Genomic DNA, 575,796 nt, shown 5'->3' with positions numbered 1-575,796 from the left:
CCATACTGTCTTGAGGACTGTGGCTTTGTAGTAGAGCCTGAAGTCAGGTAGGTTGATTCCTCCAGTTCCATTCTTCTTTCTTAAGATAGCTTTAGCTATTCGAGGTTTTTTGTATTTCCATACAAATTGTGAAATTATTTGTTCTAGCTCTGTGAAGAATACTGTTCGTAGCTTGATAGGGATTGCATTGAATGTATAAATTGCTTTGGGTAGTATACTCATTTTCACTATATTGATTCTTCCCATCCATGAACATGGTATATTTCTCCATCTATTAGTGTCCTCTTTGATTTCTTTCACCAGTGTTTTATAGTTTTCTATATATAGGTCTTTAGTTTCTTTAGGTAGATATATTCCTAAGTATTTTATTCTTTTCGTTGCAATGGTGAATGGAATTGTTTCCTTAATTTCTCTTTCTGTTTTCTCATTATTAGTGTATAGGAATGCAAGGGATTTCTGTGTGTTGATTTTATATCCTGCAACTTTACTATAGTCATTGATTAGTTCTAGTAATTTTCTGGTGGAGTCTTTAGGGTTTTCTATGTAGAGGATCATGTCATCTGCAAACAGTGAGAGTTTGACTTCTTCTTTTCCAATTTGGATTCCTTTTATTTCTTTTTCTGCTCTGATTGCTGTGGCCAAAACTTCCAAAACTATGTTGAATAGTAATGGTGAAAGTGGGCACCCTTGTCTTGTTCCTGACTTTAGAGGAAATGCTTTCAATATTTCACCATTGAGGATAATGTTTGCTGTGGGTTTGTCATATATAGCTTTTATTATGTTGAGGTATGTTCCTTATATTCCTGCTTTCTGGAGAGTTCTTATCATAAATGGATGTTGAATTTTGTCAGAGGCTTTCTCTGCATCTATCGAGATAATCATATGGTTTTTATTTTTCAATTTGTTAATGTGGTGTATTACATTGATTGATTTGTGGATATTGAAGAATCCTTGCATCCCTGGGATAAAATCCACTTGGTCATGGTGTATGATCTTTTTAATGTGTTGTTGGATTCTGATTGCTAAAATTTTGTTAAGGATTTTTGCATCTATGTTCATCAGTGATATTGGCCTGTAGTTTTCTTTTTTTGTGGCATCTTTGTCAGGTTTGGGATTAGGGTGATGGTGGCCTCATAGAATGAGTTTGGAAGTTTACCTTCCTCTGCAATTTTCTGGAAGAGTTTGAGCAGGATAGGTGTTAGCTCTTCTCTAAATTTTTGGTAGAATTCAGCTGTGAAGCCGTCTGGACCTGCGCTTTTGTTTGCTGGAAGATTTTTGATTACAGTTTCAATTTCCGTGCTTGTGATGGGTCTGTTAAGATTTTCTATTTATTCCTGGTCCAGTTTTGGAAAGTTGTACTTTTCTAAGAATTTGTCCATTTCTTCCACATTGTCCATTTTATTGGCATATAATTGTTGATAGTAGTCTCTTATGATCCTTTGTATTTCTGTGTTGTCTGTTGTGATCTCTCCATTTTCATTTCTAATTTTATTGATTTGATTTTTCTCCCTTTGTTTCTTGATGAGTCTGGCTAATGGTTTGTCATTTTTATCTATCCTTTCAAAGAACCAGCTTTTCGCTTTGTTGATTTTTGCTATGGTCTCTTTTGTTTCTTTTGCATTTATTTCTGCCCTAATTTTTAAGATTTCTTTCCTTCTACTAACCCTGGTGTTCTTCATTTCTTCCTTTTCTAGTTGCTTTAGGTGTAGAGTTAGGTTATTTACTGATTAGATTCAGGGGCTGGGTTCTGTGAACAATTTGTCCTCTTATTTTTAAAAATATCCTTCTGTGTTGCAGGACCCTAAATTTAACTGTTTAGTTTCCAAAAGGCATTTATCACTTCCTTTTTAACTGGCTTCTCTCCAAGAGCTGACTTTCCAAAACTGTCTCTTTGAGTCCTATGCAAACTTGTAAGTCCATTTTCTGTATTAATTCTTGTCTATCAGGATGTTTTTCAGTATTTGGGCAGAAATTAATTTTCCTGGAAGTGATTTTAGATCAGCCTTAAAGAAACTATAATTAGTTTCTCTCTTATCATGTGCAATTTTTCCCAGACCACCATGGCTCTCCACCAAGGCTTGCACACAGCGTGAATGGTTTCGTATTAATTTTTCTACTTACAGATAATCTCAAATTTGAATATTCTCTGTGTTCTAGTTATATTAAGACCTAGGTTACATGTAGCTTTTTGTTCTTCTTTACTGTTTTTTTGAAGGATGCATGGGGAAATTCAGATTTGTGTATTTGTCATTACTTCATTTACCCAATCAATACTTTATTTTTTAATATAAATTTATTTATTTTAATTAGAGGCTAATTACTTTACAACATTGTATTGGTTTTGCCATACATCAACATGAATCCACCCCGGGTGTACACTTGTTCCCCATCCTGAACCCCCTCCCACCTCCCTCCCCGTACCATCCCTCTGGGTCATCCCAGTGCACCAGCCCCAAGCATCCTGTATCATGCATCAACCCTGATCTGGCGATTCATTTCACATATGAGATTATCAATCAATCCTTTAATATTTTTATAAACATTTTGTTTGTTTATTTCTGGATGAAGGACTGTAGGGTTCTTAGTGGTTTGGGTTATGTTTACTCAAGTAATATAACTTGAGGATGATATTGCAAATAGCTAATCTTCATTGACTCAATGGTCAATATACTATATGGTGAATTCTTATTAAAGATACTGCACTTCTTCTACCATGATATTCAAACAACTAATAAATGATGTGATCTAATCAGTGCTGACAACAGTGGAAGAAAAAAACCTGTTAACTAAAATACAAAATAAAGCAAAACTTCTATACCCAAAAGGAGCTATATTTTTTTGTTTACAGTTCCCTTTCCACCAGGAAATTTTTCCTTTAAATATTCAAGCTTAATAAATCAATAGTTTGTTATACTGTCTATATGAGAGACTATTTGATTCACAGTCTATGCTACTTTTGACTTTTCTTGAGCTTTGCTTACCAGAGTAGAGCCCATGTCAAAAACCTAATGACCATGATATTAAAAACAAAATATTAAATGAAATTGCTAGAAACCAACACAATACTGTAAAGCAATTATCCTTTAGTTAAAACTAAATTTAAAAAAATGAAATTGCTGTTGTTGTTTAGTCACTAACTCATGTTCGACTCTTTCGAGCCCATGGCTGTAGCTCAATTGTCCTCAGGATTTCCCAGGTAACACTCCAGAGGGGTTGCCATTTCCTTCTCTAGGAGATCTTCCCAATCCAGGGATCAAAGCCACCCCTCCTACATCTACTGCATGGGAAGATGGATTCTTTACCACTGAGCCCATCTGAAATTACTATCTTTTAAAATACAAACACCTACATACATTTATCTGTATTTAACAGAAATTAAATTGAAACACTTATTTTAGTAAATATATTTATTCTTTTATTATTTTTAATTAAAATCTAGTTGATATATAGCATAGTGATTTAGTATTTTTACAGATTACATCCCATTAAAAGTTATTATAAGATAATGGCTAAGGGCTTCTCTGGTGTCCCAGTGCTTAAAAAAGAAAAAAAAAATCTGCCTGCCAATGCAGGAGACATGGATTTGATCCCTTCCCTTGTCTGGGAAGATCCCACATGCCACAGAGCAACTGAGCCCTTGTACCACAACTATGGATCCTCTGCTCAAGCCCACATGCCACAACTACTGAAGCCCATGTGCCCTAGAGCTTGTACTATGCAACAAGAGAAGCCACACAATAAGATGCCCGTGCACCACAACTAGAGAGAAGCCCCCGTTTGCCACAACTAGAGGAAAGTCCGCACAGCAACGAAGATCCAGCACAGCCAAAAATATATAAAATTATTAAAAAAATACAGATAATGGTGTAATTCCCTGTGCTAAATACAAAATATCCTTGTTGCTTATCTATTTTATACACTGTAGTTTATATCTCTTAATCCCACTGCCCCTCCGCTTCCCTCTCCCATAAGATAATCATTAATTTGCTTTCAGTATCAGTGAATCTGCTTCTGTTTTGCATGTACATTCATTTGTATTATTTTTAAATTTCAAATATAAGTAATATCACAGCATTTGTTTTTCTCTCTCTCACTTATTTCATTAAGCATAATATTTTCAAGGTCAATCCACGTTGCAAATGGCAGAATTTCATTGTTTTTTAAGACTGAGTAATAGCCCACTGTGGGCTTTCCAGGTAGCGCTAGTGGTAAAGAACCTGCCTGCCAATGCAGGAGACATGAGATGTGGGTTCAATCCCTGGGTCGAGAAGATCCTCTGGAGGAGGGTATGGCAATCCAACCCAACCAATCCCACTCCAGTGTTCTTGCCGGGAGAATTCCATGGACAGAGGAGCCTGGTGGGCTACAGCCCATGAGGTCACAAATTGTTGGACATGGTTGAGGTGACAGCATAGCAAAGCACAGCAACAGTCCATTGTATACACATACTATACCTTCTTTCTCCATTCATTTATTAATGGGCATTTGGGTTGCTTCTACATTTTGGCTATTGTAAACAGTGCTACTACAAACATTGGGGTATCTTTTCAAATTAGTGTTCTTGTTTCTTCCAGATATACACCAGGAGTGGAATTGCCTAAAGTAGTTCTGTTTTTAGTTTCTTGAGGAACATCTATCCTGTTTTTCATAGTGGCTGCACCAATTTACATTCCCATTAACAGTGTAGGAGAGTTCCCTTTTCTCCACATCCTCTCCAACATTTGTTATTTGTAAAGATATTTCTTTAAATTGCTGTGACTTCGTATTTTTATACTTGAAACTACAATAGCATTCCTTAGGTATCACTATACTGATTCTTTTTTCTTATTTTTTTAAAGTACTGCCTTTCTTTCATCTAGGAGTTAGAAATGATTACTGAGAATTTGGGACTTCTCTTTTTCCATCAGCTACATAGTATGTGATCATAACTAAATACTTTTGCCACTCTCAGCTTTTGCTTTTGCAATAAGATATGTCATTAAAGAGACACTGATGTATAGAACAGTCTTATGGACTCTGTGGGAGAGGGAGAGGGTGGGAAGATTTGGGAGAATGGCATTGAAACATGTAAAATATCATGTATGAAACGAGATGCCAGTCCAGGTTTGATGCATGATACTGGATGCTTGGGGCTAGTGCACTGGGACAACCCAGAGGGATGGTATGGGGAGGGAGGAGGGAGGAGGGTTCAGGATGGGGAACACATGTATACCTGTGGTGGATTCATATTGATACTTGGCAAAACTAATACAATTATGTAAAGTTTAAAAATAAAATAAAATTTTAAAAAAAGTAAAAAAAATGTCATTAATTTGATAACTATTATGAGAGGTTTTGAAAGGTTTAATTAGTGTTTGTAAAATACTCTGATATATTAAAAAGAAAAGACACAAAGCAAATTACCAGTAATTATAATTTTGCCTAGTACATGTTACTATGCTAACAATCACTGCAAGAGCATTCATGCTATCTTATGAAGCTAAGAGTATCTCCAAAAATCTACTATTCTCAATATAAAAATATTTCACTAAAAGATATTCCTCTATCATATATAAAAATATTTATCCTTTTCTATCAAACACTATATATTATATAAAGTATTACAGTCTTTTTTTTCTAAATATAAAATATTTTAATCTAAGCTATTGCTGCATCACATAATAAAAATGTTTAGTCCTTCCTATCATATATCTATATAATGATGAGTCTACTTTTAATACTACCTTGAATCAAAGCTTTCTTTTTTAATGTTCCTGGGAATTAAAATCTGTCTATTCATTTTATAGCTGTATCTGAAGGCACTAATGATACATTTAAAAATTTCCAGTGGCAATAAACATTTCTGACATAATTAAATAGTATCCTGAACTAAAGACTTCTCAGCAACAATATTTACTCTGTCTGTCTAAAATGTATTTAAGGCATATGTACTACTACCAGATAATTTCCACTTTAAGCACCTTACAAAAAACAAAACCCCAGTATCTCCTCATTGGCCCATTTATTTAACATTTACTAAGTGCCTACATCTTGCAAGGACTGTCTTCTGGTCAGAAGACAGAATTTTCAAATTCTATTCTTCATGGAGCTTGTAATAAATTTCAGTGGATACATATCCTTTAGTATTTTGCTACCACATTTTGATTAATCAATCATCCCAAACGCTACTTATCACTTCTTTTTATTTGAATCTCACCTCTACTGCTAGGTCCAGTTGCAATGTCACATCCACAAAGCCTACAACTGATTTGACTCATCTTGTATTACAACACTTTCTATCAACTCATAATTGCTAGAACCTTAGCTGCTTATCTCAACCACAGAAGCCAACAGTCCAGGCACTTTTACTCATGGCATTACAGTGCAAACTCATTACTGGTAGAAAAAGGCCAAACAGATAATAATCTTTAGAAACTGTTCAAAATTTAAAGCTGTGAATGGGACTTCACCAGCGGTCCAGTGGTTAAGATTTCACCTTCCAATGCAGGGGATTCAGGTTCAATCTCTGGTCTGGAGCTATGATCCCACATTGTTGTTGCATGTATGCTCAGTTATATAAGACTCTTTGCAACCCCATGGACTGTAGCCCCCCAGACTCCTCTGTCCATGGGACTTCCCAGGCAAGAATACTGGAGTGGGGTGCCATATCCTCCTACAGGGGCTCTTCAAGACCCAGGGATCAAACCTGCAGCTTATATGTCTCCTGCATTGGCAAGTGGATCCTTTACCATTCCACATAACTTGTAGCTGAAAAAAAATATGAAACAGAGTCAATATTGTAACAAATTCAATAAAGACTTTCAAAAATGGTCCATATAAAAAAATCTTTAAAAAATGTGAAGTAATGAAAAAGTATCCACCTTCAAATTGTCTCGAGTCTGAAATATTTGAGCTATGAATACTATCTCTTATTAGTAGTAAAAATCACTTAATCAAGTTATCCTAATAAAATTTTCAAAGTATTTAAAATAGAAACTATTTCAAGATACTTTAAAAATATCAATGAATAGCATACTACATACATGTTAGATTATAACACCACAAAGGATATGGACATAAAGTTCTCAAATTCTTTATCTTGCCACCTGTCTTAAACTAAGGAATCTATCTTAAATTTATTAAACTCACCTTAAAATTATTTTAAATAAATCAAAAATATAAGTAATGCTAGATAGCCAGCTGTTCACCTTTTAGATAAATGATCTTTTAAAAAGCTTTGAGAAAGGTGGATGAAACTGGAGCCTATTATACAGAGTGAAGTAAGCCAGAAAGAAAAACACCAATACAGTATACTAACACATATATATGAAATTTAGAAAGATGGTAACAATAACCCTGTATGCGAGACAGCAAAAGAGACACAGATGTATAGAACAGTCTTTTGGACTCTGTGGAAGAGGGAGAGGGTGGGATGATTTGGGAGAATGGCACTGAAACATGTATAATATAAGAAATGAATCGCCAGTCCAGGTTTGATGCAGGATACAGGATGCTTTGGGGCTGGTGCACTGGGATGACCCAGAGGGATGGTATGGGGAGGGAGGTGGGAGGGGGGTTCAGGATGGGGAGCACGTGTACACCTGTGGTGGATTCATGTTGATGTATGGCAAAACCAATACAATATTGTAAAGTAATTGACCTCCAATTAAAACAAAAAAAATTAATTAAAAAAAAAAGCTTTGAGAATTTGGCATTAATACTATATTTCTACATCATATTTTAAACATCTGTAATAATTTTGAATGATATATAAAAAGTTTTATTCATATAATACGAAGAGTCTGCATTTTCTTATTTTTTTTACACTGCAACGTTTTTATTTTATTTTTTAATTTTATTTTTAAACTTTACAAGATAAAAAAAGAATAGTGCATCTGAAAAAATTATAATAAAGACCTTTTTTTTGGCCGCTCAGCACAGCTTGTAGGATCTTAGTTCTCCAATAAGGGATCTTGTGCCAGCTTCTGCAATGAAAATGCCAAGTCCTAACCACTAGACTGGGCTTCCCTGGTGGCTCAGTGGTAAAGGATCTGCCTGCAATGCAGGAGACACCAGTTTCATCCCTGGGTAGGAAAGATCCCCTGGAGAGGGAAATGGCAACCCACTCCAGTATTCTTGCAGGGAAAATCCACAGAGAAGCCTGGTGGTCTATAGTCCTTAGGGTTGCAAAGAATCCCATGGACAGAAGTGCCTGGTGGGCTACAGTTCAAAGAGTCAGACACAACTGAGCACATTGCACAATCACTGGACCACCAGGAAATTTTCAATAATGGTTATTTGAAAGAAATTGAGAGAATGAATGCATACCTTCAACTGAATCAGTTAAAAATCTTTTTCAAAACAGGTATCTATAAACGTTTTAAATGTCCTTTTGCTCCTTTCAAATTATACGAAGATACCATAATTCAATGAATTGCTATTCATGCATGTATAATCTAAAATAATTTGTTTTTGTTTTATTTCACTTGCTATTGACAATTTATTTGCAGATGGCAATTTCTACCCCAAAGACTGTTAATTGAATAATAAAGTCTGGCAATTCAAAGATACTACTTTTTTCCCTGATATCGGACAAGCAATTTATAAAATAACTATAAAAGAATAACTGTGACTAACTGTAATTTCCATTTAACAGAATCTTTTCATACTATTTATTACTACTATTTATTATTTATTCTATACTATTTTATTTAATTAGCTTGGGCTTCTAGGACAAATGGACTGGATGGCTTAAACAACAGACATCTCTTACAATTCTGGAGGCTAGGGAGTCCAGGATCAAGTTACCTGCACATTTGGTGACTGGTGAGGCTCCACTTTCTGGTTTGCAGACAGTTCCTTTCTCACACTATGCTCACATGACTCTCTTCCTCTCCTTACAGAGGCACTAATTCCATTATGAGGATCCCACTGTTGTTTCTGTTCAATCCCTAAGTCATGACTGACTCTGCAACCCCATGAACTACACAGCATGCCAGGCTTCCCTGTCCTTCTCTATCTTTGAGTTTGCTCAAATTCACATCCATTGAGTCAGTGATGCCATCCAACCATCTCATCCTCTGTAGCCCCCTTTTACTCTTGACCTCAGTTTTTCCCACCACCAGGGTTTTTTCAAATGAATTGGTTCTTCGCATCAGGTGGCCACATACTGAAACTTAAGCTTCAGCATCAGTCCTTCCAGTGAGTATTTAGGGTTGATTTCCTTTGGGATAGACTGGTTTGATTTCCTTGCAGTCCAAGGGACTCTCGAGTCTTCCCTAGCATCACAATTAGAAAGCATCAATTTTTTGGTGCTCAGCCTGGTTCAAAACTTTATGGTTCAAAACTCACATCTGTACATGACTACTGGTAAAACCACAGCTTTGACAGCATGGACCTTTGTCAGCAAAGTGATGTCTCTGTTTTTTAACAAGGTGTCTAGGTTTGTCATAGCTTTTCTGCCAAGGAACAAACATCTTTCCTGGTTGCAGTCACCATCCACAGAGATTTTAGAGCCCAAGAAAATAAAATGTCACTGTTTCCACTTTTTCCCCTTCTATTTGCCATGAAGTGATGGAACCAGATGCCATGATTGTAGTTCTTTGAATGTTGAGTTTTAAGCCAGGTTTTTCCACTCTCCTCTTTCACTCTCATTAAGAGGCTTTTTAGTTCTGCTTCAGTTCCTCTTCACTTTCTGACAGTAGAATGACATCATCTGCATATCTGAGGTTATTGATATTTCTCCCAGCAATCTTGATTCCAGTGTGTGCTTCATCCAGCTTGGCATTTTGCATGATGTACTCTGCATATAAGTTAAATAAGCAGGGTGACAATATATAGCCTTGATGTACTCCTTTCCCAATCCGAAACCAATCCGTTGTTCAATGTCCGGTTTTAACTGTTCATTCTTGTCCTGCATACAGATTTCCTAGGAGACAGGTAAGCTGGTCTGGTATTCCCATCTCTTGAAGAATTTTTCACAGTTTGCTGTGATCCACATAGGCACAGGCTTTAGCATAGTCAATGAAGCAGATGTTTTTTGGGAATTCTCTAGTTTTCTTTATGATCCAATGGATGTTGCCAATTTGATCTCTGGTTCGTCTGCCTCTTCTAAATCCAGCTGGTACATCTGGAAGTTCTCAGTTCACATACTGCTATAGCCTAGAGCATTACCTTGCTAGTATGTGAAATGAGCACAAATGTACGGAAGTTTGAACATTCTTTAGCATTGACCTTCTTTAGTACTGAAATGAAAACTGAACTTTTCCAGTCCTGTGGCCATTCCTGAGTTTTCCAAATTTGTTTATAGGTTGAGTGCAGCACTTTCACAGCATCATCTTTTAGGATTTGAAATAGCTCACCTAGAATTTCACCACCTCCTCTAGCTTTGTTCTTAGTAATGCTTCCTAAGGCCCACTTGACTTTATACTCCAGGATGCCTGGCTCTAGGAGAATGACCACACCATCATGGTTATCTAGGTCATTAAGAACATTTTTGTATAGTTTTCTGTGTATCCTTGTTACCTCTTATTAATCTCTTCTGCTTCTGTTAGGTCTTGGCTGTTTCTTTCCTTTATTGTGCCCATCTTTGCATGAAATGTTCCCTTGGTATTTCCAATTTTCCTAAAGAGATCGCCACACTTTCCCATTCTGTTTTCCTCTATTTCTTTGCATTGTTCACTCAATGTCTCTCCTTGCTATTCTCTGGAACTCTGTATTCAGTCAGGTATGTCTTTCCCTTAACTCCTCTACCTTTCACTTCTCTTCTTTTCTCAGCTATTTATAAGGCCTCCTCAGACAATGACTTTGCCTTCTTACATTTCTTTTTCATGGGTATGGTTTTGGTCACCACTTCCTGTCAGTCAGTCAGTCAGTTCAGTTGCTCAGTCATGTCTGACTCTTTGCGACCCCATGAATTGCAGCACGTCAGGCCTCCCTGTCCATCACCAACTCCTGGAGTTCACCCAGACTCACGTCCATCGAGTCAGTGATGCCATCCAGCCATCTCATCCTCTGTTGTCCCCTTCTCCTCCTGCCCCCAATCCCTCCCAGCATCAGAGTCTTTTCCAATGAGTCAACTCTTCGCATGAGGTGGCCAAAGTACTGGAGTTTCAGCTTTAGCATCAGTCCTTCCAAAGAACACCCAGGGCTGATCTCCTTCAGAATGGACTGGTTGGATCTCCTTGCAGTCCAAGGGACTCTCAAGAGTCTTCTCCAACACCACAGTTCAAAAGCATCAATTCTTCGGCGCTCAGCCCTCTTCACAGTCCAACTCTCACATCCATACATGACCACAGGAAAAACCATAGTCTTGACTAGACGCACCTTTGTTGGCAAAGTAAGGTCTCTGCTTTTGAATATGCTATCTAGGTTGGTCATAACTTTCCTTCCAAGGAGTAAGCGTCTTTTAATTTCATGGCTGCAGTCACCATCTGCAGTGATTTTGGAGCCCAAAAAATAAAGTCTGACACTGTTTCCACTGTTTCCCCATCTATTTCCCATGAAGTGGTTGGACCGGATGCCATGATCTTTGTTTTCTGAATGTTGAGCTTTAAGCCAAAATTTTCACTCTCCAATCTCCATATATTTTGGAACTTCCCAACTGTCTTTCTGTGATTGATTCCTAGTTTATTCCACTATGGTCGAGACGAAAGCACTCTATGATTTCTAGTCTTTAAAAAATTCTAAGGTGTGTTTTATGTCCCAGAAAGTGGTAGATATTCCATTTAAGCTTGAGATAAATGTAAATTCTATTGTTTTGAATGAAACAATCCATCAATGTCAATTATATCCAGTTGAGTGAAAGTGTTGTTGAGTTCAAATAGTCTTTACTGATTTTCAGCTGGCTGGATTGTTCATTTCTGAGTGAGGTGTGTGGAAATCTTTGACTGTAACAGGGAATTAACCTATTTTTCCCTCAGTACTATCAGCATTTGCCTCATCTGATGTTAATAGATGCATATACATTAAAAATTGTTATATCTTCTTGAAGAACTGAGCCCTTTATTATTATGTAATCCTCTTCTTTAACTTTCCTTACTTTGAAGTCTGCTTTGTCTGAAGTTAAAATAGCTGACTCCTGCTTTATGGTATATTTTTCTCTATCCATTTACTTTTTAAAATAATTTTATATATTTGCTTTTTTGGCTGTGCTGGGTCTTTGTTGCTGCATGGGCTTTTCTGTAGTTGTGGTAAGCTGGGACTACTCTCTAATTGCAGGTCTCAGGCTTCTCATTGCTGTGACTTCTCGTTGTGGAGCACAGGCTCTGGGGCACAAAAGCTTCAGTAGCTGTGGAACATGGACTCAGTACTTGCAGTCCCAAGACTCTAGAGCATACCCTCAATAGTTGTGGTGCACAGCCTTAACTGCTCCTTGGCATGCAGGATTTTCCCGGATTAGGGACCAAACACAAACCCAAACCCAAACCCAACAGGGACCAACTGGCAGAAGGATTCTTTACCACTGAGCCACCAGAGAAACCCTCTATCCATTTACTTTTAATCTACATTTCATAAGTATCTTCCAGGAGACAACTTATATCTGGGTCTTATTTGTTGATCCACCATAATGATCTCTGTGTCTTACAATTGGTGCATTTCAACCACTGACATTTAACATGGCTACTGATATAGTTGGATTAATATCTACCATATTACTGTTTTATATTTGTTGCCCTTGTTCTTTGTTCCTATTTTTATCTCCCAAGCCCATTTGAATGCAGAGTTCCAAAGAATAGCAACGATAGATAAGAAAGCCTTCTTCAGTGATCAATGGAAAGAATTAGAGGAAAACAATAGATTAGGAAAGACTAGAGATCTCTTCAAGAAAATCAGAGATACCAAGGGAACATTTCATCCAAAGATGAGCACAATAAAGGACAGAAATGGTATGGACCTAACAGAAGCAGAAGATATTAACAAGAGGTGGCAAGAATACACAGAAGAACTATACAAAAAAGATATTCATGACCCAGATAAACACGATGGTGTGATCACTTACCTAGAGCCAGACATCCTGGAATGTGAAGTCAAGTGGGTCTTAGGAAGCATCACTACAAACAAAGCTAGTGGAGGTGATGGAATTCCAGTTGAGCTATTTAGAATCCTAAAAGATGATGCTGTGAAAGTGCTGCACTCAATATACCAGCAAATTTGGAAAACTCAGCAGTGGCCACAGGACTGGAAAAGGTCAGTTTTCATTCCAATCCCAAAGAAAGGCAATGCCAAAGAATGCTCAAACTACCGCACAATTGTACTCATCTCACACGCTAGTAAAGTAATGCTCAAAATTCTCCAAGCCAGGCTTCAGCAATACGTGAAATGTGAATTTCCAGATGTTCAAGCTGGTTTTGGAAAAGGCAGAGGAACCAGAGATCAAATTTCCAACATCTGCTGGATCATCAAAAAAGCAAGAGAATTCCAGAAAAACATCTATTTCTGCTTTACTGACTATGCCAAAGCCTTTGACTGCGTGGATCACAATAAACTGTGGAAAATTCTGAAAGAGATAGGAATACCAGACCACGTGACCTGCCTCTTGAGAAACCCGTACGCAGGTCAGGAAGCAACACTTAGAACTGGACATAGAACAAAAGACTGGTTCCAAATAGGAAAAGGAGTATGTCAAGGCTGTATATTGTCACCCTGCTTATTTAACTTATATGCAGAGTACATCATGAGAAACGCTAGGCTGGAAGAAGCACAAGTTGGAATCAAGATTGCCAGGAGAAATATCAATAACCTCAGATATGCAGATGACAGCACCCTTATGGCAGAAAGTGAAGAAGAACTAAAGAGCCTCTTAATGAAAGTGAAAGAGGAGAGTGAAAAAGTTGGCTTAAAGCTCAACATTCAGAAAACTAAGATCATGGCATCTGGTCCCATCACTTCATGGCAAATAGATGGGGAAACAGTGGAAACAGTGAGAGACTTTATTTTGGGGGGCTCCAAAATCACTGTGGATGGTGATTGCAGCCATGAAATTAAAAGATGCTTACTCCTTGGAAGGAAAGTTATGGCCAACCTAGATAGCATATTCAAAAGCAGAGACATTACTTTGCCAACAAAGGTCCGTCTAGTCAAGGGTATGGTTTTTCCAGTAGTCACGTATGGATGTGAGAGTTGGACTATAAAGAAAGCTGAGTGCCGAAGAACTGGTGCTTTTGAACTGTGGTGTTGGAGAAGACTCTTGAGAGTCCATTGGACTGCAAGGAGATCCAACCAGTGTATCCTAAAGGAGATCAGTCCTGGGTTTTCATTGGAAGGACTGATGTTGAAGCTGAAACTCCAATATTTTGGCCACCTTATGCGAAGAGCTGACTCATTTGAAAAGACCTGATGTTGGAAAAGATTGAGGGCAGGAGGAGAAGGGGATGACAGAGGATGAGATGGTTGGATGGCATCACCGATTCAGTGGTCAAGTTTGGGTAAACACTGAGGGTCGGTGATGGACAGGGAGGCCTGGCATGCTGGCATGCTGTGGTTCATGGGATAACAAAGAGTTGGACACGACTGAGTGACTGAACTGAACTCCTTTTCTGCCTTGTGTTTTTGAAGTATAGCTGATTTACAATATTTCATTAGTTTCAGATGTACAGCAAAGTGATGATTTGGAGATACACACACATATACACTCGTTTTTAAATTTTAAAATTTATTTTTGCTGTATTGGGCTTTGTTGGTTCATGAGCTTTTCTCTACTTGCCATGAGTGTGAGTTACTGTTTATTGAAGTGCTAGGGTTTCTCATTGTGGTTGCTTTGCTTACCGCGGAGCACCAGCTCTAGGGCATGTGGGCTTCAGTAGTTGCAGCACATCGGCTCCACAGTTACGGCTCTCAGTGCTCTGCAGCATGTGGAATCTTCCAGGATCAGGTATCAAACCCGTGTCTCCTGCACTGGTGGGAAGATTCTTTTTACTGAGCCTCCAGAGAAGCCCCTACACTCTTTTTGAAAAATTCTTTTTCATTATAGCTTATTACAAGATATTGCATATCATTTCCTGTGCTACACAGTAAAACTTTTATTATCTACTTTACATAGTGTGCATATATATGCTTTGGTAGTGAGCATCTGTTAATTCCATACTCCCAATTATTCCTCCCCTCTTCCCCTTTGGTAACCATAAATTTGTCTTCCATTTGTGAGTCTGTTTCTGTTTAGTAAATAGATCAATTTCTACTATTTTTTAGAAGCTATATATGTGATAGCATACAATATTTGTCTATATCTGACTTATTTCACTTAGCTTAATAATCTCTACATCCATCCATGTAGCTATAAATGTCAGTTTCACTCTTTTTTAAATGACTAATATTTCACTACATGTATATGTGTGTGTATATGTATCACATATTCTTTATCTGTTCATCCGTTGATAGACACTTAGGTTGCTTCCACATCTTGGCTATTGTAAATAGTGCTGCTATGAACACTGGGGTGCATGTATCTTTTCCAATTAGAGTTTTTATTTCTTTCTGGATATATGCCCAGGAATGGAACTGCTGGATCATATGGTAACTTCATTTTCAGTTTTTTAAGGAGCTTCCCATAGTGACTGCACCAATTTACATTCCCACCAACATAAAAGGGTTCCCTTTTCGTCACACTCTCTTCAGCATTTATTTGTAGACTTTTTGAAGATGGCCTTTCTCACTGGAATGAGGTGATACCTCATTATAGTTTTAATCTGCATTTCTCTAATAATTAGCAATGCTGAGCATATTTTCATGTGTCTGCTAGCCACCTGTATATCATTTGGAGAAATGTCTATTTAGGTCTTCTGCCCATTTTTTGGTTCTTTTTTTTATTATTGCATTTATTTATTTTTTGTTGCACTGGGTCTTCGTTGCTTTGCATGGGCTTTCTCTAGTGGTGGCAAGTGGGTGCTACTCTTTGTTGTAGGGCATGTACTTATTGCAGTGGCTGCTCTTGTTGTGGATCACCAACTCTAGACATTCAGATTTCAGTAGTTGTAGCACACGGGCTCAGTAGTTGCAACACATGGGCTTTAGGGGACACAGACTCCAGTAGTTACAGCTCCAGGGCCTGGCAGTTGCAGCTCGGAGGCTCTAGAGCACAGGCTCAGTAGCTGTGGTGCACAGGCTTAGTTGTTATGTGGCATGTGGAATCTTCCTGGACCAGGGATCAAACCCATGTCCCCTGCATTGGCAGGCAGATTCTTATCCACTGTGCCACTGAGGAAGTTCCTTCTGCCCATTTTTAAATTTTTTTCCATCAATGAGTTGTATAAACTGTTAATATATTTTGGAAATTAAGCCCTTGTGGGTTACATTGTTTGCAAACAGTTTCTCCCATTAACTGTCTTTTTGTTTATGATTTTGTTTGATGTGTAAAAATTTCTATGTTTGATTGGGTCCTATTTGTTTTTCTTTTATTTCTATTGCTTTGGGAGACTGAGCTAAGGAAATACTGCTACAGTGTATGTAAGAGGCTATCTGCCTATGCTCTCTTCTAGGAGTTTATGGTGTCATGTCTTATACTTAAGTCTTTAAATCATTTTGAGTTTATTTTAGTGTATGCTGTGAGGGGGTGATCTAACTTCATTGATCCACATGTGGCTGTCCAGTTTTCCCAACACCACTTGCTAAAGAGATTGTTTTTTCACCATTGTACATTCTTGCCTCCTTTGTTCACAAGTAATTGACCACAGTATGTGTGGATTCACCTCAGGGCTTTTTTTTCTGTTCCACTGATTAATCTGTCTGTTTTTGTCTCAATACCACACTGTTTTGATTACCGTAGCTTTGTAGTATTGTCTGAAGTCTGGAAGGATTATGCCACCCGCTTTGTTCCACTTCCTCATGATTGCTTTGGCAATTACTGGTCTTTTCTGATTCCATATAAATTTTAGGATTATTTGTTCTAGCTCTATGAAAAATGTTATGGGTAATTTGATAGGGATTACATTAAATCTGTAGATTGCTTTGGGTAGTCCAGCCATTTTAACTGTATTAATTCTTCCAATCCAAGAGCATAGATTTTTTCCATTTCCTTGAATTCTCTGTAATTTCCAATTTTTATAGTTCTAAACATGTATCTTTTACCTCCTTGATTACTACATTTACAACTCTTTTCTTTTTTCATGCAATTTTAAAGAGAATTTTAACTTACTCTTTCTGGTATTTCATTGCTAGTGTAAAGAAATGCAACAGGTTTCTATATATTACTCTTTTATCCTGCTCTCTTGATGAACTCAGTTAACAGTTCTCATAGTTTTTATGTGGAGTTTTTAGGGTTTTCTAGATAGAGTATCAGGCATCTGTATCAAATGACAAGTTTTACCCCTTCCCTTCCAACTTGGATGCCTTTTATTTCTTTTTCTTCTCTGACTTACATGGCTAGGACTTCCAATACAATGTTGAATAGTAATGGTGAGAATGGGCATCCTTGTCTTATTCCATAATTTACCAGGAAGACTTTCAGCTTTTCACCATTTGGTATTTTGTAGGCTGTGGGCTTGTCCCAAATGGCTTTTATTATGTTGAGGTATGTTCTCTCTATACTGACTTTAGGAAGAGTTTTTATCAGGAATAAATGTTAATTTTTGTTGTTGCTGAATTTTATCAAATTTAAAAAAATTTTTTTTAATTAAAAAAATTTTTATCAAATTTTTTTCTCCATTTGTAGAGATGATCATGTGATTTTTGTCTTTTTCTGTTAATGGGGTATATCAAATTAATTGATTTGCATATGTTGAACATCCTGGTGACCCTGGAATGAAACCCACTTGATCACAGAGCATGATCCTTTTTATATGTTGTTGGATTCAGTTTGCTAAAATTTTGTTGAGGATTTTTACATCTATATTCATCAAAAATATTGTCCTGTAATTTTCTTTTTTGGTAGTGTCTTTGTCAGGCTTTGGTATCAGGGTGATGGTGGCTTGACACAATGATTTTGGGAGAGCTCCCTCCTCTTCAACCTTTTGGAAGAGTTTGAGAAGAAAAGATATAAGTTTTATTTGGTGGAATTGCCCAGTGAGGCCATCCAGTCTTGGACTGTTGGTGGAATGAGTTTTTAAATCACAAATTCTACTTTATTTCTAGTGATTGGTCTGTTCAAATTATCAATTTCATCTTGATTCAGTTTTGATGGGATGTATGTTTCTAGAAATGTGTTCATGTCTTCTAGGTTGTCCAATTTGTTGGCATATAACCATTCACAGCATTCTCTTATCTGTCTCTTATGGTCGTGTGTGTGTGTGTGTGTGTGTGTGTGTGTGTGTGCGCGTGCTTCTAATTTTAATTTCAAGTTCTAGTTTAATTTAATTCTAATTTCAAGTTCTTTCCAAAAACAAGGCCCCAGGAAATCCCAGGTTCAATATGCTCCTAGGCTTGGTCCACTGCTGTCTTGTATTCACAGGTAGGTGTTTATTCACCAACAGTAAAGCCCAGGATAGATGTGATAAAACAGGACTTCCTTCTTCATTGCATGAGCCCTTCGGTGGTTTCAGAGGTGGACAGTGGTTATCAGAGAAAACACACAGGAACTTTTCCTTGGAACTGAGGTGGGATGAAAAGTGTCTGTTGTGAACATCACTGTTTTCCCTGACCCTTTGCCACAAGTTTCTGAAGATATATTCTAGCAGAAAACAATCTTCCTTGAAGATACTGAGTGAAAATTTCATAAAACAAAAACACACACTTCCAGTGCACTCTGTCTTCAGGTACACTGGGTTTAGTTCAGCTGCCAGATGAGCTGATTGATGGGTTCACCTCAATAGCTAGGTGAGCCTACTTCCTTGATGAAACCCACTCTATTCTTTGTAGTGTGATCAGCCACTAAGAGTTGGAAAGGGTGTAGGAACCCTGCGATCACCTGGAAATTCTTCCCTGGGAAGGCAATTTCATGACTGAGGTCTTCTAAACAAATAACATCAAACTTCCCCAGGTGCTTCTCAATCACTATGTTGTCTGTCAGAGGGATGACCTTGTTCTTGACCTTGGCTTGTCCACGTTTCAAGATGAGTTCCTGAACAGACTTCAGATTTGGAAATCCCCAAGTTACATAAGGTTCCACAATACAAAGCGTCTTTATGGTTTGAGGGGTCACTTTCATAAAGACATCACCAAAAATCTTATTCAAGCAAAGTCTTGCAATTGTCCTCGGCACCAGAGAACTCACCCCATTAATCCTTTCAATATGCACAACAAAGGCCAAGGAATGTTTGTCTGGCACTTCCAAGCCACAGGGTTTCACTTTTAGCCATCTGAGTTGCACCTTGTCCCATAGTTGCTGCCAGGAATCATGCATGAACCACTCTAGTCACTTAAACTTGATCTCTTTTTGTTTCCTCTGCTCCTTCCTTTGCAAAAGTGCCTGTTTTGCCTGGGTGGCTTTGAGGGCCTGATAAGCCTTCTTCTTCAGGAGAGTCTCTGGAACCAAAGGGATCTTTCTTCCTGGCTCTTCCTCCACCATTTTTCCAATGCTGCAGCTACTACTCATGTCTCTCTTGTGGTTTTAAATGAGCATTTTATAGGATTCCACTTTGTCTCCTTTCCTAGTCCATAAGCTATAGTTCATATTTTGATTTTTTATTGGTTTTATTAGAGTTTTGAAACTCTAATAAAGTTAGAGTTTACTTTCAAATAACACTATTCCACTTCCTATGTAGGATACCTCATAATAACAAAATAATTCTAATTTCTCCCTCCTATCCTTTGTTTCACTGCTGTTATTCATTTCACTTATCCCTGGGTTGGGAAGATCCCCAGGAGAAGGAAATGGCAACCCACTCCAGTGTTCTTGCCTGGAAAATCCCATGGACTTCTCTTCCAGAGAAGCCTGGAAGGCTAAAGTCCATGGGGTTACAAGAGTCAGACATAACTTAAGAGACTAAAACAAAACAAACATATATGAGAATGCTGTGCTGTGCTGAGTTGTGTTTGACATTTTGTGACCCCACGAACTGAAGCTAGCCAGGCTCCTCTGTCCATGGAATTTTCTAGGCAAGAATACTGGAGTGGGTTGTCATTTCCTATGCCAACATATGAGAATACTTAAGCATATATGTAGGCTTCCCAGGTGGCACTAGTGATAAAGAATCCACCTGCCAATGTAGAAGATGCAAGAGACGCAAGTTGAATCCCTGGGTCAGGAAGATCCCCTGGAGTAGGAAATGGCAACCCACTCCAATACTCTAGCCTGGAAAATTCCATGGACAGAGGAGCCTGATGGCCTACAGTCCATAGGGCCACAAAGAGTTGGACATGATGGAGCAACTTAGTATACACACACACAAGCATACACATACATAGATAAGACATATACATAACTGAATATATTATTGGTATTATTTTTAACACAGTGCTGTGAGCTCAATTAAGAATAAAGTAAATAAAAGTTATTTTATCTTCACTTTTTCCTTCTTTGATATTCTTCCTTTCTTTATGTAGATCTGAGTTTCTGAACTGTATTACTTTCCTTGTCTCTAATGAATTTCTCTCTATTTTCGGCAAGGCTGGTCTACAGGCCACAAACTCTCTTAATTTTTGTCAATTTGCCCTTCAGTTTTGAAGGTAATTTCACATAAGACAGAATTCTACATTGGTGGTGTTTTTTTCTCCCAAAAGTTTTGATATTTCAGTCCACACCACAGTCTTCGTGTTTATGTGGCTTCTGAGGAGGTGTTGGATGTAATTATTTTGTTCCTTTATAGGTAAGATTTTTTTTAACTCTGTCTTATTTCAGGTTTTTTTTTTTTTTTTTAGTCTTTGACTGTTTAAAATTGAAAGTGATATACCAAGGTATAGTTTTGGGGGATATTTATCCTGCTTGGTGTTCTCTGAGTTCCCTAGACCTGTGGTTTGGGGTCTAACATTAATTTGGGGGAAATTCTCAGTCATTTTTCTTTCAAATAGTTCTTCTTTTCTTTCTTCTCCTTCTGATAGTCCCATTACATCCACGTTAAACCTTTTCTAGTTGTCCCACAGTCTTTGTGTAAGCAGATAGGGTGGGGGTCCCTGGAGAAAGAGAATGAGGCATGGCTTTCTTCACATAAGGGAAGACATTTTTTACATTAACTATTTTGTGATCTAATCCTGGCCACAATGCTTGCCTTTGAACAGGTCTCAGTAATTAATCACCTTAAAAGAGGAGGAACAAACAACTGTTATCAGGCAAGAGAAGTAACAATAGCAAACTCCCAATTTTGTTTCAGTGGTAAAAATTAGCCTAAAGTGTTCAACCATCAGATCAACAGGAACCTAAGGGATGAAGACATTGATCTTCTCTTTTTTCTTTTAATAATATAATTTATATTTTATCCCCCAGAATTTATTATTTTTATTAATAACTTTTCTTAAAATATTTTAGAAATATTGAGATAATATGACAGCATTCTATTGGAAAAAACTGCCTTAAAATGTCTTTATTTCTTGCTAATTTTTTGGTTATTCCTACAAAATTTATATGAAATTGATGCTTTCTAGGAGTAAAAGAACATTTTCAAAAATCTTTCTCATCTAGGGGACTCTACATTCTCTCTTTTTTTTAAATTTTATTTTACATTGGAGTATAGTCTATTTCCAATGTTGTGTTACACTCTGTCAACTTAACTAGTTTTCCCTGAGGTCACTGTTTGTTAAGAATGGACTGCTCTGGTATATTTCAAACTGGTTCCTTTCTCTCTCTCCATCCCAGAAGCCTGATGGGATTTTTCTTTGATTTTTATTGTGGAAATAAACATTTATTTCAGTTTAATTAAACACAATCTAGAAAATCTAGGGTATTACATGATACAATCTGGGAATAGGCAATATTTAAGTTTAGCTAGCAAGCCCAAAATTATAAAGAAATCACAGACATATTTTACCATATGAACATATCTATGAACACGTGGCAAAATAAAATAAATGGCAAGACGCTTGCTCCTTCAAAGAAAAGCTATGACAAACCAAGACAGCATATTAAAAAGCAAAGACATAACTTTGTCAACAAAGGTTCGTATAATCAAAGCTATGGTTTTTCCAGTAGTCATATACAGATGTGAGAGTTGGACCATAAATATGGCTGAGTGCCAAAGAATTGATGCTTTCAAACTGTGGTGCTTGGACTAAGTTTGGTCCAAACCCTAGTACGGAAGGAGATCAAACTAGTCAATCCTAAAGGACATCAACCCCAAATATTCACTGGAAGGACTGCTGCTGAAGCTGAAGATCCAATACTTTGGTCACCTAATGCAAACAGCTGACTCACTGGAAAAAATCCTCATGATGGGAAAGATTGAAGACAAAAGGAGAAGGGAGTTGGCAGAGTATGAGATGGTTAGATAGCATCACTGACTCAATTGGCATGAGTTTGAGCAAATTCTGGGAGATAGTGGAAGAGTCCACGGGGTTGCAAAGAAAAGGACACGACTTAGCAACTGAATAACAGACAGAAGACAGTTAAAGAAACACGGTGAAGGCAGGACAGAGTAGTAATATCTGTGACACTGAAAAGAAATGATAGGACTTCCCTGGTGGTCTAGTGGTTAAGAATCCACCTGCCAATGCATGGGTCACAGGTTTGATCTCTGGTCCAGGAAAATTCCACGTGCTGCGCAGCAACTAAGTTCATGTGTATAACTGCTGAGCCCTCACTCTAGAGCCCGCAGTCTGCAACTACGGAGCCCTTGTGCCACGACGACTGAAGTCTGCACACCTAAAGCCTGTGATCCGCAACAAGAGAAGCCAGTGCAATGAGAAGCCCATGAATCGCAACAAGAGTAGCTCTCATTTGCTCACTGCAACTAGAGAAAGCCCATGTGCAACAAAGACACAGCAGAGCTAGAAATAAATACATAAATAAAAAGAAAGGATAATTGATATAAATAAGGATTTAGAGAAAAAGATACCTCTGATTGCAAAATTAGATGCATATGCACATGAAATTTGATGCTGTTTTATCAAATAAATGGAAAAAATATCTATGAGTATTTTTCTGTCTGCATGCGTGTTAACTATTCTTTTAATATTGTATTGTATGAATTAAAAAATGAAGAATACTAAATATGCAAGAATGTTTATGAAATAGTAAATAGAGGTAAGAGAGCTAAATAAAACAGGTAAATAAAAAAGAGAGCTAAGTAGAAAGGGAAGAAAAGGGTAAGGGGGAAAAAAAAACAGCCTATACTAAAATAGCTAGCATGTATGACACATTGTTACAAAATCACAAACAAATATAGACAAGAAAAAAATTAAGATTATAAAGGACATTGCAACCAACTTGCTGCTGCTGCTGCTGCTGCTAAGTCGCTTCAGTCGTGTCTGACTCTGTGCGACCCCATAGACAGCAGCCCATCAGGCTCCCCGTCCCTGGGATTCTTCAGGCAAGAACACTGGAGTGGGTTGCCATTGCCTTCTCCAGTGCATGAAAGTGAAAAGTGAAAGTGCAGTCGCTCAGTCGTGTCCGACTCTTAGCGACCCCATGGACTGCAGCCTACCAGGCTCCTCTGTCCATGGGATTTTCCAGGCAAGAGTACTGGAATGGGATGCCATTGCCTTCTCTGTGCAACCAACTTAACCAGAGGGCATATCCAAGGAATTCATATCAGTATTTATTAATAGATGCCCTTCTGCTCGAAGTCTCACAAAATGCAGTCCAACGTGGACATGAGGCAGAGTATATATAGTCTTGGTTATTATCAATCTGAAGTTGTTATGTATGTGTTCAGCTTGACTGTACTAAAGGGACAGGGGTCAGTTCAATCTGGTTTTATGATTTATTCCAGGGGTGATCAAACTCTCTACAGAAAACCAACTAGTAAATATTTCAGGCTTTCTGGGCCATATCATCTCTATCATAACTACTTATCTCTGCCACTGTATGTAAAAACAGTCATGGACTGCGATGGTTAATTTTATGTGCTAACTTGGGGAGGCCAGAATATCAAGTCATTTAATCAAATTCTAATTTAGGCACTGTAGTGAAGATATTTTGTAATTGTGGATAGAGAGATATGTATCATATACTACTGGTTCTGTTTCTATGGAGAACTCTGACTTATACACAGACAATACATAAACTAATGGGCCTGGCTGTGTTCCCATAAAACTATTTACAGTAACAAGCAGTGAATCCAACCTTAAGAACTATCAATAATAAAAGACAGTTGCTTTTATTAAAAGCTCTATGTTTTGACACTGTGAAAGGTGTTTCATACATGGATCCAAGTGTCCGATCAACTGAGAATTGTTTCTGACCAGGCCAGATATTCTGGAGCAGCAATGTGAGCAGGAATAATTTTCCTAGAACCAGTTAGACCACAAGCTTAAGCTTAAGAAAGAGTTTCTCAGAGAAGGTTTCAAGATGGTATTCTGTTTTTTGGTTTTTATATTGTTTTCTCTGCTGGTTTTGGAGATCAAAAGTTATTGCTGCTGCTAATCCAACAGAAGTCAACCAAGAGCATGTCTTGGATGCTCATTTATTAAATGGAGCACCTTTCAATTGTTCCTGAAAAGGGGAAATTTTTAATTCACTAAATCAAAGGTTTTTACTTTTGGAATAAAAAGAATTTTTTACAGCAAAGATTTAAAGCTAAGGACCTTTTAAGTAACATGTTCCTTAGAAGGAAGAATCTTCAAACTATAGACTGTTATTCAATAATAATAAGTACTGTATACTTAAGAGTTAGCTATAACTTTAAATAGTAGATCTTTAATTTGGTTGATGCCACAAGGTTCCCTTCTCCAGAATTAATAAAATTCCCATTTAAGAAGAAATTGGCATCCTTTGTTTTCAACTTAGGGACACTCCCCCTCCCACCCCACGTAAGAGGATCCTAGGTATTACCTGTTGTACCTCAAATGTTTAAGAAATGACTACATTTAAAAATAAATTGACTTATAAAAAGTAAATATAACCACATCTTTTCAAGATCACATCTTTTATGCAAAGTAGAGAATATCTATAAAATTGCCCTTACCATAGAGAAGCTTCTTGGAAGGTTAGGTTATGAGTGATAAGATATAGGGAAAACAGAAACTTTAAAATTCAGTATCTGAAAGAGAATTCTAACCTATCAAGTAGTTGAAGAAATATTCAAGCATAAGAGCAGAGAGCTGTTATGACCATGACCAAATGATAGACAAATTTATAAAGTAAAAGGGGATAAATTAATAGTAAAGAAGACCTTAATTTACAGAAGAAGCCAAGTTCAAAAATGGAAATTAATGGGTTGGTTTGGCAAGTGGTGAACAAAGATATTTATACACAAAAAGGTATGTCAGAGTTGATCATAAAGATAAAAAGTTCAGCAAAAAAAGGTCAAAAGGGGGAAATTTGTGCAAAAAAAGATAATCATGGGGTCTAAATTGGTCAGAAAAGTTCTATGTTCAAATAATTTCCCTGTCAAAACACTGGTCCTCATTTTAAGTTCAGAAAATATAGTCACTCTATTTGTATCTACAATCTCTATCAAATTCTCTTTAATGTAGAAAATTTCAATAATTATTTTCTGATAATGAGAATTATCTGGTAACTCAAATCAGAGAAAGTACATTAAAAAACAGTATCAACTAACAATTCTTACACAACAAAAAAAATACTTACTAGTAGTCTTTATTTACTAACATCAACAAGACACTAATTTGGAAGGTCTGCTTAGCCTAAGAAATTGGTGCCACACTCACCTCTTCTGATATTATCAGGGCTGAGTAGGGATGAAGTCACAGTCTGCCAAAATCTGAACCATTCTTGAGACAGGTTTGGGGTTTCTGTAGAGAAGTTACCTCTACCAGGTCTGACTCAGGAAAATGGTAGTCAATCCTTCTAGTGCAGAATGTACCTCAGAAGATGTTTAAGGGACTTATGTAATAAGCCCCAGAAAGATATTAGTAGTGATTTAGACATGGAATGTAATAGCTAACAATTATGGTATGCTATGTTCTAGGAACTGAGGCATTATCTCATTTAATCCTTTTAAAAAAGCAGTGGGTATTCATTTTACAGACAGTAAAGAATCTGCCTGCAATGCAGGAGACCTGGGTTCCATCCCTGGGTGGGGAAGATCCCCTGGAGAAGGAAATGGCAATCCACTCTAGTATTCTTGTCTAGGAAATCCCATGGACAGAGGAGCCTGGCAAGCTACAGTCCATGGGATAGTAAAGAGTAGGACAGGGCTTAGTGACTAAAAACAAAAACAGGATACCTAAGCTTGGCAAGGTTAAAGAAATGCTCAAGGACTTCTTTGGCAGTCCAGTGGTTAAAGACTCTGCTTCCAACAGAAGAGGCGCGGGTTTGATCCTTGGTTGGGAAACTAAGATCCCACATGCCCAGCAGACAAAAAAACAAAAACACAGAATCGCTCAGGATCACAAAGGTAGTGAGAGGCAGGGTTGGGATTTGAACTTATGCAGTACGGTGCTTCAGGATATGTATACCCATAACCATAATGCTACAGGTACAAAACAGGTTGGGGGAAGAAAAAGTTTTCTACACAAGGCAAATCATCAATTTTCTCAAACTTAGTCTCTGTTCACTTTATCCCACACCAGATAGTTAATCTTCAAATCACATTTTAAAAAGTTAGACTGGCATTTATGTACCAACTTTAAACAATTATGATCTTTAGTATTTTACAATTTACGTTAGTGAAGCATGGACAGTCTGTTAAGTCTCCAACAGAGTGAAACAGAGATGATACTGATTAGTGCACACCCTCCAGATAAAATGACAAAGAAATACACATAAACTTTACACTTCATTTATTGAAATCATTTGTATCCAATGAATTCCTTAAGCAAAGCAATAAAATAAGTCAGTTTACAAGTGTCATCAGTATGCCTCCCAAGTTTCAATAACTTATTTTTACCGGTGAGTAACTTACATGTTTGATACCTTATTCAAAAGCCACATATCACCTAAATCCACAGAAATGGTGGTTTTTTTCCTCTAATCTACTCCCTTAGTATTCTCTTAACATCTTGGTTTACCACATTTACATTTTTTTAAAAGTTTCGTCTCATTCTCATCAGACCATTTATCACACAATTTTCCTCCCTCTTTCTAAGTGGATGCATTTTTACCGCAAAATCTGTAGCTACACTACCAAAGATTAGTGCCACAATTTTAAAAGACATGACTGGAGAAATACACTACTACCAACACTGAACTACCACAAGGAACGAATGGTCTGGGACGAATCGGCTCCGACCCTTAAAGAAGAGGGCTCGCTGCCATCACAGAGGGTGAACAGGGAATGGGAGGAGGGGAGGTCGGAAAGGCAGTGTTTGATTCAAGTCAATAAACATTCACTGCGCCACTCACCCAGCGCAAAAGGAAAAAAAAAAAAAAGATGGGCGGTATTTCAAGCAGTGGGCCCTGCAGGTTTGCCAAAGGGGCCAATATCCTGTGGCGCGGACTCGGGCGCTGGGCAGCAGCAGGGCTTCTGAGCCCTTCACCAGCCAGGCGAGGGCGGCCAACCAGGGCCGGGCCTCTAGTGCCCCGCTCCCAATGCCCGCAAACTCGCCGGCCCAGTCGCCAGCCCGCCGGCCGATCAGCCGCAGCCGCTTACCGGTGGCGCCTCGCTGCCTCCCCGGGGGCAGCCCTTCAACGGTTGCCGCAGTCAGAGCACCACCCCGCGGTGGGGTACGTCGAGCCCGCCCGCAGCTCTCTGATCCGCGTAGCTCCACCAATCTCGCGAGAACTCGGCGGAGTCCGCGAAGTCGCGGAGAGGAGAAGGGAGGGGCATTTAACGGTGGAGGCTGGTTCTGCGCCGGATCCGGGAGCTGGGCGGACGCCATTGTGCTTCGTGGTCTGCTGTTCTGCTTCAGGTAGAGGCCTAGAACTCCGAGGAGGAAGGCGGCGGTGTGATCGCTGGGAGCGGGACAAACCCTGTTCAGTGCCAGGTCAGGGGCAGGGGTAATAAACTGCGGACCTCGGGTTTCTGGCTCTCGGGGAGGTGGTTCCAATCGAGGCCGCGGGTGGGGGAGGGGAGGAAACGAAGTGCTGGGCTGGGGACACCGAGGCCCCTTCCTTCCTTTCAATAGCCAGGTGCAGGCGCTTGATCCGGGACCGCGGGTGATAAGGCGAGCCGGGCGCAGGCCTTCTTTGCCGGTGGCCTTTCGTCCCGTGGTGGGGTTTGTGACGGGTGGCGGGGGCAGGCCGTGCGTCTTCCTTGTGGACGTGTGGCGGCCTAGGGGAAGGGGTTTGAGCCCTGATTTTGGCCTTTGGCAGCCTTCTCTTCGATCGGGGTACGGACGGTCCTCCGGAACCTCACGGGCAGGGAGTGTCACGAGTGAGGTATTTAATGATCGAAGTGTTAAAGGCGGGGAGATTTAGGGCTTTGCCAGACCAACTTCGAATTGAAGGAACCTTGCCAGCCCTTTATGTAAGGGTAAAGATTTGCTCGTTGATCATCCCTGGTCTTGAGTATCGTGATACTTTGGGATTTCTTTAGTATTGTAGTATACTGTGTGTTCTTCAGATAGAAATAGGTGGTGGTATGTTTAACAGCGTACCTGTTGGCATAAGAAGTAAAAGGCACAAGTAGTTGAATACAGTACTCCCTCATTTTAATGAAACTGCGTAGTAAAGATGAATGTGTACGCACACCAAAAATACTGTAACTCTGTTTTCCTACGAGCAGATGTAAATATGTAAGGAACATCTCTGTCTTGGTAATACTGATAAATTGATCACAACTGGTGTCGTTTGGCGCTATTAAGAGCAAAGTGCGAAGTGAAATTGCATTCCTAAGATTATTATTTTTTTTTATTTTGTAGGATGTTTTAGGTATTTTTCATTATTAAAGTAATTTTAAAATCTCCCTTTTTCTTGCGTTAATCTGTTTCTGTCTGGAACTAAGAGATGAAGTTAAATATGAATTTTAAATTTGAAAATCAAACGCTATACCGTTGTTTAAAAGGCACATACTGTAACTAGTTTTGTTTTTTTTTTCCGTGAAATAAAATTGTATTTCAGAAATGGGGTCAGTATTTCATTCACAGCTCTACAGCATTTGTGAAACAGCAGTGACACAGGAGGCATTAGGGATCGACATATGGGTTTGAGTCTTGATTTCGCCGGAATTATTTAACCTTCCTAGAGTTGAAGTGAGGATTAAATTAGATTTAGCAGTGTGTGTAGCAGTCAACACGCTGGGGGACATACTTGCAGAGTGAACTTTTGATAAATGTAAACAATTGGAATTCATACCAAAGTCCAGTTCATATTCATGCATTTTTCAAATTTTACTGTCCCTGCAATATGTTCCTCATAGGGTACTGAATGCTTCTCACGCTCATAATAATTATATTTATAAAAGTTCTTACTTTAGATAAGAACTTTTTACAACTTTTTCTATGCCCTAAATCATACCACAGATGTAATGTCAGCATGGTTGGTAAGTATAGTTCTGCGTCTTTTTTTTCGAAGCTGCATGGTGGGTCAGAGGTCTGGAATAAGGATGGTTAAAGATTCCTTTCTTAAGTATAGGTAATTTCTGTTTCTACCACATTGGCAAGAGAGCTTAATATTCCCAGATAAAGCACAAAGATTCCCTGTATAGGTACACACATATGTTCTATGTGAAGATGTAAGATAATCAGCTTGAATATAAAAAGACATCCATAGCTCCAATTTTTAACCAGCTACATATCCATTTCACACAACTCTTCATCTGATATATGTTCAAGAATTGCCCACTTAATTTCAGGAAAATAATTTTAAGTAGTGCAAAACTATCAAAAAATGTAAAACAATTTTTGATAGTTTGTTGTATTTTAGTTACTAGATTCTAGATTAGGGCTTTACATTACAAGAAGCTTGACACCGCGTCTGCCTTGCACAACTCACAGTTTAATCATCAGACTAATGTATGAAGAAATGAAGTCGCTCCGTCATGTCCAACTCTTTGCGACTCCATGGACTCTGCCAGGAGTCTGCCAGGCTCCTCTGTCTATGGGATTTTCCAGGCAAGAATACTAGAGTAGGTTGCCATTTCCTTCTCCAGGGGATCTTCCCGACCCAGGGATCAAACTCTGGTCTGGTCTCCCGCATTGCAGGCAGATTCTTTATTGTCTGAGCCATTACAAATAATTATACATTTAGACTAATGTGTAAACAGTTACTATTATCTTAATGTAAGTATTGATACATTCTCCTATTGTAGGAGCACTGAGGACAGGTGTTTAATTCGGGGGAAATTTTTATAGGAAGTATTACTTGAACTGAGATGTGAAGGATGGTTAAAAGTTTGATAAGGAACCTGTAAGTCATGGTATCATGGTTTGTTTAGGAATGTACAGTTTGTTCCCCATAGCTGAAACAGTTGAGTGGAAGGTTAGAGTATGATGGGAAAAGACCTGTACTGTTTTAGAAGGTCAGTGCTCTATGCTTTTGGGATTAAAGAGCTCTTGTGTCCCTAAGCCAAATAAGGAATGACTTTAAATTATGTTTCTTGATACATCCTTCTGTTACTACAAATAATTGTGTTAGTAATAAAGAACAGTGGGAAATGGATAAGTGAAATGTATAACCTTGTAGCAAACCTCATTTTTAACCAACAAATTAAATTTAACTAGTGAACCTTTTAGCTGTTTAGTAACTGAGTCAAAAACTGATCACATTAGTATAATTACAATTTAAAATGAGTAAAGATTTTGAGTTCTTACTAAGATCTACTTGAATTCGATGAATCAGGATTATAGGGAAATAGTTTATTTTCTCATAGTTGTAATTTTACAAAAATTCTATTTTTAATACATTTGATAATCATAAGATGAAGCCGAAGAGGGAGGGCAGGGTAAAGTTATAATTTGAGAGTTGGCTGGGTTACTTTTCATGGTCTTAATTTTTAACTTTTCTTTGGTCTGAACTCCTGATGTCAAAGCTGGTTTTTCTTGTTCTCAAAAGTATTTCTCTGGCTCTACTGGTTAGACTAGATAAGTCAAACGCCTGGTTTTGAAATTACCTACTGGTATACACCCTGGGATTTCTTTGGAAGGAATGATGCTAAAGCTGAAACTCCAGTACTTGGCCACCTCATGCGAAGAGTTGACTCATTGGAAAAGACTGATGCTGGGAGGGATTGTGGGCAGGAGGAGAAGGGGACGACAGAGGATGAGATGGCTGGATGGCATCACTGACTTGATGGACGTGAGTCTGGGTGAACTCCGGGAGTTGGTGATGAACAGGGAGGCCTGGCGTGCTGCAATTCATGGGGTCACAAAGAGTCCGACACGACTGAGTGACTAAACTGAACTGAACTGATACACCCTTTAGTCAACAGCTTTAAGAAGAGAAATCTTGAACCTTCAAAACTAGTTTTCATCTCTGTTATGATCATCTCACTTTAGTGTTACGTTTGCTGGTTTCAGAATACTTCTAAAATAGTTTCCAGTTACTCAATGAAGGTTGAAACTTGACAAAGATTAAATACACTTCAAAGGAGGACAGATTATTTCAAAGTATTCTAACGTAGACCTAACATTTTCTCATGAAGATGTTGAAGTTTTTCCAGTTATTTTTTTAGACTTCGGTGTATCTGTGTGTGTGAAATACCTGTCAGCTGAAAATCAAGAGGGATTTTTTTAAAGACCCCAAAACTTCTGTGATTTCATAGTGTTTTCCTTGTGACTACCCCTAGATTTTATGTCTCCATGTTCACTAATATCAATAGAATGCTAGGATTTCCCATTAAGAAAAAAATTTTACTCGGAAGCAGATGTTTTAAACAAAGACTATACCGTGTAGAGGTTTTTAACTGTGTTTATATTTCTGGGAGACTGTTGGCTGTTGAAATACATTGGTATTTTCTGTAATAACTCTGATCTTCATGCCAGGAATTCATTGCAGAGTACTGTTGTGCTTTTGGTAATTCAATGACTGTAACTCCCCTGGATTTTAAGAAAAAGTCTAAGTTAGACCCTGAAACGATTAGATTTTTCATGAGACTAGGTGCGTGATGATAATTGTAGAAAAAGGAATAAGTAAGCTTTGCTCTATTGTTACATAACACACCACCTCAGAACCCTCTGGATTAAAACTAGTGTTTACAGTCTTATTACAGTTCTTTGTGCCTGTTGGGTAGTTCTGTTGGTTTTGCCTGGATTCACTCATGCAAGATTTTTAAGGCTAGCAGGTCCAAGATGGCAGGCGTCCCTCACACTTCAGGCACTTGGTGTTGGTTAACGTTTAGGCTTTGCTCACTGTGGTCTTTTATGGCATGAGGATTCCAAAACAGCATTTGAGGGGAGTGAAAAGGGGAGCTATAAGACTTCTTATAACCTTGGAAATCATACAGTGTCACATTACTTTCTGGTGGCTCAGACGGTGGAGAATCTGCCTGCAGTACTGGAGACATGGGCCCCATCCCTGGGTGTGGAAGATCCCCTGGAGAAGAGAATGGCTACCCACTCCAGTATTCTTGCCTGGAGAATTCCGTGGACAGAGTAGCCTTCAGGGCTATTGTCCATGGGGTTGCAAAGAATCAGTCACGGATGAATGACTAATACTTTCTTAGTCACAATAAATTTCACAAGGTAGCCCACATTCAAGGGGTGGGGAAATAGATTCCATCCTCTCCCCAGGCAGATCAGCACCATTAGTGCGAAGGGCCATGGGTATTTTGTAACCATACTTTTTAATTTACCACAAGTGGCTTAGAATATTTTATTGAGAACAGACATTCTTAAAGATATCATGACTGGGATTTGTTTTAAAATAGAGGATGGTGAAATAGTCAAATGTTGATAATTGTTGAAGACCATTGTTTGGCATGTGGAGGTTTATTATTGTCTTGATTTTTGTGCATGTTTGAAATTTTCTCATAGTGAAAATAAAATTTTTAAGGCATACTCAGATAATCTAAACTCCATTTTGCAAAGTGATTCTGACCTTATTTCCCATTTATTATTTACCAGAATTTGCTACTTCTTTTGTGGTGTATAGATACTAAGAGGTATAAACCAGCAGTGCTGCAATTTAGAAAGGAAATATTTTTAGGAGTTCTTCATAGATTTTATTGTAATGTAAGATAAAAAATATCTTTTCATCTGCCAGTAACTGTTTCCCTTAATTATCAAAGTTAGAGTAAAAACATTTTGAAAAAGTTAAAGGAAAACCCACCCAGACATAAAGTAAAATGTTAATAATATCTATTTTTCCCCCAATTTTGTATGCATTTGCTTAATATAAGTAAGGTACATAAGTTATCTTTACAATGATTATCCTCCAGTACCAAAATCTGAATGACTTTAAAAAATCTTTCTACTATGTGTTAAAGACAAATTTCAAATAATGGAAAAGCTAAAGTAATGCCTGTTCAGTCACTCAGTCATGTCTGAGTCTTTGCGACCCCATGGACCACAGCCAGCCAGGCTCCTCTCTCCATGGGATTTTCCTGGCAAGAATACTGGAGTGGGTTGCCATTTCCTCCTCGAGGGGATCTTCCTGAGCCAGGAATCAAACCTGCATCTCCTGCATTCATGCAGATTCTTTACCACTGAGCCCCTGGGGAGGCCCGAAGTAATGCCTACTAAAGCTGTTTATATGAAAATTTTTTACCACCTGATGGTATTGCTTAATACTAGCTATTATTTACTAACTATATACGGTGTGCCAGTAAAGCTCATGATACATCTGTAAAATTAGTACTATTGTTATTCCCATTTTGTAGGTGAAAAAAATAAAGCATTAGTGATATTAAGCCCGGAGTCACACCAAGTAAGGGACAGACTTCAAAGCTCATGGTCTCAAATGTTGTACTTACAAGTAGAAATTGGTGCATATGCTGAAAATTGGGCAGCACTTAGTTTATCTTGCTTTTATCCTGTTTACTGTTTTGAAAAAATTGCCTTTATTAATATATACATTTAAAGTAAAGGGAATGTCTTAGGTATAGGCTATTAGTATGAATGGGGTTGGGGCCTTTTTGATAGTCTCGTCATTTGGTTTATGATTACTATGTGACTCATGACATGTTGAACAAGACTATTTTAAGAAGGGAACACAGTGATCTATAGAGTAATGGGAAAGGGTACATGTTATTTGAGAGATTCCTTTACAAGCAGAATCACCTATTAAATCAATTCAGCCACTTTCTCTTCAAATTTTTTGTGCTCTAGTTCTTTCCTTCTGTAAGTACAGTAGACTTTCTTACTCTTTGCTCAGTTTCTCTTAAACCCTCTCCTGTATTTGCCATCATCTGTTTTTCCATCCTTCATTCTGGATAGTTTTCCTCTAGCCTGTTTCCCAGTTCTCTGGTTTTCTTAGTTTTGCCTAGGCTACTGATAAATGCATCAATTTCCCAGTTTGCTAACGTTAGAGCCATTTCTTCATCTGGTTCTGTTGATTGATATCTCTTGATGATGAACTTTTTTTCCATGTTTTTTTTTTTTAATTTTATTTTACTTTTTAACTTTACAATATTGTATTGGTTTTGCCATATATCAACATGAATCTGCCACAGGTATACACGTGTTCCCCATCCTGAACCTTCCTCCATCCTCCCTCCTTTTCCTTGTTTTTTTAAACTTACTTTTAATTGGAGGATAATTGTTTTACAGTGTTGTATTGGTTCCTTGTAGTTTTGTGTCTTAAAATTTTTGATTGATGGTGAAATGTTACAAATTAAAGAACAGTGGAGACTGAGGTCATAATTTTTATGCCTGGATATGGACATATCTTGTCAGACTGTTAATGTGGTAGATTGAGTTGGTCTGTAGTGGAGCTGGGTTTGAACGTTCAGAGTATTCTTTGACTGCTTCTGCATGGTGCTCAGTGTGAAGCTGGAATGCTGGAGGGTTTATTTCAGTATTCTTTCACTAACCTCAACTTCTATAGGCCCTGCATATCTGCACTACAGAGAGGCCTACAACTCGAAGGCTGTTGTAACTCCCTAAACAGTAAACTGCTATACCTTCTTAGATACTTGGAGGAAAGTCAATAGGAAAGGAGGTGTTCTTAGTTTTTTGCATTCTTCTTGAGTTTAGGCAGGCTCTAAGTGCCTGAATCTTAGAGGTGGGGAGGTCCCAAGATTTATCTCCTTTTCCCAGACCCCTGTCACCTCCTCTCCACCAGGGTGAACTGGAAAGAAAGAAAGAAAGAAAGTGAAGTCGCTCAGTCATGTCTGACTCTTTGCCACCCCATGGACTGTAGCCTACCATGCTCCTCAGTTCGTCCGTGGAATTTTCCAGGCAAGAGTACTGGAGTGGGTTGCCATTTCCTTCTCCAGGGGGATCTTCCTAACCCAGGGATGGAACCCCGGTCTCCCGCATTATTTTAAGATGGTAGTTCTCTGGTGACTCAGCAGTAAAGAATCCGCCTTGCTAATGCGGAGATGCAGGTTCCATCCCTGGGTTGGGAAAATCCCGTACAGAAGGAAATGACATCCCACTCAGATATTCTTGCCTGGGAAATCCCATGGATGGAGGAGCCTGGCAGGCTGCAATCCATGGGATGGCAAAAGAGTTGGACATTGTGACTTAACGACAGCAATTTGAAAATTAAGTGGAAAAGGTGGGGTAGAATTCTGGTTACTGGGGTAAAGAATTTAGACTTAATTTTTAAGGTAGTAGAGAACAGTTGAAAATCTGATTGGGGAGTGTTGTCATTACTAGTAAGATTAAAGAGAAATGAGAAAATGTGTGGATTAATGACAGATTCCCTTTAAACAAGGCCTATTGTGCTATTATTAGAGACAAACGTTGGTATACTTAGAGTAGGTCTCATTCATGTAAAGTCTTGCTGAAAAACATTGTAAAAATTTAGTTTAAATTTGTATTTTAGTATAAGTTGTGTGATAAGTTTTCAGTTGCATTTAGCATGTGACTGAGATCTTGTTAACTTGCAGGTAACTTTGGGCACACAATTTTGCATGTTGGACAATGACAGAATTCTTTGAGGCTTTTTACCTAGTCTAAAGTTTATTTCCATAGACTAGAGTTGAATTGTACTGTTTATAGGTAGGAGAAAGTGTTTTTTGGGTCTAAAATTCCTTTATAGAAATCAGCCACTAAAAACATGAACTTGTTTTTAAAGAGCTCTACAGAGGTTTCCTATGAAACCCAGCTGAATGAAATTACCTATTTAAAATACTGTCAATTTTTTTTTTAGTAGTAGTTAAGTCACAGGTTTATGAGATGACAGACTACATAAATTTTGGAGTTGGTATAAATATTTGTTATCCACTACTGTTCCTTGTGCCAGTTACTCTTAAAATGCCTGAAAGTAAGGGAACACTTAAAAGTCACATTAAGACTAGTTGGGTAAACTAGCAGTTAAATACCAACTTAAGAGAATCTTACAAGTTGAAAAGTTCAATACAGTAAAAATCTCAAATATTGATCATAAGATTTTTGTGACTTTGTGGTTTATTACTTTCTTTCTGCATTTGAAATTGAAGCAAGTTCTGAAGAATGAAAAATAGGACCTCTTGGAGCAGTCAGTGCCTCATCTTACTCAGAGATAGATGTGTTGATAAGGAACATGAGCACCCAAGTCCAGTTGATCCAGATGCCTAGGATATGAGTGCGACTCAGAGTAAAAATCGAAGTGTATTAATGACCGAAGCTTCATAGCAGTGAGTGCTAAATACAGATTGAGTGGCAAGACATGGCAGACAGGCACATATCGCTTCTGCTCAAGCTCGTGCTCCACTATGCTATCTGACTTGACTTATACAAGTTCACATTCTAAAGTATTAATGATTTTCAGATGTCAACAGTGGAGCTTTTAATGAAACACAGGGCCTCATGTGTTTGCGTAAGTGGTCATATATTTGTAAAATCAGCCCTGCTGATGTTTTTATCTTATCACCAGAAAGAAAAAGACCTCAACTATCCAACTCTAGAATCAAACTGAAAGAAATATATATTTAAAGAAACCGCATAGTGACAAGGGCTTTGGAGGTGGCACTGGTGGTAAAGAACCTGCTTGCAGATGCAGGAGATGTAAGAGATACAGGTTCTATCCCTGAGTCAGAAAGATTCCCTGGAGGAGGGCATGGCAACCCACTCGAGTATTCTTTCCTGGAGAATCCCATGGACAGAGGAGCCTTGTGGGCTACAGACCGTAGGGTTGCAAAGAGACACAACTTAGCATGCACGGGTAATGACAGAAGGAAAGTAAGAGGCCATTATATTTGGTTAAAAGCCTTGAGCTTCAGGATACTTTTTTCCAGCTTGATTGGCTTATACTCTTTCTGTTAGAGCATTTATAGCTATTTTAAGTTACATCGTTATTTATGTAGTTTGTTCTCTCCTAGACCACAGCTTCTTTATAGTCATTATCTCACTAGGTTCAGTGTTGTCCCCTCTCTCCATCCCTTTGTTTAGTATTAATTAATGTGCTTAGGACGTGTAAGCATGTGAAAAACTACTTGAATGAATGAATGAACGAACTTGAGAAGATCCCTCGTAGTACCTTGTAAGTGGTCTGATAGAAGTTTTTCAAGGACTGCACATTTTATTTTTTACTATTTTTTGTGCTTTTGACCTACAACTTACACAACCAAATTATATAAGTTTTCTGGTAACACCTACATTGTCAAAATTCAATCAATTTATGTAGACGAGGTTCCAAAAATAGTTTGTGCAGTATAAATTACAGGTCTCGGAGGACTCTGCCTCTTTGCCTTCTCCCAAGAGCTTTGTTTTTAGAGATTTCCTACTAGGTTAGTTTCATTCTGCAAGTAAGTATGCAGGTAAGAATTAAGTATAGACACAGTCAAAGTAAACCACGATAAGTATGATTAAGAAGCATTGTTGTTAAAGAACCAACTGTAGGCCTGTATCTTTTTAAAAACATATTTCCTGTTTAAAATCCTCAACAAATACAGTCCCTTGTTTAATATTTTTATAGTCTTCTTGATAAAATAACAAATCTGCTACTTGTTAAATCTTTCATGGGCTTTTGTGTGTCACTATTTAACTATTAGTATTCTTTCTACTATTGTATGCCTTCTTTAAATGTCCGATGCATAATTCACTTTTTAAATACAAATATTTATATGGATATATAAAGAGTTTATAAAAAGCTGAAGGTAGGAAAGATTTACGTTAGGTGACTGTATGCTTTATCATTCAAACCAGGCCACTTTTGAGAGACAACACAAGTACTATTAATAATTGCCCAGGGATAATGAGCACAAATTAGGACTTTTCTTGCCATAAACTGAAACTGGTCTCAGCAAACCAGGAAATACGGTCATCCTGCTTAAAAGAAAAACAGCAATCCTTTGCCTCACCCTTTACCTCTTTCCCAGTCCACTTTCCGTAGGCAGCTATCCTTAACTTTTAGCTGTTATAGGAATTACCTTCATATTTCTAAATGATGTGTTCATGATTTTTCAGTGCATTTTATATATATATACATGTGTGTGTATACATACACACACAAGAGTGCTCAGTCATGTCCCACTCTGCGATCCCATGGTCTGTAGCCCACCAGGCTTCTCTGTTCATGGGATTTTCCTGGTTAGAATACTGGAGTGTTGTCATTTCCTCTGCAGGGAATCTTCCCGATCCAGGGATCAAACCAGCATCTCCTGTGTCTGCTGCATTGCAGGCAGATTCTTTACCACTGAGACATCAAAGAACCCTGTCTCCTAGGTTCTGTGTCTGGTTCTTTAATTCTTTACATGCTGGTTTTCCTAGGACCTGCTTTTCATTTAACTAACTTCCTGTAGTTTTGTCATTTGATTGTTTTTAAAAATCTTTCATGTCTGAATATTATTTTCTCCACCTCATATTTAGTTTCTAGATTGGGGTTCAGTGCAAATTTTTTTTTTCTCAGTACTACAGGCATTGCTTTATTGTCCTCAGAGTTTTTAAAGTTGTAATTAAGAAGCCATTCTGATTTCTTTTGTATTTGACCCGTTTTTCCATTCTTGTAAATTATTGTATCTTTATTTCTGGTGTTCTGAAATTTCAAGGTGATAAATGGTGCTTAGTGTTGGTCTTCATTCTTTGATCCTGCCAGCTACACTTGACCGCTTTCAATGTGGAGATATATGTCCTTCAGTTGTAGAAAAATTTTTTCAATTTTTTGGTAATCTATTCCATTTTCTTTTTTCTCTCTCTATAACCATACTTACAGTCAAATGATCAGTAACTCCCCTGGACAATTCTGTTTTTTGAGTTACATTTTCCACTTCTGGGAGGTGTCCTGAGTTTACTCCCAACTCTTCTGTTGGATTTATTTCAGTGTATCACATATCTTTTTTTTAAGTGTATAGTTTTTTTTTTTAAGCATATAGCATTTTGAATTTCCATAAGCTGTTCGTTATACTGGTTGCTTTCTGAAGCCTCCATTACTTTATAATGAATGTCTTTTGCTCCTTTTGAGAATAGTAACTTATTAGCTTCTTTCCCCAGATTTCCTCTGAGTTCCTTTTTTGTTGTTGTTTACTTTGGTCTTTCTGTTTGGATACACAGTGATCCTTGGTGTTTGTCTATTAGAGGGAAGCACTAAAAAAGGTGATTAGAAATTCATGGTTACTAGTGGATTTCACTTTGGGTAGGATGGTAAAATGACAAGCTAGCTTTGTAATTGAAAGCATTCCAAATAGCAGTATCCAGAAGTGTCTAGTATTTTTGTTTGGTTTTCTGACAGCACTGTAGAAACAGCATCAGAAAAGAGAGGTTTTGGGTCTCAACTTTGAGTATGTAGATTTTCTTTTATTCCTTATACTTAACCTTTGCAGAGTTGGTTGTATATTGAGGGAGGGGTTGGTGGTTTACAAGGAAGTTCCTTATTCTCCAAAGAATAAATACCCTATTTTTTGAAAGAATGGAGCTGTGGGAAGAACTGGAGGTTTTACTACTTCAAGTACAGATTTTAATTCAGCAACTCCATGCATTATCCCTTTATTGTGGTATCTTGTATCTCCAAATCATGATTCTTTCTAGGATGCTACAGCTTACTGCTCTGCTTCCAGTTCCTACCTTTCTGTAAAAATGCTTAGGAAATATTATCCTCTCCTGAATTATTCTACCTCTCCTCCAACTTTTTTTGATTTTCCAAATTACATTGAAATCTCTTGCCTTTTATGATCCTTTTCCCTATTCTTTTCATAGTTAAAGCCTTTGGATTCATCAACTGTCACTTTACAGGGGTTTTGGGAAAAGGGACCAAATAGGTAAATAAAAAGATAACCTTCTCATGTTTAACTGGGACTTCAAAACTGATCTTTTCTGATAAGCTATCTTTGATTTAATCATGTTCCAAAGTATAGCTTTTCTCTGGTTCCTCAACTAGATATTCTTAGATGAATAATTCTAATCGATACTGGGCTTGTGTTTTTATCTTTTTCATGTTTGTGGTATATCTCCTACTGTAGTATAGCCCTTTCGTTTTGTTGATGTCTTAGCTCTCTTTATCCTCTTTCCCATCATTGGTTGATACCGTGTTTTTGACAGATAGTTTTTAGTAGTAGCTTTTAAGGTAGAGCCATATGATTGATCTAAAACTTAGTTGATAAGTTAATGAATTGAATTAGGTATTTTGAACTTAAATGCTTAAATCTGAATGTTTTAAAACAGCAGATGTTACTATTTAGGCTGCGTGTCAGGGAAGTCAAGCACATTGATTTCAGTCCACTGCCAGAAAAATAAGAAAATGATTTTTGACCTTGAAAGTGGTAACTGGGACAAGTTGAAGACATTATTGTGATTTCTTTTTACTGTTACTTTCTTCTGCCCTTCTCATTTTACTCTCATGGCTGGTGTCATCTCAGTTGTTCACAGACTGTGCGTTGTAAATGTTTTTCCAAGAAAAACTTTGCAAGTTTTTTTTGTTTTGTTTTTACTTCATAAAATGGTTTTCATAGTTGCACTTACTTGTAATAGCCTAAAACTGGAAACAATCCAGTGTTCACCCAGAGAAGAAAAGACAAATAAATTGGGTGTATTGATACAGTGGAATGCTACATAAACCACAGAATGAATTAACCTCACAAATATAGTGTTAAGCAAATGAAGCCAGACAGAAAAAGAGTAAATGTTGTAAGAATCCATTTATATCAGTTCAGTTCAGTTGGTCAGTCGTGTCCGACTCTTTGCAACGCTATGGACTGCAGCACGCCAGGCTTCCCTGTCCGTCACCAGCTCTCAGAGCTTGCTCAAACTTATGTCCATTGAGTCGGTGATGCCATCCAACCATTTCATCCTTTGTTGTCCCTTTCTCTTCCTGCTCTCAATCTTTCCCAGCATCAGGGTCTTTTTAAGGAGTCCATTCTTCCCATCAGGTGGCCAAAGTATTGGAATTTCAGCTTTAGCATCAGTCTTTCCAATGAATATTCAGGACTGATTTCCTTTAGGATTGACTGGTTTATCTCTTTGCGGTCCAAGGAACCCTCAAGAGTCCTCTCCAACACAACAGTTCAAAAGCATCAAGTTTTTGGCACTCAGCTTTCTTTATAGTCCAACTCTCACATCCATACATGACTACTGAAAAAACCGTAGCTTTGACTAAATGGACCTTGGTTTGCAGAATAATGTCTCTGCTTTTTAATATACTGTCTAGGTTGGTTATACTTTTCTTCCAAGGAGCAAGTGTCTTTTAATTTCATGGCTGCAGTCACCATCTGCAGTGATTTTGGAGCCCCCAAAAATAAAGTCTCACTGTTTCAATTGTTTCCACATCAATTTGCCATGAAGTGATGTGGCCAGATGCCATGATCTTAGTTTTCTGAATGTTGAGTTTAAAGCCAACTTTTTCACTCTCCTCTTTCACTTTTCATCAAGAGGCTCTTTAGTTCTTCTTCCACTTTCTGCCATAAGGGTGGTGTCATCTGCGTATCTGAGATTACTGGTATTTCTCCTTGCAATCTTGATTCCAGCTTGCGCTTCTTCCAGCCTAGCGTTTCTCATGATGTACTCTGCATATAAGTTAAATAAGTAGGGTGACAGTTCGTCAAGACAATAAGCCTTGCCTTGACGTACTCCTTTCCTGATTTGGAACCAGTCTGTTTTTCCATGTCCAGTTCTAACTGTTGCTTCTTGACCTACATACATATTTCTCAGGAGGCAGGTCAGGTGATCTGGTATTCCCATCTCTTTAAGAATTTTTCACAGTTTGTTGTGATCCACACAGTCAAACGCTTTGGCATAGTCAACAAAGCAGAAATAGATGTTTTTCTGGAGCTCTCTTGCTTTTTCGATGATCCAGCAAATGTTGGCAAATAAAATGTAACTAATGGTGACCCTTGGCATGTGTTGAGGAATGTTTAGCCTGGAAAACTTAGAAATTTTTCTCACTTTTGAGAAGGGGAGGCAGGAAAACAAATTATAGCATGTAGTATGATGTGTTAATAAAAGTATGTGCAAAGTAGAAGCACGCTTGATCTTGTTTTAAGGCTCTGCTCAGTAATTGAATGGGGACTATATAGACTTTGCAAGCATGTACAAAGTCCTGTGAGAGCATACTGTGTTAAGGAGTGTAAAAATACTACAGTATAGCTAATGCTTACAGTATGAGTATTGAATGCTAATCTCACATGCTAGTAAAGTAATCCTCGAAATTCTCCAAGCCAGGCTTCAGCAATACTTGAACCGTGAACTTCCAGATGTTCAAGCTGGTTTTAGAAAAGGCAGGGGAACCAGAGATCAATTTGCCAACATCTGCTGGATCATCAAAAAAGCAGGAGAGTTCCAGAAAAACATCTACTTTATTGACTATGTCAAAGCCTTTGACTGTGTAGATCACAATAAACTGTGGAAAATTCCGAAAGACATGGGAATACCAGACCACCTGACCTGCCTCTTGAGAAACCTGTATGCAGGTCAGGAAGCAAGAATTAGAACTGGACGTGGAACAACGGACTGGTTCCAAATAGGAAAAGGAGTATGTCAAGGCTGTATATTGTCACCCTGCTTATTTATCTTACATGCAGAGTACATCATGAGAAACGCTGGGCTGGAGGAAGCACAAGCTGGAATCAAGATTGCAAGAAGAAATATCAATAACCTCAGATATGCAGATGACACCACCCTCATGGTAGAAAGTGAAGAAGAACTAAAGAACCTCTTGATGAAAGTGAAAGAGGAGAGTGAAAAAGTTGGCTTAAAGCTCAACATTCAGAAAACTAAGATCATGGCATGCGGTCCCATCACTTCATGGCAAATAGATGGGGAAATAGTGGCTGACTTTATTTTTTTGAGCTCCAAAATCACTGCAGATGGTGATTGCAGCCATGAAATTAAAAGACACTCCTTGGAAGGAAAGTTATGACCAGCCTAGATAGCATATTAAAAAGCAGAGACATTACTTTGTCAACAAAGGTTCATCTAGTCAAGGCTATGGTGTTTCCAGTGGTCATGTATGGATGTGAGAGTTGGACTGTGAAGAAAGCTGATCGCCGAAGAATTGATGCTTTTGAACTGTGGTATTGGAGAAGACTCTTGAGAGTCCCTTGGACTGCAAGGAGATCCAACCAGTCCATCCTAAAGGAGATCAGTCCTGGGTGTTCATTGGAAGGACTGATGTTGAAGCTGAAACTCCAATACTTTGGCCACCTGATGCAAAGAGCTGACTCATTTGGGAAGACTCTGATGCTGGGAAAGATCGAGGGCAGGAGGAAAAGGGGACAACAGAGAATGAGATTGTTGTATGGCATCACTGACTCAATGGACCTGAGTTTGGGTGGACTCCGGGAGTTGGTGACGGACAGGGAGGCCTGGCGTGCTGCCATTCATGGGGTCGCAGAGAGTCGAGCACGACTGAGCAACTGAACTGAACTGAACTGAACAGAAATAGCAAGAGTCAGAGGCTCATTCCTGTGGTATTTTATGTAGAGATAAAATTGAGTAAGGAAAGAGTTGAAGATTTGGAAAGAATAAATGGAGGTTTTGCATCACCAGTTTTATCATGTTTGTTTCATTTTATGTACAGTGGGAACCTTTGATCAACTTCAGACCTCTCTGCCTTGTAGAAGGAGAGGATGATAGTCTCACAGTTTACCATACCAGATTTAGTTAATTTGCATGGTTAATTCTTGATTTTGAACTGATCTTTTAGAGAGGATTAAGAATCAAAGGTTTGAGTGTTTTCCCAAAGCAAGTAATCAAAATCTGCATTTCACAGGAAACCTTAAGAATGGAGTCTAAACCTTCAAGGATTCCAAGAAGAATTTCTGTTCAACCTGCTAGCTCTTTAAGTGCTAGGTTGATGTCTGGAAGCAGAGGAAGTGGTTTAAATGATACCTATCACTCAAGGGACTCTTCCTTTCGACTGGATTCAGAATATCAGGTAACATCTTAATTTGAAATATGTGTACATACAGTCTCATTTTCAAAGTCCTTGGAGCCATATTATTTTCTGGATTTCAGAAAAGTAGTAGAGTGTGTTTTTAACACCTCAGCTGGATCTGAGGCATCCTGTAATCAAAACATTAATATATTTCTGCACACTGATGGACTGTATCACATTAAGTAGCAAAAACTTGATGTTTTTCAAACTTTATGGACTTCGGAATTTTTTATAAAGAATTGTGATCATATGTAAATGTTCATCCTTTCCAAAGACTTGCAAACCTATTAACTTAAAAACATTTAAGTATCAATTTAAATTAATAGGCTTTTCTTTGATGAAGATACATCACTAACATTCTTTTATATGAATTACGGGGTTTTTACGGTTAGAAATGAGTTGACTGATTCATAATTTACATAAAGTGACGTAAGTTCCTTTTATGTAGCTAATTTTCATTAAGACTAATAGCGTTTTTTTTAAAAAGTAGCTTATTAGTGTTGTAACAATGGTTGTAGTCTAAAATGGTATAAATCTCGAGTCATGGATTGTAGGTTTAATTCAGTTTATCTTGCCTATCATATTTAAGTTTATTGCATTATTGACTGAAAACCTGATTGGGTCACATATGATTTGCAAAAGTCTTGGTAACAGACTCTAAAGAGAATCCTTTAGTGGAAATGTTTATTTATGTCTTAATATTTATATATCGTGCAATATACTCTATTAACAAGTCACTTAGAAGCATTTCTGCATAGTAATAAGCATTTTATACAAATCAAATAAGGTAATTTCTCTAAAATGCCCATATCTACTGCCAGCTTGCTAATGTTGTATGCACTGTTTATTTAGACTTATTTTAAATGTTGTTTTGACAATGTATTTGTTTTACTCTGTAACTAGGCAAGAGTATTCTTGCCAGAATCACATGTTTTTCATTCTGCTGGAAATGTAGGTTAAATGGTTGTGACTCTTTTTTTTAATATTTATTTATTTGGTTGTGTCAGGTCTTAGTTGTGGCATGCAGGATGTTTGTTGAATCATTTGGGATCTTGTGGCGCACAGATTCTCTAGGTATGGTAAAGGAGCTCAGTAGTTGTGGCTGGTGGGCTTAGTTGCTCCACAGCATGTGGGATCTTTGTTCCCTGACCAGGGATTGAACTCACATCCCCTGCATTGCAAGGTGGATTCTTAACCACTGGACCACTGGGGAAGTCCCTCATTGTGACTTATTAAGAGCACAGAATTTGTTTTTTTTTAATATAGTCTTGAAATTTTGTCTGCTGATCTATGTCCGGTTTTTCATGATGAGTGAGGAACACAGACTGTAAAACAAGACTAACAGTCTTGAATACATTTAGAAAATTTATTGACATCCCTTTAAAATACTATTTCCAGAGTTTTCAGCTTGTTCCTAACTAATGTCATAGATTATTCCGAAAGTCTAAACTTTGACTGTGGAAGTTAAACAAATGCAAACATTTTTTTAAAAAGTAAATGTTTTATTGACTCAATAAGATTAATCAGTTTTGTAAATTTTGGAGTTTTCCTTTATGTTTTTCAGTTATTTAAGTGGCTTTTGGTCTTTTTTCCCCCAGTGGGTTACAGGAACGTTTCCAGATTGCTTTGCTGTTTTAGTTTTTATTTAGAAACTGAAATTCCTGTGTTCTGAGTAAAGTAGTTTTCTGTTTCCTCTTATGTGAAATGATAATAAGGGTGGTTTTCTCATACAATTACTGTTTTAATTGGAAGAAGTACTAGGTGTAAAGCACTTAGAACAACAGTGCCTGGAACCTAGTAAGAGTTCAAATGTTAACTGGTTATAATGATTGTTATTGCTGCTGTTACCATTTCCTGACTTTGCCATTGGTTTAAATGGATGATAAATACCTTTAGGGGACAATATAATATCAGATTATTATCACATGATTTTTCAACAAGATATGTATTTAATGAATGAGAGACCTTTGACTATCAAAGGGAACATTTTTGGTTATTTGTTGGTATTTTCTGTCTCAAAACTGTCTGCAACATAACACTCCCCTTCTTTACTGCACTTAGTGAACCTGAAGCTTCAGAAAGGAGGGTCAGGTGATGGCATACTAGATCATTTATGTTATGGATCGAATGATGTGAAAATACCTTATTTGTACAGTGTTTGACATTTTGCAGAACATTTTTCATTTTTAATCTTAAATACACAAGGACAGATGCTTGTGTCATTTCATAAATAAAGATCTGAAATCTGGATAAATATGTGGTTTCTACCAGCCACACAATTAGTATACAGTGTGCCTGAGCTGAAGAATCTAAGACTTGTGGGTGGCATTGTGTCTTTGGGAAATGTAGATTCTAAGTTCCGAACAATTGATTTTCTAAATATCTTTTGGTTCTTGTCCATTTTTAAGCTGGGCTGTCTCTGTTATTAACCTTACTGATATTTCTGCTACTCCATGTTTAAATTTTTGTTACAATTTGAATGGTGCAAAACTATGATCATCTTATGTCTTTGGTAACAGTAAGTAGAATTTTGTATGTTTTGGGTAAGAAAATTTAATTTATATGATGGTTAAAATTGAAAATTCGGGAGTATTCTGTGAATATGTAATTACTTTTATTTTTTTCTGTAATTTAAGCAACCTCTAATCCCACTTTTTGCTTTGTGGAGAGATTGCTTTTTTAATATGAAATAATAAAAGAGGCTTTTTATGGAAGTTCTAGGTTTTTATATCGTTTTCTAATTTATATATTAACTGTTACAAAGCTTGGTACAATGGCATATTTTGCATAGTATATATTTTCAACAGTTAAAATAACCAATTGTCATTAACCTTTTTCTTTTTTTGTTTCTTTTGATTTATCTGGTACACAGTTTCCAAGGAAATACATACATACATAAGCACACACAATCAGATAAGAAAATGAAAAGTTTTAAATGCAATCAGGAAAATACAGATAAAATACTGAGAGTGGGTCAGAGTTAACTGGTAGATTTGTAAGCCCTTGCAGTATTCTAAAGTTAATCTACCCTTATGGCAGAAAGTGAAGAGGAACTAAAAAGCCTCTTGATGAAAGTGAAAGAGGAGAGTGAAAAAGTAGGAAAACGAAGATCATGGCATCTGGTCCCATCACTTCATGGGAAATAGATGGGGAAACAGTGGAAACAGTGTCAGACTTTGTTTTTTGGGGCTCCAAAATCACTGCAGATGGTGATTGCAGCCATGAAATTAAAAGACGCTTACTCCTTGGAAGGAAAGTTATGACCAACCTAGATAGCATATTCAAAAGCAGAGACATTACTTTGCCAACTAAGGTCCGTCTAGTCAAGGATATGGTTTTTCCAGTAGTCATGTATGGATGTGAGACTTGGACTCTGAAGAAAGCTGAGGGCTGAAGAATTGATGCTTTTGAACTGTGGTATTGGAGAAGACTCTTGAGAGTCCCTTGGACTGCAAGGAGATCCAACCAGTCCATCCTAAAGGAGATCAGTCCTGGGTGTTCTTTGGAAGGACTGATGCTAAAGCTGAAACTCCAGTACTTTGGCCACCTTATGCGAAGAGTTGACTCATTGGAAAAGACTCTGATGCTGGGAGGGATTGGGGGCAGGAGGAGAAGGGGACAACAGAGGATGAGATGGCTGGATGGCATCACTGACTCGATGGACGTGAGTTTGAGTGAACTCCGAGAGTTGGTGATGGACAGGGAGGCCTGGCGTGCTGCAATTCATGACGTCGCAAAGAGTTGGACATGACTGAGCGACTGAACTGAACTGAAAGTTAATCTTGGGCCCTTGTTTGGGTGTCAGGGAGATCACAAGGAAACACAATCAAATCTATAAAGTGTTTTGTTCATATGGAAAAGGAAGCAATGCTTGGCAGTTTAGTCTAAAAGGGGGAATGGTGAGTGATAGAGAAGACTGTATAAAGAAGAGGTCAGAGTTTTTAGTTGTTGCTTATGATACGGAAAATTTTCAAGGAAGGAACTGTTAGTCATCTCAGATAAGGTATTGATTCATGGAAATAAGGAACCAAGGGAGAGCATTTTATTCTGGACTTGTACTTTCATTACTGTGCATTACATTATTTCTCATGATTAAGCATTGTCTGGTAGATAACATTCATTAAATAATAGTTTTATTGAGATATAAATCAGATAGCATATGACTTGCCCATTTAAAGTGTACAACTCCGTGATTTTTAGTGTATTCACAGATATTTTCTCCCATTCTGTAAGTTGTCTTTTCATGCGCTTCATCCACTTTTTAATTTCATATGAATGTTCTTAGTCTCTTGAGATAATGATTGCAAAAAAGTTAATTGGACATAACAGATTAAAAACTTTAGTGAGTCAATAAATGCCATATTCCATGAAAAGATGGGCTCAATAAAGGACAGAAATGGTATGGACCTAACAGAAGCAGAAGGTATTAAGAAGAGGTGGCAAGAATACACAGAGGAACTGTACAAAAAAGATCTTTGTGACCCAGATGATCACAATAGGGTGATCATTCACCTAGAGCCAGACATCCTGGAATGTAAAGTCAAGTGGGCCTTAGGAAGCACCACTACAAACAAAGCTAGTGAAGGTGATCGCATTCCAGTTGAGCTATTTCGATTCCTAAAAGATGATGCTGTGAAAGTGCTGCACTCAATATGCCGGCAAATTTGGAAAACTCAGCAATGGCCACAGGACTGGAAAAGGTCAGTTTTCATTCCAATCCCAAAGAAAGGCAATGCCAGAGAATGCTCAAACTACCGCACAATTGCACTCATCTCACACGCTAGTAAGTAATGCTCAAAATTCTCCAAGCCAGGCTTCAGCAATACATGAACCGTGAACTTCCAGATGTTCAAGCTGGTTTTAGGAAAGGCAGGAGAACCAGAGATCAAATTGCCAGCATCCGCTGGATCATCAAAGAAACGAGAGTTCCAGAAAAACGTCTTTACTGACTATGTCAAAGCCTTTGACTGTGTAGATCACATAAACTGGAAAATTCTGAAAGACATGGGAATACCAGAACACCTGAGCTGCCTCTTGAGAAATTTGTATGCAGGTCAGGAAGCAAGAATTAGAACTGGACATGGAACAACAGACTGGTTCCAGATAGGTAAAGGAGTACGTCAAGGCTGTATATTGTCACCCTGCTTATTTATCTTATATGCAGAGTACATCATGAGAGATGCTGGGCTGGAGGAAGCACAAGCTGGAATCAAGATTGCCGGGAGAAATATCAATAACCTCAGATATGCAGATGACACCACCCTTATGGCAGAAAGTGAAGAGGAACTAAAAAGCCTCTTGATGGAAGTGAAAGAGGAGAGTGAAAAAGTTGGCTTAAAGCTCAGCATTCAGAAAACTAAGATCATGGCATGCGGTCCCATCACTTCATGGCAAACAGATGGTTAAACAGTGGCTGACTTTATTTTTTTGAGCTCCAAAATCACTGCAGATGGTGACCGCAGCCATGAAATTAAAAGACGCTTACTCCTTGGAAGGAAAGTTATGACCAACCGAGATAGCATATTCAAAAGCAGAGACATTACTTTGCCAACAAAGGTCCATCTAGTCAAGGCTATGATAGTTTTTCCAGTAGTCATGTATGGATGTGAGAGTTGGACTGTGAAGAAGGCTGAGTGCCAAAGAATTGATGCTTTTGTACTGTGGTGTTGGAGAAGACTCTTGAGAGTCCCTTGGACTGCAAGGAGATCCAACCAGTCCATTCCAAAGGAGATCAGTCCTGGGTGTTCATTGGAAGGACTGATGCTGAAGCTGAAACTCCAATACTTTGGCCACCTGATGCGAAGAGCTGACTCATTTGGAAAGACCCTCATGCTGGGAAAGATTGAGGGCAGGAGGAGAAGGGGACGACAGAGAATGAGATTGTTGTATGGCATCACTGACTCAATGGACCTGAGTTTTGGTGGACTCTAGGAGTTGGTGATGGACTGGGAGGCCTGGTTGCTGCGGTTCATGGGGTTGCAAAGAGTTGGACGTGACTGAACTGAACTGAAATGCCATATATCCGTTTGCTTAGTCGCTCAGCTCTGTCTTTGTGAAATCGTTGTATACCTCAGCCCACCAGGCTCCTTGGCCCATGGGGATTCTCCAGGCAAGAATGCTGCACTGGGTTGCCATGTCCTCTTCCAGGGCATCTTCCCAACCCAGGGATTGGACCCAGCTCTCCCGCATTGCAGGCAGATTCTTTACTGTCTGAGCCACCAGGAAAACCCTAGAGTACTGGACTGGGTAGCCTATCCCTTTTCCAGGGGACCTTCCTGACCCAGGAATCTAACCGGGTTCTGCATTGCATAGATTCTTTACCAGCTGAGCTACTAGGGAAGCCCATAGCAATGCCATGAAGAGTGTGAAAAGACAACTTACAAAATGGGAGAAGTTATTTGTGAAGCCTATGCCATATGACAAGGAACTTGTAACCAGACTATATAAAGAACCTTTAGGTTGTAACAAAGAAAACAACTCAGTTTAAAATGAGCAGAGCAACTAAACAGACATTTTTCAGAAGATGTATAAATGGCCAATGAACCACATGAATAGATGCTCAACATCATTACCCATTAAGAAATGCAAATGTACACTCTTAATGAGACACCACTTCATACCCACTAGAATGGCTAAAATAAAACAAGTGAGACAGTACTAAGAGTTGACAGCGTTGTAGAGAAATTTGGACCTTCAGCTATTTGTAAAGCCTCCGCAGACAACCACTTTGCCTTGCATTTCATTTCCTTTGGGATTGTTTTGGTCACTGCCTCCTGTACACTGTTAAAACCTCTGTACGTAGTTCTTCAGGCCCTCTGTCTACCAGATATAATCCCTGAATCTGTTCCTCACCTCTGCTGTATAATAAGGGATTTGACTTAGATCATATCTGAATGGGCTTGGCCTAGTGGTTTTCCATACTCTATTTAAGGAGCTAATGATCTGAGCCAGTCTGTTCTAAGTCTTGTTTTTGCTACTGTACAAGAACTTCTCCATCTTTGACCACAAAGAATATAATCAGTCTGATTTTGATATTGACCATTTGATGATGTCCATGTATAGAATTGTCTCTTGTGTTATCAGCAAAGGGTGTTTGCTGTGCCCAGTGTGTTCATGTTTTAGGAGCGTATAAAATGCCCATTTAAAAAGATTGGGGATGAGGTTAGGTGCTACTTGCTATTTTAGATTTACGGGTCAGAAATAGAAGTTCTTTCTAAATTTTAAATTAAAACTTGAAAAGTATTTTTGATCTTTGAAATTCAAAGGTCTTAAAACCATTGGCCTGCAGGATTAAGTCCCTGATAGATGATGGTGGCTCATAACATGGTTTTATTTTGAAATATTTAATGAATTTCATCTCACGTGCTATTCAGTTCATTGATTGGGTCTCTGTGGATGACTTATCCCACTCCAGTACTCTTGCCTGGAAAATCCCATGGATGGAGGAGCCTGGTAGGCTGCAGTCCATGGGGTTGCTAAGAGTTGAACATGACTGAGCGACTTCACTTTCATGCATAGGAGAAGGAAATAGCAACCCACTCCAGTGTTATTTTCTTTTTTTTTCACTCCAGTGTTCTTGCCTAGAGAATCCCAGGGACGGGGGAGCCTGGTGGGCTGCCGTCTATGGGGTCACACAGAGTCAGACACGACTGAAGCGACTTAGCAGCAGCAGTAATGTTGTTTGACTTCCTGAGAATGGGCATAAGATCCAGATGTGTTTTTGGTTCCTTGAAAATATTATTCTTACAGAAGAGTACTCACACTTAATGCCTTTCTTGGTGTTCTGTTTACCTATAAGAGGAAGAAACAAGGTTCATCAATGGGTTAATATTAAACCTGGAGAACACAATAATTACATATAAATTTTTACTCCTCAGTGTTTCCTAGCCTAGTGTATATATTCAGTTACAAAGAAGACATACCTAAATCAAATTGGCTGTCTAGCAAAATAAGTTACCATGTAAAGGAACAAGTGGTAGAAGACAATAGAACCTACATGGTAGAAAAATTTGTGCTTGGTGAAGAATGAATGATCCTCGGCAGTTTATTAGAACACTATGCTGCTGCTAAGTCGCTTCATTCGTGTCCGACTCTGCGACCTCATGGACTGCAGCCTACCAGGCTTCTCCGTCCATGGGATTCTCCAGGCAAGAACACTGGAGTGGGTTGCCATTTCCTTCTCCAATGCATGAAAGTGGAAAGTGAAAGTGAAGTCGCTCAGTTGTGTCTGACTTTTAGCGACCCCATGGACTGCAGCCTACCAGGCTCCTCTGCTCATGGGATTTTCCGGGCATCAGTACTGGAGTGGGGTTGCCATTGCCTTCTCCATTAGAACACTATAGATTAAATTTAATATTTCAACTATATTTAAAAATTTCAAGTGTTTTGTTCCTTTGTAAAATTTCATTTTAACTTACAGTCTGCATCAGCAGCTGCGTCACCATTTCAACCTACATGGTATAGTGAGTCTGAGATAACTCAGGGAGCACGCTCAAGATCACAAAACCAGCAACGGGATCATGATTCAAAAAGACCTAAACTTTCTTGTACAAACTGTACATCTACCTCAACTGGAAGAAGTGTTGGCCATGGTTTAAATGCAGTATCAGGTAATAATTAATTAAATTTATGTACATACTAGTCACTGTATATATATTTTGGACAAAAGCCCTTTTCCCAAGCTGTTCTGTTTTAAACAAGTAGATTACATGTGAGACTGAGTCAGAAATAAAAGTGGATCTTACAAAATCTTACCTTAGGTTAGTGCTGGAAGTGAAATTAACTCTTCATCTTGGATTTTTGTTCAAATTTGGTAAAAATGTCTTACACAAATGGGATATTAATGGATTTTATTTAATTAGAATAGCTGATATGTAGTAGTAGCAAAGTTTATAAAACTGACCTGTCTTCTGCTCATTATTATAGGAGATAAAGTTTTAAATTGTTACTGGGAAAGCCAGATTTACAGATAACATGTTTAAAATGTTTCCTTAGCGTATTTGTAAATAATACACATTGTGCTATATGACACTTAACTTTAAGAAAATGTAGAAATTCTTTAGTTGAAAAATAGTTGGTGGTGTTCTAGAAGTTCTGTACAAGGAATTGGAATGCTATGATTCTAGTCTTCTAATTGTGTGACATTGGACAAATCACTCAATCACTCTGGTATGAAAGATTTAGGCATAAAGTAATTAGCATAAACGATTCCTTTCTATTTTGTTAAGTAGGACTGCCATGAGAAAGACACTGGCCATCTGAAAGATATTAAGAGTAATGTGATGGGTAAGAGCAGACTGACCTTAACTTTGTAGACAGATAATCGTTATGTAGTGATACTTTTGTTCTCTTCTGCTCTGTAAAGGCATAATAATAACCCCGGGCCTTTTCCCTTAATGAAGGGAAATTATTTAAGGAGTTTAGGACTAGGAGAGGAAGACCCAGAATTTCAAGATAAACAGTAAAGGGGGGTAAGTTTTGAGACTTAATTTTTAATTTCTTATTAAATGAAATTATATCTAACAGAATTTAGATTATAATTGGAATGATACATTAATTCTTAGCATAAGGATGAACGAAGTGTGGCAGCAATAATAGTTCCGACAAAATAATGTAACTTGCAGTATAACCTCTTTCTTTTCAAGATGGCTTTGATTTTGGCTGTTCTCATCACTTTTGCTGTAATCATTTTTACATCATGTGTATATTGTATATTCAGATATTTTAGGGAGTGACTGAGACATTGGCTTTCTAGATGAGGGGTAGATTTTCGTATTAGAGAAGAGTGTGTATGAGTAGGAGATAATTTTATGAGTGATTAGTTCATTAGTGGATTTTGCTTTTCATTGCAACTATATAACTGGATTCCTATGTGCGCATGCATGCCTCATCACTTCAGTTGTGTCCGACTCTTTGCAACCCCATAGACTGTACCCCGCCAGTCTCCTCTGTCCATGGGATTCTCGAGGCAAGAATACTGGAGTGGGTTGCCATGCCCTCCTCCAGGGGTCTTCCTGACCCAGGGGTCTTCCTGACCCAGGGATCGAACCCGCGTCTCTTAAGTCTCCTGCACTGGCAGACAGTTTCTTTACCACTAGCACCACCAATAAGCCATAATTATCTCTGTGTAGTATTGAAAATTTGTCATCAGAAACCTGGAAAGCTTTCTCTGAATTAAAACTTCTTCAATTATTTTAAGATTCTACTTGGAGGCATAGTCAAGTTCCCAGGTCTTCATCAGTGGTACTTGGATCATTTGGAACTGACTTGATGAGAGAGAGGAGAACAGATTCCTCCATTAGTAATCTTGCGGATTATAGTCACCGAAGTGGTGATTTCACAACTTCATCATGTATGTATAAGCTATACTGTTATGCATAATTTATCTAATAATGTTATATTTTCTTCTTTGTATCATTAAAATCACAGTACAGAGGAATAAATAAATACTATGAAGATTTAGAATATAGGATAGCTTGATATATATTCTAGGACTTTGCTGTTTTACTGTAAAAATTGTAACCAATCTAAGTATCCAAATTCTGTTTGCTTATAATTTTTCCACTCTTCTGAATGTATATGTTTTAGATATACTTGATAATTATTATATGCTGCAATATAATTTGCCTTATGAATTAAGAAAAACATGAAATCATCATTTTAAGACATAATTTAGAATTCATTTAGTTTAGCATGAATTTGTTTTTGTTTTCATTTAGTTGAAATAAAAACCCACACTGTTTCTGTCACTGTGTGTAAGCCTAAATTAAAAAAAATAGAAGTCCAATGAGTTATCCATTATGCAGTGAATCCACCTGAAAAAAATAAGTGCAATTAAAAAAATAAAAATAAAACAATAATAGTACATAACTGAAGATAAAAGATACTAACTGAAGTTGACAGTCATAGCAGACAAAAGTGGAATTTGATTTACAAAGAAGAATATACATTTCTATTGGGAGGTTTAACTAGATTTGTTAAATGACCTTATTAGGGCAATTTGTTGCTTTATTTAAGACAAATGAAAGCGTATTTTCATTTGCTTGACTTTGGATGGAGGAGGTTTAGTAAACAGTGTCAGTAGCTTCTAGGTTTGGGGAGTATAAGTGTGTGAAATAGATTCGTCCCCATTGATTCTTCCATGAGGTACCATGTGTTAGCACAGTAACAATCTAGTTCTTAAACTAGGTATATGGACGAATATTTTTTATAAAGGAATGCTGTGGTATTTCTCATTCCACTTGAAGGTTAGAATCATCAGCAATGTACTGTTAAAATTGCAGATGCCAGAGCTCTATTCTGACTAGGAGTTCCGGGCCAGTATTTTTTTTTTTTAAACATAGTTATGGTTGATGAGTAATCAGGGATTAAAATCCCTGTTGTTAACTTGAAAGAAGAGGCCAAAGGTTGGAGAAAGTTTGAACTGTTAGCATGGTTTGCTATAAAATGACAAGAATGATAATATTTACATGAAATAACTTTGTACTTATTAGAGTAAGAAAAATTTCAAAAACACCATCTCCCTATGAGAATTTTGCTTTTACTTGTTATGAGTCATTTACTTTGAGTTTTTGACCCATTTAAAATTCCTTATCCATTTAGATGTTAGGTATTCTTCTCCCATATCAATTTTTGATCAGTAAATTCAACTGTTATACCTTCATCCGTGTTGGTTGATTGATGTTTGCCTCTTATAAAGCTATAATGCATTTCTGTTTTTAAAAATTTGTAATGACGACTTTATTCAGCAGCACTGGATTTTACCAAAAGTGTAGACAGATAGTTAAATATGTTAATTTTTTTTCTGTAATGGTAGTTAGGCTGTGTAGCTATAATATGCCAGTGTTCAGTTTGAATCTAAGGGTTAATTTTGGCATTAATTAGTGGTTAATAGACTTAAATTTAATAATGCACAGATAATTCACGTAATTGGTTATCTTTTCTTTTTTAAAAAATAGGTGTTCAAGACAGAGTTCCTTCTTCATATTCACAAGGAGCAAGACCAAAAGAGAACTCATTGAGCACTTTACAATTGAGTGCATCATCTACTAACCACCAAATGCCTTCTGAACATCAAACCATACCATGTTCTAGGGACTCTGGTAGAAATTCTTTAAGATCAAATTTTTCTCCAAGAGAATTAGAATCTCCCCAAAGCAGTATGCAGCCTGGATTTTCTTATACTTCAAATAGAGGTGAAACCTCAACTATAGGCAGTTCAGATAGGATTAACTCATCTCACAGATCATTTCAAGAATCTTCTGACAATGAAGGTAGACGCACAACAAGGAGATTGCTGTCACGTATAGCTTCTAGTATGTCATCTACTTTTTTTTCACGAAGGTCTAATCAAGACTCCTTGAATACAAGGTCATTGAGTTCTGAAAATTCTTATGTTTCTCCAAGAATCTTGACAGGTTCTCAGTCTCGTGGTAATGCAGCATCAGCCTCTGATATTCCTGATAATAGGGCATCCGAAGCTTCTCAGGGATTTCGATTTCTTCGGCGAAGATGGGGTTTGTCATCTCTTAGCCAAAATCATAACTCTGAGCCAGATTCCCAGAATTTTAGCCAAGAATCTGAAGGCAGAAATACAGGACCGTGGTTATCTTCCTCACTTAGAAATAGATGCACACCTTTGTTCTCTAGAAGGAGGCGAGAGGGACGAGATGAATCTTCAAGGATATCTACCTCTGATATACCATCTAGATCTCATCATCTTTTTAGAAGAGAATCAAATGAAGTGGTTCACCTTGAAGCACAGAGTGAGCCCCTTGGGGCTGGTGCCAACAGACCGCAGGCATCTGCAGCACCAAGCAGTGTTGGTACAGGTGACTCCCCCTCAGATTCAACTCGGAGCGGACGAAGTACAGGGATAACGGGGATCCTTCCTGGTTCCTTATTTCGATTTGCAGTGCCCCCAGCACTTGGAAATAATTTGACTGATAATGTTATGATCACTGTAGATATTATTCCTTCAGGGTGGAGTTCATCTGATGGAAAAAATGATAAAACTAAAAATGTACCTTCAAGAGACCCAGAAAGACTACAGAAAATAAAAGAGAGGTAAGTTTGAATACATGTCTTAAGCCTGTAAAGCAGTAACAGATTAAAGAAAGAACTGTTTGTTTCTAAAATGGTTTCTCATAAGAGTGATGTCTGAAATTTTCTTCCTTTAAAATTTACATCCAGTAAGATGTTAGTATCTTGCTCAGAGGTAAAATGGATGAGAATTAATTCTAGAGGTAGGTACTGGGGGTGTAAATTGCATCGGGAAATAATCTAAAGGTTGTTTTTAACCAGCTTTGGACACAGATACGTATGGAGACAAAAGGCCTTAATCTCTTACCCTTTGTCTTGGTAGGCTAGTGCTACATGGAATTGGTTAAGTTGACCCAAGTGGTCATATGTATCAAGACAATATTTCACCTTTTAATAAGATCATTTATTTACCATTTATTTATATTTCTGATTTCAAATCTTTTTGGGGATGAGGTAAAATCACAGATTTTTAAATTTTTTTAAAGTCTAAATGTATGCTGAATTACTGTGACTGACAGAAATGTCAATTTAAATTCAGAACTTAGAATTTTTTATTCATATGAAATCTTCTGTAGAGTTTAGATTGCTTAAAAATCTCTGGGAAAAGATGAAAGATCAGAGATTTTCAGTCCAACTTAATTATTTTGTCGTGTTAATATTGTTGCTTAGTTTTTCCATGTATTACTTTTATGATGAAATAGGATAGGATGCTGCTGCTGCTGCTGAGTCGCTGCAGTCGTGTCCAACTGTGCTAGGCAAGAACACTGGAGTGGGTTGCCATTTCCTTCTCCAATGCATGAAAGTGTAAAGTGAAAGTGAAGTCGCTCAGTCGTGTCCGACTCTTAGCGACCCCATGGACTGCAGCCTACCAGGCTCCTCCGCCCATGGGATTTTCCAGGCAAGAGTACTGGAGTGGGGTGCCATTGCCTTCTCCAATAGGATAGGATAGTGCACATAAAATATACTTGTAAGAAGAAAAGACTTACGTAATGCTAAGGTCGTTGGGTGTTTTTGGTTTTTGTTTTTTCTTATTCATAAAGGCCCCAGTAATGAAATTGTTGGGGAGCATAGTTGTTAGTATCACTTTAGATTCTTTTTTGTTTTTAACAAGAAACAATTCAAATCTTACTCTGGGTAATAAAGGAAGCTTCATATGCTTTCTAAGATAGTGAACATAGACGAGTATGTTTCCACTTTTCCTTAGAAAAAACAAATTGTACCAAGTAAAGATTCCCTTAAAATTTGCTTTTTCTCCTTTCGTAGAGAAGAATTTATTCTCCTGTGGTAGTGTTAGGTTTAATGTTATAGGAGCAGCCTCTATTTGTGAACAGTCTACTGAGTAATATAGTAAGTACTATATTTCTTATGCTCAAAGTGAGATTAATTTGAGTGCAATAGTGTAAGTAGGCAAAGCATTAGTTTACTGATGTCCAAAGAGTAACCAATTAAGCCAGCACTTCCCTGTCTAGTTAGCTAGTTCAAAAGCACATTTGTTGGGGTATTTTGACATGGAGTTTATATGTGCGTGTTCCTTTATTATGTTTTTCATTTATACATGAGGATTATAATATACTTTACAATTAAATGAATAAAAGTGTAAAAAAATGGACTCTCCCAGAGTAAAAACTCAGAGCCAAAGAAAGTCACATCTGAAGGTAAAACATAAAGATTAACATTCGAGGGGCTTCTCTGGTGGCTTAGTGGTAGAATCTGCCTGCCAGAGCAGTAGACACAGATTGGATCCCTGGTCCAGGAAAATCCCACATGCCACACAGCAACCAAGCCCATGCGCCACAATTACTGAGCCTGTGTTCTAGAGTCCAGGAGCCACAACTACTGGAGTCTGCACGCCCAGACCCTGTGCTGTGCAGCAAGAGAAGCCCCCTCAGGGAGAAGTCTGCACACGACAGCTAGAGTAGCTCCCATTCACGGCAACTAGAGAAAAGCCCATGCAGCAACAGAGACTCAGCCAAAAATAAATAATAACTGTTGAGAAAAAACAAAGATTAATACTTGAGGTTATATCTCTGGTTAAGTCTAGGTATGGAAGTCACCTCAAAGTACATCTGTTTCTCTTTGCACAAATCTTTTGCTAAACTCATATGAAACCCATATAATATAATCCAGGTTGTATTTCAGTTAATGTTTAGTATTCTGTATCATCAATTTATTGAGTACCTTTTTTGTGTCAGCAGTGGACTAAGGTGAGAGATTTAACCAAAAAAAATGACTTATTCTATAGTGATCATTTCTGCATTTAAAGAAGCAGTACATGTTGGCCTGTGAAATACAGGATGTGGGTTAATGGGAACTACTCCACACTTTAAAATCCTAACCTATGAGAATGATTTACTAACATTACTAGGGGTGGGGAAAATGAGGAATTTTAAAATCTATTGTTTTGATTTTATTATGATTTAATACAAAACTTTATCAGTTTAAACATAACGTGGTTCTGAGGTGAGGTGAAGTCATTCAGTCGTGTCCGACTCTTTGCAGCCCCATGAACTGTAGCCTCCTAGGCTCCTCCATCCATGGGATTTTCCAGGCAAGAGTACTGGAGTGGGTTGCCATTTTCTTCTCCATAACGTGGTTCTAACAACATGTAAATTGAAAAATCACAAGTCAATGTTTAATTCATCAAAGTTGACTTAAAGTTTTGAGGGGACAAAAGTAATGGGTATATATGTACATTATCTTTATACTCCTGGAATTGAAGTAATCTGTGATATTGCAGAAATTAAAATCTTAATGAAACTTATAAATTATGAAAGCTGTGGAACTTAAGCTGTGGTACCAAGGACAGAATTACTTTAAATTGTTTGAAGATAAGTAATAGGGTAGCCTATTTGATTTCTTTTAAAATATTACATTTTTTACTCTTGTTGAAAGTATTTTTCCTGTAGTTGCTATTTATTATTGTTATTGTTTGCCTTTTTTCTACCCAGAGAGACCATGATATATTTTGGAATTATGTATGACTAGAAGTGACCAACCAGGATGAGTTTTGATAGCTCTGTTTAGGAAATATACTGTCTTTTCCAGCCTCCTTTTAGAGGACTCTGAAGAAGAAGAAGGTGATTTATGTAGAATTTGTCAGATGGCAGCTGCATCATCCTCTAACTTGCTGATAGAGCCATGCAAGTGCACCGGAAGTTTACAGTATGTCCACCAAGAGTGTATGAAGAAATGGTTACAGGCCAAAATTAACTCTGGTAAGATTTACCCCTTTGTGTATTAAGTTTTCACAGTTTTTTCTAAGAAATGCATGCGTGTATGGATTTTAGTAACAATTCTGATTATAATTTATTCAAATGTCTACTCTTAACAAAAGTGTCGATCATTTTTTGAAGCAAAAGCATTAAAGAGCATTAGTTTTGCTTCATAAATTTAATGTATGGTAGTGTTGTATTTCATTTACTGAATAATTTATTTACTTCCATATGTGTATAGTTAACTGTGATTTGTTATTGCTGATGACCCTTATATCATGTAAGATGCTTTTGAATCAAAGAAATACTGTTACTATTTAGCAGCTATGTGTCCTTGAGAAAGATTTATTTTCTCTAATGTTAATATGCAGCAGTAGGATTGCTATAGGGAGTCGTTATTTATTAAGTGCTGTTATGGAGCCAGGCATCGTTATAGATACGGGATATAGAGAACAAGTCAGACAAGGCAACCTTCTCCCATGGTGGTGGTATTAGGTGTTAAAGGAATGCCTTGTTGAGATGCTGCTGCTGCTAAGTCACTTCAGTCGTGTCCAACCCTGTGTGACCCCATAGACGGCAGCCCACCAGGCTCCCCCGTCCCTGGGATTCTCCAGGCAAGAACACTGGAGTGGGTTGCCATTTCCTTCTCCAATCTTGTTGAGATGAGAGCATTTTAAACTTGAACAAAGAGGAGCTAGCTATTCTAGAATGAGAGGAAGAGCATTCCAACACATGGAACACCTGGCACAGAGCCTTTAAGGTGGGAATGACTTAGGTGTGTTTGAGGAACTGAATGAAGGCCCAGTGTGGCTGTAACTTGTGGGAAAGGACAGGGGTGATAAGTTGAGATACGAGAGATGAGCAAAGGCTTGCTTATTTAGGACTTTGAAAGCTAATGTCAGAAGCTTAGATTTTTATAAATGTTATACGAAGCCACTGAAGGTCAGGGGAGTGAAATGATCTTATTTCTATTTTGGCTGCTCTGTGAAGAGTGGATTTTATTGGGACAAGAGTGAAAGCAGGGAGCTATTGTGACCAACTAGGAATCTATTGTATTAGAGGTGGTGGTGGTGGTGGTAGAAATAGATGATTTGAGTATGTTTTGGAAGTAGATTCTATGGGACTTGCAAATGGATTGGATGTGGTGGAGTGAAGAAGAACAATTAGAGAAGTAACTGTTTTTGCCTTGATCTACTAAGTAAATCGTGGGACCATTTACTAAAATAAAGAAGACTGAGAAAAGTGTAAATTTGGGAAAGGAAGCCAAGAGTTCTGTTTTGGAAATAATTATATATGAACTGTTTATTAGATAATGATATGGAAATGTCATCTGGGCAGTTAGCAAGACAAGCATGATGTTTCAAGAGTTTCAGTGCTGAAAATTTCAGTTTTGGGAATCATGAGCACATAAATAGTATTTTAAGCTTTGAGATTAAATGTCACTAGCGCAAGGGCAGATACCAAAAAAATGAACCCGAAACAGAGCTCTGAAGCACCCACACATTTAGTGGGAACAGAGAAGATTTGAGGAACAGCCTCAGTCTGGTACGAAGAAAACAGAAAATGTAGTGTTGTGCAAGTCAAAAGAAGAACATGTTCTAAGAGGATGTAATCAACCCTGTCAGGTACCACAAAGAAGTCAGAACAGAAAGATAAGAACAAAGAAATGACAGCTGGAATTTGGCAGCATGGATGTCCTTGGTGACTTCATTGCTGGGCGAAGTGGATGAGGTGAGGTGTCATTGTATTACTAAATTGGGCTAAGACTAGGGAAGCAGCAACACAGACAGACCCCCTCTTACAATAAACTTTACTGTCAGGATAATTGGAGATACAGGGTAGAAACTGGAGAGTTTTCTACCACCTGGTCATGGTACATGTTTTTGTTTTTTGTTTTCAAGGTAGAAAATTTGACGACATGTTTTTATTTTAACAAGAGATACTGTGAAGAGAAAAATTTATGAAAAGAGAAGGGGAAGAGGGGATCCAGAGTACAGGTTGAATAGGTAGTTTTTAATAGGAAAAGGGTACCTGGTAGTGTAGATATGGACTATTTCTAACCAAAGTGTGTTGCTTTGGTGAGAAGGTGCTTAAATTCCCATATAATTGCCTCTGTTTTCTTAATAAGGGTCTTTAGCTGATGGAGGGGATGGGTTAAGAAATTTTCGTGTGTGAGGAAAAGAACATTCTAAAATGTTTTCAGATAGTACTAGTGTCCATAAAAATCTGTGGCTATGAATATGATTTAAAAGTGTGATTGGGATACATGTACATTTTTAAGAAGCAATTTTCAGATGCTTGGATACAGACAAGGATTTGAGTTCAGTGGGGTTGAGACCTTTGACAGGCAAAAAATGATGAAGGGAGTTAAAGTTGGATGTGGTTGTAGTGAGCTTAGAAATTAGACAAGAAAGAGGGAGTAAGGACATTAGGAAGTAGATAGTGAGAAGTCGGATCTGTGTTTTTTGAATCTCATTGACATTGAAGATAATTGCCAGAGTAGGTGAGCTAGAATAGTGAAAGATCGTAGGTATACAGAAGAGATGCTTAACACACAGATTTTAGGAGTAGTGCTGTAAAGTGCAATGACGAGGTCAAGGTTAATGACCATAAAGTGGGTGGCTGAGGTGGGGACAGGTAATATTGGAAGCAAGGATGTTGAGGAAGTCAGAATCAATTATGGTCTTTGTAGATGTGGAAATAACCAAGAAATAAGTTGTGTAAAGAAGATAGGTGCTACTTTGCCAACAAAGGTCCATCTAGTCAAGCCTGTGGTTTTTCCTGTGGTCATGTATGGATGTGAGAGTTGGACTGTGAAGAAGGCTGAGTGCCGAAGAATTGATGCTTTAGAACTGTAGTGTTGGAGAAGACTCTTGAGAGTCCCTTGGACTGCAAGGAGATCCAACCAGTCCATTCTGAAGGAGATCAGCCCTGGGATTTCTTTGGAAGGAATGATGCTAAAGCTGAAACTCCAGTACTTTGGCCACCTCATGCGAAGAGTTGACTCATTGGAAAAGACTCTGATGCTGGGAGGGATTGGGGGCAGGAGGAGAAGGGGACGACAGAGGATGAGATGGCTGGATGGCATCACTGACTCGATGGACGTGAGTCTGAGTGGACTCCGGGAGTTGGTGATGGACAGGGAGGCCTGACATGCAGCGATTCATGGTGTCACAAAGTCGGACACGACTGAGTGACTGAACTGAACTGAAAGTCATTAATGAATGAGGAAGAACTTTGAGTTTCAAAACAGCAATAGGTATCGGGGACGTCTATCCCTGTTTCTTGGTCCTGAGGTGCAAACGGTTGTTGGGAGGAAGTGATTGCAGAAGAATATTTTATCAGTCTGTGAGGCCCTGTGGTTCAGTCTTGAAGTTGAACAGGTGACTCATAAAGGAAATTGGTTGAGAAGAATTTACCTGTGTTTAGCAATGAGTACCAGGAGGACCTAGTGAAATATGACTAGTAGGGTGGGAAATTAGATCATAGTAATAAATGAACATACTTGTGTGGCAGTGATGGTCTGATGATGATAGTTGGGTGACAGAAAAATAGGTTGTGAAGTATGATGGTATTAATTTCAGTGTTAATGATCTGTTGGAATTTGATAAATGTGTTCAAACTGGATATGATGAGACTAGCGGAAAACTTTTCTTCCTGCAGCAAGATAGCAGAGGCCTCATTGGGGTATGGGGTTATCTTTTTTTCTAAACTAATCTGATCCCAAACCTGTGGGATGGGCCAGTCTTACCTGTAGCAGCCTCTTTTTGACTGTGTGGTGTAATGAAAGCCTTGTGCACTTTATTAGGCACTGCCCTGGGGTGTTAATAAGTTTAAATGAATGCTCAGCATGGTTCTTGACACTTAGCAAGGGCCCAGAAATGTTAGCTATTACCAGAATGAAAAACACCTTGACTCACCTTCTATTATATTTGCAACTGGATTGTTAGTATTGTATAGGTAGGAAAACAGGTAATACAATATATTATTTAAGAACATTGGCTTTTGAGAGTTAGACTTGCTTTAGGTTGGAATAATGACTCCCCAACACTTAACTATAGGATTTTGAGTAACTGTCTTAACTTTGGTTCTCAATTCTGGTTGCTGATCAGAATTACCCATCTATGTTTTAAAAACAGAGATTCCTTAAATCCAATTTCTAAACATTCTTGAATGTTAAGTAGGTCTGGGGCTGGGCCTCAGTTCCATCAAGAGTCAGATTGAGGAATAGTTTGTTGTTAAGATCAAGTGAGATGATGTTTATGAATAGTTTCTCACAGGATTGGGCTCACAGTAAGTAATTAAATAGGTTTTAAAGGTAATGATAAGTATTCATGGTGATGAATGTTAAGATCTCAAGAACTGAACCTTCCTGTTAAGTTTTCACAAGGCTTTCTCATATTTACTTGACGACCTCATCTGGTAGATGATTCATTCTGATAGAGATTTGTTTAAACATTTAAGCAGCTGCTATATATAGACTGTTAAAAACTCTGAGGATGTTCAAAGATGAATAGAATACGTTTAATATAAGCTTAGGCAAATGTAGGCAGGGCCTACTGAATGAGGTGGGATATGAAGGACACCTGAGGGGTGTCCTGGATTAAATGAGGGGTCCTGGATTAAAGATTTCAAGGATAACTGGTTCCTCCAACTGCATACGGCCTTTTTGAACAACTTCTCTGTTATTTGTTCCATAGAAGAGAAACATGAAGCCTTAAAATGTGAAAGACCATTATTAAATTGCATCCAGTGTCCATATTTTATAATCATCATACTTTTCCTGCTTCTGATTCAAAGAATAAATGTCTTAATAAGAGAAAACCTTCTGAAGTGTCACATTTTTTATATTCTCCATCTTGAGTGTAGTATATTTCAGTAATATATTTTTAAAGTTTAAGAAAATATTATGAATGCATTTTAATTTCAACACTTTCAAGTATGCTTGACTTCTAAAAAGCAAATCGATATTATTCACATACTTGATAAATAGAAATGTCTTTTGCAGTTTCACTCCAGCCTATCTTGAGGCGACATAGACATGTTACTACCTCAAAGTAGCATTCATTCATTTTCCTTTCAGCTGTTTTTAGAAAATGCATGTAAGTTACTACAACTGTTGTCTTAGACTTTATGCTAAATTTTTATTATTAACAAATTGTTATTAAATAACACTAATTCTAAGAGTTTATGAGCTCTTCAAGACAGGCATGACTACTTCTTTCTTAATGTCTAGAACTTCTAATATTTTTTTGGCACATAACAAGCACTCAACAAATGTTAAATTGAATTTAAATCTTTACCTTATTACGCATATGACTTATTCTAGTTTTTAGGACAGTTTTTCATTTTAAAGCCCTGTTTAACAAGGAGGAAAATGGCAATATGTTTAATTAAACAAGACTGGTACTTAATTAGAGCCAGAAGCTTAGGAGTAACCAAATGTTGAGTGCATATAGGACAGAAGGAATTGTACTTAATTATGGTAAAACAAATATATAACATGAAATTTACCCTTTTAACCATTATTTAGTGTATAATTCAGTGGCATTAAGTAGATTTAGAATGTTGAGTAAGCATCACCACTATTTATTTACAAAACTTTTATTAAGTCATCCAAAACAGAAATTCTGTATCTATTCGGCACTAATACCCTTCTCACCCTCTTCTCAAGCACCTGGTAAATTCTGATCTACTTTCTCTCTGAATTTGCTTATTCTACATATTTCATATAAATGAAATCATACAATATTTGGGGGCTTTTTGTATCTTATCTGTGTCTTATATCACTTAGCAGTTGTACCACGTATCAGGACTTCTGTTTTATGGCTGAGGGGAGCTGTTTTTATCTGAAGAAGAGTGGATCCCTTTCTTTGCCTCCTAAGTTATAGGGAAGACACATTTCTTAGACCATAGGCAGTCTTAGTATATGTTATCACATCAAAGATACTGGCCTAGGTCTATGTAACTAGTTGTTTTAGATACCATGTTTTTATGGCATCCGGTCCCATCATTTCATGGCAAATAGAGGAGGAAACAATGGAAACAGTGACTATATTTTCTTAGAAGACAGCGATGACCAGCCTAGACAGCATATTAAAAAGCAGAGACATTACTTTACCAACAAAGGTCCATCTAGTCAAAACTATGATTTTCCCAGTAGTCATGTATGGATGTGAGAGTTGGATATAAAGAAATCTGAGTGCCAAAAAATTGATGCTTTTGAACTGTGGTGTTGGAAAAGATTCTCAAGAGTCCCTTGGATTGCAAGGAGATCCAACCAGTTCATCCTAAAGGAAATCAGTCCTGAATATTCATGGGAAGGATTGATGCTGAAGGTGAAATTCCAGTACTTTGGGCACCTGATGCAAAGAACTGACTCCTTGAAAAAGACCCTGATGCTGGGAAAGATTGAAAGCAGGAAAAGAAGGGGATGACAGAGGACGAAATGGTTGGGTGGCATCACCAACTCAATGGACGTGAGTTTGAGCAAGCTCCGGGAGTTGGTGGTGGACAGGGAAGCCTGGCGTGCTGTAGTCCATAGGGTCGCGAGGAGTCAGACACAACTGAGTGACTGAACTGAACTCAACCTTTATGGCATCTTATCCAAGTACTTAAAGAGGAAGTAGGAAGTACAGATAATATTCCATTGTCAGCATCCCACATCAAAATATATGAGTATCTGGGATGGGAAAATAAACACAAGATGGAGGCTTAGGTACCACAAGAATAGGACATGCGCGTCAGGTGTTACTAATTGCTATTTTAGGAGACGTTACTGGTTTATGTTAGTAGTACAGTCTCCCTGCAGTCTCTTCCTCCCTTCCTTTTAGTTTTCTATATTCTAAGCTTAAAACCCACAAGGAAAAATGTTTTGTGGAGATATAGCAAAATTAAGCTTTATTTGTGATTTTTTTTTTTTTTTAACCAGGTTCTTCACTAGAGGCTGTAACCACCTGTGAACTCTGTAAAGAGAAGTTGCAGCTTAACCTGGAGGATTTTGATATTCATGAACTACATAGAGCTCGTGCAAATGAACAAGTTAGTATATTTTGCCTAATTTGGTAAGTGTCTATTCTGTGCTTAAAGGACAACTCTTGAAGAAAAGATTAAATCATGATCTGAAAACCTACATTAAAATAGTAACGTAATTTTCTTTTACTGCATTAAGTATAATTTTTCTTTACTTTCCTATAAGTTTTGAAAGGGCAAAAAAGCAAGTCACAGGTTTTAAATTATTAAGATAAAATGTATTATATGGTCCCTAAATAAACCTGAAAATAAAGGCTTAGGAAAGTGGTCCCCAAATAGGCATGCTAATCTTAGCTCTCCAGAGCTGTCTCAGTTGTGAATGCCTCAGTCCTGGACTGTAATTGAAATGCCTAGCCCTGGATCTACATCCTCTGTCTTTTAATGTTAGAAGCAGTTTTTTGTGTGCCTGTCTGCCCCCACCCCCCAATGTTCTTCTACTCTCCTAGTTCCCTCCACTCTCCTTATTGCTACCTGCAGCTTTATACAGAATACCTTAGGAAATCTATTATTCCAAATTCACATTGTTTATAAACCTCTTTCTTTTAGTATTGTGTCATTTTAGTCTATTTATATAATGAATAATCTCCAATCTTATTTAAAATTTTTTCAGATATTCTCATTTCTCAGATTTTTTTGATGTGTATTGATAACTATTCTCCTGAGAATTGACTTGGTCACTAATTTTTATTTTTTGAAGCTTTAAACTTTTAAAAAATTTTGATATGCTTAGGGAGAACGAAGAGCTCAGTATTTCCTCCCTTTCCCCCCTGCCAAAGGAAAATTCTGAGAGCAAAAAGATGTTCAAGGAGATTACAGGGTTGACTCAAGAGCCATACTATCCAAGTATGCTTAGCATATTCATTATAAAAAGAGAGATGATGGTGGGAGAGTGCATAAATGCTTGAAAAACACTTTTTAAATAAAGGAGTAATGGACGCCCCCTTTTTTTTGATTGAGGCAAATTTCACATAAACATAAAAATCATAAGTGGAATCAAGCAACATAATCCTGTATGGATACCCTTTACTTTTAAAATGTAGGGATAATGAATACCCTTTGAAAAATCTGATTAAGACCACACTCAATAAAATTTACAGATTCACAAAATTTGTATATGATTTAAAGGATTTTCAGATCCTTTGAAGCGGATTACTTCAATCCAGGTAAAGAATCACTCAAAATGCAACTCTGGGCAATTGATGTAGCACAGATGCTACTCATACTAGTTTATTTTATTCTTTAATGAGCCAGCTGTCCAAAGAGAATACTAGTTTCACCAATTGTCTTAAATCTCCAAGGAATCTCTCTGGATAGCTGAGCATTGGTATTTTAAAGAACAAGGGAAAGAGTAAGTAAAGGTAGAATGATGGAAATAAATTTTTTTTTTAATCTTCTCAAAATGAGAGTAGATTTCAAAGGATGATTTTCTCCTGCTGTCCTTCCTTCTCTAGGAAGGTGCTCCATCATGTCTCTGAAAGGTGGTTCTTTGCATTTCATTTCAACCAGGAATGTTTTCATTTCTCCAAGGATTGAATGGCCCACAATCTTAAATAATTTATAAGTGAGAAAATGTTAGGTGGAGTACAAAACAATGACAAGTCTTGATTAAGCTTCCTGACTTTTAACTTCTTTGTTCTGTGTAAATCTTGGATTCTGGGGGCCTAAGAACTATAATTTTAAATAACTAGTTTAATACAGTTTATCTCCTCATCCAGTGGCTTCATTTTTTTCAAGGTGATAAATATTAAAATTAAAAAAAATTCTGGACATAAATTTCCTAATTAAGTAAAAAATTAAGAAGTGATGATGTAAAGACAGTTTTTAAATCAGTTTCAAATTTTTTGAATCCTCTGTGGAATATGAGAACAGGTAGTTGCTGAAGTTGATAACTAAGAACGTATAGCTCTTAACTTCAGATGAGTTAATTACCAAAAATAGTACAATTTAGTTTACTGTATAAAAATTACAGGATAGTTTAGATTTTTAATAACACTATATTCATGACTTGTATTGTTAGCTTCAGAACAATAATTTTGAACCAAAGGACAGTTTTTACCCACTAAAAATTTCTATGTGAATCATCCAAGGAACAGTTACTCTGTTACCTTTATTTTTATATTTACTGTTGCCTTGAAGTTAATTATATTATGTAATAAGTGTTTGACCCATATGAATAGGTTTTATTTGCATATGTTGATACATAGCTATACATGAAATGGTAATTTTTAGGTAAACATTTATAGCCATTTGTGGTAATAAAATCTGTTAGGTGCTTTATAGAACTAGATCATTCATTCTGCCCTCAAATGAGTTAAAAGTCCCACTTTTATATATAAATCATTACATAACAGAAGACTGAATTAAATAAAGAGGATATTCATACACCTATTTGTATCACTTACAGCATTAGTACATTTATGATATTATGGAGGGTATTTCTTGATTTAATAGATGGTGCTGTATCTCTAAGAACTGGATATGAATACATTTCCTCTAGTTTATCAGTATATGAATGTCAGTCTCTTGTCTATTAATTTTTCGTTCTCCATATATCTTCTTTTTCTCATTTGCTTCCCTCTTGAAGGCTGAGTATGAGTTTATCAGCTCTGGTCTCTACCTAGTTGTGTTATTGCACTTGTGCGAACAAAGCTTTTCTGATATGATGGGAAATACGAATGAACCAAGCACACGTGTCCGAGTAAGTAACCTTGGAGCAGGGGGAAAGGGAGGATATGATGCAACAGTTGTTTGCAGTGGAAGGCAGATTGTTTTATATGTTCACACACTATTTCCTTTGGGAAGTTCCTATATTATAAGCTTTCTTAAAAGTAAAGGTATTGTAGTTTTAATAGAAAAAACTGTCTTTATCAAGGAGCATAATTTTTTCATAAAGCTGTTTTTAAAAAAGTAATTTTCTAGCTCTTGAAGTTAATTGGAATATGTATCAGTGAAAAACAGGGACTTGGAAGTACTAAGGAAAATGCTCTTTCTAACAAGACTCAGGGTTATAACTTAGAAACCTGATACTGAACTCCAAAAACTGAAAGAGTATGGGAAATTAACTTCATTTTATTCGTTACTATCCTGTAAAAGATTACCACTCTAGTAGTTTTTAAGCATCTGTATTTCAGACTACTTACAATTTGGACTATTTGGTGTTTACTCTGTACACTGTTGCCTTAGTTTAACAGTAAGAAAGTTGTTTGTTAGGTATTTTTAATTAAATGGTACTGTTATGGAAATTTATACTCTACTGCCTTGCCATTCTATGTAGCAGGGACTAGAGTCTACATGTCATTACCATAGCATTCTGAACACCTGATTCTTGAAATGTCTTCATAAATATATCCTTCAAACAGTTTTTTTATACAAATGTTCTCTTCGGTGATAAAAATTTAGTAGAGTTTATGGTGAGGTATGACGTTTCTTTTATATTTTGAAAATTATCAAATAACAAATTCAGTGTATATGGATAGAACTTTTTTTGTAGTCATGTAAACATTCCTACTAGCCAATTGTTAATTTTTATCATTCAGAGAACAGAGAAGGAATTCTCAAAGGCTTTCAGAATTTGAGCAAAAATCTCTTGATTTCTAAAAAGGCGGCAACTTGTCTCTTCAGAATAAATGAACCATATAAATTAATATCTGTTGAATTCATGCCTTTGTAAAAGGTATATACATTTAAAGTACAGAATCATATGTCATATTTCTAGGCAGGAAAATAATCGATTTATATTTTTTAATTGGCCACTAACAATCATTTGGTTCCAAATTGCAAAGGATTAATTTTCTCCATAGTTTTTGGAAGTGTTATATTTATACAAGAACACAGTGGTATTCATTATAAGATTATTGTTATCTGCTCCCAGTTTCTATATGATTAATACATGATTTCTACATAACTGATAATGATATATAAGGTGTTTTTAAAAGTCATATCATTAAAAGCTTGTAATTTTTGATGTGGGGGATGAAAGACCCCCCTATTTAAAGGCTTAAAATTATATTTGACTTTTAAGTAGAAATGAATCTCTTATACTGATTCTCTCTAGATCCATTTGCTACATTTAAACTACTGTATTTCTTTCTGCATTGTTTCTAGTTTATTAACCTTGCAAGAACTCTTCAGGCACATATGGAAGATCTCGAAAGTAGGTGGAATTTCCCCTCCCCAGACTTGTTGAATTTACTTTTGCAAATTAAACCCGTAGAACAAAACCCAAGTATATATACTCTACCAAATTAGAGCTTCATTTATAGGCTTAATAATACCAGAATAATTGAATTGGGAAAGATTGGTTGGGCAACTGACATTATTTTAATAGCATATTTTTAAATTGCATTAATTTTAATGTATAGAGGATATTATTTTAACCATCAGTATTTTGCTTTTATATAAAATAAAAATACATATTTAATCACCTTAATTTTAACACTTCTAATGTTAACACTTTTTTTAAAAAGACATGTTTACTAATCAAAACACATTTCTTAATTGGCTAGATTTTTTATTTTGCATATGAAATTTTGTTATTTAGCTTTGTTGGATCATAAAAGGTGTTCCCTGGGTTTATATATACAGTTCCAGGAAAATAGGAGTGAAAGAGTCCAAATTCTGAGTCCCTAACAGAAGCCATAGTTTTTTTTTTGTTGTTTTTTTTTTTTGTTTTTTTGCTCCTTGTTCAGGTCCTCATGGACCTTTAATAGGCAGCCAGCTACGCCAGCAGCTCCAATCTCTTAAGATCACGTTCCAGCTTTAGGACTTCTGCCTGGGCTCCTTTGTGAAGGCACTTAATGCCCAAATCTTTACAGGCATCTGCACAGCTTGCCCTCTTCTCAAAGTCCTACAATCTCCAGGGTGCTTCATACCAGGTGGGCACAGATATTGGTGGCTCTGGAACAGTTCTTGGGAATCCAAGATTACCCTACTTAGCTAATGTGCTTTTTTTATCCAAAGCAATCGGCACTCCCCATGATCAGATTCCAGTACACTCTTTGAAGTGTCATCCAGTTGATTATCTTCTATACTCACCTTTAAAATACTTGGACTATTATATGTAGTCTGTGTAATGTTTTACCTTTAGAGAAAATTTAGCATCCTTTGAAGTAAGGTTTCAGAAGGACCTAATCCTCCTTTTTTAATTCCTTGAATATTCTTAGGCATGGGTTTTTGTCATTGAGTTTGTACAATTTTAAGTTTTAAAAGAATTTAGAGCTGCAGTTAGGTAATACAGTTTCACAATTTTGGTTAGTACGTGTGGAAGTGGTATGTAAAGGAGTCAAAGTGGTATAATAAAGTGGGACGTCATTGAGTGTAAATCTTTTTTTCCTTCATACCTTCTTAGTCCAGGTCCATCGTGTTGGCTAATACAAAGATCTCTTTTTTGTAAGTTATAATTTATATTTTGTCAAATGTGATGAGAGTAATCTGCTGCAGTGTACATTTACTCAGATTGCTGTTAATTTTTTTACTAATGTTCTTATTTAGAATTTAGTTTTTTAAGCACGTGAATGAGAGGGAAAAGATGGAGTTCAAATATGTATATCCAAACTCAGGGTGAAAGATGATGTGGGTATTACTAGTTGACTCCTAAATACCAGAGTACTAATATATTCTGAAAACTGGTTTTGACTGAATTTTCTTCTGTAGAGTTAATCCAGTAGAAAACAGAAATTCTCTGAAAAACTATTTTATTTTTTAGTTTGACATTTCTCCATGATATATATAAAACTTAAGTGTAGGATTTTACTCCTCATGAGCTAATTAAGTATATGCTTGGTATCATTTATTTAAAATTTCTGCAAGGTAAATATATGGAGACTTAAGTTTCATCTGTACATGTTGCATGATTTTTTTCTTGTTGATTGCATTTGCTGGGTGCTCTTAAATTGTCCAGTATTAAATACAAGAAGAGTATGCATTTATCTTTTCTGCTCTTGATAATAGGGGAAATGCTGGTTAGATTTTTAGTGAGTTTCCATTTTCCTTCACATGCAGTTTACTATGTCCTAAGACATTCAAGAATGTTTTCTATTAAACTCTTGAGCTACTAATGACTCTAAAATAAATTGAGGTCAGAACTGTTGCAAGAGTGATGAGTCTTTGACAACATGGAGGCATAGAAATACTTTCAACAAAAGGTTTTTACTAAATCCAATTATTTTAATTTAGGCTGTATCTATATAAAGCTTTTTTGACTAAATAGAACTTTTTCTTGGCATTGTATAGACATAGCTCTGATGTAAATTGCAAGAATACCCATAACCTATTATTCTATTTCTATGTACATTTTTTTTTTTCATTCTCATCGGATACATCAAACATGCAGCGGTAATAAGCCAGATTCTCCTCAGGTGTGTGAGAGCACTTGCCTCAAGTTTACTCTTTGTCTAGTGTATTTATCATTAGCTATTGTGGACACAAACTGATCTCAGGAACTTTTTAGATGTTCTTGAACCACATTTTAAAACATTTTCATTTTAATAAAAACTAACATAACAAAAAGTTGTAGGGGTGGGGACATTGTGGCTAGGCGTCACCTACAAACTACCCTAATGCAGTCATCATAATTTATCATTTTGACCAAACAGTATATAATAAATTGGGATTTTTGTTCTATAAATCATTGCTGTTCTGGCTTCATACTTACACTTCCATTCTCATCCCCCTTAAAGTCATTCTTGATCATCCTGTTTTCTTTCAACAGCTTCAGAAGATGATTCTGAAGAGGATGGAGACCATAACAGAACATTTGATATTGCCTAACTGCATATAAGACAAATGGATGATCTGTGAACAAGCGTTATTAAAACTGGCAATTACGTATGAGTGAATTTTGTGGGGAAATGTCTGTTGAATATATTATCTCTATAGAATGAATATATATATATAGTTCATATATACACTTTATGCATGTATATATATGTTCATTCTCAAGTGTTACTGAATTAAAATTCTGCTGGACTTTTAATATGGCCAGTGAATCTAATGTTTATAAACTGGTAATTAAAAGTATTTTTCTTTTAATGAGTGGGGAAAGTGTTACCCTTGTTTTAAATAAGCAATGTTGACAGCCCTTTTTTGTGTTCTGATTACTGTAGTTATATTTATGAAGAAAGGTTGGTGTTTTGGTCTGTTAGTGGTAAAAGTGGGACAAAATAGGCTTTCAAAATAAATTGCCAGATGGCACCTAATTATTTTTATTTTTAAAATGCCTTAAGTTGCAGTCTCAGTTTTATAATCATTTGCTTCCAGTGTTTAAAAAAAAAATAGGGAGAAAGTTAAGAGCATTATATTAGGTTTCCAAATTTAATTTGAATTCTAAATTCACTTAGCAGTAAAATCTAATTTTCTAAAAAAGTATATAAAAATAAAGTGTACAAATGATGGATAAATTTTTGTATTGATTCGGAAAATGCAGATTATATTTGATAGACCATAGTATGTAGTATGTAGATATTCCTCTTAGGAATATTGCAGCTGTAAATTATATGAGAATTGCTAGCCAAATGCTGTTTGTTTTAAAAAAAATTATTGCAATCTCGAGTTAATGAGATACTTTTAAGGCCCACATTCAGAGTTTAAAACACTGGTTTTCAATGGGTTTTTTAGTGTTGTCACTTCTTTATAGATAAATATGATATAAATAACCTGTTTGGATCCTGGTTGTTTTTAACTGTTCCTTGATAATTCTAAACCTTTATTTGATTATTTTTCACTACCTTTAGAGAAGAGATGAACATTACCTATTCACCATGACTAGATTTACACTGTGGTCCTGAGTTGTGTATACATCCATAACACTGTATATTTTCTTCATCAGCACCCTTAGGATACACTTTAAAATGCCTTCAGGTGGTTTCAGGTTAAATAAAGTCTATGTCAGACTACTTTTTCAGAATCTAAATAGAAACTATGTAATTTCAAATGTGAATCAACAGTTTGCTCACTTTCAGTCAGACTGTTGGTCTTAATGTAAAACTTTGGCTTGAAATAAAGTGCATACTGATTTACTTTATAGTTTGAAATGTTTCCTTTTAAACTGGTACTCAAAGAAGGCTTCAGATGTTATAGCCAAAAATCTTACAGTTTCAAATTCCATTTTATATGAAAATAACTGTTGCTAAACATTTGCTCAACTTCTGCCTGTTATCTTTGTATTATCTTCCTTAAAGCAGATATGCGAAATTTAAGGATGCCAGTATCAGTATCTTTACTATAGGTCTTTGCTTTGAATTCAAAACATTTATGCTTTTAATAGAACTCAGTGTAAAAATGTAATGTCTTCTTAACCTACAAAATTTTTTATTTAAAAATTCTAAGTAAATGGTAGAATACATTCCATTGATATGCATACAGTTTATTTATAGTTCTGCTAAATTAACTGCTAAATGACAGATACACAGTGATTGCTGCTGCTAAGTTGCTACAGTCGTGTCCTACTCTGTGCGACCCCAGTGACTTGAGCTTTATAGTATTCATATAGTTTGTTAGTGCTACTTAGTACTTCAATATTATATAAGCTTCTAATTACCTGTAAATGTGAATTAGAGGAAATAAGAAAAATCTTTCATTGGTTATCATTTTTTAGATTCTGAACAAAATAGAGACCATACAATACTCAGATTCCTAAGAATTTAAGAATACAAATTTCTAATAAAATGTTAAAAGTAAATGGTAACTAAAAGAAATGATGGTGACAACAGCTACCAAAGCTAAGAATTACATTGTCATTATTAGATAGAATCAAGACGTTTGAAGAAAAGCAGTTTATACATTCTGAGTGTAAACAGGCATGCTTATGTTATTACTAATATTAAAAATAAATAGACTTGAATTATCCAGTTATCTGTTGAACAATGAATAGACACAAAGGCCTGTTACAGATGTTCAAATATATAAAGAGAATTAAGATTTAGCACTGCATTACTAGGGCCTTTTAAGGACTTGTTTGAATTCAAACATGAAAAATCAAGTCACTTAGAACAACCATTTTGGTAGAGCTGTCACTGGGTGTAAGTTACTGAAATGAACTGAAGAAATTATTAGTTATTTAGAAATGGAATGGGAGACTGGAACATCATTTTCCAGTGAAACCTTCTATCATAATGGAAATATTGCCTAGTATGGTAGCTACTAACTGCATGTGATCTGAGCGTTTGAAATATGGCTAGTGTTAATTGAGGAAGTGAACTTTAAATTGCCACATGTAGCCAGTGGCTACTAAAATATATATTGTAAAGATTTGTGATAGAAAGTTTTAAGAACAGAAAGTTGGTCTTAATTCTTAAAGGATTGGTAGAGTTTTAGTTAGAAAAGAAGGAAGAAATTCCTGTCTAATGTTCACGATTAATAGCCCTGTTAATACTCTAAATAAAATAGACATTTCAGTCAATAACACAAAATCTCAATCTTACAAAACATAATTGTGTAGTAACACCTAGTTCTTTAGTACGACGGTCACATGCATTATCATCACTTGGTAGTTATTCACGTCTTGTTAAAAAAAAAAAAAAACCACCATTAATTGTGATGAGGAATGATTCTGCTTCATGGTGGCCAGTGGATTCGGTGTCACAAGCTATGACTTTGTTGCCACTGGTTAAGCTTGAGAGAGTATCTCTACATATGAAAAGTATTCCCATAAAATGACTGATGGGATATGCATTAGGGAGAGATTTACTTTCCTTGCACTTTCAAGTTTCTTCATATAGTAAATACAATTTTGTTAAGTACATACCTTATCTTTTCTAATAATGTTGTTATAAAAGTTGCTAAAGAAAGCATTCTTGCTTCAGCTTTACTGCATTTTCATTTTTTACCACCAAATGATTCTGTCTTAAAATGTACAATAAATGTACCAGAAACTTGAACATCATCACTACAGTAGTATGTAGTTCTTCTCTGTAGTTATTGCTTACACAGTTTTCATGTCATTGAAATACTTCACTGAGGCTTGGGGAGCATGAGATACATAGGAACAGATATGGCAGGATACGGCAGCAGTAGAAAAATCCTTAAAGGGCTCTATACATTACCCATATGTCAGCCTCCTCCACACCTTCCTGGTATGGTATGGCTGTAATTTTTTTTGCTTCATAAAATCTTACTGAGATCCTGACAATTTATGATCAGTGCTAAATAGTGTTAATGCTGTGGTCCAAAACAGTATTCTAAGAAGTATTAAAATTATAGAATTATATGGCATATGGGGTGTTAAAACCTGTAAAGTTTTCTGCATCTAATACATTTAAATCCTAAAGGGAGATAGATGTATTAGAGGAATTATCAGAGTAACCAGCATAAGTGATAATCTAAATGAGAATCTTTTAAGGTTAGGTGTATTCTCTATATCTTATTGGTAAAGAAGCAAGACAAAAGAAATTGCTAAAGATACAGTGATTGCTAAAACTAGTGGTAAGTAGAACTTTTTTTCAACTAAGGTTCAACTCAGTGGGAGGAAGATAGAGGAGGTAAGACAAGTAGACTGGATTTTTATTTTTACCTGCTTTCCTTAATTCAAGTGAAAGATGCACTTGGGAGGTGGTTAAAACCATTAAATTATATCCAAGGTTGTTACTCCTTTTGTTTTTATAATGATCCTAAAGATAAATTTTGTCATGATCAGTGATTGTACATAAGAGTAATGAATGTTACTGGAATAAGGTAATATATCATAAAAACTAATTTTCATTATCAGGTTTTATATTGAAATCTTACAGAGGAATCACTGAAAGGTATTTGTCTTAGTCTGATATTTCCAAAATCTTAGTTAAATTGAATATCATATTCGTTTTCCTCTGCAACTACTAAAACACAGTCATCATTATAAGGTGATTGGTGTGCAGCTGAAAAAACTGTGGTGAAACCAGAATCCAAACTTCTTTTGTACAAGAACCAAACAACTGCTCCCAGAACTGTCAGAATTACTGTGCTAGCAATCACCAAAGCTGATATTAAAATGCGGTTATCTGAAAAAGACAAAATATGGGAAATCAGGATATACAAGTGCTAGTATTGCTTTTGGGGGAGCATAAATATAGATTCATCACTTAAATATTTACCTATTTTTGAGAATTGGTTAGGAAAACAATGTTTATTACTATCAAGATTTATATTTCTTAGCTTAAATAACTGCCATACTTCAAAATTTGAAGTAGACTTTCCAGGTCTCCACTCTACTTTTAAGACTCTGAAATAGAAATTATCCACACTAAGTTTCACTGTGTGTTTCAAATTGTGTATATCCTTTTATGTTCTCCAAACTATATATGTACATAGTTTAAAATTCGTATTTCTACAAGGTATGTAATGAAAATACCATACTACTCCTCCCCGTTACTATTACCCTTAATTACCATTCCTCAAAGCAACTACTTCTGTTACTTGCCTTCATGTTTCTAAATAACATGCTTACACTCCTCTTTAAAACTCTTAAAAAATTGTGGTAAAATATGCAAAACAAAGTTTACCGTCTTAACCATTTTTAAGTGAGCAGTTCGGTAGCATTAAGCACATTCACATTGTTGTGCTGTGTCACCACCGTACATCCATAGAACTTCATCTTGCAAACCTAAGCATTAACTCCCCTTCCCCACTCTCCCTAGCCCCTGGCAACTGCCATTCTACCTTCTGTCTCTGAAGTTGACTTCCGGTATTTAATATAATTAGAGTTATACAGTGTCCTTTTGTGACTGGCCTTATTTCACTTAGCTTAGTGTCCTCCAGGTTCATACATGTTGTAGAGTTGCCTTTTTAAGGCTGCATAGTATTCTATACCATGTTTTGCTTACCCAAATCTGTCAATGAACACTTGATCTGGTTCTACCTTCCTGGCCGCTAATTCTGCTATAAACATGGTTTTTAAAATATCTGTTCAAGTCCATGCTTTCACATCTTTTGCGGACATAATGGATTGCTGGATCAGATGATAATTTAATGGGAAGCATCGATGAGGAGATGTTATTTGTTGTTTTAAAAAATATACATAACTTGCAGATATATTTAAAAAGTCTTATTATTAAGCTAAGAGACCTTTCTACCTTATAAAAGTTCTACTTTACATTGTTATATAGTTAATATTTAAAAAGGTCTTTAATACTACAGTACTTTAATATGCTAGAATCGTAATGTAGTCTTACATATGAGGAAAATTTAACAAAAGACCATACGTACCTGATAAATATTTCTTTTCATATGGGACTGGAATACAAAAGGAAATCATCATTAATTTAAATATGCCTTATTCTAAGATTGATTTTAAGTACTCTCAATGTAAAACCTTTTACTAGCTTAGAATTAATATTCTTTATATTGTTTAGTCATGTCTATTATCTGTTTTGAACTTAGTTTTTTTTTTTTTTAATGCAGAGGACTAAAAATGCATTAGCTCAAAAAGTGGAAAAAGAATAAGGAAACTCAAGAAAAACACAATGTGATGAAGGTGAGGGAAACAAAATGACTTGGGTTGGAAAGTGTGGAAACATAATAAAAGTAAAGAATACAGCTGTGACCTTACCTCATACAGATTTGCTCACTATTTATGATGTTTTGAAGTTATAGTTTATTTAAAGCTTTGGCTTATATAAGGAAATGCTGGGCTGGATGAAGCACAAGCTGGAATCAAGATTGCTGGGGAAAGTATCAATAACCTCAGATATGCAGGTGACACCACCCATGTGGCTGAAAGTGAAGAAGAACTAAAGAGCCACTTGATGAAAGTGAAAGGAGTGAAAAATTTGGCTTAAAGCTCAACATTCAGAAAACTAAGATCATGGCATCTGGTCCCATCACTTCATGGCAAATAGATAGGGAAACAGTGGCTGACTTTATTTTGGGGGGCTCCAAAATCACTGCAGATGGTGATTGCAGCCATGAAATTAAAAGATGCTTGCTCCTTGGGAGGAAAGTTATGACCAACCTAGACAGCATATTAAAAAGCAGAGACATTAATTTGTCAACAAAGGTCCGTCTAGTCAAGGCTATGGTTTTTCCAGTGGTTACATATGGGTGCGAGAGTTGGACTATAAAGAAAGCTGAGCATAGAATTGATGGTTTTGAACTGTGGTGTTGGAGAAGACTCTTTGAGAGTCCCTTGGACTGCAAGGAGATCCAACCAATCCATCCTAAAGGAGATCAGTCCTGGGTGTTCATTGGAAGGACTGATGCTGAAGCTGAAACTCCAATACTTTGGCCACCTGATGTGAAGAGCTGACTCATTTGAAAAGACCCTGATGCTGGGAAAGATTGAGGGTGGGAGGAGAAGGGGACAACAGAGGATGAGATGGTTGGATGGCATCACCAACTCAATGGACATGGGTTTGGGTGGACTCCGGGAGTTGGTGATGGACAGGAAGGCCTGGCATGCTGTAGTCCATGGGGTCGCAAAGAGTTGGACACAACTGAGCAACTGAACTGAACTGAGCTGAGGCACAGTATATGAAAAGAACCAACATTTAAAAACTCCCAACTGAAAGTTGAATGCTATGACCATAAAAGTGTGAGTGATTTAGTCAAAAACCCTGCTGAAGCAAGTTAAAATTTTATGTGATTCCAGATTTAAAGGAAAGAAAGAATCAGAGGCAGATGTATAGTTTTGGTTTGCAGTTCGAGTAGAAGGGGGGAATATTAAGGATGCAATGTGGGGAAATGGCTGTTTCTATCTTGCTTCAAGCATCCTAAAATCATATTTTGAAATTTAAATGCCTTTAGTGAGAAAACAGTTATTTCTATTTAGAAACGTAAAAGAACAAATCATCTAATGTTTAACAATAATATGAAAATATTGTGGGACAGGATAATTCTGTTCATTAGAAAGCATTGTGATGCATAAGAAGAAAACTTACATTTTAGTCCACAATTATAAACTATGATATAATTTTTCTTTGCCTAATCAAGGATGTCCTTGTACTGAATCAAATTCTTTGTAAACTAACTAGAATTTTGGAATTATTCTTCACCACTTCCACTGTTTAATCAAATCACATCAGAGAAGCTATGATTATTCCTTTGAACAGCATAAGAAAATTTTGACTTCTTACTAGCTCTAAGAATAAGCAGAATAAAAGTATGCCTGATTCATGTGATCTGGTCCTACCTCTAATGTAATAGGATTACATATTTGCCTTCCTAGAGTTTTGGGCGCAAACCAACCTAATCATCTGAAATCTTACTTGCTGTATTTATTGAGGCACACAACTCAAAGTTATTTAAAAACCAGCCCTGCTTTCCCCACCCTTAGAATGGAAAAAGACCTTCAGTTATACTTACTAGCTGCTTTACAAAGGGTTCCTTCCACAGAAGAAACTTCACAGTTTCCTTTTTTCCAATCACCTGTCTTGGTGTGCAAAAAGGCACAGGTGTCAACTAGCTCCTCGTCATCTTCTTGGTCTGACCACTTATTAAATGTCATATTTGAGTTATCAAACCACTTGAAACTGGCATCTGTCAGTTAAGGAATATTTTAACATTATGACAGTATAAAATGTGTTAAAAGAGTAAATCTATTTTTATTTTTTGATTATGGCTTGTGGGATCTCCATTCCCTGACCAGGGGATTGAACCCAGGCCCTCAGCATTGAAAAAGCGTGGAGTCCTAACCACTGGACCACCAGGGATTTCTTGGGTCTAGATTTAAAGGTGGGAAGTTACTAAGGTATGTTTGATCTAAACTTCTGATTGTAGGACTTAAACTGGAAGAACATATCCTATACACAGGCAAGAGATACTAGTTCAAGAAGGTTCGGAAGAAGATCCCATTTTTTTATTAAACATATAATTTTCATGGAGAAATAATCAATAGGTAAAATATTGCCTTAAAAATTCTACGGACAGAGAAGTCTGGTAGGCTAGTCCCTGGGGTTGCAAAAGGTTGGACATGACTTAGCGACCAAACGACAATAACAAAAGTATATGTAGTATAATAACGTATAATCTGTATATGCTTCATGTGACTTTCATTTGCATAACCTTAGTAATTGCATTTGATTTTGAAACGTTATAGATGTACTTTTTATTTTCAATAGTGACAATAGGTACATTTCTACAATACTACCTTGATAGTTTTCTATCCCATTGTTGATACTACTACCAATATTACTCTACCATATTACAGAAATATTGAGTCTAGAATCATATTTTAATCCAGATGAAAGAATCAACTTTAGCTCTCATATGGGACACACATTGAGCTGTTCAGTGAAAAGCTGTGGTACATGAGCGCATACTGAAAAAACGGTACCTGGAAGCTGCAGGAAATACCAACTTGAACTAGAGAAATGAAGCATCTAAAAGTTACTACTAACATTAAGAAAGAACATGACTGTAAATACCACTTACCATCTGTGTCAAAAAACATGCCTAATAAGATATCAGCTGGGTCTTTCCATTGCTTTTTCAAAGTATCCAGTATAAAAGCATTTTCTTCTTCATTATGTATGCTTATCATGTCTGCTCCTGAAATTATTTTAGGGAGAGGAAGTCAGCATGTTCTCCAAATCAATGAAAATCACATGAAGCATATACAGATTTTACGTTATTATACTGCATATACTTTTGTTATTGTCGTTTGGTCGCTAAATCATGTCCAACCTTTTGCAACCCCATGGACTAGCCTACCAGACTTCTCTGTCCATAGAATTTTTGAGGCAAGAATACTGGAGTGAGTTGCCATTTCCTTTTCCAGGGGATATTCTCAAACCAAGGATTAAACCCACATCTGTCTCCTGCATTGCAGGTGGATTCTTTACCACTGAGCCATCTAACATGTCCTGCATATACTTTTACACCCTTTAAAAAAAAAAAAAATTAGCTTGGAAATGTCATGCATTCCTGAAAAGAACAGACTCATGAGAAAAGTAAAATGATAATATGATAAACTGAATCATACCTTTTATTTCATTCACCTAGGGTTAGTAATCTCATAAACAACATGGAAACGGAAAATCATAGAAAGGCTTAAGCAGGAAAACATACTTCCTGCAACTCTCAACTTTTTACTATCCCTTTCTCTAGTTTTCATGGCCCCTCCTGCCCTCAATTCACATTTATAGGGAGCAGCAGCTCTGACGATGAGAGCTGAAAAGTCCCAGGGCAACTTGCCAGAACAGTCCCAAGACCTAACGAAGTTCAAGTAACAAGCAGTTACTGACCTGCCTCACTTAACTGACCACTATGTGCCTGCTGCCTGAAGCCTACCCCTTCCTGTATTTTCCTCTGTGGTCATCCTTAGAAAACTCCTGCTTAGGGAAAGTGATAAAGGAGGTCCTTATTTCTTGTTCTCAGTGGATAGCTAATTTTTCCTGGGAGACACTCACCTGGTTCAAGAGCAGCAGTCACACTCACACACACACACACACACACACAGCCCTCATGTCTCACAAATATTTTTTTATCCTTTTAATCTACATTCTACATACACTATAAAATATGAGCACTTCACTTTTTCCCAGATATATTTAACCTTATTTCTTAACCCAAGAAAGATGCTCTTGCAAATTAAAAAACTCTTTCCACTGTTTTAATTGGATACTACTTAGGAGAAAACACTAATGGAGTTAGTTTCTCTCATGATATTGTATGACTTTTTGTAAGTGAAAATAATGACATCAAAGCTTATAGCAACCAGAATCTGGTGGGAAAGGTACATCTAACTCCTGGGGAATATACATCCTTTCAGCTATACTCAGCTAAGTGAGCAATTAGCATCAAAATGTTCCTAAGGAACATGACTTTCCAGTCTCAGTAATTTTACAAGTTTAAATTTTCTTGATTTTCCAAGGAGAAGTCATTGATCCTATACATTTTTTAAGTTACCATGGAACTTTTGGGTACTACAACTAATTCAAATACTACATAGAGAGATAAGGAAGTCTTTTCTACTATTAAATTATTCCCAAATTATCCTGACTTGAAAAAAGACTCCTGAGAACTTCAGAATGTTGTCTTGGATCAGTGGCTCTCCAACTGTGAAAGTGAAAGTAACTCAGTGGCATCCAACTCTGGGACCCCATGGACTCAGGTCAGAATACTGGAGTTCGTAGCCTTTCCCTTCTCCAAGGGATCTTCCCAACCCAGGGATCAAACCGGGGTCTCCCACATTGCAGGCAGGTTCTTTACCAACTAAACTATCAGAGAAGCACAAATATAGTGTGCACTAGAATCACCTACGCGGCTTCCCTGGTAAAGAATCTGTGTGCAAGGCAAGAGACGTGGGTTTGATCCTTGGGTCAGGAAGATCCCCTGGAGAAGGGAATGGCAACCCACTCCAGTATTCTTACTTGGAGAATTCCATGCACAGAGGAGCAGGGCGGGCTGCAATCCATGGAAAGGCAAAGAGTCGAACATGACTGAGCAACTAACACTCATTTTCAGAATCACCTACAGAGGGCTTGTTAAAAGTGTTAGGTCCTACACCAGAGTTTCTGATCTAGTTGGAGTAACATTGAGCCTGAGAATTTACATTCCAAACCAGTTCCCAGGTGACACTGATGCTGCCACTGAGAATTATAGGAAACTTACTAGGCTATTTATGATGACTCTAAAAATCCATAATTTTTTTGGTAATTAACAGATAACAAGATAAGACAGTGCTTTTAGCTCATGACGTGGTAAGAAAAATTTGTATCATGATTACTTTTACATCTTTTAAAAGAAGCTTAAAAAATAAATGTAACTATAAGAAAAAATTATAGGACTTAAAATCTCTCCCCAAACATACCATATTATGTCAAAGAAGAAAATCACAAACTAGGCAGACTAGCTCTATTATGAATAAAAAAGGGGAAAAACATTGTCTCAGACTGTTTAAAAGGCAATAGACACAAATATAGAGAACAAAGCTAGTGGTTGACAGAAGGGAGAGGGAAAGGGTCATGGGCAATATAGTGGTAGGGATTAAGAGGTACTATTATGTATAAAATAAGCTACAAGGACATATTGTACAACACTGGATATAACTAATATTTTATAGTAACTAAAATGGAATAAAAACTTGCTTAATATTGTACATCGACTGTAATTTTAAAAAAATTCATCCTCACAAAGGGAAATATACCACAATAAATGTGAATATGCAATTTCACTAGTAAAGGAGTGAAAATTAAGCAGTTTCAGAAGTGTAGATTAAACAGTGCTGACTTAGAATGGAGAAAAATAGAAACTCATAGGTGGATAGTTGGAGAAAAATTAGTTAAAAACCTTTTTGGATACAATTTTGCAAGATGTATGGAAAGCCCTACATAAAAGTACACATCTTTGACCCAGCAATCCTGAACAATTTATGCTAAGACAATCACTGGTTTTGCTCAAATAGGCACAGTCATTAATATTCATCACATTTACGACATTAGAAAATTGGAAATAATTTAATAACCAATGTTAGAGAATTAAATCAATTATGGTATATCTGAAGAATTGATACTTTGGAACTGTGGTGTTGGAGAAGACTTGAGAGACCGCTGGACAGCAAGATCAAACTAGATCAAAATTTCCAATTTTAAAGGAAATAAATCCTGAATGTTCATTAGAAGGACTGATGCTGAAGCTGAAGCTCCAATCACTTAGGCCACCTGATGTGAAGAGCTGACTCACTGGAAAAGACCCTGATGCTGGGAAAGACTGAAGGCAGGAGAAGGGAACGCCAGAGGATGAGATGGTTGGATGGGATCACTGACTCAATGGATATGAGTTTTAGCAAGCTCCAGGAGATAGTGAAGGACAGGGAAGTCTGGCGTGCTGCAGTCCGTGGGGTCACAAAGAGTCAGACACGACTGAGCAACTGAACAACAAAGGCATGTCCATATAGAGAAGTATCGTGCAGTTATTAGGAAGTATACATTCTATATTTACTGCTATGGAAAGATGTTTTTAAGGGAAATACAGATTATGGAACAGTTTGCTTAATATAATCCCTCTATATGTATACATATATACATACACACATATGGAATGTATATTATAGTAGTCAAGTATGATGTGAGAACAGGACCATAAAGAAGGCTGAGCGGACAGCAAGGAGATCAAATCAGTCTATCCTAAAAGAAATAAACCCTGAATATTCATTAGAAGGACTGATGCTGAAGCTGAAGCTCCAATATTTTAGCCACCCGATACAAAGAGTTGACTCATTGGAAAAGACCCCGATGCTGGCAAAGACTGAAGGCAGGAGGAGAAGGAGGCGACAGAGAATGGATGGTTGGGTGGCATCACCAACTCAATGGACATGAGTTTGAGCATGCTCCGGGAGATGGTGAAAGACAGGGAAGCCTGGCCTGCTGCAGTCTGTGGGGTCGCAACATGGGCTTCCCAGGTGGTGCTAGTGGTAAAGGATTTGCCTGCCGATGCAAGAGATATAAGAGATGCAGGTTTGATCCCTGGGTCAGGAAAATGACCTGGAGTAGAAAATGGCAACCCACTCCAGCCTAGAGAATCCCATGGACAGAGAAGCCTGGCAGGCTACAGTCCATAGGGTCATAAAGAGTTGGACATGACTGAAGTGAGTTAGCACATAGACATATGTATGTATCAGACATTTGCTAAAATATATCTGCCTAGGGGTTTGGAAGTCTAGAAGGATACTTAGCAAAATGTTACAGTCATTACATGTCCTTGTGTGTGTTCAGTCAGGATGGTACAATTTAGGGTAATTTTCTTTTATTTTTAAAATATTTGCATATGTTTTTCTATATAGTGACTGTGCATTTGTGTAATTAAGAAAGAACTTTTAAAAGAAAAGAAAAAAATAAGACTGACCTTTAAAATACTCAATGCTTTAGTCCAAAACTAGTACTGGAGTGGGGTGCCACTGAGATGTAATTTGGGTCTTTCATTCTTTTAATGGCTACTAATATAGCTTATGGTGACCCACTCCAGTACTCTTGCCTGGAAAATCCCATGGACGGAGGAGCCTGGTGGGCTGCAGTCCATGGGGTCACTAAGAGTTGGACACGACTGAGCGACTTCACTTTCACTTTTCACTTTCATGCATTGGAGAAGGAAATGGCAACCCCCTCCAGTGTTCTTGCCTGGAGAATCCCAGGGATGGAGGTGCCTGGTGGGCTGCCATCTACGGGGTCGCACAGAGTCAGACACGGCTGAAGTGACTTAGCAGTAGCAGTAGCAGCAACATAGCTTATACACAAATCACAAAAAGGAAAGACTGAAAATACTTATTGGTTCTATTACAAAGAAAATAGCTAAATCAAAGGTAAATGTAAAAAAGAGTAAATGTTGCAAAATAAGAAAAATTTTAGGCTCTCACAGTTATTTTCCTATATAAATGATAACAGTACCCCAAATAAGTATAATAAAAAGTAACATCAAGTAAATTAGCATAGAGCACTGGGACTATTTCTAAATATAGCTCTTAGCAGTCCAAAAAATAACAAGTCACTTATTTTCTATACCCATAAATATAGGTTTAAGATAGGACTTGGTATAGTCCTACAATATGTGAAGACTTGATAAATCCAAATGTAAATATTCTTGTATTCTTTTCCTTCTTCGTATATAGCAAACACTGAATCCATGTTTACCTACTGTTACAAACCACCTACTGTTCTAAACACTACCCTAGGCAAAAAAAGTAATGGTAATATTTTTGCTAATTTTCTGATTTATCAATAAAATGGGTATTTCCATAGTGGAAGCAACTATAGAAGATTTATCAAATAAATGATGACATTATCAAAAATGTATAAGAAATTTAAAAATTCACATAAGACAAACAGAATTTATAAATTTTTAACTGGGATAAAGACATTTTTATTTAGATATAAAATCAACTTTATAAGCAAATTTGTATCTAACAATTTAAAATCCCTAAATGGCTACTTTGCTTTGAACAAATAGTTAACAGACTTCAAAATAAGTAATCAAAAATCAGGCCTCAAAGTTGCTGGGTGTTTTCAATTTCGTTTTGCTTCATATACTAAAGAAAAACAGCAAATACAATTAACTTCGTTTAAGTGACTGCAGAGGAAGTCAGTCAACAAGTAAAAGCCACACCTCTGTAGTGAATGTGGTTGCTTAACTGCTGAACATAAATATCAAAGCTGGGCAATGAAATCTAATGATGTGGTTCATACAAACCAACAGGAGTACAGAACACGTCTTGGCTCTGAGCCTCCAATATAATCTGTTTCTTGAAATCTGTTTTTGTCTAAGTATACCCAATATGGCTTTTTACAGAGAGACAGAAAATAGTTGTGGGAGAAAACACCACTTAAAAATATTATAAGACCGGCAAAATTCCTATTATTCCATTTCCTTGGAGTGAAACCATATTGGCATGTTGGAAATGTCTTGTCTTCAAAGAGCCAATGTTCAACACCATTTAGCAAGTAAGAAAAATGATAAATATGTATTGAGCATTCCATGGCACTTCATAGGATTTAAAACTGCTATGCCTACATTTATTCCTAAGAAAAACAATAAATATGTATTGAGTAGTACTGGCATGTCTTAGGATTTAAAACTCCTATGCTTACATTTATTCCTTCTGTAATAAGTGAATATGATTTTAATTAAAGCACCCTAAAGCAATTTGATATTGTTCCAAAATGTTATATTGGTGGGTTGTCAGAATTGTGTTTTTCAGGTAAAAAGCATTTTAATTTGTTTTTTGGCCATGGGATTGGCAGAGGGATTGAACCTCTGTCTCCTGCATTGGGAGCACAGAGTCTTAGTCACTGGACTGCTGGGGAACTCCTAATAAAGGGTACTTTTAAATGCTGGTGTTATGAATGTGCTTAAGAGAAAATTTAGTGAAATAATCAAGAGATTTTTAGATCTCACACAATAATAAAAAGCACTTTTAAATAATCAAGGACTCTCATGTCACCATCACAGGTATCTCAGTTGAAAAAGATGTTAATTGACACTATAGTTTTACTCTGGGCTGACGGACAAGTATCACAATTTAGAGGCTCAACAAGGATGCACTTTGGGCCAAACAGCCAAATATATAAAGAACACTCAAGCACAGCTCTTTAAAAAATGACATTTTTATTTAAAATATTTCATAATGTGCAATTATATTTCCCAGAGAATACAGAGAAAATCATGTAGCAAATAGCTTTTTTCTCATTTTTATTTAACAGTATACCGAATCCCCCTGCCAATGAAGGAGACTCGGGTTCTATCCCTGGGTCAGGAAGATCCCCTGGAGAATGAAATGGGGTCACAACAGAGTGGGACACAACTTAGCGACTGAAAACGACAACAGATTCTTCCATACCACGTGTCACAGTACCATGTGATCTGACTTCTGCCCACACTGCATGCCTGAAACAGTACTTTCAGGGCAGAAAGAGTGATTAAGAACACTGTTCCTAAAATCACACAATCCCTGGTATGAATCTTGGCTCTGCCAATTATTTCCTATTCAACCTTGAACAAATAATTGAACTAGTTTTATTCTCTTGATAAAAGAAGGCAAAGAATAAACTTCCTGATAGGTTTGCTGCAATAATTAAAGCCAGTAAAAGTGTATTAAGTGCTTAAGAACAGTGCCTGACACAGAGTACTCACATCAAATACACACTGCTCTTGTCACTCTGCTTTGAGCAGTGTTGTCCAACAACTGACTGCCAACTCAAGCGTTTACCCCAGTTCCGCTGCCTGTCTTGCATATCATAGAATAAAAGTTGTTACAAGGACCAAAGGTAAAAAGTAAGACACAACAAACCATTTTTTAAAGAAATTAGTGAACATTCTTTACTGATCTGTGAGAAAACAAAATAGAATAAACTCCTCACCGTGATTAGTACACTGATTTCTGACATCCTCTATGCTTTCAACTTTGATGGCTTCTTGAAGAAAAATGTAACAACTGTCTTGGAACTGAACCCAGGTGGATGAAGGGCAGTCTATGTGGAAAAAGAGAAACACTGTTAAATAACTTGAAAATGAGAATTTCATGAACTCCTAGAGATATGAGATATTAAATTTTCATAGAAAAAACAATGGCTATTTCCATTAGCATTGAATATAGTTATCGACACCTTTGGGTTTATATCTACCCCCTCACTGTTTGTTTTCTATCTGTCCTACTTGATTTGTGTTCTTTTTCTTCCCTTGTTGTCTTTTTGGATTATTAAACAATTTTATATTCTATTTTTTTTTTATCTTAGTGAGTATATATTCTTTAATTTTTTTCCTACAGTGGGTACCCTGAAAATTACACCATGCAATCTTGATTTATTAGTACCGAAAATAAATTAGTACTTTTACCATTTCCTAGACAGCTCTAGGATCTTACAATAGTTTAACTTCCCTCCCTTTGTGCTACTGTTCTCTTACTATTTTGCATGGTCAGTGTTCATTTAAACACGTATGTACCTTCTCTGTTGCTTTTCATTTTTATATATTTGAATTACTTATTTGAATAATTTTCTGTCCGCCTGAATAAACCCCTTTAGTGTTTCTTTAAGGGTAGGTCTACTACAAATTCCCTCAATTTGTGATTTTCTGGAAATGTCTTTATATTTTCTTCCCATTTAGATATTTTTGAAAATAAAAAATTCTTGAAGCTTATTTTTCATTGAAGATGTAATTTTACTGTTTCGGCTTCTCTCATTCCTATTGAGAAATCAAATGTCAGTCTGATGGTTGCTCTTTGGTGGCTGCTTTCAAGATTTTCTTTGTCTTTGATTTTTAGTAGTTTGACAGTGGTATCTCTAGTATTTTTTTGAATCCTGTGAAGAAAGCTGAGCACTGAAGAATTGATGCTTTTGCACTGTGGTGTTGGAGAAGACTCTTGAGAGTCCCTTGGACTGCAAGGAGATCCAACCAGTCCATTCTGAAGGAGATCAGCCCTGGGATTTCTTTGGAGGGAATGATATTGAAGCTGAAACTCCAGTACTTTGGCCACCTCATGCAAAGAGTTGACTCATTGGAAAAGACTCTGATGCTGGGAGGGATTGGGGGCAGGAGGAGAAGGGGACGACAGAGGATGAGATGGTTGGATGGCAACACTGACTCGATGGACGTGAGTCTGAGTGAACTCTGGGAGTTGGTGATGGACAGGGAGGCCTGGCGTGCTGCGATTCATGGGGTCACAAAGAGTCGGACATGACTGAGCGACTGAACTGAAGAATGCAACACAACTATTGAATCTATGGCTTTACTTTCATTGCTCACTTTTGCAAAGTTCTTGGCCATTATCATCACTTTCAATAATGCTTTTCCACTCTCTTTCTCCCCCATTTCTGGGACTCAAAATACATAGATGTTAGATTTCACATGTTCAATATGTTCACTTTGTTCCTTTCTATTTTAACGCCTTTGGCACTCCATATCATAATCTTGTTCTTTATGGTGTACTAACCTACTCTTTGGGCTTTCCCAGTGGCTCAGTGGTAAAGAATCTGCCTGTGATGCAGAAGATACAGGAGACTTGGGTTCAATCCCAGGGTTGGGAAGATCCCTTGGAGAAGGAAATGGCAACCAACTCTAGTTTTCTTGCCTGGGAAATCCCATGGACAGAGAAGCCTGGCAGGCTACAGTCCATGGGATCGCAAGAGTCAGATACAACTTAGCAACTAAGCTGCTGCTGCTAAGTCACTTCAGTCATGTCCGACTCTGTGCGACCCCATAGGCAGCAGCCCACCAAGCTCCCCTGTCCCTGGGATTCTCCAGGCAAGAATACTGGAGTGGGTTGCCATTTCCTTCTCCAATGCATGAAAGTGAAAGTGAAGTCTCTCAGTCACGTCCGACTCTCAGGGACCCCATGGACTGCAGCCTACCAGGCTCCTCCATCCATGGGATTTTCCAGGCAAGAGTACTGGAGTGGGATGCTATTGCCTTCTCTGAGCGACTAAGCACACACATGTACAGTCTACTCTTCAATTTTTAACAAATCTGCTGTTAAACCTAACTACTAAGTTCATAATGTCAGCTATTTTTCAGTTACACAATTTCCATTTGTTTGTACTTTTATAGATTCTGAGTCTCTGGTGAAATTCTCAACCTTATAAATGTTCTTGAACTTATTACAGTTATTTTAAAGTTCATTTTTGAAAACTCTAATTTCTGGATTATCTATTGGTCTGTTTTTATTTTCCCAGCTTTGGCCTGTTTCTTGTTATGCCTGGTAGTTTTTGTTTTCTTTTTAAAATATCAAATACCAGATACTGTGCAGGAAAAATTTCACAGTATCTGGTATTTGATATTTAAAATAAAAAAAAATGAGGAGGCTCGAGATGATGTCATTCTCCCCTAAAAAGGATCCTGGCACACAGCTGGCATACTGAAGATTATTTGAATACAATCAAGGGTTGATTCCACCTGAGGGAGCTGTTAAAATCTCTGTGAGGCCCGATATCCATGGATTCCGAGTGAAGCCTGGAGATTGGCTAGCGTCCCTCCTCTTTGGTAAGTAAAAACTCAAATTTTTGTCTCATTAATACCGTGAGAATGCCAAAAACTCTGCTCTCTTTTTAGGTCCTTAAAATGTGGACAGTTCTTCTAAAGGGAAAAGTAATACACAGGATAGTGGGCTCACGTCAACAAGCTGCCTGAACAGCTCTCTGATGCCTGCAAATACTGTTATTACAGAATTTCATCTAGATTTTCCAGTTGTTTTTGGGGGGAGTGTTAGTGGAGTCCCACTTCACTAGAGTCAGAAGCAGAATCCCCTCTTTCACACTTCTGGGCAAGTTACTGATAGCTGTCACTACCATTATCCATCAAACAGTCATTGGCTGAGCAACTCCCGTGTGTCAGAGACCACAGTTAGCACCAAGGAGTGAGGATAAAAGGATTTAAGACAGTGGTCCCCAGCCTTTGGGCACCAGGGGCTGGTTTTGTGGAAAGCAATTTTTCCACAGATTGGGGCAGTCTGGGGTGGGGCGGTGAGGGGAGTATGGGGGTCAGGGGGATGGTTTCAGGATGACTCAAGAGCATTATATTTATTGTGCATCTTATTTCTATTATTATTAAATCAGCTCCACCTCTCAGATCATCAGGCATTAGATCCTGGAGGCTGGGGACCTCTGATTAAAGGGGAATGAGTCCTACACTTAAAGTCTTCAGGCTGCTAGGAGAGTCAGACACATATACATATCAAAGGTATGAGAGGTTAAATGTTATGAGACTATAGAAGAAAAAAAGTAACTTGCTCCCCTGGGGCTCAGATGGTAAAGAATCTGCCTGCAATGCAGGAGACCCGGGTTCGGTGAGATCCCCTGGAGAAGGGAATGACAACCCACTCCAGTATTCTTGCCTGGGAAACCCCATGGACAAAGGAGCTTGGCAGGCTACAGTTCATGGGGTCACAAAGAGACGGACGTGGCTGAGTAAGCACACACACAAAAAAAGAGTAAGGAAACATTTCAGAAAGGAGGTAATATTTGAGCTGCAATTCACAGGATAACTTTACCATGTGGAAAAGGAGAAAGATGAAGAAATCCCAGGTAGAGAGACCCCCATAAAAACCACAAAGAGAGGAGTCACGTATTCATTGAAAGGGTTAACTAGGCAGGTCTCTCCCACCCCACACTCCTGCCATCTCATGTTTTCTGTAATGGCAGGAGTGTGGTTTTTCTGCGGTTTTCTGTATTAAGACATGATAGAAAAAAAAAAAAAAGCAGTCATTTCCAGAATGAAACTCAAATTGAAAGTCAGGAGGGCATATACTGTGAATTGCAAACTTTGACTTTCGTATTTTTCTTCTGTTTTCTTCTGGCTCCCTTTGTTGCTGTTCCTTCAGTCTTACAGAATTTTAAAAAATGGAAATAGAAACAAACTCCATTACCACATTTAATGCCACTTGAAACACCTTACATATCACTGAAAATTCTTGGACCATGGGCTGAGAAATGCTCTTGTGTATTATTTCTAGTCAAAGCTACACATAGGATTTTGTAATGATGATAAATAAGAATATAAAAATAATTTTTGAAATATTGTTTAAATGGAATAAAGCATGTCTATTATGTATATAAAATATAATTAACACCAAGTGAAGTGAAATTTATAAATTGTTTCTTTGTACACTTGTATTGGGTCGGCCAAAAAGTTGACTCAGTTTTTTCCACACGAGCTTACTGAAAAAGCTGAACAAACTTTTTGGCCAACCCAATAGTTCTTAGGCTTTATGATTACAATGATCTCTGATTTCCAAATCATCTATAGACTAAACTGTATTCTTTTGCTCAGTGGCAGCTCACGTGTCAGTTCTCTGTGAGGTATCCCTCCTTCACCTTCCTTAAACTCTGACCCCTCTGAACTTCTACAGGACTTTACACTATACAGTGTGTGAGAGGCCTTTGCTGGTTATAAAGACTGAAGACTTGTTTTGGTTACCCCAAATGATAGAGACTTTCTGCAAGGATACATGGAATAATAAGAAATCTGAGGATAATCTCCTAGCAGTCAAATAGACCTCCTAGTGTTCTTATACCAGGTACCCTCTTGGGTTGCTACCTAGCTCAGTGTAGTCAGTCTTTGATTTAGGAAACCACCGTTATTTTGATTAGTCGTGGCTTGGATGGTGAGCATAATATGGCACAAGTCAAAGCCCTAGGCACAAGAACCACAGGTAGCCTATCTCCTTGGAAAAGGGGCTGTATTACCCTTTGAAGAAGAACACATTCACGTGTGCTGATCATCATAAAGGTGACATATAAAAAAGAGACCTGAAGGTGCTGGGGGGAAAAAAAAAAAGCCAAATGCTTATCTAGGTCACACAGGCCTCTGAGATGGCAGTATCATGATAGTGATACTTGACAAAGACCCTTGTTGAATAATTAAATAAACAATATGTGATAAGACTAAAAAAAAAAAAAACCACACAAATAAAAACAAAAAGCTACAGGCAGAAAAAGTAAAAAACAAATTGTTAACTTCATATTCTTTAAACTTCCAATAGCGTTCTCCTCAGGCTTATTTCAGCATTAACAGTAACTCCAGTTAATTCAGCGCTGAACCCCTCTTCTCATGCTACCAGAGTCTGTGCCCCAGAAACAAGACTTAAGCACTACTCAAAAAATGTATTTTTACTCTAAGAAAAGTTTTCACATAGAGGCTGATACCCCCTATGACAGAACTTACTGAGGTTCACACGTACAGAAAAGCTGAACTAATTGTGTTTTGCTCTATACTTCTTAATATTGTACAATTGTAATCTTTGACAATTATTACTCAAAAATAAAAAGAAAAGAAAGGTTAAATTTTCAATGCTTAAGTGTCTTTGCTATAATCCTGTTACAATGAAAAATCTGCCTTCCAGAATATTGACATAAGTTTTCAATTACAGAACCTGTAATATTTTCTAGAAAATATATTTCAATAAACATACTTTGCTCAAAAGAAAAAAATATCCTGCTCACAATGCTCTCTCCAGTGTGCTTCTCTGTTACTCTTGCTTTTTCACAGTTGTCCTGAAAGATAGGTTGCACCTAAAGGACTCTTTGATGCTCTTGAACTCTGGTGCTGGAGAAGACTCTTGAGAGTCCCTTGGACTGCAAGGAGATCCAACCAGTCAATCCTAAAGGCAATCAGTCCTGAATATTCCTTGGTAGGACTGATGCTGAAGCTGAAACTCCAATATTTTGGCCACCTGATGTGAAGAACTGACTCACTGGAAAAGACCCTGATGCTGGGAAAGACTGAAGGCAGGAGGAGAAGGGGACGACAGAGGATGAGATGGTTGGATGGCATCACCAACTCCATGGACATGAGTTTGAGCCAGCTCCAGGAGTGATGGACAGGGAAGGCTGGCATGCTGCAGTCCATGGTGTTGCAAAAAGTCGGACACAACTGAGCAACTAAACTGAACTGAACTGAAAGGACTCTTTATGGATTGTATAATTTTATAATTCTATTGATTTACTGTGTTTACAGAGATTTAGGAACCTGATGAAACTTTTAAAAGCTTGTATTTAACTCCAATAAGTTTCCAAATAGATCCTCTGCTTAAAATTATCATGTGCTAAAAGAATAAGATGGTATATCTACAGGAATATTTTGCATTGCCAGCGAGTTCTAATAGAACTCTCTGTTCCCTTGTAATTAATTTTTTTAAAGAACCAGGCACAGCAGAAGAAGAAGTGATCCTTGGGACACACTTGTTCTGAATGTTAACAATGGAAAGGCAAGATTGTATTTTTTTTTTTTCCTCATCAATAAGACCTTTGTCCTCCCATTAAGATATAGGTCAGTCACTTACCTTCTACAAGGGCCACTGTGGCAGAGGGAGAAACAGGCACTGGTTATTACGTTAATTGTGTATGGAGGACGATGTTGCATACCCGGCCCCTGATAACCTGGAAGGCCTGGGCTGCAAGATCTCCCTAAATCCTAAGGAAATTCAGCCACTCTGACACTCCGTCCCCTCTCAACGTCACCCAACCTAGCTTCTAAGATGTCGACCCCCATCTTCTCCCTTCAAGTCCTTTCTCAGAAAAGCTGTCATGACTTTTTTTCATAGAATGAGGGTGGCAGTGTTTCTCTGCACCTTTCTCATTGGACTTTACTGGTCCATTTCCTTATCGATGCAACCTGAAGATTTGTCCTCAAAATCTAAAATAATCTTAAATACTTGATATGTATCAGAAAAAAATTGTGGATGATAACCCTGTTGCAAAACTAATTTTCAACACCTAAGTACATTTTTAAAAGCTTATCAATGAAAGAAGTCCTGAAATAATACCTAATTATAACTTTTTCATTGGAAGAAAAATAAACACTTATTAACATTTCAAATTTTACAATCTGAAATAATTTTTGGTGAAACATCATTGTGCTATCCACAAGGGTCAGAATAAGTCACATCAATAGATTAAAGTGACTTAATGCTTTGAATTCAATTATGAGATGAGCTCAAGGGCAAAAGTAAAAATAATTTGAAAGAAATTGCAATCCCATGACCCGCTGCCATTTATCTAAATTTTTTGTCCTTTTATTATAAGTTAGAATACAGCATAGAGACACATTTCAAAACAAAACAAAAATCCACAATATAGTGAATTTTCTGCTGTTACAGAGCTTCCTTGGTGAGGGGAGCAACAAGCAAGAAGACAAACAAGATTCATTCCAAGAGAAATGAGTGCTCTGAAGAGAAAACACAGGGATGTTATAGAGAAGGTGGGGTGTTCAGAAAAGGCCTGGGGAGAGGACATGTGAACACAGATCTGAAGGACGTGGAAGGGTCCAGGCCAAGGAATGGGGAAGAGGAGGGTGGTCTGGGCAGAAGAGTCAGAAGGTGGCTGAGTCCTGCAGAGGTCAGTGTGGATAAACAGAGTGAATGGCAGGAAGGGTGGTAAGAGGTGACATCAGGGAAGGAGGCAGAGTATTGCAGGCTATGGCAATTCAAAATGAGTAACCTAGATTCTGGAGAAGGCAATGGCACCCCACTCCAGTACTCTTGCCTGGAGAATCCCATGGACGGAGGAGCCTGGTAGGCTGCAGTCCATGGGGTCGCTAAGAGTCGGACACGACTCAGAAACTTCACTTTCACTTTTCACTTTCATGCATTGGAGAAAGAAATGGCAACCCACTCCAGTATTCTTGCCTGGAGAATCCCAGGGACAGAGGAGCCTGTTGGACTGCCGTCTATGGGGTCGCACAGAGTCGGACATGACTGAAAGCGACTTAGCAGCAGCAACCTAGATTCTGATCCATGTAACCACCATCAGAATGGGATTTACTCTAACATGCTTACATTCACTTATATTCATGCTCCCCATGGGAAATCACTGACCCAAGAAATATATACGAACCCACGTCTCCTGCATTGCAGGCAGATGCTTTACCCTCTGAGCCACTAGGGAATCTCCACTGATCATTTACTACATACAAAATGTGGTGTTCCAGAAGAACTTTTTAAAAGGGATGCCATGGCACCTAACCCACATATCTAAAGAATGTTTTGTTCACTGTGATTTTTCAAGATAATAGCTAAGAAAAACATAACATCATTTATACTAATAAAATCCAAAATAACAGAGAACAATAATTTCCATTTCAATATTACATTTATGTTTTCTGCAACACCATAGGACCTTTCCTGTTAAGATCTTGCCATTCGGCAAATTCCACAATAACTTTCAAAAGTTCTTTTTACTTAGTTCTAAGCAAAATATTATTCCTGATCTTGTCTAGATAAATTGGTGAAGTATGGTAATAAAACATGGACACAGGTTTTCAGCTCTATGTTATCAGCATGCATGGGAATGTGCTCAATTACCACATGCATCAACCCACATAAAGCTGCACTCATGATGTTATCTAACTGCAATAATTACCCTTCATTTTGTATGAAGAGAACAAAGGGAAACCAAGATTCACAGTGCCTCCAATAGGTGCTAGACGTGGCGTACTCCCTGAATGCCCATGATCACCCTATGGTCATAATCTCCATTTTAACTGAAATGCAGTGAGTTGGGCAATTCAGTCAAGCCCACACAGTCTGTACCTAAAGCCAAAACTCATGCACCTTCTAATTTAATCCTTAAAACCTCCTGAGAGAAGCTGATTAATTCACAGCATTAATTTATTCAACATGTACTTCTTCGGCTCTTAAAAAGTCTATGTAACCATACTGGACTTATTAAAACAAAACAAAAAAGACAAAACTTTCCAAAGACAGTTTTGAGACAGGCTGGGACCTGAGACCCTTTGCTACTGTGCTTGCACCTGGACAAATGTCTCCTCAAGCCGCAGAATACAAAGACACTATGAGACTAAAAATAACGGCAAGCAGGGGCAGCTGGGGCAAACTTTAAGCAACAAGATACAAAAAGATCAAAACCCAACTGCCACTTCTGAGCTGCCAGGAGCAAAAGCAGGCTACTGAGCCTGATCTCTGCACACACAAGGGGGTGGGCAGCCCATCCAAGCCACTTCTCTGGCTGGGACTACGTCAGCCCCTACCCTCACCCCATTTAGGGACCAGCTCACCCCCACTTAGGGAGCAAGCAAGGGCACCTGTTACTTGTTTTTGCTCCCCTCCACTGCAGCTCGAGTCCCAGTAAAGCCCTGCCTGAATTCCTCATCTGGTCTCACCTATTTCTATTAAGAAGTACAAGGACCCAGATGGGTAAATGCTTGTCCTCCACTGCTGATCAAAACAGCTTCTCTGAAGAAGAGAGACATCAAAATCTAGAAATGGGCTTCTAAAGAAATCTGACAAGTATTTTTTTTTCTTAGTCTGACATACAAAGGCACAGAAACTCAGTTGTTCATTCACTCCAGTCGTGTCCGACTCTTCTGCGAATCCATGGACTGCAGCACACCAGGCTTCTGTGTCCTTCACTGTCTCCCAGAGTTTGCTCAAATTCATGTCCATTGAGTCTGTGATGCTATTGAACTATCTCATCCTCTGCTGCCTTCTCCTTTTGCCTTCTATCTTTCCCAGCATCAGGGTCTTTTCTAATGAGTTGACTATTCACATCAGATAGGCAAAGTACTGGAGCTCCAGCTTCAGCATCAGACCTTCCAATGAACATTCAGGGTTGATTTCCTTTAGGATTAACTGGTTTGATCTCCTTGCTGTCCAAGGGACTCTCAAGAATCTTCTCCAGCACCACAGTTTGAAAGCATCAACTCTTCCAGGCTTGGCAACCCAGAGGGTGGCTTAAATAGGCGGTTAAATGTAACTGGCAAACATAACGAGGGTGTGCATAAAGAGGGCTTGGCAGCATCTCTAGTCCAGCCTTGTTTTGGACAAACTTGATGTGCTCAGTCTGAACACAGTGACACTCTCCTTTCTGCTCCTCCATAGGCAGCAGATGGCATAACTGGCCATAAATGCTGGTCGACAAAAGGTGTCAGGATAGGAGCTCTGAGTTTGTAAGCAAGTTCGGAGCTGCTTATGCTACCGCTGCCTCCAACACTGAGATCCTGTCAGCAGGCTTCCAGCAGGAATTTATAAAGCAGCAGTGAAATTCAGGGGGAAAAAATGCCAAACTCTTGCATAATCAATTTATTCAGACCCATGCAAGTACTCACTCTGTTTTTCTTTATTTTGCTCCTTAATTCCCAGAATTGTTCAATCAATAGTGGTTTTGGATGTAAGTCTTTCCCCAGAGTTTCCCCCAACAACATATTTGACACGGTTACAAGAGAAACTTGTTTTTAAAAAACACAAAACATATTGAAGAGTCTGTTTTCCTCGGAACTTATTTTGGAAATCACGAGTCATTTTTCAGATGAAACTTGCACAACAGCAGACTAGACTTAAAGATTTTTAAATCACACGTCTTAAGTGGAATCCAAGCCTCGCCTGTTCTCTCCTCACTTCCACTCAGGGGTTATTTGGCTGAACTGTTTTCCTGTTTCAACATCTTGAACACCAACCAAATGGACAAACAAGGCCGAGAGCAAAAAAACGGGTCAGCTTCCTCCCACTCCCATCCCACCCCAGCTGCAGCCGAGCTGGGGAAAATCTCCGCAGTCTAACTTCCCCACTTCCCCTTTCAGCCCCAAACGGCCGTGAAACTACGCTCATCCTGGCGCTCTTAAGTCTTTCTGCTCTCCTGTCAATTAGCCCCGTTTGGGGACCCTTGCCCGCGACTGGGGTCCGTGCTAAGGATGTGGACACGGTGGGAGACGAAGGGCGCTCTGGGGTCCCCGGAGATCCCTTCCCTGCGGGCTATCTCCTCCCCGGGGGCGCTCTCACGGAGCCCACCGAACGCAGAGAGAGGCGAGGGGTGATGACCAGCCTCCGGAGGCGCTTGGGGTGGGCGCGCAGGCGAGCGCGACCTGCCCGTCGAGAGGCAGCCCTCGCCCGGGGAGAGGGTGGAGGGTCTGCTCCGGGCGCCCGCTTCCAGGCCGAGGAGGGGGCGCGGCCGGGGGCCAGCTTACCCGCGGCGGCGGCGGCGGCGAGGCCCAGCAGCGGCAGCAGAAGAGCGGGAGGTGCGGCTCGTGGCATGACGGCGCTGCGGGCCGGGCGCGCGCTTCTCGGAAGTGCAGAGCCGCCGTCCGACCCCTCCCACCAGCCGCCCCGGCCGGGCCGAGAGCCCGCCCGCCCTGCCTTCCGGCCGGCGCCCCGGCTCACAGTGCTTTTAAAAACTTCATCTGAACCGAAATCAATTCAGCTTTTCAAAAACGTTTCCAAAGAATTTCCGTAACGCTTCAGCCAGCTTCTTTCTCTAAATCTTAACGTCGTACGTAACTTAAGTGCAATGGTCAAAGCCAGTATATTAACACTGATCTAATAGTGTGGGCTAAGCTACAGCCCTTGTCGTATTTCATCAGTTGTCCTTCTGATCATTTTTCTGTCCTAAAATCCAATCCGAGGTCATACACTGCGCTGCGATGTCACGTGTCCTCAGTCTCTCTACTGTGGGACAGGTCCTGTGTCACTGCTTATCTGGAAACAAGTTTGAAGAGTACAGTTGCTGTGTAGAACGTCCTTTAGTTTGGGTTTGTCTGATGCTTCCTCTTGAGGGAGATTGGAAGCAGAGGATTCGGGTTATATTTCTGTGTTTTGTTGTTGTTGTTGGTTGGTTGGTTTTTGGCAAGAATACCACAGAAGTGGCATGCCCAGCCCAGGAACGCCACGTCGTTCTGTCTTATCACTGGTAATGTTAACTTTGATCACTTGGTTAAAATGGTGTTTGTTCTTTGAACCCAATAGCCAGAAACCTTTTCAAAGGTTCTCTCAGTGGGCTGTGGCCATCAGACAACTTCTGCCATCAGCTCTTGGATGAGGGGGTCTTTAAACTGTGCTTGACAGCCCTTGAAAGGAATACTTTGGATACTTTGATTCTGAACTTCTGGCCTCCAAAACTGTGACACAATAAATTTCTGTTGTTTAAGAAAAACAGCAGCAATCATGTTTGTTACTATACATATGAGCTATGCAACTATAACTTGAATAGCCGGGGGGTCTCTGGAACCAGACAAATCAAAGTAACACAGGCTGCTTGTTTAAACTCTGACATTGTCTCATGTCATTAGCAAAAGAGTGTTTTAAAATTGAGTCTAAACTCAAGAATACAAACATAAACAACTCACTGTTAAAATTTACAAATGAGTTGAACAGACACTTCAACAAATAAGATATATAAATACAGCAAAAAGTACATGAAAACACACTCAACATCATATGTCACTAGGGAACTTCAAATTAAAACCAGATACCACTGTACACCTATTAGAATGACTTTTAAAATCCAAAACACTGACAACAGCAAATGCTGAAGAAGAGAACGAAATGAATTCTCATTCATTTCCAGTGAGAATGCCAAATGGTACAGCCACTTTGGAAGACAGCTTGGTAGCTTCTCAGGAAACTAAATATACTCTTATCGTATGATTCAGGGATCATGCTCCTTGGTGTTTATCCTTGGTTGAAATGTTACATATTCACAAAAACTTACATATAGATATTTGAAGCAGCCAAGCTATCCTTTAGTAGGTCATTGGATAAATAGACTGTGGTACATCCACACAATGAAATATTATTCAACACTAGACAGAAATGAACTATCAAGCCATGGAATGAACTTAAACACATATTGCTAAGTGAAAGAAGCCTGTCTGAAAAGCCCACATACCCTATTATTTCAACTGTATATTTTGGCAAGACAAAACTGTGGTATCAGTTAAAAAAAAAATCAGTGGTTGTCAAGGGTTGAGGGAGGTGGTAAGGGAGACATGACTAGGTGGAGCACAGAGCACTTTTAGGGCAGTAAGACTGTTTTGAACAATACTGTAATGGTAGATACGTATCATTATACATTTGTCAAAACTATAGAATATACATTTGTATAGAATATACAATATATTCTATACAAAAATATAGAATATTCTATGTATATAGAATATACATAAAGAGGAATCTTAATGTAAACTCTGCACTTTAGTTAAGAATAATGTATCTGAATTGGATCAATTTTACCCAATGTACCACATTAATGCAAGATGCTAATAATAAGAAAAAGGTGGCGAGACATAAGGATGTACATGGGAACTCTGTACTTTCTGCTCAATGTTTATCCTAAGACTGCTCAAAAATTAGTCTATTAAAAAGATCAAGTCTAATCTTTTCCATGCTATTGATTGTCCAACTGGAAATGGAGTGATTGCACCATCTGACCAAAGGGGTCTGTAAGGAGTCTCAGAAAGTCAGAGGTGGTAGGGGCCATCTTCATTTACTGATAAAGAAACTGAGGCCCAAAGAAAGGATGTGACTTAGCCATGGGCACACAGTGAATGCCAAAAATTGGACCAGAGCCCAGGTCTTCTGCTGGACTCTCCCGGCCTCTCCCGGTTCAGTCTCTTTGCCAAAGTATCAAGGACTTGCTCAACTGATTTATTTCCATTATTCCTCAGACTATTTGTATACTAAACCCAAACCCAAAGCAAATCCTTTCAAATGTACACAGTGTTTAAATATTCAAACCTCCCGATTCTGGGGACTCCCATCCTGCTAACTACACAGGGGAAATGAACAGTCAACTTATCTGAATAAGTTATCTCCACCCCCTACCTCAGGCACCAAAGCACACTATATCAATGTGGATTTTTATTAAACTAATTTTCAAATAATCATTAGATTTACAGTAGAAGTAGCACCTTCATGAATCAATCTACTTTAGGCAAATAACCCATGTCAGCAGTCTTTTATTTTTCAGTCATTTGAACTAAAGGAAGACATATTTTCCCCACTGTTGACTCTGGTGCACACTTCCTCATTTTTTATGCTAATATAAGACAGGCTACTTACCCCCTCTGCATGGGAAAATATGGTTATTTCGTCAAAACCTCTCATCATGATGGCCTACTTTCCAATCGCATCTCACACTGGTTTTCCTTCTCTTTCACTGTTTACGTCCTCTTTGACCTCATTCCGGGCTCCAATCCCTTGACTTCGTTTTACACCCAGAAGTGAGACTGCTGGATCACATGGTAGTTCTATCTTTAATTTTTTGAGGATAGGGGCTCTATTTTCTCCTTCATAGTCTCCTTTCCCTCAATTTTAGTTAAGCAGCCAAGGGCAGGTAGAAGAAATCTACTCATTCTCCTGATGGTTGTCACTACTAATATATGGCTTTTAATTTCATGTGAGCCCAGTAAGCCTCTTCTGCAGTCTTTTATTTTGTCTTGCTCATTCTCCTCTCTCATTCATTCCCCACATAGAATATTTCTATTTTTTTATTATACTCTTTAAGCTGAAACCCCATTCAATATTTATTTTTCTCTGAAAAAGACTTCACCTTCTACTCACTAGGAAAATAGAGGCCATCAGGTATAGATAAACATCTTCAAATACCTGTCTGCTCTCCCCTTCTCTTCCACACAGGTCATTCTCTTCTGTCCTTAGAGAGGAAGGCAAGCTTCCTCCCATCCCATCCAAACCTAGCTCCTTTATATATGGATCTAGATCTGCCCTCTCATCTTCTTCAAGATCTTCCCCTTTCTCCCCTGCATCACTTCTCTCTGTTCATTGGTTACCAATGATGTGTTTTGTTTTCATTCCTCTCAGCTTCTAAATCTGTAAATCTCTTCCCCCACCTCCTTTGGGAAGAAGTCTTCTTCACCTTTCCTTCTTCTCACTCTAGCTATGGCCCATCTCTACATCTCAAAATTTCATGTTCTCTGTTTCCTAATTTCCTTTCACTTTTCAGCTTACTCCTGTCTGGACTCTGGTGATTTTCTGCATTTCTATTGGTTGATCATCAATGTTTTCCTAATTCCTGGACTCCAGTTTCATCTGACTCTGCCTCTTTGTTGTTTAGCCCTTGAAACAATATTGACTTGACCCTACTTTGTATTAAGAGGGTGTTGGGGAACTTCACTGGTGGTCCAGGGGCTAAACTCTGTGCTGCCAATGCAGGGGACCTGGGCTTGACCCTGGGTCAGGGAACTAGATCCCACACGCCACAACCAAGAGTTTGCATGCTGCAACTCAAGATACCACGAAGCCGAATAAAATAAACAAATTAATATTAAAATAGAGAAAAAATGAAAAAAAAAAAAAACACCATTTTTTTTTTTTAAAGAGTGGGCATTTGGCCAGGAAACCAAAACCCTAGAACTACTCAGGACTGACTTCAACCCCTTAAGATTCCTGGAGAGGGTCCTGGGCTGGGCAATGCTGAGTTCCCTTTTGTCCTGAAATACTTGCTGCTGCTGCTGCTGCTGCTGCTGCTGCTGCTAAGTCACTTCAGTCGTGTCCAACTCTGTGCGACCCCATAGACAGCAGCCCATCAGGCTCCCCCATCCCTGGGATTCTCCAGGCAAGAACACTGGAGTGGGTTGCCATTTCCTTCTCCAATGCAGGAAAGTGAAAAGTGAAAGGGAAGTTGCTCAGTCATGTCCGACTCTTAGCAACCCCATGAACTGCAGCCTACCAGGCTCCTCCATCCATGGAGTTTGCCAGGCAAGAGTACTGGAGTGGGGTGCCATTGCCTTGTCCCCTAAAGTACTTAGGACTACATAAATGGAGACCAAAATAGAAGGGGAGTCCTCCTCTGTAACTCTCAGCTTCCCTAGGTTCAGGAATGGGAAAGATGGGGTGCAGGGGAAAGGCTGATGAGGAAGACCAGTGAAGAACCTTGTGCAGATAATCCAGAAAGAAAAGAGGATAAAGTTCTGAATTAAAGACAGCTGGCAATGAAGATGACCAGTCGATGAGAAGTGTGGGGAAAAACTGAGAGAGTTGCTGGATTAGAGAGATGAGAAAGAGACGATTTAAGGATGAATTCTGAGTTTCTATCCTGGGAAACAAGGGGTATGCTGTCTTCATATTAATACAAAGAGAATATAAGAAGAAGAATTGTTTGGGAGAATGGAAAAAAAGCCTCTCAGATTCTGCTTGGGCAGAACTGATTAAGTTAGCTTGGGCAAAAGGAGAAATAGATGTGTACTAAATTTGTTGAGATATAATAGTGTGAGAACGTTTTAATTTAGAATATAAAGGAAATTAGAGTTTACTGTACAGATCATTCCCATCTCTTTCAGAATTTTCCACAGTTTATTGTGATCCACATAGTCAAAGGCTCACTGAGGAAACCAGAAGGGAAAGAGACACGTGTACCCCAATGTTCATCGCAGCACTGTTTATAATAGCCAGGACATGGAAGCAACCTAGATGTACATCAGCAGATGAATGGATAAGAAAGCTGTGGTACATATACACGATGGAGTATTACTCAGCCATTAAAAAGAATACATTTGAATCAATTCTAATGAGGTGGATGAAACTGGAGCCTATTATACAGAGTGAAGTAAGCCAGAAGGACAAACACCAATACAGTATACTATATGCTAAATTCCATATTAGAAAGATGGTAACGATAACCCTGTACACGAGACAGCAAAAGAGACACTGATGTATAGAACAGGCTTATGGACTCTGTGGGAGAGGGAGAGGGTGGCAAGATTTGGGAGAATGGCATTGAAACATGTGAAATGTCATGTATGAAACGAGATGCCAGTCCAGGTTCAATGCACGATGCTGGATGCTTGGGAATGGTGCACTGGGATGACCCAGAGGGATGGTATGGGGAGGGAGGAGGGAGGAGGGTTCAGGATGGATTTTCTTTTAAAAATTTAGAAAAAAAAAAAAAAAGAATTACATAGTCAAAGGCTTTGGCATAGTCAATAAAGCAGAAATAGATGTTTTTCTGGAACTCTCTTGCTTTTTCCATGATCCAGCAGATGTTGGCAATTTGATCTCTCTGGTTCCTCTGCCTTTTCTAAAACCAGCTTGAACATCAGGGAGTTCACGGTTCACATATTGCTGAAGCCTGGCTTGGAGAATTTTGAGCATTACTTTACTAGCGTGTGAGATGAGTGCAACTGTGTGGTCGTTTGAGCATTCTTTGGCATTGCCTTTCTTTGGGATTGGAATGAAAACTGACCTTTTCCAGTTCTGTGGCCACTGCTGAGTTTTCCAAATTTGCTGGCATATTGAATGCAGCACTTTCACATCATCATCTTTCAGGATTTGGAATAGCTCAACTTGAATTCCATCACCTCCACTGTCTTTGTTCATAGTGATGCTTTCTAAGGCCCACTTGACTTCACATTCCAGGATGTCTGGCTCTAGGTGAAAGAGATGGGAATACCAGACCACCTGACCTGCCTCTTGAAAAACCTATATGCAGGTCAGGAGGCAAGAGTTAGAACTGGACATGGAAAAACAGACTGGTTCCAAATAGGAAAAGCAGTATGTCAAGGCTGTATATGTTTATTTAACTTAATAAATAAAGTTTATTTATTTATTATTTAATAAGTTTATTTATTTATTAAGTTATTTAATAAGTCACCCTGCTTATTTAACTTATATGCAGAGTACATCATGAGAAATGCTGGGCTGGAAGAAGCACAAGCTGGAATCAAGACTGCAGGGAAAAATATCAATAACCTCAGATATGCAGATGACAACACCCTTATGACAGAAAGTGAAGAGGAACTAAAAAGCCTCTTGATGCAAGTGAAAGAGGAGAGTGAAAAAGTTGGCTTAAAGCTCAACATTCAGAAAACTAAGATCATGGCATGCGGTCCCATCACTTCATGGGAAATAGATGGGGAAACAGTGGAAACAGTGTCAGACTATTTTTTGGGGCTCCAAAATCACTGCAGATGGTGACTGCAGCCATGAAATTAAAAGACGCTTACTCCTTGGAAGGAAAGTTATGACCAACCTAGATAGCATATTCAAAAGCAGAGACATTACTTTGCCAACAAAGGTCCATCTAGTCAAGGCTATGATAGTTTTTCCAGTAGTCATGTATGGATGTGAGAGTTGGACTGTGAAGAAAGCTGAGCACCAAAGAATTGATGCTTTTGAACTGTGGTGTTGGAGAAGACTCTTGAGAGTCCCTTGGACTGCAAGGAGATCCAACCAGTCCATTCCAAAGGAGATCAGTCCTAGGTGTTCATTGGAAGGACTGATGCTAAAGCTGAAACTCCAATACTTTGGCCACCTCATACGAAGAGTTGACTCATTGGAAAAGACCCTAATGCTGGGAGGGATTGGGGGCAGGAGGAGAAGGGGACGACAAAGGATGAGATGGCTGGATGGCATCACCAACTCAATGGACATGAGTCTGAGTGAACTCCGAGAGTTGATGTTGGACAGGGAGGCCTGGCGTGCTGGGATTCATGGCGTCGCAAAGAGTCGGACACGACTGAGCACCTGAACTGAACTATACAGATCATGAGGTCTAGTTTTTTTTAAAAATGTCTTTGACAATCTAGAGGGGTGGGATGAAGTGGGGAGTGGTAGGGAGGTTCAAGACGGAGGGGACATATGTATACTTATGGCTGATTCACATTGTTGTATGGCAGAAACAAACAGAACATTGTAAAGCAATTATCCTCCAATTAAAAATAATAAAGTCTTTGAGATATAGTTGAAATTTGTCTTTTTAGGTAAAAAGTTGTTGAACTTAATAGTTAAAATTTGTCTTTTCAGGTGAGTTAGTGAGTAATCAGGTCTTTGTTTCTCCAAGAGGCTTTTAGGATTAAATGAACCAAAGAGAAAGAAACCCTGGCTTTCCCTAGCATCAACTCAGCATCGAGTCAGGACTGGGGTTTCCAACACTACAGCAAACAGCTGCAGGGCAGATCTCCCAGGTAATGAAATATCCTGCCCTGGGACTGGGGAAGGGAGAATACTGTCAGTGGGTATTTACTGGTCACTTCTAAACTTGTCCTCTATACCTGATCATCTGTTTTTTTAGGTGCCTTGTTTTGAAAGATCAATTTTGTCAGACCACATGTGAGGGTTGGATTAGTTAGGAAGATTGGAAAAGGCTGTCTTCAGTTCTTCTGAGAAAGGGAACACAATATGGGCAGCTCTGGTCACGGTAAGAAGGACTTTCATAGAGATTGTTCAGTGGGAGTTAGAAATATGAACCTGAAACTAGATATTTGAATTACTGACTTAGAAGTGGTTGATGAATGCCGTGGGGTGGGAGGCGGTGCGCAGGATCTCCTGAGGGAGGCAAACATAGTGAGAAGCAAGTGTATTATAGGTGGGACCCCTGCTGACCCAGTAAGTCAGAAGAAACGCTGAGTCAGAGGAATCCAAAAAGGAGCCTAAAATCAAACACTCAGAGATGTACAAATGATTATATTTATTCTTTTAAAAGTGCACACAAGATCTTGATGCCTTGCTTTACAATAGCTGGACACTTTTTTCTTGTCACGCTATATGCGTAACATAATAAAACCCAATCTAGAGACTTATTTTTCAAAATGGAAAACAAATACTTTTACGTAAGATCAACAATAGTTTTACTTAAAAAAAAAAAGAAAATGATTTTATTATGGCATCACAACTATATATACCTGTACTTGTTGCATCAAATTTGTTCAGTTCATTGAAGAAAGTCTTAACAACTAAAACTGCACAGATAACAGAGTAAGAGAATTTAACAAATTCAGTATAAAATAGTTCAGGATAACCATACTACAGCGTGTTAGACCACTAAAATGTCTTAGAAAGTTATTTACAACATTATCATAATATAAACACTAAATTTTAAAATAAATCTGTGGATTTTCTACAAAAATAAAGTACATATGTTAATATAAGTTAAACACTGAATAAAACATTCACAATATCCAGTAGAAGCTATTATTAAGACTACATTCTAGGTGGTAAAATTCAAAACAATAACCATAAAACCGTGTTTCCTAAACCATTCACAATTTTAAATATTTTAGTAGTAATCACAAGATTTAGAGTTTCATTGTAAAATTCATTTTTACAAATATACACAATTTTCACAGACCTCCTATCTCTTATGTAAAAAGGCAACAAAGAATAAAAATTTCTTGGTCAGAAGTTGCCATACTATATTAAATATATAAACTGTGAAATTTTCAAAAAAATCTCATCCTTAGCTGATTCCCTTTAAAAAGAAAACATATGTTTTATATAAAACAAAAAACACAGTGCGATATCTAATCAATCTAAAAATATTTCCACACCTATAAAAACATTAAGCACTAAATCTTTAAAAGCCTTTGAAAAACTATGAACAGAACAAAATTATTGCATTTAAATAATTTTAGTATGAAATATCTTTGGAACAGTATAAGAAAATCTTGCCAAGAGGCATAATTTTGCTGTTTGCATGTCTCATTGTTCAATAATTTCCCCCATATGCTACAAATGACTAATTTAAAACAATGTTGATATTATTTATAGTTTTGTTTTTATCTAGAGGTACTAATTTTGCATTTGGCTTAGATGTTCTTAAAATTAAATGTACATATGTGACCCAGTAATGCCAATTTTATCTCCTAAGACATTTTGTTAAAATGCCATTCATATCCTAGTTACCAACTACATTCTTACAGAGAAAATGCACATTAAACTCATTACCCTATGAACAATTTGGACTTCAGTTCCAACTTTGGTATCTTTTCATGCTATTAAGTAGTTATAAACATGGCATTTTGTGCATAACTGTAGATACCAGCATTATAATTAAACAAAAAGAGTACCTAAGACCTCAACATTGAAACAGTAAATACTGACATTGGGAAAATTTTAAATGGCTCATTTTTCCTAAACCATCAGTGCAAATTAGCAAACCTCTAGAAGAGTTTAGTCATGGAAAGAAGGAAGCATAATTTCATCTTCATTCCCTCCTTGTTGATACCGAACTGAAGAGAAGCCCAACCAGTGCCAACGGTTCCTTCGGAAGAAGAGCCAGATCAGTCCGCAGGTTACAGCTAAGATACTCAGCACAGCAAATGCGATACCTATTCCTCTGTAATCAGGGCCTAGACCAGAGAAAGGTTTGACAGTGGAAGACAGAACAGAACAGCAATTGTCACTGATTTTATGTACTAGGCTTTGTGTCACATATGTGAACACTGTACAAATTAGATGCAGTAAGTGCTGATTGTCTCACAGTGTCAACACAGAATTCAAACTCATCATCAAACACTTCAGTGCTTTCTGATCCAATTTAACTGTTTTCATTCAAATCCTCTTCACTCCTAGAGCAATTTTCTTCCGAAGAAATTAGAGCGGTACCATTATTCTCACATTCCCTTCCCATCATCCTTCTGAGACCCTCATTCCCAGTATATTACCTTACTTTGACAGCAAATTGCTAAAGGTTGGTAAATGTCTGTGGTTGACTTACCTAGTGCCAAATAAAGTGTTATTTGCTTTAAAGGACGTTAACCCTTTAGGATGACCTCACTGAGTCCCTCACTATTCAATTTTAAGCACTGTTCCAGGCCCCTATCTACATGCTGTCAAGATGGAGTCATTGTGTCCCATGGCTTTAATATCATCTCTGTGCTGACTTTCCTTCTCTCTCATATGTCCAACTTCACACTAGACATTCTAGCTCATCTCCACATGGATGCTCAAAATGCCAAAATGGAACTCTTGGTTTATACCATTCTAACCCTACTTCTCCCTCACCCCAAATCTTCTACTCACTCTCTATTCCACTAAGTATAGAACCTGAACACTTGACTCAGGATTCCAAAGCCCTACCTGTCTGACATCTGTCTACTTTCCACTTCTTCCTTAAGCCCACATCAAGATGTTCTGTCTTAGGCTCTCTGCTCCAACTGGTACTTCTGCCTGGTGTGACTCTTCTGCTGACCCCAAAGGCCTTGGCTGGCCTTTCAGATTTCAGCTTCCATATCTCCGCTCTAAGAAGTCTTCCCTGATCACCCCTGATCTAGAGCAGTTAAATCCCTAGTCTCAATACAGTTCATGTGTGTGCATGCGCACGTGCCTGCTCAGTTGTGTCTAACTCTGTACAACCCCAGGGACTCCAGTCCGCCAGGCTTCTCTGTCCATAGAATTCTCCAGGCAAGAATACTGCAGTGGGTTGCCATTTCCTTCTCCAGGATTCTTTACCATTGCACCATAGAGTTTATAACTATTTGATATTTTCCTCTCTTTTAAAAATGGACCTGCTTGGTTACTCCTTATCTGTTTTCAATAGATTGTAAGCTCTGTGAGAAAAGGAATCTTACCTGTCTTGCTCATGGGTGCACCCCAGCACATAAAACAGATACTCTAAATATTTACTGAATCAATGCATAAATATGTAAATACTGATTACCTAAAGTTAAAGTTAAGTTAACATTTGTGCACCAAAATGGACATTTTATGCTAATCTTTAAAAATGTTAACATGAAAATTTTAGAGCTTGTTAAGATAAGATTTTTGTGGTTAATTTATGTATCAATTATGATGAAACAGAAGTTCAAAGTACAATTTCCTATAGATACTTAGGACGTTGTAACTAAATACAGTTTTGCACTGTTGTTTATTATGAATTTTATGGGAATGGGGAGAAAGGAAATGAAATAACTGCAGAATTAGACCTTTGAGCTTTTCATCTCTGAACTATAGAATAAAATACATTTTAACATTTTTCAAGAAATGACCTCCCTGAAACTCTGGCAGCTCCCATTTTTCTTAGGAAAGAATTATACAAAGTTTGGAGAAGGCAATGGCATCCCACTCCAGTACTCTTGCCTGGAAAATCCCATGGACAGAGGAGCCTGGTGGGCTGCAGTCCATGGGGTTGCTGAGGGTAGGACACGACTGAGCGACTTCTCTTTCACTTTTCACTTTCCTGCATTGGAGAAGGAAATGGCAACCCACTCCAGTGTTCTTGCCTGGAGAATCCCAGGGATGGGGGAGCCTGGTGGACTGCTGTCTATGGGGTCGCACAGAGTCGGACACGACTGAAGCGACTTAGCAGCAGCAGCAGCATACAAAGTTTGGACAGTTCAGTACTTTCCTCTGGGAATCCTAGACATCTTGTGCATTTACTGTCTTTTGTAATTTATTTTTCTGAGGGAAAGAATCTGTATGACTTAATCAGGTTTGTTTGGATATACTCTAAGGACTAAGTACTCTGGGACAAAGTACAAAACTTTGCACACAATTGAATCGTACACTTATTGCCTGACCCCTTCTTCAGAAAGGTTCCTTAAGGACAGGTTACATACTTACCCAAGGGAACTTTGCAGACAACTCTTCCGTAGCCACGTGAACATTCAACTTTTGTCCAAGTTTCATTTGAAGCTAACAAAATGCTACATTGTCCACTGCCACTCTTAATTTTATTTGCCCATTTGACAAATGTCACTTTTGATCCATCTAACCAATTCCAAGAATGATCTAAAGGAAGAAGTTTGTTTACTGTAACTAAATTACGAAGGTAAAAAGCACATGGTTCATACAATTTATTTATTTAGAACTGTGCTGTGCCACTATTTTTAAAATGAAATTTATTGAAAGTGAAAATATTAAAATCAGCCCATCAGTTGCACGTGACATATTTCAAGTGTTCAACAGCCACATGTGGTTAGTGACCACTACATTGGATAGCACAGACATAGAAAAAATTTCATCTTTGTAGAAAGTTCTATTAGACAGCACTACACAGAGTATAGGTGCTATAAATGAAGCACATTTATTGTGTGATGGGCAGATTTCTAAAGATCTGTGTCCGTTGTCCCTTGCTTCCCACCCATGACTTCCCCGCATTAAAAATCATTCACAGTGTGCTGGTGGGAGAGGAAGAGTCATGCAGGGTCCAAGAAGTCCTCCCCACCATGATTCCACTTCTGGTTCCCAGCTGATGGAGCACCACCTTGTGGTGAGAGTATAAACACAACTTATACTTCCCTTAGATGGCCAACTTAGAATTCATTCACTTTTGGACACATACTTAATATTTTGGAATTCACATTTATTTCAATTATTTAGAATTCAAATCTGTATAAAATGTGAAGCCAACTTTCTATTATTCTATCAAATGTGTACTCTTAATTCATTCTTTATCAATTCTAAGTGCATGGAAACAATCTATTATTCCTTATTGAAAAATTCTTCCACAAATCTTTTTGAACCAAATCTCTGCAATTTTCTTAGGTAATATAATAAAAAAATCACCATTAAGACTTACTTTCACTCTATGGTTACCAAAAAAAAAGTAAAAATGTTTCAAGAGGGAAGGAAACAACCAGAAGAGAACTTTCTGAATAATAGCTAAAAGCTATCACTACCAAGTGCTAGACACTGGAATGCAGTGGACAGTGGCAATGGGCTCCTGGTGGGACACACGAGGGACACAGACACCACCAGAGGAAAAGAAAAAATCCTGTTGACCCAAGTATCTTACGCCTCTAAAACAATTCCAGTTGATTTAACCTGATTTTCTATTTCATTAGTGTTTTATCATTACTAATAACTCATTCGTTTATTCATTAGGAATGTATAAGCCTCTAAACCAGCAGACCTAGCTTATTCATCACCAAGAAGTGTTTGAGTTAGCCACCACTTGACATTCTTTAGTGAGGCTGACCTGGCATTCAGGACAAGTTAGAACTCTCTTTGTACACTCTACACACAGATATTTACCAGCAGAAAGTTGAGATAATCCCAGCCAAACTCTCATGGTAATGTTATTATTTTCCCTCATTAGTCTGCTCACAAATTTATTCTCATCTTCATCCTTTATGGTAACGACAGTTGCAGAATGGGCTGTTGAAGGAAAACAAACCCTAAGTCCATTAGCTTTATGCCAACTAGGGAAGATTGAGGGCAGGAGGAGAAGGGGACAACAGAGGACGAGCAAGTTGTATGGCATCACTGACTCAGTGGACACGAATTTGAGCAAACTCTGGGAGACAGTGAAGGACAGGGAAGCCTGGTGTGCTTCAGTCCATGGGGTTGCAAAGAGTTGGACACGACTTAGTGATAGAACAACAACAATCAAGATTAACGGTCATGAAGATATTCAAACTTGACACAGAGTGTACAGCATTAATACACAAAAGTATAGTGTTAATAGCTTCCAAAAATGTTAGAAATATTTCTAGATTGAAACTTTGCATATATACATATCTTATGTTTCCTCAAAATGTTTACACGGTAATATTTCTGGGCCTTGGAACTACTTAACCAGTGAGATCTTCCTGTATGAACAGCTAGTCATAAGAAGTGGGGTATGTGACGGTAGAAATCTGTGTTCCCCTGTAGATTTTCAACACTCTCTCCTCAACAACCAGTTCTGTATAGTAAGTTAACTTTAAATGTGCTTCTGCTAAAATGAAAATAAAAGCAAATAGATTTGAGATGTTGGAGAGCATTAGCCTTCCTTTTAATATTATTTTATACATAAGTATACATGGTCATGATCTTAGGCATCTGGTCCCATCACTTTATGGGAAATAGATGGGGAAACAGTGGAAACAGTGTCAGACTTTGTTTTTTGGGGCTCCAAAATCACTGCAGATGGTGATTGCAGCCATGAAATTAAAAGATGCTTACTCCTTGGAAGGAAAGGAGTAAGGTTGTGACCAACCTAGACAGCATATTCAAAAGCAGAGATATTACTTTGCCAACAAAGGTCCATCTAGTCAAGGCTATGGTTTTTCCAGTGGTCATGTATGGATGTGAGAGTTGAACTGTGAAGAAAGCTGAGTGCCAAAGAATTGATGCTTTTGAATTGTGGTGTTGGAGAAGACTCTTTAGAGTCCCTTGGACTGCAAGGAGATCCAACCAGTCCATTCCAAAGGAGATCAGTCCTGGGTGTTCACGGGAAGGACTGATGCTAAGGCTGAAACTCCAATATTTTGGCCACCTCAAGCAAAGAGTTGACTCATTGGAAAAGACTCTGATGCTGGGAGGGATTGGGGGCAGGAGGAGAAGGGGACGACAGAGGATGAGATGGCTGGATGGCATCACACATGAGTTTGGGTGAACTCCTGGAGTTGATGGTGGACAGGGAGGCCTGTCGTGCTGTAATTCATGGGGTCACAAAGAGTTGGACACGACTGATCGACTGAACTGAACTAAACTGATACCTGGTCATGCCATTGTATACTGTCCAAAATACAGTATGGAATTGAATGAGTGAGTATTCCTCAAGTTTGATAGGCTGCCTTAAACCCACAGAGATAATAGTACTATCACCAGCATCAGGCAAGGGATAGAAATAAAATAATACCTGGACTTGGAAACTAATCCAAAATGGAATCAAATAGTCTTCAATCCAAACAAGCTTATCCATACTTGAACTAACGCATGTCTTTTGTGGTGTGAAGTATTAAAAGAAGGGCAAAGGAAAGCATTTTCTCCTCTATAGATCACACAGTGTGCAGGCACTTTACCTTTTATAATACTAATCTCACATAAAACTTTCCATCATGTAGTTAAGCAGTAACAAGGAGATTTTTAAATCAGTAAAGTGTCTCTACAAGGTAGCAAAATAAATAAGATAAATGTCATCTGCCTAAATTGCTACCCAAGGATGCAGGTCTTTGAAATACTCTAGGTGGTCTCCCTAGAAGTTATTTCACAGTTTGACTACTGTCTAAGATTCTCATGGGAGGGAGTCAATCATGGCTGCTCTTTGATTTTAGTTAAATCTGAAGATTAAAAGTCCGGTCCCCTATAGTGTTCAGAGATGTGGGCCCTGGGTCCGTTTTGCAGAATGAACAACCCATGCTTCTTGGACTTTGTTACCCTGGTCAGGTTAAACTTACTTATTAATGACTAAGTAATGAAAAATCTACAATTTTGTATTTACTGCTTAATCAACTTTACAAAAAATCTGCTTCTTAATCCTTTCATCTGAGCATATCTAGCTATATTTAAAATGGTTTCATTTGTCAATATTTTCACATAATAGTTTATTTAGCAATTTTTTATTCTACTTCTTCCCACTTACTTTTATATACCATCTACTTATTCTTATATTGATCATTTTTTAATGGCTGTTCCAATATTCCATTGAGTTCATATATAATAAAATACTTAAACATTTCTGTACCACTGGGTAATTAGGTTATAATGCTATTATCGGAGAAGGCAATGGCACCCCACTCCAGTACTCTTGCCTGGAAAATCCCATGGACGGAGGAGCCTGGTAGGCTGCAGTCCATGAGGTCGCTAGAGTCGGACACGACTGAGCGACTTCACTTTTACTTTTCACTTTCATGCACTGGAGAAGGAAATGGCAACCCACTCCAGTGTTCTTGCCTAGAGAATCCCAGGGATGGGGAAGCCAGGTGGGCTGCCGTCTATGGGGTCGCACAGAGTCGGACACGACTGAAGCAACTTAGCAGCAGTAGCAGCAATGCTATTATAATTAGTGAGTGCTTCACTAAGATTTTCAAAAATATAATATTTATTTTAAAAGGTTTCCTTAAGAAAAATTCTAATGACTAAATTATTGAAAAAGAAAATCAACACATTTTAACTCACCAAGCTTTGAACAAAACTGTCTGGCTTCTGAGAAACTGTGCAATGCCTGGTCGGACGTGTAACAGTGGTCCCTGTACTGAACCCACTGTGACTTGTTCCCTTTTACTCCTGGACATCTTGATGAGTAAGTATAAGAGGACACCTCTTTAGCTGTAAAAAATGTTAGACATAACTGTGAAAATGCACAGAAAAATATGACTGGCTTTTAAAATTTCACTGACGCCATGGTTTCTGTAGGTAAGAGGCATTCAACTTCAATACACATCAGAGAGGGCTACAGCCCACACTCTGAGAACGCAATCTCATTAGCTTTTTGGAAAACCATTTTTTAAAAAACTGAGAATACAGAGGAAAGTACTTAACTCTCTAAGATGAATTTAGACTAAAGTAAAAATAACTGGAAAGACAGAATCGAGAAGAAAAGACAAGGCTGGGTAGGCCTGTAACAAATTTGAAATAATAATTAAAATTCTTTCTTTCTTTGGATTCCTTTTTGTATTGATCACAAAGACCTACTTTTACCTTGCCATAAAAAAAAAATCATACCCACATTGAAAACTTGGTAACTTGCTTACAAAGCACAACAGATCAGCACTGAAAAATCTGTCTCAAGCCAAAAAAAAAGTAGGTGTGGCTTCTCAGCTCTGAATAATTCCCCTGGTTTCCATGTAAACTGTTTAATTTTCAGTCGTTCTGTATAACACAAGAAGCCTGTGTAATGAAGCCTGTCCCCCTTAACACCATTGTTAATTCCAACTGGAGAGTATGAGAACTGGAAAGTAAATTGCCAACATCCCGTTGACCAGGTACAGATTGTCTGAATCAATATCTGATCTGGTATGGCCAGCAGTCGCAACCCATACCATTGTTCTCTACGCATATGGATGGTCTGCATGTCCTTCAGTGATTGAAGGCTTTCCTGCTTTTGTTCCTCATTGCAGTTTGGTAGAATTCTTTTCATTTATGATCCCTATGATTCCAGAAGAATGACTACTGCCCCTTTCTTCTCCACTGAGAGACTTCAGGATGGTTTTCCATTCCTTACTCTGCTTCTCTATCCTGTTTCTCCCCTTGGGCTCCATCTTTTTTGAAATCTAGTTATTTGATTGGCTTCTGCCTCTACACTTTTCACTAATGCCACTAGTTTGGGCTCTAAGTCTTCCTTTAGTTTGAAAATTGATTACTCCTGGGTAAGTTTCCTAGCTGCAGGTGACCAAAAGTCATCTAAAAATTAACCTGTGGAGTCTGTAAGACTTGTGACAATTCTTTGTTAAGGCTGTGGTGGAGGAAGATGCCACTAACAAGTGTTTGATTCTATTATACTGGGAAAATAGTATCCCTGACAAAAAATACACTGCTGACTACTCTATCACTGCACAGGCAATGGTGAGTGTTTCTTTAGATTCAAGACATGCCGAACACTGGCCACCAATGCATGGCTAGGATGAGTGTACTTTTATGAATGGGTTGGCTTTAAAAACAATTCTTCATCCACTGGGAACATATGGAAATGCCTTATCTTCAAAGTCTATTTGTTTCTAGTCCAAGCTGCAAATGGCCTGTCTTAGACGGCATATATTTTCTTTTCTTACTGTTCTTTAGGGAGTTTTGCTTCCAACTCTCACATTTTTTTTTTTTTCCTTGCAAGGGCCAGCCACGTGGTAAGTTTGTTACATTCCTGTCAAGAAGATTCCATTTTGTTTGAAAGGGGATAAAATATACATTATGTAAAATTTACCATTTTAACTATTTTTCACTGTACAGTTCAATGGCATGAAGTACATTCACATTATTAAGCAATCATCACCACCATCCACCTGCAAACTGTTTCATCTTGCAAAACTGAAACTCTGCTCCAATTAAATAATAACACCTCATTCTTTCTTCCCTGCAGCAATCACCATTCTACTTTCTATAGTAGAAATATTTGGAGAATGTTTAGTTACACAGAACATTTCTTTACTACAGAGATTCTTTTCTATAAAAACTTTCAGAATCATTAATATGGTAAATCACCTAAGATTTTTCTCAAATCTATATCCTGTGGAACCCTTTTTTAAAAAGGAGAATCTCACTTTTTGAAAAACACTGCTAAGTGAAATTAAAATTCACAAATTCTAGAGTAAAACTCACTGAGTAACAGAACAATTGAAAGTCTTTGAGAACAAATTCCTTGAATGGGCATATCATATTTGTTTCTCTCCACAAAGTATCAAAATTATTTTGCTAGGATTTGTGAATAAACCTTATTTAATATCTATAAAAATTATTTTCCATATTTAATCAGGTACATAAAACAAATGTCATGTTTTAGTAAATATACAGCTATTTGAAATCAAGTCTTACATTCTGTAGGTTTATAACAAATAGCACCATCCTTAACAGACTTGCAGTTTTCATGTTTCCAAATTCCTTTTGGATCCAAGACAACACAATTTCCAGCAGATTTTTTATCTTTCCATGGAATATAGTCAAAGGCACTGCCATCAGACCATTCAAAACTTGATTCACTTCCCTGTATTAAGAATAATAGTGATAATCTGAATTCATATGTATGACTTCAAAAGAACATTGAGATGAACATGCATACTTTCATAAATATAGGAATGTAGTGTTAATTATTTGCTTATAAGTACTACAGACCTGAACACATTTGTAAAACCAGGGATTTACTTTTGATGCAGTGATTTGAGACATTTGCTCTGGCATATAATTTAAATAGGACTTTAGAGATAGTGTTACTACACTCTATCTCTAGATTTCATTTTTTAAGGATGAGTTTATATAACACTAGAAATTATATGACATGGAAATGGCTTCCATTTGTCACAATTACAGGTTTACAATCCCAATCTTCATATTACTCTAAATATTGTTTTTTATGTTTTATAGCTTTGTGGTTTGTGTCCTTGGCTTGATTTTTTTCATATTACAGAAGTTATCAAGCAGCAAGAGGCTGGAAGAGAAAAATAGTTCCCAAGAAATTCATATAGGAAGATTACTTTTGATTTGTCCTTCATTCTTTAATCATAATTTGCCATCCTTTTACTTTTCCCACTTTATTTAGATTAGGCCTCCATTCTAATCTCAACAGACTGTTTTTTTGTATACTAGATATCATTATCAGTACATTTATATATGTATACTACTTAATAGGATTCAAATAGTGGCACAAAAGGCATGTTTACCAGCAGATTACTTTCAAATAGTGTCAATTTCTAGGGGGAAGTGGGGAGAAAATATACATCTATATTTTAGATGTAGTTAAGAGTTTTACTTGGCACTTTATATAATTTTTTTTAACTTTTATTTTGTATTGGGGTATAGTCAATTAACTGGAGAAGGAAATGGCAAGCCACTCCAGTGTTCTTGCCTGGAGAATCCCAGGGACGGCAGAGCCTGGTGGGCTGCCATCTATGGGTTCGCACAGGGTCTGACACGACTGAAGCGACTTAGCAGCAGCAGAATCAATTAACAATGTTGTGACAGTTTCAGGTGAACAATAAAGGGACTCAGCCATAAGTATACATGTATCCATTCTCATCCCAATACAAATTTTGTGCTAATAATCCTCTATTAAGGAACATATCATCACCCCCATTTGACAGATAAGGAAATAAGCTTGCAAAGGTATAATAACTTGCTTGTGGTCACCCAATATGTAGATAGAAGACCTGCCACTCATATTGGAAATCAGATTTTTCTGATCCTAAGCCATTCCCTTTTTACCAGCTCTCCAACTGGTCTATCCCAAATAGGTTACAGTGGTGTTGATGAGATACTAATCTACTGAGTCCTTAGGATGGCGTGGCAGTGTCTAGGGCAGCTGCGGTCCTGGCCAGTTGCCCTGGTGTACTCTACAAACAATTTTCTATCTGTTCTACATTGTGAAAAGATAGAAAGCACTATGGTATGCGAATGCAATCCCAGGACTTAATCTGATGTTATACTTTGAGTTAATATTTTATGCTCAAATTTCCGACCCTCGAATATACTTGAAAAGTTTCTGGAAAACAAAACAAGACTTACATCATGACTTGAGAGCCCAACCCATAGTGGAAATCCGTCACGCTTTACGATATCTTCCAGAAAAAGCTGGCCATTTTGGTCATGAACACTTGCCAAATGACCTCCACTTTGAGAACATGCATTTAATGCTCCATACCATGTTACCTTTTTTTGAATAACATTATAAATACCATCTTCATATGGAATAAACTGTGGCAGAGTAGTATTATATTCTTCCTTGTAGTCAACTATAATATTTAAATTAAAAGTGTTAGTGATTAAATTTAAATTATTTAAAATACATAATTTGGGTAATATTGGACATACAACCATTTCAAAAGTTAAATAAAATTGGACTATAAGAAGGTCAAATGCATACTTTCTTTTTCTTATCGCCACAGCTTATTTAATAAGCTCTTACCTATTACAGTTGTCTGGGTGATTAAAAAAAGGCACAAACAATGTCTTTCATTTAAGGAGCTCACCTATTAGTTGGGCACAGAAAACACTAGCACCTGAAGTGAGGGCAAAACAATGAACCACTAGAACACTTGTGACTGACTAGGAAAGGAAAGATTCATCTGGATTAGGAGTCAGAAAACCTTTTTAATAAACTAGGTCTCCAGACTTTGGTTAGCTGAAATTAGTTCTAAAAAGAAATATGGTAACAAGAAAGCCAACTAAAAACAATCAATCAACTACGGTAATAACAAGACCACAATTATGTGGGTATTTCAAAGGGAAACAGAAGCCATGTTAAAGAGCTCCAGCAGCCAAATCTGGAAAAAATCAAGGAAAATATTAAAATAATATAGTCTATTATAGCCCAAAGTATAAAAAAATAACCATGAGCCCAAAATGATATGAATAAATGCCTAAATAAATTTTTAGATGGAAGAGAATAGACAACTCTCCTATGTAGAACTCCAAGTTATTTATATAGATACTCCCCACTGCAGGAAGGTAGAAAATAACTCTCCATTCCCTCAGTGAGGACTGAGTATGGTAACTTCCTTACAAAGAGTACACTATGGGAGGTGGGAAGAAGAGCAACTCTGTAGTGAAGGAAGCTAACAAACATTACCTTGACCCCGGTGATCAAGGTCAAAATCCACAGTGACAAGTAATAAGTTACGTTGACAGCATATATCCTTCATAGGACGTGATGAGAATGACATTTTACCTCTTTGGCTTTTTCCCTAAACCCCAAACCCATAACTCCAGTTTAACCATGAGAAAAAGATCAGCCAACCCAAACTGAGGGACAGTCTACAAATCACATGACCAGTGCTTCTCAAAATTGTCAAGAAAAGCAAAAATCTGAAAAACTATCATAGCCAAGAAGAACCTAAGTGAACATGATGACCAAGTGTAATGTAGTATACTGGATGGACTCCTGAACACAAAAATAACATGAAGTAAAAACTAAGGAAGTCTGAACAATATATAGACTTTAGGTAATAATAATCTACCAATATTGGTTTATTTGTTGTAACAAATGTCCCATACTTAAGACAGATGTCAACAACAGGGGAAACAGGTTATGGTGTATATGGGAACTCTCTGTACTATCTTTGCAACTTTTCTATAAATCTAAAACTATTCTAAAATGAAAGTTTTATTAAAAAAAAAAAAGAAGGTAGAAGACATCATGGCAGGAAAAAAACCCATAATTAAAGGTACAAGTAAGAAAGGGTATACACTGTACATGGACAATTAAGAGATCAGCCTGGCAGGAACCAAAAACGGTGGGAAAAATGGAGACTGGGAGGAAGCCTAGAAATTTAGAAGAGACACTGGTTTCTAAAAAGTCTCAAAGGCTTACAGGAACTCAAAATAACTGATAGTAGGGAATTCCTGGAGATTGTTGATAGAAGTGGTATATCCGAAAGTTATTCTCCAGGAGTATGAAGGGAAAAGGTGGGCCCAGATGTGACTGTGATGGGCTCCTAGCAGAGGGCTTAGAGCAGAATGGCCATAATAACAGTTTTTAAGCTGTAAAAAATTTAAACCCGATATACATTAAAAAATAGACTTATTTAAGGAATTAGGCAAACTTGAGAAACATTCATTTTTAGCCTAGACTGTCAAAACTACCTACACACACTTTCTTATGCATAGAAATTTTATCCATCTTTCAAGGCCCAAACAAGTTTTTCCTCCTCTCCTCAATGCATTCTTAATTTTCATTATATCTGTTTTCACTGGTGTCTTTTGATTTCTCAACAAATGTAAGCCTGTACATACTAAATAACCTAAGACTAACCTACATAAAACAATAATAAACATTTAACGCTGTTTTCCCAACTGCATTCATTTTAATCCTTGAGATCAAGACCATGACAACAGGGAGTGTGTGTTCCTTCCTCTAAAACCTCCGTAGTGCTTCTCATGATACTGAATACAGGGGAGCTACTCAAAAAGTTCAATTGCATAATGCCCACTAGTGGAGCTAATGGCTTTGCATTCTCTTTCGCTGGAGTAGAAACTCTGCCTTAGCATACTTACCCATTTCAATTTTACAAGCCAGAATGCTGTGCTGGTGAAAGTATAGTAAGTCTCCAACAACATTAAAGGTTTGAATATCCCAGAAGCCATCAGTACTCAAGCCAGCAATAAACTTGCCATCTTTTATAGCTGGTCTTCCTGATCTCCAGTGTGTATATGACAGCGTGGTCTTATCAGACCACCTAAGAGAATTATCTAGAAAAGAAACATTTTTTTTCTATGCTTAAAGATTAAATTAAGACTTGAATTACAGTTACGAGGTTAATATCTCAAACTCAAGTAATTTTCTTTTTCCCCAACATTCTAAAGGTTGTATACTTATGTGTTTCTCTAAAATAGCTTCCAATTTTAACAGTAAACAATGCTTATTTTCAACATAGAAAGTACAAATTATAAATATGAAAACTAAAATTTACTTACAATTCTATCATCCTGAAATAATTTAACATTTTGTTGTTACTTCATCCAATATTCATTTTTTCTACATATATGTTTAATTGTGATGAAAATTAACATAACTATTTAAAAAATTAACATGTTATAAAACTAGTGGTAGAAAACTGGACTTAAACTATGCACAATTTATGTCAACTGATTTTTTCGGTTGCAGTGAGGTGAATGGGGGCTACTCTCTAATTGCTACGCATGGGCTGCTCACTGCAGTGGCTTCTCTGGCTCTAGGCGCATGGGCTCAGTAGCTCTGGCACACGGGGCTAGATGCTCCACGGCATGTGGGATCTTCCTGGACCAGGGATCAAACCCATGTCTCCTCTATTGGCAGGTAGATTCTTAATCCCTGGACCACTAGGGAAGTCCTCAGTTGTTTCTGATGATATAACTAAGAAAGCACAGCAGAGGGTACAATTGAAATCTCTTAACTATATCCTGGGTCTAGTTTCTGCTGCTCCACACAGGATCACTGTTTCCTCAGTCACTTTCAGGTAAAGCTAGAATTCTTGTGTGGAGAGTCCCATGGACACAGGAGCCTGGAGGACGACAGGCCATGGGGTCGCAAATAGTTGGACTGACGACTAACACTTTCACTTTTCTTCACTGGGAAGTTTCTACCTAGTTCCTCTCCATTTTTTCCCATCCTCAAATCTGAGTATTCAAGCATCATTAGAAAAAAGATGGGCAACTAAATACTATCATGATGAACTTATCTTCAGCTGGCAACCCAAGCCTTAGTCATTGCTTGATAGCTTAATTTTTGTTAACTCATCTGCAAGAAAATCTTCAGTAATTTTTAGAAAGAGACAGGTTAGATAGCAAAGAGCAGACTATTTTTAAAATGGCCAGATTTGAGTAATTTAGCTTCTTTGTCTACCCTACCTCTAGCTATCACTGTCCTGTGCCTCTCATTCAGCCCCCTCTTTGGGTAAATGTATGTTTTTGAGGCTTTGTGCCCAAAGAGTGATTTTTTTCTAATTTCAAAACTTTATGATTTTTAGGATACCTCTTAATGAGTATCTTTCTAAATTGGTCTTACTTCTATTACTAGAGTCTGTGTTTTTTAAAAAGTTTCATAGCAATTATATCTTGGGTTTGTAGCACTTATAATCTCAAATATTCTAGTCCATTGACAGACTATGTGTCTCCTTTTTCTAATGTATACCCCAAGCCAATGATATAAACCCAAAAATGCAACATTAGAAGTGTATTTCTATTCTCACTCAGGTCATACACCTAGAAATATAAAGTAAGTATTAGACATTTATGTGGGAGTGCAGTCATTTTTAGTTAGTCTTGTACTGCTAGGAGGGAGAGTGGAAAAAGGAAATAATTTTCCACCATTAAACTCCAAGCTTGGTGGGAAAGGTATTTTAGTGGCAGGGCAGAGACACAAAACCTGTCTTGGTATCTGTGTAAGTTATGCTAAGTTCATAATTATAATTTTGTATGTTGATATAATCACAGTGTGATAAACAAGTAGTTCATAATAAACTATGAATATAGAAAAAAAACCAGTAGATTTACAACTTACTTTCATAAGTTATACCTAATATGACCCATGAAGCCATGTAATTGTAATGTAGAAGCTGCTCAAGAACAAAGTTGTTCTCTTTTTCATCTCGAATACTCAGAATATGTGATTTTGGATCTGTTAAATAAAAAAATAGCCAATAATTTAAATAATTATTTAGAACACTTTGTTTGATAATTTAGCAATTTTTACTTCCCAGCTTAATACACTTCAAAACAAACAACAGTAGAAAATAAGTAAGAGATATAAATGAAAACCATCTTGTTACTACAATGAATAGGTTGAGAAGTTTTCAAACATTTTGATCTTAAATTTGGTCTCATAGAATAGTGGAAAACTAGAAGTTGAGTAGAGAATTTGAAACACTGATTTGCTTTTCCTCACAAGGCTTATTTTGAGTTGGTATAAATCCATATATATTCATGATACAATGTCAAAGATTGTAACAAATAAAACCTCTTGAATGGGCTAAAAGTAAAAAATCTTCCTTTTTCTTAGAGATCACTGTTTTATAGGAAGGTTTTAAAAGTTTAATATTTCCCAAAGTGTGTTCCTCAGGGGTTCCTCAGAAAAGAGTTACATTGAAAAGAGCTTTACAAACATTGGTTAACCAAAGTTAAACTACTTCATTCATGCCAGTATTTCTCAAAGTACATGCTAATGTATATTTGATAATGTTTTAACAGGAAACAAAGATGTGTGAAATTTCTCATCCTTGTTCTTTTACTAAGAATCTTTTTTTTTTTTTAATAGAACACCTTTTAAAAGTAGTGTTCCACAGAGCACACTTTGGGGAATAATGGTCTGATATCTTCCATACGAATTTTCTACAAAGTTGATGGGTCCACTGTTAAAAAGTCATAAATCCTCAGTCGATCTCATACGAAATATCTGGATAACCTTGAGAGCTAAAAGTATGAAATATGTATTTCTTTTAAGCAGAGGTGCTTCTTTACAACTTGTCTAAGCTTTCAACCACTCAGACTGACCTATTTTCTCTTTGCCCACAGCCTAAGTTGATTTAACATCCCATTCTCTAGTCTCAGTGTCATTTCTTTTCCCTTGTAAGTAGAATCCACTTTGTTTATACACGGAAAGACACACTAGTTCTCGAATGGACAGGTTAAAAATGGAGGAACTCCTATACTGTTACCATTCTCACTAAACACAAATTTTAATACTTTGTCATTGACAATGAAGAAATGAGGAGATGGATATTTTTGAGTTCTAGTTACTACTGCTAATTAGAAATATTTATAATACACTCAGGCGAGTTTGGTTAGTTTTAAGAGCGTGATGCAACATACAATGGCTATATAGCATACTTACTCAGTGTCTTGCACTTAGAATGAACCTCATCTTGTGTTGGCACTCTGTATCTATTTTCTGTTATCAAGAAATTGTAGCAAGAGTTCTGAAATGGTATCCATGGAGTGCTTAGAACAGGAGATGGACACTGAAAACTGGCAACTGGTTTGACCTCTTTCTTAGTCTCATCTAGAAAAAGAATTAATGGTAAGAATTCTAATTACATATATAAATATTAAATCATGTTCATAGTAATTAGACTTGATTTGTAGGAAATATTCAGGAAGCCAAGAAATAATAACTTGGCGATGCTTGTTCTGTTTATGCTTGAATAAAATGTGACCTCTTAACTGGCTTTCTGTAGTAAAGAAATTATTTAATACAATTTTCTTTCCCCTGATGTGGAATGAGTAGAATAATATGGATAATGAAGTGTTATTAGGTTAAATGCAGTTTCTGTGTTCCTGCATTGCCAGACTTCAAATACAAGGGGCCACTTCAGAGAAACAATACAAACATAATAATAAGTACCTAAATATAACTTTGGGAATTCACCTTCAGTTTTCTGGTTAATGACATCTTCTCTAATTTTAAAGAAATATTTATGAAATATGTGATGTTCTAAACAAGTTATTGCTCTAACCAAAGCAAATAGAAATAATTTAAAATCTGACACCTAGAAAATCTAAATTCAGCTTTTTTTTTTTCATTTTATGAAAAGGCTATACATTAAAAAAAGATGCAAATAAGGATATGCTCTACTCAAAGCCAATCAAACTGATTCAATATGTGGTAGAGACCATTCAGTACAGTATTTCTCCCAGCTCACGGCAACTCCCTTTGTGAATTAGTCTTTTTTTCTAACCACAAACCCACAAGTGTGGGCCCCTAAAAGTTGTAAAACCACTTTCCTCTGACTGGGCTAGAGACTGCATATCTGACTCAGCTGAGTCTATCAGATTCTCTCTACAGATATGAAAAGTGGGATTCAGTTCAGTCAATTCACCTCCAGTTCTGGCTAAAATCGAAAGCTGCAGAGCTGCCATGTTTCACCATGTGCAGAGAAGCAGGAAGTATATAAAGATAAGAGTGCAGATCCACAGACAGAAACAGAACAGAGAGGTGGAAGACCTCTGGCTTACGGACCCGTTTTCCTCGAAGGTGCAGCTCTATCCCCATCCCCGTTTCTGAAGATCTAAGTTTCTCTGAAGTGAGCTCATTACTGTTACTCGCAACCAAATAAATCTTAGCAGTGACTCATAAAACAAATGTGAAGTATTGAAAAGAATTGCAAAAGAATGCCCATAGATGTAAGTTTTCCATAAGAACATAAACAAAAAGGTACACAAAATGAGGCTAACAAGGACTTTAAACTCAAAGGTCAATTACTATCATCTGTTGACGGAAATAAAGATAAAATATATCTAAAATAACAAGTTAATGACAAAATATTTAACATTTAATGATTCTTGATTACAAATTTTCACAATAAATTTTGTTGTAAAAAGGACAAGTTTATAATTGCTTTATAATTTTAAAACAAGATTTCAAATCCATTTCCCCCAAATTCCACTACTCATAAGACTGATAACAATTAAAGAATTAAAATACTTGAAATTAGCATACTTCCTGAATAATAGCAAATAGCGCCTGGTTGATTATTATCGCAATCAGATGTTTTCCAGAATCCATCAGTGTCTAATACTACACAGTCTTCAAGTTGTTCGTTATTTTCAGCCCAGCGACTAAATTGAAGATGTTTCCCATCTGACCAACCAAAATTGAGTTCATCCTGGAAGGTGGAGAAATATATTTTAAGTGACAATCCTTCATCTTGTCCCTATGGTTTGATTTTGACCCTTGTGGTCGATCTAAGGGCTTCCCTGGTGGCTTAGACAGTAAAGTATCCTCCTGCAATGCAGGACTCCTGGGTTTGATCCCTGGGTAGGGAATATCCCCTGGAGAAGGGAATGGCTACCCACTCCAGTATTCTTGCCTGGAGAATTCCATAGACAGAGGAACCTAATGGGCTACAGTCCACAGGGTCACAAAGAGTTGGACACGACTGAGCGTGACTTTTAATTTTACCTTATATTTAGCACATATTTACAAAGCACTTACTACATATCAGGCATTGTTTTAAGTACTTTGCAAATATTATATAATTCTTACAACAACCATATAAGGCACCCAGGTACTATCATATATCCATTTTATAGTTGAGGAAACTGAAGTCATGTACCATCACACAGAGTGTAAAACCATAGTGAGCTGGGATTCAAATCCAGGCCATTAGACCCTGGAGTCCATGGTCTAAACCATTATACTTTGCTGCCTCACACATAATTAGAACCATTGGTTGTTGGAAATCAGAGAGTTAAAATGGAGTGAGGACCACTGTGAGTGCTGATTAACTTAGAGATAATATGTAGTAGTGGAAAGAACATGGGTTTGGAGCTAAGCGTACTAGTTTTGAATTCTGGTTCAGTCATTTGTCAGCTTTTGATTGTGATATTGCTGCTGCTGCTGCTAAGTCGCTTCAGTCGTGTCCGACTCTGTGCGACCCCAGAGACGGCAGCCCACCAGGCTCCCCCGTACCCAGGATTCTCCAGGCAAGAACGCTGGAGTGGGTTGCCAATTTCCTTCTCCAATGCATGAAAGTGAAAAGTGAAAGTGAAGTTGCTCAGTCGTGTCAGACTCTAGCGACCCCATGGACTGCAGCCTACCAGGCTCCTCTGTCCATGGGATTTTCTAGGCAAAAGTACTGGAGTGGGGTGCCATTGCCTCACCTTGCCACATTTCCATCCCCTCTTCTATTAAATGGATGTGACACTTAATCTCATGGGTTAGAATCAATGGGGTAACGTGTAAGACACATAAATCAGTGGCTAGCTGGCACACAATAAGAGCTACATGGGTGTTCAGTTCAGTTCAGTTCAGTCGCTCAGTCATGTCTGACTCTTTGCGACCCCATGAATCGCAGCACGTCAGGCCTCCCTGTCCATCACCAACTTCCAGAGTTCACTCAGACTCACGTCCATCCAGTCAGTGATGCCATCCAGCCATCTCATCCTCTGTCGTCCCCTTTTCCTCCTGCCCCCAACCCCTGTTAGCTCCTTTTTAAACTCTCAGGCCCTGTGGATCTCATACCACTGTTTTCACACTTGTCTTTGAAGAGAAACTTCCTTATTCAGTACATTCTATTGTGTGCTAGAAATCTGTGAACATCTATCTTTGCATCCTGATAAAAGCATGACCACCTGTCTTGAGAGACGCTTTCAAGGTAGCTACAGATGTGCAGGTGATGGGTTGTGAAGTATAGGCCTGCATGAGCTCTCCTGTGGTGCTGCCAGGGCACCAGGCCTTACACACTGACCCACTGAGGCATGCTTTCCTGAAGCCCATGGCAATTTAGCATTACTGGCTTAAGCGGAACATTGGGCAAAGGCCACATACAGTCCCCTTAGTGAATGAAAAATAGCAAAGGCAGTCAAACCTCAACACCACCAACTATTTCATCCAGAATTGTTCTCCACCAGCATTCCTAAAAGATGATGCTGTGAAAGTGCTACATTCAATATGCCAGCAAATTTGGAAAATTCAGCAGTGGCCACAAGACTGGAAAAGGTCAGTTTTCATTCCAATCCCAAAGAAAGGCAATGCCAAAGAATACTCAACCTAATGCGCAATTGCACTCATCTCACGTGCTACTAAAGTAATGCTCAAAATTCTCCAAGCCAGGGTTCAATAGTACATGAACTGTGAACTTCCAGATGTTCAAGCTGGATTTAGAAAAGGCAGAGGAACCAGAGATCAAATTGCCAACATTTGCTGGACCATTGAAAAAGCAAGAGAGTTTCAGAAAAACATCTACTTCTTCTTCATTGACTATGCCAAAGCCTTTGACTGTGTGGACCACAACAAACTGTGAAAAATTCTGAAAGAGATGGGCATACCAGTCCACCTGACCTGCCTGTTGAGAAATAGTATGCAGTCAAGAAGCAACGGTTAGAACTGGACATGGAACAACAGACTGGTTCCAAATAGGAAAAGGAGTTACGTCAAGGCTGTATCTTATATGCAGAGTACATCATGAGAAACGCTGGACTGGAAGAAACACAAGCTGGAATCAAGATTGCCGGGAGAAATATCAATAACCTCAGATATGCAGATGACACCACTCTTATGGCAGAAAGTGAAGAAGAACTAAAGAGCCTCTTGATGAAAGTGAAAGAGGAGAGTGAAAAAGTTGGCTTAAAACTCAACATTCAGAAAACTAAGATCCCTGGCATCTGGTCCCATCACTTCATGGCAAATAGATGGGGAAACAATGGAAACAATGACAGACTTTATTTTTTTGGGCTCCAAAATCACTGCAGATGGTGATTGCAGCCATGAAATTAAAAGATGCTTACTCCTTGGAAGAGAAGTTATGACCAACCTAGAAAACATATTAAAAAGCAGAGACTTACTTTACCAATAAAGATCCACTAGTCAAGGCTATGGTTCTTCCATAGCCTTGTCATGTATGGATGTGATAGTTAGACTATAAAGAAAGCTGAGTGCTGAATAACTGATGATTTTGAATGGTGGTGTTGGAGGAGACTCTTGAGAGTCTCTTGGACTGCAAGGAGATCCAACCAGTCCATCCTAGAGGAAATCAGTCCTGAACATTCATTGGAAGGACTGATGCTGAAGCTGAAACTCCAGTACTTTGGCCACCTGATGTGAAGAACTGACTCATTTGAAAAGACTCTGATGTGGAAAAGATTGAAGGCAGGAGGAGAAGGGGATGACAGAGGACGAGATGGTTGGATGGCATCAATGACTCAATGGACATGAGTTTGAGTAAACTCCAGGAGTTGGCAATGGACAGGGAGGCCTGGCGTGCTGCAGTCCATGGGATGGCAAAGAGTTGGACACAACTGAGCGATTAAACTGAACTGAACTGAGCATTCCAGTTGTAAAGTTGTAGCCAGTTAATTTCTAAACCAAGTGGCCTCAAATGTGGCCCTTTGTCCCTGTGATGTTGCCAGTACTGGGTATTACCCTGGATTCCTTCTCCCTTGCTACACTCCCAACTAACCCAGGTCCTTGGACCTTTGGAACTTCTGTTCCTTGTAGATAAGCCATCCCATTCCCTCCATCTCTTTTTTGAACACTAAGTCTGTTAACTAAGACTGTAAATATCTCTTCACTGAATTTTAGACCTTGATGGATCTTAATTAAAACCTGTCTTTTCTAACAGAGCAAGTTCCTTTCAGCACCCACAAGGGAAGGCTATTTGCTTTTCTTAATCTCAGATACCACAGAGCCATGAGAATGAGGTCATGGGTATTTTTATCTACTTTAGTAATTTCCTTTGAGGTTTATGCCCTTATCACTGCAACCGCCCAGAGTCCTTGCTTCTCTCTGACATTCACTGAGGTCTTGGCCCCCTGCCCATCTCTGACATTCACTAAGGAGACGCCCCATGTCTTGCTCTGTCCTCCTGGTCTTACCTCTAACTTAGGGAGTTCTGTGTTCATGTGGTTGACTCACCCTGTTCCCAAACCTTCTTGACTTCCTCTTCTAGACTTTCACTTCAATGTACTAGTGACCTGCTGTCACAGTCACACTCCGGACTTCCTATAACCCGCAACTGCTGTGCTGCAGACAGTGTAAACACGCCTCAGTCCAGACCATCATCATTTCCTGCACTGATGTCTACAAGAAACTCTAACTGGTCTTCTGTCTCAGGACTTCTCACTTCCTTCCCCAGCTTCTCCACAGCATAATTTTTGTCAAGTCAAAATCCGATGTTGTTACTACCATGCTTAGAATCTTTCAAAACCTCCCACTGTTTTTAGTATAAACTTTCATTTCTTTATATCCTGCCATGTGCCAAAGATTTAAGGCAGTTTATGAAAATATATAATAAATAGCTACATAAAATATGTTGAAGAGCAAAAGGGAAAAGAGAAAAAGAGGTGAAGATTGAAAACAGAATAAGAAAGAAGACCAAAATCATCAAGTGGGGGAAAAAAGTTACAAAACTGTATGATACCAACTGTCTTAAAAATAAATACATGTGCACAGAAAAATAACCTGAAGGATATATACTAAACATTTAAACCGGTTTATCACTAGATACTGGGGATTACAGGTGATTTCAATTTTATTTTTTAAATTTATTCTAACTTTACGATTTTTCTCCAGTGACAACACTGCTTTTCTTTTAAAAGGTTTAATGTGATTAAAACTAGGAAATGTAATAACTGATTACCAGCTTCACAAGAGACACAGTGATGCGTTTCACATAATGCCAAACATGAAAGAGAAAGGAAGTAAAAGCAATGCTATGAAGGAACTGATACTGTGAAGTCTAGGGAAGCTGTTCAAGCTGACAATCTGGCTTGAACTAAGGGTATATTTTAAAATCCAGAGTTTTGGAGAAACTATTCGTCTAGTCAAGGCTATGGTTTTTCCAGTGGTCATGTATGGATGTGAGAGTTGGATTGTGAAGAAAGCTGAGCGCCGAAGAATTGATGCTTTTGAACTGTGGTGTTGGAGAAGACTCTTGAGAGTCCCTTGGACTGCAAGGAGATCCAACCAGTCCATTCTAAAGGAGATCAGTCCTGGGTGTTCACTGGAAGGACTGATGCTGAGGCTGAAACTCCAATACTTTGGCCACCTCATGCGAAGAGTTGACTCATTGGAAAAGACCCTGACGCTGGGAGGGATTGGGGGCAGGAGGAGAAGGGGACAACAGAGGATGAGATGGCTGGATGGCATCACCGACTCGATGCACATGAGTTTGGGTGGACTCTGGGAGTTGGTGACGGACAGGGAGGCCTGGCGTGCTGTAGTTCATGGGTTGCAAAGAGTTGGACATGACTGAGTGACTGAACTGAACTGATTCTTCAAGCAGTTTCTAAGTACTGTTTTTTTTTTTTTTTTTAATTGAGCTTCTGACAAATGCTGGTGGTAATAAATTTAAAGTTTGTCAAAGATTATGTTCACTTCTGAGTTTAAGTTTTTCATCCACTCTTCAGTTCAACTTGGGGTTTGTGCAAGGATTGAATTGTCTTTCATTACTTTTTCTCCAGACAACCCTAAAACCATCTTGGTACACTGAGGGTTATCCTACAGCCTCCATGCCTCAGGTTTGCTTCACAATGCCATGGATGCTTCTCTCCTACTCTCCCGATTAACTTCTCTCTAAGAGTGGATTAGGAATACTGGTTTAGGTGACACTTATCTAACTGGGCTTTATGGGTCACTCGCTGCACAGATGCAGGAAGCAAAGTTCACATTACCATCTTTGAAAATGGCACCCCTATCAATAGACAACATATGCAGCCTTATATACCAGGCCTAGATATTAACTTTAAATTCGTTTCAGCAGGCAAAGCATCAAATCATTACAAAGAAGGCTCAGAAAAGAGGCAAAAAAGGACTGCGATGCTGACAGAAATAATAGAGCTCTATTTTAAAGACAATTCCCTATTAATTTTAGCCAAAAGATTTAGGAGCATAAATATTCCTGTTCATGCTATATGTATGTAACTCAGTGTCAGGAATTAATAGGAGACTAGCATTTGTTGTTGGGCTAAGAGATGAATGAGAAGTACCCAAGATCAGAGTTGGAGATAGGGTGAATTGCTCTTCTAATTCCTTTGTAGAGTGGCTTAATTTGACTTTGCTTATTCAGAAAGGGATAAAAAGCCCTTTAATGACGTCCATGGGCTTCCACTCATCCAACCCCCTGTGATTTTGTAACTGCCCTTCCCCTCTCCTTTTCATTGGCTGAGGAGAAATGGCAGCTCCAGATTCCAGCTCCATCTTTGATTAGAATAAATAAAAAGAAGTGCTCAGTTACATACCATTGGACATTTTTCTAAAGCTAAACAATAAAGCAGCAAATCAGTGGGAAAATGATTGCCACTAAAAATTACATACTTGACGAAATTCATTCACTGGAGTAAGATTTTATGATCTCTGGGTTTTTTTAGTCTGATAGGAGAGATGCTGTGTGCAATAAAAAAATGTCACATTCCGTCACCCAATCCTGGCAATCGGGACTGAAAACTTACGTCATGACTGGAGAGTCCAATCCACAAAGAAGAGTTGCGGACGACCGCCTGCACAGTCAGGAAGGCCTGCTGGTAAGGGTCTGTGATGCTCACCAGGCGCATGTTTTCTTTCTGACACTCTCTTAGAGCATCGGTCCAAGTCAGGGTCTTCAGGATTATTTTGTACAGGTTATTTTGATACTTCACAGTCTCTGTAGTATTCCACAAGGTCTCTCTGCTTTCAATTTCTGTGTGTAAAAGAAAAAAAAAAAAAAAACACCCCCTTGGTAAGTCATGTTTGAAATTTCTCCCTATAATAATGTACTTTAGGTATTACTTATCTATTTGTTTTAGACTTTGGGTAGGATAACTAGGTATGTTTTATAAATAATTCTGTTTTAGTTGATCTGATTTGGGAAGGGGAAAAATAAAACTGGAGTGCAGTAAGATTACCATTTCAGATTGGTGTCAGATTCTTTCTTTCTTTGAACTGCTTCAACAAGAGAAGGTGTTAAGTCTCCCTTTACAAGTTTTCATCTGGGAGAACCCACAAAAAATGTATGAAACCACCCTTAGAGGATATATTTGCTTTATTGATTTGCAATACTTCTCTGAATTAAGGCAGTTACTAAAAAGTATAAGACAAATGAGTAAAGATTAATTTAGCAAAAAGTTCTTCAGAAGCACATGAATTAGCTACTTGAGATTCTCATTATATGACAAAGGATTTCTTTTTTAAAATCATTTGTTAAAAACTTACTGTGACCAATGAAAACAATTTAATAAAAAATATTTTGAAAATATAGATGATGTCTACTTTTAAGTACATATTTTATTTTTATGTGGATTATAGGATAAGGCTTAGTGTGTGATCCATTTATAATGCTTCATATCCTTTTATTTTTTTGAGAGCTAAATTTAACCATGAATGTTTACACCAAGTTCAGTTACAAACATTTTTTTCTCCTCTTTTCCTCATGATAGAAAGCAAAATCTGAAAAATCCCAGAGTAAAAAGAACAAAGTGCAACCATAATTTACTGTCATTAGACAACTCCTATTAACAAATTCCATTAAATACTTAATTTTGATATTTAATTATGGCAATGATCTTGAAAGAAAATCACACTGTATTCAATACTTGAGCTAATTTGACTCACATGGATGTAGCCATGCTAAAATGTTAAAGAAGCTATATGATTACAAATATTAATTAATTTATAAGATTCTTTTGTGTGAAAACATACTGTACATCTCTAACAACATAAAGTACCATAGTTATCTAAATAATGATCTATACCTGAGTATTTCTGACATAGAGACAGAGTATGGTGTTCACTACAGGAAGTAAAATTCCACATCCCAGTAAAAGGTGATTTTTGGAGGTTGAGCATTACAGCACAGTGGTAAGATGCCTCTTCATCAAAAATCTAAACAAAAAGGCAAATATGTATAAGCAATCATTAAACTAACAGTCTGAGGATCCCAGTAAGATAATTTTATATTCCAAATTGGATTTTTCTTCCTATAGAAAAATCCATTAGGGAGTTGACCATGAAATCACGAAGAAAATCCTGATAAACTTTCAAAACATGGGAAAAGGGCAATTAACTTTAGAAATCACAAACCAAAATAGTAGTAATATTGATAATACATCTTCAAAACAGATAAGAAAACCTGTTAGAAGACAAAAGCAATTATAGTAATATTTAACACTCTGCTCTCATACTTAACGTTGCAAGTAAGCAAAAGTGATGACAATTAATTTAACTTATTAGATGCTTACAAACTTTTTATAATGACAAATGGTGTCCCACACAAGAGAGAACTCACCTTAAAGCTTTGATCCTATACTTGTCACTATGAAACATCCATAAATAAAAGTATCTATTTAGATTTCATTTGTTGACCACAAATAAGTAACATTAGACATGAAAATTTATTCAAAGTATATTATCCCTACACTATTCTAAATGTTTGAAACGTATTACTCTTAGAAAAATAAGAAAAGTAAGCTTATTCTGAGTTGGCAATGGACAGGGAGGCCTGGTGTGCTGCGGTTCATGGGGTTGCAAAGAGTTGGACACCACTGAGCGACTAAACTGAACTGAACTGAAGCTTATCCAAGGAGCTATAATATATTTTTTAAAAATACTACATGCATGCATACATCAGAGAAAGCAATGGCACCCCACTCCAGTACTCTTGCCTGGAAAATCCCATGGATGGAGGAGCCTGGTAGGCTGCAATCCATGAGGTCGCTAAGAGTCACAACACGACTGAGCGACTTCACTTTCAATTTTCACTTTCCTGCATTGGAGAAGGAAATGGCAACCCACTCCAGTGTTCTTGCTTGGAGAATCCCAGGGATGGGGGAGCCTGGTGGGCTGCCGTCTATGGGGTCACGCAGAGTCAGACACGACTGAAGCGACTTAGCAGCATGCATACATACTAAGTTGTTTCAGTCATGTCTGACTCTTTGCGACCTCGTGGATTGTAGCCCACCAGGTTCCTCTGTCCATGGGAACCCATGTCTTTTACATCTCCTGCATTGGTAGGTGGGTTCTTTACCACTAGCACCACCTGAAAGTCAAAGTTGCTCCGTAGCAACCCCATGGACTATACAGTCCATGGAATTCTCCAGGCCAGAATACTGGAGTAGGTAGCCTTTCCCTCCTCCAGGGCATCTTTATAAATAAAAAACTGAGGCTTAAGAGAAGTGAACTTCCTAGAGCATACTAAATGGCTGAATTGAATTCAAATCCAGACACTCTGACTCTAGAGTTTAGCCCTCAACTACTCTACCAAATCCCTTTATGATTAAAGAATGATCTTGGAACAGGATTATAATACCATGTGGTTTTGTTCCTTCAAACTTTCAGAGAAAGATAACTTCCCAGGCTGAGTCATAATCTCAAAACACAAAGGCAGAAAACTACCTAGTTCATCTTATGAAGCTGACACAATCAGAAAAAAAAATCTAACAGTATGGCATTAAAAAATTAACTCTATGAACAGAGATGAAAATATTCCCAAATAAAATTCTAACAAATCTAATTCAGTAGAGTAGTAAAATAATAATCCACTTTCAGTAATTAGGTTTTATTACTGAAATTAGGTTTTATTTAGGATTCAGTAATTAGGTTTTATTTAGGAGATAAAAATGGTTTTAACACAATATCTATCAATGGGCCACACATCCATGGGCCTAATGGGAAAAACTATATTACACAATTTTAATAGATGTTGAAAATAAATTTTAGAAAATCTACTACTTATCCTTGAATAAAAATTTAAGATAAACTAGTTACAGAATGATATATCTTGAACAAAAAGTACACATCAAATATAAAAATGAAAGACTATAGGACAAAGATAGTCCTATTAGAGTCCAGATCAAGTGTAAGATATTATTTAATACTCCTGGTATTTACCATGGTTCTGGAAGTCTTACCACATGTAGTGAAGTGTGAACTGTTATTTGCAAATTTTGATTATCTAATTAGAAAACCCAATAAAATCTAGTGAAAAACTCTGAGTAGTAAGAGTTTTTAGTAAGAGGGATACCTATGAAATAAATGTACAAAAATTCCCAAACAATAGGTTTCCTATACATCAAAGAAAATTTTTAAAAGCTGCCATTCTCAATGGCAATAAGAAAGATAATTTCTAGAAAACATCACTGAGGAATTTAAAAGGAAGACTTGAATTAGTGGAGAGACATGTTACACCATATTCTTGAGGAAAGATTAATAAAGAGATATCAGTTCTTCCTAAAATTTTGTCAAATTCTCACCAAATATTTGCTGTTTAATTGTTTAGAGTGGAAATTAAGTAAATAATTCTAGTTTGCCTTGAAGAATAGACATAACAGCTAAAAATTTTTAAAAGCAAATAATAAAGGATAACTAATCCTATTATATTTTTTTGAAATACGGGAACATGGTAGTATTTAGAGCAGTGTGAGAGCTATACAGGAGTATGTCTCATACATAGATGCACACATACACACACACACTTCACATATGATAAAGAAGGCATTCTATATTGATTTTAACAAATGGAAGTATATGCAATAAATGATGCCAGAAAATTGGCCAGGATTAAGGAACAGGATTAAGTACCCATTGACAATATATACCATACACCATTGATGGAACATGTCAGAATAAAAAGGCAAGCTATAAAACAAAATGAAGAAAATAAAGGCATATACTTAACTAACTAACATTATAACCTTAAAAGAATGGAGAAAAAAGGAAATAAATAGAGTTAAACATGCAACAAAAAAATCAAAACTTATTTCTGTAATATTTTTGTTATTTAGAAAAATCCTATGAAAATATTTGCAGTAAATACAAGAAACACAGGGTTTGCACAGTTAATGTTTGCACAGTCATAAAAACAGTAAGAACTACAACAAGACTTTGACAGATAAATTTTCAAAGAATAAAAAATTCACATTTGATGAAATTAAAATTATTACTGAATTTATATGCTTTTATTAGAAATCAGAGAAATAGAAATCTAACAAATGCTTTTACTAGAAATCAGAAAATATGATATCACTTAAACTAACAAATTAGCAATCATCTTTAAAGATAATGCTCCTTAGAGCACTTTAGTAGAGGCAATGTAGTAAAGAAGCTAAGAATACTGCCTCTACAGACTCAGATTTAAAAACCAACTCTGCATGTATACCCTGAATGACTTCTGGCAAGTTATGTGACTCTCTGTCTCTGCATTTCTAAGATAGGAGAGGAGTGCAGACTGTTTCACATTTTTTGTGCAGATCAAATGAAATGATACATGTGATGCATTAGTAGAATGTATGACACATTAGCTGCTCAATAAATGTTGGAAATTATTAATATACTGGTATAAGTTATGACCAACCTAGATAGCATATTCAAAAGCAGAGACATTACTTTGCCAACAAAGGTTCGTCTAGTCCAGGCTATGGTTTGTCCTGTGGGCATGTATGGATGTGAGAGTTGGACTGTGAAGAAAGCTGAGTGCCGAAGAATCGATGCTTTTGAACTGTGGTGTTGGAGAAGGCTCCCGAGAGTCCCTTGGACTGCAAGGAGATCCAACCAGTCCATTCTGAAGGAGATCAGCCCTGGGATTTCTTTGGAAGAAATGATGCTAAGGCTGAAACTCCAGTACTTTGGCCACCTCATGCGAAGAGTTGACTCATTGGGAAAGACTCTGATGCTGGGAGGGATTGGGGGCAAGAGGAGAAGGGGACGACAGGATGAGATGGCTGGATGGCATCACTGACTCGATGGACGTGAGCCTGGGTGAACTCTGGGAGTTGGTGATGGACAGGGAGGCCTGGCGTGCTGCGATTAATGGGGTCGCAAAGAGTCGGACACGACTGAGAGACTGATCTGATCTGATCTGATGAACAGAAGAGTAATCACAACACAATGCTGACAAAAAAACAAACTCATAAACCTTCCTGGAAAGCAATTTGTTAACCAGAGTTTTGTAACTACTTATATCTTTTGATCTGGCTACCTAAATCTATCCTAAGGAGGTAACCTGAAATATATAGCAAAGATTATACACAAAGATGTTAACTGCAGCTATTTAAGATTATGCAAAACTGAAAACAATGGAAACACCCAGCATTGTTTAGGTAAATGATGGCATATATATCAAGAAATATTGTGCAACCATCAAAATGGTTATCAAGTATATCCTTTAATGGCATAAGAAACTATTGATACTTATATAATACTAAATGAGAAAAGTAGATACAATAGTATATACTCTTATCTATGTCAAGAAGACAGTGTATAGAAAAGTCCTAGAAGAAAAAGGCTGAAATATTCATTGTGATTCCCTAGATCAGGATTCAAATATGGTTTGAGATTCATTTAGTAGGTCATGAAATCACTTCAGTGGATCCTGATTCTTAGTTGTGATAATGAAATAGAATAGGATAGAATACAGAGAATAGATTGACTATACTAGACTAAAGCAGACTAGAATAGAAAGCAATATAAGCTCTAAGGGTAAGTATTACCCGAAATTTTTGTTTCAATTCAGTATTATATTTATATCTATGTGCTAAATAGTTCTTTAAATGTGTTTCTTACTATGGGGCATAAGTTAAAAGTTTAAAAGCTACCAGCCTAAATAAGGGAGAAGGCAATGGCACCCCACTCCAGTACTCTTGCCTGGAGAATCCCAGGGATGGGGGAGTCTGGTGGGCTGCCATTCTTGGGGTCCCACAGAGTCAGACATGACTGAAGTGACTTAGCAGCAGCAGCAGCAGCCTAAATATAAGCAGGATGTAGGTTGATATTTTTCTTTATGTTGTTTACTCTTTTATAAATTCCAAATTTTCTATAATAACCGAGCATTATTTTGATATTTTCTTTGTAATAATTACATGTTTCAGTGCCCTTTGCCATCAAAGTCAATCTTGAGCAAAGTTCCATTGCATCAGTTATATCACTTAATGTCATCTAGCATGTACTTCTGGAATTCAATTTTAACCTCTTAATAATTTTTGCTTTCTGTGCAAAAGGTGGTTTGTATCCAGCAAATAAGGAAGACAGAAGCAATGGACAGTAATATCATGATACAGGATCAGATCAGATCAGTCGCTCAGTTGTGTCCGACTCTTTGTGACCCCATGAGTTGCAGCACGCCAGGCCTCCCTGTCCATCACCAACTCCCGGAGTTCACCCAGACTCACGTCCATCGAGTCAGTGATGCCATCCAGCCATCTCATCCTCTGTCGTCCCCTTCTCCTTCTGCCCCCAATCCCTCCGAGCATCAGAGTCTTTTCCAATGAGTCAACTTTTCACATGAGGTGTCCAAAGTACTGGAGTTTCAGCTTTAGCATCATTCCTTCCAAAGAAATCCCAGGGCTGATCTCCTTCAGAATGGACTGGTTGGATCTCCTTGCAGTCCAAGGGACTCTCAAGAGTCTTCTCCAACACCACAGTTCAAAAGCATCAATTCTTCAGTGCTCAGCCTTCTTCACAGTCCAACTCTCACATCCATACATGACCACAGGAAAAACCATAGCCTGGACTAGACGAACCTTTGTTGGCAAAGTAATGTCTCTGCTTTTGAATATGCTATCTAGGTTGGTCATAACTTTCCTTCCAAGGAGTAAGCGTCTTTTAATTTCATGGCTGCAGTCACCATCTGTAGTGATTTTGGAGCCCAGAAAAACAAAGTCTGACACTGTTACCACTGTTTCCCCATCTATTTCCCATGAAGTGGTGGGACCGGATGCCATGATCTTTGTTTTCTGAATGTTGAGCTTTAAGCCAACTTTTTCACTCTCCACTTTCACTTTCATCAAGAGGCTTTTTAGTTCCTCTTCACTTTCTGCCACAAGGGTGGTGTCATCTGCATATCTGAAGCTATTGATATTTCTCCCGGCAGTCTTGATTCCAGCCTGTGTTTCTTCCAGTCCAGCGTTTCTCATGATGTACTCTGCATATAAGTTAAATAAACAGGGTGACAATATATAGCCTTGACGAACTCCTTTTCCTATTTGAAACCAGTCTGTTGTTCCATGTCCAGTTCTAACTGTTGCTTCCTGACCTGCATACAAATTTCTCAAGAGGCAGATCAGGTGGTCTGGTATCCCCATCTCTTTCAGAATTTTCCACAGTTTATTGTGATCCACACAGTCAAAGGCTTTAGCATAGTCAATAAAGCAGAAATAGATGTTTCTCTGGAACTCTCTTGCTTTTCCCATGATCCAGCGGATGTTGGCAATTTGATCTCTGGTTCCTCTGCCTTTTCTTAAATCAGCTTGAACATCAGGAAGTTCATGGTTCACATATTGCTGAAGCCTAGCTTGGAGAATTTTGAGCATTACTTTACTAGTGTGTGAGATGAGTGCAATCGTGCAGTAGTTTGAGCATTCTTTGGCATTGCCTTTCTTTGGGATTGGAATGAAAACTGACCTCCTCCAGTCCTGTGGCCACTGCTGAGTTTTCCAAATTTGCTGGCATATTGAGTGCAGCAGTTTCACAGCATCATCTTTCAGGATTTGGAATAGCTCAACTGGAATTCCATCACCTCCACTAGCTTTGTTCGTAGTGATGCTTTCTAAGGCTCACTTGACTTCACATTCCAGGATGTCTGGCTCTAGGTCAGTGATTACACCATCGTAATTATCTGGGTCGTGAAGATCTTTTTTGTACAGTTCTTCTGTGTATTCTTGCCATCTCTTCTTAATATCTTCTGCTTCTGTTAGGTCCATACCATTTCTGTCCTTTATCGAGCTCATCTTTGCATGAAATGTTCCTTTGGTATCTCTGATTTTCTTGAAGAGATCCCTAGTCTTTCCCATTCTGTTGTTTTCCTCTATTTCTTTGCATTGATCGCTGAAGAAGGCTTTCTTATCTCTTCTTGCTATTCTTTGGAACTCTGCATTCAGATGTTTATATCTTTCCTTTTCGCTTCTCTTCTTTTCACAGCTATTTGTAAGGCCTCCCCAGACAGCCATTTTGCTTTTTTGCATTTCTTTTCTATGGGAATGGTCTTGATCCCTGTCTCCTGTACAATGTCACGAACCTCCGTCCATAGTTCATCAGGCACTCTATCTATCAGATCTAGTCCCTTAAATCTATTTCTCACTTCCACTGTATAATCATAAGGGATTTGATTTAGGTCATACCTGAATGGTCTAGTGGTTTAATAATGCCTTCTTCCCTTCTACAGCTTCTTTACATTTAGATCTTTGGGAAAAATGATCACCAATCACCAATTTTGTACTTTTTACCTCAGAAGACTAAATCTGACAGCTCTAAATTCCAAAATGATAAATAAAGCCTTTATATTAGCTTTTATTTGCAGCTCACTATTGATGGTTTCGGGCTTCCCTGGTGGCTCAGACGGTAAAGAATCCACCTGCAATGTGGGAGATATGGCTTTGATCCCTGAGTGGGGAAGATCTCCTGGAGGAGGGCATGGCAGCCCATGCCAGTATTCTTGCCTGGAAAATTCCATGGACAGAGGAGCCTGGTGGGTTACAGTCCATGGGGTCGCAAAGAGTCGGACACAACTGAGTGACTAAGCACACTGAAGGTTTTACATGGTTATAAAATAAGTGCTATGGAATCTGATGCTACTATGAAAAACTAGGGCCCCTACACAAAGGCTGGGGAAGCTATGCTGTTGTTCTTCTTGTGACAGCTTTCATAGACAAAATTCATAGATGGTATAATTTACCCATTTAAAGTATACACTCTGTAGTTTTCAGTATATTCACAGGGTTGTGCAACCATCACCCTCAGTCAATCTTAGAACATTTTCACCACCGTAGAAAGAAACCCCATATGCTTCAGCCATCACTGCCTATCCTTCTAGTTTCCTTAGTCTCTGGTAAACAGTAATTTATTTTCTATCTTTATAGATTTGCCTATTTGGATGTTTCATATCAATGGACTCATAAAATAGGCCATTGTTCTTAACCCAATAATTTATGAGAGACTCAGGTATTTCATAGAGCTACACACTGTACTGATTAAAAGAACAAACAAACTTACATTTGGTGGTATTCTCAGCCTCCGACCGACCAATAATGGGTGAAAGTTACTGTATGTCAGCTCTCTGTTATCCATCCATTTCTTTATCTTTTCATAAGCAGTCCAGCGCAAACCAATCCATAAAGAAGCTTCCATATCCGGAAGCAGGGATGTAATAAAATCTGTCAGAAAGATACATATTTTTTTTTAAAAAAGAATTTGACTTACTGAAATTAAAGGTATACTAAAAATGTCAATGAATACTTTGAGCTTATCTAACTATCAAGATAATCTTTGATTATCACCTCTATAAAAAGTAATTTAATAAAATTCTTTTTATATGTTAATTCCCCACATCTTGCCAACAGGAACTTGGCCCCTGGATCAGAATAAAACATGTTTACAGAACATTTCTGCTACCTTGCTCTCTCTGGCTCAACACTGAAGGCAGGGTTCCACCATAGGTGTGACAAATATCACTGGCTTCAGAAAACGTGACAGATTTGGGGTTGATCCTTAGAAAACACTACAAACAAAGAACACACACAACGTATAAAATTTCGGATAAATGAAAGTTCATATAGGAAGTAAATGCCTTATCTTTTAGAGAGCTGTTAATTTTCTGTCTGTAAGGTATGGAAATGTGCAAAGCAGTGTCATAAGAATGCAGACCTATACTCTCAATTTAAGCAGTCTTTGAACTATTTTTTAAAAAATTTCCCATTTATTGAGTACTTCCTTGTGCTAAACACTTTGCACAGCATTATCTCATTGAATTCTCACAACAAATGGGGAAATGGAAGCATAGGAACATTAAGAAACTTTACCCATAAGTGAAATAGCCATAGCATGGTCAGCATTTAAACTCTGCTCCATTTGATTTCAAATATGTATTCTTTACCATTGCTGCTGCTAAGTCGCTTCAGTCGTGTCCGACTCTGTGCGACCCTATAGACAGGAGCCCACCAGGCTCCCCAGTCCCTGGGATTCTCAGGCAAGAATACTGGAGTGGGTTGCCATTTCCTTCTCCAATTCTTTACCATTACCTTATATTAAAAAAAAAAACACACATATTAAAAGAAATCATTTCATTGTCTCTTGGCAGGATATTTTAATTCAAAGGGGGGGAAAGGGATTAAGAGAGACAAACTATCAAACTAAAATAAATAAGTCACAGGGATGTTATCTATAGCAAAGGGATTATAATCAATTTTATACTAACTTTGTATGGTACATAATCTATAGAAATATCTGATCACTATATTGAACACCTGAAATTAATATACTATTTTCAGTAAACTATACTTCAATAAAACAAACAAAAACTCTACAAATTTATATCAACTATGTAAATTAATCTAGTCCTAGCACCTTGGGGGGGAAAAGATTATTTTAATTTTAAAAAGTCAAAATATATCCCTAATATTTTAAATTTACTACAGACGCTTTCAGTTGCCAGACCCATCTCTTCCTTTTTCTGTTTGATATTATTGTCATGTTACTGTGTAGTAGTATGGCCCAAATTATGTTCCTTGAAACATTCTACAAAAACTTTTTTTTCAGCCTCCTTACAGACAAGAGTGGCCAGAGAGATATAAAGTCATTGGGGGACTTCTAGAAAAGACTCCGCAAACAAACACCCTGAACTTGAGCTTGGAAGCCTCAAGTTAAGGATGGTAGAGCAAAAAAAAAAAAAAAAAAAAAGGATGGTAGAGCAGAAAGACAAAGGGAAGTCTGGTTTTGAAGACCACAGAGCTTTCATACCAACCCCAGCCTGCTTATCTTCAAATTTCTTTTATCTGAGAGAATAAATGTTTTCGCATACTGTAGTAATTTCTCTTTTTAGTAGCCAGTCGCATTTCCTTAGATACATACACCAACATGAATTGTGCATCTCAAGGAGGCAAATATAGAATGTGGCACTTCCCAATCTATTTAATCATAAACCCTACACTGGAGGCAAGATCAATGATTAATATTTTGTTAGCATATGTGTATATTCCCCAAAAGCAGTTTGGGCAATGTTGATTTAATTTGATTGATAAATGCTGCTTGGATGTTTTCCTTAAGGAGGAAAATTTATCAGCCAGAAATTCAGTCAGTTTTCTACATGCCAAAGAGATAGTCCTGACTAGTTAACAGACTATTCATTGAAAGATCAACTTCAGCAATTTAAGTGTTAGCAGCAATGGAACAGGAACATGGTATTCTGAAAGGCCGGCTGCTGCTGCTGCTGCTAAGTCGCTAGGCGTGACTAACTTGAGAGTAACTCCATTTCTGAAAATGTAGAGAATCAGGTGAGATACTGAAATATGCAGAGTCTATCTTAGTGAAGTTACTTGGGATGTCATTCTGCCATGGGCCATATAACCTTCATGAAAGCAATCATCATCTGCACAATGTAGCAATTCCCTTTTTACCTTGTTCTGAAAAGTAATCCAATCCCCAGAGCACTGCACTTTAGCTGCAGAATCTGGACTATATTTTTCTAATGAAGATACATTGTGTTTTTCACAGACAAAGGGCAAGTTGGTACTACAGTCTGCAGGTTTTCGTAAATCTGAGAAGTGAAAAGCAAGATTACTGTGGTGATAATTTTCCATTCAGCACATTTTTAAAAACAATCCAGTAGTAAAGAAAGTCTCTTTAAATCAATATTTCCCAAATGGTTAAAGTATATTCCTTTTATTCCCTAGCTATTTTTGTCTCCTATTATTATTACTCATTTCAATAGGTTGTAGCATATCAATATTGCTTATAAAAACGCAAAAACTTGGTGTACTTCCTAGTGGCAGGAAATAGAGAGATGAAGGCTCTTGGGGAGGGGGATAGAGACCTAAACTATACTTTAGAACTGCTGCCTGCTTATCTTTGTGAATTTGTCTATACCCTCATCAGTTAGGAAAGGGTAAGTAACTGCTTTAGCAACTGAAAGTCGCTCAGTCACATCTGACTCTTTGTGATGCCATGGACTATACAGTCCATGGAATTCTCCAGGGTAGAATACTGGAACGGGTAGCCTGTCCCTTCACCAGGGGATCTTCCCAACCCTGAGATCGAACCCAGGTCTCCCTCATTGCAGGCAGATTCTTTTACCAGCTAAGCCACAAGGGAAGCCCATGAATACTGGAGTGGGTATCCTATCCCTTCTCCAGCATTTTTTCCCGATCCAGGAATCAAACTGGGGTCTCCTGCATTGCAGGCAGATTCTTTACCAACTGAGATATGAGGGAAGCTCAACTGCTTTAGGATAAAGGAAGTCAAAATATTCTCAGTGAAAAGTACCTTTACTTGCATTTGGAACTTGAGCTATTGTCATTAGCAATAAATCAGAACAAGATGAAGCTACCACATGTATAATCAAAAAGAAAACAAGATTAAGGTAGTAATTGAAGCTGAAGTTCATATATTACACAATCAACATTAAAGGATTTAGAATTAACCTTACCATTAAACCAAGTCTTGGCAGACAGGTAAAAGCATTCCTCTCCAAACATTATAGGAAAGTGATGCCATGGGTCTCGTGAACTGAAAGAAGATGAGAGATGTGACAGCTTGCAATGTAGTTACATGTTCCATCTTGGGCTTTACTGTAAGCAATTTTAATTCTAAATTTAATGTTAGGCCATTATTTTATACTACTTTTTTCTTGATGCTCATTTGCAAAAGGATTTGGTTTCTCAGTCTCGGTAGTTTAAGGACTAATGTTCAAAACTAATTATAAATAACTGCTCCATATAGTATTAAATAAAAGGGGATTTGGGACAGATTCTTTTACATGATAACTTTACAAAGGCAGCATCAAAGATGTCACATACTATATAAAACGATGTGATTTCAGCTGTTCAGTAGTTCTCACCCACCATTTCTGCTCATCACTAGATATCTGAAAAAAACAATGCAAAAACAAAACAACCAAGTGAACACCTACCCTTACATGTGCTAACTTTTCTAGGAGAGTTTTGATTCAAATACCCTGGCTTATCAAAATCACAAACCGCTAAAATTTCTGAATATTCATTACTTTGTTTACTAAATTACATAAACTGGGTCCTTTCACTGAAGGAAGTAATTTAGAAATTATTCACATGCCCTATTTTGTATACAGAAAACATGGTCACTGTGATTGTGGACACACATTAATGGAACATATAATATTCTACTGCTACCAATTATAAATTTTAAAATATACAAATTACTTTTCCTCTAAAAAACTATTTTGCAGAGTTAGTTATGCTTAGAAACAGAATTTCAAGTTAACTGCTGCTGCTGCTGCTAAGTCGCTTCAGTCATGTCCGACTCTGTGCGACCCCATAGATGACAGCCCACCAGGCTCCCCTGTCCCTGAGATTCTCCAGGCAAGAACGCTGCTACAAAGTTATAATAACTTTTGATGCTCATCTTATCAGTTGACATTTATAATTAATCTTGAATATTTTAAAACATTATACAGTTCTATTTAAAATTTTTCTAACATGCAGTGATGAACTTACAGGTTGTTAGGCAAATTTCACCTGAGAGGAACATTCAACTTTTGTACATGTTAAAAATTTTTAACAGAATAAATACAGTTTCTCAGGCGGCTTAGTGGTAAAGCATCTGCCTGCCAATGCAGGAGCCACAGGTTCTGGGCCCAGGTTCAATCCTTGGGCACAGAAGACCCCCTGGAGGAGGCAACGGCCACCCACTCCAGTCTTCTTGTCTGAAGAATCCCATGGATGGAGGAAGCCTGGTCCATGGGGTCAGGCTAATGCAGAAACAACTGAGCACACATGCCCAACAGAATAAATATAAAAATTAAAATACATGCTTTTAAATTACATTTGCTATCTTGTTTTTGATGGCTCTTAGTCCTGTAAAAGATGTTAAACTAGCCAGAGAACTGTGATTACTATCACAATACAGAACAGCTTCTTCATAGCTTAAGCGGGGATCAGCAACAAACCAATATTCACTCCCTTCTACTACAACTGGAGGTCCATGAATTCCAGCACGCTCTAAAGAAGAAGAAGAATAGCAGAGTCAGGACTGCATAAACTCAACTGCACCCTCTCAGCATGCGAGAATACTCAAAACTATTTATAAATAGTAATCCATTTAGATTACTGGCTCTCTTTGCCCAGGGCAGTTCTGCCTGGAAGGATTCAAGGATTTCTGAGCCAGTGAGTGGCTCTTGTACGCTTCTGCACTCATGAAGAAGGCTAAATCCAGCCTTAGAGTCTCATCCCACACCAGCCAATCACCTTCTCTCCTTGCAGATACTTCATTGCATTTGAAGACATAATAGAGAAGAAGCTGGCACTTGGACCTGGGCTTAAATAGTTAACTAAATACACCACTGAAAAGGTAAAAGCAACTTTGGATACATTTTAGTTTTCTTCACTCACCTGGATTGTACCAGTCTGGTATTTTTAGAGTATGACCTGTATAAGAAAACAAGTGGCTTAAGTTTAGTATTCAATAGACCACAGCATACTTGCAATTTTGCTGAGATTTGTTGATTTCTGGGCAAACCATCTCCTTTCATGTTATGATCACCTCAGTTTGAAATTTTGCGGGGCCTATGCTAAAGCTGTTTTTGTGGCAACTGAAAAGGCAGATTTGTTAAATATTAATACAGTATAACTAGCAGTTCTCTACCTTATATTGTGGAAGTCATAAAAGAAGACTAGATGGATAAAATATAGTTAATAATTAGAAAACACAAATAAGTAAATGAATATATTGTATATATTACATTACATAGGAATACGCAAGATAATCATCACTGTAGGATGAAGTTGCTCAGGAACCACATCTCCATCTAATGCAATTTGAATATATTTAGGTTCGTAGAGTTTATTGTTTCCCAAATTACCCTTTGGAAAAAATGTTCAGTGATCCAGTACTGAAACTTTTGAGGAGAGACAAAACTGGGAGGAAAATAATAAAATTCACCCAGCAAGGATATATGCTAAGTCACTTCAGTCGTGTCTGACTCTGTGCGACCCCAGAGATGGTAGCCCACCAGGCTCCCCCGTCCCTGGGATTCTCCAGGCAAGAACACAGGAGTGGGTTGCCATTTCCTTCTCCAATGCATGAAAGTGAAAAGTGAAAGTGAAGTCGCTCAGTCGTGTCTGACTCTTAGCGACCCCATGGATTGCAGCCTAACAGGCTCCTCTGTCCATGTGATTTTCCAAGCAAGAGTACTGGAGTGGGGTGCCATTGCCTTCTCCGAAAGAAACTACAATACAGGGAGTTAAATTTTTTCTATGATATGCTTTTTTGCTAAAAAATACTTTAATAATTCTAAAAGTAATTTTGGAAGGAATGGGGGAGGACAGAAGAGCTGAATTATTATTGCAGGGTCTCTGATTAGTGCTTTTTGTCCAATCCAGTGAGGTAATTAAAGATTTATAAGAATATACATATAAATGAATCACTCTGCTGTACACCTGAAACTAACACAATATTGTACATCAACTATACTTCAAGAAAAAAAAATTGAATTAAAAAACCAAAAGATTTATAATAGAAATCAAGGTGATAAAAATAACATTCAGCCAGGGATCATATCATTCAAGAAAAAGATCAAGAAAACCGCTTGTTTAAGCCAAGGTAATATAATCAAATTATATTCATAATATCCTATTCTTAGTAACAGAAATACTCAGTATAAGTATTACAAAAACAAGTCTTGGCATGTATTCAACACCATCATTTGCCAAGCGTTGTGTTAGGTGCTTCACAATCATGATTCTAAATTCTAAAAACTATTCTTAGGAAGATGGGTAAGGTATTTTGAAAGAAGAAGGAAATGAAGCTTATTGAATGAAGCAAGGATATATGGTACCATACAAAGAATTACGGTCTTTGAAGCTGGGTGAGTCAGTGTCCAAATGCCCTGACTCTTTGCTGCTGGGCTACTTGGGATCAGTTGCTTAACTCTCTGAGCCTCAACTTTCTATTTTATAAAAACGAAACTCTCCCACCTAACTCCCAAAGACAGTGTGAAGATCATGTAAGATCACGCTTACGTAAGCACCCCACACAGGGCCAGACACAGAGCAGTTCCCTCAGGATGCTAGTTGCTCCTCTCTCTTTACATTCTGGTCATAGGTCACACTGGTTTCAAGCCAAAGACATAATTTGATGAATTTTAGAAATGATAGGGTAAAATAGCTGTTCTTCATTTTGCTATGTATCAGGGCCAATGCATGAGAAGACTCTACTCCAAGGACTGCCTACATATCCAGCATCTGTGGTTTTTTCCTCTGACTCAGCCCTCTGTATACTGGATGATTTTCATTAGCAATGCTGCAGATCAGTTAAAAACAGTTTCTTGTTTGTAATCTTGTCTGTTCATTTGTATGTTGGGGGAAAGCTATGTTTAACCTTTACATTTCTTTACATTAGTGAGAAAAGCAAAATAAAAGGTGCCTTTTTACACAAGATTACAAACATGTTTGTGTGTACAAGGTATCAAGAAATACAATTCAACAAAGTTGTGTTTATAGGTCATTTTCCAAAAACTTTTTTGTGAACCTTATTTTTGATATAGTTATCTTGACTTAAAAAAATACTTAAAAAGTACATATATCAATAGTGATTATCATTTTTAAAAATTAGGCTGTTAAATTTTTTCTTTTAGAGAGGAGGGGACTAATTAGAACCAGATGGATGAGATAACAAAAAAGGCAAGTGCTAGAGAAAAGGTTGGGTGATTTGGGCTACTAAAGAGGTAAACTGCTTCAAGGAAATCAGAAAACACATTAATACAGAAGTATCTAGTTGAGCAGGTTTTGGCAGTTGTAATTACCAAGAAAATATCCACCTAGTGAATGAGACACACTGTAACTCAGAAATTTAGGAACTTTCAAAGGGAAGTTAACATAACATTTAAACCCCGGATCACACCATCACTGATTGCTTCAAATGACTGAGACATCTGAAAGCTGAGACAGGTTGAGATGGGACATTCTTTAGTTTTAAATTTTATTTCTGCATTGGAGAGAGCAGGGATGCAATTATTTAAAATATTTATTTATTTCATTACTTGATTTATGTTTTCTAAGCAAATATAAATAAAAACAAAAAATATATTAAAAAGAAAACCACGGTTTTAATAGTATTTCCTGTGGTTACTGGATTGTCATTTCTAAGGTTTTCCCAGTGTAAACTCTAGGGTCTGTTTCACCACTCAAACATGAGGCAGGGGAACAGCTACCAGGAAAATAAAGAGCATACTTAACGAGCATACTTTGGAGGAAGCAAGGACACTTTCTGTGGCATGCCACATGCCAAAGAATAATAGGAGTATCATAACTAATGCTTCAAGCCAGAGACATTGTCCAAGCTAATTATATATTAGTTACTTTGCCACTTGTTTGAAAGGTGTCCAAACTGATTTTCCTCTTTCAGGTTAGTCAATAATTAGGACTAACTCAGGTATACTTTTCCCTTTAGGAAAACCCCATCAACACATACACACATACACGCTTTCTTTTTCATTAATGATTCCCCAAGTCTGCCTTTGTGAAAGAGACTTGCCAGATACTCTACCAGATGTTGCATCTGAAGCTTTTTATTTTTTTTCTAATTTCTTTCTTTATTTGGCTGCTCCAGGCCTTTAGTTGTAGCATGTGGGATTTAGTTCCCTAACCAGGGATCGAACCCAGGACCCCTGTATTGGGAGTGCAGAGTATTAGCCACTGGATCATGACAGAAATACCTGAAGCTCTTTCAAAGGCAAGGTGGCTCTTCTTAGGAGAGAAGAACCATCTTCTAATAGGCAGTTCCATGAGATAATCTTTGGGTTCTTGGAGAACTTTTAAGAAGATATCCCTTTGGTTTCAATGAGCTGTCTACATTCAGTTCAGAAATTCATTTTGGAACTTTCTGTGCATTTACCATATGTTAATTAATCTAATATATCTAAAATCTGCTTAACAATAATTTGGCAGTTAAAAATCTTAACATTTTCCTTAATATATCCTTGACATTTTCTTACTACAAAGTGAAATAAAAGGATATCTATTTATTATCTTTTCTCTTTTTTGTTACCAAGGGCTCTACTATCAAGCTAACTGATATTCTGAATTTGAAGGAGATAAACTTAAGTCATTTTGGGCTCACTGAAAATTGTTTCAAAACTGTAAAAAAATTTAGATTTGGGCCCTGCCCAAATTTGATTTCCTGACTTTTGCTTCATTCTTCCCAAGCTTGTCTTCATTTTACAACAAAATTATTAAATGATTAAATGGTTTAAATGATTCCTTTTACTTTGTCTCTTCTTTCACTTGGAATAATCTTTCATTCCAAGGCCTAATCTCCCTAAATTAGTCTTAGATGTTCTCTCCTACGCAAATTCTTTCATGATAAAAGAGGAAAGTAGTACCTAATTTCAAAAAGGCAGCCTTTTACTAGGGGTAGGAGAAGAGGGAGTCAGAGCATAAGATGGATGGATGGCCATGGACATGAACTTGGGCAAACTTCAGGATGGAGAGGGACAGGGAGGCCTGGCATGCTTCAGCCCATGGGGTGGGAAAGAGTCGGACACGACTGTGTGACCAAACAACAATGACAACAGGAGTCAGGCAGGATGGAGCTTACTATATTAACTGTATAATCAAGGGCTTTCAAAACTATAATCATAGACTAAAATGCTCTCTTAGATACTCTGGATCAGCAGTCACAATATCCACGTGAGAAGACTGGGAAAAGGAATAACCACCACTTACCTTTTGGAATCTGGCACACCCATTCGAGTTTTGCATCACAAGCAAAAGGCCTTAGATTCATATATTCTCTGTCATCATAAAAATACCAGCTTCTTCGCCATGGCCTTTGCATGACCTAAAGGAGGAAGAGGATTGTAGAATATTTACAAGTGGGTGCGGCCCTTATACAACACTAAACTGTTAATCTTATGGTCTTTAATTCTACTTTAGCTCTAGAACCTAAGATATATGTTTATGAATGAACACATGAAAGAATGCGGTGTGTAAGCAGTAAAATTTAAACTGCATTAAGCAAGAGCCTTCAGAGGTACTGATGAAGGAAATATAACATAGGGTCATGTTTATGTCCAAAATGCAAGTTACTGTTTGTTTGTTTTCTGTTTTTGTTGATGTGAAATAACAGAATCTTACAACTTTAAATTTTGGAAGGACCAAGCTAGAGAAGAATATTTGGTTTAGTGATTTCTAAACACCAGGCTGTGATCATAGTGGATCTGTGAAAAGTGACATAAAAGTTGGGCATCAGGGGCCCAAGTTTGTTCTTTGGTGTTGGTTTGTGTTCCTGGGGTACTGCCCTCCTCTATGTGATCTAAGGGGCTTCCCTGATGGCTCATTTGGTAAAGAATCTGCCTGCAATTCAGGAGACCTGGGTTCGATCTCTGGGTAGGGAAGATCTCTTGGAGAATGGAATGGCTACCCACTCCAGTATTCTTGCCTGGAGAATTCCATGGATGGAGAAGTCCAGCGATGGCTCTCTACAAATTCCAGCCAGCAAACAACAGGGAAAGGTAAGGGGAGGACAAGATCTGGTAGGAGCATCCATCAGATTTTGGACTGTTTTGTCTCTTTTGAAAAAAAATTATTTATTTTTGTATTTGTTTATTTTGGGACTGCGCTGGGTCTTTGCTGATGCACATTTGTGGGCTTCCTCTAGTTGCAGTGAGCAGGGGTTATCCTTTGCTGCGGTGCATGGGCTTCTCATTGCGGTGGCTTCTCTTACTGCAGAGCACGGCTCTAGGCGTGGGGGCTTCCGGAGTTGCAGCACATGGGCTTCAGCAGTTGTGGCTTGAGGCTCTGGAGCATGTGGGTTTCAGTAGTTGTGGCACACAGGCCCAGGGGCCTTGCAGTACGTGGAATCTTCCCAGACCAGGAATCAAACCCACATCCCCTGCACTGGCAGGTGGATTCTCAACCACTGGACCACTAAGCAAGACTTGGACTGCTTTCTCTTAAGGGCAAGATTCTAGAGGGTACTGCGGTAGGTGAGGTAAGATTCTCCTTCCAGACACTGCCTTAGTTGGCCTTGCTCCTGATCAGTCTCTTCTATTTAGTTTTTTGGTAGGTTTTTCCAATCTCTTCACATATAGGGACTCAATTTATATCAAACATAGTTTATTGTATGAGTGTTCTAGAAACTTCACAAACTTCCATTGAATTTTCATTCTTTCATGTGTTAAACTGGGAATTCTATAAAAATGGCATGATACTATAGAGTGTTTTACTAAAAACAGTTCCTTTCAAACAGTGGTTTCCAAGGGACCTCTCAGTACTTCGTCTCAACGTTCTTGTAACATTTCTAGTCAATCATATTCTTGAATCTCTTTCTTGGGCTTACATAGCAAAGATGTTTCCTAGATGCCTCTTCCCTCTTCATCCTCTTACATTTTAAATGTTGGTAATCACCCTACATCCACGTCTTGGACTTCTGTGCTTTCTTTGGCCACAGCGCATGGCTTGCAAGAGCTCAGTTCCCTGACCAGGGATTGAACACAGACCGTGGCAGTGAAAGTCAAGAACCCTAACCACTGGGCAACAAAGGAACTCTTTTTCAATGAACATTTTTCCTTCAACTCCAGTTTCTTGATTCTAACTTACCATAGGATATTTCATACTGCAAGCTTGGATTCAAAACATCAGTTAAAGCAAAGTGTACTACTATTTTCTCCATAAACAAAGATCCCCTTCTGACTGTTTCTTTACATGTCATAGAGCAGAGCAGACGCAGACATCTGGGTTTAAATTTCAGTTCTGTAATCACGCAAGTTACTCAGAGTTCACATTTCTTCCTCATGAGCTGGATATAGTAACAGTAACTACCTCATATGTGTGTGTGTGTGTGTGTGTGTGTGTTTTAGTCGCTCTGCTGCTGCTGCTAAGTCGCTTCAGTCTTGTCCGACCCTGTGCGACCCCAGAGACGGCAGCCCACCAGGCTTCCCTGTCCCTGGGATTCTCCAGGCAAGAACACTGGAGTGGGTTGCCATTTCCTTCTCCAATGCATGAAAGTGAAAAGTGAAAGTGAAGTTGCTCAGTCGTGTCCGACTCTAGCGACCCCATGGACTGTAGCCCACCAGGCTCCTCTGCCCATGGGATTTTCCAGGCAAGAGTACTGGAGTGGGGTGCCATTGCCTTCTCCATTTAGTCGCTCAGTCATGTCCAACTCTTTGTGACTGCATGGACTATATGGAGCCCGCTAGGCTCCTCTGTCCATGAGATTCTCCAGACAAGAATACTGGAGTGAGTAGCTATTCCCTTCTCCAGGGGATATTCCCCACCCTGGGATCAAACCTAGGTCTTCCACATTGCAGTCTTTACTGTCTGAGCCACCACAGAAGCCACCTACCTCCTAAGGTTGTTTAATATGAAGTGTGATAACAGATGTGACATGACTGTGCCTGGCCCAGGAGCTAACAAACGTTAGCTGCTGCATCATCACTACCATCATCACCATCGCCAGCAGCATTACTCTCCTATAACACTTTTGTTCTTGCATAAAACTTACACTTCGTCACAGTCCCTGTACTTGCTTGTCTGTTGTCTTTATCTTCTACTAGCTTCTAAGTTCTGTGAAGGCACAACTATTTTATATTTTGTCATTAGTGACCTCCCCACCCCCACTCCCAGAGTATCACGGCCTGCTTGGACATACTATCTACAGAATGAAAAACGAATGAAATCAGACTTTCCTGGTGGCCCACTGATTAAGAATCTGCCTGCTAATGTAGGGAACATAGGTTCGATTCCTGGTCCAGGAAGATTCCACATGCTAAGGGGCAACTAAGCCCATGTGCCACAACTACTCAGTCAGTGCTCTAGAGCCTGTGAGCCACAAATACCAGAGCCTGTGTACCTAGAGCCTGTACTCTGTAACAAGAGAAACCACCGCAACGAGAAGCCTGTGTCCAGCAACAAAGATCTAGTCTGTCAAAAATAAATATAAAGAAATTTGAAAAGTTAAAAAAAAAACTAATTTGTAAAAGAAACAAGGCAAAACAAAGCAAAAAATGAATGAAGTTTGCAAGGGAAGAGGCCTAACTGGCCTGTGTCTTCTGGTCCTATCTGTCTTTTGCATCTTGAAATTTGTCTCAAGAGGAATCTTCTCACACTCTTCTTAGGTCATGTCAAAAACCTTTAATCATGCTCTTCTGCCTACCAAAAAAAAATGCACAAACTCCTTAACCTGGCATCAATCTAATTTCCCACCTTTGTTTTCAACCACAGTACCAATTAGAACTTCTGGATCTGCATTCTGTTCCCCTCAATGACTTAGCCACTCCCTTCCACTCCCACTTTCTTTTATGTCTTACACTCTCCTACCTGAACAAAAGCTACCATGGGGTAGCAAAGAGTTGGACACGACTGAGCGACTTTCACTTCACTTCTCTTTGGAAACACCACCATAGAAATTACTTTCTTCTGAATTTCCTTCTTCAACCCACTCCTTTGGAGCTAATTACTGCATAGTAGCAAGAGTCAACTTTCTTGAATATCAATTTTGTCTTCTCACATTAAGTGTAAGTTAGGTTGCTTGAGGGCTGGACTACAAGTGTACTTTTAACCTCCAACTGCACCTAATATCATGCTCCACACACAAAAGGTACTCCATGGTCTGTTGCTTGATTGCATGTACTGCCAGATTTATTTTTTTAAATATGCAGACTTTCTAGCATTGTACTGACCTTGACAGCAGCACAGTCTCTGATATCATAATCCTGCTGAAACTCATTTGCCGTGATAATAGTAGACACCTTAAAAGACAAGAGAGGCTTGAGAATTTAAGACTGATGTATAAATATTTGCAATTTAGATGTAATTTAGGCAGCTTTAATAACTCAAGTGCGTTCATATGCCAAGGGAGGAAAACTTTTTCATTTCTTTTTTTATGTCAGGATGCTAAATCATGAAGAGGACTTATAAAATGTCATGATGTCATTGTTTCCAAACAAAGGCAGCTACAGTTTCAGAAGTGGAGGTTAATTGTGTATTAAGTTCACAGTTGGATCACAAAGAATCAGAGGCTTGCAAAATACTTCTTTTTTTGCATGAGTTGAAATGCTAGTTATTTGATTAACTATTCTCAGATATGCTCCAATTAGAAAATGAAGTCAAAGAATTTTACATTTAGAAAGAAAACACAGTGATCTGACACAACAGCAATGTGGAGCAAATATTCAATATTTGAGAATAATTTATTTCTTTAAGTGTTAGCTAGAACCTCTCCTTAGGATAATGTAAACATTTGGAATAAGATTTAAGGACTTTTTAAGGTTCTCCCAAACTGTTTCTTCAATAAAGATTCTTTTTTTTTTTTACATAACTCGTACTTTTAGATAATAAAAATAAAACCTCATTATGAAAAAGGAAAAAATACAAAGAAAAAGAAAAAAATCACTTTTACTATCCCCAAATGACTGCTATATTTATATATCTATATTTTTATGCTCTGGGGCTACATATAGAGACTATACATATGGTTATTTTTTAAGTAAAAATGAAATTAGCAACATCTTTTCCCCACTTTATATATGTGAATCTATTTCCACTTCAATAAAGATACATCTACATAGTCTTCATGGTTGTATGACTATATTAATTAACAATTAACTTACTTGTTACTGAAACAAATACTCTTTCCATATTATCCCACACAAGAAAGATTAAACTTACTGGTGTATGATCACTCCATTGCCAGGATCCTTGTAAATCAGGGCTCCTTTTATTTAAACCTATCCAAAGCCAACGCTGGTCACTATGTAAAAAGGAAGTGTTACGAAAAGATGAGCACAGCATTTGGCAAAAACATTTAGCATTTACATGTCTAAAATGCTTAACACAGGTAAGTTTATTTAGAAAACCTTGTCACTGAGAGACACAGTTTCAAGCTATATAAAGAAGTCTTCTGAAATGAAATTCAACCCTAACTATGGCATAGCCATCAAAAAAGTATCATTCTTTTTGAAACTAAATTTTATGTTATTTTTTTCATACGAAAGGCAAAAATACTTCTGCTTTGAAGAACTTAAGAGTAAAGAAAAGAGTATATGATCATTTTAAAACTTGTACTGCAGAGCTTCAATATTAGATAATGTTGTCAGATGCAAAACAATAGCAGGACTTCCTGGTGGTTCAGTGGTTACCACTCAGCACTTCGAATGCAGAGTGCGTGGTTTCCATTCCCGGGCAGGAACTAAGGACCCACATGCCATGGGGCAAGGCCAAAAACAAACAAACAAACAAAAACAACAACAGTTTTTCCTTATACCATTTTTCTATAACTATCAAATATCTTTTCCTTAAAGTACAGAACAAACCACTTAGCTAACCTTTTACTAAACAAGATTTTTAAAAAATTAATTCCCAGTGCCCACTAAGTTAAAATAGGACAAGCATTTAAGTATTTTCTAAATTCCATGGGTTATACTAGAACAATACAATTAAGCAACCACTTAAGTGAATACATTTAACACTCATAGCTATTATACTTTAATGTACAAATCATTAAGCTATGTGCAATGATGATACAGAGATGTACAAGACATAATATCTACCCTCAAGTGGCATATAAACTGGTCAGGGAAACAAGATGTATATAAACAGAGAAAATACAAGGCCATTTTTGAAAAAGCATCAAATGATACAAATTTGCATATATTTTAAGTAGTGCAAAAATTTGAAAAAAGGAGAGGTCATTGTGAACTGTAGGAAGTCAGGAAACATTTTATAACATTAGTAGAACAAAAGACAGTCTTCAAAGAATAGCTATTGTCTCTTTTGAGTCATAATCTAAATGTTTACCACGTGTCAGTATTCAGATTGGCTGAGAGGAGAAACAATAGGAATTTCAAGGAAGAATGTACACAACAACATACAGAGACAGGGACATACATTGTCAGTGATCCCTTTCCCTCAATTTAATGTATCCTCTAGCCAGGGAGATACTTTCAGTATAAACAGAAAAGAAATAACCATAAAAAAATTTCTCCACCGCTAACTTTTCTTGAAAATACTCTCTAAAATGTAGTATACTTCTTAGGCCTTAATAAGTAGATCGTTTTCCATGCATTTTGGGGGAGTGACAGTGGTTACTTTCTGTATAATTTAACCTTTTGATTGTATATATCATGTACCATCAGTACATGAGTGAAAATTATAGATGCAAAATAATACATATATAAATATTAAATATAAATAGAACACATATTAGAAAAGAAGTAGAATCCAAATCCAAAATTAATCTCTATTTTCAAGCTCAGCAGAATATATGGATTGTACAGTTACAAGACTGCTGGGAAATATAGTAAGTTTGCATTTAAAAATATTTCCTAGTGAATCCAAGGCAGAAACAAACTCAATTTTAACTTCTCACTTTTTAATAAAATATTTTTCTTCATTTATTTCCTCTGTTCAACATTCCCTCATATTTTACCATTAATAAGCACATTTTTCATCTTGCCAACCTCAAGCCTTTCAACTTACTGTAATGGAATGTGAGGACAGTCCCCTTTCAGTTGTTTATTGTTAGAGTGTTTTCTTTCAAAATGAAAGATCACCAATTTGTAGAGTTAAGAAAAATCAAGTGGAGATGATTAAGTCCAGTTTGAATTTAGCAGCTAAAAAATGATTTTTCAGTTTGTGTCTTCAACTAATCAGAGATTTCTTATAGACTTACAAATGTATCATACTTCTTGAGTGTTGGATTTCTAAATCACAAGGTCTAGATAGTTGCCAAATACATTATAATAAAGGACAGCTAAAATAAAGAGGTCAAGTTGGGCCTGAAGATTTATGCAGAATTTTGTGTTTCCCTAAAGCACTGGGCTTCTCTTGTGGCTCAGATGGTAAAGATTCTGCCTGTAAAGCAGAGACTTGGGTTAGATCCCTGGGTTGGGAAGATCCCCTGGAGAAGGGAATTGCAACCCACTCTAGTATTCTTGCCTGAAGAATTCCACAGACAGAGGAGCCTGGTGGGCTACAGTCCATAGGGGTCACAAAGAGTTGGACTCGACTGAACAGCTAACACACACGCAAAGTAAGCATTACATATTTTATCTTCTTTACACAATCAACAGTACAACCCAAAGATGATCAAAGATCATTTGCCATCTGCATTTACTCTATAGCGGTGGCCCCCAACATTTTTGGCACCAGTGACCAATTTCATGGAAGACAATTTTTCCTCAGACTGGGGGGGTGGGGGTAGAGAGGTGGTTTGGGGATGATTCAAATGCATTACATTTACTGCATACTTTATTTCTATTATTATTACATCAGTTCCACCTCAGATGATCAGGCATTAGATCCAGAGGTTTGGGACCACTGCTCTATAGGTAGCTCCCACAGAAAACTCTTTAGACATCTGTCTCCAACATTTCCACCCAGTCTGCTCTTAACTCCCCATCTTCCCTTAGAAACTTCTGCTTTCAATCCCATTTCTGCCTCCTCTGCTGCATCTCAGTGAGCAGCCTCCTAGACAGCAGTTGGCCGCATGGTCCAAAATTTCTGATCTTTACTACTTTCTGAGAGTGAACTTCATTTCAACCCAGATCTTTATAGTTTTCAGCTTTCCTTTCAAGGGATTTATTAATGTGTTATAAATATAGAAAATAGTAGCTACTCGTGGGATTTTTTTTTTTTTTTTTTGTTGGTGTGTTAAGAGGTGGAAAATATTTCCTCATTTGTAACCTATTTCTGCTTTGGCCTGATTTATTAGGCAGATAAAGAGAAGAAGAAAATTGGAAATCACATTAATCTAATGTAGATTTGTTTTAAAAATTGAGGGAAGAAATGGGTAACTGAGGAATTAAATCAAACTGAAAACTTCTCTATTAATTCTTCCATTCCAAGTACTAAGGCTATGAGGTGAAGAAGACATTGCATGAAATGTTACTATGTATCTATGGTAAAATTTCTACTCTCAATCAAATGTCCTGCTGTATCTGGTTCCTAAGGAAAACAGTACCTGAGCAATAACTGCTAATAAACACAATTTGAAGGGGGCGCTTAGTCTGTAAAGCCTTAGATTTATATCCAAATCCATTCATGCCACTTCACTGGAGGTAGCATACACAGCAGCAATCGCTCTGCAAACAAAGCTTTCTTCGCTAATCCTAAAGCCATCTTTGTTTCACAATGGCTTTCCCTGGTGGGCTGGTGTTAAGAGTTGCAAAGATCTTAGAGCCGCAATGATTTGGTGCGCCCTGAAGCCTTTTCACTGAAATACAAACAGAGATGTGGAACTCAGATTGTGAGAAGTAGAGCAGTAATCTGACTTCACTCCTTGGCAGGCAAAACACAAGCTGGACAATGGACATCTTGCTGAGAAAGGTCAATCCCTGCAATAAAAAGCTAAAGGTGTTCAAAGAATAAGCTTTAGAATCACTTTCTGATATAAATGGGCTTGCTTCCTTCCTTTGCTTCAAGCCATGGCTATAATACTAAATAGGTTTTAGAATATGCTGTCTAAGTATAGCATGAACAAATGATCTCTCATTAACAGAGCATGTATTAAGCAGACATTGCTGCTGCTGCTACTGCTAAGTCGCTTCAGTCATGTCCGACTCTGTGCAACCCCATAGACGGCAGCCCACCAGGCTCCCCTGTCTCTGGGATTCTCCAGGCAAGAACACTGGAATGGGTTGCCATTTCCTTCTCCAATGCATGAAAGTGAAAAGTGAAAGTGAAGGTGCTTAGTCGTGTCGGATTCTTGGCGACCCCATGGACTGCAGCCTACGAGGCTCCTCTGTCCACGGGATTTTCCAGGCAGGAGTACTGGAGTGGGGTGCCATTGCCTTCTCCAAAGCAGACATTACAGTCTGTTTAATATGGCAGTGTATCAGAGGCTAGGATGAATATAAATACAATATGGTCTCTATGACTGAAAAGATTATGGTGATCTGCTGTTTCTTTGGGCTTTCTGTTTTCGTTTTTAAACTTTTTATTTTATACTGGGGTGTAACTGACCAGCAATGTTGTGACAGTTTCAGGTGAACCACAAAGGGACTCGGCCATATACATGTATGTGTTCATTTTCCCCCAAACTCCCTTCCCAACCAGGCTGCCACATAACACTAAGCAGCATTCCCTGTGCTACACAGTAGGTCCTTGTTAGTTATCCATTTTAAATATTATGCTGGACTTTATGCTTTGTTATTTTATTCCTTTACAATTTGCTATATGGGCCTTTTCACCCATTAAATATTCGGTGGATGAATATACTCTTTACAGTTTTAAAAATATATAACATCTGTGTTTCTAAATATAATTTCCAGGTAAAATGAGGTATTTATTATGCTTTAATTTTTCAAAACCATTTATCTCTTTACATCCCAGTTTTTATTTATAAACAGAGTTATAAACTCTGGTATTAAGCAAAGTTAATACTGGTTTTATTAAAATATTATTGTTTCTCTTTCAGAATTTACGATAATTTAAGATAAATTTTTCAGTTACATAGATTGCATTATTTAGACTGGAGCTATATTTTTATGTTATGTATTCTTCCTCCTAATTCCTTAAGAACAAAATACCAATTCATGTGTTTTTGATTTTTATTCACCTCTCAACTGGAATATGTCTTTGAAATTTTTTTCAAGTGCACTTAGTCGCTCAGTCGTGTCCGACTCTTGCAACCTCATAGACTGTAGCCCGCCAGGCTCCTCTGTCCATGGGATTCTCCAGGCAAGAATACTGGAGTGGGTTGCCATTTCCTTCTCCAGGGGATCTTCCCAACCCAAGGATCAAACCCATGTCTCCTGCATTGCAGTCAGACTCTTTACCGACTAAGCTACAAGGGAAGCCCATATTTTTTCAAGTGGGGAGCATAAATAGTATCAATTACTATCTTCACAAACGAAAAATCCACTAAATTGGGAACTAAAATCAATACAATCAAACATTTGCCACCTCAAAACTTTTTAGATCTCAATTTTTAAAATGCCTTCTTATATTTAATGTCCTAGAGAAGGCAGCTAATTGGATTTTCTTTGTGTTTTGGTACCTGTTTTACTTTTGCTGTGTGTGTTTCGGTTTTTTTTTTTTTTTGAGTCAAAATGATCAGGAAAGTATTCACTAAGATATATTCAGGTGGTGATTCTTTTCCATAATTTTGCCTGGTATACCCTGAATACTAGATTTATAAATTTCAGTCTTCTTTTCAGTTCAAAGAGTGAGGGGGGAAAACAAATCATGAAGTAAAAGGCCCTCATACTCATGACAGCCCCAGAGCTTCAGAAAAAATTTCCTCCTATAATACCAGCACTTGGCCCATATTTCTCCACATTACCCTTGAAAACATCAGGAAAACCATTCAGGAATCCTCCTCCTACATAACATCAAAATTATAGTGGCTTATTGACTCCTTCTTTGTAACATCTCAGACTACTTCCTTTATTGTCCCATCTTACTGCCCATCTTCAAAATAGTTTTCTACCAGAGGGGTTGCAATAGCTTTAGAATTAATTATTCTGCATCTACCCCATGTCTGTCTGTCTGTCTGTCTCTCTCACACACACACTTTGCTTTTGTTTGAATGCTTTTTGCTTATTGACTTAAGATTAAACTCCTTCCCTAGCAAGAAAGGACATTCCAATTTCATATACAAATTCCATTTTCTCGCGATGTTGTAGGCTCACTTTTCCTTCACCATATCTGCATACTCTGGTCTCAGTTCCTTTGCTTATGTTCTGTTTTCCCTGGCTCCTTCTCACATCTCACCCTTCAAATAGTCCCTTTTTAAAACACTAATGACACTTGTTCATCTATTTTTGGCTGTGCGGGTCTTCATCGCTACATGGGCTTTTCTCCGGCTGTGGTGAGCAGGGCTGGGGCTGCTCTCTAGCTGCAGCGTGTGGGCTTCTCGCTGTGGAGGCTTCTCTGGTTGTGCAGCACAGGCTCTGGCAGTTGTGGCACATGGGCTCAGCAGCTGCAGCTCCTGGGCTCCAGAGCACTGGCTAAATAGCTGTGGCACACAGGCTTAACTGCCCCCTGGCATGTGGGATTTTCCCAGGATCAGGGATCGAACCTGTGTCTCCTGCATTGGCAGGTGGATTCTTTACCACTGGGCCACCACAGAAGCCCTTGCCTTACTTTCTAAGAACCATCGTTCTTTGTAATATTTTCCCCAGATGTACCACCCAGAAACACTTCCTCCCTGCTCTAAATTCCCATGGCCTCTCCTTACCTATGTTCTAGATTTTTCCACCATATTTTTCCTACCCCACTGTTGGACTTCACTACACTACACAAAGGGTGGTGACTCTGTCCCTCTAGGCTCTGATCCCTCATAGCACCTTGCACGTAAGAATGCTTGATGTTGAATGACTGTTAAAACACTGTATGATCCTTTCGATAATAAAACATGTCAATTCTGAATACCTGTCATTTAGTTGCTACGTCATGTCCTACTCTTTCACAGATCCCATGGACTGTAGCCCGCCAGGCTCCTTTGTCTTTGGGGTTTCCCAAGCAAGAATACTGGAGTGGGTTACCATTTCCTTCTCCAGGAGGTTACTTAGAGGATGTCAAATTTAGGATAGAAGATCTCACTCTAAAAGATCAGAACTGCTGCCTGAACATTACCTGAACTGTTCTATTAAAAAGTGAAGAAACTCCTTGATTTCATCCATGTGACTGAAGCTAGGAAGGTGTCCTCCAAGTGCTTGGCAGAATCGCTCAGCTTCTTCCCAGTTTCTCTTTCTTACAATTCTTTCTCTAGGAAATAGCTTAACAAAATATAATGTTAATTTGTTTTCTTATATTACCATAAAGTATTTATAACTTTAAAGTCGATCACAGTTGAATGTGTGGGTCTCTGAAACGGATTCTTAGAAGTGTAGTAGACTGAGGTATAGGCACATTCACTGTGACACAGACAGGTCCTGCTCAGAGTGTCAACCAGAGGCCAGCACAGACACCAGTCACTGTCACTGGAGGGATAACCTTCCTTAGCCAGGCTGGGGAACTGTTCTGACATGACACCATGTCCTCTTGCAGTCCAAGAATCTTGAGAGACAAAATGAAGTAAGGTTATAAAGAATACACATGAATGCTCTGGGAGTAGATTTCTGCAAAGAAAGGCACTAACGGCAAATTTTGAACATAATACACTGAGGCCTGTACAAGTAGAGGACTACTTTTGATGAAGAAGAATCAAAGGGCAGACTGCACTGGTGTGTGAACGTTTACAGAAGATGGCAAAACAAAACTTGCCACTTTGGACTGTTCCTTTGGTTTGTGATGACTAATTTTATGCCAAATGAACCACAGTCATTTCAAAAGTAGAAGAGGGGCAGATGACACAATGGTAGGTTGAATTACTGGTCCTGATTTTTCAGTCCCTGTGATATAGTTATACACTCTTGCCATCATGGCTTCCTGGTGGGTGAAGGATAAGTCCCTGAGCCTTGACCTGGGGCTCAGCCATGTGACTTACTGTGATCGATGGGATAGCAGTGAAAGTAAAGTGAGCAGAAGCCTAAAATATGCTTACCTGGGTTAGGCTTGCATTTCCAGCTCTAGTAATTCAGTATGAGAAGAATAAGCCCCTGCTAGCTGCTCCACCTTTGGCCTGACACTAGATTGAAGAGCAGCAGACCCCAACTGATAGCCTGGAGGCCAGTACAGCTCACCCATAACTGAAAGCAGAGCTGACTATTAAAGCCCAAATTCAATCATTCAAACTCTATCTGTCCCAGAGATCTGTGAACATGAGACTAAGCATTGTCATAGCCACTGAATTTCGAGATAGTATGAAATTATGAAATCATTTCTTTGTGGGAACAGTTGGCTGATACGAATTCTAAAACAAATTCTTTGACTTGTAAGAAGTGACAGAACTTGACAACAATAAATTAGAGGGATAAGAGAATCATAAGCAAAGTATCACCATGGCATGTAGCTTATCCAACTTTCCAAAACAAAAGAACCCTAGGAAAGAACCATTTTGACTCTGGCCCTGCTCCTTTGGGTAGTATATGAGTGTACACAGAAATGGGTTTTCTGACACAGAGGTTTACTGATACTCTGACAAGGACTTTGGCAGGTGATGTATGTGTCTGCGGAGAAGCAGAGTTTGTGCAAGGACATGGACTAGGATAGGAGAGAGATGACTTCACTGAGGGATTGAATGAGAATATTACCTTACCTTATAACAAGAAAGACCTGAGGGGGAACTGTGCCAGCCTTCAGGACAGGGGTCTTCAGGCTTGGGGGCTGCTTTTTCGGGCTCAGAGCGTTGACTCATTTTCTTGCAAATTGAAAGTGCCCTGAAACTTCTGCAGTCTTTTACCTCCCACTTTCCAAGAGACTTTCCAGTAGCCATAACCACACACCCTCCTGGAGAAGCTGGGGTTGAATGTAAAAGTTTAACTGAAAGTTACATTTGAACATTTAAGTACAAATACTTTCTAGTGCCTATACTCCTCATTTGATTCAAGTTCGCAGACGAGAATAGGAAAGAAAATGGAGGAAATAAATGTACTTTCACAATAATAATGATGACAGTAATACAAAGACATGCTTGTACTTGCCGGGTACTATTCTAAGAGGATTAAATGAATTGATCCTCACATAGAGAGGATTCTATTGTCAGACTGAGGTACTGTGAGGATTAGTGATGTGTCCAAGGTCACATGTGAGTAAATGGTTGACCAGGAACTGAAATCCAGGCAGTGTGTGTGTAGAGCTGAACCCTACACCACCACGATGCTCTGTATAATCTAAATTGTTTGTATTCGCCTAACAACTTACAACAGTTTTTGAGAAACTAAGTAACCCTCAAAACAAAACACTCCCAGATTCAAATCCAAAGGAAGAGCTGGTTCAATAAAGGTAAAAGGAGGTGTGTGGTAACACTCATTTGTTTACTATTTATGTCAGCCAGAACTGTATTTACTCACTACAACATCAAAAGATAGTTTGTATTGTCAGATCCATCTCCAGATGAAAAATGAGTGACTTGCCCACAATCATAGTTAGTGAGTGGTGAAGTCAGAACTGGAACCCAAATTTGCTAACAAAATACCATGCCCCCTTTCCCATGACGTCACAATGCTTAATATAGGCAAAGGACAAGAAGAGCACACATTGCAAAGTAATGAGGATGACTTCCATCCCATCACACAGAGAAGCCACTCAGTCTCATGTCTCGCAACACAGGGACAGCAAGAGGAGCAAGGAACTGGAAAAAACTGGGAAAAGCAACACACCTGGGTGGGTGTGCTATCTTCCCCTAGTCTACCCTCTGCCATGGCTTACCCAGTACAGACCAAACTGGCTGAATCTGGGAGTGAAAAGATAAAGAGGACTTAAAGACAGTCTTTCTGGCTACAGACTGAGAGAATAGCCATTATAGCTTACTTCCTGAACACCCTTTCAACCACTGAGGCTTATCCAGGAAGAATTTGACATTGACTCTGAAATATAACAGTGTCAATAAAAGAAAGCATGTGTTTTGTATATTAGAACATTCTAATTTAAGATAAAATTTAACCAGGATCAGCACCTGTATCCTCCATGTTCCACAAGTAAAAAGACAACTTTGATATTATCAATACCACTCATATTTATATTGACGATCACATATTACAAATTTTGTGGGCATTCTCTATCTCAAATATTGTGTTTAACTATACATTCACATGCTCCAAGTTTTATGTTATAAAAATGGCCTTCATGATTCACTGTACAAAACATAAGAAAATATAAATAATTCAAAGGAAGAAAAGTCAAATGCTTCATAACTGCTCTCTCAAACAAAGTCAAAATCCTTTAAAAAGCATTGGTTTAGAAATCAGATCAGGATTTTATTAGTTCAATAATCAGGTCACCTTTGACAAGTAAGCTTCTGTTTCCTCAATTCTAAAAAAAAAAATAAAAAATAAAATCCAAAGGGAATTCTGAAGCTCAAATGTCCTGATTCTATGGCTCATTCTGGTCAATTCTGTAGGCTAAAGAAGGATAAACTAACTTTCGGAATAAATAATTCATGGCCTCCTTAATTATCACCCCTTGAGAAAAAAGGAAATAAGCACAATTCAACTTTGGAGAAAGAAGTTAAGAAGCAGAGAGGTGAAAATGTAAAGTGCTCATGATGAGACTTTCAGGTTTGTTTGAGAGTTATATGGAAAAGACACTAAACTCACACCGACAGTTCTAGTTCTGTGCCATTAGATGGTGGTTTCTGAGAAACAAATTTTCCAGTGTTTACTGGGTAATCCCTGAGGATTTCACAGGGGAGGCATGGTCACTGCTTCTATTTATGGTTCTATAGAAAGACTAGTCCAGATGACCATCATCTCCTTCACATTTCAAAGGTAAGTGAAGAATAAATCTGGGAGGAAAGCTGTCTCTCACATCACTGTATTCTACTGCTTTAAAGGCTAAGGCACCTACCTGGCTCAAAAAAATTCCAATTGGAAAAGGTTACAGCCCGCTTTACTCCACCAACACTTGCCCAGCTATACTCTCCATTTGCATCTGTATCTCTCAGGCCAGTCCAGAAGTATTTTTCTGGAGACATGGTATGCTTTTTAATCATATCATTTAGGTATTCTTGCTCAAATCTATAAAATGAAAGTCAGATCAGTAGGTGTTTTCACAACGACAGAATTACTATATAAATTGAAGATGAACTTTGTTTTTAAGGAAGATTATTTGGCAAAGGAGCCCAGAGTTAAAAGTTCACTAGTACGTGTTTACTGATGGTCACACCTGTTAGTTATAGTCAGATTGCAGTTGGTCCCAAAGGGGACCTCATCCTTGTAAATCTTGTAACAGGTCTCTCCATGTCTCTTCCAGCCCTAAATCAGAGGAAAAATATCATCACACTGTCTTCAGGAATTGGTGACAAGCAAGGTTCTGCTACACAGATTAACATCTTACAACTAATGGAAATTAAGGACATGGCCAGGGAATTCATACACATGATGAGGGTGGGATATAATTCCATGGATAACCTCCATAAGCTTGTGATCCCGTGTCAGACAGAAGGTATGTCTTAATTTTCTTTACCCTCAATGTCTTTCTCGGGCTTCCCAGGTGGTGCTAGTGGTAAAAAACCTGCCTGCCAATGCCAGAGACATAAGAGTGTGGGTTCGATCCCTGGGTTGGGAAGATCCCCTGGTGGAAGGCATGGCAACCCACTCCAGTATTCTTGCCTAGAGAATCCTATGGACAGATAAGCCTGGTGGGCTACAGTCCATGAGGTCGTAAAGAGTCGAACACAACTGAAGCGACTTAGCACAGCACAATGCCTCGTTCATTTTAAGAGTATAACAGTTGTTAGCTCAATTATTTTTGAACAAGAATAATATGAGTAGAAGTAAAAAAAAATCAGCATTGAGAAGAGGAATCACATATATTCTTATAGAAATTCATGAATAGGTAATTCTTTTTCCTATAACTCTTTTTTTTTCTCTTCTGTAGGAATGCTGATATACTGTGATTCACTGCCTTCTGGCTTGGTCTAATGTAAATGAACAGAAGCTAGTAATCTCTTCTGTTTTCCAAGTTTAAACTGTTTAAATTCAGTTACCATCTCTAACCAAAAAGGTGTAATATTGCTTAGAAAAATTTACACAGGCATTTTACATACCTCTTCTGGAGGACATATTTTATCAGATCTTGTGTCATTCAATTTTTCTCCCTTTTTCTTACACACATATTTAAGTTTCTCTTCACATGACTGGACCTTCCACTGACCGAGCTTTTAAAAAAACAGAAAATCATTTCTTTCACGAGAGAAATTATTTTCCATATATTTAGAATTGGACTTATTTTAAATCAAGATAATTTCTTCTTACAACTATCAGGGAGGATGAGGGGGAGGAGGGAAAGGAGGAAAGGGAGGCAGAGAGAATGAATATAACTGAGTGATTAAACCTGAGACCATACTCCTAGAAAATGCTACCTAACAAGACTGGAAGCCTGTTACTTCTGCATTACCTCAAGGTCACCATGGGGATGCAGTTCATTTTCTTATAAGCGTAACAATAAAAACTATTAAAGGACACCCATACAGAAGTTGAAGAGAGAAAAACCCAGCCCAAAAAGACTTGCCAGCGTTCTAATCTCCTTCCATAGGACACAGCCAAAGTTTGTCTGCGGATTAATACCTTTGGGCAGGTCACTTAACCTCCCTGTCTCAGTCTCCTCACGTGTAAGAAGATAGTGATCAGAATAACTGCTCTCTAAGAATTGTAGAATCAAAATTTCCTTCCAACTCCACTTTAGTCCAGATGTCAAAGTTCTCTCTTTCAAATATGTTACTTAACATTTATTTGGCTTGAGTCACTATGCTTTCTTTGAATGAAATTTTAGAAAGTCAGTTGTGATAAGGGTCAGTTTTGAACACTGGAAGCCATCTAGGTAAGCCATCAGTTCACTGTGGCTTGTGGGACCTCATTTCAACCGTTCATATTCTTTTAAAGATATTCTGTGTATCCTTTTAAATGTGACACCCTTCTAAATTCAGCTTTATACCTTTCTAAAAACATCTTTTAAGATGATGCTGTGGAAGTGTTACACTCAGTATGCCAGCAAATCTGGAAAACTCAGCAGTGGCCACAGGACTGGAAAAGGTCAGTTTTCATTCCAATCCCAAAGAAAGGCCATGCCAAAGAATACTCAACCTAATGCACAATTGCACTCATCTCACATGCTAGTAAAGTAATGCTCAAAATTCTCCAAGCCAGGCGTCAACAGTACATGAACTGTGAACTTCCAGATGTTCAAGCTGGATTTAGAAAAGGCAGAGGGACCAGAGATCAAATTGCCAACATCCACTGGATCATCAAAAAAGCAAGAGAATTCCAGAAAAACATCTACTTTTGCTTTATTGACTACACCAAAGCCTTTGACTGGGTGGATCATAACAAACTGTGGAAAATTCTTCAAGAGATGGGAATACCAGAGCACCTGATCTGTCTTCTGAGAAATCTGTATGCAGGTCAGGAAGCAACAGTTAGAACTGGACATGGAACAACAGACTGGTCCCAAATCAGGAAAGGAGTACGTCAAGGCTGTATACTGTCACGCTGCTTATTTAACTTATATGCAGAGTACATCATGTGAAATGATGGGCTGGATGAAGCACAAGCTGGAATCAAGATTGCCAGGAGACATATCAATAACCTCAGATACCCATATGACACCACCTTTATGGCAGAAAGCAAAGAAGAAATAAAATCTCTTGATGAAAGTGAAAAAGGAGAATGAAAAAGTTGGCTTAACACTCAACATTCAGAAAACTAAGATCATGGTATCTGGTCCCATCACTTCATGGCAAATAGATGGGGAAACAATGGAAATAGTGAGAAACTTTATTTTGGGGGGCTCCAAAATTGCTGCAGATGGTGACTGCAGCCATGAAATTAAAAGATGCTTGCTCCTTGGAAGAAAAACTATGAACAACCTAGACAGCATTTTAAAAGGCAGAGACTTACTTTGCCAACAAAGGTCCATCTAGTCAAAGCTATGGTTTTTCCAGTAGTCATGTATGGATGTGAGAGTTGGACTATAAAGAAAGCTGATTGCCAAAGAATTGATGCTTTTGAACTGTGGTGTTGGAGAAGACTCTTGAGAGTCCCTTGGACTGCAAGGTGATCCAACCAGTCCATCCTAAAGGAAATCCAACCAGTCCATCCTAAAGGAAATCAGTCCTGAATGTTCATTGGAAGGACTGATGCGGAAGCTGAAACTCCAATACTTTGGACACCTGATGCGAAGAACCGACTCATTGGAAAAGACCCTCATGCTGGGAGAGATTGAAGGCGGGAGTAGAAGGGGATGACAGAGGATGAGACAGTTGGATGGCATCACCGATGCAATGGACATGAGTTTGAGTAGGCTCCGGGAGTTGGTGATGGACAGGGAAGCCTGGCATGCTGCAGTCCATGTGGTCGCAAAGAGTCAGACACAACTGAACAACTGAACTGAACTGAAAATCATCTCTTCCAGTGAAACACTTCTAAACAGCCCTAGAATTTATTGCTTTCACTTGTTTCTCTAGAAGTTTGGGTGATACAATCAGCCTCCTAAACAGCAGTTCACAGGAAAGTGCTAAAAACAAAAATACAGAGACACCTGTGTCCCTTTGGCTCAAGATTGCTTATCCTGTACATGAGACAGGGTGTTCAGGGCTGGTACACTGGGATGACCCTGAGGTATGGGATGGGGAGGGATGGGGGAGGGAGGGTCAGGATGGGGAACACATGTACACAGACGGCTGATTCATGTGAATGTATGGCAAAAACCACCACAATATTGTAAAGTAATTAGCCCCCAATTAAAATAAATTAAAAAAAAGATTGCTTATCCTGGACTCTTAACTGAAACATGCTCAATAAACATTCATGAACTCTATAGGAGTAAGATGTTTATTGGGCCTAATTTTTAATAAAATCATTTTTTCACTTCTCAGTTCAGTCTCTCAGTCATGTCTGACTCTTTGCAACCCCATGAACTGCAGCAAGCCAGGCCTCCCTGTCCATCACCAACTCCTGGAGTTCACCCAAACTCATGTCCATCGAGTTGGTGATGCCATCCAGCCATCTCATCCTCTGTTGTTCCCTTCTCCTCCTGCCCTCAATCCTTCCCAGAATCAGAGTCTTTTCCAACGAGTCAACTCTTCGCATGAGGTGGCCAAAGTACTGGAGTTTCAGCTTTAGCATCAGTCCTTCCAATGAACACCCAGGACTGATCTCCTTTAGGATGGACTGGTTGGATCTCCTTGCAGTCCAAGGGACTCTCAAGAATCTTCTCCAACACCACAGTTCAAAAGCATCAATTTTCAGCGCTCAGCTTTCTTCACAGTCCAGCTCTCACATCCATACATGACCACTGGAAAAACCATAGCCTTGACTAGACAGACCTTTGTTGGCAAAGTAATGTCTCTGCTCTTGAATATGCTATATAGGTTGGTCATAACTTTTCTTCCAAGGAGTAAGTGTCTTTTAATTTCATGGCTGCAATCACCATCTGCAGTGATTTTGGAGCCCCCCAAAAATAAAGTCTGACACTGTTTCCACTGTTTCCCCATCTATTTCCCATGAAGTGATGGGACCGCATGCCATGATCTTCGTTTTCTGAATGTTGAGCTTTCAGCCAACTTTTTCACTCTCCTCTTTCACTTTCATCAAGAGGTTTTTTAGTTCCTCTTCACTCTCTGCCATAAGGGTGGTGTCATCTGCATATCTGAGGTTATTGATATTTCTCCCGGCAATCTTGATTCCAGCCTGTACTTCTTCCGGCCCAGCGTTTCTCATGATGCACTCTGCATAGAAGTTAAATAAGCAGGGTGACAATATACAGCCCTGACGTACTCCTTTTCCTATTTGGAACCAGTCTGTTGTTCCATGTCCAGTTCTAACTGTTGCTTCCTGACCTGCATATAGGTTTCTCAAGAGGCAGGTCAAGTGGTCTGGTATTCCCATCTCTTTCAGAATTTTCCATAACACTTGACCTGGACATGAGACAACGGTATTTGGTTAGATTGTGGCTACCTGCTAAATATTACTGAGAGAAAGCAGCTTCTCAGAAACCATTTGGCGCAAGAATCTCAGCTCCAAAAGAGATTCTCTTCATCTCTTTCACACCAGGGCAGATACTCTCAGACAGGAACTGGATTGCTTCTTTAGTAATTGCTTTATTTACCTTTTCTCAGCAGTTACTAGAAAGATAATCTACAGTTTATTGCCTTTTATTTTCTTTCCTAGTTTAAATACAAATATTCCAATGAAAGTCACCTGATTATAAGATTATCAGGTATAACAGTAAGGATATAAATAAATCCAAGGAGGTTTCCTACCTTTCCTGAATAGGAAACACAGTTGGGAGTCTCATTATAGGGAACACGTGGCTCATTCTCATCCCAGTAAGTTAGAGTAACTTCAGTACCATCTGACCACTGAAATAGGGCTGGTGTGTTTATATTCCTCAGGCCTGTCCACATTTCCCCTTCAGCATCTAAAAGAAAAATGTTTTGTTTGGTTACTCAGTCACATACTTCCACATGGAAACTACTGCTGATTTTTACATTTTGATAAGGGGTATTAGCAGTCTTGATGGTATTTCTTTTTCTTTAAATTCAGGAAAGTGATATTCGTAATTAGCTTGTAACAATGTTGATATGTTAGGCTGGCCTGATGAAGAGGGCTTTTCAGGTCACTTATGCAGGCAGGGTACACAGGCGGAACAGCTAGCTGTACTACGATCTGTAGGTTGAACTTAAAATAATTGTTTTCATATTATAGTCTTTGTCTCTATGAATACATAGAATTAGATAAACCTTGCTTTGTGAGAAATAATGAAATTCTACTAACAGTCATAGATATTTCAGTTAGAATAAGAATATTGTTCATCACTGAATGACTGTACTGCTTTGCCAGGTCAAACAACTGGCACCACGCTGGCACAGAATATAGGTATCTGAAAGTGAAAAGTCAAAGTGAAGTCTCTCAGTTGTGCTATTACTGTGGGTGAATCGTAGGAGCAGACCTTAATACTGGCTCTCTGGTGTTTTGTTCATTTTTTAGCTTCCAAATAATTATAAAAGTGAGGTAATCATCACTTAAGTGTCGGGAGGAATTTAAATAGCATTTAGCTTATGAGACGAGGGAAATTATTCAGTCAGTGGTTGTACCATCAGGTTGGTAGCTGCTTGCTACATGCAACTATTTAAAATTGTAAATCAATTAAAATGAAAGCAAAAATTCAATTCTCCCGTCACTCTGGCTACATTTCTAGGGTTCAAAAGCCACAAGTGGTTGGTGGTTATTGAATGACAGCACGGATTTTCTGCCAGTTCCATCACGGCAGAAAATGCTATTGGATAATACTGATCAAAATTGGATCAAACTGTAAGGTTTTCATTCTCTCTAAGAGTCTGAAAACAGGGATACTTTAAAATGTTTTAAACCTCTTTTTAAGAGGATATCTTAAAAACTTACCCCCATTATGAAGTTTTGTGACAACTACCTCCACATCTGCTAGAGAATGAATGCTGATGAGGTCACTGCTGAAGGCTTGGCATGTCGTATGCGCCTTATCCCAGGAATCACTTTCATTGACCAGCAGATAGCAAAAGCCATCATTTGGCACCCAGTCTGCAGCATCACAGTGGGTATCTGAGTATGTCCACATATCTGGAGGAAAAGAAGCTATTTATATTCCAGTAAAGATACAGCTATCTTGAATCAATAACATTGCAAATTCTTTCCTGAATCATAAGGCTTCTGGAAAACTGAAGAATGGGATTTTAGATGGTACAGTGACATGAATTTATGCAGTGCACAGCATCATAAGAGTGACTGCAGGGATTCAGACAATAATGTGACTTTCGAGTGATACAAATTTGCTATATGGCTGGCTATAGACTATTTATAGAGGGATTTCCCTGAGTCCTAGTAGACAGAAGAAAAGTGTGGGGTAAGTCAGTAATTGACAAATCTCTTCCTGGGTATGGGCTTTGTGATGCTCCCCTCCAGTCTCTGCCTTTGAGAGATTATAATGTTAAGCTTCCTTTTCAGGTATGGTCAGCTTAGCAAGGGAATGTACATTCATGCTCATGGCTGAACAAACAAGCAGAGATTTAAGGAACATAATAAGACATTTATTCACTTCACATCCACAAAATGGCATCAGTGAAGGGAAAGAGCAAAGAGCATCTCTGGACCTCTTCTTTCCTGCCCTCTACTAGTCCTACAGGCCTCATGGAATGAGGGGGATTCTTTGTTTTGACTATAATAAAATTTAGCTAAGTGATGGTCAAAAACATTAGAGAAAAAGAGCGGGGTATAAACCATAAAGAATACATCTACCCCTCTTAACAGAACTAGAAAGTAGTTCAGCTATTCAGGCTTCATGGATTTGGACCATTTGGAATGTCTGTTATAAGAAAACACATCTTCAAAATGTGGACAGTGTGTTTTTTACTAAAGGATAAAACCAGGTTCACCTTCTCACACTTGTAAAATAACTCAATTAACTTTAAGATTCTGAAATAGCACTTATTATTATATTTTACAATTATAATAAAGGAACAGAGGGAAAACACTCACAGTTGAACTTAAAATAATTGTTTTCATATTATAGTCTTTGTCTCTATGAATACATATTTTTACAAGATTACAATGATAAGTAAACATATGATTTTGTTCTGTTCTTTGTATTTTCCTGCTGGCACAGTTATGTTAATAAATGCATTTGTTCAATCATGTGGAAACATCGTGATTTACTTAATAATTGCTACTAAAGGATATTTATTTGATCTATATAAGTCACCCTGGTTTATTTTCATTGGTGCTGTCCTTTCTGCTATGCCTTTTGTTCTATGGACTAAATTTGGTTTGAATCAACTTGGAAGATGACTGTTCATTTCCCCCTATTATTTTTTAATCTTAAAAGAACAGCTTTATGCTCCTATTTGGATGATTAGAAATTTTATGCTTTATTCTCTTCCCTCAACATTCTTTAAACCACAAGACAATTTAAAACCTCTTCTCCCAGTTTTAAGTACTCAATGAGGATTTAATCAAATACCGGGTATATGGTGGGCCCCAAGCAAGACAATAAGGATATTTCTCTCCTCCATTCTTTTGAACACTTCTCAAACTTTTCTGGACCTTGGAAGTTTCAGCTGTCCTGTGTCTCTCTTACTCCCAAACTCCCTGGGAAAAAACACCTCTGCGCACATATTTTGTCCGTCTACACCTCTCCTTTCTACCTCATTTGTCAGCATCAGCCTGGTAAAGCAGAGAGGTGGGTGGGCATTGTAGGACAATTCCTATGTCCATCATTTTTCACTCCCCATAGAGGCAGGTCATATATAAAACCTCTCCTTAGAGTGTGGCTCTCAAACTTAAGAGTGTATCAGAATCACCTGGAAGGCTTTTTTCTTTTCTCAAAGCAACTTTTTTTTTTTTTTTAATCCAGAGTCTTAAAAAAAAAATTTATTTATGTATTTGGCTGTGGCAGGTCTTAGTTGCAGCACGTGGGATCTTCCTTGGGTAATGCAGGATCTTTTGTTGGAGTGCACAGACTCTCTAGCTGTGTGTAGGCTTAGCTGCTCCATGGCATGTGTGATCTCAGTTCCCCAACCAGGGATCAAAACTGTGTCTCCTGCATTGGGAAGCAGATTCTTAACCACCTGACCACCAGGGAAGGCCCTGGAAGCACAGGTTGGGGATCCCCATCCTCAGAGTATCTCATTTAGTAAATATGGGTACGTCCTAAGAATCTGCATTTCTAACAGGTACAGGTGAAGCTGATGCTCTTGGTCTGGGGAACCACTGCTCCAGAGAAAGAACAGCCACCTGTGAAGAGAACTATATTTCCTATCTAGAATATCCCTGCCTTCTTATGAGCATATAGCAAGCTAAAGCTTTATTCATGTATAGTTTATAATATCTAACCACAGGGTCAATATCAAATACCTTCCTGCATTGGCAGTATCATGTGAAGGAAAGGGGGAAACAGGTATCTGAAATGGATTTGCTTGATTTCACAAAACTAATTTTGAGACCTTTGTTGGAGGAAGTGAGAAAGGTACCTGTCAACTCCACTGTGCTATTTAACAGTTTCTCACAGACATAGGGCAGTTGAGCCTCGCAGGAAAAACTCTGCCACAGACCCGAATCAGCATCCATTCTTGCACAGCTTGATCTGCCAATGATAGGTGTCATCAGCACATCTGAAATGGCAAGATTTTCAGAGTTAAAAGAAGAAGGTTAGGGCAAGAGTGGTGGTTAGAAAAAATAATTTGTATTCTTAACTTTATTTATTGGAACTCATGAAATAGTTAAAACTTTTAACTACATTGAGATGTATAAGCTGCAATAGACAATCACATGTTTAACTATGTCTTCTTAAATATAGGACACAGGAGTAGAAATACTCTGATATGTTGTAGCTAACTAAAAAAACAAAGCCAAAAACCAAACCTCTGCCCCTAACCAATCTGCCTGTCATATCCTGTGGTCAGTAGTTCTTAATTTGCTACCCTACCCAATAAAATGCTAATTTATGATTCTGCTATGCCTTCAAGGCTTTAAGATTAAATTATCTTTAAAGATTCTATTTACTGAGATAATAGAGAATTTATTTACTAAGAAAATTCTATTAACTGAAATGCCAATGAATTGGTATTCTATTGCACATATCTCATTTTTATTATATGTATGTAGAATACTTTGGTAGTGAAGTTAGTGTTAACTTTTACATTCTACATTTTATCAGAAGCCTATGATTTTATTTTTTAAAAAAGATATCTAAACCTTTTTTGGAGAAGGCAATGGCACCCCACTCCAGTACTCTTGCCTGGAAAATCCCCATGGATGGAGGAGCCTGGTAGGCTGCAGTCCATGGGGTCGCTGAGAGTCGGACACAACTGAGCGACTTCACTTTCACTTTTCACTTTCATGCATTGGAGAAGGAAATGGCAACCCACTCCAGTGTTCTTGCCTGGAAAATCCCAGGGATGGAGCCTGGTGGGCTGTCTATGGGGTCGCACAGAGTCGGACACGATTGAAGTGACTTAGCAGCAAACCTTTTTTGGGGAGGGTGAAAAGCTTTTGACTAACTAGGGTTTTGTTTTATTCACTATAAAATTTTCTTAAGGATATTTATTTGTATATGAAAATATAACCATTATGTTGTCAGTACTTGGGTGCTGCAGTAGAAGACTTCAGCAGTTTGAGAATGAGGAATTATTTCCACTGGATGGCGTCACCAACTCAATGGACATGAGTTTGAGCATGCTCCAGGAGTAGGTGATGGACAGGGAAGCCTGGTGTGCCGCAGTCCATGGGGTCTATAAGAGTCAGACACAACTAAGCAACTGAACTGAATTATTGCCATATTAGAGTTAAGCTGCAGATGAAATGCAATATGGGTCAGTCATGGACACGTCAAGTCCTCTCAGGGACACAGAAAGGTTCCTGGGCTGTGGAGTGGGGCTCTTTCTGCTCCTACCTAAAGATGCAGGGTCACTCTAAAGATTAGGGACAAATGCTCAGTTGCCCATGGTGGGGGTCAACTTGGCTATAATGGAATCACAATAAAGAAGGGTTCAAGGAAAAAAAAATTCTTCTGAGAGTCTGAAATTTGTATAAGCTCCCAGGGAGTGGGAAGGTTGTTTGTTTTTTTTTTTTTTGAAGTTTATGCTTTGTAAATGGAAGAGCAGGCAGTTACCTGGGTCCCAGTTGAGAAAGTTCAATGGCCTGTGGTCTGACCATTCCCAGCCTCTAGCAGAGTACAGCTGATTTAGACCAATCCAGAAAATTCTCGCAATGCCTTCTTTTCCTGTAAGAATTACACAGGTTTAAAAAGTGACAAAATTATGTGTTATTAATAATCCAGACTTAAGTTTATACTACTAGCAAAACATCTGCAGGTCTTGATTATAAGGCAGGAACCCTGTAGGGGACTGTATCCAACAAAGGCAGGTGATGCTGACAGGCAACAAAACTTCTGTCTATTGAGAAACCCAAAGGCTGCTAAGTTAATCCAATTCAGCTTCTCCATTAGCTTGTTCAGTTCTTCCATGGTTGTATGGGTCCATGTGTATTGAAAAAAAATAGAATGAAGATTCTGGGAAGAAGATGGTAGGAACAGAGGACCAATTATCACTCCAGTGAGAAATAAATATGAGGTTAAGAGTGAAATATAAGGATACACTATGCTTTCCAGGAGCTTCACTGTGAAAGATAGAAGCAGGGGTTCAGGATCCAGGGGGAAAAAATTTAATGGTAGATGTTTAAACAAGTTTATAGCCTATTTGGGAAGAGTCCATAGAGTTTTGATAAAAATATAAGAGAATAAACAGTTGATGAGATTACAAACAGCTTGGAGGAAGTGGTTAACATTGAACCAGATGGAGAAATAACAGCATAGATAGAGAAAAAATTGTAAGTGTGATAGTGAGAAACTAAGGGTTGACCTCACTTTTCTCAAGGAGAGAGATAAGGATACTCTCTCTACTAAGGAAGGAGAGGTGGATGTTTGAGTAGACGGCTTGAAGAGAATGCTGAAGGGAACTCTGGATTTTTCCTTTATTTTCACCTTGTTAGCATAAACAAGGGCTGTCAGCACTGGTACAGCAAGACCTTGAGGAATTAATCTAATGTACATCTTTCTTTATTAGTAAATGGGATTGATTTTCCAGCATTCCTAAAGCAGTCCTGGAAATTATGACATATATATGGTACTCCAGATTTAACCATACCTGACATTCAGAATTCCTTTCATTCATTCATTTCTAACCAGGGATACTATATAGGGGACCAACCCTTCCCATCTATCCCAAGTTCAATGTCCTCTTTTCCATGAAACCTTTTCAGATATCCCCCAGCAGGAATTCTGAATAACCGTACTGCTTCCTTTGAATAATCCTATTGTTCACCTGCACACAAAAAGTAAACATTTACAATGGAACAAAATGATGTTTTGAAGGTGTCAGGCTCCTGTTTACTTCATCACCATGTTCTATTTGTGATCTGTATTGATGATGACTCATGCCTTATTCCTCACTAGAATCATAAGATTTTAAAATTGTGACTATGCTGATAACACCAGTGCTCAAAAGTTTGTGTGTGTCTTTCTGTGGATGTGATAAATTTGAAAGGCTCTGGTTGGGCAAATGCAAAGGGTAGAGATTTCTTCCCTGGTCTGGGATTTCTTACATGGTCTGGACAATTTGGAGCTGGACTTTTTTCCTTCATCTAGTCCAAGCAAGGAATGCTATGCTACATTTGGAGGAATGTTTGGTAGAAAGAAAAGAAAAGAAAGTGAAGTCACTCAGTCACATCTGACTCTTTGTGACCCCATGGACTGTAGGCTGTCAGGATTCTCCATCCATGGGATTTTCCAGCCAAGAATACTAGAGTGGGTTGCCATGTCCTTCTCCAGGAGATCTTCCTGGCCCAGGGATTGAACTCAGGTCTCCCATACTGCAGGCAGACTCTTTACTGTCTGAGCCACCAGGGAAGCGGGTGTGGACTAATTTGAGACTCTGTCTCTGCCTGTCTTTGCCATCAACAAAAAGATGATTGCTAGCTTAAGTCCCTATGTCTAATCAATGGGCAAGTCCACTGAACTAGGTATTCTTGACCATCCCCAATACCCCTTTTCAGATGTGACTCTATATTTCTATTCCTCTCCCCACAGTGAGAAACTGTAGGGCCTGATAATGGTCATGCATCTGAGAGGAACATCAGAAAGGCCACAGCCAGCAGGGGCCCTGACCTAGACATGTCCTAGCCTTGGGCCAACTATCAAGGGAGTTCAAAGTGAGCAGTCTCTCAGGAAAGAGACAAATTGAGGAGAATAGAAATGTGCTGTTCCTGCTCTGGGGATTGTAGGTCCTCCTTTGTAGCTCTGGGATCAATCTATGATTAGAGGTCCCTGAGAAGGACAGAGCCACAGGACATTCGACTCCCAAACAAAATCTAGTGAATATGAGCAAACTGAATCCCCCACTGGTAGGCCCCTTGTATTAGTAAAACAAAATCAAAATAAACTAATTAGGTGCAGGGCAGGCACAGAGAAGAAAGAATGCTCTTTTAGACTATGTGGGATTTATCTTCAAGAGGGACGATCCTACTTTATTTCTGTCAGCAAATTCCCTAGTCCCATCCAACCACTAGCTACCAAACCCAGAGATCATTTGGGAATAACATTCCCCACTATGTTTGTGTCTGTACAACTCTTATTTCCCCGACTAGACCAAGCACTTTGATCACAAATTTCTGACTCACTTTTGTGTGTGTGTTGTATGTTCAGTCGCTCAGTCGTGTCTGACTCTGCGACCCCATGGACCATAGCCTGCCAGGCTCCTCTGTCCATGGAATTTTCCAGGCAAGAATACTGGAGCAGGTTGCCACTCCCTTCTTCAGGGGAGCTTCCCAATCCAGGGATGAAACCCACATCTCTTGTGTCTCGTGCATTGGCAGGCAGGTTCTTTACCACTGGCACCACCTGGGAAGCCCTTTTGTGGGCCTCACTATTCCCAGTCCACTGTTTACACCTGCTAGTTTTCAGGGAAGGGAAACAATATTAACAGAAATGTCAAGAAATGCTTCAGATTTGGTTACTCTGAGTTTCAGATGTCAAAGTACAGCTTTCTTAGGTCTTAGGAAATCAGCAATCATAATTAGGCATATTGAGCACTCACAGTGAAAAAGAAGCTTGGAAAATTAGAAAGGACTGCACATCTGACATTACTGATAAGCAAAAAATTGTGGGGAGTGTGTGGCCAGGGACAGCAGACAACTGAATCCATAACTCATTATCCTCTATTACTTGTTATTAAAGAAAATTGATGCATAAAGAAATCCTGCAACATTTATTCCTTCAAATGCATCATCAGACTGTTTGGACTGGTGTTGACAGTCACACTTTGACAACTTTTTCCCTCACAGAAGCCATTAGCTTCCAAATGTCAGTATTCTGGGAGACAAATTTATTGAAACTTTTAATTCTCAATAGTATTTTTTGTAAGTTTTCAGCGGGGTCTGGAATAGAATTCCATTGTCTAACAGTAGCCAAAATTATGTTTCTTTGACAGATTTCCATTCAAGAGATCTGATTATTCAAGTTCTGAATAACACAAGAAAGTGTTAAAAGAATAAGCAAGAGATCTGAATAAAGTTTAAGCCAAAAACCATGACAGAAGACCAGCAGACTTTTTTTGTGGTTACACTGGTTTATAACTAAGTTTCATGTGTGCAACATTATATTTCAACTTCTATATTTGGTGGCGTGCTCACCACCAAATTTTAGTTTCCATCTGTTCCTATATAGTTGACTTCTTTTAGCCACTTCACCACTTTTAGCCATTTCACCCACTTCTCTTCCTGCTTCTCATCTTATAACCATTATTCTGTTCTCTATCTATGTTTTTGTTTTGCTGTTTATGTATTTGTTTATTTAAATATGTCACACGAGTAAAGCCATACAGTACTTGTCTTTATATGTCTGACTAATTTCACACAACACAACACTCTCAAGGTCTCTCCGTGATGTTTTTCATAGAAATAGAACAAAATTTTATACAAACAAGATTCATATGGAACAACAAAAGACCCCAAATAACCAAAGCAATCCTGAGGAAAAAAACAAAGCTGGAGGTAACCACTCCCTGATTTTAAATTATATCACAAAGCTAGAGTAATTAAAACAGTATAGTATTGGCAGGAAAAACAGACACACAGATCAAAAGAACATAACTGAGAGCTCAGAAATATAGCCATGCATATATGGGCAACTGATTTATAACAAAGAACATACAACGGAGAAAGGATAGTCCTTTCAATAAATGGCATTGGGAAAACTGGACACCACCATGTGCGAAAGAATGAAACTAGACCACTGTCTTGTACCGTATTAAAAAATCAGCTCAGAATGGATTCAAAATCTGAATCTATGACCTGAAACCATAAAACTCCTAGGAGAAAACATAGGCAGTATGTTCTCTGACATCAGTCTTAGAATGTTTCTGGATATATTTCCTTAGGCGAAAGAAGCGAAAGCACAAGTAAACAAACTCGCCTGTATAAATCCAGAAGGCTTCTGCACAGCAAAGGAAACTACCAACACAAGAGAACTACCAATGTGAGAAGATATTTGCATATCATTTATCCTATAAGGGGTTAATATTCAAAATATACAAAGAACTCATACATTTCAAAAACAAAAAACCAAACAACCCAATTTAAAAATGGGCATGGGATCTGAACTGACACTGTTCCAAAGAAGACACATAGACAGACGGCCAACAAACATATTAAAGATATTTGACATCACTAGTTATTAGGGAAGTGCAAATCAAGACTACAATGAGATATCACCTCATGCCTGTTATCAAATGGGCAAGAAACAAAAAATGTTGGAGAAGATGTAGAGAAAAGGAAAGCCTCATACATTGTGGGTGCGAATGTAAAAGTCCAGTAGGTTTTCAATGATGAAAACAAAGAAAGGGATGTAAGAGGAGTAAGTACTACAGTAAAGAAGTAAGGGTTCTGGAGTTATATATATGTTGAAATTCAAATTTCAATTCTGATACTTCATAGCTCTGGGATATTGGGTGTATTCTTTCTAAACAATGATTCCTAATCTGTAAGTGGGGATAAAAATAGTTGTCTTATGGCATTGTAATGATGATTAATTTATAGTTGCCCCCTGAAAAACATGAGTTTGAACCATGCTGGTCCACTTACATGCCGACTCTTTTCACTAAATACATACTACAGAGCTATACAATCTACAGGTGGTTGAATCCACGGATGTAAATGTGAAGTTTTTTACTGAGGTGATCTACTTCAACTCAACAATCTTCTCCACTCTCCTCAAATTCTCTACTGTTCAATGTTCAAAGTGTTTAATGTTCACCTTTTTTCAGATCCTTTCATTTAGGCTTCAGTTAGCAGTTTAATCTTGCTACCTCACCTTGTTTTCTGAATATTTACCTCTCTTGGTCTTTATCATGAGATGCACTTTCAATGGACTGAATAGGATTATATTCAGTATTTTTTCACTTGGGGGCTTTGGTGTTAAATCCCAGGAAAAGACAGAGAAATATAGAAGAAAGCAACATATCTAGACATGAAAATAGAAGACAGCACCTTTACCATCTCAGCAATTTGCTCCACCACAAGCAACTTAAACCTACTTTTTAAAAATTTTTTTATTGAAGGATAATAGCTTTATATAATTTTGTTATTTTCTGTCAAAGCTCAACATGAATCAGCCATAGGTATACATATATCCCCTCTCTTTAAACCTACCTTTAAGATAAGTTAACTCAGCAGCACTGTTGATGCTCAGTAAGTCAGCTCCTTGATTCTGACATGAAACGTAAGCTTCCTTCCAAGAAAGAGTTGCCTGAATATTAAATTGGTAGCAACTTCCAATCTCCTCGTTCTTTTCCCAATTATCTTCACAGCCACTTTCTGTTGATAAAAAGATATGTCAGTGATCATAAAATAAGGGCATAATGTTGTCTATTACTAAGAGTACTTACAAATACTGCCATCCAATTTGCATACTCTTAAGATATGCTAAGATTGAGGCTGTCATTGTTGTACTAGTCAATATTTTGATTCTTTGGTTAGATGAAAAAACCAAACTCACAGGACAGGAAATGACTTAGACTAGTTACAGCTTCCATGCTGCTTCTAGCTTCTACTCTCCTTTTATATAACCCCATTGGTTATAATGTCACATTTTAGCCCACGCCTACCCTCTGCCTAAGAACAGGAGTATTCACCTGTGTTCAACCCCTCGGCTCACTTGAAGATGGTATCAGACTAAAGAGGGGTTTGCCCATGTTCTGCAGTGAAACCACTGAACGTGTTTGCATGTGTGTGTGTTTAGACAATGCTTAAGTGCCTAAGATTTAACGTGCAGTGATACCTTATTTGCGAAACTCAGTCTAGTTTCTCCTTATATTTTAAAAGATGATGTAATATATGACTAATCTTACAGAACTAACATTATATATGCACTATATGTCTGTATGTACATATGTGTGCATGTGTGTGTGTGCTCAGTCATGTCTGACTCTTTGTGACCCCTATGGACTGTAGCCCACCAGGCTCCTCTACCCATGTAATTTTCCAGGCAAGAATACTGGAGTAGGTTGCCACTTCCTCCTCCAGGGGATCGTCCCAACCCGGCGATCAAATCCATGTCTCCCGTGTCTCCTGCATTGGCAGGCAGATTCCTTACCACTAGCGCCACCTGGGAAGACTATATATGTATATATAAATACACATGTACATTGTGAACATCGTTTTTCTTCAACAAATATCTCAAGAACATGCATAACTTCAGATGAAGAACCTTCAAGCTCTTTCCAGGACAGATATGTAGGTCTTGATACAATTAGTTCAAAAATATACTCAGGGCCTCCATGTGCTCCCAACAAGAAGGAAAAACCAACAGAGCTTACGTTAAGTGTATCCCTGGCTTCACGTGGGATCTTCCAAAGGGTCTCCCATAACCAGTTATACTTATGGACCCTCAAGCGGGAAGGGCCCTTAGAGATCATTTTGTATAATGTCTTCATTTCACAGATAGGAACAAGGATCTAGGGACATTAGCAGCAGAGCTATAACCAGAGTACAGCTGTCTAACTTTGGTGTTGTTGATCTTCCGAATGGCATACACTGCTTCTTCAGCCATTTCTGAATGTCCTAAACCACAACAGAGGTGGTTGTGACATTTGGTAAAAACAAAGTAGGTGGATTTGCAAGTGCATTACCTAAAGGTTCTTTTTTTATCACTAAGGCAAAACACTTGTAAATCTGGAAGATTTCAGCAGGACGGCAATGTATTATTTGCTGTAAAATACAATCTCTATGGTTTAGCAGTCCTCAGATTTAAGAAACTCACAATCTCACTTCTGTAGAAAGGGAGGCACATGAATGCACTGATAACCCCTGCTTTCCTCCAAAGTAGGCTAAAGGCACCAAGACACACGTCAGTCAAGGCAGCAAGGTGGAATGGGATGGGGAATGAACAAGGTGGAACAAGGCGGAACACACTGGGAAATGAAGGTCAGAATCCTGGGAGATCTACCAGGCTCCACACAAATGCAGTCTGACACTGACAGGCTATTTCATCAATCTAGGTCTGCTGCTCCTCACCTGAGAAATGAGGGTTTGCTCTGAATAACGTCTAAGCCTCTCCACAATCCCTAAAGTTTCTGATCCAGACTTTGTGCTAGGCTAAGTCGCTTCAGTCACATCCAACTCTTTGCAACCCTAAGAACTGTATACCACCAGGCCCCTCTGTCCAAGATTCTCCAGACAAGAATACTGGAATGGGTGCCCTCCTCTAAGGGATCTTTCTGACCCAGGGATCGAACCTGTGTCTCCTATGGCTCCTGCATTGCAGACGGATTCTTTACTGCTGCAATGGGGAGCCCATGATCCAGACTATGGTAAGACTGAGCCACTGGGGAAGCCCATGATCCAGACTATAGTAAGACTGAAATAAAATTGGTGCCTGGTTGACCGAACCCAGCTTGTCATCAATTACAGGTGGAATAAATGTTGGCTTTTTATCTTTCAATAAGTTCTAAGTGTTGAAAAGCCTTTGCCTCTACCTAGAAAAGTAATTCTTAAAGTGCGATCCCCAGACCATCATCAGCATCATCTGGGAACTCACTAAACTGCAAAGTTTTGGATACCATCCAAAATCTACCAAATTACAATTTCTGGAGGTTGGCCCCACAAATCTGTATTGTAACAAACTCTCCAAATAATTCTGTTGCAACCTGAAGTTTGAGAATGATTGGCTTGACATAATCTCTTCAAGTTGCTTAGGACTCTACATTTTGAAGCTCAGCTTCTCTTAAAGAGAGATCAGCATTACTAACTTCATCAGACTCGCTACTGAAGAAGGCAGGATAGTGTAGTTGTTTGAGGCAAGGGCTCCAGAGCTGAATCTGAATCCTAGCTCTGAAATTTATTATCTATGTAACCTTAGGCAATTGATTTAACTCTCCAGTGCCTCACTTTGCTCATCTGTAATATGGGTACATGGGCTTCCCAGATGTCTTGGTGGTAAAGAATCCACCTGCCAATGCAGGAGAGCCAAGTTCCACCCCTGGGTCAGGAATATCAACTGGAGAAGGAAAAGCAACCTACTCCAGTATTCTTTCCTGGGAAATCCCATGAACAGAGGAGCCTGGAGGGCTACAGTCTATGGGGTCACAAAAGAGTCTGACAGGACTTAGCAACTAAACAACAACAACAAAATGAGGATAAATAATAGAACCTACCTTACAAAACTGTGTATAGAGTAAATGAGTTAATAAAGGTTGAGTACTTAGAATAGCACCTGATATTTGGCAGGGCCAAGAGATAACTATTGCTGCTATAAGTAATAACCATTACTATTACTGGAGCTTTTTCCTTTCTATTTACTGTTGATGCTTTTAACTTATTGGCCATTAAAAAATAGTTCTTAATTTTGAAACTGTTCTATTAAGGCCACTAGCAATTTTCCTGACTGCTCCTGGCAATAGCCAGGAAGTAGCCTGGTCCTCTTCCTGAAGTATCTGTGGTACAGCAGACTTCCTCATCATCTGCCTTCAGTGACAGCATCCTGTCTTGGTTCTCTCCCTGGCTCACTTCTAAAAGTAAGTTCTTAGCTACACACGACTTCCCTGTCTTCCCTCAAATATACACTCCTTCTCTAGGATATCTGTTGCTGTCATTTTTGAGTAATCATGGGACTCTTCCCTTTCCCCTTTGCCACATAGGAACAGTATCCTTTTCTTTCCACCTACAAAGTTCACCAGCCCATACATACCTGGTTGTAAGCAGATGCCCCACTGCTGATCATATTCGTAATTTAAGGTGGTTGCACACCATGGCCCACTGCGATCTCCATCAAAAATGCACTCATGATGCCAGGTCCCATTAACTAAGAAGGGAAATTCACAAGGTCTCCCAAAAGAGTTCCCATCTCTAGTATAGATCTCTGTGGGTTGGGGAGAAAGTAGAGGAAAGAAGAGTTAAAAACTAGATACTCAGCCTTAGCTAACTACCTTCTAAAACCGTTTTGAAAGATGTTTTCATACTTATGAGAACCCAGTATCTAGGCGGGCTGCACCATGTGGCAATTCCAACTGTGTGGCTGTGGGCAAGCTCTCCAACCTCTATCAGTCTCCGTTTCTGCATTTGAAAATTAGGAATAATGATATCGGCTCATAGCGTTGTTCATGAGATTCAGTGAGATGATCAGGTAAAGCTTCATTTATTGTGATGTGATGAGGAGCTAAAAGATCCTGGCTTTATCATGTAAGGGTAAACTGACTCCTCTGGATGGCAGAGAAAGTCACCAAAAGGGGTGTCTGCTTGAGAGGAAACCTAAATTCTATTTTCTTTAGTAAGAGTGAGGCCAGCAAAATATTTTGGAATCACTGAGGCTGGGTGTGGGCTTTGAAACCAACTGTGGAGTTAGGAGATGCACAAATAGCTCCACTGTTACAGACTGGTGGTAGAATCAAAGCTGAGAGTTTTGAGGAAGTAGGAGAAAAGGCTGCTGAGTTTCTCAGCAGTCTCTTGGAGAGGGATAGGACGTGGTAATTCAGGTTATGAAAGAAGAACCAGAGTCAGCAGGGCAGTCACGGAACCAGCTGGTGGCCAGCAAGGTAGCAGAACTAGCCTTTCCTGTCAACAAATTTTCCCTGGTACATGGAGAGAAACTGAAGAACAATTCCAACCTCAAATATACATGGAAATGCCAGAAGAAGTGCTAAATACTTATGTTGGTAACAGTTCCTTTAGAGAGGTGTCTTATAGAACAGCTAACCCTATAACTATTTCGGTCCCCTTTTCCATAATTTGTTTAAAACCATGGTTGTTATCAGATCAAATAATGACTATTATATGTAGAGGATAATAATCAGATTTTATCATCATTTACCATGTAAGTTGGGTCCCTCAAAATGTCTCATAGATTTGCTTAAAAAGGTGTTTAAGATAGAATTTGATTCCACATTCCTTATTATTCTCAATTGCTTGTTTAACTGAAATGTGAGGCTTAACAGTTTAGAATGTATTCAGCAGTACAGGAAAATAATGTAGATGTTTTTACTTGCAAACAATCTTTTAAGGATTTTGGTTTTGTTTTCCTCTGACATATAAATGGTTTTGAACGGTATACTTTGGTTAAAGAGCAATTTGACCTTATATTTTATAAGGATTCTACTTATTATCCACCTTTTATTTTTAACCATAACAAAACTCCCAATAGCACATGACTGATTTCTCTTCCTATATCACAGCACTTAAAAGGAGAGTCCGTGAGCACAATGACTATGATTTGTAGAATCATGAGGGTTTTTTTTTTTTACTAAGACTTGTAAAAATGCTTTCACTTGCTCTTTCCCATAAGCCCACAAGATCAGTGGGGCAAGTATTACACTTATCTGTGAAATCCCCGTTTTTGCAGAGTCGTTAAGTGAAACATTCAGTCATTCAGCTGTGACAGGGATCGAAACTGGCTCTCTCCTTGAGTCCTTGACATATAAGGACAACGTGTGATATCAATGGCTGCCTTCTCAGGCTTCAAGTTAGTGTCATAGCTCAAAGCTGGGCTTCAATTAAAAAGCTCTCCTGTTCACAATACATTTTGAAGAATGATAAGCATATAACAACCACAACAGCAGCAGCTAAATTATGCTAATTATTCACTAAGACTTTTATTCTTACACATTCTTTGATGTTATTGGACCCCTTAACTCCCAAGGATCTCCCCAGAGAGACAGGCTTTCCTAAGATACCCTTTGAATGTATGAATTTCCGATGTTGGCAGCCTTAAAACCACATCTTACTCTGCAATAGGCACACATCTATGAGATGAGATGTTTACATAGAAAATTAACATTAACCTCTTTGGTAGCAAAAGAAAAAAACAGCTTCAATATTTAAAGAGCTTGGCAGACTTCTAAGTTGCTTAGAATTCAGACACTTTTACAGGTTCCCCACCCACCACTGAAAGTCTACTTCCTCTGCGTGATTCACCAAACATTCAAAACTTGAGGGGTGCTAGTGTGAGGCCAAGATATCTTAATGATATAAATGCATATGTGGATGCCAGTCAAGATCAATTAATTCATCAAATTTATACAGTGAAAATTTTTTCTGAGAGGAGCATGGCTCACACAGGATGGGGGTGAGGAGAGAGGCAACCCAGAACACAATGACAGATAAATGTTTTAATATTAGAAGTAAAAAAAATTATATAGCAGAAGCCAAGCGAAAAGTAAAGAAGCTATATCTGGGGAATGTCATCCTGGTTTTTGCCGTAACAAGCTGGGTTACCTTGAACTTCACTTTGTTGGACTCTGGTATCTTATCTTTCTTATTCTGTACAATTAGATAAGAAGGAGGGGGCGGGGTCCAATATGAGAAGTTTGAGAGAGCATATCTAGAGAAAGTCTTTAACTTAAGACATCACTCTCCAACCCAAGAACAAGAAGGGACTACAAAATTTTAAAAGAGTAAAATTGCCAGGACTTAATATCTGACTACTTTTGAATGGTGGCAGAGAAGAGCAGAGGAACTCTAGGGTGACTTGTAGATTTCTGACGTGCAACTTGGATGGTACCCGTCACCTGGAGAGGAATGGAGAAGAGGCAAGTTTGGCCCTGGTGTCAGTGCAAGTGAAAACTCAAGATATATGCTGATAAGTCAGGACTACATGCATCTTGTCTTGTTTCTTAGTTGGATATTTAGTGTTTAAAATACTGTATTTGGTAAGGTCAAATACAGCCTGTGGGCTCTTGCTGGTGAGCACTGTTCAGCTTTCTCTGGGGTGATGCCCTAGGTGGGTTTTTAACCTTTTTTGCGCCACTGATAACTTCGGCATCCGTGTGAAACGTGTGAGCCCCTTCTCAGAAAAACATAAATGTGTAAAATAAAACACATAGGATTATAAAGAAAACTAGTTATATTGAAATAAAGGCATTTGGGGGACTGAGGGAATTTATAATTACAACTATGTCCCTCAGTTAGGAGCAGAAGACAGAAGGAGCCCAGCCAAGAAAATTATTGTTTCTGATCTTTGAACAAATATAATGAAACAAGTTAAATCCAGTTCAAAAGGCAATTCGCATGGTTCCATGTTTTCTCTTGGCTGCCAAGTGAGAGAAAGGCTTTACAGCACAAAATTTAAGCTTGCCATTTTTAAAGTGGTATCCAAAAAGCAATTGCTTTTTAAGGTTAGGAGGAAGGTGGCTAGCAGAAGCAGACTTTTCAACTACTCAAGGGTTGAGGACTGAAGAAAAGGAAAACCCCATCTCTGATTCTCTGACACTTCCCATAACAGCAGAACCTGACATCTCGGAAGCTGCTGCACCCTCACTAGGAAATGGAAAGAGGTGGTTTCTCCAGGAGAAAAACCTGTTCAGGTACAAAAAAGATGGGAGGCCAAATTTAGCTTAAAAGAAGAGGAAAAAATCTCTGTAAAGCTATGTAAATTTACAAAGAAGAGTACACATGAGATAAGTAAGACAAAGATAATATAATGAAACATATACAAATGTATATAGATACTCATACATTCAACATTTGATATAATTTAGAGCAACATAATGGGGAAAGATTTGCTTGCGTGAGAGCTAATTTACATTTGGAGGTTTAAAAGATAAATCTACTTCCTTTTAAACTCAAAAATTCATTATAACCAAGTCTCTAGACTCAAAGTTCATGATCAGTGCCCCCAAAGGCAAAGCAGGCAGTTCCAGACATACGATGGTATGACATACAACTTTTTGACTTTGTGATGGTATGAAAGTGATACCTAGTCAGTGAAACTGTACTTTGAATTTTGATCTTTTCCTGGGCTAGCAATACATGGTACAGTCCTCTCTCTGATGCTGGGCAGCGGCAGCCACAGCTCCCAGTCAGCCACACAGTCACGAGGGTAAACAACTGACACACAACCATTCTGTTTTTCACTTTCAGTACCGTATTCAATAAACTACAAGAGGTATTCAACATGTGACTATAAAATAGGCCAGGCTTTGTTTTAGGTGGCTTTTCCCAACTGTAGGCTAATGTAAGCATTCTGAGCACATTTAAGGCAGGCCAGGCTAAGTTATGATATTCGTTACAAGTGTATTAAATGCATTTTCAACTTATGATATTTTCAATTTATGATGGGTTTATTGGGACAAAACAACATTGTAAGTAGAGGAAGATTTGTATTCATATACTTATTTTGGAGGCAACTGAGGAAAAAGTCTACTCTTATAATACTGAATCATAAATACAGTGTGATAGCCATGCCAAAATAAAAAATAAAGCCACATAATACTCTTAAAGTTTTTCCATTACATCCAAATCTGCAGACAAGAAAAAAATTCATTTCCTTTTTTTTTTTTCCTCTTTCTTCTTGTTTTTTAACTTAGAATGGAGTCAACCTTATTAGGTTATTTGACTTTTATCCTGTGTAGGGGACTTCCAGTTACTCTAACATTTTCTTTTCTCTGGAATTCAGGATATAATCATGGAAAGTACATATGCTCAGGCATCAGAGAGATTTCAAACCCCCAGGTGCCACAGAATGGCTGTGAGACCTCTGACAAGGCACCTAACTTCTCCTACCCTTCCCTGTGAAAGTTGGCAAACAGCACTGACCTCATAGAAGCAGCTCAACGTTACTACTCAGTGCCTGGAACTAGAGGCCAGTTCACTTGACTCACCAGTGTATGACTCTAAGTGTGATCAGAGGTACACGTTCAAGGCCACTTGCACCAAATACAGCAGCAAATAAGTCAGAGTCCCTCTCCAGTACTCACCATGGTAAGGCTGGGCACACAAGTTTTCCTCTGAGCCTCCTTTCTTCCAGATATCTGATGAATTTGTACTTGCTATGGCGTGTCCATCCCTCAGAGCCAACTGGTACTGGGCAGCCCCGTAGAGAGAGTGATGCTCACATTTCCACCACAGCATGGCATTGGAGTCGCAGCTGAACATTCTCAAGGAATCTGTGGGTTTGGTAATATCTAGGCCAAGACACTTCTGGGACTGCAAATGAAAGAGCCGATGCTGGGACACCCACTTCCACAGCATGTCCTTGGTTTCGTCGCAGTCCTTTACCACTATCCAGTCGTTCAGCGGCGTGATGCACTTGCCTGTGTTTTCATTGACGATGGTGAATGGATCATTACCTGAGACAAGACAGGCAGAAAAGACATTTCAGGATTCTGAATTATGTGGCCGATGTGCCTTGGCCCTGCTTGCTAAGGAGAGTGAGTCTGAGCACCCCCAGACTGTTAACATCCTCCCAGCTGTATAAACTGTAACGTTCTACACAAGGTTGGAGGACAGTGGTGGCCAGAGAGGCAGTTCAGTGTAGGATTAAGAGCGTGGGCTCTGGGGCCAGTTTGCTTGGCTTTATATTAATAGTTTGCTCTGCTATTATTGACCGTGTGATCAGGGCGTCATTTACCTGCTGTGCATCAGCTTTCTCCTTTGTAAAACAGTACTTCACAGGGTGGATGTAAGGATAAAAGGAGCTCATACATGTAAAACACTTAGAATAGTATACATATTTGTTATTGTCATTCAGTGAGATCTCCTCCTTATTTAATGAGATGAAGAAGCTCCTTAGAGCTTCTTTAGATAAGTGGCCTGTAGACAATGAAAAATATCCTGAGCTTTTTCAGGACACAATTCTGTCCTGCTTGCACTTCGGCTACTTCAGCAAGGTAATTATTACATGACATTAATGTGTCTGATTAAATTTGGAAAACTCAGCAGTGGCCACAGGACTGAGTCTGTAGAGCAAGATTCACATCTGTTATAGCAAATTACAATAGTACAATTTGGTCAGTGCTTTTACAAAGGAACATTTTGTGAAGCGATAGCACAGAACATGTTGATGACCTGAAGCAGTTTAGACAAATGTAAGCAATCTTTGTCAATGAACCCAAGGGTTCTGGAGAAGGAGCTGTAAAATTTTAGTTCCCAAAAGGTACTTTCATTTTGATGCCAGCGTCACATTCAGTGGTTTTACTGACACTAAACACCTTTTCTAATAATACTTCATAGGCTTGCAGAGTTAAAAATTCTTATACTAAGGACTGGAGGGGAAATTTCACTATGCAAATAACACCTATATGATTAAGTTCAATTCCAGTTTGAACTCTGGACAGAATTTTTGCTTGTTTTAAATAGCAGTAGCAGCACCAAGAGAAATAACAGGAACAGCAAGAACAAAATCGTTTAAAACCTTAAGCTATTTCCACTTTCAAGTTGCTATTTTAAAATACTGCCTAGGGTTGCAGTTAGATCTGTTTGAATAGCAGCTTCCATCCCTCATTCTTCTTTGACATCACTCTGCTGTTCCCTACCTTATGAACACAATTTGGGCAGACAGTTAGCAAAAAAAAAAAAAAAAAAGGAAAACATATTATCTCAGAAGATTATCAGACTCTTTGCCAACTCTTTGCCAACCTATTCCCTCTCACCTCTCTTGTGCTCCAAAGAATTAGGTACTGTAGCAGAAACAAAGGAGTCGGCTTCTGCAGGAGAGTGGGCAGTGCACGCCTGCTGGATCTTCCCCTCTCCTGCTCTGTAATCTCCCTGCTCTCCTTCCTGGACACTTTGCTCTGTGCTCTTTGACCCAAGATTTTCCAAGTTGCCTTTGCAGAATCTAATGGATTAGCTACAGCGCTTAGAACAGTGGCGAGAGCAGTAGAATAAGGAGTTAGGGGTCCTAGACTGAAGATCTACCTCTGTTTCTGGTTAGCTGGGACACCTTGGGGAATTCAGTTAATCTCCTCAGGGTCTTCTCATCTCCAAATGTGAGATGAAAGCAGTAGAGTATAAAAATCTAAGTTACTTCCAGTGCTAACACTCTATGCTTCCACTAATTCAGTTTTCCTAGCCTTGCAGGCTTTACAGGGCTCTGCTAAGTTCACTGCATATTGTTCCTGAACAGATGTCCACAACTTTATTACATCATGCCAGTAGCATTTTAGGTCATTTGAATTCCATCTGTATTGGGCATGTGCACTTAGGTGACAGTGCTGCCTTATAAGTACTCTGGAAGAGAACAAAAATTTACCCTTTCCCATTTGCTTCCCTGGTAACTCAAACAGTAAAGAATCCACCTGCAATGTAGGAGATTCAGGTTCAATCCCTGGGTAGGGAAGATTCCCTGGAGAAGGGAATGGCTCCCCACTCCAGTATTCGTGCCTGGAGAATTCCATGGACTACAGGAGAGGGTTCCATGAGTCAGACATGACTGAGTGACTAATGCTTTCACTTTCATTTAATATACGTTTAACTTCTAGGACACCCATGGACTTAACAAGGTTGTAGAAATTCTGAAAGACTATAGGAGAGGTGTGGAGTAGCTATGTTGAAAAGGAGTTTCCAAGCTTCTAACATCTATGATTGTAGATACTTGTCTCATTCTAAATCTAGATTTAGAATATTACATAATATTACATATTACAAGTATGTAATATCAATGCTTGACACCAATAGTGATCACTTAGCTAATACATTAATTATTGATATGATTTAAGGAAACTTGTCATTAGTCTTCATATATAATGTACAAGCATTCATACATAATATATAACCTAGGGAGAGTCTTGTAGTCTCATGATAGTTCCTCATATCTTTCTTTACCCTTACAAAGAAGCTGTTCACTCTGCTCCAGTCTTGTGACCCTATTGGGAAAGTAGGTTGGGGTAGGGGAGGTCTGAAAAATGTGAAAATAATTTTGAAAATTTGTTAAATAAGGGTCTATGAAATACATCAGAAATGTATTATACTTTGAAATGGTGATTACAGAGCAATTTATAAAACAGATTCTTTACTGATAGCCATATATTGCATCTTATTCACTTTATACTGGCCCTAAAGGGAATTTTAATATTTACCTACAAATACAACATTGAGACAAGTCTAAAAGACAGAGGTTGATGAAAAGAAGACTCATCACCTCACCATCCCTAGAGCACTTTTTTAAATGTTTCATTTTATATAAACATTCTACTGATGTTTAAGAGGAAATAGCTATGTAGCATTATCATAAATTGAAAATGAATTTTTAGACCATCACAGGAAAGCTCTTTCTTATTGTCTGATTGTTAAGTAACTCCTGTGTTACAGGACCCAAACCAAAGAGCTTTGCACATTCCAAAGAAAAACTGGGCCTCAACATTTTGTAACCCACAGACATATGGAGAGGAGATGGTTTTGGAAGGCAAGACGGATGAAGATTGCAACTTTTTTAGTTTCACGGGAACTTCCTGAGCCCACACTGTTAAGCATTTTGTGGAGCTGCTACTATATGTGCAGAGTGTACACTAGGAGAGACCCAGAAGTCTGGATTTGCCAGTTCAAAAACAGTCCTAAAGTGATGGTTGGGTCCAGAGCAATGTACTAGGAGTCAGAAAGTCATGGAGTTCAGATTGGGTGGTGTGGGCTGATGAAAACCTCAGGAGTCTCTGAAGAATTAATGTACTTCAAGCTGCTAGCCCTCCAAGGAGGCAAAAAAGCTAACTAAGCAATTGGCATCCTCCCAAGGACACAGAAGTACTTCCCCTGCATCTGAGTATTGGAGACCGCCTGCACAAACCTAGCTGCACACATGTGATGAAGCACACACCATCACCAGCATCATGAAGCTGACACAGTGCCAAACAAGCTACCCAAATGGCTGAGATTTCAAAATTCCAGCGCTTCCCTCAATAGGGCCACAAGTCTGACCAGAGCAGGTGCTCAAGGTGGGGAAGGATGCAGGAAAACAAACACCTTTGAGGACCTCCTGCAAGAAGAATGGCATTAAGTTCGAGCTCTTTGCTCTTGGTTGATGAGAGAGGCCAGGAATTGCAGAGATTGCAGAAATTAAGAAAATCTTGAGTTCTATGGGGGAGACAAAAGAGATAAAATAAAGCAAATGCACATGGAAGCCAAGTTTAGTGATTGAAAGGCCAGTGTGTTTCCATCACAGTTAGCTGCTGCCATGATAATTTTCTCCCTGGATTATCGGGGCAGGCAGAACAGAATTCTCACAGCAATAAGGGCCTTTTGGGAGTTTCCAATATGGGGGGATCAAAGAAGAATGCAGAAGGGTGAATCAAAACAAGGTCAGCGATAAAGTTCTTGACATAAGATGATGCTACTCATGATCTCAACAATCAGACAGTAACTCAGTTTAACTGCAAAGAAAGTAAATACCATAAGCAAACCGCAGTTTTTCAAAAACTCCCTTGACCATCTTTTACTTCCTCATTCTGACATGTTGACAGAAGTGGTAGGTGGGGACAGCTCACTAATTGTCTGTGAAGCAGCCAGACTAAGAAACAAAGTCCTCAGTACACCTTTGCCAAGGCAGAAAGAGATTAAAAGCAAACTCCGGGTGCTGCCAAGGGGTGGGGGTGGGGCAGGCACTACTCAGAGCATCAGCGAAGGGTGTCTGCTCCTCGTCCTGCTTCTCAAGTGAGAGAGAGGCAAGAGGTCTCTGGGCAAGCAACCTGGGCTCCACTGCGGGAACTTCGACCTCTGGGGTGGGGGTTGGGGTAAACGTTTGGAGCCGGATAAGCCAATTAGAAGAAAGAGTCGCTGCTCGAGGCATTGGGGGAGGGCATCATATCAGAGTCTTGGCCATAGTCACTGTAGAAGACAGGGCTTTTTGACGGGCACCAGGAACAGATTGAAGTCAGAGAATCGCTGTTTCATTCTGGCGCTGTGGGTGGAAAGCTCCTCTTGACACTGAGTGGCCACGGTGACCAAGGGGCGAAGGAGGGCCGAGACGGGGGGATGCGGCGTGAGGTGGGTGGGTGGGTGAGGGGGCTGTTGAGAAGCCCTAAACCCTAGCGAAGCAAGATTTTAGAGGAAAGGACGAGGAAGGCGCGGGAGACTCGTTCAGAAAAGACACTCTGGGTGCCTCCCCTACGGTGGACTCCAGGCCCTCCGCACGAGAAAAGCCCTGCGCCTCCTCGTCCCACTCCGTGCTCCTCCAGGACTCCGGAAGGTAACGGAGCGCCTTCTCCCCGCACCTCCCTTCCGCTCACTTGTCCAGCAGAGGTGACAGGACCCCGGCACGCAGCCCGAACCCGAATCAAGAACAGTCGGCCGACCGGGCGGCGTCGAGGTCCCTAGCCGGCCAGCCGGCCGGCGGACGCGCCCGCGGTTACCTGAGTGGCCAGAGGGCTCCACCAGCCCGAAGCCCGGGAGGAGCAGCATGAGCAGCTCTGCCGCACGGCGAGGGGTTGCCCAGCGCGTCCTCATCCTGAGCCGGCCCCGGCGCTTCAGTCGGGTCTTCGGGGGCACGCGGCACCCAGCCCTCCGGGTGCGCCAGGTCAGCCCCTCCACCGCCTTTGCCCCCAACCCCCAGCCTCCCGGGGCGCCCCGGGCCCGCCCCCGCCGCCCTCGGCCAATCGCATCAGCCCGTCGTGGGTCCCAGGGCGGTGCGGGCGGGGCCCGGAGGTGGCGGGCCGGATACCGGGAGGGAAGACAGCGCGTAAAGAGCGCTGCGCACCTGCGTTGGGCTGCCCGCCTAGGCTGGAGAGCAGAGCACCGCGCAGATTAGCGGGCCAGGAGGAAGCCCCGCCGCGTCTTCAGTAAAGTTGAGGAGATGCGGCACTGGCTGGGACTTGGCACCGCCCTGGTGGGTGGTCTGCCTAACGCACCTCGGTCAGGCACGGCTTCTTCCTTTCACGCAGCTGGCCTGGAAAGGCACCCGCATCCCCTCGTACCCAAAAGAGCGAAATGTGCACCCATCCTGTTGCGACTGTGGTCGAGCCAAAGAATTCAGTCGTCCTTGGCACCGTCCTGAGTATTTGATAGTCCAAACAAAGGTGAGGTGATGGCTCAATGAGGTTTCACCCGCACTTGTTAAAGTATTAAAAACAAGAGCTATTTGAGTGACCCTATAAGACTTCCCTGGTGGCGCAGAGGTTAAAGCGTCTGCCTGCAATGTGGGAGACCTGGGTTCGATCCCTGGGTCGGGAAGATCTCCTGGAGAAGGAAATGGCAACCCACTCCAGTATTCTTGCCTGGAGAATCCCATGGACGGAGGAGCTTGGTGGGCTACAGTCCACGGGTCGCAAAGAGTCGGACACAACTGAGTGACTTCGCTTTCACTATAAGACTTCCAAGGATGACTAAGTTGTATAACTGTTTGGCCTTTACAAGTAAGCTCTTTTCTTAATAATTAAACAACAATTATAATCCACTTTCACTTTTCACTTTCATCCATTGGAGAAGGAAATGGCAAGCCACTCCAGTGTTCTTGCCTGGAGAATCCCAGGGACGGGGGAGCCTGGTGGGCTGCCCTCTATGGGGTCGCACAGAGTCGGACACGACTGAAGCGACTTAGCAGCAGCAGCAGCAGAAGTGTGGAAGTCCGCATCCAAAACTGGTCATTGTGAGAGTAGGCTTTATCCTCAGCTTGTGGGAACTGATATCATTATAAATAGGGTGATCTGAGTTGCCTGCGTGCTAAGTCGCTTCAGTAGTATCCGACCCTTTGAGATCCCATGGGCTGTAGCCCGCCAGACCCTCTGCCCATGGGGATTCTCCAGACAAGAATACTTACTGGAGTGGGTTGCCATGCCTCCTCCGTGGAATCTTCCCAACGCAGGGATCAAACCTTAGTCTCTTAAGTCTCCTCCATTGGCAGGCGGGTGCTTTACCACTAGTGCCACCTGGGAAGCCCCAAGCTCTCATTATAAATAGCTATCATAGATAGGTGATCTGAGTTACCTGGATATGAATGTCCTATATTTTTAAACCTATATTTACTAAGTGCATGGTGTGTGCCTGGGATGACCTTCCGCCCTCCCGGCAGGGTGAATTCTTCCAGGAGTAAGTGAACAGGAAGTTACCTCTTCTGATTCCAACCACTAAGGCTTGGCTGATGGCTCCCAACTCTCCCTTGGCCCTGTTCTTTCCCCAGGCCTTTGGGTTCAGTGTGTATACTGAGCATCTGTCAGTACAGGAAACTGGGCCCATCCCAGCATGAGGTCAAAGGAGGACACCCTACCTGCTCCAGCTTAGTGAGTATTGGGGGAGACTGAGGCACACACAGTTAACTCAGGGCAGGATGAATAGGGAGATGCCACAAAGGCAACACCTCAGCTGGGCCTTGTTGTTGTTTTGTCTCTAAGTCATTCCCAACTCTTTGCAACCCTATGGAATGTAGCCTGCTAGGCTCCTCTGTTCATGGGATTTCCCAGGCAAGAATACTGGAGTGGGTTGCCATTTCCTTTTCCAGGGGATCTTCCCAATTCAGGGTTCGAAGCGGGGTTTCCTGCATTGCAGGCAGATTCTTTAGCATCTGAGCTACCAGGAAAGCCATGGGTAATAGGTAGGCACTTGACCAGGCACAGCTGGTGGGAGGAAGGTAGTGACAGAACGGAGGCAGGAAAAGGCAAAACAGTCTCAGAAGACAGTCAAAGAGTCTAGTGTGGTCGACCTGCAGGATGCAGGTGTGTGTTGACAGAAGCTGTCGTTGGGACCTAAGTGGAAATGACAGCAGAAAGGTGAGGTATGGCTACTTTGTGAAGTGCCTTGAACGTGATATTAAAGATGTTGACTTGATTCTCTGCGGAACAGGCTGTATATATTTTGGGTAAGGCAATCTGTTGCTGCTCTGATTCCCTCCACATCCGTGACTGCTGACCTTTCTCATCCTGTCTAGCTTGCAGCTCCTTGAGAGCAGTGATCTGATCTTCTTCATTAACACTGAGCACCAGGCCTGTCCCAGAGCGAGCTCTCACTAAATACTAGTTTACTTTATTAATGAATGCCTAGAGTTAGTTTAGGGCTGTGTGAGCTCCAGCTTGCACTGTCCTGCAACAGTTTCTCAGTTGACCTCACTGCCAACCCTCAGGCAAGTGAAGGCTTCTAAACAGTTTGAAATATGCCACCTTTCCTTTACTCACATCCTTTCAGTGCTACCTGCTTATAGCAGGGATTGCTAAATGGGGGTTCAGGGGGATTGTGGTGAACCCCTGAAATTGTATGCAGCTTTATGAATACAATTTCCTTCTTTTCCTTTTTATTTTTCAATAAAGAGGGGTCCAAGGCTTTCTTTGAGAGTCTTTAAGAAAGGCATTCCTTCAAAAAAGGACGAAAATTCCATGTAAGATAAAGCAAGCTCCTCTGTGACCCAACCCTTTGTCTTTAATTACCTCCAACGTCACTCCTTGATTCAGGCAACCTGTCTAAATCTGTCCTGCCTTTTCCTAGCTCTGCCCATATATTATGTTTTCCCCTATCAGGAATGCCTGTTTTCTCCCTCCCTTGTCTTAGTTTTCTACCTCTCCAGTTAAGGCCCTGCTCAAATCTCATTTTATGTAAATGTTTCTAAGACAGTGTCTAACCCTTGGGGATTCCAAATATCTGTATAAGGTACATTCTGTTCATTTGGTACTTAAAGCGTGGTACCTCCTGCAGCTGTTTTTTTCTGTAAGTACATGTGCATAGACATTCCACCCAGGTTATAGATCCTAAACAAATATTTATTGTCTGTGATGACAATCGGAGAAGGCAATGGCACTCCACTCCAGTACTCTTGCCTGGGAAATCCCATGGATGGAGGAGCCTCGTAGGCTACAGTCCATGGGGTCGCTAAGAGTTGGACATGACTGAGCAACTTCACTTTCACTTTTCACTTTCATGCATTGGAGAAGGAAATGGCAACCCACTCCAGTGTTCTTGCCTGGAGAATCCCAGGGACAGAGGAGCCTGGTGGGCTTCCGTCTATGGGGTCACACAGAGTCGGATACGACTGACGCAACTTAGCAGCAGCAGTAAGGTGACAATAGAAACAGTGTATCCTTTAAGTCTCAACTTGAACGTCATTTCCTCAAAATCTTTCTTGACTCTGCAGGCTAGTGAGCTTCCTCTGTGACAAGTTCTCAGTGCATCCCACATTCGTCTTGATAGCACTTAGCAACAGCTGGATTAAATAATTATATGCCTGCTCATTTGTTGAATGTCTGTCTCCCTCCCCAGGCCACAGGATCCTGGATGTCGTGACTGTATTTGTTTTAGTCACTTCTATGTTCCCAAGTACCTAGCCCATGAGATGCTGGATGAATAAAAGAATAAATACCTGATAAATGCCTCATAAAGGATGAATGAATAAATAAATAAATACATGGGATACTCTGATTTCGCTTCCACTCATATAAATCTCTTATCTTTTAAATACATGATAAATGCCTCGTAAATGGTTCAGACAACAGGAGGTCTAAGTATTTAAAAGAGGGAGAAATCAGCTCACATAAAAGGGAAGGTCTGCAGCCCTTGGATGAGCCCCATTCAGTAGATAGTAGATAGAGGGGAACACTCCAAGCTGATGCATGATGTGAGCAAAATAATAGACATCTGTCTTCTTCTGGGTGCCAGGCCCTTTTGCGGAGCATTTCCCGTGTGCTCTGTTATCTAACAATAATTTTATGAAAGTGTTACTATTATCCGCACTTCACTACTATTTATTACTATTGTCTTCACTGTGGAAACTGAAACAACACAGACAATATCAACAACTTGGTTATGGTCAGTAGCCATAGCGAAGGTACCAAGACTACATAAATGTGTGTGATTGTTACTGCTGTTTTCTTCCCATTTACAATTAGGGAGAGGGAGTATGAACTTTAGGACCTCTAAAGTCATGTTTTTAATTATGAAGTATATATCATATTAAAAAAGAGTAGCTATGCTTGTGAGCCTCCACCTTACTCCCACACAGAAATAACACTCCTCTGAATTATTGTTCTTCACACTTTTCCATATGTGATTCATTCTTTAAACAGTATATATAACTTTGCATGTTTTTGAATTTTATGTAAATAGGGTCATTTAAAGTTTTTTCCTACTTATCTTTTTTGCTCAAAATTACACCTGTGACATTCATCTGTGTTAGTGTGTGTAGGTACAGTTAATTCATTTTTATTTGGTAATCCATCATAAAAATAAAGCACAACTTTATCCATTCTCCTGTTAGTAGACATTTAGGGTAGGTTTTAGCTTGGTGGTTTGAGGTCCTTAGCAATGCTCCTATGAATGTTTTTGTACACAACTTCTGTGCGCATTGCTGGACTTTCCTGGAGGGTAAATCTTAGAAATGGAATTGCAGGAGCACAGGATATGTTCAGCACCGACATTATTAGATGATGTCAGTGTGCTTTCCAGCCTGCACTCCCAGTGATGTGCACGTGTTCCCACTGCTGACATTTCCATCAACACTTGGCTTTTTAACATTTTTGGTGTGAGGTTAAATGGTATCTGATTGTACTTTAAAGTTCCACTTCCCTAATTATTAATGTGGTTGAACACGTTTTCCTATGATTTGTTTATTTGTGTTTCCTTTTCTAGTACTTGTACAGGTTATTCATTTGTTTTCTCTAGGATCCATTCCCTGCCCTTCTCCACCTTGACTCCCAAGGGGCTGCTTGCATTGCTTGGGTTCCCTCACCCACTGCCTTCTGATGAGGTTCAGCTAATGGGAGTTGGCAAGAGACAGAAGTTTGGGATGGGGAGGCCCCGAGGTGTGTCTCTTCTCTCTGCTTTGCCACGGCATCTAGCAGTGCTACATCTCCTCTGTGGTTCCAGTTCTGGCCTGGAGGTCTCATCCTTTGGGGTCCAGTTCCCACAAGAAACCCCTGTTTTGTTTCTAGCTCCTTTTGGATGGGTCCTTCTATAAGGTTCTAGCTCTACTGAATTACCTAGCATGGGTTTTGTTCTCCTTATTGGACCTTGGTGACACTGATTCAACTTACCAAAAATTGTACCTGAGACAGCATTCAAGTAAGCAAGAGGTAAACAAGAAAAACTCCAAATGGAGCGTATTCAACTGCATAAGGTATTGTGGTATAGGAGATCCGGCATGGGATGCATTTAAATTGATGATGCCCACAGATAGTCCCAGGTGTAGTAAGGAGGACCCAGGAGGCCAAGGCTTGGTCTAAGAATAAATTTTAAACAATTCCCACTACACTTTGATAATAAAGATCTGCACTTATTCTTGGTCATAACTAAACTCATGAGAACTAATTGTGAACAGAGACACCACAGTACAAAGATAAGGTTGTAATTCATCCACTTAAAAAGACAAACAAAAAAAACTAAACAATTCTTCTTGTTAAAGTAAACTGAACTTCCTTCACAGACTTTATAGAATTCTCAGATGAGGAAATGTTCTGTTAGGGTGTGTACAGAACATTGACACAAGAGACTGGACAGACAGTTGACAACCAAAGTTGACTTAGTCACTTGCTCAGCTTAACCTCATGCACAGATAGCAAGGTATTGTGGAATTACAGAGCTTGCAATGATCTTGGAGTCCATTATCTGCTCTCTCGTTTTATAGATGAGGAAACTGAGGGTTCAGAACGTGCAGTGACCACTGTGGATATGAGAAAATTTAAAGAGGTTATTTGTAGACCCCTGATTCATGGGTAGAGAAGGCAATGGCACCCCGCTCCAGTACTCCTGCCTGGAAAATCCCATGGATGGAGGAGCCTGGTAGGCTGCAGTCCATGGGGTCGCTGAGGGTCGGACACGACTGAACGACTTCACTTTCACTTTTTACTCTCATGCATTGGAGAAGGAAATGGCAACCTACTCCAGTGTTCTTTCCTGGAGAATCCCAGGGATGGGGGAGCCTGGTGGGCTGCCGTCTATGGGGTCACACAGAGTCGGACACGACTGAAGTGACTTAGCAGCAGCAGAGATTCACGGGAAGAGTCCAAAACACGATGAAAGCACCTTATGGCTGGTAAGCTACTTCTGATTGGGGGTAGAGGTGAAATTTGGGTGTGAGATGGTGGTGCAAGGGTGGGTCACAGGTCAAGAGGATGCTGATGTTGTTAGGAGTTTTGTACCTGGTAGAGTGTGTTGCAAAGATCAGTGGTGTGTTTTGGATAGGGGTGCAATATCTCAAGCATGGTGGGAATTCTCTAGGAAACATTTTCATCAAAGATGCATGCTTTGAATAATAAGGGAATAATTGTAGTGGTACAAATGATTTTCTGGATGTGGAAAATGTGATGAAGGGCTAAGTTTTGACTTTGCCAGAGACGTGTATTCACTGTGTTTTGTCAAACAAGCAAGAGCTGAGGTGATGTGTTTGCTTTTACTTATGTAATTGGAGGCTCTTTCCTCAGGTTTACTAAATCCATTGCCTAAACCTGTTCTAAGAAAACAACAGCTCCAGTGATAAATAACCAAAGCTCAAGAGTCCTTGCTCCTCAGGGAAACTGATCAGGATTTTGTGCTTTAGAACAGTTATTTCCCCAACTTTAGCAGAAGATGAAGAAGTTCCGGTTTTTCGGCCTTGGAAATCAGAGGTGATCTGACCATATACCAGAGCTGACTTATAGCCCAGGGACAAAGTTCAGAATACCTAACCTGTTAGTTAAGGGTGAAACTAAGAATGCTGGATTACTAAGTTTTAGAAATCTTTATGAACTGTGTCATAGTAAGGATCCTACTAAGAAATTCACATACCAAAAGGTATGACATTATGACATTACCAATTTACTAATATTACCTTCTATTTGCGTTTTGCCAACTTACATCTCCATAAAGAAGATGGTTCAAACTGTTTCCTCTTCAGGACCCAGTTCTGTCTCCCCCTGGGCTTCCTCCATGAAGAGGAATGTGCTTCTTACTTTGATGATGGGATTTGTTGTTGTTTAGTTGCTAATTTGTGTCTGACTTTTGCAACCCCATAGACTGTAGCCAACCAGATTCCTCTGTGCATGAGATTTCTCAAGCAAGAATACTAGAATGGGTTGCCATTTCCCCCTCCAGGAGATCTTCCTGACTCAGGGATCAAATCTGGGTCTCCTGCTTTACCACTGAGCCACTGGGGAAGCCAGCTAATGGGATAGAGGTTGCTGCTACTGGGTCTCTATTTTTCTCGCTGTAAACTTCTCTTTTTCTCAGCCTTGGAAGAAAAGCCAGCCTCCCTTTTCTTAACATATCTGTGCTTCTAATCCTAATTCTCTCCTCTTTAATATTTTTTGTCTCTCCCTGTCCATGAATCTGAGGAAGAGAGACTCGAGTATGTTTAAATTTTTTAAAAAAACTTTTTCCTATAGAATGTAAAAACTACACCCAAAGTATAGACAATCGCTGTTCCCCCTTTCTTTCCTTTGATGTTTATCAGTACGTGACCAGTCTTGTTTCATCTGTGCTCTGACCCACTCTCCACTCTTCACAGATTATTTTGAATAAAATCTCAAGACATCAAGTACTTCATCTATAAATATGTTGGCCCACATCTCTAAAAGGTGGCTCAATTGGTAAAGAATCCACCTGCAATGCAGGAGATGCAGGAGACTCGGGTTCAATCCCTGGGTTGGAAGACTCCCTGGAGAAGGGCATAGCAACCCACTCCAGTATTCTTGCCTGGGAAATCCATGGATAGAGGAGCCTGGAGGGCAACAGTCCATGGGGTCCCAAAGAGTCAGACACGAAGGAAGTGACTGAGCATACATGCACACACTAAAAGATCACATAAAATACCCAACCTTAGTACATTATCTCCCTAAAAACATTGGCAACAATTCCATAATACTGTTATTTCCCCAATTAGCTCATAAATGTTTTGAAACTTAATATATTTGAAGTAGTATAGTCAATGTCCATGTAACTAACACTACTTAGGCAAAAGTGTATAATATTTCCAGAAACCCTCCACAGACTCTGTGCCCCCGCCTTTTTAAGTCACACACACCTCCCTCCTCTCTAGAGGTAGCCACTATTTGCATTTTCATGATAGTAATGTCCTTGATTTACTTTATAGTTAGAACTCTTACAAATAGACCCCTTTAGAAAGTGTTGCCTGTTTCTGAACTACATACAGATGGGTTCGTGATCTATGTATTTTTTTATATCTGATTTATTTCATTCAAAACTGTATTTATAAAATTTATTCACATTGTTGTGTGTGGCTGTGATTTTTTTCATTTTTATTGCTATGTATGTCCCATTGTATAAATATACCACAATTTGTTTATGCATTTGATAGATGTTTCCAGTTTTTGACAAATATAAATAAGGCACTTCAATAACTGTTGTACAAGTATTCTGATGTACAAGTATATGTGTTTGTTTTGAGTATATTGTAAAGGTGGGATTGATTGGTCACAGGGTTTATCAAATTTTAACAGATAATTCATACTATTTTCCAAAGTTCTTTTGCCAAGTTACTCTCTAACCAGCAGTGTAGAAGAGTTTAGTAGCCCTGAAATCAAACCAACACTCATATTTTCTGACTTTTCAGTTTTGCCAGTTTGGTGTATGTGGTGGTATCTTCTTGTGATTTTAATTTGTTTTGATGACTAATGAGATTGTACCTCTTCCATGTGTCAATTGGCTGATTAGATATCCACTTTTATGTGTTCAAGTGTTTTGCCCATTGAAAAAAACTAGTTGTCTATTTATTATTGATTGTAGAAACTCTGCATACTTTAGAAATTATTCCTTTCTCAATTATAACTCTTACAAATATCTTTCCCTATTCTGTGGTTTATGTTTTTAAGCTTTATTAAAAACATTTAAGCAAAACATTTATATGTTTTGTTATATAACATATATGTGTGATATATAACACATAACTATATAGTTACTTCAACTTAAGAATATGTGTTCAAATATATATATTAAATGCAATGATTTAGTATGTAACTTAATGAATTACCACAAAATAAAAAAAACCTAGGTAACCAAATATCACCAGTAATAAGGCATGTTGATATCATGTACCTTCTGTATAATATAATGAATAAGATTCATCAGTTTTGTGGTACCTTTTTCTCAAAATCCTTAATTGTAGTTTAATCGTATGAAAACATCAGGCAAACCCAAGATGAGGATATTCAGCAAAATACTTGACCATTACTCTTCAAAAGTGCCTGGATCCTGAAAGAGAATGATTGAGGAATTGTCTCAGGGAGGAGGAGACTAAGGAGATAGGACCAACTAAATATAATGTGGTATCCTGGATTGAATTTTGGGGAAAAGATATTAGTGAAAAAACTGGGGAAACTGAAATAAAATCTATAGCTTCATTATTGGTACAATATTAGTTTCTTAGTTTTGAGGTGGATTTTATTAGCCCTCCTTAACAGACAAGGAAATTGAGACTTAGATTAAAATTTGGTTAGATGGTTAGCAAGTGGCACATCTGTGACTCAAAGGCAGGTAAGAATTCGCTGCAAGCTTTTTTTTATTTCTGCTTTGTTAAATACATTTGTCTTACTTTTTTAGCTTCCACTGTAAGTGATAACAGTATTAGTCTTTCTCTGATTAATTTTGCAAAGCATAGTACTCTCTAGGTCCATCCACATTGTTGCAAATTGTTGCAAATAGCAGAATTTTGTTCTTTTTATGGCTGAGTAATATTCCATTGATATTGGAATATTACTTTATCCAATATTTATTGTCTTTATCCATTCATCTGTTGAGGGACATTTGGATTACTTCCATGTCTTGGCTATAGTAAATAATGTTGCTGTGCACACTGGGGTGCATGTGTCTTTTCAAGTTAGAGTTTTTGTTTTTGGATATATAACCAGGAGTGGAATTGCTGGATAATATGACGGTTTCTGATTTTTGGTTTTTTGAAGAACATCTATAGTGGACGTTTTCTATTGTGGCTGTACCAATTTACATTCTCACAGTGTACAAGGGTTGCCTTTTCTCTGCTTCCTTGACAATGTTGTAATATATTTGTAGATATTTTCAGATTTTATTTGGCCACACGGTATGCAAGATCTTGGTTCCCTAACCAGAGATCAGACCTGTGCCCCCTGCAGAGGAAACATGGAGTCTTAACCCCCGGACCACCAGGGTGTGACAGGTGGTCTTCTGACAGGTATGAGGTGATATCTCATTGTGGTTTTGGTTTGCATTTCTCTAATAATTGTCAATGTTGGGTGCTTTTCATGTGCCTATTAACCATCTGTTTGTCTTCTTTGGAAAAATATCTATCTAGGTTTTTTGTAAATTTTTAATTGTTTTTTTTATATTGAGTTGTATGAGCTATTTATATATTTTGGATATTAACCTCTTATTGGTCATATCATTTTCAAATATTTCTCCCATTTAGTAGGTTGTTTTATTGATGGTTGCCTTTGCTGTACACAGGAGAGTCCTGCCTGTGTTCTCTTCTAGGAGTTTATGGTTTCAGGTCTTACATTTAGATCTTTAAGCTTTTTGAGCTTTTTTTTGTATATGATGTGAGGAACAAAGCTTCTTTCCTAACTGTAATACTTGTGAGCAGGGCAAGCTGGAGGGTTCAAAATCTTTTCCCCCACACCTTCCACAGTGCATCCCAAAAGATGGATGAGAACTAGAGAAGCTCCACACCAAAGAAAACAGTGGAGATGAATTAGTAATTGATGAACACATGATGAGGAAACTGGTGGCCATATGACTGCTTGCATCAAACTTTTTCTAAAATATACAATAAATAGGAGAGAAATTGCTAGATTAAGATTAAGGTATGTGTACTCAACTTGTTTTAATGTTCCCAATTGCTCACCAAAATTGTACCATTGTGAATTCTCAGTTTCCATTGTTCTACATTGTCATCAGCAATTGATTGGGCATTCTATGTTCATTGCCTTTTCAGCTTTTCCTTTGTGAGTTGACAGTTTTGTTTTGCTATCTTTCTTCTGATTTGTTTGATCTTTTTCTTATTGGTTTTCAGGCATTCTTTATATATTCTAGATAACAAACCTTTGTCAGTTATATGCATTACATATATCTTTTACAGATTTGATGTGTATCTTTTTTCTTCTAAGGCATCTTCCAGATATTTTGAACTTTAACTGAATTAAATATATAAATATTTCACTTTATGATGAATACTTTTCACTCTTAAGAAATCCTTCCCCACTTGAAGATCATAAAATTATTGTATATTTTATTGTACACACAAAAATTCTCCATAACACATTTAAATGTTTAATCTACCTGGAGTGCATTTAAATACATGGTGATAAATTTTCCCTAATTTAATTTTCCTAAATTAAATTAATTATTCCAACATTAGATTTTTCTCATCAATTCAGTAGTGCCACCTCTGTCATATATAGACATTTCCATAAATTCAAAGGACAGTATCTGGGCTATGAATATTGCTTCATGTAAAAAAATTTTCCCCATCTCTGCAGCAATAGTAGCACATTGCTTTTTATATATTATAACTTTAGAATAAGTCTGAATTTCTGGAAGGGAGAACATTCCACTTCTTTTACCTCTTCAGAACTATACTGCCTATTCCTTCCCCTTTGGTCTTCCATACGAACTTTAGAACCAGCTTGTTAAGTTTCACAAGAAACCTTATTTGGCTTTTCATTGCAACTGCACATGGCAACCCACTCCAGTGTTCTTGCCTGGAGAATCCCATGGACAGAAGAGCCTGGCGGGCTACTGCCTATGGGGATCACAAAGAACTGGACATGACTGAAGTGACTTAGCACATAGCACAATGTCTTCTGGACACTGGTCTTTCTGCTTTGTGAGCATGATATTGCCCTTTCTTCATTTTGGTCTGAAAATTTGTGTTGATCTGAATGCTAAACTGAGGGATATGTACCCAATTTGGCAGTTGTGGGTTCCACTGAAGGGTTTTGAGTGAAAAGACTGGCATGATTAGAACCTTATTTTGAAAATATTGGTCTAAGAGTGCCAGCAGTTTGATTGGAGACTAGAAATGAGGACTCTTGCAAAAGTCAAGGGGGAACAATAATGCAAGTCTGAACTTCAGTAGCAGAAGTGGTAATGGAGACTAAGATAAATTTGAGAAACTTCAGAAACAAATAATTACTTCTTTTTGAAAGAAAAAGATCCACTTGGGCTTCCTGCTTCTCTTCTTAAGGACAGATGAATGAGAAGCTCTGAAAGAGTAAGAAGCTAAGACTTAAAAGAGTTACCTGTGGTAGAGGAAAGTGGTAGTCACAGGAATGAGTCCTTGGAGTTTCCTATTTCCTGCCCCCCACCCCACATTTTTTAGAAATCGTATCCTTCTTTCAGGGCTTCCCAGGTAGCTCTAGTGGTAAACAGCCTGCTTGCCAATGCAGGAGACTTTAGAGATGCAGGTTCAATCCCTGGGTCAGGGAGATCCCCTGGAGGAGGGCACGGTAACCCACTCCAGTATTCTTGCCAGGAGAATCCCATGGACAGAGGAGCCTGGTGGGCTATGGTCCATAGGGTCACAAAGAGTTGGACACGACAGAAGTGACTTAGCACAGTACATCCTTCTCTCAAGTCTGGTTCAAATATGTAGACCTCTTCCTTGAGGCCAACCCTGATTTCATCAGCTGGAATGAGAATACATAACATGTTTTCTTTTGTTTTATGATTATGCCCATGCTCACCATCCCCACAGGAGCAGGTACCAAGTCTTAATGGCTTTTATTCCCTGCTCTCTGGCACAATTCCTTTTAATACAAAGAAAAAATCCTGTCAGGCAACAAACAATAATAGTTCAAGAATAAAAATTAAAACCTTCATTTGTTTTTTTTTCCCTCCCTTTTGTGGGTAGAGTTTGGACCGTTGTGCTATGTGAGGTCATCACGAACAAATTTGGGTAGAGGAATGTTTGTGGACGTTTCTCCTCATTTCCTTCAAAAGCACCTTGTATGTTTTGTGATTTCTTTCATTTAATGGCTGTTTTGTAGTGTTACTTTATATTGTGATGTCTGTGTATGAGTTAGGATAAGTATTAATAGTTATTGAGTATAAAAGAATTTTTAATATTTTATTATTCTTACAGTTAAATGATTTAATCTGCAAATCACCTACTAGGTTGCTGTATGCAATTTACAAAATGAATGATAGATACCTAAGAATTCAAAAACTAAAAGCAGAATACAAGCGTAAATAAAGGTGTATCCTTGCTGCCTTGTAAATAGCTGTCATCAGTTTCTTCCCCGTGGGGGGTCAGACTTCCCCTGTGAGTGAGTTAATGGAAAATTAAGGAGATACCGTTCTCATTTAAGGTTCTTAAATGTGGTTCAACCTCTAATTGCTCTTGGTGAGAAGAGGTGATGTGTGTGTGGGTGGGTGTACGTGTGCTTGCTGCTCGTGTGTGTGCTTGCACATACCTGTCGGTGTGTTTTCCCTCTTGATACTATACTCCCAAGTTTGTTTCTTCTGTCTTTGTCTTTCACATTTTAAAATACTGCTTTATGACTGCAATTGACACGTTGTCATTTCCATACTATTTCCACCACTGAGAGCACTTTGGTTTCTTCAATTTGACATACACAGTTTGCACTTATTACCTTTACTTGTTATCACCTTGCCATACTTATGCCCAAGAGGCATTATCCAGATAAATATGAAAGTGTCCTCAAGGGAGCTTTCTAGCTCTGGGATTCTGCTTCTAATCTCAGAGAGGCTGCCAAAGCCTATGGCCAAGTCCCTGATAAAGGGTATGCACAGATGATGATGCTGTCTGTTCTACATGACCCTGCACCCCTGATCACAGCTGAATAGATCAAAGATCGGCTTCTGCCTCAAAGACAGCCAATCTCTACATGTCTTAGCAGAATTTAAAATGTCTTTTTCTTATGAACGTAAGCCAAAATCCATAAAGTAGGCTCTTAATAAGGGCAGGTTGAAAACTCCCAAGAGGAAAATATGAAATGCCTTTTCTGAGATTGGCTCCCCCAAAGCAGGCCCTGGGATAATTGTGAAAGTGCCCCGATGAAAAGAGTCTTCAGATAGAATGTAGAGTTTGTCTTGCTGTCATAGGGCCCTTGAGATAGGAATTTTTCCCAGAAAAATCCAGAGCAATGGGGACATGGGACAAGGTTGAAAGGAAGACAAACAAGGGTGGGATGTCAAGCAAAATCCCACAGAAAGTAACTTGGTAACTATTCTGTAGAGAGGTTTGGAGACATGAGGATCCCACCACAGACAATCCCATCAGGGTTGAGGGAGCTGAGGTATTTATACTCCTATACTCATCAGTCATGGGCTGAGAGCTGAGACTAGGGTGGGAATATAAATGAACAGACATGGTCTGCTGTTAGATTCTATAGGCCTGGTGTGAGAGGTTACTCAGGAGGGACTATTGTGATTTGTGGAACCAATCAGATCCTCTCTCTTAGGGATCTGGGGATAACAAAACACAGAGAGTTTGCAAGAATTCAAGAGGCAGCAGGATCCAGGAGCAAGAAGAAGCAGAGAGAATTGAAAGGAATAGATGCAAAAGTGTACAGAATTCTTTATGTGGCCATGTGTCCTGGTTTTACTCACTGAACTCATTCCCTTGGGGAAGTGGTCTTTTATTATTCTATCACTGCTTTCTTTTATTCGAGTAATTTTAAAAAATCTGGTCATGTTACATGGCTTGTGGGATCTCAGTTCCCCAACCAGGGCTTGAACCCAGGCTTCTGCAGTGAAAGTGCTAAATCCTAACCACTGGGCCACCAGGGAATTCCCCCATCACTGCCTTTTGTAATAACAAAGGTATCTTGAGTACAAAGTAAAGATCACAGGCATGATTCCCCCAACAGAAGAACCAGGTGGTCAAATCCTCGGGTTCAACTACTTTATTATTCTGCTTGTGTTTTCCCTTTTCCTCATCTGTCTATGTCACATGAGGTGTGGATTTCACCTAGAAGAACTCAATAGATTATTAGTGAACTTATTTTTCTGTGATTTTTAATATGGGTTGTGGGTATCTCTGATGAATTAATCTAGGGGCTAAAAAAGGTGTTTTTGTAACACTTCTCTCCCTCACTGGCAGGGCCAGCTTCATGGTGGGCAGTAGGTAGTTGCTACAAACTGTGTGACTTGGCACCAATCCTTGAACTACAAATACCTCAGCCTCTGGTCTTCCACCCAGTCACCTAACCCCTACCAACACCCTTGCCCCGCCCCACCCATTTATTATGCATTTGGGCTCAGCAAATTGGAGTGGTTAAAATGAAAATGTTTTCTGGAAACAACCCATATTGGTTAACAATCTAAGTTCATATGCTCATGTGCAGTGATGTAGCTGAAGAATTATAAAGCTAGTTTCACAGAACAACAGTTTCTTATAATCTAGGATAACTCTCAAATCCATCTTAATTTGAGCCTAGCTGGAGAGAGGATTTAGACCAGATAAAATTAGCATAAGAACTGCTCACTTACTGGTATTAAGGTGGGCATTTTTTTCTTCCCAGGTCTGGCAACCTTATCTCTGTGTTAGACATTTTAAGAAAATTGACAAGAAGTATTGATTTCAACGATTCACGTTGGTTATGTATAGATGAAATCAGGGAAAAGGACAACGATTTACAAAGTCAGTATATCATGTGAAAGAAAAACAAAAAACAATGCAATTACTCCTGAAGCCCATTATATGTGGAGTTGAATTGAGGAATGGCAGATAATCTGGGTCTTCCGGAACCAAACAGCCAGCCTCAGATCGCTGCATGTACCCTGCTGCACCAAGATATCCACTTTCAGTTGTGATAGCTTCTGGAAGCTCTCAAGAGTACTGCTGATATGACTCCATTAAATTTTTTAAAAAGCGACAACATTCATTAACATTATTGAGCACCTACTTTGTGCTTTGCTTTACTTCCTTATCTATAAAATGGGGCTAATAAAATCACCCACTTCATATAGGGGTATTGTAAGAATTAAGTGAGGGAGGCAGATTAGCACCTGATGCAGTCCTAGTGTGTAATCACTAACATTTATTGTTATTGTTAGCTACTCATTACTACTGGAGATAAAAATAATAGAGAAGATACAGTCCTTCTCTTCAAGCAGCTCTGAGCCTAATGGAAAATGAGACATGTGAAGAAGCAGTTACAATTTATGAGGATTCAGTGCAACAGGCTTCCCTGGTGGCTCAGATGGTAAAGCATCTGTCTGCAACGCAGGAGACCCTGGTTCGATCCGTAGGTTGGGAAGATCCCCTGTGGAAGGAAATGGCAGCCCACTCCAGTACTCTTGCCTAGAAAATCCCATGGATGGAGGAGCCTGGCAGGCTACAGTCCATGGGGTCTCAAAGAGTTGGACATGACTGAGTGACTTCGTTTTCACTTTCACTTTCTAGTGCAACAGTAGACATATTAACACCAGGGTCCTGGCTTAAAAGAGGGAGCAATTAATTTTGCTCAGACAGTAGTGGAAGATTTTTCAGAGTAGGAGGCTCTGGGGGCTGAGAAAGGTTGCCATGTGGGAGAGGGGTAAAGGGCTTTCTAGTAGTGAGACTTGTATAAGCAGTGTCATAAAGACAGCACACAGTGCAGAGCATCTGAGTGGTTACCCAGGAGTGGAGCAAGGTCTATTGGTGCAGAAATGTCCAAATGTGATGCTGGATGGTAAGGTGGAGCTACATCAAGAAAAAGTGCTGTATGCAACATTCAGGAACTTGGACTTTATCCTCTGTGTACTGCAGACCGTTAAAACTTTTTGACCAAAAAAACCAACAAAGATGTGCTTCCCTGTTGGCTCAGCAGTAAAGAATCCGTCTGTAATGCAGGAGACATGGGTTCAATCCCTGGGTTGGGAAGATACTTTGGAGGAGGAAATGACAATCCACTTCAATATTCTTGCCTAGAAAATACCATGGACAGAGTAGCCTGGTGGGCTACAGTCCATGGGGTCCCCAAAGAGTTGGACACGACTTAGTGACTAAATAGCAACAACAAAACAACAAAGATATAACCAGGTTTAGATTTTAAAAAGATGACAAGATGACTCTGGCAGCTGTGGATACCTTTAAAATTGGTAAGACTGAAAGAGCTGTTAGGAAAGTCCAACAAGAGACAGGAGAGTGTTAATTGGGCAGCAACAATGGAAGTAGAGAGGAGATGAGAGATAAGGGAAATCATTCAGGGAAATAGAAAAGTATAAGCTACCATTGAAAGGGTGAGAGATATTTTATAGTACAATCAGATTTTCCAATTTTTCTAGACAAACATTTTAATGTCTATAAGTCCATGTACAATTGAAATTCTTTGCATTTCTCTTCAAACTGTATACTGTGGTTTTGGGTTTTGTGCTTTCCAACCAAACTTGTCTGCATTTAAACTGTAAATATTGAAAGAGGAGACTAAAGTTAGCAATAAAGCTGCAACCATCAATGTAGCTTATTTTGTATTTACCACAGTCCATCATTGATGAAAGGTGTTCAGTTCAGTTCAGTCGCTCAGTGTTGTCTGACTCTTTGCAACCACATGGACTGCAGCATGCTGAGCTTTCAATCTTTTGCAGCATCAGGGTCTTTTCCAATGAGTCAGTTCTTCACATCAGGTGGCCAAAGTACTGGAATTTCAGCTTCAGCATCAATCCTTCCAATGAATATTCAGGACTGATTTCCTTTAGGATGGACTGGTTGGATCTCCTTGCAGTCCAAGGGACTCTCAAGAGTCATCTCCAACACCACAGTTCAAAAGCATGAATTCTTTAGCGCTCAGCTTTGTTTATGGTCCAACTTTCACATCCATATATGACTATTGGAAACCATAACTTTGACTAGATGGACCTTTGTCAGCAAAGTAATGTCTCCGGTTTTTAATATGCTGTCTAGGTTTTGGTCATAGCTTTTCTTCCAAAGAGCAAGTGTCTTTCAATTTCATGGCTGCAATCACTCTGCAGTGATTTTGGAGCCCAAGAAAATAGTCTGTCACTGTTTCCATTGTTTTCCCATCTAATTGCCATGAAGTGATGGGACCGGATACCATGATCTTAGTTTTTGGAATGTTGAGTTTTAAGCCAGCTTTTTCACTCTCCTCTTTCACTTTCATCAAAAGACTATTTAGTTCCTCTTCGCTTTTTGCCATAAAGGTGATGTCATCTGCATATCTGAGGTTATTGATAGTTCTCCCCTCAATCTTGATTCCAGCTTGTGCTCTATCCAGTCTGGCATTTTGCATGATGTACTCTGCATATAAGTTAAATAAGCAAGGTGACATTATACAACCTGATGTACTCCTTTCCCAATTTGGAACCAGTCCATTTTTCCATGTCCAGTTCTAACTGTTGCTTCTTGACCTGCATACAGGTTTTGCAGAGGTGGTCTGGTATTCCCATCTCTTTTAAGAGTTTTTTACAATTTGTTGTGACCCACATGGTCAAAGGCTTTAGTGTAGTTAATGAAGCAGATGTTTTTCTGGAATTCTCTTGCTTTTTCTATGATCCAGTGGATGTCGGCAATTTGATTTCTGGTTCTTCTGCCTTTTCTAAATCCAGATTGAACATCTGGAAGTTCTTGACTCATGTACTATTGAAGCCTAGCTTGGAGAATTTTGAGCATTTCTTTGTTAGTGTGTGAGATGAGTCCAATTGTGTGGTAGTTTGAACATTCTTTGGCATTGCCTTTCTTTTAGGAATTGGAATGAAAACTGACCTTTTTCAGCCCTGTGGCCACTGCTGAGTTTTCCAAATTTGCTGGCATATTGAGTGTAACACTTTCACAGCATCACCTTTTAGGATTTGAATTAGCTCAGCTGTAATTCCATCACCTCCACTAACTTTGTTCATAGTGATTCTTCCTAAGGCCCACTTGACTTCACACTCCAGGATGTCTGGTTATAGGTGAGTGATCACACCATCGTGGTTATCTGGGTCATTAGGATCTTTTTTGTATAGTTCTTCTGTGTATTCTTGCCACCTCTTCTTAATATCTTCTGCTTCTGTTAGGTTCATACTGTTTTTGTCCATTATTGTGCCCATCTTTGCATGAATTGTTTCCTTGGTATTGAGGAGATCTCTTGTCTTTCCCATTCTATTGCTTTCCTCTGAAAGGTGTTAGAATGAAGAATTTAGGAATTTAGTCAAGATAAAAGTGGGAAATTCTGGAACTATAAAGAAAAAATTGGATGGTAATGTATAAGGATTATACTGATATATGTTAGTGAATAGCTTTATTAGAATATCAGCACTATTTGGAAAGCTATCAATGTCATCTCATATTTAAACGATTACGTGCATATTTAAGCTGTACAAATCATTGCATTCATTTCATGGCTAATCAATCCAGTCTAAAATCGCTTGCCAAATAATAATGGGATTTTCTCTAACAGCCAGATACTTAAGTCACTAGACACCAAATTATGGGATAGAAAAAATCAGTTCAGCATCTCAGTTAATTATCGGCTTAAAACAATATTGTGTTGAGTCCTGGCACATACCCTTTAGCAGCAGATGTTTTTGTTTCAGACCATTTTGATTACCTCAGTAACTCTAGCATGATAAACTAATGATGCAAATTATTTTTTCATTTTAATTTTACATTGTGGATGGAAATATTGGCCTTTAATGTAACATATTTTCTGTTGTAGCCAGGGCCTAAATTAGGAGGGTAACAGTGGAGAAGGAGAGCGGGTGACAAAATTGAGAGCCATTTGAAAGGTATGATATCTGAAAGTGTGAAGTGGGAGTTGAAAGAATAAATTCCAAGCTTCTAAAGTGGGCAACTCAAAATATGGTACCCTTTGCTATGATAAGGGGAGGGGCAAATTTTAAGGGGACAACAAATTCACTTTCAGAGTTGGTGAATTTGAAGTATTCATGGTATGGATGTGGAGAAATTCACTGAGTCTGGAACTCAGGAGGGATCTATCTGTTGGAGACAGATTTGAAAGTCATCAGCATATAGGCAGTAGATGAAATTATAAGACTGTCTAAACAATGAAGAATTTCATGGAAGGGAAAGGAAAGAGGAAAAGGAGATAGGAGGCAAGAAGACAGAGGAAAAGATGGAGAAAGAAAACCTGGGCTTCCCTGGTGGCTCAGTTAGTAAATAGAAAATGAAAAGTGAAGTTACTCAGTCCTACTCTTTGTGACCCCATGGACTATAGCCTACCAGGCTCCTCCGTCCATGGGATTCTCCAGGCAAGAATACTGGAGTGGGTTGCCATTTCCTTCTCCAGGGGATCTTCCCAACCCAGGGATTGAACCCAGGTCTTCCACATTGCAGGCAGATGCTTTACCCTCTGAGCCACCAGGAAATAGATCGGTAAATAATAATAAACAGTTGGTAAATAATCTGCCTGCAATGCAGGAAACCTGGGTTCGATCCCTGAGTCAGGAAGATCCCCTGGAGAAGAGAATGGCAACCAACTCCAGTATTGTTGCCTGGAGAAGTCCATGGACAGAGGAGGCTGTCGGACTACAGTCCATGGAGGGTCACAAAGAGTCGAACAGAACTGAATGACTAATACACACATTACTTGTTTGAAATGGTTTAAATCAGTGGTCTTTTAACTTTTAAAATTATGTATCCAATCAATAGGTTTTTCTTTGAACAATCTTCATAGATGTCTGTTTACTTATGGATTATATACATATAACATTTTCAATCCATAAGTAACTATTAGTAAAACTTAATTTCTCTAAGTTTTAGATATAAGCTAAATATATTTTACTTAGCAAAAGATGCATATTTCCCCCATTTTAACATCTGTCCACCAGGGAGCTGAAATGACATCAGTGTCCACACATATATGAATTCAGTCACAGTAGATCATACCACCATTATTTGTACATGTAAATAAATGTATTTTGTTGTTGTTTAGTCACTAAGTAGTATCTGACTCTTTGTGACCCCATGGACTGTAGCCTGCCAGGCTCCTCTGTCCATGGGATTTCCCAGGCAAGAATTCTAGAGTGGATTGCCATTTCCTTCTCCAGGGAATCTTCTTGACCCAAGGATCAAACCCCTGTCTCCTATTTGGCAGGTGGATTCCTTACCACTGAGCCATCTGTGTTCCCTAAATAAATGTATGCTTACATAAATCTAAATGAGTTCTTGTAAGAAATATTAACTAAACTTGTAAATGACAAGAATGCTATATCATATTTAATTGGCAGTGTTTTTCTTTCTAATATATAAAATAATGGTGCATCTTACAGTCAATGGAAGTTGCAGTGCTTTCTCTTCCCACCCAAGTGATTCATCTTGTGTGTCCCACTTTGGAGATTGGGTTTTAATCAAGACAGAGGGGTACACAGTGTGGAACACCTTGAAGAAATTAAATAAAATGCTATCTTTTAAAAAATGGAAAAATGTTTATCACCTTTAACAACACAGTCACCGGGGTCCTTGCTGGGGGCAGTGTCAATACTAGAAGAGGGGGCAGCCAGATCATGGAAGCTCAAGGAATAAGCAGGCCATGTGGTATTTAAAATGCACCCACTGCATGCCAGACTCTGTGCTAACTAAGCACTTTTCATATAACCCTGAGAAGTTGTGATTACTCCTGATTTAAGGTAACAATCAGAGATTTTCAGAATTTAAATGACTTGTACTTGGTCCAAGCAAAGCTTGAACTCTGTTGACCATCTCAGAAACTGAACCCAATAATAATATTCTATAATATCTTCCAGTGTGAGGTTAGTGGAGGTAGAAAGTGAGTGTAGACAACTACTATTCAGGTAGCTAGGTATCTTGCCTATGGACAAAAGCAGAAAGAATGAAAAATGGCTAAGTATATGGTTAAAAATCCAAAATCACTGCAGATGTTGATGGCAGCCATGAAATTAAAAGACACTTACTCCTTGGAAGGAAAGTTATGACCAACCTAGATAGCATATTCAAAAGCAGAGACATTACTTTGCCAACAAAGGTTCGTCTAGTCAAGGCTATGATTTTTCCTGTGGTCATGTATGGATATGAGAGTTGGACTGTGAAGAAGGCTGAGCGCCGAAGAATTGATGCTTTTGAACTGTGGTGTTGGAGAAGACTCTTGAGAGTCCCTTGGACTGCAAGGAGATCCAACCAGTCCATTCTAAAGGAGATCAGCCCTGGGATTTCTTTGGAAGGAATGATGCTAAAGCTGAAACTCCAGTACTTTGGCCACCTCATGCGAAGAGTTGACTCATTGGAAAAGACTCTGATGCTGGGAGGGATTGGGGGCAGGAGGAGAAGGGGACGACAGAGGATGAGATGGCTGGATGGCATCACTGACTCGATGGACGTGAGTCTGAGTGAACTCTGGGAGCTGGTGATGGACAGGGAGGCCTGGCATGCTGCGATTCATGGGGTCACAAAGAGTTGGACATGACTGAGCGACTGATCTGATCTGATCTGATGGTTAAAAAAGGTCTTTCTTCTTTAAAGATGGGTGAGAATTGAGTATTCTTGCACGGTGAAGGAAATGAGGCAGGAAGAGAGAATTTGAGGCAACTAAGCAAGACAGATAGTAACTAATGATAAAATCCCCGAGGATTCCATCTGGAGCAGGAGAAGGAACCTTAGTTGCCTCCCCTACTAAGAGGAGGAAAGTGGTGGGAACTGGAAACAGGGGCCCATAATAATGGAAGCTTTTATGTGAGAAGAAGGAAGAGAACACAAGGAAATACCAAGTTTATGTTACTTATTTTCTCTGTAGACTAGGAGATAAGACCATTGCTTAGAGTGTGTGTGGGGTGGGAAACAGATGGGTAGCAGTCAGACCTGATAGGAGTATTATTAAGCTTTAAACAGTAACTGTAGGGAATTGGAGCTATAGCTCACTTGGGACTTGTCAAAGGCTATAATCTACTCATGACACCAGTCTGCATGGTATAAAAGTTTTCCCCCCAATGATGTCTGCAAGCTTGAACCTAAGAACCTGACAGCTGGATTTGTACAACGTTGGGATTTTACACTGTTTAGAGAGGCAGTGGTTGAAGAAAAAGGAATCAAAGATTTCAAGAGGAAGGAGCTGGTAGAGTGGATGAAATCAAGGTATCAAAGTCTTGGAAGTTTTAATGAGGTTATTGGTTTAGCAGATGCAGAGGGAGCAGGAGAGTGATGAAGCTGAAGGAGAGAAGAGAGCATCTGAGCTTTCAGAGTGGGCAGAGTTATCTCCTATCTCCTCAATGACCATCCTTCCAAATGCTCTCCTTAATTGCAGGATTGGAAATTTGTAAATTACACTTCTCAGATTCCCTTGCCAGTGGAGTTTCAATTTAGAATCTTCTATGAGAGACACTGGTTTGAGATTTGCAAAGAAGAGGAGAAGCCATTGTTCTCCAGCTGCAGGTATGCACAAGCGCATGAGCATCCGTGGATGGCAGACATCTGGGCAGATGTGCCAAGATTTCCAGGCTTCCTCCTGAGAGTCACCTACTTTGGTGCTGCAGAGGGCTGAGATCTGCAGTAGTGGTTTCTACAATATACACATTTCTAAATTTCTTGAATTCCAACAGTGGCTTCTCTGACCTTTGCTCTGACCTTTTCCCTGACCTTTTTTCCCTGGACCTTCTAGAGACTGAATGATTCTCTTAACTTTCTGTGTTAAATCCCCTTTGACTTGATGTATTTAGGGTTTTTTTGGTTGTTGTTCTTCTGACATATTTCCCCCCAATTCTACATTTAAACTGGATTATAAGCTTTTCCATGATCACATCAGTATTGGTCAGGATTATCTTATCTGTTCGGATTCCACAGTTGCAAGCAAGGTAAAGAAAATACAGCCAATTTAAAAAGAAAAGAAATTTATTTATTTATTTTTTTCCCTAATTTTATTTTTAAACTTTACATAATTGTATTAGTTTTGCCAAATATCAAAATGAATCCGCCACAGGTATACATGTGTTCACCATCCTGAACCCTCCTCCCTCCTCCCTCCCCATACCATCCCTCTGGGTAGTCCCAGTGCACTAGCCCCAAGCATCCAGTGTCGTGCATCGAACCTGGACTGGCAACTCGGTGGAGAACACTTAGGGAACTGATTACTGGCTGGATCTGTCTCCCTCCTTTTCATTCCCCCTTTTATCCTTCTGGCCACCTCTGTCACCTTCCTCCTTCTTCTCTTCTCTGTATAACTCCGTGAACATCTCTGAGTGGTCCAGTTGTGGAGTGCACATAAGAAAAGAAATTTATTGAGTAAATTCAGAGAGCATGTGGAATTGCTAGGCGGGCTGGAGAACCAGACTCTGAAAATGAATCTATGCAGTGGATGGAAAACTATGGATAAAATCATGTCACAGAGCCAGTGCAGTGATGGCCACTGCTACAATCAGTGGTGGGCATGCCTAATTGATGAATCTAACCCATGCCCCTCTGTCCTAGACTTAGAGGTGGCTGGGCAATTGAGGATCTGACCTTTCAAGTTTTAGAGTGACAGCTCTGCCTCATAATTCAGAGGAACCTCAGACAAGAGATTCAAATATTGGGAAGTCCCACAACTGGTGCATATCTACTCTAACATCCAATTTTTGTGTTTGTGCTTTTGCTTCTATCTTTTGTTTTCTCTGGCAAGCCCTCCAAATGCTCATGTCCCCATGATGTGTACTTATCCTTTACAATCCACCTTCGTCCTGGAAACCTTCCCAGCTGCAAGTGTTTGCTTCCAGCCCTGAACTCCTACAGCAATTCATATCTTGTTTGACCTTATTAAATTCTAACTTGCTTTTATTGATATTTTCAGTTAAAAATGTTGTATGTAGCATATTTAAGGTTGAAGGAACATGAGAGGCTATCTGATGTGGCTGGACTATCAGCTCATTGAAATAGTGGCTTGCTTTATCAAGATTTGTTAATCACCACCCCCCTCTTCCCAGCAGAGTACCTGCTTATGGTAGGCATATCAGAAATATTAGTTACATCGAATTAAAAGACCCATACCAAGACTTACTTGTCCCAATTTCCTTTCTCTTTTCCAGCCACCTCCCTCCACCACCACTTGCTTTTATTTTATCCCACCCCCTCCCACATCCTCTAGGATCTTATTTCACTTCTTTTGTTCTTATGGAATTTTCAATCACCTGCTAGAGATGCCTGCCTAGTGGCCTGAAATAAATTCAAACGTCCCTTGTTGTAAAATAACCATTCTCGGCTTTCTTTCCACCCCAGTCTTAAAAAAGAAAACAAACAAAAAAAACAAGTTATGCGTACAGCCTTCCTGTTATCACCTCTCCAGCTGCTCACTTCTTTTTCTCTAAGTCTGCCTAGTTCCCCCTGAAGGTGCCGGTGACCGCAATGGGCCGAGCCAGGAACCGTTAGCCCGCATCCTCTTTGGCTTCCCGGGGTTGTTTGCGTCTGGTGATCACGTGACCAGCGATCTCGCCGCCGAGACACTGCACACCTGATTCTTCCGCTGCCATTCCAGCGCCTACGCGCCCCTCGTCCTCCCCTCCTCCATCCCGGCTGCTAGCCTGCGGGCATGTGACCTGGGCCCTGCCAGACAGAGGCTCCTACCCCGGACAGTCAAAATATTTTCTGCAGGTGATGGTAGCCCTAAGTCTGTGCGGAGCGTGCCGCGCATGCAGCGTTATGACCTCACCAAACCGCCCCGTAACCTCGTCCCAGCTCACAGCTGCTGGCCTAACTTGGGCATTGTTTTGTGGGCCTGGTTTTCCCTCCTTTCTCTCTCTGTAAGCTAACATCCTGTCGATAAGTTACGTTTCTGCTTAGGTGAGCCAGAGTTGGGTTCTGTAGTTTACTCCCAAGATCTCTGGCTAGTACAATCACTTTTCTTTCTCTTTCTGACCCCTAAGTGAAGGTATTCCTCCCAGCTCATTCCTTGCCTGTTTTTTTTTTTTTCCCCCACCATCCACAATTTTCTTTTAACACTGGCGAGCTCACCTATTTCCCAGGTATGCGTTATCGCCTTTATGCTGGTTTCTCCCAAATCTTTTTCCAAGTGCCACCTCCCACCTGAGCTCTAATCTAATAGCATATTTCCATATGCACACCCAGGGCCTGTCCTGGGATGCACCCAAACCAGTAAGACTAAAATTCAGACTCACCAGTTCTCATCTTGCTAGTAAACCAACTTCTTCAAATTCATTTTTCTTGCTGAACACCCAGACTTTGGATCTTTCTCTCTATGCCATCCCTAATATGCCCAACAGTACCAAGTTCTTTTTATTTTTTCTGGACCACCAGGGAAACCCTGAGCCACGCCTTTCCTGGACCGATACCTCCCAAATCCTTTCTTTATCTCATACTGTCATTACTTTGTCATTGCCTGAACAGTTGTCATTTGCTCCCTGTTGAGCTCCTCCCTCTAGTTGTCCCTCTAAATCAATCTGACATATGGTCAGATTAAATATCCTGAAACAAAATTCTGGACACAGTCCCCTCGTGCATCTTCTGTGCTCCAGTCTAAAGTGAAAACTCTAGAGCCTGACTCTCAAGCCATCCACAGATGGATCCTAACCTACTTCGCCATTCTTTATCCTATTATGTGTAGGATTTTTATTTATTAAAAAAATTTTAGATTCTTTTCCATTACAGTCTATTATGAGATATTTATTATAGCTCCCTGTGCTATACATTGGGCCTTGTCATTTATATATTTTATATAATACATAGTAATTTGTATCTACGTGTTAGTGGCTCAGTCATATCCGACTCTTTGCCCATGGACTAACCCCATGGACTTCAGCCCACTAGACTTCTCTGTCCATGGGATTCTCCAGGCCAGAACACTTGAGTGGATTACCATTTCCTTCTCCAGGGGATCTTCTGGACCAAGGAATTTTCAACTAAGCTATCAAGGAAGCCCCTGCTGACCCCAAATTCCTAATTTATCTCTCCCCCCACAGTTTCGCCTTTGGTAACTATAAGTTTGTTATCTATGTCTATGAACCTGTCTCTGTTTTATAAATAAGTTCATTTTTACCATATTTTAGATTCCACATATGTGTTTGATGTAATATTTGTCCTTCTCTAACTTATTTCACTTGGTATAGTAATCTCTAGATCCATTCATGTTGCTGCAAATGGCATTATTTCATTCTTTTTTATGACTGAGTAGTCTATATGTGGGCTTCGCAGGTGGTGCTGGTGGTAAAGAACCTGCCTGCCAGTCTGCAGGAGACAGGAGAGATGCTGGTTTGATCCCTGGGTTGAGAAGATCCCCTGGAGAAGGGCATGGCAACCCACTCCAGTATTCTTGCCTGGAGAATCCCAAGGACAGAGGAGCCTAGAAGGCTACATACAGTCCATGGGGTCACAAAAAGTCACACATGACTGAAGCGACTTAGCACACATGCAGTCTATATGTAGGATTTTTAAAAACGCTTTATGACCCATAATTGTGTTCCATATTGTCCCACTGTCCTGCATTTGCTTAGAGTGTTCTTTACATGGAGTCGCTTTCTCTGTGCAGCTCAATCCAAGAATCAACTTAAGTGTCAAACCAAATGCCACTTCCTCTATGAAGTCCTCCTCCTTGTCCCCTTGTAAAATGCTTTTCAACCTTTAATAGATATATGGACCACCTGGGCATCATACTGGAATGTAGATTCTGGTTTAGTAGGCCTCAGGTAAGGTGTGGGGTTCTGCATTTCTAACAAACTCTTCTTTGATGCTAAAGGCGCCTGGGCCACAAGTTGAGTAGCAAGGCCCTGGAGAGAAGCATGTTCTTTCACTGAACTGTGGGGCAAGATACCAGGACAGAAATTACGTGTTATTTATTTACACTACAATCTTCAAAGTACCCATTTTACCTTGTCAAAGATAGGGATTGGCACATAGTTATTTTGATTGAATACAGTAACTCATTCTAATTATTTTAATTGAATTGAATATGCCTCTGATATTGCCTTTTCTTTTCCACTCTATGTCTTAGTTTAATTGGATTTCAAGTAGATAAATACATGGGAAGAAGAGGATACTCCATACATGATCTGCTATAGGTGAGGATGACCCACCATTTTTAAGGTAATGCTAATTTAACTATTGTGATGGCTAGGATCCTTAAATGCAAAAAACTGAAGTTACTCTAGCTTAAGCAGAAAAGTAATTTCTAAAAGTATATTAGGTAGCTCACAGAATTGTTGAGAGGGTCAGAAACTACACAGTAAAAGCAATGCATAAATTATACCAGGGGACTCCACAGATACACTTTTTGGGCATAGAATCAGCAGCTCGCTGGGTATTGGACTGTAGTTCTGAACTTTGGCCATTTCAGCTGTTTGTGTCTTCCACCACTCTTAGTACAGTGGATTCTGTGCAGGGCCTCCTTCTTCATGTTTGTATTAGTTTCCAGTTTGTAATGAATTTTCAGAAACTGAGTGGCTTAAAAGAAAAACATGCATGCATACTTAGTTGTGTCTGACCCTTTGTGACCCCATGGACTGTAGCCTGCCAGGCTCCTCTGTCCATGGAATTCTCCAGGCAAGATTACTAGAGTGGGCTGCTATTCCCTTCCCCAGGAGATCTTCCCAATCCAGTAATTGAACCTGTGTCTCCTGTATTGGCAGGCGGATTCTTTACCGCTGAGCCTATGGGAAGCCCCAAAACAAAAAATGTGTGCTATTGTGTTGTTACTTCAGTTGTGTCTTACTCTTTGTGACATTATGGACTGCAGGCCTCCAGCCTCCTCTGTCTAAGTATTCACTTACAATTCTGGAGGACAGAAGTCAAAAGTCAGTATCACTGACTTGGTGGGAAATCAGGGACGGTGTGGCCAGGGCTGTCTCCTTCTGGTGGCTCTAGGGGAGAACACATTCCTTACAAACCCTGCCAACTTCTGATGGCATCTGGTATTACTTGGCTTGGCTGCGTAGCTCTTGTCTTCAAAGTCAGGATCTTCAAACCCCTCTGCTCTGTCATCACGTTGTCTCTGCCTTGTAAATGTCAAGTCTCCCTCTGCCCTCCTTTTTTTTTAAAAAAAAAAAAACAAAACTTTTTATATTCCTGACCCAGAGATCGAACCTGGGGCTTTTGCATTGCAGGCAGTTTCTTTACCATCTGAGCCACCATTTCTAAAAGTAGATCATTTTTATATTGAAGTATAACTGATTAACAATATTGTGATAGTTTCAAGTGGACAACCATACGTATACATGTATCCATTCTCCCCCAAATGCCCCTCCCATTCAGACTGCCACATAACTTTGAGCAAAGTTCCTTGTGTTATACAGTAGGTCCTTGTTGGTTATCCATTTAAAATATAGCAGTGTGTACATGTTGATCCCAAACTCCCTAACTATCCCTTCCCTGCATCCTTCTCCCCTGGCACCCATGAGTTCCTTCCCCAAGTCTGTGAGTCTGTTTCTGTTTTGTAAATAAGGTCATTTGTATAATTTCTTATTCACCCTTTTTTAAAAAAAATAATTTATTTTAATTGGAGGTTAATTACTTTACAATACTGTGGTGGTTTTCACCATACATTGACATGAATCAGCCACGGGTGTACATGTGTCCCCCCATCCCAAACCCCTTTCCTGCCTCCCTCCCCATCCCATCCCTCTGGGTTGTCCCATTACACTGGCTTTGAGTGCCCTGTTTCATGCATTGAACTTGGACTGGTCATCTGTTTCACATATGGTAATATACATGTTTCAATGCTATTCTCTCAAATCATCCCACCCTTGCCTTCTCCCACAGAGTCCAAAAGTCTGTTCTTTATACCTGTGTCTCTTTTGCTGTCTTGCATATAGGGTCGTCATTACTATCTTTCTAAATTCTATATATATGCATTAGTATACTGTATTGGTGTTTTTCTTTCTGATTTACTTCACTCTTTATAATAGGCTCCAGTTTCATCCTCCTCATTAGAACTGACTCAAATGTGTTCTTTTTAATAGTTGAGTAATATCCCATATGTATATGTACCACAATTGTCCTATCCATTCGTCGGCTGACGGACATCTAGGTTGCTTCCATGTCCTGGTAAACAGTGCAGCAATGAACATTGGGGTACATATCTCTTTCAGTTCTGGTTTCCTTGGTGTGTGTGCCCAGCAGTGGGATTGCTGGGTTGTACGGCAGTTCCATTTTCAGGTTTTTAAGGAATCTCCACACTGTTCACCATTGCCCTCCTTTTTTAAGATATACACAAGGTTGTGTATGGCCCACCTGAATAATACAGGTTACTCTCCCTGTCTCAATACCTTTAATTTAACCACATCTGTGAAGTCTTTACCTTGTAAGGTAACATTCACAGGTCCCAGGTATTGGGACCTGATATCTTTGAGGGTCATCTTTCATCATACCTGCAGTGGTTTTTGCTTTTGCATTGAAGTCTCAATTGTGTACATCTCACTGGTGGAGCCCAGGTCACATGCCTGCTGTTGAGCTGCAAGGGAAGCTAGGAAGTAAGCTTGTCAGGAAAGGCATTCAAAGATAAGAGATGGACAAAATGTCAAGTATCAACTAAAATAGTCTCCAAAGTGCCATAAAAATTAACTTGGTGGCAGATCCTTTAAACTGAGAGAAGCTAATCATGGCTGAATGTTTTGGGCACCAAATTTCAAGCCATGCAACCATGGACAAGGAAAGTCATCAATTTGGAAAATAAATTTCTTTGACTTGGGGAGTCAGCAGGAATGGCTTTGGGCAATGTTCCTCTTTCAATCACAGGAAAAATCTTCCCTGGGACCTTAATATGACCAATTCAGTTAAATTTTATATTTTATTAAGAATGACACTAAAGTTATAATGTCATGGTAAATTCCATTTCCTATCTGATCTGATGTACATCACACCTGTGGTGCCCAGAACTGTCCAATACATTTATGGCAATAAAGACTCAGACAATAGAAGATGCACAGCTTATGTTTCTTTAACTCTCTCATATGATTTTCAAGCAAACCCAAAGGTCCTTCTGGTAATTCCCCCCCTTTTTCTCAATGCATGTGTGTGCTTCCATGTCAGCAATTAATTTCCCCAGCTCCTCTTACCTGTGTACCTGCTAGAAATAATGGTGCCAACTCTTATTTGCCTATTCAATCAGTAAAAAAAAAAAAAATCAAATAATCTGGTAAGAAATACCATGCCTTAATAGTGTTACAGTGATGGTAAGCATCTTACAGGTTGCCTCGAGTCCAAATTGCTGTGGCGAGAACAGTAATTCTCCATTTGTCTGTGTATATAGGAGGGAAAAGAGATCATGTAAAAGTTATTGAGATCAGCATTTATAGCAACTATAAATGTCAATTGATGTCAATATAAATACATCTTGGGCTCTTCTGTACAATGATCATCTGAGAACATTGTTTTATTGTTGATACTTTGCTGTATGTTTGTTTCTAAGACACACTTTAAAAATCCAGTTTGTTCCCTTGAGCATTTGTTGGGGGTGAGGAATCTGGCAGCATAACGAAAGCTTTCTGTTAGGAGGCCCAGAATCAAAGTGGGGTAAAAGTTGTAGAAAAGATTATTTTCTTTAACTTTAGCGGCTTCCTATTTCTGTGTTGAGAGATTTTATTTGGGAAGGGACCGTTATGATCTGACTGACAATGATCCCAGCTCCTCCAAACACTAACTGAAAAGTCTAACTCTTTCTGGCACTCCACTTCTCATTTAAGATGAGAATAACAACCACGTCATCGTCTTACTTCCAAGCAGCAGTTACTTTTTCTTTTCTTAGATGTGATTGGCATTTTCAGAAAAGTGTATTTTGGAGCTCTTCTCTCCCTTGGGTTCTAGAGTGGTTCTGTGTGTATTGAACTTTCACAAAATGTCCATCTCTGTATTGACCCCAACCTCCTATTTGATTTGACCTTTGTGATGGGTGGAGGAAGGATGAAGGAGAACTGGAGAAGTTTTTGGAAGCTTCACTCTGTGAATTAATACTTATGCTTCAGCATAATGCTGGTATTTGATCAAACATAAAAAGCTTCAAGCTTTTAAGGTCCTGCTGACACCAGTATCAACAAAGCACTGAAGCGGAAGCTTTCCGGCGGCTGATTAGAGGGAGATTTTATTTCACTAGCTTTAAGACTAAGTGTACCTTTTAGTAGATTTTTCTCAAGGATAAGCTACATCATGCAGTATAAATCAAATTCAAGAGCTTTAATAAAGTACCCTTGATAATTTGGTAATATATTATCACTAGGTTTTGGAAAGGCAATAAATGACTGCTTTTTATAGTGTAATTTAAAATAATAATATGGATTACAGTTGTGTTCAGTCATGAAAGTATAATTTAACAGTTTAGGCTTATAATAATCTTTCTTCCCTTGACAGTGTCCACTCTTACTTTAGTCCAAGTATGGCTTACTTGGGAATGATTAATTGTGCTTGCTTTTAGACTCTAGTAGGGCTAAACATGTGTTTAATTGGAATTTTATGTTGTTGTCTTGGAAAAGCTTCACACAAAAATGAAATTGAAAGCTGGAGGATCAAGACTGCTAAAGTGTGAGCTATTCCAATATCAAAAGCATGACCAAACATTTGCAAGCTTGCTGTATCCTTGGGGACCCTCCAGGAAATGGAGGAGTCATGAGAAGTGGAACTGGAAAGAATTTAATGAGGGAACCATTTATAAAGGTGTGGGAAGTTTCCAGGGAGCAACAAGGGAGAGCGAAGCACCCAGAAATTCATGCCATAGGAGACTTCACCACCCCAGGCCGGAAGAGATGAGTGGTTTTGCTGCTCCTGGATCTGGAAAAGGCAGTAGTTGTGGAAGAGGGGGCAGGATACGGGTGCCATGGCCTCAGGGGAGAAAGGTGCGTGCTATTCAGTTGCATTTAGGCGAGGAGGGGATTGGGAAGATTAAAATCACCAACATTTTCCCCACCTTTGAAATCTCCCTGTGGAGCCTCCTATTGGGTAGACCCAACTGATGCTGGAAGTTCAAATGATACCATCTGAGGCACAGAGCAGGGTGAAGACAGGTGTGGTGTGGATTTGGAGGGATACCCCACACATATACCAACCACACATGAACAAAACAGATGCTGAAGGACTGCATTTTTATCTGATATGTATGTGACCAATTAGAACCCAAACTCAAAATAGGTCCTGTTTTCTTCTGCTTTCTAGCCATTACACATAAAAAAGACTTTTTCAAAAGTTCTCTTTTTCCTGAGTTTTCATGAATTTCACAGCTGTTTGTTTTATATCTTTAATCAAGTTGGAATGCAATGCATTAGCTTTTAACAAGGATACACCGTTCTCTAGGAACACAGAACAAAACAGAAATAACCCAATTTTTGCTACTATTCAGGACTATAGGAATAAATCTTGCCATTCATAAGATCCATCATAAAAATGCAAATGGGTAACTTCACTTTTAATTGTTTGTCAAGGATTCTGTAGAGCTCTTCTGGGGTTCCCAGCTCCCCCTCCTGTATCTCCTACCTTCAGCTCCCCACCTTGAGAGCTCTACATGCCCTTCTTACCTGCTCTATAGACCTGTTTGGGTTCCAAAGCAGAACTGAAACTATGTCTCTGTTTATCAGGTGTCTGAGTTAGCTGAGAACCTATTTGCCCTTCTCTGATTATATAACATGACCTCTTTCATTGTCCACGGTTTACCATGCCCCACAGTCCTCTGAAACTCCACTTTTCTTGCAGTGCTCTGGGGTCAGCTGAATTGTAGGCCACAGACTGATGAGAGCTCAAAACTGAGAATCATGAGATAGATTCTAATTCCAACTTTTAGCCAGATAGTGTTCATCAGTTAAAGAATATTTTTATTAAATTTCTAAAAATTTTATTTTTAACACCAAAAACATTTTGTACTGAGGTCTAGCCAATTAACAATGTTGTGATAGTTTCAGGTGAACAGTGAAAGGACTCAGCCATACATATGCATGTACCCATTCTCCCCCAAACTCCCCTTGCATTCAGGCTGGCACATAACATTGAGCAGGTCATGTACCCACTGCTATATTTAAAATGGATAACCAACAAAAATCTATCGTACTGCACATGGAACTCAAAGTATATTCCTAAGCCTTTTTTTGTCATCTGAAAAACAGGGTGCATGAAACAGATCTGTGATCCCTCAAATACTACTGTGAAATCAATAGAATGAGAGTTGGTGGCAGAACTTAGTAGTCTTCACGGGAAATGGAGCCTAAGTGGAGATGGGTTGGACCCTGAAGATCACAATTGTGTGCCAGGATCTGGGTTTTGATTTTAATCCCAGAAAATCACTCTTGTTTGGCACTAGGGGATGTCATGCTGCACTCACCCTAAGTAAACATCCACAAGCCGTGATAGAGATTGTAATGCCAATTTAGGAGTCTTCTGGCGTCCATGTAAGCACTGTGCCCTTATCCTTCAGTCACTACACTAGGACAAGTTCTTTGGGTCTAGATCCCCTTCTCAGTGAACAACAGTCTGGACCTGCCACAACAGAATCACCCAGGAGACTGAAGTAGCTGTCACAATGCCAGTGTATTCATTTACAACCAGAAATTTAAGATGAGTACTTATACAATCAACAGCTTTTTTCTAACTGCACAGGAAATTTAATCACAGTCTCAAGTCATTTCCTTTACCATAGGCAGCCCCTCTCTTAGGGACCTATTGTACTTAAAGTCTGGGAGGTTGTTCTCTCAACACTAGGCAAATCTCTACTAAGAAGATTTTTGTTAGGCATGGAAATGGAACAAAGAATATTATGTTTACAGCACAAGGTAAGATGGTTAAACAATATTGTACATTCACCTCACCCAGAGATGTCTTTGGAACCCTAAAATATACTCTGCCTAATATCCTTGCTTCCAACACTGTCAAGGCTGTCAAGGATGTCTGTCTCTGAGCCTGCTTCCATGGGCCACTGATTCAGCTCCCCAGCCCCTTCCTAGGCACCTTCTTGCTTTCTTTCCTCAGACATGTTTAATCAAGTTGCAATCTAGACAGTAGATAGGTGGCCTGGGAAGCTATTTTCTCTCTCTTAGATAACTTGCTTATTTCTGTTCAGATCCATTCTGTGTAGATATCAAGTTAAGTTCTAAGGGAAATTCTCATTTCCTGTGCTTGGAGGAAACCTGAAACACTAACAGCTGAAGAAGAAGCTAAAGACTTCACTGCCCTGGTGGTCCAGCCAAGCCCTCTGAGACATTCTGTTGAAATGAAGGCAAAGCTTTATTCCCACCAATACCCTCATACACGTGGTTAATGTGATTGGTTGTGTTTGTTCCCAAATCCATTTATGACAATTGTACTAGGCATTGTAATTTTATACTCTAACTAAATTGTAAGAAAATATGAGTATAAAAAGAAAACTATGAAAATCAAAAGCTTTGCAAAGACTCAATAAACGTGAATAGCTAAAGATTCTATTGTTGAGAAAGACAATTTTAAATACTGGGGAATTTTTTTTTTTTTTAATTAGGGCTCTGCACTCAGACTGGCTTACAGATATCTTTAAATTTGCACTCCACTAAAGGCAATGACGGAGAAGGCAATGGCAACCCACTCCAGTACTCTTGCCTGGAAAATCCCATGGACGGAGGAGCCTGACAGGCTTCAGTCCATGGGGTCACTGAGGGTCGGACACAACTGAGCGACTTCACTTTCACTTTCCATTTTCATGCATTGGAGAAGGAAATGACAACCCACTCCAGTGTTATTGCCTGGAGAATCCCAGGGATGGGGGAGCCTGGTGGGCTGCCATCTCTGGGGTCACACAGAGTCGGACACGACTGAAGTGACTTAGCAGCAGCAAAGGCAATGAAACCAGAGATTGTGAACAACTGTTTTATGCACAAGACTGACAGGAAGCCATATTGAAATGAATGATACTGTCTGTATACCAAGAGATTTGTGGATAAATGTATATTTGTGTGTTCTAATAGAAATTACAATGTTCAGGCTAAGTATGCATCTATTACCCTTTATGATTCCTTGCTTTAACTGATATTTTTGACTTCCTGACTAAAGATGCCAACTGAGTCAGATAAGAGTGCCTCAAATGCGATATGAATAATGATAATAAACTTCAGGGTAATTATAGTGGCTACCACCCATGCAACTACATTTTTTAACAAATACAGTTGATTATGAAAATGGAACATGACATTTACTCACTAGTATGAAATCACTGCATGTGGTGACTGTGGCCATGAAATTGAAAGGTGCTTACTCCTTGGAAGAAAAGCTATGACAAAACTGGATAGCGTATTAAAAAGCAGAGACATCACTCTGCCAACAAAGGTCTGTTTAGTCAAGGATATGATTTTTCCAATAGTCATGTACAGATATGAGAATTGGACCATAAAGAAGGCTGAGCACTGAAGAAATGATGCTTTTGAATTGTGGTGTTGGAGAAGACTCTTGAGAGTCCCTTGGACAGAAAGGTGATCAAACCAGTCAATTGTAAAGGAGATCAGTCCTGAATAATCTTTGGAAGTACTGATGCTAAAGCTGAAACTCCAATACTTCAGCCACCTGAGGCAAAGAGCTGACTCATTGGAAAAGACCCTGATGCTGGGAAAGATTGAGGGCAGAAGGAGAGGAGGTGACAGAGGATAAGATGTTTGGATGGCATCACAGACTCAGTGGACATGAGTTTGAGCAAGCCCTGGGAGATAGTGAAGGACAGGGAAGCCTGGCGTGTTGCAGTCCACGGGTTGCAAAGAGTTGGACATGACTTAGTGACTGAATAGCAACATGCACTTACAGATTATCTTCTATAGCGAAAGTAACCAAATTGGCCTTCTTGCTCAGTATGCCTCTTTTTTCTCTAAACTTCGCTTGGGAAATAAATTGAGGTGCCAACTCCAGGGAATTTCTGTTGAGTGCCAGTGTCACCAGGCCCTCTGATCCTTCCCTGTCACCAGGAGGCACTGCTTTACTCAGATGTGCCCCCTCAGATGGGTAGTGAGCAGAGAGACTGGTTTTCCTTTGCACCTTAGGTGTCATGGGGAATGAAATGGAAATAGTTTTGTGTCCAGCTAGAGGAACCCTAACTTGAAGACTGCAAGTGTTGATGGCTTGGGTCCACACTGCATCTGTTCAGGGACGCTCAATCTTGAACAGATTGCTCAGTCTCCACAGAATAGATTTTTTAATCAGAAATGCCAAAGCTTTTGGTGACACATGAAGGAATGCCTCTGTTAAGTCCCCATTCCTCCCTAATCCTGGTGAGTTTTCATTGATTCTGTCTTCTGTTCTGGGTATTCCCCTCTAACCAAAGTCCACTGGGAAGAGAATCCTGCCTACTACCTACATTTTTGCTCCTGCAAAACCCCACTGTCTGAGAAGGGGAAGAGCAAAGTTTAAACAGCCTCATGGGAACATGACCTCATAAGTTGAGACTGAAGGAACTCAATTAATAAATTATTGAGTGGAAATAGTAGTAAAGTCACAATTTCAGGGTTGGGGGAAGGGTAGGAAAATATGAAAATGGTCATTTCATAACTTACCATATTAATTTCAAAATATTTGAAAAATACCCAGGATAATATACAATGCTTGAATTTACTGTAAATGAAAGACTTAGGAGAAATGAGAAATAGAATAAGGCATTTTATATTAGTTTAAAAAATCAATTTCCATTATTAAATACAAGCTCAAGAAAAAAAATAGAAAATGGCATAAATCAGGATGTCTTTTTTTTTTTTTGCAATAAAAATGGCATTGCTATTCATAATTACAAGAAAAGGATGACAATATTTTAAATGAGTTAACTTTGGCCCATCATGCTCACTTCATGGTGTGAAGAAAACAGTACTTAAATGATTTTTTCCCCTTAATTTGTTCTAAATTACAGCAAAGTGCTCTGCAAGAAGCAAGTGCTTGTGTTAATTAACTCTGAGGAGAGAAGGTCACTGGTATACATAGTACTCATTTTGTGGCTTTAGTTATAGATTTTCTTCTGCAATTAGAATTCTTCATTAGGCATTCATTATAAGCACATGAAGATTTTCACTTTTTTATCTAGCATTTCAGATTTAGACTCATTTGTTATTTTTTTCTAAAAAAATTTAAATGCAGCAATACTAATGGAATTGACTTAAGAAATAAAACATATGGTTCAAGATATTTATAAGTATACCTGGAATATTAACCTTTTATGTAAGCCTGAATATTATTAGCTGAATTTTTAAAGCTACATTACACTACGGGCTTCCCTGGTGGCTCAGAAGGTAAAGAATCTGCCTGGAATGCAGGAGATCCAAGTTCAATCCCTGGGTTGGGAAGATCCACTGGAGTAGGAAATGGCAACTCACTCCAGTATTGTTGCCTGGAGAATCCCATGGACAAAGGAGCCTGGAGGGCTACAGTCCACAGGCTCACAAGGAGTTGAACACGACTGAGCAACTAACACACACACACACTTCAAATTTTACAACCTATAAGTGAACAAATCTGAATTTTCAGCCATTTTCTATTGAATTGTAAACATTGGAAATAAAATTCAAAGTGCTGTAAATTTTTGTAAATAATCCAAGACACCAACAGTTTCATTAGGCTTTAGAGAACCATGAACAGCTAAGTCAATGTTCCTAAAATAGATACAACTTTAAAATGTTTATTTCTAATGTTCATTTATAAATGCTTTAGTTTTTTCTAGTAAAAGCCATTATTTTTATACATAAGAATTGAGAGTCATCAGATCAGATCAGATCAGATCAGTCGCTCAGTCGTGTCCGACTTTTTTCGACCCCATGAATCGCAGCACGCCAGGCCTCCCTGTCCATCACCAACTCCCGGAGTTCACCCAGACTCACGTCCATCGAGTCAGTGATGCCATCCAGCCATCTCATCCTCTGTCGTCCCCTTTTCCTCCTACCCCCAATCCCTCCCAGCATCAGAGTCTTTTCCAATGAGTCAACTCTTCGCATGAGGTGGCCAAAGTACTGGAGTTTCAGCTTTAGCATCATTCCTTCCAAAGAAATCCCAGGGCTGATCTCCTTCAGAATGGACTGGTTGGATCTCCTTGCAGTCCAAGGGACTCTCAAGAGTCTTCTCCAACACCACAGTTCAAAAGCATCAGTCCTTCGACGCTCAGCCTTCTTCATAATATGTGTTAATTATGTAGCTCATATAGCACATGATATAATATAGATTTTTAAACTGAAATGGTTTATGGAAGCAAATATTAATGCCATGGTATGATCAGCAATGCAGATTTACTCACCCTTTCCATTCCACCCCAGTAATAACTAGGAATAACTATAACCAAGTTGGCTTTAAATGGATTTAGCCATAGTATAAAGGTAATAATCCCTTCCCTGGTGGCTCAGACAGTAAAGCGTCTGTCTACAATGCGGGAGACCCGGGTTCAATTCCTGGGTGGGAAGATCACCTGAAGAAGGAAATGGCAATCCACTCCAGTACTATTGCCTGGAAAATGCCATGGACAGAGGAGCCTGGTAGGCTACAGCCCACCGGGTCGCAAAGAGTTGTACGTGACTGAGTGACTTCACTTTCACTTTCACTTTAAAGGTAATAATGTATGCCATTCTTGTGATTATCTTTTTTCTTGAGGATTCAGAAGTTAAGTATGTGTAAATTAGGTACGTCTTTTCTTTATTATTCGTCAAAAACTAAAAAGCTTTCTTTCTAACTCAAGAAGATATCAAAGAAATCTCTTTTATTTAAAATTTCCTGTTTAACAGGCATTACTCTTTCTGTTAAGTTTCTTTCTTTACCTGACAGAATTCATCAGTACCCTTTTTTTCTGATTCTTTTCTTTCTGTTAACGTTTGTGTCACATTATATTACATTTATTACGTACATATCCTTCTTCCCCAAGACCTCGTGCGCTTCCTCATGGGTTTTATTTGTATTACCAGTTCTAGGACCTAGAACCCTCTCTGGGGGCGCATTGCTGTTGTTCGGTTGCTAAGTCGTGTCTGACTCCTTGCGACCCCATGAACTACAGCACACCAGGCTTCCCTGTCCTTCACTATCTCCTGCAGTTTGCTCAAACTTATGTCCATTGACTCAGTGATACTATCCAACCATCTCATCCTCTGCTGCCCACTTCTCCTCCTGCCCTCAATCTTTCCCAGCATCAGGGTCTTTTCCAGTGAATTGGCTCTTTGCCTGCTGGGGCACAGTAGTCTCAATAAATGTTTCAGGCTTCTCTGATAGAGAGACATTTCTTCTTCTTCTTCTTCTTCCTCTTCTTCTTCTTCCTCTTCTTCTTCCTCTTCCTCTTCTTCTTCTTCCTCCTCCTCTTCCTCTTCCTCCTCCTCCTCCTCCTCAACTGGTAAACAATCTGCCTGCAATGCAGGAGACCCTGGTTCAATTCCTGGGTCAGGAAGATCCTCTGGAGAAGGGATAGGCTACCCACTCCAGTATTCTTGGGCTTTCCTTGTGGCTCAGCTGGTAAAGAATCCACCTGCAATGCAGGAGACCTGGGTTCAATCCCTGGGTTGGGACGATCCCCTGGAGAAGGCAAAGGCTACCCACTCCAGTATTCTGGCCTGGAGAATTCCATGGACTGTATAGTCCATGGGTTTGCAAAGAGTCGGACATGACTGAGTGACTTTCACATGGATCCAAATAGAAGTGCTTATCAATACACTGAAGTGCCTCCCATGTGTATTATAATGCTTGTAAGACTTACCAAAGGATGTTAGACTTCGCTTCTAGATATTTATTTTCTAAATCAGGGGTCAGCAGACCTCTCCTATAAAGGGTGAGAGGTAAATACCAAAGGATTTCAAGCCCTTCAGTGTATGTTGCAGCCACTCAACTCTGCTGCCCTAGCCTGGAAGCAATCATACACAGTGAGTGAATGAATGAGGATTGCTGTGTTCTCGTAACTTTATTTACAGAAACAGGTAGAAGGCTGGATTTCACCCTGCCAGTTGCTTTTGAGGGGTGGAAGAAAAGGGAATAAAGATTCCAACCATGTATAGTAATAATCATTGCAAAGTTTCATATAAATGTTGGTGATTAGAAAGAAGAATGGAACTGGAGAAATCAACCTGCCTGACTCCAGGCTCTACTACAAAGCCACAGTCATCAAAACAGTATGGTACTGGCACAAAGACAGAAATATAGATCAATGGAACAAAATAGAAAGCCCAAAGATAAATCCACGCACCTATGGACACCTTATCTTTGACAAAGGAGGCAAGAATATACAATGGATTAAAGACAATCTCTTTAACAAGTGGTGCTGGGAAAACTGGTCAACCACTTGTAAAAGAATGAAACTAGAACACTTTCTAACACCATACACAAAAATAAATTCAAACTGGATTAAAGATCTAAATGTAAGATAGAAACTATAAAACTCCTAGAGGAGAACATAGGCAAAACACTCTCCGACATACATCACAGCAGGATCCTCTATGACCCACCTCCCAGAATATTGGAAATAAAAGCAAAAATAAACAAATGGTACCTAGTTAAACTTAAAAGCTTATGCACAACAAAGGAAACTATAAGCAAGGTGAAAAGACAGCCTTCAGAATGGGAGAAAATAATAGCAAATGAAGCAACTAATCTCAACTAATCTCAAACTAATCTCAAATACCAAATGACAAACAACTAATCTCAAAAATATACAAGCAACTCCTACAGCTCAATTCCAGAAAAATAAATGACCCAATCAAAAAATGGGCCGAAGAACTAAATAGACATTTCTCCAAAGAAGACATATCATGGCTAACAAACACATGAAAAGATGCTCAACATCACTCATTATCAGAGAAATGCAAATCAAAACCACTATGAGGTACCATTTCACGCCAGTCAGAATGGCTGTGATCCAAAAGTCTACAAGCAGTAAATGCTGGAGAGGGTGTGGAGAAAAGGGAACCCTCTTACACTGTTGGTGGGAATGCAGACTAGTACAGCCACTATGGAGAACAGTGTGGAGATTCCTTAAAAAACTGGAAATAGAACTGCCTTATGACCCAGAAGTCCCACTGCTGGGCATACACACAGAGGAAACCAGAATTGAAAGAGACACATGTATCCCAATGTTCATCACAGAACCGTTTATAATAGCCAGGACATGGAAGCAACCTAGATGTCCATCAGCAGATGAATGGATAAGAAAGCAGTTGTACATATACACAATGGAGCATTACTCAGCTATTAAAAAGAATACATTTGAATCAGTTCTAATGAGGTGGATGAAACTGAAGCCTATTATGCAGAGTGAAGTAAGCCAGAAAGAAAAACACCAATACAGTTTACTAACGCATATATATGGAATTTAGAAAGATGGTAACAATAACCCTGTATATGAGACAGCAAAAGAGACACTGATATATAGAACAGTCTTGTGGACTGTGTGGGAGAGGGAGAGGGTGGGATGATTTGGGAGAATGGCATTGAAACATGTATAATATCATATATGAAATGAGTCACCAGTCCAGGTTCGATGCACGATACTGGATGCTTGGGGCTGGTGCACTGGGACGACTCAGAGGGATGGTACGGGGAGGGAAGAGGGGGGAGGGATGGGGAACACGTGTATACCTGTGGTGGGTTCATGTTGATATATGGCAAAACCAATACAATATTGTAAAGTTAAAAAAAAAAAGAGGTACAAAAAAAAATGTTGGTGATAAGAATTTTGATGGAATGTAACATTTGAAATGTTTCCCAATGTTTCTTCCCTAAGAACAAAGAGGAAACTAAGAAGTTTTGTTTTTCCCCTTCTGTACTTTGTCTACCATGAAGAGTAAGCCATGAGGTTGTAATGGATAAACAGGAGTGAGAGAATTGGAAATGCTGATAAGACACTGCTGCTGCTAAGTCACTTCAGTCGTGTCCAACTCTGTGTGACCCCGTAGACGGCAGCCCACCAGGCTCCCCCGTCCCTGGGATTCTCCAGGCAAGAACCCTGGAATGGGTTGCCATTTCCTTCTCCAAGGCATGAAAGTGAAAAGTGAAAGTGAAGTCGCTCAGTCGTGTCCGACCCTCAGCGACACCATGGACTGCAGCCTACCAGGCTCCTCCATCCATGGGATTTTCCAGGCAGGAGCACAGAAGGCAGAAAGCTGACAACAAGATATGCTACTGCTGCTAAGTCGCTTCAGTCGTGTCCGACTCTCTGCGACCCCGTGGACTGTAGCCCACCAGGCTCCTCCATCCATGGGATTCTCCAGGCGAGAATACTGGAGTGGGTTGCCATTTCCTTTTCCAGGGGATCTTCCCAACCTAGGGATCGAACCCAGGTCTCCCGCATTTTTGCGGGCAGACCCTTTAACCTCTGAGCCACCAGGGAAGCACAGGGGATTACTAGTAGTAGTAAAGTCGATAAAGTCGTGTCTGACTCTTGCGACCCCATGGACTGTAGCCTGCCAGGCTCCTCTGTCCATGGGATTCTCCAGGCAAGAATACTGGAGTGGGTTGCAATTTCCTTCTCCAACAACAAGATATATGTTGGTCTAAATTCTTCCATGGACGAGCTATTAGATTGAAGAAAAATTGGGTTTTGCTTGGTTGTTATTTGGGGCAGGAGAAGAGAATGTCATATAACAATGGTCCTCAAATATTTTTGCTTGCATACTCCTAAAAGAATTTTGGAAAAAAATCCCTCCCTACATTTCTAATTTGACATTTAAAATTTTTTATAATTAAGATGCAATTTTCATCATATTATAATGACATTTAAAAGTAAAAACATCGTGTCATCCTTTCAACACATCCAGTGGAATATAATATCATAGCCTATTTTTAGCCTTTTATTTTGAAATAAGTTTAGCTTTATAGAAAATTTCCAGCACAGTACAGTATCAGCATAGTACAGAGAATTTCTATACACCATTCACTCAACTTCTAATGGTGCATATCATATAACCATAGTACAATCTAAAACTAAGAAATTACTACTGATATAATACTGCTAACTACAAATTTTATTATAATGTCACGTTTTCCCACAATATCCATTTTCTGTTTCAGGATCCAATTCAGGATTTTACCTTGCCTTTAGTTGTCATGGCTCCTTATTCTCCTCCAATCTGTGACATTTCCTCAATCTTTCCTTATCTTTCATGACCTGGACACTTTTGAAGTCATCAATTATTTTGTGTAATGCTTGTCAATTTGAATTTGTCTGATTTTTTTTATTGTTAAATGGGGATTACGCATTATTTGGGTAGATACCAAAAAGTCATGTGCCCTTCTTAGGGCATGATGCTGGAGGATACCTGATGCTGCTGTGGCTTATTACTGCTTATCTTAACCCTGAGGTTTCTCTTATAAAGTTAGTACTTTCCAGTTATAATAGAAATGGAATTCCAGTTATAATTTGTGACTATTTTGGAGGCAATATATTAAGGCTATAAAAATTTCTGTTTCTTCCTAAATGTTCACCCACGAATTTTAGAACCCGCTAGTGGATCTTGCTGTAACAATGATTACTGTTGTGTTTTCTTAATGGTGATTTTTGTCTCTCTCATTCCTTCTACGTTTTTAATTGAAATTCTTCAGTAGAAAAGAACTGCTGCTTCTCCTTGATTTGCTTACTTATTTATTTACATTAATCTGGACTCATAGATATTCTATGCTTAAAAACCCAATACTGTTATTATTTTGTCACTCAGTGTTCCAATTTTGACCATTGGGAGCTCCTTCAGTTTGGTCCTGTGTCCTTTGGACATGATCTCATCTTTTTGTGAGCATTTCCTTACTTTCTGTCATCATAAGATATTCCAGTTTCATCTTGTATTTTTCCTGCCCCAGACCTGAAACCAATCACTTCACCAAGAAGCCCTAATTCTTTTGATTGATAATACCATAACAGTTTGAATTCTATCATAATCTATTTAAAAATAGAAATACAAACAAACTTTAGCAGTCAAAGATTCTTGTTTCTTTTTCTGTTTAGTCTTGTATTTCCATTCCAATCCCCCTATGAATTTTATCCTAATGTAATATATTTTTATTCTTGAAACTATTTTATTCATTTCCTTGTCATATTTGCCTACAGTAAAAAGATAAGTTAAAATTATTTTTAAAAATTTCCCTGTGAACATAGGCTGTGTTACACATTTTCTTCTGTATTGAGTTGCCATTAAAATTACTATTATTATAATTATTATCTGACAGATATGAATATATTACAATGGTTGATAAATAGTATATATAAAAATAAAATGTTATATTTCATCTCTTAATGAAATGGATGTACCATAGATGAAATTAATTAATATTAATTTAAAATTGCTAGCATGAATCAAGATTCAGCATGAATTCTATTCTCCCCAGCCCCTTTCTTTTGTAGCTATATGTGCTGAGAAAGCTGGCAGAGGTTGTTGGTGCTCACTATTGTCCATTATCCTCTCCTTCCTGAGCATACTGGGAGACCTCCCAGGCTTCCCTGCAGTTAGATTGGACCCTGTGGCTAATTCTGGCCAATGGTATATGAGACGAAGTGCCATGTTGTGCTTCTAGACACAGAAACTTCAGAGTTCTCTACTCCTTTCTAAATGACTATCAATTATGCCTATTACTCTTTCACTTATGGGCACCTTGTTTTGCCTGGCATACGAAGGTTGGGAAAAATAAAATATTGTTAATTGTATCATACTTTGGTCAATACTACTTTTCTATTAAATGTCTTTATTTTATACATGCTTTAATCCTAACACTTGATTTGCATATACAGTTCATCCAATTTAATGAAAAATTTCACCACAAAACATAATTGGTAAAGCCAATCTTTATTGTCAAATGAGCCAAATAAGACAATGTTCAAAAAAACTATGATTTCATTTTTCAGTTCAAATAAGCATGATAATACTCTTCCCCAAAGCTCAGTTAGAAATCTAAGATAAATAAAACACAGAGCCTTGCCATGAGCTTATAAAGTAACACTTCAGGGTCTTATCAACAGTTGCACTGTCTTTACTTTGCTTTTCTGAGATATTCTCTCCAGATACAGTCTTTCATAATAGACAGGGGCTGTCTCAAAGGAAGGTAGTTATCACTCCTGCTGTTTATATGTATGTATATGAAATGCATATTAATTTAGACTATCCCAACATGGGCAGAATAACCCATTTCTAATTTATCACTTCATCCTTAACAGAAAAATGTATAAAAAGAGGGAAAGACATGAGAATAAATGTGGATTTAAGAATTCTTTATTAAAAGAAATTTCACTGACATCATTATTTTGAAATTTTTTTCTGTCTTTGGTCCATGGAGGACTTTACCAAGATAAGGCATCATCATCATATTTTGAGTAAAAGCCATGTCTTTTTTTTTTTTTTTTGAGGTAGAGACAGACATTTCTGCTAAAAGAGATGGGAAAGAAGAACTAGCATGACACCTTGATCTCAGGCAAGTAACTTCTAAGAAAGAATATGTTTAAAGGTTAAAGCATCTGGAAACTGAGCTCCCCAGCAATATCCCTGCCCTGTATCCCTTGGAAGTCTTTATGTACCCATAGGGTACATGTTCTCAAGTTAAAGGCTGTTTACGTGGAAATGTATTTCAATAGCCCATGGAAACTACATAATTAACAAGGAGATCTTTAACTTCCATCAGGCAGAGGTAAGGGACCACTGAGGCAACCAAGGCTTTTGGAGATAGAGGCCCTACTGTGGATGTTTAGGAGGAGCCTGGACCCACGAATAGCTGAATAGAGCAAAGTTGGTGCAGATGAGAAATAAACCTTTGTTGTGTGAAGTCAATGAGATTTGGGGATTGTTTGCTACAGTATTAAGCCTCCTGACTAAGAGAGTAGCTGATGATGCTACTGCAGATGTGACGTGGCTTTACTGTCTAGAATTGTAATATCCAGGTAGAGAATTGAATGGGAATCATGGACAATTCTCTAGGGAGCGGCAGTGCCAGGGAAAACCAGGATGGGGCCAAACCAAGAGACTAGACTACATGTTACACCAAATACAGACTCCATAGAGATGCCAGCAGGATTCCCAGTCAGTTATCACCTACTCTCCCTGAACCACAAGACACAAATGAAAGGAATGTCACTCAGTTGTGTCTGACTGTTTGTGACCCCTTGGACTATACAGTCCATGGAATTCTCCAGGCTAGAATGCTGGAGTGGGTAGCTTTTCCCAGGGATTGAACCCAGATCTCCCACACTGCAGGAAGATTATTTAACAACTGAGCTATAAGGGAAGTCCAAGAATACTGGAGTGGGTAGCCTATCCCTTCTCCAGTGGATCTTCCTGACCTAGGAATCGAACTGGGGTCTCCTGCATTGCAGGCAGATTGTTTACCAGCTGAGCTATCAGGGAAGCCCCCACCACAAGGATACAACAAGTTTCATACATCCAATCACCATTTTGAGGAGGGAATGTCAACTTCAGAAGACTGAATGTTTATCTAATGAGACCATGTAATGCACCCTTGATAGGAAGTGGAACTTTCAATAGAAGAAGCATGTAAACTGAGACAGTTGAAATTGGAAGAGCCCAAGATATGTTCAGTTGGAAATATCTTTAAAATTTCCCATCGCTCAGAGCTATAGAAAATAATTGACCCTTTTTGGAGGGAGCATATTAATTATCCAGTCCCATCACTTCACGGCAAATAGATGGGGAAACAATGGAAACAGTGACGGACTTTATTTATCTGGGCTCCAAAATCACTGCAGATGGTGACTGCAGTCATGAAATTAAAAGATGCTTGCTCCTTGGAAGAAAAGCTAAGACCAACCTAGACAGCATATTAAAAAGCAGAGACATTACTTAGTTAACAAAGGTCCATCTCGTCAAAGCTATGGTTTTTCCAGTAGTCGTGTATGAATGCGAGAGTTGGACCATAAAGAAAGCTGAGCACCAAAGAATTGATGCTTTTGAACTGTGGTGTTGGAGAAGACTCTTAAGAATCCCTTGGACTGCAAGGAGATCCAACCAGTCCATCCTAAAGGAGATCGGTCCTGAATATTCATTGGAAGGACTGATGCTGAAGCTGAAGCTCCAATACTTTGGCCACCTGATGCGAAGAACTGACTCATTGGAATAGACCCTGATGCTGGGAAAGATTGAAGACAGGAGGAGAAGGGGATGACAGAGGATGAGACAGTTGGATGGCAGCAACGACTCAATGGATGTGAGTTTGAGAAAGGTCCGGGAGTTGGTGATGGACAGGGAAGCCTGGTGGGCTGCAGTCCGTGGGGTCACAAAGTGTCGGACACGACTGAGCAACTGAACTGAACTGAGTTTGTGACCCTGCTACTTTGTTTCTTTTCTTGTATATCTGTGAAGTCTAGCTCAGATTAAAAATAGTTGTGGAAGAAAGTTTTTTTTTTTAAGTGCACGTATATGAATAAAGCAGAATATCTCAGTACTCCTTATTTCTGTACTTTCATTAATGGTAAGTAGCGTGTGACCTGTCCATGGGGATGTGGTTTAATACTAAATATCAAAGTACAGAGCACTGACACACAGTACAGTTTTTTCCTGCAAAATCACTTTACTAATGACATACTTTGTCAAATTTTTATGTGTGACTGACTATTCACTTCAATATACCTTGACTGGAAAGATAGTTGATTAGCAGTTTTTAGCAAGACAACCGACAAGAACAGAACTTTAATTTCACTTGACAGATTATTAAATTGGGCTAAACATCTGGTTAGTCCAGGCCAGTTCTTCTTTTGAGTCATAAACATACAACTGCCACATAATGTACTATCTTAAAATAAAAAATAGTCCCTGAACAAACAGAATTATGGAAGTAGATTGTCTCAGCATGTAATGACACAGCAGTAGCAAACAGCTGCTTTTGGACTCTGTATTAACTGTTTCAGGCCACAAAGACTTCATTCTTAGGACACATTCTTCAAATTGTGTTTCTAATGATGATAGTTTTCCACGTAGAGGCTTATTCCTACTTTCTCTAAGCTTCATCCTGTGACTGCCACCAGTTTTGAGGAAGCTGGTTGTAATAATGAAAATGCACCCTCTAGGGAGACTCTCCCAGTCTCTCTCTATCGTAGGCCCTTACTTAGTCTTCATACCCACCTGCTATTTTATTCTTATATGTTTCTTGACTGCTTTACTGTTGGTTTTCCTTCATTAGAAACTAAGTGCTTACCCCAGTACCTCCAGTTTCTAAAATGGCTCTTGGTTCTTAACAGGAACTTGATAAACATTTATGTAATGAGTAAAGTTTTGAATATTGACTATGAAGTCTTTTTTGTTTATAAAAAATGAATGAAGACCAAGTCTGTGATTTTTAATTTATGTATTAGTATCATGCTTTTATTTTTTACTGACCAGACTAACTAGTCCAATGCAAATGGAGATGGTTCCCCCAAACAATAATTTACTAAATAAACTCTATATAGCAAAGGTATCTAGATTACTCTGGAGAGTAATTTTTTAGTATTTCTCATCACATCCTCTAGTCTCATTCTGATGAAACTGTAATTCAGATCTTTAACTTTTTCCCTTTAAATTCAAGTTACATTTTACATCTTTTGGTTGTTATGAGTGGTCTAAATTTATATCTTTAGTCTTAAATAAAGCTTATAAATTTTAACAGTATTAAGATCTCAATATATTCCTTTGAGCTTATCTATAAGGTTTTTTTTTAAAAACTAACTTTGTTATCATTTAGTAATTGATGATTTTAGGTCACATTGCATGGTTGCTTTTGAAAGAGTACTGCTAAAAGATCTTTACTATTTAAAGAAAGGTTATTTTCCTTTAGTTTGAGAAGACAGAACTAATAAAAATGAATGCCACCCTAAATATTAGTATAGAGTCCAGAACCCGTGAGTATTAAGCTGAGATATTAGTGTTTTGCAAACCCTGCTGTTAAACTGATTGAATAAAAACCAAACAAGAATCCTCTCTGAAGCCTTTTCTCTTTCCTTTCTTCTATGAGTGTAGGACTTTAAAATTTGTTTTGCTTCCCACCCCGCTCTCTTTTCATGGAATGAGTATTAGTAAACATCTGAATAGATATCAAATTAGTTTAAAAATTCCCCAGAATTTTTGGTAAAAGCATATTAATGCAAAAACCATTATTCATGTTGGTTTGAGGGGTCTCATTTGGGAGTTGCTTTTAATAGTTCTTGTTTTCTGAATAATAAGCACTGTAAATTTTCCCCCTTTTAAGAATAGATCACAGTTTGAGGAAATAAATAAATGAACACCTATCTGATTTGGTTACGATTCAAAACCAGTAATCATTTTAAGAATAACGAAGATGGTGACACAATTGACATTATAGTGGCATCTGGTCTGTAAAGGAAAATACTCTTCTTTGCTCATTCTCACCACCGTGATGTTCTCTCACTTCGTTATTACTGGTCATTCTTCTCAAGATCAGAAATGAGAATATTTTCTTCTAAATGTACTGTACTAAAGTTGGCTGAAGGATAGTAAGGATTTCTAAACTGAGCAAGTCTCCCGAAGATAATGTGACTGTGCTTGTACATGCAGAAGGAAAGTGTGGAAATTGCCAGAATTACTAGCAGTGTCAGTGCTACTGTAAGAGGTATAACGCTGTGACTTGGTCCTGCAAGGAGATGAAAAAAGAAAACTTCAGTGACAATGAAGTCAGATAGTTACTGTCACATAGTTACTTTCTATTTTATTTCTATGAAAAATCAAAATGTTCTCTACTGTTCCAAACCTACCTTTTCCTGGATGCTTCTTTACTGTGTGAATATCTAAAATCAAATACAAAGATATTGAGATGAAATTTTCCTTTTAATTCAGCAAAGTTATGTCATTACTTCAGAAAATGATGGCCCACGGATCAAATCTGAGCACATGTTTTTATAAATAATGTTTTATTAGAACTCAGCCATGTTTCTGTCGTCTTTGGCTGCTTTTTTGCTACAGTTGAAGTGTGACAGAGACCATATGGCTCCTATATCCTGAAATATTTACTATTTAATCCTTTACAAGAAAAATTTGCTGACCCCTGATTTATTTAGTCATCAATACTAGTGCTCACAAAGACATACACTGCCTTTTTTTAAGCTGAAGAATCCTCATCCAGTCTCAACACTGTGCTGCAATAGAAATATGAGTAAAATATAGTCCCTGCCTACAAGGAACTCAGTTTTGTTGGGATCTGATGTGGAGTTGGTCCAGTAATGATAACCTCCCTGGCTTTTTGCAGATTTAAAAAATGAGTACCTTCTCATGTCTCAAGAATCTTGGGAAATGAGTAATAGCTCTTCCATTCAAAAAGTTTGAGGGTTCCTGTTTGAGGATCTTCTACTGAAAGAATGTATCTTTTCAAGGAAGACTCTATATCAGAATTTGAACTCTGCTATTTTTTATCTAGGCAAAGATCCAGAGAAATATACAGGGAATGACCCAGAGAAAGAGAAGTAAAGGACTTGTCAGTGGAGGACTACTTGGTGTACTACTTAAGACCCATGAAGAAATGTCAACATTGTTACCAGTAACAAAAATACAGTTATATATATATATATATATATACACATATATATATGTATATATATATAAAACCTTGATTTTGCAATTTAAAAACAATACTGTATGATTTTACATAATATTATTGAAAACGTAGTATTGTGTATGTGTAAGGATACTTTTCAAAGAAAGACTGATGAATGGGTATTCATTCTCTGGATGGAGGCAGTGGGCAGGTATAGAAGGGACACATGGAATCAGAAAATTTGGAATGTAGTCCTCCCTGTGGCCTCAGTTTGGACAAGTACTTTTCTCATCTGTAACATGGGAGTGTTGTATCTGTTTCACTGCCTTGAAAACTTGTCGTGAAGGGTAAAAGAGGTGCCCTGTGTAGTACAGGAAACCTTAAAGATTTGAACAGATATGAGGTGTTTCTAATTTGTTCTTGATAGCTGAATGCTAGTGGTTGCTTAGGCATGCTATTTATTAGGTTAGCCATGTTTTCCACACAGAGCTGATACCCACACTTTTGGAACCTCAAACTTTGGTTCCTACACCTACCAGTTTTTGCTTTTTCATTGCCAGTATCTAATCAGTCACTAAAGACTGATGATTCTCTTTTCCCATTTCCTCCCTCCATTTTTGTTCATTTTGTTCATTTGTGCTCAAATTACAACTGTCTCCCTTACATCCACTGTAGGTATCTACAGAGCACTTAGGGGTTCCCTGTGTCCTTCACCATGAAGTTCAGCTCTTTAACCCAGCACTCCCTGTGGATGGAGCCTACAGAAATATGCTTTTACCCCCATCACCACCTAATGTGGGCTAGCCTTAAGTTCATTCTTTATTTCTGTCTTTAGTCTTACTGAAACGTTTGTCCAGTATTCTTTCCCTCCTCTATTCTCCTTATCTTTTACTATTACAAAGCCTCATCCCTTCTCTAAAGTCTTCTTCAGGAGCCCAGGCCACATCAATCCCCCCTTTTTTATAATACTGGCATTTAGAAAATGTTGTGATTATTATAAACATCTTCCACTGTTAATGATCCTTACTGTCTTAGAAATCTCTATCATTTGCAATTGACTAGAATTTTCTGGCTTATATTTCTAAATTTTCATCACCACAAACTGAGTATATAGGTCCAGATGAAGTTAAAATATGATTTATAATATACTATGCCATGCAGTAGAAAAACACATCTACTTATCCTGTGACCAAAAATGATACTTTAAAATTCTGAGTTGCAGTTGCCAAAATGAGAGTTGCTTGTTTGCATTTCCAGCTCTATTTGCTTGAGGTAAAACTGTTATTTTGCCCATTAATATAACAGCCAGATGACACAAGAAAGTCATAGTCTTTGACTTGATTTATAATGATTTTTTTCTGTGTATGAGAGAAAGCTGGTATGTTCTGTAAATTATTTGATGTAAAACAAGACAATAATGTCAGAATCTATTTGAATACTCTCTAAATACCTGAATTTTAAAAGTTTTAAGTGTAAAGAGGTGGGTCAGCTTTAGTCAGGGTGGAATCAAATGAGTATTTACCTTTGAACTTTACCCACCTGCTTCCATTTTACATATAAATCCCTTTTTGTCTTGACATGAGGATAATTGCCACACTCCTTCAGGAATCCTCAGGGCAACACACAGATGGGGTTTGAAGTGGTACACCTCTGGCTTCCGAATACCCCAGTTTGATTGATCTGTGGGAGTTCCATCAAACCACTTTATGGTTTCATCTGTGGGAAAAAAATGCTAACTTATTATGAATTGCGTGCATGGTTATCAAACATACTAAGTGTTGAATAAACCATAGAAAGCAGCCCCTAAATTTAATGTGACTCTCCTTATCTGGTGCATTCAGTTCAGTAGGTGCAGTCATGAACTCATCATCCAGAGGTAGGTGTTAGCAAAGCTGTCTTGTGAACAACTCTCTTTATGCTAGATACGAGTTTCTAATGTAGTTCATTTGAGATATCATGTTTCTTAATATAAAGTTTGAATTTTAAAAGTTCTTTATCATTATAACCAACTTAAATCATTTGAAATCCTAACATCTATATCATTACAAAAGAGCTCACTTTTTAAAAGAATGTTACAGTGAGCTTCTTTAAAAAAGCAAGCCAGTGGTGTACCAAAAGGTGAAGATGCTGGTAGAATCCATCTGTGTGTAAGTGATAAGGAGGCACCTTGTATGAAAAGGATTTAAAACAAGCAGTATAACTAAGCATACGTTTGTCAGCTTGTTTATTATCACCCTGGTCTAGAAGTTTTAAGCAATATCTAATACTTTTCCTTGCCAGTGTGGACCCATCCTCCACCTTGGTATACCCCTGTGACAAGTTCTCCATTCCAGTTTAAAATAATTTTCTTTACAAGTACTTTCTTTGTTTAATTTATTTATTTTTAATTGGAGGATAATTGCTTTACAGCGTTGTGTTTGTTTCTGTCATATATCAACGTGAATCAGCCACAGGTATACATACGTCCCCTTTCTTCTGATACAAGTACTTTCAATAAAGAAAAAAAATCATACTCTCATCTGATTACAAACTCTGGCTTTTTTGAGAACCAAATAACAATTCTATTAGCACTATTTATCACTGGGACGTTTCCATAACTCTATTGTGCTCTTATATGACATTTTGGAACCCAGGATATTTTAAAGTAAATATGACTTTGATGTCTTATGACTAAGTCTGCCAATACAAAGTTCCAGTCAAACATCTTCATAATGTGAGATTAAGTATAAAATAAACTTGTTTGTTTTCATTTTTGGTTTTCTGGGATTATTTCAGAGAACAAGAGGGTATAAAAAAGGGTTAGCAACGTTGTCTTTGGAAGAAATGGCTTTAGGATTTGTGATATTTTTTTCACAGCAAATGTACCCAAGGAGAGCCTTCTGGTTTGCGGATGTCATTTGCATCAACCTTGACCACTCTGTATTTATTTATGCCTCTCCTCTTTTCTACCCAAGTTACTTACTGTCACCATCAAACTGAGCATTCAGCCAAATCATCTGGACTGAAGAACGGAAAGCTAAAAGCTCTTCTAGAAGAAAAGAGTTTTCAGCTTCATCTTTGATTGTTAAAAGATTAGAGCCTATAAAAGAGACAAATAGCAAATGGATAAGTATTTGTGTATGTATGTAAATATAATTAAAATAATAATTCATAAAGCTCAGGCTTTGACACATATAAATCAATAAGTTAGAGCACTCCCTCACACACCATACACAAAAGTAAACTCAAAATGTTTTAAAGACTTGAAGGTAAGATGTAACACCACTAAACTAGAGGAGAGCATAGGCAAAATATTTTCTGACATAAATCATAGCAATATTTTCTTAGGTCAGACTCCTAAAGCAAAAGAGATAAAAGCGCTGTATACCAGAAACTAACACATTGTAAATCAACTATACTTCAATTAAAGAAAAGCTCAGGTTTTGAAAAGTGAAAATTTCTATTGTAAATAAGTAATTTTTGATTAAAATTGTAAAGGTAATATGACACATTAAAAGATGCAAACTGAAACTAAATAGACATTTCTCCAAAGAAGACATACAGATGGCTAACAAACACATGAAAAGATGCTCAACATCGCTCATTATCAGAGAAATGCAAATCAAAACCACTATGAGGTACCATTTCATGCCAGCCAGAATGGCTGCGATCCAAAAGTCTACAAGCAATAAATGCTGGAGAGGGTGTGGAGAAAAGGGAACCCTCTTACACTGTTGGTGGGAATGCAAACTAGTACAGCCACTATGGAGAACAGTGTGGAAATTCCTTAAAAAACTGGAAATAGAACTGCCTTATGACCCAGCAATCCCACTGTTGGGCATACACACTAAGGAAATCAGAATTGAAAGAGACATGTGTACCCCAATGTTCATCGCAGCTCTGTTTATAATAGCCAGGACATGGAAGCAACCTAGATGTCCATCAGCAGACAAATGGATAAGAAAGCAGTGGTACGTATACACAATGGAGTATTACTCAGCCATTAAAAAGAATACATTTGAATCAGTTCTAATGAGGTGGATGAAACTGGAGCCTATTATACAGAGTGAAGTTAGCCAGAAAGAAAAACACCAATACAGTATACTAACGCATATATATGGCATTTAGAAAGATGGTAACGATAACCCTGTATGCGAGACAGCAAAAGAGACACTGATGTTTAGAACAGTCTTTTGGACTCTGTGGGAGAGGGAGAGGGTGGGATGATTTAGGAGAATGGCATTGAAACATGTATAATATCATATAAGAAATGAATCTCCAGTCCAGGTTCGATGCAGGATACAGGATGCTTGGGGCTGGTGCACTGGGATGACCCAGAGGGATGGTATGGGGAAGGAGGTGGGAGGGGGGTTCAGGATGGGGAACACGTGTATACCTGTGGCGGATTCATGTTGATGTATGGCAAAACCAATACAATATTGTAAATTAATTAGTCTCCAATTAAAATAAATAAATTTAAATTAAAAAAAAAGATGCAAACTGGTACTTAAAGCATAGATTGTTAATTTGGGAGAACAGTTAAGATTCATATTCAGATACATTCAAAGGGAACACTTTCTTGGGAATGTGCAGTATCCTGAGACATCACCTTGGGTTTTTCATTGTATTCTGGACATTGAACATATTAGCTGTAAATTGAATAATGTTTACTTTTTCAATTTTTTTCCACTTTGTCACACTACCGATTGAAGCAAAACAACACAACGTGCTGCCACTTCACCCAAAAGCGGCGTTTTCACTCTGCCCTTTCTTGACAGCTCAGCAGGTCGTTAGCAAAAGGCCCACTGAGTGCTTTTAAAAGAGGGCATTTTTTCAATTATTTTTGTTTTGCTCCTGAAGTCATTAAATTATCAGACAAATGAAGAAACGACATTGTTTACTGAAATGTCAAGAAGGAACACATTGAAAGCATTTTACCACCACAAAAGAATTACCTTTCTTTTTGCAAAATTCATGAGCAGCCTCAAAACTTGTACTCTCTAGGACTGTAGAAAAACTGTAGCAATTACTTTTGAATTTTATCCAGGGAATTGATGTTTCTGAGCACAACTCTAGGTGTCCAGACAGTCTTGTTTCTACGAACAAAATCAGTTATGATTTCAGGGTGGTAACTGGGTTCATTTGTTGAGAAAAACATTGTATTACACTCTACGAAAGACCAAGATAAATATATGTAATGAGATTTTCATGATAATACTCTGAAAGAGTGGGTTTAATGTAAATGATCACAAAACTGAAATGGCTTATAGCATGTCTGGCAGAAATAATCTTTACCTATACATAATAGGGTATATTAATGCATAGCTTCATAGGCTTAGTTTGGGTGCTATCTTTCATATTTACAATTAGTATTGGAAAAAAGGTTGGAAAAACTGGGGAATGAGATTCATAGAAATACTAGCAGCTGAATGAAGTTGACAAAAGGCACTTCGAATGAACAAAATGTATTCCATTCAGTGGTGAAGATTTAGTAAATCCTCCTGCTAGTTAACTTATGAGAGAAAATAAATCATTCAGTAAAGTATCATAACATAGCACAGCATAACACATCATAATGTAACATAACATCATAACAAAGTAACACGTCATGTCATAACATATCATATCATGATATAACATGACATAACATAACACAACATATAACTAAGTGGAATTTGGGATGGACTTTGCTTCAAAGGGCAAGCATGAGAGTCAGACACATCCACTCTGAGATCCTAGGTGTGTGGCTGTGGGTATCTATCTTCCCCACACTCCCACACACATAAAAGAGAGTTAACAATAACATCTTTCTTACAACTTAAGCAGTTTAGATGAGCTAGTGTCTGACAACTTAAGCACTTAATAAATGCAGTGTTATTGAGAAAAAAAAGGATAATTTTACGGTATTTTAGAAGGAGAATTAGCTTTCCCAATATATGTAACTATAATTTACATTTTTGTCCTGAATTGTTTTGATCTGAAGTCATATAATATGTGTGCTATTTGACTTACAGTATCCCAAGTGTAAGTAAATACATGCACACTTACTTAAATGAGAGATTTAAAAAGAAACCAGTTAGTGTTAAGGAACTCTCTTTTTATGTACCAAAGCAATCAAAAGAAAAGGGCCCTGATTTAATGGGGTAGGTACGACATCAGAGATCAAGGAAACTAGGCTTCTACTCCAAGAAGTAGTTGTTAGACATCTATGAGATCTTCAGGAAGCTATTTAATGCTCTGAGTTTAAGTTTAATTTTTAAAGTTCACCTGGTTGGACGAGGTGACCTTTAAGTGTAATGAGATTTATTGTCATTATTACCATGTTTTATATATGCTGCTGCTGCTGCTGCTAAGTCACTTCAGTTGTGTCCGACTCTGTGCGATCCCATAGACGGCAGCCCGCCAGGCTCCCCCGTCCCTGGGATTCTTCAGGCAAGAACACTGGAGTGGGTCGCCATTTCCTTCTCCAATGCATGAAGGTGAAAAGTGAAAGTGAAGTCGCTCAGTCGTATCTGACTCTTAGCGACCCCATGGACTGCAGCCTACCAGGCTCCTCCGTCCATGGGATTTTCCAGGCAAGAGTACATATAAGTATAAATATTATTACTATGATGATGATGGTTCTAGCATCTTATTAGTCTTGGACTTAAACAAATCCTCAGTATTCAAGATCCTCCAGGTATTCAAGATCCTCCACACCGGCTCCTAACCTATGGTTCTAGCTTGATTTCCCACTTCTCTCACCATAAACCTGCCATGCAGGAAAATCCCAACACCAGCTTTACTTATACATGTCCCGTCCTTTCTTCCTTTCATGTGTGCCCAAGCCTTTCTGCTCAGAGTGCCTCTCCATGTCCCAGAGTTTCCTGATTCCACCCATTCATCAAGACCAATCTCCACAGTCATGTCCTTTAAGAAACCTTTTTACTTTCCCCCAAATGGATCTAATGTGTCCACTTTCTTGCTAACCCCCAAAACGCTTGCTATGGTTCTTATATCATTTAGTAGCCCTGCCTCCTGTAACAGTTTTTTGTCTGTATATCACCTACCAGACCAAATCCTTCTTGAAGGCAGATAATTCTTTCTACTTTCCCTCAAAGCTCCTGCTTAGCACAGTGCCTTGCATAGTACAGGTTTACAGCACATATTTCTTGAGTTGAATAGAACCTACCAGTGGGCACTTGACAAATGGCTCCTTGCAGATACGACTCGCAGGCTGTGCTACTCCAGCGTCCACTGGTGTCAGCAAAAACACAGTCACCAAGGAAGGATGATTCATCATCTTTCCAAAAAGTGAAGGAGGATTTGGTGCCATCTGACCAGTCAAAACTAAGACCATTCTGTGGAGAGAAATTGAACCATCATTTCCTTGCTGTGAATGCTGGTGGCATCAGCCAGTGCTGTCTGAGCAGCCCTCAATTCACACATGGATTTTTATTTCCACTTCTAGACATATTTTAGGAAGCCTAGGACAGCTTGTCGGAGAAGGCAATGGCACCCCACTCCAGTACTCCTGCCTGGAAAATCCCATGGACAGAGGAGCCTGGTAGGCTGCAGTCCATGGGGTCGCTGAGGGTCAGACACGACTGAGCAACTTCCCTTTCACTTTTCACTTTCATGCATTGGAGAAGGAAATGGCAACCCATTCCAGGGTTCTTGCCTGGAGAATCCCAGGGACGGGGGAGCCTGGTGGGCTGCCGTCTATGGGGTCCTACAGAGTTGGACACGACTCAAGTGACTTAGCAGCAGCAGCAGCAGGACAGCTTGTGAGTATGGCCTGACAAAAAGGACTCTCTGACACAAGCAGTATCTCTTTTAGTTTTTGGGAATCCTTGGTTCCTGTCCATCAAATTTCCCAGTAAGCAGTCAGAGTGAAGCTGTTCTATATCTTGTTTTTTATTGTTGTTGTTTAGTCGCTAAGTGGTGTCCAACTCTTTTGTGACCCCATGGACTGTAGCCTACCAGGCTCCCCTGTCCATAACATTTCCCAGGCAAGAATACTGAAGTGGGTTGCCATTTCCTTCTTCAGGGGATCTTCCCAACCCAGGAATCAAACACACGTCTCTTGAATTGGCAGGTGAATTCTTTACCACTGAGCCACCAGGGAAGCCCATCTTGTTCTTTCCACCAAAATAAATTTAAGATTGAGCCACAGGTTCAGTCCCCGGGTCAGGAAGATCCCCTGGAGAAGGAAATGACAACCCACTACGGTATTCTTATATGGGAAATCCCATGGACAGAGGAGCCTGGCGGGCCATAGTCCATGGGGTTGCAAAAGAGTCAGATATAACTTAGCAACTAAACAACAACAGCAACAAAGGTTCACACATGTAGTTGAAAACATAAAAGTGCCAAAGAAAACTTGGCTAAGTAGTTTATGCTCTTAACATCAGAATTTCCATGTATGACAAAAGAATCCAGAGACCATAAAGCAAAATTGCCTATAGAAAGTTGAAACATTCTCTAATAGAAAAATACAATAAGGAAAACAACAATAACAACAACAATAAATACAACAAACAGCCATGAAATACCATCCTTTCAGCTATCTGGCAAGGATTAAAATTTTGACATACCCAGTGTTGACAAGGATGTGAAAAAACTAGGTGTTATCATATACTGTTGTTAGCATGTAAATTGTCTCAAGCTTTTGGAGGGCAATTTGGTACCACTGCATGTTAAAATTTAAAGTGTACTTAGCAACTTCATTTCTGGGGATTTATCCTACTTGTACAAGGATATTTATTGTGCCCTGTTTGGAATTGTGAGAACTGGGAAGAACCCAAAAGTCCATTCACAGAAGAACGGTTCAATAAGTTGTGGCATATCAGTATATGCTGCTGTCTCAAAGACTGTATTAGACTTTTATAAGCTGACACAGAAAGCTGTACAACTTATATTAATAAAAAGGCAAGGTTAAGGACAGTATATATATAGTATGAGCTCACTTATTTAAAAAAGAGTATACCTTTTAATCTATTACATGTATATATATATGTGTGCATACACAGAAAATTTGTAAATGACACACAAGAAACTGTTTACAGTGATTGAGGAGTGGAACTAGAGGTCAGGATTGAATACATTTACTTTTCATTATTTGAGTAACCACTTTCATTTAAAAAATATTATTTTCCAAACCATATCACTAGAGGGGAAAAATAACATACATGTTAAATTACAAGGAGTACTGAATTAATTAATGACCAAATTTTTAGGCAGGAGGCATGATTCATTTTTCTTGGGGATTCTTTAAATGCAGCAAATTACCCGACTTCAGGTGTTTGAGTTCAGGATGTATTCTAGTGCACATATGAGGCGGTATCCTGAAATTTCTCAGACATCTTCAGAGAACCTTTGAAGGGTATTAATTTCCAGAAATTAGGCAAGTAGTTATTTACTCTAAAAAAGGACACCTTTATTTTGTAGTCATATGCTGCTCATAAGGTTGGTCAATAGTTATTGTATGCTCATAGTATTAGCTGCTCAGTCATGTCCGACACTTTGTGACCCCATGGACTATAGCCCGCCAGGCTGCTCTGTCCATGGAATTCTCCAGGCAAAAATAATGGAATGGGTTGCCATTTGCTTCTCCATTGTTCATAGGGTTGTTCAATAGTTATTGTATAATCCAATTACTTAAATGTTACATTTACTGTTATTTCATGACTCTGTTTTCCTGTGGTAATGTCAGTGGCTATCTCACTAAAGAGGTAGATGTGAAACTTAATTATGCAAGAATCATACAAGGGATTTTAGGAAACCTACATCTTCAGTGAACAGTCCAATCCAGTGGGCATATCCCACCCGGTTAAGGATAACAGTGAGGAAAGACTGGTGGTACTGGTCTGTAATGCTGGCCAGTTCTGCTCCATGCATCAGGCAGGTTTTTAGTGCTGTATACCAAGTCATATTTGCATTAATTATTTTGTAAGTTCTGTTTCCATATTCTAAGGTATTAGGGATTGGATACATATCAGATGTATTTATACTGTGTCCAGAAGCATCTAGAACAAGAACAGAAACAAAAATTATTTATAGCATCTGGATGAGAATAGGGGAGGCAAAGCTTAGCATGGATCCCAGTACAATGATTCATACTATTGTTAACATCAGAGTTTTTCTTCCCAGAATTGACTACTTCAAAATGAAGACAGTATCTGTAAGTAAAGGTGACTCTAAAGGACAAAAACACTTAGAAAATTTAATGAATGAGTTTTTAAACATATATAAACATATACTGAATCATTTCTAGACTTCCTGTTTTTGATAGTCCCTTGTCAAACTGACCACTTTTTGGTGAAACTGATAGTGACCTTGTTAGGCAGGTTTAATTCTAGTAGGTACACTCAGCCTTATACATATATAAAGTTCTGTTGCTGGCAGAGCTTAATATTTACTAAGAGAATATTAACAAATATAATGTAGTCAAATACTGCTTGCAGACATAACTTACAAATGCATATTCTCAAATATAACACTATTAAACTTTTGAGACTGATAGTTGCTATCCTGTTTAATATTAATATAATTTCTAAAGAGAAGTTAAAAATAAGTTAATAAATGTTTAGAAATACATTACAGTTTTTATAAACCATTATTATTAATACGTCACCCCCTGTCAGAGTCAAGATTTATAAATGAAAAGACTAGGTTTTCCCACACATGATACTTGGTTCTTCGTGTTCCTGAGTGGCTGTGATCAAGTGAAAACCAAGCTTGTGTGTTATACAAAGATGTTTCCTCTTTGATACACACATTTGCCATTTTGTTCTGTACTATATTCAGGCTAAATTTAGGAATTCTAGAACACAAAGACAGGGTATTTCTGAACTGTCTGATCTAAAGTAGCTGGGATTTCTCTCTGTATACTGGTTTTATCACATTTGGGGTGAAAAGGAGCATGGGGAGATGTAGATAGACCCGAAGACCTAGGACTCAATCGCAGACCTGACCCTGAATGGCTTAGAGACCTCGGCCAAATTAGTCAGTCTCTCTAAACTTCAAATTTCTGGTCTGGGAGAGATTACTAAAGCCTTTGTTAGAAGTATGAGGGTAAAATTCGAGGAGATGTTTATGTAGAGCACTTACTATAGGATGTGGAACTCAGCAGGCACTCAGTAAATGCTACTTCTTGCTCTCCTCTCCTATTCTTGTCATACTCTCCCAGATAAAAAGGGCAGAGTGGGGATTTGACTTTTCCCGAAACTGTTACCTCAATGTAGCAGTAATACATATTGTAAAACCATTGTAAAACCGAAGTGAAACAAATCTATTCACCAACTAAAATTTTTTTTTACCAACTAAATTTTGATGGACCACACTTTCATCATCTGTTTTTCTTTGTAGAAGTCTGTTTACCAGCTGATGTACCAAGTCTAAACGTTATTTATACAAAACCAATATAACACCAAAGTAGCAATGTAATAAGTTATTAAAACTAAAGTTCCTGAAATTCTTTGTATGTGTGCCTTAATGCCATTTTAATTGACTCTCCCCACTAAGTCATGCACCTATATTTTCACATATATGAATTTCTCACTATGTTATTGATTTCATCATTTCAAAACATCAGTGATTTTGAACATTACAATATGCCATCTGCTTCCCTGAGAAAGATAGGTCCACTGGAAAGCAAATTCAAAACTGGGGGTCTTGATTTAGCCCTTGTCTCTCTTTTCATTTAGGTATCTTTATTTTTTTGAGCAAATCAAACTCTTTGGGTTCTAAACCCAAGGGAAACACATATTCATATGACAAATAAAGAAGAGAAGCCAGAATTTGGATAGCCAGAATTTGTAGACCACAAGAACTTAATGTAGTTGAATAGTAATATAATAAAAATAGTAATAAGGAAAACAATAACTGTTTGTTAAACATATGCTGGAACTTGCTAAACATTGTATATATGTAAAGTCCATGAGATAATTATTATTCCATTTTACAGATGCAGAAATGAAGATTCGGAGAAGATGACAAACTTTACTGACTGTTTATTTACAGAGATGGGGTAGGAACCCAGGTGGTATTTGAACTCCACCACCACTGCTCTATACTGTCTCCAAAAAATCATGTATATTCTTAGTTCCAGAAATATCAAAGAGAGAAAGTGGTTCAGAGAGTACTGAAAAGATCAACATTATTGTTAATGTTGATTGTTACAATGATTCTATTCCTACAATAAATATAACAATTCTATTCTTAGAATAGAAGAGAATCATTGTATTTAACCAAGAGACCTTGAATATGTTCCTTATTTTTCCTAAGCCTCAAGGTCCTCATCTGTAAAATGGGGAGCCTTTTACCTACTTCATAGAATTGTTGTGAGGATTTTATGGCATAATACTTATAAAACGAAGGCACAGTTTCAGGTGCATCATAAGTGTGCAAGTAATGATGTACTGATATTATTTTATTCCTACAAGGCTCTGCTCTTCTCATAATACTCTTCCTATAACTGATCTGATATCTTCTTTCAGTTCCTAACCACTACTATTCTTAAGTGATAACTGTGAACTAGGAAATAGGGTTTTCCTGAAACTGCTTTTATGAGGATGGTTGATACTTAGTAGCATCAAAGAGTTCGCATGTATGTAACACTAAGAGGTATAATTCATATTCCAAGTAAGCATGTATATCCTCAGCTGCCTAGAATTCCACACAGCTCTAGACACAGACAATGGCCTTCTAGGGAAGCCTGGGACTGGGTAAAAGCAAGAGATGTGAGCTCTTGTTAATTGTTATTTTTACTACTCAAGGTCACTTAGAGTGCATCTCCATTGTTCACTGTCCCCACTGGCTACTTGTAGCGCTATAGCTCTGGTATTTCATACCAGAAGTCATTGGGCGTTCTGATAGTCAGATTTAGAAAAGTGCTGTATGCCGCGTGTAGCCACAGATACCATTTTAGGATTCCTAAAAAGGAATTAAGTATTGAGTTGGCTTATTTCCTTGACTCTTTTGCAGTAATTTTTCAATGTCTTTTTAATAATCTGAACAGACACAATCCTACAGCAAGCAGTAAAACCTTTTAAAATGACCAAAATGAATGCATAAACTTGGTCATCACTCAAGTGGTCTCTGGAGTCCTTAGAACCCCACTAATGGGCGCAGCCCTGAGGTAGTAGAGATTGTGACCATATGTGTGTAAAGTTCAAAGAATAAGTGCTGGCACTATTAGCTATGAAACTATCATTTATACAGTGTGTAAACAAATGTAGAAGAAAAGAGTGGGCCATGGAAATGAAAGGAATAAAAAAGCAAATATTTCTTACCCTGCATTTTTTCACAAACAAACCCATAACCTTCTCTACAGTCTTCAAAATACCATTTTCCAGTGAAATGAAAATTAGGATTATTTGACAGCAAGCCACAGAGAGGAATGCGTTTTTGAACTTCAGTGGTGTTGTGATTTGGAATCTTCAAAAAAAATACATGTTTAAAAAAATGGTAACATATAACATTATTATAACACTGACATTTTTATTAAGAACATAATTTTAAAAATTCAAACACTATTATTCCTTTATTTTCATTTAATAAACCTGTTCACTAATCACTTTGTAACCCACAAAATAAATAAATAATTATTGTGATGAGTAATTACATCTATGGAATGCATGAAGATTATATGAAATTACATTATTAAAAATATATTAACAACAAACTAATAAAAATAAAACTTCAGTAAACAAGTCTCAAATAGGATCTCTTGCTAAAATGACTGATAAAAAATAATTCTTAAAACTTACGTTTATTGTATCAAATGGAGACCAGTTAGAATATGACACAGGCCTTCCATTTAGCCATTTTTCATAATCATCATCTTGTAACCCTATCCACACATTAGTGGTATGGCCAAAAAGATTCATGGTAATGAAAGCTGAAAAATAAGAATACATTAGCAAATTTAATACACATAAACCATGTGAATAATCATCACATTCTGTTTACAGCTATGATTTTATTTAAATGACAGCAAAACTTAATTACTAATCAATTGTAGGAATTCATTACTTTGTCCTTATTAAGGTAATACAGTCTCTTTCATTTTTATTCAGCTTAAATTGACAGAAATTAGCTGGCTAAACCTGGAATTTCATCATATCATTAACAAAACAATTTTCAATGTTCATTCAATGTCTTCCTAAGCAAAGGAGGGCTAATCACATGCTTAAACTAAAGTATACAATTATTGCCTAAATAGCAAATAAAAGTCTGTAGGGATCTAAAAATTTATACCATGCAATTATAATAAACTTTACCTCAGATTATTTTAGCTATTTTGAAATACTGATCATAAGTATGTCTTTATTATAATTTCCATTACTCCTGGTGAGACAAAAAGCTCTGAAAAATCAGCAGTTCCTAAGCAATGCAGTGTACTAACTTTTACAGATATCATGATATAAACCTTATAGGTCACACTGAAAAGTTAGTGTCACTAGCAACATAATACTTAAAATGTTGGTTTGGAAAGGTTAGTATTTCAGAGAAATGTTTTAATAGACACTTCAGTAAAAATGGCGATTTTTGCCTGATTGAACATTGAGTACGCTACCTTGTTCCACCTCATTTTCAATGGCAACCAGTGTCCCCCCTTCTTCAACACAAAAATCTTGAGCAGATGTCCAGTTCTTCCAGTCACTTGGGCCTTCAGGGATTTTCAGCAAAAGGCACTATAAAAATGTCCCAAAAAAACATTCATTTCCATATTTTTCTAAGTGAATTAAAAGTTTCCTAAACACACCAAGGATCAGCTTTGAAGATTCTTTATGATTTTCTTGGACAGAAGCGGCCCTTTTTTTTTTTTTCAGCTACTCCAAAGGTGTGGAAGCGAAACCAAGAGGACCAGCTTTCAGGGTGAGTCAGGCCTTCTGTGTATTTGCATCAGGCGGCCTCAGAGACAGCGATGTGTTTTGTCATGCAGGATGTCAGAACAATGTCTTCCGCTCAGTGAAAAATAGCATTCCTTCTAAAAAGAAGCCAGCCTCACTGCAGAGTTTACAGGGGAGGATTTCATCTAAAAAAATTTATTTTGGTGGCGTTCATTTGATTTTATCTACAAATACATTCTGTCACTTTTAAGTGAGAGAGGAATCCTGGGGACTCAGACCACATCAGGTATTTAAAGTCCCTAAATACTTAGAGTCAGCCACGTGGTCCAAAAGTCAGTGAGGAAGAGCGGGAAAAGAAAAGAATGAGCCAAAGGGAAGAAAAGCAAGAGCAGGACCAAGGAAGCCTAGGAAGGAGAAACAGAAGGGAGGGGCACAACAGTGTCAAGTGGAACTCAAAAAGAAGGCTGTGCAGTTTGGCAGTGAGAGCTGCCTGTTACTCAGGAGAGAATCACGTCTGTGGCATGGCAGGAGTTACTCATTATGGAACAAGAGGTATAGAATGGTAACTGCTAGGAGAGTAGGCAAGTTGAAGAAAAGCACCCCCTCACTAAACTCTGTGAAGTTGAACCATGTTAGTCAAGCTATCTGGAATCAGAGGAGAGAAGACAGAAAGATAGAAGAGAAAGCCTTAGGCAAAGTTCCAGAGAAGTCGGGAAAGACTTTCTGCAAAAGATATTCCGTGTGGATTATTCTCTCATCAACGAACATAGCCATCCTTGGTCAATGACGAATCTGAGCGTGAGATCTGCCACTGAGAAAATCCCAGCTACAAGAGTATTCTAGGTTAACGTGGCACTCTGCACTTGAGAGAGCATCCTACCCCATCCTTCTTTAATATCTAAATGTATCAGTCCCTCATCCTTTCCCGACCATCATGAACTTAAAAAGCAGAGACTAAATGTTGCTCCTCTTTGAACATCTCAACTAAGAAGGTCTTCAACAAGTATTTATGGAATAAGATAAAAGCCAATAGACCCTGAAATGATTGCAAAGTGACATTCTGAGGATTCTAGATTTAATCCAGGGGTTCTCAAACAAAACCACTTGCTCCTTAGATTATATTTTGATAATGTCTGGAAACATTTTGGTTGTCACGGTTCAGACAGGGTTGGGGGGTGGGGAGCGTTGCTATTGACATCTAGTGAGTAGAGACCAGGGATGCTGCTAAACATTCCACAACGCACTGGTCAGTGTCCCACAGCAAGGAATTAGTTATCCAGACCCTGATGTCAATACTGCTCAGGTAATTCTTCTCAGAACTCCGTTCTGAACATGTCACCCTTTAAACCCTTCAGGGATTACCCACTTTTGTCTTAGGACAAAAACCAGAAAGCCTGATCTAGCATGAAGTTGAGTTGCCAACCAAGACAGGAAATACATTTTCACTTTTTCTGATCCTCTTTACCTGTTTGCTTCACAAAGAAATGGAACTGGCTTTAAAGGATTTTAATTTTATAACAACTATCCTTTTATCTATTTCCTTTCATTCTGCCTCTTTCCTCTAATTATGAATTCCAAAGAGTGCCACATACTAATTATTAGGAAGTCTTATCATTTAATGTGAATTCACCTTGTGTTCAGATAGTCACACTAATGAACCATTCATAAATACCAGTGAACCTCACTGGTTCATTTAGCTCAATAAATCTCTCCAGAAAACACACATACCCTCCCTCTTCCCATCCAGCCTCACCACTGCCCTGTTTGCTTCAGCCAACTGAGGCTTGACTAGCTTGACTATGGGAGTGTAGCCTCCCATTACCACAGCTTCATTGTATCTAAAAATATAACATGTTTACTAACACACTTTGAAATTGTGTCATTAATAATTAAAGCAAAGTAGCAAGATGAAATACAACACCCTTAATTTTAAATTGTTTATTTACTTACTGCTTTGCAAAATGTGATCACGTTTAATGCATCTCTGATTATTGATGTGAAGTAAGGATACGACCGAAGCGACTTAGCAGCAGCAAGGATACCTTACTGTATTCTAAACGAGTTTTGCATATAAAAATCTTTTTTTGGTCTCCAGTCATTTCCAGTTCAAAATGTGAAAATGGAATTGATGATCTTTCTCCCAAATTTGGTCCTTTTCAGTGTTCTTACTGATGTTGAATAGCATAGTCAGTTATGCATTTATGTGAGTCTGAAACCTGAGATTTTCTGACTCTTCAGTCACCTCCATCACCCCTTCAGTACTACCATCTGGACATCTCATTTTTGAGTCCTTCACCATCTCTTATTCCCACTGCCCCACCATGATCTTAGCCTCAGGGACTTACTTCTTGTCTGGACTATTGTAGTATCCTCCTAACGGCTCTTACTTTCCTCACCCTTGCCTTTTTTGGGTCTAGTTTTGGTACTGCAGCCTGAATGATTCTTTTCCCTGATCATGTCCCTCTTTGGTTAAAATGCTTTGGGGTTTCCCACTGCTCTTAGGATAAAACCAGGAACTCGAACACAATATCACCCTTACCTACTTCTTTTGTCTCACTTTCTGTATTCTAGTTCTCTATGCTTCTTTTATTGTCTTCAATATATCACATTCCTTCTCACCACAGGTCTTTAGCACACGTTGTTTCCCTTACTTTTGATGCCTCCTGACCTTCTGACTGCCTCAGTCAGGTCTTCCTGTTATATACTTCTATGGAACTGTCTAACTCTCCATCACGTATGCCAAAGTTGTAAATTAGAGTTATTTTCCTGATTAATTTACTAATGTTTTGTCCCCTCTAGCCTATCAGCTCTAAGAGAGAAGGGACTGTATTTGTTTTCTCTCACCACTGAGTTGCCAATATGCAACACAGTTAAATGGAATGAATGAAAAAAGTGCTAAGAATCTGAATAATTTAAAAGAGGAGAGCATTTTCTTTAAAGAAAGAACTATGCTATGCATGAAATGAAATACTGGCTAATCTAAAACTAGATGGTACAAAACACTGGCTAATCTAAAACTAGATGGTCTTCAATATTCATTGGAAGGACTGATACTGAAACTGAAACTCCAATATTTTGGCCTCCTGATGCGAAGAACCGACTCATTGGAAAAGACCCTGATGTTGGGAAAGATTGAAGGCGGGAGAAGAAGGGGATGACAGAGAATGAGATGGTTGGATGGCATCACCGACTTGATGGGCATGAGTTTGAGTTAGCTCCGGGAGTTGGTGATGGACAGGGAAGCCTGGCATGCTGCAGTCTGTGGGGTCACAAAGAGTCGGACACGACTGAGCGACTGAAATGAACTGAACTGAGATGGTACAAAGCAGCCATCATCACTAAATCCAGGTCCTTGAATAAAACATTTAAGTAGAAGCACAATAGTTAATCTGATACATACATACACACAAAGAATGTCTTCCTCTTATACACAGCTCTGCTGTGCCAAATTTCTTACGTGACTCACTCTTCCTGGGATAATCCCTGGTCAAGCCTCTTTTACATCATCAAACATGAAGAAAATAATGTATGAGGCATGAGAAAAGCCACGACTTCTGCTATCTCAGTTTTGAAACTATTAATAGTGAATAGTCAATCAGGCAGGATTTTTTCCCCTTAGAAATAACCAATAAGAATTAGTCCTAGGAACAGACAAGCAAGAAGCAGTTTAGTGAAACATATTGATGTTTATTTAGAACTCTGAAGTGAGTAATGTCTGTCATTGCTGTCTCCCAATTTTCCTTCTGTAGCTTTTTTGTTAGTCAGAACTATCCCCACTGGGCTTTGCACTCCTCTCAACCATTAATTCTATTTCCAGCTTTTCTAATGTTCTTATAAACCCACTTATTCTAAAGTGGAGGTGACTGATGAGGCAACCTCAGAAAGAGTCCCCCCCCAAAAAAAACATAAAGGAAACTGTTAAGGCAAAGGAATAAGACTCTAGTGGTGGGATTTTAGCCATTGATATGCAGGGGAGGGCGCTGTGGATGGGAAGACACACCTGGGGATCCTGAAACCTCATCCTGTAACAGGTCACTTCTCAACAAGCCTGCTGTGACCATATCCTTAGTAATCAAATCCTCTGAATGGTTCCAAGACTCAACTGTACAACTGTTGCATTGCTGGGCAAATCTGGCTGCACATTAGAATAACCAAGGGAGCTTTCCAAAAATGCTAATGCCTGGATCCATGCGGATCAATTAAATCAGAATCTTTAGGATGTCACCTGCACCTTGATATTTTTAGAAAGCTTACCCGGTGATTCTAAGTATTTAACAGAGCTATGAACCACTAATCTAGCTATTAGTTATCAATAAAGATTAAAAATAGCCCCTGAGCATGTTTTAATCCTGCTCCACAGTTAGCCTCAGAAAGCCCTTCTCCCCCCATGATTGTGTTTGTGCTTTACTCATGCACCTTCCTGTTCTTTCAAGGGAAGCATTCAGTTACTCTTTCTGCCCTGGGTCTGCGGCACCATTACTGTACCTTGCCTGTGTGTGTATATATTCCTCATGTTTACACTCAAGGAAACATGGAATAGAGCTAATCTGTGTAGATAAGAGAGTTTAGGAAGAGGACAATGGCCAAAAACTACCACTGTAAGCTTCTAAGAATTATTTCTGTAATGCCAAGTATATGACTTGTTATGATTTGCCTTAAAATATTCTTTATTTATACATGGGAGGGATTATGATTAGTAGCTAGAAGAGTTTTACTTACGCTTTGGGACTGCCCACTCTCTGGATCAAAAATGTGACTTTGAGGCAAGAAAGGCATTCCTTTGTGGTGGTTTCCTTCAGAGCACTCTACTATATACTTGTTTTAATAGTTGTAAAAAAGTTTCAGGTGTAAGAATTAATTAAAAATGGACTAAAACCTAAATATAAAAGCTAAAACTATAAAGCTTTTAGAAGAAAACATAAGGTAAATATTTGTGACCTTGGATTTAACAACATATCCTTAGATATGACACCAACAGTATGAACAACAGAAAAAAAATTAGATAAATTGGACTTCATTAAAATTAAAAACTTGTATACATCAAAGGACATTATCAATAAAGTAAAAAGACAACCTAAAGAATGAGAGAAAATACCTACAAAACATATATCTGATAAGGGTCTTATATCTAAATTATATAAAGATCTCCTACAACTCAATAACGAAAAGACAACCCAAATAAAAAGTGGGCAAAGGAGTTGAACAGACATTTTTCAAAGACAATATATAAATGGTCAATAAGCACAGGAGAAGACGCCCAGCATCGTTAGTCATGAGGGAAATGCAAATCAAAACGACAGTGAGATGACACTAGACTAGTATTGGCAGTCTATTTCTGCTTTATTGACTATGCCGAAGCCTTTGACTGTGTGGATCACAATCAACTGTGGAAAATTCTGAAAGAGATGGGAATCCCAGACCACCTCACCTGCCTCTTGAGAAACCTGTATGCAGGTCAGGAAGCAACAGTTAGAACTGGACATGAAACAAAAGACTGGTTCCAAATAGGAAACGGAGGACGTCAAGGCTGAATATTGTCACCCTGTTTATTTAACTTATATGCAGAGTACATCATGAGAAACGCTGGACTGGAAGAAGCACAAGCTGGAATCAAGATTGCCGGGAGAAATATCAGTAACCTCAGATATGCAGATGACACCACCCTTATGGCAGAAAGTGAAGAGGAACTAAAAAGCCTCTTGATGAAAGTGAAAGAGGAGAGTGAAAAAGTTGGCTTAAAGCTCAACATTCAGAAAACAAAGATGATGGCATCTGGTCCCATCACTTCATGGGAAATAGATGGGGAAACAGTGGAAACAGTGTCAGACTTTATTTTTTGGGGCTCCAAAATCACGGCAGATGGTGATTGCAGCCATGAAATTAAAAGACGCTTACTCCTTGGAAGGAAAGTTATGACCAACCTAGACAGCATATTAAGAAGCAGAGACATTACTTTGCCAACAGGTCCTTTGCCAAAGGTCCGTCTAGTCAAGGTCCAATCTACTCCAGTAGATCCTTGTGTATGGCAATGTTCCTAGCAGATTTATTCATAATAGTTAAAAAGTAGAAATAACTGAAGTCCATCAACAAATGAATAGATAAACAAAATGTGGCATGGAATATTAAGTCATAAAAGGAATGAAGTTCTGATGCATGCTATAACAGGGGTGAACCTTGAAAGCATTATGCTAAGTTATATGGTTTTAAGTTATAAGTTATATGGTTTTTCCAGTGTCATGTATGGATGTGAGAGTTGGACTGTGAAGAAAGCTGAGTGCTGAAGAATTGATGCTTTTGAACTGTGGTGTTGGAGAAGACTCTTGAGAGTCCCTTGGACTGCAAGGAGATCCAACCAGTCCATTCTGAAGGAGATCAGCCCTGGGATTTCTTTGGAAGGAATGATGCTAAAGCTGAAACTCCAGTACTTTGGCCATCTCATGCGAAGAGTTGACTCATTGGAAAAGACTCTGATGCTGGGAGGGATTGGGGGCAGGAGGAGAAGGGGATGACAGAGAATGAGATGGCTGGATGGCATCACTGACTCGATGGGCATGAGTCTGAGTGAACTCTGGGAGTTGTTGATGGACCGGGAGGCCTGGCGTGCTGGGATACATGGGGTCGCAAAGAGTTGGACACGACTGAGTGACTGAACTGAACTGAACTGAACTGAAGTACTTATATGAAGTGGCAGTTGTAGGAAAGGGACAATACTCAGGGTCAGAAAATCTGAGGTTGATTCTCAGCCTGAGACTTATTTGCTGTAAGTTTAAAAAAAAACCTACACAATGTTATTAGCCTCAGTCTTCTCATATGTAAGATGGCATAACTGTTCTGTGTACTTTAAAAATTCAATAAAACAAGATAAACACACACACATACATATATGTATGTATATATGTAATTGCCAGCAGAAGCAGCTACAAGGTGGCAGAAACTCAAATGTCCATTGATGGATAAGTGGAAAAATAAAATGTGTTATGTACATATAATGGAATATTATTCTGTCTTCAAGAGAAAGGAAATTCTGACACTTGCTACAATTGGGTGAGCCTGGAGGACACTGTTCTAAGTGAAATAAGCCAGTTACAAAAGGACAAGGACTATATGATTCCACTCACATCTGGTATCTGAAGCTGTCAAATTAATAAAGACAAGGTAAAGTAGTGGTTGCCAGGGACTGTGAAGAGGGAGAATGAGAGGCTGTTGTTTAATGGATTTAGAGTTTCAGTTTTACAAGATGAAAAATGTCTGCAGAGTCATTGCACAGCAATGTGCATATGGTGATGGTTTAAGTCGCCAGGTTGTGTCTGACTCTTGCGACCCCACGGACTGTAGCCTGCCAGGCTTCTCTGTCCATGGGGTTTTCCAGGCAAGAATACTGGAGTGGATTGCCATTTCTTTCTCCAGGGGTCTTCCCGACCCAGGAATTGAACCCAGGTCTTTTGCATTGCAGGCAGATTCTTCATTGACTGAGCTATGAGGGAAGCATATACTTAACACTAAAAATGATTGAGATGGTAAATTCTATGTTATGTGAATTTTACCACAATTAAAAATATCAGTCCCAAATATGTATGTGCTCAATAAATATGTATTAAATACAAATGACCTCATAACAATGAGAGGAAGATCGCAAGGGAGAGAATGCCCTGCCAATGTAACTAAACACATAGACTGAAAATTGCCCATGTTGGAGGAGCAATTTCATATTAGTATATGAAATTATGACACAGTTTGAGCTTTTTAATTATCAAAGAGTTAAACATTTATAATTTGAGATACATTTTAATTACTTCCACCTAAGGCCTATAAAGTAATTCTATTTTAAAACAAGGAATGGAGGGGAAGTTTCAGCCTTAATTGGAGACAGTATCAGAAATAATAAATCTGGCTTACAATATCCCCCTGGCCACTTAAAAAAATAAAAAAAAATTTGATTCTTCATGGAAGCACCAGCTTTATGAGGCTCAAGACAAAGTTGACTGAGCTACGTTATTACTGGGTCAATTCACAAGGCGTGTAGTGCTCTATGTGGGCTCCAGACAGAAAGACACAAAAGAAGAAAACAATCTGGGCCCTCTGGAGTTGACAGCTCATTTGGGAACATGGCCTAGATACACACAGACATGTGCTTGCACGCACATCACACCTAAATGAAATGGTCATCCAGCACAATGAATGACAATGTCAGTAGCAAAAACCAAGTATACAAATGAAGGGTGGTGTCAAAGCTGTTTTTGACAAAACCTTCTTATTTCAAGAGATCTGTCCCTAAATAGAAAACTTCTCAAATCCCTTGAAAATTGTGACCAAAAAAATTCCAGGTCCAATGGACAACTCATGGTTTTTCAAAGCCAGGCCCACTTTTGATTACATTCTAAAATTAACATCTACAAAAGAAAAACAAAAGAAACTTTTTGAAAACAAGTTTACCTTATAGTCAAAATATAACCATCCTTTGGGACATGTTCCATGTTGTTTTGGAATATCTTTCTTTTTTTCTATGACCCAAACCTTTTTTCGCTTACAGATGCTAGGCATAGAAATTGAACACTCTTCACTCGCCCAGAGACCTGGAGGAGAAAATGGTTAGAAATAATAGGAAATAATGGTGACTCTGTAGAAATTCTGTAATGGTCAACTTTTTTTTATGACTGCTTTGGTTTACCATACTTCTTTAAATCTGGAAATTGAACTATATTTAACTACTAACTATAGAGTTCTCAGTGACAAGAGCTAACTGAGCAAAATGCCAAATCAGTAATTCTAATTTAAGAATGTAGAGATTTTGCAAATGCAAGAAAAATGCAAACAAATATTGGAAATGAAATCACAGCACTGTTGAAATTTTTAAGAACATTTGACTTGTTTAACAAAGGATATTTTTGTAGAGTAATATTTTTGTTTTACTAAGAGTGCAAGCTTTAATCAATTGTTGCCATGTGAGACTGGGGGCCTGCTATTTCCAGATCTCCTAAATTTTTAATAAAACCCAGAAAATATGAATTTTTGAAATATTAAGATAAATAAATATTCTTTGTTTTAAAGTATTCCACTTCAAGGTAAAAAGAGGAAAAAGATTCTAAAATAATAGATGATCATTTCTACTCTAATTCTTAAAAATATAATAATTTAGAAAACAATTTTAGAAAAAATAACTCAGGAACTTCCAATGAAGAAACACTTTTCAACACTGATCCTTGAACAAAACACACACTTTTAGAGACATGCCCTCCAGGAAGATGTATCCCAAAGTCCTCAGTCTCTTAGAAAATAATTAGAAAATCTTTATTTTCAGAGTAAAGGTTATAGAACATATTTCATTAGCATTCAAGTCATAAGTTCCAGAATAGGACAAGGATGCATGTAAACTGCAAGGGAAGATTCTGTTTTCTAGTGTGAGGGGTATGAGCCAAAAAGATATTGGCATTTTGAAGGAGGGGCTGGAATGCTATTTTCAATTCAGATTAGCCGCTATTCTTCCAGAATCACAAACAGCCTTTCTGTAGGCTGTTGTGACACCTGCTGGCAAAAGCGAGCTGACTAACAACATGGTTTCTCCTCTCCTTTCTCTGTAGTTGCCCTTAAGCCGGAGATTGCTTTCCATATTTTTACTTCTCCTGACTTGGGAGGATCTGTTAGGAACATCATTACCTTTTATTGGATAGAAAGCGGAATGGATATGAGTGGACTATCAACCCCAATAACGCTGCACTGATGCATAGAATAAAAAAACCCATCTTAGACACACATGTACCTCTAAATCCAACTGACAGGGAGTTGGTGTTCTAAGGCAAGCAGCAATTAAGGCCAAATGTGTAAAAAAAAGACACTGAATTCAAGGAAAATTTTTCTTAAATGGAAAAAATTTTCAGAGGTTAAAGTTCTGGCCAATTATACACTGGATACTACAAAGAGATTTTTTTAAATGGGCCCATATTGAAGTTTCATAGAGAATAGTATTAGGCAAGTTTTTGACCCATTTCAGTGGGCACATTTTTGGTAGTTTTGGTTCAAGATGAAGGACTTATCTAGATGTAAATTATTTTTAAGAACATGAATGTATGGAACAAGCTATAGGAAACTTAAAACTTAAGACTGATGAAATTAAACACAGTCAGTTGAAAAGCAAAATAACCAAACAGAAACTTCTCACTGAATTAATGCAATTAAAAGGAGACTTCGAGTCTTCTGAAAATTATGTTTGCATTATAAACCCCAAAATGGATTAATAAAATAACCTGTTATGGATGAAATGAAGCCACACCTCTGGCTCTCATTAAGGCCCATAGATCTTTCTTTTCCTTTGTCCCAGTTCTGATATATTACTGGTGATCCATCTCTCCAACTGCAAGAAAATTAAGAAATTAAAGGTCTTCTCTCATTCTGCACATTCAGTCTCTAACACCATTTTTGGAGTTCTGGGGTATGGACTGGAGGCATAATTATTTTATTAAATTAAAAAAAATACTCATGTCTTTAGTTAGGGAAATGAAAATTTATAAGTTAAAGATAATGTTTGAAAGCTATTCAACACATTAACCACTAAGATCTAGTCCAATCACTCTGCAAATAAAAAACCCGTCAACCAGGGTTAAATGCAAATTAATCTAGGTCCATACCGAAATTCATCACTGGCTCTTTCTTCTCGAAGTCCAATCCACCAATTTACACCATACTTTGATAGCTATTTAAAAGACAGAGAGAGAGAATGTCAGCATTTATTCTACTTGTTTTCCCTTTACACTATTAAGATTAATGGGGTTGCTGTTAATAGCTTTCTATTCTCCAGTATTTTACCCAATTATTTAAAGAAAAGTACACCAAGGCCAAGCATCTTGAGAAAACCTGAAACTTCATTATTCTAAACTACTCCCTCCTCATTATAGAATAAAATTGGAATCAAATATTTAAAATAATTTTAGTTTCATATATAACTTTGTTACAATGTTTCTTATATATGTGAAAATAAATTTTCTAACTCTCATAGTAGGGATTTATAAAGTAATATTGTAAAGTGAAATAGAATGTGAATTCCTTTTTAAACTAAAAGTTTAGTGACTTATTCTCTCAATGATTTATAAAAATGTACTGCAAAACCACCTTACTTGAAAAACAATTTGAGGCATAAAGACCTCAATAGTAAAAAGAACTTATATTTTAGGCATTAGTGAAAGTGAAGTCGCCTCTTTGCGACCCCATAGACTGTAGCCTACCAGGCTCCTCTGTCCATGGGATTTTCCAGGCAATAGTACTGGAGTGGATTGCCATTTCCTTCTCCAGGGGATCTTCCCAACCCAGGGCTCAAACCCAGGTCTCCCACATTGTAGACAGACGCTTTACTGTCTGAGCCACCAGGGAAGTCCATAATTTAGGCATTAGTCTGATTGTAAGTATTAGCACTCTCCCCCATTCAAAAGGAAACTACAGTATAGGACAAAAGAATACTGCAGTATTTCCAGTGTTTGACAACTAGAAATTTATCCTTTCTATATTTTATTAATTTATGCCATTATTTATCACATAGATCTCAGTACAATAAAGAATAAATTTGAAACATCATAGACGTGCATGTGTGTATACACATTAGACCAGATGTAATACTGGGCTTATGACCCAGGAAATTGAAATTCCCTCTTCAACTATAAAAAAGGAAGCGGCATTAAGGATTTCTCTAAGGCCTCTAAATCAATATTCTTTATTGTGTGTGTGCTGTGTGTGAAATGTAACTTAATTTTTTATGCTAAAAACCTGTTAATTTGAAGGCATTATACATTTAAATTTTCACTTTCGTTTCTTCTGTAAAGACTTGGAGATGCATTTAAAAAATATATTTTTTTTCCCATGTGAATTTCAAGTCATCATACAACAGAACCTAATAGCTCTCTAACATTCTAATTTATACACGAGTATTTTTACTCCTTAACCAGTGTGGCGGTCTGCCATATCAGCAATTTGTGAATAATGCAAGATGGAGCAACTGTAATTTTGGCTCCCTGAGGTGTTGTTTCATGGACATGTTCTTACATGCTAAATTTAGGCTCCTATTGTCAGCCTTTGGAATGGGTCCGTGGAGACTGGCTGTGAACTCAGTGGGAGAACCACAACCATTTCATTCAATCTAAAGAGGTCTCGTGTGCAACAATAGTGGAAATCATGGTCTGATCGTTCATTGCCCCAATTAAGGATCTCTAAAGAAAAATTACAACTACCACATCTTAAGTGGCATATTTATTACCACCTCAATTAAAGCATGGTAATCCTCCACGTGGTACATCACAACCTGTTGTGACATGGGACAGAACTTCATAGGTCAAGTTAGAAGATACTCAGAGTAAAAAATTCAATGTGAAAAATAGATGTTGTGAATTTCAGTTTATGTGTAAAACCACAACCATAAAAGATACTAGTATTCTTTTGTATAAAAAATGTGATACAACCATGGACTTCATCATATCAATTATGCTTTGTTACAAGCATTCATTATAGATAGTATTATATAGGAAGAACACTTACCATAAACAAATAACCCACAGTAATATCCAATATACTAATCAACAAAGCAATATAAGGGAGAACAACCTGTTATCTTAAATGTTTCCATAAAAATAGCAAAACCAAATTATTTTAAGGATTTAAAACACCAGATTTTGGGCAATGACTAATAGATTTGATATATTTTTGTCAGAAATTTTTTGAAATAAAATTGAAAAAATAAGAGTAAATTGCAATTTTGAAGTGCAAATATTTATTGCACAACACAGCATAACAATATAGTTCATGTCAAACAACTCATAAAGTGCTCATGGTTTTTATTTTTTTGGCATTGATCTGACCAATAAGATGACTCAAAAAATTTGTTCTCAAAAATTCCCTTGTGGTCTTCTGTTAGTCAAAGAGGAAATTATGCCTCATCACTTTTCCAGGATGGAAACATTCTACTAAAAAAATTCTGCTTCAGACATTTAAAAAACTGCATCCAGCTTTCTTTCTCAATTATTACTTCTTCTACTCCCCAAAAGAATGATATTTTTGTCTTTCATATTTCTGAGTTACTATTCTTTGTAGTTTGAGTGAACTCCGGGAGATGGTGATGGACAGGGAGGCCTGGCATGCTGTGATTCATGGGGTTGCAAAGAGTTGGACATGACTGAGCGACTGAACTGAACTGAACTGAACTGATTCTTTGTAGAGAAGGTATACAATGCATATGTAACTTTAAAAATATTTAATTACTTCTATTCTTCCTGCTGGAGAAGGCAGTGGCACCCCACTCCAGTATTGTTGCCTGGAAAATCCCATGGATGGAGGAGCCTGGTGGGCTCCAGTCCATGGGGTCGATAAGAGTTGGACACGACTGAGCGACTTCACTTTCACTTTTCCCTTTCATGCATTGGAGAAGGAAATGGCAACCCACTCCAGTGTTCTTGCCTGGAGAATCCCAGGGATGGGGGAGCCTGGTGGGCTGCAGTCTATGGGGTCACACAGAGTCGGACACGACTGCAGCGACTTAGCAGCAGCAGCAGCAGCAGCATTCTTCCTTCAATTATAGGGTGGGTGTGCCACAAAAATGAGTGGTATGACCTCTACATGTTTAGTTCCTCATCCAGAACTTCTGGACTGACCTAAGAAATGTAGGTCACCATAAATACTATCACTATCTTGAACAAAAATTGCCTAATAGCTACAAATTATGCAGGAGGAAGAACTGCTTTAGAAATAAATGGCATTCTTTTCTCTAAGTTGATACCCATTCCCTTTGGCTCCCTTGCCCCATTCTGTGTCTCCCCATCCTTTACTCTCTGATAGCTTCCTTCTGTAGCACACTGTGGTGTTGGATCAGTCAGCTGCTCACCTGTAATACTGAAAGAACATTCCATATCAGCCTGGTCATAGGCTGGGTAACACTTTTACCATCTAAGACACCACAGGGTTTGTCTGGTTTGGGATCACTAGATCTAATCCTCAACTCTAGATCATGGCACTGGCTATGCCTTCTTAAATGGCTAAGCCCATGGGGTTTTACTATTCCATTCCATGAGAGGTATTAACTCTGCCATTCCCACTGGCTTCCCAACCACCAAAGACTGAGAGAGTGAATTAAGGAAAAGGTGAACAGAGAAGGGTACAGAGGTTCTCCAAAGACCTAAGCTTTGCTGGAAGGATCAACCAAGTCCTTCACTGTTCATGTCTGAGACAGAGCTGGCAGCTGTCATTTGGGGAGGGATTATATATTATTTTTAATTAATTAAAAAATTGAGGTATAGTTCATTTACAATATTCTATTAGTTTCATGTGTATACCATAGCCATTCAAAAATTTTTACAGATTATACCCCACTAAATTTATTATAAAATAATGGCTATATTTCCCTGTGCTGTATAATATGTCCTTGAAGCTTATTTATTTTATACATAGTAGGTTATACTTCTTAATCCTCTACCCTTATCTTGCCCTCCCCTTTTCTTCTCCCCACTGATGATAACTAGTTCATTTTCTGTATCTATGAGTTTGTTTCTGTTTTGTTATATTCATCATTTGTTTTATTTTTTAGATTCCACATATAAGTGAAAACACACAGTATTTATCTTTCTCTGACTTACTTCATGAAGCACAATACCCTCTTGGTCCATATGTTGTTGCAAATGGCAAAGTTTCATTCTTTTTATGACTAATATTCCACTGTATATATATGACACATCTCTATCCATTTATCTGTTGATGGACACTTAGATTATTTTCCTATCTTGGCTATTGACAAAACATGGTCCCCTGGAGAAGGGAACGGCAAACCACTTCAGTATTCTTGCCTTGAGAACCCCATGAACAATATAAAAAGGCAAAAAGATATGACACTGGAAGAAGAACTCCCCAGGTTGGTAGGTGCCCAATATGCTACTGGAGAAGGGCTCAGTAAAGAATGAAGAGGCTGAGCTAAAGCAAAAACAACACCCAGTTGTGGATGTGATTGATGACAGAAGTAAAGTCTGATGCTGTAAAGAACAATATTGCATAGGAACCTGGAATTTTAGGTCCATGAATCAAGGTAAAGTGGAAGTGGTCAAACAGGAGATAGCAAGAGTGAACATCAACATTTTAGGAATCAGTGAACTAAAATGGACTGGAACGGGTGAATTTAATTCAGATGACCATTACATCTACTACTATGGGCACGAATCCCTTGGAAGAAATGTAGGAGGACTTATAGTCAACAAAAGAGTCCAAAATGCAGTACTTGGGTGCAATCTCAAAAATGACAGAATGATCTCTGTTTGTTTCCAAGGCAAACCATTCAATATCACAGTAATCTAAGTCTATGCCCCAATCACTGATGCCAAAAAAGCTGAAGTTGAATGGTTCTATAAAGACCTACAAGATCTTCTAGAACCAACACCAAAAAAAAGATGTCCTTTTCGTCATAAGGGACTGGAATGCAAAAGTACATAGTCAAGAGATACCTGGAGTAACAAGCTAGTTTGGCCTTGGAATACAAAATGAAGCAGGGCAAAGACTAACAGAATTTTGCCAAGAGAACACACTGGTCATAGCAAATACCTTCTTCCAACAACACAAGAGAAAACTTTACACATGGGCATCACCAGATTGGTCAATACCGAAGTCAGATTGATTATCTGCTTTTCAGCCAAAGATGGAGAAGCTATATACAGTCAACAAAAACAAGACCAGGGGCTGACTGTGGCTCAGATCATGAACTCCTTATTGCCAAATTCAGACTTAAATTGAAGAAAGTAGGGAAAACCACTAGACCATTCAGGTATGGTCTAAATCAAATCCCTTACGATTATACACTGGAAGTGACAAATAGATTCAAGGGATTAGATCTGATAGACAGAGTGCCTGAAGAACTACAGATGGAGGTTCATAACATTGTATAGGAGGCTGTGATCAAAACCATCCCCAAGAAAAAGAAATGCAAAAAGGCAAAATGGTTGTCTGAGGAGGCCTTACAAATAGCTGAGAAAAGAAGAGAATTAAAGGGCCAAGGAGAAAAGGAGAGATATACCCATTTGAATGCAAAGTTCCAAAGAATAGCAAGGAGAGGTAAGAAAGCCTTCCTCAGTGATCAATGCAAAGAAATAGAGGAAAACAATAGAATGGGAAAGACTAGATATCTCTTCAAGAAAATTAGAGATACCAAGGGAACATTTCATACAAAGATGGGCACAGTAAAAGACAGAAATTGTATGGACCTAACAGAAGCTGAAGATATTCAGAAGAGGTGGCAAGAATACACAGAAGAACTATACAAAAAAGATCTTAATGACCCAGATAACTATGATGCTGTGATCACTCACCTAGAGCCAGACATCCTGGGGTGTGAGGTCAAGTGGGCCTTAGGAAGCATCACTATGAACTAAGCTAGTGGAGGTGATGGAATTCCAGCTGAGCTATTTCAAATCCTAAAAAATAATGCTATGAAAGTGCTGCACTCAGTACACCAGCAAATTTGGAAAACTCAGCAGTGGCCACAGGACTGGAAAAAGTCAGTTTTCATTACAATGACAAAGAAAGGCAATGCCAAAGAATGTTCAAGCTACTGCACAATTGCACTCATCTCACACGCTAGGCAAAGTAATGCTCAAAATTCTCCAAGCCAGGCTTCAACAGTATGTGAACTGAGAACTTCCAGATATTCAAGCTGGATTTAGAAAAGGTAGAGCAACCAGAGATCAAATTGCCAATATCCACTGGATCACAGAAAAAGCAAGAGAATTCCATAAAAACATCTATTTCTGCTTTACTGACTATGCCAAAGCTTTTGACTGTGTGAATCGTGACAAACTAGAAAATTCTAAAAGAGATGGGAATACCAGACCACCTGACCTGCCTCCTGAGAAATCTGTATGCAGGTCAGGAAGCAACAATTAGAACTGGAGATGGAACAATGGACTGGTTCTAAATTGGGAAAAGGGTACGTCAAGGCTGTATACTGTCACCCTGCTTATTTAACTTCTATGCAGAATACATCATGCAAAATGCCAGGCTGGATGAAGCACAAGCTGGAATCAAGATTGCCGGGACAAATATCAATAACCTCAGATACGCAGATGACACCACCCTTGTGACAGAGAGTAAAGAGGAACAAAAAAACCTCTTGATGAAAGTGAAAGAGGAGAGTGAAAAAGCTGGCTTAAAATTCAACATTCACAAAACTAGATCATGGCATCCTGTTGCATCACTTCATGGCAAATAGATGAGAAAACAATGGAAGCAGTGACAGACTTTATTTTCTTGGGCTCCAAAATCACTGCAGATGGTGACCACAGCCATGAAATTAAAAGACGCTCGCTCCTTGGAAGAAAAGCTATGACTAACCTAGACAGCACATTAAAAAGCAGAGACATTTACTTTGCCCCCAAAGGTCCATCTAGTCAAAGCTATGGTTTTTCCAGTAGTCATGTATGGATGTGAGAGTTGGACCATAAAGAAAGCTGAGCACCGAAGAATTGATGCTTTTGAACTGTGGTGTTGGAGAAGACTCTTGAGAGTCCCTTAGACTGCAAGGAGATCCAACCAGTCCATCCTAAAGGAGATCAATCCTAAATATTCATTGGAAGGACTGATGCTTAAGCTGAAACTCCAATACTTTGGCCACCTGATGTGAAGAACTGACTCATTTGAAAAGACCCTGATGATGTGACAGATTGAAGGCAGGAGGAGAAGGGGATGGTAGAGGATGAGATGGTTGGATGGCATCAGCGACTCAATGGACGTGAGTTTGAGCAAGCTCCAGGAGTTGGTGATGGACAGGAAAGCCTGGCATGCTGCAGGCCATGGGGTAGCAAAGAGTTGGACAGAACCGAGCAACTGAACTGAATTGACTGATGAACATTGGGGTGCGTGTATCTTTTAAAATTAGTGTATTTATTTTTTCCAGGTATATACCTAGGAGTGGAATTGCTGGATTCTCTGAGGAAGCTTTGTGCTGTTTTCCACAGTGGCTGCACCAATTTACATTCTCACCGACAATATACAAGCGCTACTGTTCAGAGGATGGATTGTTTTAATATAATGCATATGCTGTTCTGCTGCCCACAGCGGTTTTTGAAAATGACCTTGTAAGTCAGATGACTCGAGTTCACTTCCAAATTCCACTACCTAGCTGCTGTGTAACCAAGTTGTTTCACCTCTTTAGAGTCTTAGCTTCCTCATCTGTAAAATCTGCTGATGGCAGACTTCCCACAGAGAGTTGTTAGAAAGATTGAATGCCATTAAACATTGGTGCTTCGCAGTGCTTGACACTGTTACAGTAAGTATTGGCCAATTATCACTTCCTTTTGGGATGTGCCCTTTACATGTTGATAGATTGGTTTTTAGCCATTCACCTGGTCTCTTATTACTGCCACTTGGGGCAAGGGGTCTGCCTCTGCCGTCTAGCTAAAGAGACAAATGTATTTTCTGAGGTTGTGATATATAACTCATTGATACTTAATGTTCTGGTTTTGACTTGAGTGTTCCATTTGTAGGAGATGAAGAGTAGTAATATAATGCATGAACCGATATTTGGGATAGCCTGTTCTCCTGGTTGGTCTGCCACTGTGTCTCTGTGGGGCAGTGTAGTTGTCACCTAAACCCTCTGGTTCTTGGCTTTTCCATCAAAACTCAGTAGTGGACCCAACCTGCATCCTCCTCACTGTATGTGTATCAGAGAGAATTACAGACACAGGAAAGCCCTGTGAGATGTGAGGGAAGACATTTCTCTTACAAGTCAAGGATGCTTTAACATAGAACTTCATTTTAACAGTTAACTTACAAACATATGAAAAGATGATAGAGCAATAAAGGATTCCTGGAGACCATGAAAGAATGTTAAATTATGGAAAAAGAAAAAAGGCTCTCTGTTACCTTTAACAATTTCCTAGGGAAAATTAGGAATGAGGTTGTTCCTCCCTGGTGCCCCCTTGGTAATTTGTACAGACTGCTCTCTTTTCTCTTACTACATTGTGTTATTTCCAGCTTTTTAAAGACACTGACTGTATCTCATTTTTGTGTCCTTGACATTTTTGTGTCCTTGACAAATACCACAGTGCCTGAGACCAAGCTAATGCTCAATAAATGCTTGCTGAAGAAATACATGGAAAACCTGACACTATTCCTTGGTAGTCTATTTCATATGTAACAGATTCTCCATGCTCCTAATTAGCCTAGCTTCTCAAAGGATTAAGTCCAGTCTTTATCTGAAGTTGAAATGTAGAACCACTCCTTACCATTTTCTGTAGAGTCTAAAAAATACTGTACTCTTATAAGTAAAATTTGGAATTTTAAAACAGCATGCACCTCCCAGTAGTCCTTGTCCCTCATCAATGCTTTATCTTCCTGCATGCATCCATCCACGTATCTTTTTCTAAAATACTACGTAGTTCTATTTACTTGTATTGCTTGCAGTCTTCCTGCCTAGACTAGACTATAAGCTCCAGGTGAGCAGGGATTTTGGTCTTTTGGAAGCACTGATAAAACCTCAGTCCCTAGAATAGTAGATGCAGAATAAATAAGCATTGAATGATGGAATGAACCTCACAAAACAATAAAATGCTACTCACTCATCCTTGTTGCTAAAAAAGCATGAGAAGTGAAATAACCAACAAGCATAGTAAACCTGTGTTTCCATTATTTTCTCTAAATCTTTGTAACAGGAAGAAAAACAATTCTTAAAAATCTAAGACTTTCAATGAAACAAATTAATGTCTGGTCTTTTGAAAACAAAACCCCTCAAGGACTGAAGAAGAGTTAAGCTCTGAGTTTCTCATAGTTAATTAAATTTAAGTACCGCTCTTATTTTGCTGTGGATGAATTCTTGTTCGTGTGCAGAATGAATAGTGAGAATATCACTGCGCAGCCAGCCACAGACAAACTCAAAGGAGGACCATTCTGAGGCAGAAATATGAAAAAGGTACTCTGCATCCTGATAAAAGAGCCAGGGTGCATCTGAAAGAGAAATAAGCAATGGAAGTGATACAACAATTATTGAGCAATGTAATGCAATCTTAAATAGGGTGTGCTATGATTGACCTCACATGTGTAATTTAGTCACTCAACATTAAGAAAATGTGTGTGAATACACCTACTCCCACACATACGTAAGTATAGTTTACTTATTTTCACTGGTCTTTTTCATATATGAAACACGTATATTCCAAAGTCTGGGCTAGATGCATATTTTAAAATCATGTGCCATAAAAATGGAGTTAAGCTATGATATTAGTCTTTAATAATATTTAATGTCATTTTGATTTTAAAAAATACATATTTATTTATTTGGCTACACCGGGTCTTAGTTGTGGCACGCGGGATCATCCATCTTTGTTGTGGCACACGGGATCTTCCATCTTTGTTGTGGCATGTGGGATCTTCCATCTTTGTTGTGGCATGCGGGATCATTAGTTAGTTGCAGCATGTGGAATCTAGCTCCCTGACCAGGGATGAAACCAGGGCCTCTTGTATTGGGAGTGTCGAGTCTTACTCGCTGGACCACAAAAGAAGTCCCTAGTTTGATTATTTATTAATGGTTAATTTGAACAAATTAGTTCTCAATAGACACAAGAAAAGAGTAACTCCATTGGTGCTATGTAATAACAGACTAATGGTATTGCCTTCTCTGGACTAATGGTATAAAGTAGCATAAAGTTAGAAATTAAGGAATCGTTCTTACCATACTGATACCAGGGTGGAACCTTGGGTCTCACATCTGTAAAGTAAAAGCAAGCCAGTGTGAGTGATGTTTATTTACAGATGTACTATCTCTGAATTACTTCAGGCCTAAACACAATATCTTGGACTTTGCTTTTTAAAAGATTATTGAGAACCAGATGTTGCTTGGAAAGTGATCAGTTCTCCTACCTGAAGAGGAGCCTCAAGAGAGACCTTGGTTAAAGAAAAAAGGTTGTGAACATTTATTGAGAGCCTATTGTGTGTCACACACTGTGCTGGTGCTTTTACTTATTCATCTGATAAGTAATTTTGTTTGTTTGTAATGTCACAGTGACATTTCTTCCAGGTTGTACTTGCAAAATACAGTTCTCCAGAATATGGGAAGTTATCTTCATTTCCCACAACTTAGCATACTGCACTGGTGTCATTTTTTCTCATTCCACCATGATACACATTTTTTTTTTCCTAAAATGGTACAATCTGGTTCATCATGAAGGTTGTTGGTCCTGTGGTCCAGGCTGCTTAAATTTTAGACCTCTGTAACTGTTGCCTTGGGAAAATGCTATAGATAATTAGAAAGCAAACAAATAGTGAAGATCTTAATATTTTTACCTCTTGGAATTTTGCATATCCATTCACGTTTGGAACCACAGTATGAGGGTAGCAACGTTTTATTTGCCTTATAAACAGCACAATTTCTTGCATCTTCTCCAAAATAGGAATTGTCTAAAAATGAAGAGACAACCTGCAGCAGATGAAGTTCATTATTCCTTAATACTGATTCTCTGCAAAAGGTTTCAAATGATCAAAAAGGCATCCCTGTAGAAAATCACAATTGACTTCTGGAGGAAGCAAGTTATGATGCCAGTTAAAGGTTGTTCCACATTTGTGAAAAGCAAGCTAATGAAAACTTTAGCATTTTTTCTTGAAGATTCTTTTTCTGTTTTTTTCAAAAGAGGCATGCTACGCCTTTCTCCAGAAGGAATAAGTCAGATGAAATTGCACTGTTTTCTCACTTAAGGTTAGGCTAGCTCTGGGATTCTGGGTAAACTTTTTAGTGGCTCAAGGATCTTTCAGAATTGAATCTCATCTTTGATGTAGATTCTTTTGCTTTTAGTCTCTAATACTAACTTCTAAGTCAACCCTAGCTTTAATCAAGAAACTATCTATTTCTATGAATGATCACACAACAGGAGTATTGACTAGAGATTCAGATTTCTCAATGATTTGATGACTACTTGATAGAAATGTGGACCAACCATGAGTAAGACTCAGGTAAAAATCTGAAAAAAAAAAAAAAGAGGGTTTTGAAATGATTTATGCTTCCCTGGTAGCTTAGGGGTGAAGAATCTGCTTGCAATGCAGGAGACACAGGTTCGATCTCTGGGTTGGGAAGATCCCCTGGAGAAGGGAATGGCAACCCACTCCAGTATTCTTGCCTGGGAAATCCTATGAACAGAGGAGCCTGGCAGGCTATATAGCCCATGAGGTCGCAATAGTTGGACACAACTTAGCTACCACCACCACCACATACTCGCTTTCAAATATGTACAAAGTCATGCAATAATTCATCTAACTTATATATATATATATATAAAAGTTCAGATTCAGAGAATGGCATGAGTTTGATATTTACTCTATCCAGAGGGAAGTGGTGAGGGACTCAGTCCACTGCTTCATGGCTTTATCTCATTGATTCGGAACCAAATTGTCTATGCCTCTCCTGTTATTAATAAGTTTGTTTGTTTTACTAAAAGACATTGTCGACCTCTATCCACCACACTTTATTTTCCAAGCGGCATATTGACGTTAACCACCCAACCGTGCTATGTGGTGGCTGCCATTAACGGGGCAGGTCAACCCTGCTTTATGCCCTTTCCACTCTCTGGGCCTTGGCTTCTTCAGCAGAAGAATAGATCTATTCTTCTAATAATAATATACTAGATTATTCTAATAATGTTCTAATAATATTAATATTATATTATATTATGTAGTATATATATTATATTACATATAATATATTAATATACTATTATATTACATAATATATATAATATATTATAATATTATATTACATATGATATAATATATATTATATTATATAGTATAATATAAACTATATAATATATATTACATATAATAGTATTATATATAATATATAACATATTATAATATATATTATATTATTATATTCTAATAATAATATTCTGATAATAATATATTAGATTATTCAATAATATATTCTTGCTAATAATCTATTCAGCAGAATAGATGGGTGAGGCTAGGTCATCTCCAAGATCTCTTCATAACCTCTGGTCCTGTTGCCTTTTTCAAAGAAGCAGTACTGACGTGGTATTGTTTTTTTGTTTTTTTTCCAACTAGCACGCTCATTATTTTTATTCCCACTTAAGCATATAGTTTCTCTGCAAACCATTTCCTTGCTACAGATTTGAACACCATCTATGTATCAGGTCTAAAGATCCCTTTTCTCTTTTGATCGTTACTATGTCAAAGTTTGGCTGCTGCTATTTTGCCAATGAGGAGACTTTATGACATTGTGTCTTTGGAGACAGACAACCTGTATACAAATGCTGTCTCTCTTATGTATTATTTTAGGCAAACTACTTAATCATTTTAATATCCACTATGTGGAATCACTGTAATGATGAAAAGAGATCATGCAGGGTTGCACTCGGCTCAGTGCTCAGAACTTGGGCTCAGTGAATAAGAGCTGTATTAAATGCTCACTGCAGGCTGTTGCTAACCCCAGTTCACTGGTGAAACTAAATAATTTGATTTTTCTTGTGCCTTCAGATGGATCTCATTTTAATCTGGGTTACTGCTTCTGTTTTTTTTTTTTTCCCTATCATGAGGAAGATCTCAGAAATCCTCACTGTGCCTGAAAAAAAATGTAATTGTGAGTTCCTTCTTTCCTTCATGAGGTTTTTACACATGTGAGGCTGAATGAGAAATAATTATTTTTTTTCCTCCCAAATAATTTTCTTTGACTGAGAAGGAGGTGCAGCTTCTTAAACCTAAACCTGGCATTTCTGTTCTTTTAAAGTGAGAGAAACTGAAGATATTTCTTTTCACTGTGACATAGACAAGGGTCTCACCCTCACATGATCAGGTGCTGTGCAGGAGAGGGAGGGTAGGGCAAAGGAAGCATGGTATTATTTTAAAGAATAGTTGCTTCTCTGCTGGAGATTCTTCACATGGGAGATGGTTTTCAGGCCTTTTTCAGAGATTTTTATTTCCTTTTAGGATGAGATTTATAGCTAGCTTTGGAACTATCTGGCTAGCAAAGCTTTCTCAAGACCTTGCTGAAATGACTCTTTTGATACCAAAGTCTGGGGCAGTTTTTGATTTAGGTCTGAGTCATAGGGAACATGGCTGTTCTTTCTAGGTTCTCTTGGATGGTTTACTAAATGGTTCCAGGGCCACCTGCTTTAAATTCATCTCCTTTTCTCCAGCTTGGAAAGACTTACAGGAGTTCCATCAGACCATTCCCAAGAACCAGCATTCAGTGGGTTTCTTTTATTAAATCCAATCCAGAACTGCCTTTCTTCTGTCCTGTGAAGAGAAGAAACTAAAACTTGGCCCTTCGCATTGAATTCACAATATTATGTAACAGGTTCAAAAAGTTTTTAAGTATTTAGTTATGCAGGAAACAGCTGACATGACTAGCAGAACTGATCAAGTGAGCAAGCATTTATTGACCATTTCCTGTAAGCAGAACCAGAGCTATAAAGTGAACTGAGCAAGGACTAATCTCACTTCCTACCTCTCTTGGTTTGTATGGTGTACTCATTGGGGATGGGCAGCTGGGAGAAAAGTCTGTCCATATTGAGAACATGGCTTTCTCATGGTCGTTAGGAATGGCAACACCTTTCAATTAGGACAAGAATACATGAAAGTGAGTTGGTAAGAAATTTGGGAACATCTTTTCCCTATTTATTCACTACTTTACTGCATATTTATGTTACTTTTCTATGTTTGTTGTTCTTTTGTCAAATATTCACGTACTCTCTGAGGGTTAATCACCACCATCACCATTTAATAAAAGGTTTACAGCAGGTTTGGTTCCTCCAACTATATCCCAGTGTAAATCATTCCACGGTGAATCAGTCTGAGGCATGGTAGATTAACTTCAGCTATTACCACTGGTTAGACTTCATGAGAAGCCCCACAGAGAACCATCTTCCCTCCTATTAGGTGATGGACCAATATGTTAAACCACCGAGTATTCAATACATCAAGCAATAAAGGCTAATAGCACAATGAACCATCTCACTAAGATAATTTTCTGAGGATAATTTTGAAGAATTAAAGATTTAAAGGATTGAGAAATCATGACAGATGCTTTATTTTCCTTAATGCACAGAAGCAAACCTATTGTGAAGTATCTCCTTCTCAGATGTTTGAGCTCTTTTTCTTGAATGATACAAATGAACGTAAAATATGACTTAGAAAATTCTAGCATCACTGAGACCCATTGGCCACTGCCATGATTATAACTTACATTTAAGGTTGTGAGAAGGTGAGAATGCTGCCTTAAGCTTAAGCTAGGTAGATTCATCTCAGTGACCAGGCTGAAGACCTACATCACTCTCCCTGTGTTGAGAAGTTTTTATTCTTTTTCTCACTGAATTCAGAGGTCTACATTTTTCCTGCCATATACTCACTCCTAGAATATGGACTGGTATTTATTTTCTCTCCAACAATTTCCTAAAGTTGTATAATTTTAACTAGTTACTATATGATAAAAAGGGAGAAGGCAATGGCACCCCACTCCAGCACAGTTGCCCGGAAAATACCATGGATGGAGGAGCCTGGTAGGCTGCAGTCCATGGGGTCGCTAAGAGTCGGACACGACTGAGCGACTTCACTTTCACTTTCCACTTTTATGCATTGGAGAAGGAAATGGCAACCCACTCCAGTGTTCTTGCCTGGAGAATCCCATGGATGGAGAGGCCTGGTAGGCTGCAGTCCATGGAGTTGCACAGAGTCGGACACGACTGAAGCGACTTAGTAGTAGTATATGATAAAAATAAAAATAGAAAAACAGTGTCATAAGAAGAAGAAGAAGCACTATGCTAACAATGAGAATTGGTTTATTTGGTATAATTAAGCATGACACTTGGCTGAACTCCTTGGCAGTCTTGGACAAAGAGTAGAATATACATTATATAGCTTTTGTGATTAGGTGCTGAACATCAATAATTTGATAGATACTTGACACTGAATTCTGTGAGACAGTTTGCAAGTATTGTTTCATAGGGCAGACCTTACAATACACAAGTATGAAAGGATGCTTTACAAGGGGCTGAGCCTTTGATTGTGTGGACCACAACAAACTCTGGAAAATTCTTAAAGAGATGGGAATACCAGATCAACTGACTTGCCTCTTGAGAAACCTGTATGCAGGTCAGGAAGCAGCAGTTAGAACTGGACATGAAACAACAGACTGGTTCCAAATAGGAAAAGGAGTACATCAAGGCTGTATACTGTCACCCTGCTTATTTAACTTATATGCAGAGTACATCAGGAGAAATGCTGGGCTGGAAGAAGCACAAGCTGGAATCAAGATTGCTGAGACAAATATCAGTAACTTTAGATATGCAGATGATACCACTCTTGTGGCAGAGAGTGAAGAGGAACTAAAGAGCCTCTTGATGAAAGTGAAAGAGGAGAGTGAAAAAGTTGGCATAATACTCAACATTCAGAAACTAAGATCATGGCATCTGGTCCCATCACTTCATGGCAAATAGATAGGGAAACAGTGGAAACAGTGGCAGACTTTATTTTCTTGGGCTCCAAAATCACTGCAGATGGTGACTGCAGCCATGAAATTAAAAGATGCTTGCTCCTTGGAAGAAAAGTTATGACCGAAAAGTTATGACCAACCTAGACAGCATATTAAAAAGCAGAGACATTACTTTGCCAACAAAGGTCTGTCTAGTCAAAGCTATGGTTTTTCCAGTAGTCATGTACGGATGTGAGAGTTGGAGTATAAAGAAAGATGAGTGCTGAAGAATTGATGCTTTTGAACTGTGGTGTTGGAGAAGACTCTTGAGAATCCCTTGGACAGTAAGGAGATTCAACCAGTCCATCCTAAAGGAAATAAGTCCTGAACATTCATTGGAAGGACTGATGCTGAAGCTGAAACTCCAAAACTTTGGCTACCTGATGTGAAGAACTGACTCATTGGAAAAGACCCTGATGCTGGGAAAGATTGAAGGCAGGAGGAGAAGGGGACAACAGAGGATGAGATGGTTGGATGGCATCCCCGACTCAATGGACATGAGTTTGAGTAAACTCCAGGAATTGGTGATGGACAGGGAGGCCTGCCATGCTGCAGTCCATGGGGTTGCAAAAATTCAGACACGACTGAGTGAATGAGCTGAACTGACTGAACTGAGGTCATGAAGCCAAGTTACAACTTATAACAGTGGAGATGATCACATCTCCCTTGGATCTGAGGCCCCATACCTGACTAGCAATCCAATAAAACAGGAAGCTTCTTGAACTTTTCCTCAGCCTCAGAGAATCTGACTCAGCAGCCCTGGGATGAGACCAGAGGGCTCCTTGTTATCAAGTTTCCCAAGTGAGTGTGAGAATCAGCCAAGTTTGGGAACCATGGTCTCAGGCCAGCATTTCCTGCAGGGCCGATCAGTTCTATGGGATTTTAGATAAGTGGTGTCAAAAAAAAAAAAAAGTTTTGTGGTCAAATAAAGTGCTTCCTTCTAGAAGCCTTTACAATACTAATGTATATGGCAAATTTCCAAGATAGGACCTTGTTTTGCAAACATATTTGACCACAAAATCCCCCTATTTTCCCTGGAGTACTCCATGAGACACACATTGGGAGATACTACCACCTTTAAGGTCATTTTTATAGATGTTAGAGGTGAATAATTTGATGGTATTACATATTAACCTTCTCAGGGGAGGGTCCTAAAGGAAATTTATGGGGTAGGCCAGGATTTTCCTCAAAAAGTAGTTCTGGATTTTCTCAGAGATTCAGATAAGTGTTTCATTGAGACTTCAGATTTCCAGAGCTTGAAACACAGTACTCAGTATTATATTTGTTTGTGTTAAAATAAATGTATGAAAGTGTGCCACCCCTCCTCCCCTTAGACCACAACATCCTCAGGGGTAGGATTTTGTGTCACATCTGTTGCATTTTCCAGCCACCCATGCATCTCTGGTGGCTCAGATGGTAAAGAATCCACCTGCAATGCAGGAGACTGGGCTCGATCCCTGGGTTGGGAAGATTCCCCTGGAGGAGGGCATGGCAACTCACTCCAATATTCTTGCCTGCAGAATCCCATGGACAGAGGAGCCTGGCAGGCTACAGTCCATGGGGTCACAAAGAGTCAGACATGACTGAGTGACTATCGCTTTCACTTTCATGCATATAGTAGTGTCCCTTTCACAGAAGACATTCCCAAAATACATGCTAACTGACAAGAACATTCTACAGTAAGAAGCCAAGGAATGAGAAGGCTCACTAAAAGAGACATGATGGCTGTCTTCAAATATTTGAAAATTGAGTAGACTTGATCTGTATTGCTCTGGCTTCCTACAAAGTTGATCTTTGAAACTAGTCTCCAACAATGGAATGGATTATATCCCCAGTAAGGAGCACCTTGAAACTGAAAAGAATTATGTAGACAGTAGATGGCCATAGGCATTTGGTAGAAGAAATTCCCATACTGGACTGGAGGTAGCACAAGATCTCTGTGTTTCTTCAAATTTAAGTTTGATTGATTTTCTAACTTCACAGAATTGAAGATTCTGTAAACTTGCAAGATGGATGCAAACAAGTAAATGCCTGTTTCCTCAAATGTAAAATTAGAAGGTTGGATTGGAATTTTTTAAAAAATTAGTGAGACTTTCTTTTTTCCAAACAAAATATCACATGGATCCCTTCTGTATACAAAACACCTAGAGGTGAAGGAGTAGGTCGGTTGGACCTACTCCGGTGACTCAAGTCAGCAAACAAGAAACTGACTGCCCTCTTGACCTCTCCTGCTCTGGGGGTTCAGGACCCTCCAGATGCTCAGATAACACTTGGAAAATCACTGGGCTAGATAATTTCTGAACTTGGAAGAAAAACTCTAAAATTCTGTTATGAGGCACACAGAAAAGATTTCAAGTATCAAAACAGTCATCACTTTGTTCATTGTTTTATGGAATGAGAACTTAGTGCAATATAAATATAAAATGATAAGTATGTATTTTTCTCTCACAACTAGTTGCTTGTTGGCTTTAAACTTAAACACTTGAGGTTTTGAATATCCCAAACACTCCAAATATTTGGAATACTCATCACTAAGAAGTCATCACTGGGAAACAAAATATTTGACTGAAATTTTTCAAAATTAACAAGTATTTACCGATTAAATTTTGAATGTAAAAGCTCATTCACAAAATTCTCTTCCTCAATATGGGCAAAGCTTGCAAGATGAGCTCCAAATTCTTCACAAAATTCTTCAGCTTGTCTCCATGTTCTTTTCATCAGGACTTTTTCACTATGAAATACCTGTATAGAGAAAGAGAAAAAGGTTGACACAGTCATAAATAACATAAGGCTGTTTAATTCTGGACAAAAGGATTACAGGAATATAATTGTTGTCATTATTCTACATTAAAGGATTGACTGAGAAAGGAGAAATAACATTTATTGAACTAAAATGTATCTACTTGTCTAAAAACTATTTTTTTATTCTCAAAACAAAGACATGAGGAGGATATGATGAGGACTCTTTTCCTCCAGAGGAGTTCTTTTTGTCCCCCTCCTAAATATCCTATTGGAGAAGGAAATGGCAACCCACTCCAGTATCCTATGACTGGCATATGCTCGTCCTTTAGTAAAATGTTTGTCAAGAGATGAGGAGAGTCAGGCTAAGAGAAATTTACAAATTTCAAGTCAACAAATTTCAGGTTACAAATTTAGGTTACAAATCTCAGGTCAACACAGCCACAGACTAGCAGAGCTAGGATTAGACCCAGTATTCCGTGGCTGACTCAGGGGAAGACATGAGAAATGAGACCTGAAACCTAAGGCAGGTATATGTCTGGGGTCTTTGAGTCTTGTGTGCTCTTTTTATGCTCAGTCATGTCCAACTCTTTGTGACCCCATGGACCATAGCTCACCAGGCTCCTCTGTCCACGGGATTCTCCAGGCAAGAACACTGGAGTGGGTTGCCATACTCTCCTTCAGGGGATCTTCCTGACCCAGGGATCAAGCCTGCATCTCTCATGTCTCCTGCATTGGCAGGCAGGTTCTTTACCACTAGTGCCACCTATATTTCTAGGCTCTTTGGGTCTTGGCTATACCTAAATTGTTGTTTCGCAGCTGTTCTCACAGTGGCATGAAGAAGTCAGTCAAATGGAAAGGATGCTTTTGACTTTATTTAAGGTCAAGTGTGAGGAACCAACGACCCAGAGCTTCAGATCCCAGACCTCTATACCTTCCTCATTTTTAACTGCCTGATGCTATGCTTAAGTCTCCAATGCCAGGCGGGCACCCTGCAGGTGCCCAGGCTTCACCAGGCTCTAATTTGCTGAGACCAGAATGAATGACCTTCCCAGCCCCATGGACTACAGCACAGCCTTTCCGTCTTTTAAATTATATGTCAAAACTCACCTCCTCTGGGAACCTTTTTTCAAATCACTTTAAATTCATAAGTCCTACTGCTATGCCTATCAAACACACCATATATTTGTTGACGTATCAGGGTAATGTGTAGTAGAAAAAGCACTGGACTGGTAGTTCCAAGACCAGGAATTTATTCTAACTCTGTCAATAAATAATTGTGATCTTGGGTGAATCACCCCATCTCACTGCATGCTGCAGTTTACTCATTTCCAAGGTCTAACTTATAGCTCTGTGAGGTTACTCCTGGGCCCATTATTCCATGAATTTAATGTAGGATTAGACATGTGTACATGTAAATTGAGTGCATTCACAAGCCATTTATGAGACTGCAATATTTCTAGACACAGAGGCTGTCTCCATTCTGCTCTTCATGTGCCCCTGTGCCAGAGAACTTTCTCCCAGCATTTTAGAAATCTCTATTTATATGATGAACCAAAGATAAAGCCACCAAATATATTTCAAAAATATATTTCTGAGAAAATAAGAGACACTGACTTAAATCTAGAATCTGAAGGTGATTTGCAAAAAGACATTTCTTCACACAAAATATATATACATAAACTTTTGATCATCAAAAGCTGCCAAAGCTATTCTTGGCAGCAGAATGGCATTATTCCATAATAAGGACTTTATTCATTGGCTTACAGACAATATGGAATTGTACCATTTCCATACCCAGTGAGTGTCTGCCTTGTCCATTTGTAGGCAATAAGAATAATATTGACTGGAGCCTTAATATCAGTCCTCATGAGGAGGCCTCGGTGTCACCAGGATCTGTCAACATTTTGACCTAAAAATTATCTTGGAATATAACTGAGGGGATGGAGACAGCCAACAAATATTAATTGTCTGCTGTCTGCCAGGCACTGTTCTGGAATAAAGGAATTCAGGAGACACGGACAAAGTTGAAATAATGTTGGTTCCATTGAGAATGCCCATGTAACTTCCACATTACCTTGAAGCAACTGGCCAGGCCAGGCTCTGACTCCCAATCCAAATAGCAGGGGTGAAAGGGCCATCCCTCTTCTTGCTTGGTTTTCTCCCGATTTTCCACTGGTTGCTTGCACAGGGACATCGCCTTAAAGTGCCTACAGTCCCTCACTTCCCAGCGGCCAGGGTGACTCCTCCCTCGCATGACAACACAGCCACCACTGTAGCCTAAAAGCAGAAAACAATACTGTACTACCAGACCACGAGAACATTTTGTGCTTGGAAGACAGCTCTTTAGAGTGTTGGATAATTGACATCTTGTAATGAAGCACCCAGACAAGAACAATAAAGATGAAAAAGGATGCTTTAGTGGCATGATCATCTCGTTTCTCTTCATCTCTGGAGAAAAAAATAGCAGATCGAAAAGTGAGAGAAGAGAGACTACGGAGCCTGAAATTTGGGCATTTTGAGCTCAGATAGCAAATGATGGGCAATCCGGTGCTGTTCCAAGGTGGGACCGAAAATATCCCTCATATCTCATCAAATACCAACATGCTTCTACTTTGAATTATTGAGCTTTTTAACTGTGCAGAAGAAATCTTAGCTCACAATTTATTGAGCAGCTACCCTGTACACTGTGCTTTCAAACACTACTATGAAAAATAAGCAATGAAAAATTCATGGTGCCGATCCTCTGAGAAATTGATTCAACAGGAAAAAACACATCGATGATGGAGTCAGGCAGTGTGTGAGGTACACAGCAGAGAGCCTCACTATGGGAGAATGAAGTATATTCCAAGTGGGGTGAAATTCTGGGGGCGGCAGTGGGAGCAGACATTAGGGAAAAACCACCTTGTTATGGCCAAGCCCCATTTTAGTCTTCTGTGTATGTTTGAATATACTGGAAAATGAAGTATATTTTCCCATAAAAATAATTTCTATGTTAAGATTCTCAAGTTTGTCATCAAATGTATACAACTCATATTTTTCATAGCTGAAAAATACACTTCAAATTTCAGTGAATAGTAGAAAATCCCTTACAAAAACTGAGTAAAAATGAGGATTTTATTTTTTCTTGAATCCGGAGTGATCATTCAATGAACTAAATCAACATTCGGCAACAACAACAAAATTGTTTACCTATATCTACATACCAGTGGTGTTTAGTCACTAAGTCACTCTTGTGACCCCATGGACTATAGTCTGCCAGGCTCCTCTGTCCATGGGATTTCTCAGGCAAGAATACTGGAGTGGGCTGCCATTTCCTTCTCCAAAGGATCTTGCCAATCCAGGGATTGAACCCATGTCTCCTGCATCACAGGTGGATTCTTTACTGACTGAGCCACCTGAGAATACCAGACTAGGCTGTATATTATTAGCTGATTGAGATAGAAGGACCGAACAAAACCCAACTCTTATAGTTGAGTGTGAGACACAAAAAAAGGATTAATTGTAGCAGACATACTGTGTGAAGTGCTATAGTAACGGTGTGCGTTAAAATTTCTGTGGGGAGACCTCAGATAGGGTGATGGAGTCTGCCTCAGGACATCAGTAAAGTATTTGCAGGTAGAGACATTTGAGCTGCATTTTGGAGGATGTTAAAAGGAGAAAAGAGTTTTCAAGGGGTGCTTGTAAAAAAGTAAATGATTATAGATGAAGCATATGAAGACTTGTGGTGGTTCTTGAGCTAAAGGCACTTTTAAAAGTATAGTTACTTGGTACTAGATATTTGTCTTGCTGAATTTCCCTTCAGAAGTAATGGCTTCAATTTCTGTAGATTCAGGGTAATTGGCATTATCCTTGCCAGCCATGTTTGTGTTGTCTTATGCTGATAGAAGGGCTTCTCCAGTGGCTCAGCAATAACGAATCCTCTTGCAGTGCCGGAGACACAGGAGATAAAGGGTTTGATCCCTAGGTTGGGAAGATCCCCTGGAGAATGGAATGGCAACCCACTCCAATATTCTTGCCTGGGAAATCCCATGGACAGAGAAGCCTGATGGGTTATAGTCTATGGGGTCGCAGAGTCGGAGACGACTGAAGCGACTTAGCACACATGTGCACACTAATAAAAAGACTAAACAGAGGGATAATGAAAAGTGGAATGAGAAGGAAGAAGACAGAGGAAGATGTACAAAGAGCGCCTCCTAGAGAAATGGGAAGGTGTTTGTGAAAGAGGAGAAAGAGCAAGGAAGCTGAAGCATGAGTGTTTATGCTTCAGTCACACCCGGGTGCACACCTGTGTTAGGCACCTGCAGGAAGCTCATAGTCTTACGTATGTACACATGGTGGTGGTCAAAGAAACCCACAAAGGTGAAAATGACCAGTCATAAACAAGTAGACATAACTGTATGACAAGTAGAAGAAACTGAAGTCAAGGGAGAGAGTTGGTCCATATAAAGGCCATCAGTTGACTCCACTGGCCAGAGGAACTAGTTAGTGTTCAGGATGGAGGGTGGGGGGCCAGGCCGGGGACAGAGTATAGCATACTGCCCCTGCTGTGAATGGAGCAGTGGAGGCCTGTTGAGTGTAATTTGGGAATGCAGCTCGCAGTTTAGCTGAGTCATGAACAATAGTGGAGATGCTGCCTGCTCTGTGCAATGAAATTCTAATGAAAACTGAATTGTGGAAATCCACGTAGAAGCCAAAAACCTAATATGTCTATGGAGAGAATTGCTCTAGTTGAAAGAGCAGGACAAACACACACTGTCACCTGACTCCTCCATCCTTCCTTCTCAGCAGCCTTTGACTTGGGGCCTAAAGTCTGGGGTTCTAGTTCCAGCACAAATATTTAGTAACTCAAACCTCAAACCGGTTAATTAAACACAAAAGACTGTGTCTAAAACAGGGGGGCAATAAGTCCTTTTCTTCTTATGGATTTTCATAAAAATAAAATAATGTATTAAGAAGCCCTGTGAGAGATATAAAGGGCTAAAACCATTTCTAAGATGTTGCTTCTATTTTTATCTTGACTGTTTTCATTACAAAATCTGGGATTTTTGTGGCACAAGTTCTGCCTGAGTGTTCAAAGAATTTTTAAAAGCTCAAATCAGCAAGTTTAAAATGCAATATACTTTTTTGTTGGTCTTGCATTTTGTCTTACTTTTCCACATCAGACAGTGATTAAATAGCTTTGGTTTTAGACACTAGATATTCAACTTTTCTTCATTAGTGAAGAAGGATATGTTTGCGAACTGCTATGAAGATAAAAAGTACTGCCGGGGTTTTATTGGTATTCTAAAATGGTTAACTTAATGGAACATTTGACCTAAGTTTTAGAGTCTCAGCCCCAAAGAAGCAGTGAAGTGGTATAATAAGGGGAGACTGAGCTAAGAAACAGAGAAGGCAATGGCACCCCACTCCAGTACTCTCACCTGGAAAATCCCATGGACGGAGGAGCCTGGTGGGCTCCAGTCCATGGGGTCACTAGGGTCGGACACGACTGAGTGAATTCATTTTCACTTTTCACTTTGATGCATTGGAGAAGGAAATGGCAACCCACTCCAGTGTTCTTGCCTGGAGAATCCCAGGGACGGGGAAGCCTGGTGGGCTGCCGTCTATGGGGTCACACAGAGTCGGATATGACTGAAGTGACTTAGCAGCAGCAGCAGCAGGGCTAAGAAAGAGATAAACCAAATTTATAATCTCATGTTGTGAGGATGCTTGTAAAGCCAAATAACAAGGGTAGGGTGTGGGAAAGAGCAAAGGTGTTTATTGTTCTCAAATTTGGTAACTCATCTCCCATTGGGCAAGAGCAGCATTCCTTCTGTCCCTTAGTGGTGAATCTCACATTTGAGCTGATTCTCCTTACTTGCCTTAGCCTCCCTCTACCTGCCATTACTCTCTCCATCAAACATGAATGGGAACACTTTCAGTCAATTGAGAAATTCCAATTCACTATTCTGCTGCTAAGTCGCTTCAGTCGTGTCCGACTCTGTGCGACCCATAGACAGCAGCCCACCAGGCTCCACTGTCCCTGGGATTCTCCAGGCAAGAACACTGGAGTGGGTTGCCATTTCCTTCTCCAATGCATGAAAGTGAAAAGTGAAAGTGAAGTCACTCAGTTGTGTCCGACTCTTAGCGACCCCATGGACTGCAGCCCACCAGACTTCTCCGTCCAAGGGATTTTCCAGGCAAGAGTACTGGAGTGGGGTGCCTTCTCCGATTCACTATTCTAGTCTCTTCAATTTGGCAAAATTATCTAGCCTTATAGCAAATTGAACCAACCTGGGAAAAGTTCCATCTTTCACCTCTCTGGCCAAATACCTAAAAACAGACTATCCGAATCTATGTGTGGCCTTGGGGCAGGAGGGAATCATAACTGAGCCTTTAGACAATCATTTTACTTGTGCCTATCTGCTTATTTCCCCTTGCCTGCAGCAACCCTTTAAACATCCTTAATCTCAAGTCTTCTGTTCTGCCTTCTTTCATCTCTCTCTTCTCCTTCTCCATGGAGAAAAGTGAAGCTTTTGGGTCAGGAAAGGTGAGCTTTCATGGAGTTCTGCTTATCTGCCTGAGACCACATTAGGCATTTTATATGGTCTTTTCCTATTTAACTTGAAAAATCTCTTTAGGTGGATATTAGTGTCTACAGTTGGCTAATGGAAAAACCAAGGCTCAGAGGTGTAGTATCTTGTCTAGGACCACATAATAGTTCAATAGGATTGATCTGGAATTTGAAACCAGATTTAACTGAGTCTACCATGAGATAATGTCAAGGTGCAGAGGAGGTGGACATTCAATAAATAACTGTTGAATGAATAACTGAAACTTCCCCTCCAATTATGCTCCTCCATTTCCATGGACTCTTCTCTTTCCCCTGGTCATACTTCTCCTTTGTGAACCCAAAGTATTTCCTTGAGATCTACTATCCCATTTTAGTGTGTATGACAGTTACTGATACATTTATAAAAAGATACGGAAATACCAAAAGGGTACTCAGAAATTAGGCTGTTCATTCTCATTTAGGTGTTGGTTCATTTCAGGATTCTGATGAGACTTAAAATGGATAATTATCTATCTGTTGGATGGATAGGGTCCCTGTTGCCATGTATAGGGCACTTTCAAGAAAATAGATCTGACCTGCTCTACTGCAATCCCATTCTCCTTGTCATTGACAGATTTCCATTGACTTGAGACAACTGGAGGCAATACTTTGGAGTTATCCTGTGAGTGAAGCACTCCTTTCTCACAGTGGTATCTAGATATATAAACTTTTTTCACAGAGCCTGAGTTATGGATGGATGCAAAACTGTGATTTCCATTTATTTTTTTTTCTATAAAATACCTGTGAAACTCTAATAGTATTTGGAAAGGCTTTTTTGAATACCTTAAAGGATAGATTAACCTGCTTCCTTTCATCATTTATAGCAACCTCCATATATATTGAATCCTTAATATAAATACAAGGTACATTTATGTTTCTAATGCATTAGCTTCTCCCTAAATGAGAAAGACCCTATTTATCATCTTTCTCTTTAATCAGTGGTACTAGTTAGTACGGATCAAAACTGTTTTTACCTGAATGGTTACTTCTCTTAATATACAGAATGCCATAGTCACTTTGTTGTGGTTATTTTAGTAAAGATAGCAAGAAATTATTTCTTAATAGAAATATCCCAGCTATGAAGAAGCCTGTAATGAATCAATTGATTCATTAATGCATCAATCATATGGCTTCTAACTTGCAAATAGTGAGAAAATGAAATGGTCTTTCTAAAAAAAATAAAAATCTATGATTTGGATCAGGTCTCTGACTCTAACTTTTTAAAAATGAAAATGTTAATTTTATGAGAAATAAAAAGAATAGAGTAACACATTTTCCGGAGAGGGCAATGGCAACCCACTCAAGTACTCTTGCCTGGAAAATCCCATGGACGGAGGAGCCCAGTAGGCTGCGGTCCATGGGGTTGCTAAGAGTCGGACATGACTGAGCGACTTCACTTTCACTTTTCACTTTCATGCATTGGAGGAGGAAATGGCAACCCACTCCAGTATTCTTGCCTGGAGAATCCCAGGGATGGTGGAGCCTGATGGGCTGCCATCTATGCGGTCACACACGACTGAAGCGACTTAGCTTAGCTTAGCTTAGCTTAACACATTTTCAGTGTGTTATGGGGATACAATCAAAAAGCCCAGACTGTAGGAAACTACAGGACAAACAACACATTTGCATCAACAAATAAAATTTTTAAAAATGACAAGGGGCAAGGAAGAGGGAAACCTAGAGAGGAAAACAGACTTTAGGAGATCTATCCACTAATTACAGTGTGTGCAACCTTTTTTTGATCTTGATTCAAATAAGCCATAATATACATTATATATGTATATTGTTATGAATCATTTAGAAATTCAAGCATTAACTGAAGATTTATGATGCTATGAAATTATAGTTAATTACTTTTAGCTGTGATAATTGTATTATATTCATGTTTCTGAAAAAGGAGTCTTTATCTTTTAGAGCTAATACTGAAATATTTATGGGTGAAATGATATGATATCTGGGATTTCTATGAAAAAATATGGGAAATGGGAGGAGTGGGTGAGAATATAGATGAAACAAGATTGACCGTGGGTTGATAATTGATGACACTGGGTCATGGGTATAGGTGGTGGCTCATTGTGCTCTTTGGTGGGCATAATACAAGATTGGCAAAATGGCAGAACTATGATTCCACCAATTTTGATGATATGACATAAGGACAGAGTCTTCATTGAGTTTATAAAAAGCTGCAGGCTTCCTGTTCAGTGGTCAATTTATATAGTCAGTCTGGGCTGGATTAAGATTCTGACATGAGGACTAAGCTAATGGATTCTTTTGTGACAGGCGGAGAAAAAAATATGATTTAGGATGGTGTTTCTGCAAATAGCAATTTAAAAGAAAAAAAGAAACACAGAGCTTTTACATTGCTATTTTCTTCAAAAAAAGATTTACATTTTCATCTTATTCAGAGACAATTTACTCAATGTCAATCAGCCTGAGCAGTCAAACTGAGCATCACGATATTATTTTTGCTTCAGGGAAAAGAGAAAAAGAGTAGTGCCACTCAAATAAATTACAGCAGAAACTTATGAATGACAAGGAGTTCTGCTTCAGTTCCAAATTTTAGACATCCAAATATGCCCCAAGGAAGATAACATTAAAAACTAAGAATTTTGTCTGCTCAAAATGTATTAATTTATTTTGACAGGTATAGACATTCCTAACAAAATTCCAAGGTATATTAGAAATGATACCTGGTTTTTTTTCCCAATAATAGTGTGACATGGAACTTTACTATTCTCTGTATTTTAAAAACATTCATAAATTTGTAGAATGAGAAGTTTGTTTATTGAATGAGTTGTGATGTTTCTTGTTTAGAACTATGCAGTCACCAGTGTGTATACAAATTTCCTAAAGCGATGTTATACACAAGAATCTAATTTGTCTTACTTTCACCTCACATGCCTATTTTTAAAGTATAGTTTAAAAATATAAACTATATTTTTAGAGCATTTTAAGGTCACAGAAAATTTTAGTGGAAAGTAAAGACTTCCCTTATACCCCATGCTCCATATATCCTACTGTTGCCCTCACACACCAGAATGGTACATTTGTTAAAACCTACACTGACACATCGTTATCACCCCAAGTACATGGTTTACACTGGGGTTCACTCTGTTGTATGTTCTCTGGATTTGGACAAATGTATAATGACATGTCCACCAGTGTGGTATAATGTAGAATGGTTTCACTGACCACCCGCACCACCCCCACCACCCCCATCACAAATCCTCTGTGCTCTGCCTATAAACTCCTCCTTCCCCAAGCCTCTGAAAACCACTAATCTTTTTACTGTCTCCATAGTTTTGCCTTTTCCAGAATGTCATATGGTTGTAATCACACAGTATGCAGCCTTTACAGATTGGCTTCTTTCACTTAGTGATATGCATTTAAGTTTTCTCCATGTCTTTTCATGACTTGGCAGCTCCTTTCTTTTTATCACTGCATAATATTCCATTGTCTGCATGTAATACAATTTATTTATTCACTCATCTACTAAAGGACATCTTGACGGCTTGAAAGCTTTGGCAAGTATGAATAAAGCTTCTATTAAAAAAAATCTGTATGCAAGTTTTTTGTGTTAACATCAGTTTTCAATTCATTTGGATAAACACCAAGGAGTGTAAAAGTATGTTTACTTTTTAAGCAATTGGCAACCTGTCTTTGAAAGTGGCTATACCATTTTGCATTCCTGCCAGCAATGTATGAGTGCTCCTGTGGCTCCAAATCCCTGCCAGCATTTGGTATCGCCAGTGTTTTGGATTTTGGTTATTCTAATAAGTGTGAAGGGGCTTCCCTGATGGCTCAGTGGTAAAGAACTCACCTGCCAATGCAGGAGACATGGGTTCAATCCCTGGGTGGGGAAGATCCCCTCGAGAAGGAAATGGCAACCCACTCCAGTATTCTTGCCTGGGAAATCCAGGAGGAGCCTGGCGGGCTGCAGTCCATGGGGTTGCAAGAGAGTTGGACACTACTTAGCGACTAAACATCAACAAACAAAAAGTGTGTAGCAGTATCTCGTTGTTGTTTTAATTTGCAGTTTCCTATTGACATATAATGGTGAACATGTTTTCATTTGCTTATGTTAGATCTATATATCTTCTTTGTTTAAGATCTCTTGTCCCATTTTACATTGGGTTTTTTGTTTATTGTTGAATTTTAAGAGTACTTTGTATATTTTGTATAACAATCCTTTATCAGATATAATTTTTTTTACAAATATTTTCTCCCAGTCTATGGCTTGTCTTCTCATTCTCTGACATTATCTTTCTCACGGCACAAGTTTTATTGAAGTTTTAGTTTTAATGAAATCTAGCTCATCAATTATTTATTTCATGGATTTTTGCTTTTGGTGTTGTATCTAAAAAGTCTTACCATACCTAAGGTCATGTAGGTTTTCTTTTTTGTTATCATCTGGGAGTGTAAAAGTTTTATGTTTTACATTTAGATCTATGATCTATTTTGAGTTAATTTTTGTTTAGGGTGTAAGCTCTGTGTCTAGATGTTTTCTTTTTTTGACATGTGGATATCCAACTGCCTAAGCACCATTTGTCAAAAAGAGTTTTTCCCATTGTATTGTTTTTGCTTCTTTTTCAAAGATCAGTTGACTATTCTGTGTCAGTCTATTTCTGAGTTCTTTATCCTCTTTTATTGATTTATATTTCTTTTTTTGCCAAACTATATTGTGTTAATTGGGCTTCCCAGGTGGCTCAGATGGTAAAGAATATGCCTGCAGTGCAGGAGACCCGGGTTTGATCTCTGAGTCAGGAAGCTCCTCTAGAGAAGACAATGGCTACCCACTCCAGTATTCTTGCCTGGAGACTCTCATGGATAGAGGAGTTCATGGGGTCGCAAAGAGCTGGACATGACTCAGTGACTAAACATATACACACACATTGTCTTAATTATTGTAGATTTATAATAACTTTTGAAGTCAGATAGTGTCAATTGTTTGACTTTACTCTCCTTCAATACTGAGTTGGCTATTCTGGGTCTTTCGCCTCTCCATATAAACTTTAGAACCAGTTTGTCAGTATCCACAAAATAACTTGCTGGTTTTTTGATTGGAATGGCCTTGAGTCTGTAGGTCAATTTATGTAGAACTGACATTGTGACAATATTGAGCCTTTCTGTTTATGAACATGGACTCCCTATTTATTAATTTCTTTTTGATTTCTGTCATTAAGTCTGTAGTTTTCTTCTATAGATCTTATACATATGGTTAGATTTATACCTAAAAATTTCACTTTGAGGGGTGCTAATATAATATGTTTTTAATTTAAAATTCCTCTTTTCACTGCTGCTATACAGAAAAGCAATTGACTTTTGTACGTTAATCCTGTGTCCTGCAATCTTGCTATAATTGATTATTAGCTAGAGGAATTTTTTGATTCTAATTTTCTACATAAACAATCATGTCATCTGTAAATGAAGTTTTATTTCTTTCTTTCCAATCTGTATACTTTCATTTGCTTTTCTTATCTTATTGCATTAGTTAGAACTTCTACAATGTTTAAAAGAGGGTTGATAAGGGACATCTTTGTCTTGTTCTTGATCTTAGTAGGGAAGCTTCTATTTTTCACCATTAAGTATGATATCTGAGTTTTCTGTAGATGTTCTTTATCAAGTTGAAGAAGTTCCCATCAATTCCTTGTTTGCTAATAGTTTTTAACATGAATGGATATGGAATTTTGTCAGATGCTTTTTCTGCATCTATTGATATGATCGTGTGATTTTTCTTTTGTTGATGCCATGGAAAACATTAATAGGTTTTTAAATGTTGAACCAGCTTTGTATACCTGGGATAAATTCCACTTGATTGAAGTGTATAAATTCTCTTTATACATTTTTAAGTCAATCTGTTAATATTTGGTTAAAGATTTTTGTGTTTATGTTCATGAGATATATTGGTCTGTAGTTTTCTTGTAGTGTCTTTTTCTGACTTTGGTGTAGGGTAATGTTGCCCTCATACAATGAGTTATAGTCTCTCTGCTTCTAACTTCTAGAAGAGGTTGTAGAGAACTGGTATAATTTCTCACTTAAAATGTTTGGTAGAATTCACTAGCTGAACCCATATGAGCCTACTGCTTTCTGTTTTGGAAGGTTATAAATTACTGATTCAATTTTTTAATAGATATAGTCTTATTCAGATAGTCCATTTCTTCTTTTGTGGGTTTTGGCAGATTATATCTTTAAAAGAATTGGTAAATTTTACCTAAATTGTCAAATTTATGGATATAGTTGCTCATAATATTCCTTTTTTAAATCCTTTTAATGTCTGTGGCATCTATAGTGATGTCCCGTTATTCATTTATGATATTAGCAATTTGTGTATCCTCTCTCTTAGTGAAACAGGTTAGAGGCTTATTAATTTCATTGTTATTTTCAAAGAATCAGGTTTCTTTGATTTTCTTTATTGATTTTCTGTATTCAATTTCACTGATTTCTGCTCTAATTCTTATTTTTCTTTTCTTCTACTTACTTTGGATTTAATATGCTCTTCTTTCTCTAGTTTCCTAAATGGAAAATCAGGTTAGTGATTTAAAATATTTCTTTTCTGATATATTCATTCAGTGTTATAAATTTCCCTCTAAGCCCTGCTTTCTCTGCATCTCACAAATATATTTTCATTTAATTAAGGGTTGCTTAATCTCCAAGTATTTTGGAATTTTCTCAGATACCTTTCTGTTATTTGTTTATAGTTTAATTTCATGTGAACTAAGAGACATTGTAAAACTTCTATTCTTTTAAATTTGTTAAGGTGTGCTTTATGGCCTAGAATGCAGTCTGTCTTAGCAAACGTTCCATGTCAGTTTAAGAATGTGTAATCTGCTGTTGCTGTTGTTGGATGAAGCAGTCTATAGATATCAATCATATCCAGGTTATCGATGGTGCTGTTGATTTCAACTTTGTCCTTACTGATTTTCTGTCTGTTGGATCCATCCATTTCTAACAGAGGGGTGCTAACATATCCAACTATAATAGTAGATTCACCTATTTCTCCTTGCAGTATTATCAGTTTTCCCTCATATATTTTGCTATTCTATTGTTAAGTACATACACATTAAGGACTGTTATGTCTTCTTTAGTGCTGACTCCTTTATCTTTATGTAATGTCCATTTTTATCCCTGGAAACTTTTCTTGTTCTGAAGTCTGCTCTGTATTAAATTAATATAGCTACTTTTACTTTCTTTTGATTAGTGTTAGCATAATATCTTTATCCCTTTACTTTTAATCTACATGTGTCTTTATATTTAAAGTGGGTTTTTTGTAGACAACATACTTGGGTCTTAGTTTTTGAACTGCTCTAAAAATATTCTTTAATTAGTATTTAGTCCTCTGACTAATTTTTGTTAAATATTTGATATATACAACAGAATGATCTCTGTTTGTTTCCAAGGCAAACCATTCAGTATCACAGTAATCCAAGTCTATGCCCCAACCAGTAACACTGAAGAAGCTGAATGGTTCTATGAAGACCTACAAGACCTTTTAGAACTTATACCCAAAAAAAGATGTCCTTTTCATTATCGGGGACTGGAATGCAAAAGTAGGAAGTCAAGAAACACCTGGAGTAACAGGCAAATTTGTCCTTGGAATACTGAATGAAGCAGGGCAAAGGCTAATAGAGTTTGCCAAGAGAATGCACTGGTCATAGCAAACACCCTCTTCCAACAACATAAGAGAAGACTCTACACATGGACATCACCAGATGGTCAACACCGAAATCAGATTGATTATATTCTTTGCAGCCAAAGATGGAGAAGCTCTATACAGTCAACAAAAACAAGACCAGGAGCTGACTGTGGCTCAGATCATGAACTCCTTATTGCCAAATTCAGACTTAAATTGAAGAAAGTAGGGAAAACCACTAGATCATTCAGGTATGACCTAAATCAAATCCCTTATGAGTATACAGTGGAAGTGAAAAATAGATTTAAGGGACTAGATCTGATAGACAGAGTGCCTGATGAACTATGGATGGAGGTTCATGACACTGTACAGGAGACAGGGATCAAGACCCTCCCCATGGAAAAGAAATGTAAAAAAGCAAAATGGCTGTCTGGGGAGGCCTTACAAATAGCTGTGAAAAGAAGAGAAGCGAAAAGTAAACGAGAAAAGGAAAGATAAGCATCTGAATGCAGAGTCCCAAAGAATAGCAAGGAGAGATAAGAAAGCCTTCCTCAGCGTTCAATGCAAAGAAATAGAGGAAAATAACAGAATGGGAAAGACTAGAGATCTCTTCAAGAAAATTAGAGATACCAAGGGAACATTTCATGCAACGATGGGCTCGATAAAGGACAGAAATGGTATGGACCTAACAGAAGCAGAAGATATTAAGAAGTGGCAAGAATACACAGAAGGACTGTACAAAAAAGATCTTCACGACCCAGATAATCACAATGGTGTGATCACTGACCTAGAGCCAGACATCCTGGAATGTGAAGTCAAGTGGGCCTTAGAAAGCATCACTACAAACAAAGCTAGTGGAGGTGATGGAATTCCAGTTGAGCTATTTCAAATCCTGAAAGATGATGCTGTGAAAGTGCTGCACTCAATATGCCAGCAAATTTGGAAAACTCAGCAGTGGCCACAGGAAAAGGTCAGTTTTCACTCCAATCCCAAAGAAAGACAATGCCAAAGAATGCTCAAACTACCACACAATTGCATTCATCTCACACTAGTAAAGTAATGCTTAGAATTCTCCAAGCTAGGCTTCCGCAATATGTGAACTGTGAAATTCCAGATGTTCCTGCTGGTTTTAGAAAAGGCAAAGAAACCAGAGATCAAATTGCCAACATCCACTGGATCATCGAAAAAGCAAGAGAGTTCCAGAAAAACATCTATTTCTGCTTTATTGACTATGCCAAAGCCTTTGACTGTGTGGATCACAATAAACTGTGGGAAATTCTGAAAGAGATGGGAATACCAGACCACCTAATCTGCCTCTTGAGAAACCTGTATGCAGGTCAGGAAGCAACAGTTAGAAGCGGACATGGAACAACAGACTGGTTCCAAATAGGAAAAGGAGGATGTCAAGGCTGAATATTGTCACCCTGCTTATTTAACTTATATGCAGAGTACATCATGAGAAATGCTGGGCTGGAAGAATCACAAGCTGGAATCAAGATTGCTGGGAGAAATATCAATAACCTCAGATATGCAGATGATACCACCATTATGGCAGAAAGTGAAGAGGAACTAAAAAGCCTCTTGATGAAAGTGAAAGAGGAGAGTGAAAAAGTTGGCTTAAAGCTCAACATTCAGAAAACAAAGATGATGGCATCTGGTCCCATCACTTCATGGGAAATAGATGGGGAAACAGTGGAAACAGTGTCAGACTTTATTTTGGGGGGCTCCAAAATCACTGCAGATGGTGATTGCAGCCTTGAAATTAAAAGACGCTTACTCCTTGGAAGGAAAGTTATGACCAACCGAGACAGCATATTTAAAAGCAGAGACATTACTTTGCCAACAAAGGTCCATCTAGTCAAGGCTATGGTTTTTCCAGTGGTCATGTATGGATGTGAGAGTTGGACTGTGAAGAAAGCTGAGTGCCAAAGAATTGATGTTTTTGAACTGTGGTGTTGGAGAAGGCTCTTGAAAGTCCCTTGGACTGCAAGGAGATCCAACCAGTCCATTCTGAAGGAGATCAGCCCTGGGTTTTCTTTGGAAGGAATGATGCTAAAGCTGAAACTCCAGTTCTTGGCCACCTCATACGAAGAGTTGTCTCACTGGAAAAGACTCTGACGCTGGGAGGGATTGGGGGCAGGAGGAGAAGGGGACGACAGAGGATGAGATGGCTGGATGGCATCACCTACTCGATGGATGTGAGTTTGGGTGAACTCCGGGAGTTGGTGATGGACAGGGAGGCCTGGCGTGCTGCGATTCATGGGGTCGCAAAGAGTTGGACACCACTGAGTGACTGAACTGAACTGCACTGAACTGAGTAATTATTATAATATTATAATAATAGTTATCTTTCCTCAGGGAAGAGCTTGATGCCTCTAACTCATTTCCTCCAGATACACATTTGAAGGTAACCTGTTGCCTATTGTCTGGGGTAGGCTTGTTGGAGATCCACAGGCAAGAAAGGGAGCAAGGCATCCAAATGGCTCAGAGTGAGATACAGATGTGTTGGATCTAGGCTCTTGGCCTAAGATTAACACAGTGACCTAAAAGCTTGGTCTGCGGGGCTGATTCTAGTGTAGATTGTGGCTGAAACCATTAGATTCTCTGGCACAGTTTCGTACTTTGGGATCCAGAGCTGAGCATAAGAAAATGAAGAATTAATAGACCTGTAACTGAAATCCCAGCTAAGGTACCACAGAAATCCATGGAGGAGATGGACTAGCCAGAATGTTACCTAACTAACATTTCACAGCAAAGTCACCTGGCATTAACTGTGAACATATTAGATGTGCTCAAACGTGCCCATTCACTCTGTTTTGAAGTATAATAGACTTTTCTGGATTGATTAAGCCCCTAGGATTCTTAGACAATGAGGGCGGATGGGGAAGAGATTTTAGGAGGGAGAAACTGGACTTCTGCTAATAAAGGCATGTGTGATCTTGAGCAATGAATTTATACCTTGAACTTGTCAAATGACTCTTATGGATTATACTGCTAAAAACGATCAGCCATATATCACCCCCTGAGAACCTGTGGTAATTGTTTTAGTTGATTTATGCCTTAAAAAACACTAAGGAAGACTCAAAGGAGGTGGACCACAAGGTGGATGGAATCTGGGGGTAAAGAAAACAGGAGGGCGAAGTGGGGTGACGGTGCCCTCTACTCACGGGGCTGACGTGTGTTCCAGTGTGTGTACTTCACTGGCTCCAACTGCTGCCCTGCCGTCTTCCAAGTGTATTCTCCTGTATTATTTTGATCTTGAAGAGCGATCCAAAAATAAGTGTCCTTCGTTTTTACCACACTACTGATCAAACTGGTAATAAAAGCCTGTTCAAACCTTAAAAGGGGAAAAGGAAATGATTATAGTAAGTTTCTGGGCAATAAAAAATGTCATTAAAACATAATGAGGTGCACAGAATGGCACCACAGTAAGCATTTTTCACGAATTCTTTAGAATATGGGACAGAAAAATACTCAAAGACCCTGAACATTGCTAATAAATGCCAAACATAAGTGCAATTCCCAGAAATATATGAGTGAGGAGAATCTGATCCTCAAAGTTGGTGGTCAGTTCTTTCAAGGAACAGAGTCCAGTTCCAGCTTCAGAGTGTAGCCTGTAAAGGCTGGAATGCTAGCAGTGCATTTCTTGGTGCAACCTGTGCCCTGTGGTGTAATTAGGCCACACAGCACACACCATGCTGTAATGTGCATGTGGTGGGGAGCTGCCTCCGGGGGTGGGGGAGAAGTAAGGATATTCTGCTTTTCCGAATGAGCATCTGCTGATAGAGTTCACTTGCACCCACTTACCACACTTGCCTGGTAAGAATGCAACAGAAATTAGAGTAGCAATTATATGTCTCCCAAATCAGTTTGTGCACAGGCGCAGGGAGTCATTGGCTTATTCAAATGTGTTCAGATGTGCTTATTCACTGAAGATAAATTTAAAACACTAGGAACTAATCCAGAGAAGTACACCCACTATATTTCCCCAAACAGCTGAATGAATTAGTGTTCACTGACTGATGGCACCGCTCCCTCCTCACCATGACGGCATCAAAAGCAGAATCTAGAAATTTGTATACATGCTTGACAGAAACATGGGTTAAAACTTAACCAGCATTGAAATTTTAAGCTAAGTTGGAAACTATCTTGAAAAACTTACTTTCAATATATATATTGTTTTGAAAAAACACCTTTCAAACAATGGTAACTTTTGGCCAGACCTGTCAACTCACTGGGAGAGAAAAGGCCTGATGAAATTACCAAAGGTATACCGAAGGAGAGAGCAAATTAGACTTTTTCATCCAATTTTTGATTTTTTTCATTATGGTGCATCTTTAACTTGCTAAGAGAAGTTGATGGGGTCATTCAGTAATAGAGGAGTCTCAAGGGAAATAATGGAAGGGAAAGAGAAAAGAACACAGAGAAGCAAACTTTTAAACTGCCTTATAAGCATCACCAGCAACAGTGATATCAAGCATCCATGACACTCATCTTGCAAACCATATCCTTTAGTATTTTATGCAGCTACTCTATTGGTAATCTAAAAGGCATACACTTGAAATTATTAAAGTTATTTTTAAAATCAGATTGCAGTGGCAGAAACTTACATAAAAAATATGCTTCAAAAAGAAGGTATATAAAAGTAAATGCTGTCTAGATGCTGTTGCAATTTTTCCTAGACTTTCAGTAGTTAATGCTCTCATAACATATGTTTTTCCTTTTCTCTTCTGAGGGAGAGTAGCATTATTATCACGCCAGATGGTGCCTGAAACTGCAACGCTAGGAGGCCAGCAGGGCTCTGCACCATGGAGGCTATGGTCAGGACCACTAGTCACTGTGCTGGTTCTAACCCCAGAGAATATTGCTGCTTCTTCTATTACCTTGTACTACAGCATTTATCAGATAATGGAGAGAGAGAGAGTGGTGTCTGTGAGCTTGGCTTCTGGTATCATTATTCATGACAACACTTTACTTTTGTCCCCTGTTTTAGATTCATTTAGATTGGAGAAGGAAATGGCAACCCACTCCAGTATTCTTGCCTGGAGAATCCCAGGGACAGAGGAGCCTAGTAGGCTGCCGTCTATGGGGTTGCACAGAGTCGGACACCACTGAAGTGACTTAGCAGCAGCCGCAGCAGTCTACTCTGATTTGCTATTTTACAACAATTTGTCATTGCACAAAGCAATACACACTTGATTTTTAAATTGGCAGATATACCATTTAAGCAGTTACATATAATACTCATATATTAAATCCTATAGTAGTGTTATTTGCTCAGTTGTGTCTGGCTCTTTGCGACCCTGTGGACTGTAGCCCTCCAGGCTCCTCTAACCATGGAATTATCCAGTTAAGAGTACTAGAGTACTGGGAAGCCTTTCCCTTCTCCAGAGGATCTTCCCAACCCAGAGGTGGAAGCTGGGTCTCCTGTATTGCAGGTAGATTCTTCACCATCTGAGCCACCATGAAAGTGAAAGTGAAATCGCTCAGTCATGTCCGACTCTTTGCAACCCCATGGACTGTAGCCTATCAGGCTCCTCCGTCCATGGGATTTTCCAGGGAAGAGTCCTGGAGTGGGTGGCCGTTCCCTTCTACAGGGGATCTTCCCGACCCAGGGATGGAACCCAGGTCTCCTGCATTATAGGCAGAGGCTTTTACCGTCTGAGCCACCAGGGAAGAGCCAAGGTAAAAGGGAGCTGGGCTCGATACCCTCGATGCAGAGTCCCCAGAACAGAAAGCCAGTGGGTGTGAGAACATTCAAGTCCCGGGGTTTGAGATTGTGGGCCCGTGGCAGCTGTTTTGTCCCTTCTATCACTGGGATATCCAACTTGGGCGGCTTGAAAGTTGCTGGCTCCTTGACCCTTTGGGTGGCTTGTGTGTGCATCACTTCCATTGGAGAAGGCTTCTGGGCTCCTTTGTAGGCTTAGATGGCAAAACCTCCTGAATCGGACTTCTGGAAGGATCTTGGTCCAAAGAGGCTCCATTTATCGGCCGAGCCTCTGTCTTTATCTCCACTTCCAGAATCCATGGTGCTAAGACTGGGGCCAGATAAGGCTGTGGAAGAACCAGAAGTGACCCAGGGATCGAAGCCGGGTCTCCTGCATTGCAGGTAGATTCTTCACCATCTGAGCCACCATAACCTTCAGATAAAAACAGGAATCTAGTTTTCTGGTCCAATTTAGAAAATGGGATTGTTAATAGGGAAATTCAGCAACTCTATCTTTTTTCTAAACCATGTACTCTAAGAAATTAACCCTGAAAAATAGCATGCAGTCTCTTGAGTATCTGTTTCCAACTGATAAAGAAACAGAGATCATTTTACATTCTTTATCCCTCACTATTTGGTTTCAAACACTTACAGGGTTGTGAAAACTCTAGCTTTAGGTAATAGTGTGGACGACCCTTTAAAGTCTTTTCTGGCCCTTTCTTTTAGAATTCTTCATTTGAGAATATTCCAAGGATTCATAATATTTGGACTTTTTATCTGGTATCACTGAGGTTAACTCAAATATTATTATTTAAGAAAAAAATAACCACATTTACATATTTTTATATATTTTTGAACTAGTTATCTTTAGAGTATTCAGTAAAGTAAAAATTGTTATTCTTTAGAAAGACAATGATAAAATATTTTGCTTATGTATATACTTAATTATAAAATCAAGTTTTGTAGGCAAATACTTCTTAAAATCAGAACAAAATTTCAGCATCAACCCCTTAAAAAGGCAAGAAATCAAATGTTTATTTCCAATGTAAATATGAAAAAAAAGGTATATCTTGAATTTCCATCACCTTGAGAAGAATCTGTTGTTCATGGTGCTAAACATTAAATTTTAATTTAAAAATGCAATGAGAATGTTTCTATTGTGTAACTTTAAAAATAGTCACCAAAATGTGTTTTTTAAAAGAAATTGAACTGCACTCTACCAAAAAGAAAACTGTTAGAATTAACCAATGAATTCAGCAAATTGCAGGATAAAAAGTCAACACACAAAAATCAGTTGCATTTTTATTTATTGATACTAACAGTGAAAAAATGAAAAGGAGAATAATTCCATTTATAATAGCATCAAAAATAATAAAACACTTGGGAATGAACTTGACTAAGGAGGCAAAAGACTTGTACACTGAAAATGACAAAATTAAAGAAGACACAAATAAATGGAAAGACATTCCATCTCCATGGTTTGGAAGACTTATTGTTAAAATGGCCATTCTATCCAAGGTGACCTACAGATTGAATGCAATCCCTGTCAAAAATCCTGATTTATCTTTTACAGAAATAGAAAATCCATCTTAAAATTCATATAGAATCTCAAACACAATCTCTTCAAAGAGCAAAAACAAACATGAAAAAGAAGAACAAAGTTGAAGACCTTATACTTCTTGATTTCAAAACTTACTAAAAATACAGTAATCAAAACAGTGTGATACTGGCATAAAGACAGACATACAGAGCAATGGAACAGAATAGAGAATCTAGAAATAAACCATTGCATGTATGGTCAAGTGATTTTTCACAAGGTTGCCAAGACCATTCATTGAGGAAAGGACAGTCTTTTCAATAACAATGTTAGGAAAAGTGGGTATCCACCTACAAAATAATGTAGCTGGACTCTTAGCCTATACCACTTACATAGTGGATCAACGACCTAAACATATGAGCTAAAACTAAAATTCTTAGAAGAAAGCATAGGGGAAATTTTTTCATGACAGTGAGTATAGTAGTAATTTCTTGGATAAAACACTAAAAAGCACAGGCCACTAAATGAGAAAGAATAAATTGGACTTAGTCAAAATTTAAACTTTTACGCATGAAAGGACAATTCAACAGAATAAACGGCAACCCACAAATAGGAGAAAGTATTTGCAAATTATGTATCTGATAAGCAATTAATATCCAGAGTATATAAAGAACTACAAATCAATGACGGAAAACAAACACTCTAATTCAAAAATGAATAAAAGACTTAAATAGATGGTTCTCCAAAGGAGATATAAACTGTCGATAAGCACATGAAAAGATGCTCAGCATCACTAATCATTAGGAAAATGCAAATCAAAACCACAATGAGATACTACTTCACACTCATTATGGCGGAAAGTGAAGAGGAACTAAAAAGCCTCTTGATGAGAGTGAAAGAGGAGAGTGAAAAAGTTGGCTTAAAGCTCAACATTCAAAAAATGAAGATCATGGCATCTGGTCCCATCACACTCATTAGGATGACTATTATGTAAAAACAGAAAATAACAAGCTTTTGTCAGGATGTAGAGGAACTGGAATTCTTGTACATTGCTGGTGGGAATGTAAAATGAAGCTCCCATGGAAAACAGTATGGGTATTCCTCAAAAACTTAAACATAGAATTAGTATATGATCCAGAAGTTCCACTTCTGGGTGTATAACCCAAAGTAATTGAAAGCAGGGAGTTACGTGACACTTGGACATCCATATTCACAGCAGCGTTGTTGACAGTAGTCAAAAATAGAAGCATCTTTTTTCTACCAGTGGTTGGATGGGCAAACAAAATGTAGAATATACATACTATGGAATGTTTTTCAGCTTTCAAAAAGAAAAAAATTCTGACACATGCTATAATATGGAGCAACCTAGAAGCCATTATGGATTTCCCTGGTGGCTCAGTGGTTAAGAATCTTCCTGCAATGCAGAAGATGTGGGTTCGATCCCTGAGTTGAGAAGATGCCCCGGAGAAGGAAATGTCAACCCACTCCTACCTTTGTCTGGGAAATCCTATGGACAGAGGAGCCTGGTGGGCTACAGTCCATGGGGTTACTAAGTCAGCCACAGCTTAGCAACTAAACAACAACAGGGGACATTAGGCTAAGTGAAATAAACCAGGCACAACTGGACAACCACTGTGTGGTTCCAGTTATGAGGTAACTAGAGCAGCCAACTTCATAGAGACAGAAAGTAGAATGGTGGTTGCTAAAGGCTGGGGATAGGGGAAATGGGGAGTTAGTGTTTAGTGAATACAAAATTTCAGTTTGGGAAGATGAAAAATATTCTGGAGCTGGACGGTGGTGATGATTGTGTAATAAAATAAATGTACTTAATGCCACTGAACCATACACTTAAAATGGTTAAATTGATAAAGCTTTATATTATGTATATTTTGCCACACACAAAAGTTAACTGTAAAAGTGTTTGGAGGATATTGTGGTTGCAAGAATATGGCAGGACTGTAAAAATGCTTGCAAATAATGAATATTTAAATTTAGGAGAAAATGAGATATTGCATCATTTCTCACTTTGGGAAAAACTGTCAAAATCGAATGTGTTTTGGATTATTTTGTACAAATATTCCATGGCTGATGGATTCAAGGTATAGATATATATGCATTTAGATATATATGCATTTAGACAATTATCCTGGAGAAGGCAATGGCACCCCACTCCAGTACTCTTGCCTGGAAAATCCCATGGACAGAGGAGCCTGGTGGGCTGCAGTCCATGGGGTCGCCAAGAGTCGGACACGACTGAGCGACTTCCCTTTCACTTTTCACTTTCATGCATTGGAGAAGGAAATGGCAACCCACTCCAGTGTTCTTGCCTGGAGAACCCCAGGGACGGGGGAGCCTGGTGGGCCGCCATCTATGGGGTCACATAGAGTCAGACACGACTGAAGTGACTTAGCAGCAGCACAAGCAGCAGACAATTATCCAAGGTAACTTTAGAACTCAAGTTTTGCATATGTGGTCTCTCTGAAAGCAAAGTGGCTAGGCCTCAGAAATTTTTGTAACAGCAAGCAAATAAAATTCTGTTATTCAGCAGTAAGGATTCATTTTTCTTCCCCTCTCTATTCTACAAAGTGTTAAAAGTCCTAAACCAGGAGCAGTTGCCCGATAACAAAAGAAATACGTAATTTGTAGCAGGTGGTTCTAATTGTGCCCATCAAATCTGTCACTCAATTGTGCAGAAGAGTGGAAAATCAATTAGCAACTACAAGCTTGGGTACCAGTGAGTGACAGGAGTGTCTTAACTCAAACAGGAAATCAGTAATGGAAGAAAATGATTACCCAGGCTGCTAGTGGATACTCGGAGGAGACAGTCCATCTACTGCCCAACCTTCTCAGACAAAACATGCTGTTGAAAAATATTCAAAAGTGTATTGTTATTCAGAGAACAGTATGGTGGACTTCCCTGGTGGTTCAGTGGATAAGAATCTGTGTTCCAGTGCAGGAGACACAAAGTTTGATCCCTGATCCGGGAATATCCTACACGCCACAGGGCAGCTAAGCCCGTGCATCACAACTACTGAGCCAGGGCTCTACAGCCCGAGAGCACACCGCAGCTAGAGAGTAACCCCAGCTCTCTGCAGCTAGAGAAAGCCCACTAGCCACGAAGACTCAGGGCAACAACACTAAAGAACGGTGTGGTGTGGATCTTCATTTCTTAACTGATAAGGTCTGAGTGAATCAGCCCTGGGATTTCTTTGGAAGGAATGATGCTAAAGCTGAAACTCCAGTACTTTGGCTACCTCATGCGAAGAGTTGACTCATTGGAAAAGACTCTGATGCTGGGAGGGATTGTGGGCAGGAGGAGTAGGGGACGACAGAGGATGAGATGGCTGGATAGCATCACTGACTGGATGGATGTGAGTCTGAGTGAATTCTGGGAGTTGGTGATGGACAGGGAGGCCTGGTGTGCTGCAATTCATGGGGTCGCAAAGAGTCGGACACAACTGAGCGACTGAACTGAATTGAACTGAGTGAATAAAAATCAAGAGCGTGAGACCCTCGCTCTCCTCAACTCCCATGTCCCATGTTGGAGTCACTGCTTTGGATATAGACATGTTTGCAGGGCAGTGTGCATGCACGTAAGCTACCTGGGAGGGCTGGCTCATTGGAATTAACATGTAGTACATCGGGGGGTTGACTGGTGACTGAGTAGCATGCCAGTGAAAGGTCACCTGAGGGAACTAAGAGGTCAAGGAGGGGATGGAAACAAATGCATCTGAATCTGGATCTGCTCTAGGGTTGGACTATAGATTAGCTTTGGCTATTGAATAGTTTATCAGAGAAAAAATTTATAGTATTCACAACATACCCCTGTATCCAGTTTGGAGGAAATGAAACAGAGTATGTTTTTTTCGCAGACACTTTCTGCCCTTTGCATGAGGTCCCCAAAAGGTTCAATTTGAAATGCAGTGTTTGAATTCTAACAGATTTCTGCCTTACTTGGGCTACTTTGGCACTGTGAGTTATCCGTAATGTCACTTTGAGTTTATCCATTTATTGCGTTACTTCACTTTCTTCACTTGTTTCAGGCATCTATGTTCAAACTCTTTAGCTGCTGGCCTGCAAGTGGTGCCTTTTATTTTTACTTATTTTTTTGTATAGCATGCTGGTGTTTAATATGATGCCTCCCACAATATGGATCGTCAATAAGTAATTTTCTAATAAACTCTTGACTGTTGACTTTTTGCATGGTCAGATAACATATGAAAAGTAATTAACACAGTGCCAGGTGTGTGATAGATACAAAAATGGAAGAATAAGATATAAAAAGAGGTGAAATAATTAGACCTTTTTCTTCAGTGAAAAACATAATTATTGAAAGAGCATAACTTCGTTGGTCAAGCTCCTGAATAAAGCCCAGTGCTGACTTACTGGCTGGAGGACTTTCGGCCCAAGGCTGTCTCATAAACTTGTGAGTGGACTGAACAAGGCTAAGGATAAAGACTTCCTTCTGCCTTGGTAGCTATTCTGGGAAGGAGAAAAGCAGAACTAAAAACAACACTGAGATACATCAGGGGTGGTGCTGTACCCCATAAAAGGGTCTCCTGAGTACCAAATGTTTCATCAGGCGATATATTTTGCCAAATGCTGTCAGTCTGTTCCTGTGTGTGTGTGTGTGTGTGTGTGTGTGTGTGTGTCTGCACTCTTGTGCATTTGTTTGGAGGGAAGACTGGGAAAGAAGGTAAGAGGTGAGAGGAGAAAGGGCTTCTTTGGTAGTCCAGTAGCTAAGACTGTGCTGTCAATCCAGGGGGGCTGGATCTGATCGCTGATCAGGAAACTAGATCCCACATGCTGCAACTAAGACCCAGTGCAGTCAAATAAATAAATAAATATTTAAGAAAAAAAAAAAGAAATACTGATGGCTTTGAATGTTGACTTCCCATGTGGGGTGAACAGAGAAAGCACCTAGAATTCCTCCTACAGTTTAGACCTGCATATGAAGGGTCTCTAGATAAAACCAGAGCATCAGTTGTTCTGTTTCCTGGTCTTCAACGGATATTTTTAAAGGCAATGACCTCGGGAGAAAAGCAAGTAACTAGCTCGGTGGGTATAGTTTCCTGTGGAACCACTGAAGAGCTCTGCCTTGCTTCTATCTTCTGCCTGGAGGAGTCAGTGTCCCAGCTCTCACTGTCCTCCTGGCATTGATAGTGACACTGAGGTCACTTCTGATGTTGGTACTTTTATCTCCTGCTACTCATCTGCAGCACGTTGCACATTGTATGGAGTGTGAAAAGGGCATAGTGTCTCTGTGTGGAGAAGACATCTGTGCACAGAGAAATCTAAACAAACACAGACCAGAGAAGCAATAGAGAAGCATTTGAAAATCCTCTACAGTTTTACTTACTTTTGTTATTAAAAAAAAAAAAAACCCACATGATACATACATTATGGTAAAAAATACTTCATATTTAAATAACATATTTCTTGCCTATTATAGGCACTTAGATAAAATATACATACAACTGAATATATTAGCATAGCTAGATAATAAATCTTCATGGAAAGATTTATTACTATTTGTTCCTCAAAAATCAATTTAAGAATAACATTGTATGGTTTAAATTCATCTAAATCAATAATTTAAATAATTTAATATTCTATTGCATGGTACATTTTAGATTTTCACAAGTTACTGATTGTGGTTACATTTTATCATTCCAAGAGCCCTTATGTCAAAAAAGCAGTATGTTTCTGATAGAAAATTTCAATTTTACCTGCTTGTAATGGTTATAAGCGCAGGAGGACAGTAGTAACCACTGGAGGCATGGTCAAAGCTTCGAAGGACGGTGTCAATTTTGTAACAGAATTTACCATGTCTCTCCCATCCCTTAAACAAGGAAAAGGAAAATTAAAGACACAACTGATTTAGTTGAATAGTAAAATATTTTTCAGTGTACTCTCATTTACCTCTTTTTTCTCTGATCCACTCAAAACTTAAGACTTGAATGTTTGTCTTGATGTCTTTGATATCTTTCTAATGGTAAGGCCATTAGCTACAGCCACTTTTACATTTATTTAATTAATCTTAAAGCCTAATGAACTGATTTAAAATCTTTATGCCAAATGGAAATAAAAGGACGTTTACGTGAGATCACTCTCTCTCAAACACACACACACACACACACACACACAGACACACACACACATGTGCGCGCACACACACAGTCTGTTCAGACTTATAGGATTTCATGTAATTATTTCCTGCAGCATGCCAAAAGTCAGAAGTGTTGGCTTTGAGGACAAAATGTATAGATTTGAATTCTGGTTCCACTATCATGTGGCCTTATTTAATCCCTCCATGTCTCAGTTTTCCCCTCTGTATATAGGGATAATAATAGTATCCATGGAGTTGTTCTGAGAATCAAAGGAAGACACTGTCAGCAGAAACCCTAGAATAGAGCCAGGAGCTCAGTATGAGCAAAGAGGACATATGATCTAGGTAAGAGTGTACTGTATTTTTTTTCAAGTTTCTTGCATATTGCTTATTTCATGTTACCCTACTGAGATTCACTGAGATTAGGGACTCAAATAAAGTCAGACTAATGGATAAGCTGGTTTGGAATCTAATTTTGGTGCAATCCAGGATGGTCTTAACTGGGTCATCAAGCTTCCAAATAGGCTAAAATACTTTTTTGGTGAAGATTATTCCTAAATCAAATGGCTAAATCAACCCATTTACAGAGAAAGCAAACAAGCTTTGTCAAATGACAAATGTGTATGGCTCAGTCCTGGGAGTGAAGAAGGGTGGCTTATTCTTTAAAAGCATATGATACAGGAGACACAGATTCATTGCTGCTGCTGCTACTGCTAAGTCGCTTCAGTCGTGTCCGACTCTGTGCGACCCCATAGACGGCAGCCCACCAGGCTCTACCGTCCCTGGGATTCTCCAGGCAAGAACAGTGGAGTGGGTTGTCATTTCCTTCTCCAATGCATGAAAGTGGAAAGTGAAAGTGAAGTCGCTCAGTCGTGTCCGACTCCTAGCGACCCCATGGACTGCAGCCCACCAGGCCCCTCCATCCATGGGATTTTCCAGGCAAGAGTACTGGAGTGGGGTGCTATTGCCTTCTCTGACAGATTCATTAGTCTTCTATATTTCAACCAAGCTATTTTAGTTATTTTTCTTCCAATATTATAAAATCACATCCCTTCTATCAATCTATTTTTATGTATTCACCAGTTTTAAAATACACTTCATTTTGTGTCACACCAATGCTTGCCAGATATCAACCATATATAAAATGATTTCTGCCATACTACTCGGTAAAGGTCTCGATCTTGCATTAAATGAGGGAAAAATCTTATTTTAGAAATAAGCCATTTTAGTTCAAAACATTATTAAATGAGGTATGGATCACACAGCAGTGCCACATCTAGCCGGCCAGGATGTGCTCAGAACTTATTCCCTTAACTTCTCTTCTCAGTCTTCTCCATGTAATTGACAGCGTCAGCCAGCCAGAGCCCCTCCATGGATCACTCCAGTGGGGGCAGGGAGGTTAGGCTGCTTTGGTATTTGGAAGGACAGGAGGAAGAAGGCTGACAATTTGACCTTTCTGACATAGTCCTCCTTACTCATTAGTGGTTTTTAGATCATAGGCTGTTTAGAAAAATAAACAAACCAAAACACAACCAAGAACTGAACAGGCTCTAAGAAAATGGGAGGGGGGTGGAATGTGGCATAATAATAACCAGAAAAACAAAGGCTCTTTGCCACAAGCCTTTGTCCACACAATGAAAGTGGGAAGAATAATTGATTGTATTTGTGAATATCCTTTGTCCATGAGGTGGCATTTCATTTTAAATGAAATGATGATGTTGACAATACTGAAACAATTGTTCTTATTACCAAGTTCCCTAAAAGTAACTCAGATGGGAATAAAAATCTCGTTAAATTTCTGCTATGAAATTATCAAGACTTATTTTATGAGGGATTTTGCATGTGCAGACTGTTGAGAGAATTGCATTAAAGCAATTAGCTAAAAGAAAAGAACTTTCAAATCTATATTTGTAGGTAGGTGCATAAAGAAATTAATTAAATTTTGCCATAAAATTTAAAAACTGGCTCTGAACTCAGAATCCTTAAATATTGGTAATGCTGGTCAGAAAGAGGAAAGCAGTGTATGAAAGTTTAAACAGAACATCAACTGTTTCTGCCAGGTAAGAAGTTAATTACTCTTTCAACACAAATTAAACAGTTGAGTTGCCTTGAAAGCCATTGTAAAACAGATTTTTTTCAATATTTCTAATCAGATAGAGATTGCTCTGCTCTGCTAAGTCACTTCAGTCGTGTCCGACTCTGTGTGACCCCACAGACGGCAGCCCACCAGGCTCCCCGTCCCTGGGATTCTCCAGGCAAGAACACTGGAGTGGGTTGCCATTTCCTTCTCCAAGATAGAGATTAGAGATCAGCTATAACTAATTCAGGAATTGTAGTCATTAGGACAAATGTTTGGTCACATGTCAGCTATGGCACATATGTCGTTCAGCTAATGTATGAAGAGTGATTAATATACTTATACATTGATTAATGAATTAAATGCAATTTCTGGAGAGATGGTTCATCATTTAATTGGAATTGGATTAGAAGAGAAAATAATTAGAAGAGAACTGCATAAGAACCAGATTTGTGAACATTTTGAGATTCACAGAATAAAAATCTCGAATAGTTAAATTCAGAATTTTTAGGTGTGTGTGCATGTGAGAGAGAAACAGAGATACAGAGAGACACACAAAGAGAGAACACGTGTGCTAAGGATACTGATAGGTAAATTTTTGGTACCTTACTACAGAATATTGAATGTACTTTAAGAAATTTAAAACAGAACATTTATTTTCTGTCTTTAAAGTTTAAACCTAAAGTATTAAGTATGTTTTTATTTTTTTTTAAGTACTGAAAATAGTTCAAGTACCAAAAATAGTTTATTACTTAAAAATATTTTTATCTTTTTCCTAAATAATATACGGGGGGCTTCCCAAGTGGCACAGTGTTAAAGAACGCACCTGCCAATGCAGGAGACGCAAGAGACATGGGTTTGAGCCCTGGGTTGGAAGATCCCCTTGAGTAGGAAATGGCAACCCACTCCAGTATTCTTGCCTGGAAAATTCCATGGACAGAGGAGCCTGGAGCTACAGTTCGTGGGATTGCAAAAAGTCAGACACGACTGAGTGCACACATAAATAATAATAAATGCATTCTATTATATATTAATAAATATGCTGATATTTATTAATAAATAACTATTTGTAACGTTTAAGAATATTATATTTTATAGTAAATATATTTTAATAATATAATGTGATGTATAATATTGTAATAATATATTGCAGACATACATTTCTCTTTGTTATTGTATTTTATTCAATTATTCAAGTTTAAGAAAAGTGAAAAAGAAGGCGGAACTGTGAGTGCAGAAGGTCACTCTGACTTAAAGGAATGCTTTTGCTTTCACTCTGATAGTCTTCATTGGAAGACAATGAAAGCCACATGTGAGACAGGGCATCACAGGACAGCATTGTTTGTAAAGATTAAAGAAAAGCTGTCTTGGGTGGAAGAGGATACTAAGACAATCCTTCACAGAGCTGTAAATCCTTCGAGAGGTCCTAGCTGATAATTGTCTGATTTGTTGCAATAGCCCGTTCAGAAAAAAAAGGAGGGAAGGAAAGCAGGAAGGAAGGGAGAAAGGGGAAAGAGGAAAAAGGGAGCCAAGGCAGGAAAAAGAGATTCACTTTAATTTGATGGTGGATAAATCATTCTAGTTATGAAGTCCCTGCAGTGTTCACAGCTCTTACCTTTTGACAGCCTGATTCAGTGTCAGAAAGGACAAGGCCTGTTTTCTTACAAAGGTAAAAAAGTGTTTCTTCGCAATTTTTAACTTTCCAGTGTCCCTCCTAGGAGGAAAATGATAGAGGATGAATGAATGCACTCCATTACTGATGATCATAGTCAGCATTAATTATTTTGGATTGAAATATGATTAATAATGCGTGTTTCAGCATGGCATAATGTGTTAGGATCTTGGGTTGATTCCCAACATATGAGAGGGAGGTTTGGCTTTTACATTAAGCTGATCTCAGTTTTTGTTTTTAAAAGATGGGATAGGTAGTGATTCTCAGTCTTTTGTGTGCACCAAAATTACCTGGGTTATTAAAACACAGATGATTGGGATCCATGTGTCTCGTTCGGTAAGTTAGGTGGGACCTGAGAATTTGCATTTCTAACAAGTTTTTTGGTGATATTGATGCTGCTGGTCTGGGGGGGGCCACAATTTGAGAACCACTTGGATGAAACTAGTTCCCTGACCAAGTGATAATACTGCTGCTTCTCTCCAATCACTTCTAGGTGTTAAACTGAATGCTTTGGGGCTTCCCTGATGCTGGGGAAATGCCTGGAAGGCACCGTGAATAACTTTAGATAACATTATCATAGCTGAACTTCATGTTCAACCCCAGATACCCTTCTTCACGAATTTTCCAAAGCGCCACTCCATTTCCTCTTTTAATAATAGGCTGCTGCCTGCATGCCTTTTCTTAGTTCTACTGAAGGCTGTTCTCATATCCTTCATTAATAATGAAATACAATAACTGCTAACTGATTAAAATTTTATTCTGTCAAGAGATTTTTTATTTTAACACCAATCAGACCTTTAGACTAAAACCACACAGTTGAAATTTTAGTGTCTTCAGGCATGCAAGGATTTAGGTGAATAGACAGCTCTTCCATGACCCTCAGAAACATACCACGTCAGAGGGTGACAACGTAACCCATAAAAGCAGCTTTGTAGCTCATTCCCATGGAGTCTCCAGCAAACCATTCAGCTCTAAGATGGTGTCAGGCACACTGTAGTTGCTTAATAACTGTTTCATGGACAGATGAATGAATTGTTTCCTAGGCTCTCAGATTCAAATTGAGGTATCAACCATGTTTAGGTAAATAGTTAATTATAATAATTACATTCATATTGAGCTCAACTTCAAAGAAATGAATGTTACTTTTTATGTATCTACTATTTTAGCAGCTACCAAGTTGCTAAAAGGGGGCCACAAAATACCACACTTACAGCAGCATGGTCCTGACACATCCAGTGATGTTAGAACCTATCTTTTCTCTCTTAAGAATAATTTCTCTGTCCAAATTGGCTCCTGTTCTGTGAATATGCTAAGTGAAATACTCAGGTCTGTCAAATGAAAAAGGAGAATGTCAATAGGAAATTAAGGTCACCTTTAATTATATCAAAACTAATAAACCAATAAAACCTCAAATACTATAGTGGCTTTCAGGAGAGTTAGACCCAAGCAAACACTTAGAGAGGTCATCGCCTCCACCAAGTGTGACCCTGAAACACTGCCTGAGCACTATCATTGTAACTGCATGTACTTGTGACAGCCTTGAAAGTTACAACATGGAATGTGTCATAAGAGTAAGTGCTTAGGCATTTCCTATGTTTGGCTGGCACAGTCATCTTGTGAAGCTACTTAAGTAACATTTAGTAAACTGCTTAGATCCCAGTTACCTCCTAAAACTCCACCAGTGAGTTCAGCAGCCATCTGATCAAAGAGATTAAGTCTATTCTAAACATACTTTGAAAAACACTGTCAAATAGCTTGAGATTAAACGAATTCTGTATAATCAGAGGTTTTAGATAAATGAGAGACTAGAGTAAGGATAAGTGTGATGTTAAGGTTACTGGGACCATTTCATTCATGTTGAGGAAAAGAACAAGATTTTCCATCAATTCACAATTTTCAGAGGTTACACACAGTGTTGAAATCCTTTTATGTTAAGAAGATAATGGAGTTTAAAAACCATCAGAGTAATTTCCTGGCTCCCTGGTTCTTCCCTTCATCTTCACCCAGGTGATCAATGGTGCTACCATCCACCGAACGGTGGGTGTTCAAGCCAAAAACCTACCTCTCTGTCACCTCTACATCTATTTTAGCAACAATTCCTGTCTTACAGAGGATCCTTGAATCTGTCTTTTTGCCTCCACATTCACTACCCTAATTCAACCACAAGAAGAGCCTCCAAACCAGTCTTTCTTCTTCCATTTTATCTTTCTCCGATCAGTTCTCTGGGGCTTCCCTGGTAGCTCAGTCAGTAAAGAAACTGCAGTGCATGAGACCCGGGTTCAATCCCTGGGTCAGGAAGATCTCTTGGAGAAGGAAATGGAAACCTACTGCAATATTCTTGCCTGGAGAACTCCATGGACAGAGGAACCTGACAGGCTACAGTCCACAGGGTCACAAGAGGTGGACACGACTTAGTGACTAAACCACCAATCAGTTCTCTGTGGAGCAGCCACAGTTACTCTTAAAATGTAAACCATGGGGAGGGAGGTGGGAGCGGGGTTCAGGATGGGGAACACATGTATACCCATGCCGGATTCATGTCAATGTATGGCAAAACCAATACAATATTGTAAAGTAAAAAATAATTAAAACTGAAAAAGAAAGAAAGAAAGAGTGTGATGTCAACTGAGGAGGTGAATCCACAAGCCAAAAAAAAAAAAAAAATATATATATATATATATATATATATATATATATATATATGATACTTCAAACCAAAGACTGCAAAGACAGGGCTTAGGTATAGGCCACAAAATAAAATCAGTTATTTGTGAAATATTGTCATGAATCTACACTTATTTTAAATGTATTCAAATATTTGTATTTTCCAATAAAGTCTTTTTAATTTTGTAAAAAAAAAAAAAATGTAAATCAGATCATGCCTTCACCTCCATGAAGCCTTTTAGTGGGTCCTATCCCAGGCCTATAAGCCTCACATTTTCTCATTCTTCCTGCTCCATCCCCTACCACCTTTCACCATTCATACCGCCGTACTACCCAGGTCTCTGTTTTGATTACCAGACAAGGCAAGCCTTGGCCTGCCTTTGGGGTCTCCTGCCTGAAATGTTCTCCTGCTCTTCCAGAGACATTTTTGTTCTTCAGGTCCTATATTAAATGTCACCTCTTCAGAGAACTTGCATTGACTGTCCTGTCTGAAGAAGCTGTCCCGACCCAAATTCCTCATTCTCTTGACCCCATGTCCTCAGAGCGATCATCACAACTGCAGCCAGCGTGTGCTTTCAGTGTGTGTGTTTTCCTGCCTAGTGTGGAAGCCCCAGGGGGAGGAGGCGCTGTGTCTGTGTTCGTCTCTGCCACAACCCACGTCCCTGGCCCCAGTGGCTCTCAATACAAGTTCAGCGAAGTGAGCATGGAACAACGAGTCAACTTACAGATTGCTCTGCTGAGACACACAACTGGCTTCTATTTGGAAAAATGTGGGGCTCAAGTGTGTGCCAGTTAGTAAAGGTGACCGAGGAGCCATTAGACCACTCAAAGGAAACTGGAATTTTATGGCTGCTCAAACCAATCCATGTTTCTGATGCATTTTCTGCAAGAGATTAACGTAAATTACTTACAAGAATCCTAGTATCTGCAAAGGCAGTAACACAGGGGCTGTTACCAATATATACCACTTTGCATGTGATTGCTCCTTTGTTTCTTCATGGAATGAAACCTGTTTAAAGTTTTGCTATAAAACACCTGCTTAAACTTTTCTCCCATTCATCTATCCATATCTGCTCAATATAGGTTTATGAGTGAGGCAGACTGACAGCGAAAGTCGTGCAAGGACAAAGCTTGAGCTAGTCAGATTCCTGGAACACTAGTTTGTTTGTGCTACAGTATGGAAAGTAAGTCTGAAAAGTCTTGTTTTTCTTATACTCTAAAAAGAGAAAATAGGAAGGTTGATTGAATTAAGAAAAGGCACTTAAAAAAATAAAACTTTTAATAATGTCTAGCTTTACTTTTTTTTTTTTTCCTTTTGACCAGGAAAAAAAAAAAAAGAGCAGAAACTCTTAGAAGCATTGAATGGGAGAATGAGGTGTCTTGAAAAGTAAATAAAATAAAGCTTGCCAGTCTAGGTGGGTTGAAGAGACCATTGGTGGCTGGGAGAGTGTCCAGTGACTTGTTGAGATGGAGGCAGCCACAGGATTCTTTCAATCCCAGTGCAGAGTGAGGAACAATGACAGAAAGAGTTTGGTTTTCACTCCAAACTAAAAGCTAACATTAAAACGGCCATAAAAGTAGATGCTGAGGATTCTTTCCACTAAAAACAATTTACTCGAAGCCAATGATTTCAATGATTTTGTTAGGAACTTCCTTTATTGCTTGGATTACATGGCCACAGCACATTACTGTTATCTAATACCCACTATAGTAAGTTACAGGTTCAAGTTTTTTAAATTAGAAGTTTCAGGAAATTACCTTTCCTCTTTAAAGAAAACCCCCAAACCCCTATCATCAAATTTATCTGGCATATGTGAGATATTACAAAGTTTATTAATATGTATTATGTAAAAATTCAATGAATTTGCATGCCTGGATATTATTTGGAAATTTCAGATGTATGTGCCATAAAGAATCACTTTAAAATAGTTTAATTTCTTGTCAACTTTACTAATAAAGAGCGTTACTATGTATATACCTCTTAAACCAAAGACACTTGGCACTCACCATCTCCAAGGAGGGTTACAAGAAACTCCACTTCTGCTAATGAAGTTATGTCTGTCAATACACTGTTGTTGGACTGGCAAGACTGCAAAGCCTCATTCCAGGTCTTTTTTTCTTTCTGCAGTTTATAGCAATTACGATTGTGGGGATTCCAGCCAGGCTCACAGTGGGTAGCATAGTATTTCCAAGCATCCTTTTCTTTTTGAACCAACAAAAACACAATGTCACTTTCCACAATTATTTTGACATTACTTATTATCCACAATATAAATCACCATCAATATGTGATTATTTTTTAAACTTGAAAAACAGAAGCATATGATACAATAACATATAAACGATATCCTTCTAGGTCTTCAGACTTGAGAGGGATCCCAACTGTGATCTAGATCTAGGGTCTAATGGACCTCAGTGCTTTTTTTTCCAGATGAGCTAAGGCACAAAGAGGTTAAGCAGACTTGGTAAGATATTACAGCCTAAGCAAGAGTCAGGGTATTCTGACTCTCGCTTAGGTTGTATGATAAATATCATATTCTAACACATATATATAGAATCTAGAAAAATGGTACTGAAGAATTTATTTATATGGCAGCAGTGGAGAAACAGACATAGAAAACAGACTTATGGACATTGGGAGAGGGGAGGAGAGGGTGAGATGTAAGGAAAGAGTAACATGGAAATTTATTTTATTTTTTTTTCTTTTTTCCCTCATTGTAGCTTAACTACATGTTTGACTCTAACCTTAAATTGACCTCCACTACAGGCATGTCTTCACTTCACCCTGCTCTAGGCCTGTAGTCTTGTTTTGTCCATTGATTTTCAGGTTCTACTTCTACTTGCTTCTTTTTCATGGTAAGTAGGCTGCAGTCCATGGGGTGGCTAGGAGTCGGACACGACTGAGCGACATCACTTTCAGTTTTCACTTTCATGAATTGGAGAAGGAAATGGCAACCCACTCCAGTATTCTTGCCTGGAGGATCCCAGGGATAGGGGAGCCTGGTGGGCTGCTGTCTATAGGGTTGCACAGAGTTGGACACGACTGAAGCGACTTAGCAGCAGCAGCAGCAGCAGCTCCAGCTTTCCTCAACAATAGCATCTCTGTCTTATATCCAAGACTCTAGTTGCCCATGATTCTGGTGTTTCTATCTACCTGACAGCTTACTTTTAATGAAAATCTACTGCTTTTTAATAACCAGTAAATCCTGTCTCCTTGAACTTCTTCTTTAACAAAGGCTGTACAGAGTACACACATGGCCTATAGAGTACACATCATAAGAGCATCATCAGACAAGACTTATTTTTTTTTTTTTTTTCAAGATTTAGGTCTGGGCTGTGAATCTCAAGTCCAGGTGCTGGATTGTGCAATGAAATTAGAGAGGCAAGACTCTAATCATGAAGACAGAGTTGTTTAACGCTGGGACTTTCTTTGTCAATGTACTGCTGGTTAAAATAATAATAACAATAATAATAATGAGTCCTCCCTTCAAAGATAAACAAAGATACATTACTATATATAAAATAGATAGCCAAGGAGTATTTGCTGTATGGTTCAGGAAACTCAAACAGGGACTCTGTATCAACCAAGAGGGGTGGGATGGGGAGGGAGATGGGAGGGAGATTCAAAACAGAGGGGATATATGTATACCTATGGCTGATTCATGCTGAGGTTTGACAGAAAACAACAAAATTCTGTAAAGCAATTATCCTTCAATTAAAAAAATAATTAAATTAAACATATATAAAATTTAGCAGTTGGAGCTGCCATTTAAGTCTTTTTACACTGAAAGAGGAGTATTGTGAAACACAAATGGCTTTCAAAGGATTTTATATACAGTATTGGGTGCGGGGATAGATATTTATTCTCAGCTGAAAAGAATTCAAAATTCTCTGGCCACTTTCTCTATAACAGAGATAATAGCTTTCATTTTGAGGGTCAGTCTGAGTGCCTCTGGAGTCTCTCTGGGCTCAGATGGACTCTGGGTTCGACTTACAGGAGAACAATGCCACGATCCTTTGACACTGGCAGGGAAGGCAGCTGTGTATGTGCACATTTTGACCGTCTTGTTCCAGGAGCTTGCCCCCAGGCTGATGACGGCATTTTTACTTTATTACCTACAACTGCTTCCTTTGTGGCTCAGCGGGTAAAGAATCTGCCTGCAATGTGGGAGACCTGGGTTTGATCCCTAGGTTGGGAAGACACCCTGGAGAAAAGAAAGGCTATGCACTCCAGTAGTCTGGCCTGGAGAATTCCATGGACTCTACAGTCCATGGGGTTGCAAAGAGTTGGACATGACTGAATGACTTTCACTTCACATTACCTACAACTGGGTGCTTCCCTTCAGCACTAACTTAGAAACACCTTCACTGCTAATTTAGGAAACAAGACATTCTTTCAAAATTGCTTCTAGGTCTCTAACAGAGATTAGAATCACAGTGGAAGAATGTTAGAACATTTAGGTAGATCAATAATATCAACCTAAAAACATAATCACAGAACCCCTTAAAAAAAATGAACCTAGCTCTCTCTCTCTCCCCCGTGTGTGTGCACAAGCGTGCTCTCTCTCTCTCTCTCTCACTCACTCTCTCCGCTCTCCCCCACAACTCCGCGCACTCCTCCACTCTCTTCGAGTCTTTGGGTTGGCATGCCCTCCCACTTCGAGGATGGATTCTCCTGCTATCTTCTAAATAAAATGGAGCTGTAACACTGATTTGCCTAAGAGCTGTAGCACAGCTTGTCCAAGACCTGAGAGCTGTGACACGCTGAGGGCTTTAATGTCCATCGCTCCAAATCTTTGTTGTGACGAGACAGAACTGAGGAACATACACTCGCGTGACAGGAAACTTTTCCTTATATGCTCATATTCTGCCCTCCCCCAGGAGGTGTCCCATCTGCTGTGAAATTCTTGACCCCCTCAGAATTGTCAGGCTAGAAGGAGGGGGATACATAAGTGAGCATGGATCGTCTTTTCCTGGAACGGCCTGGCACATGGGATATTTAACCCATCTATGTTTTCATCCGCACCTGATCAAGCCCACCAAGGCAGAACGGACTTTAAGAGAGAAATAGTCTTGGACCACGTGGTGTTCTGGTTCAGCCTTGCTGACCGGCAGGTGAAGACACACCGATCCCCCTTCTCCCTCTGGGATCTGGCAGGATTTGGACAAGGATGACCTGCCCCTCCCCCATACTGGATGATGACGCACCCACCGGCCCTGTGCTCCACCAGGACCGGAGGCCACCTTAATGCCCGATCCAGGGCCAGGTGAAGTTCCTGCAGCAGCCGCAGCTCCTCTGCCAGCTCTCCTGGAGGTGGTAGAGCCGCCACCTCGGTGGGCTCCGATCCTGGTGGCAGAAGCCTCTGGCCAACACTTCCAGGATCTGGCTCCAGCCGAACCGCCCAAATTATACCCTCCTCTCCTGGTGAGTACTGACAGGCAGGGGAGGGAGACCTTGGAATTAAGGAGAGACTGCAGCAGCAGCAGCAGCAGCGCTCTGCCAGAGAGCCAGAGGGAATGAAAGAGAACAGACAAGAGATTTGCAATGCTGGCTGCTGCTCTGGGAAAGTCTATCTCAGGCCCTCTGGAAAACCTCCTCTGCCCCAGGGACAGGACAGTCCTTCAACCGGTCTCAACGGAGGCCCCAGGCCCCGTTACAGCCAAACCAGTGTGCCCAGTGCTGAGGTTTTGCCCACTGGAAGAATGAATGCCCTAAGGCAAGGAAGGAAGAGGAAGCGCCCGCAGTGGTGGGGCTTGCTGACTTGGAAATTAAATAGGGCTGCCAGGGGGCTCAGAGATATCAGGTCCCCAAGAGCCCACGGTAACCTTAAAAGTGGGGGACCAAAACATTGACTTCATGATGGATACAGAACAGAACTGTCAGTAGTAAAAAAACCTGTGGCACCACTGTCCGAAAAGACTACCGCTGTAACTGGGGTATCTGGAGAAGAGATGATTAAATCATTTTGCCAGCCCAGAAAATGTCAGATGGGGGAGGGCACCAAGTGATTCATGAATTCCTCTACATTCCTGAGTGCCCAGTACCTGTGTTGGGAAGAGACTTGCTCTCCAAACTAGGAGCACAAGTGACTTTCTCCCCTGAGGAGAGGCCCACCTTCCGGATGAACACTATGACTTATTTGCTCTCTCTCAATATCACCCCAAGATGAGTGGAGGTTGCATGAGCCTCCGAAGGAAGAACTGGGTGGGCCAGAAGAGCATGAGAGAGAGCTAACTCAATTATTCCCTGAAGTCTGGGCGGAAGACAACCCCCTCTCCCCCCAGGCTGGCTAAACATCAAGCCCCAGTGATAATAGAACTCAAACCAGGCACCATCCCGGTTAGAAAGCGCCAGTACCCACTACCGATAGAGGCCTGGGCCGGCATACTGCCCCAGATCAATAGATTGAAACAAGCGGGCATTCTAGTAGAGTGCCAGTTGGCTAGGAATACTCCCATCCTGCCAGTCAAAAAGGAAGGAGGACAGGACTATAGGCCTGTACAAGATCTCAGGCTAGTCAACTAGGCTACTGTGACTTTACACCCCACTGTTCCAAACCCCTATACCTTACTTAGCCTCCTCCTGCTGAGGACTAAAGTTTATACTTGCCTAGATCTCAAGGATGCCTTCTTCTGCGTACGCCTCGCCCCAGCGTTACAGCCCATCTTTGCCTTTGAATGGGAAGGTCCATTCAGGGGCACCAAACAATAGATCACCTGAACTCCCCCACAAGGGTTTAAGAACTCTCCAGCCATCTTTGGGGAAGCCTTGGCTTCTGACCTGGACTCATTCCATCCAAAAGAGTATGGATGTTGGCTCCTACAATACGTGGATGACCTGCTGCTGGCTGCCGAGACCAAGGAAAAATGTTAGGAAGGGACAAAAACACTGCTCCAGCTGCTGACGGAAGTAGGTTGCTGCTGCTGCTAAGTCACTTCAGTCGTGTCTGACTCTGTGCAACCCCATAGACGGCAGCCCACCAGGCTCCCCGTCCCTGGGATTCTCCAGGCAATAACACTGGAGTGGGTTACTGGGTGTCAAAGAAGAAGGCACAGATCTGCAAGGAGGAGGTAAGGTATCTGGGATTTGTTTTAAAGAAGGACACGAGGTTCCAGATCCTAGTTGGGTCCTATATACTGATGGCACTAGCTTGATAAAACAAGGACAATGGCTGTCAGGTTAGCCAAAGTGGAAGGGGCCATCAAGACTGAAAAGGGATGGTGGGAATTGCCAAGTGGCAAATTATTGGTACCAGAGGAGCTGGCACACACTCTGGTAAGCCAAACACACCAAGCGACCCACCTAGGCCATGCTACCTGCTCACAGGTTAATGCTGCCTCTCGGCACAGACAAAAGCCTCCGGGTATTCAGCTGAAAGGCACGTTGCCCTTTGAACACCTGGGAGTGGACTTTACTGAAATGAAACCTCACCAACATTACCATTACCTGCTGGTCATGGTATGTACATTCTTGAGATGGGTAGAAGCTTTTCCTATCTGGACTGAGAGAACATCAGAAGTAGCCCAGTGACTGCTTAGGGAAATAGTTCCCAGATTTGGATTTCCTACCAGCATTGGATCAGACAATGGTCCAGCTTTTGTAGCGGGCTTAGTACAACAAGTAAACAAAAGTTTAAACATCAAATGGAAACTGCACATTGCATATAGGCCCAGAGTTCTGAGATGGTGGAATGAACCAACCGGACACTTAAAGAGACTCTCCAAGTGGATCATAGAGACTTGCTTCTGACGGCTCTGCTCAGACTCAGGATGACCCCACAGTCCCAAGGCTATTCTCCACACAAAATTGTGTATGGGAGGCCCCCTCCCATAATAAAAGAGGTTGTCAACAAATTTGCCTCAGGTAAGGGGGGATAGGATTTCACAGCAGATGGAACTGGGTAAGGTAATACATTGGGTAACTAAGTTTGTACAAGAAAGGGTGCTGTTCCCCCTTGGGGAACAGATTCATGAGATTACGGTTGGTGACCAAGTATGGGTCAAAGATTGGAAACATGATTTACTAGCCCCTTGGTGGAAGGGCCCTTATACTGTTATTCTAACTACCCCTACTGCAGTTAAAGTTACAGGTATTGCCCCGTGGATCCATCATATGAGGGTGAAGAGAACATACCACGCAGACCCAAAAAATGCTGAATGGACTGCACAGAGGGACCCTGCTGACCCTCGAGAGACTAAGACCATCCTTAAGAAGAAGGAAAAAAAAGATCCTGGACGAACCCCTTCAGGATGAAGCCGCACAATCAACTCCTGCTGCTCGGCCTCATCAACACGCACATTCCTACGCCAACCTCCACAATACCTCCAACTGTTGGGTATGTGGGGCTATGCCTCTGTCTGTGATGGATGGACTTCCCTGGTGGCTGTCACCGCTCTGCCAAGGAGATTTTAAACCACTCTGCTCTTCTCTGGGACACAATCATAATCTTTCCCTGCTCTCTGGGTGTAAGCCAGACCTACAGTCAATAGACTCGGGTCATAGGGTTACATTTGATATAAATGCCAGTGTAACAAAAGCCTAACCTACAACAACCCCTGGTAAATCTATCTTATTTACATGCTAGTTGGACAAGATCTGTGTTTCAATGGTATTGCTGCCTTATTCATACCCTCTATAAGGACAACAGACATTATGATTAAAGTAGAGGCCTTGACTAAGTTCACAAAACAGGCCCTCCTAGATAGAAAAAAAGCCATCCAAGCCTTAAATGAAGAGCAAATCCAAATGAGAAAAGCAGTAATTCAAAATAGAATGGCTCTGGACATACTCACAGCTGCTCAAGGAGGGACCTGGGCTATAATTAAGGTTGAATGTTGTGTATACATACCTGACTTATCTGGCAATGTATCATCTGCTTTAGATGACATGAAAAACCAGGTAAAAGCAATGTCAAATGAAAACATTCCTTTCTGGACTTTGGTCCTATCTTGGGTGAAGGGCGATTGGTAGAAAACTATATTTACCATTATTATAGTTGCCTTGATAGTTCTGCTTTGTTGACCCTGGATTTTACAATGTATTCAATATATCCTTATGAATGATGCTCATAATGAGTTAAGAGCATCAGGAGAGGGCAATGAAGGAGGAAACAGACAGAGCTGGACTCCATCTTAGGCCAGGCTGTGAATATTAGGCTATACGAATGGTCACCCTCCCAATGGACTCTGAACTTTGTGCCTGGTGTCTAGAAATGACATAGAAATGACATAGAAATGACATACCAATGGAAAACCAGACCCCCGGATAAAAGAGCCTCAGGACTTGTACTTGGACTCTCCATTGCCTAAAAGAATATGCTAATTATCTCTGTAACAGAACAAAGTGGTAAATTCCATAATGCTTATCAGGATATGACCACAGGCCTATTGATAATTGTCCACTGTTAACTACCTAGGCTTTAGACATATGAATCATGGGTTAACTTTGATTGTATCTTTCTTTTCCTTTGTTCAGACTAGTTTCAGGGAATTTGGGGAGGTGGGTTTGGGCATGTACACTTAGAGTATATAAGGTTTTCACAAAAACTGCTCAGGGTCCCTGGGTAAGAGGAGACTCTGCCTTGGGCCCGCCGGTGTAATAAACTGCACTCCACTATCTGCATTGTCCTTCTGAGTGAGTTTGTTTTCTGGAACGCGTGGCTACAACAATAGCTTTTCTTCCAAGGAGCAAATGAAGAAGGAATTCATAGGGCCTGGACTCCATCTTAGGCCTGTTCATACTGATCATGTTCGGCCACCTTTCCAATGGACTCTGAACTCTGTGTTTAGTGCCTATGAAAACAACAGAAGGAGAAGATCCCCACCCGACAGGGGAACCTTGAAGATCGTATCTATGTTACTCTCGCCTAAGAGAAAACATACACTAGTCACCCCTTCCTCCAGACAGGCCATAAATTTTTCTGTATCTATCGGGTTTATCGATTATTGGCTAATTGTTTGACTGTTTGAGCACATGAGCGCATAGCACGTGAATGATGGGGTTATTGGGATTGTATTTTCCTTGGTTTATGTAAGTCTCAAGGAATTCGGTACACATGGGGTATAAAAGATTTTCACAAATGCTGGTCGGGGTCCTTGGCTAAGAGGAGACTCTGCCTTGGGCCTGCCGGTGTAATAAACTGCACTCCACTAAAAAAAAAAATGAACCTAAATTTCACTCTAAAAGTTAAGATAAAAAGAAAACATGGGAACTTCTCTGATTGATGCAAAGGTGGAGACAAGTAAGGAACCAGGGGACCCTGGATACACAGTCTGAAGATACTGGATGAGATCATCAAAAGTATTTGTTGGACCTGAAACAGCACCAAATAATCCAAACAAACTTAGCTTAACTGCCATTATTTCTGGTCTTCTGACCTCAATTAATAGGTTAGGACAGCAAATAAAATGAAAGAAAAGATGGATGGCAGGAGAATGTGCAGGAGGGCATAAGAAAAAGAAAAATAAAGGCAGAAGAAATTGAGGCAAGAAAATGAAAGGAAAAGAGGGAGGGACAGGGTGATAATAGCCATAGCAATGTCAGCACATTTTTGACATAATGAAAAAGATCTCTAGAGAAAAAAATGATGAAGTGCTTCTTCTATGCACCCCTATATTCCATATATCTTTAGATTTAGCTACTTAAAGGAAAATAAAAGTTAAAGCTTAATTGTAAGGAGGTGTAGAGAAGAAGGAACACTTCCACACTGTTGGTGGGAATGAAAATGGTGCAGCCACTATGGAGAACATTGTAGAGGTTCCTTACAGAACTAAAAATAGAACTACCACTTGATCAAGTAATCCCACTCCTGGACATATATACAAAAAAGACAAAAGCTCTAATTAAGAAAGATACATGCATTCCAGTGTTCATAGCAGCACTATTTACAATAGCCAGGACATGGAAGAAACCTAAATGTCCATCAACAGATGAGTGGATAAAGAAGATGTGGTATGTATACATATATATGATGATGGAATATATATATATATAATGGAATACTACTCAGCCATAAAATGAATGAAATACTGCCATTTGCGACAACATGGATGGACCTAGAGATTATCATGCTAAGTGAGGTAAGTCAGGCAAAGGCAAATCTCATGTGATATCACTTATATGCAGAACCTAAAAAAATGGTACAAATGAATTTATTGACAATAGACTCACAGACATTGTAAACAAACTTATGATTACTAAAGGGGAAAAAAGGGATAAATTAGAAATCTGGGATTAACAGATACACACTACTATATACAAAGTAGATAAAGAACAAGGACCTACTGTATAAAACAGGGAACTATATTCAGTATTTTGTCATGACCTATAATGGAAAAGAATCTGAAAAAGAACTGTTGTTTCTAAAGACAAAAAAAATTTTTTAAAGAATTGTTTCTAATTATGCTGGTAATGATTCTTTTAAAAATGGTTATATTTTTATCTCTACTTACTGAGTTAAGACATTAACTCCATAAAATTAAAAAGAAGTAATAGATCTTAAGAATGGAAGTAACTGGGCTTCAGGTACTAGATTGTAATTATGTCATATTTAAGTCTTATGTACACCTTAAAGTTTTGTTTGTTATTTTGAGAAGAAAACATTACTAATAAGAGATACAGAGTATGATAGGAGATCAATGAAGTAAAGAATTTTATAAGACTATTTTCTAATTTATATGTTTAATTTCTAGGGTAATCATAAATAAAACTCAACTAGAATAGAAAAGGAAGCATATCTTGTTTTTCTAAGCAGAATGAGTAAGAATGCCAATTTTTTAAAAAGAGAGGGGAGAAGGTATTTTCTATGGTTAGGTTATTTTGCTTTAGTTTTTAGTAAAAACCTAAATGTATTTGTTAAATTCATGGTGCCTTGGGAATAACAGATCTTATCTCATTACACATTTTTATTTGTATAAAGACTAGTTTTAGCTAAGTTTAAATTATAAATTATTAGCAAAAAATAGAGGAATTTGAATATATTGAGAGGACAAGCAAACAACTCATAAAAACAGCGTAGAAACACTCACCAACTACTCCATGATCAGTGGGATTTAGATATTTTTTACACACGTAGGGCAAGGTAGACTCACAATCCCGACTTTTCCAGGCCTTCGGCATAAATGCATTAAATGTTCCACAGTGATATTCAACAAATGGCTCAAAATTTATTTCTGAAAACACAATGTTTGTGTACTTACTGTTAGAAGCAAAAGCAGTTTAATATATACTGAAATGTAGTTTTAGCATCAAGGAGACAACCTTTCTCTTTGGCATATGTAGTAAATTCTGTAAGATAGTATATTTAAGAGTTTGCAGTTGAAGTCCAGACATGACAATGAAATGATTTCCCAAAGATAGAAATAGCTGATTTTATTGTTTTAGGGTAGACAGAGATATTTCAATCTGTTGCTATTTTTAAAACAGTTGACTATAATCTTGGCTTTGACCCAAATCCTTCTGAAACCTTGGCTAAATGGCTTACCTTCTTGGCCTTCATTTCTTGTTCGGAAAAGCATGCCTTATAGAAATTCAATCAGGCTTTAAAAAACACTTATAAGCCACTTTCACAATAACATGTTGTGTATATACATGGGAAATATTGCTGATGAGTCCTCAGTCAAAGGTATACAAAACACTTCAGGTACCTGGCTTCCAGTTCAGATAGTTGAGTGGTGTTCTATCAGACCACTGCCAACCAGCATCTTCATCCAGCTGATTCAGACCCATCCATACTTCCACTGCTTCACTGCCCAAGTGCTCTGAAATAAGAGAAATATGGAATTTCAAAAACAAAATTAACATTACACTTATTTCTTGTTTTCCTGTTCCTGGAGCATGGATTCATAAATTAACTCCATCAGTGATAGAAAGGGGTTTGAGTGCTACTAAACCCCACCCTGGTGGTTCAGAGTAAAAAAGCCAGCCTAAGAAACACGGCAGTTTCCTAAAGGCTCACTGAAGCAGCTGTGAAGTGCTTAATCTAGGCACCCAGGAATGCTTCCTCTCAGCGGTCATCAGTCCATCGAGTTCATGGTTACGAATTCAAGACCATCTGACTTGTGTGAACTCAGGCACTTGAGGGTTCTAGAGCGTGAAGGAGAAAGTGCTCAGTGCCAGTCGTAGAAAGTGCCCCTCTGTCTTCCTTCTTTTGCCATGTGTGTCTGGCGGCCTCAGTCTGGAGGCTCAGGACTCTAGTATGCTGAGGCCACCTCAGGCCCTGAACAAGAGGAATAGGAAGAAATGCTATTAAATCTGTATAATGGGTATGTATGCATACAGACATAATTTTTCCACTTTTCATAATTTTTGCACTCTTGAAACATTTCACAGTTAAAAAATTGAACAATTCAGGGGACCTTTTTTATTTTTTAGGAATCTGGCAAGGGAGAGGAAAGCAGATTAAGTATTAGTAGTGTTGGGAGGCAAGTCTTCAAATTTAAGGTATGCTGAAGCAAGCAGGGAGATGGCTCCCCAGTTAAGGAGTGGGAGCGGTCTGGCCAAGAGGAGAGTATCATGCCAGGGACCATGGTATCCAGAGCAATCAGCAGCAGGTAGGTCCATGAGCTGTGCAAATGCTTCTTCAGCTGGAGGTGGGAGAATGTCTCCTTGGCAGGCCAACCCTGTGGCCTCTGCTCCTAACTACTGTGCCACAGCTCTTCCTTTTTAATTCAATGCCATTTTTGTTATAAATGCTACATAGAAACATGTGCATTGACATGCCTGTGTAGAAAAATATGCTTATCAAAATTATAGAATTAGAGGAAAATTTTCTTTGATTTTTTTTCTTCCTGTGTATGTGAACTTTAAAAATTATTCTAGAATAAACACGTGCTACTTGTGCTATAAAATTTGGGGTAAAAAAACTAGTATCAGAGGCTTTACTGAAAGTAACTAAGTTTGCAACACTTTTAAATGTTGCCATTTAATCTTGTCATCTATAAAGGAGGGCATTGATCCCTTATGATTATCTGCTTCAGAACTCAATTTCTTCTAAGCCAGATGCAGGGGCCCTGCCTGAGACTGAGACCCTGACAGGTAAGAGTTATAAATAGGGTGACTGTCTGTCCCAGTTTGCCTGGAAAATTCATGGCTTATGCTGGTAGTTCCAGAATAAGTATTAATGGCAGCCCCTTTTACTCTAAAGGGTCTCAGTTAGGATGATCAATTGCATGGTCACCCAGTTGCAAAGATTAGTGCATTCATATCACAAGGCTGCAGAGCCTTCTGTGATAGGGCATCTCAATACAACAGTGGAAAACTAGAACCAAAACCTTTAAGGAAAGAGAAAAAGGTGTTTTATAATTTGGAGATACCCTAAATCACTATATAGCATAACATTCATGGGCCCTGCCCTTCCAAGATTCTGTGGCATAAACATGAGTCTCTTCTTAATGTCTGTTTGGTTAGTCCTTCCAATAGCTTTGTTGTTGTTGTTGTTTAGTTGGTAAGTCATGTCTGACTCTGCTACCCTGTGGACAATAGCCCGCCAAGCTCCTCTGTTCATGGGATTTTCCAGGCAAAAATACTGGAGTGGGTTGCCATTTCCTTCTCCAAGGGATCTTTCCAAATCAGGGATTAAACCTGAGTCTCCTGCTTTGCAGGTGGATTCTTTACCACTGAGTCACCTGGGAAGACCACCATTTGATTAAATCATCTATCTGGTGTCATCATAACAGGAGAGAAAATGAAAGATGGATTGATAAGATGGAGAAATTTCCACATTTCATATTGGGGCAAGTGCCAAGTGATGCTTTCAAGTAACCTACTTAAAATATTTAAGTATTAATTATTCTTATCTTAGAGTTATTTTGAATAACCTCTCTTTTAACAATACATAGAAAATCATTGTGTAATTTCTAAGCTGTGTTTAAAAGTACAAAAATAGTCTATTTAGCTTCACAAGTAAATGGGCTCACAATTCTATAATAATAAATTCAAATTTAAATTTCTTTGGCTATTTCTTGGCATTTGTGGCAGCTTGGATAATTCCTTGTAACATGGCTAATGTTCATCAGCAATTAACAAGAAACAGTAGACTATTCTCATCATTAAAAAATACCTTAGTCAAAACAAGCTTCCATCTTTATGAAAAGACTTCTGTTTTCCCAATCTCCAAAATCTAATCATAAAATTGTGGTATTTAAATCAAAGTTTCTGACATATCTTATTTATTTCATCTTTATTCAAGTTTGATGAGTAAGTCCAAACCCTCTTATTAGATATTCCAGCAATTAAAATAGATAACAATTATAATTCATAAATAGTGCATAAAGTTTTCTATGAATACCATTAAAGGCTAATATTGATATTGGAAATGTTTTTTTCCTGCAATATGACTCACTCAAGTTGAGTTTCAATGATAATTTCCCACTTTTGCATGTCTGTGGAGAAAGTGGCCGATATATACTGTTCACACATCTGTTAAAATTCTTCTGGAAGGTACTAATGACTTTCAAAAGCCTTAAAATGTGCTTCCCCTTCCACCCAGTGAAGCTACTACTACAAACTTACAGAGAAATAATTGGGGATCTATGCACAAACGTATGTGCAGGGATGGTTTTCAATAGTGATAAAGAAATAAAAACAAAGAATTTTATCCACCTATCCCTATCTAATACTGGAGATTAGCTAAATATCACTAACCTGAATCACTATGTAGCCACTGAAACTTATAATGTAGATCTTTATTTCTAGACATGGACAGATGTTCATTATACACGTAAATTACACAAGCATTTGTACCATGGTTGCTGTTAAGTGGTCAATACACACTGAGTGTTATGTATGCCAGACAACAGTGCCAAAAAGTAAGCATTGTTTTTATTTTCATTTGATAGAGGGGAGAAGTTGAGGCACAGAGAGGCTAAGTTATCTCTTTAGCCCTGCTATTAAGTGATGGAGGTGGGATTCAAACCCAGGCAGGCGGCTCTTTGGTCCCATCTCCTAACCTCTGCACAACTGCCTCATGTTTTTATTCAATATTATTTGCCATAGATACTGTGGATGTATGCATACATGCATTTATGTGAGTTTTTTGCGGGGAAAAAAATGACTATCTTTGGATTGTGGAACTATGAGAGATTTTTCTTTTGTTTTTCTTTCTGTATACTTGAACTTTTAAAATTATCCTTCGAATAATTTTATTATTGTTATTTTAGACTAAATATGTGCAATATCATTTGAAAAAAAAAAGTCAGAAACTTTTAATGAAAGTGGCTAATTTTGTGACACTTTCAAATGTTTCCAAAAAAATTGAAATTGCTCTATGTACATATCTTCAAACATTTAATCTATAAAAGAGAAGTAAGAAGAGAGTTTAAGTGAGAGGTAAAAAAAAAACAAGACCTAACTCATTAGCACTCTTTTGACAGTTTGTGTTATTATTTTGTAGTGTTAGTTAACACGTGTGTACTTTTGCTTTTCCAATCAAATTTTGAGTTCTTCAGCATCCACCGGCAAGCCCACTACATACTGCACAGTGACAGACAGGTAAAATTTTGTTTAATTAGTAAACAGCTTATATTAATTAATGGAAACAGAATGGCTGAGGTCTCCACCAAAGGAGGAATTCGGACTTAACTTCAGAAGTCTCCCATAGTCACTTGTTAGAGCTGCAGATTCTCCTAGGTCCCTTGCTGTGACCCCAACTTGTCTTTTCCGAGGTGGAGAAAACAAGAGAGACATGGCCAGGTGTCAAATGGAATGGCCCAGGGTTCAGGTTCAAATTCCGGGTATGACTTTGGACCATGTTAATAAAAGAATATTTTCCAAGGGACTTTTTTTTTCCAGAAGACATCTTGGCATACATGGACATAACTGTAAACAACATCATTTTAATTGTACCAACATCAATGTGCATTATACACCTACTTACTCCTTACGAAATTTTCTTCAGTCTCATCTGCAATACTTAATAAAGCAGCTCCTTGCATCTGGCATGAAGAATGAGCCTCACTCCAGGACAGGGAGGAAAGCAGATTGAATTGGTAGCAAATGCGTGAATGGAGATCCTTCTCCCAGACTGCATCGCAGCCCACCTCTGTGGATGCTGAAAACAAAATCCATTAGAACTTTATACCCTTTTTTTATCTATACAGTGATATACTTCTGAGATTAATTTGAATGGCATGATTCCAACTTGTAATTCCTAAAACTTCAGTGCTCTTATCTATTCTTGATTAGGTCTTTATGACAAAAATCTGTATTGTTTTCCCACTGGCACTTTATGGTAAAACTTGTTCAAGATTTAAAGGAAATTCAATAAATTATCAATAAAGAAGCTCTGACCCTTTCTGGGAAAATGATAGTAGCCATTTTTAAGAGAAGTAAATATAAGTGAAGTCTTTGTGAAAATAACATCTGAATTATTTAAAAAGCAGACAGAACTTTATACTGAAAACTGTATGAATTGAAATACTTATTTAAGATAGATGCAAATGCTCTTTCAGGAGGCTTTTCCCTGCAAATACCAAAGCACTAGACAGACTAAAAGGGATAAAGTAGAAATAGGAGTCTCTAATGAACAGAAGTTTTCAAATAAACACTGAGAACAGGAACATTGATATTTAGTTTTAGGAAGTTCTTTCACTGTAAATCAACTTCTGCTGTTGTTCAGTCACGAGTGGTGTCTGAATCCTTGCGACATCATGGACTGCCAGGCTCCTCTGTTCTCCACTAATAATTCAATTTTTAAAAATGTTTTAAAATTCTTTCAATCAAAAGGAGGAGAAACAAAATCCATTGCAAAACACTGGCCAAGTGTTGAGTAGTTTGCTTTAAAGTAAATTTAACAAAGTACGAAACACGGATCTGAACTCTGAAGTTTCTTAAAATGACAGAAAATGAAAGCAAAAGTACGTTTGATGAAATTTTAAATCAAACCTCAAGGTGAACCTAAGCAGTCATAGTAATTACCTGAAATCAAACTCAGCCAAAAATTTTCAGAATGTAGACAGTGTGAACCGTGCAACAGCAAGAGTATAACTTATGGTCAGGCAATCTGCTTAAATCTAGAACAATCTTTCCCAAAGTGCAATCCACAGAGTATTACAATTTCAAGAGCTCCCCAAGAGAAGCTGGGATGTAGTGCATATGTAACCTCCTCTGGGGAATTCACAATGTACACTAGCATATTAAAGGCTCTGAGAAGTTCTCTAGTAAAGAAAAGGCTTGCTTTTAATTCACTATACTTCAAACTTATTTGACAATATGAAATCTTTTCTGTTTGCTTTCTTTTTGACACAATGCTTAGTTAGATGGCTCCCTTGGGAATGCAGAAGTTTGTTTTCATGTCTGGTTGCAACGTGCCTTCCCCAGTACTGAGTTAGTGAATGAGAAGTTATTAAACATAAATATATTAAATCTGAGATTGTCTACCGAATTCCCTGACCTACACATGTATAGAAGGATCCAAGATTGAAGGAGAGCAGAAGACAAGTCTGTATCACCAAAGAAAATGTGTAGGAAAGGAGAAGGGAAGGAGGATGCTTCTAGTAATCATCTTGCTCTGATGTTTGAAATTTCCACGTTGAGTCTGAGTCCTTAGAGACCATTTCCAGTTAAAAAGCTATGCCATCTGTGAGATGGGACACATGCTAAGCATTATCAGACTTCATTTTAGCCCTATTCATCCTGTGTGAGAGCTGAGTCCATGAGAGAGGAGCGGGGTGGTGCTTCATTGTGCATGAAAATCATTTAGCAGACTTCTGAAAAAACCACAGATTCCTGGTTCTCATTCTCAGAGATTCTGAATTGGTAGGTCTGGGGTGGGATTCAGAAAACTGACTTTCAAACATATTCCTGATGCCACTGGTCCACATTCTAATGCAGATGGTCCACAATGCAAATACTGGGAAACACAGGCTTGAAAGAAAACATCTGAAGGACTTCTAAGACTTCCTAACATCTAAGAAGAGCAGGTACAAATAGCCCCTGGCTACTAGATGAGAGGAGGTCAGAAGAGGAGACTGGAGAGAATGTCAAAGGAGAGATCTGGGTACCCGGTACGTGCCTCTTGTCTCCTGCCTTGGGGAAAGTTTCGATAACGAGTCGCCTCCAGGATAAGCCATGTCAGGATAAGAAAAGGCCTGATGACTCTTCAGTCGATCTTGTTCCCATTTTTGCCAAAAACTGGCAAGGAAAGGTCCTACCCTTTCAACAGCACATGGATTGAGCTGCGTAAACATAGCCTTTGGCAGAAACCTGAGTTCTGTACAGCAAAGCCTGAATTCGATACCTTAAACAGTTAAGATAGAAGGCTTGCAGGTGATCTGTCTGTGCTACAAATTGCCCAGCTCAGTTTTGTTAGTTTTTCCTTGGCTTGGTGTTATCTGTGCTAATTCTTAAGGTTAATCAAAAGGAATATCTCAAATGTTTGCAACAGATGCCCCTAATCTTCTAACAAGTCAGCCCATTTGTCATTGAAATTTGAACTAAATATAAGAATGTACACTTCTATGCAGTCAGTCCTCTCTTTGCTCCTCTGGATGGCTTGAGTATCACTCCACGAATCTTATTTGAGGATCTTATGGTAACAAATGGAATGGAAGTGCCACCCTGGGCCTGGGCACTGTGATGTGCTCTTCTGATCTCCCTTCAGGACCAAGCTGTATTTCCCCACCTGCCAGCAGACACCTCTCCTTCAACGATTGCCTTGGCTGACGAGGCTCATTGCCCAATGTCACCCTCCCTTCTCAAGAGCAGCTTGTAAACCATGATGGTCACCACAGAGCTATAAGACCCCTCCTCTCACCCCAACCAGGGCCAAATACAGTTTGAGAACTCCTTGTGGGTCAATCTGGGGGTTGCCAGTCCTGCATCACAGTCCTGAGCAATCCTGCTTTCTTCCTTTCCTTTCCATATGTATAGAGCCTGAGACTACTCCCCAAGAGACCTCCTGCAGGTTCATCTTGGCCTCTAAGACTACTTCCCGGAACCCCTCCTGTCAGAGGTTCCCATCTTGGCATGAGACATCTGCATGTATTTACTTTTAATCCTCTTGCTTTCTTCATAACTAATTTTTATTTTCAAGCCACTGAGAAAACAAGATTGAAGGCTGGTACTCTTACTTTTTCTCCAAAAATTCTAATGTAAACCATCATATTTCTTTGCATCTTTGGTTGTCTTTATATCATCTCTTCTGTCACTAAATTATGAGCTCCTTGAAAGAAACAACTATGTCATATATATCTTTGTATCTCCTATTATTTGAAGAAAGATTGCCAAAAGTCTTTTTTGCAAGATGCTATAAATAGGTGATTTTTCCCCCCCTTTCAAAACACACTTCTTTTCTAATGAACTGAAGTGTATTCAAGTCAATACTGATTTTATTATAGATCATGACTGAGATGCAGCCATTTCTCCTTCTCTATTAGTATGGCTTTTTTTGTCTTCCCTAAGGATACAGCTTTGTTATTGTCCCACGTATACTCTTTCTTGCCACTTAAAAAAATGGTTGAATTCTTACAAAGCAAACAAACAAAAAATACACATACTATTAGAGCCACTCCGAGCTACAAAGTTACTATTTTCTCTCTCTTTGGTCTTTTATATACTCGGCACATAGTTACTGAATATCTGTTCCCTGCAAAGTGTGTTGGTAGTAAATCTCCTGTAAAACGGATACCAAACCAAGTCAGGACTTCCTGCTCCCAGTGCCATACAAGCTCCTTGGTAGCCCTGATCGCAGTTGAAATTAAATGATGCATTGTGTGATTGCTTATTGATTGTCTGTTTTTCCTCATAAAATTAAGTATCAGGAAAGCAGTACCATGTTCCATCTTTTTCCCCATCAGTGCCTAAAGGTAGTTGGGTAAGGAGACTATGATATCAAAGGAAGATGAGAAGCGGTGACCACAAAAGAAGGAAGAAAACTAGTAGGCATGGGCCCCAGAAACCCAAGGAAAGAGATAATATCAGTTTTGTTACTTATTGTCAAATCTTGGAGTACAGTGAGGCCTAAGTCATTAGTAACTTTCTGGAGCCTGTTTCAGCAGATTAACCCAATCATTTGCCTGCTCTGTGCCTGCATCCAACTGATGAGCACTGCCAAGAAAAGTCATCTGATTGATTCATTATCAACCACCCCTGAAACTTCCTGGAAATGTGACCAGTTTTCTCCAGTAAGCTTGCTCTCCCAGCAGCCACCATGTTCATTTCACACCTTTCCTGTTGTCTGAACTTCTCATGCCTTCTTCCCCTCTTCCAAGTCCACAGGTCTGGGCTGGTTACTCCTCATATTCCCCATCACTTAATCCATCAACCTTCTTGGACCTGTACTATGCTCTCTTTCTTCTCTCCTACAGAGAAGCTGTTTTTACATCCATAAAAGGCTAGTCCATCCATCTAGGATCTGGACCCCACTTCCTTCTGCCTTCTGAGAGACCATGTTTATTTCACCAATTGTTTCACTTTCCTGCATCTTCAACCTCTTTCTCTTCGATCATTTCCAGATGCACTCAAAGATGACTTAGTGTCTCTCACCTTTAAAAAACAAGAAACAAAAAAACTCCTTCCCTTGGCTGCCCCATCCCAGTCTCTGCCTTTTCTCTAGCCCTGTTAATCACATAGTTTCATACATATGCTGTCTCCAATTTCTCATCTCCCATTTACTTTTTAAAAAAAATAGTTTTGCTGAGATACAATTAACATGCCATATAACATGCCATTTAAAGTATAGAGTTCAATGGTTTTTAGTATATTCAAAGCATTGTGTAGCCATCACCACAATCAAGTTTAGAACACTTTTGTAGAAACCCAGTATCCATTAGCAATCACTCCCCACTTTTCCCTCAGTCCTCACCCCTACTCCCAGTCTGAGACAACCACTAAACTAGTTTCTGTCTCTATAGACTGGCTTATTCTGAAAATTTCACATAAATGGAATTGTACTGTGTGGTCTTTTTGTGACTGGGTTCTTAGCATAATGTGTCCAAGGGCCATCCATGTTGTAGCATGTACCAATACTTTATTTCTTTATATAGCCCAATAATATCCCATTGTATGGGTATACTATGTGTTATTAATGTATTCCTCAGTAGATAGACATTGGGTTGTGTCTATTTTTTGGCTATTATAAATAATGTTGTTATAAGCATTTGTGTGCAAGTTTTTGTGTGGGCATGTTTTCATTTTTCCTGGATAATTAGCTAGGAGAATTGCAGGTCATATGGTAACCCAATATTTACCCTTTTAAGGAACTGACAGACTGTTTTCCAAAGCAGCTGTATCCTTTTACAATCCTTCCAGCAGTGTATGAGAGTCCCAATTTCTCTATATCCTTATCAGCGCTTGTTATTTTAGTCTGTCTTTTCGATTGTGGCCATCGTGTGAGATGTAAAGTGGTATCTCACTGTGGTTTTTGTTTTAATTTCCCTAATGGCTCATGATACTGAGTGCTTTTCATTGGTTATTGGCCATTTGTCAATCTCTTTTTTTTTTTGAGAAATGCCTATTCAGACAATTTTACCCATTTTTAAATTGGGACTGTTGTCTTTTTATTGAGTTACAAGCTTTCTTTATATATTCTAGACATAGGTCCTTTATTAGATATCTGATTTGCAAATATTTTATCCTATTTTGTGGGTTATCTTTTCACATTCTTGATTGTGTCCTTTGAAACACAGAATTTTTAATTTTGATGAAGTTCAATTTATCTATTTTTTTCTTTCATTGCTTTCATTTTGATGTCATATCTAAGAATTCATGAAACTTTACCCCTATGTATTCTTCTAAGAAGAATGAGTTTGAGTAAGCTCCGGGAGTTGGTGATGGACAGGGAAGCCTGGCGTGCTGCAGTCCATGGGGTCGGAAGGAGTCAGACACGACTGAACTTACTAACCGATTCTTCTAACAGTTTTATAGTCTTATCTCTTCCATATAAGTTTTCAAAATCTATCTTGAGTTAGTTTTTTATATGGTGATAGACAGAAGTTCAATTTTATTCTTTTGGATGTGAATATCCAGTTTCCCTGTACCATTTTTTGAAAAGACTATTCTCTCCCCATTGAATTGTCTTGGCATCCTTGTCAGAAATCAAAAATCATAAGTGTGGGCCTCTCAGTTTTATTCCATTTTGATAATTTTCAAACTTTCCATAAGTTTTGAAATTGAGAAATCTAAGTCCTCCAACTTTTTTCTTCTTTTTCACTGTTATTTTGGCTCTTCTGGGTCCTTCGAATTTCCATATGAATTTTAGGAAGAGCCTGTCAATTTCTGCAAAGGAGTCAGCTAGGAATTAATAGAGATTGCTGTAGCAGTGCCATCTTACCAATAAAAAGCCTTCTGCTCACATGAACACGGGATGTCTTTCCATTTATTTAATTTTCTTTAATTTCTTTCAATGTTTTGTAGTTTTTAGATGGAAGTTTTTCATGTCATTTGTTAAATTTTTCCTAAGTATTTTATTCTTTTGGATGTTAGGATAAATGGACTTCTCTCTCTTTGTTTGATTTGTTTTCTTAATCTAATTTATGGATTGTTCATTGCTACTGTACTAAAGTACAATTGACTTTTGTATATGGCTCTTGTGTCCTGTGAATGAGTTTATTAGTTATAGTAGTTTTTTAGTGGATTCTTTGGAATTTTATATATCCAAGATCATGACATCTGCAAAGAGAGATAGTGTTACATCTCCCTTTCCAATCTGGAACAGGGACCATGCTTTGAGAAACACTGAAATAAAGTTGGAGAAGATTGGATGGGAGGCTCCAGAGTCCAGGTGGGGAGATTCGCCCTCGGTAGGAGGAGGACCACTATTGCTTGGGAGGGAGAAAATAGAGATGGATCCAAACCACGGTAGGCTTAAAGAGCAGGCCTGTGAGCAGGAAGTTGTCAAAACTTCCCCTCTGAGGGATCCTATTTTCTTTGAAGTCGGCTCTTAAGAGTTTGGAAGGAGAATGTAGGGCAAGGTTAGAAAGTCAGGGGAGAAGAAAGATTTATATGGCCCTCTGGGGAGTGAGATAGAAGCTTGAGAAGAGAGATATAATAATACTGCTGATGAAGCAAAGGTTGGTAGTCATACATCTAAATTGGTACCAATCTGTGCTATCATTCAAATTACTGATAAAAACTGTATCAGGTGAATGAGGTTCCAGAGCAACGAGCCTGCCAGGCTTTTCATGGACCCATGAAAATCCATCCATGGGACTTTCCAGGCAAGAATACTGGAGTGGGTTGCCATTTCCTCCTCCAGGGGATCTTCCTGACCCAGGGATCAAACTTGTGTCTCCTGTGTCTCCTGCACTGCAGGCAGATTCTTTAATGCTGAGCCACTGGGGAAGCCTTCACCCAAAGGCTGGTATCCTAAAAATATCTCAAACTAACTAAGCCTGACTCTCCAGCTGTGTAAGACATACAATCAGGACAGACATAGTATGACTCAGAATCACCTCTAAATAAAACCAGAGAGATTCCTTTATGTCATCCTCGTTCCTGAAGATCTATAGCTACAGAAGTTTTATCACATCCCTCCCTGCTCGTGTGTTTTAGTATGTGTTTATTAGGACTAAATTTACACTGTGTTCACTTACAATCAACTTTTTAAAAATAAAGGCATCATTCTACATTGAGATAGTAAAAAATTTCTGAATAAGAAAGATGAGATACAGGAGTATGAATCTTTGCTTTAATCTCTCTGTCCTGTCCACTTCCTGACCCCATGGAAAAAGCAATCAGTGTGCCCAGATTCCAGTCTCTGGCACATTATTTTGAGTTATGCTGGCTACCAGGAACCAAAAGTAAAAGAAAGGAAGAAAATTGGAACTGTAATTTAGCATTGTACAAATAAATATTCTCTCTGCTGGTTTTGTGAAGGGCAAGAGAGTTGGAATGTGGCAGGCTGTCAAGTAGAGGATGTTTCTGAACTGTAGGAAGCTGAACAAATAGTCCAGGGATCTAAAAGCCCTGGGCACCACTAAACCCAGGCTTCCACCTGGGAAATGATAATTGGCTAAAAGTGACAGAGGATGGTGACAGTGTTCTTTGGAGAATCTCAAGGTGTCTGTTGTTGCTGCTGCTGCTAAGTCGTTTCAGTCGTATTCAACTCTGTGCGACCCCATAAACGGCAGCTCACCAGGCTCTCCCGTCCCTGGGATTCTCCAGGCAAGAACACTGGAGTGGGTTGCCATTTCCTTCCCCAATGTATGAAAGTGAAAAGTGAAAGTGAAGTCGCTCAGTCGTGTCTGACTCTTAGTGACCCCATGGACTGCGGCCCACCAGGGTCCTCCATCCATGGGATTTTCCAGGCAAGAGTACTGGAGTGGGGTGCCATTTCCTTCTCCATCAAAGAGACTAGTATAGTTTAAAAAATAGTATTAGGGCTATGTGAAATACATGTTACTTTTATTAATATTTGCTTATTTATTTCCTAAAACAATTTTATTGTAAGATGTTTGAGTTACAATATTGTGCTGGTTTCTGCCATACATCAACATAGATCAGTCATACGTATACATATATCCCCTCCCTCTTGAGCCTTCTTCCCACTAATGGAGAGAGTAGCATGGAAACAGATACACTAACGTATCTAAAATAGATAGCCAGTGGGAATTTGCTGTATGACTCAGGGAACTCAAACCAGGGCTCTGTTTATTTACTTTTAATAATGACATCTATTGGAGATGGAAACGGAAAGAGAAGATGATGTAAAAAATGTGACATCAGACTCAAGGATCTAAGGAGTGTAGGGATTACATGCACATATTCCTCCACACAGACATTCAGAGACATTCAGATTCAGATAGAGAAGGCTAATGATCTGACAGTTAATAAATAATGAAATACTTTCATGCTGATTGGTGAAGAGCTGCTCTCCTGAGCTCATCAAGTGCCTCTTGCTGCCTCAGCATCCCCTCACATTACAGCAGATAAGGGGCTAATACCAGTAGTGGGTGTCCAGGACTCCAAGCCTCCACATTAAGGTCTCCACTTAAATTGGCCAATAGTCCATACCAAATTGGTTGCTGAGTGTCTTAATATCACCCCTGTATATAGATATTATGTGGAATTACTTGCATGTTGATCACCTGGGCCATTTGTCAAAAATGTAAATGCTCATTGCATCTCCAGGACTGGACAAGGATCTACATTTTAAACTATATGATTCTAGAGCATCCTATCAAATGTAGTCTCCATTTCCAGGCATGGAACAAATCTGTCTGTCCTGTATTCTATCTGGGCCAAGTTCTTTGGAGAGAGGAATCTAAGTCCTAATGAGAGAGTCATTTCCTAGGCAGGTTGATAAGGAGTCTAGGGGTCCCCAAGGAGAGAGGGGTCTGGAATTCTCAAGGAGGAAGAAAGGACAAACTTTTTTTCCTTCTCTATATTCCTTAGGATTATATAACAATAATGTATCCTGCCTGAGGACAGTCTCTGAATTAAACCTTCTGGCTAATTCTGTTATCTTAAAATGTAAATTATGTGAGTAGGTCTGGTGAGGTCTTTACAACCTCCAGACATTCTTTGGATTTATTGGAGAGTATATAACTTCATTGCTAACACTAGCAAGCAGGTACTCTTTCTGCCCCCTTCTGATGCCTATGTCAGAAGCTTTCTCTATCTCCTTTATACTTTAATAAAACTTTATTACACAAAAGCTCTGAGCGATCAAGCCTCGTCTCTGACCCGGATTGAATTCTTCTCCTCCCGGGGCCAAGAATCCCGGTGTCTTCGAGTGATTCGACAACAACCTTTCACTAACGCTATGCTTAATTAGTGCTGGTGACAAAGATGATAAAGAGGAAGGATCATTGATTCAGAAGCACATGTTGAAAGGATGTTAGACCTAATGGTGACATGATGATGGTGGTGGTAATCCTGGTGAGTACTAAGTACTATGATAAGTAGCTTAGATGCTTATCTAATGAAACTGATCACATGGGCCACAGCCTTGTCTAACTCAATGAAACTATGAGCCATGCCATGTAGGGCCACTCAAAACAGACAGGTCATGGTGGAGAGTTCTGAGAAAACATGGTCCACTGGAGAAGGAAATGGCAAACCACTTCAGTATTCTTGACTTGAGAACACCATGAACAGTTACGAAAAGGCAAAAAGATAGGACACTGAAAGATGAATTCCCCAGGTTGGTAGGTGCCCAATATGCTACTGGAGAAGAGTGGAGAAATAACTCCAGAAAGAATGAAGAGATGGAGCCAAAGCAAAAACAACATCCAGTTTTGGATGTGATTGGTGATGGAAGTAAAGTCCGATGCTGTAAAGAACAATATTGCAACAGGAACCTGGAATGTTAGGTCCATCGGTTCAGTTCAGTTCAGTCGCTCAGTTGTGTCCGACTCTTTGCGACCCCATGAACTGCAGCATGCCAGGCCTCCCTATCCATCACCAACTCCTGAGGTTTACCTAAACTCATGTCCATTTAATTGGTGATGCCATCCAACCATCTCATCCTCTGTTGTCACCTTCTTCTCCTTCCTCAATCTTTCCCAGAATCAGGGTCTTTTCAAATGAGTCAGCTCTTTGCATCAGGTGGCAAAAGTATTGGAGTTTCAACTTCAACATCAGTCCTTTCAATGAACAACCAGGACTGATCTCCCTTAGGATGGACTGGTTAGATCTCCTTGCAGTCCAAGCGACCGTCAAGAGTCTTCTCCAACACCATGAATCAAGGTAAATTGGAAGTGGTCAAACAGGAGATGGCAAGAGTGAATGTCGACATGTTAGGAATCAGTGAACTAAAATGGATTGGAATCAGTGAATTTAACTCAGATGACCATTATATCTACTACTGTGGGCAAGAATCCCTTAGAAGAAATGGAGTAGCCCTCATAGTCAACAAAAGAGTCCGAAATGCAGTACTTGGATGCAATCTCAAAAACAACGAATGATCTCTTCATTTCCAAGGCAAACCATTCAATATCACAGTAATCCAAGTCTATGCCCCAACCAGTAACGCTGAAGAAGCTGAAGTTGAACAGTTCTATGAAGACCTACAAGACCTTCTAGAACTAATACCCCAAAAAGATGTCCTTTTCATTATAGGGGATTCAATGCAAAAGTACGAAGTTAAGAAATACCTGGAGTAACAGGGAAATTTGGCCTTGGGGTACAAAATGAAGCTGGGCAAAGGCTAACAGAGTTTTGCCAAGAGAACACACTGGTCATAGCAAGCACCCTCTTCCAACAACATAAGAGAAGATTCTGTACATGGACATCACCAGATGATCAATACCAAAATCAGATCGATTATATTCTTTGCAGCCAAAGATGGAGAAGCTCTATACAGTCAGCAAAAACAAGCTGACTTGTCTGTGGCTCAGATCATGAACTCCTTATTGCAAAATTCAGACTTAAATTGAAGAAAGTAGGGAAAACCACTAGACCATTCAGGTATGACCTAAATAAAATTCCTTATGATTATACAGGGGAAGTGACAAATATATTCAAGAGATTAGATCTGATAGACAGAGTGCCTGAAGAACTATGGACAGAGGTTTGTGACATTGTATAGGAGACAGTGATCAAGATCATTCCCAAGAAAAAGAAATGCAAAAAGGCAAAATGGTTGTCTGAGGAGGGCTTATTTATCTGAGAAAAGAAGAGAAGTTAAAGGCAAAGGAGAAAAGGAAAGATATACCCATTTAAATGCAGAGTTCCAAAGAATAGCAAGGAGAGATAAGAAAGACCTCCTCAGTGATCAATGCAAAGAAATACAGGAAACAATAAAATGGGAAAGACTAGAAATCTCTTCAAGAAAATTAGAGATACCAAGGGAATATTTCATGCAAAGATGGGCACAATAAAGGACAGAAATTGTATGGACCTAACAGAAGCAGAAGATATTAAGAAGAGGTGGCAAGAATACACAGAACTATACAAAAAAGACCTTCATGACCCAGATAACCATGATGGTGTGATCACTCACCTAGAGCCAGACATCCTGGAATGTGAAGTCAAGTGGGTCTTAGGAAGCATCACTACGAACAAAGCTAGTGGAGGTGATGGAATTCCAGCTGAGCTATTTCAAATCCTAAAAGATATTGCTGTGAAAATACTGCACTCAATATGCCAGCAAATTTGGAAAATGTAGCAGTGGCCACAGGACTGGAAAAGGTCAGTTTTCATTCCAATCCCAAAGAAAGGCAATGCCAAAGAATGTTCAAAATACTGCTCAATTGCACTCATCTCACACACTAGCAAAGTAATGCTCAAAATTCTCCAAGCCAGGCTTCAACAGTATGTGAACCGTAAACTTCTAGATGTTCAAGCTGGATTTAGAAAGGCAGTGGAACCAGAGGTCAAATTGTCAACATCCATTGGATCATCTAAAAGCAAGAGAGTTCCAGAAAAACATCTACTTCTGCTTTATTAACTACACCAAAGCCTTTGACTGTGTGGATCACAACGAACTATGGAAAATTCTGAAAGAGATGGGAATACCAGACCACCTTGCCTGCCTCCAGAGAAATCTGTATCCAGGTCAAGAAGCAACAGAACTGGACAGGGAACAACATACTAGTTCTAAATCAGGAAAGGAGTATGTCAAGGCTGTATATTGTCACCCTGCTTATTTATATGCAGAGAACATCACGCGAAATGCTAGGCTGGATGAAGCACAAGCTGGAATCAAGATTGTCAGGAGAAGTATCAATAACCTCAGATATGCAGATGACACAACCCTTACGGCAGAAAGCAAAGAACTAAAGCGCTTCTTGATGAAAGTGAAAGAGAGAGTGAAAAAGAGAAAAGTCCTTGCAGCAACGAAGACTCAGCAGAGCCAAAAATAAATAAATAAGAAAGAAAATAGAAGATATATATAAACATTCCCCAGTACTTAAGGACCATTGGCAACTTTTAAGCTAAATGAAAATACAATAAAATAATACAGTACTTACTGACAAAATATTTAGAACATTGAAGCTATTACTGGACCTTGAAAATCAGGTTAAGTAGAGAAAAAGAGTTTAAAGTTATAGCTAGAAACTGAGTAATAAGGAAAGGGAATCACTGTTGAGAAATACTGGGAGGGCAACTGTGATTTTAAAAAGATCATCAAGGGCCAGCTGATGTTTGGGCTTGACAATGAGCAGGACAAGCAATCAGGACTTGGATAGGTGAAGGAGCTCATAAGAAGGAGTGGACTGGAAGGATAGCAAAACTTCATATGCATTCAGTTTTGTTTTGAAGTATCCGGCCTGGAAGCTGGAATTAATGAAATCACAGAGTATTAAAATTTGATTCCAGTTAAAGCATATTTATGCACTGAACTTAGTGAGGAATGACTAATTAATATCTTTGAACTTAGGGGGGAAAAAGCAATATACATCAGAATTGTCTTTTCAAGGCAAAAACAAACAAAATCAAAATCTGGTTAAGTGGATTCAGCAAGCTTATTCAGACTTCAATAGCTCAATCTCAGTGCTTTTCTTTGGATATAATAACTTTCTAATCATCCTTGATTCATTCGTGACATATAGGGAAGACTAGATTTTATTCTTACTAGGATCTGGGCAAAATCCCCACTTCTCGTCTCTTTCGTATCGGCTGGTAGTGGCACACCACAGCAAGTTGTCTTCCCGTCCTTCCCGGGTACATTCGTGGTGCCACTGCTGATTGTACTGGAAGGGGAACATGCACGGAGTCCCATGGGCATTCCCTTTGATTGTGTACAAATCTAAGACAAAAAAGAGGACAAAGTCAAATAACTAGTATGGCAACTTTATCTTTGGAGACTGTCATAGCGCAAATGCATTTTTTATTGACCGAAAATCTACACTGGGCAAGGCCCTCACTTTACCGTGGTTAACCCTTAAGACCTCAATGTCTAGTGTGTGGAAAAGTACAAGGCTGAGTGCTGTGTTCAGGGAAATGCTGATACGTGGTTTGTTTTGTATGTTTATCTCCTTGTTTGTTTACTATGATGCACTGTTTCAGTGTTTCCGTGGTGGCTCAGTCGGTAAACTTCTGTAATGCAGGAGACCCGAGTTTGATCCGTGGGTCAGGAAGATCCCTTCTGAAGAAGGGAATGGCAGCCCACTCCAGTATCTTTGCCTGGAGAATCCCATGGACAGAGGAGCCTGGCGGGCTACAATCCATGGGGTTGCAGAGAGTCAGACATGACTGATTGATCAACACTGCTTCAGTAGCACACATATTTGTGAATGGATAAGAAGAAAAAAATTACTTATTATTTGTATTTAAGTATAATTGCTTTTTAGTATTGTGTTAGTTTTAGGTATATAGCTTCAGATTTTTTTACAGTATAGGCTATTACAAGATACTGAATATAGTTGAAGATTTCACTTTAAAATATCTTCCAGTCCCCAAGTATATCAGTCAGCAGCATCTGAATCTCGAGTTTCATAAGTATTTATATTCACTCAACAGATATCTGTTAAGCATTTAATGTGTTCAGCACTGGGTATTATGATGTAATAGTGACCAAATGAGTAAATTTCCCTTTCATATGGAGCATCTGTTTGAGTGGGCAGAAAAAAAAGAGAAAGAAAATATATAGATAAACTTGTAATTTCAAGTAGTGATAAGTAACCATGAAGAAAAATAAAATAGGATAAGAACAGAATGACTGGGTGTATGTGGTATGTGATGGAGGTGTGGTTTAGTCACTAAGTCGTGTCCAACTCTTTGCAACCCCATGGACTGTAGCCTGCCAGGCTCCTCTGTCCATGGAATTCTCCAGGCAAGAATACAAGAGTGGGTTGCCATTCCCTTCTCCAAGTGGGGGTTGAAGGGGCACTATTTTTGATAAAATGGTCAGTGAAGGCCTCTCTGAATAAGAATTTGGGAAAGTAAAGTTCAGGCCTCTGGACAAGAGTTGCTTTGGCAGAAGGAAGAGCAGGAATGCGGGACCTGCATCAAGACCCACGTGTGGTCATGAGGGGAAAGCAGGGAAGCCCAGTGGGCAGAGGACCAGGGAGGCACTGGGGTGTCGGCTCACAGAGGGCCAGCTCTGCCACGACGTGGACTTCGGCTTTTACTCTGAAGGCAATAGGCAGTCATCAGAGGGTACTGAATGGGAAAGCACATGATCAGATTTCCATTTTTAAAGACACACATGGTGCAGTGTGGCAAGCAGATTGTACACAGAGAGAAGGCAGAGTGGATGCCCGGCTATTGGCCCCAGAGAGGGGGTCTGGGAGAGAGAATGGCCACGCTGAGCGGCCTGCTGGCTGCGTTCTCAGAGTATTCCAATCATTGGTCATCCCTGGCCTTAAGCAGGAGGCAACAACTTTTCGTGAATCAACTGGGACTTTCTGTAGTGAAGGGGATCAGTGTGTGTGCGCTTAGTTGCTTCAGTCGTGTCCAACCCTTTGCGACTCATAGACTGTAGCCCTCCAGGGTCCTCTGTCCATGGGAGTCTCCAGCCAAGAAAACTGGAGTGGGTTGCTATGCCACCCTCCAGGGGATCTTCCCAACCCAGGGATTCAACTCACGTCTCTTATGTCCCCTGCATTGGCAGGCAGATTCTTTCTTTTTTTGGCATTTGACCTGTTTCCCTTTTTTTTTTTTTTTTAATATTTCTTTTCTTAAAAATTAATTTATTTATTTTAATTGGAGGCTAATTACTTTACAATATTGTGGTGGTTTCTGCCATACATTGACATGAATCAGCCATGGGTGTACATGTGTCCCCCATCCTGAGCCCATCCCATCCCTCAGGGTTGTCCCAAAGCACCGGCTTTGAGTGCCCTGTATGCATTGAACTTGGACTGGTGATCTGTTTCACATATGGTGATACACATGTTTCAATGCTATTCTCTCCAATCATCCCACCCTTGCCTTCTCCCACAGAGTCCAAAAGTCTGCTCTTTATTTATATCTGCGTCTCTTTTGTTGTCTCACATACAGGGTCATCGTTACCGTCTTTCTAAATTCCATATATATGAGTTAATATACTGTATTGGTGTTTTTCTTTCTGACTTACTTCACTCTATATAATAGGCTCCAGTTTCATCCACCTCATTAGAACTGATTCAAAGGAGGTTCTTTACCATGAGAAGGGGATCGGGGCCACCGTCAATTAAATCAGCGGGTCCTGGAGTGAAAGGGCTGACTGTAGAGATTCCCACCCTCTCTCACAATCGGGAGGGGTGAGGTGGGTGATACAGTTTGGGGTGTGGCACTAGCCTGAGCTCACCCCATATCGCCAGCCCTAGAGGTTTGAGCTGTTTGGAAACTGCTGCTATTCCAGGACACATCCTCTGCCTTCTACCTAGTCTTCCCCTGCGTGCATTGTGAGTGTGGGTATTTGGCTGAAATGTTCACATGAAACAAAAAGCCAAATTCTTCCTTGGAACTGGAGATTATTCAGAGTGCTGGTTTGCACCACTTGCTTTATTTTAGTGAGTCCTGAAAAAATGGCTTACTCTTGTCTCTGTGTCTCTTTACTCATTTCATGTAGCTACAGGAGGAAGTTTTGCTTTAGATTTTAGGAGCTCCTTTCTCTGCTTCCTACAGTTTTTAGAAGTCGAAGCTCTTATTGAGGCATTATTCTACGAAGTACCAGAAGGGCAGGGACCATTCCTGTCTCGCTGGCCTTTGTAAATCAGATGCCAGCCCAGAAATAGTCCGTGTTCCATGAGTGTGTGAAGGATGACTGAACAGAGCTACATAACAAAACCTGACAAACAGGTTTGAGGGTTCAGAATTTCAGAAGTAAGCAGCTGTCTTTGTCTCTTTTTCTTTGTTTTAAAATGCCAGATATCACAGAACTATGGAAAATGGAAACACCTCCACTTACCTGCCACCAAAACCACGCTTTCCTACTCCCTTGTTTGTTGCTGATGTTGCTTAGTCATTCAGTGTGTCTGACTCTTTGCGACCCCATGGACTGCAGCCTGCTGGGCTCCTCTGCCCATGGGATTTACAGGCAAGAATACTGGAGTGGGTTGCCATTTCCGTCTCCAGAGGATCTTCCCAACCCAGGGATCAAACCTGTGTCTCTTGCGTCTCCTGTGTTAACATGTGGATTCTTTACCACTGAGACACCCAGGAAACCCCTCCCACTCCCCGACACACAGCAAATAACGTCTGACAACAGTCTGCCTTTAATGCCTTGACATGCCCACCACACAGATGCCAGCCTGGTCTTAGGAGACACTGAGGTGCCCTGCACACATGCTTCATACACAGAACTGACTTTCTACAATAAAAGGAATGTTGGCCTGAGAGGCTCTTATTATATTTATCCTGACAAGGCTTTTAACTTCAAAAATCTTTTCCTTCTACTTTGATTTTCTCTCTCCCTCATCTTTCTGTTCTTTCTCCTTTCCACTGATTCCCAAAGTTATTTAAGTGTTTTCTCCCTTAATACCTTTAAATTCAAAGTTCTGCTTCTTTAGCAGAATTTAGCAAATCTGTTCTAAGACTCTGGCAATCTTTTTACAATAAGCAAGTAAGCAACTCAAACCTATTTAGCAGAAGTTCCTTGAGGTCCCAGGGGCTGTGTACCTCTTTCATATATTTCACAAATCTTTATTATATCATTTCATGTGTACTTTGGTTGACATTATTTTTTACCTTTGTGCAGATAGTCACAAATGCCTCCACCGCCGGACATATAGGAAACCCACTTATGGAGATACTTCCTTGAGGCCACAAGCGTGTTGTCCTGCTTCACCTGGACCAGGTACTGGAGTGGGCCTGTGATCGTCTTCTTGTTACAGTGCCACTTCAAGGAAACGTGGGTGGAATCACACTCGTATATGCTCAGCGGCTGCTCTGGACTAGACACGTTCAGGCCCAGGCAGCCACTGCCTCCGATGTTAAATAAGTGGTGGTTTGAAACCCACTTCCACAGCATGTACTTGTTGGGTGGTTTGCAGTTCTCCAGGGTCAGTGTAGATTTGCTGGCTTGAATACATTTCTCGAGGTTCTCACTTTGGATAATGAAGATTCCTTTATCTGAAACAGCAAAATAGAAGATATAGTAGAGAGTCTTCATATACAATTAACCAGTGTCAGGGGGATCCCAATGTGCATGTCTGAGCTGTGACATGTCACACCAACAACTATTGCATCTCAAACAGGTCTGAAGTTGAATGGGCAGGGTTCACAACAAGGGCTTGATTTGTACAAATCAAAGGAGTTTCTTGGGAGGCATACACGGACTTGCTGGAGCTAATGGCAAACCTCTGCTCTAAGACTGGATTGGCCCCCCCAGTAACAAGGGCTGCTTGTGGATCCACTCGGGAACAGCACTGATGGAAAAGGAGCTCGCCGCAACTGGAGAGAGAGGCCTGCTAACAATACTCAGGGCTACAGCAGAGACACACTGGGTGCTTAGGGGTATGGTGACATTTTTTTTTTTCCAGACAAGTGCCTGAATGTTAGGAATTTGGCAGCTCAATCAAGAGCCACTGAAATGAACATTTTCCCCATCAAATTTCTGCAGGACACCCAAAGGATAGAATTCAAGGGTTTCTTTGTGTTTTGATAGGAGACCCAGTGCTTGTGAGCAAAAATGCTTCCCCACATTTGTTTTCTGTGCTGGGCCCATCAGAAGTAGAAAGACAGGGACATTTGCTCTGGGGTCAGCCTCCTCCTGAGAGAGGAGGAGAGTGGGTGGGGCTGGCAGCAGCACACAAATGCCCAGGACACTAGCTGAGGTCCTTCACCTAGCTACATGAGAAGATACAAGAGCACGGGACTCAGACCACACAGGCCCACCTGGGGCGTGGAGGGAGTAGGCATTTCGTGATACACCCCTGAGCCTCCAACCCCAGGGAGCCAGAAGAAAGGATCTGGATGAGTTTCCTGTGGACAAGCTGCCTGGGCCCAGACAGGGCTTATGTGGTATCTCTCCACTCATTATGTGACTTTACTTCAAGCTGTCAGCCTGGAAGGCACCTATGATGCAATAACTATGAATACATCTTCCCACAGGTTTTCTGAAGGTGGAAATCACATCTGATTTCTTCAGTATAAGTTCAGAGTGCCCTGAGCACATCATTGAAGTTCAGTAAATGTTTGATGTTGATTAAACACACTGTCTTCCCTGGTGGCTCAGAGGTTAAAGCATCTGCCTGCAATGCAGGAGACCTGGGTTCAATCCCTGGGTCGGGAAGATCCCCTGGAGAAGGAAATGGCAACCCACTCCAGTATTCTTGCCTGGAGAATCCCATGGACGGAGGAGCCTGGTGGGCTACAGTCCACAGGGTTGCAAAGAGTCAGACATGACTGAGCAACTTCACTCACTCACTCACTCACTCAAACACTGGCGGGTGCTGCTTACCCAGGCTCATGGTTGCTGGGTTACTTAGCTCTGACCGTCTGGGCAGGTCCAAGAGTTCTTTTGTTCTCCTGTTCGCTAGGCTCTGCTCTTAAACATCTTACTTCCTGTCCATTCTTCAAAAATCTAAAGGGATATTATCAGGTTCCCTTAAAACAACTGTGGTTTAGGGCCAGGCATGTCCTGTGGCAGCAGCATAGGGAACACAGGCAGAGCCTTCTAGAGATTTCAAACAGTGCAGAATGAAGCTCTTATGTATTGGTGCGTGAGAACAATGCTTCATTTTGATAAAAGTTCTTTTGGCTTTTCTAAAGTTGCTCAGGTCAAGACGAACTGATTTACAGTAATCAAAATCACTTAAGAAACTGTTAAAAAAAGATTGTCAATGTATTAATGGAAGCTATACTTCATTTAATAAATGATAGTGTTATTTATAACCATATATTTGAGAAGTTGAATTAGTTGTCAGAAAATTGCTTTGATCACCATACATCAGAGCAAAAGAGAAGGGGGTGGAGGCAGAGAATGAATGGTTTTAGGGAGATTTCATTTAGATCAGGAAATTTGTTTTCCTAATGAAGCCCATGTCTGTGTGGTTATTTGTAATAGTTATTCAAGATCAAATCTACCTCTCTCCAATTTGATGTGGACTCTGATAATTATTAACATTCTCTCCAACTCTCTATTCATCTTTTCATGCCTGGGTAAAATGTTAACCTTAATTTCTGTTAAAATCTACTAACTAGCTAGCCCAAAGTTCCATTAAGTTTTCACAAAAGGATAATTATTTTACTATAATTGTTCTATAGTTTAGCTTCTATCTAATATGTACGTTCAAATATATCCAGCTCTGCAATTTACTGGCTGTACCATAGCCCTCTGGGCCTCAGTTCACACACCTAAGATAGGTGGATAGACTGCCTGACTGGGCGCTAAGAGCTGTGGAATCAGGTAGACCCACCACAGACCAGCCTTGTAACTCTGGGCAAATTTCCTGATGCCTGTGAGTCTTGCCTTTCCTCTTTGAACTGGGAATATGTATGACACTGATCTCATAGGGATGTTAAGAGTATTTCATTAAAGAGCTCATGCAGAGTACACCACACACTACCTTCGCATGGGAGGACCTCAGTAAATGTAGGTTGTTACTATTGTCATTATTATCCTTCTGGCTTCTTGATTCTTGGTCTGCAGATCCAGCTGTAGGTTTGGTTGAACACTTGTAGAATACTAATTTAAGCATGCCACCCAAGACTTCTAACATTATCACAAAAGTCCAACTTAGTTTGCTTCTGTAACACATGGTGGGTGCAGAGTTTTTATTTTTATTTTTTCTCTCTTTTTTTTTTCATTTTAAATTTTTATTTATTTATTTTTTAAACTTTACAAAATTGTATTAGTTTTGCCAAATATCTAAATGAATCCGCCACAGGTATACATGTGTTTCCCATCCTGAACCCTCCTCCCTCCTCCCTCCCCATACCATCCCTCTGGGTCATCCCAGTGCACTAGCCCCAAGCATCCAGTATCGTGCATCGAACCTGGACTGGCAACTCGTTTCATACATGATATTATACATGTTTCAATGCCATTCTCCCAAATCTTCCCACCCTCTCCCTCTCCAACAGAGTCCATAAGACTGTTCTATACATCAGTGTCTCTTTTGCTGTCTCGTACATAGGGTTATTGTTACCATCTTTCTAAATTCCATATATATGCGTTAGTATACTGTATTGGTGTTTTTCTTTCTGGCTTACTTCACTCTGTATAATAGGCTCCAGTTTCATCCACCTCATTAGAACTGATTCAAATGTATTCTTTTTAATGGCTGAGTAATACTCCATTGTGTATATGTACAACTGCTTTCTTATCCATTCATCTGCTGATGGACATCTAGGTTGCTTCCATGTCCTGGCTATTACAAACAGTGCTGCGATGAACATTGGGGTACACGTGTCTCTTTCAATTCTGGTTTCTTCAGTGTGTATGCCCAGCAGTGGGATTGCTGGATCATAAGGCAGTTCTATTTCCAGTTTTTTAAGGCATCTCCACACTGTTCTCCATAGTGACTGTACTAGTTTGCATTCCCACCAACAGTGTAAGAGGGTTCCCTTTTCTCCACATCCTCTCCAGCATTTATTGCTTGTAGATTTTTGGATCGCAGCCATTCTGACTGGTGTGAAATGGTACCTCATAGTGGTTTTGATTTGCATTTCTCTGATAATGAGTGATGTTGAGCATCTTTTCATGTGTTTGTTAGCCATCTGTATGTCTTCTTTGGAGAAATGTCTATTTAGTTCTTTGGCCCATTTTTTGATTGGGTCATTTATTTTTCTGGAGTTGAGCTGTAGGAGTTGCTTGTATATTTTTGAGATTAGTTGTTTGTCAGTTCCTTCATTTGCTATTATTTTCTCCCATTCTGAAGGCTGCCTTTTCACCTTGCTAATAGTTTCCTTTGATGTGCAGAAGCTTTTAAGTTTAATTAGGTCCCATTTGTTTATTTTTGCTTTTATTTCCAATATTCTGGGAGGTGGGTCATAGAGGATCCTGCTGTGATGTATGTCGGAGAGTGTTTTGCCTATGTTCTCCTCTAGGAGTTTTATAGTTTCTGGTCTTACGTTTAGATCTTTAATCCATTTTGAGTTTATTTTTGTGTATGGTGTTAGAAAGTGTTCTAGTTTCATTCTTTTACAAGTAGTTGACCAGATTTCCCAGCACCACTTGTTAAAGAGATTGTCTTTAATCCATTGTATATTCTTGCCTCCTTTGTCAAAGATAAGGTGTCTGTATGTGCGTGGATTTATATTTCCGTCTTTGTGCCAGTACCATACTGTCTTGATAACTGTGGCTTTGTAGTAGAGCCTGAAGTCAGGTTTTCAAACAATCCTGAAATACCATGTTATCAACTTTTATGAAGGAAAAAGGCTCCTCAAACAACCAGATGACAAAATCTTTGTCTCACTTGTTTAAATGCATGTGTCATTATGAACTGAGTCTTCATCTGTTCATCTTCCACACTATTTAACTGTAAAGTCTATATTGCAACTATTACAAGAAAGACAAAAATACTTGATGTTGACAAGCAGTGTATGGATGGGTCAATGAGTGGTCTGTAAGTACATGGACATGAAAATTATATATCACTGAAATTTTAGAGGAATAACATTTTAAAATATCCAAATTATGAAGTGTTAAGAGAAAAGGAGAGAGAGAATTAGAACTCAGTCCCACCAGTGGTCATAAAAATACCTTTCCAAAGCAGAAGATGTTAGACAAACTTAACTCCATGCTGCTCAGTTTTAGGGTGCTATCACATTTCTACACCCAGCTGCCTTTAGGATGTGGCTTTGGAAAAGTTCTTCAGAATGTATCATAAACAAGTAGCTCTGGCTTACTAATAACAATAAACATGCCATCTCCAAAAGAATAGTATGTCGCACTAAGCTAAAAAATGGCCCAATCAAATTTTCCCATTAAGCTATAATGGAATCTGGTGCTAGCACCATTAATCTCCATAAATTCACTGAAGAGAAAGCAACTGTTTTCAAATAGACTACTAGGAGACCCAATATAGGTAGCAATATTCTGATTATTATCATATGTGCATAAGAGTCGTCTCTAACAAAAACATGATGTGAAAATAAGCCACCAGTCCTTAGAGTCTGTAGACAGATTTCAGAAAGGATGAAGATCAAATGTGGGAGGAATCAAGATTGATTATAGATGTCAAGGACATCAGTTCTGCTTGAACACTGATTAAGTGATTAATGAAGTACTGCCAGAATTACTAAATCTCTTTGCAATAAAATGCTATTGTACATCCCTTCATAATTATAAGTTTAGGAAGAGAAAAAGGATTGATTTACTAGAAGTAACTTATAAACTAATTTTCATCCTTAAAAAACAAAATCCATTGAAACTAGTGTTTCTACTTTCTGCTTCTGAGTTCCTCTGGAAAGGAGATCATTTTAGATCCACCCTTTGGTCCCACAGGATGACATGTACTTTTCTAAGGAATGGAAGGAGAATTTCCTTATTCATTCATTTCTTCATTCATTCATTCAACAAGCATTCCCTGGGTGCTGACTATGTGGAAGACACTGTGTAGGGTACCAGAGATAGACAGAAGAGTCATTTGCTTGAATATTTGCTCTCTAAAACTATATCTAGTTGTTCTGGAATCATGCAAATTCTCCCAGTTAATGAAAAGAAGGGAGTTTCATCAGTTCCACAGATAACACTGTAAAATAAATCTTTAAAAACAAATGATGAAAAATTAGAAAAAGGAAAGGACTAGAATTTAAAACACTTGACTGGATCTTCAAGTGATGACATGAGTGAGGTGGACATGGCCCCTCAGTGCATCAGACCTTTCTAGATGGAAAGAGTGTGTGTATACATGAACTGGTCCATTTCCCAGGGAGGAGACAGCAGAACAGCACTGGAAGGGACACAGACGTGGCAGAAACTAACTCCCCATAAACCCAGAACCATGAACTTCAGCGCTGGGTGAGACCATAAAGCTCATTTACTTGAATCATCCTTATACGTTTTTTTCCCAAATGTTATTTTTTTCTTAGAAGTTCTATATTCATATACTTGGTGAGAACCATGTAGGTCTAGCTCTATTTACATGCATTAATTTGTAACCTAGAAAGAAAAAAATGAACTGCTGTAGATTATTGCCAAATAACTTGAAGCAGTGTCATCTGAGGTTATTGATATTTCTTCTGGCAATCTTGATTCCAGCTTGTGCTTCATCCAGCCTGGCATTTTGCATGATGTACTCTGCATATAAGTTAAATAAGCAGGGTGACAATATACAGCCTTATGCAGATGACACCACCCTTATGGCAGAAAACAAAGAGGAGCTTAAGAGCCTCTTGATGAAGGTAAAAGAGGAGAGTGAAAAAGCTGACTTAAAACTCAACATTCAAAGAACAAAGATGATAGCATCTGGTCCCATCACTTCATGGCAAATAGATGGGGAAACAGTGGAAACAGTGACAGATTTCATTTTCTCGGACTCCAAAATCACTGCAGATGGTGACTGTAGCCATGAAATTGAAAGATGCTTGCTCTTTGGAAGAAAAGCTATGACTAATCTAGACAGCATGCTAAAAAGCAAAGACATTACTTTACCAACAAAGGTCCGTCTAGTCAAAGCTATGGTTTTTCCAGTAGTCATGTATGGATGTGAGAGCTGGACCATAAAGAAGGCTGAAAACCAAAGAATTGAAGCTTTTGAGTTGTGGTTTGGGGAAGACTCTTGAGAGTCCCTTGGACACCAAGGAGATCAAACCAGTAAATCCTAAAGGAAATCAATACTGAATATTCATTAGAAGGACTGATGTTGAAGTTGAAGCTCCAATACTTTGGCCACTTGATATGAAGAGCTGACTCCTTAGAAAAGACCCTGATGCTGGAGAAGGGGATGACAGAGGGCAAGATTGACTCAGTGGACATAAATTGAGCAAGTTCTGGGAGATGGTGAAGGACAGGGAAGCCTGGCATAATGCAGGCCCAAGGGGTTGCAAAGAGTCAGATGTGACTGAGCGACAGAACAACAACAACTGGAAGTGGGAGACTTGAGATTTCAAACCGACATTAATGGAGGGTCTAATGTGGCACGTGCTAGGAGCCCTGCTGACGGACAGGGAGGCCTGGCGTGCTGCGATTCATGGGGTCGCAAAGAGTCGGACACGACTGAGTGACTGAACTGAACTGAACTGAGGAGCCCTGCAGATAGGATACATATATCAGTGTTTGCACTCAAGAAACTGATGTTCTCCCTGGGAGTGCATCATGAAATGTACCAGAAGAACCACAACTTAATTCCAAAATATATTTTGACATAAGAGGTATAATCACAATAGGAGGAAACCAGCATCTAGAAGGTGTCAGTTTGGTCTAGAAGATCAGAAAAATCAATCAATCTCATAAGAACACACACACACAAGAGGCATTTTCATTCAACATTTATTAGGGACCTAATATGTGTTGCATATGGGGGTACACTGGTGAACTAGACCAGCATGGGTGCCTATCCTCTTTACAGAGACGGAGTTCAGGTAGTGGAGAAAGTATAGATGGAGAGGTGAAGGGTCACACCAGGAAAATTGTGGACAGAGCAAGTTACCAGAGTCAGAGGCGATGAAAATAATCAGCTCTAAGGGTGATGAGAGCCTCACTATATAAAAGTGTTTGGTGGTTGTAGAATATGAGGTTGGAAAGAGGTGGTTTGGGACCATTTTATGAGGAACTTAAATTTTATTCAAAAATCTGTACATTATTCAGATGAAAAGGAGCTTTTGGAACAAGAGAAGCCGTGACTGAGGCTATGGTGTGGAATGTGAATCATTTGATAAAAACATTTATTGAGCACTTTTTGTGTGCTCAGAATTGTTTTAGGAGAGTGTAGGTGTGAGACAAATGTCCAAGTTCCTGCGCTGGAGTTCTCACTTAGCTGGGATGAGACAGCCCATGTGCAGGATGGAGAACATTCTGAAGACTTCTGCTTTGATCCGGCAAGAGAGACAGAGATATTAGTTCAACTGATGGTGATGAGAAAGAAAGAGACTGATTAGACTCTAGTCTCTTGAGAGATAATTCAAGGAGGGAAGAAATGACAGGACATGGTGATTGATAGAACCGGAGAAGCCTGGAAAAGGGAGTTGCAATGTCTTGTTTTCTGGCTTCAGATACATGGGTTGTCAGTTGCCTGCTGATTCCTACCATACCATGAGGTTGGGGTCTAAAGCCTCAGGCTGTAATTAGTGTTGGAAAAATGCCAGCTGGGAGTCCCTGCAGGAAGTTCCTCTTGAGGCCCTTCCACTTCATGCTCAGCACCCCTTCTGCCCACCTCCACCTGCCTTTTAGTGTCACCTTCTACTTGGCTCAGAGGTTAAAGCGTCTGCCTGCGTCTGCCTGCAATGCAGGAGAGCTGGGTTCGATCCCTGGATCGGGAACATCCCCTGGAGAAGGAAATGGCAACCCATTCTTGCCTGGAGAATCCCATGGACAGAGGAGCCTGGTGGGCTATAGTCCACGGGGTCGCAAAGAGTCAGACACGACTGAGCGACTTCACTTTCACTTTCTACTTTAAGCAGCTCCTCTTAGAACAAGCTGAGGTATGAATTGTTACATAAATATGATTTGAAATGGTAAGCCTTGGTGAGATGTATGTTCTTTCAATTAAAAAAAAAAAAAACCTTAAAACAATGAAACAATTCATTGGAAAAAAAATGCTCCTTTTATGGTGGAAAACACCATGACAGTGGCAACTAAGCCAGCTGATGCATAAGCTGGCCACGTTAGGGGAAGTGGAAGGAAAAGTTCAGATGCATGGTTCACATCAAGTGCTATGTTTAAGACAAGCTATTAGGAAGCCACTGCTTGCCAACTGCAATCCAATTTCAATCTCCTACCCCATTCCCCGGGGTTTAACCCTCTTCTACTCCATCTGCCCACACAGCTCACGCACTTCCTGCCCCAGGATCAGCTCTTGAATCTGTCCAGTTCTTGGCTGTTCTGACACTATCTCAATTTTAGCATGAAAAGGATCTGGGAGGTATGCGAGGCAGGGAGATCACTGCCCTGAAACCAATCTAAAGATGAGCAATTTCTCTCTTGAGATGTATTGGCATTTCCCAGCTACACAAATTTAGGTTTGTCCTGTCCAGTGAGTCAGATTCAGATGTTATTGTTTCCCTTACTCAGATGACTGCAGCAGGAAGGGATGCTGTGTGAGTGAATCAAGTCCCGTTCATGGCTGAACGATGCAGGGAAGCGGAATTCTTAATATGTCTTTCCAAACCAGTAAGCAAGGAATTTCTGATGTTTGCAGCCTGTGCGTTGTACTTGAAAGACAAAATCAAGGGAAAATGTGTCTGTCCTTCCTGGCCCTCTCTGCATGAATATTTGCATTTTATCCCAGATCATCTGAGATGTGGTGTTTATCTCTTGACAATCTGATAGTGCTTATCAACTTGATAGGCTTCCTATCAACTGGTTTCTGTTGGGTTGGCCAAAAAGTTCATTTGGATTTTTCCATAACAAGTAACAGAAAAACCCCAGTGAACTTTTGGGCCAACCTAATAAAATGAGCTAAAAAGCTGAGCACGTTTTAAAATATCCCCTTGTCCTGTCTCAGAACTTCCTTCTCTTTTCCTGCCCTGGCATCATCCTTGACATTGAGCCTTCTTTATTCTCCGGAAGCTTCTGAACCTGGGTAATCATCACCTCCACAGGCCTGTGGGACCCCTCTTGCTAAACCTTTTCACGTATTTGCTTCCCCTTTCTTTCTGATCTCCCCAGATCATCACTCAGTTCCACAAGGCATACAATACTCTTTCTCACATGCAGGAGGAATGAAACCTGGCTTCATCAGCTCTGACGAGCTCCAGTTTTGTCAGGACTCAAATTGCCTTTCACCAACCTCTGTGTGAAGTGGACTAACCCTTCCAGACTGCCCCTGCCCCTTGGCCACTCTCATTCCATCCCTCCCGCTCCCTTTCCGTCCATCTCATCTTTAGCAGTAGCTGACCCCCACAGATGGAGAAGGCGATGGCACCCCACTCCAGTACTCTTGCCTGGAAAATCTCATGGATGGAGGAGCCTGGTAGGCTGCAGTCCATGGGGTCGCTAAGAGTCGGACATGACTGAGTGACTTCACTTTCACTTTTCACTTTCATGCATTGGAGAAGGAAATGGCAACCCACTCCAGTGTTCTTGCCTGGAGAATCCCAGGGACAGTGGAGCCTGGTGGGCTGCCGTCTGTGGGGTCGCACAGAGTCAGACACGACTGAAGCAACTTAGCAGCAGCAGACCCCCACAGAAAATCTTCTCTCTTTCAAAGTTTTCACTGTGTCTGTGAATCTTACAGGTAAAATTTTCAACTGAGTTGAAAACATTTCCTTTTAGCTTTTCATCTATTCCTCCATTATTTCTGTCTTTATTTAACTCTGAAGTCTCTAACAGACATTGCTTATGTAAAAATCATTATTCACAGTGGCTCTGTTATCATCTTATAGACTGTGTTGAAAATATACCATCTCAGTCACCAGGGAGCCTTGTTACAAAAAAGCATGTGATGGCAAGAAATAGTAAGATAGGACATTAAGACAGGACAAGTAAGTCATAAACTTCCCTCAACAATGTCTTTGTGTTGAAACCCTGGGAGGATGCGATTCAAAGACTGGGTCATCAAAACAAAGAAAAAAGAAAACTCCACCAACAACCGAACAGCCCTGGGAATGATGTGACGTTACTGAAAGCAAAAGTGTTTATGCTGAGCTTCCCTGGTGGCTCAGACAGTAAACAATCTGCCTGCAGTGTGGGAGACCTGGGTTTGATCCCTGGGTCCAGATGATCCCCCGGGGAAGGCAATGGCTACCCCCTCTAGAATTCTAGCCTGGAGAATCCCATGGACAGAGGAGCCTGGTAGGCTACAGTCCATGGGGTCGCAAAGAGTAAAACATGACTGAGCAACTAACACTTTCACTTTCTCCATTTTATCTGCTTTGCTAAGTGAAAGACAGAAATGAAAACAAAACCAAATCCAAACTTCGAATGGTAGACATAATGTTAGTCCTTGTATTTGTTTGCTAAGGCTACCGTCACAAAGTGTCACTGACTAAGTGACTTAAACAGAAATAGGCTGTGTCATAGATTTGGAGATTACGTGTCAAAAATCAAGGTATCAGCTGGGTTGGCTCCTTGGAGGCCTGTGAGGGAAAGGTCTGTTCCAGGCCTCTTTCCTTGCTTGAAGATGTCTGTCTTCTCCTGGTATCTCTTCCTATCATCTACTCTTCATTCATATTTCTGCGTCCAAATCTCCTCTTTTTTATGAAGACATCAGTCAAATTAGGGCTCACCCTAATCACTTCATTATAACTTGATTATATCTGTAATGACCTTGTCTCCAAACAAGGTCTCATTCTGAGGTATTTGGGGGTTAGAACTTAAACATAATTTTGAGAGGGACACAATTCACCCCAAAACAGTCCCCATGCTTCTTACTCAGCTACCTAATTTGCAGAGCCCAGAGTAAAATGAAAAGGTGGGGCCCTGGCGGGGACAGGGAGGTCCAGTCAGTCTCCACTTTCTGTAGGCCCAAGAAGGGCTGCAACCTCTGAGGTGGAAATCACTGGGAACATACTTAGTCCCTGGACTGTGGAAAGATGATAAGTCCCCACTCAGTCCCCATGGAACCTGCAGTGGTGCTGCCACTCAGAGGGGACAGCAGCCTTATCTTGTCCCTGGAGAACACTGGCCGCCCACTTCCAGGCCCTGGGCCTCCCGTTCCCCAGCCCCAGTGCAACCTGGTTGTCACGGTGGGCAGAGTACAGGAGCATGGATGAGGAGGCTGAAAACCACCCCAGTTTGGTGAGGAGTATGGAGCCCTATCCCAACAGGTACAAAGCTTTGTGCTAAGGCCACAGATATGGAGGCCAGCACCAAGGTCATCTCTGGGAACTGGCCGAGCCCCACTGTAATTGTTGCCCAAAGCCCCCTGATCCTTACCAGCCATGTAAGGTAAGGATCCTTACCCATGTGAGGTAAAAATACCCACTCCAGTATTCACTCTAGAGTGCCCTAGACAATAACCTAATAACACTCTTCTAGCAGGAATTTTCTGTTTTGAGGCTGCAAAAATTGGCTACTAACCCACAAAAAGCATTGGTTCTCCCTTGAGGTGACCCACTGTTCTAACAGGGTCTGGTGAGCTCTCCCTGGTCTGCTGCATTTGCAGAGCCCTCATTATCTCTCCTTCTTGCTCTTTGTAAACCTCCCTTCTGAAATACTCTGTGTCTGGAAATGCTTTTCCAACTCCAGCACAGACCACAACAAGGAGGTGACATGAAATGGGGCTGAGCTTGGTGACTCAGACAGTACAGAATCTGTCTGTAATGTGGGAGACCCAGGTTCAAACCTTGGATCAGGTAGATCCCCTGGAGAAGGTAATGGCAACCCACTCAAATATTCTTGCCTGGAGAATCCCATGGACAGAGGAGCCTGGTGGGTTACAGTCCATGGGGTCACAAAGAGTCGGACATGACTGAGTGACTAACACTTTCATTTTAAACTCCTGGCTTGTGCTCCATTGTTCCACAGGATTTCATGCCCAAAGAATAAATTCAGAAATAAAAGTTACTAAGAATTCCAAGACCCCAAACCAGAGAGAATTAAACCACAAGGACAATGCCTTGCTGAGCATGGAGTCCTATGAGACTGTTCTGGTCAATGCCCATATGCCCTGTTAACTGACCAAGGCTAACACTGTGGGAAAAAGACCCTGGCAAACCACTGAGCACTTCTTTTAGGGTAGAAATGCTTGAACTTGGAGTATCTGCCTTGGTTTCTCCATCTGCATGATGGACTTAATAATAATGCTGTCCTCATAGCATCCTGGTAAGGACTACCTCAGTCACTATGGCTGCTTTATAAATGATAATAAGAGAAAAACAAATACTAACTTTGGACATGGATAGTGAAAAATAGCAGCAAAATAAGACAACAATGTTTATAGTTAAATAATTACTTCGAATTTTCTGTTTATATTTTCATAATTGAAAGGGAAAGTTCTCAAGACAAGATGTGAAGAGCCAGAAATAATGAAAACTTTTATTAGCATATTTCTTTGGAACTGCAGTAATCTGGGAAGTATCATAAATTAAAAAGTCATGTGGCCACATATGAAAACTCTTGTCTGTTTTGTTTAGCTCTGTATCACAGAACCCAACTTATAGAAATTCTAATGTTGTTCCTCCAGTTTTCTTGAGTGACTTTATAAAATATTCTATCCTAACTGGCTTACTATAGTGTTTATAAGGTGTTCTTGTGTTTGTTTCTTTTATGAGCTATAATATTTCTTTTCACACTGATCAATTAAAAAATATAATTTATGTCCCTAGCTTTGTTTTGGAACATCTCATAAAAGGATTTCAAGGATAATTTCTAAAAGAAAATGGAGACAAGAGTCTATAAATGTCTCTGATACATTACTTTGATGGATCATATGAAGATTCATCACATAGGGATGGATTCAGAAGAGGCAGAACAAAGGGACTGTTTCTTCAGAAACCCTGGTATAAATAAGCAAATTGTTAGCTCAAAGAAGGGATGCCGCGGGCACCACCAAGCTCTGTGTGGCTCAGTCTTTCTGGTAATTGGCTTGAAATCGATGCTCTGTAGTATCAGTTACTGCGACAACCAACAATAGGAAAACAGGTTAGGAACTTAATGAGAAAGAGTAAAAAGGACCAGAAAAACTGCAAGTCTCTGCTGACTCTCAAAGACATGTGAGGAAAGGAGCCATTTAGAGAAACTGGGATGAGAAAAGTATAAAGTGGAAGAGACTCTGAAAGATGATAGATGGAGATGGAAGAAACAGAGCCTGAGGGCTGGAGTGGCTGATGACCAGGCAGGGCGGCTAAACCAGGATCTGATCATACTTTTACTTAAATTCCAGATCTCCAGATTAGCAGAATGGCTCATTACTCAGGGCTATAAAAATTGTCTAGAGAAAAAAAAAGTAAAAATCAATGGCTTTGCACATTTCTGCTTTGTGAAAATATTCACTCCTACATGTGTTCGTACAGGTTAGAAAAGGGGAAGTTGAAGAGAGCAAGAGGCTGGCCTCCTGGTCCTCCAGTCACAAAATCAAGTTGCATCTCCCAGCAAACAACAGGATACAGAATGGGCTGTTTTATCAGGTTGCAAAACTCTCCAGGGGTCTTTTGCATTTAGTGCTTAAGGGACTGGTTTGAATCTCTACAAGTTCCTGTAAGTGCAAGTTATTTAACCCTTCTTCTTCTGTAAAAGAAGAGTGTGTATTAATAGAACCTACCTGATTAGCGTGAGGGACATTTTGACCTTTGTATGAGAAATGAAAGCTAAGGGGAAAATCTCAAGGTCATGACTTCTCCCCACTGCTGCCTCCAGGTGGTGGTTCCTATCACCCTCTTTCAAAACCCTCTTCTATGGGGCACCCTCTCTTCATTCCTTGATCTCGGCGTGTATCACCTGGGACTTCTTCCTCGCTATGTGACTCCGGCAGTACTCCATCAGCCTCCCCACCTCAAGGCCTTTACCCTCCATACAGATGACCTAACACTCTGGCCCAGTGTTTCCTCTAACTCAAGTTGTGGCCCATTAACGTGACAAAATAAATTAAGTGTGTCCTGACCAGCATTGCAAAACAACATGGAATGAAACAGAGGAGGCAAGTGGCAGAGCAGCATATTAGGTGAGGGTGCTTTTTAATGATAAAAAGTTGCAGGTGTATCAACATATGTCTGCCCTGCTCAGGATTCCCAGTTCCTTGATCTCCTCTGCCCTGAGAACCTTCGTTCACCTGTTCTCACTTTAGTGACCACTCCTGCAACCATATCTTGGACCTGGTCTCTGCTGAGAACAGATCTACCTCCAAAATTTATCATTTCCTTGTATGATCACTACGCTTCCTATTCTGCCATTTCTCTCATCTTTCACTGTTATTTTTTTATTTTTTTTTCCTTTTTAACTCCTATTTCTTGAATCTACATTTTCTGCTCCTTAATATTCCTATTAGAACTGACTTAGCTCAGGTCATCAGCCTCTTCCATTATGGGCAATTGCTTGAATCTTCTAGTTGGTTTCTTGGCTGCCCTTCAGAATTCCTCTCTTCAAATCCCAAACTGACTATGGCAGTCCTAAACTTCGAAGTGTGATCTGGTTCTGGTTCCCCTTTTCCAAACTCACAAGACCCTTCTTAGCAGTACCCAATTTACTCAACCAGAGTTTTTGTTTTCCCTTGAGCAGAGTGCCTGTGAACAAACTCATTTCCTCATCTTTCAGATGCTTCTAAAGAGTCATATGTCCTGCCATGACTCTATTCCGGGATCCACTCCATCCACAGCCCCCAATGAGACCGCATCCCTGTGCGTACCTCCCACCCCTACCTTGGCCTCCTAGCCATGGGAGGGCCTCTGATTCATGGGCAGAGCACAGGGACCAGCCAGTCTGCTGCGACCAGTGTGGCCAGATTCCTCCCTGAGGAAATTAAGAGACTCTTCTGAGGATGCTGTGGGAGCTATCTATGAAAGATCCTACAAGTAGAAGCAGAAGAAACCGGTCCATAGAAAGAGCCAAACAAGGACCACCCACCAGCCCCTGAGAAACAGAGAAGTTGCCTCATCTCAGTGGCCAGTTCTCTGTTTTCAGGAGGCCTGGTGGCACAGGAAGACCTGTCCACGGGGCCCCTTGAGATCCCGCTACCCTTACCTCCAGGCCCCCATTTGCCTGTGACCTTCAGTGGCTCTCTTTCCCCCATCCTAAAGAGCCCAGATCAGAACTCTCAGCCCACTGAACTCTGTTGCCCAATACGTGACTCTGCCTTTGCACACATTCTGTGTTTTCCCCAAATGTTCTTGCTTCCATGGGGCAACTGCCTACTTCTCCTTCAGGAAAGCAGTCCGTTCCAGGGTGCATTAACTTAACTACTATATGACACTGTATCTACTAATTTTTTAATACAAATTCATTGATAAATGGGGCTTCCCAGGTGGCTCAGTGGTAAAGAATCTGCCTGCCAATGCAGGAGACACAGGAGATGTGGGTTCGATCCCTGAGTTGGGAAGATCCCCTGGAGTAGGAAATGACAACCCACTCAGTCTGCCTGGGAAATCCCATAGACAGGGAGCCTGGGGCAGGCTATATACTACAGAGTTGCAAAGAGTTGGACATGACTGAGCATCTGAGCATACATGCATGCATTGATAAATGACTGAAAAGTCACCAGAATACCATCCATCATCTGTCTCTCAAGGCTGGGATGCTTACAATAAATAAGAAATCAATCAGTAATACATATCAAATAAATTTTCAGATTAAAAATAGAACATGTATAACCTGCCTTGTATTATTGTGCATGCTAAGTCACTTCAGTTGTGTCTAACTCTGTGCGACCCTGTGGACTGCAGCCTGCCAGGCTTCTCTGTCTGTGGGATTCTCCAGGCAAGAGTACTGCAGTGGGTTGCCGTGCCCTCCTCCGAGTGACCTTCCCGACCTAGGAATTGAACCTGGATCTCTTAGGTCTAATCTGCATTGGCAGGTGGTTTCTTTACCACTAGTACCACCTGGGAAGCCCCACTTTGTATTATTACATATTCCTATTAGTGGATATGAAACTGACACAGGTGCATATTTTCTCCTGGTTGCTCTGGGGATGTCAATCATGGCCAGAAGTCAGTCAGTATACTACAGTGAACACAGTGGTAAACCTCAGCACCCAAAAACTAAAAAAAAAGCAGCCATATTTCAGCTTCTATGTCTGAAAAACAGATGGCTGAAGTAGACAATGTCTCAGGTCCCTTCCAACGTGAAGATTTTGTTTCTCCATCCTTGGACAAACAGGAAAAACTTGATTTAAACCCATCTAGATTATACTTGAAATTCCACGGATATATCAGAGTGCTTAAAGTCAAGAAGGGGAGCCTGGGTGATGATTGGAGCATTCAGTGCCACACAGTCCCTGTGCTTTTGGAAATCAGTAGCACCATTTTCGTATGTGAAGACTCTCTGTGCCAACTATGAGTGTACAAGAGGTAGTGGACGATTCTAACTTCACAGTGTCCTTGACTATTAAAAAAAAGGCACTGATTAGAAACAATCTCAGCTGGGATTTGGATCTGCTACATATAGAAGGGATTAGCCCATCTGTGCTAACCCTGGCTCAAGGGATCACCAACGCATTCTCTCTGTGTGGTTACGTTCCAACTTCTCCTCTGGGCTGCTGCCCTGTTCTAGTTAGACATGAGTGCTCAGGCAAGATCCACATTTTAAAATGTAAAGGAATAAGCTCGGCACAGTCACTGCTAGTGGAGATGGGTCACCCACCAGATCACATGCCCATCTGCAGGAACATTTTCACTGAACATTTCACTGAAGAAATAAGAGGTCTGTGACCTTTGGCCGCCTTAGGATAAGAATTGCTCAATCAGTCCTTGGGAAAGCCTCCTAGGAATGCAGGAGGATACAGTCCAGACACAGAATATGTAGAGAAGGGAAACAGACACTGGTGACACCTTGTTTTACCCCTTCTGTTCAAGCTTCTCCCCAAAGGCTGAGAGGATGGAGGCTGCCTGGAGGCTCCTCCTGGTTTACTTAGTTTTCCCCCTATCACCTTCCTCCCCTCACGCCTGGGCTTGCGCTTTGGATGCTGGCTGCTTGCCTCTGAGGCGCCCCATATAGTTATTCATGAATGCAGGCAATCTCTCTTTCTGTCTCTGTTTGTGTGTGTGCTCAGTGGCTTCAGTCGTGTCCAACTCTTTGCCACCCCACGGACTGTAGACCTCCAGGCTCCTCTGCCCATAGGGATTCTCCAGGCAAGAATACTGGAGTGGGTTGTCATGTCCTTCTCCAGGGGATTTTCCTGACCCAGGGATTCAAACCAGCCTCTTGTGTCTCCTGCACTGGCAGGCTGGTTCTTTACCACTAGCGCCACCTGGGAAGCCCTTCTATCTCTGTACCTGCTCCTTTATGAATCTTATGTATAGTAGGTGCTCAATAAATAATTGATGAGCCGTGAGTACACGTGTACACTGTGGCGGTAACCGCTCCCCCCCCAATTCCCCACTCACTGGCATGCTGTGTGCCTTGCAAGGGGTCACATTTTGTGATCAGTAGTCCTACGGATGTCACAGCCCCTATATTTTAAACTGTTAAGAAACTGAAGAGCAGAGAGCTAATTTTGCTCCAGCTCATAAGTTCATTCGGGCCACAGAGGCTCCTCTCCCCCATCTGGCCGGAGAGGCTTTAATAAAGATTGTTTTTCTTTTTCGACGGCGCAGAACGGAGAAGCCCGGCTTGGGGACACTCCACGGGTGGCAGCGTGCACCAACAGCGCTTGCTTTAGGGGAGAACAAGATGGGACATCTTTTTGTCATCATTTTCCCCAGAGATGGTCGTCCCAAATACACCGCTCTCGAAAAGTTTACGTTTTGAAATATCTACCCTCCTATGCTCAGCGCGTCCCCGGCCACAGTTGAGTCAAACGGCCTGCGAGCCCAGGTACCAACCCCTCGCTGCGCTCCCCACACGGACCACGGTCTAATCCCGGCTGCTTCGCCCCTTCCTCCTCTGGATCACCTCCGCCCCCGACGTGCCCGCTGGTCTCTCTGGCCCCGGGGGACACTCACCTTGCCACTCGCGGAGCCGCTCGGGGGTGACTGCCCACGCCGCGGTCTCGGCGGAGCCCGCCGGTACCTGCAGCAGCAGCAGGAGCAACGACAGCGACAGCAGCGGCATCGCTAACCACTTGGCCCGCCGGTCCCCGGGTGTAGCGCCCGCGGGGGGCCAGCGCCGCAGCCCCAGCGCCCAGCCCTGCGGTGGGTGGGGTGGGGGAGGGCAGGACCGCAGCCTCCTCCGCGCTCCAACCCTCCCCGGGGGCCTCGCCACCCCTGCGTCCCCGAGACCCACTTCGTCAGTCACCCCTGTCGCCACGGTGGGGGGACTCTCTGGCTGGAAGACGGAAAAGTCGCGGAGGTTCTCCCTTTGCGGCTTGGAGCAGGAGGAGGAAGAGGGGTGGACAATCTGCCCGTCCCAGAAATTCCTGCCTTTAGGGTGGAGAGGGAGGGGGGAGGCTGCCCCGGGCTAGCTCCTCCTGCTTCCAGCCTTCCCTCTCCTTCCTGGGGGAGGCCGAATAGGAGCTGGGGGTGAGCGAGTTGAAAATCTCTGGGACAGGAAGTCTGACATTTGGGTTTATACACCACCCGGGTCTGGTAAACACTGCGGGTTTGGCGGCAGGCAGCTTAGAGGAAACCGAGCTGCTCCGAGGACCCAGGCGCATTAGGAACGCTCTGGACTCCCTCTCCCCTGGAATGTGGAGCCCAGAGGTCCCTGGGGGTGCGCCAGGGTCCCCGCCCTACTCACTCCAGAGAACCCTGAAGCTTCTTCCCTTGCTGAGCTCCTTTCCCCTTTACAGAGTACCTCCCCCTTCCATCTCAGATTCTCCTAACCCAGCAGAATAGCCGGGTTATCCCGTGTCACAGCTGTTACCTTGTTGTCCCACTTTATACCTAAAAAACCGGTCCAGAAAAGCAAAGTGATTTTCTCTAAGAGGTTACACTTTAAGTTGGCAAAAGTTCCTCCCTAAACTAGGAAAACTGTGACTAGAATGTAGTCTTTCGGGTAACTAGCAGAAGTGTGTGTGTGTGTGTGTGTGTGTGTGTATGTGTTAGTTGCTCAGTTGTGTCCGACTCTTTGCGGGCCCCATGGACTATAGCCCGCCAGGCTCATCTGTCCATGGAATTCTCCAGGCAAGAATATTGGAGTGGGTTGCCATTTCTTTCTCCAGGGGATCTTCCTCACCCAGGGATTGAACCCGGATCGCTGGCATTGCAGGCAGATTGACAAATTCTTTACCATCTGCCTACTAGCAGGGAAGCCTACTAGAAATGTTTAATATTCATGAGAACAGGCTAGTACAGTATCTTTCCTAAATAGTCCTTAAATAAAACATTGTTTATGATGCTAGTCATTAAAACATAAAGGAGGGAAGAGAGCAAAATGGAGCTTTAAAAAATAAAAAGGAAGGTGGTGCAATCTTGGAGAACCTTGCTTTCCTTAGCTGCCTATTGATCCAAACCAATTATTTTTTGGCAGGGTGTGTGTGTTGGGGGCTACCCCCATGTGGGATCCTTGTTCCTCCACCAGGGATTGAACCCATGCCCCCTGCATTGGCAGCCTGGAGTCTTAACTACTGAACTGCCAGGGAAGCTCCCTCAAACCAATAGTTTTAAATGATACTGTCGGCTGTAGACTGAACTGTGTCCCCAGTACCCCATTTGTTAAAGTCCTAACTGTTCCCCACCTCCAAGTTGTATTTGGATATGGGGATTTTAGGAGTTAATTAAGTTTAAATGAAGTCTAAGAGCTGGGGTCCTAGATAAGGTCAACCTTATAAGGAGAGGAAGAGAGAGATCTTTCCACCCAGGCACCAAGGAGAGGCCATGTGAGGATACACAGCCAGAAGGTAGCCATCTACGAAACAGGCAGAGAACTCATCAAACCCCCAAATCTTCAGGAACTTGATTTTGGACTTTCCAGCCTCCAAAACTGAGAAATATGTTTCCATTGTTTAAACCGCCCAGCTTCTGATATTTTATTGAGTCAGCCCAAGTGGATTCATACTGTCTTAGCCCAGATCCCCTGGAAGCAGAGCCTGGGATGAGATCCCTGGCAGGGAGTGGAATTGGAGATCAGAGTGAAATAGGGAAGCAGGGATAGCCCTGGGGCAGGCAGCAACAGGTGCATGGCATGGGCAGTGGTGAGCTGCTGACACCCTGCCCCAGAGGGAAACTGTGTAGGGCTGGCTGTTGCTGGAGTGGAAAAAAAAAAAACAAAAAACAAAAAAACAGGTGGGGCTGAGAAAATGTGGACATTTCCACTAACCGAGTCAATAAATATTCTTTTATGGAGAAGTCAGCATCCCTACCTGAAACATGTAGAAAAGGGATGTTTTCAGCATATAGGAGTATATAGACCTCAGTCATGATGTATTTATCAGTCTCTTTTGTGGCCTCAGAACTACATTGCATACTATGGGAAAACCCCAAAGTAGATGATTCAGCCCTAAGCGGGCTGGCATCTATTGCGATAGCTGAGTGTTATCCAAGTGGCACAATTAACTAGGAAAGTGCAATCCTGATGTTAATCCTTGGTGAGGTGCAGTACAGTGGGAGTGAAAGTGGGAGAGGCCATGCTAGAGTGACTGTTCAGGGTTAGATGTGCTGTGATGGAGTGAAGAATATTTGGGAGGAAGAGGCTGTTTTAGGATGGGAAGAAGCTGTGCCAAAAAATACAAAAGTTGGCATGAGAACTGCTTGTATGGGAGAGAGTGAGTGGGCAGACCTGCTGGAGCAAAGGGCAGCTACTGGGGCAACCTGAAAAGCAAGGTCAGTCACTGGGACACTCGGCTACCTCCCACTGGCTGTGGGATCTGGGTGATACATACACCTGCTCTGGCTTCAGTTTTATCCTCTATGTAATGAGGGGAAAAAACCTTCCCTGACCCACAGCAGATAATATTCCAAAGGAGCAGAGCTATGAATATGAGCAGGATAAAGAGGGAAACAAGCCATATTTCATCTTCAAAGCAATTAGTGTAACGAAGAATGGTGATAACAGCTTCCTGGCCTCCTGACACCAAATTTCCTATTCAATGATTAGAAGACTCCTAAAGAGCTAGTTTTCATCTCTTCCTGAAAGTATTGCATGTGTCTTTGAGGTGGGAAATGTGGCAAAGAGCTTTTAAGCCTTTGAGAAAATGATCCTTCCCCATCTCACGGTCTTGCCTGTGTTTCAGATTCGTGAGGCAGGATAGTGTGATGGTTAGAGTAGGTGCTTTGTCGCTTATCTGCTGGTTAGTCTCCTTAGCCCCAGTTTCCTCACTCCACCTCCTTTTCTAAATTTATTTATTTGGCTATACCAGGTCTTAGTTACGGTATAAGGGTTCTAGTTCTCTGACCAGGGATGGAACCCGGGCCCCCTGCATTGGGAGCATGGAGTCTTAGCCACTAGACCACCAGGGAAGTCTCTGGAAGTTCCTTCTGTATAAAATGCAGGTGGGTGGTACTATTTGCTTCAAAGTGCTGCTGTATTAAATGAAATAGTGCTTGGCACAGAGTCTGGCATATTTTCAGTGTCCTTTTATGGGAGCTTTGGAAATGGGAGGAGGGAGTGGGGCTGCAAAAAGAAGAGCAAAGGGAAGCTCAGGAGGGAACCCTGAAGAGCTCTATTCTGCTGAACTGATGTCTCCTCTTCACCGCTGTGCCCCACACACCTGGAACACCTGCCCCTGCATGCCTGGCACATCTTCCATCTCTCAGTTCATAACTTTGGATTAGAATTATTCCTTTATTTATACTTTTCATCTGATGTAAATTTCTTGAAGAGCCCACTACATTTTTCTTCTCTTGGACTCTCCAGGGTGGCACTGTTCTGACACTTAGTAAATGCTCAGGATGTCCCTGCTGAATGAATGAATGAAGGAGGGAAGGAGGTAGAAAGGGATATAATGTTTGGAGTCATTTGAAACTGGGAAAACAATTAGAAACCTGAACTACGTTGAGTGAAAATGGTGAAGAAAATTCATTATATCCTTGCAGTCTCTACCCACATTATCACATGGATTTCTTCCCTTTATATCTCTCTTATAAAAACATCAGTATTGCATTTAGGAACCACTGTGATCCAGTATGACCTGATTTTAATAATCACCTATTTCCAAATAAAGTCTTATTCTGAGGTTCCATGTGGATGTGATTTAAGGGGGACACTTTTCAATCTAGTCTAACAACCATATGATCCAGACATTCCACTCTTAAGTATTTACCCAAGAATGTCCATATAAGGTTTGTTCATGAATGTTCATAGCAGCTTTATTGTTATGGCTCCAAACTGGAAACAACTCAGATACCCATCAAGGAATGAATAGATAAATAGATTTAGGTCTACCTATGTAATGGAACGGAGAAGGCAATGGCACCCCACTCCAGTACTCTTGCCTGGAAAATCCCATGGGCAGAGGAGCCTGGTAGGCTGCAGTCCATGGGGTCGCTAAGATTTGGACACAACTGAGTGACTTCACTTTCACTTTTCACTTTCATGCCTTGGAGAAGGAAATGGCAACCCACTCCAGTGTTCTTGCCTGGAGAATCCCAGGGACGGGGGAGCCTGGTGGGCTGCCGTCTATGGGGTCGCACAGAGTCGGACATGACTGAAGTGACTTAGCAGCAGCGGCATGCAATGGAATACTACTCAGCAATTAAAAGAAATGAATGACTGATGCATGGAACAGCATGGTTGCATCTTGAAGCAATTATGCTGAGTGAAAGAATCTAGACAAAAAAGAATATATACGTTGTGATACAATTTCTATAAAATTCTAGAAAATGTAAGAAGCTGTGGTACAAAAAGCAAATGAGTTGTTGCTTGGAAGTATGAATGGGAATGCAGGGCTGATGGGATAGGACAGACTTAACTGAGCTAACAGGGAGTGGAAAAATGTACCAGACAGAGGGAATAGAGGCAAGGGTGGACAGCAGATGCTTGAGAAGTTCTTTGAGCAGGAAGACTAGAAATTGAGGTGGGAGGCTTTGGGAACATGAAGCCTGAATAGGAAAGGCTTAAGCTAGGTCCAAAATCATGTTAAAAATCTTTGTGCTAAAGCCAAGGGGAAGCCATTAAGAGGTTTCACTGTGACCAGACTTATGTGCTATGTTTTAAAAAGAACTTTCCTACTATATTTTGCAGAACAGATTGGAGGTAAGCAATACCCAAGAGTTAGGAGGCTGCAGCAGAATCTTAAATAAAGAGATGGCTCTTGTCTGGACTAGTTGAGGAGAGGAGATGAAACTGGCTCTGATGTCCTCAGAGCTACGGGGAAATGTGGCCAGACATCTGGGCATCACCAAGGGCTCAGATGTGGTCAGGGACCACGATTTCATAGTAGACGGTCTTTTCTTAATGATACGTAAAGCCCAGGTACATGCAGGGAGAAGGTGGACACTGGGCTGCATCCAGATTGATGTCACCCAGTCAGATGACAGCAAATTGAAGACAAGAAAGAAGTTGATTGATGGTGATGGAATCTCACAGGACTCAACTGCATTCTCACAGGTCGGCAAGTGGAGGCAACCAGAGGAGGCCCTGGGGCCAGACTGCCAGGTCCAGACCCTGGGTTCGTCATTCACTAGCTGTGTGGCTGCAGCGGGCTGCTTTACCTCCACTGCCTTAGTTGTTTCATCTGCAGAATTGCAATAATAATAGTGCCGTTTCACTGGCCTGTTGTTAAGATTTAAAGAGTTTATACCTGAAAGGTGCTTAGAACAGTGACTGACACAGAGTAAACACTCGGCCAAGGTAGTTTTATTACTGTTACTACTTAAATAAAGAAAATATTTGGGGGGCAAACAAAGAATGAGGGGTGATTTGGTTTCTTGCTGGGTGGAGAGAAAAGCCATATAATGGTCCTGGTTTCTTCTCAGAAGCTGCCATTCCTGGAGTGCTGGCTGTATCAACACCGTGGTGGTGAAGAGGTAAGGCAGCCTGGGTGTGAGTCTGCTCTATGATCTATGCCAGGTCACGGCACCTCACCCAGCCTCAGCTTCCTTTCTGTAAAATGGAACTCTACAAGTGTCCACGCCGTGTTGGAACACAGGGAAAACACCCATAACCTGGCCAGGAGTGAGCACTCAGGAGATGTGACCACATCTTAGATTATTAGATAATACCCACAGTTATTAGATAATACCCACATTGGTTATGCTGTGAAGTAGGTCTCATTACAGTCATCATATGCTGATGAGGACACTGAGAGCTTAAATGACGTATTGTTAAAGCCCTGCCCTGAGCTACCCATTAGCTTCATGTAATAAGCTATCTCATTAAGAGGAAATCGTACCTTAGATAAAAGAGAATATTGGTTTATGTAAGACAGGAATTTTCTAACCTATTTAATATGTATTTTCAGCAGCTTTCCCCGAGCCATTTATTAAACACTCCTGAGTGTGTTCAGAATATTGCTTTATTTTGTGCTCAAGCCGCAGTGTGGTATTTTAACTAACACCCACAGTCGCTGGAATACTAAGGGGTGAAAACAACTGAAAGTTCATTGGGCTAAAGACCAATTTCAGTACTGAGTTAATGAACTAGTTTTTCACCTTTGTCTAGGCAGCGATTTGTATTAATTCAATTCAATTAATGGCTCTCCCAGTATGCAATATTTAGCCATAAATTTCCACTCACTTGGGAGTTTCAGCTGAACCTCTGTCTTGACTGGTCTTCATGCTACTGCTGCTGCTGCGTCGCTTCAGTCATGTCGGACTCTGTGCGACCCCATAGACGGCAGCCCTCCAGGCTCCCCCGTCCCTGGGATTCTCCAGGCAAGAACACTGGAGTGGCTTGCCATTTCCTTCTCCAATGCATGCACGCATGCTAAGTCGCTTCAGTTCATGTCCAACTCTGTGTGACCCCGTGGACAGCAGCCTACCAGGCTCCTCTGTCCACGGAATTCTCCAGGCAAGAATACTGGAGTGGGTTGCCATTTCCTTCTCCTGACTGGTCTTCATAGGGTATCTTAAGTCTCCCCTGCCAGCGCGTGATCTCATTTCTGCACACTCATGTTCTCCTTCCGTTTTCCACATGTAGCCTCGCAGGGGATGTGCAGACGAAGTAGGCAAAGGGGCACATATTTGAAGAAGAAACAGGAACCTCTCCAGGGAACATGACCACCAGCAACACGTGTTGTCTGAAACCTAGCTGGTCCAGTGGTGCTCAGCCCTCACCATGGTCAAAGTCCCCAGAATAGCTTTTAAAAACCACCAACGCAGAGGCCCCAACTCCCATTGATTCTGGTTCAGATGATCGGGAGTGGGACCCAGGTGTAAGTACATTTTTTTTAAGCTCCTAAAGTGATTGTAATGTGCAGCTGGGGTGGAGAATTTCTGGTTTCTCCCATGAACCTCTCTTGGGTTCTGAGTAGGTAGGGGCAGAAGGTAATGTCTGACACTTGAAATGGAAAGGAAACCTACAAGAAACCTCTTAGTTCAGGGAGAGAGGCTGGTTTTAGAAGTAAAATTTCCCACTGGCTGTGTTAACACAGGGAGGGAGGAGCCAGGTGTGGGCAGCAGGCCTGGAAGCCTGGTGTGGCTGTCATGGGCGAACGGCATCGCCTGACTCTAGGGGCCCCATTTAGGAACTTGCACTGTGAGAGAGCCTTCTCCAGGTCTGCATCTTTGGTTGTTACCCTGCAGGCTATAACTTTCCAGAACTTAATGGGAACCCTGGGGAACAATCAATATTTATTTTAACATTTGTCATTTTCTAGTAATTTAGATATTCTATTCCATTTAGTATTCAGAAAAGTATATAAGACAGTTGTTTTTTAATCACCATGCTGTTTTTAAAATACAAACAATAACAAAATAGAGGGGTGGTTGCACCTTTTGATTTCACCTAAAGAAATTCTGATAAATCAAAACAGGTTCTGTGGGCATGTTTGCATCTTGAAGGATTAGGTAAAAGGAGGAGGAGGAGAAAGAGAGCAGGGTGGAGTTGATGGGTTAAAAAATCCTTCTCCGTTAATTCTTAGCTGTGTTACTTTGGTCAAATTACGTAATCTTGCTGAGCTTCCTCTCTGTATGTAGAACAACAAAAACCTACCATGCAGGTTGTTATAGAATGAGAAATAACGTTGAGTCAAATGCCACGCTCTAGCAGGGCCTCCTCCTCCGTGCTCTGGGACCCAAAGCCATTCTGTGGGAGGGAAAATGATCCTGATGGATCAGGAACAGACAGCCTGTGGTGTGTTCATACTTGTCTTCTCACATGTGCCCAGAGGGTTGGAGACTTGTCAAGTCTCATTTCTAAGACAATTCAAAATGTTAAAGCTCAGGGTGGAAGATAAAAAGAGAGGATTAGACATGAGCCAGTCATGGGGCTATGAAAAAAAACTGGCAGACAAAGAGCTTCATCTGCCCTTCTCAGGTTAAATGGCTTAAGTATTAAAGTTCAGTGTAGCTTTCTGAGAAGCAGGTGAGCAAAGCTAAGTGAATAGAGCACTAATAAGTTGGCAATCCTGTTTTATTTTGCTTGGTCTTCTAGAATCTTCCAAGGAAGGCTACTTAGTTTTTCCACACCTTTACAACTTTTCTAAGCTAAAACAGAAATCACAGTGTTACTGAAAGTGTGGATTTTGTAAAAGGAGAAGATATTGGTAGTCAGATGACCAGGACTTCGTCAATTTAACTTAATATTCCTGTATTATGTTTATAAATCAACATGTAGTTTTGTTCCTGAATAATGGCTTCATTTTCATTTTATTACTAGGAAAAAGCAATTTGTTGGCCAGAAACCTCAGCCTTTAAGAATGATGGGTGAAATAACATTCTTAATACATTCCTAGTGAATCCAGTGGATTAGAAAATTATAGAAGACCTTTGCTGTATATTTAAAAAGTTTTTACTTTCTTGGGCTCAGAGCATGCAGGATAGTGGTAGTTCCTCAGCTAGAGGTCAAACCCACATCCCCTGCGGGGGAAGCACAGTGTCTTGGCCCCTGGACCACCAGGGAAGCCCCCCTGGTGTTGTAGCTTAATTGAGATGAAATTGACAAACAGTAAACTACCTAGGTGTAAAATATACAGTTTAAAAAATTTTGACATATCTATACACCCTTGAAACTGTTACTGTAATCAAAAGAGTGAACGTATCTATCCTCCTTACTAATTCCACTGTGTTCCTTGGAAAGCCCCCCTCTTCTGTTATTCCCTATCCCAGACCCCAGTCAACTACTGATCTGCTTTCTGTCACTATAGATTGGTTTGAGATTTCCAGAATATCATGTAAATGAAATTATATAGCATATGCTTTTTTTGGGGGGGGTTCTGGTTTCTTTCATTCCGTATTGTTATTTGGAAATACAGCCATGTTATTGCATACATTAAAATTTTAATTATTTTTATTTCTGAGTGATTTTTCCACTGTATGGATATACCACAATCTCTTTATCCATTTACCTACTGATAGATATTTGGGCTGTTTCTAGTATTGTGCTATTATAAATAAAGTTGCAAAGAACTTTCATGTATAAATCCTTATGTGGACACATATCCTTTCATTTTTCTTGAGTGAATAACTATAAGAAGAATAACTGGATAAGAGAGTGGTTATGCATTTAATTTTTTCAGAAGCTACCAAATTGTTTTCCAAAGTGGTTGTACCATTTTACTCTCCCACCAGTAGTATGCAAATTCCAGTTCCTCCATATCCTAGCTGTGGTGGGTTGAATTCTATCCTCCCTAAAGATGTTAAAGTCCTGACCCTTAGTCCTTGTGGCCTAATTTGGAAATGAAGTCATTACACGTGATTAAGTTAAGATGAGGTCATCATGACATTTGGACACTGAGACAGGCATGCATGCAGGGAAAACACCATGTGAAGATGAAGGCAGAGATTGCTGTGATACCTGTATAAGCTAAGAATGCCAAGGAATGCCAGCAAATCCCCAGAAGCTAGGAAAAGGGCATGGAACAGATGAAAAGGGCATGGAACAGATCTTTCTTTCACAGCCTTCAGAAGGAACCAACCTTCTGACACTTTTTTGGGTTTCTAGCCTTCAAAAACGTGAGAAAATAAATCTCGTTTCTTAAACCACCTTCTTTGTAGTACTTTTGTTATGGGAGCCCTTGGAATCTAATATTCTTATCAATATTGAGTATGGTCAGTTTTTAAAACTTTAGCTCTCCTAATAGTAGTACAGTGGTATTTCATTGTGGTTTAAATTTGCATTTCTCATACAGCATGGTGCTGTATGTCGTTAATAAGTTTATGTATTGCTATGTATTAAAATTTGCTGAGAGTAGATCTTGTGTCCTCACCAAAAAAATGGTAACTATGGGAGATGATGGATATGATAATCAACTAGATCATGGTAATCATTCCACATTGTATATGTATGTTGTATACTTTAAATAGATGCAGTTTTATTTTTCAATTCTACCTCATTTAAAAATAAATAAATTTGCATTTCTCTAATGACCAATGTTGAAAATATTTTCATATACTTATTTGATATCCATATATCTTCTTTGGTGGAGTATCTGCTCAAATATTTTGCTCATTTTTGTTTTCTTATTACTGAGGTTTGGGAGTTTTTTATAATTTGTACATACAAGTTCTTTATCAATGTATACTGTAATTTGTAAATATTTTTCCCAGTCTGTAGCTTATTTTTTTATTCTCTTAATATTGTCTTTTGAAGAGCAGAAATTTTAGATTTTGGTAAAGTTCACTTTATCAATTCATTCTTTTATGGATCACACTTTGAAATCTAGATATCTTTGCCTAATCCAAGGTCACAATGATGTTCTGTACTTCCTTCTAAATGCTTTATATTTTAAGACTTTAATTTTAGATCTCTGGTCCATTTTGAGTTAATATTTTTTTGTGCGGAGAAGTTCATTTGTTTACATGTGAATAAGCCCCATTTAATTTTGAATAATGCTGGATTCAATTTGCTAACATTATGTTTAGAATTTTTTCCATCTGTGTTCATGAGGGATATTGGTCTTTAGTTCTCTTTTCTTGTAATGTTTTGTCTGGCTTGGTACCAGATTAATGCTGGCCTCAAAAAATGTGTGTTGGTAAGTATTCTGTTTCTGGAAGAGTTTGTGTAGAATTGGTAGGTATTTTTTCTTCTTTAAGCAATTGGTAGAATTCATCTGTAATGCTATCTGGGCCTGGTGTTTTCTTTGTGAGAAGATTTTTAATTGTAATTTCAATTTCTTTTGGAGATATAGGAAAGTCAGGTTACCTACTTTTTTTTTTTCTTGAACAAACTCTGGTAGTTCTTGTCTTTCAAGGAATTCTTCCATTTTATATAAACTTTCAAATTTATAAAGTTTGTTCATAATGTGTGCATTCTAAGTTGCTTCAGTCACGTCTGACTCTTTGCGACCCTTTGGACTGTAGCCTGCCAGGTTCCTCTGTCCATGGGATCCTCCAGGCAAGAATACTGGAGTGGATTGCCATGCCCTCCTCCAGGGGATCTTCCTGACCCAGGGATCCATCCCACGTCTCTCAGATCTCTTAGGTGGGCTCTTTACCACTAGCGCCACCTTGAAGCCCTCGTTTATAATGGTTCCTTATTTATTCATTTAATATCTGTGGAATCTAAAGTGATGTCACCAGTCTCTTTTCTGATATTGCTGCTGCTGCTGCTAAGTCACTTCAGTCGTGTCCGACTCTGTGCAACCCCATAGACGGCAGCCCACCAGGCTCCCCCTTCCCTGGGATTCTCCAGGCAAGAACACTGGAGTAGGTTGCCATTTCCTTCTCCAATGCATGAAAGTGAAAAATGAAAGTGAAGTCGCTCAGTCGTGTCCGACTCTTTGTGATTCCATGGACTGCAGCCTACCAGACTCCTCCATCCGTGGGATTTTCCAGGCAAGAACACTGTAGTGGGTTGCGATTTCCTTCTCCAATGCATGAAAGTGAAAAATGAAAGTGAAGTCACTCAGTCGTGTCCGACTCTTAGCGAATCCATGGACTGCAGCCTACGAGGCTCCTCCGTCCATGGGATTTTCCAGGCAAGAGTACTGGAGTGGGCTGCCATTGCCTTCTCCCTTCTGATATTGGTAACTTGTGTTTTCTCTTTTCCTTTTCCTCATCAATCTGACTAAAGTTTTTCCCATTTTATTTATCTTAAAAAAACTTTTGGTGTCATTGATTTTCTCTATTGCTTTCCTGTTTTCTATTTCAGTTTGATCTTTATTATTTCTTTTCTTCTGCTTACTTGGATTTTATTTTTTTTTTCTTTTTCAGTTTCTTGAAGTAGAAGGGTGAGGTTGAGATCTTTCTTGTTTTCTAATATAAGTACTTATTGCTACATACTCCCTTTACTACTCTGGTGGCATCTTATATATTCTGGTATATTGTACTTTCATTCAGTTCAAAATGTTTTCTAACTTTCATTCCAAGTTCTTCTTTGACCCATGGGTTACTTAGTAGTGTTACTTACTTTCCAAATTCTTGAGGATTGTCCAGATATCTTTTTGCTATTGATTTCTAATGAATTTCTTTGGTCGAAGAACACATTTTGTATGACTTAAGTAAGTCCTTTTACATTTACTGAGATTTATTTTATGGCCTGGAGGAGTATGGTCTACTATGCTAAATATTTTTTTTGAAAGTCATAGTATCTTGTTTATTTATATCATACCAGTTGTAAGCATCTGTGCTGAGTGGTTAGTCATCAGTCCTGTCTGACTCTGCGGGACCCCGGTAGCGCCCCAGGGTCCTCTGTCCTTGCAGTTTTCCAGGCAAGAATACTAGAGTTGGTTGCCATTTCCTATTCCAGGGCAGTGCTTCCGAGGTGTCACTAGTGGTAAAGCACCCATATGCCAATGCAGGAGACATAAGAGACACAGGTTCAATCCCTGGGTTGGGAAGATCCCCTGGAGGAGGGCATGGCAACCCACTCCAGTATTCTTGCCTGGAGAATTCCATGGACAGAGGAGCCTGGTGAGCTACAGTCCACAGGTTTGCAAAGAGTCAGACACAACTGAAGTGACAGCACACACACTCCAGGGGATCTTCCTGACCCAGGAATCAGACCTGCGTCTCCTGTGTCTCACGCATTGCAGATGGATTCTTTACCTGCTGAGCCACTGGGGAAGTCCCTTACTTTTAAAGTAATTTTTATGGAGTGTAGTCGATTTATAATGTTATGTTCATTTCTACTCTGCAGCAAAGTGAATCAGTTACACGTGTACATATGTCTACATTTATAGGGTCTTTTCCCACGTAGGTCATTACAGAATATTGAATAGAGTTTCCTGTGCTCTACAGTACATTCTTATCGGTTATCTATGTAGTAGCGTGTATATGTCCATCCCAATCTCCCAACCCCCTTTCTTTCTTGGTAACCATAAGTTTGTTTTCTAATCTATGACTCTATTTCCATTTTGTAAATAGGTTCATTTGTACCTTTTTTTTTAGATTCCACATATAAGTGATATGATATGATATTTATCTTTCTCTGTCTGACTTCACTCAGTATGACAATCTCTTAAGTCCATATGTGTAGCTGCCAATTATGCTAAATATTTCATATGTGCTTAAAAACATCACATTTTCTTCTGTTTTGGGGTAGAGTGTTCTACAAATGCCAATTAGGTAAGTTGGGACAACTGTAGGACTGTAACTTCAGGCCACCCAAGATGGCTGTTCTCTTGCTCTTCACACATCCCCTCCCTTACCTACACCCTACTCACCTGACTGTCCCTTTCCATTTAATCTTGGAGTCTAATCAGTAACTGCCTGCATACTGAGAGCTCTCTCTACTATGATGGTTTATCAAACGCTCAGTGAGAGGCATGTTCCCCTGTTGGTCTCTCTGAGCCAACCTGATGTCAATTTCCCTCTCCCTCTGGTAGCAAAGACTGCTGCCTTGTCTTGTCCGCCTTCTGATGCACTTGGTAGGGGTGTTGCTCCAAGACCTTGCTTCAGACATGTCAGATTGCTCCCATCAATTAAACCACTGATGTCTCTGTCATTAACCCAGGCTCTTTCTTTGGTCTGGAGGCTAGGCAAATACAGAGATTGCAAACTCAACAATGACTCACCTTGTTTGTTCCCTATCTCTCAGGGATAACTATCCTTTAATGCCTGGTGTCCATTGCCTTGAAAATCAAGTTTTTTTTTTTTTTTTCCAGGAAGGAAGGTAAATCTGGTGTCTCCCTGTTAGTCCAGCTTTTTTGAAAGTAAAAAAAAAAAAAAATTTAAGGGATTTTTTTTTCTCACATTTACATTTGACCCCCAAATTGGCTTTCAGTTCAGTTCGTTGCTCAGTCGTGTCCGACTCTTTGCAACCCCATGAATCGCAGCACACCAGGCCTCCCTGTCCATCACCAACTCCTGGAGTTAACTCAAACTCATGTGCATTGAGTCGCTGATGTCATCCAGCCATCTAATCCTCTGTTGTCCCCTTCTCCTCCTGCCCCCAATCCCTCCCAGCATCAGAGTCTTTTCCAAGGAGTCCTCTTCTCATGAGGTGGCCAAAGTATTGGAGTTTCAGCCTCAGCATCAGTCCTTCCAATGAACACCCAGGACTGGTCTCCTTTAGGATGGACTGGTTGGATCTCCTTGCAGTCCAAGGGACTCTCAAGAGTCTTCTCCAACACCACAGTTCAAAAGCATCAATTTTTCAGTACTCAGCTTTCTTCACAGTCCAACTCTCACATCCATACATGACCACAGCAAAAACCATAGCCTTGACTAGACAAACCTTTGTTGGTAAAGTAATATCTCTGCTTTTGAATATGCTATCTATGTGGGTCATAACTTTCCTTCCAAGGAGTAAGCGTCTTTTAATTTCATGGCTGCAGTCACCATCTGCAGTGATTTTGGAGCACCCAAAAATAAAGTCTGACACTGTTTCCACTGTTTCCCCATCTATTTCCCATGAAGTGATGGGACCAGATGCCATGATCTTAGTTTTCTGAATGTTGAGCTTTAAGCCAACTTTTTCACTCTCCACTTTCACTTTCATCAAGAGGCTTTTTAGTTCCTCTTCACTTTCTAAATTGGCTTTAGATGAGGAGAAAGAGGAGACAGGAAAAAAAAGACTAGCACAAGGAAGTCTAGAAATCTGTACTGTAATATTTTTTTTCATTGGCTCATAACTCTGCTCGGCTTTTTCCCAAGGAGTATTGATTGTGTATGTGTGCTTGTGATTAGTATATAATGCATTTCACACTTAGCTAAAATGAGTAGATTTCAAAACCAATGAATAAACTTAGAAAACACCAACCAATCAAATCTGATCATCCAAGTTAGATGTAAAATCTTAGAAGCATATTACTGTGCCTGGGCTAAAATATCTGTTTTTAAGAGTACAGATGAACTTATTTACAAAACAGAAGTAGAGTCACAAATGTGGAGGACAGGGTTTTGGTTACCCGGAGATGAATTTGGAGACTGGGGTTGACATATACACACTACCATATATAGACCAGATAGTTGATAAGAATGTGCACACGACTGAGCGACTTCTGTGTGTGTGTGTGTATGTGTGTGTGTGTGTGTGTGTGTGTAGCACAGGGAACGCTACTGAATACTCTGTAATAGCCTTTATGGGAAAAGAATCTTTTAAAAAAGAGTGAAAACATATGCATATGTACCACTGATTCACTTTGCTATATACCTGAGGCAAACACAACATTGTAAATCAACTACACTCCAATAAAAAAATTTTAAATAACATCAATGTCTGTGCTTTATTTAAGAATACTTCAGACTCATAGTCTTATCTTCTGAATGCTTCTGACATTGGGATATCAGGTTTTCATCCAGTTTCACAGTAGTGCTATTTGAAAGACAAGGGGCTGTACTAGGCATTCATCCCGAGAAGCCCGATGAGTGGCCCCTGCACTCCTGCGGTCACTGCTTTTCAGGCCAGGGCACGCCTGTGCCCACCGCTTCTGGTCCATCCATCCATCTTAGGCAGTACAGGAAAAACACTGACCAGGGCTACCCTTCACCTTTCTTTCCTAGTCTTCATGAAGACTATTTGCCTTCCATTGGCATTGCTTAGACCATAGAATAGAAAGTATTGTCATTGTCTTGAACCAATTACTAATTTTATCTGTGAATGTCTACATTTTCCTGAGTCACTTACTCAAATATGGTCTTTTGGGTGATTTCTACAGGAGGTTAATCATCTCCATTTGTGCAGATTTTTGCTAGTTTCACTTCCAGAGTAATTTAACTTCCACTTCTGGGGATGGCACAGTTGCCCTCTGCTGTATTAAAGGATATCAGTTGCTAGATAAAGGGATGTTGTGCTTAAACCAAATCAGCCAGGTAGCTTGACTGTACTTTCTATACAGTTCCACTCCCTCCATTGATGAAATATTCTGCCTTCTGGTTTTCCTCTGGTCCTCTGCCTGTAATTGTACTCCCTGAGGGGGTTGTGTGACTCACCTAGGTGAGCCATTGAAAATTTGCATCTCTTTTCACCTCGTCTTTCTTTCTTTGTTTTGACTTGTGCTTTCTATTCAGGCAAATTCCTATTTATTAGTAAGAGCAATTATTTTTCAAGAAAGGTTAAACCCAGACCTGAACTGGTCCTGGCTTGTTAGCTTGAGTTTCTTCATAAAATAAAATAAAATCTGAAAATCTGTCACTTGTGTTCATTGTTTATCATAAATAGTTGTGACCTTGTTATTTCCATTAGCATTCTTAATTTTGCCTGCAAGGCCTCGAGACCTACATTATTCCTCTTCTCCCAACCCCCTCCATCTTCCCCACTGCCTCCTTATTTCTCAGAAAAGCCTGCAATTTGTTTTCTGGGCTGTCCCTCTTTGTGGACTGGCTAGGGAAAGGACTAAGTGAGATACATCACTGTGAAATTATTTTTAGAACTAAGCAATGACCTCTAAGGGTGTGTAATGTTAATCTGAGAAATGTTGCTTGAAATTCCTTTTCATTTTCTCCCTTCATAGCAGATATGTCAGTCCTTTGAGTCCCAAATCTTCCAAGTGTCAGCACCCAGTGGGTTATGAGTAAAGTCTTCTTAACATTCAGACCTGAATTTCATTGGTGCTGTTCTTCACCATGGTGCTTGGAAGATTAACGGGACCTCTTCTGAGGCTCGTATTCACTTCTAGTATCTGGGGATCCCCAGGGGAGGAGGGCACCTTGCATACCCCATGGCAGCTTGGTGGGGCTCATTCTGGCAATTGCCTCCAGGGTACCACACCCAGGCCTGGAACACTGCCCCAGCTCTACCCTCTGAGCTGAGTATGTGCCTCCAGGCCCCCCTGAGGCTCCCATCACCCCCTGCACTCCCTCCTGCTGCTGGGCTCCAGGCTCTGCTTTCTGCCCCAGCCCTGATCGAGACCCGTTCCACTGCATCCACTCACCTCTGCACCACAGCTGGATGCTCTGCCTTCCCAACCAACAGGGCCCATCTTTCTTTTGGCATTTGGAGGCAGCTCCTGTGATCCTCTCCTTTCAAAGGGGCCCCCCTCAGTAGACCTCAGGGTTTAGCAGGTCAGACTTTAGTTTACACAGAATTCTTTCAAGGGCTGGCTTAAGAAGCTGCCGCCTCGTGTACCTAGAACCAGTATTCTCCGCTTACAATTTGATACTTTCTTTGTGTTATCTAGCTCATGGTATCAGAGACTTATCTATGTTATTCTTTTTCATGTACTTCATGTTTGTTTCCTTGAAATTTGCTGTCTGTTTTGCCTCCTCCCTTCCTCAGTTCTCTACTTATACCCGGACTTCAGCCTTGGCTATTCTGTTCTTTTTGACAGAAAGTGATTATTGGAGGCACTCAGTGACTGAATACAGCTATCATTTACTGCACATGTATTGAGTGTCTATGTCAACTACTTTAACATATTGTTTCAGTTAATTCTCACAATAACTCCAGGAAATAGGTGAGAATACATGCAGCGGTGATAAACAGAACCGGGGTGAGGACAGGAGTATCTGTCAGATCGTGGTCTCTTCCCTGTGGACTCTAAGTGTGTGAGGTTAAACACAATTAAATGTTCACATCCCATTACTGCCTACATCTAAGTATAGGATAGTAAATGGTAACCCTGCGTGCCAAGAAAGTTGTTTCACAGCTGCGACAAATACTGTGTATCCTTTCCTGTGTCCATCTGGAACTGAAATCATTTTCAAGTTTTTAAATGAATCATGGAATTTTATTAAGGCATAAGTTGGTTATCTCTTAAAATGAATACTAGATTTGGATAAGCCAAACAATGAACATGACCAAGAAAGCTTCAGAAAGAAAAGCATTGTGTATTTTTCTTGCCTCTGTGACAAATTCATATCTTTTATTATGCCCAGTGTTTTTAATCTTTTATTTCTACTTTTCTTCTCCAAGTCTATCTTCTTAGTAGAAGAGTTTCCAAAATCTGACACACTTCTTGAAATCGATGAAGTAGATGTTTAATATACCAAAACTATGCAAGATACATTTAATAGCTAGTCTGCTTAATTTAAAATTTCATTTTCCCACTGCAGTGTTTATAAAACTAGTAACAGTCTGTAGAGAACATGGGAGAATCCCATGGAGCCTGGAGGGCGACAGTCCATGGGGTAGCAGAGTTAGACACAACTGAAGCGACTTAGCATGCACACACAGAGAACATACTAGAATATTGTCGTTTATTATGAAAGGAGATAAATAAACAAATAAAAAAAGACATAGTTCTCATTTTTAAAAAGTATGAAACAATAGTTATTAATCAAAGGGTAAAATTATGAAATAACTGTTAAGTTTATTAATAGCATTAAAGTGTTTTTTGTAAGACATTTCATAAAGGTGATTACAACTTGAATTCTAGCACTTTAAACAGTGTAACCTAAGAACTCCTAAAAGAAATTTTAAGCAAATGGTAATTATCATTTTTAATATTTAAAAGACTAATCACAACATGTATCACCACTCGCTTCTTTAGGAAAATTAAACAAAACAAGCAAAAACCAAGAGCTTCAGAATTACCTATACTGGAGAGTCACAGGCATTATCATTTTCTGGCTACTTCTGCCACCTCCATCACTCCATCCCCACCTCTGCCTCTCCTTTTGAACTAATTAGCTAGCAAAGGGAGGCACTGGCCACTTTCCCCTCCAAGTCCTCTGTTTCCTCCAGGAGGCAGGGCCCTTGGGGATGCTGGACAAGGGCTTGCGAGGTGCCAACTTCTTCCACTGCAGCCCCAAGGGCAGCAGGGCCTGTGAGGACAGCAGTGTGTGCGCTTAGTGAGGACTTGGAGGAAGACAGGGGCTCTCCCATCAGACAAGCAAGTCCGCCTACGCCACATGAAGCACCAGCATTCTCAGAGAACACCCCTATGGATGCAGAAGTCTTGGCTGCTGACAGAAGTTTCCTTGACATGCTAAGACCCCTCTTCCAAGACCTAAACTTTCCCTCCAGAACTCCTGATGTGGATGCCACCTCTGTGTGCATAGTGGCAGACTTCTGAGGCATCTGACTTAAAAGGTGGCAGGCAGGGCTCTGGAAGGAGAAGTGAGCTCTATGTGCTTCACATTGACACTCAGCCTTGCTAACTTCTCTGGTTAGAGCCCCATGCCCAAGAAGGTGCTTTACTTTGCAGCTAGGTGTATCATCACCCTGCAGGTAAGCCTACGTAGTTCAGTGAAAATCCATGATTACATCTGGGAAAGCAACTCTAAGACCTATCCTACCAGGCTTGGATTAGTAGCAGGGACTTACTGGGAGGACAGAGGAGTGGGCAGAGCCCAAGGTAAGCACTGTCAGTGACCTTCAGGATTGTATGGTGTTTTAAGACTGAAGCATTGGAGTGAGATGGCCTCAGGTCCAAACTCTGCCCTGAGCATTTATAAATTTAGTAACCCCAGGCAATCCTCAGTTTTCTGAACAGCTGTTTCCCTCTTAGTAAAGTGGGGAAAACAATACAACCTCTCAGGAACTAAATATAGTAAGATGCATAATATGCTTTACATAATGCTGGTTATAGTAAATAATCAATGAATGATGACTTTTATTGTCATTATGTCCTTACCGGATTTATAAGACAGGAGAGCATGATTCCAAATAATAGCATGATTCCAAATCCAGAGTTCAAATTCTGGCTTCAAAGCTTGCTAAGTTCATGACCTAGGCAAGTTACTTACTATCTGTAAAACAGGAGATACTAGTAATACCATTCCATAGGATGATCGTGGGCTCTGTATGTGTTAGCCTATATAAAACTTTTGGAACAGTAGGTGTTACCTATTTTTAATAATAATACAAATTATGTAATACTAGTAAGTTACATCTATTAAAATAAGAAATAATAAATTCCTCAATTAAAATAATAGATGTTTCTGGTAAGAAGTGCCTGCGTGTGTGTGCTCAGATGCTTCAGTTGTGTCTGATTCTTTGTGACCCTATGGATTGTAGCCCACCAGGTTCCTCTGTCCATGTGATTCTCCAGGCAAGAATACTGGAGCGTGTTGCCATGCCTTCCTCCAGGGGATTTTCCCACCCCAGGGATCGAACCATGTCTCCTACGTCTCCTGCACCGTAAGTGGATTCTTTACTGCTGAGCCACCAGGGAAGTCTTCTAGTAAGATACATGTATTAAAATAAAGAAGAAATATATATGTATGTATATGCACACACAAACATGCATCAGTAGTAGGTCTAGTGAAGCCAGCTGAAGAAAAATACATAGCGACTTTTTCCCCAGGCAGTCATTGACAAACAGTGGAGTTTCACGAAGCACTGTCTTTTGTTGTTGGGTTGGAACTAGGTTGGCTACTACACAAGGACCATGAATGTAAACACATTTCAGGCTGAGAAAGCACCTCCTTTATGAGCAGTAAGTCTCCGTATTAAATGTGTACTTAGAAATCACAAGGAACAGATTGAAATTTCAAACTGACTCCTGTGGGATTTGTAAAGCCTTGAAGTTGTTCATGACACCAAAGAGTGTGTGTGAATCAAATTTGTGCCTCCCAGGGTCTGGCTCCAGGACAAGCTAAAGAGAGGAAAAATTTCCGAGTTGCCTATGCTGCTCTCTCTTTGGTTGTGCAGCCAAGTGGGAGAGAACTGAAGATCAGATATTTGACCTTCACTCAGCCTAGGGTGATTCATGTTTGAATGCCTCCAAAGCACAAGAAAGGCAGCATTTAACAGCCCACAGTCCACAGCTCAGAAGAATTTATGTCTTGGTCCAGGTAGTAGGACTATGAACCACTGCCCACTATTCTGACTACTGAAGCCTCATACAAAACTTCACTCATTTAGAACCAGGGCATCCGAGCCCAGCTGACCTAGTAAAAGAGGTCCCAGCCACTTAAGTTTCCTTGCTTTTTAGCTGTGTTGAATCTGCTGCTGTGTAGTGACATTTAATAAAAGACTTTCTATTTATCATGTTTAATTCAATTCCTATTTCTTATTCCCTTTGAATAAGGAGTTTTAGATTTCCATAAAATGAGGATGATATGAAACCAATATGAATGAGCAACATTTAAATACACTTACCCTTTGGAGAGATCAACTTACTCCCTCGGTTAAAGACTACTATTGGAGGGATTGCTTCTCTCATATCTTGTCCCTTCAAGAAGTTCTGCAAGAAATGGATATGGTGAGGCAAAGAAGAGAGCAACTCAGAAGACTCTTGGTTGCTTTGGGAGATTCGGGGTCTTCCATTTTGTGGGTTTTGCGGGAGTATTTGGGGGCATGATTGTTTCTGGTGTTGACAAGGGGAAACATGGGCCAGATTAACGTACCATGCAGACTCTGCTGAGGTTCTCATGGAGCTGGGCCTTCTTGCTCCTGCCTTGGAGCCCTGCAGGCTGCCTTCATCAAGACAGCAGCAGGCCCAAAATGACGAATATGTTTAAAGGTTGTTGCATGGCAGAAACCGACACTACTGTATAAAGCAATTTTCCTCCAATTAAAAAAGAATATCCAACTGCTCCCGCCCCCATCAATATTGCCCAGACATAGTCGCTTTCCACAAAGACTTTTTTGTCTCTCTTTCCCCAAATTTCCTGCCTCTTCCTCAAACCCAGCTGGGAAAGCATGCTCTCTCCCTTCCCCTTAACAGCTCAGTTCAGATTGACCAATTATTGCATTCTTCTTTTAATGTTGCTGTTTTCTCTCCCAGGTCCGGCTGCCACTCTGGACTTGGGCACAAGATTTGCTGTGGCCCTTGACCCCTGGTGAGTTAGCGGGAAGCTGAGGCTCTACCCCCAAGAGGACTGTGTGGGTTGGTGCTGGGGCGACTCTCAGCTTAGACTTGGGGGGCCAGGTAGAGCCAGGTGGATCTGGGATGTGCATAAACTGGATCCAGTAGCCTGATAGTGTATATTTATTTGTTTGTTTTCTTCTTCCTGACTTGGGATCATGGAGACTGGTTATTTTGTTCATTGCTGAATCCATAATCATAAGAAATATGTCTGGCATACATTAGGTACTCAAGAAAACTGATTGAATGAGTTCATTGAGCCCCTACTATGTATCAGAGATTGTTACAGGTGCTAGAAGAGACAGGCACTGCTACCATTCTACAGATGGAAAAACTAAGCAGAAAAGTGACTTCCTCAGGACTATTCAAAATGGGCACAGTTTCCAGATTTCCAGACATCTGGCCTTTAGTCTACAAGAAGCATTTTGTTTCTGAATATTAGCATGCTTAACTTGTGTTCCCCTGTCTTTTTGTAAAGAAGGGGTCTTTTTTCTGAGAGAAAGGACTTTTTCTAAGCTGACTTCCTTTGTGAGCATTTGGTCTCTCTCTGCTTAATTTTTCTGATTTGGAAAATAAGCATCACACCATGAAGTCTCAGATGGATGCTCAGGAAGACAGCACTACCTCACTGTTAGTTTGCTGGGGCTGCCATAACAAAGTATCACAGACTGGGGAGCCTAAAGAGAAGACATTTATTTTCTCACAATTCTGGAGGCTAGAAGTTCAAGACCAAGCTGTTGGCAGGTTCTTCCAAGGCCTCTCTCCTGATTGCCATGTGGCTCAGATGGTAAAGCGTCTGCCTACAATGCAGGAGACCTGGGTTCAATCCCTGAGTCAGGAAGATCTCCTGGAGAAGGGAATGGTAACCCACTCCAATATTCTTGCCTGGAAAATCCCATGGACGGAGGAACCTGGTGGTCCAAGGGGTCGCAGAGTCGGACACGACTGAGCGACTTCACTTTCCCCTTGTCTTTACATGGTCTTCTCTTTGTGCATCTGTGTGACCCAATCTCTTCTTATAAGGACACCAATCATATCAGATTAGAGTGACCTCACTTTAACTCACCTCTTTAAATTTCTTGGCTCCAAATGCAGCCATATTCTGATTAAGACTTCAGATTGTGAATTTTGGGGCGAGAATCACAATTCAGCACAAACACTTACCCTAAAGAACTTGATTTTACACAATATGGGGTAATGTCCAGACCTGCTTAAAAACCTCATGATGTCAGTATTGTAAACTTGCAGCAAATTACAGCTGACAACCTGCTGTCTCCTGCCTTCAGTGGCTACCTTTTTCTACTCTTCTCCTTGGCTGAGACCAGCAAAGCAGTCAGAACAGGTCACCCAGGGATACAGAAATCCAAAAAGAGGGTTTTGTGCCAGGTAAATAAAAGGAATCATCATTCATCTAAGGTTCATTGTTTAAATTATGATGTTTATTTATGTCAATGCAAAATACAATAAAGCAACTTACAAAAAACAACCACTGTATCTTCATGTAACATAACTCTTCAGTGAACAGAAGTACTACTGTTAATGTTTTGACCTTTTCAAGGTCCAGCCTTGGATCAAAACAGGATGCAGAGAAATAGCAGATTTTTTTCTACCTTCCCCAATATACACACAAAGGAAATTTATATATCCTAAAATCCCATTCTAGTAGTAATACAAAAATATCACACATAGAGATGAATACCGCCATTGTGTCATTGGAATTGCAACTTCCTTATTGCTTGAGATTTCCCACCAACCCTGGGCTTCAGTCAGGAACACATGGGTACATCAGCCCTTCAGGTTTCCCAAATGATTGTTTAGTAATTCTTTTAGTATAACTGCATACTCCCCAAGTGTCTAATTTACCTGAGTTATTTAGAAACCTGAAAAAAATAAGTCTCTAAGTGATCAAATTGTGTACCAAACTCTCTGACAGAATTGAAGAGACTTATCATGGGTTATTCTGTGCCAGTTCAGTGGATAAACACGAAGCCTCCATTACCTAATGAACTACCCACCTAGTAAAAGGCTTCACATTACAATTTTCTCAAAGGTAATAAACATTGCACGAAAGTACAAGACCTCATCTATATTCCAGTAGTTTAAGTGCTATTTGTCTAGCCACTACATTTTCAAACAAATGGCAATTATCACTTAACTAACAAAATCTTTCTATCATTTCACTGATAAGAGTCAGTCTCACACTGCGGAAAGAAGCAGCAGCTTGGAGCTAGAAGATCTCAATTCCAGACCAGTTCCACCCACTCTCTGAGGCTTAGTTTCCTTCCGAGGATCAATGAGATGAAAGTGCTGTGTGAAGCAATATTAACTATAAGGAATAATATTCTACGGAGTTCATCTCTTCAATTAACCTGTGGATCCCTAATTACCCACATGTATTTTGCAAGTAAAATCCAACTTTTTCAAGTAGCATATTCACCATATGCAACTGAAATATGCAAGCCGGGTTATGCAAATGGAAAAAGAATACAGATTTAAGTAAGCCTATTACTCACAGGAGACTTGTGTATTCATGATGCGTTTGGTTTAAAACCATTAAAAATTTTATTCTGTTTAATGCATGGTCCTTTTGTGTTATTGGAGCTCAATTTGAATAAGCTATCTCACTATTTAAAATTTTTGACAAGAAATTAAAACTTTCATATGAAATTTACAGGGTTTACATGACTGTGAAACTGAGTTAAATGGGTTGAGAAATACAGAAGGAGTAATAGTCTGAAAACGCAGGGTCAATCGGGAAACTGAATGTAGAAGTTTATTTTTCAGGTCATTAAACATAACCTAACGATAGGCGTGTTATTTTTGTGTTTTACTGGTGACTTCCTAATCTATAAATTACTTTTTCTTCATCTGTAAAACAAAAAAAAATTGACTTTTAGGAACATTCAAATCTGTAGAAATTATTAATACTTCATTTTCATTCTTACATGAGGAGCATCTTTAGGAGAATTACATCCTATAGCTTAAGTAAAAGTCAGTATCCCATTTTTTTCATTGGTTAAGAAAAAAACCTTCCTTTAGGAAAGGGCAGATTTACTAAAAGTTTAGAATTCGTTGGCAAATTTGACTATATAATGTGGCATATGGACTTTGTGACTTTGCTGAGACAGACTTCAGGTAGCTGTATTTCTGTAACAAATGAGATTCTAATTTCAAACATTTTTCAAATGCAAATCAGGCCTTCATGAATCATTTTGATGATTTTTTGAGGCATTAATGGAACAGAGTTAGTATTTTTGAAATGATCCCCAAAGTCACCCCTTTGCTAAGGATATCTCTCTTCTTGATTATTTCGAAACTGTCAACATTGTCTCTAACCTTCACGCAGAAAATGACTGATCTCCAAATGACCTATTATTATCTTAAACCAATCTTAAAACAACAAAGAGAGAAAAATTAAATAGTGCAATAACATTTCATATCAGTGAAACAAAATTTGTCTGTGCATAAAGTAGTTCTATCCATCCGTGGAAAGATCAACCTTTTGTTTTTCCTTGTGTTTATAGGTTACATTTTTAAAGGTACTGGTGGAGCCTCTGTACAGTGGATTGGTTCCCTAAAAAAGAAAAAAAAAAGGTCCAAATGAAAGTATGTATATTTTGTTACTACACAGTTTTAATATATCTAAATAATTTCAGTGTACATTACAGATTGGAAAAAGAAAGTTAGGCTTAATCTTGGAAGATATGTGAATAATTTTGATTAATTTGATATTTCATACTTTTAGCATTTAACAATGTATACTTTATTGTTTTTTATTATGAAAAAATAATTTTGTATCCTAAGAATCTTACCCTTTTTGGAAATGCAGTAAATCATGGATTTTTGGAAATGCACATGGAACAAAAAATGGCTGCTTTGTTCGCTGCTGTTTCACCAGAGCTGAAAACAGTTCAACTAGCCCACAGCAGGCACTCAGAATTGATCAAATGAACAGAATGAACCAACAGGTGACCCAAAATAAAATGGGAAAGATGAAGACGGGAAAAGTGAACTGGTAGAAGCATACAAAGATGAATGACAAACACACTGAGTGAAGTCAGAGAAGGAGAAATATCCTATGATGTCCCTTATGTGCTGAATCTAAGAAGAAATGATAAAAATGAACTTATTTACAAAACAGAAACAGACTCACAGACTTAGAGAACCAATTTATGGTTACTGGGGGGAGGGTTGGGGTAAGGGATAGTCCGGAGTTAGGGATGGGCACACATACACTGCTATACTTAAAATGGATAACCAACAAGGACCTACTGTATAGCACAGGGAACTCTGTTCAAGGTCATGTAACAGCCTGAATGGGAAGGGGCTTGAGGGAGAATGGATCTATGTATATGCATGGCTGAGTTCCTTTGCTGTGCACCTAAAGCTATCCCAACATTGTTAATCTCCTACAATCCAATACAAAATAAAACGGTAAAAAGAAAGAAAAGTATCCACCTTTAAGAAATGCATTGAGATGGTGAGAAGCATCAAACTAGGGCACAAATAATCTTGCTAAAATGAGACCAAAATTCAGAAGGAGTTACAACTAGCTTCTTGGGACAGCAAACACCTGCTAGTAGATAGTAAAAAGAATTGGGTGGCTTTCCCTTGCTAGAGAATAACAGTGTGGAAAGGAGAGAGTCACAAGAGACGGGTATGTGGGATGCCAGGCTTATGACAGAGTACTGGTCCCCAGGAGGATTGGGCAAAACAGCGTTGCCCCCAGGGCAGTAGAATGGTTGTGTGCAAAGCCTGGATAATTCAATTGCTCTGTCTGGATTGTAGACGTGTTCCCAGGTGCCATCACTGGGACCAGACAGCCCAAAGCTCTCTAGGTGTTTGAATAAATGCTCAACCTGAGCCTCCAATTTCTCTCCTTCAGTTTCATTGTTTCATGCAGGCACGAGATGTCTGGATAAGGAACATTTCCTTCCCTCCCATTCCCCAAGGTTGGGCATGCAGACTTTGGCTTCAGAGAGCCTGGGTTCTAACCCAGCTCTACCATGTAACCTTACTTAAGCAGTTCTGAACCTTGGCATTCTCATCCATAAGAGGGATTACCAAAGTGCCCACCTGGTCCATGAGGACCGTACTTCAGCAGGTACCTGGCACATAGTAAGTGCTCAAAAAACGCTGCTTCTTCTCATCAGTTCAATTCAGTCACTCAGTCATGTCTGACTCTTTGTGACCCCATGGACTGCAGCACGCCAGGTTTCCCTGTCCATCACCAATTCCCAGAGTTTGCTCAAACTCATGTTCATTAAGTCGCTGACGCCATCCAACTATCCTCTGTCGTCCCCTTCTCCTCTTGCCTTCAGTCTTTCCCAGCACCAGGGTCTTTTCCAATGAGTCAGTTCTTCCCATCAGGTGGCCAAAGTATTGGAGCTTCAGCTTCAGCATCAGACCTACTTACATATAACTTCTTTGCATTTGGAATTTCCTTTTTTGAAGGTCCTGGATAGGGTGCTAAAGATATGCCCCACTTCTGGGCTTTGGGATTTGGCACAGTATTTCCAAGCCCATTTTTGAGTATGTATGGAGTCTGGGTGCCACCTCTGACCCTCCAAATTACCATACTTTGATCTCCTTATCCCCTGAATGGCAGAGATGGTAGCATTTTATAGGCATAGATTTGAGAAAACAAAACAAAACAAAGTAATTGTATTTGCTTTCTCAGTACATTTCTCTCAGCTCTCAGAAGAACTGAATTCAATTGAAAAGCATTCTCTGGCCTCTCCCTCTTGTTTCCCTTGGATGCACTGCAGTATCTTCGTAGTGAAGAGGAGTCACACCTGCACCTGTTTCTGTGTTGCCCAGAGCCAGGGGCCTACCTCTGATTGAGCAACATGTTACCTTTGTCCATGTGCCTCTGCAGAGAGATGCTATCTCAGTGATGAGGGCAAATACAGAAGAGGCTCCCTGGTGGTGGGTGACGAGTGAAGGCCAAGTCACTATATTGCTTCTACTCCTGAGGTCAGCTTGGATAATCATGAGGACTCTCCAGTCCCTAGTCCTACTGCAATAAAAACTCGAGATTTGGAGGGTGTATGGCTGATGGATGTCTTAGATGCAAGCAGAGTCTTGTTCACAAACAAAATTCATGTGTGGAACTCTATTAAATTTAAGAGATTAATTTAATTGCAAACTAGTAAGTCCAGTCCATTCTAAAGGAGATCAGTCCTGGGTGTTCTTTGGAAGGACTGATGCTAAAGCTGAAACTCCAGTACTTTGGCCACCTCATGCGAAGAGTTGACTCATTGGAAAAGACCCTGATGCTGGGAGGAATTGGGGGCAGGAGGAGAAGGGGATGACAGAGGATGAGATGGCTGGATGGCATCACCAACTCGAGGGACATGAGTCTGAGTGAACTCTGGGAGTTGGTGATGGACAGGGAGGCCTGGCGTGCTGCGATTCATGGGGTTGAAAGGGTCGGACACGACTGAGCGACTGAACTGAACTGAACTGAAGTTTAAGTTGGGTACAGAAGAATAAGGGACTCGACTGAAGAGGAAAGATGGGAAAAAATGAGATGTGAAGGCTGGGAGTAATGGGTGTGGCACTGACCTGGAGGAATTGAGGGACTTAGGAAACCAGACACTGAGTAAGAGGAAACAAGCTGTGAGTAGGGCCACGGGCAGAGCTTTGTAAGACTAGGAGCTCTTTTGTGGATCCCATCCCAGATCACGTCAGGCATCCCACATCTCACACTAAACACAGCTGATGTGCACAACAAAGGAGGTGACTTGAGTTGCAATTGACTGGATACACAATGCTATTTGGCAGATATTTTGTTGAATGTTTCATTTTGATTGTGCAGTTTTCTTTCTGTGTTTTGAAGCAACTTTGTTTATTAAAGCTTACAATATTTGGCGGGCGGGGAGGTGGTTCTTACAAAGGTAGTCATAGGGTCTGGGCATGCTAACAGAGGTGGTGGATGAAGCAGATGCCAACATAGTAGGAAGGTAAGGTAGAAGCTTAAAGCTAGGGTAAAAGCAAGTACATCTGATGCAGGCCAGTAGAGTTTTTCCTGGCCTCAGCTGGTGATCAGAACTCAGAAGAATGAGCTCAAATGAAATGCTGCTGGCAGGAGAAAGTGGGGTGATGTCCAGCACTGCCTCCCTTAGTGCCATGCCAGCGGCAGCCTCTCTGCCTAGGATTTCCAGCTGAGACACATGCTTGCGTCTGGCTCCATTTCGGGTGGATCTGCCCTCCTGCACTGTTTAAACAAGGTCAGGTTTCCTCCAACCGTCTGTTGTCACTAGGCTGACTCTCCCAGGAGTTCTGGGTGGTGCTAATTTAGGCTGTGGATTTTACAAATGCAATGGCACATTTTTTGAGCTTGAAAAAGTGGTAATAAGAAAGCTCTCTGTCATGACCCACAGCTGCCCTAATGACTGCCTAACTGCCAAATGTAGCCCTGATTTGCTTGGCACAGTGCAAAATCAATCCATGGCTGTAACGAATGTCAGACAACGTTTTTTGCCTTTAGTTAATGACTTGTCATCCTAGGAAAAAATGTCTAATCAAAAATGGATTTAAATATCTTCCCTTTGTGTTTTCATAAAGACTATGGAATGGGGGGGGTGGTATTTCTAAAAGTGTAATAAGAGGTAACCTTTCTTTATAGTTGATGAATGAAATGTTTCAGGAGGCAAGAACAAAGCTCTTTCTTATCCAGAGCTCTATCACCTTTACAGTCTAATGGGGGCCTAGGGGTCGGAAGATCCCACTGTTGTCCCTGGAGATCCCCTGGGTTTGAAGACCAAATTCAGTTCTTCAAGAGGAAAAAGGTTTTAGATAAAAACAAAATCAAATCAAAAAACCCCAAAATGGATGCACTGAGCAGCATTCTTTTTTTTTTTTCCAATAGGACATATGAGTGAAATTTGAATTGAATAATTCGAATTAAATCTCTTTTGCATCCAAGTGAATAATTATGACCCAGTTATTATCTAGTCAAGAACATCAAACATTTGTTATTCAAAGAAACTCAATTTAACAGGGAATAATATTTTTCATTTATGCTTTTATCTGTTTAATGCATATTTTAATTCTACTTTCAGTGAAGAGACAACAAAAATTCAGCATTTGAATTTCAGTCATGTTCTACATCCTGAGGGAAAACAATTCATGTTTGGGCGGAAATTAACTGTTAATTAAAATGTTATTTTAAAGATATTAATCATTTGTCAGGATTCATGCCTTTGTAGGAGAACATGAAAAAGTGCTGGTTAGTAGATACACATCATATAATTGCCCGAGTGCTTGTTTTCAGAACACCTGCCTATTATTTCTAGGAGGGTCAAGGCTTGCTTGGAAGAAAAGGCTGCAATTAGGATTTCAGCTCCATCATAAAGCAACAATTTGGGAAATCTCTTATCCTTTCTGAGCCTCAATTTTCTTACATTCAAAAATGGGAAACTCAAGACTACTGCTTAGGGCTCGCGGTCTTTCAACTAACTTCTGCTATTGCATTTTGTACTAACTTAATCACATTCTTGTTTGCTTCTTTTCCAAAAATTTTTCCAATTTAGTTTATTACGGAATACTGAATCAAGTTCCCTGTGCTATATGCAGTAGGTCCTTGTTGGTTACCTGTTTTGCAATAGTAGTGTGTATGAACCTATGTTTACCCGGGAAATGGGCTGGGTGGGTAAGGGATGGATTGGGGGTCTGAGATTGACATGAACACACTAATCACATTGTTTAACCTGGTTGCCTTCTGACCCCTTCCAGCCATTTTCTTGACAGTTGGTGAGAGTTAAAAACCCACTCCAGTGTTCTTGCCTGGAGAATCCCAGGGACGATGGAACCTGGTAGGCTGCTGTCTATGGGGTCGCACAGAGTTGGACATGACTGAAGCAACTTGGCAGCAGGAGCAGACAGTTAAAAGCAACATTTATGGCCAGGGAGACAGGTGAAGGTAATTGCTCCAATACTTTGGCTTCATAGTACTGGGTTCTAAGTCACCAAACTTGTCAGGTTACATTTTTACCTCATTAGAGATAGAAACATTATATCTTCATTGCAAATCCTCACTTTACATTACTAAGGACTTTGTTTAATTAGGAAAAGTCCACACATACACAAAAGAAGAGGAAAGTCATATCGTGAACCTCTGTAGACCCATCACCCAGATTCAGGAGTTATCAAGATTTTGCCACAGTTACTTCAACTATTCCTCTCTCTCTCTTTTGGCTGAATTATTTAAGGGGAAACCCAGTTTTCACTTCCTTTTTACTGTAAACCTTAATTATTTTCTATCAAAGCCTCATGCCATTATCCTACCTAACTGAATTAACCATAATTTCTTGCTATCAGTCTAATGCCCAGGTCTATACTTTTTTCCAGTTGTCAAAAAATATATATTAGTTAGAGTGCTCAAATCAAGATCTAAACAAGATCCATGCATTGCATTTGGTTGTTGTGTCTAAAGGTATTTTTAATGGGAAGATAAAGTAGATAAAAATTTTCATGGTCTATTGCCCTGCACCATATATTATATTTATTTCAAAATAACTGCATAAGATATAACATCCCTTATTAAGATAAATGTACCTAAAACAGAAAATTCCATTTGCTTTAGGTACGGAAGATATCATTATAGAACTAGAGAAAAAAGTGTTAACATCAATTATTTGGGGAGATGAACCCAAAGGAGCATTGCATTTGCCTGTATTTTCTCCAGTCATATCATGGTTTTAAGAATCAGCAATGTAAGATAATTGCTATCAGATAGCTGGACACACCATTAGAGAGAGAGAGATGAAATTAAAACCATGAAATTGTTTCTATGGGCCTCTAGAAATGTAATTATCTCTCCTGTGGAAAAGAAACACAGAAAATTGGAGTCCTGTTTTGTGTTTGCCCACTGTGAAGAGAAGACACATAAATTATATCTATTGAGTACATATATTTAAAAGTCGATACTTTGGAGGTTTTTTTTTTTTTTTTCAGGTAGCTGTTTAAAATGGATGCTATTCAGAAAAGCTAACTGGATGGTATTTTGAAAGTCTTTTTGCCTTACTTTTTTAGCCTATTATGAGTAATGAGTATTTCCATGGAAATTGGCATGAACTGTCATACTACTCCTGAACATTATTCCATTAGCTCTAACAGCCGATTTATGGAAATGTTTAGATGTAGCATGTATGCTTGTCAAATGGGGCCTGCAGGAACCTTCTGGTGGTAAAGAATAAAATGTGTTGCCTTGATGTTCCAAAGTAGCTCACAGTATAAGGAGTTTCATGAGACTCTTCAGAGTAGGGGAAGTCTTCATTGCAATGAGAGACAAATGAATGCTATGAGGACTGAGATCCAGATAATGGACAGAGGTCCCTTTGTCCCCAAAGCAGAACAGAAACCAGCTGTTGGGGACGTGGTGAGAGGAGCAGAGAAAGAATGTGACAGTTTAACTCTTAGTGCAGAAGAAATCCAACACCCCTTCTTCTCCTCAGGACAAGGAGCAGCCAGCCCCCAGGTGTGCGCATACCGTTTGCCACTTGGCCTTTGACCTTTCTGCTTCAAACTTGGCAACTTCTTTCCTATCATGAAAAGACACCAGGAGCTTCCAAATGCACAGCAGGACGACTCCAATAAGAAGAATAGCCAGCGAAACCCCCAACATGATCATGGGAATATTTGGAGGTTTTGGACAGTCTGTGGAAACAAAGAAAATTGTATTAAGGAGATTGTTCAATTAATGTTCTGATGTAGAGAAAACATGTCTCATTAAATTTTCAAACCATAATTTTTCTCCAGTAGAGGAAAAATAATAATCTCTTTTGTTTTGCTGAATTTTAAAAAACGAGTTACTTGTTGAAGGATAGCCCAAGTTCTTCAAAGAAAACAGAAGATAAAGTAAGAACTTGATTATTCAAAGCAAATGGATATATAGTTGAACGACTGACTCAAAAAGAATTAAAATTCAAAAGAGTGACAATTAATACACATGGAGTATTTAATGGATCAGTGAAAAGACTGTAGTTTACTAAAAATGACCTTTTCTGAATATAAGACAAACTAGAAACGGAATGTGTACACACACATACACTTTTTCCTGGATTTTCTTGAATCGTATAGGAGATTACACTCAGAATTAAATACAACCTACCCACTTGAAGTATACTACTTGTTCTTCCTTTTAAAATATATAGACAGAAAATAATCATGATTTTCAGTTTTATTTTCACTCTAATGCAGTGCCCTGGTGTCTTGGAAAATTCCTGAATTGGGTTCAGGAGAGGTGGATTCCATTCCTATCTGATGGACAGTAGCTGTCTGAAATCCATTAAGTCTCTCTATCTCTCTGAGCCCCAGTGCCCTCGTCTGTAAAACCAAGGTGTGGGGCTTCAGTGTTCCCTTAACTTCCTGATAAGATTAAGCCCAGGTGCTCATGCTTATTAAACCCACCTCTGAAATTCCTAGACCCATCCCCTGAGATTCTGATTCAGTTGGTTTGGATGGAGCCACAGACTCTTTATTATTAAAATATCCCAAGTGATTCTTATCTCCAGGGAAGTTTGAGAAATCAGGTGTTCTGTATAGTCCTTTCTACTTGAACATTCTAGGAAATGTTATTTTGACTCTATTGATGATATTAATACAATTTTGTAATTATACAGTACCTTCTCTCATTGACAGCAGAATGACTAATAATACTTGCAATATGCCTGGGAGATGATACATTTCTTAATGAAGCATTATAATTAAGCTCTCCCTTTGCTATCATGGGAAAAAAATCCCCCATAAAAATTATCATTAAATATCTGCCTCCCTCTGCAAGAAGTGAGGCAAATTCATGGTATCTCGGGAGGAAATGAACCATGCTTAGTTTATCCTAACTCTTATTGCTTTTAGATATTTAATAAGGAGAGTTATACACACAGGGCGAGTCATGCTGCTTTCAAGGTAAGATCTATAGCTGATCTGAATTTGAGCAGGACTAATGACCCTCTAACAGCATGACGCCTGGCTTTACACAGTTTTGTTCTTTAGCCAAAAAGCCATGTAAGGTGATTAGGCAGAAATAAGTAGAGGAGTTAATGAAATAGCTACTACAGTATGAAGATCTAAAGACGGTTTCTAGAATAGCAAATGAACCATGGCCGCTTCTAATAGGTTAGCAACACTCCTGAAAAGAAAGTGGCAGGCCTGTGTCCGTGAGCATATATACTGGCTACATCTTTGACTATGAAATGTCTGGGGTGGGGCATAGAACGTTCTTGCTCGAAGCAAAACGAAGCTCGCTGAGACCCTGCAGCTAGAACATGAATTAGGAGGGCTCTCTGGTAGGCAATAAATATAGGAGGAACGGGCATGGCCTGGTGGAGATAATCATTTTAAGAATTTAGAGTCACTGGAAATTAAACATTTCTCAAGCAAGGATTTTGGCCCAGCCTCCAGAGCAGGTATTACACAGAAGAAATCTCTACGTTCTATACTCTCTTTAGTATCTCTTGAGATGCTCATGCTGAAGACATGTTGTAGGCAGGAGGAAAGGTTTTCTCTATCACTGTGCACCATCCAGCTTGTCTGTTGAGTCCAGGTCAGTGCGGCACCTAATTCTAAGGTGCTGAATTTCTAATGCTGCCAATCTGGTAGCCCAGTCACGTATGGCTATAGCTCAATAGTCACTAGAAATGTGATTTTTCAGAATTAGGCTTTGTGTTAAGTGTGAAATACACAGTGATTTTGGAAACTCGATAAGAAAAAAAAGTACAATATCTCATTACCAATTTTATATTGACTGTACATTGACATAAGATTTTGGATGTAATGGATTAAATAAAACATACTATTAAAATTAATTTATTGTATACTTTTTATGGGAGGCAGAAGGATGGCTCCAAGAGGGAGGGGATATAGATAAAATTATGGCTGATTCATGTTGTTGTATGGCAGAAAGCAACACAACACTGTAAAGCAACTATCCTCTAGTTAAAAATTACACAAAGGTTAACTAGAAAATTTAACAATACAATGTGTTTGCATATTTCTATGAGAGAGTGCTCTCTAACAGAATCTGGGGATTCAGATTTCATTTTATGCTCACTCAGCCAGTGGGAGGCAGTAGAGCACAGTAGTTAAGAGCTCGGGCGCCCGGCCAGACTGCCAGAGATCCCAACCAGCGCTAGGATTTAATTGCTGCAGGACCTAGCAAATTATTAACATCTCAATTTCCTTACCCAAAAGATGGACATAATAGCAATACCTGCTTTATATGGTTGTTGAGAATGTTAAATCAATACATGTAAAACATATAGAATAACACCTGGCAGGTATTAATAAGGGCTCGATATTAATGACAGCTGCCGTTATTGTTAGTAGCAGTAATAGTAGTAGTGTTACAACAAAGGCACCCTTCTCCCTCTCTATCCTCAAGACCTCAAGGCTTGGAATCTCCAAGGTGAAACCTGTGGGTGTCAGATCCACACTCATATCCATGCCAGGAAGCCTCCCCAGCTGCCATTCATTGCCGTTCTCATGGATGCGGCTCTTGTCTGCTGAAAGTTTCTCTGGAAAATAGATGAGTGAAGATCTCCCTACATTCACACACACACTGATGGTGACTCTTCACTTGGCTATCTTTTTCTATTTGGCTGGAGAACCCTGGGACTCCTTAACTTCACATCCTCCTCTCTCGTTTTGCCTCTTTTCTCTGGGTGCCTCCAGCTGGCTCTCTGGTCTTATAGCTGTGAGAGGGGCTCTCTGGTCTTAAAGCTCTCTGGGGCTCTCTGGTCTTAAAGCTGTGAGAGGGGACAACAGACTCCAGGGCCCCCAGAAGCTCTGATCTATCTGGGAACATTTACCAGGAAAGGAGCATCCTTCAAGCTGTCAGGAGACTCCTGTTAAACCTTAGGGAGGTCATTTCCCCCTCACTTTTTCCTGCTACAAAAGCAGAGGGGGAATAAAAAGCCTTAATAAAAAGACATCAGGGCAGCTGAGGGCTTCTCTGAAAGATGGCATGTTGATGTGCCACTCCTATTGTGTGGACAAAAGAAAAAAATCCAACAGTTCAGTAATGAGGAAGCATTTAGCAACCAAAGGCAAGTTTCACAAAAGAAAAGAAAGAAATCAACTAGATACAAAACCTATTAAAGACAGAATCTATTCTGGAAAGTTTCATTTTTGTTTGAAACTTGCTTTTCCAATGGAGTTAACAGTATAAGGAGCGGCTTTGACTTCAGGAGAACTAGTTAAAGCCATTACCATGGTCACAGAGAGCAGGGGTGGAGGTAAAGAATTTGCCTTTAGAAAACAGATAACGAGGAGGCAGGTGTTTGTACTATAAAGTATTTCTTCTTGGTACAGCAGGAATCACCTTAAATTTCCTTAATTAATGGCCTCTACAGTGCCCTTTATGTACGCATTTCAGACGAGATCAGGTGTGTTCAGGGTGGTATGGCCGTAGACAATATGTATGCATTTCAAAGAAGCTGATTCACGGGAGCTATTCAAGAGCAAGTCTCCAGGAGTGCTCTGCCCATCTGAGCGGCAAGGTCACCATCAGACACTTGTATCTTGCATTGTGCTGACCTCTACCTCTCCCTGACCCTTAGCACTGCAATGTGGTACTTTTCTAATCTTGTTTTCTTGGTAAGTTCATAGTGTTTTGAACTTCTTGATAATGGTGTCATTGCTTTTCACACTCTTAAGTGATGGCAGTTTGGTACTGTTGGGTTCACATTCAGGACTTAACGCTTTGTCAGCCCATTGATAGACCAGCACACACAACAAAACACCTCGGCCTTCTAGCCTGCCTTGCTGCTATTTTCTGGGCCAGAAGTTGGGCTCCAGGCTTTTGGGGGAAAGCGGAGGGGGCTGATGACAAGAGCCAGAGAGGTCTGAGTTCATGCAGCTGTTGTTTCTACTGCAAAGGTTTCGGGGCACATCATTAACTGAAGACAGAAAAGGTGAGGCACCTGTGCGCAGACAGACAGGCAGGCAGTCAAACAGGCCTGTGAGGGTTAGAGTCACCCGGAAGAGGTCTAGAAGCCAGCTGTATAGAGTCACCTGGAGAAGTGTTAAAATGCAGAGTCCTGGGCCATATCTGGCCTGCTGACTCAGGACACAGGCAGTCTAACAAGCTCCCCAGGTGAAACTCACTAAAACTTAAGAATGTCTCAATAAATGTGCTTTTCTCACTATTTTCTTCTCTCCTGGCTATAAGCTTCTCTCTCTCCCCTTCACTGAAAATGAAGCTGACTCCATGAATTGGTACGGAGGAAAACTCAGAAGAAGCAATAGACTCTGACTTCCTTTAGAGATTACTTCCTTCCTTCTTTGTCTTGCCTTTTCTGACTCAGCTGTCATTTAACGACCCATTGGGTAAGTTATTAACTAGAAATGTTTTACATGCATTTTTTTCCACTGAATCCTTGACTCAACCCTTAGAAGAAAGTACTGTTGTTTTTCCCATTTTACAGATGAGGAAATAGAAACATGCAGAGCAAGTATCTTCCAAATCGTCAATGAAGTGGTGGAGCAGGATCTGAGCCCAGGGTTTGCCTGATTCAAAGCTTGTTCTCTTAGACTGTTGTATTCCTCTTCCCTGTTAGTCTTTCCTAAAACCATACCTTTCACTGACATTTAATTGGTCCACCGTTCTACAATTCATCAGCCACCTTTTTGGATTGGAACACTCTTCTTTTGTATTTGGTCTTAATAAGAGACATTGGAACATACCAAACCTTTCAATAGGTATCTTTCAGTCATTGGGAAATCAAAAATTTGGAAATGTCTTTCCTGGCAAGCTACCCAGAGTATCGTTCTGGTTGTTTTCTCCTTTCCCATGTAGTATCTCTTATCACTGACAAGGGAAGGCAAGCCACCCACCTTTCTCATTGATGCTGTGAATGACGGTTTTCCCTTCATTATCTGTAGTAAGTAGGAATGTAATAAGGCATTCATTTTCTCCTTGCAGAGAACAGGAAACAGAGCTATCCTTAGAGAAATCTGTGGATAAAGAAGTCATTCATTAGGTTAAATGAGTTTCCAAAAGATGTTTTTTTTTAAAGCAAAGTAGTATTGAGTTTTATTATGCAAAATAGGAATTTCCAACATTGCAGAATAGGAATAGAAAAGACAGGATTTTCCTCTACCCACTGAGGGTTTTATTTCTACTCCTGTTCCAGAAGAACAGTTCCAGGTGTGGTCAATCAGGACTGACCATCAAATGCACCCATCAGTCTGATAGGTACACAATTTCAATGGAGTGCAGTGCTTCAAGGCAGGTACTGTATTGGGAATAGAATGGCTCAGATGATGGCAGTGAGGAAGCCATATGATTTCTTTGGCTCAGAGTACTGGGAAGAAGCCTAGATTACATTTCAGAGAGAGACTACACAGTTCAGACATAGTGGTATTTCTAAAGGGGCCTTTTCCACAATGTCCTCGTCAGATCGCTGGCCATGTATGCTCACAACAGTAAATGTGAATCAGTACGACTTAACAGAGATTGAAGTGCTATACAGCATGGGGACCAACAGGATAAAGGTAAATCCCAGAATAAAAGGAGACGAGGGTGCCCTGGTGGCGCTAGTGGTAAAGAACTTGCCTGCCAGTGCAGGAGACTTCAGAAATGTGGGTTTCATCCCTGGTTGGGTTGGGAAGATCCCCTGGAGAAGGATATGGCAACCTACTCCAGTATTCTTGCCTGGAGAATCCCATTGAGAGAGGAGCCTAGCTAGCTACAGTCCATACAGTTGCAAAGAATTGGACACGACTGAAACAATTTAACACAAATACACACATGACGGCCATTGGCCTACCACTTATATAGCCCTTTTCTCAATTAAAAAAAATTTCAATTTTCCTCAAATCTTTTTCAAATAAAAGAAAAATTGAGGTTATTCAAGAACCAGAGAATGAATGTCATGACAGAAATTGATAAAACAGTAAAATGGTCAATAATGTTAATACTATGTATCAGACATTTTAGTGGTCTGGCACCTATGCCAAAATTATGTAAGGTTTTTCTAATTAAAAAAAAAGAACTTACTTAAAGTTCTCCTCTAAGTTAGAGACTTTTTAATGATACTGTTACATTTTTTTTTTTTTGTAAACCTGTAAATAGAATGACTGCTCTTATCTTTAAATTTTAAGACATATGATCCAAGTGAAAGTCGCTCAGTTGTGTCCAACTCTTTGCAACCCCATAGACTATACAGTTCATGGAATTCTCGGGGCCAGAGTACTGGAGTGGGTAGCCTTTCTCTTCTCCAGGGGATGTTCCCAACCCAGGTCTACCACATTGCAGGCGGATTCTTTACCAAGTGAGCCACAAGGGAAGCCCAAGAATACTGGAGTGGGTAGCCTATCCCTTCTCCAGTGGATCTTCCCTACCCAGGAATCTAACTAAGGGTCTCCTGCATTGCAGGCAAATTATTTACCAACTGAGCTATCAGGGGAGTCCATATGATCCAAAGCAAGTGTCTTACAATGCAATGGGTCAGAATCTAAAACTGGGATCGTCTCTGATAATCTTGGATGTAGTCTTGTTAGATCTGTAACTTTTCTCATCAGCTTCAACATAAAAATTTTTTCAATAAAACAGAATCTAGCTATGTTCCTCTGACTCTAATGAAGAAAAATTAAACAATAATCTGTTTTTGGTTTCACAATGCCATAGCCATAGAAAGACAGAAATGTGTTTTTTTGCCTTTAATTTATACAATTAAATACCTCATGCCAAAGTCTTATAAGAAGCATGCCTGTATTATCCATAACAACTGAGACTAGTAAAACATTTGAAAGTGAAAGTTGCTCAGTCACGTCCAACTCTTTGCAACTCCAATAGACTATATAGTCCATGGAATACTCCAGGCCAGAATACTGGAGTGGGTAGCCTTTCCCTTCCTCAGGGTATTTTCCCAACCCAGGGGTCGAACCCAAGTTTCCCACATTACAGGTGGATTCTTTACCAGCTGAGTCACAAGGGAAGCCCAAGAATACTGGAGTGGGTAGCCTATCCCTTCTCCAGAGGATCTTCCCCATCCAGAGGGATCTCCTGCATTGCAGGTGAATTCTTTACCAGCTGAGCTATCAGGGGAGTCTGTATGATCCAAAGTGAGTATCTTATGACACAGTGGGTCAGAATCTAAAACTGGGATTGTCTCTGATAATCTTGGACGTAGTCTTAGATCTGTAACTTTTCTCATTAGCTTCAGCATAAAATTTTTTTCAATAAAACAGAATCTAGCTATGTTCCTCTGATTCTAATGAAGAAAAATTAAACAATAATCTGTTTTTGGTTTCACAATGCCATAGCCATAGAAAGACAGAATTTTTTTTTTGCCTTTAATTTATAAAATTAAACACCTCATGCCAAAGTCTTATAAGAAGCATGCCTGTATTATCCATAACAACTGAGACTAGTAAAACATTTGAAAGTGAAAGTTGCTCAGTCATGTCCAACTCTTTGCAACCCCAATGGACTATACAGTTCATGGAATTCTCCAGGCCAGAATACTGGAGTGGGTAGCCTATCCCTTCTCCGGTGGATCTTCCTCACCCAGAAATCAAACCGGGATCTCCTGCATTCCAGGCAGATTCTTTATCAACTGAGCTATCAGGGAAGCCTTTAGCATTATTAATAAGATTTCAGAGGATAAATTTAAGTGAACAAACTGTTTCTGAATCCATTTGTTGCTGTTGTTTAGTCACTAAGTTGTGTCTGTTTTGCAACCCCATGGACTGTAGCCTTCCAGGCTCCTCTGTCCATGGAATTTTCCAGGCAAGAATACTGGAGTGGGTGGCTATTTCCTTCTCTAGGGGATCTTCTCCACCTAGAGGTCAAACCTGCATATCCTGCATTGGCAGGTGGATTCTTTACCACTGAGCCACCTGGGAAGCCCCTTCGAATCCATTACAAGCATCTTATTTACATAGGAATATTAAGAAATCTAATTACAAATTATTCTCATCTGGTCAATCCCAACTGTTTACCATCATCTAAATCACCTGGGAGGTTTCCCAGGCAGCACTAGTGGTAAAGAACCCACCTGCCAAGGCAAGAGACATAGGAGACACAGGTTCAATCCCTGGATCCAGAAGATCTTTTGGAGGAGGGCATGGCAATTCACTCCAGTATTTTTGCCTGGATAATCAGACATGACTCAAGTGACTTGGCACGCCCACATGGAAATCACCTAGGAGTTTTGAAATGATGGATTCTAGGGACTCACCCTGGCTATTCTGATTTGAGAAGTCCGTGGACAGGAGCTTGCATATATGTGAATTGTTAATAGTATCTTTAAAGAGGTGATTCTGATGAAGAGGTTTGGGCACCTCCAGGCAACACTTGATTAGTGAAATCTGTGTTATTTCATGTGTTTGACAGCAACAGCACTACATATATAATTCATATTTGGGTCATTTTCAGATGACCTCCACCATTCTCCTACCAAACCGTTCCAGTTAGCTAGGACTCATGGAATCTTATGGAATATGCTTTTTCTTGTTGGAGTGTTTTTTTCCTTCCCTTCCTGCTTTGCCATGACAGTGCACACCCGCCCTGCTCTTCTAAAACTTACTTAATGGAACATTTTATTCTCAGGTAGAAAATATGTGGACAGCTTATAATACTGCTTTCAGTAATATTAATCCTGTTTTTTTATTTCCTCTTAAATAGCTACACCGAAGCACAGGGAGGCTTAATTTACTTGGCCAGGATTTTTAAAGTTTTAATGGAACTGCTAACATGACCTTTGAGTCATGACTCCCTTCTTGCTTTAATTACTTCACCACTCCTTTTCATGACTGTTATGACTCTAGATTTCACCTGTTTTGTAGTGTTTGGGTATTAAAATGGCATTATTGAATGTGCAGTGAAAAGGTCCAGCTTGGGCTGGAGATTTGCATAATTAGCTGCTAAGGTTTTCTTTTGTTGTTCATTAGAAATGGGCCTTTCTGTTTTACCCTCTTGTATCAGTGCTAGCAGCACTGGTTTAGAATAATAGAATGAAAATAAGATCTCAGGCAGTCCATGAAATCATACATAGAAAAGGGAGAAATGTGAGAATGGAGGTGAAGAGGCCGGGGTCTGGGAAGGTCTAGGAAGGATGCGGAAAATATAAACTGTCTGTACCATTGACTCAAGATAACCATGTACTTGAGACCTTCCCTTTGGGGGATAGACAGTACTTCTCAGAGAAAACAGTTTCCCAGGAAAGAAAAAAAAAGGGCTCTGGGGTCAAATAAGTTTGGGAATCCCTCCTTACTCTAATTTTCCCTTTTGCCTCACCTGAAGCTTCACAACGCACATTTAGTTTAATGTACATGAAGTTCTCGGTCTTGCAAAGCAAACAAAAAGCTTAACTTCCCGTTTGCAAAATTCATATGACTATTGGTGCTTTTGTTCGTGTGACATTTTCAGAACTAGGGTTCCATGGAACATACTTTGAGTAACAATGCTCTGAGTACATGAATGTTGGGGTAAATTCAAGACTTCTATTTCAGTAAAAAGGAATATAAAAGTTAAGCCACATGGCCTTAGAAATGCTCACACAAGTCATCATAGCACATACGAGGAATAATTTATTTAGATTATGAAGTTTATGCTGACTTTACTCTTCATGTCCTTGTGAGGGAAAGGATGAGCTGGTAAAAGGTCCCATGGAAGAGCAAATATGCAGTGATAATTTCAAGATGATGTGATCAATAACATGACTGGGTGAGTAATTCGAAACAGGACTTATTTAAAAGGCCCATCAGAAGATACATACGCTTGTGGCACTCGTGGTAAAAGACTCTACCTGCCAATGCAGGAGACACAAGAGACATAGTTTCAATCCCCGGATCAGGAAGATCCTTTGGAGTAGAAAATGGCAACCCACTCCAGTACTCTTGCCTGGAAAATCCCATGGACAGAGGAACCTGGCGGGCTACAGTCCATGGGGCCGCAGAGTTGGATAGGACTTATCGACTTAATAACAACAAGAACAACAACACCCCTTAGAAGAGTGACTTTTAAATTCTCAGTCTGACAAAGATATTTTTTCTTTCAAATTCATCACAATTACTGCTTTAAATGGTATTATTAAACCAATCACTTTGATTTCTGAATTAGAAATAGTTGTATTCCCCTATTTTGAAGATAATTTAGTCAATTACACCATAAGAATAATGAAACAATTTATAGGCTACTTGAGAATATAATCTTCCTCTCAAATCCAAGCATTTAGGATCATCTATACTCAGAAAGGCATTTCCCTGGTGGCTCAGACGGTAAAGAATTTGCCTATGATGTGGGAGACCCAGGTTTGATCTCTGGGTCACGAAGATTCCCTGGAGAAGGAAATGGCAACCCACTCCAGTATCCTTGCCTGGAAAATCCCATGGACAGAGGAGTTTGGCAGGCTACCATCCATGGGGTCTCAAAGAGTCAGACATGGTTGAGCAACTAACACTAACTCTACTCAGAAAACTGTATGTGTACATTCCCTATTTGTGATTTACATGTTTCCAAGGTTGATTTCTTTCCCCCTCAGCACATTAGATGTCCCATGCTGTTAGTTAATTTGGTTCCAAACATTTTCAGGGCATTTTCTGAAATTTTTAGTCATTTCTTGGAAACACATGGTAAGTATACCAACTATTTGCTGTGAAATGAAGCCAGAAGGATATGCTGAGATTGTGGACTTGTTACTAATGTGGACAGGCCACAAACGCCATCTTACTCGGTGCTTTTACCACATCTCATCTTCGGTATTAGTGTAAGGTACATACCATCTTGTCCAATTTATGGCTATTTGGCATATTTATCTTAAGGTACCAGAAACGTACAGGCAAGGGGTTTCATGAGCACTAGTCCCACCCCTCCATATAGGGTTATTTAACTGTGCACAGTCAGAAACCTCAGTTTTAAAACAAATGTTGGTAATTTTCAATAGAAATATCACTAACATATCACTTTGGAAATGGATTAATTTCTGTATTCTAGTTTCATTATTCAAGATGCATATGCTAGATTGTCATAAATTATCATCGTGGTTATTTCACTCCACCCAAAATACACTGGAGTTGCACCTCTGAGGTGTGCAGAGCAAGGTTCCTACCTGAGCAGCGGTTCCTACCTCATGGCGGGTTTGTGATGATGGAAAAACAAATCCCCCCAGATAGTCCCTTTAGGAGGGGCAGTCATCAGTTTTGTTTTAAAGATCACAAATTATTTTTTAAATGCTTTCTCAGCTAAAATACAACCTATTTACATATCTGAGATAACCTTTTGCCATTAGAAGGAATCTGATTTTAAGTAAGTCTTCAAAAATGGCAGACAGAAGCAAGAGCAGAGTTTACTTAGCAGTTAAAGGTAACAAGGCTTCCCAGGTGGCACAGTGGTAAAGAATCTGCCTGCCAATGCAGGAGACACAAGAGATGCAGGTTCAGTTCCTGGGTTGGGAAGTTCCCTGGGAGGAGGAAATGGCAACCCACTCTGGTATTCTCACCTAGGAAATCCCATGGCCAGAGGAGCCTGATGGGCTGCAGTCCATAGGGTCATAAAGAGTGGGACATAACTGAGGTACTAAGCGAGCACCTCCTGAAGGTAACAGGCCTTTGTTGGAGTTTGGGACTGAGGGCACAGGGGATTAATGATGACCATGTGAGGGGGCAGGGTGGGACGGAGGTCCATGACATGGGGGGGATATATGTTTACACATGGCTGATTCATTTCATTGTACAGCAGAAAATAACACAATATTGTAGAGCAACTGTACTTCAGTTAGAAAAAAAAGATGACGATGTAATATCCATGTTTGGAAAGTTGGGAGTAAAAACATTGAGGGAAAGGGAGGAAAAATGGCCACTAACTAGAAACTGCTGGATGCCTGAGTGCTGCTGTCAAGAAACCCACTACACCTCACTTCTTCCTATCGTGAAATAAGGCAGGCAGACGACAGAGGATGATTTCAAGTTAGGGGGCTAATATTTTGCTCTTTCTTCAATTTTCCTCTTTTCTAATTCAAAAAAAATTACAGCATTCTGGAATTCTCTCCAGCTGCATGAGTTTAGCAGAGATGAATCTGCCAACAGAGCTAAGTCAAACAGAAAAGCCAGGACTTTAAATTACTTGTATCCCAAAGCATCAAGTCTTTAGCCTTCTGGAACGCATTTACTCTTAAAAATGAATGCGAGTGAACTAACCCCCCAGTACAAATGAACTTGAGCTACTGAAAAGCCCTCCACAGAGTGTCTGCCTCTCTAAAACTGTGCAAAGGAAAGGAAAGCAATTTAAGACAAGTAGAACCTTCTTCTTCATTGATGGTCGCACCAGCTAGTTTGCATTTGTCAACACATTCTTCTTGGGCCTGGCCATCTGCAGACAGGTAGCATTCAATGCAGCTCCTGTGAACATTATTCAATAGAGTTAATCAGTTTTGTGATGGTGTAAAAATGGATATGCAATTGGGATATTGCTTTGATGCTGTTACTGTAATTCCAGCTATAGAAATGTCTCAGAGAGGACATTGTGTTTTGTTACTTTCAAAAAGATGGTTGGGTGATATCCAAGAGGAAACTGCTTTAGTCTGAATTCCTCTCAGTAATCAGTGCTCCCTACTCCAGTGTTCTTGCCTGGAGAATCCCAGGGACGGCGGAGGCTGGTAGGCTGCCATCTATGGTGTTGCACAGAGTCGGACATGACTGAAGCAACTTAGCAGCGAGCCAGCCTTGATAATAGCTACTATCCTCATTATCTTTAATGATTGCTTTTGACTGGTTAGATTAAAAAAAAAATGTCCCCAACAAAAAAAATCCCAATTATTTTGGTATTTAATTTAGCTATATTTTCATTAGACATTTTCCTGGGAAGGGTTTATGCTGCTAAAATAAGATTAGAGACTAGATAAAGTGTGAATTTCTTAACAGAAATGGTCTGTATTTTAAGAAGAATTCCAAAAATTCTCATATGTCATGAATGACTATTTCAAAGATTCACTTTTCTGTAACTCTTTTGAATGAGTTCAAACCTTGATAAGAGTATTTTCAAAAGCTGAGGATTACAGCCTGGATCCTCATTAATGCAGATTTTTAAATAAAGGATTGCTACTTATTTAAAAGTGTATTTCCAAGAACATAACCCAGGAATTAAGCTACTCTAGTGATGGCTATACAGCACAAGTAAAACTTAGATTCTGAATTAATCTTGTGCTGAAAATCACTTTACAAACAGATAGTGTTTGGGGTAATCCAAAGCTGCAAAAGTTTTCTTACTGTGGGCATTCACCATACTGCCTCTCTCTTACTCTGGCTCAGGAAAGGTATGCTCTTCTAAGCACTGGAAACACTCCCCATTCCCACTCACGCCTTATCACATCTTAGCTGAAACTGCACTTCCTTAGGCAAGCTTTCCTAGCCCTTATCAGTTCCCTTGCAGTGGAAGCCTCTGAATTCCTCTGCTGGAGGGTCTTAGGAGCAGTACTCTCTGTGGAGTGGGGATAGGAATCTTATCTGGAAGTTGCCTTTGCACGGCAAGCACACTGCACTTATCAAGGTTATATATTTACTTGGGGTGGTTTTGTAGGGGGCTGCTGAAGATTGTGGAAGCCTTAAAACCTCTATCTCTTTGTGTACCCCATTGATGGCTGCCCAAGCTAGCCTGGTAGCTTTATCTCCTGCCAGAGAATTCTATTGTTCCCTCTTTATCCCCTATTATAACTGTCAGCCCAGATAGCATTATAATTACTTTTTAAATGTTCTGTCTTTGCCAGTAGATGCTTAGCACCTGTGACAGCAGGAACTATAGCTGTTTCACTATCACTATATGTCTATGACTTAACATGATTTTGGCCTGTAAGTAGGTATTTAACACCTATTTGATAAATAAGTGCATGAAAGAATAAATAGAAGAATGGATTCACCTCAAAACTAACAAATACCAAGTGGGTCACTCTACTCAGTTCCTCAAATTCAACCTACTTTAACCATTAATTTCATACCTTATAAACCAGATCTAAGATTGAAACATGTCTGATGAAACAAACAAACAAATTTCTGGTTACCAAAGGGGAAAGGGGAGAGGGTGGGGATAAATGGGGAAGTTGAAATTAACATGCACATAGCACTATATATAAAATAAACAAGAATTTACTGTATAGCACATGGAACTATATTCAATATCTTATAATAACCTATAAAGGAAGAGACTCTGAAGCTGAACACCTAAAACTAACACAATATTGTAAATCAACTATAGTTAAATAAAATTTTTTTAAAAGAGATTAAATCAGGTTTACAGAGAAGATAAAATAGAAAAATAATGGAAGAAATACTTTCAAATAACATTTAATATTAAATTGTATTCAAGTAAGCCCAACTTTGGGCTCCCCAGGTAGTGTGCTAGTGGTAAAGAACCCGCCTGCAAATGCAGGTTAGACGTGAGAGACACAGGTTCGATCCCTGGTTTGGGAAGATCCCCTGGAGGAGGGCATGGCAACCCACTCCAGTATTCTTGCCTGGAAAATCCCATGGACAGAGGAGTCTGGCAGGCTGAAGTCCTTAGGGCCTCACAAAGTCGGACACAATCGAAGCAACTTAGCACATACACACACAAGCCTAACTTTGTGCCCAGGCTTCTCTTGGCATCTATTCAGGCACAGTGACAGGGAAATTTGACACTTGAATAGTGAGTAAACACTGAGTGAATATTGGTAATATTGATTTTCTTTGTTCACATTGGATATGCACATGTCCCCATTGTGGGTACCAAAGTTAATGAAAATATGAACTGCTGAAGGACGTTTGCCGTATAATACATTAAACCTGCAATGTCATAACACAGCCAGTTTGGAGATTTGCTTTTCTTGACCTCAATTTTTCATTAAGAAGTTAGCTGCCAAGCTAAGAAGAATTTTTTTTTTTACTGGAAAAAAAAAATGATTGCTTTTTGTTGTTGTTTGATGATAAAAAGAAAGTGTAATTCACAATAGCTCTGTAGAATGGCAACCAAAGAAAGTTGCTAAAGAGCATGAGTGGTAAGAAAGAGGGGAGGAATTGAGAGCCAAGATCATCTTTCTGTTTCTTTGCCTTTTTGAGTCTGTAGATAGGAATGAATCAGTAAGATCAGGCTATAAACTCGATAAGAAGCTCCTCTGTTTCCCTGTAAAAAGTACTGAAAGTGAGTGTCAGTCCCTCACCACCCCCCCACCGCCCAGGGCACTCCTGATGTGTGGCTGGTATTGTAAGGGAGAGGCTGTCTGATGTTATCAGTGTGGGACCTCAGCTTAGCTTCCTCCATAGGCTCTCATAGAAATGTGACTTTGTGATCCTGGATAATCAGCATTGGGAGGTAATGGAGAGGCTGATGTTCCAGGCTGATGATCACAGGGGCCCTTTGGGTTTGTGTGTTTTGATGGATGCTTGGGGACCAAAGCCAGCAAGAACAGTCTGAGGTCTGAGTTTATAAAATGTCGTTATAACTTTGATCATCATGAAACCTAGGGACAAAGAGACATTTTTGTAGATGGTAGATACATTACCGTTTAGAGTTGCAGGGATCGCCGCAGGTGGGACAACGTTCACAGGTGGGTCCCGAGGCTCCAGGATTCGTGCAAATGCACTTGCCGCACACACAGTCCCCTCGGCCGCTGCAGAGGATCCCGTCTTCGGAGACACAGGGGTCCGTGCTGGTGGTGCAGTTACAGTACTCACCTGTCCAGCCGCTCCTGCACACGCACTCGCCACAGTCACAGTCGCCATTATCTGCAAAACAAAGTTCCGGGTTTCTTAGGGCTAAAACCACTTCTGGATTTTGTGGACCGTCTCTTCTCTTTGCCTTTAAACACCATCAAAAAGACTGAAGGAAAAAAAGGGAAAAAAGTGAGTGCTGTGCAGGGGTGGGAAGGAGCGTAGATAGGATAGTGTAAATAGTGTAGTAGTGTGTTTTGCTAATGGTGTGTATTTATTGACTTGGTCTCTTAACTGAAGATCAACTAGGTTGCCTGATGTTATATCAAATAGAATTTATGGGCTGGCTTCCCAGGTGGCACAGTGGTAAAGAATCTGCCTGCCAATGCAAGAGACTCAGGAGATGAGGATTCAATCCCTGGGTTGGGAAGATCTCCTGGAGAAGAAAACTGCAATCCACTCTAGTATTCTTGCCTGGAGAATCCTATGGACAGAGGAGCCTGGCGGGCTATAGTCCATTGGGTCACAAAGAGTCCAACACAACTGAGCACATATGCATGAAATGAGATAATCTAGAAGCCTATAGTTAGCTACTTGATGTGTGTGTGTGTGCGATTATGTGTATGTATATATACCGTTCGTCCTTCATCAACCCATGGGTTGGGGCACCGCCCCCTACTGTTACATCTCCCCTTAGTCCAAAGTCTGAGAATAACTTTTAACTTCCCCCAAACTTAATTACTAACAGCTTCTTGTTGACTGGAAACCTTACTGATAACATAAACAGTTGATCAACACATACTTTGTTTGTTACACAGGGCTTCCCTGGTAGCTCAGCTGGTAGAGAATCCGCCTGCAATACAGGAGACTCTGGTTTGATACTTGGATTGGGAAGATACCCTGGAGAAGGGATCAGCTACCCACTCCAGTATTCTTGGGCTTCCTTAGTAGCTCAGATGGTAAAGAATCTTCATGCAATGCAGGAGACTTGGGTTCTATCCCTGGGTTGGGAAGATCCCCTGGAGGAGGGCATGGCAACCCACTCCAGTATTCTTGCCTGGAGAATCCCCATGGACTGAGGAGCCTGGCAGGCTACAGTCCATGGGGTCGAAAAGAGTTGGACACCCCTGAGCGACTAACTGTATTTATCGATACTGTAAGTTTACTAGATGAATCATCTGGCAGTACCTACATCAAAATCATCTTATAACACTACAGATATTAGGCAAATTATTAACACTAGATATCAAAAATAAAAAGATAATGTGAAAAAGAAATTCATGTTTATTTACAGATATAGCTATTTATGCATTGATAATGAATAAACAATGATATGATTACTTTATGGCAGCCCAGTGTGATTAGTATCATTGCTTCAGAGTAGTCTAGCCTATACACCAATGAATGAATTGTTAAAATATTAATGGTTATAGTATTATGGACATATTCATATTACAAACATGATTCCCTTTTCTTAAAACCCACTTACCTTTAATAGTAGGCTGATTTGCAGTTTCTCCAATTATGAGAGAGGCATACTAGACAGTAATATAATGCTTTGAAAGCAAAGTTATCAAACAGTAAGAAAAATAACACATTATTAATTTTACATTAAATATCACTTACTTTATGCCTGTGTAAGAATAGAGCAATATCTATATACATTTTATGCATTCACAACATATGTAAATTTTCTTTTTTGGTATCTCTGTCTGGCTACATCTGGAGACTTCTCTGATGGCTCAGAGGGTAAAGTGTCTGTCTGCAATGCAGGAGACCCAGGTTCGATCCCTGGGTTGGGAAGACCCCCTGGAAAAGGAAATGGCAACCCACTCCAGTACTATTGCCTGGAAAATCCCACGGATGGAGGAGCCTGGTAAGCTACAGTCCATGGGGTCACAAAGAGGCTACATAGTTCATCTGTGAATATTTTCAAATTGTTGCAAATCTCTAAAAATATGTCCAATATATTTATTGAAAAAATCTGCATATAAGTGGACTCACGCACTTCAAACCTGTGTTGTTCAAGGATCAACTGTGTGCATGTGTTTATATATTATTTTTCTCACAGCAATAGAGATAAGAAGCTATGAGTCCTGAGAAGTGTCTGTGAGCTTGGAGAGGAAAGGGGATGAAATTCAAGGCATGAGATGCCCAGGGAAGAGGGGGAGGGAGAGAGAGGATAGAATTCTTCAGATGACCAGACTGGGCTACTAGCTGGATGGGGCATCTTTTTACTGCCCTTGAATGGAAGTAACTCTTATGGTGCCTTATCCCCAATGCCTGGCATAGAAAGTTTTTAATTTTTAAGTGAATAGATTGTTCTGAAGGAGAGGGGGAAGAGAAGCTTAGGATAGGGAAGACAATAAGTTCATTTTTGGTTCTGTGGAGTTTAAAAGACCTGTGGGTGGTTGGATACGTATATACAGCCCTGAAGTTTGGGTTTTGTAATCCACCAGGGATAAGTGGCAATTGAAGCTGATGGGGATGAGATTATCTGGGGCAAGCAGATAGAGTGAGTAAGTCCCTGGAGAGTATCAACATTTATAATGTAACCAGAGATCCTCATAGAAGAGCCAGAGAGGTAAGAGGGGCTCCTGAAGAGCTGGCCAGAGGAGTGTATGAACTACTGCTGCTGCTGTTAAGTCACGTCAGTCATGTCCGACTCTGTGCGACGACCCCATAGATGGCAGCCCACCAAGGCTCCTCCGTCCCTGGGATTCTTCAGGCAAGAATACTGGAGTAGGTTGCCATTTCCTTCTCCAGTGCATGAAAGTGAAAAGTGAAAGTGAAGTCGCTCAGTCGTGTCCGACTCTTCTCAACCCCATGGACTGTAGCCTACCAGGCTTCTCCATCCATGGGATTTCCCAGGCAAGAGTACTGGAGCATGAACTACTACAAAATGGTAAATAAAGTGTTTCAGATAATGGGCCTGTGTGTTCTTGCATAGTATTTTTTGGTTGCGTATCATGCCCAAGATCCTAAACTGGCATTTGATGATCCAAACAAGCAACTCTTACTTGCAAATTCTGTAACATACTTTTCTTCAGAAAAAGAAGTGTGCCCCAGGTATTGCCTCTCAAGTTTTGCTCCTTGGCAACATTCCAAAGACACATGGGCGTGGTGGTGGCGCATGAGTACATAGCATGTGAGTGCATGGACATCGACGCTGATAGCACAGGTCTGGACCCTGGCTCTGGTACTTCTGGGCTGGGCAAAGTTGGGGAAGTTACTCAACCCCTCTGTGCCTCAGTTTCCTCATTGGTAAGGAGGGATTATTAATAGCACTACTTCATAGGACTGTTATGAAGATCACCTAAGATAATACATAACAGTGTTCAGAACAGTGCCTGGCCCATAAATAAGCAGGGTGCTCTGTGCTGTGCTGTGCTAAGTTGCTTCAGTGGTGTCCGACTCTCTGTGACCCACTGGACTGCAGCCTGGCAGGCTCCTCTGTCCACGGGATTCTCCAGGCAAGAATACTGGAGTGGGTTGCCATGCCCTCCTTCAGGGGATCCTCCCAACCCAGGGATCAAACCCACATCTCTCTTGTTTGCTGCACTGGCAGTTGGGTTCTTTACCACTAGTGCCACCTGGGAAACACAAGCAGTGTATAAACGTAAGTTATTATGATTCCTAAACACTATCCAGTACGAAGAATTTGATAGCAAAATTATCCAGCAGTATTAAAACTCCTGTAATTATACTGAAAACCAAACAGATGTGAAAAAAATCCCAAGTGAGGCAGGTTTCCATTTTTTGGAGATCCTGCCATATTCATTGCAAAAAGAAGGATTCTGATTTTTCTCTTGTAAACTGTGGTCCAGTAGGTGGTTACTTTTCTGTCTTCATGACTTGGCCTTAAGAGACATGGAGTAAGTAATCCCAGAACAAATGATAAACCACAAAGATTTTGAAGCTAGATTCTGACTGCTCCTGGTATGTGTGTGTGTGTGTGTATACATATGTAGGGAGAGAGACAAAATATGACATACACTTTTCTAATGAAAGATGAGTTGAAGTTTATCTGGATCCATGACATTAATACTGCATTTCATAACCTATTTAATTCATAATTGAACTAATTAATTTAAAGCTAAGAATAGTTAGCTGATTTAGGCCAAAACCATTCATTTACTTTTTATATGTAAACTGTCATCTAAACTTCAATGGCTTTTTGTTTATTCCTTATCAAAGGGGGAAACTTACTTTCATGATAGGGAGAGATTTCTATATTACAGTTTATTCTGAAAAATACATATAGTGTATAAATATTGTCAAATGAAATGAGCATTTTGAAAGGCTTTGAGAATGCCCAAGTATATCACTCCATATAAAAATTACTTGGCAGAAATTTTAGAAAACCCTTCTAAGAGCTCCTTGCAGAATTTAGAAACTCTCCTTTCTTTGGGACTTCAGAACCATTAACTGAGTCACAAAAGTTGTTAACTGATATCCACAAACAACTACTTATCTAAGGTACCTGTTTATACAACAATAGCTTTATAATGACTTCATGTAGAAACAAGATGATAATCAAAGATCAAGGAAAAATTATTAGGCTCTTTTGATACAGATAGATCTTTCTGGAATGCCATTGACTGATAACTAAGAGCACAATGGTAGGAAGTTTTTTCTATAATGCTGTTTGTCCAGTTTCTTAGAATCAAAATTTTAAAGACTAATGGAATTTGGGCAAGGGAAAAAAACAATCAGTGGAGTCCTATATCTTACAGATGGATGGAAGAAGGTGCACGGGAAGAACATCATGATAATAGCCCTTTGGAAAAGCAACATGTTGCAGAGTCTACTTGAGAAGTGGGGGCTTCCCAGCTGGCTCTAGTGGTAAAGAACCCAGCTGCTAATGCAGAAGACTAAGAGATGTAGATCCAATCCCTGGGTTGGGAAGATCCCCTAGAGGAGGAAATGGCAATTCAGTCCAGCATTCTTATCTGAAGAATCCCATGGGCAGAGGAGCCTGCTGGGCTACAGTCCATGGGATTGCAAAGAGTCAGACATGACTGAAGCAACTTAGCACGCACATGCACACATGAGAAGCGAGGCTGTAGTATAGTCAGGCTGCTTTGGAAACAACAGCATCAAGAGCATGTGTGTTCACAGGCCAGGGTCAGTTTTATCCCCACACTAAGCACAATGCCAGGCACGCAGTACGTATTCCGTTACTCTTTCTTGAATTTAGAGCTAAGAATAGTTAGGTGATTAAGGCCAAAACTATTCATTTACTTTTGTACCTTTTTGTACTTGATTGTACTTTTAAAAGAGAAAGTTACAGAGTGACATCATTTGAGATGTTACTAAACACAAAATTGCTTTTGAGAAACAGTCATGGTTGAGGATGGGGGAGTACTCCAATAGATGAAGGAAAAGGGCATTGGTAAAGTTTTCTGAGTCCAATTGCAGAAATAATTGTATTTTCTATATAGAATTTCTGTAGTGATCACTGTATCTGATACAAAAAGAGGCAGTATTGTCCGACTGTCTGAACTACAAATGGACAGATCAAATTGACTCTTTGAATTTATATCTGTCTGCACGCATGACATAAAATGAAATGAAAGACCATCAAACACTGGGACGAACTGTGTTGTTGAACACAATCCAGGATTTCTACAGCCTTAGATCTCTTTGACTTCAGATTTAAAGGGTAAAATATAGGTGGGGTCAGTATTGCTGTTATACTGTATTTGATTACATTTCAGATTTTTTTTTTTAAAGGCAATTTCAAACCTCTTGAGCACATATTTTATTAACGATTTCTATTAGAACTGCAATCTAAGGTTCTGCTGAATAGATTCTTTCTGAGATGTGGTGATGGTCTCTGGCTTCAGGCTGTGTTCTGTCTGTATCTCGTGAAAAGAGGACCAGTGTGGGTTTGGAAACACACCCATTAGATAAGGAAAAACACCTTTGAATGAAAGAGGCAAGAAATGTGTCTCAGTCTGGACAGACCCTAAACTTTTCACTCTCCAAGGGGAAAGAAAGAAGGCAGCCTCAGAGGAATCTGTTGCAGTAGCAGAAGCCAAGAAATGAAACGGAGGTGCACTTCTAAGGGTATCAGATGGTTTTCAAACAGCTTGGGATTCTCTGAGGCTTCTTTTCTCGGGCCTTTTCTTCTGAAAATCAGTCTCTTTTATATGTTCCTGACAGTGTGGTTGAAAAACATAACTTGCTAGGTTTTCTCTAAAGGTAATGGCTTTCTGTTTTGAAAAGCTATCTGCTCACACACTGTGGAAAAAAAAAAAGATGTGAGGGCTTAAATTCAGCAGTCAGTTACTGTTTAAATTGTAACACAAATCTGTATCATTTAAAAGTATATGAACACATTTGTAATTCTTGTCTTACTAGACTGTACTTAACTATATATGTGTGTATCTCTCAATGATTTTATCATAGTCATTTAATAGGTAATATATTCTTAAACTGCAGTGATTTCACATCTAGAAGGGATACTAGAATGTAAATTTTTCTGCTATTTATAGTTTTTCTCAATCTCAAAAAATTCAAGCAATTTTTCATTTTTACCCTTTCCATAGCCTTCTTCACGTATGTCCTTATTCATCTTATTATGCATGCCTGCGTGCCAAGCTGCTTCAGTCGTGCCCAACTCTTTGCAACCCTATGGACTGTAGCCCACCAGGCTTCTCTGTTCATGGGATTCTCTAGGCAAGAATACTGGAGTGGATTGCCATGCATTCCTCCAGGGGCTCTTCCTAACCCAGGGATTGAACCTGTGTCTCTTATGTCTCCTACACTGGCGGGCAGGCTCTTTACCACTAGCACCGCCTGGGAAGCCCCAGTGAGCTTATTATACCCCGTGTCTAACCTAGTACATCACGTAACACATGTGTGGTGTGAACAAAGGTCCTGAAAGACCACTTAGTACTTTTGTGTCCCTTGTCCTTGGCTGTGTGTCCCTTAAGCAGCTTGGCTTCTTATCTTCCCAAAGTACTAGGCATTTAAGAGTTGGGTCACATACAAGGAGCCTGAACTAGAATGGCCTGGAAGATAATGGAATTTGATTACATGCAGTTTTGTGGCATCTGAGTAATAACCAAAAAGAACCAATCTTTTATCCCCAGGGAAATAATAATAGAGATGTAAGTTCAGAGATCTCACCCCTAGGGAATGTCAGAGCCAGACAAAAATAAGTGAAGATCAGTCTAAAGGTGAACACATTCAGTTGATCAGCAAACATTCATTGAGCACCTATTATGTCCAGGCGGCTGTGGCAGGGACCAAGGATGCAAAGCTCCTCCTTGACACCTGCACAGCCTCCCAGGAAGGTGGATCTGGACATAGCCTACCTCCGCAGAGCAGCCCCTTGTGTCTCACGCAGGAGAAGTTGTCACACTGGCAGTAAGGCCCGTAAATGTTTCCGTAGGGGGACAAGTGGCAGACACACTGCCCGCAGTAGCAGTCGCCTCTCCCACTGCACGAGGGGCGCCCTGGGGCCTCTTTGCAGGACTCGGTGCTCAGCGTGTCCTCCCCGCACTCGCAGTGGTGACCCATGTGGCCAGGGTGGCAGGCACACACCCCGCACTGGAAGGAACCATTGCCGTTGTTGCACTTGGAGCTGTTCACCTCCACTTCTTTCTGGCAGTCACAGCTGCATTCCGGGCTGACGAGGATTTCCAAAGCGTCCCCCAGCCCCACGGGCTTTAGGATAATGTGCCTGCTCCTTCTCTCACAGTTTGGTAAACTCACAGTCACGTTGAATGAAGCCTGAAAAGAAAATACTAATTATCTTCTTCTAATCACCAAAATGATCTTCCCTCGTGGCTCAGTGGCAAAGAATCTGCCTGCTAATGCAAGAGATGTGGGCTCAATCCCTGGGTCAGGAAGATCCCCTGGAGAAAGAAATGGCAACCCACTCCAGTATTCTTGCCAGGCCACCCCATGGACAGAGGAACCTGGTGGGCTACAGTCCACGGGGTCACAAAAGAGTCACATATGACTTAGTGACTAAACGGCAAGAGCAACAAGCCATCAAAATGCACTGGAGTATACAGAGCCCATGGGGATCAGCTTTCCCGAAAGCGTTTATTAGGAAATCTTTGAAAAACGCTTTTGAAATTCTTGAAAGGAAAAGTCCAGCTTTAGTGCACTAAGGTAACTTCTGACAGATCATCTGAATGACTTTTCAGATGATCTATTGATCTCTACTTACTGTGTCTCCCACCTTCATGTGAGAGCATTTCTTTTGGTGTGGAACGGGGATCCCGGTGTTACAGATGGCTGTAAATGAGAGGTTTAGTCCTTCCGTGTCTCCTAACACTTCCAGCTCCACCTCAGACCGCAGTTCCTTTAGATGAGACATAAAGAGTTGAACAAGATCACAACCAAAAAATAGAGCCCGAAGAGAAGAATCTGTGATCATGTTCATTAAACAACAAATGAATAAAATTAAATTTGGTCTAAAAGAAATTTACCAGATCACCAATCAAGCAAGAAAGCAAGTAATACATACACACACACAAGCATATTTTATCAAATCTAAGATGCCATCTATTACAAGATTCACCATTATTTTATGACAAATAAACTATGACAAAATACTTCGAGATTGTTCAGCACTACATATGAATTAAACCTGTCAGTTCATCATTGATTTAAAAATTATTTTATTCATCTTGAGGGTTTGGCAAATTTCTCTAGTCCTGTATTGCAAGGACTGGATTATAGTCCAGTCCTATGAATTATAGTCCAAACATGGCATATAAAGGGCAAATCTTTTGCTTATATCTCAGTAGCAAAATATAACAATAGCTTCCTTTACTTGTCTCCTAAGTATCATCATTTTTTAGGTCCCATAAAGCAGCTGGTTTTTACTCTGAAAGAAATACAGATCATTCCTCCAACAATGAATACTTGCGTTGCTGATATCAGTATTTGCTCCCCTGTTATTCTGTTTTGGTACATTTCCGCATAGATAATACCTTTTCAATATCAAATCATAGTGAACACTTGGAAGGTATTTTAAAACTGTGATTGTCCTCAACACTTATAGTACCAACAGGGCACATAATGAATTGAAGTGACAACAACACATTCAATTACTGCCAAGTTATACATATGCAGGCAGTGAACACTACATCGTGACTTTCATTCTACTGAAAGCATCGGTAAGATATGACTAATCAAAATGCATCCTAGTGTTAGAGATGCTAAAATGTGAAAGAAAATGTGCCTTGAAACCAATACGAATTTATAGAGTCCCTTTTGTACATTTAGTATAGAGCCAGGTCTGGGGGAATGAGTATAAGATAGGATTTCTGCCATCAAGATGATCATCTTGCTGAAAAAAATAAGATGCAATCAAGTGAAGCAGTTAGCATACAGTGTCAGTCAGTGTACCATTAAATTAGGACAGAAAAAAAACAGTGTAATACATAAGGGTTTGGAAGACTTCAGAAAAGAGTGTAGTCAGTGAAGGCTGAAGTATTAGAAGACTGGACCTTAATGGCTGTTGGATTTAGATTGCTGGAGGGGATGACAATGGTATTTCAGATGAGGGGGCCAGAAAAGAGAAAACTCTGTGCCAGGAGTGGTTCAGAATGGAGACAAGAGGGGCTCAGCCCAAGCCTGCACCCCAACTGTCTGGGGAGATACCCGACCACAGAGAGCCCTGTAGTTTGGAGAGATGAGTTAAGACCTGTGGGAAGCATTTCCTGAAGCTTTTAAACAGGGGCCTGATTTACTGAAAATACCACTGCAGGGAGGCTGTCTGGAAGGTGTGTGCAGGACAGGCTAGAAGAGAGGATAGGAAAATTTGAGTCAAGGAAGCTGGCATGTGGCTGCATTCACCCCTGCCTGAGGCATGATGAGGAATGGGATCGTTGATACAAAGGTAAAGGAGAGGACTAGATAAAAGTTAAAGGATTCCTCTTTCTTTTGTAAAATAGAAGTCTGTATGTGGGGGACAAAACTAATTTATTTTTTAAAAACAGAATAAAAACAAATTGTAAAATATTATGAATTAAGTCATACCTCCTCTAAAAGGATGAGTTCCTATGCACATTCCATTGATAGAATTTTAAAGGCATATTCAGATTCAAACTTTCCTGAGGTATAATTTGTCAACTGCATGTTAAGAGGACCCCGCCTTCCTTGTAATTCTAAGTTGCTTACTGTAAATTCTAAGTCACTCCTCTTCCCTGCTTTGTTATTTGTTCCACATGATCACTCCTTCCACTGACTGACACAGGCTGACTTTTTTAGAATGTAGTCTTTGTCAGAGATTAAAGTGTCATTTCTCAGCCCTAAAGATTATTCACATCATGTCTTAAGATTTCAAATTCTGCCAATTTAGCATTAAAATGAACCCTGCAAATCTGTTTTATCTTAGCTAGTTACATTTCCAATTTATTCACTCAGAAAATACTAATTGAGTGGCCACTATGTACTGGACACTGTTCTGTAAAACCTCTAAAACAGCTGATCCCTTGTCTGAGTTTATACTCCAGTGTGGGAGGACAGAAAGGAAACCACACAATATATGAGAAAATTATGTAGCACTGGAAGGTAATAAATGCTACAGGAAAAAGTTAGGGTGGGATAATGAAGATTAAGAGAGTGTGGGCAGGGGGCATAGGCTATGATCTTTTAAATGTGGTCAGGGTGGGATTTGTTAAGAAGGTGATGTTTCAAAAAAGTGAGAGAAAATTAGCCATGTATATTTATGTGAGAAAATGTGTTTCAGGAAGAGGGTGCAGCCAATGTGAAGGCACAAAGACAGGATGATGTCTGGAAGCAGAACAGCAAGGAGGGCAGTTACTGTACTAGAGCAGAGAGTTAGAGGTAACAGAGGTGAGTTCAGAGGTAATGGGTGGAGGGGACCAGACCTGGTAGGGTACTCATGGAATGTTATAAAGACTTCAACTTTTACTCTACGTAAATGAGAAAACAATTGGTGTTACCTATAGAAGGGTGATGATAACCTTCCTGCCAGTGCAGGAGATGTAAGAGAGGCGAGTTTGATCCCTGAGGCAGAAAGATCCCCTGGAGAAGGATGTGGCAACCCACTCCAATGTTCTTGCCTGGAGAATTCCATGGACAGAGGAGCCTGGTGAGCTATGGTCCATGGGGTCACAAAGAGTCAGACACACAACTGAAGCGACTTGGCACGCATGCAGGCATGCACAGAGAAAAGTGATAGGAGTTAATATTTTTAATGAAAATTCTAGCTGTTTTGTTGAAAGCAGGATGCAGGAAAACAGAAGTGGAAACAGGACATAGCATTTAGGAAATTTTGCAATAATTCAGGTGAATGAGGAGGATGGCTCCAACCAGGATGACAGAGATTGGACCAAATTCTAAATAAATCTGAGGGTAGAGTCCACAAGATTTCCTGACGGATTAAATGTAAAGTGTAAGAGAAAGAGAGGAGTCAGGATCATTTCAAGAATTTGTCTCTAGCAATGTGAAGAATGGAATTACCATTAGTTGAGGAGGAGAAAACTATTGGTGAAGTGTGTTTGGGAAAGTCCAGCTTATTCTGCTGAATAACCTGGACTAACATATCAACTGACTCCTGACTCTGTGTGACCCCATAGATGGCAGCCCACCAGGATCCCCCATCCCTGGAATTCTCCAGGCAAGAACACTGGAGTGGGTTGCCATTGCCTTCTCCAATGCATGAAAGTGAAAAGTGAAAGTGAAGTCACTCAGTCGTGTCTGACTCTTAGTGACCCCGTGGACTGCAGCCCACAGGTTCCTTGGTCCATGGGACTCTCCAGGCAAGAATACTGGAGTGGGGTGCCATTGCCTTCTCCGAACTGACTCCTAGATATCTCCATTTGGATATTTAATAGAAACATATCCTGGTTTCCAGGCAGCACGGAGGGCCTGCTTGAGGACCGTGATCATGAATTTAAAGTGAGACCAGGTGGCATGATTGTATGTTTTTCCCACTTCCATTCAGCTGTGCAGAGTGACTGGATTTCACCAGGACTACAGTTGGCCAAAAACCTCAAAGGAGCAATAAGGTTCAGGGAAGTTGAGAGTATATCTAAGGAGTGGCCAGAATGATTGAATTTAAACTGGAGAACCAGGTGAGAGAAGACATCGGGGGATGAGGAACTGTACAGAGGAGATATGGTCAATTAATCAGAGACCCTAGTGGGGCTGGAAAATACATTAGGGGAATTAGCAAGAATAAGGTGAGAAGATTAGAAATGGTGAGTGGACAATTGATTGCACACAATTGATACTCAGTTCAGTTCAGTCGCTCAATCATGTCTGACTCTTTGCGACCCCATGAATCGCAGCACACCAGGCCTCCCTGTCCATCACCAACTCCCGGAGTCCACTCAGACTCACGTCCATTGAGTCAGTGATGCCATCCAGCCATCTCATCCTCTGTCGTCCCCTTTTCCTCCTGCCCCCAATCCTTCCCAGCATCAGAGTCTTTTCCAATGAGTCAACTCTTCGCATGAGGTAGCCAAAGTACTGGAGTTTCAGCTTTAGCATCATTCCTTCCAAAGAAATCCCAGGGCTGATCTCCTGTAGAATGGACTGGTTGGATCTCCTTGCAGTCCAAGGGACTCTCAAGAGTCTTCTCCAACACCACCGTTCAAAAGCATCAATTCTTCGGCGCTCAGCTTTCTTCACAGTCCAACTCTCACATCCATACATGACCACAGGAAAAACCATAGCCTTGACTAGATAGACGTTTGTTGGCAAAGTAATGTCTCTGCTTTTGAATATGCTATCTAGGTTGATCATAACTTTCCTTCCAAGGAGTGTCTTTCAATTTCATGGCTGCAGTCACCATCTGCAGTGATTTTGGAGCCCCCCAAAAAAATAAAGTCTGACACTGTTTCCACTGTTTCCCCATCTATTTCCCATGAAGTGATGGGACCAGATGCTATGATCTTCGTTTTCTGAATGTTGAGCTTTAAGACAACTTTTTCACTCTCCTCTTTCACTTTTATCAAGAGGCTTTTTAGTTTCTCTTCACTTTCTGCCATAAGGGTGGTGTCATCTGCATATATGAGGTTATTGATATTTCTCCCGGCAATCTTGATTCCAGCTTGTGCTTCTTCCAGCCCAGTGTTTCTCATGATGTACTCTGCATAGAAGTTAAATAAGCAGGGTGACAATATACAGCCTTGACATACTCCTTTTCCTATTTGGAACCAGTCTGTTGTTCCATGTCCAGTTCTAGGTGTTTATTGGCAAAGATAAGGTTTAAGGTATGACAAGAGAGTGCAGATTTGAAGAAGTAATTAAGTGGGAAGGGAACAAGGTCATTTCAGAATCAGAGTTCAAGAAACTGGGAGCCCAGGATATGAGAAGGACCATATATATATGGGCTGAGATCATCAAAAGATAAGATAGGAGTAGCACTGGAGATAGAGGCACAGTGAACTAAGTGAGAAATGAGGGATATACCCTGAAAGTCTGTAGATTACAGCAGTTAGGTAGTGAGTAACATAATCTAGCCAAAATGAAGGAAATCTCAGCATTGATATAATACATCCTATTGCAGATTTCACCAGGAATATTTTAATATGAATTTGCCAAAGTAAGGACATAAATATATGTCTGTAGGTTTCATCTTTTCATTCACTCATTTATTCAGCATCTACTATGAGCTAGACAAAACAAAACAAGTCACTTCTCTTCCAGAACTTAAATGCCAACCGGGGAGCTTACCCCTGGGAGTATTAATATTTCAACAGTTTTATTATGTGATTAGAGAATGAAAGAGAGTAATAAATGATGGCCAGATGAATACACATCTGGTATTTAAGGTTGTTTTTTTTTTTTAATGTCCGTGTAAAATACTGAGCTGAAGTTTGTAGTCACTAATTATAAACACAAATTGTTTGCCCCTGCCCCACTACAAGTCAGAAGTGTTTTGTGTTTTCTCTCAGTATGGTCTCTTTCCTTCTCTCTCTTTTTCTAGGCTGGGAAGAAATCCAGTCCATGGGTCCCCATATTTTAAAGTCCTTTTCATTTCAGTTCGGTTCAGTTGCTCAGTCATGTCCTTTTTGGATACGTTTAAAAATTACACAATAGAAAAACAAGTTGGACTAGTGCCAAGATTTGCTGCATGCCTCATAGTGACTCATCGAGTTTCAACCATAACTCCAGACAGAGCAAGAGTGTTTGATTTAAGAATAATAGACACTTCATAATTTTGAGACACTAAAATAAAGACACAAGATTCACTGCAAATGTTTGATGTCTTGATTTCAACTACTCTAAGTTATGTGACTGGGGACATAAAGTGAGACATAAACTCTGCAGAGCAAGCAGGGGCCCGGACAGGGCTGGTCAGACGGGAGGGGAAATATTTTTGACAATTCACTGTTTTATAATTTGCTTACCTCCTGTGAAGATGCTAGTAGCCAGCATTTTTGAGAGTCCTGAATTAAAGAAAATTGAGCATTTTCTAACACAGTGAAGATTTGCCACGTGATTTTATTTGAGTCTACACATTAAAACTTTACTGCTTGAGAGGGAGGAAGGTTTTTATAGTATTTTGTTGACAAGCTTTCCTGTCTGGAAGAATTTCAAGCATGAACTAACCTGGTGATTAATTTTTAATGTGAGCTAAGAAAACTGAAGTTTCTGAGGATATGAATTAAAAACACCCTCATCTCATAACTTTAATGAACCATCTGTGTTTTATTCTTTGAGAACATGTCTTTGAGAAAAAATATCTTGCTTTTCCCTGTTAGAGTCTCAAAATTGGTGGGGTGAAGTGAAAAAAAACTGGGGTGGGGAGTTTCTTAAAATATGTTGCTCTTCCTCCCCTTAAAGTTATCCTAAGACATTTGTGAAAGGAATCTAGACACACCTATTTTAAAAAAACCTTCCAGATGATTCTGAAATGTCAGGAACACTGGTTCTGTATATGTTAAGTATTGTTATACAGTGCATATGTATCACTTATTTGTAATTTTGAAACATCAAACATTAGCATTTTATTCATTTGTTATTATGCAACTGACATTTGGAGCAAATACGAGAGCTTTACTGCTTTATAAAATGTTATTTTTTTCATTCCTGTCCTAATGTAGAACTTAATCTTTGTGTGTGTATGTGTGTTTCTTTGTAAGGAAAAGCAAAAGAGGGGCTGATAGTGATATTTAGGAACCAAAATAAAAAGAGTTGGCAACAGGCCACCCACTGTTGATTGGGTTATGAAATGGAGACAAAGAGAGAAAACATAGCAACCCTGTAGGTATGGATCTTGTTTTAAGGGAAGACTTCTGTCCTCAGGCACTAATTTACAAAGACAAGGCAAAAAAAAAAAGAAAAAAAGTTAAAAATGTATTTATGATATAACACTAATGGAAAATTTCCCTGACTCCTCAAAGCAGGGAATCTACAAAGTGGTGTTCCTGATGTGCTTCTCTGTTTTCCCTTGAGTTATGATGCAGTCTCATTAAGCCTGTGGAGTTAGTTCTCATAGCTGTTATTCATTGGCAATCTAAACAATTTTTTTTTTTTAGGCAGAGAAGAGGAAAGCTTAATTGTGTGACTCACGAAGACTTTTCAGTAGAATTAAAATTCTGCAGGTGACAATGCTGCTGTTGGTTATTACTATAAAAACAACCTTAACTTTATGATCAGGTTTATGAGTTTTCTACCTTCTGCCCCACCTTCTGGGAAAAATATCTGCAAATAAAGTGAACAAAATTTACATTTTGGCTGCATTAAGGCAGAGAGATTTTCTACCAACTATCTCTACCAACAAAGGAGAGTGCATTTAACCGCCTAAAACATAGTTTTTAAACATCAAATAAATGCAAAAAGACCCCAACAGTAAAATTTCATACTTCATAAGCTGAGATGATCAGCTGGAGAATGTTTCCAGAGTCCTTCTGAAGTACCCCTACTGTAGCTCCAGGAATAAGTTTTGCATAATTCTGTAAACAAACAACAAACAAAAAAATAAGTCAGTCTTTGCTCACTGTAACTGAGAAGCGTTAAGTGTGGGGTTCAACCTATGGTTGAGATCACCTCTATTTAACCGGCCGGGAGAAACAGGTTCCTGATAATAAACGGCGTTTGTCCTGAAACTCTAGCTGTGCCTCGTGCTGCTTCCTGAGCTCAAGCAGGAAATGAAATGGCCAGAGTTGCTGCCGGGAAATCTAATGTCTGTGGTGGCCTTAGTCTAGGGCTGTAATTGACATCATAACAGGAGTTAAGTCTCAAATAGAAATAGCATGTATATAACATTTTTGATTTGGGGAACATCCTTTTTCTAAAAAGTTCTGAGCTCGCTACCAGGAACTGTCTTCTTCTTCTTTTTTTGTTTTTCTGTAGCATTGCAGAAACTAAGGTTTGGGTCACTTGAGTCCCTCCCTGCGATCAGGTCACCCCTCAGGTCAATCAGGCCAGAGGTCTTAATTGTCAGTCATTGTCAGTTGCTTGGTAGAGCAAAGGAGTGAATTGTTTGAATGCTTGCTGTTAACTCCTCCTTTCCTAGCAGTAATGAATACTCTCTTAGGGATGTCAGCACCGTACTGGAGTTGGTTGGACTCGCTTCTCACTCGTCAGGATGGCGTGAATCAGCACTTAGCTCTAAACCATCTGCATTCTCCATGTACATTGCTTCCCCTGAGATGTCGTTTCCATCAGAGGAGAATTCACTGTATTAGTTCATCCCTTCAGGTATCAAACATGGCTAAGGAATGAAGCATTGCAAAGAAAGCAATTTTCGAGACTGCTGAAAATTATCCCTTCCTTAAGTTTATGCTTTAAAACTATTTTCAAACAAAAATTTTCTTAAAATATATAGGACAGACTTCTGTCTTCTTAAATCAAGACATTCAAGCATACCTTGACATTTTTCTTGACTAACTAGTCATACTTATAATATTAACTATAATTCTATAATCATCAAAGACTTCTAAAATTTAGAGATAGATCACACCCTTACCAAATGGACCCCACTCTCTATGCTTTTGTTTCTTTTATTTGTTTTTAAATAGTTTCTGTCTTCTTGTTAAGCTGTAAGGTATCACTCGCCTACCAAGTCATTCATACATTTACTATTGCATTCAGCAGTATCTATTAAGTAGACTTAATATGCTGTGCTACATCAAGAAGAAACAATCACTCATTTTGTCAGCTGTTCTCTTCTATAGTATTTGTGTGCTGTGAAATTAAATGACTGAATTTATTATAATTGTAGGGAAAAAAGAGAAATAAGCTTTGAGTGAAGAATTTAGGGCATTTCCCAAGGTTCAAACATAGTAACACCCTACCTCTTTTAAGTAGTTTAAAAAATGCACCAAACTAAATTAGAACTGGGGCTTCCCCAGTGGCTCAGCAATAAAGAATCTGGTGCAATGCAGAAGAAACAGAAGACATGGGTTTGATTCCTGGATTAAGAAGATCCCCTGGAGGAGGGCATGGCAACCCATACCAGTATTCTTGCCTGGAAAATCCCACGGATGGAGAAGCCTGGTGGGCTATATAGTCCATAGGGTCGCAAACAGTCAGACACAACTGAAGTAACTGAACACAAATTACATTAATTTTTATTATTAATTATAATCATGATGCTAAATAAATCAATCAAGACAAAAGGAATCAAAGAGAGGAACAAATGAAGCCTAGCTGATGTTGGAACACCAAGGAGTGGTGGGAGGTCCCTCACTAGAGGTGGGCACCCAGGTTAAACCAAACCTTCTACTCCTTGTATACGGGAAAATGTGCTTTGGTTTTAATTTGTGGGTTTTGTTATGTCCTACTTATTTCACTGTTTGTGATTGTGTTTAAGTTTGAAGTGGATGGAAATCTGAACTCTTCAAAGAGTATCAGTGGTCCATCTGCTTTGATCTGCATTTTATTATTGAAGGGGCTGTGGGTAATCATCCAGGTAACATCCCTTGAGTTACTTTGGGTCTCCCATCACTGCTTGTTGAATGGGGCCGTCTTTGGTTTCCCCAAGTCAGGTAGAACTTGTCAAATATGAGGAAGGCACCGGTTCATCGACTTACCTTTTCAAATAAACATATGTCAAAAGGGCCATGAAGCATGAGAACTGTGGTTAGCAGCAAATACCTAAATGGGAACTTGGATTTCACTCAAGTGGAGCTGGAATGTGTGTAAATTTGACTGGTCCAAGAAGGGAAGGTGGAGGGAATCTTTAGAGCTTGACAAAGAAAGGTTTAGAGCCATTTGACAAAGAATTCCAAGGCCTTTAGCTCCCATGAAGCTGTTATCCTTGAAAAATGTCCTGGGATCCCCAAGGCCAATATATAATGAATATTTTCTAGAAGCACTAGTTCAAGTGGCCTCCAGATTTGGAGTTAATTCTTGGTTAACAAAGCCAAATCCATCCACTTCCTAAAGCATAATTATGATCCTGCCTGTGTATGACATTTGACTTTTGGCCGTTAGGACAAGTGGTTTAACGTTAACAGCATTTGCTGATTGCCACTAGAGTGAGGGTACAAAGGAGTTGGCAGCTAGTAGTACCCAGGGATGACACTGATCATTGTGGAGAGGAAGACTATTAATTAATTTCTGGATGCTGATTCCCTGTAAAAGCAGTACAAACAACTAACTAAGGACTTGGGCAATTTGGCTTTCTGATCTAACACTAAAAAAAATTACACTTTAAATCTTGTAGTATTCTGATTACTGTAAATATCATGTGTCAAATGCCTCTCTTTTACTAAAACTCTAAAGTGCTATTATAAATTGTCCTGATTAAACATGTTTAATGTTAGAAAAAGGGTGACTTTGCATGCCTGGATGTGAAAAATTATAGCAGTGTGATCGGGAAAGAGAACTCTTGGATATTAGAAACGGTGAACTCTAAAAACACAAGGTTGTATGAGCTGATTAGATATGCAGACTTCTCTGCTTGGGCTTGAATTTCCTGGGCTTGTGATCCCTGTTATCTGTCCATGGATTTTCCTAATTATGGATTTTCTCCCCTTCCTCACCACCATGCCACCCACGAGTTCCTGAGGTTGCTTTTCTCACTCGTGTTTGCAAGGTTGGCTTTTTCTGCTCACTTTCATTTTCTTGACTTCCTTCATCAAGCCCTATTTTTTTCTTTTTGGCTCACTTTGCCCCCATTTCAGAAAAAGTTTATTTGTCCAACAATTTCCATTTGGTCCCTGGAAATCTCCTGTCTGTCAAGGGTAGAGGATAAGACAAGGACAAAGGGTGATTTAGCCAGCAGGCATCAAAGCCTTCAGAGGACCGTGCCTGAGTTCACACCTGCACGTATCGGGATCCTCTCAGAGAGTTTCTCTAAGTTCAGGGCCTCTGGGTGTCTGACTGCCAGAACTGGCCATCAGGTGTGGTCTCGTGGTTGCCTGAGGGCAGAGGAACCACAGATCCACACACCTGCCACCCCAGGTCACCATGGATAGGCCATCGAGTTGTTATTCTCCTCAGAGACTTGGGCTGAGGACCTTGGCTGCCCCTTGGCTGCTTTTGATGCTCTCCTGCTGTCCTCTCCTTGGGAGAGACAGCTCCCGAAGGGACTGCCGCTACTGCTTTGAAGGCACTTCCTGTTGGGTTAACGCTCATCTTCAGGTTCAGAGCCTGGCTCTCTTCTGTGATATGGTTTATTATTAGCTATATCCTTGCTGGACATCATGATTGGGTTTTTGCCTTTGGTGATGACTCTCCTAGACACTTATATCCTTCTCTTGTGACATTTCTGTTATTGTGTCATGGGTTCCTCACCACCTCAGACTCATCAGGCACGATTTTGTACAGAGTTGACTCATTGGAAAAGACTCTGGTGCTGGGAGGGATTGGGGGCAGGAGGAAAAGGGGACGACAGAGGATGAGATTGCTGGATGGCATCACCGACTCAATGGACGTGAGTTTGAGTGAACTCCGGGAGATGGTGATGGACAGGGAGGCCTGGGGTGCTGCGATTCATGGGGTCGAAAAGAGTCAGACACGACTGAGTGACTGAACTGAACTGAACACTATAATATTCCTTAGCGGAGGAAGGGGGCTTCCCCACTGGTGCTAGTGAACCCTCCGCCAATGTAGGAGGCAGAAGAGATGCAGGTTCAATCCCTGGGTCGGGAAGATCCCCTGGAGGAAGTCATGGCAACCCACTCCAGTATTCTTGCCTGGAGAATCTCATGGACAGAGGAGTCTGGCAGGCTACAGTCCATGGGGTCGAAAAGAGTCAGACACAGCTGAAGTGACTTAGCATGCTTGTAGCAGAGGATGAGAAGCCAGAAGTCAACTTGCCATCTATCTGCTAATAGCATTTTAAAAAAGAATTTGTAAAACCAAATATTTAGAGCAACCTGCTGCTTCTCTTCAGGCTTGCTTAACTCTTTCTGTGGAGCCTCATTAATACGGAGGGATTTTACACTCAGCCCTGTTTATTTTCAACATTATATGATTAACCAATGCCACTGCTCTTATTCTTTAACTATACCTACTAAATGTTTTCCTGCTAAAATATATTTATTATAAGGCTGGCTTGTAAGATTAAGGATCTATGAGCTTATATATACTGTTTACAAATATTTTCTCTAGTCTTTCACAGTATTTTTTTTTTTTTTGGTCATTATCTCAAAATCTCTTTCATTAGTGGCTCCTGTTTGTGCATTTTTTCTCTCCTTCTCTCACAACTTTAGTAGCAGTATAACACATATACACAATGTACAAGGAATAAGTATATAGTTCACTGAATAGTTAAAAAGTGAACAAGCAAGTGTAACTACCAAGATCAAGAAATAGAACACAATCAGCCCCTAGAATCCTCCCTTGTAGTAACTACCTCCCAGTCATTGTGGAAAAAAAAAAAAAAAGAACGCAAAAGTTTTAGTCGCTCTTTGCGACCCTATGGACTGTGGCCCACCAGGCTCCTCTCTCCATGGGATTTTCCAGGCAAGAATACTGGAGTAGGTTGCCAATCCTTTCTCTAAGGGATCTTCCTGATCCAGGGATCAAACCCACATCTCTTGCATTGCAGGCAGCTTCTTTGCCATCTGAGCCACCAGGCCATTACTCCTCCTCTAAAAGCCTACCCACTGTTTTGACTTTTCTCACTATAGATAGAAGTCAGGGGAGATAACTTCATGCCCTACACCAAAACATGACCTATAAAGGAAAAGACAAATAAATTAAAGAATTTCTGCTCTGAAAAGATGCCTTTAAGGGAATGAGAAGAAACCACTGAGTGGGAGAAAGTATCTATAACACATGAATCTGATTCAGTACCAGAATGTCCAAACAACTCCTATACACCAGCAAGGAGAAGACTTCTTTTAGTTTAAACAAACAAAAAACAACAACAACAAATATATATATATATTTATATATATATAAACAATATAATATATATGTGTGTAAGAGGCAAAAGAATATGTGAAAAATGTTCAGCATCATTAATCATTAGATAAATATAAATGGAAGCCACAATGAGATGCCAGGGTACATGCACTACAATGGCTACAATTGAAAAAACTGACGGTGCCCGCAAGTACTTCCCACAGGAGCCTAAATTGGTACCATCACTTTGGAAAACTGGCAGTAGTTACTATGGCTGAACTTGACCTAGCAGTTCTGCTCTTAGGTACATCCACACAGCAGAAACAAACCCACAGAATATGGGTGTTCTGAGATGAGAAAATGCACGGAGGCAAACATTCTGTTGTCAAGACGATGCTTCTCGGTGGTAATCAATGCATGCATGCTAATTCACTTCAGTCTCATCCGACTCTTTGTGACCCTATGAACCATAGCCTGTCAGGCTCCTCTGTCCATGGGATTTCTCACACAAGAACACTGGAGTGGGTTGCCATGCTCCCCTCCAAGTGATCTTCCCGACCCAGGGATCGAATTTGGTATCTTTCATGTCTCCTGCATTGGCAGGCAGGTTCTATACCACTAGCGCCACCTGGGAAGCAAGATGTCACCTAAATTGGAGAAAATGCCAGTAATTCTGAAGTAGTCTCAGATCTTTCGGGTGTTGGCCACAGGGTATAATTAGCTCCTACCAGGATTCCTTCTACCTGGGGAGTGGGCCTAAGGGAGGAGTACACTGGGCAAACTCCTCGGCGTTCATAGAACAGCCTAACTTGCTTGTTAGCCTCACACCGTTCACAGGAGTTGGTTTCAGGACGGAGTCCTCCTGAGCTGCAGTTACCAATTCAGGGGGCCTCGTGAAAGGATGGAGAGGTCCTAGCTAGCTTCCTGACATCTCCAAGCACCTCCTGCCTTTTGGCGCCTGCATCCTCAGAAACGCAAGACTCCTGGAGAATCTGTTGTTTTGAGGACTCTGGATGGGCCTCGGGGAAGTTGCAGGAGTGCTGAGGAGGGGATCCTATCATTCTTTGTCTCCTCAGTCCCACGTGGCTCACTGGTCTGGAGTGATGAGCGTACAATGCTAAGGGAGATAAAGGCACCAGAATTTGCCTGATCCACTGAACTACTATGATCTGAGAGAGAATAAGTGACATTGACGTTCCTACCTGACAGTCATCTATTTAGATTTCCACAGATGCTCTATTACTGTACTTAGGTACCATTATTATCTTAATAATATCCATTATTATACCAAGATAGTGAGGCCCAGAGAGTTGAGTTAACTTGGCCAAGGTCAACCAGCCAGGAAGTAGTCAAGTTAGACCCACCTGTCATGCTCTGCCCTGGAGTTAGCTCTCTTGACCAGACCACTGACAGTATGTGCCTTGAAATGGTTCTCCTGCTGTAGTGACATCATTGGTGAGCCAGAGAGAAGTTAATGAATAAGTCTAAATTAACTGGATGCATTCGCTTCCTAGGGCTGCTGTCACTAAGTAGCACAAACTTGGTGGCTTACAACAAAAAAATTTGTTTCACAGTTCTAGAGGCCAGATGTCTGAGAGTAAGTGTCTCATGCTCCTCCTGTATCCGGTTGGGGAGAATCTTATCCTTGCCTCTTACTAGCTCCTGGTGGTTGCTGATAGTTCATGGCTTTCCTTGACTTGTAGATTGTTACTCCACATCTGCCTCCATTGTCTCTTGGTGCTTGCTCTTCTGCGTCTCTCTAAGACCACCAGTCTTACTGGATCCATCCTGCTCAGGTATAGCCTCATCTTGGAAAACTCAGCAGTGGCCACAGGACTGGAAAAGGTCAGTTTTCATTCCAATCCCAAAGAAAGGCAATCCCAAAGAATGCTCATACTATTGCACAATTGCACTCATCTCACACGTTAGTAAAGTAAATCTCAAAATTCTCCAAGCCAGGCTTCAGCAATACGTGAACCATGAACTTCCAGATGTTCAAGCTGGATTTAGAAAAGGCAGAGGAACCAGAGATCAACTTGCCAACATCGCTGGATCATGGAAAAAGCAAGAGAGTTCCAGAAAAACATCTATTTCTCCTTTATTGACTATGCTAAAGCCTTTGACTGTGTGGATCACAATAAACTGTGGAAAATTCTGAAAGAGATGGGAATATCAGACCACCTGACCTGCCTCTTAAGAAATCTATATGCAGATCAGGAAGCAACAGTTAGAACTGGACATGGAACAACAGACTGGTTCCAAATAGGAAAAGGAGTACACCAAGGCTGTATATTGTCACCCTGCTTATTGAACTTCTATGCAGAGTACATCATGAGAAACGCTGGGCTGGAAGAAGCACAAGCTGGAATCAAGATTGCCAGGAGAAATATCAATAACCTCAGATATGCAGATGACACCACCCTTATGGCAGAAAGTGAAGAGGAACTAAAAAGCCCCTTGATGAAAGTAAAAGTGGAGAGTGAAAAAGTTGGCTTAAAGCTCAACGTTCAGAAAATGAAGATCATGGTATCCGGTCCCATCACTTCATGGGAAATAGATGGGGAAACAGTGGAAACAGTGTCAGACTTTATTTTTGGGGGCTCCAAAATCACTGCAGATGGTGATTGCAGCCATGAAATTAAAGGACGCTTACTCCTTGGAAGGAAAGTTATGACCAACCTATATAGCATATTCAAAAGCAGAGACATTACTTTGCCAACAAAGGTCCATCTAGTCAAGGCTATGATTTTTCCAGTAGTCATGTATGGATGTGAGAGTTGGACTGTGAAGAAAGCTGAGCACCAAAGAATTGATGCATTTGAACTGTGGTGTTGGAGAAGACTCTTGATAGTCCCTTGGACTGCAAGGAGATCCAACCAGTCCATTCTAAAGGAGATCAGTCCTGGGTGTTCATTGGAAGGACTGATGCTAAAGCTGAAACTCCAATACTTTGGCCACCTCATGCGAAGAGTTGACTCATTGGAAAAGACTCTGATGCTGGGAGGGATTGGGGGAAGGAAGAGAAGGGGATGACAGAGAATGAGATGGCTGGATGGCATCACTGACTCGATGGACATGAGTTGGAGTGAACTCCAGGAGTTGGTGATAGACAGGGAGACCTGGTGTGCTGCGATTCATGGGGTCGCAAAGAGTCGGACACGACTGAGTGACTGAACTGAACTGAACTGAATTACACCCGCAAGGCCCTATTTCCAAACAAGGTCACACTGAGGTACTAGATATTAGGACTTTAACATATTTGGGGGGTTGGAGGTAGGGCATAATTCAACCCATAACATTCTGCTAGGGCTCTTTTGATTTCTTTAACCTTTAAAGATTTTAAGCCTTCATTTTAGTTGGAGAAGTGAGTACCTTGCCTGGTCATGGAACTAATACATGGTAGAAACAGATCTTGACTTCAAAGCCAGTGCTCGCTTGGCTCCCCTTGCTCACTGTGCAAATGCCAACAGCCATCAAGGGGCAGTCTCATTAGAAAGCTAAGACAATAATGGCTGGTACTTATATATGAAGGGGCTTAGAGATTATAGAACACTCTCCTACTCAAAGTAGAAAGAAAGGAAGAGAAAGGGTTGTGGCTATAATTGCTTTCAAATTGAAGGCTACATCTTGAAAGAAATGTAGGAAGTCATGAAACCATAGAGGCAAAAAACATGTTTTTTCCCTGTAGACTGCATTGCGCTATTTATCTGGTCAAAGGAAAACAGCTCTTTGTGGATAGAGGCTTGCTTTTGTCAGGCAGTGTGCTTCTTCCAGAGCCAGGGGCCAGCTGGTTTGACTGAAATAAGGCCTTCTGGAGGTAATCAGAAGGATTTCTTCCCAAGAGGTCTTGCATTCTTGTGAGATTTTATTCTTCTGTTCATTATGGTAAATGCAGGGCTCCCAGTATTATGCAAAAGTTTACCCTGAGGCTCGACTGTGTTACTAGGACACCCAAGATTCCAAAAAGAATATGTAATTGTTTCTGGCACAAGGTAGCGTGAATGTCTATCTCTGAGTTGCGTGATACCTGTTTTGCCTTCAGGCTTTTAATTGTCAGCTTTCCACAATCTGGCGGGCAGGGACGGGGGTGTGCTAATTAGATTAGGTGCTTGATCTTGAAGTCTGCACCAGCAATGAGTAGGTAGTCGGCTTCGGAACTTTTGAGCACTCCCACTCTTTCTCCCTGTCTGCCCAGGAATGTAATTATCTTGTCAGCTAAGAAGCTGCAGTGCACAGCTGAACGAGTGCTAGGCAGCAGTCACAGGGCGATAAGGGGAGACGAATGGGCCCACCGTGCGTGACTGTTCTGAGACAAACACATGCACAGAGAGCCACTGGAGAAAGAGGCAGGGAGAACAAAGGGGTCACACTGAGTGTTTGTTCCTCAGGACACTTCAGACCTTCTCTTAATAAGATTAGCCTGCTTTTTGGAGGGATTGCGGATGCAAGTCCCAAAGCTTTGGAAAGCTTCTTTTAAAGCTGGAAGACATGTTGAGCTCAGCAGCTAGCAGCCTATGTGCTTTGCAGACCAAAAAGCAGGTAATAGAACTTGAAGGATGACTGGTAGGAACACAATGAAGGGACCAAAAAATAGAAAACAGGTATCTGGGTAGATGAGGACTGCTAAAGACCTAGTGGCCCTCTCTCCTCAAAGAGGGGGCTTTGGGTAGACCAGTAGCATCGGAAGCTTCTGACAGATACAAAATCTCATTGTTTTTTTTTAAACTTTTTGGCAAAACTCCATACTCTTTTCCATAGTGGCTGCACCAGTTTACATTCTCCCCAGTGGTGCACAGGGGTTCCCTTTTCTCCATCTCCTCACCAATACTTATTTCTTGTCTTTTTAATGATAGCTATTTCTAACAGGTGTGAGGTAATATCTTATTATTGTTTAGATTTGCATTTTCCTGATAATTTGCATTTCCTGATGTTGAGTATCTTATCATGTGCCTGTTGGCCATGTCTTCTTTGGAAATATATCTATTCAAGCCCCCTGTCCATTTTAAAATCTGATTAAAATAAAAGTATTGAATTGTATGAGTTTTTAAAATATATTTCAGATATTAACCCTTTATCAGGAATATGGTTTGCAAACACTTTTCTTCAATTCTTTGGTTGCCTGGTCATTTTGCAATGGTTTCCATTGCTATGTAGACGCCTTTTAGTTGGATGTAGTCCCACTCGCTCACTTTTGCTCTTGTTGCCTTTGCTTTTGAAGTCAGGTCCAAATGATTACTTCCAAGACTAATGTCAAGAGTAGCTTACTACCTACGTTTTCTTCTAGGAGTTTTACAGTTTTCGTCTTCACATTCAAATCTTTCATCCGTCTTGAGTTAATTTTTGTGTATAGTTGAAGATAGTGGTCTACTTTAATTCTTTCATATGTGGACATCCTGTTTTCCCAGAACCATTTATTGAAGAGACTGTCCTTTTCCCATTGTATACGCTTACCTCCTTCATCATAGATTGATTGACCACACATTCACAGAGTTATTTCTACCATATGATCTAGCAATTCCACTTATGGATATTTATCCAAAGAAAATAAAAACATTAATTTTAAAAGATACATGCACCTCATGTTCACTGCAGCATTATTACAATAGTTAAGATATGGAAGTAGCCTAAGTGCCCATCAATGGATGAATGGATAAAGAAGATGTTGTATACATATACAATGGAATATTACTCAGCAATTAAAAAAAAGAATCTTGCCATTTGTTACATGAATGGACCTTGAAGGCATTATGCTAAGTTAAACAAGTCAGAAAAAGACAAATACCATATGATTTCATTTACAAATATGGAACCTTAAACAAACACATAAATCAAATCAAAACAAACAAAAAAGCCAGAGTCATAGATTCAGAGACAGACTGCTGGTTGCCAGAGGAAGAGGGAGGGGGTATGGGTGAAATAGATGAAGGAGTCAAAAGTTAAAAACATTCAGTTATAAAATAAATAAGTCATGGGATGTAAGATATTGTGGTAACTATTGTTAATAATACTGTATTGCATATTTGGGGTTTCCTGATGGCTCAGATGGTAAAGAATCCTGCTGCACTGTGGGAAACCTGGGTTAGATCCCTGGGTTGGGACTATTTCCCTGGAGAAGGGAACGGCTACCCACTTGAGTATTTTGGCCTGGAGAATTCCATGGACTGTATAGTTAATGGGGTTGCAAAGAGTCAGACATGACTGAATGACTTTCATTTCACATTGCATATGTGAAAGTTGCTAAAAAAGGTATGACCAACCTAGATAGCATATTAAAAAGCAGAGACATTACTTTGCCAACAAAGGTCCGTCTAGTCAAGGTATGGTTTTTCCAGTGGTCATGTATGGATGTGACAGTGGACTGTGAAGAAAGCTGAGTACTGAAGAACTGATGCTTTTGAACTGTGGTGTTGGAGAAGACTCTTGAGACTGCAAGGAGATCCAACCAGTCCATTCTAAAGGAAATCAGTCCTGGGTGATCATTGGAAGGACTGATGCTAAAGCTGAAACTCCAATACTTTGGCCACCTCATGCGAAGAGTTGACTCATTGGAAAAGACTCTGATGCTGGGAGGGATTGGGGGCAGGAGGAGAAGGGGATGACAGAGGATGAGATGGCTGGATGGCATCACCAACTCGATGGCACATGAGTTTGAGTAAACTCCGGGGGTTGGTGATGGACAGGGAGGCCTGGCATGCTGTGATTCATGGGGTTGCAAAGAGTCGGACACGACTGAGGGACCGAACTAAACTGAAGAAAATAAATCTTAAAAGTTCCTGTCATGGGAATGGAGTTTGGAGAATAGATATGTGTATATGTATGGCTGAGTCCATTTGTGTTTACCTAAAACTATCACAACATTGTTAATTGGCTATCAGTTCAGTTCAGTCACTCAGTCATGTCCAACTCTTTGCGACCCCATGGACTGCAGCACGCCAGGCCTCCCTGTCCATCTCCAACTCCCAGAGTTTACTCAAACTCATGTCTATTGAGTTGGTGATGTCATTCAACCATCTCATCCTCTGTCGTCCCCTTGTCCTCCTGCCCTCAATCTTTCCCAGCATCAGGGTCTTTTCAAATAAGTCAGTTCTTCGCATCTGGTAGCCAAAGTATTGGAGCTTCAGCCTCAACATCAGTCCTTCCATTGAATATTCAGGACTGATTTCCTTTAGGGTGGACTGGTTGGATCTCCTTGCAGTCCAAGGGACTCTCAAGAGTCTTCTCCAACACCACAGTTCAAAAGCATCAGTTCTTCAGTGCTCAGCTTTCTTTATAGTACAACTCTCACATCCATACATGACTACTAGAAAAACCTTAACTTTGACTAGATGGACCTTTGTTGGCAAAGTAATGTCTCTGCTTTTGAATATGCTATCTAGGTTGGTCATAACTTTCCTTCCAAGGAGTAAGCGTCTTTTAATTTCATGGCTGCAATCACCATCTGCAGTGATTTTGGAGCCCCTCAAAAATAAAATCAGCCACTGTTTCCACTGTTTCCCCATCTATTTGCCATGAAGTGATGGGCCCAGATGCCATGATCTTAGTTTTCTGAATGTTGAGCTTTAAGCCAACTTTTTCACTCTCCTCTTTAACTTTCATCAAGAGGCTCTTTAGTGCTTCTTCACTTTCTGCCATAAGGGTGGTGTCATCTGCCTATCTGAGGTTATTGATATTTCTCCCAGAAATCTTGATTCTAGCTTATGCTTCTTCCAGCCCAGTGTTTCTCATGATGTACTCTGCATAGAAGTTAAATAAGCAGGGTGACAATATACAGCCTTGACCTACTCCTTTTTCCTATTTGGAACCAGTCTGTTATTCAATGTCGAGTTCTAACTGTTGCTTTCTGATCTGCATACAGGTTTCTCAAGAGGCAGGTCAGGTGATCTGGTATTCCCATCTCTTTCAGAATTTTCCACAGTTTGTGATCCACACAATCAAAGGCTTTGGCATAGTCAATTAAGCAGAAGTAGATGTTTTCCTGGAACTCTCTTGCTTTTTAGATGATCCAATGGATGTTGGCAATTTGATCCCTGGTTCCTCTGCCTTTTCTAAATCCAGCTTGAACATCTGAAGTTCACAGTTCACGTATTGTTGAAGCCTGGCTTGGAGAATTTTGAGCATTACTTTACTAGCATGTGAGATGAGTGCAATTGTTCGGTAGTTTGAGCATTCTTTGGCCTTGCCTTTCTTTGGGATTGGAATGAAAACTGACCTTTTCTAGTCCTGTGGCCACTGCTGAGTTTTCCAAATTTGCTGACATATTAACTGCAGTACTTTCACAGCATCATCTTTTAGGATTTGAAATAGCTCAACTGGAATTCCATCACCTCCACTAGCTTTGTTTGTAGTGATGCTTCCTAAGGCCCACTTAACTTCACATTCCAGGATGTCTGGCTCTAGGTCAGTGATCACACCAGTGTGATTATCTGGATCGTGAAGATCTTTTTTGTATAATTCTTCTGTGTATTCTTGCCACTTCTTCTAAATATCTTCTGCTTATCTTAAGTCCATACCATTTCTGTCCTTTATTGAGACCATCCTTGCATGAAATGTTCCCTTGGTATCTCTAATTTCCTTGAAGAGATCTCTAGTCTTTCACATTCTATTGTTTTCCTCTATTTCTTTGCACTGATCAGTGAGGAAGGCTTTCTTATCTCTCCTTGCTATTCTTTGGAACTCTGCATTCAGATGCTTATTTTTCCTTTTCTCCTTTGCTTTTCACTTCTCTTCTTTTCACGGCTATTTGTAAGGCCTCCTCAGACAGCCATTTTGCTTTTTTGCATTTCTTTTTCCTGGGGATGGTCTTGATCCCTGTCTCCTATACAATGTCATGAACGTTTGTTCATAGTTCATCAGTCACTCTCTCTATCAGATCTAACCCCTTGAATCTATTTCTGACTTCCACTGTATAAGCGTAAGGGATTTGATTTAGGTCATACCTTAATGGTCTAGTGGTTTTCCCTACTTTCTTCAATTTAAGTCTGAATTTGGCAATAAGGATTTCATGATCTGAGCCACAGTCAGCTCCCGGTCTTGTTTTTGCTGACTGTATAGAGCTTCTCCACCTTTTGCTGCAAAGAATATAATCAATCTAATTTCAGTGTTGACCATCTGGTGATGTCCATGTGTAGAGTCTTCTCTTGTGTTGTTGGAAGAGAGAGTTTGCTATGATCAATGTGTTCTCTTGGCAAAACTCTATTAGCCATTGCCCTGCTTCATTCTGTACTCCAAGGCCAAATTTTCCTGTTACTCTAGGTGTTTCTTGACTTCCTACTTTTGCATTCCAGTCCCCTACAATAAAAATGACATCTATTTTGGTTAGTTCTAGAAGGTCTTGTAGGTCTTCATAGAACCGTTCAACTTCAGCTTCTTAAGCATTACTGGTTGGGGCATAGACTTGGATTACTGTGATATTGAATGGTTTGCCTTGGAAATGAACAGAGATCTGTCATTTTTGACAGAACTGGCTATACCCCAATACAAAATAAAAAGTTTAAAAAACAAAAAAGTTTCCATCATAAGAAAAAAACCTGATAACTATGTATGGTGACAAGCATTAACTACACTTATTGTGGTGAACCGTGTGGGCAGTGTACACAAATACTGAATTATGTCACACATCAGAAACTAATATAATGTTATATGTAAGTTACATGCCAATTTTTTTAAAGGAAACCAAAGAATGCAAAATCTTAGGTCCCAGCCCAGACTTCCTAAATAAAATTCTATATTTTAACAGACTCTCTAGGTGACTAGGGATACCAAGGGAGACTTTAAAAAATATTGATGCTTGGGTCTCCCAAGATACTGATTTAATTGGATCACAGTGTGGCCCAGACCTTGGGTTTTTGAGAAAGTTTTTAGGTGATTCTATTAAGAGCTATGTGGTCCACTGGAGAAGGGAATGGCAAACCACTTCAGTAGTCTTGCCTTGAGAACCCCATGAAGAGTATGAAAAGGCAAAATGATAGGATACTGAAAGAGAAACTCCCCAGGTCAGTAGGTGCTCAATATGCTACTGGAGATCAGTGGAGAAATAACTCCAGAAAGAATGAAGGGACAGAGCCAAAGCAAAAAGTATACCCAGCTGTGGATGTGACTGGTGATAGAAGCAAGGTCCGATGCTGTAAAGAGAAATATTGCATAGGAACCTGGAATGTCAGGTCCATGAATCAAGGCAAATTGGAAGTGGCCAAACAAGAGATGGCAAGAGTGAATGTCGACATTCTAGGAATCAGCGAACTGAAATGGACTGGAATGGGTGAATTTAACTCAGATGACCATTATATCTACTACTGCGGGCAGGAATCCCTCAGAAGAAATGGAGTGGCCATCATGGTCAACAAAAGAGTCCGAAATGCAGTACTTGGATGCAATCTCAAAAACGACAGAAGGATCTCTGTTCGTTTCCAAGGCAAACCATTCAATATCACAGTAATCCAAATCTATGCCCCAAGAAGTAACGCTGAAGAAGCTGAAGTTGAACAGTTCTATGAAGACCTACAAGACCTTTTAGAACTAACACCCTAAAAAGATGTCCTTTTCATTATAGGGGACTGGAATGCAAAAGTAGGAAGTCAAGAAACACCTGGGGTAACAGGCAAATTTGGCCTTGGAATATGGAATGAAGCAGGGCAAAGACTAATAGAGTTTTGCCAAGAAAATGCACTGGTCATAACAAACACCCTCTTCCAACAACACAAGAGAAGACTCTATACGTGGACATCACCATATGGTCAACACCGAAATCAGATTGATTATATTCTTTTCAGCCAAAGATGGAGAAGCTCTATACAGTCAGCAAAAACAAGACCAGGAGCTGACTGTGGCTCAGACCATGAACTCCTTATTGCCAAATTCAGACTTATATTGAAGAAAGTAGGGAAAACCACTAGACCATTCAGGTATGACCTAAATCAAATCCCTTAATTATACAGTGGAAGTGAGAAATAGATTTAAGGGCCTAGATCTGATAGACAGAGTGCCTGATGAACTATGGAATGAGGTTCGTGATATTGTACAGGAGACAGGGATCAAGACCCTCCCCATGGAAAAGAAATGCAAAAAAGCAAAATGGCTGTCTGGGGAGGCCTTACAAATAGCTGTGAAAAGAACAGAAGCAAAAAGCAAAGGAGAAAAGGAAAGATATAAACATCTGAATGCAGAGTTCCAAAGAATAGCAAGAAGAGATAAGAAAGCCTTCTTCAGTGATCAATGCAAAGAAATAGAGGAAAACACAGAATGGGAAAAACTAGGGATCTCTTCAAGAAAATCAGAGAAAAAAAAAAAAAAGAAAGAAAATCAGAGATACCAAAGGAACATTTCATGCAAAGATGGGCTTGATAAAGGACAGAAATGGTATGGACCTAACAGAAGCAGAAAATATTAAGAAGAGATGGCAAGAATACACAGAAGAACTGTACAAAATAGATCTTCATGACCCAGATAATCATGATGGTGTGATCACTGACCTAGAGCCAGACATCCTGGAATGTGAAGTCAAGTGGGCCTTAGAAAGCATCACTACGAACAAAGCTAGTGGAGGTGATGGAATTCCAGTTGAGCTATTCCAAATCCTGAAAGATGATGCTGTGAAAGTGCTGCACTCAATATGCCAGCAAATTTGGAAAACTCAGCAGTGGCCACAGGACTGGAAAAGGTCAGTTTTCATTCTAATCCCAAAGAAAGGCAATGCCAAAGAATGCTCAAACTATCACACAATTGCACTCATCTCACACGCTAGTAAAGTAATACTCAAAATTCTCCAAGCCAGGCTTCAGCAATATGTGAACCGTGAACTTCCTGATGTTCAAGCTGGTTTAAGAAAAGGCAGAGGAACCAGAGATCAAATTGCCAATATCTGCTGGATCATGGAAAAAGCAAGAGAGTTCCAGAAAAGCATGTATTTCTGCTTAATTGACTATGCCAAAGCCTTTGACTGTGTGGATCACAATAAACTGTGGAAAATTCTGAGAGATGGGAATACCAGACCACCTAACCTGCCTCTTGAGAAATCTGTATGCAGGTCAGGAAGCAACAGTTAGAACTGGACATGGAACAACAGACTGGTTCCAAATAGGAAAAGGAGTATGTTAAGGCTGTATATTGTCACCCTGCTTATTTAACTTATATGCAGTGTACATCATGAGAAACGCTGGACTGGAGGAAACACAAGCTAGAATCAAGATTGCCGGGAGAAATATCAATAACCTCAGATATGCAGATGACACCACCCTTATGGCAGAAAGTGAAGAGGAACTAAAAAGCCTCTTGATGAAAGTGCAAGTGGAGAGTGAAAAAGTTGGCTTAAAGCTCAACATTCAGAAAACGAAAATCATGGCATCTGGTCCCATCACTTCATGGGAAATAGATGGGGAAACAGTGGAAACAGTGTCAGACTTTATTTTTTTGGGCTCCAAAATCACTGCAGATGGTGACTGCAGCCATGAAATTAAAAGACGCTTACTCCTTGGAAGGAAAGTTATGACCAACCTAGATAGCATATTCAAAAGCAGAGACATTACTTTGCCAACAAAGGTTCGTCTAGTCAAGGCTATGGTTTTTCCAGTGGTCATGTATGGATGTGCGAGTTGGACTGTGAAGAAGGCTGAATGCCAAAGAATTGATGCTTTTGAACTGTGGTGTTGGAGAAGACTCTTGAAAGTCCCTTGGACTGCAAGGAGATCCAACCAGTCCATTCTACAGGAGATCAGCCCTGGGATTTCTTTGGAAGGAATGATGCTAAAGCTGAAACTCCAGTACTTTGGCCACCTCATGCGAAGAGTTGACTCATTGGAAAAGACTCTGATGCTGGGAGGGATTGGGGGCAAGAGGACAAGGGGATGACAAAGGATGAGATGGCTGGATGGCATCACTGACTCGATGGATGTGAGTCTGAGTGAACTCCGGGAGTTGGTGATGGACAGGGAGGCCTGGTGTGCTGCGATTCATGGGGTGGCAAAGAGTCGGACACGACTGAGTGACTGATCTGATCTGATCTGATCTGATTGAGAGCTAAAGTTTAAGAATGCCTGGTATAGAATGGCCTGTCAACATCATTCTTATTGTCAGGAGGAGGTTCCCAGGAAGAGCTTTGGCAATTTGGAAAATAATGATGCCATGATTTTAAAACTGTACACACATAATCCATATGGGATCCTCAATCTATCATATACCTGTGACATCTGTTTTCTGCTCAACAACAAAAGTGGTGTTTTTGAATGCCTCCTACCCATGGAATAACACTGTGCTTACTTTCCTTGGCTTTCAAGACTGAGGAGTTTGATTTTAGCCTACCTTTCCCACTCCATCCCCTTCTACCCCAGCTAACATCAGGTTGTGAGCTTGTATACACAATCCTTCAGGTTGCTGCTTTATTTATAATCATTTCTTGAAAGGGATATTCCCTGAAGATCCTATAGAAGTAAGGTTCCACACTCTCCTCTTCCATTATTCCCCAATGCTGTACATGATTCTCCATTTTTCTTTTAGTAATTCTTCCAAAAATTTTAGTATGTGGCCCAGATATTGCATGGAACATACTAAAACATAAAAAATTATTTGTTGTTTATTTGAAATTCAAATTTGATTGGACATCCTGTATTTTTATGTGTGAAATTTGGCAACCCTAGAGAAAAAGTATGCCAACCCCTGAATTAGTAAGTAAAATGCATCCAAACTGTTCAAGCTCAACAAAATTTTCTGTTTTAAAAATTTTCTGTTTACATTTTGAAGATTCAAGTCTGTAAGGGCAACAAAATACTGAACTGTGTTGTAACAAATAGTGGCCACTTTGTAGCATAGTTTGGCCTCTTTCGGATAATTAGCCATAGTGTTAAAATATATAATCCTATCAAACTTTTCTTATGCCTGGGAGCTATCAGTTTAATTTGTCCCTTGTGCCTTAAAGTCCTCTATAATTGTGTAAAAGGCTGTATCATGAGAGTATACATGGGTGCAATTAAAATCTGCATGCTGATGCAAGCCAGGGTGAGCTTCCTTTCAGCATAACTATAGTTTGGGCCAGCCCCACAGACACAGGGGCTTCTCCAGTGGCTCAGCAATAAAGAATCCACCTGCAATGCAGGAGATGCAGAAGACATGGGTTTGATCCCTGGGTCGGGAAAACCCCCTGAAGGAGGGCATGGCAACTCACTCCAGTATTCTTGCCTGGAAAATTCCATGGACAGAGGAGCCTGGCGGTCTACAGTCCATAGAGTCACAAAGAGTTGGACACATCTGAAGCAACTGAGCACATGAACACAGACAGGGTGGCCACCTGCAGCTATAGAAAAGGTATAGGAGATGGACAGGTAACTGAGTCCCTGCATGCTGTGGGCCTTCCTAGAAATGGAAGGGTAGTCACACGGCCAAGGGTAGGCACTTGGCAGTCTGGAGATGGGCCTATGAAGAAACTGAGTTCGTTCACAGATGTCCTCATTGATAGGGCACTTTCAGGGATAAGAAAACAGGTACTAGAAATAATTTGATGTTCCTATTAAAGATGTTGCATGAATGTTCAATGAAGTAAACAAGTATCATTTAAGTTCAAAGTAGAAGAGGAGGGCAGAGGATGAGATAGCATCACAGACTCAATAGACATGAGTTTGAGCAAACTCTGGGAAATGGTGAAGGAAAGGAAAGCCTGGCATGCTGTAGTCCATGAGGTCACAAAGAGTCAGACATGACTTAGCGACTGAACAACAACAATAATCATTTGAATGTGTAAAAACATACTCTGTAGGTAAAAGTGTAGTAACTGTAGATCTTCTGGAGCTGCTATGGGTGGGGAGCAAGTTTGTTTTTATTTGAAAACATACACCCTTTACATCTGGCAGTCACTGATTCAAAATCTTGTAGAATTACCTTGATTTCATCTGTTATTCTTATTAATAAAAGCAGTTGTTTGATATATAAGTGCAATTTAATTTTTATGCCTTTATAAGACTGTAAATATATAAATGCATTCTAAAAATTTGAACATAATATATATATGTATATGTAATATATACAGTCTTATGCCAATTATGTTAAAGCATGTAAATGTATGTAAAGACAAAAGAGAGGACTTATTCTAAAATGTCAAGAATGGTTAGCTGTGTCGGAGTGGTGAGTTTATGGGTGATCTTTAGATTCTTCATTGTGCTTTTCTCTATCCCCTTCTTTTGGGGGCCAGAGTGAGGCACTCCGCCCATGGCAAAGGTCATGAGGAAGGAGGCTCAACATACACAAAGGCAGGATCGAGGCTCAGGAGTCCCCCTGGAAATCCTCGAGCATCTACCCCCATAACCAGAGCCTGCGTACTTTACTACTTTGTGCTCCCACCTACACCTCTGACTTTATGGGGGGCTGTCCCCCACCACCTCTTTCGGAGAAGGAGTTAACCTAGAGCTCCAGTTAAAAAAAACTCCTGGGCGTGACAAGAGTGTTTCAACTTACAAACTCCTCTGAAGGTTCTCTAGCCTGCCTGACAGGCTTGTCCGGCCACATGTGATTGCTCACAGCCTCCCAACTGTGAGAGGCATGAGATGCTTTAAACCTTCTAAAAACAGGTTCTTTAGAGAAGTTAGAAAATTATTAGTATAAGTATAGTGGGCTGATTAGAAATTGTATTGGTGAAGGGTTTTTCATTTGTTGAGCCAATGTTTGTTGCTAAGACTCCACATCCCCTGCCCTTACACACATTAATGAATATATAGAAGAAATAAGTATTAACTTTTGGTATAAATCACATTAGACCTTAGGCTAAGTAAATTCTTTCCTTAACTAAAACCCACTACATCCTCACCCTATAGGAATGTAACTTTATTTGGGTGGCGTCTGTTTTAAGAATAATCACCCTTGGAGAAAAAAGTGTTCTGGTTGACTGACCACTGTCACAAGGAGAGGGTCATAAATTGTCAGCAGGCCCCCCTGGCCAGAAGATGATGTAACGCCCCTAAGACCTCTGTATACATTTGTATGAAGCACCTGACTTTGATAAAAGTCAGGACTGCTGGCCCCGCGTGACTTTTGCGTAACATCTCAGTGTGTAAAAACAGACCCTAGAAAATAAAGAATTGGGATCAGTTCCTCGAAATACTGGTCTCCCCATGTCTCTCTCTCTCTCAAACTCTGGCTGAGTCTCCATCTGGAGTGCGGAACCCGCCATGCTTACTAATTATGCCTGGGCTTCTAAGATCCGACCGGGAAGGCCTCAGTGTCTCCTCTCCTTCGGGAGAATGGAGGGATGCCTGCGGCCTACGTAAGTGGTGCAAACTTCTTGTCTTGAAGTTTTATTGGTCTCCCGCGTAAACCAAGCTACTCAGCCTCTTTTCTCCACTGAATTTTCCTACTGAGCTATCCTCATTCTATTACTCTTTACATCTCTAATTAATGTCTAATTGAAGCTATTGTATCCTGATCCTCACCGAAACCATCTCCCCTTTGAATACCCTGGATCAGCCGGGGCTGGACCCCGGCACCCTTCTTTAAAAAAATAACATATTAATTTTATCATCAAAAAAAATAGTTACTTAATGCGTGTCTTTTTCTTTTTTCTGTTTCTTTTCCCCCTACACTCCCACATTGTTAGGCCTTCCCTGGTGGCTTAGATAGTAAAGAATCTGCCTGCAATGCAGGAGATCCAAGTTCTATCCTTGGATTAGGAAGATCCCCTGGGGAAGGCAATAGCAACCCACTCAGTATTCTTGCCTGGAGAATCCCATGGACAGAGGAGCCTGGTGGGCTATAATCCATGGGGTCACAAAGAGTCAGACATGACTGAGCAACTAACAGTTCTACTTCCCATGTTGTTGGCAAGAGAGTAGCTGATAAACCACTTGGAAAACAACTTGGATACACCAGGAGGGCTGAGGATGCCCCTCCCCTGTGACCCAGGGGCTTCACTTTCACAGGTTCATCCTCAACGGAGAACATGCCCGCAAGGGTGTCTGTGGCTGCAACAAGTGTAACACTGTAAGCTGCAGGACTAGAAACGATCTGAAGCCCTCAGTTGCAAATGAACATATTGCAGTAAATACACATAGTGGAATATGTAAAGCCGTAGAACAGAGTAAACAAGAGCTTCTAGTGTCTCCACGAATAAGCCTCAAAACGTAACATCGAGCATCACAATGTAAATGTACTTAATGCCATAAAACTATATACTCATCTGTAAAAAGGTAATTTTTATGTTGTGTATATTTTACCATAATTAAAAAAAAAACCCAAAACATAACACTGAATCAAAAGGCAAACTGTAGAAATAATATATACAGGATGAAATTTAACTTGTGAGCCCAAACTATGTAATTAGTTATGGGTAGACATATGTTTTTCATAGTACTCAAAATAAACATGGGAATGATAAAGTTCAGGATACTGGTGACTTCTATGGAAGGAAAGAGGGAGGTGGCGTCAGAGGTAGTAATTACACAGCAGGCAACTGGGTCTGGAATGTTTTGTGTGTGTGCACTCAGGGGCCCAGTCTTGTCTGATTCTTTGCAACCCCATGGACTATAGCCCACTGCTATATCCCAAGGACAGAGGATTTCCCAGGCAAGAATACTGGAGTGGGTTGCTGTTTCCTCCTTTGGGGGATCTTCCTGACCCAGGGATCGAACCTGCATCTCCTGTGTCTCCTACGTTGGCAGGCAGATTCTTTACCACTGTGTAACCTGGGAAGCCCCCTGAAGTGTTTTATTTCTGTAAGATATCTGAAGCAAATAGAGTGGCAAAATGTCAAGACTGAAGAAGGCTGGCCAGTAGGTATGTGGGTGTTCCTTGTGTTACTCTGTATTTCCATGTACTTGAAGGGTATCGTCATAACAGACGTACAACCTGCGTCAGACCACGCGTCTGCTTTCCCCATCAGGCCAGGACCTTGATAGTGGTCACCTTAGAGACTAGGTGTTTTTGGTGGGGTGGCCAATGGCATAAACTCTAGCTGTGGTATCCATTCTTACTGCTCAGAGCTTAAATAACACACAAGGCAGAATCCAAATGTGCTCTCTTTTCAAGCCCACACGTTTGCAGATTGCTCTGTTTGTCTAAGTTAACAGCAACGGTAAGTAAAATCCAGTGTTCCCTGGCCTGGAAGATCTCTGCCGTTTGCAGGAAATGCTCTGCCATCTCCTTGTGCTCTGTGCTCTTACAGTTCAGTGACTTTCAAAGTCGTTTACTGTGTGGAACAGCTGCTCCTCTCCTGGCCTGATAGCTAGGAATGGGTGTGCTCTTTCGCTGCAAAAACCCAGGTTCAATTGTGACTTACCTCAGTGGTTGGGGCTGACTCAGATTCTCTGGGTTCAAATCCTGGCTCTCACATGCAGCTTGCTTTTGAATTATTTTGGGTGCTATAGCAATAAAAAGAGATTTCCTAGGTAGCTCAGCTGGTAAAGAATCCACCTGCAATTCAGGAGACCCCGGTTTGATTCCTGGGTCAAGAAGTTCCCCTGTAGAAGGGATAGGCTACCCACTCTAGTATTCTTGGGTTTCCCTGGTGGCTCAGGCAGTAAAGAATCCACCTGCAATTTGGGAGACCTGGGTTTGATCCCTGGGTTGGGAAGATACCCTGGAGGAGGGATGGCAACCCACTTCTGTATTCTTGCTTGGAGAAACCCCACGGACAGAGGAGCCTGGTGGGCTACAGTCCACGGGGTTGCAAAGAGTCAGATGTGACTGAGTGACAAGGCATAGCACACAGAACATAGCAGTAAAAAGGAGATTAAATAATACAGTGAGTTAAAGTACTTAACCACAGCAGCCACCTAATAAGCCCTCAGCAAACCTTCTCATTTATTCTCATGGTCATAGTTACTGATCCTCTCTGGCCCTCAGTTCCAATGGTACCCTTAGCATCAAAGGTAGTTTTATGATTGCCAATCAATTTGCTGTCCCTCCTAACAAAAATGGTGACTAGGAAAGAGTTAAAAACACTGACTGATGTGAAACTCTGCCCCCTCAGAAAAACTCTCCCTTGGGGGTCTCTAAAATGTTGTGTTCTTTAGGTAAATAATTGGCTTATGAGTTTGTTAATGTTCTATGGGGCTTTTTGAGGCAGGCATTGTGTCTTTTTCTTTCTAGTCACCAACCCTGGCTGGGATCCTGGATGTTTGATGAATGACTATGGTCAATAGCATGTCAGCTCTCTTAATGTTAGACATTCTGGGTATTGTGTACTTTTGATATATTTAGATCTTGTATTGACGAAATCCCTTATTTCTATATGGATGGGCCTAAGAGGGCATCTCATTAAAACCTTGGTTTTCAATCTGTATCTTTTTTTCTGTGTTTTTTTTTTTTTCTTTTCTGGATTATGAGTCTTTGAGTTCTTCAGAAGAAAATTACTCTATGTAATCTAGGGGGTAACTACTGATGATTTTTCATGTTTCTGTCTTATTAATTAATCTGGAAAATACTTCTATCCAATTTACCCTGATAATCCAAGGACATGAGTTTTTATTTCCAAATATTCCCTCTCTGAGGGGGTGTTAATTAATGAGGAAAGTGTGGGCAACTGGCTCTCCTTTGTCTTTATTCCCAGGTACCTTCAAACAAGGGCTAGTGGTGCTAGTGATGAAGAACCCAACTGCTAATGCAGGAGACCTGGGTTAGATCTCTGGGTCGGGAAGATCCCCTGGAGAAGCGCATGGTAACCCACTCCAGTATTCTTGCCTGGAGAATCCCATGGACAGAGGAGCCGGGAAGGCTATAGTCCACAGGGTCATAAAGAGTCAGGCACAACTGAAGCGACTGAGCATGCACGCCCGCATCGTTGAACAAAGAGAAATCAAGATCCTTTTCTATTACCCTTGAATTAAGAGCAATTTATCAACTCATAATTCAGAAAGTTATCTTTTTAATTCCTAGATGATTATATTTTTACTAAAAGCATAAAGTTGGAATATCCCATTACAGGATGGGGTTGATAGATAAAGAACAATGTTTTAGACCAGTCACTGAAATTAGCCATGTTACAATTAGCTGTACTTGATCTGTGTGTAAATCATTGGAATTTGTGGTGATCCCCCCATCTCCAGGTACAGAGTCATTGACTGCCAAAGCTGGAGGTCATCTGGTCCAGTGTTTTTATTTAATTAAAAACTGAGGCTAGTGATATAGGGATTTTAATTGGAGTAAATTTGTTTTGATCTTTTTCAGCAGAGGATGTTATAAAACCAAACAATGATAGAACAGGCTGCTGCTTCTGCTGCAGCCGCTAAGTCACTTCAGTCGTGTCCGACTCTGTGCGACCCCACAGACAGCAGCCACCAGGCTCTCCCATCCCTGGGATTCTCCAGGCAAGAACACTGGAGTGGGTTGCCATTTCCTTCTCCAGTGCATGAAAGTGAAAAGTGAAAGTGAAGTCGCTCAGTCGTGTCCGAGGCTAACAAATGGCAAAGGGTCAATTTTTGTTTTATCTCCCTCCCTAATTTCTCTGCCTCCTTTAAAGTCCCTTACTGTGGTGAAACACTCAAAAGATGAGGAAAAAGAAGAAAGAAGAGTGAAATTAAAACTGGGTTTTTGGTTCCTGAAAAACTGAAGCTTGCCAGTCCAGGTTCGATGCACAATACTGGATGCTTGGGGCTAGTACACTGGGACGACCCAGAGGGATGGTATGGGGAGGGAGGAGGGAGGAGGGTTCAGGATGGGGAACACATGTATACCTGTGGTGGATTCATTTTGATATTTGGCAAAACTAATACAATTATGTAAAGTTTAAAAATAAAATTAAATAAAAAAAAAAAACCAGAAGCCATACTTCTGAAATATCAGGCTCATAGCATACTGCAGCATCTTTCATCTTGTTTTAAGATTAATGACTATCAAGTGGTTAATCATTCAGGGGGTTTCCTTTCATAGACTAGTAAGAAAGCTGGGGGGATGGGGTGGGGCTTCCCAGGTGGTACTAATGGTAAAGAACCCACCCGCCAACGCAAGAGATTTAAGACACTCGAGTTCAATTCCTGGGTCAGAAAGATCCCCTGGAGAAGAAAATGGCAACCCACTCCACTGTTCTTGCCTGGAGAATCTCATGGACAGAGCAGCCTGGTGGGCTACAGTCCGTGGAATCACAAAGAGTCAGACACAACTGAAGTGACTTAGCACACATGCAAGAAGGCTCTGGAGCTTATTCTACAAGGTGGTCCCAAGACTGACAACAGAGTGTTCCTTCCCCTCTCTGGTACCACCTGGATCCAAAGTGGAAGGATGGAGAAAGAATAGCCAGAGCCACAGATCACCATAGTGATGGGTCAGGCACTCCTACCTGCTCTTGTACATGGGTTCCCTTGACCTTGACAGACATTTGTCACACAAAACGTCACATTCCTATTTAGAAATTTTGACTCTATTTGAGATAAGATGAAGTGCTTGCATTGCAGTTTTTTTTTTTGAAAAAAATTCATTCAACAAATATTTACTGAGAATCTACTTTGTATTGAGAAATTGGCCTAAACAGAAAGATGGGTAAGATCCACTCTGCTCTTTACAGAGTTAATTATAGATGGCTTTTTTACCTGCAGAGGGAAGGGTCTCTTGGTGGTAAAACAACCTGTTTGGGTCCCTGTCCTCCTGCTTTAGACACATCATGTGTGTTTAGTCATTCAGTCGTGTCCAGCTGTTTGCCACCCCATGGTGGCAGGCTCCTCCGTCCATGGGATTCTCCATGCGAGAATACTGCAGTGGGTTGCCATTTCCTCCTCCAGGGAATCTTCCTGACCCAGGGATCGAACCCACATCTCCTGCATTGCAGGTGGATTGCTTACTGCTGAGCCACTGGGGAGACCCTTTAAACACATCACTCTGTCCTAATAACCACAAGGACGTCAATTAGTGGCCTCAGATATTAGTGGGTAAACTGAAAGCTTCTTTTACCAATACATCTTGTTTACTTTCTAAGTGCTTTTTCAACATTACATCATAAATACCAGGTCATATAGTTATATATAATAACAATTAGCACTATAAAACTCATCTTCTCCGGCCAGAGGTAGATGTTTTGAAAGACAATGAGTCTTGCAAATAATTCCACGTGATTAATAACAGGATTTGACAATGTGGTCAAAAATGCTAATTTAATTGCTTTTCTCTCAATATCTCATTAGGAAGGAAAGACTAGTCAAATTAGGTAGTTGGAGTTTAGTAGCCTGATGCTAAATTGATGTAAATTAACAGTAAATATTTGAAATCAACAGAGGTGATAAAAAAAATTTTTTTTAAAGCTTGAGTAATTGAATCCTGATTCAAAATGGTATTTAGCAGTAGAATGTAATATACTACCTACTGCTCAGTCTGTTATCTATCATTATCTTTTGAACCCTGTAATTGGACAAAGAGGAAACTATTCATAATAATAAGTTTGTTCTAAATCATCTGTTTGCTGGAGTCTGGGTGCACACTGCAGTCATACTGATCTGAAGACAAAACTGCTTACTTTACCTTCCCACTGTTTGCTCATCACTGTTCCCACAAAGTGCAGTGGTACTACACACCTGGGCAGTCCAAAGCACCTTACGCAAATCATCGAAAAAACAGCCATTTTTTCCCCTGCGTTCCATGAATAGGCAACACAAATCTTTATTTTCTGCAAGACGGGTGCCACTGAACCTGACCCAGCCCCTTCCTGGGGTGTATGTGCACACAACTATGCTGAACACAACAAGGGCAAACAGATTGCCTCCCGGAATTTTCATTAGATCCAACCACTTAGCTCTTTTATTTATCCTATCTCTGGTTTAATTTTTCCGTGATTCACAGCTATCCAAACATCAGGTCATGCAGGGCTCCTGCACACATAGGGCTCCTTCTAAGAGATTTAAATGGAAAGGCAACCCAAGTCATTATTAGTCTATTTTCAGTATTCATTATCAATAAAACAAGAGATCAGCATTTTCATGCTGTGTGAAGCCTTCAGGGAAGTGCAGGGTCGCTGTCATTATCTTTAGATCAGGCTGCAGCCTACTACCTGAAGAGGAAATGATGAGTCCATCAAAATAAAAACAAAATAATGAAAGGGTTAGAGTCACAGAATGGGCTGCTGACTGTCCCCTGCATGGCTCCCTGAAAATGTCCCTCTGAATTTAGTGGAGCCTAGATGGTAAAAACCACAGATCACAATGGAACATAAATTCACCTCGTAATGAGATTAGTAGGCAGGCAAAATAAACGTCCTGCTGTTATATTAGAGGCAGGCTCTAATCTGGTGTTTTCTTTGGAAATGATCATTTCCTTTGCAACTGGGGAATGGTGGATGCAACCTGTTTAAATCCAACAGATTCTGTTTTGCCACCGTTATTTTTCATCTTGCTGTGTCTTTTTAATGGCAATCTTGAGGAGGCATTTAAATGAGTTCTGAGTCTTAAAGACTATTACCAAAGTGAGTTATGGGGGTCTGTGCTCATGATTATCAATTGTGTTTCCCAGATCCCCCTTTTAAGAACATAGTGCAACTCCCCCTCCTCTTTCTAAACAGAAGCTCAACTTTGGGAAAAGTGTGGTGACCCCCAGAGTCCTCCCACTCTAGCTTTAGGAATCAAAGGTAGAATAGACTCACTATTGTATTTGGAGTTTAAAAAAAAACATTTACCGCAACTTTACTACTTAAAACCACTGGAAACAAGTATCGCATACTAAAAAGCCTTAAGAAAATGCCCAGATCAGGTGAACCCACATAGTCTTTGAGTAGAACAAAGCCCTCGAGTATGTAGCTTGATTGCAAGGGACTTCCTTGGTTTTCAGCAGAAGGCAGTCTCACCTGGCGTACAAAGCCCTCCTCTCATTAAAAATGCAAGATAGGATCTCCTCGTGGATCCTTTCTACAGAACCTGGTGGAAGTTGGCTGCATCGTCCTTAGCAGTGAGTGGCATTTAATCAAAGCCTCTGTGAAATAATCTCAGCATTTCCTGAGCTCTGTGAAGTTATCAAGCAAGTTAAGAGGCCCTTTCAAAGGAATGGGAGATCAGACTTTGAATTTAGGAGTATTTGAAGCTTCTGCATAGAAGGTACAAGCAGTGTTACGGACACCTATTTTCTCTACTTGTTCTAGGACTCAGACTAAAGATGTTCCTACTTCTCTGTCAAACTGTGCATTAGGAATAAATCATTTGCTAATACCCCAATGCATAGCATTTTGGCATATCGTTTTTCTAAGGCTGGAAAGAGACCACAGAAAACATTTGCATTTTCTAGTATGTGTTTTAGTGAAACAATTCCTTTTCTGCCATTGGTGTTTCCATGCAAAAATTTGAACTGCAAATCCAGATACTTTAAAGGAGAAATTATTTTGGGGCCCAGTTTAACAAGCTTTTTCTTTCCACTTTTCATGTCTCAATAGTTTAACTTATATCTCTCCATTTGTGTATTTTCTATACATTGAATTTGCAAATGTCAGAGAGTTTAAGTCAATTCTCCTCCCATTCTCATAATTTTCCCTGCCTTCTGTTAACGCTTTCCTCATCAGATGAAAAGTTCAAGGAAAGATAGGTTGATTTTCCATTAGATAGGTAATTCTATTTAACTAGGCTAATTCGTACTGTCTTCCAACTTTTCATTTCCTTAACTCTCTCTTCCTCTTCCCATCGTATCTGTCCCCAACTCCTTGCTGTACCTCTGTGTTTATAATTTAAATTGCAAACAGTATCTGAATCCACTTTGCCAGTGTCCAGTATATCTGGTATGTGTTAATAATTATCTAATGGTCTCCCATGTATTAAACTCAGAGTTAAAGTTTCATGTCAAATAATCTCCCTGAAGGAATTTCCCAAATTGTTTGCTTACCTCATACAAGTGAACTTGTTCTTGGGTTACAGCAAAGATCAGTAACACGTTATTTTGCACCAGTTTATCAATGAGTTGTCCAATTGTTGGATATTCCTAAAATTTAACACATAGATTTTAAGTATCTTCTTAACAAAAGTATATGAAATAAAGGGATATTTCTTTCAGAAATATCTTACTGAGTTTGGCATTTCAGTTCTCACAGGCATTATTGTGTTTATCATGCCAAGTAAACAAATACACAATTAGCATTACTTTCTTAATTGGCTTATTAATTGTTTCCCAGATCTTGTAAGTCCATTTAATTCCTTAGAGTCAGTGCCTGTCAATGTGGAGTATTATGCTCTGTCACTTCCAAGGAGATCACTAAATTTATTTAAAGACTTTAGTGTGTCATCTTTTCAAGGGTAGAGATGCATGTCTTCTCTAAGTGCCACTTGCCAGCAGGCTCACATTGTTGGGGAGGTTAGAACTGAGGGAGGAGCTGTTAGACTATGATGAATGTGACCAGCGTGACTCCTGCGGCTCTGACTGGAATTGGATGGGGCGGGATGAGGGTTGAGCAAGGGCGAGCCTGTGGAGGAAGGACGCACTGCAATTCCTAAACCCCTCTGACTTGAGATGTTCCTGTGCACTTCTCTGGTTTGTTCTTTTTGATGTCACAAACTGGTTTTATGGGATGCTGCAATTATTTTTACAGGACAATTGAAAGCACATTGTACTCAGTTTACTTCTATTTCATTGAGGCATTCATTCCTGAGTGATATGAGCGGTTTAAAAAATAAAGTCATTCATTATCATATTGGCAGATGACCTTTACTTTCCAAGACTAGAAAACATGAAGCCCATTTGCCTGGCCTGACTCCAAATGTAGATAATATACAAAAGGGAAACTCACATTAGAGAGTGGTCTGCAAACAAGTCAACTAAGAATACTGTGTCGGTTATGACTGTAGACAGCTCAAGTACAGGAACACTGACAAATAGGCCTTCTTATACGTGAATGTGCTCGCTGCATATATTCTCAGCACTTCAGGAATATTTTTCTAATGTGTTTTTCATTCAAGTTGAGAGAAAAGTATAATTTTGCCTAAGATACTCAGGTCAATTACCTAACTGCAGATCTGGCTGTGTAATGCATACTTTCTATCCCATTTGGATTTTGTTTATTACAGGATATCAGTAGAATCCAGATAGTATAAAGCTTCCTGAGTCTGACATTCTCAGCCTCCTCTGAGTTTCAATTGCCCAAACATTAAGTATCCTTCACCCTTAAGCCTGAATTCTTCTGGTGCTGGTTTCTCCTTATCTCCATATATTCTTCCACCATCCAACCACTGTGCCTGTGTAGCCAGGATGGCACCATGTAGCCCTCCGTAGGCAGGTGAATATGATTTTCTATTTGGTCCAGATATGCTGGTTTAACTCCCACAAATACATTGTAAGTTCCTCAAGGCCTGGGATCATGTCTTGTTATTTTGAGGCCCCAGGAGGCTGGCCCAGCGTTGAGTGCATAGGAGGTGCTCCAAGGCCCTGGGGACTATGTTACAGGCAAAGAACTAGCCCACGGCTCTGTGCATTGTAGCAGCTTACTTAGCAAGAATGACTTGAACAGGTATTAGAGGAGAAGGTCATATCAGGTAACAGTCACTATTTGCTTCTGTGATCCTGTGTTTTCTGAGATGTCTATTATGGGGCATTTGAATATTTGCAAGAAAAAAGTAACAAGAAAAATACCCATTTCTCAGTTTCTTCCCCCTCTTTGGCCAAAATACAAAAATGTGGCTACCCTCACTGACCTTATAATATGGAAGGACAACCTATATGATTAAAACATATATAAATTTGACGAATGCTACTGATCAAAATTTGGGCTTCCCTGGTGACTCAGATGGTAAAGAAACTGCCTCAAATGTGGGAAACCTGGGTTCAATCCCTGAGTTGGGAAGTCCCCTGGAGGGAGGGCAAAGCAACCCACTCCAGTATTCTTGCATGGAGAATCCCCATGGACAGAGGAGCCTGGTGGGCTACAGTCCATGCTGTCGTAAAGAGTTGGACACGACTGAGACTAAGCACATTGATCAAAAGTTAGGTAGAAACATCCATGTTGAAGTTTAGAGATTTAGGTCAAGAAACGGTAGCAGGTAATTTATGAACCATTCAGTTAAGTTCAGTTCAATCTCTCAGTCATGTCCGACTCTTTGCGACCCCATGAACCGCAGCACACCAGGCCTCCCTGTCCATCACCAACTCCCGGAATTTACACAAACTCATGTCCATTGAGTCGGTGATGCCATCCCACCGTCTCATCCTCTGTCGTCCCCTTCTCCTCCTGCCCTCAATCTTTCCCAGCATCAGGGTCTTTTCCAATGAGTCAGCTCTTCGCATCAGGTGGCCAAAGTATTGGAGTTTCAGCTTCAACATCAGTCCTTCCAATGAACACCCAGAACTGATCTCCTTTAGGATGGACTGGTTGGATCTCCTTGCAGTCCAAGGGACTCTCAAGAGTCTTCTCCAACACCACAGTTCAAAAGCATCAATTCTTCAGTGCTCAGCTTTCTTTATAGTCCAACTCTCACATCCATACATGACTACTGGAAAAACCATAGCCTTGACTAGATAGACCTTTGTTGGCAAAGTAATGTCTCTGCTTTTAAATATGCTCTAGGTTGGTCATAACTTTCCTTCCAAGGAGTAAGCATCTTTTAATTTCATGGCTGAAGTCATGAAATTAATTTCATCCGCAGTGATTTTGGAGCCCAAAAAAATAAAGTCAGCCACTGTTTCCACTGTTTCCCCTTTTATTTGCCATGAAGTGATGGGACTGGATGCCATGATCTTCGTTTTCTGAATGTTGAGCTTTAAGCCAAATGAACCATCAGATTTTAAAAAACTAATTGCTGATACTATAGTAAGCATTTCTATATGCTATCTCACTAAAAGTTTTTTAGAAAATGGTTTTTCCAACCTGATATTAAAATTCTGCATTCTCTTTCCTTTTTCTTTCTATGTCCTACATACACCTCTGTAGCACTGTCATTTTAAGTAGTCACTTAAATTCTCTGTACCATTTCATACCAAGTATTAAATGGGGATAGTATGACCTTTTCCAGGTTACTACTCCATAATTCAATTGTATTTTAGCATGTTCCAAGCACTGTGCTGTCAGGAAATAGGGATAGTAAACCAGTTTTGGCACTGAGGATGCATGCTAAAGGCTGATACCAGCAAACACATTTCCATCTAGTGATGGCCAAGAAGCCCTCTGTGTACAAGACCTTGGGAGAGATAATTGCTTTGGTGCCCAGCAGAAGTCAAACAAGGACCTCCCCCTTCCCCAGAGAAGTCATGATGGAGCTGGGTTTTAACAGATCAGTAAGAGTTTCTCAGCAGCCTTGGGGGAAAGGGCATTTCAGACAGAGGGAATAACATGTGCAGCAGCATGGCAGCCTCATGGTCTGTTCAAGGGAAGCAATTAGACACACAGGGTTCTGGTGAGGATCAAATCAGATCATATACATCAAAAGAGCTCTGAAATTTTTACCTTGTTTTGCAAAAGTCAAGTTTTTTTTTAAATGTCACCAGCATTTTTTTAAATTATAAAAATAAGCCAAATTTAATAAGTACTGGTCAAGCAGCACCTGATTAGTGATTTCCCAAGGGGCCCAGGGTCCATGAAAACATGGAATTATTGAGGGAACATGACTCTGGGACCATCACTCCTAGGGTTAGGCTGAGCCTTCCTTTCTAGGGCTGTGGTTCAAACAGAATGAACTGACTGTATTGCATTTTGCTGCCCTCTGGCTCTTTGAAAAATTAGGGAGGTTCTGGGATCATTTGTACTATAGCAAATCTGAACTTATCACATATCCCCACTACCCTCCTGTGCTCCTATGGGAACCTCTAAAGGCGAGGAGAATTGAGAAAGGCCGATCTGTTAACCTCAAATCAGAAAAGGCACACTTCTTCTACTAAGTGTGGGTTACTCTGCTGTGTGTTACAGCAATTGCTGCTTCATTTGCCTACTTGTAGCCCTGAAAACAGTGTATGTAGAGTGTAGGTTACATACCAAGATTGTTGACATGGAGTATTCATTCTTGCTGTCCAAGTGACAGAGCCCATCGTTAGGAATGACGATGCCTGCCAGTTTGCTGTCCATTCCAAAATGAGAGTCCGCGTCACTCACAAAGACCAGGAGATGGAGGGAATCATTCCGCCAGCCAATTTTTTCCTACAATGATAAAGAAGCATTTGGCTTGTATGGAAAAGAGGCAGGCATTTATTGAGAGTGAATCACTTATGCTTGGACACATTCAGATTATCAAAAAATATATTGCTAGTCAGTCTATTTTAGACTTTTTCATCTATTCTGAGTTGGTAATATTAATGTATTAAAAATGAAATTATGTGACATTTGTTTTATCCTGGATTACATTTTCAGATGATTTATGCTTCAGAAAAAAATGGTTTCACTACAATCAGTATCCAGTTGATCTTGATTTTTACAAAGTTAATTATTTTTACTGTCCAGCTTTTAATTTACCAGAAAAATGAGAGAAGGGAGTGAGGGAGGTTGTAGATTATCCAAAATCCAAGCTGAAGCAAAACTAGTTAAGAATGCAATACAGAATGGACTTGAAGTAAGCCTATTTTACTAAGATTTCACCCAACCTGTAGGCACATTTCTCTGAAAAAGAAATATTTCTCTTTCTGAGTAAAAAAGACATATTTCTCTTTTTACTGTTACCATCCAAAAATTATCAGCATAATACAAGGATAAGAATTGCTTATCAAAGTACGACTGCAGAGTACTGCTAACTGCTAATTAAGATGGTCTGTTGTCTGTTTCTTCATATAGCTCTCCCCTTTAATTAAGATTTGTCCAGGAACTAGTCAGCTTCTCTGGTGTCTCAGCAGTAAAGAATCAGCCTGCAATGCAGGAGATGCAGGTTCGATCCCTGGGTCAGGAAGATCCCCCGGAGGAGAAAGTGGCACCCCACTCCAGTATTCTTGCCTGGAGAATCTCATGGACAGAGGAGCCTGGTGGGCTACAGTCCATGGGGGTCACAAGAGTCAGACACGACTTAGTAACTAAACTACAGCACCACCATTACGCCAGAAACTAGTAGGACAAACTTCATTGCAGTTATCCCCTCGTACCTTATCTTTTTCCTTCCTTCCCTAATTCCTTGGCCCTCCTATGTTCTGGGACCCTCAGTCCTATCTGTTTCCTGATATTTTCCATGAAAGTCATCTGAAAACAGGAGAACTGTTTGCATGGATATGTGTCTGATTGTCAAGGAGGAGAGGTATTCTAGCATTATTGTAGAGACACTGTGGCTTTTGATGTTTATTTTGTTGGTTCAAACCAATAGCTAGCTCATCATATGTAGAAGTTTATTCTGAATCAGAGCTGCTGCTGCCAAGTCGCTTCAGTCACGTCCAACTCTGAGACCCCATAGATGGCAGCCCACCAGGCTCCGCCATCCCTGGGCTTCTCCAGGCAAGAACACTGGAGTGGGTTGCCATTTCCTTCTCCAATGCATGAAAGTGAAAAGTGAAAGTGAAGTCGCTCAGTCGTGTCTGACTCTTCACGACCCCATGGACTGCAGCCCACCAGACTCCTCCGTCCATGGGATTCTCCAAGCAAGAGTCTGGAGTGGGGTGCCATTGCCCTCTCTGTGAATCAGAGAATTTTTACTTTTTTCATTAATTGCTACATTTGATTTTTTTTTCACCATGGTTAGTTCAAAAACTAATGAATACAACCTACATCTTTGTAATTTTTCTGGCTGCACCACACAGCACGTGGGATCTTAGTTCCACAACCAGGGATCGAACACACACTCCCTGCAGTGGGAACACAGTCTTAACTAGAATGCTAGGGAAATTCCTGATCTTGATCTTTGAGAATTATAATATTTAATATATAAATTATATAATATAAATATATAATATATATAAGTATATTAAAATTCTTTTAACCAATTTTCCCCAACAGTATTACAATTTTATTAGATGATTTGAACATGAGGCATAAAAATTATCCTCATTTCAACAAGATGGAATAAATGGTGTGTTTTAAGAAAAGTATCTGTTGTAGAAATATGATGACTAAAGGAAAGATAAAGTTAGCTAAGCTTTTCAATGATTTGTTCACAAGAGATGAAATTTGGGTTAACAGAATGAAACACTGCTCAACCTCAGCATACCTTACACACAGCAGCTTGCATAATTGCATCAAATCCACCTTCTGGGGTGTCAATATTAGCAGAAATTTTCTGATTCTTCACAATTTCGTTGAATCTTTCAGCATCATTTGTCAACGGCAAAATGTGCTTGAATCCAAATGTAGGCAAACAAAAGTATGGAATACTACTGCAAAAGGAAGATGTAAAATATTCTTGAAGAAACGTGATACAACACACAATGAATGGGTGTAATAGCCTAACAGCATTTCCTTCCATGAAGATGCATTTCATAAAGTGCCTGACTCTGTAACTTGGCTCTGAGTCTCACTGTTAAGGTTGTTTTATCATCTCCTACCCACCCCTTCCAAATGGGTCACATTAGCTAACACAAAGAGCTTGTTGTGTGTCTTGCATTGGTTCAGAAAAAACAGATAATCAGGTGATCAGATGCTCCTTGTATGTAGTCACTTCCTTCTATTGTCTCTCAACCAAAGCCCACCATTAAGTTTACATGATGACAACAATTCTTTTGTATTCTGATAGCTTAAATTGTCATCAAGGATGTCATCCTGTAGCAAGACTAAGAGAGGAATCTGTCTTCTTCTTATGCTCAGTCCTGCCTGCCCAGGGCCTGAAAATCAGACTGAGTCTCTCGATTCTAGAGCCCAACTTTGTTGTGATAGAACAGACCATGTGGGCCAACCTGGGGTAAAGCCACTACTAAAGACAGTTAACATTTGGGGAAAATGCCATGTTTGGATGAGATCTGCCCTAAAGACATCACAGTAGAACAGAAATTGCTGACCCAGTAACATTTTATTCTGAAAGCCAGCTAGTAGTTGTACATGAGATTTTGAGCAAGTACTCAATGCTTCTGAGTTTTGGGTTTTCTTTTGTGAAGTGGAGCTAATAATGTACAGCAGTTTCTCAAAGTGTGGTCCTTGGACTTAGCAGCATGAGCATCACATGGGAACTTGCTATAAATGCAAAATCTGGGGTGTGACTACAGACCTGCTAAGTCAGAACTGGTAGGAGTGGGTTGAGAGACCTGTGTTGAACCAAGTCTTCCTGATGCATTCCAAAGGTTGAGAAACACTGGTGGAGAACCACAGAGACAAAAAGAAGTAGCCACCAATGAGGTTGCGGGGTGCTACATGGAAAGAGCTGGTTGACTTACACAAGCAGCTTAGCAAGTTCAAGAGTCTGCCTTGTCAGCATACAAAGAGCTGATGCAGCTTTCAGAATTTGGCTCTTTTTCACCAAATTCATCTGTCTGAGGTATATAGTCAATTCTCATTATTCACAGATTCCATATCTTTGAAAATTCATATTGCTAAAATGTATTTGTGACCCCCAAATCAATCCTTTGGGAACTTCTTCAGTCATTCATGTACATGAATGAGTGTACAAAGAAACTGAGTCCCTTGACATGCATGTTTCCAGGGGAGGTCAAATAAGACTCTGACTTCTTGCTTCATCACCCACACTGTAGAGAAATATTCTTTTCAGGGTCTATTTGGTGACATGTGTGTTTGCATTTTTGTGCTTTTGGATGGTTTTGTTGTTTAGAGTTGTCCCCCAATGCAGTGCTGAAATGTTCTCTGGTATTGCCAAGTGCAGGAAGACTGTGATGTGTCTTATGGGGAAAATACGTGTGTGAGCTTTGTTCTGACATGAGTTACAGTGCTCTTGGTTGTGATTTCAATGCTAACAAATCAACAACATATATTAAATAAGACATCTTTAAACATGAACATGCAGAAAACAAAAGTTATTGCTCAGTGGTGAAAAAGTGACCAGAGATTCACAGGAACCTAACCCTGTGTTTCCCCTAGGAGCAATACTCAGCATCTTCTAATGCAGGGTGTGAGCAGACTTTATAGAACAAGACTTCCGTAAATGTTGAGAATCAACTAGATATACAAGTCAAAACGATTATGGATTTATTTACACTGAGAAATGGAGCTCTGCCAGAACCAGAACGCTGGTGTCTGCAAGGATAATCACTTACTTTCTGTCAGTAGACTTTCACAAAAAGCAAGCCATAAGCTGATGTATTCTCAGGCTTCAGTACAAGGGGAGTTTGAGTTCTGTAGCATCGAATGGTACAGTCTGAGATATCCCATTTCCTTAATGAGGTATTTTTTAAATTTTCTAATGATTTTAAGAACTCTATCTCTCAAAAATATGAAACTTTTTTCTTGGTAGTTTTAAAATTCAGTTTACAATGTTCTTGGATATATATCTTAAAACTTTTTATGTAGTCAAGTTTTTCCCACCTTCAAATATGAAATGTATTTTAAAATGTGAAATGAAGAATTTTTAAAAAGTTAACCTACAAAATGACAATAATTTAGCATTTTTCTTAATTGCCTCTGTAATATTTAAAGTAGCTATAGAGTAGAAGAAAATGCATAGATTTAGAATAAAAAGACTGGATAGTTATCTATCCTTGTGTCCTCATCTATAAAATGAGGGTACTTAATAATAGCTACTTCTAAAATTGCTGTGAAAATTACATAAAAAGTATATAACTGTGTTTTGAGGTTTACATTGTCCCTGGAGTCCAACTAGTCTTGAAAGTTTTCGAAAGTGTTAGTTGCTCAGTTCTGTCCTACTCTTTGTGACCCTATGGACTGTAGCCTTCCAGGTTCCTCTGTCCGTGGAATTCTCCAGGCAAGAATACAATAGTGGGTAGCCATTCCCTTCTCCAGGGGATCTTTCCAACCCAGGGATCCAACCCTGGTCTCCTACATTACAAACAGATTCTTTACCGTTTGAGCCACCAGGGAAGCTAGTCTTGGAAATTGTTTAGTATTTTATAGGGGGCTGTTGGTTCATACTGTATCAAAATGGCATTAAAGCCTATTCTGGAGCCAGAGAACTAGAATTCCTATTGTCTGGTCAGAAATTTGTATCTTTGTTGGTTAGAATTATTTGCTATGTAGTTCTTACTAGAACTCTAATCTTTTAGAAAGGAGAATACATTTTTTATTAATTCAATAAACATATTCATGTGCTGGGAGATGAATGTAGCTTAAGCAAAGTATAATGTCAGAGCTGGGTCACGTCAAGAAATTTTGAGTGAAAACTGCCCATTTTGGTCAGAGTTCTTCCTATAAAGAATGCTTATATTTAGTTGTTATTTTCTTAGATAGCAATTGAAGGAATTACTTATTGCTGATTATAAAGATATATAACAAAAGGTTAACATCGTCGTTTTTAGTGGAATTAGAAATGATTTCCATTTTTTCTTTATGTCTGTATTTTCACATGGTCTTATTACCTTTGAAATTTAAAATTATATACTCATTTTTTTGTGTGTACATATAGGAAATCTAAACATTCATGGTTGAGTTTTCTTCTTTGCAGAACTACTATGAATTTCTCATGGTTCAAGTCTTCAAAAACAAAACGAACACCAAATTAAATGTGAAATGATGTTTTAAAAAATCCCTCAAAATATTTGATGGAGAAAATTTTCTTTGTCTTGTTAAATATTTTTAAGTGTATATTACAATTCATTGCTGCTGCTAAGTCGCGTCAGTCGTGTCCAACTCTGTGTGACCCCATAGACAGCAGCCCACCAGGCTCCCCTGTACCTGGGATTCTCCAGGCAAGAACACTGGAGTGGGTTGCCATTTCCTTCTCCAATGCATGAAAGTGAAAAGTGAAAGTGAAGTCACTCAGTCGCGTCCAACTCGTAACGACCCAATGGACTGCAGCCTACCAGGCTCCTCCATCCATGGGATTTTCCAGGCAAGAGTACTGGAGTGGCTTGCTATCATTACAAATATAGAAAATATGATTTGTATTGCTGTGTCTTAGACAATAGCATAAGGGAAACGTCTTTCAAAAATGTAAATCATTCAGGCTTCCTACATGGTGAAATTTTAGTGACCTTCCATCTAATGAAGGTAGAGAAAGCAAGCTACTTCAAGAAGCACTAGAGATTAGATTAAAGGTTTTAAAAGTGTGGTGTGCAGACCCACAGAGGTCCCTGAGACAATTTAAGAGTTTTTCAGGTCACACGTTCTTCATAATAATAAGAGATAATATTTGTCTTTTTCACTGTTGACATTTTCACTGATGATGCAAAGTAAGAGTAAGTAAAACTGCTGGTGCATTAGCACATGTCAAGGCAATTGCTCCAAACTGCCTAGTTCCTTATATTTTTTACCATCAAACATGCATCATAATTAAAAAAAAAAGTGCTACTTTCACTTGATTGCCCTTTTTTTGGTTTGTTTTCTTTTCTTTTCTTTTTTTAAATATAAATTTATTTATTTTAATTGGAGGCTAATTACTTTACAATATTGTATTGGTTTTGCCATACATCAACATGAATCCGCCACGGGTGTACACGTGTTCCCCATCCTGAAGCCCCCTCCCAACTCCCTCCCCATACCATCCCTCTGGGTCATCCCAGTGCACCAGCCCTGAGCATCCTGTATCATGCATCGAACCTGGACTGGCAATTCATTTCACATATGATAGTATACATGTTTCAATGCCATTCTCCCAAATCATCCCACCCTCTCCCTCTCCCACAGAGTCCAAAAGACTGTTCTATACATCTGTGTCTCTTTTGCTGTCTCGCATACAGGGTTATCATTACCATCTTTCTAAATTCCATATATATGCTTTAGTATACTGTATTGGTGTTTTTCTTCTGGCTTCCTTCACTCTGTATAATAGGCTCCAGTTTCACCCACCTCATTAGAACTGATTCAAATGTATTCTTTTTAATGGCTGAGTAATACTCCATTGTGCATATGTACCACAACTTTCTTATCCATTCGTCTACTGATGGACATCTAGGTTGCTTCCATGTCCTGGCTATTATAAACAGTGCTGTGATGAACATTGGGGTACCCATGTCTCTTTCAATTCTGGTTTCCTCAGTGTGTATGCCCAGCAGTGGGATTGCTGGGTCATATGGCAGTTCTTGGAGAAGGAAATGGCAACCCACTACAGTATTCTTGCCTGGAGAATCCCAGGGACAGAGGAGCCTGGTGGGCTGCTGTCTCTGGGGTCCCACAGGGTCGGACACAACTGAAGTGACTTAACATGGCAGTTCTATTTCCAGTTTTTTAAGGAATCTCCACACTGTTCTCCATAGTGGCTGTACTAGTTTGCATTCCCACCAACAGTGTAAGAGGGTTCTGTTTTCTCCACACCCTCTCCAGCATCTATTGCTTGTAGACTTTTGGATAGCAGCCATTCTGACTGGCGTGAAATGGTGCCTCATTGTGGTTTTGATTTGCATTTCTCTGATAATGAGTGATGTTGAGCATCTTTTCATACTTTATTGCCCTTGGTGAAGCTGTGTGTGTTAGTCACTTGGTTGTGTCCAACTCTTTATGACCCCATGGACCGCAGCCCACCAGGCTCCTCTTTCCATGGGATTTTCCAGGCAAGAATACTGGAGTGGGTTGCAGTAATTTTATTAAGCCTATGCCCTTGGATACATGTTTTTTGAAAATTATTCCTGTGTGACCACATAGGAAACGTGCATACAGTGTTCCTGCTGTACACTGAAGTACATGCGTACAGTGGAAAAGCACTTTCATAGTTGTTTCAACTGTTGTTTATGGAACAACCATTTTACCTGAAAAAATGCTTGACAGCCAAACTATCATCTTGATTAAAATGAAGAAAGTACGTCTGTTACTTTCAGGAAAACAACTATCAGGATTTGTTGCCAATGATGAAATTTGACATAACTAGAAAGTTAGAATTTCACAGAACTTTCATCGGCCATCCATTAACAGCTTCTAAGTACTTCAAGACTTATCTGATGGGATTAATGATAATATTAAAAAATATAATTTTTTAGATATTCTATCATGAAATTTTAAGATCTACATAACTCACTGAAACTTCATTTTCCAAATGACCAAAGCATTATATTACAAAACCACATGCACACACACACCAATAAAAGAGCCATTCAGGCTCTTCCCTAGTGGTCCAGTGGTTAAAGAATCTGCCTGCCAAAGCAGGGGACACAGGTTCAAGCCCTGGTCCAGGAAGATCCCATATACTACAGTGCAAATAAGCCTGTGCACCACTTGAGTCTTCACGCTAGATAGATCCTGTGCTCTACAACAAAGCAAGCCACAGCAACAAAAAGCCCACACACCTCAGCTAGAGAGTAACCCCCGCTCTCTGCAACTAGAGAAAGCCTGCGTGCAGCAGCAAAGACCCAACAGAGCCAAAAAAATAATAATAATAATAAATTTTTAAAAGCCATTCAAAGTTCAAAACAGATCAATGATTTTTAGTGTAACAAAATAGGAAGTTCACTGATATGTTTTTCAGATACCACACTGAAACGTAATTTATCTCTTGTCCAGTTTGAATGTAATATCAAGGAAGAAAATCTACAGTCATTGGAAAAATCTATTAACTGCTTTCCCCCTTTTCAACTATATATCTAATGAGGTTTGACTTCCTTCATGGAATTCAACCAAAATAAAATATTGCCAGAGATTAAATGAAGAAGCAGATGTGAAAATTCAGTTGGTTTCTTTTAAATTAGATATTTTAAGAGATTTGTAAAAATTAAAATAGTGCCACTTTTCTTGTTAACTGTTGTTCTATTTTGGAAAATGTAGTTATTTCTTCTAAAGGTGTGTTATTATAGTAACATGCAGTGTGTTTTTCATTGTAATTATCAAATAAATTGATTACTAATTATTTTTATATTTTCTTAGTTTCACACTCTAAGACACTGAATATTGATATTTTGAGGATCTTAATTTTTAGGAGTATAAGAAGTCCTGAGATCTAAAAGTTTTAGGAACATTAGATTAAAATAACTAGAGAAAATTAGCATTAATGAGAGGAAGGAAATTAAAACTGGTTTGAATGTCTATTATGTTCCAGCCTACTCAGTTCTCAGGATAGCCCAGGAAGTGAATATTATTATCCCCATTTATAAATGAAGAGACTGGCATTCCAAGGTTATGATTTAAGCCCAGGTCTGGAAAACTCCATGTTTTTCCCTTTTTCTTCTGTTAGTCTTCTTACTAAAGAACATTTTATTTCTTAATTATAGGGTTTAGATTGATCAAAGGATTGACTTTTGTGTTTGGTGTTTGAATTCTTGGTGTGTAAATGTGTGGGGAGTAGAATCTGGACAGAGAAACTTGGAGAATTAAGGACATGATTAAAAAAGAAAAAATTTAATGTTGCAGCAAAAAAAAATTTCATTATTTATAACTTTAGCTAGTGGTAAATTTTGCCAACAAGAATAAGAGAAACACCTCTAGAAAACAGGAAAACATTGACCTTTCAAGTGCTCAAATATGTGGTCCTCATTAAGGTTCCTATTCACTGTAATTTGTATAGGGCTCTGGCCTCCCTTCCAGTAGTCATGTATGGATGTGGGAGTTGGATCATGAAGAAGGCTGAGTGCTGAAGAATTGATGCTTTTGAACTGTGGTGTTGGAGAATACTCTTGAGAGTCCCTTGGACTGAAAGATCAAACCAGTCAATCCTAAAGGAAATCAACCCTGAATATTCATTGGAAGGACTGATGCTGAAGCTGAAACTTCAATACTTTGGCTACCTGATGGAAAGAACTGACTCATTAGAAAAGACCCTGATGCTGGGAAAGATTGAAGGCAGGAGGAGAAGGGGACGACAGAGGATGAGATGGTTGGATGGCATCACCAACTCAATGGACATGAGTTTGAGCAAGCTCTGGGAGATGGTAAAGAACAGGGAAGCCTGGCATGCTGCAGCCCATGGGGTTGCAAAGAATCGTACACAACTGAGTGACTGAACAACAACAACTAGGCCTTCCTTTACCCCACTCTACTGTTGTTGGTAGTAGCTACCACCCAGTGAGAGCTTCATGGTCAAGCTCAGTATCAAACATTTCCTTTCATTATCTTACACACTCCTTACAACCCCCTTTGTGTCATCAGTATTGTCATTCCAAACTAAAGTTTGGAGAAGTGAAGTGGTCCCTCTAAGGTGACATTATGAGTGAGTAGATGAGTAGGTACATGGTTACATGAGTATATTTATGGATCAATGGTTTAGAACAGAATGTCCAGAATTAGACACATATACAGTTAATTGCTTTCTAAGAAAAGCATCAAGATATTTCAACGGGGAAAGGAGAAACTTGCTTAACAAATAGTGCTGCAACAATTGGATAGTTGCATGTAAATGAAAGATAAACCTAGACTTTTTCTCATTCCAAACAGAAACACTAATTTGAGATCATAGACCTAAATGCAAGTGCTTCAACCACGAAGCTTCTAGAAGAAAACAGGAATCTTTGAGACATTAGGATAAACAAAGATGTCTTAGGACAAAAAAATACACTAATCATACAATTAAAAATTGGGCTTCATCAAAATGAAAAAAATCATACAATTTAGCAATTAGAATTCTAGATATCTATCCAAGAGAAATAAAAACATACATCCACACAGAGACTTATATGCAAGTGATCATAGCAATATTTCTTCATGATGGCCAGAAATTGGGAAACAACCCAAATGTCCATCAATGGACAGATAAAGTATAATAAATTTGTACAAGGGACTATTACTTAGGACAAAAGGGAAGAAACTGCTGATAAACATGAAATCAGGGATGAATCTCAAATACATGATATTGAGCCAAAGAAGCTAGATACAAAAGGTGTATAGCATATTTTCCATTCATGTGAAATCCAAGAGTAGGCAAAACCAATTTAACTTACAGAAATCAGAAAATGGTTGCCTCTGGGAAAGCAGAACTGACTATGAAGGGGCATAAGGAAACTTTCTGAGGTGATGGAATTGGTCTATGTCATGTTTTAAGTGGTGATCACATCGATATATTCAACTGTCAAACTCATGAAATTGAACATTTCTGCTGTGTGTATTTTAGTACATGTCAATTATACCTTGAGAAGTGGGGGACTGGGGACAAATATTATCTCTGATATTTGCAACCGAATGCAATTCCTAGGAGGTACAATCAGTGATGAATTCTTTTCAAGGTCAAAACACTTCTGGCCATCAGATTCTAGTTTGGAACCACATTGAAATGTCTTAAAATGATACTGCAAAAACTGTTTTAAAGAGATTAATGTGTTGGTGTAAACTAGTGTGAAAAGTCAATATATGTTTGGAAAGCCATTTCTTCTATACTAGATTCAGAGTAGTAAAAGGCTTGGTTTTTGGACCAACCCAGATCTTGGTGTATCACTGATTAGTCATGCTGCCACAGGTAAATTACTAACTTCTCACAGCCTTTGTTACTTCCTCTCAGTATAGAGATGATGAAACCTGCTTTGACCTGAAGTTATTATGAAGACTGAATGAGGTCATGTATATAAAACCTTCAGCATAGGGTCTGGCACAGAGCAAATGGAAGTTCTTTTTCAAAAGAAGGATATCAAATACTTTTATTTTGACCATGTCATTGACATGTAGAAGTAAGCTATCAAAAAGCAACTTACCTTTGACCATCACCCAGATAATACATGGTTTTAGTAACTGATTAGAGCATATTATAATGGATCCATTGCCTCATTTCCTACTGAATTTGACAGCAGTAAAGGCTACAAAGGCATTTTCCAAGCAATAAGAGAAAGTCACATTTCCCAAAGTACATTAGAAATCACTCCAAAAGCTGTTATTTTGGCAGCAGTCATTGTAGTGGAGACAGATACTCTGAGAAAATGTGACTTACTGTCAAGAGCCTCAAAGAGTGGTGGTCATTGAGGATAGAAAGCCTCTGAGGGGCTGAGGATGGGCTCAGGCCAGTGGAAACTACAGTAAAAGATTCTGTCCCTGTGTCTGCAGAATACAAATACAAATTTGTCACAGCCTGCCTTCCAAAGTGGAGAAGGCAATGGCACCCCACTCTAGTACTCTTGCCTGGAAAATCCCATGGATGGAGGAGCCTGGTAAGCTGCAGTCCATGGGGTCTCAAAGAGTCAGATAGGACTGAGCAACTTCACTTTCACTTTCCACTTTCATGTGTTGGAGAAGGAAATGGCAACCCACTCCAGCGTTCTTGCCTGGAGAATCCCAGGGACGGGGGAGCCTGGTGGGCTGCCATCTATGGGGTCGCACAGAGTCGGACACGACTGAAGCGACTTAGCAGCAGCAACAGCAGCCTTCCGAAGGGAGGCAAATATGGCAAATGCTGTGAAGACCCAAGCTAGAACTGGATACAGTAAATCCTGTACATATAAACCTTCAAGTTGTGAACTTTCGAACATGCAAACATGCCCCTGTATGCCCGCTTTTTACTGTACTACTGTACTTTTCAAGGTACTTTACTATAAGATTAAAAATGTTTATTTTGTGTGTTTGTTAGGTTTTTATGTGTTATTTGTGTGAAAAGTTGTATATACCTATTACAGTGCAGTACCACATAGCTGATTGTTAGTTGGGTACCTAGACTAACTTTTTTGGACCTACAAAGTGAACTTACGAATGCGCTCTCAAAACAGAACTCGTTTGTTTGTAGGGGACTTATGTATTACAGTGATGTCTGCTTGAGAATGGAAACATGTATATGTATGGTTGAGCCCCTCTGCTTTCCACCTGAAACTGTCACAGCATTGTTAACTGGCTTTACTCCAGTACAAAATAAATGAACTTTTAAGTAAACATAATAGTTTACTTTAAGAAAAAAAGGATGACATCCCTTTAGTTCTGAATAACCTAGGCAACTGAGAGCTGCTGACATCCGATCAGATGGGAGGGAACTGCCAGGGAATCAGCAAGCTCCTGCCAAGCTCAGCTCAGAGCAAGGCTATCTCTACAGGAAGTCAGTGTTTGAAGATCCCAGAAAATCATTTACTTACCTGCAAGGGTTAGCGATTTCTTCTGGTGTTGTTTTCATAAAAGGGGAGATGGGTTTCTCCACAAAAGAGCCGAAGCCCAGTCTAAAGTTGCTGGTTAATTTAGACATCTCCTTGGAGAGCAGGGAGCCCAGCTCTTTGATGGTGTTGAGGTCGTCGTCCATGGAGGCCGAGAGGTCCATGAGGTAATACAAATCCACAGGGTAATCCTCGGTCTGGCGAACTTGAACTTGCAGGGTCTGTTCAAGGCCTGTAACACCCTCGCAAGAAAAGATGATCCATAAAAACCCATGGAGACTTAGTTGTGACTAGACAGTCACCAGCTATTTCATTTCAATAAGAACTTACCAAAGATACTTGCAATTCATACACTATGTGGCAAAGTATATAAAGGAACCAACCCATGAAATCTTTCACCCATGAATTTAGAGCAACCGAAGGAGGTGAAAGTTGGGATATTTTATATCTCCTTGGGAGAACTAGCATCCATTTAGATGGAAGATAAGCTGATTTTTTTTGTATGCGGGTTTAGAAAAGAAGAAAATAAAGAGGCGATTAAAGCCACATTACAACCCTTGAAGAAATGTGAGGTAAGCCTTAACAACATTTGAGTAATTCAAACGGTTACTATTAGATAAGGCTTTTTTTGGTAACACATTTGGAGTACAAAGTGACCAATGTGAATAAAGAAAAGTGTTAGCCTAGCAATTCTCTATTTCCTTAAGAATGGGAAATCTGAGTCATAATAAACAATGACATGTAATATGGTTCAAGGCGTATTAATGGAATACTGTATTATTATATGTGGCATTCCTGGAGGAGGGCATGGTGACCCACTCCAATATTCTTGCCTGGAGAATCCCCATGAACAGAGGAGCCTGGCAGGCTGCAGTCCATGGGGCCACAAGGAGCTGGACATGACTGAGTGACTAAGCACATATATATGGCAGCACATATACGACATTAGATTTATTTACGTAAGCCAATGACTGTGTAAATCATAACATACCTGGTCTCAGTTTAAGAGCCAAGCTTTGAGGTGAAATCTGAACAATGTCGGAGCTATTTTTCTGTCTGCCTATGCTGAGAGGCTTATTTGTAAGTATCTCAACTTGGGAGACAGGGTTTTCGATGAAGGTTAGTTGACATCCTTTAGCTAAAAGATTTGCTGGGGTATCACATCTTTCTCCAACTCCAGATAGGTGCGTAAAATTCTAAAAGAGAAAAAACAATAGAGAGAAAGACAACAATAAAGAATAAAAAGAAGACATTTTTTATAAGATTATTTTTTGCTTGTTTGCTAGTTAGGTATCTTGCCTTGATATATTATATGCCCACATGCCTGACATTGAATGTAGGTCTAAAGTTATAGCAAAATAACCATAGAATTCTGCCAGTAAAATTCTGAGTAAGAGTGGAGTTTCCTTTTAATTGTATTCAAGTGAATTCACTTGATTTATTTTTTCCTTTTTTCCCTTTTCTTTCATTTTTCTTTTTAATGCTCACTTTTTAAAAGCTTCTCCTGTGCTGTGACCAGATCTTTGAAATAACTGGGTCACAGAGCTGACATCATCATGTGAATTATCATTGAGGATAACCTGCAGGTATATGCGATCCTGGGACTGTCCAAATTCTCAGTGTGTCTATCGCTAAATCCAGTGACAAAGAGGCTTTTCCGTGGCTTCCCAAAGGTCAAAGGTTGTGATATTGCCCTATCTACTCTCTGTCCTGGTTTAATTTGTGGATGTATTACTCTTATATTACAGTATTACTTCACCAAAGTTGTCCTCTTGGGGACGTTATTCTAGTTTAAGATCTTTTAGAAATTTCTCCAACATTGGCATGTGGAGAAGCAAAATGAAAGAGAAATGGTGTAAGAGACTGCTTTCCTGCTTAGGACTCAGGAGTTTGCCAATTCCCCTCTTATCCACCTGAGTTTCCAGAGGCAGGGAGATGGGTGTTCCCAGGCAGAGATGCAGCCATCCAACCATGGAACACTCAGAACAGAAAGATATAGTCAAGAGATAACACCTATCTTATCCACCAGCCAAGGCTGCTCTTGAGTTGGTGAGGCTCTAGGCAAGGTTGAACTTCAGGCCTGTTGTCTCTCAGGCTTGGAGAGAAACAAACCAAGTTCATACTGTTTTCCTTCATTCACTGGAATTCTAAACCATTCCTGCTGTTTCACCAACTAAGGAAGCTACATTTCTCCCGAAGCTGACTTTTGAGAATATAATTTGTTATCTTTCAGCCAGGCCTGTGTATATTTGAGGCCCTGGTGAGGGGTAACAAATTCTGTAATTTCCCACGATTTATCCAAAGCACAAGGTGGCTTAACAAGCCCTCAGAATCCTTCTTAACACTGTGTCACTGATAGAACGTATAATCACTATGTTTGCCACAAGATCAGAGGTGGCGTTAACCCTGGAACCATTTTTCTGTCTGCTCTAAGCAGAAGCCTAATTTACTTTTGGCTCCAACTCTCTCTATTGATAATAATACTTCTACTATTAGTTATATCAGTGAGTGATCTCTCAGAATAATCTGGCCTTTTGACTAGATTTGACTACAGAGTATTAGCCACAAGAGAACCTATCAGGTGTAACTTAAGAGGCTCTCTTCAATGGGTGCAAAAAAAAAAAAATTTTTTTTTTATATGAAAATTTTAGAGGTGGGCACTTTGTTAGACTGATCTGTTGTTTTATGTCTCTGGCATGAACCTAACATTGTCTTCTTCAGGGAGTCAATGTCAAAAAATGTGGGCTTTTCCCTCTTTGTATATTCCCAAAGCTGCTTTGATATATGAACCCAAAGTCACTGCCCTTCTGCTTGACCCTCTCGGTAGAGGTCAGGGACTGAGTTGGGTTTCTGCTCTGCTCTGTGAGCCCTCCCTCCATGGACACAGGTAACTGAAATGTGGGGTTTTAGCAGCCACAGCCTGGTTTTGAATTGGGCAACCAGGTTCTTTCCCCTTGAACATGCTACTCAGTTCTTGCTGAATTTGGCAAGAATCTGACAGGTTGATTTGTGTTGAGATTCTCTTTATGAGATTTAGTAAAGAACTGTTTTCAATCCAGAAAGAGCTAATACAGGTCTTTCTTACCAGGAATCATTTACAGATTCCTCTGTAGTGTCGCCGGAAGCCATGATTCAGGATGGCTTGTTATACATCCCCAATCCCCCTGCTACCTTCACATAGTGTTCAGTCTGATCAGATAGGGATGTCTGCTTCAGGTTCTGTCATTGTGGTACAGAGTCACCCAGCGGATGTAATTTTTAAAAGAATTGGATAATGTTTGAACAGTAAAGTTTACCCCGAGCCTTCTCTTGGATCCTGTTAGTGATTCAGAAAGGATGCTGGTCCCCAGATGGAATAGAACTATGATACTGAAATTAAACGTATGTTTAACTTGAGAAAAGATCACCTCCATGAGCTCTGGTTGCCCAGAGCCTCAACATTTTACATGTGAGCAGGAAGAAATGGCCTTAAAATAAGAGGAGGCATCAGGTCAAAGAAAGAATCTTGAGCTCATATATTTCAAAATAATTTGACATTCACTCTTTCTCAAATTGCTTTGGAATGTAATCACACGAAGAACACTTGGCATCACTAATGTTTACGTTCTCCCTTCCTGATCTGTGTCACTCCTATAACACCACGGAAAGCGGAACACTGTGAGAACGGTCACAGACGGAATTACCGTAAATGTAAGTGCACTTTTTACAAACATGCTGAGGTCGTTGGTTTTACCTCCTGAGAACACCAGGCACACTGAGGTCCAATGAGTAAGCAGTCCTCACAGGTCTCCGCACCCCCCACAGCACAGCCACCTGTGTTCAAACCCAGCAAGACACAAGGGATTCAGCACATCTCAGCCACTCCACTCGTGAGACCTACAGCTCTTAAAGCACTTGAACAAAACAGTATCAGAGTTCATTTTTCAGGCTTCGAAGATCAGTCCTCAAAATGTTAGCGAGCCACAGTGAAGTTCGTATTTTACATCTATGGCATTGAAAATATGCATGTCTTAGCAGCCAAAAATAATCAGTCTCTCTCTTGTTTTTTTTTTCTTAAAATGTGAAAGTATCTCAGAGTTCACAAATACAGGATCATCATACTTATCACCCTCATTCAGCATCACCCCCCTTCAATTTTTCAAAATTATTCACAGCCACTAAAGAATGTTTCTCTTTCAAATGTACTATAGCTTTATTTTAAAAGATAGATCCCTTTTCTGTCTCAAGGTTATCACTCTCAAGTGGAAGGCCTTGTTGTACAATAAGATAGCTAGAAAAGTTACCAAAATGGTTGTCACAAGGGTACTAAGAAATCCTCTTGTGCATAGTGCTGTTTAATTCTCTCATTAAGGTGCCCGTGCAACCTTTGCATTTATTTACCTAAAGCCCGGAGCATTCGCTGTGGGAACAGTCCTGCGTCTGCCTGTAATTTGTTAAAGTGTTCGTTCAATGGCAAAGAGCAATTGAACAGCTCAAGTAAAAAATGACTTCAGATCTAGTTTCTGAGCTGCATGACAGGTTTGTCAAGCGTACCACAAAAGCAATATATCGGAGAAACTAAAGTCTTACCTTGTACGTGATCATTCCTTCCTAGACATAGAAAGAACAGGCAAAGCAGTTCAATCCCCATCCGTTTCAGTTCTCGCTGTGCAGACAGATTAAAAAATGAATTACTTCAACATTACAAGACCAAAGCTGAACACTGTTAAAAGTCTTTCTTTCTTGAAGTGTAAAGTTGTAAATACTACTTACGCTGCTTTGAAAAGAAACTTGAGATGTAAATAAAAAAGTTTTCATTAAGACTGAAATGAAAACAGAAGCTACCTGGACAGGTAAAGAAGAAAAGCTGTGTTTAAGAGCAACTCCAACATGATTTACTTCCTTGTTCTCCTTATAAGGAAGGCAGGTGTACAATCACCAAGAAGGTGGGGAAATTCATTCAGCAGAAATTTTTGTGTAGGTTCTATTAGTCTCTCTGCATCCTAGAGGAAGTTGATACCTTTAGTAAAATAATGACTGGTGAAATGTCAAAAGAATAATTGAAATATGATCTAAAGTTGTTTCTAAAATAGTTATAACTTAATGTAAACAGTAAAGGTGATAAATAAAAGCATGAATATGTCAGTTATGTATCAGGAGGGTTTAAAAAATGAGCTAAAGGCAAATACCTGAGATTTTTATGTTCCATTGTTAAGTCCTTTCAGAGAATTGAGATGAACTCTGAAAAATAAAAATCACTATTTTACAATTTATAATAGAAGGCAGGCTAGGGAAAGCAAAATACTGTGTTCCATTGTTTTTTAAATTGGATGAAAGATATTTTTCCCCATAAATATCAAATTCCTATTTAAATCCATTATTAGAAAAAAAATAATATATTAAAATTAAATTAGAACAAAATTAGTCTCAAACAGCAATGGAAACAGAAAACAGTGGTGCCTGAGCTTTTGAACCCCTCCCTTCCAGACGGTGACCAAGTTCTCTTTCGTGTGTACTGTCCCTGCTTCCAACTTACTGCTTGGCACACAGAAGATGTTTATTTGTTGAACAAAAGAGAGATTTAAAATATACATATTCTATCACTAATTTCATGAGTCTGATTATGAATGTTTCCACATGCATTCAAGATAGTGTTAGGGGTGTATAGATATTGCAAACAAATATTCACTTTGTAACTCTCCAAACTGCTTAACCTTAGACAGGCTTCTTTGTGGCCAGAGTTATGTCCCGGGAGACTATCTTTTAAAAGTGTATTTCTAGGCAAGTGTGTGAAAGCTGTGTGAAGAGAGGAAAACTAATTATAGACTGCTCAGGTTCTTCTCAGAAGGCTTTGTTCAATTTTGAACTCTGTTACACACAGGAATCTGGAGAGAACATGGCAAGAAGCCTGTAGAAATAAGCCAGGCTCCTCTGTCTGCCACTATCTCCCAGAGTTTGCTCAAATTCATGTCCATTGAGTGGGTGATGCTGTCTAACCATCTCATCCTCTGCTGCCCCCTTCTTCTTTTGCTCATCAGGGTCTTTTCCAGTGAGTTGGCTCTTGGCATCAGGTACCAAAGTATTGGAGCTTCAGCTTCAGAATCAGTCCTTCCAATGACTATTTGGGGTTGATTTCCTTTAGGATTGACTGGTTTGATCTCTTTGCTGTCCCAGGGACTCTCAAGAATCTTCTCCAGCACCACAATTTGAAACCATCAAATCTTCGGCCCTCAGCCTGCTCTGTGGTCCAACTCTCACATTTGTACATGACTACTGGAAAAACTATAGCTTTGATGATATGGATCTTTGTTGGCAAAGTGATGTCTCTGCTTTTTAATCCCCCTATCTCTGGATAATACTTGTATCCTATATTAGTCATCATTCATTGGTTTGTTTATTTATCCATTTATTCAACAAATATTTATTGAGCATCTGCTTTGTGCTAAACATCGTTCTAAAAGCAAAAGATATGTCAGTGAGCAAAGCCAAGCTCTTGGCCTGTAAGGTGTATATTCCAGGCTGGGGAACAGTGTGGGGAGACAGACTCTTAAAATCAGGCTGTCCTAAGGGGCTATGAAAAATGATAATAAATCTGGGTAGGAGGAAAGAGGAGTAGGAAGGGTGTGTTATTTTACTATCCTCTGTGCAGACTTCCACCCTGCCCCTAAAGTCCTAATTGCACAGCTTTATTTACTATCTGTCCTCAGTCGCAGCCTCTCTGATCTTCAGTCCTCCCCACCTCCAAGCCTCTGCACAGGCCAGTTGTGCTGCCAGGAGGCACGGGCCTCCTCCTCATTCCTCTCATTTGGCTGATTCAGCTCACTGTCCACGTCTCCCACAGACATCAGTGCCCATAGGGAGACGTTTTGAGTCTCACCAGGCCTCCCTTCCTGGGACCTTCCCCAGGATGGCCCTTTCCAATCTGCTTGTAATTGCTGAAATCCTTGCATCTCTCCCCCAATAGACTGTGAAGCTCTTTAAGGCATTGATCTATTCAACAAGTATTTATTGAATTCTTCACTATGCATCAGGCAGTGACTGTGTCTCAGTGATCTTTATATTCCCAGCAAGTAGCATAAAGCCAGATACTTTGTAAATAGTCAATATTTATCAATAAGTGGATAATTTTTAGCTTGTCATTATATAGTATTTTACCTGTGACAAAGCTGGTACTCCACGAATAGTGAGTAAATAAATGAATAAATAGTTTTAGAAGACACAGCACGCCGTTAGAAGTGGGGAAAGACGTTCCCTGCTTGGGCTGTGAAAGGGCTTAAAATACAGGGTGGAGAAAAGGGGCAACATTTAAGAGAAAATATAAAAAACAATGCTACAAGAAAACCTCCATCCACTCTGGATGATTCATCATAGGGAAAATATTCTTGCTTCCTAAAGATCTGGTGCCTGGAAAAGTACCTGACCATGGCTGTGGGGATGGAAGGAGTTCTAGCTGCTCCCTAAACTTGCTTCCCTGGTGGCTCAGCAGTAAAGAATCGGCCTGCCAATGCAGGGGACAGGGGTTTGAACCCTGGATAAGAAAGATCCCCTGCAGAAGGAAATGGCAACTCACTCCAGTATTCTTGCCTAGAAAATTCCGTGGGCAGGGGAGCCTGGAGGGCTACAGTCCATGGGGTCACAAAGAGTCGGACACAACGTAGCAACTAAACAACAACAAAAACTGGTCAGCTCCGAATAAAGTCTCCCAAATGAAGACCGTCCCCTTAGACAAGGCAACCAGATGAATTACCCCTGTTTCTGTATCCATAGAACTTAAACTGGGAAATACAGACTAAAAAAATCAGGGCTTCGATAATGGAAGCTGAAACCGGCAGAGAGAGGACATCAGGTTGCAGGAAAAGATGCTTCAGGAGTGTTGGGAGGAATCGGCAGCTCTGAGGAGACAGATGAGTGAGGCAGATGAGAACTCTAATGAGTCAACAAGAGGACAGGTTGCGAATGTCACTAGTGAAAACAGCTGAGGAGGGTGCCTGAGTCATGTGAATGGAAAACACCAGCGTTAGACCCCCACACTCACTTTGTCAAGGGGAAGGAACATGGCCCAGGCCATGATCCCAAATGCCCTTTCAGATTGGACCTTTCTCAGGCACAGCCCTTCCTGAGTTTCCCCAGGATCTTATCTCTTTTAGCACAATGTGCATCCCTTCAGTAAATTCCCATTGCTTAGAGGTGGTTGAGGGTGTCTCCGTATCCCTTAAGATCCAGAGATCCTAAGTCACACCATCCAGACTTTTAGACACGCCGCTTGGCCCATAGGATAGAAGCCTACTATCCCAAGTGCTCAGACTCCCAGCCTAGGACTCTGGGGGTCTGACCCTCTTCAAGAGATCTGAGCCCAGGTGTGGGTAGAGTTGCAGAGCATCACACAGCCCAAGGAAGCAATGACCCCTGCACCCCACTCCTTTACTGGCCTTTGCTTCTGAGACTGTCTTCAGTGGAATCCTGACCTTAGGAAGTCACATGAGCTCATCTGACTCACTCTGTTTGGCTTGGATCTTGCCTGGACCCAGCCCCTCATTCACATCAGACAATAACAATCTGGGGCCGGCTAGACCAGCCCTGGGGCACCTCAAAACACTCCTGGGGGAATAAACACTGAGTAAACCTGGCTGGGAGCCAAATTGAACTCTAGGGACCTAGTAATGACTGCCAGCTCTTGGGATGGGATGGCCTCTCTATGTCACCAGCTGTATTTCAAGGACAAGAGACAGATCTCCCTCCAGTAGTCCTTCTATGAAACTGTTTCATAGTGAACAGCTGAAAGAAGACAGTGGAAGTGGAGACTTTGCTCTTGGGTCTGGCGCTGGTGTAACTGTGTGTGTGACGCACTGCCTGGTGGGCAGAAGGTTGTGACTGACCTGCAGGTGTGTGTAACCTGGGGAGCACAGAATCTGGAAGTGCTGGCGCTCAGTCACTCAGTCATGTCCCACTCTTTGTGACCCCATGGACTGTAACCTGCCAGACTCCTCTGTCCTTGGGATTCTCCAGGCAAGCATACTGGAGTAGGTTGCCATGCTCTCCTCCAGGGGATTTTTCCAATCAGGGATCAAACCTGCGTCTCCTGCACTGGTGGGTGGGTTCTCTACCACTGAGCCACCAGGGAAGCCTGAATTTGGAAGTGGACACCTTCGTTTCAAATTTCGAGAGCTTCAGAAACATTATTTTAAAGGAGGATGTGTAGCAGCTTCCTGTCACCTTTGTGTGCAATGCCCAAAACATGCTAAGTGCTAGAGAAAATTTTGTGACCTAGGTCTTACCTCATAGTCCAGAGTTTCCTTTTTCAATTTGGTAAATGTACATAACATAAAATTTACCATTATACCTGTTTTCAAGTGTGTCATTCATTGGCATCAAGTATATTTACACTGCCATGCAACCTTTACAACTATCCATCTCCAGAAAATTTTCACCATTCCAAACCAAAGCTCTGTACCCATTAAGCAATAATTCATATTTGCCCCCTCCAGCCCCTAGAGGCTACCATTCCTTTATGAATTTGAGTGTTCTAGGTACCTTGTATAAGTGGAATCATACAATACAGCCTTTTGTGTCTGGCTTATTTCACTTAGCAAAGTGTTTTCCAGGTTCATCTACATTATAGTGTGTATCCAAATTCCACTTCTTTGTAAGTCTAAACAATATTCCACTGTGTGCATAGACCACATTTTCTGTATCCATTCATCTGTCCCTGGACATTTGGTGTGTTTCCACCTTTTGGCTATCATGGATAATGCTGTTATGAATATTGGTGTAAACAAGTATCTGAATCTGGTCCTACTGTATGTCCTTGGGGACAGCACTTATCTCTCAGGATTTTAGTTTCCAGACTGTGAGATAGTGACAATATCCACTTTTCAAGATTATGGCAAATATTTAATTATATTATTCTGGGATGAATCTAGATTTTGTGGGGCCTGAGGATTATATAATATAGGGGGTACTTTTTAGGAAAAGGAATGTAAATGAGAAATAAATTGGAAGTGAATGTGTATTAATTTAAAAATGAGAAAGAGAGAGAAACACGACGACAAATTACTGAAGCCTTAAAGATTCCAAGCCCTTTCTTCTTGAAATTATATTAGACAATCAACTGGAAATGTTTACCTAGAAATGCTTCCTGATGGTCATCTGGTTTCCCATTCCCCTGGAGTCACCTGCAGCTCTCAGCCGTTCCACCTGGGTGAGCCAGGGGCTGGGCCTGAGGCTTCATCTACTTATGGTAAATCCCCATCTGACTTCTTTCAGGATTTGTGTTTATTGTAGACAGCTTTATTGGGCACTTCCTATGTGTCACGTACTGTTCAATATTTTATTAGTATTGTCCTATTTCATTCTCACACTTCCCCTTTGAAGTAGGAACTAGTTTATCTCCATTTACTAGATGAGGAAACTGAGGCAGGAGTAGCTATGTAACTTGCCCACTGTTTCAACTCACTCAGGCAGCAAGCCCTGGAGACAGATTTCTTCCCCCAGCCTGAACTCTGCATCACCATGCAAACTGGCTCCTAGTAGATATGAGATGTTCAGAGAATCCTAAAGCAGCTGTTAGCAAGAAATGAAATTCTCCAGGGGACCTTTCAAAAGGTCTGTTTCTCCATCTCTAGACCCCTTGTTCCAGCTCTAGCTCTCTTTCCAGGTATCTCCTTTCTGGTTTGTTTGTTGTTCATCCTGTGGATCATTTGCCACCAAAAATGAGACAGAAAGGTTGTCCTGGATTATACAACCTTTTCTTTATTCCTCCTTAGACTTAAATCCCATACGATCACTTAAAAGCAAAGGAAAGAAAACACATTGCCCTTCAAGGGAAGGTGACAGAGCTGAGCCTGGCACCCGTCCAGGAGAGGGAGGTCACTGGCATTTCCTGTGGGCTGGAGATGACTCAGGATTAATTAACTCCTGGGGCTCTGTCACAGCCGCCCTGAACCTTACCCAGGAGCTCAGGAGTCAGTCCCCTGCTAGTAACAGGAAGACAGTTCTCACTTGGCAAGTCTGATGCCAGTCTTGTATGTTAGACCTGCTTGAGAAAACCACTTTCCTTGGGTTAGGGAAATTATTTGAAGTCATAAAAGAACTGAGCTCCTTCTGTTTCCTACTTGTAGAGTAAATCCAAAGGTGGGATTTCCCATGAAATATCAGTGAATATGAATTTAATCTAATTTGACTCTCATAATGACTCTTATCTTTAAATTAATTTTTTTGATGTGGACCATTTTTTAAAAGTCTTTACATTTGAATCTGTTATAATTTTGTTTCTGTTCTTTTTTTTTGCCCTGAGACATGTGGGATCTTAGCTCGCTGACCAGGGATGGAACCCACACCCCCTCCATTGAAAGGCAAAGCCTTGACCAGTGGACCACCATGAAATTTCCTCAGAACAACTCTCTCTTCATGCCCCTATTTCCCATCTGTGAAGCAGATGGTAAGCAGGGCAAGAAGTCCACGTGAACAGACAGAAACATTGACTGCAGAGTAATTCACTCATTCGTGTCTTGCAAAACTGCTGAGCATTCTTTTTTTCTTTTTAAACGATAACTCAAGAAGTCTAACCCTAGGTTAGGATTCCTTGGTTTCAAACAATTTTTTTCGTTTTCCCTGATGAGCTCCATCTCTTACTTCTGAGGCTGCAGTGGGCTGGGCATTACTAGTAAAAATAAACTCTGAGTCATTCACTCGCTTATTCAAGGAAGTATCTACTGAGATCCTATGTGCCAGGTACTGTTTTAGAAACACTGTGTTGATTAAAACTAACAAAGTTTCTGCCTCATGGAGCTTGTGTTCCTGTGGGACAGAAAGGCAATAAACACCCAAACAAATAAAGACGTAAGATGGTGATAAATGGTAAGAGGTCAGAGAGTGAGCAGGGTGGGGTGGCCAGGGAAGCCTCTGATCAGGTGACATTAGTCCAGCCCCCTCCCCTGCCAGCAGGAGTGTCTGGGGACAGGCAAGTCAAGACGACTGATGACACTGGAGTGGAGCGTAGGGCAGGGGACGGGAGCACGGGGAGGTACTGGGGGACGCCAGAGAGGCAGGGGGACTGTGGAGAGCTGTCAGGAGAGCCTTGAGAGCCACAGTCAGAACTCTGGGTTTACATTCTGAGTGTGAAGGGAGTTTTTATGGAGTTCTAGTGGATTATGATGTAGCTTATGTTTTAAAAGGGTCACTCTGAGCAGACTATAAAGGCAGCATGGAGGAAGCAGGGAGACCAAACAGAGGCCATTTCTGCTTTGGAGGCAAAATGTGAAAGTTTGGGTGAGGAAGATTCTGAGAAGTGGCTGCATTCTGGATATACTTCTAGAGGAAGACAGGGGTTACAAATGGATTGCTTGTAGCAAAGGAGAGAGATCAAGGGCTCCAGGATGACTCCAAGAGTAGTGGAGACACCTACGTGGTAACTCCACCATCACCACCAACAGGTTCCTCCAGGACGTATTATCTAGCACGCACCCATGGTGAGAGTCACAGTGAGCTCTAGGTGACTCTAACCTGGGAAGTCAAAACTGTGCAAAAGGTGCTCTGTGGCTGAGTAGGAAAGGCCAGAACTATGCAGGCGATACTCTGTGGTGAGACCGTCTACGTGCCTGTGCTGTCAGCATTCCTTCGGCACAGTGAAAGTACGATGAGCTGGCATCTTCTGTTTTGGAATTCACCATGACTAGCTTTGGGGGAGCAAACAAAACCCTGCAATATCCCCATGGTTCTGCAGCCGTCTCTAGCAACATGGGGAGACTACTGGGGTCAGCTTCAGTAGCAAAGGACTTCCCTGGTGGCTCAGATGGTAAAGCGTCTGCCTACAATGCGGGAGACCCGGGTTCAGTCCCTGAGTCGGGAAGATCTCCTGGAGAAGGAAATGGCAACTCACTCCAGTCTCCTGGAGAAGGAAATGGCAACTCACTCCAGTATCCTTGCCTGGAAAATCCCATGGATGGAAGAGCCTGGTAGGCTACAGTCCATTGGGTCGCGAAGAGTTGGGTACGACTGCGCGACTTCACTTTCATTTCACTTTCAGTAGCAAAAGAGTCTGCCCCAACAGATATTTAAAAAACATATTCTTTATTAGGCCACTATAGGAAGACAGGTGAGATGAACATATTAAAAAAAAAATCTTTCAAAGTAAGATTTCAGACTCCTTTTTGTCTTAAAGATGCAATTTATGCAGCTACAACATCAAAGAAGGTGGTTATTCTTTAAACAGCTGGGGGAAATGGTGACCAATGATTATGTTTGACAAATATACTTAAGGAGGTCCATGGAGGATTTATTTCAACTGCCACTTTAGGAACCTCCCTGATGGTCGCTGATGCCCACTCATTGAATCAGGTCAGTATGTTGACACATGCTGCCAGCACCCCTTGGATCATAGAAAAAGCAAGGGAATTCCAGAAAAACATCTACGTCTGTTTCATTGACTACCCTAAGCCTTTGACTGTATGGATCAGAACAAACTGTGGAAAATCCTTAATGAGATGGGAATACCAGACCACCTTACCTATCTCCTAAAAAACCTGTATGCACGTCAAGAAGCTACAGTTAGAACTGGACATGGAACAATGGACTGGTTCAAAATTAGGAAAGGAGTGTGTCAAGGCTGTTTATTGTTACCCTGCTTATTTAACTTCTATGCAGAGTACATCATGCAAAATGCTGGACTGGATGAAGCACAAGCTGGAATGCAGATTCCCAGGAAAAATAGCAACAACCTCAGATATACAGACAATACCACCCTAATGGCAAAAAGCAAAGAGGAACTAAAGAGCCTCTTGATGAAGGTGAAAGAGGAGAGTGAAAAAGTTGGCTTAAAGTGCAACATTAAAAAAAAAAAAAAACAACAACAGCAAATGGCATCATTCAAATGGCATCCAGTCCTATCACTTCATGGGAAATAGATGGGGGAAAATGTGGAAACAGTGGCAGAGTTTATTTTCTTGGGCTCCAAAATCACTGAAGATGGTGACTGTAGCCATGCAATTAAAAGACACTTGCACCTTGAAAGGAAACCTATGACAAACCTAAAGAGTATAGTAAAAAGCAGAGACTTTGCTTTGCTGACAAAGGTCCACATAGTCAAAGCTATGGTTTTTCCAGTAGTCATGTATGGATGTGAGAGTTGGACCATAAAGAAAACTGAACACTGAAGACCTGATGCTTTGGAGTTGTGGTGGAGAAGACTCTTGAGAGTCCATTGGACTGCAAGGAGATCAAACCAGTCAATCCTCAAGGAAATAAACCCTGAATATTTATTGGAAGGACTGATGCTGAAGTTGAAGCTCTGATATTTTGCCCACCTGATGCCAAGAGCCTACTCATTGGAAAAGACCCTGATGCTGGGAAAGACTGAGGGCAGCACAAGAAGGGGGCAGGAGAGGATGAGATGGTTGGATGGTGTTACTGACTCAATGGACCTGAATTTGAGCAAACTGTAGGAGATAGTAAAGGGCAGGAAAGTCTGGCATGCTGCAGTCCATGGAGTCACAAAGAGTCAGACAGGACTTAATAATTGAACAACAACAACAACATTTACACAAAGTCAAATAGGGAAAAGGACTGTGATGCAAACAACCTAGTCATTAAAAAGACTAAACAATAAATCATCCTAAAAAGCTGTTAGAAATTAACTGGGTGATGTCTCAAGGATTAGAAGAGGAGAAAGAAGAAAAGCCTTTAAAAGCAAACTCTGCTGGTATCTAATTGAAAGTATGTTGGATTTTTAAACAGAAGTGGTGAATCTATATTATTGGGCCTAATTACTTTCAGACAAAAAGTGGCTTCACTGAGCTGTCAGGTGTGAGAGGTGTGTTTGGTAGCCTCCTGTTTGTCTTGCAACTTGTCTCAGCATCACTCTGGGTGATGCTGCGCTTGCAGAGGCCCCTTCCCAAATCCAGGTAGCTGATGGCAGAGTGACAGAATGTCAGGCCATGCCTGGTACAGTGAGACACTCAAGCAGAGTTTCAACATTTGTTAATAATTTTCTTCATATCAAGTTCAAAATTTTGAAGTTCCAGCCCAAACATATATAGTGAAAAATTTTTGATAGAAGAAAATTGCTGTTAGTTGCAAATATTTTGGGAGGTTTTAAGGGGCAAATATTCCTTACACATGTATGAAACTATGATATCTTGAACATCCATAACTGTGCTGTGCTTAGTCACCCAGTCATGTCTGACTCTCTGTAACTGCTGTGACTGTAGCCCGCCAGATTCCTCTGTCCACAGAGATTCTCTAGGCAAGAATACTGGAGTGGGTTGGCATGCCCTGCTCCAGGTGATATTTCCAACCCAGGGATTGAACCCAGCTCTCCACTGCAGACGGATTCTTTACTGTCTGAGCCACCAGGGAAGCCTGGACATCAATAGAGTCGTGCCCAATAGCATGCAAAATGCAGTTGTCAGCCTTGGTCTCAGTCCAGACCTTAGTGGATTATTGGCCAGTTGTCGCATGGTGTAATCTACTGGAATGGTTTGGAGACTAAACTTTAGGCAATCGAGGGTGAGGAAGACAGGACCAAAATGTTAACTGACAGAATGTTTTGTTTTTATGTATGTCTCCAGAAATAGAACACTGAATAAAGTATGGACAATGTATGTGTGTGTGCTCATTTGTGTCTGACTCATTGAGACCCACGGACTGTAGACTGCCAGGCTCCTCTGTCCATGAAATTTTCCAGGCAAGAATACTGGAGTGGGTTGCCATTTCCTCCTCCAGCGGGTCTTCCCAGTCCAGGGATCGAATCCACATCTCTTGCATCTCCTGCATTAGCAGATGGATTCTTCACCACTAGCGCCACATGGGAAGCCTTAGAGTATGGACTTTAGATAATAATCATGTATCAATATTATTTCACAAACTGTATTCTGAAAAAAGCTGTCAATCTGTGCCCTGAAAATAAAATGTTCCTAGAGTTCAGTTAATATAGACTATTAAATCTCCCCTATTAGAAATTGCCAATACACACTACACTATTAAACACCCTAAGAAGCCCCACAGTTAAGAAAATTGCTTACCTTTAAGAATTAAACAAAAAATGTTTGCTTAGAAAAAGCCTTTTTCACCCCCCTCCATGTACTTATTAACATTTCCATCTAATAAGTTTCAGAGGTTCTTGAAGAGAGTACAGATGTAATGAAAGTTTTATGATATTTTACCTCTCCTGCTGTCAAGGAGACCCAGAAGCAAATTTAAAAATGGTTGCCATATTTCTGAAGAAAACTCTGATGTGAATTCATTTTTTTTCTGCTGTACTTTGAATGCATTATCTAATTCAAAGACTTTTCAAGACGGATTTTCTTGAAGATAATTCTCTTTGCTGAGGGAAGTCTAGAGGTCAGGTCCATTTAGATGATGGTTCAGATAAAGTACTTGGAACAATAAGGACTCATTCCTACACTGAGACCTAGGCCCTGACCTTGGTTACTTAAAATGGCCAAATGTTACAGTCAAGCTAGGCTAGTTTTCCTTGTGAAATGGATTCCAAGCACTGCTGTATGTTGCTGTCTTCTGATGATTCTTGAAACCATATCCTTCAGATTGAGACATGAACCCACAGTCTTTTAACTGAGATCACACGCCTGGTTTCAGGACTTCATGATGCTCAGATTCTTGATGTCTAATTGCAGAAAGAATTAAATGAGAGCCAAAGTGATACAAAAGAAGTGGATTTATTTAGAGGGAAACACACTCCACAGGCAGAGTGTGAGCCATCTCAGAAGGTGAAAGAGTGGCCTCGGACTATGGCATGGTTAATTTTGATGGGCTGGGTAATTTCATGGACTAATGTGGGGGAGGATTATTCAAACTATTTGAGGGAAGGGGTGGAGATTTCCAAGCATTGGGCCGCTACCCACATTTTGCTCTTTGATGGTCAGTCTTGGAGTGGTCACAGAGCCTGTGGGAGTGCCATTTAGCTCACTGATGTGTTCCAATGAGCATATACTGAGAGGTTCAAGGTCTAGTGGAAGTCAGCTCATCCACCAGCTCAGACCCATATGGTTCTAATCAGTTTATGCCGTGAGCTTGGGTTAGGCCATTCTTTCAAAGGTTGTCCCCTGCCCCCTTCCTCCTGTTTCACTCTCACCTGCGCACAGGACTCCCACTGCTGCTTGAGTCTGCCCTGTGCCTGTTTCTTTTTGGTCCAACAGCTCATCTTCAAGCTCTCTGTCTTTCAATCAACCCAACTTGTTTGTAGAAGAGTACTTTCTTTAAGACAACAGCATTCTCTTTTAGGTGGGAAGCATCTCTTTAGGTAAACCCATGTTTTTTCCAGTATTCGTGTACAGATGTGAGAGTTGGACCAAAAGGAAGGTGGAGTGCCAAAGAATCGATGCTTTTGAATTGTAGTGTTGAAGGCTTTTGAGAATCCCTTGGACAGCAAGGAGATCAAACCAGTCAATCGTAAAGGAAATCAACCCTGAAACTCATTGGAAGGGCTGATGCTGAAACTGAAGCTCCAATACTTTGGCCACCTGGGGTGAAGAGCTGATTCATTGGAAAGGACCCTGAAGCTGGGAAAGATTGAGGGCAAGAAGAGAAGGGGTTGAAGAGGATGAGATGGTTGGATGCCATCACTGACTCAGTGGACATGAGTTTGAGCAAGCTCTGGGTGACAGTGAAGGGCAGGGAAGCCTGGAGTGCTGCAGTCAGTGGGCTCGCAAACAGTCGGACGCAACCTAGCAACTGAACGACAGATCTCTTTAAATGATAAAATGCAACAGTTTATTATAAATTTGTTTCTGTTTCTGCTTTCTCAAGCCCGTAGGACAGGCTCAAAGAGGGGACAATCCGTTGCATCTGGATCTCTGCTCTTGACAGCATCACCCTCCTGAAAATCCTCGCTTCTTAGAATGGTTAGCTTTATGTCCTTCTTTAACAGTAAAAGTGTTATTCTTTCACTGAGATGGGAACTTAAGTGAATATATAAGAAACACTTAATTTGTCTGCCTTGTGGGTTGTCAAAAATAGTAGCCATTGTAACTCATTCTGCTTGATTTTCCAAAAAAGAAGGTGAAATACAGTGTAGGTGTTTTTAAAACATTGAATCTAGTAGCAGAGTTTGGAAAACCTTACACTAAAAATAATAGCATCATCTTACTTAAAAAAAAATTATTTAGCTTATTTCATGGAAAACTTCAAATACTATTGATAATTCCTTGATCTTGATACTAGCCATAAAATAATAATTGCTCTTACAATGTGGCTCTTATAATGTGCCAGGCACTGTTTCAAATTTTTATCACACTGTGAGATGAGATACTAAAATTTTCCTTGTTTAAAAATATTTAATTTAATATTTTAGAACAGTTTTAGATTAGTACAGAGAGTTCCCATATGTCTCGCACTTAGCCTTGCCTAAGTTTCTCTATTAGTAACATCTTACATTAGTATAGCACATTTCTTACAGTTAATAAACCAATATTGATACATTATTATTGTCCGAAGTCTAGACTTTATCCAAATGTCCTTAGCTTTTACTTAATGTCCTTTTTTGATTCAAAAATTCCATCCAGGCATAAACAACAGGGACCTACTGTATTTACTGTATGGCACCAGGAACTGTATTCAGTATCTTGTAATAATCTGTAATGGAAAAGATTCTGAAAAAAAAAAAGAATCCCATCCAGGAAACCACAATACATCTGTGGTCCCGTCTCCTCAGGCTCCTCCTGAGTTCTGTCCATCACACAAAAGGAAAAAATGTGGCCCAGAGAGAGGCTGAAAAACCTGCCCACAGTCTCATAGTTACTAAGCGGAAAATTGGGCCTCAAATCCAGGCAGTCTGATTCCAGGCATTGGTTAACCTTTGTCTGTTGTTACCCTAGTAGTAGTATTTCAACCTGAATTTCTTAAGTCATTTGTCAGTTCAGGCAGCAGAGAGATGAGCAAAGCTGACCCAAATGACCCCTGTCAGGGATTAGCCATAGTCAGGTGGACATTTTCAGTAACAGAACCACAGCTCCCCTGATTCTCAGTGTCTTGAGTGGATAGACCTTGGAGGAAGCCAGGTGGCTGAAAACAACTGAAATGGATGCTCTCACAGTTCAAAAGGCCAGCAGTCCAAAGTCAAGGTGTTGGCAGGGTTAGTTTACTCTAGAGGCTCTGACGGAGGAGAACCTATTCCATGCTCCTCTCCTCGCCGCTGGTGGCTGCTGGCAACCCTGGGCATTCCTTGGCTTATAGACTCTGCACTCCAATGCCTTGTCTCCACATGGCCTTCTCCTCTGTGTGTTCTCCTTCTCTGTCTGGGTCTTTTCTCCTTTGATGAAGACACTTGTCATTAGATTTAGATCCCACCCAAATAATCCAAGACAATCTCATCTCAAGATCCTTCACTTAATTATATCTGCAAAGACCTTTTCTGAATAAGGTCACATTCAGATTCTGGGTGCACATGTCTGTTGATGGGACCACCATTCAACCCACTATAGAAGTTGGTAATACACACCAGGTTGTTGTGAGGATGAAATTAGACAAAATTACATTAGGTATACCTGACTAGCTTAGACATGTTTTAAAAAATGACTGCCATTTTTATTATTACTCTTTTGTACAATATGAGGCCCCCCAATACAGAAGTGTTAACTTGGGTGATAAATTCATATATCAATGTCTAGTTTATATGACTATTATTATCCTTATTAATTGCTTCATACTATGGGCTTCTTAATGGGATTCTCTGGTAGCTCACTGGTAAAGAATCCACTTTGTGATGCAGAAGACTCAGATTCAATCCCTGGGTGGGGAAGACCCCCTGGAGAAGGAAATGGCAACCCACTCCAGTATTCTTGCATAGAGAATTCCATGGACAGAGGAGCCTGGTGGGCTACAGTCTGTGAGATCGCAAAAGGGTTGGATATGACTGAACGACTTAACAGCAACAACATCAACAACAATGGTCTCAGTTGGTAGCACATAGTCCTGCCAGGAACATCACAGGGTTGAATTCAGCCTTTCTTATTCCTTTTCTAGGTGTTAAGGGCTGAAGGGAATCCTCAGTCAACACTTTCAGCTATGACACTTGTCAGAAATGCAAAAGGACTTCAACCATATAAATGATCTCTTCTTCAAGAGAGTTATGAGCCAGGCACCGGATGAATGAACTTCCTATCTGTTGCCCAGGCTGATAGACATGCAGCAGAAAAAGCAGCTGGGCAGCCTCAGCTGTTTCTCTGATCTTTGGTTGCCCTCTGTGGTCACTGGATGCAGCAACCCCACTTTCTGATCTTGGCCTTTATCTCTTTGGGGACAGAGTTACGACTCAGTGCTGAGCTTTCAACCCCCGCCCTACTCCACCCCCGTCTCATTGCATTGCCCCCTCCCCTGCCATCCCCTGCGGCACTGTCTCCTGCGGTCACTTCCTGGCAGCCACAGGATTCCAAGAGCTGGCTTCACTGAATTCCTTCTGCATTTGTCAGACAGACATAGAGTCTCAGAATGTTACGGCAGCAGGAAGGGCCTTTAGAGAGCCAAGTCTAACTCACTGCATTATCTCTCCAACACTTTCTTCAGTCAATCAGTGCATTTGCACTGACATCTACCCTGAGTAAGGCATGATGCTAGGGGTTAGTTACAGAGCAGCTTCCCAGAGTGACAGTGGGTCACCTCTACATTCCTGAGTAGGTATCTAAACAATCTCCCATGAGCACTGATAGCTTATGTTTCATGTACTTAGCCGCTCAGTCGTGTCCGACTCTCTGCAACCCCATGAACTGTAGCCTGCCAGGCTCCTCTGTCCATGGAGTTCTCCAGGCAAGAATACTGGAGTGGGTAGCCATTCCCTTCTCCAGGGGATCTTCCCAACCCAGGGATTGAACCTGGTCTCCTACATGGCAGATTGTTTACCATCTGAGCTACTTATGTTTTATGCTCTATCAACAGCACCTGTGGGCAGGGAAGGCAGTCCATGCCTTGGAAGGGGAAATAAATTGTATATTCATTTGCACTATCCAAGACTGAAATTAGACATTTCCTTTCATTATAAATGTAGGCAACAAACCAGGACTAACAGTACCTGTAATTCTCACCAAGAGGAATTATACATACACTTTATAGATTTTGCCAAGACCTCAAAATGTTGTCAACACTGACAACTGTGTCCAAATCATAGTAGTCATTAGACCTGCCACTGGGCCTTGACAAAGTGTTAATAAAGAGGTCTGTGCATGTGTGCTCAGTAGCTCAGTCATGTCCAACTCTTCTGTGACCCTATGGACTGTAGCCCACCAGGCTCCTCTGTCTGTGGGATTTCCCAGGCAAGAATACTGGAGTGGGTTGCCCCTTCCTCTCCAGGGGATCTTCCCAACCTAGGGATCAAACCTGCGTCTCCTGCATTGGCAGGCAGGTTCTGTACCTCTGAGCCACCAGGGAAGCCCTTACTTCACTTTACATTGTCTTTAAGTAATCTCATTTCCAGTCCTTTTTCCTCCCTTCATATATTATACAACTACCTGAAACACTACATTTATAAGTCAAATATCTTGCTTTCAAAGCCTTCCATAACTTTGCTCCAATCTATTCTTAGAACTTATTGTCCGTGACTCTCCTATGAAAATGATGGTTTCTGCCAAATAGGTTTTCCCCTATTTCTGAGCAAGCCATTTCTACTGATTTCTGCTTAATCCCTTATCCTTTTGTAAATGCCTACACTCATCCACCATATCTGCTTAGATCACATGTATCCTGTACACCCATAATTCCCAAGCTCAAGTGCAATTTCTTTCTTAGTACCTTGGCCACAATGCCTGCTTGACATGAATTTCCATAGTCCTGAATATATTACTCATTTGGGATTTGTTAACCTTAACTATATTGAGATTGTGCAATTTATTTTTTAAGTAAATTGTGTTTCTTTTTTTTTTTTGAAGTGAGAACTGGACAATATGAAGATACTAGAGGGCAGGGAGACCCCAAATGATCTGTGGGAATACTTTATTTTTATTTTTTAATGTTTTCTTATTGTGTTAAAAGTCACATAATATAAAGCGTGCTATTTTAACATATTTTAACTGTACAGTTCAGTGGCAATAAGTACATTTACCTTGTTATGCAATGCTCATCTTTATCGACGTCCCAAATTTTTCACCTCCCTAAACTGAAACTCTATCTCTATTAAACGCTAAGTCCCTGTTCTCTCTCCCCAGCACCCACCCACCCCAGTCGCTGGCATCTACCAATGTACTTTCTGTCTCTATGAATTTGACTCTTCTCGGTGTCTCTCTCTCTCTCTCTCTCTAAGTGGAGTCAAGCAGTGTTTATCCGCACCTACTATATATTGGAATGCATTGCAGAAATGCATTATAGAAACGTAGAAAACGAATGTATGGATGACAGAGGGTGGGTGGGATAAAACGGGAGATTGGGATTGACATATAAGCACTACTATGTGTAAAACAGATAACTAATGAGAACCTACTAAATAGCACAGGGGAAAAAAGAGAAAGAACTACATCTTTGTAGGACATATATTAAGTTAACCTTAAAAAATTCATCCCCTCGGAATAATTCAGGTGTGAAGTGACAGGATCCTTGACTAGGATGGTGGTAGCTTTAAATATATATATGATTATTTATTGATTTTTGGCTGTGCTGGATCGTTGCTGCTTTGAGTACTTCTCTCCAGTTGCGGTGTGCTAGCTTCTCACTGTGGTGGCTTCTCTTGGTGCAGAGCGTAGGCTCTGCGGCCTGTGGGCTTCCATAGTTGTATAACGAGGGCTCAGTACCTGGGGCTCCGGGGCTCTAAGGAACAGGTTCAACAGTTGTGACCCACAGGCTTTGTTGCTCTGCAGCACGTGCGATCTCCCTGCACCAGGGGTCAAACCCATGTCTACTGCACTGGCGGCAGATTCTTTACCACTGAGCCACCAGGGAAGCCCCAGACTTTTTTAAATAAAAATATCCATTTTATGCATTCATGACCACTGATTCAAGCTTGGCCATGTGCTTTGCAGTGCAACTTATTTAATGAGTGCCATACATCTCTTTGTACTGAACTCAGGAGAAGCCATGTGGCTTTCTTTGGCTAATAAAATATGAGTGGAAGTGATGAATGTTACTTCCAAGCAGAAGCTTTAAGAGCTCAGTATGAGGTCCCACTCGCCTCGCTTTTCCCTGTGCCATGAAACTAGGAACATTCCTCATAGGACCTGCTCCATCGGCCTAGACTGCTGCTGTTACCGCAGCTTATTTTAGCCTCAGCTGAGGATGTAGGAAACAGAGAAGGCTCCATTAAAGAGAACACAGGGAGAAGGGAGTTTTGAGTTTAATGAGGGAGAAGAGAGCAGCCCCTCACAAGCTCTGGGCATTAGGATGTCAGCTCAGCCATGACAAGGAGCTTACTAAAATTGTCCTGCTCTGCCATTCTGAATTAGGGCACCCAGAGGGAGATTCTTCAGGTGTCAGGCCTTGCCTGACTCCCTTCCCACTCCCTACTTTTCTAATTTGACCCTGATATGGGGAGGGCAGCGCTAGATCCAATGGAAAGCAGCATTTCTGGGGCTCCTACACTGGATTACTGAGTGTGTCGTATGTCAACGCAGGAATCTGGCCTTCCATCTGCAGGCAATGGGACTCTAATGAGGTAATAGCAGTGCAGTAGGAAGGACTATTGGACCCATGCCATGGCTGAGATGGACCTGAGGCAGGAGAAGGGCATTAATGAATCTGGGCAAGAGGCTTAGGAAATATGATGTTGTTCAGAACTGTGAGTGAAGAGGGATGGACATTTTAGAGATCTAAAGATCGAAGTGTAATTTTCAGACTTCCTACTATTTGATATCACTTGTGTCCTTATACTTCACCTGAAATCAGTGAGCCTTTTAAAAAGGAATCCAAAATTACCTCCACTCTCACAATCAACCTCTCACAAGCGTCTGCCTTATCTTCTATCTAATCGCCAAGCCCACTTATCCATCATCACCACAATAATGATAATAGTAGTGATTTAGCATCTACTATGCCTGGTCTTGTGCCAAACATCTTGTGTACATACAGTAGATCTCCTTATCCGCAGCGGATATGTTTCCAGACTGCCAGCGGGTGCCTGCAACCACGGACAGTACTGAACCCTATATATACACCTTTTTTTCGTAGACATATGTACCGGTGATACAGTTTAATTTATAAATTAGACACAGTAAGAAATAACAACAATAACTAATAATAATATAGAACAATTATAACAACATACTGTAGTAAAATTGTGTGAATATGGTCTCTCTCTCTCTCAAAATATCTTGTACAAATATAATGCCTTTTCTGACTTGCACTGCGGCCATAACTTTTACAGTTTAAAGTGAGACAATTAAACAAGCATAGTGTTTTTCTTCTTCTTCACAACTTCATGGATAGAAGATTCCTTTTTATCATAGATCTTAGCTACCTCGGCCTATGACTGTTTTTATCTCCTTGTTAAGTTGGGAGCTTTCACCTTTTCATTTAAAGGAAACATTTTACAGTTTCTCTTTGGTTTATGTGAATTGCCAGCATCACTACTTCTGAGTTTTGGGGGCCATTAGTAAGTAAAATAAGGGTTACTTGAACACAAGCACTGGGATACCTCAAGAGCTGATCTGGTCTGATAACCAAGGTGACTATGAGAAGACTACCTGCTGGGATGCCTTGGACAAAGGGTGATTCGCATCCAGATGGGATACAGTGGAACAGAGTGAGATTCGATCACACTCCTCAGAACAGCACACAATTTAAAACTTAGGATTGCTTAATTCTGAAATTTTCATTTAATAATTTGGACTGAGGTTGGCAGCAAGTAACTAAAGCTGTGGAAAACAAAACTGAGAATAAGGGGAGATGACTGTACATATTTTAAAATTTAATCCTAACTGTGAATGGGCCATTTGGTAGAATGTCTCTGAGTTCCAGCCTTAGCCCTCTAGACCCTGCTCTGCAATGCTGAATCCAGGACTCTGCAAACCACAGTTCTGCTTTGCCAGCTGCTTCATGTTAGGCTCTGTCAACAGGGGCCGTGGAGGGAGGCGGCAAGGCAGAGGGAGGGAGAAGGGACCTGCCGGTTCTTGTCCGATTCCTGTTCCAGAGTCTCCCCAGCCGCCCTGGCGGTGGAGTTCACTGGAGTCATGGCAGTCTGATCCAGTTTGCTGTTTTTTCCAACACTCACAGAGCCGGCCTCCTCATGCTCACTCAGAGACCCCAGTGCCAGCCCGGCAACACCCCTCCTCAGATCTCTGAGTCTTGCCTCTGTGAGAATCCTCCTTAAATTTCTAAATTAATAATTCCAGATGCCGCCCCTTTTTTTCCCAATCCTAAGAGTAGTAGCCACTTCCTGCAGTTGCTTCCTCAGTGACACTGGAGTATCTTTTTACCCTTTCAGATGTCTAGGTAGAAATTCTGTACACAGTCAACAATTTCTTATAGTGAATTCCTTCTGTTGAAATAACTGGTGTAGTTTCTGTCTCCTACTGGGACCCCTTCTGGTACAGTGAGGTGAACAGTCTTCTTTGCATTTCATGAATAAGGTAACTGAGGCTTGGCCAAGAGCCATTAAGTAACTTCCCCAATGTCAAACTGATAATAATTGAATTCATGTAAGGATTCAGACCCCCCTTTTAGCTCCAGAGCCCAGGTCACAACTTGTCCCATCTCTGCTTCATTTTGGGCCTCACTCTCTCACTCACTTTTTGAGCACTTCTCTCCTTTGCATCCCTGTGTGCCATTACTAGGCAGGCTGCTCTTTCCTTACTGCCCGGCCACTCTGGGTACAGGGTGGCAGGCCCGGGGAGTGGGTGGTGCAGCCCAGTCTGGGACCAGAGAGATGGTCCGTCTGGCTGCTGCTGGTGCCCACACCTGCCATGTCGGGGGTTCAGGACCTGGCGTCCCAGGAAGCACTCGGCCACCCTGCCTGAGAGTTCTCTCTGCTGCATGTGAAGAGACGTGGAGCGCCAGGGTGTGCTGTCAGGACAGCCGGGAGACCTGAGGGGAGAGGGGTGGGCACCTAGTGGGGGCGAGCAGGCAGTGGGACCTGCTAGGGGCTCCCCAGTGTTTGGCCTGTGTGTTTGAGAAGGAAGCTGCGACTTTAAATCTCGGTCCTCCATGAACTAAGCCAGCCCAGGGTGATGTGGTTTGGCTTAGTTCCATAGCTGGAATGCCCTTCTTCAAACCAAATGAGCAGAACAATGAGGATAGTCCATCCTCCCAGCTTCCAGCTTCCAGGCCTGGGTCTGATATAGAGGCCTGTGCTGTGGGTGAGGCTGGGCCCAGCGGGATGGGGGAGGAGGAGAGCCTCGGTCCTGTGGCTCCCTCCCAGAGCCTGGAGGAGAGAGAAGACACCAGTCTTAGCACCTGGCCGAACCCGGCCTACCCTGCGCCTGGAGCCTCCACCTTCTACTCCGTGTGTCTGGCCAGGTTAACATCTGGAAGGTAGCTGGAGGTGGTCTGGGAGGCAGGCAGGACTCTCACGCCCCTCGCAATGTCCTTGCTCCCATTTCACAGATGGAGAGAGGGAGGCTGGGAGGATCAGTCGTCTGCAGATGACCGAGAAGTGGGGAAGGGCCAGGTCGTTGCCTGTGCTCCTGGTGTCAATGGACACGACTAATCGCAGACTCCAAAGGTTGCCTACAGCGTTTCAGGCACTGGAGGAAGGTGCCTGCTTAATTCAGATAACCTGAATAGTGGGGCAGTGGGGAAGCACGTTTCAGTGGTTGGCACTGTAGATTTGTCTGTTTAATATGATAATTTTCTAAGAGATAGACATAGTGTCTTGAGGAAGGGTTATCTTGTTTTCTAACTTGAATAAAGGCACCACGTGGGTATTACTCGTCTCCTCAGATCACCCCCGTCTTGACACACATGTCCCTCTATCGATTTCTGTTTGCATCTGTTGGTGGCTATAAACAGCAGAGGCACAGACCTCTTTTCTTCCCTCTTGGGGAGGGAAATTGGAGAAGAAGCTACTGGAGGTGGGAAAGGGTTCATTCCTTACCCTCATCCTGATTGGAGGACTCTGAACTCTGGTCATGGGGCAGATGACCCAAGTAGATAAAGCCTGCTCAGGAAGCCTTAGGAGGTGAGGTGTGGTCAGTGAACGGCCTCAGGTCCAGTGACAACAGCTGGGAGAGACCCACTCCTCTTTGCCTGGTGCCCAGGACTCTCCTGGCCCCTGAGGTCTGCAGGCCTCAGGACTGGTAGTGGCTCTACCCTTGACAGGAACCCTGCCCACCCCAGGACAGGTGGTGGCAGAAAGGTTCCCTATAGCTTGTGAGTGAGGAACAATGACAGGGGGAGAGAGGTGCTCTCTTTGTGGCCATAACTACACACCTCACAGATTTAGAAGTCACTCCCCCTGGCCATAACCGGGAGACATTTGGGCCAGGCTGAGATGCTGTTTTTCATTCATCAAATATTCAAGGAGTGTTGGGGAAGTTTCCTTGGTTATTTTATCCAGCATGGTCAGGGTAGTCCTCTCTAAGAAAGTGACATTGTATCTTAGTATTTGTTTGTTTATTTTTTAAATTTTTTTTTTTTTTTGCTGCACACACAGCATGTGGGATCTTAGTTCCCTGACCGGGGATCAAATCTGCACCCCCTTCATTGGAAGCACAGAATCTTAACCACTGGATCACCAGAGAAGTCCTGACATTGTATAGACTTAAATGACTCTAGAGGAGGAGTGTATGGGGGGTAAGGGGCATTTCAGGGGGAGAGAACAGGCTCGAAGTTCTTGAGACTGCAGCATGTATGTTGCCTGTGTGCCAGGGCCATAGGGTGGTCTGAGGCCATGGGTTTGGGGAGACTGATGGAGGTGAAGGCAAGGAGCTAGCAAGGAGCTGAGCTTGAAGGTTCTAGAGCGCACTTGAGTTTTCCTCTCAATGAGCTGGAAAGCATTAGAGGGTTTTGAGCAGAAGAGTGATGTGTGGTTTGATGTACGCAGATGAGGCTTTTAGATCAGCAGCCCCTTGAGGTTTGCTTACAGAGACTGTTGATGGAAGTATTTGGGGTCTGAATCCAAGCAGAGTGAGCCATGCTTTTCATCACCAATGGCTTCTGCCTCTCCACTGCTGAAAAGCTCGTTAGGCTGCAAGAACCTTCTCCTTCTAGCCTGGTAGTAGATGTGACAGCACCTTCCATGCCTGCCAAGTCCTTTCTGACCTCCCAGGAATTTATTTCACTGCAATCATCCTTCCCACTTACTGGAACGCCCACCTGTCCGCCTTCTCTAAGGGCCGCAAATGCCTCTGGGCTAAGGATCTTATCTCAGTTTATTGCAAGACCCTTTAGGATGCCAGAGATCTAGTGCCATTAAAGCCTGCACATTTAAAACAAGTCCAAATACTGAGGCTTGGGAGATTGCCTGCCTGGTAATACAAATCTATAAATCCCAGTTCCTGCTGCTTCCAGGCTGACTGTAAATACCCTGAAAATTCAGCTTCGGTGGAAATGTTTTGACCATTCTGCTTCTGGCTCAATGGGTTGTAATAAATAAAAATGAAAAGTGGTGGGGGAAACACTGGATTACATTTATTTAAGTCTTAACATGGCTCAGTTTGGGGAGAGGGTGGCTAAGGGCGGCAGGCTTGTTCCTGTCGTGACAGACTTGCTCTTCTCGTTTTAAACCCAGGCCCTCAGGGTCTGGACAGCCACCTCCAGCCTCTGTAATGATTCACCTTCAGCTCTGAAGGCGATGGAGACCGATGAGTCACCGTTATTTCAGAAAGAACAGTTGATAGAAAGAACCTCTGTTTTCCTCTCTGACTAGGACAATTATACATTCCCGACCCGTGGGAGGCACCAGCATTCACAAGGGCTACCCAGCCTGCAAAGAAGCAGGATATCAGAGGCTGGGGGTATTCTAGGAAACCTGGATGTTTGGCTGAACTATGTCATATGAATTTGAAGTCAGGGTCCGGGGGCAGCCTGAATTCTCTAAAACAGGGGGCTACCCTATAGGACTGATGTATTTCCTAAAGCAAACCTTGCCCTTCTGGTAACAGCAGCTGTAGTGATGCAACAGTAATGGTGTGTGTGTGCTCAGTTGCTCAGCCATGTCCGACTCTTTGCATACCCCAGACTGTAGCCCACCAGGCTCCTCTGCCCATGGAATTCTCCAGGCAAGAATATTGGAACCTGTTGCCATTTTCTCCTCCAGGAGATCTTCCCAACCCAGGGACTGAACCTGTGTCTCTTGCATCTCCTGCATTGGCAGGAGGATTCTTGACCACTGTGCCACCTGGGAAGCCAACAGGAATGGTTGCAGTGCACCAAGCCTTCACCCAATAGTCCCAGGGAGATCCATTTGTGAGGTCAACTCTGACGTAGGCAGAGCACTGATAGTTCCCAGAGCTGGTGGCAACGCTGCCTGGGTTCCATGTGGGGCCGTGTGACCAGCTGGTCTATTGAGCACCCCCAGGGGGGTCCAGCTAAGGAGGGTAAATGATATGTAGCTGTGAGCTCCTTACTCTGCCACAGCAGACATCTGCCAACTCTATGACGTGGTCACCCTCTTTGGTCACAGTGACCAGCCCTCCCCTCTACCCCATCCTGACCCAGGGCTTTCTTTTCTGACCATTCAAGTGTCCCTGGGCTACCCAATCACAGTAACAGCCCATTGCTTTTAGGTTAGCTTTTCAAAAAAGGAATCATTTTATTTGTTTATTTTTGGCTGTGCTGGGTCTTCATTCTACGCGGGCTTTTCATTAGCTGTGGTGATCAGAGGCTTCTCTCTAGTTATGGAATGGGCTTCTCATTGTGGTGGCTTCTCTCGTTGCAGACAGAGCATGCCTCTAGGGCACGAGGGCTTTGGTAGTTGCTGCGTGTGGGCTCAGTTATTGCAGCTCGCAGGCTCTAGAGCACAGGCTCAGTCATTGTGGTGCATGGGTTTAGTTGCTCCATGGCATGTGGGGTCTTCCCTGACCAGGAATCAAATCCTGCATTGGCAGGCGGATTCTTTACCACTGAGCCACCAGGGAAGCCCTTAGCCTAGCTTTTAAGTCTCCATTCTGGCCATTGATGGTCTTAGTGGCATTGGCAAGGCTCACCACTGCGGCTGTAGACAGTGTTGACTTCTGGCCTCTGTTAACACACAAACACGCAGATGCGCACACTCCCCACTGACCATATCCACAGTGCACGCTCAGAGGTTCCCCATCCATGGTGTGAAACCATAATGTGGGAATCTTTTCTAGAGTGGGGGCGTCTAGATCACCACAAAAGGTAGAGTTCTTGCCCTAACTTCTTGTTTTGCTTACAGTTCAGCTCTGTTTAAGTAGCACTGTTTCCTTTTTCCCAGGGTGTTGATGGGAAAGGACCTAGTTCTGTCTGTGTCATTAGGAACTCGCCTCCTGCACTGGACACTCCAGGGCTTTACCTTCCATCCATTCTTATTGGCATTTGCTGCTTTCAGGTGACAGATGCTCAGATAACTAACAAGGACCTACTGTATAGCACAGGGAATTCTGCTCCACATTCCATAATCAACTAAAAGGAAAAAGAATAAACTAAAAGAAAAAACTACGTACCTGAAACTAACATGTTGCTCATCTATACGTCAATATGAAATTAAAATTTAAATAAATAAAAAGGCACAAGTTCCCGTCTCTGCCCCCAAAGAAGAAAACTGAGTTTCTTTGTTAGTGAGGTGGAAGACAGTCACCTTAGTAGATAACTTCACAGATCCAACCCAAACGGAACTCTTGGACAATCTGGGGCACTTCCTGTGGGAGTCACCCTGCCAGGGCAGGGCAGGAAACTCTTTCCCATAGTTTGTAAACTTAGGCAGAATGTGGCCCTAGGGCAGAAGTGATTACAATTAGCTCCTGTTAATTAATTATGCTATTTAGGTGCTGAAGCAGAGCCACCCACGGAGGGCCGGGTGCCACAGCAGGACTGTTGTTCAGCCCATCCTTGCTTCTGGCTCCCCCTTGGCCCTGGTACTTAATTGCCTCCCATCTGAGTAGATCTGAACCTGTTTACTAAGCATCCCTGGCAGGGATGTAACCAAATGTCCTTAGGCCTCATCAACCTGTGGGGGCCAATTAAATCGCATTTTCACTCCGATTTTGCTAGCTGAATGCTCCGCCTCCAGAACACCAGCCCTCCGTGTCTTCCCTTTCTCAAAATCTCTGCTTGTTTGGAGAGAGTCCGCAGGATGTATCAAGTATGCTTAAAAGCAGGTTTCAGCTTGTGGATGGTCCCGGCTCGTTGGTCACTGGAAACTGCCACTCTGCTGCTGCCCTGTGTGCCAAGCCCTTTGCCAGGGGTCCAAGTCTCCCTTCGGCCTCACCCGTCCCAGTGGCTGAGTTGCTGGGGCAGGGAGGGCTCCTTGAGCTTTGGGGCCGAGGCTGTGCAGACCTTATTGGTGTCTTGGGGATGTGTTTAGTGGACTTGGGACTCTGGTGCTGCTCAGAGCAGAGCGCCAGTGATATTGCCCATGGAGATGCTCCTGGGGTGCTGCCCTCCCCCAGCTGGTCTTTCAGCACCTCAAGGATGCAGCTTGGCCTCTGCCCCACCTGCAAAGCATCCCCGGGTCTGTGTCTCCTGTGAGCCCTCCTCAAGCAATGCCACTCTCCTTGCAGAGGTAGGGAAAACAGCCTCACCTCGTCCCATGTGGGTTTTCATATTTTGAGTCCCAGAGCTGCTTTGAGCATCCAAATTGCCTGGCTTTCCTGGTGGTTCAGATGGAAAAAGATCCACCTGCAATGCAGACCTGGGTTCCATCCCTGGCTCCGGAAGAACCCCTGGAGAAGGGCATGGCAAACCACTCTAGTATTCTTACCTAGGAAATCCCATGGCCAAGGAGCCTAGCAGACATCCAAATCTCTTCTGCAAACAGCTCCCAAGCTTCTGGCTCTGGCCTCCCCCTCCCCTGGGGATCAAACCCTGCTAAACCTCCTTCCTTCCCTCCTCTCGCCTCATATTCTCTCCCCCTTCCTCCCACTTCTCCCTCAGCATCCATCCCTCGTTCATTAAAATCTTATCTGCTCCCTAAGCTAAAAAAAAACAAGATGATACAGCTCAACCATGCAAATAAAAGCTTGGAGACTGTGTGGGTCCTGGTCTACCTGCCTGACCTCCACTTAGGCTCAGCCAGCCCTGAGGGGCCTCTAACAAGCCAAGCACTGGCGTCTACCACGCCTATGCCTTTTTCCGGGATTAGAAAGCAGCTTATAGCTCCTTGGCACCAAGGTCCTGTGATTCCTTTTCATTAATTTCCTCACAGTTTCCCACAAGGATCGAAGAGATAATGTGGAGAAGTGAAGTGAAAAGTCACTCAGTCGTGTCTGACTCTTTGCGACCCCATGGCCTATACAGTCCATGGAATTCTCCAGGCCAGAACACTAGAGTGGGTAGCCTATCCCTTCTCCAGAGGATCTTCCCAACCCAGGGATCGAACCGGGGTCTCCTGCATTGCAGGCAGAATCTTTACCAACTGAGCTATCAGGGAAGCCAGGCAGTGGAAAAAGTTATCCATAAATTGCAGCTGGCCACGTCAGTGTAATTTAAGGTTACAACCTTGCCTGCTGGAGATGCTCAATAGATCCCAGTACGGAGCAGCTACTGGGGCCATGACACTATTTTTCTAGTCATTCATTCAAAAAAAAAAAAATGTATTTTAAGCACCTGCTCTGTGACAGGCTCTTTTCTAGACACTGGAGATCTAAAGGTAAGTAAGAGAAAATATCCTAATGGGGAAAGATAAATAAATAGTAAATAACAGTAAATAAACAATTAACAGTAAACAAATTTAAGATAATAAATAAGAAAATATCCGACTGTGATAGTGGTCTGCAGAGCACTGCTTTAGGATGATACGGTCGAGGGTGACTAGGCGTCTCTGTTGGACCAGACCTCCATGAGGAGGCGACAGCAAACTGAGATGAACCATCTGTGTGGAGGTCAATGGAAGGAGGATTCCAGGCAGAGCAGCAGCAAAGGCAAGTGGTGCAGGCGAGCTCACTGGGCTCTGGTTATGGAAAGAATCTAGGGAGTGGACAGTACTGCCAGAAGAGGCTGGTCCTGTGGGCACTAGAGGATCCAGATGGCAGACGGCTCTGCAAGGCAGGAGAGACATTCGTATTTTGCTTTAAGCAAAATGGGAACAATTACAGTTCGAAACAGGGGAGCCATATAATCTGATTATTCTAAAGGGATCACGTAGGCTGCTGGGGGAGGAAGTATTTTAGGGGAACAAGAGGGATCTGATGTGAAGGATAGACAGGATCAGACAGTGATCCGGTGACTGACCCAGAGTCAGAGAGCAGTCACCTTGGGGTCTTTGGAGGCAGAGCTGACAGGACTGGCTGATGGTCTGGATGGAGAGAGGGAGGAAAAGAGGAATACAAGAAGGATCCCTAGACGGACCAGGAAAGCCCCTCACCAGGATGGAATGTGGAGAGATAGAACTAGGGTGGTTGTCAAAGGGTCTGGAGGGTGGCTGGTGCTATTAGAGGACAGAGGGGAACCAGCAAACCCCACCCTCTCTCTCCCACTTTCTCTGACATGCAAAGGTTCTGAAGAAACATGAAGAGAACCTGCTAGAAGAAATCACTTGGTGTTTTGTTTTGTTTTGAAAGCAAACCAAAGCCCCAATTCCACCGGCTAGAAAGTCAAATAACTTTAACACAGGCCAAGGCTGGTAGAGTGCATTCAAGGAGCCAGTGGCTTTGTTTACCTGTTGAAATATCCATGGTGGCAAGAGGGAGAGTTCAGGAACTGGGCTGGACTTAGGGACTGCTGATAACAGTCTTAGCATTGGAATTTAATTTGTGTTACTCAAAAGGTAAACCCGAGTGCCTGTTCTCATGAAGGCTGCCAACTCGGTCTATTCTCCAAGGACCTGAAAACCCAGACCCAAAAGGAACTTTCAGCTTTACTCGGCGTGTATTTGCTGACTTCACAGCACAGCTCAATGAAAATGTGAAAAGTCCCATAAAAGGGTAAATGAAATAAGGAACCCCTGTATCTCAAGGAACTGACAGATCCCTGAATTTTATCATTGTGCTTATTTTTCAATTAAAGACAGAAGTCTTCCTTACAGGCTCTTATTGACAAATAAGAACACTGATGTCACTAAAGCCTCTGATAAAATCCTTTTTCCCAGAACCGGAAGAATCCAGTTATCTAGCTAGTCAGGGGAACTTTGTTTCTTTCCCAAGCTCTGAGACTTTCTCCTGATTCTGTCTTAGTCACACACAGTTACTCATTACCTGGAAAGGCATTAAGAGTTTATCCACGGCCACTGTACATTCTGTGCTGCTTTGTAAAACCAGGGAAAATGCAGACGGTTGAGTCATAGTTTTCAATTAGTTTTTCCACTTCACCTAGAGCAAAGTTTTTCTGTGTCCATACCAATTTTATTGCTTTCCATGTTACTCTGAGCATACACTTCACTAGATAATTCAGATTTCCTGGAGGATATTACTAACACATACTGTAAGTGGGGAGTAGCATTATCAAAGTACACTTAAATAGATGTAAAAAATAGAAATACGGCAAGGTTTAGTAACTCACATTCCAGAGATGGGCAGAGAAGGGAAGGAGAATGAAACAATTAAGAACCTTGAAATCACGGCAGAGCTTTGCAACCACTGGAAGAACTCATTATTATACGTGGTTTTCAAACCTAAAATTTATGTAATTCAATAGATCTTACATATCTTTTTATAAACCCAGCACCGTTATACAGAATAAGTATATTTAGGGGGTCAGTAAATAAAATATTTCAGGTGCTGCTGAAGTGTAAAACACCATAAATACGAGGGGCCTGTCTTCAAAGAATCTTTATTGCATTGGGTAAAAACATACACACCAACTAGTTCAATGAGAAAGCACAGTGGAGCATGAGATGGGCTAAAATGAGAGGTGCTGACGATCTGTGCTTGGAAGCGAAAGACACAGAAACAATGCAGCCAGAAATCATCAGGTTGCTGACCTCAGCTGAGTGCGCCTTGAAGGACAAACCTGATCTGGATGGGAGAGACCAAAGGACGAGGCACGCCAGGCAGTGGGAGCAGTGTATCCAGGGGGACTGCACTGGGAGGGATTAGCGTGTGGGAGCAGGAGTGGGAGGGCCCACCTGTGAGGAGGTTTGGTGGGGACACAACGAAAAAAAAAGGAAACCAACACCAGTCATGTCCTTTGCTGTGATGAAACCAGTATCATTTTGGAGGTAATAATGCCTCAGTTCACACTGAGTCTGTGCAATTGTGGAGGAAGTGCATCCCAAGTGATCTTTCTTATCAATGTTTGCATGAGTCAGGCTGGAGCTGGAAATGTTGATGATGAATCATTTCATTATAGAAGTGGTAAGTCACCTCCCCGGAAGTAGGAAGGATTGGGATGAATGGATATTGTTGAAGTTACTTGAGCAAAGAAGGGGCAGAATCATCAGAAGGAGATGAATTTACTTGTTGGGCCTGTGCATTCATTTCCTCCAGTGAAGAGGTTCCACCTCAAAGGGTTAGCTCTTCACTTAAACATAATCTCAATAATCAGGAGAGTCCTTTGGCTCAAAGAATTCAATGGACTTAGAAACCAGAATGACGACTCCAGAGATTGTCCAGTTCTAAATTACCAGGGATATTAATTTGCTATGTGTGTCATCTGAATATAAAGTCCCAGTTTCTTCACCTTTAAAACACTTACCAAAGTTCTCAGAAAGTGATAGGAAGATTCATTCTCTCTCTCACCACTCACTCTTTAACTAGACTAAAGCCATGAGTAGTGCACTGGGACGACCCAGAGGGATGGTGTGGGGAGGGAGGAGGAAGGAGGGTTCAGGATGGGGAGCACGTGTATACCTGTGGCGGATTCATTTTGATATTTGGCAAAACTAATACAATTATGTAAAGTTTAAAAAAAAAAAAAAAAAGCCATGAGTATAATCCAGCATATTTTCAAAGTCATGGTTGGTTCTGCCACTCACTGCATGTGTGACTTTGCACAGGCACTTAATTTCTATAAACTTTAGTTTCTTCCTTTTAAACTATGCATAACAATATCATTTGATAAAGGTATTATAAAGATTAAGATGTTGTGCAAAGTATTAGCACAGAGGCTAGCATTCAATAAAATTCAGGTATTTTTCTTATTAAACCTATACACTTTAGTGAAGCATTTTGTGAATTTTTATATAATCTTTTAAGGTAAATACAATTATTACCAACTTTAAAGATGAGAAAACCGAAGCTAAAAAATACTAAGTCTGGGGACATGCAATGGTAGGAGATGTTAGGGTAGATGTTAGGTAGGAGTACCAGTTATGATACCACTTCAATGATATTTGCCCTGGGGTCTGGACTGTAGCCTGCCAGGCTTCTCTGTCCATGGGATTCTCCAGGCAAGAATATTGGAGTGGGTTGTCATTTCCTTCTTCAAGGGATCTTCCCAACCCAGGAATCAAACCCAGGTCTCCTGCATTGCAGGCAGATTCTTTACCAACTGAGCTACAAGGGAAGCCCCCAAATGATATTTGTCCTGGGTCTAGCTACCATTTTTTAGTGAAACAAACAGACCAAAGGAAAGCAAACTGTGTTAGTATTTTTTATACTGCATAGTGAGCCCTGAATAAATGAGGTTCCTTTTTGAATCGCATTTGGTAGCTAGCAAGAGTGCTGGGCAGCACTGGAAAGGGGGTTCCCTGCTGCAGGGATGTCCCTATGGTGGCCACTCCCACATGTGGCTATAGAGCACTTGGAATGTGGCTAGACTGAACGGAGCAGTGATGCAAGTATACAATATGCACTGGACTTCACAGACTCAGTGTGAAAAATATGTAAAATATCTCATTAATTTTTAATTGAAGTATAGCTAATTTACAATGTTGCATTGGTTTCAAGTATACAGAAAAGTGATTCAGTTTTATGTATATATACACACACATATATATTCTTTTCAAGATTCTTTCCCATATAGGTTATTATAAGATATTGAGTATAGCTCCCTGTGCTATACAGTAAGTTCTTCTCATTAATAATTTTAAAATTGATTACATGATGCAATGGAAATACTTTGGGTATATTCAGTAAAATGTTTCACCTATTTCTTCTTATGTGGCTACTAGAAACTTTTCAGTTCAGTTGAATATCTGTCTTGCATTTGTGGCTTGCATGATACTTCTGTTGTACAGAGCTGCTCTACCTAATGCTCTGCCCTTTCCAGGATTTGCCTCTGACAAAAGATCTTGATGAGCTGAAACACTCTCCCAGGTGTGTAAGTGAGTCTTCGAGCTTTTGCTCAAAGATGCCATACCTATACTGGCTGGCTCATGTCGCAGTGATGTGCTCTCAAAAGTTGTAGCACTTATTCTGCAAGGGCAGGCACTGACCATTTACCCAGAGTGAACTGAAATCCCCAAACAACCCAGTGGAGAAAAATAATCACTATGCTGAATAATCCTGTTATGTATGAGCAAGTATACATTCTAAACACCTGAGTCAGGCCCCAGGAGGGAGAAAGACTCCTTAATCTGCAGTTGACAAAGAAAGATTTCCACCTAGGGCATATTTTACATGCTTGTGCCCTCTTCCCAGTTCTGAAGTGGGAATGGCCCAACCCAATTAGTAGAAAAAATTCAGGTGTGCAATTTAGCATTCATTCAACACAGTATTTATTCTTCCTGGTCTCTCCTTTTGCAAATACATTTTATGGCATTAAGACTTAAACTGCTTGTTTGTGTTATTGATAACGGTTCCAAAACAAAGATCAGATCCTGAGTAATTTCAACCCTTCTTGCTTAAACCTGGGACTTTGCTGCTGCTGCTGCTGCTTCTAAGTCACGTCAGTCGTGTCCAATGCTGTGCAACCCCATAGATGTCAGCCCACCAGGCTTCCCCGTCCCTGGGATTCTCCAGGCAAGAACACTGGGATAGGTTGCCATTTCCTTCTCCAATGCATGAAAGTGAAGTCGCTCAGTCGTGTCTGACTCGTAGTGACCCTGTGGACTGCAGCCTACCAGGCTCCTCCGCCCATGGGATTTTCCAGGCAAGAGTACTGGAGTGGGTTGCTATTGCCTTCTCTGGGGACTTTCCTGGGTGAGGTGAAAAGACAGAGACTTTCCACATTTCCCAGCTTATCCTAACATTGCAGACATGGCCAGAGTTAACTTTTTGATAATTTATAGTGCCATGACTTGTAGGGTTTTTAAGTCTTAAGAGAAATTTCATTTCTACTGGGCTATTTGTTCCTATTAACAGTCTAATGAGATCAGAAGCACAAATTTACAGTCCACCTTTTAAAGATGAGGAAACGGAGTCCTAGGAAACTGACTCAATGACTCACCAAGATAAGGACAGGACTAGCTGTCTCCTGGTTCCCACGTAAGTTTCTTTCTATGAGAGCAGAAGCAGTAAGGACCTAAGACATCTTTAGCTTTCCTACCCGAGAAGAGCCATCACAATTAAGTACGTTATTATATTGCTTTGGACATTCTGCAGGCAAAATGTAGACCTTCATACTCATATTGATTCTATCCCCTGATCTAAGGCATGAAAATTATTTGTAATGTTGATTAATTAATGTAAAAATTGTTATCAATTTTTCATTGTTTTGAAGTGGATCATTTTTAAAGTCTTTTATTGGATTTGTTACAATACTGCTTCTGGTTTTTTAACTTTTTTGGTGTTTTATTGGCCACGACGCACCTGGGGTCTTATCTCACCAACAGGGATCAAACCTGCACTCTCTGTACTGGAAGGCAAAGTCTTAGCCACTGGACCACCAGGAGAGTCCCCTATAATATTAATTTAAAAAGCAAATCAAAGAAGCAAACAACAATAACAAAAGACTGCCAACGTATTGAATTTGCTACAGTTCTTGAAGAACATGGGACAATTTTGTTTTCTCTCTTTCTCTCTAGGAATTCAGATGAAAGTCCACATCTTTCCAAACAGGTGGTCGTGATAGGCTTTCTTCCTGTGGCCCTTTTTCTATTTCAGGGGGAAAAAAAGAGATGATTTTGCAAGGTCATATGCTCAATAAAGTGGGGGGAGAGGCATCAGCCATTAGAGAAGGCAGGGTAGATAAAGGTGTACCCAACCAGCAGAAGGGAAGGGGAAAGAGAAGACCGAGGACAAGTCGAGAGAAGGGACGAATAGGGTGAGCAGGGGCACTGGCTCAGGATGAGACATTAAATGTGAGGTCACCAAATTAAAACCCTGAGTTCAGCTTCCCTTGAGGAAGCCAAAGGCTTTTGTTTTGTTTTTTTTTTTTCAACATCTTTGAATGCTTTTCTTAAGTGTGGCCACCTAATATACGTAACAACACACTTTCTAACTCCATTTAAGTTTGTTCTGTTATCCAACAATATTCTTTTCTACAGTTTTTCATCTTGAATTTATGGTTTGTCAAATGCATTATTCTTTTTTAAAAAATTATTTATTTTTGGCTGCACAGGCCCAGTTACCCCACAGCCTGTGGGATCCTAGTTCCCCAACCAGGGATTGAACACGAGTCTCCTGCATTGGCAGGCAGATTTTTAACCATTGGACCACCACAGAAGTCCAGCATTATTCTTTAATGTGCTTTGTAGCCCAGCCCAGCCTGAGAAACTCTTTCCATGTTCCCCAGGGAACAGAAGACAGTGTATTCCAAGTTCCATCAGCTGAATTTAAAATGAGTCTTAAGAACACAACCTGTTTGTCAGTTGGAAGCTGTAAGTTCAGTGATTCTGTGGGAGTGAATTGCAGACTTAGGTTATGCATTTTAGAACTGCTTTAAGAAACTGCATTTTTAACCAAATTCACTCATCACTGCACCCCAGTGCCTAGCATGGTACTGCTACTGCTAAGTCATTTCAGTCGTGTCCGACTCTGTGCAACCCCGTAGATGGAAGCCCACCAGGCTCCCCCGTCTCTGGGATTCTCCAGGCAAGAACACTGGAGTGGGTTGCCATTTAGTACGGTACTGGCCACTGGGAATTTCTGGGGAAGTATTTTTCAAAAGAAGTCTCACATCCTTATGTGGACTAACGTACCCCACCCCTTGTTTAGCATAGATTTCATATTTTTAGCAAATCAGGGAATAAAATAATCATTTTCAGATCACCACATGACTTAAAATGAATGTGCTTTGCTGCTTTAAATAAATATATATTTACACACATATACATGTACACATATTTATATGTAACAAATCCTTTGTACTAAATTACTTAACTGGCCCTAGACCCTGTGACAGTTACTCATACAAGGAAAATATCCTTTGTCCACTCCATAAGTCTCTATGAAACCTCTATTACGCCAAACACCACTGCTGGCCTTGGGGACATGAAATAGGCAGAGGCCCCTGCTCTCATAAAGCTTATATCTAAATAAGAGGAAACAGACAATAACTGATATTGAGAAATTGAAATATAGAGTTCATTAGATAGTAAAAAGTGCAGAGAATAAAACAAAGCAGGAAGGGAGCTGGGAACTGTCAAGGAGGCAGAGTGGACATGAAAGCCCTCATTGAGAGGAGATGTTTGAGTGAAACCCGGAGGCAGTGAAGGCTCAGCCACGCAGATACCTGATGTGGAGCATCCAAGGCAGAAAGAATAGGTACATTTGTCTTATGTGGGGAGAGGGAAGAAGAGTTCATTCCAAACATCTGATAGTATCCTGCCATCAGGTAGAAATTACTCAGAAGTTTTTCTCATCTCTATGCAGATCACTTATCCAGAAAAAAACCATCCCTGCTGAATCCTAAAGATGGTCATCTGGGGACTTCCCTGGTGGTCCAGTGGTTAAGAATCTGCCTTCCAATGCAGGAGATGCAGGTTCGATCCCTGGTTGGGGAACTGTTAATGAGATCCCACATACCGTGGAGCGAGTAAGCCTGTGTGAGCTAGAGCCTGTATGCCACAGCAATGAGCCTGAGTGCCACCACTAAGACCTGCCACAGCCAACTAAATAAATCAACGTTAAAGAAAGATGGCCACCTCTTTGGCACGTGCGAAAGAGAGGTCTCTCTTGGCATGTCTCTGAAATATGCTTATTTCTTTCTGGAGCACAGCATACGCAGCTCCTTAGCCTAGAGGGGTAAGCAGAATAGACCAGATTTGCTTCTTCAACTCTGCTCCATTTCCACTCCCCTTACCCCAGCCTAAGCTCCCAGCCTCTCTCCTCTGGGTTATATGCCTGGTCCAGCCACCTCACTGATGTTGAACCCTGAGGGTCCTTCAGGGTCCCTGAGGAAGGCAAGGGAGGCAACACCCCGAGACAAAGCAGGCTGTAGCTCAGAACAAGTAGAATATAAAAGTAAGGGGGAACAAGAAGGCTATGTTAGCTACCATTTCATTCTTTCTCCTAATCCTGAAGTATATACTATACCTCACACACACTGTCCTTGACAGGAATGCCCCGCGTGCCCAGGAGGGCAGCACTCACTAATGGGGCCAGCAGGCAGGAAGACAGGGCTCTATGGGAAAAGCAGAGGATGAAGAGCTTCAGGGGCTTGGCAGGGGAACATGCTCCAGGCAGGGGCTGGAGAAAGGCCTTCAAGAGGATGTTCTTTGAGTTGAGTCTTTAAAAATGCTTATTATGTTAGATGGAAATGATTAGAGGGGTGTTTTGGGTATAAGAGGTCCCTTGAGCAAAAAGGAAACAATGTTGGTTAGAGCTGGGGACAGATGAACTGCAAACTTGGTTAGGGTGTATGGGGACAGGGCAGGGACAACCATGAGTCCAGACAAGACTGTGGAGAGGCCAAGAAGGCCATGCCTACGTGCGTCATTCTTTCATTCAACGAATCTTTATTGAGCACTGACTATGCACTAGGCATCATGCTAAGTGCTTAGGGATAGGACAGGGACAGAACAAAGCTCCTGCTCTCATAAAGCTTATAATCCTGGCATAGAGAAAAGCAGTAAACAAATAAATGTATTTCACACTATCAGGTAGCAATAGGTGCTATAAAGCAAAGTAAAGCAGGGCTGGGAAATAGAGACTGAACGGGGTGCTATTTTAGATGGGGGGGCCAGGGGTGACTAAAAAGAGAGAACACTTGAACAGAGACCTGACTCAGTTCCTGAATAAATTGAAGCAGTCAGCCAAGCAAACGAGCAGAGAAATTATGTTCCCAGCAGAGGGGACAGTCAGCGTGGAGGTCTGGGGTGGTATGTACGTAGAGGCAAGGGAAGGCTGGGGCTGTGGACTCCCACGTCCACTTCAGCCAGAGTGTCCCTTGACTTCAGACTGTAGTATGACATCTCTGGGTCAGATTGCTTCTTGCCCCTCAAATTGGAAAACCACTGACCTGACACAACAACTCACATGGTATTGCTCAGTTACCCTTTTGCTCCAAGACCTTCAATACCCCGACTGCCAGCAAAATAAGCCCCCAGATCCCATTACACCTCAGATAAAATGCAGGGTTCTTGCAGAGACCTATCTGGCCTCAGAGACGTCTTTCCCTCCTGTCCCCTCCCACAGCCCACTCCAGGACCCTCCATGTACATACCACCCCAGACCTCCACGCTGACTGTCCCCTCTGCTGGGAACATAATTTCTCTGCTCATTTGCTTGGCTGACCGCTTCATTTTACTCAGGAACTGAGTCAGGTCTCTGTTCAAGTGTTATCTCTTTTTAGTCACCCCTGGCCACCCCATCTAAAATAGCACCCCGTTCAGTCTCTATTTCCCAGCCCTGCTTTACTTTGCTTTATAGCACCTATTGCTACCTGATAGTGTGATATACACTTATTTGTTTACTGCTTTTCTCTATGCCAGGATTATAAGCTTTATGAGAGCAGGAGCTTTGTTCTGTCCCTGTCCTATCCCTAAGCACTTAGCATGATGCCTGGCGCATAGTCAGTGCTCAATAAAGATTTGTTGAATGAAAGAATGACGCACGTAGGCATGGCCTTCTTGGCCTCTCCACAGTCTTGTCTGGACTCATGGTTGTCCCTGCCCTGTCCCCATACACCTTAACCAAGTTTGCAGTTCATCTGTCCCCAGCTCTAACCAACATTGTTTCCTTTTTGCTCAAGGGACCTCTTATACCCAAAACACCCCTCTAATCATTTCCATCTAACATAATAAGCATTTTTAAAGACTCAACTCAAAGAACATCCTCTTGAAGGCCTTTCTCCAGCCCCTGCCTGGAGCATGTTCCCCTGCCAAGCCCCTGAAGCTCTTCATCCTCTGCTTTTCCCATAGAGCCCTGTCTTCCTGCCTGCTGGCCCCATTAGTGAGTGCTGCCCTCCTGGGCACGCGGGGCATTCCTGTCAAGGACAGTGTGTGTGAGGTATAGTATATACTTCAGGATTAGGAGAAAGAATGAAATGGTAGCTAACATAGCCTTCTTGTTCCCCCTTACTTTTATATTCTACTTGTTCTGAGCTACAGCCTGCTTTGTCTCGGGGGTGTCGCTAACTCCCAGCAATGTAACTTTCATCCTTCCCAGGCTAGTCCTGCTGTGTTCCTGCCAGCCTAGCTGTTCTTGACTCTTCAACTCTCTGCTATTCTTGCCAGCACTGTTCATATGCTCCTCTCTGCAATTCTGATAGCCAGAGAGGCTTAGTGACTTATTTTTTACCTGATTCTAGGCCAGCACTTCCCAGACCCGGGAGGGACTATAGAGGGAAAATGCTTCTGCCTGCAGTGTGTTCAGCATGTTAAATGTCCTGTGAAATCCTGCAGTAAAAATACCTGTTTAGCATCATTAAGCCAAAGAATCACATATTTCTTTGCTGAACCTTTCTTTCCCCACAAAGCACCTATTTATACTCTGAAAAATTAAATCCTGCAGTGCAGCATTTTATGATGTGACCCTGGATGCGTGCAAGAATATTTGTGAAATAAATTAAGGAATGAACTGCGATGGCATGGCAACTCACCCACATGCAGAAATGGAATAATCAACAGTAGCATAATAACAGGGCTTCCCAGGTGGCGCTAGGGAAGAACACACTGGCCAGTGCAGGACATGTAAGAGACACGGGTTCGATCCATGTGTTAGGAAGATCTCCTGGAGGAGGAAATGGCAACCCACTCCAGTATTCTTGCCTGGGAAATCCCATGGACGGAGGGCTACAGTCCATGGGGTTGCAAAGAGTCAGACACAACTGAAGCGAGTTAGTATAGGCATAGCATAATAGCATAGCATAATAACCATCACCATTTGTGTGTATACTCCTTCCATACCTGGCACTGCTCTAGGATTCACTTAATCCTCAGAAAAAGTCCTATGAGAAAAGCTTTCTTATCAACAGCCCCATTTCACAGGTAGGGGAACACACAGGTGGAGAGATCTATTGAATCCACACAGCCATGAAGCGGCAGACGAGGGCTTCGAGCCCAGGGTCCTGTTCCCAGGGTCACAAGGGCCTCTCTGTTGCTCACCTTTACACGAAATGTTTCTAAGAGTGAAATCAGCTCATTTTGCACTCACTGTGCACCAAGCACTTCATGTGCTTCATCTCATTAAAAGTTCTCAAGAAACTTTATGAAGCAGGAATTGATTGACATCTCAAATCATCTCCAATCGCCCAGTTAGGGAGCCATTCATTTCCCTGTTGCCTTCCCGTTTGTGAGGATGTTCAAAAATGGTACCAGGACCCGTGAGCGCTGTCCCGGCCACTTGTGGAGGCTTCCATATGGCTTACTCCTTTGCACCGATTCCTTCAGAAGCCTGGAGGGGCAAGGGCCCTCCTGGGAATGAGTTGTAAGCAGAGAAAACAGCCTTGTGTATTTGGAGAGACAAGGCGGCAGCATTTTGCCAAGGGTACACACACGCATCCAGGTAGCTTTCCTTTCCCTTTTCCTTTTTCTCACAAGCCTGTCAGGCCAGGAATAGAAGACAGAAAGTGTCTGTCAGACAGTATGAGGAAGAAGCATGGTAGCCAGAGCCTCAGCAGGAAAGAGGAAAGGATTTGGTGCCTGACCAGCCTGCAGGACCCCAGAAAGGGACCCCTTAACCTGGAGTCAAGTCTTCCTCAAGCTGCGCTAGGCCTCCTCCTCCAGCGCAAACAAGCAAAGTGGGCATCGTACCAGAATGTGGGATCAGAAGCAGTGAGCACCCTGTTTCTCTCTCAAAATGATAGTTAATGGTGACAGAGTCCAGGCTGATCAAGCCAAGGCTGAGTGGAGGGTATCTCTGGGCCTGTGTGCCCTCAGCACTGAGGCCACTGGAGGCCAGAGGAGTCTGAGTGGCCTGTCTATAGCCAGAGCCATGTCAGGAGTGTGACTCACCCACCACTTGCATCCCTGGGATGAAGCCAGGAGAGAGAGTGGAGTGGGGACACCCAGTCTGCCCCTCACCCTTCTAGGCTTCACTCTGGACTGATGTGGTGCCATCAAAATTAGCAGCATCCTTTTCAGCTAAGGAAGTGTTAAATTTCTTGAGAGTCTTAGATGAATAACTATGCTGGGAAGATAGAAGAAGCACTTGCAAACAAGAGTCAGATGATTGTGGGAACCTAGAAAATTCTCCCACAAGTTGCCAGGCAGGTAGCTCTGCCAGCTTCAGGAAAAGCCAGGAGGATTAAGTTTTCTTCAGGGAGAGATCTGGGTTCGCAGAGGCCTCTCTGGTAAATTGGGCAAGACCGCAAGGCAGCAGCTCCCTGAGATAAAGGAAACCGCAACAGCTTGAGGCTGGAGCTCCCAAGAGGAAGCCCAGATAGTCCCAGGGCCACGAGAAAGGTTGTGTCTTGCAGAACTCCAAGGACGACCTTTCAGTCCTCTTCATCGTGCAGTGCTTAGTCGCTCAGTTGTGTCTGACCCTTTGCGACCCCATGGACTGTAGCCCACCAGCTTCCTCTGTCCATGGGGATTCTCCAGGCAAGAATAGTGGAGTGGGTTGCCATGCTCTCCTCTAGGGGCTCTTTCCAACCCAGGGATCGAACCCAGGTCTACGGCATTGCAGGCAAATTCTTTACCGCCTGAGCCACCAGGGGCACCCATAGCTTCATCGTAGAGATGTATATTGATGAAGACCATTTTATGGCAGACAGCAGTCAAGTGTCTTGAGGAAGGTGACATTTTTTTCTCATCTATAAACAATGCTATGTGGACTTACCAGTACTGCCTGAACCCTGAACTGCTCACAGGGGCAGGGACTCCTAATCTGAGGTTTGCCTTCACTTCTTGCTACTACCCTCTAGGAAGAGGAAGGAAAATGTGCCATTTTCTCTCTGCAGAGAAAGCCCTGGGGCTGGCAGGGTGTATACCTGGTCAGGGCAGGACCTGGCTTCACAAAATGCTATCATAGACCTTCTCTTTGGAACTTCTGGCTGGTGATCACACTGCCTTCTCCTACATCTTCCCACTGAGATTTACAAACATCAGCATTTTCTCGTCAAGTTCATTGAAATGGTGCCACTCTTGGAGAAACTGCAAAGAGCCAAGGCTCTTCCTGCTCTGTGCCCTGCCCCCACCACCTAGCTGCTTCTCTGGGCCAAAGGTGTGATGACAGAGCCTGAAGCCAGCCCTTCTGGAAGCTTCTGGGCTGATGAGAGTTCCTCAGGGCTCCTGGAGAGGAAGTGAGGTCATGGTGAGGTCATCCTATCCATACCAGGAAAGGAAATTGTTGGCAATTGGTGTCTGCGAGAAGGAAAGTTTTTCCAGCCTCAAGATTGTATGTGACAAGAAAATCCACCCTGAACATCTCTCCATCTCCCAAGCTTGTTGTCTTTTCTTTTTTTCCTTTTTGGCCCTGGGTGCCTGGGAAAACACGTTTTGTTCCTTCTTGGCTTTGTGCCAGTCCAGGCTGGCCTTGCCCCAGGCCATGGCGGTGGCAGGTGATTCACTGTCTGAGTCTAGTTCCTGCAGATTCTAGACTGGCTGTGTTTCTTTAGGAAACCGGGCCTTGCCTTAAAGGAAGCCATTCTTTGAGATTTAGGGCTAGGACTGAGCACAACCCCTGGTGTGTGGCAGGCACTCAAAAACTATTTGTTGAATGACCCAAATTAAAAAGCAGACAAATAAATAAGTAGATAGAAGAATCAGTAGATAGATAAATGGTGTATTTTACATAAATTTTTGTATATTATGCATATCAGTCAGGGTTCTCTGGAGAAACAACAGAAGATTTTATTTATTTATATAAAGGTATTCATTTTAAGGAATTGACTCACACAGCTGTTGTTGTTCAGTCGCTCAGTTGTGTCCAACTCTTTGTGACCCCATAGACTGCAGCATAGCAGGCTTCTCTGTCCTTTACTAGCTACTGGAGTTTGCTCAAACTCATGTCCATTGAGTTAATGATGTCATTCAACCATCTCATCCTTTCTTGCCCTCTTCTCCTCCTGCCCTCAGTCCTTTCTGGCATCAGGGTCTTTTCCAATGAGTCAGCTCTTCCCGTCAAGTGGTCAATGTATTGGAGCTTCAGCTTCAGCATCATCCTTCCAATGAATAGTCAGGGTTGATTTCCTTTAAGATTGGTTTGATCTCCTTGCAGTCCAAGGGTCTCTCAAGAGTCTTCTCCAGCACCACACAGTTGTGGAGGCTGTCAAATCCACATGCATCGGGCAGGCTGGCAGCCTGGAAACTCAGGCAGAGCTGGATGCTTGAGTCAGTTTTTCTTCTCCAGAAAATCTCAGTTTTACTCTTAAGACTGGCTGGTCAGGCCTATCCACACTATTGGAAGTAATTTCTTTTATTTAAAATCAACTGGTTGTTTTCCAAATACATGGGGTTTTTTAAGTATCTTTGATATTAATTTCTCATTTTGAAACTAATTTCTCATTTAAATGCTTTCTTCTCTGCAATAGCTCTTTGTCTTTCCTCAGTTTTCTAACTTTATTGAGGCTTTCAATGGCTAAGTCAAAGATCTCTCTTAGTAAATGTCATACTGCACTTGAAAATATGTGGGTTATTTTCAAATATCTTTTGATATTGATTTCTAACGTAATTACACAGTGGTAAGAGAACAGACTCTGTATGATTTCAATTTCTTTAGGTCATGACAATTTTGTACCTCGTTTTATGTCCTTGGATATGTTCCAGTAGTCAAGGCTATGGTTTTCCAGCGGTCATGGCTATGGTTTTCCAGCGGTCATGTATGGATGTGAGAGTTGGACTGTGAAGAAAGCTGAATGCCAAAGAATTGATGCTTTTGAACTGTGGTGTTGGAGAAGACTCTTGAGAGTCCCTTGGACTGCAAGAAGATCCAACCAGTCCATCCTAAAGGAGACCAGTCCTAGGTGTTCATTGGAAGGACTGATGCTAAACCTGAAACTCCAATACTGTGGCCACCTGATGCGAAGAGTTGACTCATTGGAAAAGACCCTGATGCTGGGAGGGATTGGGGGCAGGAGGAGAAGGGGACAAGAGAGGATGAGATGGCTGGATGGCATCACCGATTCGATGGACGTGAGTCTGAGTGAACTCCGAGAGTTGGTGATGGACAGGGAGGCCTGGCGTGCTGCGATTCATGGGGTGGCAAAGAGTCGGACACAACTGAGTGACTGAACTGAACTGAACTGATGTTCCAGTGTCTCCTAGTTTATAGTTTATGAGAACTTGAATAGAATTTGTATCCTGCTGTTGTGTGAAAATTGTATATATCTTAATTATGTTGAATTAGTTCACAGTGCTTTTCAGGTCTACTATATCCTTCTACTTCTCTGTATATTCATTCCATTAATTTTTGAGAGCTTGATATTGAAACACCAACTAAAAATCTTATCTACTTAAAAATAATTGTAATATATAGCAGAACTATATGTAACTTTTTTCTGTATTTTCCAAGTCTCCCGTAAATGTGTTATCATGTGTGTGTTAGTAGCTCAGTCACGTCCAACTCTTTGCAATCCCATAGACTGTAGCCCACCATGAGTACTTTCATAATTGAAAAAATAAAAAAGAAAGAGAATAAAAAAGTCAACTGGTTGTAAAGGATAATCCCACCTACCAAATATCTTCATAGAAATACTTTGATTAGTGTCTAATTAAACCACTGGGTACTGTAGTGTAGCAAGTTGATCTACAAAACTATCCTGTGTCAAGTTATGTACATTGAAACAAACAACCACAGCCACCACCAAAAAACCTGCCAACAAACAAACAAATACTGTATAATAAAAGCCCAGTAAAACAGGGTTGGCCTGAAACCTGTATCCCATGTCCAGCTAGGAGGTGGCAGCACCAAGATGCTTAAAACACAGTCATTGCCCTAAGGAGGTAACTCTCTAGTGGGGGAGCCAGTCGAGTAGCCAAATAATTACAATGGAGTGTAATAAATGCTGTAATCAAGATGTGGACAAAACTTGCTACTGCTATTTAAAGTTGGGTAACCTCTAAGTGTTCAGAATAACCTTGGTAACCTGAGAGAGGGTCTGATGTCAGCCAGGCTAATATTATAACCTTAACTGTTCTGCAGAGAGAGTTTCAAATACCTTAAATAAATGGACTGTGAAACAGCCAAAGGATCTTAATGCCAGTAAATGTCAAACCACCCAAGGCAAACTGGGTATTTGGGGAAAGGCCTGCCAGACAGCCACTCTCATCTTGCCACTCATGGCACTTCCTGAATGCCAATCAGACACTCAAGGCTCTGTGCAGTTTGAGATCTGAAGTCCTCTGGATAAACCTCCCCCAAGAAATTGATGCCTGAAAGGGCAGATTAGAGATGAGGCTCTGCCTTCTGCCTTACTGAGGGAACAGGAGGCCCTGGGCTAACTTTAGCTGCATTTCTATTTCTGGAACAGCAGTACTGTGTCCTATTTCCCCTCCCCCCAGGGCATGGCAACCCACTCCAGTATTCTTACCTGGAGAATCCCATGGACAGAGGAGCCTGGAGGGCTACAGTCCATAGGGTTGCAAAGAGTCAGACACAACTGAAGCGACTTAGCATTCATGCACACACTTCTACATAGCTTGAATTTCATATGAAGGATGTATATTACTTTTGTAAATAAAAAATTAAGAACAAATCAAGTTGTTTTTTTAAAAAGAGAACTCAACTCTGGAACAACAATGGTAACAACAGCAACAACCCAAGTGCACCAACTGACCTTGATGCAAATTGCTCTCAACCCACCCCTCCAACATGTCCTTTGTAGGGACCGGTTGAAGGTAACTTCGATCTTATGTTTCTGGATGTGGATTTAAAAGTACTACCTCTCCAGGATAATCCATTTAGAACAGCCTCCTGTGGTCCCTGTGTCAGGAAGTCACATGACCCCATCTAAACCTGAGGGGTGGAGGATGGTAGTGGCCAACAGAGGGTTTATTTACCCACCCAGATTGAGGTTAGGACTGACACGCAGTTTAATTATCATGCAGAGCTGCAGCTGGAGGCAGCTGGAATGAGTTGGCATCTGCTTTTGCAGAGCACAATTTCTGCAAATAATTAACCACCAGAACTCTTGATTCTCTCTAATTAATGAAGAGGAAGCCTAGAATCTTCAAAGTCCACGAATGTCATGCTGCCATTGTGTCAGGATTGATCTCCTTTGTTCTAAACCGAAGAGCATGCCTCTCCTGCCTCTCCTAATTCTTTATAAATTGAATTTTTCTATTACTAGTTGTGACAGCTAAGTAACATGACTTCAGAAATTCACCCGCAGTTCATGCCGGTATTAGAAGCCTGAATAATAATAATTTTTTAAAAAGAGCTATAATGGAACAAGCTTTCTGTCTCTGACCCAGAATTAATCATCGTGAAGAGACACCTCCTGAAAAGAGGGTTGTTAATTAGCTCTAATGGATCTCGCTAGGTGGAGTTGGAATTATTGAGAAGTTGGCAAACAGAAGGGGAAGAGAAGATTCCTCCCTTTCTTTGTCCATCTCCACGTGATGCTGGGATGGAAGAGGCCAAGACTATGCTTCCTGGGCGTGGGCACTCATGATAGAGGATGTGGGAAAGTTCTGTTCAGTAGGGGATGCTGTTGTGTGTCAGTATGGAAATCCACCAACTTGGAACATCTTTGAGGAAAACAAGTAAAAGTGTACAAGGCCCTATCCCTGTGGCCTTAACTAAGCATTTAATGAAGACACCACGCAGCAGCCAGAGTGGGATCTTATCAAAACCCAAGGCAGGCGGTGTTATACCCCTGCTCCAAAAAGCTTGTATATGAGCCTATAGAGTTCCACTTGGGCTTCCCTGGTGGCTCCAATGGTAAAGAGTCCATCTGCCAATGCGGGAGACCCAGGTTCGATCCCTGGGTTGGGAAAATCCCTTGGAGAAGGAAATACTTCTCCAAGGCAACCCCCCCCCCCCGCCCCCCAGTATTCTTGCCTGGGAAATCCCATGAACAGAGGAGCCCAGCAGGCTAGTCCATGAGATCACAAAGAGCTGGACACGAGTGACTAACACACATAGAGCTCCACTTATCTGTCCATTGTTTCCTCTGTGACCTCGTTTCCTCTATTTTATTTCACACCCACTCCGTTCCAGACATAGCAGCTTCTTTAATGTTCCACCAACATTCTAGCTCCTACCTCAGGATCTTTGCACTGGCTGCTCTGTGTAGAGTCCTGTTTTCCAGATAATCCACTTGGCTACATTCTTCTTTTCCTTTAGGTCTCTGTTAAAAGTTTACCCTCTTATTAATGTCAACATTGACTGCCCCATGTGGAATAGGATCCCAACAATCCCCATTCCTCTTATCCTACTATATTTTTTCCTCACCTCCTAACATACTATATCATTTCCTTATTTATTGTGTTGTTACATGTTTGCCTCCTCTCCAGCATTTATTATTTGTAGACTTTTTGCTAACGGCCATTCTGATCAATGTGAGGTAATACCTCACTGTAGTTTTGATTTGCATTTCTCTAGTCAAGGCTATGGTTTTTCCAGTGGTCATGTATGGATGCGAGAGTTGGACTGTGAAGAAGGCTGATTGCCAAAGAATTGATGCTTTTGAACTGTGGTGTTGGAGAAGACTCTTGAGAGTCCCTTGGACTGCAAGGAGATCCAACCAGTCCATTCTGAAGGAGATCAGCCCTGGGATTTCCTTGGAAGGAATGATGCTAAAGCTGAAACTCCAGTACTTTGGCCACCTCATGCAAAGAGTTGACTCATTGGAAAAGACCCTGATGCTGGGAGGGATTGCGGGCAGGAGGAGAAGAGGACGACAGAGGATGAGATGGCTGGATGGCATCACTGACTCAATGGACATGAGTCTGAGTGAACTCTGGGAGTTGGTGATGGACAGGGAGGCCTGGTGTGCTGCGATTCATGGGGTCTCGAAGAGTCGGACATGACTGAGCGACTGAACTGAACTGAACTGAACTGAATCATTAGCAATGTTGAGAATCTTTTCACCTGCCTATTGGCCACCTGTATGTCTACAAATAATAAATGCTAGAGAGGGTGAAGAGAAAAAACTTACAATCCTACACTGTTGGTAACAATATGGGAAACAATATGGCAGTTACTTAAGAAAGTGAAAATAGAGCTACCAGCTCTATTTTCATCCAGCAATCCCACTCTCAGGCATATATCCAGAAAAAATAAAAATTCTAATTTGAAAAGACACATGCACCTTAATATTCATACCAACACTATTTATAATAGCCAAGACATGGAAACAACCTAAATGTCCATCAGAAGATGAATGGATAAAGAAGACATGGTATAAATATACAGTGGAATATTTATTGTTTTTTAGTCATTAAGTCATGTCCAACTCTTTGTGACCCCATGACCACCAGGCTCCACGGTCCATGAGATTTCCCAGGCAAGAATAGTGGAGTGGGTTGCCATTTCCTTCTCGAGGGGATCTTCCCGACACAGGGATTGAACCCATGTCTCCTGTGTCTCCTGCACTGGCAGGCAGATTCTTTACTACTGAGCCACCTGGGAAGCCCCCACAATGGGATATTACTCATCCATAAAAAAGAATAAAATAATGCCATTTCCAGCAATGTGGATGGACCTAGAGATTATCACACTAAATGAAGTTAGACAGAGAAAGACATCTATCCTATGATATCAGTTATATGTGGAATCTGACTTAGAAAACAAACTTATGATTACCAAAAGGGAAAGGTAGGGGGTGAAGGATTAATTTAGGGTAAGCTCTAATACTTTGGCCACTTGATACAAAGAGCTGACTCATTGGAAAAGACCCTGATGCTAGGAAAGGAGGAGAAGGGGATGACAGAGGATGAAATGGTTAGATGGCATCACTGACTCAACGGACATGAGTTTGAGCAAGTTCTAGAAGATGATGAAGGACAGGGAAGCCTGGCATGCTGCAGTCCATGGGGTTGCAAAGAGTTGGACACAAATGAGCAACTGAACAACAACAATGGGATTGAGAGATAGACATTACTGTATATAAAGTAGATAAACAATAAGAATTTATAGCACAAGGAACTATATTCAATATCTTGTAATATCTTGTATATTTTGTAATAATAAAAGAATCTGAAAAGGAATATATGTATGTATACATACACATATATAGGCTTCCCAGTGGCTCAGTGGTAAAGAATCCTCCTGCCAATGCAAAAGACACAGGTTTGGTCCCTGGATTGGCAAGATGCCCTGGAGAAGGAAATGGCAACCCACTCCAGTATTCTTGCCTGGGAAATTTCATGGACAGAGGAGCCTGGCAGGCCACAGTCCATGGGGTTGCAAAGACTCAGACGTTACTTAGTGACTAAAGAACAACAATATACATATGTATATATGTGTGTGTGTGTGTGTGTGTGTGTGTGTGTGTATAAATATATATATGTACATATCACTTCGCTATATACCTGAAACTAATACAATATTGTAAACAACTATAATTTTTTAAAAAATGCCTTCTATACCTCTCACTAGAATATAAGCTCCACAAGAACAGGGATTCTTGTCTGTTTGTTCTCCAGTGTATTCCTAGCACCTGGAAGTATGTGGAGTTCAATAAATATTTGCAGAGTGAATGAACCCATCATCCCACTTTGGAGCATTTGCTGGTATGTGTGAAGGCTGCATGTGCTCATTCAAAGTGATTGCTCAAGCAGCTTATAAAGACCAGGGTATGAGAAGTTCCTTTTTCCTTCTTCAGTGTCTGAATGAAGTGCTATTGTTTGCTTCCTTTGGCTGCCAAATGTTAATAAAACAGTAGGCTCAGAGTTAAGTATTACTTGAGGTGTTCTTACTTTCTCAGTGGTTTCTATAAAAAGCTAGAGAGGGTCTGACCAAGAATGATGCTTTTCTGGGAGGGGGCTGTGTTTTGTCTCCAGGGGTCTCAGTTTTCCTTTTATCTCCACAGAGAGTGGGGGTCTTTAGAGATCCAGTGCAGCAGGGGAGATATGTGTTTTGTGTAATTCAGTAGTGACCCGACTGAGGGGGAGCACTTGTAGGCACCCAAGGAAGAGGCAAATCTGCTGAGGATACAGGGCCCCGGCCAGAACAAGAGGTTTAGGCGGAGAGTTGCAATGGAGCCCAAATCTATGGATTGTAGCTCTTTGTATGGATTGTGTCCAAGTCCCCTCCTCACTCATGCTCCCCAACCATGGGGCCGTCATAGATATCCCTGCATTAAATTCTTTCCAGTAAGGAATGCCTGCTGAGTCCTGTGTGTGTCTGTGACTTGCCAGGCGGGGTAGGTAAACCTGGCAGGAGTTGTAGTCTACATGGATGAGGGTCCCCGGAATTGGATAAATCTGATCTTTTATGCTCTACTTAATTTGTGTCTCATATCAATCTTTCCTTAGCTCAGAGGGACTGACTTCAGAGAGAAACATGTCTGCATTCAGTTAACAAACCAGCTGCTGCCAGGCTGAGTTCTGGGTCATGAAATATAGACTCCAGTCTTGATTCTGCAGCTGCTATTGGAGCAATTTGAGCCATTCATCTCCCTGCACTACAGTTTCTAACTCCACTTTCTTAATACTTAAAAAAAAAAAAAAAGAATCTAGGCTTGCTGGTGGCTCAGTGGCAAAGAATCTACCTGCCAATGCAGGAGATGTGGGTTCAATTCTTAGTTCGGGAAGATCCCACATGTGGAGCAACTAAGCCCGTGTACCACAACTACTGCGCCTGTGCTCTAGAACCTGGGAGCTACAACCACGGAAGCCCCAGTGTCCTAGATCCCACAGCAAGAGAAGCCACTGCCGTGAGAAGCCCATGCACTGCAACTAGAGAGAGGCCCCACCCGCTGCAACTGCAGAAAAGCCCACGCAGCAGGGAAGGCCCAGCACGACCAAAACAATAAATACAATTATTTAAAAAAAATGCTTTCTCAATTCTCAGAGTCATTCCTTGAATAACTCTGTCTCTTAATTTTAGATATAAAGAAGGAAAGGCCCAGAGAGGTCAAGGTACTTGCCTATAATCACACTGTATTCATAAGTAAGACCAAAAAACTTAAAAATCAAATTACCATACAATTCAGCAATCCCATTTCTGGACATTTATCCAAAGGAAAAGAAAACTGCACATAAAAAAGATATTTGCACGTCCGTGTTCACTTGAGCATTATCCACAATAGCTAGTATGTGGAAACAACCCAAGTGTCTATCAATAGATAAACAGACAAAGAAGATGTGTTCCATGTAAACACTATAATATTATTCAGCCATGAGAAAGGAAGAACCCCTGCCACTGGCCACACCATGGATGGACCTTGAGGGTATTATGCTAAGTGAAATAAGCTAGACAGAAAGACAAGTCTGCAAGGTATCTCTTATCTATGGAATCGTAAAAAAACAAAACAAAACAAAAACAACTCATAGAAACAGAGAGTAGAAATGTGTCTGCCAGGGGACTTTGGGTGGAGGAGGAGGAAAATAGCTAGAGTCTGGAGAGAGAGGGCCAGGACCTGAAGTCTCCCTACAAATTCAGTTTCTGTTCATAATGCCCTTCAGATCACAAAAACACCCACCCTGTTGTCCTCTTGGAGCTGTGAATAAAACTTGTTCTTATGACTAAAAAGGGACTGCAGCAATGCAAAATGGATTATTATTGAAGTGGCCTCCCAAATTTAGAGGATGGCTCAGAGGTCAGAACTGAGAACCTGAACTAAGTCACGTGGGGGTAAAAGCATGAATTGTTGTGTTTTATTAGATATTCTATATTCAGATTCCAAGCCCGACATTTAGAGCATCCCTTCAAAGCCAAGTTTGGCACAGTGCTCTGATTCTAAATAGCAAAACTGACCTTCCCTCTTAGACTTGTATTCTAAATTATTCTGAAGATTCCTCTCCCTAGACTGCTCACAACAACCAACCTGAAGCAGCCTCCAGGACACTCTGGCTGATTTACAACTGCAATCTTGCTAAAAGGAATGGGAAAAAGCCAAGATGAGTTTCTGTTAGACAGAATTACTGGTATGAAATACTAACATCGCTACAACGTGGCGTAGAACTGACTGGCTGACTGCATGGCTGCCCTCCCTTCCTTATTTCACTGAAATAGGTCATTTGTTATAAAAGGGAAGGAGCCTTGTTCCTCGTTCCCCCCACCCGCAAAGGATGATGGGAGAAGACTGCTTTCAGCGCTCCTCAGTGTGTGCCTGCATGTGGCTCCCCAAAGCCAGCACTGGGCCAGCAAGCCTATTCTTACTAAGTGCCCACGTCAGTGGCTTGTCTTTGACGAGCCTGCTATGTGCAGAGTCCTGCTGTTTCCTGCCTTCAGTGAAAGAATAAAGACTGGGCAGGCCGCAGGCAGTGAGCTCCAGCTGTCCCCTGCTTAAAATACAACGATGAGATAGGAATTGGCCATCAGGGTTTAACAAAAAATTCTCTAAATGAGGAAGGGGGGTACCTTTCCTTCACATTTATTTTTTGTGTAGAAACCTGACCCATCCTGTCAATTAGTCGATCAAATATTTGCTGGCAGCACTCACCAGTCCCCATCTTTTACAAAGGGCGGGGTGCAACAAGAAGTAAAACCCTACAAGCCAAAGACTTAGCTTGGAAGAGTGGAAAATTCAAATGAAAACAGATCCAGGTGGGCAACATGAAAGAATGAATGAACAAAGCTGCATAGTAATAGCATCTTAAGATAAAAATATATGACTATTTTCCTTGTGTATTTAATACACAAAAATATTCTCTCTTCCACAAAGTCAGAGCCTTGTTGGTCTGTCTTCAATTTTCACATTTTTGATTGAGACAGGGGTATCTTTCTCAACCGTTCTGTAAGACAGTGGTAGTGGTTTAGTCCCTAAGTCATGTCTGACTCTTGTGACCCCGTGGACTGTAGCCTGCCAGGCTCCTCTGACCATGGGATTTCCCAGGCAAAAATACTGGAGTGGGTTGCCATTTCCTTCCCCAGGCCATCTTCCCAACTCAGGGATTGAACCCATGTCACCTGCATTGCAGGCATATTCCTTACCACTGAGCCACCAGGAAGGCCCTCTAAGATGACTATAGGGTAAATGCCAATTTGCATGCTAAAAGGCAGTGTCAGGACTGTGTTCAGTTGGAGCTTGTGGGTTATCACACGGGAGCAGCTGCTTACTAAGGGCTTTGTTGCCTTATTGCTGAGTGAAAATGGGAGCCCAGGATATATCTTTAAATTCTTCTCAAGTGTTGTTCTTCCCTATGCCTGTCATGGAGTATGTTGCCATTTCTCTCCCCTGGATTTCTTTAGACTTGTCTTGTCCTTTCATTTCCCTCAAGCAGATGGGAGTCTCCCCAGTGAAGACTGAGCATTTTCCCTGTCTGCTCACAGGGATGGTCTGAGTTCTCTGCACTAGAGAAACTGCTAGATAATATTAATAAATGTTTGTTGTTTTAAGCCCCTCACTTTGGTATGATTTGCTGTGTGGCAAGAGATAATCAATACATATTGATTCTGTGATTGGATATCACTGTTAACCAGCTTCACTTTATTCACACAAGGAGTAAGCATGTGCTTTCTATGTATAGCAAAACCTCCAATTGACACAAAATATAGGTATGACAGAGGCCTTGGTGGTACTTCTAGAAGCCTCCTTATGATCAGCATTGGTTTTGTACACAGCATCCTTAGATATGGTCCTTTAACCAATTCATAACCCACTTCCCTGTAAGAGAAAGGCTTGGCAAGAAGACTTGAATGATGCCATGATGAACTGCAAGACTTCCACAAGCCCAGAGGGATGGCAGGTAGGAGCATATTCAATGCAGACAGACAGAGTCCTGTATAAAGGTCAGACTCAAGGGACAATGGAGAGATGGTTGGACTGTGGGCTTTTGGAGGGAATGATTATGTTTGTCTTGTTCACTGTCTCCACCCCTGGTCTGGCAAATAATGTCTGGTAACACAAAAATCAATAATGTAAGTTTCCTACATTAAAAGCCTCATAGTCTAACTGGAGAGCCCAAAGTGTGTGTGTGTGTGTGTGTGTGTGTGTGTGTGTGTAGTGATACAAGAAGAAAGAGTAAACAATGGCCTGCAGAGAATCAAGGGACTAACTACATATGTTTGTGTGTGTGAGCTGTGCAAGGATTGAAGAGTGTCAGGGGAAGCTCCATCCAAAAGGTGATGGTCAAACTGAATCGTAATGGGAGAAAACTAGAAATTCACTAGGTAGATAAGATCACTAGGCAGCTCTGGAGACATGAAATAGCATGGTGCGCTTAGGGGAGAGTAAGTAATTAATTTGGTCAAAGCATAGATTATATTTATGTGATGAAAGCAAAGATGGAAAGACAGCATAAAGGGAATGATAAGGGATGAGCTGGAAAAGTAGGCAAGACTCTCTGGATCTTGAAGGATGCTGGTGTAGAGGGGTCAAAATTTATCTCATAGGTGATGGAGAAACATGGAAGGATTTTAAACAGAAGAGGTATACATTCTGATTTATAATTTTGAAAGATAGCTTATGGAGAATATTGGTGATTGGAGGCAGGAAGGTTGACTGGGAGGCTACTGCAGAAGTCTAAGCAAACGTGGGTAAACTGTGATGACAGGAAGCACGGAAGGGGAGAGGATCAACAACAGATCTTTGGGAATATGAATGGGCTAGGCCTGCAAGTGATGGGAGGTGGTGGATGACTATAGACATGAAAGAGGCGAAATTAGTCTGAAGTTTCTCGCTCAGGCACTTGGTTGAAATAATTTTATATGTAGTAGAGCTATATATGTTTCCCCCATGGCTCAGTGGTAAAGAATCTGCCTGCAGTGCAAGAGACATGGGAGACGTTTGATCCCTGGGTCAGGAAGATTCCCCTGGAGGAGGAAATGGCAACCCGCTCCAGTATCCTTCATGGTAAATAAATTCCGTGCACAGAGCAGCCCAGTAGGCTACAGTCCATGGGGTCATAAAGACACACAACTGAGGGACTGGGCACAGCACAGCAGCAGAGCTGTATGTGTGATGAGCTTTGTGCTGTGTAAGCAAAAGATCAGTGTTAATAGTACGATTAGATGTATCTATCAAGCTGCTACACAGGACTCAAAAGAGGGTGTGAAGAAGAGAAGAGATCAGATAACGGTGGAGAATAGTTAAGTATGAAGCTGGATGCTGGTGGCATGAAGGACAGTCCAGGGTCTTCTAGTGGGAAGGCCAACCAAAAATAGCTCTCTGGGCTGTTCTGGCTGAACTGGCGGGCCACATGCTCTGGCGAGCTGTGGGTGCCATCCCTGTGAAGAGGGTGGATCCCCAGATGACCCTGGCCTATAGTTAGCTCACACAATCAGCTGTGGCTGGCTTCCAAAGTAGCAGCGACAGCAGCTGACAGGTTTGGAAATATATTTTCTTCTCTGTCAAGAAAAAGTGCTCATAAGGAATACATTTCCCAAATGGCTACTCTTTCTGGTTTGACCTAAGGGGTTCTATGGCGGAAAATACGCCCATGGTTTCTGTAAAGCCATTTAAAAAATTAATCACTTCTCTCTTGAGTCAAAAATACCCTGAACCTCTTGAGTAACTTAGGAGAATTCATTGTAAGTTCTATCCCTGGAAAATAGGTCAAAGAAATGCTTGCTGGCATGCTTTAGTTCTTACTGAACACCTCCCTGCTCTGCATAGCCCAATAAACGTAAATTAGAATATAAGAATTCTAAGGAAAGGAATCTAAGCTTAATAGAGTAGAAGTCAATGTCCTCTTTTGGGATCTGAAGTTGGATTACAAGAATCTAGCTTTGAGACTCTCAGCTGAAAAAGTTTTGGCAATCACTTAAAGTTCATGTCAAAACATCTGGTGGTAAGTTTGCTTTAGAGTATGCTAACTGGGGATAATATTTCAAGACTGCAATAATGTTTTTTGTTTGTAAATTGAGCTTTAGTTTCTGTACTTCATCCAGGAAACACTAGAGGGTGTACATCAGATAGAGGAAAACAGCTGCCCTGAGAATGAACAGGAATGAAGAGGAGAGATGGCTTGGGAAGGAAGGTATTTCTACACTTCACTGAGGCACAGAATTTTACTTCGGTAGACACTAATCTTTATGCTATCAAAAAGCGACTTGATGTTTGAAACCCAGACTCGAGAACTTTAATGATGATCTGCTGACCCTGTTCAGAATCCAAAACTGTAAGGAACCACCATTACTCTCTGACCAGAATGTATATTCTGTTCATTTTGGACATCTTGAAAGCCAATATGATACAGCTCTACCTGTGAGTCTTTAATTTTAGAGGAAACGCTATTTGGATTTTCACAGATACTGGCTTTTTTTTACAGCACTGATACTCATATCCCCAAGTGCTTGAAGTGAATAGTAACGATACAAAAGTGAATAGTAATGACACCAGGCATTTTCAGGCACTTGTGGGAATAAAACGTGCTCTTTGAAGATATGCTAGATTGGAGGCTTTCCCCTCTTCATTTCATCCATAGTTTTCATGAATTAACTCTACATGTAAACACCATTCTACAATGCTGAAACACTGGAGTTAAGCGGCCACCACAACGCGGTGCACGTGTCAGTAAGAACTGCTATTTCTCTTGCTTAAATGTCCAGTTCCATAGTTGCTTTGTACCTCTTGCAGATGCCAGAAGAGCTAGTGAGGGCTAGAGTCAAATCACCTATTTTAAAAACAATGTTAACAACTAATTACTCTAATCGGAAACAAATATCTTAAGCTTCTGAAGAGACAAATCAACTGAATGTTATAATATTTTAATGAATGATGAACTGATAATTCTATGAAATCTCGTCCTTAAACCATAGCAGACTCCTGAAGCACAACTGTTGAAAAGCGTGTGTGAATTCCAATATAAGAAACTTCACAATAAAGCATGCTAAGTTAAGAAGGACCTGCCCTTTAACAAACCATGGGGTCAGCCTTACCTGGACGTTAATATCAGGAGAATAGAAATAACATTATGAACTTTCGAAGGCAGCGTCTGCTCGAAACGATCAAGTTCACTGACAGAGACAGTTTAGCTCCGGAATTTGGGGTTGGCTTTTGTTAGTCATGCATTATCCTACTTACCTCTGAGGACAGACCTTTAAATTTCAGAAAGTGTTGAGATGCATTACTGTACCCGTAATCAAAAGTCTTTGGCAGAAATATCATTTATCCTTGTGGTAATGAACAGATTTATAACATTCTGGTGTCACCATTCCTGAAAAAGCACTTTGGTTTGAATGCTTCTTCCACAAACATAGTGAATCGTTCACGAAGGCACATGGGTGTAGAACGCTACGGAGAGATATTGCTGGTGAGTGACAGAACGTCTGGTTGATTTACAGGAAACCCCAAGTGCGCGTATGAATAGGTTAGGTTTAGATTGACGAGCAAATGTGTAACCAGACTTCTGGCTGACAAATGGCAGAGCTATGCCAGCACATTAGCCTCTCTGGAGAGAGACCAAAAGTAAGGCAGGAGGATCAAGTTCATTCCATAAAGGATATTCAAACCTCATGGATGGCAGCGTGGCTGAGATATTAAGCACATATAGATTTTAATGCCCCAAAATAGAACCGGGCAAATTTAGAGTTGAACTGGCATCCAAGCTGAAGACCAAACTCCTATCAAATTTCCCTGTATTGACTCACAGACATAGAGACCAGACTTGTGGTTGCTAAGGGGGTAGGCAGATGGAGGAGGAGAGGATTGGAAGTTTGGGGTTAGCAGATACAATCTATTATATATGGAATAGATAAACAATAAGGTTCTACTATATAGCACAGGGAGCTATATTCAATATCCTGTAATAAACCATAATGGAAAATGGAAAAGAATATATAAACCACTTTTCTGTACACCAGAAGATAACACAGCATTGTAAATCCACTATGCTTCAATAAAAAATAAACTAAAAATTTTTTCTATATTGTGTATATTTATATTTACACTCCTTCAGAAAGATGGTGGTATTTTTCAAGATGAGTCATATTTTATTGGCAGGCTTAGTTTAAAGTGGCTAGCCTCTAGAAATGGCTGGTTTGGGTAAACTAGAAAATAGAAACTGATGAATTAGTATCACAAATGGTGCCAAGCACTAAATGGTTTAGATTGGATTTGATTTATTCTGATTGGGCACAAAAGAGTTCAGACATAGCCATACAGCTCTTGTGAAGAAGGATGAAGCATCTGGACCACATTCTTCCTCCGTAGCTGAGCTGACTATGCAGGGCTTTGGGTCTGCTTTCAAGAATAGCAGTAAGATTGTAGGGGCACATCCTGTTCATTGAGTCCCTGTGGCCTGTCCAGCACTTGAGGTCATTATATCATTTAATTCTTCCCACCCCACTGTGGGGCCGGGTTTATGATCTGGCTTTATAGATGAGCCTGACATTCAGAGAGATGACTTGCCCAGGGTCACACACTAGCCAGTGACAGTTCAGATTTAGACTCTGGTCTGACTCCAAAGCACTTGCCATCATGCTACACCACTTCCTGAATGTCTGAAGAACAGTTCTGGTGACGGTCCGGCAGATCACAAGCCCTGTCATATCTGTGTAGAAGCCAGATACAATGGACATGAACTTGAGAAAACTCCGGGAGGTGGTGAGGGACAGGAAAGCCTGGTGTGCTGTAGTCCATGCGGTTGCGAAGAGTTAGACATGACTTGGCAACTGAAGAACAGCAGAGCTGCAGAGAGCCAGGGGACTTGGAGCTGAATTCTTGACTCCATCATTTCCTGGCTGTGTGATCTCAAAAAAATTTCTAACCTCTCTAAACTGTCTCCTGTGTGTATCTTGTGGGTGGTGGAATATCAGGACTCTTCATTTCTAACCCTCTGTGATCCCATGAGCCTTCAAGGGGCTTTTCCTTCCCTATAATTGAGGTCAATGTTCATTCTGTTGCTCTTTAGGTAAGCTCAAGTATGAGGAAACATTTCTATTTGAAATTCAAGGACTGAGTTAATTTCTGCCCTAGAGATGTTATTCCTTCTCTGCAAAAGTCATTTCCTCTGTGGGTTGCCCCAACACAGGCTAGCATCCATTTCCCAAGTGGACAACTCCACTGTATGCTGAGTGTGGTGCTGTTTCCAAGGGAGGCATAGAGAGGCCTGTAGGACATGCTAGAAACCCAAAATGATACTTTATAATGTTATTACAAAGGAAAACCACTAGAGATGTCTCTCATCTGAAGGCAATAAATATGACTCCCTGTGGGTCAGAGAACCAAATACTCATGGAGTTGCCCCTTTTGGATACTTTTCTTCTATTTCTATAAATTAATGAGGTTTTATTTATTGTATCCCCTCCTTATGCTTAACTCACAATGATAATGCTGATGAACTTTCACTGAAATCTGCTGTCTACAATGAAAACGTCCCTGCACACTCCTTGCTGGGCTTTCACCCATTACCCTGTTGATAGAAACATACACACTAGCTCCCCTGCCATGAGCAGCCACCACTCGCTGCTCACTGCTTGGCATTCTTCAGGCTCAAGTGACATAAGCCCGGCTGTATGTGGGGAGCAATGCTGGAAAATTCCTTTGATGTTGTGCCTTGTGACACTCAATGACTAAATGTAAGCTTTTGCTATTTGACCAAATGCCAAATGTGCTAGATCCTGAATGTCTATGATCTTACAGATGGCTGGGTGAAAAAATAAGAATAGACCATCAGAAAAAAGTATTTCAAAACTATTTTGCAGTGCTAATTAAGGTGAACTTTGATTAATTGGAGAGTTGGTTGAAACAAGTATTCTAGGTAATTAGGAGCTAAGGCATAACGCTTAAGAAATTCACTTACTATATACAGTGTCATATATGTATAAGGTATTAGGAATGCAAAAAGGGGCAAAAGTTCATATAGTGGTTTTATTCAAAGCATCTTCTGGTTTTATTGTACCCATTATTGTTGGAAATCTTGTCCTATTTTTTTCCAGTCCTTTTTAATGCTTATTTTTCTTGGTACAAATGATTCTGCATATAATCACACAAAATGTGTATTTTGAATCCATTTCTATTCGTTTAACACTTTAAGAATTTAAGCATCTTCTAAGCATCTAAATTTCATTATTCACTTAAAATTTAGGTTGTTTCCACTTGCTTTCCATGACAAAAATATACTATGAAAAAAATACCTTTACACATGAAGATTCCCCCGCCCTTTTTTTATATTTTCAATGACAAACTCATATGTGGAATAATTGGATCAAAGAAGATAGCGTTACCTACTCAGTGTCATCAGTATGCATTGCACCTACTTTCCAAAGGAGCTATACCAATCTATGCTTGCATATACCAATCTATGCTTGCATATACCAATCAATGCTTGCATTGTTTGACTTTAAGTCTCTCCTTACTATCTCCATAGTTATTGGGCTTCTATTTGTTCACATTTTTTGCCTTATCACAGGAAAAATACTTCTGAATAAAAATAAATGTAACACCCATTATGTACTGAATTCACATAATAACCTTGTAAAGTCAACAGCTACAGATGAACAGGTACCAGGAAAGATTAAGTGGCTTGCCAAGTGGGTACAATATTATCATAGCTGGAACTTGATCTTGCCTCTTTTGAGTATAGACCTATTGTGTGCTTCATTCTACTACAATTGCCCCTTAAACAACCATGTAGGTCTGGGCTAATGCGACCTCCAAGAGAAGCTTGGAGAGGCTCCATGGTTGGTGTGTATAACGATGGAATTGATTCCAAATGGCTTTGTTCCCTAAAAAACAAAACATTATCTGAAACAAAGTGAGGTTTTGATTAATTTCCGCGTGCTGTTTCACCCTCCCACATGCACATTAAAGAGATTAAACAAGAAGAAGAATGTTTTCAATAGTGCCCAAGTGTTGGAGTATTTTAACTAAACTCAGATATACATGAGTAACACAGTGGAAGTTGTTCATGTGTATATGAGACAGAACGTGGCCTTTTGACTTCTGTCTATTAAACACAAGAAAATTTACAGTTAAAATTCCACTCTTAGCTCTCCAGCCAAGATAGGTATGGCCCTGGCCACAAAACATGAAGGACAAGGCTGCCACAAGGCCCAGGAATCTGTTTGCATCATAGAGTAGGGCAGGCAAATCTCAGTAAATCAAGGTCTCACCTTCATTCTTCAAAAAGCCTGCTGGATGAAAGTGTGTGCTTCATCCTTTAACGTGAGAAATCTTGTTTTGCTGGAGCATGGTGTGTGGAGAAAATGACAAATGCTTCCTGGTAGGAGGGAGTTTGGATGCCCCAGGTACCCACTGGGAAAGTCATCTGGGAAAAATAATTTGGGATCATGTGACCTTTTTATTCTTTGCAGGAGTGAAAAGAAGGAAAACCTGGTTGGGAGGCCATAGTCATGGAACATGGCAGTGTCTGCCAGCCTTGCTTGGCTCCACCGAGTGTGGCTCTGGGCAGAGTACTTGCGTTTTGATTCGGCCAGAGGTTCCTGGGTTTAGAAGGTCCCCTGTGAGTGGAGCAGGAGGCTGAATAGTGAAGTTTAGCAAAACTCAGGAATGAGCTCACCTCATTTAGATTGCAAAATCCCATTAATTTCTACTCAGACCACAACTGAATGGACTTTAAAAACAAAGCTCAGGAACTTCCCCAGTGGTCTAGTGGTTGGAATTTGCTTTCCAATGCAGGGGATGTGGGTTTGACCCTTGGTCAGGGAACTAAGATCCCACATACCAGAGGGCAACAAGAGAAGCCCCCAGGCCACAACGAAGACCCAGCGCAGTAAAAAAAAAATGTTTTTAATAAACTAAAAATTAAAAAATACATTTAAAAGACGACAACAAATTCCCAGTATCTAAGTCACAAAGCTAGCAACTCTGAATGTGGGTAGCAGAAAGAATATCTTGTCACCATCATAGACTCCTTTGGATAATTGCAAAGAAGGATGGCTTCTTCAAGCATTCAGATAATCTCCTCTAGGGGCTTCTCTAGGGAGATGAAGCTGGTTGGTGCATCTTTCAGTGCTGAGAAGGCGATTTAGAATCACAGCTGGTAAAGAATCTGCCTGCAATGCAGGAGACTTCAATTCCTGGGTCAGGAAGATCCCCCAGAGAAGGCAACCAACTACCCACTCCAGTATTCTGGCCTGGAGAATTCCATGGACAGAGGAGCTTGGGGACTACAGTCCTTAAGGTCTCAAAGAGTCAGACACGACTGAGCGACTTGCACTCAGTGTCTTTAAGGAGAAAAGCTGGGAACAGCAGGATGCCTTTGTAGGAATGCAGAGAAATGAACAGCTCTCCGGGTCCCAGGTTCCGTGACCAGATTTTAATTTTAATCAGTGAGGAATCCTGAAAAAAAAACAATAACAGAAAACAGCTGGGAAGCAGCATTGATTTCAAAGTCACAACAGTGACATTCACTCCATCAACGTATTTTCATAGCCCCTGCCTGAAAGACCAGGTAATGAATATGCATATCATCCAGAGCTCTGCCTGGAGCTGGGTTCTTGTTTTGTTGGTGGCATTTAAGAGAAGGCGTGCTGAGCTGAGTGCCAGGGGCATTTTCCTGTAGTCTACTCTAAACGGCTATTTTCTCTGACGTGACTAGGGTGTTTTCTGTCACCTCCAAATATTAAACAGTATGATAGCATTGTTTCCAAGGTTTGTGGCCTCTGTGACAGTCAAGCGTGCAGGAAGATGCAGGCGGGGGTTGGAGGAGAGGATTGACTGCTTCCCCCCCGGGGCCAGGCCAGAAGGCGGAACCGGAGAGGAGCCACTCTCCTGTCTCCTGTTTTATTTGGAAGGCTTTCCTCTGCGTTTTTACTACTGGGTGGTCCTTGGGCCTCCCACCACATTCCAAATATTTCCAACCTCTCTGAGAGGTGGCAGCTCTTCCTTAGGAGCTGACCCCCTGGCTCGGGCGGGAGGCTGGGTGGCACTGGCGGGCCCTCAGGCACAGCATTCCTGTTTTGTGCTCTTCCCCTTGTCTGGTTTTGAAGTCAGTTGGAACAAGAGAGAATTGTGAGCCTGAAGTTCTAAGATTTCGGGTACAGTGGGTTTTTCTTTTGCAGCTCTTTATGCTGGAATGCTCAGTGGTCTCCAACTTTTTGGATGACTCACCTGAATCAGTAAAAGACATTAAGCAGATTCTCCCAATACTGTTTTTTATTTATGGCTAGGCATGTACCATTGAACTAATACCCTGTTTCTTAAAAACACACAGAGAATGCTTCTTAAAGTGAAATGATATTAAATTCTTTGTTTTCTTGATGGCACAAAAATCCTTTTCCCCCTTCCTTTGCTATTAATGGGTTTCTCAAGTGGCACTGGAGAAGGCAATGGCACCCCACTCCAGTACTCTTGCCTGGAAAATCCCATGGATGGAGGAGCCTGGTAGGCTGCAGTCCATGGGGTCGCTAGGAGTTGGACACGACTGAGCGACTTCACTTTCACTTTTCACTTTCCTGCATTGGAGAAGGAAATGGCAACCCACTCCAGCGTTCTTGCCTGGAGAGTCCCAGGGACGGGGGAGCCTGGTGGGCTGCCGTCTCTGGGGTCACACAGAGTCGGACACGACTGAAGTGACTTAGCAGCAGCAGCAAGTGGCACTAGTGGGAAAGAACACATCTGCCAACACTGGAGAGGTAACATCGGTGGGTTCCATCTCTGGGTTGGGAAGATCTCCTGGAGGAGAGCAAGGCAACCCACTCCAGTACTCTTGCCTGGAGAATCCCATGGACAGAGGAACCTGGCAGGCTACAGTCCATGGGCTCACAAGAGTCCGACATGACTGAAGCGACTTAGCACACATGCATGCTGTTAACATTGTATGCTCATTTTATATTTCTATGCCTCACTTGAAAAGCTTATGTTACCACTTGGTGATTTGAGTCACATCATCTAAGCACAGTTTATTCTGATATTTGGTTAGTGACTATTATATCTAAAAGCAATGCATCAAAGATGTGCAAGAAATGAATTGTCTGTAATGACTCCATCCTGACAGGTTTTGGAGCACATCTACTAACTAGGCAAAGATTCTATTGGAAGTTTATTAAAAATTTTCCATCTTTTTTTTTTGGCTTCAACCGATTGCTCTCATAATCTAGTGAAAAAGTACTCTCCATTGCCCAAACCTAGAGAAAGGGAAAAGGCAAGGAAGCCTTGTTGAAGCACCATTTTGTAGATAGATCGATCAATAGATAGAGATATGTTCAAAGCTGTCTAAAATTATACATTTAAAATGTTTTAAAATGATTTTTTAACTCCCACTTCCAAGTTTTTAAAATGGGTATTTATCAGAATTCTTAACAGAGAAAAAAACATGGTTTTTGGAGATGATTTATACAATGATGGAATATTGTACATATAAATATAAATATTAGTTTCCAGCGTGTTCTCTCCAAAGCATGAATTTCTTTTTCTGAGCAGTCACTTTCTCATTCCCTGGTAGGAGGGTGTCAGTGTTTCCTGGGCTCCACAGATTTGGGGTCTTTATTTACACAGACCTCACCACTAGGCTGCATATTCCAACAGCTTCTTGTCACCAAAGGAAGTTTCAGAAAATGTCTTTCACACAGTAAGATGGCAGGATGAACTGCCCTGGTCTGTGTCTGTTGGGTGACATTGTGTTTTAGGGACAAAGCATGCAAACTGCTGGGAACAAGTGAATCAGTCTGAGCTCCTAGTAGTAACTGCTGGTGCACGTGAATGGAGTAATTGAAGTGAGTTTAATAAAGATAATCTCTTATATTATATTTATTATATTATGTCCCATTATAATCAAAGCAAAAGGAAACCAGCCAGCAACAGCAGGGAGCCCTTTCTCTCTTCCCCTAAGCCTGGAGTCCAGGGAGGAAGCAGTGACACAAGCCAGGGAGAGAACTGTGGCTCAAGCACAGGGAGTGGTGGTCTGCACTGTGATTTTGGTAGACAGACTATATTAGTTTGCCCAGAATGCCCTAACAAAGGAAATACAGTTGAGCAGTTTAAACAATGGAAGTTAATTTTCTCACAATTCTAGAGCCTAGAGATCTGAGATCAAGGTGCTGGCAGGGTTGACTTCTTCAGAGGCATCTCTCCTTGGTTTATAGATGGCTCTCTTCTCCCCATGTCTTCACATGGTCCTGCCTTTGTGCACGTATCTGTGTGTCCAAATCTCTTCTTCTTATAAGGACATCAGTCATATGTGACTCGGGCCCACCCTATGACATCCCAAGTCGCTTCAGTCATGTCTGACTATTTGTGACCCCATGCACTGTAGCCCACCAGGTTCCTCTGTCCACGGGATTCTCCAGGTAAGAATACTGGAGTGGCTTGTCATTTCCTCCTGCAGGGGATCTTCCTGACCCAGGAATCAAACCCATGTCTCTTGTATTGGCAGGCGGGTTCTTTACCACTAGCGCCACCCTCATTTTAATTTAATTATCTCTCGAGGAGTGATTAGTTACTTGAGTTGTGGTCAGCTCTTTGTGACCCCATGAACTATATAGCCCGTCAGGCCCCTCTGTCCCTAGGATTTTCTAGGCAAGAATACTAGAGTGGCTTGTCATTTCTTTCTCCAGGGGATCTTTCCCATCCAGGGAATGAACCTGGGTCTCCTGCATTGCAGGTGGATTCTTTACCAACGGGGCCTCCAGGGAAGCCCCAGTTACTTCTCTAAAGGCCATATTTGTAAATACTTGCTGAAGTCCTGGGGTTCAGGCCTTCAAGTTTGGATTTAGGTGGGTACATAATTCAACCCCTGCATCAGGATATGGCAACACACTTCAGTATTCTTGCCTGGAGAATCCCATGGACAGAGGAGCCTGGCAGGCTACAGTTCATAGGGTCGCATGGAATCAGACACGACTGAAGCATCTTAGCATGCACACATGCACAATTCTACCCATAATGCTGACACTGTCAATCTGTGGGCCGCAAGGAAGAAGCATGGGCAACAAAACTTGATCAGTCTTCCCTCCTGCCCACTGGATACAGGTAGCTTACACTGGCCAACCCCAGATAGAAGCCGGAAGCAAGGGAGACTGTGTGATGCCACCCTGAAGGTCAGTCTCATAAATTACGGAGAGTTACAAAGAGTAATCTGGAAGAGCAAACAGTGCTGAACTTAGAACACAGATTTCATTGATCTATAGCGTTATAAATAATTTAACAAAGAAGCTAGACAAACCAGTGTATTTGACTTTGTGGATTGCAAAAGAGATGTTGGTTTCAGAGAACGGCTGTTAGGAGGTTTGGCTTTGTGGCAATAGTTTGAAAATCTTGCATAGCACTAGTCCTCATGAGAATTAGAAAAAGACATCCCTGTGGGCAGACACATTGGAGGAAAAAAGACTTCAACTGGATTGAGCGGTTGTTTTGGTGAGCTTGTCATTTACCCTCCTCAGTCAAACACTCCCTGCACAGCCCTGTGCAGCCACTCTTACCAAGGACTCCAATTCAGAGCCTATGTGCCCTGGGCCCCTCATTCCAGCCCCTCATCATGAAGAACTGGAAGGATGAATTTTGATGTCACCTCTTGCTACACTCTGCAAAGTGGCATCCTTCTAGTTCACATGGGAAGAATCATTAAGCTATAGAAAAAATTCAAATCTATCCACTGCCTGTTTTATTAAATCAAGTCCCCTTTGCTGGCAGTTTCTGGCTGACTTGAACTTATTTGGTGGATCTTCCATCTAATGGGAGCCTTTAGTGTCATTTAGATAATTGTTCCTTGTTAGCACACTGGTCACCCCATTTTAAGAGTTTGGGATTACTAATAAACATGAAATTTGCATATAATCATTAATTTTATTACCCATAAGGCAGAATATAACATACAATGAAAAAGCTGTGCTCTGCACAATTCCAGGGGGTGCCAGTCACATAGTCATTATAGATTTATATAGTTATTTTGACAATTTTCTGGCAGATGATGCTACAGAGTTCTAAGAACTGGGTACCTCCTGCATCTCCAGTTGTTACAGAGTTGATGGTTGGGTAAGAGGCAGATTAGGTAGCTGTAGGGACTTGATTGGGCACTGGAGAGGGGGTGGGGAAAGGGAAGGACCCAGTGAAGACTAAGATGTGGTCCAAACTTCTCCATACAGTGAAGAGGAGGAAACCTGGGCCCCCCTTCAGCCTTGGCTTCAGAATAATGCCCAGACATACCACCTCCACCTGCACCGCTCCCCCTCACCCCCGCTGCCCACTCGCCTCCCTCTCAGGTGCTGCCTGTGACTGAGGAGTGAAAGGTCTGGAAAGAGAGCACGCCACACCCCACGCAGGTGGTGGCACATGAGACTCCTGCAGCTTTTCTTTGTGCTGGAAGGGCTGAGACTCGGAGAGAACTGTGAGAGCCACTGGCCATCCAGGAGAGGAGGAGCATTGTTGAGGCTGAGGAGACGGAGCCAGCGGGAACTGGGGCGGAGGGTGATGAGGGCTGGCCCAGGAGCAGCCTGGTGTGTTCCACAGTTCCCTTGGATGTCTGTGGACACCACAGAAACATCTGAGGCACTGGGATACCCTAAGGAGGAATGACATCCTTGCTTAGTTAAGCCTTGTTCCTTCTTTTCAAGAGAAAGGAAGGGAGCTATTTTTCATTGTTCACAGCTGAGAAGCCACCACAACTCTACATGGGGCGCTATAGTGGTTCTATCTTGACCCTCACCTTCCAAGTCCGGTGAGGGCTAGACCCCTCGGCAATGGGTCCTCATCCTCCCTGACCTTTGCCAGTACTTACCTCTCACCCCCTGGACTCTTACTTGTAGTTCTTGCTTTTTGTCTTGTTTTATTTTAAATCTCAAGTAGAAGTATTCTTTGCATGAAAGACAGCTATTTCATCTACTCTCAGGGTCAGTGATGACCACTTTGAAAACATTTTGGCATTATCGTGTAAGGCTGAAGCTAGGCATAACCCCATGACCCAGCAACTCTACTCCTGGGCATATATGTGTTTAGTAGCTCAGTGTTGTCTGACTCTTTGTGAATGTTTGGACAGTAGCCCGCTAGGCTCTTCTGTCCACGGGATTTTCCAGGCAACAATACTAGATTGGGTTGCCATTTCCTCCTTCAGGGGATCGTCCTGACCCAGGGATCAAACCCGCATCTCCTGTGTCTCCTGCATTGCAGGCAGATTCTTTACCCCCTGAGCCATCAGGGAAGCTGGGCATATACCTTGCAGAAATACAGGCACAGATGCACTGAGCATTTTCATCATAGCATGTTCAGAATAGCCAAGAGCTCCCATGTCTATTAAAAATAAAACAGACACTCTTTGGTATATTTATACAATGAAATACTATGTAATGATAAAAATAAACAAATTACAGCTAAGCAAAAATGCATGATTAAATCTTCAAGATATAATATTGTGCAAACATGTCAGCTACAACAAAATATTGAATGTACAATTCCATTTATACACAATTAAAATAAAGACAGAACTAAACATTTTAGGTGATATAATCAAAAAGAAAACTGAGAACATGAACAATATAGTCTGTGTAGTGTTACCTGGGCTTCCCAGGTGGTTCAGTGGTAAAGAACCCCCTTGCCAATGCAGGAGATGTGGGTTCAATCCCTGGGTTGGGAAGATCCCCTGGAGAAGGAAATAGCAAACCATCCCAGGATTCTTGTCTAGGAAATCCCATGGACAGAGGAGCCTGGTGGGCTACAATCCATGGGATCCCAGAGTTGGACACAACTTAGCAACTAACCAACAAGTGTTACCTGATGAGCTGAAGGAGGGTTTGATGACGGTCAAGGGGCACCATGGTGGGGGGTGGCCAAGGGAAGGGGCTGAGTTCTATTTCTCCAGCCGAGTGGTGGTTGAGGGTACTCATTTTGCTATGAGAGTTTGAGCTGTACATCTATGGCTTTGCACTTTTCTTAGCTTATTTCACAGTTGTAAAATAGTCCAAAAGAAGGCAGTTATTTATTGCCTAATTATTCTCAGGGAGTTTAGGTACTGAGTTGAATAAAGGCAAAAGAGAAGTTATCCAGGTTGGGGAGGCCATCCTAGAAGTGAGAGGAGAAGGGGTAAAGGTGCAGCGTACAGAAAGCTTCTGAGATTTTAAAGTTCAAGTTGGGAGTGTGGCTGGAGGTGAGACCCCAGAGATGGTGGAAATGAGGTCGTGAGGGAGCCAGGCATTTCGACTTGGTGGGCTGTGGAAGAATCTCAAGCAGAAGAATGAAATTTCAAGAAGAGGAGGCCTGTCAACAGTGCTAAGTGCAGGCAGGATCATTCAGATCAGGATGAAAGTCCTCTGATTCCGGTCTCGCTGGGATGAGAACAGTGCAGTGGAGAACTGGGGCAGACCCCAGGCCACAGTAAGATGAGGTGGGAGCCGAGACTGGAAGTAGAGACATCACCCCGGCCAATGCTGCTGGAAGGGCCAATTGGAGAAAAAGAAATGAGATGGTTTAGGTTGGTGAATTCACGCTTTCTCCATGACCATAAAAGGTGGTAGTTCTTCTTTTCATTCTCAAAAACTCAAAAGTATTTATTTCAGAGGCTTCAGAATTAATTCATGGGTAATGAGATGATTCACCTTTAAGAAATTATTCTGGTGCTTTGTGACACTGGACTGGATTCACTATTGAAGTGCTGGAAAAAGGCCTGGGAAATCAGGGGTTTGCTGTGCTGGAGTTTCTACAGGATGGTGGATTTGGGGCCTCAGAGATGGCAACTCAGTGTGGGCATCTTAGGAATCTCTCTCTCCCCAATGTACTGCACATCGAATTTGGTGGCTGAGAGCTGTTCACCAGGTCCTCAAGGACAGCTTGGAGGTCAGTAATGTCAATCATTGGAATTCATCTTATCTTCCTTTTTTTCTCCTCTGGTCAAACGTTCTAATACTAGTTTTCCTACCTAAGACCCTTCCTTTTTTTTTTAAATTGATTTTCTGATTGGTAGGTAGATTATGATGATTTTTTCTTTATTTTTGATTGGAGGATAATCGCTTTATAACATTGTGTTGGTTCCTGTCATACATTAACGCTAAGTCACGATTTTCTCCTTCCTCTCTTTCTCTTCTTTCTGCCATCCTCTCGTGTCTCTCTGTATGTCTCCTCTGTGGGTTTTCCACTGGTGTGCTGCAGTCCATGGGGTGGCAAAGAGTCAGACACTACTTGGGGACTAAACAACCGCAACAAAAACAACTTTCCTGTTCTTCAACTTCCTGATTCAAGCCTTTTACCATGTTCCATCTGACAGCGGGAGGAAAGCAGATGCCACTGGGGCAAATTTAGGGCATCACAGAGGCCCCCTTCCCCTGGAGAGCACTCACCCTCTATGGCAGAATGACCATTCCTGTCCCCCTGACGTTAGTTCTGTCTTCCTCTGTGCAGAGTAGAACCAACTTCCTTCCCACCGCTGACTCCCAGCCTGAGCAGGAGGGCAAGGCTGAGGCACCTGTCTGGCCGAGAGGGTGTCAGAGATGGGAGGCTGGTCACACACTGGGGATCTGATCAGATGAGTATGTGTATCAAGGAGGTAGAAGCCAGGTTCTTTGATGTCAGAAAAGAGACTTGCAAATAAGAAAAAATGAACTCTGTCATGTTCGATTAGACTTGGAGATCTGGATGTACAAACGTATGTTTTTCAATATGTAGAGATCATGGAGTAAATGCAGATGTAAATGTGTGTTGCACACCTACACACACACACACACACACACACTCTTTAACCCTATTCACTGATGGAGCTGGAGGACACTGACATTATCAGTAGCAAAGAGATTATCTAGTACCCAAATCTTACCTTTCAAACACCATTCTCTGCTAAAAGGAACCAGGAGTCCTTGGAGAAATGGCTGAATCCAGGACTGCAACAGGGAGAGTTCAAGGTGAACTTGGCACATCTGTTGGAGCCAGCAAGCAAGAAAATGCCTGAAGAATCATGGGGACCCATCTTTAAAAACACATAAGCTGGCTTGCAGGAGTTAAGAGTTTCCACTTGCCACGTTAGGGACAATTTGAGCATCAAAACGAGTGATGATTGTAATGGATTAGAACTCATTGAACAAGAAGAAAACCCTGAGTCCATACTTAGAGAAATAAATCAATGAATAAATTCAAGTTTGAGGAAGTTTAGCATATTGATATGTTTCAAAATATCTCCCCACAAACTAATTATTAATTGCAAAGTGGGAAGTAGTAACTTTACAGGGGAGACACCTGGGAGACACCGCTTTAACTAAATGACCAAAGGGAACACCATCAATAATGAGACAAATCGAAATCACGCACCTCCCAGAGGGATGCAGTAAGGAGAACACAGCTCCATTTTGGTGATATTCCTGCCGAAGGGGGAGAACCACACAGAACCGTCAAACAAACCAATCTGAGGACACTCTGCAAAATAACCTGCCTGGGATCTTCAATTGGGGCCAAATCACAGAAGTCAACTAAAGACTGAGGAGATATTTCAGACTGAAGGAAACTAAAGGAACACAGATGACTAAAGTCAATGCATAATTTCAAACTGGATCTTTGTACTACAAAGGCATTACTGGAATACTTAGTGATGTATCAGCAAGACTTTCCTTATTTTGATGGTTGTATTGTGATCACGCAGGAGAATATCCTTGTGTGTAGAGGGTCATGGAGCATTGGGTTGATAATTTGCTTTTTTAAAAAAATAATGTTTATTTATTTTTGGCTGTACTAGGTCTTTGCTGCTTTGTGTGAGCTTTCTCTAGTTGCAACAAACAGGGGTTACACTCTAGTTGTGGTATGCTGGCTTCTCTTGTTGCAGAGCATGGCTGCTCTAGGGCACATGGGCTCAGTAGGCACATAGGCATAGTTGCTCTGCAGCATGTGGGATCTTCCCGGGTCAGGGATCAAACCTGTGTCTCCTGCATCGGCAGGGGGATTCTTTACCACTGAGCCACCAGAGAAGCCCTGATGATCTGCTTTTGAACATGTCAAGATAAAAGCTTTTTGGTACTATACTTACAATTTTTATGTTTCAAAAAAAATTTTTTTTTTAAATTAAGAAACAAATTCAATGGCACCACCACTTTGGGGAAAAAGAGACAGATGTTATAAGGTAAACACAAGATTCCCACTGAGAAAACATGAGAGATTTTGTGTTCATGGTGGGCCACACAAGGCTGTACTTCGATGTCCTCGGAGGTCCCTATGCTCCCTCCTCAGCTCTCAAGGGTCCTTTGATGAAAAACTAGAGAAGCAGTATTATTTTGAATCTTTGGAAAGTTTCAGTATTAGGTAATGGAACGTGCCATGATCCTGCTTCCCAGCTCTCAGGCTTTGCCACCAAGGAGCAGTGAGTGCCTGCCCAAACCAGCCCACCCAGCCACTACCCACTGGGTGGGTGGGGTGGAGGGTGCTGCTTCTGATTGAAGGAAGAAACAAGGAAGAAATGGGCATAGGGCCTCAGGCATCACAGTGAGTGCTCAGTAAGAGGCAGGATGACTTGGGGCTGGCACCTTTTTTTCCATTGAGGGGCTCAATGTGGAAGAGAAAGGAGCACTTGGAACATTTGTGCTGTTGCAAAGCAGAGATGTGTCTTAAGGAAGCAGAGCAATTGGCTTGGTGAGAGCGGTGAAGTATACTGCATAAGAACATTTGAGGAGAGACCCAGTTGAGAACATTCACTACGAGTCTATAGCCTTCCAGTCCCTTTTATGGACTGGTGCTTTGGGAGGTGGCCTTGGCTTTCACTGAGGGGCCCTACCTGAAACCACCTTGGGAAAGTGTGATTGTGTTGGCACAGAAAGGCGGCGGAAGACTCTGCCCAGTGCTTCCTCCAGGCATCCCTTCTAAATCTAGTAAATACCTTTTCGAAGAGGATCTGGTAGTCTTGTACTCTTTGACTAGATGTGTATACCTTTCTTCCTTTTCACTCTGGCTGCCAGGAAACTCAAAACCATTGACTTTCAACTATAGGGATGACAGAGGCCTTTTGGCTTGCAGAGCTACATCCTATGCTCTCCTTTTCTCTTCATAGTTAACGTCCCAAGCTCTGATTTTTACATTTGTTTTGTTGTGTTTCTGGTAAGTTGTTTCAAACCTTTGTAAAAATAAAGGTTGGTAAAACAAACAGAGACAGACAGAAGAATCACTGGGAGAGTGAAAGTTGAGAGAAACAAAATCTTCTCTATAAAACTGAGTTAAACATTAGGATGAAAATCATGCATATAGCAAGAACAGAAGTTCCTTTGGTTATTTCTTAGGCAAGGAGGCTAGGAATAATACACATAATTATTCTGCATATGTCAAAGCAACGTGTAACAAAGTGGATATGATGAGACTGCTGGCTAGATATCTGTGAACAAAGTAAAAAATATGAGTTCTCAAGACAACAATAGACATGGGAGAGATGGCTATACAGATGATTGCAAATCCACAATCTTGTGTGTGCAGAATACTTGACCAAGGCGGGTAAAAGAAGACACTATTAGGAAATATATTACACTTCATTGTTTACCACAAACCAAAACAAGATGATACTTTCTTGTTACACATCCCAAGACTTTCAGAGCAGGAGTGACGAAAAGTCCACTCTTTGGACATCTGCTCCCAGTCTCACTCTGCAAGGCCAGAGCTACAACAGACTTCGTTTGTCTGCCTGACACTTTCATCTGTCAGAAGGCAGAGGAACTAGGGAGGAAATGGCTGCTTTGGAGTAAATTCTTATCAGTGAAAAAGGAACTAACTGGTTGGTGATGTGAAAATGACAAGAATCTCAGGAGAGCACATTTATGTGCTCACAGAACTCCCAAAGCTCTTTATTTAGATCACACTTTGGTTACTCCTCCTTGAAACAGTGTCACTTACGTACCGTCTCTCTACAGGAATGTCCCTTGGGGACTGGGACAACATCGTGTCATCTTTGTGTCTTCTGATGTCTGGTGCAGTACTTTTTAATGCAAGAAATTAATCAAATGCACTGAATTGCAATATAATGAACATAGCTATTTGCATAATTTCAGGATAACCTGACAAGATTCTTTTGAAACTTTTCCCCCTGATTATAGAACGTTTTTATTGTAGACAACTAGAATAATTTGGAAAAGTATGAGAAAATACAAACTTTCCCTTATTTTTTCATCCATATGTAAGTACTTGGAAGTACCTTCATCTTTTGTAAATACTGCTTCAAAATTAAGATCATACTGTATCTACAGTTCTATGCCTGAATTCTATTTACCTTATATTCTTTTTTAAAAAAACCTTTTAAAAAAGTATTATTTTTGACTGTGTTGGCTCGTCATTGCTTTCTTGCTGGCTATCTCTAGTCACAGCGAGCAGGGACTACTCTTCGTTGGAGGGCGTGGGCTTCTCATTATGGTGGCTTCTCTTGTTGCAGAGCATCGGCTCTAGGGTGTGTGGGCTTAAGTATGTAGCGCACAGGCTCAGTAGTTGTGATTCATGGGCTTAGTTGCTCCACAGGCATGTGGAATCTTCCTGGAATGGAATCTTCCTGGACCAGGGATTGAACCTGTGTCCCCTGCATTGGCAGGTGGATTTTTATTCACTGCACCCCCAGGGACGCTCTTTATATTCTACATTTCATGCCGTGAAAACGTTTTCATTTAAAAATGACTATAGCATGTCTTTATTAGAATCAATCGTCGTGACAAAAACAAAACAATACCCACAGGGTTTTTAATTGGCTGCAAGCTTTAAGAACTGAGATGTCAAGAAGGAAATGATTTCATCTGCAACAGAGGGACAGGGTTTTCCTGGGGTTCTGGATTGTATCCCGAGTCACTGTGGTCCATCTGGAGGGTGAGCTGCCGGTGTGGAGTGTGGAGCCAGAGCTAATGAGGGACAGTTAAAGCTGCAAGGAGTGTTTAACCCAGAGATCTGTGGAGCCAGAGTTGTCCATATTTGAGGGATGACTGACTTGTCTCATTTTTTAAGAAGATTTTTAAAGCAAATGCCATACATTAAAATAGACTTTTTTGGGTGTACAGCACTATGAATTTTAGCACACACATAGATTTGGGTAACCACCACCATCAGGACAAAAATAGGTTCTTCCTCCCCCAAACTCTCCTGTGCTATCCCTTCGTGGTCACAGCCTCCTGTGTCCACTAACTCTGGCAATCACTGACACACCCTCTGTCACTATGCTTCTGTTTTTTCAGAAATGGGAATGACGGACTTAACTCTGTGGCATCTCAGTTGGCAGAACTAAGGCTGATTGATAGGTAGAAATTAACAGATGCAAACTTGACTTTTTAAGCAAGTTTGAGAGCTGGTCCAAAAAGATACAGGAAGCCAAGAAAGGTGGGAAGTGCCCTGTACCTGTAAGTATTCAAGCAGAAGTGACTTCAGGAATCCTAGAGGGTAGGAGACACCTGTAGTCTCCTTTATGTATTTTGTGTAAATGAGCAGTGGAATAACCTAGATCAAATCTCAAAACACAATAATAATAATAAAATGGAGCAATAGCATTAGAGCTTGTATTTAATCCAAAGCCACCTGTTTTCAATTCTGAGCAGCCCAGAGACCTGCCAGCACTTTCTTGCACTTGGAGTCATAAGGTCTGGCAAGGTTTTTGGCTCCCTCCCTGACTCCAGCTTCCTTGAATCTTAAAAGTCACATAAGTTACTTGCCAGTCTCAGCAACAATGCTCTCAGAAGGGAGCTGCCAGCATTGGGCAACACTTCTTACCATTAACTCCCAGTTCAAGAACCCTGTAATCCCCAGCGGTGTGCACACCTCAATTTCCACCAGCAGCGCCCTCTCCGAGGCCAGGGCCTCCCGCCTTAGGATCTCACATACGCAGATAAAGAGAGACAAAGTCCTCCCTCTAGTGGCTTCAGTGGGAACACTCCCAGGCCCTGTTAAGATCCAGAGCATCAAGATGGGAGACAATCTGGAGCCATTCCACAGGACTCAAATTCCATCGCCTGGCCAGGATCACCCACACGAAGGATGGGCGCACAGCACCACCCCCTAGCTGTGTGCTGGACCCCCTGGGCATTGCCCTGCAGCCTGCCCAGCGTGGGCGCCGGTGTCCCCCTACTCCCTTGCTTATCTCATCACATTGCTATTCAAGGGGAAGAAACTGCTCGGCTTTTCTTTAACTCTGGCTCTGAGTTTTCCTTCTTCACCTACTTGTCATCTTCTGAAGCTTTTCGTGCATTGTGGGAGGAGGGTGCTGGTGACTAGTCTGTGATCTTTATCCAAAGGCCCTGGATCTTCTCCTTTT

General features: G+C 40.1%; 4 protein-coding genes, 3 long non-coding RNA genes, 1 other non-coding gene and 1 pseudogene across 35 annotated transcripts; 4 read left to right on the top strand and 5 right to left on the bottom strand.

Moving 5' to 3' along the window:
• Window positions 1-7,819: 7,819 nt before the first annotated feature.
• On the bottom strand, window positions 7,820-26,675 carry LOC133235211 (large ribosomal subunit protein uL30-like; annotated as a pseudogene).
• A 989-nt stretch (window positions 26,676-27,664) lies between these two features.
• Window positions 27,665-75,475, top strand: MARCHF7 (membrane associated ring-CH-type finger 7). 22 transcript variants are annotated; one of them, XM_061396234.1, is made up of 13 exons: window positions 27,689-27,828; window positions 44,006-44,170; window positions 52,590-52,779; window positions 54,369-54,521; window positions 56,128-57,235; window positions 60,257-60,426; window positions 67,355-67,464; window positions 70,040-70,153; window positions 71,560-71,608; window positions 72,270-72,329; window positions 72,803-72,843; window positions 73,787-73,811; window positions 74,165-74,279. In XM_061396234.1, the coding sequence occupies exons 2-11, from the start codon at window positions 44,018-44,020 to the stop codon at window positions 72,823-72,825; spliced, it is 2,130 nt and encodes a 709-aa protein (XP_061252218.1). In that variant the 5' UTR covers window positions 27,689-27,828; window positions 44,006-44,017; the 3' UTR covers window positions 72,826-72,843; window positions 73,787-73,811; window positions 74,165-74,279. The 22 variants fall into 22 exon arrangements, 19 of the variants coding, with proteins under 19 accessions (XP_061252175.1, XP_061252273.1, XP_061252322.1 ...); XM_061396217.1 differs by lacking the exon at window positions 72,803-72,843; XM_061396244.1 differs by lacking the exon at window positions 73,787-73,811.
• A 326-nt stretch (window positions 75,476-75,801) lies between these two features.
• On the bottom strand, window positions 75,802-200,871 carry LOC133235106 (lymphocyte antigen 75-like). Of its 2 annotated transcripts, XM_061396114.1 has the most exons (39): window positions 200,661-200,871; window positions 195,300-195,671; window positions 190,301-190,471; window positions 186,766-186,930; window positions 181,175-181,285; window positions 179,535-179,675; window positions 176,935-177,129; window positions 175,794-175,951; window positions 171,582-171,692; window positions 170,699-170,787; window positions 170,381-170,550; window positions 168,132-168,331; window positions 166,568-166,710; window positions 159,659-159,740; window positions 158,671-158,739; window positions 154,715-154,829; window positions 150,383-150,418; window positions 149,817-149,992; window positions 148,814-148,881; window positions 148,444-148,523; window positions 147,416-147,555; window positions 145,416-145,521; window positions 145,017-145,177; window positions 136,790-136,919; window positions 135,512-135,738; window positions 129,063-129,228; window positions 127,458-127,625; window positions 126,129-126,245; window positions 124,145-124,339; window positions 121,658-121,884; window positions 119,975-120,143; window positions 117,629-117,778; window positions 114,779-114,901; window positions 113,366-113,533; window positions 90,213-90,323; window positions 82,795-82,911; window positions 81,727-81,900; window positions 79,633-79,659; window positions 75,802-78,428 (listed from the first exon to the last, which is right to left on the bottom strand). In XM_061396114.1, exons 1-39 carry the CDS (start codon window positions 200,752-200,754, stop codon window positions 78,226-78,228), a joined length of 5,625 nt encoding a protein of 1,874 aa, XP_061252098.1. In that variant the 5' UTR covers window positions 200,755-200,871; the 3' UTR covers window positions 75,802-78,225. The 2 variants fall into 2 exon arrangements, with proteins under 2 accessions (XP_061252098.1, XP_061252090.1); XM_061396106.1 differs by lacking the exons at window positions 75,802-78,428; window positions 79,633-79,659; window positions 81,727-81,900; window positions 82,795-82,911; window positions 90,213-90,323 and adding an exon at window positions 109,479-111,153.
• LOC133235227 (uncharacterized) lies at window positions 90,323-100,331 on the top strand. The gene is made up of 2 exons (XR_009732489.1): window positions 90,323-92,829; window positions 95,833-100,331. It is a non-coding gene; the product is annotated as an uncharacterized LOC133235227 (long non-coding RNA).
• Window positions 200,872-214,209: 13,338 nt separating the features above from the next.
• Window positions 214,210-249,316, top strand: LOC133235219 (uncharacterized). 2 transcript variants are annotated; one of them, XR_009732484.1, is made up of 3 exons: window positions 214,210-226,676; window positions 229,031-229,105; window positions 247,276-249,316. It is a non-coding gene; the product is annotated as an uncharacterized LOC133235219 (long non-coding RNA). The 2 variants fall into 2 exon arrangements; XR_009732485.1 differs by lacking the exon at window positions 229,031-229,105 and having other exon boundaries at window positions 214,210-226,660.
• PLA2R1 (phospholipase A2 receptor 1) lies at window positions 246,696-384,528 on the bottom strand. Its single transcript, XM_061396121.1, has 30 exons — window positions 383,803-384,528; window positions 364,912-365,295; window positions 360,872-361,045; window positions 347,291-347,464; window positions 343,062-343,175; window positions 342,444-342,587; window positions 332,424-332,618; window positions 331,142-331,299; window positions 327,696-327,794; window positions 323,624-323,736; window positions 313,818-313,987; window positions 298,503-298,705; window positions 296,283-296,428; window positions 291,369-291,453; window positions 288,493-288,625; window positions 287,882-287,917; window positions 287,000-287,157; window positions 277,833-277,897; window positions 277,452-277,558; window positions 275,644-275,783; window positions 266,934-267,051; window positions 266,125-266,255; window positions 265,648-265,792; window positions 262,142-262,380; window positions 259,545-259,713; window positions 257,329-257,469; window positions 255,357-255,473; window positions 253,934-254,110; window positions 251,619-251,651; window positions 246,696-251,497 (listed from the first exon to the last, which is right to left on the bottom strand). The coding sequence occupies exons 1-30, from the start codon at window positions 383,909-383,911 to the stop codon at window positions 251,283-251,285; spliced, it is 4,392 nt and encodes a 1,463-aa protein (XP_061252105.1). The 5' UTR covers window positions 383,912-384,528; the 3' UTR covers window positions 246,696-251,282.
• LOC133236236 (small nucleolar RNA SNORA21) lies at window positions 257,063-257,198 on the bottom strand. Its single transcript, XR_009732801.1, has one exon. It is a non-coding gene; the product is annotated as a small nucleolar RNA SNORA21 (small nucleolar RNA).
• A 6,220-nt stretch (window positions 384,529-390,748) lies between the features above and the next one.
• Window positions 390,749-408,486, top strand: LOC133235221 (uncharacterized). Of its 2 annotated transcripts, none has more exons than XR_009732486.1 (4): window positions 390,749-391,049; window positions 404,117-404,239; window positions 405,831-405,885; window positions 408,100-408,486. It is a non-coding gene; the product is annotated as an uncharacterized LOC133235221 (long non-coding RNA). The 2 variants fall into 2 exon arrangements; XR_009732488.1 differs by having other exon boundaries at window positions 390,750-391,049; window positions 404,151-404,239.
• Window positions 407,329-557,080, bottom strand: ITGB6 (integrin subunit beta 6). 4 transcript variants are annotated; one of them, XM_061396132.1, is made up of 18 exons: window positions 556,755-557,079; window positions 500,744-500,795; window positions 500,328-500,557; window positions 500,145-500,220; window positions 499,309-499,388; window positions 496,567-496,771; window positions 495,561-495,807; window positions 484,754-484,919; window positions 482,611-482,772; window positions 478,542-478,637; window positions 448,352-448,441; window positions 440,728-440,862; window positions 439,865-440,282; window positions 432,392-432,614; window positions 429,163-429,260; window positions 421,752-421,871; window positions 416,407-416,573; window positions 407,329-409,485 (listed from the first exon to the last, which is right to left on the bottom strand). In XM_061396132.1, exons 3-18 carry the CDS (start codon window positions 500,370-500,372, stop codon window positions 409,387-409,389), a joined length of 2,427 nt encoding a protein of 808 aa, XP_061252116.1. In that variant the 5' UTR covers window positions 500,373-500,557; window positions 500,744-500,795; window positions 556,755-557,079; the 3' UTR covers window positions 407,329-409,386. The 4 variants fall into 4 exon arrangements, with proteins under 4 accessions (XP_061252116.1, XP_061252127.1, XP_061252138.1 ...); XM_061396143.1 differs by having other exon boundaries at window positions 500,400-500,557; XM_061396154.1 differs by lacking the exon at window positions 499,309-499,388 and having other exon boundaries at window positions 556,755-557,080.
• Between the last annotated feature and the right edge of the window lie 18,716 nt (window positions 557,081-575,796).

This window comes from Bos javanicus, chromosome 2, assembly GCF_032452875.1.
Source record: "Bos javanicus breed banteng chromosome 2, ARS-OSU_banteng_1.0, whole genome shotgun sequence".
Taxonomy (NCBI): domain Eukaryota; kingdom Metazoa; phylum Chordata; class Mammalia; order Artiodactyla; family Bovidae; genus Bos; species Bos javanicus.
This window is presented reverse-complemented; position numbering and strand designations above follow the sequence as displayed.

Excerpts from the sequence above, each read along its gene's own strand:
- MARCHF7 (XM_061396191.1), top strand. The coding sequence starts at position 44,018 with ATGGAGTCTAAACCTTCAAGGATTCCAAGAAGAATTTCTGTTCAACCT. Across the intron at positions 57,236-60,256 it reads CTACAGAAAATAAAAGAGAG|CCTCCTTTTAGAGGACTCTG; the intron begins GTAAGTTTGAAT and ends TGTCTTTTCCAG. Across the intron at positions 60,427-67,354 it reads ACAGGCCAAAATTAACTCTG|GTTCTTCACTAGAGGCTGTA; the intron begins GTAAGATTTACC and ends TTTTTTAACCAG.
- LOC133235106 (XM_061396114.1), bottom strand. The coding sequence starts at position 200,754 with ATGAGGACGCGCTGGGCAACCCCTCGCCGTGCGGCAGAGCTGCTCATG. Across the intron at positions 170,551-170,698 it reads AATCTGACTATAACTAACAG|ATTTGAGCAAGAATACCTAA; the intron begins GTGTGACCATCA and ends TTCATTTTATAG. Across the intron at positions 124,340-126,128 it reads ATTAGGTATAACTTATGAAA|ATAATTCTCTTAGGTGGTCT; the intron begins GTAAGTTGTAAA and ends TTTCTTTTCTAG.
- PLA2R1 (XM_061396121.1), bottom strand. The coding sequence starts at position 383,911 with ATGCCGCTGCTGTCGCTGTCGTTGCTCCTGCTGCTGCTGCAGGTACCG. Across the intron at positions 296,429-298,502 it reads GCCTGGCCAGTTGCTTCAAG|GTATTTCATAGTGAAAAAGT; the intron begins GTAATGTGGAAG and ends TTCTCTATACAG. Across the intron at positions 251,652-253,933 it reads TATATGTAAAATGGAAGCAG|ATATTCACACAGTAAAGAAG; the intron begins GTGGGTAAAGTT and ends ATTTGATTTTAG.
- ITGB6 (XM_061396132.1), bottom strand. The coding sequence starts at position 500,372 with ATGAAAACTTTTTTATTTACATCTCAAGTTTCTTTTCAAAGCAGC. Across the intron at positions 421,872-429,162 it reads GACCATCAATGAAGAAGAAG|ATTTCTCTAAGGATAGCTCT; the intron begins GTTCTACTTGTC and ends CTTTATCCACAG. Across the intron at positions 409,486-416,406 it reads CAAAGGCCAAGTGGCAAACG|GGAACCAATCCACTGTACAG; the intron begins GTATGCGCACAC and ends TTTCTTTTTTAG.